The sequence below is a fragment of the Stigmatopora argus genome, chromosome 1, assembly GCF_051989625.1.
Source record: "Stigmatopora argus isolate UIUO_Sarg chromosome 1, RoL_Sarg_1.0, whole genome shotgun sequence".
In the NCBI taxonomy this organism is placed as follows: Eukaryota; Metazoa; Chordata; class Actinopteri; order Syngnathiformes; family Syngnathidae; genus Stigmatopora; species Stigmatopora argus.
In genome coordinates this window covers 21,582,814-22,039,959 of record NC_135387.1, presented here as the reverse complement: position 1 = coordinate 22,039,959, position 457,146 = coordinate 21,582,814, and the positions used below count along the sequence as shown (strand labels likewise).

Here is a 457,146-nt window from a genome sequence, read left to right as displayed (position 1 = left end):
ACTGAAGACAGTGAAAGAGCAGGAGTAAAACAATCTCTCAAAATACATTTCAATGCAATACAACTGACATTAAAAAAAATCCAATCTTAATAGCCATTAAATCTATATATAATTTACCTAACTTTTTATATCTTTTTGTTTAATCATCAAATGCCATCATCATGTGAGTGGTTGATGACTAGATCAAATTAATGTGTCAATAAATCCTGACCACCTTCTGTGTATGTATGTAAACAATATAAATAGAACAAATTTTGAAATGTAAGAAATTAAAGTCCCTGTAAAGTGAAATCTGTAATCTGTTCAAAATACACATTAATCCTGTTCGAATACATCTGTTGAAAATATTCTAAAGTGAGACAACAATGTAGTTACAAATTGTGAAGATAAGGTTTAAATATTCTGATTTTATACATGGCATTTTTTGGGAGGGAATTAATTCAATTTAGCAGATTAACCTCCTCAGTTTTGAAATTAGGGGTTCTGGCCTTCCTGTGTGGAGTTTGCTTAAAACATGCGTGGCAACACTCAAAATTATTTCTAGTTACATATATTTTGGCAACCTATTCAGGGTGTGCCCTGCCAACTGCCCGTTGTTGGATGGGATAGGCTCCAGCATCCCCAAGAACTTTGTGAGGATAACTGGTTCGGGAAATGAATGAAAGGATAACAGCACTCTTCTCTTTGGTGCATAAAAGTTAGAAGAAATAAAACTCAGTTTACATGGATTTCAAAAATTGTCCCTAGCGAAGAAAATGACTAATTGATCAAAGCAGTATAGTCAGTTGATGGATACAGCGCATCTCAAGAACTACACATTCATCGTAACCTTTCTAGTTGGCCAAGAACTCCTTTGACTGCTTTGCAGTCATCATGACAAGACAAACACAGATTTCAGCATAAACCATACATTTAAGTGCTTTGGCCTTTTGTCCACACACAAACTCGACTTGAGGTCAGTACGTTTTTCTAAATTTTGGAGTTAAAAACTTTCCAAAACTATCGTGTTTTTTCTTTGGAGATGTGATTTTGGACAGTTGCCATTTGAATAGAGAATTTTAATTTAAAAGAGCGGAGATTTTAAATTCAAATTATGTCTAATGCCGTGTTTACCACACATTTTGGGGTAAAAAAAAAATATTAACAAAAATATGGTATATGTGCTATCACTAATCAAAGCATGGTATTTTGTATAACAATGCATCCTTTGAATAAGACTGAACATTGAGTACATGAGATTGACTACAACTGACAAAATGTTTAATTGTTATTCCAAGAACTATGTAATGGTGGCACATTTAACATAATCTTGCAGTTTAAAAAAAAAACTGTTTACTTCCCTTTAAAACATCTCAAGATTATTGAACGTTTCATCAATTTTTCCTGAGTTTTGTTTTTGGTTTGCAGAGCCACTACCCAGAATATTGTTGCCCTAGTTAAGACATTAAAAACACGACTGTCAAAATTGGAACAATAAGGTTTAAAGCTCACAATTACATCAATGAAGGTAAAGTACAATGCAAAAAACAACAGACAGCACCACCTCAGGCACTTGGATAACCAACTAGTTATCTCCCATCTCGTAAGCGTTGAGAGTGAGGCCATTTACTTGAGATTTGCTATTGATTGCAAACATATGGGTCTGACACCAGGCAAAAGATCAGTATGAGTCGATAAATGAACTTTTCAGATTTTATTTACAAGTATTTGTGACTGAAAAGTGTCCCTGTTGGTGAGGTGCGTCCTATTATATTTATATTTCAAACACTATAATTGGGCTGAAAGTCTGAACTTTTTAGTTTGGGCTTTGGCCAGCCAAGTGTATGTAACTCAATTTTATTTTCTATGCTTGTTTTTAGTGCATTTTTTTAAAGGAGCAAGTGTGAAGCTCAGAGAAGTTGTAAAAGCAGTGAAAGCCTTTCTACCAATGTGATCAATACTTTTGCAAGGTCATCATGAAGAAATAACACAGTTGATGGCAGGAATTTTGAGAAAAGTTAATTATGATCTTAAAGTGAATGCTAGAGCACCAGTGAAAGTCATGGAGGGGAGATTCAAAATATATTTAGGCTAGTTTTTTTGGATGGGTGAAATCAAGATGAAGCTGAATCCAGAATATGAAAAGCAAATACTTTGGATTTACCTATGATCACAAACAATTTATCTCTGTGGAAATTGGCTTCTGGGTCAAGCTTACTAATCTTCATCATTGGAAAACATTATGGAGCAGCAGCAAAATGTTCCAGCAGCCAGAACCATTGTGTCTAACATTTACATGAGGGGGCCAGAGATGAAGTGTTTGATTCAAATATAAATACCTGCAAATGAAAGCTGAAATGCTTACCGTATTTTCTCGCATATTAGCCGCCTCCGCGTATAAGCCTTATCCTTATAATTGCCTTAAAATCATTGAATTTTACAATTTCTCTCGTATAAAACGCCCCCTGATTCACAATTTTTACCTCCATATTCATGGTTTTAATCGGGAGAACAAATGTGTTACATTCAAGGGAAAATCTTTGGAAAAATTATCGCACGTGGTATTTCTGAGCTACTGTATCAATCGAAAGGATCGTCTGCCGAATTGCACATTCCTAAAGGGTGTTGCCTGCACAGATAAATTCAAAAAGGAAGTCACGTGAGCAGTACAACCAGGAAATTTGTCCGTAGCGGTCTTGTTTGTCATCCCTAGGTAAGATGGCGGCGCCCTGAGTGAGCAATCGCAGGCACAAGTGAGTGAGTTTTTCACGTTTTATGCAAGATACGTTTTTCTTTTCTTGAATTTCATTCATAGACGTCAAAATAAATGTTGTTAAGAATTTGATCTGTTTATCTTTTCTCTATTTTGAAATATATGACCGTATCAGCTGCATTGTCTTGCGTTATGGCGTTTCGTCCTTATCACCTTGCAGTTTCGTGCATTTCAAATATAATTTGTGCGCATTATAAGCCGTACCCTCAATTCAGTCATCATTTTTTGGCAACAAATATATATGCGAGAAAATACGGTCTAATATTAAAATTTAGATGCAAAGCCAAAAATATTTTGGTCTCCAAAATTCATAAAATTCTGTTCTGACAGTTCCAATAATTTTGAACAAGAGGGTGTAAAGAAAATTGTATCTATATGTGCAGTACAGTAATCCCTCGATTATCGCGACTTCACTTATCATGAATTCTCTACTTTGCGATAAAAAAAAAAAAAGGTTTTTAAAGTTCATAAAAATGTGAAAATCCACACTGGAACTCATAAGCGGAAGCCACTCTTGTTACTAGGACTCAACACTGAAGTAAAATAAATAAATAATAATTTCTTATTTTTTTATTTATTTTTAAATCGGGGTGACCCTACTTTGCGATTTTTCGATTATCGCGGCCATGTCTGGTCTACATTGAATTGAATGCTTTTATTGTCATTATACAAGTATAATGAGATTTAACCGCGATATTCGAGGGATTAGTGTAGACATACACAATACTATACACATTTATCAGACCACCACCTGTTGTTAGGGTATTTCTTAAAATTCCCTAAATTAGCGCCATTGATAATAACTAAAATATTATTTTTATGTTTCTGTGATTCAACTGTCAATTAATACATTTGTTATGCTAGAGCTACCTTACGTCTCTTCCAACAATATTCTTATTGATTGTGTCACAAAATCATTAGTCAAGCACATTGATATTTCTTGATTAGGATGTCAAATTTGAATTGTTTAATCACCTTTGGCACCAGACCAATTTGGTTTAGTGCTTGAATGTTATGATTGATTGGTGAGTTCTCCTTACCAGAAGCTCAGCGACTCAGTTTTGGGTTCAAAAGACAACGATTAAAAACAATGCAAGTTGGCTGGAAGAGGCACCATTAAATCACTTAATATCATATGGGCTCTTGCTTTTATGACAGCTGGTCTAATACATTTGTTAAGAATGGTATATATCAGGGGTGTAACGATACGCCAACATCACAGTTTAGTTCACAATCATTACATTAAAAGTTCAAGACTGGAAGAAATTGAATGGCATTTAGGTTGATAGTTGTCATTTCTACACTAAACCACGAGTCATTTCCTGTTAAGGGATATGCTCTTAGTCTCATCTAATTCGTAAGTTTAAACAAAGAGGCTGGGCGAATGGCAAGAGGCCTGCTCAACTATGATTAAAAAAATGCAATAGCGTTTGTTATTCCTTCGGCTTAATCTTCATAGCCTTAGAGTTCCTCTTTGTATGCCAGAGTTTTTGTTTTTGTTTTTTAAGCACATATTTTCAGGCTTCACAATGACTAACACTTTACGTTCTGTACAATACTGCAAAATATACATTCAATTAAGTATAGCCTATCGTTACACCCCTCGTACATATACATATACAGTGTCTGCACAAGTCCTGCAAAAGTGGTGTGAAAGATTTTCTGTGAGGCCTTACTGTTGGTTTCTCTTCCTAGCACAATGCATCTGCCCTGAGGAAAAGGGCCTCTTGACATCAAGTACAACATGTCCTTTTATTGTCTACAGCCAAACATCTTGTTCCATTCAGTGTGCATGTCAATCTCTTTTTGCGATATACTGGCATGCAATTTACAAAAGACCCTCTCGAAGTCCTGGTAGGTTAGTGGCCGAATCATGCTGGGCATTTCCATACCCTGTTGGGTGGATATGTGTAACAGACCCACACAGGCTTCCTCGCAAAGTCTGGATAGGTCAAGTCCAGAGAAACCTTCCGTGTGTTGCACCAACAGCGCCAGCTCCGCCTCGCTAATGCAGTATTTGTGCTGGGATTGAGCAAGGAACTGTTTAAAAATGTGGTTCCGGGCCGCGCTGTCAGGCAGGGATACCAAAACGCGCCGAGCAAAGTACCTATGCAGCCCCTCATCTATGTCCTGGGGCCTGGTCGTAGAGCAAACCACTAATACTTGATGCCTTCCATCCACACTGGAGCTCATTAGTAGTGTGTCCAGCTGGGAAACTAGCTCCCCCTTTAGTCTGTTAAAGGGACTTTCCTCAGTGAATTGTGCTGAAAGCAGCATGTCCACCTCACTAATGAAGAGTACAGAGGGTTGACGGCAGCGCGCTATTAGGAAGGACGCTCGGATGATTTCCTCCCCATCCGTCAGCCACTTGGTGACTAAAGTGGACCCATCGAGTCGAAGTAATGAAGCACCAAGCTGGCTGGCCAAACACCGGCTTAGCAACGTCCTACCGCTGCCTCTCGGGCCAAACAAAAGCACACAGCGTGGAGAGTGTCCTAAGCTTCTAAATATGTCAGGGCGTAGAATGGGCCACATAACCTCGTCTTTAAGGGTCGCTTTGGCCAATTCTAAACCTGCAATGTCACTCCAGTCAATGGGAGGACCCGGCTGAACAATTTCAGAGGTTACCATGTCCAACAGGTGAGAGTCACAGGATTTGAGTTGCTCTTCAGCAGAGTGTGAGGAGGACATAGTTAGAGAAGAGGACGCCCCTGAGTGGGAGTGACGGACACGATGATCTTCAGCACTTTGATCGCCGGGGGGTGGCGATATGAAGCTTACGAGAGAGTCTGCCCCGCGAGAGCCCCCGAGAGAGGAAGAGACATAGGTTGATGGAGATAACGGGTTGCTAGTTGCCTGGCTGTTATATTTTCTCTGCTGCTTCTGCTGCTCTGAAGGTATTGCGGGCTGCTTTTGTGGATTAAAAAGTAGCGATGGCTTCTCGACACTCCTATCAAAACCGCTTCCAACGGGACTATTGCAACTTCTGTTGGTGCTGCTACTGTCCGCCACCCTGTACATTGGGCTTTCGCTTGAACTGCGAGTCTGGTCATAGCCATAGTTTGCATAAGAGGAGTCGATATCTCCCTGGGCTGTCACGTAGAAGCCTTTCCTCTTCAGCAAGTTGGAGGAGCAACTGTTCAGAGGACTCGGGGTGATTGGGGCCAAGTTATGGTTGTGATATTGATAAGGGGGAAGGGGGGTCGGGGTGGCGATGCCTGTGGGAAGGTATGAGGCTGCAGGAGGTACTCCCCCACTGCTGTATCCAGGTCCGACTGAGCTCTGGGCAGGGTATACTGCAGCGGGGTAATTATAACTAGACAGGTTTTGGGAGCCTGCGCCAAAAGCTGGGACTAGAGTAGAGTGAGAGGTTGGCGGTGGTGGTTGCAAGAGACCAGAGCTGTGTAATGGGGAGGAATGTGAAGGGACAGGGACCGACTGGGAATTGTAATTACTGTGCAAGTAGGAACCGCTGTAAGAAATACCAAATTCCTGAGCGGGCAACGAGGATGAGTGGAGTGTAGTAGCGGTGTGATTGCCACAGCTACCGCTCGAATAGCTGGGTTCACTCAGGGTACTGGAGGCAAGACCTGGAGAGCTGCACAAACCAGTTACAACCTCAGAAGTTGTCGCAACGCCTCCCTTGCGGATGGGAACCCTCTCGGGAATGCAGTTCATTGGATAGACCCCGTCTTGCCAGGGTTCCGATTCACCCTTCCGTCCATTCATCCCTCCTGGGAGACTGGTGGCTTCGGGATAGGACATGGGCAACTCCAGGATGCCAGAATACCTCTCCGCATATTTCTTGAGCATGTTAGAGGCGGTGAGGGCTGATATGTCATCGTTCGCCCAGGCATAATGGTAGGCCGCGGAGCACTGAAGATGGCCAGGTACAACGCGGTAGGACTCTGCCTTGTGGGCTGGGGAGCATGTAGTTGAGGAGATGTCAAAATGCTGTTCAGCCCACTGGCTTTGCTCAGGATGCCACTGCATCTTCAACCCTGGTGCAAACAGAGAACACACAGGTAGATTCAGTGACTGCACTAAATGGGTTACGGGTGTAGAATGCTTTTGAAAGATTAGCTTTTCACACAAAGCCTAACAAGGATAATTAATAAGAGTGACCCAATCAACAACTTAATTTGTGTTAAGGACGTGTAAGTAAAGGTATGGTTGACTGAGTGGAAGAAACACAAACACACATTATAATAGCCTAATAATTTGAGGGGACTGGTGGTGGGACTTTTTATATATATATATATATATATATATATATATATATATATATATATATATATATATATATATATATATATATATATATATATATATATATATATATATATATATATATATATATATATATAAGCTTTATTTTTTTAATTTTTTAAGAACCCCTTCAAGCATCTTGCAACATCACACAAAACCATTCGATTTCTTCTAACATGTATCGGATACACAATAGCTCGCCTTCACAGACCCAAATGAACAAACCTGGGCATGCAATGCTCTGGCGTTGCTGCAGGGTATGAATCACAATTGTGTCTGAGGCTTTGGTTCTTTCCTGCACCGTTCCACCTTGACCTCTTCTCTGTAGCTTTACCTCCCCCCAACCAACCGGGCTGCCGTTGTTTCTTTTCCTTCTTACCTGAATCCTAGCTATTGTGCATCACCACCGTCAACCACTAGATTTTATTTTTATAATTCTAATCTGCTCCTTCCATTTTCACAATATTTAGAATTCTCATTTTCAATCCCTTACCTCTCGTTTCCTAACCACCGCCCCCGGCTTTATTTACTGCTCCCACTCTTTTTTCTTACCCACCTCCCTTTGCGCTATCTCATCTGCAGCTACTTTCACCTGCCCCCTGCCAGCCCTCTTTTATTGCCTCGGGGGGGCTGGTGAGGAACTGTTTCCTTTAATCCCAGCCGGCTCCATCAGTAAACATGGACAGACAGCTATCGACTCATTCCACCAAAAGCTGCGGGTAATAATCGCAGCAGATTTAAACTCTTAGTACTACAAAATATCATAAAGGCCAGTTAATAATTAAAAGGTAAGATCTTTAGTTTGATAGCAGTAAGACTGATTCATTTAAATGTGACCTCGTTTTAATCCACCTAAACGCCAGCAAAATTACATATGTGAATAGTCCTGTCAGAATAAGGAATTTAAGTGGTCAATATCCTGTATTAGTGTAAATAAATAACCACTAGTGTAGTGACAATATATCCTAATAAAGCATCCATTTAAATACAATAAATGTTTACTCTTAAATAAAAGACAAAATCTATATTAGAAATAATAAGACATGGATAAATTTATAGACTGAATAATATGAGAAATGAAACACCATTTTTGTTCCCTGGCAATTAGAACCCATCAAAAGCTTTCATTTGGTCCAAAAACATGATATCAACAATTTCTGCAATGCGGACTGAAAAGTGCCCAGTGTGCCTGTTCGCAAATGTGAAGCCAATTTAATTATTGGCAATCACATTTTTCATAATTGGTGTCATTTGAAAGCTGTCTTATGTAGAATCTGGAAATATCCAAACAAACAACAAATTGTCATTTGATGAATGCTGTTGGTACTCCCAAAACACAGACATCTTGGTTTTTCACACAGCTTAGTGATAAGACAATATCAGGAAGAAAAAGGAACAAGGTCAGCTTTCTTATCCTTGAACTCATTTTTTTTTATTAAATATGGAATTCCTTCTACCCTTTTTCACTGTTAAAGATTGAATAAATTGAGAGTTTGCTTCAAAGTGCTGTATATTCTAACCTGGCACACCAGACGGACCGTTCCATTTATCCGCCATGGAAATAATTCACGTCAATCTGCGACTAATAGTAAATCATGTACACCATATTAAATGAAATTTCAAATAATGGTCAAAAAGCAACTCCTACACACCGTTCAGACAAAATCCTTGGAAATACAACCGTTCTAATTATCAAGTTGGAATGACATACTGTGCAGAAAACATCAAAACTAAGTGAGGTCGAAGCCAATTAAACACAAAACTCATTCAACATACCACTGTCTAAGTTTGGGTTTAATTAAGTTATATACCTTATTTTTATTTTCCCTTCCTTTGACCACCATGTGGAACTGCACAAATCATTCATTACTCATTACCCCTGATATCTGCTCATCGTCTATTAGCTTTTATGTGTAGTAAACACTTTAACAGAGGACCTAATGATTTGTTATGAGTCAAGTACCACACCAGCATTTTTCCAAATGGTTACTGGAGCAAAGCTGTCCCATTGGTCCCATCATTCTCATGCGGTTTCTGCGTGTCGGCGGAATGTGTGAGACACCAAGTTACGTGGCATTGTGAAATTCTAAAATGATCAAGAACAGAACTGAAATAGAAATATTGACCTTCTTTAGCTGAACACTTTAGGCTGGTATGAATGACAGTATGTAAATGCTAAAAAAGATCATGAAAATGCCTCTGTGTCTCGCTTTCCCCTCTAAACAAAACTAAAAAGAAAAATCCAAATGTACTTTGAAGTCAAATTTGAGCTCCTCCTCGGCTCAACGTGATGACAAGCAGTCTGTCAAAAGCAAAAACAACAACAGATGAGGGAAGTAAACAGCGTGAGTTCAAAGTCTCAGATGCTTGAGCATTGACCCAAAGAAATGAGCTGTCACTAATTCAAAGACGGTAAGGGCTGCTGGTGGTTGGCTGCTGTAAAGATGACAGCTCGCCGTGGCAATATAAAGATACTTGACACATGTCAGCATCTTTAAGAAAAAAAAAATCTAATATTCATAGTAATCAATGCTCTTTGACATCACAGCGTGACCATCAAACTCCAATCACAGGAATCATCAGAAGATCAGTTTTGACAAGTTTACTTTATGCTAGACAATTACATAGGTATTGTTAACAATGCAGCTAAATTTAGTCCACTAAACTCAACAAAGCAGTCATATTTTTTTGGTTTGTTTTTCCCCCCCTTCTGGTTGACGGGTAAAAAATGTCTGACTCAACTGCTCACTACCAGCAATAATGGTTGTAATACTGACGTTATTTCAGAAACCAGTCTTATATTAACAGACAAGGTTTTGAATAGTGCATCAAAAAGATTTAATTTTTATCACGTGTAATAGTTGAAGAAATACATCAATAAAAGCCATAATTTGCAGGAAGTAGTCAAAATTGCTGGGATCAGACATGTTATATGCCAAAATTGTTGAAGCCAATGAAATGCGTGCATTTCAGATATTAATTCTGATATTTTTATTTTACGATATCTTTATTTTTTTGTTGCAGACAACATTTGGATTGACTGGAGTTATATTAAGATCAATCAAATCAGCATCATGTTCAAACTAATACTTTCAGATGAAGAAACTAAGCATCTAACTTTAGAATCTCCAAAAACAAGTTTAACAAGCAAAGTGTACATATTCAGCACACCCTAGCATCATTTATTTAACTCTGCTTATTATCTGTATGATGTGAAACTTAAATTTGAGACTTTTATTCTCAATTTGTTTCAGTGGATCTCCCCTTGTCCTTCTTTAAACACACGAATATTAACAAATACAAAAATTGGAGTCACTTTCAATTATACTCATCTGCTATTCAGCACATTTTAGAAGTGGCACATATCTATTTTTAGTTGTAAACATGATTAAAACACTCAGTGTCAAAGCGTGCCAGCAGTACAATCACAACAAAAGATTTAAGACATTATCTAAATTCGCTTGGACAAGACAGACACATGGAAAGGTGGGTTAAATGAGTAGGGCGCAGTTAAACAAATGCTCACTATCAAGGAAATTGTGCATGGCTTTGTTTGTCATTCCGTGATGAAATCCAGAAGAATTGTACCTTAGGTGTGTGCTTGTATGTGTGCAGGTGTCTGCTATCCATTTCCTGGGACCAGGGCAGCATGGCAAATTTGCTGACTTGATAGATATTTACTTCCCCATTAGACAATCAGAGCTGCCAACCTCCGTTGACCCCATTTCAGGAGTACCTTTGTCCCATTTCCGGAGTATTTCCAGAATGAATGCGATTCACGCAAAATCAATATAGAATGTCAAAAAAATAAGTGTAGGACAATTTAAATCAAACTGTTATTATCATGTTTCTACATTAATTGAAATTGTGTTTTTGCAAATCATTGAAAAAGTACAGCATAATGAAAAAACTATCTTTGTGTCGTCGAATAAAAAGCAAAGTTCTACGAGTGTCTGGATTTCTTAAAAGTTTCATCGAAATTGCGATCCATTTTGCGCTTATTCCGAGGAGGCATATTGGTAAGTGCTGTATTAAACAACCCCAGAAATGATAGGATTTGTTACGAAACAAAAGACTGGTGGTTTAGTCAGCCTTAATACTTACTTCCCTTATGAAAAAACGAAAATGTTAAAACGAGGGGCTACCTATGAAATCGATTCCGAATCGATTGCCACGCTGAAGTTGTGCAAGATGAATCATACGTCAGAACTTGTAACTCGGATGATTCCACATTCACTATTACCGAATTCCTCCTGTTTCCAGTGCAGTTGAATCAAGATGGCAGAAGCTGTAGCGATGGTGTGAATTTCGAGGCATTTAGATTGGAAATTTGGTACTTTTCCGAAATGGTTGCTTCAAAAAAAAATTAAGTGACAATTTTTGGGGATTTCCGGAGTTTAAAGTGGTTGTCCGGAGTCCTGAATATCCCCATAATGTAAACAAACATTGGAAAACTTTGGTACTAGAACCTTTAAGGCTCGACTATACATGAACCTTGATGTTTATTCTGTCTAAAGATGATGGAAGTGCTGATCGAACCAAGAAGATGCAACCTTGAGTTAATGGTGTTAAATCCCATCACAGAAAAGTCGCCTTTTTGCAAACGAAATGATGTGGGTCAACGAAGCTAATAACTATGTTTCTCTCAGTGCGACCCAGAGGTTAACCTCGAAGGGGGCACACACCGCCAATACCCTCTCCAATGGGCAAATCCATACCTGGGAACAGCTTTGTTTACTTATGTGTTGGGTAATTAAAATAGATTTTATGAGCGGAGGCCTAATCCTTTAAGAAATAACATTGATCCTGCGACCGATGGGGGGAAAAAAACAAATGAGGATAGGGCTACAGAAGAAAGTAGAAAATCGAGAAAGCCTGCATAACCTCATCTAAAGATGTCCATCTCCGTAAATAAAATGAGATAATTATTGAGGCACTGTCGTTTTTAACCCTACCTTTCATGCCACTGTAACCTTCCCATCACCAATCTTGTAAATCTCCACAAATGTGCTGCTTTTGGACATTAAGTGCTCGCGAAGCGTATTGTATGCCTCATATTTCAAGTGATGGTGAGGAGCTCTGTGCGTGCATGTACGTGGAGTGTGGGTTGTAATGGTTATCCATTATCATACAATACACAGCGACGGCAGCCTGATGATCATTTTTCGAGTGACTCATTTCTGGAAGTACCAATCTATTGGCCACTTGGAGGGAAGTGTCGGACGGGACTAATCCCAAAACATCCATTCAGGAGGTCACTTGGCGACCCCCTGATCTCTTGTTATTTGTCTCAGCAAGTACACCATGAACAATGGTAGACGCACCAGAGAGTTGGGGAATATTGGTACCTACTTGGATTTAGGACTGGAACAGTTGACAGCCGAGACATTTAATGAAAGATACCTTTTCACGTGTACTTGATGGCAAAACCTTAAGAGACATCCATGTGTCCATTTTATGCACTGCTTATTCTAATTTGAGAGTTTCCGCATTTTCCAAAAGAGCTCTGACATTCTTTTATCAAAATGTACAAATTTAAAAAATAAAAAGTACAAGAAAGAATACAGGACTGCACAGTCTACCTTTACACATTGATTTTTGGGGATGGTCAGTGGAGAATGGAGTTTCTTTAGGAAAGCAAATTCACACAAAGATGCACATTACAGGAATCTGTAAGAGGCTAAAATGAACTTATTTGCTGATTCACCTAAAATTGCATTGATCAAAAACTATCATACTGTATGGAAAATGCATATTTGCTTAAGGACACATCCTATAGGAGTGAACTGTTAATGACTAAACCTGTTAAAAACAGGCGGACTGTGCTTATGAAAAGTGACAAAATGATCTACAGTACATTATATTATATCCCCCAGAAACTTTCATGATGGGAATGGAGCAGTACTAACAATACATGATCATGTGGAATTTTAGGGAGAAAATAACCCCATTTCGTGACAGTGTTTCCACTTATGGGGTTCAAGCTAGTAGGTTAGCTCTCCAGTAATGTTAAAGAGATACAAAATGTGAACATGCTCTTTAATACTATAATAAGAGTCAACCGTTTCTTCACTGTCAGCTCATCTTTGTTCGTCACAGAGTCAACAAAACACAGATCACAAAGCTCACATTAAACACCACTTTGGGCGGGTAAATATGAAACAATTTAATTTAAAACAGTTCTCATTCGTGTTCGGTGATTTACATAGTAAAGGTGAAAAACACATCCATTTCTTTGTGTTTTAAAACTAAACAAAGACTGTTATTTTGAGTCAATCAAAAAGGAGGATAATAAAAGGATGTCAGGCGTCTTGATATCAGATCTCGGAGGAGAAACTAGATGTGAGCTGATGAGCAGAAGGTATCTCAGAAGGGGGTCCGATGTTGGGGGGAGGTGGGGGGGATTTAATGTGATCATCAGGGACGCTCGACTTTCAGGGAACAGGCCCGTAATGAGCAATCAATAACATCCTTAACGGAGTTACAGCAAGTGGCTGACAGCAGATGCGGCTAACAGGCTACGTCTGATCTCCCATTACCACGCATATACACAGAGGCATATGGACACAAATGCACATAGTCTCCTCAGGTGTTGGCCATCCACATGGTGTCATTGTCTTGCCATCGATCGCTGTAATCACATCCACAACTGGTGAACACGGAGGCCCCGCTACCTTTCATGCTTTCAATCTTCCAACTCTTTAAAATCTTTTATAATCATGTTAGTTTATAGCTTTGAGAGGTAAACAACTGTGGGGACGCCTCCATGTGTGGCCTGACATTGATGTTGATGACATGGCCAGGACTTGAATTCATGTAGTAGATTCTAAAAGAAGTTAGAATTGTAGTTCTTGTTGAAATAGGAGAAGGCCTAAATGTTTAAAGAGAAGTGCCTTTGTCCAAAAAAAGCATGTCAAAATTTGATAAATAAAACACTCCCCCAAAAATCAGCATACAAAAACTGTCTGTTTCCACACACCAATAAAAATGCACTCCGTCAGCGTCTGCAGACGAGGATGAAAAATTAAAATTAAAAGATGGTTACGTTGACATCACATGTTCTGCCGGTTGTTGATAATTAATTTGTTTATCTAAATAAGTAATGGCAAATGGGTAAAACAGCCTCAGTATAACAGTCTATGTTGTGTAATGGGTACGCACGAATGCATATTGTCCTGAAAAGTCCTTTGAAAGAAAAGGGAAGTCATCACATTGCATATCACAACATGAAAAATCCTCTACACTAATGATGGTTAAGCAAATTAAAAAAAACTAAAATCAAAGTTTCACCTCCTCACTGGATTGCAAAAAAAAAAATTACATTTTAGTTTATGGAAGCACCATCAAGACACAAAGCCGTAGTTACACGGTAATTACATGGAAATGCCCATTCGAGCATAACAGAATAACACACGCAAAGAGACACACACACACACGCACACCATAAAAAAGTAAGGTAGAAACTAAATATTCCAAAACCCTCAGAAGACCACACAAAGTTGCTGTGGCTAGACGATAATTCCACATTCTCCACAGTTATTCATTCTTGATGAGCATGAAAATCCATTTATCAACAAAAAGAAGCCGTACGCTCTTCACAGGACAATGTCGCTTTTATTGTCCCTTTACAGGGCCCAATTTTGGTCCACAAAGCCACCAGAGTGACTTGAGCCTTGGCAAAAAAAAAGTCTGCATTCAATTGATGAACACATCAAGCGAAAGAAGATCACAAAGAAACAAGAACAAAAAAATGTTAAGGACACAGAGCAAACTTGCTTTTCAGATAAATTGGGGTGACCATATTTATACCGCCATAAAAAAACGAATGAGATGGACAGCTGCTCTAGGGTTTCAATCGACCCCCGCACATTTACCGGTGGGCACCATTGCGATTCTGCAAATTCACCCTGATTCGACCCCTTTTCAGACCTAAAACCCCATTATCAGCAGAAACACCCAGCTATACTCACTATTTTTAATGACGTGGTAAAATTCTGGGTTTGAGGACAAAGAAAGAAAGTGCTGAAGTTGAATGTAGGAGTACAGGATTGCTTAAGGATATGCTAAGTTGCCAGTTAGAGTTTATTAGGTCTCGCATTGCCCTCGCGGAGGTACGGGGAATTCTTATGGCGGGTTTCTTAGAAATCCAACACACTCCTCTGTGTTACTAGAAGTGCAAGAAAACAACAAAGCATAATAGCAAGAAAAATATGTACATATAAGAAGCTACAAACACACAGCGTGCTATTACAAAACTAACAAGCTGTGTAAGTAGCTGTGGAAAAGAATCAGTTTTCAGTATTAGCCGGTGTTAACATTCAGCTCAAAATTTGAAACACTTTCAACTAATAATTGAGGTAATTAAATAACTATCTTTACATCACAAATTCCATCCCTTGGAAATGCGCAAATTACAGTCTGGCTCGGTTCCATTCACATTTAATTTGAATCCATTAAGCTGGACAACTAAAATTCCTTTAAGTCATGTTTACATCGCTTACAGATAAATGTTTCCCACCCTTCATCTATTTTCTATTCAGATTTCCTCACATGGTGGCAGTCGGACTGGAGCCTCTCCCGGCCGGTGTAACCGGAGAAGACTACGGTGATATTTAAACCCAGAATCTCCCGACTGTTAAAATGATCTGCCAATCTCTCCTATATTATGCGGTCCTCTAGATTACCAAACTATCAATAAAAACGAAATATTGTTTTCTACAGAACTCATTATGGCAGTCTTTTGAGGAATAATAATCCTTTTGATAAACATAACTGCATGTCGAATATCTTGGCTGAAGTATGAGTAAAAAAAAAAACAATGGTTAACAAAAAAAATGTCTAGAAGATAACGGACAAACCACCGATATATACCATTCTTTCACCGTGTCAAGAATGACGTGCAATTTTATATTTTTGACATATTGATACTATTGTTCAGTCACCGCGCGAGTATGTTGTTTCTCCTTATAGACCAATGTTGAAAATGACATGCTGCCTCTGAGGGTGCAAAGACTCAACAAAACATGTCGTATTTTTTCTGTCCCGAGTTTTGGAGATTCCATCCAATGACAACCATCTTCACCCACTCTCAATCTAAAGGCGCTAATAAGTGACAAATGCACTACCAAGGTCTGACTGGTCTGATTGTCCTTCTCAAGAGATCAAATTGCAGCATGGAGCCAGATCAATACCATTTCCTCAACACACAGGAGACCTAGGAATCTATTAAATGTTGGGTTTCATTGAGTAATTAAACAGCCATTAGCGGCCCATGCCGTCGAACAATAAACATGATAAGCTGCTCATCGAGGACAGAGAGATTAATGCACAATGGGTGATGACAAGCACTGACGATTTTGGCTACCAGAATAAATGTTAAAATGTCACCAACTGTCCAACCAAATGTCACCTTTTCCTTTAACGTGACTGTTTTAATATATGCATCCAAATTACATTTTCAACAAGCTGCTTTTTTTTCCTTGTGGCAGAATGGCAATGTTTTCACTTTTGCGCTATTTTTTTATATAGGTCGCACTGGAGTATAAGTGGCATTTTTTTATTTTATCATTAGCCAAGAACAAACAATAGCAAAGTAAAGAAACAATAGTAAAACGTAGAACAGACAGTATCAATTAACATAAGAGATTTTGAGATGACTGAAGCCTGATAAAACAACATAACAGGCTGTCGGTGGTCAGAGAGAAAAAATAATTGTTACCGTTGACTATTAGTTTCAGCCCAGCCAAGCTATGAAAAAAGAGCGGCCTTTAGCCCGTAAAATTTCCAGGACAACTGTCATTAATTCAATATTTTGCTAAACAAGGTTTTAAATAGAAGGAATAATAAGAAAACTGTGGTGGAAAGACAAAACGGTTGTTAAGAGATGCAGCAACCGACTAATCTTATCTATGATTATTGTGATGTCTTTATGCAAAACCAAATGATGAAGCCTATTATTCATTTGATTATAATAGCTATTGGATGTTAAAATGTCATTTTTGTTATACATACTGCAGCAGTGGCTAAATACGATTGAAACGAAGTGTACAGCACTGTAAAAATTACAGCGAGTAAAGAGTAGCACAAAGGAGGGAAATTAGAGCTTGTGATTATAAAAACTAAACAAAGTAAATAGACAGTCATATTGACAATTGAGTCACATTCCCTATATTCACACAGAGAAATTAATTAGAAATATTTATCCTTGTGTGTAACCCTGCTATGATATGATTCCAAGGGTGTTACAGTGAAGTTGAATGATTGAGCGGGCTACTGTATTTCCAGTAATCGTTACTCATTTTCCAAGATATTTTTCACACATTTGATGCTGCAACAACCCCATCTTTGTCGCATTTAATTGTTATTCAATCAACAATAAGGCATCTGTGCAATTGTTGGAAAATATGAATGAGCCATTCACCCAGCCTCAAAGGAGTTGCTTGACAGCGGCCACCGAGTTTCTCCACTTGCCATCAAATACCCCCCCCCCCCCCCCCCCCTCCTTGCACCCCTGTAAAACATTTTCAATGCCTTAGCACTTGACACTTCCCCCTGGAAGCAAGTACTAAGCCTCTCTCTGATTTAAGCACTTGGCACAAGCGCAGCCACAATGGGGCAAATCATACAGTGCTTTGTGCGACTTAGAGGACAAAGCCCACATTAGCGAGCATGTCATCTGGACTCCCGAGGGGGGATTTTCAGCGGCCTTGAGGAATGTGGTGTGAAGAGGATAAATATATGTTAGTGGACAAGAAAATAAAGGCATTGTGCCTAATCATCAAGATTTGATTTGTTTCTTCTTTTTTTAAATCTATGCCTTTTTTGGCCATTTTGTTCGGCATAATGCTACATGCAAGTATGGACAGAGGCCAATATGCTTTGGAAGAGCTTTTTTCCAAGATAGCAAAATCCTTTTATTTGTATTTTTTATTTATTTATTTTTATTTTTACTTTTTACACGGAAGAAATATTCATCAAGAGCACTGGAGGCAAACTCAACGCCCGGGGCCCAGCGTCGACCTTTCACGTGGCCCGAAAAGACCAAATTAAAAGGCACCAATTTCACATCTGCTAAGAGCAAATAATGAGCACCAATTTCATGTTTCTTACTAAAATACCAAACTATGTGATGACTGACGTTTTGAAAAAAACAACATGAAATGAGCAGCATTTTTGTAGCCACATCCCATTTATAAAATGAATTGAATCGTTGTTGAACAAAAAGTTTTGCTGGCTTCTGATTACTGAAAAAAAATGTATCGTTTAAATTATCATGGATATGTAATGATGTGAGTAGATTAACGTGCGTTTCCATTCACATGGGCCCTCCTAGTTAAACGGTAATTTGAATTAGTTCTAAACGGCAAGTACAGCTGCAAGACAAACAAATGTTAATTTTACCCTTAAAAAAAGATCGGTCTTAACATTTGAACATGAAAAATGTCGTGGCAAGGATATCATAAATTTGGCATTTGATGACTCAGAATGTAGGCTACAAGCTCCACGGTGCAGGAATGTGTCTTTTTCGCGCATTAGCCTGACATTTACAGATTTTCAATGTAATATATTAATTGTTGTCGCATCCCTGCCACTGAGGATTTTAATGGCAGGTGGATGACATTTAAATAAGTTAATATACAACATTACCATTTTTTCCCTAATGCACGCCACCAATGAATTGGAACTTGGTCTTCTTCCACAAAGTTTCATGGAAATCTGGTGTATGATTTTGTCTCATTTGTCTCATCGAACTAATAAACACTCCTTGCTATTATGCTCAGCTGTGATAAACATGAACAGCGATAGGGAATATAAATAATTATACAATAAACTTTTTGTTATTAAGATGGGAAAAGAAAATCTTAGTTTTAGCAGCAATTCTGACCTCAACAATATCGGTGAACCAACAGTGGACAAACATACACCTACTCAAAAGTCAATACCATGCGTGAATCCTCCTCCTTGTGCATGGTTAATGCATCGCGTAGAGGAGCTGGGTGCAGGAGGACACCCTCATGCATGCACCCATCCTTGCATTCGATTTCTGGCCTCTCGCTCGCCTCCAGGCGTCAGACTTAGACCACACAACACAACAGCGCATGTGGGGAATGAATCCTGCCACAAATAGCAGAAATTGGCAGGCCATTGAAAACCCTGCCAAAATGTTTCTATAAATGCTATAAGATGGCAGCGAAGCACTACTTTTGTCTAAATGAAATTCCTCAACTGACTTCAACAGAGGTCTCGGGCACACAAGCGGATGCAATTCAATTACAACTCATGTACCTTGTCAAAGGTCGTATTTGTGTTGTTGATGTGGTGTCAAGCATTGTTCAATATTTGAGCTGTCACAAAAACAATAACTACAAAAAAACAGTTTCAAACTTATGTTTCAGCTTGTTTTTCGGTATTCTGAAATTAAACTTTTCTGAAAACTTCCTCATCTTCTAGTGCTCATAATAAAAGAACGAACAAGAGTAGAAATCGATTTTTCACTACGGTAAAATGGGAATTTAGTCTCTTTTTTTAACGTTCTACTTTTCTGAAAACTTCCTTATTTTCTAGTACTCATAATTAAAGAACGAACAAGAGTAGAAACTATTTTTTTCCCTTTTTTATATGTTCCGTTATAAATATACAATATTTCTTGGCAATTAAATAACCAGTCAAAATCACCAAAAATAGCTGGTAGAGAAGAGAAGGTTTTGTGAAAAATGGCTTGGAGTAATTGAATAAATCAGTGTCCAAATTTATTTTAAATCATTATGACAAAGTTAATTTTTTCAATAAATAAAATTTTCATTCTATGTTTTAATATTAAAATTTTAGGGAAAAGGGTATTTATAATGATAACATCAACTGAGAGAATTAACGTTAGGTCACAGTCCTCCAACATCTTTGGCAGATTCGTAAAATGGTTTTACCCACTGGCCTTTTTAATGCTTTTTTCCTATTAAATAACACCCTGCATGACCCTGCCTTTTTTGTTTAGACAACTGGCACATTACTACTCACTGAAAGCAGCATCTCCATTTCGCTCTGGTTTTCTGAGGGGGAAGTAAACTTGTTGGCAGAGCACGCCAAGCGTTTAGTTTCTCCGCATATCAATGCATAATCACACTTTTCAACAGCTTTGCCTGAATTTAAAAGCTTCTCATTTGAATAATGATTAGCAACTATTTCTTTAGAGGTCATCTGTGTACAAGATTGCAAAATTTGGAGATGCGTTTTATCTTTTGATGTTGTTGTTTTTTAATTTGGCCAGAGGATGTGACATATGCCAACTCTGAATGGCTGAAACTTTCTCCACTGTAGAAAGTGGGTTATGGGTCACCTTCTTTCAATAAAGCATGAAGTTTTCCCAAATGGTGGATTAGGAATAAACACGGATTATTCATTTTAATGCAGAAAATGAACATGGCAAACGATTTTGTCAGTCCGAAACCTAAAAAAAAATGTCTACGATTGAAACTGGATCAAGTAAGGGTTATTGGCTAATGTGATGCCATTGTGATGTCTGCTTGTGTCTGGTCATTGGAGAGGAGAATCACAGACACCTTCCGCAAATGTTTTAAGACATGAAGTGTCGCAAAATTTTTGACCGCCTCTGTATTGGTGGTATTTTTTTCTTTTTCCTCTCAACAAAGGTTTTAGATATAAATTCTATTTGTCTCCATATTGCTGAAAATAGTTTAACCACCTGAGCAGTGTCGAGCATTTGTCTTAAAACTGAATTTATTCCTAAATTCGGGGTGGCATGATGTTGCCTTATGATTGAATGAAAAAATACAAGGCATATTTGACGTTTCGTATTATTGAATCCTTTTTTTACATTAAATTACAGTAATGCTTCAGGAAAGAGAAGCAAGTCAGTAACAAATGTAATGTAATTCAGTTTGTTTATTGCCTCATTCACAATGTTTTGACCTTTGAAATGGAGTTTGGGAAAATGATGTAACAAAAGTCATTGGCTTTTCAGAGTTACTACAGGCATTTTATCAAGGATTAATGCAGATTTCGATGTGTATGGAATCCTTTCATTAAAATATCTCAAATCAATGGTTGAATTAAAAGAAATATTTCAGGCATTTAAATTGTAAGAGTTTGAAGCTGAAGTTTGCATTGGTATATGATAAAAACATATATTCTCAACCGAATTGAAAAGGAAAGCCTTGCAGTAAATTAACATGTTTCAGTGCCATTGTGGGCAAGACATGTCCAAACTATTTGAACTGGGAGGGGCTGGCAGCAAGCCAGTCCAAATGGATTGGACACCCATCGGCGGCAATGGCAACCACTTAGCGAATGTGACAGTTCATGTGAGATGTTTTAATTAGCTGGTTCATCTGAGAGGGCGTTTGCTTGCGAATCAAATTTTATATCCCAGCAAAACTAGCCAGCGACTCATGAAAACTGGTGGCATAACCCTGCACTCTTGCTGCACAAGGTGACTTGAAATAGAGCATCTGAAAACCAGCTGTAGTGGAAAAATGGACTCTTACACAACAAGAAACAGACCATTCTGCCGTCGAGGAGACCGCAGCAAATCTGCTTGTCAAATCTTTACAAGTGACATGCAGAAGCCATCCATACGCGGCGCATAAAGATTACAAAGCAAACGCTATCGGGCAAATGTGAAGTGAGCAGGAAAAGAAGACGTGTCACTACAAGACCAGAAGGGATTTTTTTTCTTTACATTTGCATACGCTCGGGGCCTCTGATGGGTTGCGGTGCACTTGCTTGCACATAGCAGACACTTAATATATTGGCTAAATGATGACAAGCCTTTCCTGGATGATATTTGAAAGCATCCCACTTGTGTGAAATGCGCTCATACAGACAAGCCTGAGTTTCACGCACACATCTGGGCAAAAAAAAAGCATGTCGCCCTCATCAACTATGTTACATCTGTCAGGGGTCCCATGGGGCAGGCGGAATCCAGGATGGTGAAACAGCTTTTAATGGTAAACATTACAGACTGATAGAAAGTGTCAGGATTATTTATCTATATGGTCCCACAGGGAGTCACTTAGGCACCGTTATCGCTCTTTTCACGAGAGGCAAAGCGAGGATTTAGAAAGCAGAAAAACTATCGGAGAAGCTCCCCGTTTTGCACAGAAACCCCCCTACCGCACCCCCGATTAACTCGCCGTCTAACCATCTCACATGCTGAGATGTGAGACAACATGCTACATTTATAATGAGTTCAATTGTTGCTTCAGTTATAAAAGAAGAGATGTGTTTTAAAGCTACCTGCAAATACACTCAACAAGTTTCACATTTTTAAAAACAACAACAAAATCACACAATACTTCCAATTGCTTACTGTAGTTAAATATAATGAGTCAAGAACATGTTCCACCATTGAAATGATGTCACTGCATACTACCGAAAACTGTACTACTGCATTTTCCTTGTAAATGGTGCTCAAGCATTTTTCTCTTTAAGAAAATACTGTTTATGTGTTGTTTTATTTAATATAAATGAAATATATAGTAAGATGAATTTCAATAAATGAGTACACTGAATATAATTACATTTCTAGTCAAACAGAAACCAGAAATTGTGCTTTTGTGGGGGGGGAAACACCAAATTAACTTGCTATCACAATGAAAAGTGTGTTCAAACCACTTGCATTTTGTTAACTTTGTTTACTAATAGCGTCTCCTTACAATATGATTTAAAATTGCCCAAAAATATTTCTGTCTACAACATCAATGATTATTTCATGAAGATCTCCAATTTTACACCCTTGGGATCAACTCCTTGGTATCTAATTAACAATCTCTGCTGATGAACATTTCGGACAAGTGTGATGAGGAAACAAAATGAAAATAGATATTAAAAAATAAAAAAAATAAAAAAAGCTTACCATAGACAGTGTTGCTGCCACCGCTGCTGCTGCTGCTGATCATGTCGTGCTGGAAAATGAAGGAAAGGAGAATGAGATGTGATATTCATGCACAAAATAATAAAGAAAGGAACTCATTATTATTAGGATTTATACCTAGGGTGGAGAACGACGTCAAAGAGGAAAAGATTTAAAACATTTGCATCGCATCGCTCGCGTCAACTTGTTGGAAAAAGGCTAAGTGAGAGCGCGTGCGTGCGTGCAGGTGATCAAGTTGTCTTCATTAAAGTGGCTGAGATCCACCAAACCAAAACAATACAAGGTCCCATTAAAATGGCGTTTCACAAATTAATATCAAAATAAAAGGTGCGGGTAGGGGGGCACGCGGACACGTCGATTAATAACTTGGTTAATCATTCCTTGTTTTCTATAAAAACGCGCACCTGCCGCACTGCCAGCCCAAATCCTGCTGTGGACCTCCACTAGTATGTTCTCCTTACCTGTTATTTTAGCCACAGGTCGAACCTCGAGCGTGCTGTTTCGGTGGGGTTCGGGTGGGGTGGGGTGAGGTGGGGGTTGAGTGGGGGACAGGAGGGTTGAGGGATTGTTTCTGCGCTTTCAGGACAGCATCGGAGCCAGGGGAAGTCTTGGTGGTCCGCTTGGAGCTGGAAGCATCCCAAGCGAGCTGTTCAGCAGACACTGACCACAGCAATCGCCGCCACCGCCACTGCCATGTTGGAATCTCAGCAGTCGTTCGGAACAGATGCTTCTCACCCTGGCCGGGAGGGAGCCAGCCCCAGCGCGCATGCGCACACGCCACTGACTGCCTGCCTGCCACTGGCTGGCTGTCAGTTTAGGTATTTGTTTATCCAGTCGTTTATTTGCTCAAATCATGACTAATAACCAGCAAAAACATCATAACCGATTTTGAAGTGCGAGATATTCCTTCAATAACTGGACTCTCACAATATTTTGACAGAAAATTGAGGATGATTTTGAGCCTTCCTCCCCCTATAGGAAGTCATGTATTAAATCAATACAAAAGCTTGACTCTACTGGAGTTATAGACCCATATTTGTTTATTTTGTTATTTATAGAAAGAGTATTAAACTCAATTTAACATGGGAGCGTGGGACAGGTGGGAATCAACTACTAAATAAAAGTCGCACTAATGTGCTAAAATAGGCTGAACGAAGTGATAAAGAGCTTGTCTACCCTTGGCAACTAAAAATATGCTATTAATTAATCAACCCCGATACAAAAACCGACTACCGAGCCCTAAGATATAGCTACAAAAATATGTTCTGATGGGTCCATACATGAGCAGATCCGCAGGGTGGCTGTCCATATATTGGATGAAATATAACGACAGTACAACCAAATGACGAAAAACATTGCAAATTGACTTTGGATAACTGGTCCACATCACCAAAAGCAATCCAGCATGACCTAACTCTACTTTAAAAATGGATCGGAGACAAGGACGGACATCTTTGTCCTGTTGGCTGTTTTTATCCCCGCTAAATTGCAATGGCAAGAGTCAAATGACAACCTTTTTTGTAGAGCCTGACCGTATGATCCTTACAATGATTAGCTCATGAGTAAGTACATTCTCATCAGACTGGTGAGCATATATAGTGTTGCATCTTTACTGCTGCCTTTGAAGTCATTATTTCATGTCGTCAAAAATAAATGGGATGGCTTAACCCCACACTCAAATGTCTGCAAAGACCTAAAACTTAACATGGTGATATAAATTTGAGTCCACACTTGCAAGTGTAAAAGCAAAGTAGACAGCCACAATAGACATAATTTCCACACAATTAAAATAAATATCGATTTTTTTCAAATGCATTATCTTTCAGGGATCGCATTGAAACTTAATGTAGTTGGATGTTTTGGGGGATCAACATAGAAAAAATACACAGCAAATAAAGAAACTTGAAATACAAAATTGGCGAATGAGTCAATGCAACGTGTGTTATGTTTAAAATGGTTTGCAAATGTGTTCTGTGCGATTGAAACTTAGTTCCTGAACTTCTGAAAGGCATTTTATTAGCTGTACCAATTCTTATGAGTTTACATTCGCCGTTGCCTTTGTCTCGGGTCCTTAATGGGTTGATCACCATTAACTCCACTGCAAATCTCTCAGCCGGTGGCCTGTGGCTCAAATTAACCCCCACTCAGTGGGTTTGAAATTCATGAATTGCAGCAATACTTACATCACAAGATACATGAAGTCATGTCTCTGTCTCAACAGTTCAAAAAGTGACAGAACAAAGTCATCCCCTGGTAGACTTGTGATGTCTTCCTGTAGATTAAAGTCACCAAAAGTACGGAATCAAATTTAAATGGTACCAAATACGTTATCATGTATTTGTGTGCTGTGTAGTCAACTCACCTAGATGGTGTGTCCCAGGCCGAGGCTTCACCGAGGATCTTTATCACAGGTCTGCAACCAGTGGGATCCTGTTCCTGTGCAAAAATCTTGTGCCAGTACCAAAGAGAATGCCTTTTTGGTCACCAAAAAAGAAGATTGCAAAGAATCCTACGAAGATGCTGCTTGGTGCCCTCTTCCTGCTCTCATGTATGTATGCCTAGAGGCATCTAAAGGCAATGCCATCACTTGAACACACATACCTGCACAAATCAATAGATACACATAATATTAACCCACCTCGACTCTTCCTGCTACTGTTTCACATGTGCAATGAATCCATATCCTGTTGTTTCTCTTCACCTCGCCTGACACAGATGCACTTTTCCACCTGTCAGGGTAAAAAAAAAGACATGACAGTTCATTTTAAGGTAAGGAGACTCAAAACAAATATGCTGCCAACTTCCAATATTTCACCTGCTTTGATACATGCATTCACTTCGCTTATTGAATCAGAAACACAGGTGAGCATACACAATCTCCAAAATTAACTGTGAAAATTAATTTCAATGAACACTTATAACTTATAAAAGATGATTCAGTTATCTTCTTCATGGTATACGGTCGATTGGTCGCCGGTCTTTTGGTCGCCGATCTTTTGGTCGCCCGGAAGGTAAGTGATAATTACCATTTAAATCGTTGCTCAAATTCCCTAAATACAAACTGCGAATTACTATTCAGTCATACTTAATGCCCTAGTAATTATTAGGCTAAAGAAAAGCTCCAAATTTCCTGGACTTTTATTGTTTTTTGTTGGAGAACTTGTTAAGACCCTGACGGACGTACCTTCTTAAAGGGACAACGCATGTACATACAAACTCTTATACACTCACACGTCGGCTCAGTGAAACTGCTGATGGCCATTGTTGGCTTTTATCGATGCGTAGACAGTGTTGTTTTACCTTGTTTTGTCGCCGGTCTTTTGGTCGTCGGTCTTTTGGTCGCCGGTCTTTTGGTCGTCGGTCTTTTGGTCGCCGGTCTTTTGGTCACCCGTTGTCGCGGTCGGGGCGACCAAAAGATGGCGACCAAAAGACCGGCGACCAAAAGACCAGCGACCAATCGATCGCACACGCTTCTTCATTGACCCAATCACAAACATTTGTTTTTTTTAAATAACTAACGACATACCTTACAATAGTCGGCCTCACAGCTCTGGGTTCAAATCCAGGTCAGTCCACCTGTGTGAAGTTTGCATGTTCGTCCCAGGCCTGTGTGGGTTTCCTCCGGGTACTCCAGTTTCCTCCCACATTCCAAAAACATGCATGGTAGGCTGATTGGACACTAAATTTCCCCTAGGTATGGGTGTAAGTGTGCATGGTTGTCCATCTTGTGCCCTTCGATCAGCTGGCCACCGATTCAGAGTGTCCCCCGCCTCTGGTCCGGAGTCAGGTGGGACAGGCTCCAGCACCCGCCACGACCCTAATGAGGATAAAGCAGTTCAGAAAATACCTTACCATATTGTAACTGTTCTGTTTTATTAAATACATGTATAAACACAAGCAGATTTATTAAATCAAGAAATAATTTTTGGCAGGGTCACTCACAATGCTCTCTGTGGTGCATCAAATTTAGAAGATTTAGATTTATTTTTACTTTAGGGGGACTTTAAATGTCTCCCCTACCTTTGTTTGTGCTTTCAATTTGCATACCAAAGAAACCCCAATGGGACTTCCGCTGCACATTTACATTGGATTTGGAATGTTAAATGAACATGTCAAAAACAGTCATGTTTGTCGCTTTCTGAAGGTGCGAGGACTACCGAGCTTGTATAATTAGTACCAGAACATGTAACAGTGCCAAATGAACAAAAGAAGCGGAATTCAAATAGGCACCTTTCATGAGACGTATTCAAATATACCCATTTCACCTTTGGACTGCAATGCTTTCCAAACGATAGCGCATCCGTAAAGATAAAAATATGTACTGCAGGTACGTGCAAATGTTTTGGAGCCATTGGGTCTCCAGAATTCAGTTTTACTTCTTAAAGGGTTGTCTATTTTTAGATGGTTTTGTTGTGAAAGGGTTTTAGTTGAAGGTCATTCTTTTCCCTCTTCTTGACGAAAACAATCTGTCTTCTTAACGTCACTTAGTTCAAAGTCCCAAAACTGTAAAAGCAATCTGTCGCTTTATCTGACAGCGGAATGTCACCACACTGATATGTTCATCCTGTGAAACCAAATTTAAACATTTTTTGTCACATGTTGATGAGGGCGGAAGATGAGGGGGAGGAGGGACTCCAAGGTCTTTTTTGTCCCACCTCAGTGATTATGTTTGATGTGCTTTTCTCACCATGTGTCCAAATGAAACTGTTCCACAGCATCTCCGTGCTCCAAGGACCTTAAAATGTGCTTATTACTTCCAGTCGGTATTTCAGCATTAGGATTACTGTTCTGCATCAGAAGCATGCCAATGAAGGCTTGCCATCTGCATTCATTTCATTTTTTTTTGTGTGTGTTTGTTTTTGGAAGTGGATCAGCATTACTTCCTCAGATGGGTCTTTCATCGGAGTTCCCCCAACAAGTCTATATAGGCTTTTTGTGAACTGGCTGAAGACATCGGCTGTTTTGTTGGCACTTACCAGACAACCTGATACGGGCTGTCGGATTCTTTTACGACCACTGTCAGATTTGGGCCTTGGGTCAGATTGTTGGCAATAGGTCAGTTTCATTTCCAGTGAGTGATGGACCCTGGGATGGGTGCCGTTTGTCACCCATTCATTTCAGGCACCAAGGTGTTAGGGCGTCCTATTTAGTTGCTTCAGCATTGCATCACCAAATGGAAAAACAGTCTGTTGGAAGAGTTTTTAGTAGCTGGCATAAGCATTGCATAACGCATAAACCCTGATTGTGAGATAAAGTATTTCGGAACGTAGTATCCTCGTAAGTATCAAAGAAACTTTAACAATTTAGAAATAGGACTATGATAATGAGACACTATATATTTGAAGTCGAATTACTATATAATAAAAAAACTTTTTTTTTTTAATTAAATGGTGGTTCAATTGACTAAAATATATTTTTATTTGTATGCCTTCACTTGAACGTGCTGCAGCTAAGCGTTAGTGTGCTCCCTGTTGGTTTGAAATTGGAACTGCAATGGAACATTTAAAAGGTGTTAAAAATTGTGATATATATTTTAAAAAAAAGAAAAAAGGAAAAATTCTGAACGCCAATAAAAGCATTTGCTTCAATTATAGGTTCTTTGCCATCATGGTGCACTCATTGGAACAGTTACATAGTACGTATTTCTGTTCAAGTTAATGTTTTGCTCCAACTATATTCTTATTCAGCGACTTTCTACACAGCTTTTCTAAAGATAAAATGACAATTTCATGCAAGCTAATGTTTATTACAAAATAAATCTACGACACACACCTTTTCATGTCGGGAAATACTGTATTATTCAATTCTTCTCACTAAATGTACAAAAACACCCATTGTTTTCACTGAAAACAACTTGAACAATACTTTAATTGAAAACTTTAATGTAATGACATTTAAAACTGTGTGACAACAAAGCACCATTATTTATAAAACTTCACTGTGAAATACAGTCATTTGGCTTAGGGGCACTTTCAGATAACTTGCCATCTGTGAAATAGACAAACAAAAACACACATACATACAAAACAGTCAAACACAGTCCCATCATTTAAATTATTTGTTTCCAATTATGTTTGACGAGCTTGATGTTTGTTAATGGTGCTTACCTGAAGTCAATCCAAGATTTGAGTTATCAAAGAACAGCCCCGGACGTGTTTGTGCTAGCATCTCTGAATATTTGTCATCATCAAAAAATTGCTTTTTTGGAGACTTGGGGGGCAATTTTGGTGAATCCAAAAGCAACTTGGGGGAGCTCAGAACAAACTTCTGCGGTGACTGAAGCAAGACACTGGTGTTTGGGAGAAGTCCTCTTTTGGTGGGCGTACTTGGGGATGCCGTTTTAATACACCCTTTACTCTTGTACTTCATCTTGATGGCTCGGTTTTTCCACTTGTTAAGTTCAGCCTGCTGGTTGGAAATGACACTGAAGAGGAGTAGAACAGAACGGTGTCAGAAGAAATAAGCAATACGTGAAGCACCACCAGTTATCGACTTCGTCTCACTCTTCCAGATGGGTGACTTTAACTTGAAATTGTTTGACAGACTCTTCCTCTATCCCACTTTGAAAAACATTGCTTTTGCTCCCCAATCCTCGGGGATTTAGCAGTCTCTCGGCAAGTTCTTCACCCTGCAGAACTACAGAACATTTAAGAAAACTGTTGTTAGAATAAGTTCAGGTTTTCTTTCGTCAAACCAAGTATTCAATTTAGGCATTTAATTATTCATTTGCGGCAATCTAAAAGAACAGTGTTTGTGTTTTTATAACAGAATATGATTTGATACAGTGGAAATCATGTAGGACCATAGATCACATATCTCTCAAATGTAGTAGATCAAAATATGTTATGATGTAGATATTTAGAAGATTGATTTTTTTAAAACTACTTTCTTACATGACTCCTCTCCTTGCTGCTGCAACTTCCTCAAAGATTCCTTCAGCTTCCGGATAGACTCTTCCTTCATATGCAGAACCATGTTTTTCCTCTCCATTCTGGGCAAAGATTATTGAATATATAATGTAAAAATGTTGTAAAAAGTATAATGAGATTTAAAGCTTACACCAAGTGGACAAATAACAAATAAATAACCAATAGAGCATTGGAAGCAGGTTGTTAAAATGGGGAGAATATGCTACTGGTACTATATTGGCTAGACTTTACTCTTGTTGATGCTCATCAGAAGCAGCTCGCGACTCCATTTCCGTCTTGAACAGTTGAGCTTGGACTTTTTGCAGTTCGGCAGCTTCGGGTGTCTGTATCAGGAAAACAGTGGGTTATTTTTTAGGGGGCGTTGGGTGTATAATCCAGGACTCTCCAGCATCTCATTCATTACACATGCATGTTTGCAGCAAGTTCATTTCAGTAGTTTGCGTAAGTAGTTCAATTGAGGTTGTGCGTGTGTGAGAGAAATCTTCCATTACTTTCCTATGGAAATGGTATGATAGTTTTGAAAAAACCAACCTCCAACTTTTTCCTGAGCTCCTCAACTTGTGCCTGGCTTGTCAACAGTGCTGTCTGCAGTTCCTGAGTGGCCATTTTGTATTTAGAGACACAGTCGTTGGCGTGAACCTGGGCCTCTTTTAGTTGTTTGTTCTTTGCACACAAAACCTGTAAATTTATACCTACAATTTAATGCAGAAAAGCTGGCAGCTACACAACTTTATTAAATGCACTTGAATGTATGCCAAAGTGCTTGGCTCACAATTACATGGATAAATTTGAAAAGTATTATAAAAGCCATTTGAGCAACAATGGCTGTGTAGGAAAGGGCTTTATATTCATAAAGGTAGGCAAATACTGAACACTGGGTTTAATTGCCTGCAGCTATTGCTTTAGTTTTTCATTGTCCTTTTCAGGGGTATAATTAAAAAAAAAATCAAACTGTACATATAAAATGCGGTTTTGATGACACTCACTTTTATTTTCTCCTCAGATTGACGAAGTTCAATAAGGTGCTGGTTGTCACTGAGCAAGGTTTTCTCTGAGCTTGTTGGGGTGTCCTCCAGTGTTTGTTGCAGAATGGCACACGTGTTTTTTACTCTTTGTAGCTGACACTCAGCTTGTGACTTCAGTTGCTGCAATTCCTGACGATGAGCAACCCGCTCATTGAGGATGCCCTGCCGGAGTTCAGAAATAAGCTTTCCTTTACAAAAGGTCATTTGACAGTAACATTCCCAACAATTCACTCGTATGTGCCATCAGGGGTTTGCTGTTTGTCAGGGCAAAGAGACGATCTTGGCAAACATAATCAGCTGGGATTTGTGACTTAACTATCAAAACAACAGAGAATTTTTATGATGAAGAGTCTCAAAAAAGACATTTTGGACAATTGTGCCTCAGCCCCCAGCTTAGTTTCAGTCCTGTTTCAGTTGCAAAATGTGCTCTAATTAAAAAAAAATTTTTTTACAAATAATGAATAGAAAACAAAGAACATACCTGCAAAATCTTGTTTCTCCTTTCTGTCACTCCAGATCTCCAATCAGACTCAGCCCGAAAAAGGCCGTCCAGTCTACTCATAACCAACGGAACCCTGTTCAACTCTTGTTGAACTTGCTTAGAGAACCTCGCCCTTTCCCTTACTTCAGCTGAAAGTTCATCACGGTAAGAACCCAAGCCTGCCCAAAGGTACCTCAAAGTGTTTTCCATTTTCTATAAAACAAATCAATATTTTAAAATTTTAAAAGGATCAAACATCGAGATTAGCTGTTGGGATATTATTTGTGACAAAATTTGTGTTTTGCTTTGACGCGGGCACAAAACGCCAAAAAAAACGTTCTCTCCACCAACAAACAAGTAAGGAAAGGTTTCCCGTTTAAGTGTATAGATACAATATAGAGGCCTAAAATGCAATGATTACCTGCACATACACCTGTCTTTTTTTAATGAGTTCACTCAGTCTGTGACCCTGGCCTGGGTCAGCTTCCAAGTCTTGAACAGAGCAGCTGAGCGCCTCTGATCTGCATCGCAACAAATCCTGCAAACGACCCTCCTCAAAGATGGCGACATCGTTCTCCACTAACTTCTGAAAAGTCCTCTTGTGTAGCTGTGCCCATTCTGGAAGGACACCCTGGAGAAGCAATGTACAGAGCATTGTAAATACTAGCATTTACCGTTCGAATGGATTGAACATTTACTAGTGTTAGACTAATTTGAATTTCAAAGCAGAAAGGTGAATATAACAGCATGATTGGATGTCCATCGTCATCAATGCCACTAAAACAGTTGATAAAGAATGACAGAAGACATAAAATGAAAGACAATTGTTGCTTACAATAATATGAGAAAGTGGCCTCAAATTCCTGGGTCCAAACCCAATGACAATGCTGTGGGCTTTTAGTGTGGCGTGAGGAAAGGTGTCCGATTCATTCAGGAAACATTCCATTGTCAGGATTTGATCTCTGATTATGGGATGATCAGAGGAACATATATCTATGAATTGCTCAAATCTCGCAAATGACTCCTGTAAAAGAACACATTTAATTAAGGGATGTCAGATAATGAGGGTGAAGAAATGTAAAAGCAAAGAGAATCATTTAAAAACATAATACCCCTCACAAATGAAATCATCATTAGTTGAAATGTGTGGTTGGAAAACCTCTTATGTTTAATAGTCAAAAACTATGTTCAATAGTCTAAAAATCAAAAGACAGTTTTAGTTTTGAGGAGTTTTGATTTAAAAAAGAAAAAAACAAAACAAAACTTGGCTTTGGTACCAAGAATAGATTTTACTTGGGTGAAATAATTTACCTCAAGCTGCAAAGATGACTTTTCCAGCCTTGATGATGTTGTCACATTGACATTGGGCATTTTCTGGACACAATTTGAATTATTTGCACGTAGTGAAGATATGGTGACCTTTGCTTCAATGAGCAACTGAAATGTGTATAAGAATATAGGAAAAAAAGAAACCATGAATGTCAAAGAGTGCAGAATGAGCTTGGGAATTTTAGTAGACATTTCCAAATAATAATGAACAACCAAATAAGTACAGGTAAATCAATCTGTTATTGATAGGCCCTCATTCATTCAAGGAATAAAACTAAACAAATAACAAACCTCCTGTGATGTTTTGGCCTCAGCTTGAACCTTTGCATGCCTCTCTTTTTCTATTTTTAGCTCTTCTTCCAGTTGCTGCACCTAAATCAATTAGTATTTGTGAGAGATAATCATCCACAGTAGTTGAAAGATACCAACACAAACTTAAAATATATTGGCCATAGTACATGGAATTTCTATTTTGAAAACTACACAAATTGATTACATTCACCAAGTTTAAAGTGAAACCCTGCTTTTTGTGGGCCATTGAAAATATGAATTGTCCTTGGGCCACTATTTAAAGAAACCAAAAGTTCCTTTACCATCTCCACTGTCTCCATCAGCCGTGCATTGAGATGAACCTTCTCCTGGCTCAGCCCGTCCACTGTTTCAAGAAGCTCATCTTTTTCTTCACTGTGAGACGCCAGTAAAGCCAGATGTTCAGCGTCCTTGTTGAAACATAGGCCGTCCCTCTCCGCTTTCACGGTGTCAAGCTCCATGGCCATAGTCTTTATCTGTTTGAAAGATTGGCGTTTCATGCACACGAATATCTCTTGGAACTCAAACACATAAAAACAACCAGGGAGCTCACATATGGACAAATTTGGCAAATTGCATAAAACATCCAAGCCATAAAAAAGCTCTTTCTTTCTGGAAAAATCGACTGTTCGTTTCAAGAATTTTCATTTCAGTATGTCCCTGAATTAAAAGACATCCTCAGTCCCTTACCATCTCGATCTTATCCTCCAATTGTGCATTGAGCTCACTCTTGTCTTGGCACAGTTCCTCCAAATTGTCAAGGATCTTATCTTTCTCTTCACCGAGAGATGTCATTTTGCCCAGCAACTTTTGGATCTCTTCCATGGAGGCTCTATGTTCTGTTTCTTTCTCGAAAGCAAACCTTTCTTTCTCTTCTTTCACATTCTCAAGCTCCATTCTCAAAAATTGTATCTGTTTAAAAGAGGGGAATTTAATAGGCAGCAACAATAGATGAATAAATCTACCGGTGTGACAATTTATCTTTAACTTACATTTTGCTTTAAATGCAACTCCTTCTCTTCACTGATTTTGACCATTTCACAGCTCTTGTTTTTCAGCTCATCAATATCACTTTGAAGGGAATCTAGCAAGATTTTAGAATCTTCAACCTTAACGAGGGTAGAAAATTAACTATAGAATTACTGTATTTTCCAGAAAAAAAGATGATTTCAATAATGTGATGTTAATGTGTTATACATACCTGATTTTGCAGCTGAGCTTGTTTTTCTTGACCCGTGCTTTCAACATCATTATTTCTCTGAATTTGCTCTTGAAGCTGAGTTTGCAGAGAATGCAGAAGGCGTTCATTCTCTGCAGCCTAAAAAAAGATACTATTTCAGTTACATGGAGTAAAAAAAGAAATCCATTATATGTATACTTAAACCATTTCATGATCTGTAGCATGAACATGAGCAAACTTTAAAAAAACAACTTAATTTACCTTATCAATAAATTGCTGCAGCTCTGCCTCTAGTTGTTTTTTCTGTTCACTAGTCGTTTGGAGGGTAGCGTCCAATTGCTCACACTTAAGTGTCTGTGGTGGGAGAAGATTGGCAGTTATTAGGCGGGAAAAAAAAATCACAGGGCAAAGCAAAACTAAAAAATTACAATTTGCTACACTTTCAACCTTAAAAATTGTACGTAAATTACATTGTACAAAACAAAATCCTTAGTAAAATACAACATTTCTACTGTATTGAAACTACTACTGTATTTTCACGACTATAAGGCACACATAAAAGTCTTAAATTTTCTCCAAAATAGACAGGGCGCCTTATAATCCAGTGCACTTTATATATGGAACAATACTAAAATTGTTATCAGGATAAAATAAAATAAATCAGTCGATAGGGTACACCATCCTCTACAGCTCTCAACTACAGCAAGCAGCCCCCGACTCTACTATTTTCCCGTAGAAAAAGTACTGCGCAGTGACTGCTGGGATATATAGTTCTTTTGTCAATACACCCAATGGATTGTGGCCTGGCGATCGACATCAACACAGCTTCACGAAGCATGGAAGACAGCGTTGGAATAGTTACGCTAGCTACTATTTGCGAATGGATTGTGGCCGCCTGGACAAATGTATAAAACTCAGCGTTTTCGATGACTCATTTGGACAATTGTTCAATTTGGACACAGAAAATGAGGACTTTGATGGATTTGTGGGTGATGACGTGAGTACATTGTAAAATGGCTAAATAAAGTACAACCGAACTCAGTTTTGCTTCCGTTGCCTTTTTAAAAACGTGTTTTTGGCGTGTATGTTTTGCCATGCCTGGATGCGTCTATAAAAACAGTGCGTCCTTTGTGTGTAAAATACAGAAATAGCACTCGTTACTGACACTGCGGCTAAAAATACGATGCGCCGTAGTCGTGAAAATACGGTACATAAAAAGCATACAGCACATGAAAGGCAGCAGAAAGACAAATAGAGGGATAAAACTAAGAGCACGACAACTATTTTTTTACTTACACTTTCTTTTAAATCCAACTCATTTTCTTCAATGACTTGGGCCATTTCACAGTTCTTGTTTTTTAGCTCTTCAACCTCATTTTGAAGGGTATCTAGCACGCTTTCGGAATTTTCAACCTAAAAATGGGAAAACCGTTAGCCGTGTACTCAACCCCCCACAAAAAAGTTTGATCTTAATTTCAATTTAAAAAAAAAATAACATACCTGATTTTGCAGCTGAGCTTGATAATCTTGACCTGTGCTTTCAATATTGTTATTTCTCTGAATTTCCTCTTGAAGCTGTGATCTGAGAGAATGCAGAAGGCTTTCATTCTCCGCAGCCTAAACGAAATAGAGAAGAAAATATTAGTTCAGTTATATGGAGCGGGAAACAAATTTAATGCACAGGATTCATTTGCAGATGATAAGCAAAATCTTCACTTACCTTATCAATAAATTGCTGAAGCTCTGCCTCTAGTTGTTTTTTCTGCTCACTAGCCGTTTGGAGGGTAGCGTCCAATTGCTCACACTTAAGTGTCTGTGGTGGAGGAAGATTGGCAGTTATTAGGGGGGAAAAAATCACGGAGAAACAAAACTAAAAATTACAATTTGCTATACGTTCAACCTTAAAAATTGTACACAAATTACAATGTACAAAACAAAATCTGAAGCAAAATACAACATTTCTACTGTATTGAACATGAAAGGCAGCAGAAAGACAAATAGAGGGATAAAACTAAGAGCGCGACAACATTTTTTTTAACTTACACTTTCTTTTAAATCCAACTCATTTTCTTCAATGACTTGGGCCATTTCACAGTTCTTGTTTTTTAGCTCTTCAACCTCATTTTGAAGGGTATCTAGCACGCTTTCGGAATTTTCAATCTAAAAATGGGAAAACCGTTAGCTGTGTACCCAACCCCCCACAAAAAAAGTTTGATCTTAATTTCAATTAAAAAAATATATAACATACCTGATTTTGCAGCTGAGCTTGATACTCTTGACCCGTGCTTTCAATATTGTTATTTCTCTGAATTTGCTCTTGAAGCTGCGATCTGAGAGAATGCAGAAGGCTTTCATTTTCCGCAGCCTAAACAAAATAGAGAAGAAAATATTAGTTCAGTTATATGGAGCGCGAAAGAAATTTAACTCTGAGTGCCGGTGACAATGGTGACCCCCCAAACTCTGCACAGGAAGGCCAGAGACTGGGATTTAATTTAGGCAGACATGCTAACCAATCAGCACTGTGCTGTTCTGTAGTTTGAAAGCGACTTATATATTATTTAAATCCAAATGTAGCTTTTTGTTGCAGTGTACATGTAGTCTTAATAACAATAAAAATATCCTCCAAGCGTTCATTATGAAAATGAAGCCACAAGAATAGACAGTCTTCTTTGCCTTGAGCTTTCATCGGGATGACAACTAAACATGTTGGCCACATGGCAACACTAACTTAATTTTTCATATGCATCGGCAACTTACTTGTGTTCCAAGTTCTTCAATATTCACCGTCGCCCCCACCAACTGTTTGACACGTTGTTTCAGAGCCGCTATTTCTCCAAGGGAGTTCCGGAGATCTTCCTGATTCTCAATCATCTGTTGTGATGCCAAATACATACAGAATGAGCTCAGACCATTGCTCTGGACAAAACATAGATCATGGCCCAGAGATGGAAAGGTAAAGTGCAACAATAGTATGGAAGCTGACCATGTCTATATTTTCTTGCAGATCCATCTTGAGCTGGTCTCTTTCCGCAGTAACAGTCGTAACGGCCAACTCTAGCTTCTCTAACTCTTCAGCAGAAATCTGAACATCAGGCAATAAGATATATATATATTTTTTAAATCTTGAAGTATTGAGAAATGAAAAACAAAAACAAACAAACCTTCTCAAGATTGTTCACTTCATTTTGGTCCGCCTGAAGTGACTTGAGTTCTTCTAGCCGAGTACTCAAGAGTGCCTCAGCTTGTTGAGATGCCTCCAGCTCTTTTTTCAGCTTGGTCACTGTACTTTCCAGCTCCACGCTATCCATGATATCTTTACATGGAAAACATTCACTGTGAAAACCAGCTACTGAAGTGTTGTGCTGGGCGACTTTCATAAAACCTACTTTTGGGGAGTTTGCCATCGCAAAGTGCAAATAGTTGGGCATTTTCATTAAACACAACATTAAGCTCTTTTTCGAGATCCATCTGCATCTTCTTTAAAGTTGATTTTTCAGTCTCGAGTTGTTTACGAAGGCTGTGGACTTCTGATTTCATTTTTTCATTACTTGTAGTCAGGGTCATCTGAAACAGTGATGAATACCGTAACATAAGATACCTAACAAGTCGATTTAAATATTAAAAAATAATAAAATACAGGGGGTGAGGGAATCATTTTTTTGATGAATTGGATAAAAATGTTTTAAAATGTATTCATTCTTATTTAAAAACGAAAAGGAAAAAAAGGTTATTTAAATGCCTCAATGCAACAAAATAAACCAAAAGTAAAAGATATTTTACCATCTCCATTGTCTCCATCAGCTGTGCACTGAGATTGACCTTCTCCTGGCTCACCCCATCCACTGTTTCAAGAAGCTCATCTTTTTCTTCACTGAGAGACGTCATTCTGCTCAGAGTCTTCTGAGCCTCTTCCAGTAAAGCCAGATGTTTAGCTTCCTTGTTGAAACATAGGCCGTCCCTCTCCGCTTTCACGGTGTCAAGCTCCATGGCCATAGTCTTTATCTGTTTGAAAGATTGGCGTTTCATGCACACGAATATCTCTTGGAACTCAAACAAATAAAAACAACCAGGGAGTTCACATATGGACAAATTTGGCAAATTGCATAAAACATCCAAGCCATAAAAAAGCTCTTTCTTTCTGGAAAAATTGACTGTTCGTTTCAAGAATTTTCATTTCAGTATGTCCCTGAATTAAAAGACATCCTCAGTCCCTTACCATCTCAATCTTATCCTCCAGTTGTGCATTGAGCTCACTCTTGTCTTGGCACAGTTCCTCCAAATTGTCAAGGATCTTATCTTTCTCTTCACCGAGAGATGTCATTTTGCCCAGCAACTTTTGGATCTCTTTCATGGAGGCTCTATGTTCTGTTTCTTTCTCAAAAGCAAATTTCTCTTTCTCTTCTTTCACAGTCTCAAGCTCCATTCTCAAAAATTGTATCTGTTTAAAAGAGGGGAATTTAATAGGCAGCAACAATAGATGAATAAATCTACCGGTGTGACAATTTATCTTTAACTTACATTTTGCTTTAAATGCAACTCCTTCTCTTCACTGATTTTGACTATTTCACAGCTCTTGTTTTTCAGCTCATCAATATCACTTTGAAGGGAATCTAGCAAGATTTTAGAATCTTCAACCTTAGCGAGGGTAGAAAATTAACTATAGAATTACGGTATTTTCCAGAAAAAAAAAAGATGATTTCAATAATGTGTTATTACATACCTGATTTTGCAGCTGAGCTTGTTTTTCTTGACTTGTGCTTTCAACATCATTATTTCTCTGAACTTGCTCTTGAAGCTGAGTTTGCAGAGAATGCAGAAGGCGTTCATTCTCTGCAGCCTAAAAAAAGATACTATTTCAGTTACATGGAGTAAAAAAGAAATCCATTATATGTATACTTAAACAATTTCATGATCTGTAGCATGAACATGAGCAAACTTAAAAAATATATAATAATTTACCTTATCAATAAATTGCTGCAGCTCTGCCTCTAGTTGGTTTTTCTGCTCACTAGTCGTTTGTAGGGTAGCGTCCAAATGCTCACACTTAAGTGTCTGTGGTGGGGGAAGATTGGCAGTTATTAGGGGAAAAAATCAGGGAAAAACAAAACTAAAAATTACAATTTGCTATACTTTCAACCTTAAAAAGTGTACGCAAATTACATTGTACAAAAAAAATCTGAAGCAAAATACAACATTTCTACTGTATTAAAACTACTACATAAAAGCATACAGCACATGAAAGGCAGCAGAAAGACAAAGAGGGATAAAACTAAGAGCATGACAACTAATTTTTTACTTACACTTTCTCTTAAATCCAACTCCTTTTCTTCACTGACTTGGGCCATTTCACAGTTCTTGGTTTTTAGCTCTTCAATCTCATATTGAAGGGTATCTAGCACACTTTTAGAATTTTCAACCTAAAATAAATATATACAGAACTAGCTCAGACCATTGCTCTGGACAAAACATAGATCGTGGCCCAGAGATGAAAAGGTAAAGTGCAACAATAGTATGGAAGCTGACCATGTCTATATTTTCTTGCAGATCCATCTTGAGCTGGTCTCTTTCCGCAGTAACAGTCGTAACGGCCAACTCTAGCTTCTCTAACTCTTCAGCAGAAATCTAAACATCAAGCAATAAGATATATATATTTTTTTAAATCTTGAAGTATTGAGGAATGAAAAACAAAAACAAACAAACCTTCTCAAGGTTGTTCACTTCATTTTGGTCCACCTGAAGTGACTTGAGTTCTTCTAGCCGAGTACTCAAGAGTGCCTCAGCTTGTTGAGATGCCTCCAGATCTTTTTTCAGCTTGGTCACTGTACTTTCCAGCTCCACGCTATCCATGATATCTTAACAGGGAAAACATTCACTGTGAAAATCAGCTGCTGCAGTGTTGTGCTGGGCGACTTTCATAAAACCTACTTTTGGGGAGTTTGCCATCGCAAAGTGCAATTAGTTTGGCATTTTCATTGAACACAACATTAAGCTCTTTTTCGAGATCCATCTTCATCTTCTTAAAATTTGATTTTTCAGTCTCGAGTTGTTTACGTAGGCTGTGGACTTCTGCTTTCATTTTTTCATTACTTGTAGTCAGGGTATTCTGAAACAGTGATGAAGACCATAACATGAGATACCTAACAAGTCGATTTAAATATTAAAAAAATAATAAAATATAGGGGGTGAGGGAATCATTTTTTAGATGAATTGGATAAAAAGGTTTTAAAATGTATTCATTCATTTAAAAAAAAAGAAAAAAAAGAAGGTTATTTAAATGCTTCAATGCATCAAAATAAACCAAAAGTAAAAGATATTGGCAAAAGAAACAAAAATATATGTTTTGTAATAAGCAGCATAACTCAGAAACTAAGTAGAAGTAAAATTAGGAAAGCTAGGAGGACGTTCTGTTGGCTATTGGTTTTGCGTGGGGAGGAAATAGTGTTATTCAAGAGAGAAAGCATCCAGGGGTGGCATTTTTTCGTTGTATCCTTTAGTTTGTACATAAAATTGCCTCCTCTTGAATGTTATACTCATTTCATTTAGCGTTTATTGACAAACCCAAATGTTTTGGTGAAGTGAATGTCTTTTGCCTAATTAGTTACCTTTAACTCTTCCAGAGCAAGATTTTCACTGCGTAGTAGTGCCCATTCTTTCTTGGTCTCTTTGCCAAGACCCTGCGCGTCATCTAGAGAGTGACGAAGGTTTGCCACTTCTTCAACTAAGTCTTTACCACACTTAAAGGAAGCAAGGAGATAGTGCAATTGGTTCACCTGATATCATATCTAATTACTAGCCCAGAGCTATATGTCCTAAAATTAAAACATTAAAAACTTTGGATTAAATTTTTTCCCTCGTTTACAAATGGGTTATCTAGGCATCACCATATGAAAAAAAGGATGTATACCATATTCTGAAGATCATCGGCAACTTGTGTTTTCTCTTTCAGCTCTTTGGTAACCATATCCAGATTGTTCTTCAAAAAAGAAAAAAAAGTAACAAATGCATTTGAGGTTTAATTGCAATGCAGGTACATTTAGAATTAAATAATAATTGTATATGCATGCAAAAGGCAAAATGGAAATCACAATTTATTCACCCCACCTTAAGTTCCAAGAATTGGAGCTCACGGGAGTCCATGACATTTTTCAATAGGCCTATTTCATTTTGTAACTCGATCTGTAAGACCACAAAAATAAACAAAATGCCAACAAACATTTAAAAAGAGGTACACTCTACTGTCCTCCAACAATTGTAACATTTTAGCCAGTTTCTGTTTGTTGTACATTTAAATTTTTAGGATATGACTGATCTTAAGATGAGCGAGATAAGAAAAGACCGATGTTTTGCAGATAATTTAAAAACGATTGTTAAGATACTGTCACCTGTAAAGGAAATGCAAAAGAACAGCCTAGTCGTTGTTTTTATTCCGAACAACACGTTTTTTTTCTTATTTACCTCATGTTCTTTAGCACACATTTCCTCAAGACGTTCAAACTCATGCAGTTCCGACTTTTCTTTCAGCTTTTGTGAAAGCACAGCGGCCTCCTCCTCTGTTCTTACGGCATTTGTCCTGAGGATGTCTAGCTGCTGCTGGAGATTGTCTCGCTCAGAAGCCAACAATTCCTAGAGATACATTCAGGGGAAAGAGTCTTCAGAAGTTTATTCATGCATGTTATTTTGCTGGCACATTTACCGTTAACGGGGGACCTTTGGGTTAGGCGACGCCCATTGAAAAAAAAAAACACCTGTTGAATTAATACTGTACCTTTTCCTCAGCTTCCGATTGGAGCTTGAGGTTAACTTCTGCTGCCTCTTGTTTCATTGCCACAATTTGATCCAAGGCTTGCCGTTTCTCCTGGTCTATACTTTGAAGTTGTAGCTCCAGTTCTACCACCCTGTCGACAAACAGAACAATCCCAAATATATATACTATACTTAGTATTTTTTCTAAATTGAAGGCTTCTTACAAAAATATAAATTAATTGAAATTAAGCACAAGATCACCAAATAAAAATTACAACTTTCATGTCAAATAAATGACACGACATTCTTCCCACGCATGCTTTGCCCTTTAAAAAAACCATGACTAACTCAGCAGTAATGACAAGACCATTATATGTATACTCCACCTGTTTTCGGAGCTACGCAAAGTAACAAAGTCTTCACATGATTTGGTGTCATCTGATGGCTCATCAGGAAACCAGTCGGAAAAAAATTCTTCACCTTCTATTGAAAGACAGAGGTTACCAAATGCACAACATTAGTATTACAGTAGAAATTAACATGTACTAAGAATTGTAATGTGGCTTTTCCTGCCATCTAACTAGGATTCTTACCCTCAGAAATCTTGTCCACACTACACTGATAAGTGTTCGTCTTCTGACAGACTGATTCGGAAAAGCTATTATATGGCAAATCACTGCCAGGAATAGGTACGAGGGCATGGCGCAGCATTTTTCCTCCCCATGTAACCCTGCGTTTGGGTACCTTTGAAACAGTATAGCATGGGTTGTTGGAACAATAACAAAGTGTAAAAAACTGAATGACAATACTATCATGCTATTTTGAGCACTTGTTACCGGTTGCCCTTGAGTAATGTTGTTGCTAGTGACCAGTAGCTCCGTAAGATTTCTTATTCTGTCCTCTTGTTCTAATTGAAGTTGCTGTTTTTCCTGGAGTATTTGAAAAAGCTCCTCTTTCTCTGTTGCTGTGGTTTGGGTTACAGAAGAAACCTGCAAAGTGGAAGTCACATTGGTCATGCATGTAAAAAAAAATCTTCAATAGAACTTGTTCAGATAAAAGAACTGCAGGGCAAAAAAGGTTCCTTGCCTCTAGAAGCCGTCTCTTGAGGTCTACGATTTCATTACGATATCTTTTGAGCAGTGCACCGTCATCAGAAACCTCTGTGACATGTGGATCATTTTTCATTTTCTTTGCAGCGCTGGCAAACTGTACAATTAAAAAAATTAAATTCAAAATCAAACAACAGTTAGCAGTTAGCGTCAAGCAGAATGGTGCCCTTCAATCCATAGAATAGACATTTTTTTTTAAAGTGCTGAAACTCCTCTCTTAATGAAAAAAAATACCCAGCTCAGTCAGAGAATTAGTTAACAATTGAAATTAGATATTACTTTGGAGTTACACTCAATTAAAAAAAAATGACCAAAGTTCAATGACAAACATTCATTGCCAGTAAACACTAAAACATTTTTAGAGTTTGACTTGTAAATATAAAAAGACAATGAGAAAAGGCATATTCCAACCTGCAGTGTGCTGAGTGTCTCATCGAGTGAGGCGGTTGTGATTGTGCACAGGATGACCGTTTTAGCGTTTCCGCCCAGGGAGTTCTGAAGAATTCGTGTTAATTTACTGTCTCTGTAGTTTATGAAACTCCTGGGAACACAATGTAAATATTAGAATATTTAATCAAATACACTTTACACAAAATACAGGCAGGGGGGTTGGGGATGGCGCAACTAAATTGGAATTTCACGCAAGGTCACCTTCAAAAGTGTCTGTAACTATAATTAAGCAGCAATACACAGTATAAAATACAATACAAAATGTGATAGGAACTCTGTACACATCCCCACACACAAAAAGACATTCAGAGACTCAAGCAGTGAAGCAGCAAGAACAAATGACAAATTTTGCATTGGAGATGCAGATATTTTACATACCTTTGGCTTTCTTCGCTTAGTTTCTTTATAACTTGCCCAAGTGTGAAAAGGCTGCGATTGATATTGCAGCCTTCTTTCAAGCGTGCACCTTAAAAAAATGACATTTTATAGTGAATTTTTTCAATTTATACTTAAGTTGACAAGTCATTAAAGCAAATGAGACATTTTAATTATAGATGAAAATTGTACTTTACCTTCAGCCCCAGTTTGGCTCGCTCTCTCTGATCCAGCCAGGTCAACTAAATTCTGAGAAAGACATTAAAAAAAATAGTTATGTCTTCGATCCTTATCACGTGATCAGAATTTAAGCCCAATTATGTCATTTTCAGAGGATATATACAATTTACTAGTTAATTATTTACCAAATGGGAAACAATGATGGCTCCATCTGCATTTTCACCGGATGCCATGTCAGTTCTTTCACGGCTCTCTAGGATCTAAAGCACAGGTGTGTATTTGTTGTTGATGAAATGATTAGTATTATGGATGGAGATCGGTTGTCCATTGGAATGAAGAACAATAGTTTTCATTAAAACAAATGCAATATAAGAGTCAAAACCAAATTTAGAACATTTTGTCAGAGGTTTTTCTTTGTCTTTTCTTAAAAATGTAACATCACAGATCAGATAATGATAACCCAAGTACAAAACTTGCAAAAACTATTGTACGAGTGTTTGTTAAAGCAAAAGAGAAACACATATTGAGGGATCAAGAGACTGTTGCAGAGAGGATACAGTCAAATCCAATGGTTATAAATGTTTCAAAAGAACGCAAATGCATATTACAGTCCTTACCATTCGAAAAATGGCGTGTGAACGGCTACTGCGGTGATTCATTTTTGTACTTCCATAATGACGGTTTTCTGCAGGGTCAAATACACAGTGAATGCAAATTCTATAAGACCAGCCAAGTCTTCAGGCTTACTTTCTCCTTTACGGATCCACGCCAGAGCTTGTGCAGGGCTGGTAACAAGTTCTTCAGTCAGGTCAGCCACATAGATGTTTTTCTACACACAGTAAATAAAAAAAAAAAGGTACGCTGAATGATCACAATTCAAAATGATTTAAAAAAAAAACTTTTAAGGTTGCTGCTTCTATTGTGCATGCAAAAAACAAGCTGCACAATAACTAAAAAAATGTCAGGTGATGAAGATGACACTATGTTGTGTTGAAAAAAAAAGAAGAAGAAGAAAAGTGGTTCAGAAAAGAATGATTAAACGCGAACTTACATTGATAGCCTCTCTGACTTCGAGAGGTTTTCTTTTCCAGCTGTCAACAAGCAGATCAGTCACAGTTTCATTGTATATTTCCATGTAAGAAACCCTGAGAAGAAACTCCTTCTTTGGACACTAGAGAACAAAATGGAAAAACCCAGAAATAAATTGGGTACTGCATATCACATATTAACATTGTCAGAAAGCAAAGACCCTATTTGACCTTTTTAATTGTTCTGAAGACATCATCAACAGCCAGTGGTATAATTCCAGGATTCATATCACTCCCCATCATTGTGAAAGTCTTGCCAGAGGCCGTTTGGCCATAAGCAAATATGGTGCCTATTTTAAGCAAAGAGAGGAAAATTCAGAAATGCACGGGTTAAGGTTAGGTTCCATTACAGGTACACGGTCGATTGGTCGCCGGTCTTTTGGTCGCCTGGAAGGTTATTGATAATTACCATTTAAATCGTTGCTAAAATTCCCTAAATACTAACTGTGAATTACTATTTAGTCATACTTAATGCCCTAGTAATTATTAGACTAAAGAAAAGCTCCAAATTTCAAGGACTTTTATTGTTTTTTGTTGGAGAACTTGTTAAGACCCTGACTGACGTCCCTTCCTAAGGGGACAACTCATGTACATACAAACTCTTATACACTCACACGTCGGCTCAGTGAAACTGCTCATGGCCATTGTTGGCTTTTATTGATGAGTAGACGTGTTGTTTTATCTTGTTTTGTCGCCGGTCTTTTGGTCGTCGGTCTTTTGGTCGCCGGTCTTTTGGTCGCCGGTCTTATGGTCGCCGGTCTTATGGTCGCCGGTCTTTTGGTCGCCGGTCTTTTGGTCGCCAGTCGTTTGTTTGCCGGTCTTTTGGTCGCCCGTTGTCGCGGTCCGGGCGACCAAAAGACCGGCGACCAATCGACCGCACACGTCTATTACACACCATTGTATCCTTCAACAGTTGAAACGACCAATGGCTTTGCCATATCCTGGTATAGTTGATTAGTTGTTCCTTCTGCTGTGAAAACTCTGTCTGTTGAAAAAACAGAAGTGTACAATTAATTTCGCTATGCGTGATTGTACTGATCCATAACAATGGTTAACAGGAATGCATACCAAAAGCAAAACTCTTTGTCGAGGTCCCATCTTCAAGCTGACGAACTAAGTTCTCTTTGGCTTCCCAAAAGACCTCCACAGGCTTGGTCTTATCTGATGGATCACTTTCTTCTCTGCAAGACAAAGATGCTCAATCATGCATGGCGTGGTAATGCAAATGAGGGTGAACTTGTGCAATTAGTAATTGACGTTTTTGTTACACATTACTTACTGGTGTGCATTAGGGGTCTAATGAATCGAGGAGGAACAATACATTGATTGGTTAATAATAACAATACATTTTATTTATAATGCACTTTCCATTCTCCCATTCTGGAAAATCCTGCACTTGTATTGGTAAACTACCGTATTTTCTCGCATATAAGCCATATAGACATATTTGTAACACAAAAAAAACTTACAGCGTTGCTATACTGTCAGCGCAGCAACCGTAACTTTTCCGAAAGATCAATTGTTTCGTTAGACTGCAGTTGTCAATCCATTTTATTATTTGATCTTCTGCATTTGTATTCGGAAAAGCAACAATTTTACAATAGTGTGTGCCCTACTCTTATTATTTTTTGTACAAATACAACCGTTGAGTGCCAGAGGTAAAATTGGGAGGCATCTTATCCTGAAGTAGAGCGTTTAATTGAATTTTGAAATATATTTTATTTTGAAATTGCTGAAAACTGGCTTTCCGAACAGGCAATAATAATAATATATTTTTTTTAAACAGAATGCAACACTCAGAAAAATACACGTTACACAAAACAGTGCAACAAAATATAATTGACTTTATTATTATTGATAGACAATAGAAACCATCCACGCAAAACTGTACATGCAAGCTTAAAATGTTATCTTCTCCCGTTGGAGTGTAGTAAAACTCGGCCTTTATCGTAGATGACAGGGTTTAAAGCAAAGTTCCCCATTTGTTGCTAAATCAAACGGTACTGTGTCGTAAATATTAACTGAAAATGTTGCCCCCAACTATAGTCCAGTCTGTTAAACATGCCGTGCCAAATGTTATAAAAAGCAAACTTACCTTTCAAGAAATGGACGCACACGAACACAGACTTTCACAGCGGATTCCTCGGCCATCGGGTCGCTTGAAAGTCAACAACTATAAATTGAATATTTCCCGAATATCGCCACACTTTTCAAACAACACGCATTCTGCGAAGAATTCAAATTTATTCTTCGGCTAGTCGTGTTCTTTATGTATGGCTTTTATCTTGGTTGGCAAAACTACACTTGGGTTCAGTACCGCCATCTATCAACCGAAGTGTGTTATTGACACTATGTCCTATTGAGCAGCCCGGTGTAGAGTCGGCCCCACTGCTCTGGGGTGAAGGCTTCGATCCCAGGTCGGTCCTCGATTTGCATGTTTTGCATGTTCCCCCGGGCTTGCGTGGATTTTCTCCGGGTGCTACAGTTTCCAAAAAAATGCATGGTAGGCTGGTTGAACACCCCAAATTGCCTGGACAAATGTGTTCTTTTTTCTTTAAAAAGGAATTGCAATGCAAATGCTTTGCTGCCATAGTAGCAATACACTAAAAAGTGTTGGAATTTTTGTTTACACTGTCTAGATTAACTCAGCAAAAATAACTTAAATGTGACACAAAGAGAGAGTAAGGCAGACTCAAGTGCTTTTTGTTTGTTTGTTTTGAGTTTTATAGTCATATGCTTTTACACTACCCAAAAAACAAACATTTGAAGCATTTCAACATATTTACCAGTGTTACACCATGTAGTATGTATCTCGGTCATACTAATACCCCATTTTCTGTTCACATAAATTATAGTAAACTTGGCAACTCGTGTATATATAGCCATATACAGCACGGTACCTTAATATAATAAGAAAAGCAATAAATAGGAATTCAAATTACAAAGAACCGCAGGAGAAAAATAGAGTGACACATATCGATGAATTAAATCATTAACTGCCAATGACGGGGATAGACTCAAATCCATTTAAACTGGGAGGGCTGACACTGAATGAATGTATAATTGTGGAAAACTAATTTAAATCACACAGGAACGATAAAACCCACATAAGTGGACGCCTATTTTGCCAACAGTAATATTGCATCAAAGCGAACATTTGAACTTATTATTGGAAGTAAGACTAGGGCTAAGTTCATGCAACATAACATTTCAAATAAGCACAAATTAAAATTTCAATTAAAGCACAAATGACCTTTTCAATTTAGCACAACTTAACATTTCAAGTTCTACTTATTCAGAACAACAAAACTAGATCATTCAAATTTTATCAACTTAAGAAAGATGAGTGACAAATACTCCAAACAACATGGTATTGAGGAAACAAAGTTAGCATAACTTTTGGCAAGTTTCATGTTTTATACTGTATACCTACAATGATTTGTTACAAAGTATTTTTATAAAGAAGTTTTAAGAGCTTTGTTACATTAATTATTTCCTATTTGTATATACAGCATGCAACAGTAGAATACACGTCAAAGAAAAAAAAAGAAAAAAATATATATATATATACACATTTTTTTCTTAATAGGGGTGACCCTACTTTGCGTTTTTTTGTTTATCGCAGCCATGTCTGATCTACATTAACCGCAATAATTGAGGGATTACTGTAGTTGGCAATGTGTCCTACTAAGGTCAACATTCAACATGCAGAAAGATGCAGTCCCATAACTGGCTACTCTTCTCCTTCCAGTTTTTGCATGACACATTTAATGCGAATATTTTCTCGAAGGTTACGGAGACGTGCACTGCGACTTGTGATTTCCTCTACGTAGGATTTGGGGAACCAGCCCCGTTCCCCGTCAGAGAGCCGGATGCCTTCCACCCATCCTGCAAAAAAAAATACAATAAACATCATGACCCTTTCACTGCCGGTGTTTCCCAATGTCTGCTTTGGGAACCCCTCAGTTCCAAGAACCTCAAGATTGACATAGCGAGAGATTTCTGTTTTCTTACCGTCACTTGTGATCGTCTTGGCATGAAGAATGTCCGCCTTCTCCAGTGTTAACTCATCATGTTCTTGTGCCTGATAGCTTCGAATGCACTGTACTTGAGAAATGTCTGCGAGGAGTAAAAGGAAACGTGAGCATATTTGGTTCATGTTTTACAGCGAAGCCGAAAGCTGTGTGATCGACCACCGTAGTGCTCGCTTGCTTGCCCGATGTCCTCGTGAGGATTAGATGGGAACATGGCTGCAATCCATCGTTGCTTCCCGCTCCTTGATGTGGACAATATTTAAAAACGCAAAAAAATGTTTTGGTCAAAACGGACATTGGTCAAAATGATTAAACTCCCACTACTGTGTAATATGTTAACAAGTCTGACATTAGTTTTTTCTCTTTCGCCATCAGATCAAACGAGAATTTAGGTAGAATATACAAATGTTATAAAATAACACTATCCTGTAGTATTTCGGGGCAGGGGGATTCATTTTGACCCCCTTTGAACTATACCATTTATAGTAGGCATTCCTTCAGTACTCACTCAGTGTTTGATTTGAGCAGAATCTGATGTTTGAGCTGCTGTCCTTCACATAACTGAAGGTGGAAGATAAAGCCTGGGATTCCTTGTAGCTTCTGACTCAAATCCTTCACTTTTAGCTCCCCAATCTTGGCATGGACAAATACCAAGAACCTCCATGTCCTACAACACAACCATACACAGTTTGAGTACAAATCTAGCAAAAAGGACAGACATTCTCCATTACGTCTCATTTAAATTCCATTCCTATTCACAGTTTATGTATACAAAAAATGTAAACATTGTACTCAGTTCTTTTGGTAAAGGTCCGCCATAAATAGTACATTGGAAAAAATGCCGTTACATACTCTTTTCTCCTGGAGAGCAGGAGGCAGTCGTTGAACAAGTGCAAGTACACAGGCTTGGTGGGCAACTTGAACTTGGATCCGGAAATACTCATGGTCTGCGTGTCCACCTCTAGAAGTTCACCGTGCTTCACCAGCCAGCGGGATTGGGAGATCAAAGGAAAGATCTAGACAGAAAGGAATTATTACAAATTTCAAAACGGACGAAAAAAACAAAAATAAATTAAAGAGGGTGGCATTCAACAAATATGTCACCTTGCCCTCAAAATGAATTTTCTTATTGAGGTGGATAAGTTCCTCCATCCTCTTCATGGACTGCACACTGGAGTTGCATTCCTTAATGAGCTATGGCAAGACAGTAACTACAGTTAGTTTTTATTGGTCGCTCGAAATGAAATTGGCGATACGCACATGGGTCATTTTTCTTTATATTTTATCTGACAAAATGCCACCATTTAGAAATAGTGTGAGTGCTGTCTTAGTTGCTCTGGGTTAAGGTTTGTAATTTATTTTACCTAAGGAAAAACTCCGGCGGATGAGTGGTTAGTGCGTCGGCCTCATAGTGAGAGATCTGGGTTCAAATCCATGTAGGTCCACGTGTAGGCTGATCGGACAATCTAAATTGCCCCTAGGTATGAGTGTGAGAGTGACTGGTTGCTTGTCTCCTTGTGCCCTGCGATTGGCTGGCCACCAATTCAGGGTGTGCCCCGCCAGTGTGACAATATTATATTATTGGAAGAAAGTCATTTTTTGAGCGTATGTACAAATCAATTCACTTGGTTCTAATCTGTGACTGTCTTCTCAAAATATTCGACTTTATGTCTTATATTTACAGATCAATTTTGCAGCGTACCTTTTTGAGCTCGTTGAAAGCCTTGGTGGCAGTGTCCTCATCTCTAGAGCCTGGTGTAGTCCTCTTTAAGATATTCTACAAACGTGACATTCTTTTAAATGCATCCCATCAAAATCTCACATGGAAAATTCCGAGGCCCGAGAATCACGACTTTAGAAATAGGGATTGTGAGCATATTTCAGGTGTACCTCCACCAGCATTTTAAGACGAGTGATCCTCTGGAATGGGAGAATTAGAAAGGAGGACAAAGGCAGTCTTTGGCAGACACTGTCCTCCTCCAGGCGGGCCAAGGTGGTGGAGAAGCGAGCTTTCTCTTGCCTTTTGACACAAGATGAGAAATGTTGATTCAGGATGATCTAGTAAAAACTGAGTCTTCCGCAAATGTGTATGTTTGTTTGTTTAATCAGTAAAGCAGCACTCGTGAAGGAGAAAGTGTGACTTCAGCGAAAAGAAAAAAATACCCACAAGAGACGTTGATAGGTCTGCTCTTGGTAAGCCTGGTTGGTTACATAAGGTAAGTAGACCCTACGCAGAGATGGGCAGTGATCCAAGACGATGTCACACACGTCAAAACGCAGGATATCTTGCTCCAACCTGTGCTCCAAGTCTTGAAGGAACCTAAAAGTAATTAGGAGCGCTGGATTCACCCTCCTGGCAAACGTGTTCAAAGACAGACGAGGACCACATCACTTCACCTTTCACTGACATCTTTGACTTCAGGCAACTTGGAGAAGAGCCACTGTTTATCCTGAGCGCCAAGGCACTCGGATAGCTCCTGCGACAACATGAAGTGATCCACGGCAATCGTCAAACTTCGAATGTAAGACGCCTCAGATGTCACCAGCTCAAACTTGGCCTGAAGAGAGGAAGGAACCGTCTTTTACGAGGACAAAAGCCTGTCAATGTGGTTTGAAGTGGAGCCAACCTCTTGTAATTTTCTCTGCTGGTTGCTGAAGTTGTCTAGCTGACCACTAGAACGAACGTCCGGGATGTCCTGCCAGAGAGCAAAAGCGGAACCTCGCGAAGAGCAAAAGGAACTGGACGGGGATAGACTGGATGGAGACGGGGTCCCGTCAGATCCCTCCTCCTCGGTGCCCAGCTCTTTGCCCTGTTGCCTTTGGATCTCCCTGTTAATGGCTACGTCACTGTATTCTTGATACAGGATGGCTACGAGAAACACGGAAACTCTTTTTAAGCAGCAGCAAATGAACAGGTGCACTCAATGTTAGTTATCTTGTTAACTTACAACTCGGCAAGAACCTCGATAAGCGATTGGAGCAAACAACAGCGGGCGGTGTGGACACGTCTTCCTCAATGGACCTCTTTCGCATTCTGCTACCATCAAGGTGAAGTCACGTTAATACAGTAAAACTTGCCCAAAATTCCTTGACACGATGACTACTTTTCTAAGAGACAGGGCGCTATCAAGTGGCATAATATAGTATTCTGGAAAGTGATAATTTCTTTTTCATCAAATAGTTGAGGGAATACATTAAACCAAATAATGCAAATTGTTGAGCTACGAGCTTCAATTTAGCAGAGATTCATCTTATATTTTTACCATCAGCCATGTATTTTTTAAATACCTGCACGTTTTATGAAATGCCAATCAAATATTTCCAAAATGAAAAATGTTGCCAAATTGCTGGACGAAATATTCACCCAAGTTTGGTGCTCCACCAATGTGTTGGCATTCCATTGTCACTGCTAGACAACGGTGGCGCAGGTGCGACAGGACTGTGGGGGGCGCTATCACTGTAGACTCCTGAACTCCGTTGCTTTGAGTTGGACTTATCTAGACCAGCAAGAATTGTAAATGCATCAAAATGATTGTGATTAATAAAGGCATACTTTATATGGACATAGCTAGCCCACACTTCCATGAGCCTAGGCAAAATAGCATAACAAAACATTTTTTGAGTATGCAGTGTTATTTATGTTGCATGCAAAAATAAAGTCCAACAGCAAATAAAATCATGTGTAATATAAATGGAAAAAATGTGCAAATAAGAAAAAAACAACAACGTAACTACGCACAACGGTAGCATTTTCATGTCATTCTACACTCCAGGAAGTGCTGTTAATTGCTCTTTCTGTGTTGATTTTTGTTGTTGTTGTATTTCTAGCATAATTTTGTCAATGTAATTTAATGGACAAGAATTAGTAAAATTTATGTCTTATCCTTTTTCAAGGACACTTTCAAATTACTCACTATCTGGGCTGAGACTGCTGGAATTCTGTCGGTCCCTGGAAGTCACTCGAGCTGACCGTGACTTTCCGAGCTTCAAGGTGAAAGAATTTTTCCTCTGGGACAGCTGGAGTCTAGAAATCAGTTCCGAGGCTGAGAAGCGCCTACGCTCGTGGTCTACCTGGCGACTGCGTGGCATGACGCTTCCCCCCGTTGTCCCAGTTGATGAGTCCAAACTGGCTTCTCTCATGCCTGGTAACGAGTCCTCCAACATGTGCAGCCGTTCCATTGGTAGTTGGAGAATATCATCCGGGCTGAGGTTCTGGAGCTCCTGGGTAGCATCTGTAGACCAAGTACTGGTGTTTGTTTCTTGTGAGGATTGACCACTGAGGTCTTCCCCCAGGAAAGCTGCAAGGGTTCCAGGGAAAAGGAAGTCAGCATCCAGGATGGGACTGCTAAGAGAGTCATCACTGAGGCTATCTGGAGAATAAACCTGCATCTTACGGCCTGGAAACAATACAATGACTTAAAGTATGTAGGTTGAAATCTGATTTAGTATGTGATGCCTTAGTGAAAGAGCATACTCACGGATGGACTTCTCTTTAAAAGAACTTTGGGATGTCCGCCTCTGCAGCAGGTACAAGTCCAAACTTTGAAACTCGGGAGCCTCGGGTGGGGATGGAGAGCAATGAATTTGGGAGTCCCAGGAGTCTCTGTTCGCCTGGAGGGTGGAGAGCGGCAAGGCCAGAGGGAGACTAAGAGGTACATGGTGAGGACGAAATACTGACGCAATATTTTGTGCTCCTCCGTCCATTTTTTCTAGCGTAGACGGACACTCGACGTCGTCCACGCTGGTCAGACACACGTTTGAAATGAGCAGTTCATCATTCTTGCACGTTCCGAGGTAGCTTTGCGCCAGGTCATTCAGCTCATTCTGTGAATTTTTCAAAGTGTCAAGGGCTGGAGCGTGAGTGGCACAATGTTGTTCACGGGAAGGGTTGTGTCCATTTAGTTTGGCGCTATCTGGCGACTGAAGCTCGATGAAGGCCAAAGTCTCCTGTTGGCACACGGCCACGTGTTTGTGGTGACAGGGTTGGGGGTGAAGCTTGTCATCCTGGGGTTCTGAGATCACATCCACCGATTCGCCCGGCCCGGGGAGCCACATGCTGAGACCGTCTCCTCTGCAGTGCAACGTGTGTCGGTGGGGCTGGAAATCGCGAAAAAGAGCTCCATACCAGGGAATCATGGCTGCTCAAACACCGGCTAAGCAAGTAAGACAGGAAATATGTTAGAATTTGCAACGCTTTTTTTTTTTCATTCACGTTACAAGATACCATTTAAATACAGTGAAACACCTGTGCTGGTTTTCATGGTTCTCTTTTTGTCCGTTTTTTTTTTTCATGTTCTCCAAAGGCTGAGCTCTCAGCCCAAAGGTTTACTGAAAACTTATTGACCCCTGCAATGGATGTGATTGTTGCTATGCAGCGGCGGTCCGTGCATTTTCTAGCGACGCCTTCAATCCAACCCTCAAAAACTATTTTATGGCTATAAAACCTCTACTGCATCTACAGCTGCGACACATAAAAAATAATCAACAATAACCTCATACAATTAAAATATTATTTATGAATATAGCCATATTTTACTCACCAAAATCCTTTTTAACTGTACACAATATCCATCCTCCTTTCGTTCTTCCTTCTTTTCTATCGCCATCGAAGCTAATGCTGAAAGTCGAGCCTGTCCTGTTGTATTTCTAGCATACGTTTTTATTCGATTTAGTGCTGAAAATGTTCGTTCCTGGTAGTAACAGGATTGCTTGCTTTGGAGTTGTCTGACCTTTCTTAATGATGTCCAGCTTTTTCTCTTGAAAAGTCTGTCTTGAAAATGGCTTTAAATCAACACAACAATATATTTGCTTGTGCAGCTCGCTCCAGATACAGTTTGGTAGCTTTGGCCCGCCTACTCTATCACCAGCCAATCAAAGTTGGTGAAAGCGATGACGTATACCTACGCCAGCGAGAAGGCAATGACGTATCCCTACGCTTGCGACAAGGCATTGTGGTGTTGCCAACTCGAAATCTGATTGGTTAAAGCAACAGTCTAATCGACGCTTGTTTAATGCAGCAGAGCCCACAGAACTGATTGTGAAGGCCTTGAGGCAGATTTCTGACCCTGGCAACAAATAATGGCTGAAATGTGATTGGTTAAATGCTTCAATAAGAAAACACACATCTGGAAGCAGTGCAACCAGGGGGAAAAGCAATGAAAGGAAGCTAACAGACAATTTGGAATTACTTAATAAGTATTGATGGACAAAATATAATATATGATTCAGATATTTCTTAGGCCAGCAGAGAAGGCCTTGAAGGCCCTGACGGCCCACCACTGTTGCTATGTAACGAAAAGATTAAAACTACTTACTATATTCCTACACAGGAAAATCATAATGACACACTGCAATGTATAAGTAATTGCAGCGACTTGTTTTACTGATTCATTAATTTAAAGTGTTTTATGGTTTCAGACAGCCTCGCAGAAGACGAGTGGGACATGTGTCTCTCTCTACAGGCACCAGCATGCAGAGGACGCACTCAGCATGTTAATTTGGTTAGTATAGTATTAAACGATCAAAGATTTCAGTGTATTTTTTTTCTGTAAATATCCCATCTTTAGACATTGAAACAAACAGCATACATATTGTCAAATGTTGATAAATTTGGGTGGTATGACCTGGGATGATATGCGCGCTATATTTTTTTTTTCCCAAATTTTTTTGCTGGAAAATGGGTTTATTCGGTGCCAAGATAAACCTTCCACCTTACTTGTGAAGTATGTTAATGTAAATGTCTGAATCTGCAGCATGATTCATGCATTATGTAGGTGCACCTAAGGCTAACGACAATAAAACCTCACTCTAAAATGTACAGAAAATATATGCTTTTTTAAAATTATATAATATGTCAAATATGCAATAGACTTGTATAAACCGGTGCAGAGTATGGTAGACAAACACACAATTCCAGACATGCATTTGCAACACATTAGTCTGGTTTCTTTCTAGGCAATGTCTTGCAGGCTTAATTGACGATACCACCCGACGAGGTAGCAAGTCGTTAGCAAAAGTGGTTATATATAAGGTCATCATGGACACAGTTTCCTACATCATTTATGATGGCACAGAATTTTATACTTAACATGACACTTATACAGAATGAATACCTAGTCAGTCACAGTGTGGTGAGAGTTGCCTGTGTGTGTGTGTGATCAGTGTGTTGTGTGTGTGTGTGAGATCACAACAGCATGCTAATTACATTGTCTGCATACACAAACAATCACAAGCAAACACGCCATTATCATTCCGATACATAAGAAAAAAATCGGGAGGATGGATGCATATACATTGCTAGAATTATTCATTCATTCATTTTTTTATACCGCTTATCCTCACAAGGGTTGCAGGGGGGTGCTGGAGCCTGTCCCATTGGTGGCCAGCCTCCGCTAGAATTATACCCAACAATTTCATCGTCATGTGACAAAGGATCAGGTAAAGAATGATACTGTACACGCCGGCGTCAACAACAAAAAACAACATCAGCCTTAACATGACAGGCTGTAAAAACAACAACAATAGCAAGACTTAAGTAAAGAAGGTAAAATGGACTCAGGTCTTGGAGTATAGAAGGCCTCTTCTTTGCATTCCTAAAGACAAGTGTGGACCCCAGAGACTGTACAGAGTGGGCAAGAGCTGGCTAAACCAAAACAATAAAATAAACAGCAGAAATGACTCCCCAGACACGAGCAACAAACATACTGGCAATCTATTTAGCAAACACACACTATTAGTGACCCAGTGGAGACAGCAAGGGAACGGAAAAACAGAAAAAACAGCGACCATCTCGCAAGTAAACGCGAAAAAAGTCTGGGCCTTCGCCTCACTGCGAACCTCCAAATAATTGTCTTCTTTTCATCACCAATTGTCTGGTTTAGCTAATATACATATAAACAAATACAAATTTTCATTTAAATTTTTTAAAGTTGCCCCTAATAGTCCCAAAATGACTGCATTCCTTTTTAGAATACATTGTTAAATTGGATAATAAAATAATATGACATATGCTTAGTTTCAACATGCAATTAGGATAAATGCCTTGAAGGTATATTTCATAAAATAATTCACTCCTGACTTTTAGGAATGCCTCCTTTATCATGAATTATGTTCATGATGTAACTATTTATTATTATTTACTTCCGCTAAGGACTTTTCCCCCTCCTAATGTGAGCACTGCCGCTTTGGACTCAGCCTGTCTATTATTTGGACATGTCAAAACATGTTACATTTTCAAACCTAAAACACACCTGAAAAACTGACCCTCCAACAAGTACTATCACATTTCTCAACTCCCTGAAGTAAAGTCAAGAATTACACAAATAAACTGAGCTTTTGCGTGTGTGTGTGTGTGTGTGTGTGTGCGCACACGTGTTAGGATTGAACATTTCACTGCAATACTAATCATAAAAGCGTTTTTTTCCCAAACACAGGTGTGTGCAGCTCTCGCCTCGAGCTACTGCATTTTCACGCCGACTGCTTTAAGCAGCTCAAGTCTGCCAAAAAATTTCAACCATGCAGGAGAAATGTATACCTAAAAGATTTGACTCATCAATTTCCAAATCAAATCATTAATGCACTGTATTGCACACACGGTGGTCCTTTTAGCTGGCCCACTTCCAAGTTCATGTCCAATTTCAAGGGCCACCTTTCCTTTTCCCTATACTATCCAAGCGTTTTTTACATTCCCAAGATGGTTTCTACCTACATTCCTCTAAAATTGGCAGCTAAGCCGAGGACCAAGACAATCAAAGAAACTAAACTTCACACGTGCACACAGGTTGCTATTTAGGCCACTAAAAAAAGACCAAAAAATGGACTCATTGGCCCATAAAATATAATGTCAAATTAATGAGCTAAAGAACTAATGAGCCTTCTCTACCAAATACTTTTATATCTTGAAAACCGAAATGCTTGGATGGCTTCTAATTTTTTTTTACCTTTAATGAGAAGTATAAAAGGGAGATACTTTGCAAAGCAAACAGTCTCAAAGTTTTTTTAAGTAACTACAGTATTTTTTAGGTACAAGACAAGGTTGATGAAGTGCAGACTCTTTGTCTATTTGTCCATTCAAACTCCTCTTGTTTTCTGGCTTCTTTCTTTTAATAAAATAAACATAAAAACGCCAAATATGCAATCATGATGATGAATGGTAAAACAAAAATGCCTATTTTTTTTCTTCTTCTTCATCTGAGATGAAAAAAATATGAATAGAGTGCATTCCAGCGGAACTAATCTTGTCGAATTATTTAAAAAATAAATATATAAATATTTTTTTCAAGGCCTTTTGAGGATATATGGAAAATGAATGTATTTATTTATAAGAGTGCAGAAAAATATCAATAAAAGCCGATATTTAGGTCTACATGCAATTCTATATTTTTCAATTTGGGCTTGATAATACACTTTAACAGAGAGTGCCATTAAAAACCTTTCACTATTTTGAAGAGAGCTTCAATGATGCTTCATGTCTCCAATCAAACAACCACTATTGTGACATTTTTTGTTCGGTGGCTTGCAGTGAACATAGGTTCTACGTATAAATGTTGGAAAACAATGCTGAAGCCACATTGTTTTCATGGTACGCAGTGAATGCAGGATCTATAAAAGTCGAAAAACAATGCTACTTTATAGGGTCATTTAGACAGTGGTGTGCCGTCAGGGCCTTCAAGGCCTTCTCTGCTGGCCTAAGAAATATCTGAATCACAGACTGATGTTAATTATATTTTGTCCATGGATACTTATTAAATAATTCCAAATTGTCTGTTAGCTTCCTTTCATTGCTTTCCCCCCTGGTTGCACTGCTTCCAGATGTGTGTTTTCATATTGAAGCATTTAACCAATCACATTTCAGCAATTATTTGTTGCCAGGGTCAGAAATCTGCCTCAAGGCCTTCACAATCAGTTCTGCAGGCTCTGCTGCATTAAACAAGCATCGATAAGACTGTTGCTTTAACCAATCAGATTTCGAGTTGGCAACACCACAATGCCTTCTCGCAGGCGTAGGGATACGTCACTGCCTTCTCGCAAGCGTAGGGATACGTCATCGCTTTCACCAACTATGATTGGCTAGTGATAGAGTGGACTAGCCAGAGACCAAACTGTATCTGGAGTGAGCTGCACAAGCAAATATAATGTTGTGTTGATTTAAAGCCATTTTCAAGACGGACTTTTCAAGAAAAAAAAGCTGGGCATCATTAAGAAAGGTCGGACAGCTCCAAAGCAAACAAGCCCGTCACAACCGGGAATGAATATTTTCAGCACTAAATCGAATAAAAATGTATGCCAGAAATACGACAGGACAGGCTCGACTTTCAGCATTAGCTTCGGCGCCGATAGAAAAGAAGGAAGAAACAAAGGAGGATGGATATTATGTACATTTAAAAATGATTTTTGGTGAGTAAAATATGGCTATATTCCTAAATAATATTTAAATTGTATGAGGTTATTATTGAATATTTTTTATGTGTCGCAGCTGTAGCTGCAGTAGAGGTTTTATAGCCATAAAATAGTTTTTGCTAAAGGCGTCACTAGGAAATGCACGGACCGCCGCTGCATTTAGACAATCAAGAAGACTGCAGTCATTTTTCAGCTACATTGAAAATCATTACTTCCGAGAGTATCGCAGCCACACCCACGCACCCGTTTGACATGACGGAACATTTACTCATTAGGGTGGGAGACAGTCACCTCTGTTTAGCCTCTCATGGCAGACTGAGGATGAATCAGAGCAGCCTCAGTTTTAATTGTGCCTCCAAATGTGTCAAATGTACTTTTACAAGCCCATCCGTCTTCCACTAAACCGTAAACTACGACCGTATACATCTTGTAACAAACTCTCCGACAAAAATGAACATACCCCAGACATGCGCCTACCTGCCCTGCTGTGCACCAACTCCTTGATGCACTACAACCAACATTTTCTTCAAACCCAGTATTATTACTATCATTATTACAACTTGTAGGGGTAGCAAATTCTCCCCCTCAGAGCCGTGGCTCTCATACGCAAGTTGGATGTTTAGTGACATTGTTGTGCAAAAAGTCAACGAGACATATTGACAAAGCTGACAGATTCAGTCCATTAAAACAAAACACAGGCAAACTTTACATTTCTGTGCAAGTGCATGCAGAATCTGCAGTGAGTGCAATAAATAAGAGTAAACTAGATCACCTAATGCCTTCCAAAATATAGTCGTGCCTTTGCACACAAATTAAATTTATTCCACGACCAGGCTCATAAGTCAAAACACCCACATGGGATTCTAGGATCGAAATGAATCAGTCTCCGCTTCCAAAATATAACACAAAAATGTTTGTAATTTATCTGATAAAAAGAACTATAACATTTGCTATCAGTAAAAAACCTACAGTAAAGACATTATTGAGCAGAATGTACATCTATCACATTTTTTTTCTGCTTCACCTTCATCACCATTGTGCTACTCCTGATATTAGTGCCGTAGTATAATAATTCAGTATCAACGACTTGGTACATTATAATATTAGAAATTAAAGAAGATGGTGGAGGTATTTTTTATACATAATTTTCTGCTTCACCTTAATTACCATTGCGCTAGTCCTGATATCAGTGCCATAACATAATAATTCAGTATTAACTCCTCAGTACATTAGTAATATTAGACATGAAAAAAAGATGGTTGTGGTATTTTTATACAACATTTTTGCTGTGCCAGCAATTATGTTCTCACATCTGCCAAACTGTTCATTGTTGGGAAACTTAAACTCACTCCAATTCATCAGTGCTCTTATTTTGAAATATTTCTTAAGAGTGAAAAAAAGACGATGGCTTGTTTGGAAAGTCCACACATTTATAGTACGCACTGAAGCCAAACAAAAACATTATTAAGTAAAATAGACTATTAAAGTAAGACGTTTTGCACGAGCTTTCTCGACCTTTTCCCCCCAGACAGAATAACGTGCCTCCCCAGCCCTTGACTTGCGAGCATTCAGCGGTATCAGCTGTGGTGGGCTTCCGCGTGCATGTGTCTAAAACGAATACCTGGAGGCTGTGAGCAGCCTAACGTGGCTGCTGGATGGAGGTCACCTGCAATGGTGCGAAGGTCCCGCAGGCCATTGGAGGCTCGCGCCGAGGAGCTCCGGCTTCCATCCATTCGCATCTCGGAGCTCCTGTCCGTCCACCTTCCTCCTACCCCCCTTCTTTTTCAAACTCTTTCTCCGCTCCCTTCCTTGGAAAAAGAAAAATGAGTTTAAGCGAAAGCAGATCTCATGCCCACGCTCTTTCCCCCTTCTCTCCTCCCTCTTTCTGACTCTTTAACTTCCATTTTCCACCCTCTATCTCCTCCTAGTGATGACTTGCTTGTCGGGGTGTTCAAAGTACAGGCTGCGGGCCATCTCTGACCCACTGCCGCGTTTTTTATCAGCCCACAGCAAACAATGAAAATGCTCTTCAATATGCCCCACACAAGAAGCCTTGAATTCAGCCTACATCTTTAACACTAGATGTAGTTAATCATCTAAACAGCACCACTGCATTCAGTAATTGAACAGGAACTGATGTTTTAAAAAATGTTGAAAACTGTAAAGTAATATAAAATATAAGTATATACACACATTATATTATATCTATAATATAAAAAATATACTTATATATATTATATACTGCCTGTTTTGGGGATGAGTACAACTGAATGAAAAAATATTTCCCCCAAATACCCTCTTCTCGAAATTTGTGTTTAGTTAACAAATCCTGTTAAAACTGATGGAAGAAAGAAAAGTAGTTACGCCTGTCTTTATTTAAAGTACCTCTGCTTAAACGTCAAATTAGGTTGTGATGTTGTAGTAGACTTTTAATAACATTTGTTTGGTAGCCTGATCTTACAGCTCAGACTATACCAGTGTTTTACCAAGAGTCTGCCTGTTGATTTCAAAGATCAAATGTGGCACACTACCTTATACTTCAACTGAACTTCTCCAGACAGGACAGAGAAGAGAAAAACAGTTGACCGTAGTTGTCGACAGGACTTTTTCCAACTGTTGCCGACTGTCAAAACAAATGAAGCAGGCTTTTCCGCGTCTGTGCACCAGGAATGCTAACCCTAAAAACTGTGGGGTCTCTTTTTTAATTCAAATAATGTGATTTGTGCAAAAATGGGAAATTCCTTGTTGACATTTGTAATGCAAATTATTTACACACAACTTTTGACACTTTATTACATTCTGGCATTACGTTATCGTTATCCCATCGTTAGCAGAGTTTACAGGGTATGTATATTAAAAAAAATGCATGTGCGATTTCATTAGTGCTCTATTTACACCCCCAAAAACAGAGCTAGACAAATTAAATAAATGTTATCTGCAGAAGAACATTAAAAAAAAAGAAGTTGTCATTCATCATTGACAAGCAAAGGAAAAAAAACAAAAAAACAATAGGATGTCATTCATCATTGACCAGCAATGTTCCCCTAATCTTGGACATATTTGCCATATTTGCTACCTTTAATTCATTGTCTATGACATGTCCCTCGTAATGGTCAACGTGAATATTAAAAAAAAAAAAACTAACAAAAAAAATACCCACACCAATCACTATGCTGTAGAGAATTTATCTAATCCAAACAGCCACAACGTTACAAAAGACCAATTTCACTTTTCATTAATACTGTTATAGAGGAATTAAGTTAACAATAGTGTCCTCATTATTAAGCCTATAAAATGTAATGTTGCGGCTGCTCGGTGTTCATGTGATGAAAATAAAACCCATTTGGGTGCCTTTAAAGTATGCATACATATCTTATTAAATTACATACGAGGCCCATCTTGACATTTTCATACATAACATTTTTGCTCCTTCAGTACACACAAAAAAAACCCTTTGAACTCCACATTACAAGATGAAGATTAAAGGAATACAAATAAAAGAGCAGTAGTCTAAAAAAAGTGAATTTTGATTCTTTAGTACCTTTTTCACCTGAGATTTGAATTGTTTTAAAAAGGGCAGCAAAGGCAATCAAGGGGCACTTGGAAAAGATTTAAAGCACTCGACATGACAGCTTGTGTACAAGAAATATGGAGTGTGGATTGTTTTTCTGCACAAACAAGTGGGTCTGTTGAAAAGGGATTGTCCACTATATGCATTGGTTCCCATTTACTGTTTTGACCAACAATGTTTTTCTAATGACAAAAACAAATGCTCCAGGATCAAAACACAATGGTTGTTTGAGTGAAAACCTGAAAAACAAGTACTATATCATTTCAATTTACCGGATTAAGCCAAAGTCTGACTCATAGCAGAAGCAGCAGTTCAATGACCTGCAAAATGTCTCACGGCAGTGTTAGGAAAACAATGTGCAAGTCTGAATTGAAGCAACTACTCATGTTAAGTGCAGAAAAAGGATTTCATCAACAGTTTACATACCGTATATAACCTTCACCCTATCTGCCTTATCTGAATAAATTCAAATATATTGTCAAAAACTTCATGCATGTCAGTAGTTCATTTCAAAAAGTGAAAATGATATGATTCAATCTAGCTAATGTATTTTATCTATTTTTTAGATTGTCAATTTTCCATAAGCTTTAGGTTTCATGAATGAATATCATAAATCAGAAAATAGTTTACAATGGGGAATTAAACCCAATCAAAGAATAATACTTGCAAAAATCGAGCGCAGAGTGGTGTGGATGACATTTGGCATTTAAATAAATGATAGTGTACTTAATTAGCAATGAAACATAATTTTGGGATGTGGAGAGAATACAAACTTCAATTAGAAAAGAGGTCTGTACTCTCACAAGAGTGAAAAGGCCTTAAGATGAGAGACTACACAAAACAGAAGCTATGTTTTAAAACATTTTTCACAGAAAAAAAGACATTATATGTATTGGAGATTTTTTTGTAAAAAGCATATAATTTTGACATATTGGGCTTAATTCTCCTTTAACCTTTTGAAATGAACTATGTTAACTTGAACAATTATTGACATGTACCTGTATATACACTACTCGTAAAAGTAAGAGTGATTTAAACATTTACAGGTGATAATTTGACCGCTTTATAAACTTTTTAATTCACACCATATGGTTGTTCAAATGTTCCAATGTACATTGTACAGTTCGCTGTCATCTAATAAGGAGCTTTTACATAAAACCTGAAAATGTGTAACTTTTGGTGAGTAATGTCTATAATACTTAGGCACAACATAGGCGTTGATACACAAGAGAAAAACATCCTCTAAAATGAATCAGTGATTATAGGCATAGAACAGGCTGCACTAATAACATGGTTTTTTTTCATTCATTCCTAGTGCACGGCTGCAAAGCACATGTGAGTCTGGGCAACATGCATGAGTTCTCCAAATAGATTTTCTCCAGCGCTCATTTAAAGTATGCCTACCTGGCTGCGCCGGACGCATCGGTCACTGATCATTGTCCATATTCAAGTGTGCTGAACCAATCACTGGCAAGAGTGTGCATACGTGTTTGTGCGTGTCAGCACCAAGGCTCCCGCTGTGCTCGGCCTCGAGCCAAACTGTCTGCTCTCTGCCAGGCGCTCTTCATTAATGCGAGGCCTTCGTTGCAACGCTTCTTCACTGATGGCTCGCACACGACTCTGTGAGGGAGTGCCACCTGTGAACGAAAAAGTATTTCAGTTTATCAAGCTTGAACACAAACATGCAAAGAGGGTCGTCACGTCTCATAGTAAGACTATCATTAGTATGGAAGCTGCGTTGGCCATATGGATAGCCAGCTGCCCAAAAAAACATAGCCTCGCATATGAATATCATGACAACAAAGTAAAGTAAAATTTTATTTGATATTAAATGTTACTCCTTAAGAATTGTTCTTGGTAGAGCAGGAATAGTGAACAATATTGTATTGGGTGGGTTAAAGAACAGTACATAGAGCGATTTAAAAGTCCAAATGATATTAAATAGGCGCCCAAAAAATACTGTCCTTCATTGCTGTTATTCACCTATTTGTGCCGGTCTTGCTACCTATTAACCGCGATGAACAAGGAATTGCTTTACATTTATATAGATAAATGCACCTGGAATATATTTCGCCAAACGTTGTCTAACACTTCCAGCAGTCTGTCTCTCTCCTCACGCCCGCTGAAGTACAAGACCCAGGGGGGAAGGAAGTGGTGTCGATCCGTGGCAAACTCCTACCAGTAAAACATACCGAAAATGAGCATTAGTGAATAAAAGCCACTCAAATGTATGCGAAGCACCACGTGAGTTCACTCACAATAACGCAGTACCCCAGGTCAGCCTCCAGGCTGACAGCCTCCACGTCACAAACGTCAGCACTGCCCAGCGAGCGGAAGAAGCCGGTCTGGCAATCCTGATGACAAGTCAGCAGCTTGCTGCTCGTCACAACCAGGCAACATGGGATGCATGTGGTGGGGGTCGCACCTTGGGGGATGACCTGGATGACAGCAACCCAAGGATAAAGATCGTAACACTCAACTGTATAAATCATTTGTTTGAATCACAAAAAAAGCTTCTCCTTACTCCTTTGGAAACAGACTGGCAGAGGACCAGCATCCACTCAGCCATGTCCTGTTCATTGTTGGCACTGAGCTCCAGTGGGGGGCGCTCTGTCAGAATGACTTGAAAGGCATGCGGACGCTCTGTACTATTGGAACGACGGCACCCTCCGCAGTGTTCCCCCCTGCCATACGAATAGGGAGATAGACATATCCATAGTTATCTTGGCATAACTGGTTCTGCCCACCATTGCAGTTGTGTATATCATTACTTTCTTTATTCAACAATTACCCCATAGTAACTGACAGCAAAGGCACCACATCAGTCCTTTCTGCATAAAGGTATAGTATTCCATTGCTATAAAAAGAGAGCAAAAACAATGGCACATTAAGAAGATTAAAAATGTCTAATTTGTTTGAATAACAAATGATGTTCATGTAAAAATATTTAGATGAAACGAGTGCATTTACACAGGGTGATCCAACCCCTCCCACCTGAGGACAAGGTAGCAGCTTTTCCAAAGCTCTTTTCCCAGGTACGTGGAGCCAGCACGGTACTGCAACATTCCTTCCTTTGCATTGGAAGTCGATTTCAGATTCGGAATGGACGCATCCATAGGGTCTTCCCAGTGGACCAGTGAATACAGATGGATAGAAACTTCAGAAACCTGGAGATACATAGAAGGAACGTTAGGAAAATCTGTTCAAAAATAAGGGCCTAAATTTAGCATGTCTTTACCTCACAGTGAGATTCCTGCGAGACAAATTTTGTGAGAGCGAGTTTTTCCATAGTGGCATCAGTTAGGATGGGAGGATAAGGGGGCTCACGACAACCCTTCACCATGGCTGTCTTAAGAATGGACAAGAACCATCTGGAAGCAAAAATGAAGAGATTCTCGTGGCCTTTTTCAATTGTAAAGAGACACAGATTCATGTTGGTGCAAACTCACAAGGTCAAGGAGGTATCAGCTGAGTCAAATAGGAACTTCCTTCTTCTATTTGTGCAAATTATGCTCACTGTCTGTTGATCAAGGCCCACCTGAAAACATGAAAACTCTCAAGCTGACAATTACTTCCAGACCTGGATGGAGAAAGCTTACACAAACTTGTTCAAACGCCACGGTTTATGACCATCAATTTGAGACCTGAAAGTTCCAAATATTTTCCACAGGCAAAGGAAATATCTTACCGAGAGATAGTCAAGTTCATTGTAAGAAACGGCTTCTTCCACTGTGTAAGGCTTCTCTGCTGCACCTGAGCAGAGTCAAAGGCAAGAAGCATTATGTCGAATGCCTCTGTGGTAAAACAGTCATTTAGATTACACAGTAGGCTGTGTGAGTATTGGAATTGAGTGAAAAATATTCCCTCCCCACCCACTGACCTTTCCTCAGTAGGTAGATGTAACAGTCAGTCAGTAGCAGATAAAGAGGCTGCAGATCACCTTCCATATGGCCTGTACTCATCCTCACCATCTAAGCAGACAAAATGTAAGGTTTTTACAATGAACTCCCAGTAAAAACACTGACATTAAGTGGTAATCTTAGCTTGGCAATAGATTTTTTTATCTATCCTAATGAGAAATACAGTGGGACAGTAATCAAGAGAGTATATAATAAGGAAATCACCCTAAAGAGTTGCTCCTCATTTTCCCTGAATACGTGGATCATGAGAAGCAGTAAATGGTTGTTGTCCACCCTAAAAAAACAACAACAGTGAATTTGAAGTACATGAGACAATTTACAAAAACACCACATACATACTGTGTCCTTCCTTACTTAAATTCAGCAGGATGAGAACTTTCACTTGGGCTGAGTTTCTCATCTTGTAGAGACATTTCACACTTGTCTTTATCATATTCTTCTCCTGTCTTTAGGTTTTGTTCCTGTCCGGCGCTTGCTTTTGCTTCGCTTTGATCTTCATGGCCACCTGAAAGTACCTGTGACTGGCGATGCTCTGAAGTGTCATGGTTCCCACCACCTGGGGGAGCAGCGTCTGGATCGTCGGGGGTAAGGAAGAGTAGGTTTTGGGCGGCCTGTTGGAGGTCTGGGCTTGAATCTGGGTCTGGAGGCTTGGCCTCAGAGTCCTCTGGAAAGGGCTGCTGCTCTGGAGGCACTGGAGTCGCTGGTCCCTGCTCAGACTTGGGGGGTTCCCAGACCTCGCCGTTAAGTCTGTCCACAACATCACGGAGCGGTTGACCAACGTTGTCCATGGTGTTGTCTGGCATTTCAGGAAGTCTCAGGAAGGCCTCATCACCATCCTCATCGATTTCGCCTGCAACCTTTGCTCCCACTCCATCCAGATGGATTACAGTGCAGTTTAAAGAGTCTTGGTCTTCTGAGTGATTGAAGATGCCGTCCGTTTCTATGGGCTCAGATGATATAGAGTCACGATGGCAGCTTATGGAATCAGTGGAGCTCTTCCCTCTTCGTTTCTTGCTCGCTTTCCTTCGTCTTGCCATCCTAGAAGTTGAACGGAATAAGTCTTTCATTCAAAAAGGTGGAACAAAGACAAGGGGAGGTCAGGAATCTATTTCACCTAATAACTTCTAACTCTGTATTGGTGCTCTCTACGTCATCCCCAGTGCTGACAATGGGAAAGGCGGCCACATGAACAGGCGTGACGTCAGCCGAGGTGTTGGCGTCCGAGTCTTGATTGAACGGGTTGTGCCTGGGCGGTGATAGACGGGCGCCCACTTTCGCCTTGACATTGCTGGTAGATAAGACCACCGAGTCGCTGATGACAGTCAAAGGATCGGAGCCACTAGATCTTGGGCAGCTGGCCTGGTCAGTCAGGTCACCTTCTTTAAGGAACAAAAATTCAACAATGAAATGAGGTATGACCAGCAGAATCTTGCATTTTGTTTTGGAGTTGTAGAAATACACATTTTTGCCAATGGTGAGTGTTTAACTATGCAACAGCCGTTCTTAAATATGACAACTTTAAGAAGCACCAATTGCAGTTCTGTCGGCACATATTTCTACATCTCCATCGCACACAACAAATGAACAGGAGTTAGAGCTTGCAGCATTCTTGATGTTCAGCACCAGGGCCCAGAACATATAGGACGATTAGAGGAAGCAACAAGTAGTTGGACAGGAAGCAGTGACACAGGCATAGTCTGAGGAAAGTTTTACTGAAAGAATCCACCTAGCGACTTAAGTGAATTTCAATCAAATAATAACAACAACTTCAAATATTTTGTCAGAAAAGTGAAGAATTTTTTTTTGCCTGTCTATCTCACAGGTCTAACATTCGGGCAGGGTGACTATAAATGTACCTGTTATATTAATTAAAAAAAAATCTAAATGTAGAAGTGTGAATCTGTGTTTCTTAATATGATCTCAGTTATTGGCGCCAGATAAACATGGGGTCATAATTACGATAAACAGTTAGGTTCATTACCACCTCTGGTCAGTATGCCAGTGTCACATACCTCACACAGCAAGAACAATACAGGAGAGAATGACAAAAATGACAATATCCACACTCGTCACCGTGCTAAAGAAAATGAGTATTAGCGTAGCGCATGAGCTTCATGCATAAAAAACATAGAAAACAATAAAGCAAGCAATTTGATGTGCTGAATAATTAAGAATAAAAACAACAACCAGCAAAACAGTGACCGTTATTCCAAGCAAAAATACACTAATTAAATGATTAAAGTTTAAGAACGTTATTAATGAAGACACGAATTTATTTGCAATGCTGTATTTTTTAGCCTTGGTTCAAGTCGGTCAAATAGCCCTCTTTTTTTACCTTGTAGCATGTTCTAGATAGTGAGAAATATACAGAATGTGTTGGCAAATGGTTGTAATTACAGTGAGAAAAAAAAAGTGCAATCTTGCAATATTTATCAAAGAAGTGGATGTAGTGAGTCTAAAGTTAGGGAATGAGCTATTTCTGGTGATCAAAAAGACTCTGAATGCATTTCTACAATACTAATAAAATGTGCCTCATTAGAAATGCACATGAATCCGAAAAATGTTGGTTTTCCACTGTATGAAACACATTTTCCCTCACACCATGGCTAGTTGTGTACACACCGTACATTAAACAAGAATGACAAAGAAGATGGCAGGCAGCAAGGGAAGGTTTAACCAATGTCCCACCTTCCCAGTCTGCACTTGGCATTGCCTGCAACACGGGGAAGATGTCACCAAAATCATAATCTAAAAAAAGGAGGAATACCATGAAACATTAGAGAGGTTTAGACAATCTGAAAATACATTGAATGATGGCGTACAAAAAAAAATCAAGGGAGGAGATCACAAGGAAAAATAGGACCTTAAACTACAGAACGTTTGGAACAGTAATGTACCAATGGATGATGCTTTTTCTTTAGTCGCCGAGATGTACTCCAACAACCTAAGTGGTGACCCAAATTACACCCACACATGAACAGGTACAGCATGCAGCTCACCTTCACTCGAGGGGGCGATGGCACTGTCATCCCACTCCAGATTGGTGGAGGTCAAAGATGTAAAGGAGTGTAGAGACAAACTGTCCGAACTGGGCAGCCTTTCCTCAAAGTCCAACAGGTTGTGTGGTTTGTAGTATTCCGGCATGTAGGCGGCCACGTCCAAATAGGGCACATCCTGCAAGCATTGAAACAGCTTAGAGACAAAAGATGAATTCATTTGAGAAAGAACTCGAGAAAGCCATGCCAACCAGCTCCAGGTCAAAACGAATGAACTCCAAGCCGGACATCAGTGTGAGGAACAGCGCCAGGTGGTCATGACTGCAGACCAAAGCATTCCTACAACAACAAAGAAATTGCCTGATGACGAATCCAAAATGTTCCAAAGATAAAGCAAGAGCACGGAGCCATTCAAAATACTGCCAAAACAGTTTGGAAAATGACCATGACTTACTTGAAGTAGTACTTCTGTAGTAGTACTTGGTTCTCTTGAAAGAGACGTAGGTAGCTTTCTAAAGAGCTCTCGCTCAACGCCAGGTATAACCAGGCCCGACCTGGTAACACAGTCACGCTCAGTGCTATTTGACAGCACACATGTCTGTGTGAGAATGCAAACAAGACTCACTTCGACCGAGGTTTGTTGCTATGTGCTGAAGCTCGTCTATCTGCCGGACAGCCTCTCTCCTTGTGAAGTGAAGGACAAGAACCCAGTAGCCCGAGGAGATATCCTGCAGCCTGTGGTGGAGAAAACATCACATTCAAAAGCTCAGTGAAATATTGGTGGAGGGTGACATTTCCAATGTTCATTAGAGGCCTTCTCCTTGCTTCTTAAGGAAAATGCAACCATTTTCTTACCCGTACAGGAGCGCATGGTCTAGGTGTTCGCAGAGCCGCTGCAGAACGCGGTCGTGGTTCCGGATGGCTGGGGTTTCATCTTCACAGGCTGCAAAGTAACTCTGCAACTGGAGGAATGCAACATGTCAGGCTAAAAAGTTTTGGATTGAAAATACAGGAAGGAATGGAAATTATAAAAGGATAACAAACTGGTGAAATGGACGAATGAGTGTGGTATTTGTGGCCTAATAATCAATCACTGAATTTGTTGTGTTCTACCTAATCCCTAATGTTTATCCTCATTGCCGGTTGCTGCTCAGATTATACATACTAACAAATCCTTTTTTGCAAGGCAGTTGTGCAGTGCCAAATAGGGTTGTAAACAAATTATCTTTCAATCATTCTGATTTACATGAATAAGACTCTTTAAAAAATTACCCAATGTCATAAATTGAGCTATCTTTGTTGGGATCTTCTTTACGTTTTGTACTGTCAATGGATACTTTGTCTTTATTCTGCAAAGTTCACTAACAGTTAACGTGAAATATGCATCAAATCCATTCCAATTGGGAAGACTGGCATGGAGTGATCATGTTTCTTCACTGGCAGCATTCTTTCAAGCATGTGATCAGATTAGAGACATCTGTACATTAAAGAGATAAAATGGAGGAACCATTGTTCGATGAAATCCCATCATGCAAATCATGTACAGAAGTCATAAAGTATACAATACAATCATGAGGTTGTGTTCATGTTCACAGCGATTATGTTCCCAACAAGTCAGCAGTGAAAAATAGAGAACAGAGGCAGAAGATTGAATCCCCCAATTGAGGATTACACAAGCAAAACATGAAAGAATACAGATTGCTCTCGAGTTTAAAGCAGAATCAAGCATTATAAAGCAATGATGTTTTGGTATTGTTTACTCAATCTCCAGCTAACATTCGTTCAATGAGTCTCCAGCCTCAATATTTCATCCTTTGCCTTCTCTAGCCCAAATGGAAGAATGTGAACTATTCTTTCCATTGTGGTAATATAGCCTCTTTTTGTCATTGTTTTGAGCAATAAAACGATGGAGCAATCAATCAGGCATCCAGTTTCGCCGCAGCGGCTCGATGCGGTCATCGTACCCAAAAAAACCCATGATGTCTTACAGTGAAGACAGGAAAAATTCACCGGGATCGAGCCAAAAGACTATTTTTACCTTCTTGACGGAGAAGGAGATGTTTTCCAGGATTCGGTCCTTGACTTTGAGTTCATCCATTGCGCGTGCTCGTCTGTGGTGACGGCGGCGGCAGCTCACTTGAGTCGGTCAGCTGACTCCAACTAGCTCGTGAGCTGCTAATTTGGCTAAAGCTAAAGACGCCGTAGCTCGCCAATTTACCGACAGCGATAATTGAATATCGCCAATAAATACATGAAATATTTGTCTTATGATTCACGGGTGAAGCGCTCCATGAAATACGCGTCATTCACCCCGACGATCTTAAAAATAATGTCTTCAAACCACTAGTAAATCACTTTAAGTGGAGACAATGAAGAAGTTGAAGGAACCGTGAAGAACCATTAACCGCATCTTGACGCATGCACTTTTTAAACGTTATTTTACGTATAAATTGTAAATATTTGAGTTATGGGCGGCCAACTTATCCTAGGTTTCTGCGCCAAAGCTAGTAGCTAGCATTCCTTTCCTAGGTCACAAACAGGAAGCGTACGTCACTTTACCAGGCACAATTTTCAAATTTGCTCATTAAAAAGGCTAATTTATTTGAGATTTGCCCCACATGTACTTGGAAAGAACTTCAGAAGAACACCCTGTCTAAGAGATTTTTATAAATACATTTTGATTCTTATTCCAATATTAAAATGTTGATATATTTAAAGTATTTTCCACTAACATTGCTCTCAACATAATTTCTTTTTTGAATGTGTTGTAGTAAGGATTTCAGAAGCTCTCTATTGATCACCGTTAAATAAAAATCATTCAGGGGTTTGAAAAGAATATTTTTCTCAGCGTTAAGTACAATAAATAATTTCAGACTTAAAAAAATGGATTCGGTTTTCCGTGGACAGATCACAATTGAATTAAAAGTTACTATTTCGTCCTAGTTTGGAAAATGTTGACAATAGTAGATGTTATGCATTGCTTAATCTGTAATATGTTGCACAATAAGACAAAAACAGTTCAGTGTGGAATGTCACCATTTATTAAAAAAACAAAAAACTTCTAATTATCAGTTTCCATCTTTTTCAGTGCATGTGGCTACAACGTTGAATGTGAAACAAAGGTCAGTACTTTATAATCATGTTGTGGCATCATCATAAACACATAAAATGATTCAAAACCAAGTTTGAAATAACATTGAGTTTTTACAGTCCATGAAGTAAACATGGAAAGTGACCCCACATCACCATCTTTCACCGACCACTTGTTTGCCTCCACCGCAAACAGATTCAATTTCGACTTATTTTTAAAGTTCCACTGTCCCACTCCCCGTTTTGTTGGGCTCGTCTGAATTAGTCGGACTTTTCCTTCTCCTTCATGTGCAGGAAGACAAAACTGAAGATAAAGAGTCCTGACATCATAGAGAAGACGCTGGCGTAGTACGGGAAGGCAGATGGGATGAAGCGTTCATACTGGGTGTGCTGCAGGGGACGCACTGAAACCTACGGTAACAAACACAACAGCCGGAAAGGATATAATATAATGTGACGTATACTCGGGTGTTTTCCTGTCCTGAAGGCTAGAAGGGCAGGATAGGATAGGAACTAACCTGCGTGGAGGAGAATAGGTGCGTGTATCCCAGGCGGTTATAGTCCACCTTGAATTGGAAAACCCCATAAACATCAGGCAACGTGAACTGGACGCTGTAGGTACCACCTGTGAAAGATTTTTGTTGGCATGACGTATGGTTAGATTCTATGGAGATACCAGCAGCATTGACACAAGACTCCGTACCCTCTTTCTTGAGGTACGTCCTGACAAAGGGGTCAATTCTCACAAACTCCAGTTGGATATCATCACCGTCAAAAGGAACCCATTTGCCCTCAGAGAGCATCTCGATGACAATGCTGTACTCCTGCACGTGCAACAAATTTTCCATTAGAATAGGGCATACTATACACTTTTCATCATTTTTAAACAGTGCACAATTGAATAGCAATTCGACTACTATTATTACATGTATTGTCATTTCATTTTAAGACTTATTTCAATTGTATTCCTTTTCAATTTATTTCATTTCATTATTAGTGCATTTCAACATGTATTAATGTCACTATTTCATTATTATTATTTATTTGTGCTTTTCCTTGTTAAATGTTAGCACTCGTGGCCATCCATATTGCAGGGATACATGGTTGAATATGGATAAAGTTATTCCACGGGTCTTTCCACATTTGATATGGTAGGTCGCGAAACTTACCACAAGGTCGGTGATGGTGTACGCTGCTGGGGGACTTTTCTCTCCCACGGGATGATGGCGAACCTTACCCACCCTGAGGACGCCAGCCTCTTTAAATACCCATCGAGAGAGCGCCTCCGCCAGTTCCCAGTTGCCCGTTTGCTCATACCTACAAAGAAGAACAACATGACAAGGCGACTGTATAGCTCAAGAATAAGAGTACTTTAACGAAGCAAAGCAAAAATGGCCGCTGACGGCGAGGCAGTACTGACAGCTGAGATCCAGGTGTGGCTTTTTGCACATCAGAGTTGAAGAAGGCATCACTGAAGAAGTCCAGCGAGCCACTGAAAACCACTCTGGCGTTGTTTCTGGCCTGAAGGCCGGCGATCAGCAGGGTGTTTTTGCCAACAGCGTGGGGATACTGGAAAAGTAGAGGGTGAAAAAGCACAAATCGTATTGAATTTATCTCGTAAGATTGAGAAAGGGTTCAACCCTTGTGAAAGACAAATTAGGTGGTGCGTTCACAGCTGCAGCATGTGGGATGATACAATGCTTTTTACCTGGGAAATGGGTTTGTCGGGAAAAAAGGAGTAGGCTGTCGAAGAGCCGGTGAGGATGTCAAGAACAAGAGGGTTGTCGGGGTCGGCCACCATGCTGAAAGAAAACAGGCATAGTTAATGAGCACCAGCCACATTCAGCAACATGCGACATTTGCAGCATTTACCTTTCTTACAAGAAAAAAATGCATTTACCGAGTTTTGGTTAAAATTTGAAATGATTTGATTCAGATTTGTAAAACTTAGCACAACATTTCATGCACGTAATGCACAGTTGTCATGAATTTATTTTGTACCATGTACAGCAGAGGATATTTTGAAGTACCAACCAATAGTGTTTAAATTCCATACGACAGGCCTTTTGAATGTCACCTTACTTACCCAACACCCTTAAAAAGAACTGGTTTATTGGTTTGGCCAACAATGGTTGGAGCTTTCAGCAAGTTCTCTGGGTCAGCAACAATCAGTGTGTGCTGAAGACCATAGGAAAAAGAAGGTGGGGTTGTGAATACCAAACGTGTGGCATTGTATTAGTAAAATTAGCTTACCTCTCCACGATCGGACTTGTCAAAGTTGTGATGGTCAATGACCGCAGTCTTCTCCTCGTCAAATTCAACGCCACATTCACTGCCCAGCTCTCTTATTGGGTCACCTGATAAACAGAAGGCGATAATTCACGTCTGAACAAATGAAAGAATATTTGCGAACACATTAAATTATATTTTATTAAAGCCAGCAGAGGTAGAAGTCAACTTACCGATATCCGAACTGGCAGCAACCAAGACATTTCCTCCACCATCAATGAAGGATGTAATTGTCTCCACATTGATACTTCCTCCAAAGTCTACTCATGATTTGGAGAAGAGAATATTTTGGAAGATGCATGGGAAAATATGAGCCAGAAATATGATCAAAGACAAAAAAACATACCTTCAACTGATGGTGAAAAGATGATGAGATGCTCGTATGGGAGCTGGCCATATTTGATTAGTGAAAGCGAAGGATCATCGGCGGTCTTGAATGTTAGATCAAAACCACGATCTGTTGAGAAGCACAAAGTCATTATAGACAAAAATTCCAATAAAAAGACTAAATGTAACACGGGGCAAAAATCTAAGGCTTAGGCTCAGTATATCATGCAGAATTTTAGGTGCAGATGATTTCAGCAGCCAAATAGTAAACGTAATAACTCTGCGACAGCAATGACGTAAGTAAGACGCGCCAGTGCAAACTCTTTCCTAAAATTCACAGAATTCATCTATCTTAAAAACTGTAGTGTTTATCTTGTAAAGAATGCATACCAAAAGCGACCAAAAACTAGTGAGTTTATTTTGACTTGGGTAAAATGAGAACGTGAACCAAGCTAGACTAATGTCATCACCCATTTGGCGCAGTATGAAGCACACACCAAAGCCAATAATTAAGCCAATACATTTTGGTCCACTTTTCCATTTCAGTATCAAAGATGTAAATTAGGGCAATAACATTGCATAAGTGACGCTTACCTGCCAAACTGCGGAAGAAGATTGAATGGGTCTCTTTAATATTGAGATTGTCCAGAAGAACCAGCGTTTTACCGTCGGCCGCAGCACCGTTTAACAGGGACGCTAGCGAAAGCAAAAAAACACTAAATTCCAAAACTGTCAAGCTACTTTTAAATAGACGTGTTTTGGAAGATAATCTAGAAGCAGCCCAGTTTGTCTGCATGACTACTGTCAACGCGGCCATTATGCTTCTATGGATTGAAGTCGACGTCAGCGTTTAGTGCAGGACTTCGCGTTGACCCCATGAGGCATCCAATCAAAGAGGTAAACGCCTAGTCTTCCGCCTTATTCAACCAATGGGATAAAAGGAATTGCGTGGCGCAATTTCCGACATGACATACCTATCAGAATAAATCGGAATTTTGATCGAGAGTTCCTCTCCTTTTCGACAAATTGCAACAACAGAGCGGTTTTTATAGGCGTTTAAAAGTTCATGTGTGATAATACATAATGGACGCGAAAGCTATTTTCAAATAATGGGTTAAACATATAGTAGGATGGCACTATTGGACGCCACAAACAAATAACTTTTAATTTGATTTTTGGTGATAACATTTAATAGAACCCTGTAGTAACAGGGATATTTGAACATCAACAACATGGCCACCACAAGTGTCACAAAATGCATCCAAGACTATATTCATTCAGTTGAATCTAGGAGCATGGGTAGATTTACACCTTTATCACGCATTATACTTGGAGGACAAAATAATGATTCATTCATTCATTTTCCATTGCGCTTATTCTCACAAGGGAGACCAGAGTGATTGAACCTATCCCATCCTACTATGGACAGTAGGCAGGGGACATGCACACCCGAAATGGTTATACTAAATTATTTTTCTATGAAAATAATCAGTTCATAAAAGATTTTGTTTAAAAAAATGTACATATCCTTATTGAGCAGAGTAGGTAGATAATTCCTCTTTCCCACCATATACATATATATATATATATATATATATATATATATATATATATATATATATATATATATATATATATATATATATACATACATATACATATACACATATATATACACACATATATATATAAATATTTATATATATATATTAATATATATATAAAAATATATATATATATATATATATATTTATATATATATAAATATATATATATATATATATATTTATATATCATAATACAGAGGTACTGAAGTACTACCCAGGAGAACATTGCGAGAATAAACAGATTCTTTAAATAGTGTTAAAATTATAAACATTACGAAGGTTCCCTAGACCATCTGAAAATCTTTTAAATTAAAACTGTAGACGCACTAACCAATCGTGCCACCAGGCCACCCAATTTGAATCATGTACGTAATAGTATAATCTATAATTAAACATTCCTCATATTTTTATTTTAGCCTTGTAATAATTCAATTTTAATCTCATCGTATTCATATGAATTTTTCTCTCTGAATATTACATTGCATGACGTCTTGCAATTTCCCGCGGCACACCTAACCATTTCTCACGGCACAGTTGTTGGGAAACACTGCCCTAGATGGCTGCATTTTTAATGTGTTGAATCTAGTGCAGGGTGTTGAAGACGATGGCATGGCTACACCTGAACTTCACACACAATGATCTGTCCTTCAGCTTTTTGATCCTTCTGTAGCTCAGCAAGCATCTCGATCCGTCTATCCTTGCTTTTTCCATCATGCAAGCCTCCTTCTTGCGGTGCCTCTCCTATCATCTCTTCTTCTGTATTTCTCTCTCCATTTTGGCCGTGAAATATGAGCTCCCCTTCCTGGATCACCTGTTCAGCCGCAGGTTGCCACGCTGCAGCGCTGTCCCCCTCAGCAGTGGCGACGGCGGTGTACTGGTAAAAATCGGAGTCTGCTTGAAACATGACCAAGGCCTGCGCCGTGTGAATTCGTACATGCTGCGCTAGCGAAGTAGCATCCAGGAATTTATCCCCACATGAATCGCAAGCGTAAAGTATCTGCGTGTTGGGGTCTGGAAACAGAAAAGGGAACTGATTGGGTGATTGGTGTACAGAAAAGCAAACAAAATTGAGACAAGGTCACTAGCAATGTTCTCTCTAAGCTGCGCACGTGCGCAATTGCACACTACTCTCGTCTTCTCTGCGCACAGCAAATCATATGGAGCGCACAAAATAAAATCCCATTTTTTTTAGCTGTGAGGCCGACGCGCAAACCACTCATCCGCCGGGCCGCCCATTCATAGATATTAATCATTACATTTTATTATTACTAAATCATTTATGTGTAGTAGACATACACCTGCTTATGACAGGTGTGATACTGGTGTGTGCCCATAGCGAGCAATGATGATGTTGCTCACACCGGTACTCAGTGTGCTCAGGGAGGTTGTCTTTCTGCCCAGACAAGCAAAAAATTAGAGGGAACATTGGTCACTAGTGGGATGTGTCCTAAGATTTTATAATATAAAATGTCTTTTGACTCAGTGTTTTCTGAAATGTACACCCAGGTGACCCCATTTATTCATCCTCCAAACTTGCCTTGGCCAAACATATGACGGACTTAAGGACATAGTGTGTTTATTTCAGTCTCACCTGATTCCTGAACCTTCTCTACTGCCTTGGTAATTTCCGCTTTCAAAGCTTCCGTTTCATCAGCACACACGGATGCACCCACTGGCAACACTAGAAACACATGAACATGCTTTCAGCATCACTGAACATTTTATCTTTGTGTCAGCCTTGTGACTGATAGTTAACAATTCCTGCTATTTTGTTGAAAGTAACTCCATCAGATGCGACATTAAACTACTGCAATATCATGACTTGACTTATGGTAAAACAAGGAATAAAACCCTTGGAATAATCCCAAAGTAAAATAAAAAAAACAATCTGTGGTTGCACGCATATGCAGTACATTTGGTTGACTAAGCACAATGGTGCATATATTACTCATACTTTACTGTCTCATCTGGTGTGTGACGATGGAAATTTGTGAGGCAAAAATAAGTTGATCGATGGACGGTCCATTAAAGCAAAACTAAATTCCACCACACTTCAAATAATGAATGCACCTAGTAGCACTCAGAGGTGTCAAAGTTAATGGGTAACAGTGTCTAATTTGGACATTTTCACAGATGGATGTCCCGACTTTGGTAATGACACAGTACTCATATGAAGCCTGACGTCAACTCTGACCTGTCAGCTGAGTCACAGTGCTCCCCGCTAGGGCGTCTGTCGCCAGGTTAACAATGTCCTCGCTGACCGTTACAATGTTTATCTCGGCGTCCGAGGCGGATGGCCCAACGCAGCTGTCGGCCTCCTCGTCAGAGCAGCTGCCAGTACTGGGACCCTTCCGCTTCATGCCAGCGTGGCCGCGGTGCACAGTCCTTATGTGAGAGCGCAGATTGTCTACGCGGTTAAAGCCTCTGCCACACTTGTCACACAGGAAGGGTTTCTCTCCTAACAAAAAGTCAACAGTCAATTGAAAATGTCAAAACCAAAATCGGAGAAACATGTTACCTGTGTGAACAATAATGTGCTTGGAAAGGTCGCCCACGTTGACGAATGACTTGTCACACAACTGACACTGGTGAGGACGGACGTTGTCATGGTGGCGAATGTGATTCGCCAATTGACTGGACTGCACAAACCTGCCAGGGAAAAGACAAAAGATACAGCAGATTTCCAAAAATGTCACTAAATTTTCGAGTGAAATGTTTTAACATCCGAGCCGCTTTTCTTTTCAGGAGTTTAAGGGGTGCTGAAGCCTATCCCAACTGAAAAAAGGTAGGCAGGTCACATAGGCAGGGTACACCGTGAATGCTTTTGACGTGGGGGGGTGAGAGTACCCGAAGCAAACCCACGCAAGCACGTCGGGAACATGTTTTATTATATCTATATATTTAATTTTATATACTGTCATTGAGGCGGCCCGGCGGACAATTGCGCCGGCCCCACAGTTCTGAGGTCATAGGTTTGATCCCAGGTCAGTCCACTGGGTGGAGTTTGCATGTTCTCTCCGGGCCTGCGTGGGTTCTTTCTGGGTACCACCGGTTCAGGGTGTCCCCTTGCCTCTGGCCCGAATTCAGCTGGGATATGCACCAGCACCCCCTGCGACCCTAGTGAGGATAAAGCAGCTCCGAAAATGAGATGAGATACTGTCATTGACCTTTTACCACAACGATCACACACGTAGGGTTTCTCTCCGGTGTGCTGGCGGACGTGCGCAATGAGGGAGCTGGCCTGAGTGAAAGCTTTTCCACAGGTGGGACAGACACAAGGTTTCTCTCCTGTGAGACGTGAGAACATTTCAGGATACATGAGCATTTACTCAGGCTAAAGCGTAAAAGCGTTTTCCTCTCACCTACTGTCACTAACGTACCTGTGTGGATGCGTTCGTGCCGCTGCAGAGCCCCAGGATCACTGAACGCTCTTTGGCAATGAGTACAGACGTATGGTTTCTCGCCACTGTGAACCCGTGAGTGACGCTTCAGATTTCCTGACAAACAAAAGATCTGCCTAAATATGTAATACAAGAGTATACAGGGTGTGTGTGTCGCCAGCAAAGAAATGTAGACACTCGAGGAATCTAATTCAGCTTATAACTAGGGAAGGGGTATTAGATGACCTATGATATGAAAAAATATAATTGCACCTTTCTTTTAAGTAAAAAAAAAAACCCACTTAATTCATATTGTTTATATTGAAAAGATAAATCTATGGGAATGCTAAAACCTTCAACGCGCCCGTCATCTTTGTTGTTGCCTTTACGCCCCACCATTGAATAAGCAGATAACTAATGGGCTAGCTATTTCAGCGTCTTCATACGTTGTTGTGGGAACCGACCCTCGCCTATCCATTTCCTTATGAGCTTAAAAACTAGGCACACAAGAGGCACCATCAGTCTCCTGCAAAGTTCCCTTCCACAAATACATAATGTGATCAAGCCCTTGGACATTAGGCTTAGCATTGATAGCCCATTTGGTGTGGCAGTGCTCAGCAAATTCAATCAATGGCGGTGTCATAATCTTTGTCATTAATCTTACCTGAGGTGGTAAATTGTTTTCCGCATTCTCTGCACTTCAGGGGTCCATCTGCAATATGGATTTTTAAGTGGGCCTTCAGATTTCCCAACTAAAGAGACATGGTCAACAAAAAAGTTAGCCCATTTAGTGTTAACTCTTAACTCGTGAGGTTGCTTCGCTTTGATTGTATGAAGGATCTCGATTCAATAGCCGCTGTAAGAAGGTTCTGTGTGAATCCCTTACCTGATTGAAACATTTGTCACAGTGCGGACACTTGTTGCCCTTGTTGGCGTTGTGTGTCTCCAAGTGTCGCATCTTGGCAGTGGGGTCAGAAAATGCTTTGTCGCAGTATTCACAGCGATACGGCTTCAAACCACTGTGCACGAGCCGGTGGCGCTTGAGATTCCCTGATGTGGAGAAGAGTTTGTCGCAAGAGTCGCAGCAGTAGCGCGCCTCCCCGGTGTGGCGTTTGCGGTGCAAGTTGAGCAGGCTGATCTGGCGGTAGCTCTTTCCACAGACTGAGCAGGAGTAGGGCTTCAGTGGACTGTGGAGGAGGAGATAATGTCATTTAAATGCTAAGTAGGCTGCCGTAAATCGAAAAAAATAAAGACTTTAGACAATGTGGCGCTGACCTGTGCGTTTTCTCATGAGCTTTACAAGCCGCCGCATCTGAGAAAGCCTTGTTGCAGTCTTGACAAGTAAACGGTTTCTCTCCCGTGTGAATGCGCATGTGCCGTTTGAAATTGCCAGTGTGCGTGAATTTCTTGCCACAGTCCTTAAAAGAAGAGCACATCTTATGTGGAATATATGTCCGAATCTTTATTCCTTAGTGCTGTACAAGGTGAGCTGGAGCCTATTGTAGTGGTGATTATCCTGTTCAGGTAGCCCAATACTTAATGGCAGGGCATTAGCTCAGCTAATGTACTCACACGGTTTCAGCATGGCGGATGCTACCAAATTTTGTTGCCTCATTGTGAAAGTGTGTGGTGCGTATATCAAGCAGGGGGAAAACGGGTTGATTGTGTGTTAGAAAAGTGGAGCAAGCAGAAAATAATTGCCGATTTATATCAAAAACACTTTTGTACGAAAAAAATGGTACACTTATATGGTATTTCACAATCAACTGATAGAATTGCTGTCTCACCTCACATTTGTGCGTCATAGAGCTGTAAGGCTTCGACTCAGATCTGTTGCTGATAGCATTGGAGTGCACTGTTTTCTCCCCGCTGTCATCACCACCGTCTACCGCACACTGACTGGTTTCAGAATGTTCCTCGGTGCTTCTGTCTTCTTCATCCACTTCCTCACATTCTTCCTCTTGGCTTGGGCCTGTCACTTTCTTCATGGATTCATTTTTCATGTCTTCATCATCTGTGTCATTGTCTGACATTCCATCAAGAGAGACATTAATAAAACTGATTTAAACCCATACATGCACAGGGACAATATGCAAACTCTTCACAGAAAGGTCGGAACCCAATGGGGATTGAACCCTCGATCTCAGAACTATGAGGCAGACATGCCACCCCAAAATATATATACTGTACTAAATTATTTTTTATAGGAAAATATTCATTATGTTACAGAGATTTTGTTAAGGAAAATGTATCTAACCTTTACGAATACAATACCTCTTTCAAAGAAGAAAAGAATGTTAAGCTAATGGGGGTGACAGTGCTATACCCAAAAAATACAACAAAAGCTTACCAGATGTAAAGTTCCGACGAGGGGGTTTCCTAATTCGTCTACCCCGAGAAGTGATAATGGGGTTGGTGACAGATTTGATGGATGTATCTGTAAATACATTATGAAAGTGAAAAACTCCTCTTACGTCTAAAAGTAATGTAAACATTTGCAACTGTGTAACAACACTAACATTATAACACCAGCATTTCCTTATCATGAACTTACGAGGTGTGTAGTCGGCATCAGAGAGGTCGTCCTGAAATGTGGATGTTGGGTCTTGTGCAGGATCACCACCCTCCTCCTCTATCTTTACATGTCCATTTATTTGTCCGGCATTGCTGTTGCTAGCTTGTGCACTAACCGAGCAGCTTTTGGATGAGCTCAACTCTGGAACTTCAGTTATCTGTGTTTTCACAGTGTTGTTTTTGGTTTGGTCGTAGTCTCCCGTAGGCTTAACGTCGACGTTTGTGGAGGGTGTGGAAGTACTCTCTTCTGCCTGCAAAGCTACTTCTGCCAGGTTACTGTCATGTTCTTCTTGCGGCTGTTCTTCTCCTGCATTTTCTCCTTTGCTCAAACAAAAAGGGATCGTAATTTAGGTAAAGCTCGTGACTAGAGGTATTTTATCTTGAAAGTCCAGTTTTAAAGTTCAAAAGATATTCTGTATTTTTTTATAATTAAAAAAAATCTTCTATAGTATTTTGCTGTCCCAAAAAGCAGTAATAGGATAAAACGTGACTAAAGAAACCGTTTTTTTTCCAATTTCCCTTAGGAAAAGAAAACAACCACTATTGCACTTAATGTAATGATCATTGCAATTAAAGCTCAAAACTCTCAATATGAGGATCACCGTAGTGTGAACCATGGTCAACCTTTTCAATTAATTCAATTTAAGCATTTTCTACATGGACTCACCTTCACCGACATCCAGTGCGTTAAGCGACGGCGCTGATTCGTTCACCGGCTGGTGCACGGAGCAAGCGTTTACAATCTCCTCCATTTGCAGGAAATTTGCAACAGCAATCACGTCTTCCACAATGTCCGAAGTCAAACTCAGCTTGGCTGTATACATGAATTCTAGGACCTGAGCCAAACCTGCAGTGATTAGCAAGCATTACAAATGGCTGCATTCTCACAAAAGTGTAACAAAGCACTCCTACCAACCTGCAGCATTGCTGATGTCCAGGTGTACCACGTCCTTCTGGTCCAAAAAGAGAGTACGGAAGTAGACACTGCAGGCTGCCAGCACAGATTTGTGTGCCTTGAAATCGACTCCATCCACAACAAATGTGCAGTCGCACAATAAACCCTGTTTGCGCTGGTTGTTGAGCTGCTCCAGAACCTTCCCACTGTGCCACGGGAACTCCATTGTGCTTCAGAGGTTTTTCGATGACCAAGATGAACTGACACCGACTCTGAGGAAAATTGGTGAGAGGGAGATCATTTTCATTCATCTTCTAAAGTGCTTATCATCACGGGGGTCGTGGGGGTGCTGGAGCTTATCCCAGTTACCGACAAGCAGGAGGGGGCATACACCCAAAACAGGTTGCCATGCAATTGAAAAATATAATATGGTACAAGTGCACACAGTTCTGTGGTCATAGGTTCGAACCTAGGTCAGTCCTCACTGTGTGTTAAAACTCTAAATTGTCCCGTTATGTGTGTGATTGGGAATAGTAGTTGTCTGTCTCCTTGTGCCCTGCGATTGGCTGGCCACCAATTCAGGGTGTCTCCCGCTTGGTGCCCGTAGTTAGCCGGTATAGACTCCAGCACCCCCGCGAATATTGTGATGTTCAAGAAAACTTTTCGGGCAGATAAAAGCAAACCCTTCTGAAGAAAATGTGCAAAATATTAAGTAATCAACGGACATAATGAGTCTTAAGATTTTCAGCTTTGATTCTGAACATATTTTCTGCATATTCACTGATATTGCCATAGGTTACTAATGATGAAAATGAAGCTGCTCCTTTTAATCCATTTTTTTACCACGGAGTCAACTGAACACAATCTGATCGATTCCAAAACGTTCGACGTTAGTGGGGGATTTAGGGACCTCATTCTCACATTCAACTCAACCTTGTACTTTTTAGCCAATGGCAACGTTTTAGGGCACGTTTGACATGACGTGGTAACAGTGAAATCGATTAACATGCCTCTTAGATCTTCGCGGTCGGGTTATCAGGGATGAATTTAGCATGCCTAGAGACGAATTAGTGCTACAGACACAAGATGGCGGATGCCGTCGCCAACGCTTGTTGTTGTCTTCTGCTTCTTCCTGAACGCCTCTACAAGTAGCTCAGAGTTCCACTTACCACCGAATCGCGTGCTTGTGCTCGCTCCTTTGATGAGTCCTCAAACCTATAACCCTGCTGGATATTGGAATTTCTTTCAAAAACAGACTCGATCGAGTTTTTCGGTGATCGATCCTGTGCCGTTGACGGCTGTTGCCTTAGTTCAGCGCCATCTTCCTCTCGCTGATCGATTGATAGGGACCGGTCGGACCGTCGGGTGGAGTTTTCAGGAGCATGCGCACTCGGAGACATTTGCACTTGCACCGTTCTACCGCGTGGATGTGCTCAAACTCACAATCTAAACATTAAATTTGATCTGAAATGATAGCGAACACTCTTTCACTTAAAAAAAGTGATTTAATGGCCAAAATATCACGATTTTTTTGGAGCGAACTAGTACACTGTATACAATAAAAACAATTATTTACAATAATGCCACCATATATATGATATATAAAAAATGTATAAAGATCATATACTATTATATTATTTGATTCATTTTCCGAGCTGCATATCCTCAGAAGAGCCGTGGGGGTGCTGGAGACTATCCCAGCCAACCACAGGGCAGCAGGCGGAGTACTCCACTTTCCTCCCGCATCCCAAAATCATACATGGTGGGTCCTAGGTATAATGAAGATGAATGTATAAATAAATAAATAGATATAAATAATAGGTGGCATGGTGTAGAGTGGTTTCCACATCCCCTTCACAGTTCTGAGATCCAGGGTTCAATAACCGGTGGGTTCTGACCTTCCTGTGTGAAGTTTGCATGTTCTCACACTGCATGGGCTTTCTCCAGGTAATCCAGTTTCCTCCCACATACCGAAATCATGCATGATAGGCTGGTTGAACACTCCAAATTGCGAGTGTGAGCGTGAATGCATGTCCATCTTCTTGTGCCCTGCAATTGGCTGTTAACCCACCTCCTGCTCATAGTTGGTTGAGATAGGCTCCAGCACCCCAAGTGACCATTGTAATGAGAAGCGGTACGGAAAAATGAATTTGGGATATGATAATTGCATGAGTGAAAGGTTCCATCCATTCTGAAAATAATCTCATCACATTAAAAGACAATTGCCTCCGCTGCATCTTGGTGAAATCTGTTTGATGAGGGTATTGCAGGGGTCCTCATGACTCATGACAAATCCCATTGAATGATTTCCCTTGACAAAACCCGCAATCTTCCCAAGTTTTTTTTTTTTTTTTTTACTACCAGCAATTACTGTGTTTGGGAGCTCATGAGAAAACGACTGGACACATTTTCTGCAACATTTTGTCTTGCCGTGTCTTTAGATTATTATTTTTTAAATTCAGAAATGTAAAACATGTGCTTTATTCTGGGAATTTTGCGCAGTGGGCGGACAGCCCTCGAACTTCTAGGCAACCGCCTTGACTTGGAAATGACGGACAATAGTCTAGACAACTGGTAATATCATTGGATATTTTTTTGGAGGGCTCCTGTGTGCACCCACATAGATTGCGCCCTGGGCAGTCGCTCACATTGCCCATGGCAAAACACGGCCCTGCTATGTATAACTCACCTGCCCAGCTATTCTCCCATTTTTGCCAAACGGGGAGATGCTTGGTTACTATGGGAACAAAATTCACGAGTGTTATTGACAACAGTGATGTAAGTGTCTAGTCCCCAAAAAGACTCACAAGTCAACACACAGTGTGATGTGGTGTGTAGGGTGTCCACAGCCTAGGTTTATGTGTTTATTTTAAATGTTTTTTTTAAATTCATATGCATTTCTGATTGCGCACTTGAACCCAACAAAAATGATAATTTTATTTCCACCCAAATGTATGTTTTGATTTATGTCATCGATGTATAATATATAAGATGATTATTTCATTCATTTTTCATACAGGGCGAACAAAATGCTCACTAATCAAAATTCCACAGTCCATCGTGGCATGAACTTTGACAACTTCAATTCCATTTCTGAATATAAAGTAGGAGGCAAGATCAAGCCAGCTGCCGACAAGCTATTCCAGGAAATTAAGCCCTTACATACATACATATTATGATGGGGGTGTTGTTTACCCTGTGCCGAATGTACGTTGTGATAACAGTTCAATGTATAGTTCTTGTAAAATAAATAGAACCCAAATTCCACTATTTTCCCCCCAAATTCGATTGCATTCCAAAGATGTTTTTTCACACTTGCTTGCAAGAGCAGAAGAACAAAGATGTCGAGGGGAGGGGATTTGTCAGAGACGTCACCGAACATGCATTCATACTTTACCCCCATTTTCTCTGAGTCACATTCTCGCTCTCTCTTTCTCTCTCTCTTCTTCCCTGAGAGCCAGCTGCCCTCCCTCCTCATCTTCAAACCGTCATGGGCACCAGATAACTGCCTGGAGGCTTACCACACATCATGGGTTGTTGCCTCTGTAAAAGTCATAAAGGTCAGTGACGAGGCGCATGTGTGTGTAAATCCTTGTGCTCGTGGGCGCGTGCGCATGTGTGTAAGTGAATCAATCGGAAAGTTGCGCTCTAATCAGTTTATTCTCACAGAGGTGATTGGCACTTCTGACATGCCGAGGGCAAAGATCTAGTTTCACAAACTAAAAATACAGTTAAATGCAAATACTATAAAAATAGCTGTAACCATCTTATAGATGATGAGTACGTAGCAAAAATGTAATCATTAAAAAAAACTCACCTGCTGTGTTGTCTCCTTATAGAATGGCTGTGCTTTGTGAGGATCAGGACAACATATGACTAATCCATCGAAAGCGTGTCTCATCCATCATTTGTATTCCATACTGGGATGTTTACATGCAAATGCTCACTCTTGGCTTCCTGCTTTAGAGAATTTAACCAATAATGAGATGCTGAAGTGATTTGACACTGCATGGGAGTTCAATCTCCTCCTTAATAAGACTATTTTCTGTCTCAATCTGTGATGGACTCTGAAAGTATATTCTGAAAATGAGGATAGCAGACGTGAATGTCTATTTGTGTGAGTAAGGGCACTGGAATGATGACAGCCTTCCTTGATTGTCAAGCGGGTGTTCATTTTTGTGTCTGTTGATTCTTCCATTGTGTGGATGCTTGTGAGTTTGTTCCTACTCTAGTGACTTAAGTAAATAGAAGGGTATCACTCACCTCCTGTTGCTGTACAGTTTCCATAGCAACTGCCAATTGTCTTGGGGAAATCCCAAGTGCTTTTAACAAATGGTAATTTCGATTTCTTCTTGTCATTCCTGAGCCTTGCTTAAATTAATGAAGGTGTCATGAAGATACAGCTGAAGAGATGTTTGAGAAATTGCCTCGCTTGTACTTTAGCTCCTAAAATGAACAAAGAAACAAATCAGTTTGAACTCCCTGAGCTCTGCCGAGAGATGTTTAACACTGGGATTTGTGTGTGCTTCACCCATAGAGCTCCACTTTCCCATGACAGTGCTACAGGAGGGTCATCCTTCAAGCTCCCCCAAGGTAAATCAACCCCCGTTCCCCTAACATCGCCCACCCAACGGTCAATTGTAATTAAGATTTAGAAACCTAACCTTCCCCACAGGTAGGACACTCTTGAGTCAGAAAGCATTGGACTGTTCAACTTCAATGAAAAAGATGCGTATGAGCAAAGAAATTGGATTTTGTAGCTGTTTGCTATTGATTTCATTCACATCATGTTGAAGGCACGTTAAAGAGAATGGAAAAGCAGGGAGAGAAATCAATCCTGTGTCCCTCTGCGTATTGACTACTGCTGCTTTGGTGTCAAAACCACAAGTTTAAATATAAACTTGATCGATCACACAATTGGATGGAAGTGAGAGTGCTACACATATGTCATAATTGTAGCCTAACTGTCAAATTTAATACTGTACCACGTTGTGGAGTTTATACGACACCTTAGTTTCAGGGAAAAAAAATAATGCATCAAATATGATATGTCTGGCCACAGGGTTAAATATACCATGCGCAACTTAAGGCCTGAACTATTCTAAGTTTTAAGTGTGGGAAAAAAACCCCAATAAATGGCTTGAAGAAAATGCCATATTCCAATGTAGGACGAAGAGGCTCCATCAAATGGAAGTGCAGCAGAAAAAAGTGACCACTACAACATTGGAGAGTTGGCCACTTCCTCTCTGTTAGGTGAGAATGCATGCTTACATTTACAGAGACAACAAGCTGCACTTCACCGCGAGTGAAGTATGTGAGGTGGGAAATTATATTAGTTACCATGGGAGCTTAGTAATGTCATTTCCTCCCTCCCTGTTCTACCATATGCATGCACACATATGAAGACTAGTCCTAACCCCATATTCAGAGATGTATAAATCATCAAACATTCAATCATGGTGTATTACTCGATTAGTCTCACCTCAGCTGCCTCCCTTTTGTCATCAATGTTTATCTCCTCACTGAAAGCTCCTTCTAAAGCTGACAGGGAAATTAGAACGAGAAAAAAACTGCTCGTACTAGATAATAGAGGCAATGAATATTACTAACGCACAACTGTGGAAATAAACGAGGAATCATGACGCACATGTAATGAAGCTCCCTAACACAATAAACCTGCTGGAATTATCATGAGATTTGTAAAATTCACGTTTGTACATCCTTTTTATTCACAAACTTTACATATTAAACCTATCCTTCCTTTGCTTGCATAATCTTTAGTTCCTCTAGCAACCTTTTAAGATGTATCATTTCATATTCAGGTCTGGTGGCTACGATAAAGGAGCACATCACCAAGCCCACGGCTATGGCTCAGGGGCGAGTGGCTCACCTGATTGAGTGGAAGGGCTGGGGAGGTGGTGGCGAGGCCGGGGGAGGAGCTGGCTGGAACAGAGGTCGGGCTCAAGGAAGCCGAAGCTGGGGGCCTGAGGAAGATCAACAATTTTACTCCCAAATGACAGATGAGATCAAGGAAGCGCGCTTTGCTGCTGGTGAGTCAGAAGAAGGAATTCAATTGAGTAGACAAACAAAAATCCATAAGGACCTCATTTTTGTTCTCGGGCAACAAGTAAGATCAATATACTATCTCCCGGGGAGACTGACTCACGAAACACGAGAAAGGCGTCCTGTTTTCATGCGCAGGAGTAGCAGAGCAGTTTGCCTTGGCTGAGGCCGCCATGACTGTTTGGCCGATGAACGATTGCTTCGAACAACCTTCGACCAGCTTCCAAGGTTGGTTGTCAATCACATGGTGTTGGGGTTCCTGATGAAATGGATCTCCTTTCAGGACAATGTGTGATTGAATTCTACACTACTGCCCCAACACTGCTTTCTTGAAGCTTGATTTTCAAAATGTCAGGACTTATTTTTCTCTCTAAAAGAAAGAACGACATTACAATTATGATGATGTGACATTTTAAGGAATATTTATCCAATTATGCTCACCATCTTGCATTGTTTGAGGGGCTTATTCTTCCAGGGAAGTAGGGAAATGGCAACTTAATTGTCCAAAATATATTTTCTTTCACAGTAACCAATGGCCTTTTGTATGTTATCAATCTGTCTCAGTCGCTGTGAGATGGTTAGTTAGCCTCTTCCTCATCTGTCTTTGTCTTTTGAGGCTGTTTGTGCACATACAATCTGAAAAAAAGTTCCCTATCCTACAACATAAACATAAACATAAATCAGACTTAGGCTTGTCATCATCATTGACTAGACAAAAGCCTAATTGTCATCATACCCAGCTGCGTATGACGAAATTGAAAGTGCTTCTCCACAAAGTGCGCTTTTCTCAGGCAAGAGCCCAACCAAGTGATAGTTTCAGACTTGCTGGCATTCTGCCGTGATGGATACATCGCATCCCTCCTGAGCGCAACCAACTCCCGGCGACTGTGAAAAGGTTTGCCTCACCGATGCCAACAAAGAATAAAATGGATCACTTACCTCCCACTGTCTGCTTACTTACCTTCAGTCAGCCAGGGATATATAAGGTCGGCAAAATTCGAAATTAGCACTAGGGAAATTGTTGAAATAATGTCTAATTAAACTCATGAGTCTGGAGGAGTCATGGTAACCAGCTAAAACAACAATGGAAGCTCTGAATGACCGACCACAGGATGGAAAAATAAAAGTGTTTTATCCCAGTAAGCGAGCCCTCAAAGGTGACTCCTAATTGTAATTGGTCATAGAAATAGTCCCAGTGCTAATTTTGTATAACACACATGGCTGTAAAGGCCAACAAAACCTAACATCCACAGGTAGGTAGTGAAAGCATTGCAACCAAAAAATGCTGCAAAAGAAAAATGGTCAAAAATGGATTGACGGCAATGTTTCAGGAGCTTGAAATTCTGGTGAAACAAAATGCGGTAAACATCATTACACACGAAAGATGTTGCACACAGATTGCAGCAGACTTGTTTCATATTTTCACTTGGCTTTTGCACCTTTCCTTCCCAGGGACACAGAGAAGCCACCTGTTGTCTAGTTTCCTGTTGGATGACAGAAGTGTCCATTACCAACACAACATCCACGCTCAGACGTATGGTGACCACCAGCTCAGCAGCCTGGCCATCCCCAATCGACCCCCCGTGACTGGCATTAGACTGCACGAGATGAATTCTCCCAGCGAAGACAAATGCAGTGGAGTCAGAGCAGAGGCTGCCGTGCGACACATCGACAGCAGCTCGCTGTCCGAGGATGATGTGTTTTATAATTAAAGTCATTTTCATTCCAACTCAAGTGGTGCCTTGAGATACAAATGGCCATTCATTCATCTTCCGTACCGCCCATCCTCGTAAGGTTGCTGGAGCCTATCCCAGCTGACATTGGGGGGGTTGCAGACTTGCAGTTAGAAATTAGACAAAACTGTAAATTGTCTTAACTTTCTATTTATGTAAACTATGTTTTTTTTTAAATATAAAGTAATATAAATAAATACCATAGAGTGCTATTTTTTCCTAATTAAAAATACATGGCAATTATGGTCCTGGTTTTACTGGGAGTAATGGGGTAATGGCAATTCCATTCATTTAGATCAGGACAGATTTGAGATGAGTGTGTTTGGTGTTACAAACGTGTTGTTGGACCATATTAAACTCATATCTCAAGACATCACTGTATTGTGATTTGAAACCGGAAAGTTTAACACCAGCACTTGAAAATAACTGCAACCTAAATTGCTATCATGAGAAACATTTGTGAACGTTAACATGGGTTTAGCTACTGTAAATTGGACTTTTCTATGAAATGTACATTGAATATACTGTATTTCATTTTATATTTTGCTTTGAGTCGATAAAACGTGTTGTGGATTATTGGTATAAACTACGTGATTGAAATACTGCTTTTTTTCATTCATCTTTTCTTTCACGACGCATACAAAATTGCCTGCAAGAGTTTAGATCTGGAACAGCAGTGCAGCCTGAGAGAAGTTCAGTTAATGATGTGTTTGAGCTCTAACAGTGCGGAGAGTGAGGACATTATTTTGTATTCATCGTTTATTCATATTCATTAAAATATACAGGCAGCGGAAATTGTCAGGTTTGGTACAAAGATGCAAACTCCTCTCCCACATAACCCCATCTTTCTTAATTTAATTAATTTATTCATCATTCTCATTCAGCACACGCTAATTGCGGATTAATGAAACGCTAGAACTGGATGTTTCTCCTCAGAACGACTTAGATTTCTTTGGCCAGGTCTTCTAAAATTCTCTTCATCTGGAGGACGAAAGACAAACATGTGGCAAGAGGTCAAATGGCCCCGAGTGAACGCCAGTGTTACCTCCAACCATGTGATCTGGCCTCGCAGTTTTCCTCTGTCAATGATAAATACCGGCTGACCCCCGATGAGGCTCATGATGCTGAGAGTCTGCAAAAGTAGTTTGCGTGTAGATTTGTGCCCCAACTGCTCAAGTGTTCATTGTAAGTTAATAATAACAACGCCAACAATAATACTAATGATCTTCCCACCTCCTGAATAGTGTTACACGTAGACAACAGAGTAGAAGTAGGTTGAATTCTGCACACGTCTTCTACATGGTGCTCCTTTGTCTGAACAAGGACCAAGATATTTACATTTAAACTTTGTTTAGAACTTTTCATGAAGCATAATTGATTGGTGAGTAAATGATTGTTTCCCAATAGTCGGACTTCTAAAAGTGGGACTACCTTAAAATGTTAGGTCCGTACAATTAACTTTTTTTTTTCATTCAGCAACTTCTCTTCTCTCTTTGTATCTTGTATTATCAAGTATACAGTCAATGTGATAAAATAAGGTGTGCTGACTTGGTAAAATTTCGCGTATTCAGTTCAAAATGTATTGTTTTTATAAGTTTGAAGTCACTCTTACCTGGGAAGCATCGCATTGATGAAGGAACAAGAGCAGCTCTGATCGTGTGATAAATCCCAGCAATGTTGGCACATCTTCAGCGGTAATAAGAGAACAATAATGTAAAAAAGAGTTATTGGAGGGATGCATATTGCCTCATATCTGCACATACTATTCGTATTACGTTTCACAGGTCATGATTCCATCACGATTAATCCCGATATTACACTTTCAGAGGATTATTGCAAGTCTAAAATTGCGCTCATACTCCTTTAATTGTAATATTAAAATATGGCATTTTTAGAGAATAAATGCCCAAGCTTTATGAAGGGAAAAAACTAGCACCAGCACAATGCACCCAAAATAATCTACTGACAGCACACCATTGGACCTCAAAATGAAGGTGTTTACATTATGCAAATGAGAAGTGGAGACACTCATTATTTAGAGATTGCTTCAACTTTGAGTGATGATAATGAAAATATATGCAAATACAATCATAGAGTGTCTTTGTTAGTCAAAAATTTAATATTTTGGTTGGCAGGTCAATTAATATTTATTGGAGTGCAAACTGAAAAAAATGCTTTAGGACCTATTCAAATATTTTTAACTACTAAGAATGAATGAATTCAGATACATACGTACAAGGCGAGCTATGCTCCACATGCATGTCTACCCACCGTGTGAGTCCACAATGGGGATTTGTGTCTCGCTGCTGCTGTTGACAAGATGTCGGACCTCCTCTGGTCCAGCCGTTTTCTGTAACTGCACTCTTGTCGCTCCCAAAACATGTCCCACCTGCGTGTGGAGAAGCCTGTCAAAGAATAGACACATTATCCTCACAACCCTCTCCAATCATTAAAAAAAAAACTCTCATTTCACATATGTGGTGCCTTTATTCTGTAACGAGTTCCCTTTGTGTTAAGGTTTGGACTTTTTACTTAATATAGTGGAAGTTTTTCTCTACATTGAAATGATTAAAGGCTTATGGTGGTGGGAAGTGAAGGGAAATAATAGCTGGTATTAATATTGAACAAGGAAACATTTATACTATATTCATTTTTTTTCTGAAGCGCTTATCCTCACAAGGGTCACGGGGATGCATGTTTTTGGGATGTGGCAGGAAAGCAGAGTACCTGGGGCATGCCTTGATGAGGGAGGGCAGGTGAGGCAGCCTCTTGCATATGGACACGGCGTCGTAGAAAGACGGCCGGCCGCCTGAGCGCGCGACGCTATTGGCCAGCAGAGTGGCAACAAGGACAGGAATAAGATGGCCGAATTGACCGGTCAACTCTAGAGCCAAGAGGGCTGGTGATAAAGTATGTGTTACAGCCCCAGAGAAAGCTGCTGCACCTACACACCCCAAAACACAGTAAACACAGTTAAACAAATGTAAAAATGTAATCAGATGTCTATTCTATAAGCAGAGTTGTATTTTAAAGCTTTGCTATTTTGTCTAATACTATTCTACACCTGTATGTTCCTAATAAACTGGGTTTGTACATTTTTCATTATGTATAAAAAGATAGCATATTTGAATTTGATATTGTTAATAATGGTTCTTGGACACAATAAACAAATAATGTAGTTTTTTTTTTTAAACAATGCTAAAATACTGTAATAATTGGGTATGCTCTTTGTCAGATTTTGAATATAATTTATACAACTTGCTCGACATTGGACAGGCAATTTGTAATTTTGTTTGTTTATGTGAGTATTACCTGCAAGTGCATATCCGCCAGGGTTAAAAGAAGACCATTCCTGTGTGCTGGAGGAAAAATGAACTATTCCCTCAGCAAATAAACGGCCTAAGGCAGCCCCTTTGAAAGCAGTAAAGCAAAAGTAATCTCAGTTCCATTGCTCGTTTTACCAAAAGAACATACTAAATGAATTACGATTGATTCCATCTGCATCAACAAATACACTTTCTTCATATGATCCATATTCCTAAGGTAGTACAAAATATATATTTTTTTAAATACCATTTCTCCTGTTTAAAATATATGTTAAAAAAGTGTGAAGTTGACTCTTTTGCTGTGACTAGCCCTGAGGCTATAAGCCAAAAAGTCTTTGGTACCTTCAACTATATTATTATGCCGTGTACATGCATGTTTGCATGCCTTAAAGACATAGATTTCTTTCCAAATTGTTGGAAAAAAGTAAAAAGAATTATGTTTATAAATTTTGGAAAGGCTGTTGTGTGGGTAAGCAGTACTGATGAATGATTTTGTTATCAAATCGTAGACACTGGAAATCACAGTCCTGTCCCAAAAGATTTGAGAATCTAATTATTGTCATTGTATTTCAATAAAAAAACAATTGCCTGACCCCCACTCACCATAAATGAAGACTGGCATGAAGTACCCTGCAGGCAGAGGCAGAGTGCAGGCAAGCACCGACATCCACAACTGAAAAACAACAGGTCAAGTGCAAGACACTCTCATCACAGACTTCACAAAAGCAATTCAATCCATCTGCACTCACACTGCAACATCAATTTAACACAAATAATAGTGAGAGAAATGTGCTAACGCTTATTATGGACACAAAATACATGGGAGTACGAAAAAAAAGCATTGTCAGAAAATCTAGTTTATCGTGAGAATGAATTTGTAAGCTTTTAAGCCTATATTGAGCACATTAACACCAAACAAAGGCAGCAAGAGATTTCCAGTTTTCTTTTACAGAAAAGAAATCCTTTCAGCTGCAGGTTTAAGAAGACACTGCCAATTTAGACTGATTATTCTCTGCGGCTCATGCATTGTCCTATGAAAATGTCATCCGCTCGCTCACATATTGGGGCTGATTTGGTCTCCAGTCCATTTAATTACGCCCTTCATTTGTACCTTCATGAGCAGAAAGACAGACAGTGATAGGTAGACGCCATTCACAGACGAGCCCCATTCTGTCTCCATCTTGGCAGAGGCATTGTGAGATTGAGACGTCCAGGGTGTTTCGTCCAATAAAGAGGTGAGCAGCTGCTTCATGGTGGACTGAATTTAGTAGAAAAGATAAAGACACTCATTATAATTTCATTAAAAAAAAGAATATTCCCTTTCTGGATGAAAGCTGCAGTAACAACCATTAGCATACTCAGACCATTCCCAAACCTTGATTGTGCTAATGCACATATTTTGTATTAGATAGAAATAACAACAAAAACCGGCTATGGCAGCTTTTTTAAAAATCGTTAGGCAGCTTTAAATGACCTTTTTAGATGGAAGCAAAGAAATAAAAGCTATCACTGCTGATATAAAGCTGTGACATTCTGAAAAAATGTTAGCGGATGTTTTTTGTTTTTTATTCTTATAACCTGCCCTTGGTGGCAATCATAGCAGTAATGTGGCCCACAATAAAACAAGTTTGACAGCCCTATCCTTATATCATTGCAAGCTGCAGTTTGCTTGATTAAGTCCCACCTTGGAAGCCATGTGTTGACCCATTGATGGAGGGAAGGTGAGAAATGCCAAAGAGAAGCTGATTAAAGCCGTATACAGTGTTTTCCTGCAAAGAGAAGCTGATTAAAGCCGTATACAGTGTTTTCCTGCAAAGAGAAGCATCACTGTCATTTCATTGATCTTGTTTGTAAAAAGTAATAGAATGGTACATTATTAAGGGGCCATAGTAGCTACCACTAATTATGACTAAATAACCATCGGTTTCAAAGGAAGGGGTACAAGAGGACAGCATAAGGCACATATAGACAAGAAACCAATGACACTTGTTCCAGTTTTATTATTCATATTGTTGATCTGGGGACCTGAGTTAAAGAGTTTAAGATACAAGTCATAGTTCTGATCATTTTTTGCCTTAATTTATGATCTTCAACTGGAGATATGAGCACTGTATCGGCTATAATACATAGTAAATAGTATTTATTTTATTTTGAGTTTATTGCCACAGTCAATTTAGGTTTACTAAATTGTCTTTTGAAACTTTTGTAACTTTGTAACCTGTATTTATAATCCGCTGCAAAAAGAAGTTCATGAAGCCCAACTTAAATCTCAAGGCACCACTGTACTATTTATCACCAGTCACTTTAATGTCAGCACAATTAAGCCTGTGCTCTTACTCTGTTTTCAGCCTGTTGTTGAGGCTGGTGGTTTTGGTGAAGAGCTGCAGGGTGAGGCGATGCAAGGTGAGGTACACACAGCTCACAGCCCCGCACAGTAGCCTGTTTCCAGCAAATGCACACATGCATACACAGGCAAACATCCAACGGCCACACACTTAGTCATAGGCAAGCATGATGAAGCTAATTGGAAGGACAACACGACATCTCAGAGTTTCCACATGGCCTAATGTGAATATGAATCAGTCAGATGTCTCAAAGGAGAATGAAAATAAAATGGGATGTGAAGAGGATTCTCACCCGAGCAGAGCAAAGAGCAGAATCTCCAGCGGAAGGAAAGGTAAAGCCGTAGGGAAATTGGTTTGAAACAACACCTGAAGCGTCACTGCAGGGACAGAACAAATCAAATCTTCACTTATTTACATTCACTGAGCTCTTATTGAAACCTAAAATTGAAGGTTTTCATCAAAGACAGTACATTGCATCAAAGGTCATGGGTGTGTTTGCACGCATGTGCGTGCATGTGAACCTGTTTGCTTATTAAGAATGCACAATTTAGATTCTCAAGGTTTTACATTTCAATGGTGGTCCAACACCTCATCTATAAATAGTTTTTCAAAAGCTTATGGAATCTCACTGTATTGATTTATGGCAACTAAGCTGGAAGCGTATTAGAAAGGTTCTGTCACTGATGTGGAGCGATAAACGTCAGGCTCTTGTTGGTTGTGGCTGTGAAAAGTGTCTTGAGGTAATCTTGCAAAAACTGATCAAACGGTGCAAACAGCATGCAAGAAGGATGCAGAGCATGTCTGCTAAATAACCTTCACTAAAATTCATAGGTCGGCTTCCAACTATACATCAAGTGGATGTATCGCAATCACAATCAGTCTGGAAAAAGAAATACCACAGTGGTACGTCGACTTACGAATGCCTCTACATACAAAATATTCAGGTTACAAAACGGGAAAAATTTGTCTCAGCATACGAAAAAAGTTGTTTTGAATTGGTCATTTTAAGTTGTGTTTACATGCGTGTGTTTGTAAATTTGGTCAGTTGTCAAACGGCCTTCAACAACAATAGAAAATTGTTGGGTTCATTCTGGGATGTTACTATATGTTCATTTGGAATTAATGGAATAAAGCTGAAAGGAAGTTTTATTAAGGGGATCATGTGCAAATTTATAATATAGGGGGGAATGTTGGGGTAATCATTATTATAAATGTGTTTGCAATGAATATAGAGCCTTATAATATACATGCTTACTATATTAATCAATATATTTGCTTATTAGGAATAGTAATGCTCATCCTAAATGTGTAACTATATTAAACAATATAGTTATATGTGTTGATCGCTTTCAACGAAGACAAACGCTTACGCCAAGGTCGCTCTCCAGGACAGCTGGGTCCAGCGAGAGATACAAGTTCGCAAAGACATAAAACAATACACCGAGTCCTTGCTCCGAGGACTGAGTACTGGAAGATACACCTCAACCTTTTCCCCAGATAAGAGTTCGCAATGAAGATCTGTGAAGGACGCTTAAATTGTTGTTGGGTCAGCGGATGGCTATCAAGCATATTGTTTTAATTTGTGACGCTAGTATGACGCTAGGTTTGCTTGATTATAGAATTGTTTTGTTTCTTGCTTACGCAAATGGAATCGATAACCTTGTAATTGTTTTGATTTGGAGCCTTAAATGGGCAGGACATAATGCCGCTCTTTAGAATAATCTTGGTCGGCCGAGCGGTCCGGATGTATTCTCTTCTTGCAAGAATTAAATGGTGAGATGTGACTACAGATGCCTTTTTTATTGAAAGCTGAATTGGAAAAACCTAAGGATAAACGTACAATTGGATGAACCTAACAAAAATGTTTTTGCATGTGCTTGGCTTAATAAAGAAATGTACTTTCATTTTACTTCTATACAAAATGTGTATGCTTTTCTCATTTTTAAAATGGATTAGTTGGTAGTGTAGGAACTGATTAAGGCTTTTGCATGTAAAATGTGTCTTAACTTACGAAAAATTCAATTTACAAAGCCACTTTTAGAACCAAATAATAGAGGCACAACTGTAGTGGGATAAAAAGTGTTTTGTAACTTTGTTATTAGCATGACTCAATTATATTAATCTTGATAGACCAATAAATGTGAATTTAATCATTCCTGTTCCAAAAATAATATCTTGCATTATTTTATAAATGACTTCCACACGCACACACACATAATCCACTGCTTCTTCTCTATGCCACTAATTGTATTTCAGTTTTAAAAAATGAATTAATTCCAATCATAGATATTAATCAGTGTACATTTCATTTTCCTTTCCTTATTTGTACGATGTCAAAATTCACCCTAGCAAATTTACCTTCATCTCCACACCACACTGACAGCAAGCGGAAGGTCATTGCACCCCATGCTGCTGAGAAGAAAGACGGGAGATAGTTCTGCATGGCAAAGTGAGAGGACATCACTTCCATGCTGAAAAACACACCTGCAGGGACAGAAGAAGATAAAACAACAAAAACAAAGCAGATTGAACATTCCTAGCAAGCCGTAATAGAATTGCTGGAATATCCTAATTGGTATCTGAGCGTTAAAATTTTGGGTAACAACAGTAACAACAGTTTGGTCTTACTTGAAATAATATTTGTCAGAATGCAAGTAAATTGGTTACTTTGGTATAAGAAAAGGTAACCCTGTTGACTTTTAAAGCCTTTAAATGTTTGGTAATGTAGTGTCTAGTGACCAGTCATGGATGGAAGACAATCTTCGATCAACTGTAGTAAGGATAAAGCGGTTCAGAAAATGAATGAATGATTTATGTGGGAGACTGAGTTTCATAACTTGATTTTTTTTCATATTTGGAACCAAAATGTTTCATTGAGGCTTTTTGTAACATTACAATATTTCTTAAGTAGACATTCGTAAATAGAGGTACCACTGCATAGGAATAATGTATTCTTTACTCACCACTTACAGGCGCTCCAAAGCAGCTGGCGACTCCGACTGCAGAAGCCACAACCATCATGTCTTTATCTGCCATCTTCCAGACAACAATGAGCTGATTCATATACTAAATACTATTAATTTGCACAATGTGTGTGCCATGCTTCCCTTGGGGCACACCAAAGAATTCAACGCAAAATGGAGCAGCTTGAGAAATGAATAAACAAACTCAAATTTGCATTCAATATGTGTTTAGGCACTCCAGAAACATTTGTATTTGTACACAAACAAACAATTGAAGATAAAAATCAATTCAAGACTGAATAGTGATTTTGTTCAACTTCAGGGCAATAGAATAACTGTTGCATAATTAGTCTTAGTGACACTGATTTCAATATCAATGTTTTTGTTTGTTTGTTTTAAATATTACACTATAATGCTTTGGGTAGAGTACCTCCTTCTTGGTGTGAAGCAGCATGCACAGATTTCTCAGGTAGCTGCCCACCATGGTGCAAAGATGCACAAATGGGCCCTGTTTTGAGAAAACAATAAGTCTTGAATGGTGAACAAAAATGAGTGTAAAGTCAAATGTAAAGGTAGGTAGCCTCTCACCACTTTCCCTAAAAAAATGGTGCTCCCAGCTGCCAGTGTACAAATGAGGCCCGAGAACTTGATGAACATGTTAGTAAGAGACAAGTATTGTGGCAGTTGTATGCCACTCAGCATGGTTCTCACTTCCGGTATACCAGAACCTGAAATAAAAGAATCAGTTTAGTTTCTCCCATAGTCCGTTGGGATAGGCTCCGGCACCCCACAACCCTGACAAGGATAAGGGATATTGAAATGGATCCAAAACATCAAAGTAGGCACACTATGCAAAACAAATTGAAGCAGGAATGTATATTTTTAGATAACTTAATACCGAGGGTTTTTTTGTTTTGTTTTTAACCTTGATTCGCTCAAAAAGGTGACTTGGTTAAATTGTAAAGTGGCAAACAGACCTGTGGAAAAGGGGCAAATGTTATAGCAGAGTGAAGATGACATGGCACAGAGGCATGCTGGGTAAAGAGTCCAGCACAAGAACTGCAACAAATTGTTGCCTTCCAGCTGACTATAGAGCCATTGGTGAGCTGCAGATCGACAAGAGCAGATATCACACACTCATGCTTGATATATACTGTTTGTGTGTGAAAAAATTCTTCTTGACATTGTTTATCTTTGACGGGTTATTTAGTAGGATTCATACAAAAAACCCTAGTTGGAATGCCCTTTGTGTTATACACTTCCAGGAATGCTCCTGAAGCTTAAACTAGTCTACCACAACCACAATAAAGAGCTAAACTTTACACGTCATCCGACATGCATGTTTGTCTACCTGTCAGCAGTTTGCCCACGCATAGGTCTATCAAAAAGCTGAGAATTGCACTGAAGATCCCGAGAGCAGCGTAGACGTACCACTCCAACCCGCACACTCTCTCCAGACAACATGCTATCTTTAAAAGGCAACCTGTGAGAATAAAATTAGAAAATTATATGAAGTTCAAGTAATAAAATAATTGGTATGCACACACACTACTGTTCGTGCAGTGAGAGAGAAGCCTAAAGTCAATTATCTCAAATCTGTAAATGTCAGCTGCACAAGGGCTGGCCTGAGTTAGACTAACGGAGTCCAGAATGAGCAGAGTAAAATGCCAGACCTTTGACAAAAACACGGAAGCTTCTGCAAGGTTTCCACTGATGAGATGGGAGCAGCGTCCTACTATGGAAAGTCTGCCATTGATTTATTCTCTCATGCTTGCGGCTGCCTCTGTCACTGTCACAACGAGGAGACTCATCCAAGATCTTCATGCTGCCTTTGGAAAAGCACAAGCTAAATAAGGTACTTGGTAAACATGGAGTTAATTGCATGTTTGTCAAAACTAAGAACCAGTAAGACCGACCTGAGAGTTGCAATGCCGGTGTCCTATGGTCTGTTTGGAAGGTCAGGTGCTGTGACTATTAAGACTGAGCAGTCACACATGGGAGAACTGCTAAGTTTAACTCTTTGCTGCCAGTTGTACATCTGGAGAAAAAATCGTGCACACAATAACACTAACATGACAGTTTTAAAATAAATATCAAATTTATAAAACTGGGAAGAGCGCTTAAATGAAAAAGTGCGGCAGGTGCAACGGAGCCTCAGGTGGTTGAGCGGCCACAAATTGATTAAGGGTTCAAATCCATATCCTAAAACAGAGGTCTCCAAACCGGTCCTCGAGAGCCGCCGTGGGTGCAGGTTTTGGTTCCAACAGATCCAACATAAACAGTTTAATCAATGAGGTTTCTGCTGAAAAAAGAGGCACCTGAGTGCAATCCACTGATTGCACTTCTAGGATACCAGATTGGTGGAAAGGTTTCCTCTTACATATATATACACGACAGGATGGCCCAGCGGCTTGACTGGTTAGATTAGATTAGATTTTTTTTTTTTAGATTAGAGCTTTATTTCATCCCGTATTCGGGAATTTTCTTGGTTGCAGTAGCAGACAGACACAAGACACACAAGACATTGTAGACCTAGGTAAGAAACTGGAGCCACACACAGGAAGTCCATAAGGTGGGGACCTTCTGCAGACTCAGCGCGTCGGCCTCATAGCTCTAGGGTCCTGGGTTCAAATCCAGGTCGGTCCACCTGTGTGGAGTTTGCATGTTCTCCCTGGGCCTGCGTGGGTTTTCTCTGGGTACTCTGGTTTCCTCCTACATTCCAAAAACATGCATGGTAGGCTGACTGGACACTCTAAATTGCCCCTAGGTAGGAGTGTGAGTGTGAATGATTGTCCATCTTCTCAGCTGGCCACCGATTCTGGGTGTAACCCCCCTCTGGCCCAAAGTCAGCTGGGATAGGCTCCATCACCCCCCACGGCCCAAGTGAGGAAAAAGCACTTCAGAAAACGAATGAATAAAAATGAATAAATACACGACTCTTGTGAGGATGAGAACAAGTAGAACAAAAACTGAGTGAGTCTTATTGGTGGCTGCATTTGTCTTTCATGACCTCCAAAACAAGCACACACTTACACTTGCCTTGAGGCAAGAATGCAGTTACTGTTTGACAATTTCATTTTCACCTTCCGATCACACTTTCATTTAGCACTTGAGCTATTTAAAAAAATTGGAGAAGTGTGAGCTGTGAGCATCCCCCCCACACACACAAACATGTGCACATAGGTAAAAAAATCAATTTTAACATGAAAACAATCCACAAAATGCAATGAAAAGGTGAAAGGATTTGTGAATAATAATGATTGAACCCAGTGGCAGTTGTGGAGAACTCACCCAACTTAATTAACTATCTATTAATTAATAATCATACAGTTGTCCAGACAATTGGACTCGAGTCGACTCCAAACACAAAATGTTACAGACAATGTAACACAACACAAACCTTTAGCATGAAGGTTTCCTCATCTTTCTTTTGATATTTATACTTCTTTTAGTTACATGACACTCGAATAAACATCAGTTTTTGTGCAATGTCTGTCCTGTATATACAAATACAGTAAAAAGCATGACAATGTGATATGTGATGACCTTCCATGTTTCCACCATCTATGGTGATGGACTGTGATCGTCTGTCTGCAGTATTATGTAACACACAGCAGCTGAAACGGACACAGTCGCTTCGGTATGGACGCAAACAAATGCACAGTAGAGATTCAATGTCACTGCTGAGACAGGCTGGATTACTGGATCACATTCGCTCTCCAAAGTTTATTCCCCATGCTTTTCAGGCTTTCATCTCACACATCCCACCTGGACCCCAAGTCTATAAGTAGCTATAATTTACTGTCCATTTTGTCTTCTTTTCATCTGATGACTATAGTTTTTTGCTGTTGTTGTTTGCTCACCGCGTTCCTTTCAGTTCATTTGCATTACTGTGTTAACAAGTGGAGCCTGGCCGTGAGCCACTACAGTAGGAATACGTTGCGCGAGCAAATCAAATACAAAAGATGTACCAAAAGACGTTTCATATACTGAAAGTGTGTTTTTTTTTGCTATGAATAATAGATTTTTAAATGGTCTTGATGCCCCAGGATTTCACATATTCGGGTTAGGACTGTAACAAAGAAGAAAACAACTTGAGTCCAAAAACTCAATAATAAACACAAAACTCCAAACAAAAAGGGCAAATGTGTGTGATAACAGTTCGACATTGAAGATTCAGAATCAAAATTCCCCCTCATTGTCATGTTTGTACTGTCCTTACTCTGCATGTGATGTATGTATGTAACAATATAACAATTCCTCATGGAAATCTACTGGCCCATGCAACATAATGAGTCATAAAACTTATTTTGAATGTTTAGCATGTCTTCAGCCAGACGTCATGAGTTGCAGATATTATTAGACATGCATGACACCACCAAGTCGCCGACCTCCTGACAGCTTTGTTTTCCAGGGCATTCTTTCCATCGTTGTTGGGCTTGCAACCTCACCACAGAGATAAGATATGTTCCATCCCATTTAGTTTAGTTTGTCTCTCTGGAAAATAAGCTACTGAAAAGAATTATATACAAGTAACATGGGGGTGATCAGGCTATGGCTGCATTCACCACAGCTCTGTTTTCCATTGCATTCTATTTTTATGGACAAGAATAGTGATTTACTGCTCCTAGCTTCTCTCTCCAGGTGTTCGGTAGTGTCATCCCCTTGTTTGCGATGACATTGCTGATCCAAAATTCTTCCTAGCAACAAGTGATGTCGCCAGCAAAAAAAATCAATATCAACAACATACAAATACATTCATTCATTTTCTGTACTCATAAGGTTTGCGGGGGTTGCTGGAGCCTATCCCAGCTGACTTAGGGCGAAAGGCAGACTACCCCCTCGACTGGTCGCCAATCAGTCATAGGACACACAGCATACCTGTCAGCCTCTGCCGATAACTGCCCTTATAAATGATTATTGATTCCCCTTACAAACCCCAAAAAACCTTACAAACACCGTACGAGTCGTACGGTGTTTGTAAGGTTTTTTTGGCGGTTTGTAAGGGGAATCAATAATCATTTATAAGGGCAGTTATCGGCAGAGGTTGACAGGTATGACACAGAGAGACAGACAGACACCCATACACACTCACAACAGCGGGAATCGAGCCCTCGTGTGCCCGCACTGAAGTCATGTGAGTGAACCACTACATCACCAGGCAACCTCTAAATCAGGGGTCGGGAACCTTTTTGACAGAGAGAGCCATAAACAATTCCTATTTTCTAATGTTATTTTTTGAGAGCCATTCTCAGAATTGAAAAGTAAAAATACATGAAAATGTGTGATTTATTTTTGGGTCATTTCACCACTTTTGAAGTACAAAAAGTCTCCAAATTCTCATGACAACATTGTTATGCTGCTAATAAATCAGTATCAATGATATCATGCATGCAGAAGAGTAATAAAAAAACAAATTTATGATTAAAGTGGTGGTAGACGCCACAGTGACGCTCTATTAGTGCGTTCGGGACTCAGCTTTCTCACCAGTGATTTACCTATTTTACCTCACAGGTTAGTGGAGAGCCATATGTACCCATGGAAAGAGCCACATATGGCTCCCGAGCCATAGGTTCCCTACCCCTGCTCTAAATGAACAGTATACCATTATTCAAATCTCATTTTCTGAACCGCTTTATCCTTACTAGGGTCACAGGGGTGCTGGACACCCTGAATTGGTGGCCAGCCAATCACAGGGCACAAGGAGACAAACAACCATTCACACCCACACTCATACCTAAGGGCAATTTAGTGTATCCAATCAGCCTACCATGCATGTCTTTGGAATGTGGGAGGAAACCGGAGTACCCGGAGAAAACCCACACAGGCCCGAGGAGAACATGCAAACTCCACACAGGTGGACCGACCTGGATTTGAACAATTGTTCAAATATGACAGCAAAATGTATACATTATGAAAAAAATAATTGTACAATTTCAGTTAGTAAAATTGTGTGTCTTTGAATAAGTTATCTTTAAGAGTAATAGTAAGTGTTCTAATTTGAGTATCAATTCCATCATGTGCAATTAGATTGTAATTGTATGCAATGTTAATTCGAATAGAAAGTGGGTGAAATGCAGGTTAGGTGGCGCCGGCAACATAATTGACTAGCGGGCCACGTTTTGGACAGCATTGTCGTCGGGTGACTGAGCGCAGCGAGCACAACAAGAGATTGCATCTATTTCAAGGATGGTGAGGCATTAATGGCAACTGTTCATACACACACACACACACACATACAAACACGCTTACAGAGGGTCTCCATGAACCTTTCCAAGCGTGGCGTCTTCCCGTCATTCTATGTGTGTGCTGATAAAAATAGATCATTATCACACACGTGCAAACCAAACCTCCTGTCTGCTCAAAGCCCAACACTGCTTATAAGGGACATACTCTATGAGGGGGAGTGGCCTCTTCAGAGTGACAATATAAGAGGACGCATTGACCTCGTCTCACACAAATTAAAATTGACTTGGGAAACAAAATAAAAAATAAAACACACAAATCAAAGACATTGTGACGTGGAGCTAGAAATTCCTGTCCTCTGACAAGGAGCAAGGTCTTCAACCTTTTCCATTCCTTAGGCTTCCCTCAGCCATCCATGAGTGCGAGCAATTCTTCTGCTTACCGATCGGAGCGGAGTTTCCATCAGACGTCGTCCTCGTCGTCCTCCAGTAATCCGTACATGGAGAAGAGTCACGGGATGTTTTCCGAGGACTTTGGCCCCTTCATGAGGCCTGCGAGTGACAGCTTGGGCTTTTCTCGTAAGTCAAAGGCAATCCATAGCATTTGTCGTGATGACTGGAATAATGGCAGGAAAGACAAAGATAATTGTTAATTGTCAGTTGTTTAGTAGTCTGATATACAAATTTAATCCATTCCAAAATCAAGCCCAAAAGTCTCTAAAAATGTTGCAATATACTTTATAAAAAGGAAACAGAGCACTTTATTACACAGTACTTTTATATTAAAGAGATGTGCATAGAATTGGTCAAAACTCCTCAGTAAGATGTAGTCATTTAAACCACTTTTCCGAGAACATGAAGAATGCATGCCAGAGATTTTTACCTACTAACTTGTTTTCTTCCATCATCTGCATTCATACATGCCGATTTTAAATATACGTTCAAGAGATTTAGCATAATCTTGCATTTCAAAATACAAAAATATTAAATCAAGTGCTCTGAATCAGCCACTTTTGGTAGTTTTCACTAGGATTAACATGAATGCCAAAAATGTCGATTTGTTGAGCCCACAAACAATTAAGACAGAATTTGAAGAGGACCTTTGACTGCATAATAAGGCCCTAATTATTGAATCATGTTTATTTACAAGACTTGCATCACAGACTAAGAAAGGAAATGGAAAAGAGTGAGCCTTCCCAGGCTGGCAAAATTACCATGTGAATGTATCTGCTTCCCCTCAACTCAGTGTATCTTCAGGGTGAATGCAGCTGCTAGCTGACTTTTCACATGTGGCTATGCTCATAGCACATCATTAGACTACAAAGCTTTGATTTTATTCTAAGGAAGAACTATACAGAACAACTTTGAGAGTGACTCCATAACAATTTGTGTGCGCAACGTACATTAGAAGCTGCACAGGAATGGGTAGAGTCGGAGTGTACTAAGATGCACTCACACCCATGCACATCAGCAAGTAAAAGTGTGCGTGATATCAGATTTGATTCAGCATAACAAAGGTTAGGTATATTACATAACACCAACTGTGTACATCGGTTACCGAGCAACCATTTGGTCTTAAGTCACACTGCTGACAACCAGTCCAACGTTCTCCACTTTGCGTGTCCCCGTGTGGTGTTAAATTCTCGAGTGAGCTCACAATACCAGACAACCAAACAGCTGCCTTCGTTCACACTACGTCATGGCTAGCATATGCCCGCTTGACTCATTTACGTTTTATAACTATTGCATAGTACAGCCAGACATTAGGTTAAGGGGTACTCAAACTACGGCGATTCGACTATACGACGCACGTGCCTCATCTGATATTTAGACTCTGGCAACATTGTATTTCTGGTTAACTATTGCGTAGCGCTTGCCTGTCTGTCATGTTTTGTTAGGGTTTTGAGTGTGTGTTTGCTTTTCGCCTTGTGTCCCTCCGGGGTTCCCTTTCTCTCATCACCAGCTGCTCGTGATTGATAATCATCCCTTGTCTGTCTATTTAAACCCTGTGTATTTGTTAGTCTTTCTAAGTCCATGTTATTTTCTAAAGACCCTGCCTGAACTAATTACAGTTTTTATAAGAGCACTCCATTCCACTCCTCCATTGCCTGCTTCCCTGCATTTGGATAAAACCACGTTCAAGCTATACCTAACACTGTCACTGGGAGCATCTTTGCCTTTTTCGCAATACGGCCCCAAAGAACAAAAGGTGGGCCTTCTAGCGACGCTAGTCCAGCCAAAAGAAAAACAATTACCATGGAAACAAAGCCTAACATCATGAAAAGATTCGAGAAAGAGGAGATAAAGACTTGTTCTGCATTCAGTTTAGTTAATTAGTGCAAACTACCTGGTGGGTCTGCTACATCCTCATATCAAACATGAGTCAACCTTCCATTGGGAAAAAAGGTTTTTCCTCCCCTAAGGTAGAGAAGGAGCGGCACCAACAATAAAGCCACTGTAATAGAAAGTGCAAATAGCTTTCTTATTGCTTGTGCATGAGTCTGCAAGCTTCACACATTGAAATGTTAACGAATAATGTTCACATAAGTATTGGTTGTGATTGATTGCTATTTTTTAGAAGCCATGTTCAGATGTTCCTCTATAAAATCAAAATAATCATAAATATTGGAGCATTCTTGTTCTGACCTTTTCAGTGTTAGAGATACGCAAGAGTCCACATAAATTTTGGGAGAATTGATCTGTTTATCGCATTGGGGGGAAAATGAACAAAAATGTTCTACTAATGTTAGTTCATCATTGATTATTTGTAGGCGGAAGTGGGAAAATTAAAGCACTTGGGGATTCGTACCAGTTTACTGTGGACGTTCGAGACTTCTCCCCTGAAGATGTCATCGTCACCACATCCAACAATCAAATTGAAGTCCGTGCGGAAAAGGTACAAAGAAAATGTTATGGTTTGACTTTTTGTTTTCACATGCTACCTGCAGAAACACTTTTCACATTATTATAAATGATTCCAATATAACATAAAGCAAAAGCTGGCTTTGCTTCCAACAAACCAACTATATTAGCGCCCCGAAACTGTTAGTGATTTACCGCAAATTTATGGCTAATCAGTCACAAAAATATTCATCAATTCATGGTTGTCATGCTCCTTTTGGAAGTGAGTTTGAAATAATATACTGCCACACTGTGTGGTATTGTAAGATTTAAACTATTGGCAACTATTAAAAAATGGAAAGCGGCTCAGACAAACAACAGCAGATTACGGCATCTCACTAGGATAGCATCATACTATTTGTGCAGCTGACACACAATTCAGTGCAAATACAAGGTTGACTGATCTGAATTGAACTCAGACTCCCGCCAAGGCATCAGAGTTTTAACAACTGACTAAATAATATGTGATCACTCCAGCCCTCCCAATTCAATAGTGAAGTAGTGGTTAAAATTCAGGGGTATCAAACCGATTCCGCGGAGGGCCACAGTGGGTCCTGGTCTTTGTTCCAAGTGATCCAGTGCCAACAATGAGGTTTCTTCTAAAGTAAGTAGCAGCAGTGGCTTTAATCAACTACACTTGCAATCTTGTATCCTCTTGTTCAGTTGGAATGAAGACCTGGTTTGACACCCCTGGCCATTACATGTTTTTTTTTTCTTTTTCAACAAATTTGTAATTTACAGTAGAGCAGACTTCAGCATTCCCACACCCCTACCCTTTCTCTAAACCAAGGGTGTCAGACCCGGGTTGGTTCGTGGGCCGCTTTAACGTCAACTTGATTTCACGTGGGCCGGACCATTTTAAATATAATATTTAGATTTGTTTAAATAAATGGATTAAAAGAACTGGATTAAAAGCCCTGAATATTCTGTTTTTTTATAGATCTAAAACAATGTTTATTTTAGCTTTTTAATCTATTTTTAGATTTTACAAAATGATTTTTGAAATAAAAACACAGAAAAAATTGATTAAAAAATTACAATTATTGATTTAAAAGGGGGAAAATCAGGAAATTTAATATAAATCTATACTCTTCATTTTAATTTGATCCTATAACAGAAAGTCGGCACTCCTGATTTACTTTCCCGGGCCACACAAAATGATGTGGCAGGCCACATTTGGCCCCTGGGCCGCCACTTTGACACATGTGCTCTAAACATAAAAGATGTCAAAACCTGTGTTTGATACTGTCTTTGTGCTTTTGAATATACATCGGTCATTCCAACTGTTCTTTTCCCTGACTGACAGTTGGCCAAGGATGGTTCCGTGATGAACACCTTCACCCACAAGTGTCAACTACCTGAGGATGTGGACCCCACCACTGTGACGTCATCCCTGGGCACAGAAGGGACTCTAACGGTCCGGGCACGGCGACACCCAGCCAAACATGAGCATGCACAGACCTTCCGCACAGAAATTAAAATTTAGACAAGGATCAATACAAAGACACCCCATTCTAAAATGAAATGTGCTTTTGAAATGAATGCATGTCATATTATAATACGACACTATCAGTTGTGTAAGTAAATGTCTCATGCACTTGTGTTTTTTTGTCATTTATAGCCACACAACATGTATATCTGTGTCATTCAAAATTCTCAAAGAGCTAAATTTAAACATGGCGTCTTTGAGAAATAGAAGTAATCCTTTCTATCTGCATCTTAGCTGTAATATCCTGCACAGTTATATTATAATAATGAAGCAAATATGATGTAAATTCAGCTCCACCTCTCTTAATGTATTAACAAATCACTGACATTTATGATAAATACTACTTGGAGCCAGGCTGACCTCTTGTGGGTTGTCGGCATATCTGCAGTCCACCGTCCACAGTTGTATTTTGTGTACTAGCGAATTCAATTGATAGAAAAAAAGCAAACTCAATTACTTAACAAAGTCCAATGATAAAAAGTGATCAATTGTGAAAAGTCTGTAAGCAGAATCCCATCCTATGGCCAGCAGTGAGAGGCACTTCTGTTATTGTTGTTGTTGAAGGGGAACTCTGTAGTATTGATATTATGTTGTCTGAAGCAAAAGTCAATACGACAATTATGAATATTTTATTCATTTATGTTTCGTTCTTTATTAGCAGCCGCCCTCGTTTTGTCCGCCATTAAAAAGAGAAAAAAATGTTCCATAGTTCAGCCCCCAGTTGTTCCTTTGAAGGATATGCATGTTCTTCACATCTAAAAGAATTTACTTTTTCAAAAATGTATTTATTTTAATCATATTGCTGGAATGAATTGCAGGGCACACTTAGAGGAACAACCTTTCACATTCATATGTAGGGACAATTTAGAGCACATGTGTCAAAGTGCCGGCCCAGGGGCCAAATCTGGCCCACCGCATCATTTTGTGTGGCCCGGGAAAGTAAATCATGGCGGCCGACTTTCTGTTTTAGGATCAAATTAAAATGAAGAGCATAGATGTATATTAATTTTCCTGATTTTCACCCTTTTAAGTCAATAATAGTAATTTTTTAATCATTTTTTTCTGTGTTTTAGTTAAAAAATCATGTTGTAAAATGTAAAAATATATTTTAAAAAAGCTAAAATATATTTGGTGCTTTCAATCCAGTTCTTTTAATCCATTTATATAAAAAAATCTAAATATTATATCTAAAATGGTCCGGCCCACATGAAATCGAGTTGACGTTAACGCGGCCCGCGAACCAACCAGAGTCTGACACCCTTGATTTAGAGGGTATGTTTTTGGGATGTGAGGGGGAACCAGAGTATCCAGAGAAAACCCACACAGGCACGGGGCGAACATGCCAACTCTTTATGAGAGAAGGAAGCAACATGATGTTCAAGTGCATCATATGTACTGTTTTCACCAAGGCTAAACAAATTAGAAATACTTAAATGTTGAAAAACTATTCTCAGTCTCAGTCTTTGTATGTTTATCAGAAATTATTTCTAAACATTCATTCATTCTTTCCTCATGAGGCCTCTGAAGCATATCCAGGCTAACTATGGTGAGTCGGCAACCCTGCAATGGTTGCCAATCACAGAGCACAATATATTTATATATATAAAATCAGAATTCTCCTTTGTGTATTTCATTATTGTCATTATTAATCTCCACTAAACAGCACATTAAAACATCTTAAACAAGCACAATACTAGAACTGGTTTCCACACCAAACGATGTGGCCGTTTATAAAAAAAACCAGAAAAAAAAGGAAAGTAAAATTTGTCTGTTCTTAAGTTGACTTTTCTGGTTTGATGTTGACCGACCTTTACATTCCGACAAAAATACGACCGCATTACCATTTGACTAAACACTTTGTCTTGGACGTGAACACGAACATGATCTCATCTTGAAACCGCCAGCTTGGTTTTGAACATCATTTACAAGACAACCTGCAACAGCAGCTCCTTGTTCCTCGTTGTCTGGCCTCGCTCCTTATTTTCTTTGTACACGTGCGCCAAGGACAACACGGGGTGCAACGCTGGGAAAAGTCCCGAAGAGGACGAACAACGGACGCCGGTTTTTGCCGAGGGACTTTCTGCGGCTTTGGTGCACATATGAATCTTGTTTCATTTGCTTTATCGCTCGCATCTGCGAGGACTCCCACAGTGGCAGACACAATGAGAGCATAATATTAGGCCAAGGCTCACATAACATGACAAGGCGTGGTGATATGTGTGCATGTCTAAATGCTGCGAAACCACCGTCTGCTACTCGCTTTCCGCCGCTGCCTCCCAATTGCTTTAGTACCAAAATAGTCTTCGGAGGATGTGAGAGTGGGAAGGACTTTTGCTGGCTAATGCTTCTTTCTGGTCACAAAGCTTGCAAAGTCTGTGAAGGCGACACCGACAGGAAGGGGTATTCATCCCATTCCTCTGCCTTCCTTTTATGTGTGCGCCGGGACCACCTCGGCTCTCCTGATGGAGGAGCCTCGGGGTCTGACTAAAATCTCCCCTCCATGTGCTCCCTAATTGCCTTAATGACTGTAATTATCTGCTGGGGTGCATGTTGTGCACGGGGCGATTAATGGCCTCCACAACACATGCAGACAGGCGGAAATGAAGAGTGGGATGCCGAAAAGTTGAAACAGAAAACCCAGCCACTTTGGAAAGGGACGCACATCCTGCGGGTGAAAATAAATGGAATCATGATGCGTGACTTTTTTTTTTTTACTGGAGAAGGAAATATGTCGTAAAGCCTTGGGCTCAATGACAAAACCATTATGGATACTGCAAATTCCACCTTAGTACACAAAATTGGGTTGCTTGAACATCTTTAGCTATCATTGTCAGCAAAAATATTTGGGGGGAAAAAAGGGGGTTAACGTCAATCGCTTGCCAATAAATTAAGAATCTGGTTAAATGGTACTGTTGTGTACAATAGTCAATTCATGAAAGACTTTTTTTGGAACAATTATATGTTGTTTCTTTTCTTTGCCACAACCTAAAATTTGATCAGGTTTTAAACCGGCAACTTTTAGTATGAACTGTACTTGTGAAGAAGCTTTTAAATACATGTCATCTTTATTCAGGTCGTAAAGTCTTCAAGTTGAACCAATGCAAAGCTTTGGAAGGGGAATTATGTTCAAAATCCCCATGAGGAAAGAAGCAGAAAGACCAATATAGCCAGAAATTGGAGGATGTGTTTTCTGGTCAAGAACCCAAAGCTAAAGTTAGCCAGGATGTAAATTCCAAAGCTCTGCCATTTTTTCCCTCCTCCTCCCTCATTTCAATGCATGAAAAAGAGGGAGCAGCAGGACATTGAAGAAAATCGAGAAGGAGAAAGATGTCACATATGAACAGTGATCGCTTTACCGCTTCCTCGTCTGGGCTCCACACAGAGAAAAGATCCGGAAAAAGGCCTGATAATATAGAAGAGACGTGGGTGCAGAATGCTAATGTAACACTCACTCCCTGTGTAAATCTTTAAGCATGCCTCAAATCTCCATCTAAAATCTGATGCCAGGGTCCCCGACACCGAGGGGCCTCCCTCCTCCTCGGCTCCACATGCGCGCCTGTTATTTACACTCTTTAATGACAAGACACGAACGTGCGCACATTCAGCGCCTGCAGAGCGAGGATAATCACATTACCGCCGACGACAGGGACATCAAGCAAAACTCCACCGGCCGGCGCTCACGCGTGGATTTGCATAAGACTAAACCAACGAGTACAATCGGCAAGGCCGTGGGTCTGCCCTTCTTTTTCCATCAAGCGTCTGAAAAAAAACAAATCCGCCGCCGAGAGAATGGATGGAAAATGTCTTTCTCCGTTTGGAGCTGCCACACAATGCCACGACTATTTTGGGGCTTTCTATTGGTCGGAGGGGGGCGAGGAGGACACTTGGCCAGCTGGAAGTCAAGGACAAAGACTCGCCACAGACTTTTAAGTGACAAATCCCAGTTCCCAGGCTCCTTTCTTGCACATGAATTCAATACTTAAACATTGACATTCCTCTTTCTTATCTAAAGAATCCATTTAAAGGCTTTGTCATTTCAATCAATCACTTGGCGAAGGTGATAAGGCTGAATGACCTTGTAAAAAGTTACATTTTCTGTCTAATCTTGACAATGTTGGACATATTTATCCACAAGAAACATTTTTTTAAAAGACCTGAAAATAGTGTTACCTGAATCCAGACTTGAGTGCTTTTCCTAATATACTAAGTTTTAGCCAAAACTTATTTTGACTTGTGCTTTTCATTATCTTAACAAGTAGTGTGCAAACCACCAAATTCCTAAATATGATATTGATCACTGTATTAGGAATACAAATATGGAGAAAGCCTTCCAAAAATCGATTTTATTCAAAGATCTTTGATCAATGTAATCAAGTACCTCTGGTACCTCTACTTACAAAATTAATTAGTTCCAGAAGTGAGTTTATAACTTAAGACACAAGTAGAATTGCCAATTTACCCGACCGGAACAAATTGTTTTTGGCTAAAAAATGTTAACTTACTGACCGCCATTGATGGTGTTAGACGTCCAATCTATTTTGACTGGTAGGGGAAATTGAACAAACGTCAATGGCACTGAAAGATGAGCATCCACAGAAAGATTTATTGAATTTGACATCTATCTCAGTCAATGGCTAGCAATGAGTTAATTTTGCATCACTTCCTTGTCATTTTAGGGCACTTACAGGACACTTATTGTAAACTTTAGATTAGTTCCTATTAATTTGGGGGGATTTTCAGGGCTGCCCCTGTTGATTGGTCTCTTTCTGCTGATTTGTGGGCATTTACATTGTACTTCCTGTTGATTTGGGGGAATTTTAAGTTTCCTTGTTAAGTCGTTAGCTGCTATTAACGGTGCCGTTTTCGCAGCAGAGCATGAAAGATTGAATGTGACTATAGTAGTGTGCTCTCAATCACACAATTCACAAAATTCAGCTTTTACAGCACCCATGCACCCCAAGCATTTGATTCTGTATGTATAGTATGAATGAGCTGCAAAGTACTTGCCAGGCAGAACAACCCTGCGGGCTGGATTGGACCCTCTAGTGCAGACCTGGGCAATCTGGTCCCCGAGGGCCACTGTGGGTGCAGGTTTTTGTTCCAACCGATCCAGCACAGACAGTTGAACTAATTAGATTTCTGCTGAAACAAGAAGCACCTGACAGCAATCCACTGATTGCACTTCTAAGACACCAGATTGGTGGAAATATTTCCTCTTATGGGTTGGAACAAAAACCTGCACCCACTGCAGCCCTTTGTGGAATTAATTGCCCAGGTCTGCTCTAGTGGGCCACTTCTGGCCCATGGCTTGTATGTTTGTCACCAGTCCTAAACCCTTTAAAATGCCAAAAGTATACACATTTATCTCTCTTTTCCTATTACTATTGATAACAAAGCCCGCTTCGCCTTATCACTCGGCATAGGAATTACTTTCTTGGGGCCTCATGATGCAAAACCAAGCATAAATTTGCATTAAGCACACTTGAAAAACTGACCAAACAACAGGAACTCTTGTCATTTGCACATGATTGCGAGCATCCAAGGCACACGAAAACAATCATGGATATGCTGTTCCCTTGGGGCAATACTAAATGCTACGCATTAGAGCAAGGGTGTCAGACTCAGGTTGGTTCGCGGGCCGCTTTAATGTCAACTTGATTTCACATGGGCCGGACCATTTTAGATATAATATTTAGATTTAAAAAAAAAATGGATTAAAAGAACAGGATTAAAATCCCTGAATATTCAGTTTTTATAGATCTAAAACAATGTTTATTTTAGCTTTTTTTAAATATATTTTTCGATTTTACAAAATGATTTTTAAACTAAAAACACAAAAAAAAAGATTAAAAAATTACAATTATTGATTCAAAAAGAGGAAAATCAGGAAATTTAATATACATCTATACTCTTCATTTTAATTTGATCCTAAAACAGAAAGTCGGCACTCATGATTTACTTTCCCGGGATACACAAAATGATGCAGCGGGACTGATTTGGCCCCCGGGCTGCCACTTTGACACATGCACTAGAGTTTTGTGGCGAGTTAGGAGATAGCCAATTGAAATGCAATTCTATCGCACTAATTTTAAAATAAAATACAAGAAGTTATATTGTGTATTGACGTTTCGGAGGAAAGGTTGATTTTTTTTTTTACATTTTGCATTTTCTAACTTGAATTTCTTTCGTATGCTGAGACAAAATGTTCCCATTGAACCTTCGTAACCTGCTTTTAGTTTGAATATTTTCTCATTTTCAACTGTAGTACCTCTGCGTAACTTCCAATATTTATTCCGTCTCACATATCTAAATATTCTAAACAAATACTAAGTAGAGTATGACTATGATACTCTTGGAATAATACAGTACAGTTGTATACATTTGCAGTCAAAATTATAAAATATCTTTTTGGGTAAAATCTCAGTTTGTGCCTGTTGTTATTTTTCCAAAGCACACACAGTTGTGCAGGTCAAACCACAGTATCTATGTTCATATTGTTTAACTACACAAGTGTTGATTATACAGGATATATTATAAAAACACACACACAAAGCTTGACAGCATTGTATGTCATCAATCTGGCAGGATTTAAGACTTTATTGCTCCACAAACGCATGAAAGCAAACTCAATTTTGAATATTTCAGTATTGAAAGGGACACTTTTCTTTTCTCCTTTTTTGAATGACAGAGCCACCTTTAATTCTAATCCAAGCTCAGTGTTTTATCAGGAAGAATAAATAAAAAGTCAAAAATAAATATACAATTAAATACACTTTAAAAGCAAAATATGAAGGCATTAACCACTGATGAAGGATCATTTTTGGAAAGGCAGCTAATGGCTTTGGATAGAAAAAGTGGAAAATGTACAAAAGAATCCGTTAAGTGACACTGTATAAAACGGAACACACACAAAAAAACATCCCTTTTCCAAAGCTAGACCTACAATCTACAATAGGATCATTTGAAAAATTCAAGTCAAGAACGGTTTACATCAGTAACACAACAATTTGCAGTCATCAATTAAAAACAAATTAAAAAAAAAAACAAATACTACACTTCATTGTCAAAGCATTTGTTCCCCGTGGCATCCAGAATAGCACAAGAGAATCGGTGTGTAGCTTACAAAAATAGTCCAGACATGGAAACTACTATTTAGTATGAAATAATCTCCACGACGACAAAACTCATCCTCATGACATCTCTTTTTACGAGTCCTGGCAAAACCCGCGCTCTCCATCTTCATTACCGGCAGATCAGATAGAGTGCCTTTTCGTTTGCGCCCTCGCTTTTCTTTTATTTTCTTCTTTAAAAGTAAAAAGCCTAAGACGACATTTTCCCGTCCTTTCTAGGCAAACCAAAACCGCAATATTTTCAAAGGAAGTGCTACATTAGAAATTCTTTAATCCCAGTGGTTTGGAAACTCCCAAATACAAAAAAAGTGAATTATTTACAGAGTACCTCACACGTAAGCCTCACTTTTGCGCACAAGATTATAGCTTAAATTTTGGGCCACCTTTCAAGCGTCCTCACTGGTTAAACAGGAAGTGAAAGATGGATTCCTCTCTTTTTTTCTTTCTTTCCACCCACGTTGCCACACCTTCTGCTTTTGATTCACCCTGAACGCACATGTGAAATCATTCCCACGAGTGATGTTTCTTTTTTTAAACAGGAATGAGTACTTGTGTGTGAAAAAGTGAAGTACAGGAAGTATTTTTTAGGTTTTTTTTCAATTGTGCCGTCCCCACGGTAGCGCTCCAGCTCATTTTGCGAGTCCAAAGGGTTATCTGCTCGCTTCAGTGCTTGATTTCAAGTCCCTTTGTGACGGCCCGTCACACAGCGAAGACGCTCAAGGTGCTAGTCTGGTCTTTCAAACCCAAAATGCTATAGGCGATTCTTTTCAAATGTCCGGGAAGCCTCACTCCGATCTTCTTAATGTCCCTGCAAGACAGGAAAGAGAGAGACACGAGAATCGGTGAGCGTTTCCACTCTGGCCACCTGCCAGCGCTTTTCACGCTCCCGTGCCTTGAAACCATTAAACGGCCGCTTCCACTCCCTTCATGTGGACCGAGTTGAACGTAACAACATGAAAGGACAACACTTTTGGCCAAAGCCTTCATTAACGGCTTTAATGATTTAACAATGATTCAATTGGCTGCCGCTCGCCTTTAGAGTGTTTGCAGATGGGGCCGCGCCGTCGCACCATTTGCCGCGACAAACACTTCAAAGGAGTTTGTCATCTGTTCCCCAATCTCCGCAAATCGCGGAGCAGTTAAGATGTGAATGCCATACGGCAGCCAGGGAAGATGGCCCTTGTGGCTTCCTTTTGGCTGCTCGCCCACTTGGAAAGAGCTCTGGCCTACATTATTGTCCCAAACAAGCAGATCTGATGTGCTCGACTAAGCCTTTTCTCCAAACGTTTGGGCAATTTCACTCAATTGCCGCCTTCTAAGTGCTCCCATACATGTGAGCAGATAAGATTTACTGAAGCTACGATTGCACCTTCTCTTTTTTCAACAATGTTCCCTTCATTTTAGAAAGAAAAAAGCCACAAGGAGCATTTTGCCCTCAACAGCCAAAAGTGACTTTTTGAGGCTTTGCAAAAGCGCCGCTCGGGGCAAATCGTGCGGGCAGAGGGAGGGCTGATGGGATGAGAAAAGCAAGAAGTGGCGTGACCTCAAAAAAAAAAGCCACATCTTTCTTCGTACTTTTTCCATCACAAGGATTTGACAAGTGCTGACTGAGGTCGGAGATGATATTGGCGCCAGCACCAACGATTCTGCAAATTCTCCAAACGATTTGGACGTAGTCGGGAACACGTGCCCCGCTGGGACTACAAACACGCTTGAGCAATAGAATTTATCGAGCGAGACCAAAATTCAATCACATCAAACCAACACGTGGCACCAGTAAATGTGAGCGAGCATCCCACTTACTCGTTCTTCATCTGCATGACCTGGTCCATGGTGACGACGCCGGCACAGCTGAAGTTGTCGCTGTACTGGCTCATCTTTATGGACTCCAGCCACTCGGGCACCGACCTGAAGGGCGAGCCGTCTGAGCCGCTGAAGCTGGGAAGACGGATGGATACGCTGCAGGAGAACAATGAGCACGTATCCTTTCATTATAATGATAAACAAGAGATTGGTTTTATTAAAATGCTCAAGATAGAAATTTGTTGCCAAAATTTGGTGTTGACCTATATGTGGAAGGCAAGGCTTGTTTTTTAAATTAGTAGTAAAAATAGTCACTAATAAAAGGTTTTAAAAATAGTACGTGAGACACATTGTGAGGGAAACCAGTTGGAGCAGTCAAGGAAAAAAGTTATATCTGAAATATGACAGGGACAGCTTTTTCCTCATTGTCACAACAGAAGAAAAAAACTTTCCCTCGTACACCCTTTCACACACAATAAAGACTTTCTAATAGAGTTTGTGTCTCTCTACAATGAATTGTTGCTTCTGGGAAAAAAAACCTAATGTACAATTTTGTCCCTTGATAGGTTTAAAATTAAATCAATGATTCACTAATTCTTCACACCAAGCAATCATAGCTTACAAGTAAAGTAGAAATAGTTGCAGTCCTTGTAGGCCTAAAAGTTCATCCCAAAATGAATATGGCATAAGCTCTTATGTACACGTGGAATAATAATTTTTGAGTTTAATACCATGCGGACGAAAACACAAATAAAATACTTCAAGATCTTCAAATCCAATATGAATAAAAGTTACCGTGGGTCAAAGTCAGCAATGGCCTTGAGTGATTCTGGACTCCGCAGAAGTTTGTCCAGAAGGCTGACGATGTCCCCGAAACGGGGCCTCTTGGAACGGTCCTGGAGCCAGCACTGAAGCATCAGCTGGTAAACGGCCGAAGGGCAGTCCATAGGTGCCGGCAACCTGAAAGCCTCGTTGATCGCCTTCATTACCTGAAAACAATTTAACGGAATTTCTGACGATGCCTCCCAGCGGCCTGTGCCAGTGGCGCAAATTGCCAAGCTCATACTAAAAGCTCACCTCGTGATTACTCATGTCCCAGTAGGGCCTTTCTCCAAACGCCATCACCTCCCACATAACAATACCGAAACTCCACACGTCGCTCGCTGATGTGAACTTCCTGTAGGCGATTGCCTCCGGAGCTGTCCAGCGAATAGGGATCTTTCCTCCCTGTTGAATGAAAAGAGACCAAACTCATGCAATTGTGCATTTATTCTAACAAAATGAAGCTATTTGGCATCGGTTTACTCACACTTGTGGTGTAGGTCCCCTCGGGGTCGTCTTCCAGCACTCGCGATAAGCCAAAGTCAGACACTTTACACTCAAGATTGGTGTTGACCAGAATGTTCCGAGCGGCCAGGTCGCGGTGGACGTAGCTCATATCAGAGAGGTACTTCATGCCCGCGGCGATGCCACGCAGCATGCCCACCAGCTGGAAGGAGGAAATCTCTCCGTCGCGGTCCTAATCGTAAGACACACGTATTTGTTGGATTTGTCCAAATATTTGAACAAGTTGAATTAATATGAACTCACCCTGAGGTACCTGTCCAGTGCTCCGTTCTCCATGTATTCTGTCACAATCATGGCGTGTTTGACTGCAGAAAAAGAAAGGTAGAACATATGAGCAAACTGTGTCCACACTTCTTCAAATATCAAGTCCATACATTTGGTGACCACCCCCTCCAGGCGGATGATATTCTGGTGGGAGAACTGGCCCATGATGGATGCCTCGCCCAGAAAGTCCTGCCTCTGCCTCTCTGAGTAGCCCGGCTTCAGAGTTTTGACAGCCACGGCCACTTCCTTCCTGCTTGGCACCTTCAGAATACCACGATACACCTCACCAAACTCTCCTGGAAGACACAATAGCAATTGTTTACATTAACGCGCGTGGGAAGGTTGTCGACTTGTAGCCTCAGTTGCAGTGTTTAACATGTTCATAAGTGTCCCCCGATCCAATCAGGTGACTTGAAATTGGGCTCGATTACATCATTTTCAGTGAATTACAATTGGGATTTAAACTTTACATATATTCTTTTAAATGAAAAAAATCATGGCTGCCTTTCAAGGCAATGGATGTCCAATTCATTTTGACCGGGACGACTAGCAGCGATTGTTTAATCTCTATTTCCGAGCTGTCCAAAAAGGATCCTCAAAATCTGTTGACTCAAACTTACATGCAAAAAAATGTGATTTAGACATCCTTTCATTTTCCGAGAAATTCTGGTTCATCTATCACGGTCAATGGCAACTAATCAGTTAATAGACATCTTAGGTATTCTTTTTAAAGCAGGTGCGCTGGCAGTGATCATTCACTACTGACAATGTCAGATCATGTGTGGCGGAAGTCTTTTTAGCTTTGCCTGCTTGGCATTCCTTTGTGTGAAACAGGGAGAAAACAAAAGTGCATCAGGTCGTTTGGCCTGAGGCTCTCGCAGAAGTATGCTCAGGTTGGGTGTTGCTTAAGTGGCAGATGGCCTGTGGTGTAGGGCTATGGGAATCAGCTGTCACGTGAGAAGAAAGACAGGGAGCAGGTACAGTTGTGGGAAATGGGGTGGGGGTGAAAATTGCAGAAAAAAGAGGTCTGACTTGAATAAACATCTTATGCGTGGGAGTTAAAAGAAGGTGCTGACGTATCACAACTCGGTCTACAGTTGCCACAACAAGCCATGTCGCTGTTCATCTTACTAAGAGCTAAGCCGCTGTCACTCGACGCGTTTAATGTGGAAAATGTACTGTATAAACACCCCCGCTTGGGATTGCAACATCTCTCAGCAAGCTGGCAGGCTATCACTCACCGGCTCCAATCACTTTCTGTTTGCTGATGTGGTTGGGGTGGATTTCAGTGGCAAACTTCAGGACAGCTGTGTTGGGGTCCTCGTAGGTGTGCGGGTCCACATAGGTCTTCAGCGGCTTTAGTTGCTCTACGTGGGTCAGAAAACAATCATGGATTCATGTTCGCCCACTCATCAGATAAATTTAGTTTGTTTTTAAAGTCAGTCATGTAGGAACCTGAGCTAGAGAAGTAGGCGTCTTCTGGTCCTTGTCTGGTATGAGAGTTTCTTTTCCTGAATAAAAACACAACAATTTTATTTACCGCCTATAAAATAAGGACCCTGAAAAGAAAAAAAGGCAAACGTTTGCTTCCAAATAGACAATATATCTTTGAAAATAAATGCTTGGAACCTGTGCAAAGACAAAGGGCTACTATATGGGTGTTGAAATACTAATAAAAACATTCAAAAGTTTTAATTCCTTTTGAATTTTAGATGAGACATCAAAGTCACTGATCTAAAATTCTAAGATCTAATCAGGTGGGCGGGGGTGCATGTCCAAGTTCCTCCTATAAAAGCCTGCCTAATATCAAAGCCGCAGAGATCTATTGTCAAAGGATGTCTTTGATAAAAACTAATGATGTTCTTTGTTTGCCAAGACGATTTAAAGAAGCAGACGAGGACAATCTTCAGAGTCCTCCACGAACTGATCTACTCAACTTTACAAGACAGAGAAGCACTTCATACCAAGAGGCCTAACCCTTTTGTGACCAGCAATGTAGCACTCTGGACACGTTTCCTTTCAAACTATCCAACCGATGGACATGCAACACTTTCATTTTGTTCCCTTAAGGCTTAGGATGCATTGAAATCCGGGACGTGACAAAAGGAAGAAAGAAAAGACAAGGTGAACACCGACTGAATGCAAAGGTCATTTGGAGGCTCTGTAGAGGAAGAGATGGAAGAAGAGTGCCTACTTACCGCCTGCGTAGGAAGACGACCACGACCACTATGAACAATACGGCAGCGCAAGCGACTGGCACGCCAAAAAGGAGCGCAGGGTTGCTTTGAGTCAGAGGTTCTGGGAAAAAAAACAAATAATGGATGAATTAAAGTAGGATAGTTCCAAAATATCCAACAAAAGTGGCACAAATCGTTCTGTTTACCTGCAGATGAGGTTTCAAATTGTTCCTCCACACTGGAGCCTCCAGGACTACCATCGCTGCTGAGGGCCTGCACCCTGAACAGGTAGGCCGTGCCAGGGGCCAGATCGTTGATCTGAACAGAACTCTTTTCCAGGTTCAGGACCGTGTAGGTGGTGACATCTAGGTTGTCATCCTAAGAAAGCAGGGAATTAACACGTAAGCCTTCCACGCCGTTGTGAGATGGACACTTTCCAAGAGAAAGATTATAAATTTAGAAACAGTCAAAAGGGAATTTACCCAATAAGACAGTCACAACATTTTCATTTCTCAATAAATGTACTTATTTCTAGAACTATAAAGACAAAGAAAATTGCTTATTCTTTTGTTTTTTAGTGTTTGTACTCTTCACCGATATGTCAAACGCTGAAATTGTTTAATACATGGGATAAAATAATTATAGTATTTACACATGTTAGGTATAAATTATTTCAAAGTTCCAGTTGATTTATAGTCATTGTCATCAATCCTCATGTAAAGTGTCCAATGTACACAGTATATTTCCAACATTCTTCTGGTTAAGTACCCATGGAATGTTTCTGGAATATTTCCCATTACTTTGCAAATCTAGTCACAATAAAGGAAATAACTATTTTTCTTTCAGAACTGTGCAATTTTATGGTCTCTATTCAACATAACGATCTGTGGTGATCGTTAAAAATATTTAACGCATTTTTAAATGTCCCTTTAGTTCGCTTTTTTTCCCATAGAAAAGATACATTTTGATAAGTGTTGTTTGTTAAGTTGTTTGATATTTCAACAGAAAAGTACCTTTTTGCGATAGGTAAGTTTGTATCGGAATGGCCGAGGTTGGAAGCGTGGCCGTGGGGACACGTCCCACGAGATGGACAGTTTGGTGGCCGTTCTCTCCACCATTCGAATAGCAGTGATCTTTGGTGGATCTAAAAAGAAAAAGGCATCTTATTCAGATTATTCTTTCCAGCTAGAATGCTAATACATGCTCTTGTTAAAGAAAGAGACCAATTACAAGTCACCTGTGTAGTGCAGAGATGTAGTCAAGGCACTCGTGGATGGAATTGCCTGATTGGCGAACATTGACACACCACTGTGAGCCTCCACAGTGAAGGTATAGTTGAGGTCAGTATCCAGCTCGCTCACGGACACTTTTGTGTCTGTCAGGCCAATGCTTGACGGGTCGTAGTGGATTTTGTCGCCGCAGGGCTGACAGGAAGAGCCCTCACAGCGCTGGCATTCCACACTGTACGTCAAGTCCATCCGACCTCCGCTGTCATCTGGTGGACTCCAGGATAGGAGGAGTTTCCCGGGGGATAGTTGTGTGGTGGTCGCCATGAAGTCTTTGGGAGCAGAAGGCAGCCCTGGGCATAGCATGAATAAGAATATGGATGTTAGACATCAAGGTGTGTTAACTGCAGCCTGGGGGCTATTTGGTTTTTAGCGGCCCCTGGAAAATAGTAAAATGAACAATTCTCAGTGCCCGCTATGTACAACAGTGGTGAGCTGAGATACAAATGAGCCAATATAAAAATATCTCTGAGTTGGGAGCTGTCACCCTGCAAATTCATTCATTAAAAAAAAACTTTAATGATATCATCCTTTAAAAAAATGTATTTAAACAAAATGGTGTTGCCACACGTGTAGACAGACAATAAAACCGTGTTCACAGATTACGTTATCTTCTCAACTCTCCTCCAAACTATTACTGAGAAGTTGTTACAATCTCCTTGTAAATCATGTTTTAAGGGACTAGTGTGCTTACTCTCTAAAAATAATGGTACAAGAGCAAAAAAAGTTATTATCCCTCATGGTCATTTGCTTGAGCTTGTGACCTGCAGATTGGCAATTATTTTCTTCATTTCCTGCTCGGTGTCAAGGTCAGCTAAGTACAAATTGCTCTTGTTTTGATTCTTGCTATGAATGACAAATTAGCCAAAACAATATAACAAAAAACAACCACAATTTCTCTTGCTGAAATTTGCTAGTGATATCCTCGATCCTTTTTCTGAAGTTAAACACGAGACGAAAATCGCACATTTTCCCTTTCCGACTTTTTTGGTTTACTTATTACATGTTTAAACCAAAACTAAGATGAATTACAAAAAATAAATATACTAAACTATTAAGTTCTTTTGCTTTTTTTCTGGCTGATATAGCTTCCTACCAAGGAAAAATAACATTTGAAATCTGTCCTGTCAGAAAAAGCCATGCTTGATTGAATTGCTGTGGAAGAAAAGTGATTTCATTTATGATGGAGAAGTCATAGGAAAGCTGGTGTTGAAAAAGAGATGAAGGCGTGTCACCACCTGAGCAGGGTCCAGTGGAGGGGTCGCCGGGGGCCCGATAGAAGCTATCCATACAAGAGCAGAACAAAGCCCCGGAGCCCGGCCCCTGGGTGTTGGCAGGACATGGCTGACACTTCTCACCGGAAGCTTCTGCTTTGAAGAAGCCAGGCTGACATTCTGCGTAGAAGAAAAAAAGACGTTTGCAAGTGTGACTTGAGGCAAACTTCACATGTGGCATGGAATCAGCCATTCCAGCCTTCTTAAAGATTCAGTGAGTGACCTGAACCTTTTACTTCCTGTGAGTGAGACGGCAAGCTTCAGTGGGTGTGTTATTAGGCAAAGGCTAAAGGTGACAGAGATATGAGAAGGAAAACAGGCTGTGTTCAGTGTTGACCCAAGTCATTACAACTCAGACCATCCTTACAACCTGCCACCGATACTCTTTGCTTCTTTCACATAGAAAACTGCTGCCTCTGTTAATACGAACACAACCAGTCATCCTACATTCCAAGGTAAGAAGACGAGTACCGTGTGAGGATACAAGTTCCAGCCATGCTTAACTATAAACACAGATAATCCCTTTGAAACCTACACACACACACACACACACACACACACACACACACACACAAATGTTCAATTCCGTTTGAGAAGGCCGAGAATCTTCTTTTAATTTTTTTTTTATAGATTACACCATTTTGTTTCAGTCTTTATTCAACCTCATTTTCACTGGACGTCCAACTCTGCCATGGCCCAATTTAAAAAAAAGTTTTAATGAATGCATCTACTACTACTTTTCGATAGTACATGGTAGATTTCTTTGTGGAAAATACCTACTGGAATACAGTAAAAGTCATCACATTATCATGTATATATCTGTATTTGCATAGACACAGGGAGTGAATGGTGGAAAGGCCAGTTGTTGTATGCTCCCTCTTATGTGCTCCAGTTAGGGCGAGCAAAAAGCTTTCCAAATATTTTAGAGACGTTTGAGAGGGAACTGACTGACTGCAAAGTAAATATATTCACAGTACTAATCTATTTGAGATGTGGTGGCGGTATCGATTACTATTTCAAAGTGATGCCATGTAAGAAAAAGCTTCACCTTTGCCAGATGCTTTTGTGAAATTTACCCCACCGAATAGCTTCATTATGGACTAAAATAGAAATATCTTGATTCTCACTAGTCTTTAATAGCAACAGAGTTTAATGACTAAAAACTAAAAGAATATGCTGAAATATGAAAACTGATTATTCAGAACAAAAAAGTTAATATTGGGTGGCTCGGTGACGAGAGTGGTTAGAGCGTCGGCCTCACAGCTCTGGGGTCCTGGGTTCAAATCCAGGTCAGTCCACCTGTGTGGAGTTTGCATGTTTTCCCCAAGCTTGTGTGGTTTGCCTCCCACATTCCAGAAACATGCATGGACACTCTAAATTGCCCCTAGCTATTGGTGTGAGAGTGCATGGTTGTCCACCCCCCCTGGCCCAAAGTCAGCTGGGATAGGCTCGAGCACCCCCGCGACCCTAATGAGGAAAAAGTTATTTTTTTAATTTGATTTTAATGAACATGAGTGAAGGACACTCAACATTGTAGCACATTCTTTCCCCCTCACACCACATGCATGCTTTGAAAACTTACAGCCCAGATAAAGTGACACTTGATTTCACACATCCAGTGTTAGTGGATAGAACTGCAGGTAGCGCGCCCCGCGGTGGGTCGGCATGCTGAAATATGAACTTAATACGGTGTGAAATGTCCCAGAGAGTGCTCCATAAAAGAGTGAAAATGAGAGGCCCTCTTTTGGCCAAGAGCATTCCGCCGGCGGTGGCAATGGTGGCTGTTGCTCGTGCCTTCACACCACGGCACGTTAACGCAAACAGAACATGCAAGCAAACACACGTACGTATGGGTAATATCTGACATCAGAGGGTGGATTATGTCTGCTGCCAATCACCTGTTGGAGTGAATTGGGACTGAATTTCTATTTAAGCGCAAGTTAGATTTTAAGCATGTTGCCTCCTCTGCATGTTGAAATAGTCCCGGACAGATGGCATGAGACTAGAAATGAACGTGAAGGACATACAAGCTTTTGGCTAAAACAATATACTGAAAGATCGGTTTGGTCTTCAGTAATGGCGCAATTGCGGTTGGGGCCCACTGTAGCTCTAAATGACAACTCGATGAGTTGACAACTGTGTTTCTCAATAATGCATTGAAACAACTAAAAAGACCAAAAAAAAGAAACAAGTAAATCAGATTGATAAAAAAACGCAATATCAGACAGACACCAAACACGGAATACTGTATTATATCACTGGGATTATTTCCTCGACAAAAAGCAAAGGAGCTCCTGTGAAGAGGTGTACATTAACTTGAAGAGCAGATAACGTAACAAAGACAACTAGTTTGCATGAAAAAGAATGCGCACACATGTCACTCAAGCCTGCTATTAAGACAGAAGCCCCTGTTTGCCTCAGCCAGCTGCTTTGCTACTTATTAACTGGGCCAAAAGAGGTGCCGAGGTAAGGCGCAGAGGATCTTGACGAAAGGGCAAAAAGACAGAGGACGGACCTGATTCTAGAACAGAGAACGGGAAGCAGCTGCTGCCCACAACTCACATTCATAGCACTACCTCTCCTCACTCGTAATCCCCAAATTCCTTCCTCCCCTCTCTCCAGCTAAGCCATTAACATTGCTATTCATCGGCAAGCAGCAGGCGATGAGAATGCCACGCCATTCAAGTGCTAAGAGAAAAAAAGCCTTGCAGATGGGAGTTGCCCAAATGCCACATGGCAAGTAAAAAAAGGCAGGCTGAATTCTCTGTCTGCAAAGCATCTTGCTTAACCCTACAGTCACATCAAGATGCATTCCAGTGGGCGCCACACAACAGGAGGTCCCTGCCAAAGCAAGGCACATTGCTACACTTTAAGTTCCATTTTCCGTTGAGAAGAAAAAGCTATTGACTTTTTCATCTGCATCATGTTAATCGATCAGGGAGAGTATTGTTTTTTTCTGTGTTGCATCCATTTCTAAACTGGTTGGGGAGTTTTTGCAAAAGTTTGGAATATCTGTTGCAATCTGCTGATGCCACTAAATATTTTGTTGGAAAACACGCAACAGTAAGGAACTGTTTTTGATGTTGCCTTTTGAGGTCAAAATGCGGACAGCATAATGAAGAGCTTTGTTCTAAACACCAATTGAAGAAGGAAGTGACAGTCCAAACAGGGAAAAAATCATATTACCGTTGAAGCTTGAAGGGGCATTTTAAGTTACCCTGTAATTTCAACATAAAGGAAAACATTGCTAACTTTGTGGGAGAACCATATATGCGTCCGCAAAATGATTCCAGGTCGGTCCTCACTGTGTGGAGTTTGCATGTTCTCCCGGAAGCTACAAGTACCAAACTCCATTGACATTACCCCATCGGGACATCACAAGTACAACAGTTGCACTAGCATTACCTCAATTAAATTCTCTGGGCATGAATGGATTTATCTGGATGTGCGATTGAGTCAATGCCCACAGAGCAATGAGAACGAGAATATTTATAGGCAGCCTCAGAAATCAGTTTTTAATTTCAATCGGTTTTTAAGTTTGAGCAGATGACTGTTGAGTTATTTGCCAAGAAGATTCTTCGAAAACATTGCCAGGAAACTCTGTAAGTTCACGTAGAAAGCGGATTGTTTCGGGACATGGCAGGAAGCAGGAAGCGTGAGACTGACGCAGCGCTTCCTTCCTTCCTCAAGCGTTCATTGAAAGAAAGAAAACATAGCAAGCATGACCAAGAGAAGAAGCAACATTGAGAAAAGTGTGCAGATGGGGGAGGGTCAAAACCTAAACAAATACTGTTGATATGACCGAGTACAAAAACCCTTTTGAGTCCAAGCATCTGATGAACTTAAGGCACCCAATTTCCCTCCTCACTGCTCCAAAGTGAAGCGCTGTTTGTCATCTGAGAGGCCCCGCCATCCTCCAGTCGCTCTGTTTGTTTATAGAGGCTGAGTGCAAGGGGCCTGTTACATTTTAGAAGCCCCCTGGTCCAGGAGCTGGAGCCACAACCAGCCCCTCCCGTTGCGTCTGCACAAGTTAAGATGGATGAGATGGTGACAGTGATGAATGCGTGCTCGGATAGATGGATGAATGGCTAACATGGAGGCTTGACAAGGGAAATTGCCCCCAAGACCTGAGGCATAAGTGGAAGGGGGGCCCCGTGATGGAGTTTGGCAGTAAGGTCATGTGTGCCTGAGGGCACCAGCGGGTTAAAGTGTGCGTGGCTTTCAGAGACTCGCCGGCCAAGTAAAAACAAACTCATGTTCGCAGTGAGGAACTGCCAGAAGTATGGCCAAGGAACACAAAAACACATTGACTGGATGAATTCAAAGAAATGTGTAAATCATTATCCTCAACTTCTCTTTCAGTTCCTGAGCTACTTGAATCTATCACGGCAGCATGTCATGTCATTTTGCACGAATGCAGGGTGACAACATGTCATTAGCGTTTTGGCTGCTATGGGGGGGCAGAACAATGGGGGTCTCTGTTGGGGGAGGTTTCATGAGGTGGGAGAAGGTGCTAGGTAGTGGACGATGGAAGTATGGCGCATGAACGGGGGTTGGTCATTAGCCAAAAGGATTAGCAGCTGTAAGGGTATTACATCTGTTTGACAATTGCACTCAGGCTTTCATGTGGCCGTTAACAAACACAATCCATTCTCTTATCCCCGTTCACCTCTCGGACCACCGGCAACAGGGGGAGGCTGGATGCACCAAGTGAAAAGACATGTTCCAAAAGTTAAGCCGCTTCTTTGAAGGGGGCTGAGGAATAAAAGGGAGGACTTGATCCAGCCTAAAGCTAGCTCTTTGAGAGGGGTGGAAATTTCACTGTAAAGGCCCAAAAATCAATTGCCGTTGTTAATCACACATAATAATGCAGTTAAGTCGAGGAAGTCTGCGCAAAATAACCAAATAGACTATAAACATACAGTCAAAGCTTGGTATGAGGATACGAGAGGACTTTGATAAAGTAGTAGTTGACGTTAGCAAATATCCACACAAGATAGCTGGAATAAACTTCAGCAATATTGCATGACATAAACATTCAACAGACAGATACTGTAGACAGAGAGGCTAAAAGTACTGAAAAGAAAGACAAGAAGTATGTGCGTACTTAGCACAAGTACAGTAGTACAGTAGCCTAAGACATCAAATTCATTTGAGGTGGGAGGGCTGGAATTTCATGCTCATGTTTCAGTGCCATTGATGACAAAAGATGTCCAATCCAGTTTAACTGGGAGGCTCTGGCAGTGAAGGATCACCTTGTGTGTCCTGCTCAATTGGGCAAGTGAACACGCAGACAGCCAGGTATTAAACACAACAGAACGCTTAACTTCCAAGTGAAATGCAGCAGTCAAATTCAATAGAGTTGGCTGAGTGTGGCCAGCTACAATAGAAAGCCCTGAGCCAAACCATTTGGGGAGTCAACCAAGGATTAGGTGGCCTCCGGTTTCCGCTCGTCCTGTTGGCAATGGCGGGTGGCTGGCTGTTGTCGGATGAGGAGATGAATGACACGCTAGGCAGGAAAGTGCTGAGGTCACCTCGCAAAGCAGAAGAACAACACAATGCTCTTTGCATCGATATGTCCCCCTCCCCGCCTCCACCAGCACACACATCCATATGCATAACATTCGGAAAAGCACAGGGCCAACAACAATTTGTACTGGGGAAACCACATCAATACATTTCACGAAATATGCTTGTTTCTTTAACAAAAATGTGCAAGCCAAGCAAAGCTTGTGAAACCTCAAATTAGAAAAGATCAGACGGAACGGAACACATCCACAACCCACTTTTCAATCCGACACAGACTATAGAGACCCCAGAACCGATTAGAAAAAAAAAACACTTTTCCCACACACCATCAGACTATGTGCTAAATACTGCTGCTTTTTTGAAGGTTTACATTGTGCAATGCTTCTGCTGGTTTTATAGTAGACTGTTAACACTACACCAGAAATTAAGTACACTCATATAAAATATAACATATTTCATATAATATAATGTACCTTCCTTTTTTGTCAACAGTCATCTATATTATATTTAAAATAGCTCATTTTTGTGTTTTTTGTTTTTGCTTTAGACTTGAGTGGGCATCAATAAACCTACTCCTACTTACTTTTAGAACATTAAAAAATACACTGTAATATTCTCTCTATGTAAAGATATAATTCATTCCATTTGGTCAATCAGATCTCAACTGCAAAATCAATATAATCTGACCAAGACCATGTGCAGGTTGCTTGAATTATTTTAGCCAATTAGATTATGTCCTTGCAGAGCCAGTATTGACAATGTTATCTTTTTTTTCTTCAATCTACTGATTGGTTACTAATACATTTAGGTTGATTGATTGAAAAATATCTTTTTAGTTTAGTTCAACAGCTGCGCATTAATAGCCTATCATTAACACTCATTCCTCTGCAATGTCGAGCAAGCCAATACACCTCGTTTTTTTAGTCACGCAAGAGCTACATTAAGGATATAATTTATGGAGAAAAGAAACATAAAAGCCATCAAATTATTGATCCATTTCCTGTTTGTTAGTGGACAGAGCCTGACATCTTTTTTTCATCTCTCGTGTTGAAACATGACAATTTGAAAGCTCCTTGATCATCTCATATTTCGTGACTTTCTAGCCCGCCGGGCACAACTTACTTAGTCACCACATCATTTAAACAAGCAGAAAAATAAAGGTCAATTTTCCTGCCTTCAAATGAGTGAGGCTTTCTCTGTCAATTGTGGCGGTAACGGTTGCTGATGTGGACGTGGTTTGTGTTGCATTATTACTTTCAAACCAATCCTCTACACCTGAGATATTTGTGTCCACATGTGCGACAAAAATGGTTGTGTACCTGACAATGTTTCAATCAGTCGCCTACAGTTCTCAGCTGCTTGACATCATTCCCATAGAACGGTTTTAAACTTGCATATTTTGCAAATCATCCCATTTGGATTCCTTTTAAAATCAAGCAAAAGCTTTGTGGAGATCAGTCCTGATCATTCCCGCAGAACAATGGTTCAATATGTTGAATTCATTTACTCTAAATGCTCCCCTTGAGCGAGATGTTCAAGTTCTGCAAATTCTAATCTCTCAAAATCACCAACACATTTAGTAAGTGTGCCAACTTGTTACCTTTTGGCTCCCAGCGCTTTCCATTAAACACTGAAAAAGAAAGATAGGAGTGTACAAAGATGGGACTCTTCAAATAAATACACTGCCAGAGGGAAAATAGGAGCGGTCAGGGTGTGCGAAGAAGTAAACGTTTCACAAAAAGGAAGGGGGGGAAAGCACACAAGACCAGTAGTTACGTAAACACACCCAAGTCAATTACTAGCCATTCACATCACTCACCACACAAGTAAAATTTAGTCATCGACTGGTCATTGCGTCATCCGAGGATGAACGTGGAGACAGAAGCAGAATGGAAAATTAGGAGAAACTAAATCCAGTTTACAGGAACTCTCTGGTGAGACCAATAATCACTTTACTGGAACTCCACAAAGGCTCCGGCATGTCCAAGACGCTAATTCTGTGCTCGCCAGTCCAAATATTTCGCATTGCGTTTTCCAGAGGATAAACCGTGACCTGGGATTAAGTGTAATAAGGCTGATGAGCGGAGGACCCAGAGGGATACGCACCAAGTCTGGCAGCCAAGGCCGTTTTTGCACCGTCTCCCAGATGATAAGGGCTTTTATTGGAGTGGGAAGGATTATGGGTAACGAAGGACGGGTTAGGAAATGAAGAAAAAGGGAGTTTGGCTAACCATCTCATTGCAAATAGCTGTACAGTGGAGTCTTAAGATACACTCAAGTTTACCTCTTCCAACTACTTTTCTAATAGGACATTATGCCAAGAGAGGTGTCCTTGGGTCCAAATGTTGTTAAGGCTGCAGGCAATTTCAAGCAGAAAAAAAGTCACAGAAATGTCAAAAGAAATTAATGTCAGTGAAATAACTAAAAGTCTGCGCACTTCAACTTTCGGAAACTCTGCTACATAAACAGCTATTGACCAATCATATGTTCTAGCAACCTTTCTTAGCTGAAAACCTCCGGTAAGCGTTCGCATTGGCCCCATTGTCTCGTTACCCGACTGCCAATTAGCCCTCCAACTTTGCGGAAGGCTCTGAAAGGATTAGAGTGAAGCCGTGTTGTTACTTCAAACTTGCCATTCTTGTTTGAATTCCGATTTGTTGCCGTTTTATTTATTGTGGCAAGAGGGGCGGCCTACTAAGTCAAAAGGGTAAATACTTGTGCGAGTGTTAATAAACACTTGGTCAAGCTCTGATATATCTGTAACTTGACTGTCATGCATCGTAAGAGCCAAAATAAACCAAGTGTTTTCATTCCAAACCAGTTGGCTGACAGACATGAGTTTATGAATGTGATTAAATTCTCCACAGTCAATTGAAGGAGATTGTAGTCCCACCAAGAAAGATGACCTATTCAGCAAAAGGCAACATCTTTAAATGTTTGAGGATCTGATGGAGAGCAAAAGCAGACCTTTTCACCTTCATCTCCAACTTCCTTAATGCGTCTCTGAGCTCCCATTCGACTTCATCTTGGATTTGACGTGTTTAGTCATTTTTATGGGAGGTCTTGACCCAAGTCCCCCACAACCGCCCCACCACCACCAAGCACTACCAGCATGCCTGGGAAGGAGACTGCTCTTCAACAAACGGATCAGGAATGCATTTGGGAGGTAAGCGGGGAAACACAGTGCCTCATTGTTCTACCTTGACATTCCCATCTCTGTTTTAAAATCACAGCCCTCTCCTAAACACAAGCTCTGTGTCACTTTTGTAAAGTTTTGCTCTCATTCCTACCTCCTTCCCTCATCATCCCACCTGGTGCTTTTCCCTGCAGCCACAAATGATACACTGACAGTAAACTTCAGCACTTTTATGCAATCAGGAGGGGAAGCTAAGTGCAAATCTATTACAGGCACGCAAGATTTACAACCATAATCCCCCGCGAATTGTATACCTGTGTGTGTGTGTGTGCGTGTGTGTTTACCGCGGCAAACTCCAAAGGAGCAATATGAACGGATTGAAAGTCATGAGGTGGTTAGTCATCGGAACAGGCTTGTCTATGCACGCAGTCGCATGGTACACCTTAAAGCTGAGGGCGATGACATTGAGGAAATTTAATCTGCGTTTCTACTGCACCGAGAAAAACAGAAATTCCCGTTTTGACAGTCCAAATTGCCAGCTGTGTTTGCTAAAATTTGGCCCCGACAAAGTCAATTTCTGGGATTTAAGTAAAGGGTCGTTAATTCTTAGTACTCTGACTTTCAGGGTCTGTGAAAAGCTTGTAGCTGCATTTACTCTTATGGCATATCAATCTTCCCAAATGCAATGAAATGTCATTAACAAGTTCAGGCCCTTTATTTTTGGGGATAATTTGTTTTGGCTTATTCCCACCGTGGTATGGTTTAAAGACAATGTCTGCTTTTTGAATTAGGATGACAACGTTATTTTGTCTAAAGAGGGTTGTGGTTTCAAATTAGGGTTTGAAGACAAATGTTTTGATTGTAAATCACAGTTTTGACAGGAGGTTATGCTTTCAAAGAATGATTGAAATCATTTTAAAATAGCATTTCATATTTTTGGAACCTAAGATCATAGTTGGCCTGCTATTCGCTGGCCATCAAGTCAGGGCTAGCCTCCTACAGTTCATAGTTAGCTGGGATAGGCTCCACACCACTGGGACCCACGTGAGTAAAAAGTGGATGAATGAATGATCATTATAGTTTCTAAGATTTTTGTTTTAAACTTAGAGGTTTATAGTAAGTGTTGGAGTTACAATAAAGAGTTTTTTTTAGCAGCAGTGTTTGATTTCCATAAGCTTTTTCTTTTGTTACGTTCGCGATCTCCAATCACATCCAAAGGTTTCATCTATATGAAAGACAAACAAAGTGAGAAATGAGCGTACTTTTGTGTAAAAACCCAAAAGGGAATTCTAACAATGCTTCTGCATAGAGCGGAACATTTTGCACTGACCCTGGAGAATAAAAGGTGCTCGCAATGTCAACGTCTAGCTTGTGCTTCCAGGTTAGGGATGATGCCGAGACATGTAGCATTCCTTCCATTGCAGCGGAGGCACGTTAGCCAAGGGGAGAATTCCACTGAGCAATGATAATAACGCCCATGACAAACATAAGCAGCAAACGACAGTATCGCAACCCAAACAGACAACGAAGCCAAACGGTTAGTGCGAAGAGACACCACACAGAAGGAAACAACTGTATGCGGAGTGTTCATTGGAACCCTTACCTTGACACATATCTTTGACCTTTTCGTAGCCCTCTTTACACTGGCATTGCCCGACTGGAACCACCCATTCTCCATCCAAGGTGCAGTACACGCGAGGTATCTCCTCGCTGACGGCGTTTTCCACGCATATGCCATTCACTTCTCTTAGAGCTTGGTTCTCGCCACCGGCCACTGTTTCAGGGAAGGATGCCAGGCTTATCACTGTCGCGGGGCAGGTTTTGTAGTAAACCCTGACCGACAGAAGAGCCACGCAGGCGCCGATGTCTTGAAAAGCCAAGTAGAAGCCTTTCCGTGAAAGGTTCTCCACCACCCGAGTCTCGGTATTAATGCGCAGTTCGTTCTTGCTGGTGATCTCGTCTGGAGCGATCGTGGCTACTTTCTTGAACTGACCCTTGCGGAAGGTGGTGCCCACGTCGACATCCGATTCGGAAGTGAAAAGGTTGAAGGTTTCCTTACAGGTCATTGACACACCGTCAAAGGAGTTGCAGTCACGTACGACGAACTGCAGCTCCACAAAGACCCGCGAGGCCGAAGGTCGGCGCTGGATAAAGGTAGTGCGCAGCCAATTGTCTTGCTCACGTTCGCCCACGTTGCAGACCGAGTAGGTGTAGAACTGAGAGCCGTTCAGAGTCCGTTGGACCACTTCCCACTGAAAGACAAAAATGAGATGAGATTAAAGCAGTCGACACGATCATACACGTTTTTGATTAATATTATTATGTATTCGGTTTCGTATGTCTGTCGTTTTGTGTTCAATATAACGCAAGAATAAATAAAGGAACTATCATTAAACTTGTTAGTAATATGAAACAGAAGAGGTCATTACATTTGGAGGTAAACTGGTCAAAGGTCAAAGAGATCATTAAACAAATTTTGCGATAACTTCATCATGATTTAGCCCAGGGGTGCCCAAGCTATTCCACAAACAAACAAGAGCACACATGTTTTCACCAATCTTATAAATGTAATCAGTTGATTGCAGTCAGGTGCTGTTAGTTTCTACAGGAACCTCATTGGTTAGCATGCCTGTGCAGGATCAGTTAAAACAAAGACCACCTTTGAGTACCGATTTGGAGACTCGTGCCTTAGCCCATTAAACACGTTTTTTTCAAGGTAGTTTATATTAAAAGAGTCCCGACTACCTAATATGGCAATGCTTTGACTTTGGCTGCTTAGACAGAATTCTACTCAGACTGCTCCTCTCGTTTGAATAGGATTTACATACTGAACTAGCCAAACATTTATTTTGGTCTAATGGGCATAATGTGAGAAATGTATTTTTTAAAAGACTTGAATAAAAACATATTTGGGTTTCTAGAGAATCTTGCCCTCAAATAGAAAATCTAAGCCACAAAGTTATCTTGGTCTGCCTATTCCTGAATACACTGTTGCAAAACAGGGCTAATTTACATAATAATCACTTCAACACTGGATTTCAACACCCGTACTTGGCTGGTTGAAGCTTGGCTGACAGATACCTTGTTGAAGGCTTCCGATTTGTGTTGTAACAGATGCATGGATTACCTTGCATTAGTTTTCGAATCCAAACGTGACTGTTCCTTTACAGTAAATTGGTGAGGGGGAGGAATTTTGTTCTTAAATACTAGTCTGTCATGAGTTGTCTTGTAAACACTACGTATAAAATAATTTTCTTTTTTTTTGTTTCAATACCGGGAAACACCGAGACATATTTTGTCAGCGTGGACGATCACAAGCAAAGAGCCCCCTTTTAATAATCTGGGTATTTGGACATCATGTCCTATATGTGTTATTAGGACACCTGGGAACACTTGAAATTGTTAAATGCTGCCTGGACATGTTTCCATAACTGGGCAATTTAACATAACTGATGCCGTGTTATGCTTTTAACAGCAACAAAAAAAAACTAAATTTGAAGCGCAAATTGGATTCCTCTGCTTAATGTAGTAAGACTGACAGCATATCCCATACAAGGGTTCAATCACTGTAGTCTCGACCTGGACTAGATTTCCATCACTGTAGCTAATAACTGGACCAAGGGAAAATGGATAGAGTGTTCATTCCGCTACAAATTCTCTACTGGACCAACACAGCGTGAGAAAGCAGTCGAACCTCCCAAAGTATTTCCAGGCCGTATTCCGACACTACGTTTACTGTATACTAAAAGTTGCCACAAATATTTCTGGAAAAGCCACAACATGTTTGAACACAGCCTTGGGCCTCAAGGAACAACTGGCCCCACGGGGCCTTTTCAAGGCGGGCTAGGTATGCAGTGTTTGTACACATAAACTAGTAGCTATATAAAATGGCATGGCCACCCCTGGTATACAAAGTGACGGAAAAGTAGCATTCAACGCAGAAGGACCACACATCTGAGTCATACTAAGCACATAAAACGAGGCTATTTCAAGTGATTGGGACTGCTCAATTACTCTGAAACCACATTATGGAATTGGACAAACACACCTCTAGTTTAATAAACTCAGCCTTAGTGGAACAAAGGAGCCATTTTCATTTGTTTGAGAAACTTTGAAAAGCAGTATGGAGGACTATCAAAAGGAACTCTCTTCTCTGAAAAAGGAGGCCGTACTAAAAAGTTAATTGCTTGCTAACATACAATTGCGCAGCCCGAGCTTCCATACCACAAGAAGCCACAAGTATTCCAAGTTCAGGGCAAGCTGCTATTCTGTCTGCCTGCCTGAGCTTTGGCGGAGCCCAGACTGGCTCAGCAGCAACTTCAACTCCTTCCTTCTCTTACGCAGAGTCAACAAGTGGTACATTAGACACAAAAAGGCTGAGACCTTTCACAAGCACGCCACACAAGTCAAATATTTCACACAAGCGAGGCTTGGCCCTTTCCTGTGCGAAGTCTCCGTGCGGGCAAATTCCAAGTGTGTAAAACGTGTGGGCGCTGCGCAGAGGCAAAAGCGATACTCACCCCGGGTTTCTCCCCCTGCTCGAAAGGCCATGTCAACCAGCCCAGCTCGCCACCCGTGGCCTTCATGTCCAAAAGCACCTCTGTGTGATGAGACACCAATAAAAAGTCAAGCACATTTCAACGGGTGTCAATCTCATATTCATCGCCAGCCACGTCCTAGTTAGTTTCCCACAGAGGGATTTTTAAAGCTTTTAAATGTTATTCCATTCACAAAGTAAATGATTAAAAAACATTTTAAATAGAAAAAAAACACCCCCTTAATGACAACAATAAAATACAATACTTTAGTAAACCTGTTTATCAACCGCAAGGGAGGACTTGGTAAAAAATATATATTTATCAATGTCAGACAATATGTAACATTAACACTGAAGGTTAAAAAAACAAAAAGAAGCATAATGCAAAATGTTTAAACTGTATTTTTTTTGTAAAATAAAAACTGGTTCTAAAATAAGTTTTAAACAGACTTTACAGATGGCTACAGGCTAATACATTCTTAACATAGTTTTGTATTCATGAGCTAAAAAACTAGTGCAAGTTACATTTACAGTTTATTCAATTTAGAAATTATTTCCCCAAACCATTCGAAGTAGCCTGCATTGGACTTGTTAAACTTTGAAAAGCTTATTATGAACAGAAGTTAAGGAGAACAGCACCAACCAAAAAAACTAAACACTTGGGTTCAATACCTGTGGAAATTGGTAAAAAAAGAAAAAAAAGATATGAAATCTGTTCATTTATGAAGTCCTCACGCAGTAAAAGTTACTTTTAAAATAAAAAAATGACAATTACACAACCAAGTGGCTAATGTTGATAAAGTTATAACTACCACGGTTAAAGTGCTCAAGTATATAGTTTTATTATATGGCGTGTTATGACGCTCGAAACTCCCTTTTTCTCCGCGTGGCTTTCAACTCCAGGGGAAAAAAAACTGCAAACTTTTAACCAAGCCTTACCTTCTTTACTTTGCAAGGTGACGAGGATGCCGTTAATGAGCACATAGGTGATGATTAAAAGCGATCGGTGTCCTGTGAAATATTCCATCGTTCCCACTGGCTTGCTTGCTTGCTTGCTCGCTGTGTGCTCTTGAGCCCGCGACTGAGCGACTGAGGAGCGCCGCACAATACACACGCGCGCGCGCACACTCATTCACAAAGCAGAAACGCCTGCAAACTGGAATGTGCGCGTGTGTGTGTGGGTGTGTTTGCGAGTGTGGGCGGGCGAGAAGGAGGGAGGGAGGGAGGAATGGAGGAGGATTAGGAAGGGAAGGCTTCTTCTGAGGAACCTTGGTTGCATTCAAAAACTTTTGGAAATGTTAAAGGTCCTCTAAGGTCAAATTAAAATGAAGAAATTGGAAATACAAAGACTGTGCTTAACCCCCTGTCAAATTGGAATGAATAAAAAAATAACCAATGCGTGAATAAGGCTTTCAAAATGCCTCGTCCTCTCAGTGCTAGGATTCTGTAGGCATGTCCGGGCTGACTGTCACTCACTCACCTGGCGTTTGCAAGCGTTGATGCCAATGAAGTTTAGCACGGTTTCTCCGTCAATGCAATCGTGTATGTTTGAACCATCCCAGCCAGAATACAATTATGTCTGTAGCCATCCTTTAAAAATGATCAATATACAATTCGCGTATGCTCCGTTAGTGGATTGCAGCAGCAGGGGGATAAATAGAAACTTTCACGTTCCTCTTTTTGTCTTCATCCCAGCTCTGGTACTATGTTCTTGGAAATTAATTTCAATAGTGTCACAGGAAGTTCATGCCCATTTCACAGAAGACAGTCCGAACCCAGATTTGAACCTCTAAACTCAAAACTTGAGATGGCCAGCAACAAAAGTGAGTACACTGCTGAGTAAAAATGGGATCCATTACCTTTGAGCATTTTAACAGAAAACATACAATCTCTCATATTTGGGAAATTCAGATGTTGAAAATTTGTCGTTTGTTTACCCTGCCTACAAAGTTGCTACGACACCAAATACGGCTTCTTATGAATAAGAAATGGTGATGGACTGAATTTCACAGCATTCCAAAGATACCTACTGTATTCTGATTCGATTCCACACCCTTCCTTCCTGCTGATGAAGCGGGGAACCCAGCCAACTACAAAAAGAAGTTGTCCACATGCAGGAACAATAATGGATGAAATCTCTTGTAGGAGCATAAACAAGGGTTATCAACGAAGCTGCTGTTATGAGCCGATGCTATCAACAAAGTGCCTCGCTCTAAATGTAGTCAAAGTGGATTGTTTGGGGTCAAAACACTACGGTTTTTCAAATAATCAGATGTGAGAGTTATTTTTTTTGCCAATATCACATAGTGGCAGGTAGAGAAATCTAATACTTTTAGATGATATAAAGTGTGTTTACCTGTGATTTCACCTCTTGCCATTCGTACAACAGATTAAATTTAGATATGCTAGTGTCACAATGTGATGTTATCTCAATACTTTTTGTGACTTTTTTGTTTTTGGAACTTCATTTTACCTTGAAGTGGGTTTTATTCATTTATTTATTTTCAAAGCAGTGATTGGTGATTTCTTACCATGTTTTCATAAATCACAAATATGTGTAGTCAATATAAAATGGCTATCTTTTCTTGTTGCTATGTTCATTTCGTATTCAGAAATGCAGAGAGGATGCAAGTATTTAATCCCTTGCATATTTTGTACAGTATTCCTCTAAAACCCAAAGACAATGAAATGAAGGGACAATAGGTATACTGATGAATGCAAGACGGTTTGCCACCCTGAAAGAAGCCCGCGAAAAAAGACGTAGCATTGTTGCCCACATCTCGACATACAGAGGCACAATCAGAGCGACAGGCGCAGAGAAATGGATTCATACGAGCATAATGGACAGTCTCAATAGCAGCTGGCCGTCTAATAGCCTGTCATAACTTATGGGAATGATCTCCAAAAGGCGTGTAGACAGATCGTGGAATGAAAAGGCCACATCTTATGATCCGGTCATGGGAGGGTACGTGGGAGCGATGAGCAACTAGTTTGCAAACCGAAATCTACTTTAAAATCTTAATCCTTGTTTTAAACCCTAACCTGAGTTTGAATCCCAAACCCTTGTTTTAAACCCCACTTTGGAACCCCCAATCTCGATACCATTGTCTTTTTTTTCCAATCCTTTTTTTCCTTTATATTTATTTTTTTGCAAACTAGGTGTACAACATCACACCCTCTCATAGAGTATAGAATAACTTTCATTCATTCATCTTCCAAACTCCCCATCCTTGAAAGGGTTGCAAGGGTTGCTGGAGCCTAACCCGACTGTCTTCGGGCGAAAGGCAGACTACACCCCAGACTGGTCGCCAGTCAGTCGTAGGTCACACCGAGAGACAGACAACCACTCACACTGCCACCGAGTGGGAATCGAACCCAGACTGCCCGGACCAAAGTTAGGCGGAAGAACCACTACACCAACAGGTGGCATAGAATGACTTCTTAATTGGAATCAATACAAGATAACAAATTGTTTACCATCAAATCAATTACTAACTCATTGCCTGCCATGGGTAAATTTTAACTGGGACAGCTGGCATTGAATAATCACCAACTAGCAAACAACTTGCGACTTGATGATGACAGAAAGCTTTTTTTGTAGACGCTAGCATTTCTTGAAACATCTTAGTGCACATCTGCAAAATATCACATATAGGAAAGCCATTATAATTCTTAGAAAGCTTTGATGAATTAAGATAATCGGTTGTCTAAGGAAAAGTAAATACCCCAACTGTTACTCTGCATTAAAGTCTGATTTGTGCAACATATCAGACTAATTATCCTTATGAAATCAAACCTCCTTAAAGGCCTAGAACAAGTTCTTCTAGTTCTAATTCTGAGTGTGGAGATCTCCTCAGATAGTGGATGGCCAGCTCTTATCTCCAGAGATATGAAGACTCGGTCCAGCACAAAATCACCCCCCCCCCCCCTCCAAACTTTTACGTAGTAGTCATTTCTTGGCATCGTACGTTTACCTACACAGTTGGTTTGGGTATTTAAAAAATGAAGCTTGTCAAAGGGGCCCTTGCAGTCGTCCCACATATTTTCATCCTTTTTTCTGTTTGTGTGCCTCGTAGATAAGTCTCTAACTTACTTTTCCTTGTTCCCGGGCCTATGCTGACAGTACACCACAAGTGTGAGGATTACAAAAGCTTCTACTGCCGTGTTGACTTACTTGGGCCGCAGCCTCGAGGCCATAATTACAATACAGTGCGGCATTGATTGGAAACACACACGCACACACCTGTGTTTCCGACTGCGGGAAAGAAGGCCAACCTCCTCAGGCAGGGGCTATATTTTATATGCGCTTATAGCCCCCACTACTTCCTTTTCCCATGTGTCCCTCTTAAGGCTCTAATTTCACAAAACCCCTCACCCCAAAAGCACAGGAGAACCCCTTAAATTCCCCTCAAAGGCCCACCCCACGCACTCTTTACCTCCACTTACAGTTGAAGGACCAGATGGGCTTCGCTTTTGGGGATAAGAGTGGTGAGGGAAATTAGATGATATTAGAAGGAAAGGTGCCATGTAGTGTACCAGTATATATACTGAATTTATGATATACGGCCTATAGCTATTTGGCTATTATATGTCCTTGAAATCCATCTTACAGTACATATACATACACGTGTATAATACCAAGCGTGTGCGGTCGATTGGTCGCCGGTCTTTTGGTCGCGGTCTTTTGGTCGCGGTCTTTTGGACGCCCCGACCGCGACAACGGGCGACCAAAAGACCGGTGACCAAAAGACCGACGACCAAAAGACCGGCGACAAAACAAGGTAAAACAACACGGTCTACGCATCGATAAAAGCCAACAATGGCCCTGAGCAGTTTCACTGAGCCGATGTGTGAGTGTATAAGAGTTTGTATGTACATGCGTTGTCCCTTTAAGAAGCTACGTCCGTCAGGGTCTTAACGAGTTCTCCAACAAAAAACAATAAAAGTCCGGGAAATTTGGAGCTTTTCTTTAGCCTAATAATTACTAGGGCATTAAGTATGACTAAATAGTAATTCGCAGTTTGTATTTAGGGAATTTGAGCAACGATTTAAATGGTAATTATCACTTACCTTCCGGGCGACCAAAAGACCGGCGACCAAAAGATCGGCGACCAAAAGACCGGCGACCAATCGACCGAGTACCAAGATATTCATTCAGCTACCATTGTGAAATATTTTTCTAAATAAATTACTGCAAGTGGCCTTTATGTCCGATATGCAATTACTGTAAGAGCCCAAAAAAGACCCATTGTCACATGTTATTTTCTTGGACTGTACTAGTGGCACAGAAAAAAATCAGATTACTAATTTTGCCTCCCAAACACAAGGACCTTAAACCGGATTATGAAAGACCAATAAATACTCGAATGGTTTACAAATTATTTTGATCTTTGATAGTTATCATCCTAAATTCATTTCCAGCGGGGGAGGGCGTGGCCAGAAAAGGCAGTAAATTAATGTTTGAATGACTGTACACAGTATAACCACGCAATGAGTTGAAAATCTTGTATTTATGCATCACACCTGTTCATTGAGGTAGGACAACTACAACTTACTCTTGAGGCAAAATTGGGTATGACTGTACTTGGGAAACTAAAGCCGCTACTGCTATGAATAACATTGTGTAATAGTACTAATTAACATTTAGTTGTGGTGCTAAGGGCATCATATAGTACAAAAACATCCGATCATTTTCATTGTCTTTGCAGTTTTAGAGACTTACTATCTTTTACAATAAATTGTATTTTCTTTAATGTTAGCAGTGGCCAACCCATTTCTAGACTTGAAAGACAATTAAGAATGCTTTTCAAACAGTGCATTACGCACTTAATAAATCTTCTGTGTTGACAAGAGTTTGGAATTTTTTAACAGTGTATCCAAGGTTGTGTCATCAAGTGTGTGTGTGAGACCTTAAAGATTCCACTGACATGCCATTACTGCACGATAATACCGGTACATTACATTCCAAGTGCCTGAAGGAATTTCAGGGCATGCTATTTAAGTGCAATGGAAAGAAGCACACTTCTTTTATTAGTCCTGCGGGGGAATTCAGTTTCAACCTCATTGTTTAGTTTTATTTGTTTCTAAGCTTGGCATAAAGAGACATAAGTGCAGAAATGTCCTACTGAGGGGTACAGTCCAAAAAGCTCAAGCACACCTCAATAATGCAAGGAGAAACTCTTGACATTTCTCCAACTATGTCCGCATTTTTGTCTGCACCTTACTCTTGCTTGTGTCTTTTCTTTCCATTCATGACTTTATGAGGAGGAGAAGGCAGAGAAAAGGAGTCTTTGATACCACCCATTTGAATGAAACGATGAGATGTCGTGCCCGGGGGCCCCGCATGTGCGTAATCCCACCTGGTACGCCTGTTGAATATGTATTGTTCTTTGTAGTGCAGCACTAAGTGCTAATGCAGGATGTAAAATGAGAACCCAACTGGGTTAGGGTTGCTGGTTGGGGGTTTGCGTGTGTGCTCATGTGTGTGTAAGGGCATTCAAGCACAGGTGTAAAGGCAACTGCAGCAACAGAAAGTGTTTTCTCTCAAGCACACATGCACAAACACGCACTAACAGCCCCGCAGAAACAGAAATTGATCATCTTTTAGCCTTCACTTTCGCCGTTGCTAGACAGAGGCAATCACATTCATTCGTTTATTCATTTTCTGATCCCAGCCAAGTACGAGCACCAGTTGGGAGACACCCTGAGTTGGTGTCCAGCGAATCGCAGGGCATATCAAGATGGACAGACAAGCATTCACGCTCAAACTCATACCTTGGGGCAATTTAAATTGTTCAACCAGCCTACCCTGCATGTTTTGGGGATTTGGTAGGAAAGCAGAGTACCCAGAGAAAACCCACGCAAGCCCGAGTGGGGCGATCACAATATTTTTAAAATATGTGAGTGAGTATACTTCCAAAATGCACCTATGAGTTTTTGGCTTGGTAGATGATCTCTAGTCATTATATTCATTTCTATTGTTCGATTCGATTATCACAATAAACTGGCAATACCAGCATAGGCAATAGTGCAACACGCCTATGTCGTTCAAGACCCATGGCAGTGGCCAAAAACAAAGTCTAATCTAAAAATCTAATGAATTTGGGCACGAATCAGAGCTTTCTCACGAGCTAAATGCAGCCTTATAGACTTTAAAGGCATTTTCTAACATGCAAACAATCTTTTTAACCCAACACATTCCTTTTTACTCCCATTTTTCAAGTGATAAAACAATTTCCATCCACAGAAATAACAATTTCTCACAAATATCCCTTACAAATCTATCTCAATCTGTCATACTGAGCACTTCTCCTTAACTGAGATAATCCACCCCATCTCAAAGGTGTGCCATACATGTCAAGATCTTGATGAGACAGCATGATTACCTCACAGGTGTTCTTTAGACATAGAACATGTGGAAAAAATGCGGTTTTGTTTATTTACAAGGGCGAAAAACACATAAGGTGAACTTCTTGGTTAAAAAACGACCATCTAACTTGTCTTTGCATAGAGGAAAAGTCATAAAGCAGAGCAATATAATGATGCTTTCTGTCATTTTAACCACGATCTGTGGGTTTAAGGCATGTCAAGGGTTTATTTTTATTTTTATGATGGCACCCGTTAAAACCTGAAATTAGTCATTATATTTTTATTACAGCCAATGAGGAAAATGGATTGAAAAAAATAAACACATCCAAGTTTGATCCTTTCAAGAGACCCTGCAAATCATTGGGTTCAATTATTGGAGACTGTCCTGAACTTGCCTATGAGATAATAAAAAATGTATGAAATACAGCGTGTTTAATAGTGAGTCAAAATGGGAGGTTAAGTGCTCCTGCTGTGTCTATTGATGTAATAAACGAGTGAGTCATAAGAGAAAGCGTGCTGGTTTGGTTTTGGAGAAACAGCTTCCCTCTGTTTTTATGCTTAAACTTTTTTCCTTCTATTTTTGTACATTTTTAAAAAAAGAAATAAATCTCAAGGCAATTGTTACTGTCTCACATATTTACCCATATCCACAAAGGAGTTGTCATTCTTCCCCTTCCAAACTGCAAGGAGAGTTTCTTGTAAGCATTGCTCTCATACATTTGACAAATATTCACCAACCACAAAAGGCAAAAGATGTCTGTTTTGACTTAAGAGTGGTTAACCCAGTGCCTCTGTTAGCCTTTGGACAGAATACACTTTGGCAGAATACACTTATGAGTCACTCAACATTTCCTTGCATTTTTTTCTTAAATGCTTTAATTGTCCCATTAGTATTATCTCAAGTGGTTCCCATCCACTTTACTGCGATTTATTTTTTTTCATAATAAAACACAAAAATGCAATGAATGTTTTATACAGTCATAAGTTACGATCACCCGCTAGCACATTTGTTACATGTTAAATATTTGGATATAAAAACAGCCGAGAAAATTTCAATAACCGTTCGTTAGTTAAGAGAATTACTTTGTTAGTTAAGAAAATTACTATAAATTTAACAGTACTATTGCCGTCATTGTGAATGTGACCCAATAATAATAATACACTTTGGCTATTGATTCAGATTTAGGGATTGTAATCCTGTGGCGAAACTTCCTCTGTGAAAATAGCATGTTTTTCTTTTAGGCTTTGTCAAACATTCGGAAAACAATGTTATCTTCGAAGACACTGAATCAGGGCAGGAAAACTTAGCTTGACTTTAATGGAGCTTGAAAATCACATTTGACGTTTGAAATGGCCAGATGAGGCAGGTCATTCATAGGTGAATTAAAAGCAAGCAATTATTCAATCGAGAAAAGCCAATTAATCATTAACTCCTGAGACATTCTAATTTTCAAATGGTATCATTTATAATCAATTTAATCATCAAAAATGAAAAATGATCATTAAAAATCCAGTTCGTGGAAAATGGCTTATTTCAAATAACAAATTATAATGATGATTTCATGAAATACATTGCATTTGAGAATGAATAGCACAATCCGCTAGCGTTATTGTATGGCGCATTTGTCAACATTCTTGAGAGGCTTGATTTGGGCCTTGAATCACTGTTGGTCGCAATTCAAAGGCGCCCTCGTGGTGTCTTCATCCAAAATCAAGTCCAGTCACTTCACTCCCCCGCTTATCACAACATTATCTCAGCATTCCAATGCCCTGAACTGGAACATGCTCATATGACGCCTCCGCGATGTGTGTGTGTGTGTGTTTGTGTGTGTGTGTGCGCGTGTGTGTGTGTGTGTGTCTTTTGAGATGCGGGTCAAAGAGGAGTGGCAGATGTTCCCATTTGCTCAGCCAAGTAGAATGAGCCTCTCCTCAAGGCGCATCCGTGCTCTCCTCCTTTCGTATCAAGTGACCGCCCCGCCAAAGGTATTTGTGGATGTTTAAGGGTGCGCGGGGACAGGAGCCAAAGGAAGTGACGCTCTGATAAAGTAAACACTGAGGAGGGAAGGGAAGTGTGGTGGGGGTGCTTCTGAACTGCTAAGAGCCCCCTTTCGACAACCACCTGTTGATTTAGTTCCACGTGACCCCACCGGGATGACCTGGGATCTGATATGACCAAAGGCAGGAAATTGAAAGATGTGTTTTGATAAGTACAAGTGTGTGACCGTGAGCCTTATCTTTGAGGGGATGAAAAACTCTTACATGGTACAGGATTATCTTGTGCACGGCAAATTGCACTCGTACACGGTACAGAAAAATGTATGTATTTTGCAATGTGGTGTGGGAGAACCTTTCAGTAGTAGTACTCTAAATGTGAGTGTTTCTTTCTCCGCCTTATAAGAGCATTTTAATACAGTCTGAGAATGATTGAGGTGAGTGTGAAAGAGAGTTTCAATAGTGTTTTTTTTCCAACACCATTCTTTTCATTTGTGCTTGCAAGGGAGTTCTCATCAATCAAATTTTATTTAAGTTTCTGAGAACATTTTGGTTGTACGTTTGACAGCATTTCAAGGGCCAATTGCTGAGAAACAGGGAGGCCAGGCAGGATGGTGTTAACGCAAAACACTTAATTTAAGAGACCAAAAAACAAAGTGCAAAAGAAGGCCTGGGATCTGAAAATAAGGAAAACCTTAAAGTAGAAAATCAAACAAATTAGGGCAGGACTTGGACGCACAACTAACACTGATGAGCATAACATGACAAGCAAAGGGAAGTTAAATAGACAGACATGGGTTAACGAGACATAGGGAACAGGTGGGCGACATACGAGGCAGCGGATAGGCTGAGACACATGGGGGATGTGACAACAGGTGAAAGCAACGGACAATCACAACGACAAGTTAGACAGAGGGCAAAAGCCAAGAATAAATCCGCACAAAATAATCTTCAAAGAAAATTGTTATGAAACGAGAACAATTAGTGCTGACTCGCTGCTTTTGCAACTCATTCCAATGATGACTTGTCAGAGGCCTGCCGTTGCTTGTTGAACTTCTTCATCAAAAGGTGACATTTCTCTGAGGGTGTATGCCTGAGAAGTGGAAATAAGATGTAAGGATACTGCAAATGTTTCAGAAGCAATTTTCTTGTTCTCCGTTTAATGCAAGCCCACACTTGTTCCTTGAGGAGTTTTGTCATTGGCATTGAAGCAGTTGTACTTTTTGCATGCTCTGACTCATTTTGACACGTGAGCATGATATCAGATATCACAGAATATTATTCATCAAAAGGTGTTTATGACAATGAGGCAGTGGCGGTCCGTGCATTTTCTCGTAGCGCCTTCAACGGGTAAAATCCACTTCCTTGCAGCATTTAATGATTAAATACAAATACTGGAGCTTTTCAGACATTACAACTGGGCCGGGGGGTGATTTTCCCGGGAAAAGACAGCGATGAACGTCAATGGCGTATCGGCAAACATTGCCCGAAAACGGGGTAAAATCCAGCCGAAAACAGCATTTATTGATTAAATACAAATACTGGAGCTTTTTAGACATCAGAACCGGACCCAGAGTATCATTTCCCCGGGAAAAAGACAGCGATGAACGTTGATAGTCCAGATACGTCCGTACGCGAAATGGCAAAAATTGCACTAAAATGGGGTAAAATCCACTTCCTAGCAGCATTTATTGATTGAATACAAATACCGGAACTTTTGAGACATTACAACCAGGCCAGGGGGGTGATTTCCCCGGGAAAAGACAGCGATGGACGTCAATGGCGAAACGGCAAAAATTGCACTAATGGGGTAAAATCCACTTCCTAACAGCGTTTAGTGATTAAATACAAACACTGGAGCTTAAATACAAACACTGGAGCTTTTCAGATATCAGAACTTGGCCCACAATTGAAATATTATTTAGGAATATAGCCATATTTTACTCACCAAAAATCCTTTTTAACTGTACACAATATCCATCCTCCTTTCTTTCTTCCTTCTTTTATATCGCCATCGAAGCTAATGCTGAAAGTCGAGCCTGTTCTGTCGTATTTCTGGCATAGTCCGTCTTGAAACTGGCTTTAAATCAACACAACAATATATTCGCTTGTGCAGCTTGCTCCAAATACAGCTTGGTAGCTCTCTCATAGTTAGCGAACTGAAAGTGGTGGACACACCCTTTTCCCGGCTGTAACAGGCTTGCTAGCTTTGGAGTTGACCACCCTTTCTTAATGATGTCCATTTTTTTCTGGAAAAGTCCATCTGGAAAATAGCTTTGTGAGCAAATCTGCAACCAAATCCATTTGTTTTCCTCCGTCGGCCATTGTGGGTGGAGTTTGCTAGCTCTGGCTGGCTCACTCTGGCTTTGGCCCACCTACTCTATAGCTAGCCAATCATAGTTGGTGAAAGCGATGACGTATCCCTACGCCAGCGAGAAGGCAATGACGTATCCCTACGCCAGCGAGAAGGCAATGACGTATCCCTATGCCTGCGAAAAAGCATTTTGGTGTTGCCAACTCGAAATCTGATTGGTTAAAGCAATAGTCTTGTTTAATGCAGCAGAGCCCGGAGAACTGATTGTGAAGGCCTTGAGGCAGATTTCTGATCCTGGCAACAAATAATGGCTGAAATCTGATTGGTTAAAGCAATAGTCTTGTTTAATGCAGCAGAGCCCGGAGAACTGATTGTGAAGGCCTTGAGGCAGATTTCTGATCCTGGCAACAAATAATGGCTGAAATGTGATTGGTTTAAATACTTCAATATGAAAACACATCTGGATGCAGTGCAACCAGGGGGAAAAGCAATGAAAGGAAGCTAACAGACCATTTGGAATTGTTTAATAAGTATTGATGGACAAAATATAATATATGATTCAGATATTTCTTAGGCCAGCAGAGAAGGCCTTGAAGGCCCTGACGGCCCGCCACTGCAATGAGGGAAAGATGACGAACCTTGACAGAGTCAAAGTTGAGCTTTAAAGAATCCAGGTTTTCAAAGTGCTTGTGGTTTTGCATATACTTTCCCAAGTGAGGTCTGAGACTGATTGAGACATCAATCAATGCAAAAACTTTTGACAGTTTAACTTGACTTTCAGTTTCAAGGGAGACATTACAGGAAGGTAACGGTCAGTCAGCAGGCAGCATCTGGTTGTCATTAGCAGTTGCCCACCTTTACCTAGCGCTGTACGTTGACCCACACATCACAACTAATCAAATCTCAAAACTGCACTGCAATGGATGCATTTCAATCACCTGAATCTCATGACTTTTTGGTGTAGTCCATCCCATACTAACTTGCTATGTTGGTGAACATAATATATCAACATTTGAAATTAGTCTCCCCAAAGTGAATGATCAGTTTTAGGGTCAAGTTGTCACCATGACAATGCCTTCATTTAGTTCATTGTTTCATGTCATGTTTAGGCTCAGGTTGGGGTAACCTTTTATGTCAGATAAGGGAAATCTTTATTTATTTTTTGTCTGTTTGTTTCAGATATACCATTATACCGAAGATGTCCAGTCAAATAACAAACAATTAAAAGAAGGCGTGGTTCTGGAAGGTTAGTGTGACACTCTCTCAATCCACGCTTCCGACCTTTACAGCAATTATGAGTCTTGTAAAAAAAGTTCGATGAGGCCAGTACAGTTGAAGATTTGCCACACTCTCGGATCGTGGATTACGGCAACCATGACTGTGCTGAATTTCTGCTTTATTCAATCCCTCAAATTATAGCAACGTTCATCAGCAGAGCTCAAATCAACATAGCATTTTATGTTGCAGCAAATAAAGTATCAACAAAACTACAAGCAAGAGAAATTATATGCATATAGTTACTTATGACAGGCCTTGTATAAGCGATATAGACATTGTCACTGGATTCTTGTGAGCCAAGTGGACTATGGAAGTGGGAAAGCATTGGTAAGTCATCCGAATGAGTATTTCTTATGATTTAGAAATGTTATGTAATTTATGGCATGTGTCATGATCCATATAAAATTATCTAACATACACACATGTATAGAAGTGAGCACATACTGTGACTATTTGAATGTAAAAATCCTGGGAGACATGTAATTGTGTGTCTAAATCATGGTTTTGGGGGTATGTAAGCTGTCAAAGTCACATGACAATGAAATGACAAGAGGAGGCCGTTAGAAGTTCAAGAAATATGAATCATGGGTTGTAGAAAATATGAGCGTGGACATTTACTGCATCAACATTGGCTGTGCAGTGGTTGTGTTTCCAGCGTCTCGTTATTTGTCCAACATATCAAGTGTAGGCGTGAGCTAAACTCAAAAGTGCAGATGAATGCTTATCAATCCTGATTGTCCTTGCCCATCATTGTTTGTTAGTATTTCCTTGATTCCACTTTTGGATTTTCCAACCTCCCCTAAAATTCCAACCTATCATTTCCTGTGTGGGAGCGCTGAGCAGGCAGAGCACACGACATAATGGCTCTTTGTACACCACCACCGCCTCCCAGTGTGTAAGGCACATACACTGAGACTCTTTTCAAACATATATCAACCAGCCCAAGGCACCATTTTCAGTCCCTCTCCGTCATTCATGTTGGATTGTGGAAGCAAGGAAGTGGCCAAATTAAAAATAGATGGACGGCAAAAAAAGATGTAAACACACAGGCTCGTCTCTTATTTTCCCTTGAAAAGCGAATATGTATGCAGAAAAAAAGCTTTATGGAACCACATCATGGCCCCGAGCTTCCTCTACAAGCCTGCCACAATAACAACATGAAATTCGTATAGCATAATAAAAAGAAAGATTTGAGCAGCAAGATGATGGCTGACTGATGTTACACATGATAGCCTCCACCTGGAAGTTGCATTAGGGAATTCAGGTTGTGCTCTAGTCAAATAAAACATCACTATTGTCAGCTGTAATAACACCATTAAACTGCAAGACATTAAACTTACAAAGTATTGCCCATCTTGGCGAGGCATTTGTAAATGTTCTACTTTGTCCATTTAGTATCTACATGACCTTTGAGTGTATGACTACTCTGTCATAGCTGTCATATTCAGTGCTTGCCCCTGCTTGTCTTAACATGCTTTATATTACCAGTGTGGCGGATAAAGCTTTCCTAAGCAAACGCTGTAAAATACACATGCATGTACAAAAGTCATGTAACATGCCTAAAGTCACATCCTCTGTGTAATTTGATGTATACTATCATGCCTCTGTGTGGGATTAGAAAAATAAATGTAGGATATGCTGTAGTTTACACAATCTATTGCATCACAATTCGGAAAAATTCAGTTTGGTTAAATTACAGAGATAAATATTTCAGTATTTATTTGTTTTAAATTATACACAAATAAATAGTACCCTTTGTAAATACATCCTTGGCATTTTTGTTCAACATTTATGATACTTAACAGAATAAATAGAGTACTATATCTAATAACAATAATGAAAAAATATGTATATATAATTATGTGCATATATATATATATATATTTATTTATTTTTTATTTATATATATATATATATATATATATATATATATATATATATATTTATTTTTTATTTATATATATATATATATATATATATATAGTAATGGATCTTGTGAGCACTCAGCAAAAGGTTTTGAGGTATCACTGTATATGGTTTGGGGCATATTGAGACTGACTCTGTACTAACCTACAATAAAATGACAATAATGCTTACAAGACCATAAACATCTGAAAAAAAAGGAAAATTGTGACATTTTAATGCAAAACATATTGGTATCCATTAAGCTTTGCTATGTTTGTAAGATCGATTAGCAACAATGTTTCTTGGAGCTGCTTTTGACTTTCTACCAGTTTGACTAGTAAACATCGATTAACCATGGGATTCTTGCATTCGAGCAGCAAGTCAGTGCAATTCAGAGAGTAAAAAGCATAGCATCAAACCACCATAATGTCTCCAAGCCACATTTGAATGATCAGCTATAACGATTCCATTCAAACCACAAATGAAGCCTGGGCATTCAGGCTCACAACTTGGGAAACAAGAAAAAACAAATAGTCGGAGTTTTGCTCCCAAGCGTGGAAACTGGAGGGGATGGGGGTTATCCCTCCGATGAACTGTGGTTGACCATAAAACCTCTGTAGCTATTGTTGTTCTCTCAACAGCTTCTTCAACTGTGTATTAATGTGTACATTTATATGATGTGCATTTACATGCTATCTTTCATTCAGCTCATAGGAGGAAAAAATGTATTTAAAGGGCCATATTGAGATGATGACTGTTTTTGTGATTCAATTACCATAAGGTGTTCAGGGTAGCATGTGTTTGAATAAATTGATGAATTATAGTAAGTATATTTGGTGGATTTGCCAAAATATATTCAGGCTACCATGTTTATATAAAAAAAAATCAATTACATTCCATACTTGTAGAGTAAGTATTGTGCAACATATTTTTCCTGTGAACCTTTCCCAGTCAAAATGAATTGGACATCTAGCACCGTCAATGTGTTCAATGAGTTCCCTATGAAAGGTTAAAAGCACTCAGCTTGAATAAGTCAGTTGCGTATTTACTCCTATATATGGAGCAGCATGGAATGTTAAGATCCCAACAGTGGGAGTACACAAACAAGAAAACAAGCACTTGGCAGTATCTGGGAACAAACAACATATTTTTCAATTCCTTCTAAAAGATCTTTTTCAAAAGTAAAATACTCTGGACTTTTTGGGGTCAAAATAAAAATATAACGAGTCTTTCTTGACCTGCACCCACCCTTCCACTCCATCTTTTTCCAGTCTGCTCTGTTTCTTCTCAGCCAGCTAAAAGGCCATCAATTAACATTCCCAGTGGTGGATTGTGAGGGCACTAAATCACATAAACAGTCGCAACCCTCTCTTCTTGCTGAAGACGCCACGCAACGGTAGAGAATACAGAATGAAAGCCTTGAGTAGTCATCTGTCAATGTGTAGGAACCTAGATGTTCCCGTAATTTATTTGTGTTTGCCAGAGGAACATGGAAATCTGTCAATAAAAGTTTGAGCTTTAAAAAAAATAATATCAGTATTAGTTCATCTGAAACGTATTCCAGTAGCTGTTATTAAGTTCCACGTTAACAAATTGAAATCTCAACTCACCTCATTTTCTGAACCACTTTATCCTCATTAGGGTTATGGGGGGTGCTGGAGCCTATCCCAGCTGACTCCGGGCCAGAGGCGGGGGACACCCTAAATCGGTGGGCAGCCGATTGCAGGGCACAAGGAGTCTGACAACCATGCACACTAACACCCATACCTAGGGGCAATTTAGAGTGTCCAATCAGCCTACCACGTATGTTTTTGGAATGTGGAAGGAAACCGGAGTACCCTGAGGAAACCCCGGAGGCCCGGGGAGAACATGCAAACTCCACACAGGTGGACGTGACTTGGATTTGAACCCAGAACCTCAGAGCTGTGAGGTCGATGCGCTAACCACTTGCTCCATCGGGCCGCCTAACAAATTCAAATTGAACTATGAAATGACTTTGACTTTGATCATGACCAATTTGTGTCAACAGCCCCGAATCCTAACCAGACCTAGGCGCTAGCAAGCCCTCTACTGGCTAACTCGGATCCTACAAACAACAAATAAGTCCACAATGAATTAATTAATCAGCACGGTGACAAAAAAAATTAACATTGGTTTTGGGGTATCGATACGTACGCATTCCTAGAATATACATGTCCGTGAATAACTGAGGAGTAGATATTTTAGTTAGACTTCTCACCAAAAACAACAACAACAATGTGGAAAAGATCTGTAGCCTTCCCTCGGGACAGTCTAAAAATGTTGTCATTAATATGATCCAACTACCATAATATTGAAGTATAGTGCAACTGGATGAACAGTCCTCTTTTGACCTCTGTGCACTGTGGTTTTGTAAATACAAAACATTATTGTAACATGAAAATGATCAAATCAATACATCAAAGACTCTGTCATGGACCATTTAATGATCTTCAGACGTTAAACAACAAAATTATTTTACAGTTAAAAATGTCCTCATGGAGGAGCAGCAAAATACACCCAAATTAAGACAGTTTTTGTATCAATTGGTTTCTTGTTTGAATTTATCAAAACAGGATAAGTGCCTTCAACATAATGATAGTAGTATTGAGCTCGCAGTCCTCAAATAAGACCGACAAGTGTGATTTACTTTCAGCATCGGTTTTACACGGGAATCCCTTTCCTCAGACAATAGCTACACGGGCAAATATGAGCACACACACGGAGGACACATGGAAGTATTTACAGCTTTGCTTCAAAAGGACAAATCACAAGGGACAGACAATAACAAACACATCCAATAGCGGCATGATGGCAAGTTCAAGTCACATTCGTTGCACATCTGTCATGAGACAGTTTGGAGCAGTAGGGGACCAAATCAGCAGTGCACAAACACAGGGATCAAATAATATTCCCAAACATTCCCCCACAAAAAGGAATGAAAATACAAAGTCATATATTAAAATAGATTATACTCCTTTTTTTCTTCTTTTATGTAAAGCACAAACATTTTGGCACATAATTGAAAAAACTTTCTTTTTTTTGTGGATGACATTATTGTGTCAACTGTCAGAAGAACACATTGAAAACATATGGATCTGTCTGAAGAATAATAAATTCACTTGGTCTCCACATTGCATCAGTCTTCAACTACCTACCGTATTCACAGTTGCACAATGGCCCACAAAAGATGCTGCAAACTAACTTATGACTGTAAACTGTACAACTCCCAGCTTGGCCATGGAGCAAAAGCAGCGGACTAAAATGATTCTTCATCTCTGGATTATAGCATAACATAGATCCGTTTACACTCAAATATGTATAGTCACATTTTCGCCCCTTGTACATAGTGCAATGACTCCTCACATCTCTTTAAAAAAATCACAATCACTTTTATGAAGACAAAAAAAAGTCAAGTTAAACCTAAAAAAAGAAGGAAAAAAAAAAGAAAAAAGAACATTAAATTCCACAGCCTTGCCAATGCCTTCAAAAAATGGCAGCACTGAAATATTCAGCAGAAATGCTCTTAAAAACGCCCTGTACTTCAAACGTAACATTTTTTGGACTCTAACGCCATCGATAAAATTAAGGACTTGGTGCAGTGAAGCAAAAAAACATTGGGGGTTAATATTTGCTTTAAATGCTTAATTGAGATTTTCATTAAAAAAAGATGAGGCAATTCCAGTTTACAAAAGATAGCTGGTGTTGGCTTTTCTTTACAAAGAAAATTCAATCGATTCAAACAGAGGCGATGACAATCATGAGGTGAGGTGAAATAGTGGAGATGCTGTTCAAAAAAACCGGGGCCAGGCGGGACAGGTGGCTTTCAGAAAAGTCACATGGTGGGAAAATCTGGACCACGTAGGCCGGCTGCAAACATAAAAAAATAACATATTGAGAGGGAGAAAATCCAAACCGACAGTCACATTGTCAACCAGTTTTTTACAACGTTTTTGAAACGAGACACAATGTGTATAACATTTGTAAAATCTCACAGCATACAACCTGACAAAATTCAATCAAAAATAAACTGCCAGCCAACCATTTGCACCCAATTTATTGTAGTGGTGGCTAGTCAATGGAGGATGGCACGTTATCACTGATGATGGTTAATAAATTAGTTTCTTTCATTTATAACAACATAACATTTTTTAATATTCATACCATTTTATTTTTGCTGCTCAGTACTTGTCACTGATCGTATCTCCTGATAACTAGCGGAAGAGTAATTAATGGTTCTCTCAATATATGTTAAAGGTATATTTATCACAGACGAATAAAAAAAGATAGATTATGTGTGGCAAATAAGTAACTTTCAGACCAATTAAGCGGAATTGGAAATTTAACACCACACCCCTCTGACGAGCTGTGTAATGTGCCAAAGCACAAAAGTTGTGAATACCTTTTATGAGATGAAAAAAAGTTTGACAGACCTGATTAGAGCCAGGATTGGGCACGTTGATGATGCCGGCTGCTTGCTTGGCCTGCAGATAGGTGATGAAGCCCGTTTTCAAGGCTTGCGTTTGACTTAGTACGTCATCCTGGTCTCGACCGCAAGGCAGCGCAAGGAGCAAACAGTAATCGTTCTCCATCTGCGATGAATCATATTCCATGGGTTATTATTCTTAATTTCCCACCTATTTAAGCCCAGAATTACTTACAGTCATTCGTCTTGCCACACTGTCCAACTGAGATGCTTCCAGCCTCATCCTCTGAACAATGCGAAGAAGAGGACCTCCCTCTAGTGGTGGCAGTGAGCGCTGAGCCAGTAAAGAGTTGCCAGAAACAAAGTGCAGCTGGACAGCTGCCTGATCATTCTTCAGTGCCAAAAGACCTTGCCACATAATGGGGTATTTCTGTACAAAGACATATTATTCGATTTTAGCAGGAAACCTTGCCAATGCAAAAGCAAATGAGGTGAAGCTATGAGAAACCCTGAGTCGAAAAGAAATGACCAATTTGGCACATTTCCACTTTATAATAAAACCAACTACAAAAATGGGCTACTAAACAGAAAAGTAATATATATGTATTTGTTCGGGTTTACATAAACCTAAAATCTAGTAACTAGAATTGTGGTAGTAAACAGTCATTTGCACAATAAGTCGGGACAATTAATACAATAACATTTATAATTCAATCAAACAAAACAATTTTTAGATTGAAAAACGGTTGAATGTTAAATTAAAAATAAAACTGTTATTTTAAAAGACAGCACATACTGCTCATTTGAGTAAGGCTACTTTTGGACAAAAAAAAAAAAATTCAATCGTTTATTAAACCTGGAAGCAGTTGGCCCTGGATTTTCTTGATGTTTGAAAAAGATGAGGAAAAAAATACGTATTAGGTGGGAGTTGTTTCTATGAGATGGAAAATAGAGGTCAAACACTAGTGTATGTGTATTATTCCCACCGTCAAAAGGTGCACCATGTCAATGGAGCGATGTCCAGAATGATCTGAATTGGCATCGGGTCGTAGATGAAATGACGTTGAGGAGGCTGCTGCAGGCAGAGGTGTTGTTGAGAAAGCTGGAGGGGCTTTCTTTAGTGACTGATCTGGCTTGTGATTCAGGCCCATCGGAGTAGTAGTCATAGGAGACTGGTACGAGGGAGAAACTCCATCCAATGGGATTTGAGACGTGTTGGAAGAGGTAGAACGGCAAAGGTGGGGACTCTCAGGCTTGAATAGGATAGGAAATAAACACATCAGTATGTGTAGTATTACCCTACTGATCAGATTTTTTTAGATCAAGGTCACTTGTGCTCAAGTATCTCCTGATACCCTATTCTTCCTGATCAGCTACTTTGGCAATGCAGGAAGAAATATGAAGTATTATAACAAATAACCTACATTTTGGAATAGGACATGGAAAAAATTGTTTTGGAATTAGAAACCGCTAATAAACTAACATTTAAAAAAAAAGACCATTTTACTGCCGTACCCATCAGCTGAAAAACAAACGATCGAGCCTAATTTCCAATCATATAATTGGATCAAGAAAACCCTTGTGCTAAGGTGTTGGTGTAGCGGTAACAGTGGCACCGTTATTCCGAATTGCAGTGCCAAATGAAACGCTGTATTTACCTGTGAAGCTGTGCTGCGTCCTGATGAAGAATGTCCAGTTAACTGAGGAGGGAAACCCCTCGGGTCGCGATAAACTGGAAAGGAGGCCACACCTCCGGAGTGAGACAGCTGGATGCCATGGGGGTGCGGAGACACCATAACAGGGCTCGATGTGTGAATTGCCCTGATTCTACTTTCACTGGTTGGTGAATGTATCAGCTGTCCGTCCGATGCCTTGAATGAATCTTTTCCGGAAAGTTCAGCATTCATCCTCACAGCAATGTTATTTGTGCCATTCTCTGGGGTGTGTGATAATCTTGTGTCCACAATAGCCTGCTCTCCCAGTTGTTGATGCGTGAGCATGTTCTGAGACACGCCTCGGTACTGGTCCAGACTTAAGCTGGCATGGAGCCCCACGCGATCTTTGTGAAGCAATACGGACTCTGACTTTAGCTGGGACAGTGCGGTTCTGCTCAGTGCGTGGTTAAAAGGTCTCTGTTCCTCGTCGGTTACACTGCTGACATCGCCGCCAGTAGACGCTGGCACCTGAGAGGTCGAATGAGACTGCCGGATGACAATCGACTGAGATATGGCCGAGTGCTGTATTGGCGGAGGCAGAGGAGAGGACAAAGAGTGACTTCTTCTCCCGTAGCTGATTGCAGGCATCGGTGAAGCATTCATCCTTGGTTCCCGCGTCACCGAATGCGTGACACTCTGAGGTTGCATTATGACAGAGGACTGCTCCGGGTGCGGGTGATGCACCATCGCATTGTAAGTTGTTATGGATGACATGCCATGAGGCATGACGAGAGAGCTTCCTAGAGTAGAACTGCTAGATCCGCAGGTTTTGACAAGACGCGAGGCGGATTGAACAGTTGTTTGTGAAGATTGGGGGTCTTGTTTGCTCTGCAGGATTGAGCGATCGGTCGGCGTGCCAGGACTGGAGCTCATGTGTGATCCAGATAGTGAGGAGTGCTGAGGGCTCTTGATAGGGTTGAGGTTAGACTGGTGTTGAACTGACTTTTGGGGTGGCACCTCTGTCTCCAATCTCTTACCGTGCTGCTGTTGAATCGCAGCTTGGTTGTACATTAAGACTTGAGGAGCAGAGACTGGCTGTTGAAGAATCTTAACCACACTGCCCTGTGGTGCTGTGTGATATAATACTTCAGGCTTGTCACATCTGCGGATATCCTGCTTGGGACTGGAAATGACAGGCTGAGAGTTATAAGATTGTGTGGACAAGAGAATCCCAGTGCGCTCATAAGGAGGCGGAGTTGGGGGTCCTCTATTGCTAGGTAACTGGGACAAACCAACGATTGTGTCATGCTTTGCCTGAGATTTAGGCACGGATTGTTGAAACTCGATGTCTCCAGCACTTGCTTGCGGAATTTGACTGATTTTGGCTCTCATTCTATGGGGCCCCTCTGTTTTTTGACCCGAATAACTTAGAACGACAACACCTTCTGATGTATTTACCCTAAGACCAGGAACAGACCGTGGAGTGCTCTCAACAACAGAGCGCAGTCTGATTTCATCTTTAGTGACATCAGCACTATGGTATTGATGATTCTCATTAGAATTTGCTTTGAATTTTGGTTTAGCCAAAGAATGGCACATGCTTCGACTGCTCAGGGAAATCCTCGGTGTCTCTTCGGTATCATAAGGTATTGGAATGCGGCTTATTACAGACGTAGCAGGGGAAATTACAGTAGGTTGGATGTGGTCACCACAATTTTGGCGAGGCTCTGTTTTATGTTTGTGATGTATAGACTGAGGATGTATAGACAATCTCCCTTCCACATGCCTTGGACCCGTAGTAAGGGGCATACTTTCATTTTCTGACGTCAGTAAAGGATCTGATGTAGTAGTCGTCACCAGAGTGGTAGGACTTGAATTGCTTTTTGATGGAGACACATATTTTGGTTCCATTAGAATTTTTCTCAAAGTACTGGAACTAGGATGGAGATCAGAAGCCTTAGTATCAGGAGGCATGGGGGGATTAACTGAAGATGTTCCAAGCGGCGTTGGTATAGAAGAAGCTGCTACAGTAGAAGTTACCACGGTCCCGTGACGTGGAGGGCCGACAAAGATTCTACTTTCTTCGGTTCTCGGAGGCCAGTTTGGCAAAAGTTTGGCAGGTCGTAATAATGGTACACCCGACTGGGATAGTGGTGGGCGGCAAGGTGTAGGAGTAAGACAAGAGGAAGACAGTTCTGCTGGTTTGGAATTATTTTTGCAACAGGAAATGACTCTTGAGTCTGAATGACAAGCTGATTCATTAGGTACAGGCTGTTCAACTTCAGGTTGTTCAGCCTCCTTGGGTGTTCCCAAAGTTGTAGAGCTTGTGACATCATGCCGACATGTAGCAACAGCAGTTACCACTGATCCCACTGTAGTAGTTCCAGTTGTAACAACGGCTGCTTTAGAATTTTTGATTTCTGGATCCTCTGGGATTGACTCAGGTAGCTTCAAAGGGAGGGGTTCTGGATGTGTAGCATCTTCATTCTTCTTATTTCCAAAACATTTACGACTTCTTGACTTTTTGGGGGGTTTGGGCCTAACCTTACTTGTTTTCTTGGGTGTACTGGCCTCTGGGGAATCTTCACTCGTCTTAGTATCTTTTATTGGACACTTTGGACTCAACAACAAAACACCATCCTCTAAAACAGCATCAAGGTTATTATTGATCGCTGGTTGCGTTACAGTTCCCATCCTCTCATTGGTGGTACCAGACGGCAATGTATCAGGGGTGGGAATAAGAGCATTAAAAGTGGGAGGAGATGTGAACCCTTCTGCTTCTGCGCTTGATTCTTCAGCTGTGATGGAATCAATAGCAGCTGCAAGTTCTGTTTCACTTGATGGGTTTGCTCGCTTTTCTTCTTCAACCTCTTCAACCTTTGTTTGTACCTGTGGCACTGCAGGAGCTATTGCGGGCACTTGGCCTGAAGGAGGCTCTTTGTATAGTCGGGGAGGTTGCTCCACTGTAAGTTTGGCAATATTTTCAACTGCCTGCTCTAGTTCCATCTGATGTGCGAGAAGAACAGCAGCTGGATGCAGCGGAGACTCGGGTCTAGATACAGGTTCGTCTTTATTTTCCACATCAAGCTCCTGTGATTCTTTGGGAAAGCATAATAATTTTGATTCTTCAGACTCAACTAGAGTCTTGGTTTTCTTAATACTGACTTGAAATGAATCAGGGTCGTTTTTTTCAGAACAAAGTAAACCTTTGACATCATCAACACTTACACGGATTTCAAGATTTCTTAAACTGTGGGATTTATCCTTGGTGCTCTGCTTGGCATTTCGTTTGAACCTTGTTATTTTCATTTTGACGCTTTTTTCAGGTACTCCACTCTTTAGGACAGATAGAGCTGGGTCCTCATTATCCACATCAGTCGGTTTAGGTGCCATGTCCAGTGCCTTTTTGTATGTTTGTAAACTTGTGTCTGAAGAGTTTGCAATTAGATCCAAATCAGCTTTAAGTTTCAACCCTGATTCATTGTAACCTGCTATATCACTTATTTCAACTTGAACTGTAGTTCCTCCAATCTGTTTCTCAAGTCTACTCCCTTTTTTGTTAACTGGTGACGATGAAGTCAGTGGCGTTTGTTGTACCTTTCTCGGAGAGCGCCACCCATCTGATTTCACAACTTCCGATGTGCTTGACCTTTCCTCATCTTCCACGTGGCCCTCCATAATTTTCTGCAACTCCCCCTTTACTGGCAATATATGGTCAACTCGTTTGACCCCCCTTTTCGGTGGGCGGCCTCGTCTAGGATTAGTAGATGGAATTTGAACGTCTTGCTGTACGTGTTCTTTGTCTGTAATCCGTTTGCGCATTGTTCGCGATGTTTCCACTATCCCTTTACCAGACTGCTCTCCTTCATGTATAGTAGCGTAAACTGATCGTACATTTCGTCGACGTGTTCTGCCATGAACCAAACCCGAGTCAGTGGTTTGTTCCGAATCCTGTGCGTGAATTGGAGATTTTGATGCAATTTTGCTCTCCGGGGATCCTTTTGGCGCTTCTAGCCGGGGCGATGCCACCCTTTTGAGTTTCTCTCTATCAATACGTTCACTCTTGCGTGTTGCAGGTTTAGCTTTGGCATTTTTGGTAGCCTGCGGTGCGCGTATTATTGTGTTCGCTTTTGCTCTTTTATTTTTTGCTTGCCTTCGATTTGATACCGGTACGATTTCAACTTCTACCTCAGTCATACACAATTCATTGACTATCTCTGGTCTGTTGGACTCCTCGGGATTATACATTTTTGGAATTTGCGTCTTCTGGTTACCATTCTCTTCTTCTGCCTTTGCATTATCGGAAAATGTAACATCTGCATTGTCCTGTTCAAAACTCTTCCCAGAACCCCCTGGAGACGACACCTTATCCATAGGGTGATTGTGCTCTGTTGGCAAGCTGTCACTAATTTCTGTGTTGGATTGAATTACTTCTGCTTTTGCCTCTACTTCAGTTTCGTTCTTTATAACCATGGGTTGTGAACTGACATTCAGTTTAGGTGTGATTGTTTTCATGTTTTTCAAAAGAGGAGAGAGAGAAGGAGAGTTCTCAAGAGCTGGTGCCACATTGTCTTCTTGTTTACATGGCACATGTTTATCTATGGCTGGTGTTAAAGTGTCTTGCTTTTCAGGTGAAGACGTTTCTTTCACGTATTGAATAGGTGGGGAAACGGGTGTAGTTGAATGGGGGCTGACTGATTTTTTATCATCCTTTATTCGAGTGTTGGACATTTTATCATAAAGTACATCTTCACAACCTAGCTCGGAATTGGTTTTCATTTCCAACACAACAGAATCCGTTTCAGGATCAAGTGGACCAAATTCCTTCCCTTTTTGTTGTTGCAGCTCCAAGAAACGACTATGGAATAGCACGATGGGTTCTGGTAAAGTGTCTCCTTCTTCAGATTCTGTTTGTACTTCAGGATCACCTAGCTGAGCAAAATTCACATCGACTTTGGTTTCAGAATGTTGCTCTTTACGCTCGAGATGCCGCAGACGGCGAGAATCCTGCTCAAAGATTGAGCTATGTAGGAAGCGGGAGGCAAACAGTTCCTGGCGTTCCTGGTCCTGGGGCTTAAGTTCCTCTTTTTTGCCGTGTAGATCGTCAACAGAGTTTGTACGGGTCTTTTTCTTCTTCATATACCAAGAGGGAATTGGTCGGGGTGCTAGTTCGACCTTGATTTTATCCGTGCAGCTGTGTGGGGCTGGGAAGCGGGAAGGAAGAAAGGACCAGTTTTCTTCTCGGGATGAATAAAGTGTCTTGGCTCTTTCGAGAAGTGCCTTAGTGTCAGGGGTTATAGTTTTGTCTAATGCAAAGGAGTAAAATTTATTCTTTTCTAATGAACCACAAAGTTTTAAATCTGTCATCCTCTCATCCCGTTCCCTCAGCATATAAGATAAAGAACTACTGGACTTGTGAGAGATGTGTTTTCTGTCTGCATCATCATCGGAATCAGACTGTACTTCTCCTGGTTCCAAATCCTGTTCACGGCTCTTATCGACACATTCGCTTTGTAAGGGCGGATCTATTTTTTGAGAATCAGAGGTAACCCTTCCCAGCCAACAGCACATAAAGTCCTCATTGCCTCCAAGAAACGACACCTTTAATTTTTCATCCTCACTTTCAGGTGTTTGAAGATGCGTCTTCAGGACCACATTACTTTTCAATGACTGAGTATGTGCTGGATATTCTTTTGTCACTGATGATTTTGTTTCTGCGTTTAAGCCTGAGAAAGAGATCTGGGCTTTTTCCTCTTCCTTTCCTAAAGAACTGGAAATTGTAGAAGTTGTCATATGTTGAAAAACAACTTCATTTAAATTTTGACAGGTTACCAAGTTTTGCCCTCTATTTGAAATGACATTTTCAATTTGATTCCTTTTACACAAAGCGAAGCCATCATGTTTGGTGTTCTGGTTTGGTTTTCTGATATCATGTGAGACATAATCAATTCCCACATCTTCCGATTCTTTGAGCCGTGTGTCATCACAATTGCCACTCTTGTCAAGATCATAAAGCTTGCCTTGCAGCCATCCAACCTCTTGTTTTTTTTGTTTCGCAAAGGTGTCGGTCTGCCCGAAGCGCACAAACTGTTCTTCATCTTCAGAGTCTCTACAGTTCCTTGCACTTTGGTCCTTGTCACACAAAACCTCTCTCTGTTCTTTCATTTCATCCAAATTAAGGCTGCCATCACTGCATGTCTTTATGAGACTGGAGCTATTTTCACTTTTGGCTGTCTTCGAAAAGGGAGAGTCCAATTGTTCTGAAGATGCATCAGGCAGTGTTTGCTGGGTGGGCAGTTGTATGGAAATGCCTATGGAGTTGGTTTTGGACTCTTGTCCCTCAATGGGACTATTAAGTGAAAATATCTGCACAGATTTATCCCTGTTCTGTTCTTTTTTGTGTATTTTTTTAATGAAAACATTCTTATGGAAATCAGAGTCCTTGTTATTCCAAGGCTTCTGGAGGACAGACCTCCCCAGATCCTCCTCACTAAATCTCTTCTGATTATCATTTTTGCCAGAGTCCTCAAAGCGCCTTTTTCTTGCGGCCAAGCGATCAAAATCCATTGAAACACCACTGTCGAAACCAAATGTCGATTTTCCATGTTTTTTGGACTTATTTTTGGCATCCATATCAATATGCTCCACTGAACTGTGCATGCTTTTGTCTCTGGGCCCTTTTAAATTTCCTTTCAATGACTCTGTACGGTACAGAGGACTTCTCTGGCCAGCTGAAGGTGAGACGAGTTGAGGGCTGTCACTCCCACCCCTCACGACTTGATTTTCGTGACCAATTAGCTTTCCTTCGTTTTCTTTCACTCGGGTTAATTGAACCACGCAAGGAAGAAGATCCAACTTGCTTCCACTCGAACTATCTTTTGGGGTTTTACCATTTTTACTTGCCAGTGAACACTCAGGACTAACATCCCGATCAAATCCCGGTTTGGCATCGCATGTTTGGGTGATTGGTGAAGATGCTTTGAGCTTTTTGAGCCGCTGACGGTCACTTTTGTCCTTATCACTGCGCTCTTTACGTCCATTGCGCTTCTCCTTTTCAACAGAATGAAACTTTTCCACTTCACAAACACCCTTTTCAAATTTGTCCATTTTAATATACCGTTCTGTGCGTATCTTTTCAAGTTTTTCAAATCTTGTCGGGGAGACTGAACTGCAGCTACCGCTTCTCTCAGAAGAGGGGCAACATATCCGGCGTTCGGAGTCACTTGCAATCCGTTCCGATACTGAGAGAGATTCCATTGGGCTTGCAGGGCGACGTGAGGCAACAAGAGATGGGCTTTGGCTCCGCTCAATGGTTCTCCTCCCGTGGTCACGTCCACGATCAGTCTCGAAACGCTCCTTCTCCCGCTCGCGTTCTCGTTGCAGATAACTGTATTTCCGAATATCCTGCTCGTAAGGATCAGCGCGATATTCTCGATATTCCCGGTTGTCTTCGTAGTACTGCGTCTCATAGTAATCTCCTTGATATGGCTCCCATTCGGCGTAAAACTCTCGACTTCTACTTGTGTATTTGCGGCGAGGATCTTCAGCATAAGTCCCTGGTGTGCGAGCATTTTCATAATACTGCCTTTCCACTTGAAACTCATATTGAGAGCGTCGTTCATCCCTGCCGAAACATGGCTCAATCAGTAAGTGACAATACAAAATGGGACTTTGTTGAAAATTGCAAACAAACCTTCTTTCAGAAAGAATGTCATAAAAATCTCGAATATCCTGGCCAGACGCTTGCATTGAGCGATAGAAAGCCATCTGACTCTCCTGATTGGCAAAGTCCACCTATTAAAAAAAGTACATCGTTTCAATTATACTATTTTAAACGTACTCACACATTGAATTCAACTGCCTACCTTTATTTTAGTGCCTCCTATCTTCCATCCTTTTGTGTCTTTGACTGCGGCTTGAGCATATTCAATGTTGTTATACAAAATAAGAGCCATTCCTTTCATCCTGTCAAATACAACCTGAGGAGGACAAATCAGACAAGACATTGCCATGTGCCTGAGGGCAAAGTACAAGTATCCTTTGACCCACCTTGACAACATGTCCGTAGCGGCAAAAGAGCCGAGTAAGAAATTGCTCGGTAGTGTTTGACGCTAATCCGTCAAGCCAAACACATGTCGTAGGCATGCTTTTCCCAAAGCCAAGCTGAAGAACAAAACCATATTAAAGTACTGGTGTGTTGATCAATTTTTGAGGAAATTTGAGTCTTACTTTAAGTCTATTGTTTCCAAGGTATTCCCCATCCATCTTCTTTATGGCTTTGCAGACGCTTGCAATGTCACAGTATTGTAAAAAGGCATATTGTGGGGCTCCATTCACTTTCTTAATGTCGATATCCTTCATAAGCATAAAAAAAGACAAGGACCCAGTTAGCAGTAAATACCTGTAAAACCTTTTGCAATATTCACATTGTTTATTCAAAATACCACAATCTCTCCAAAGCGTTGAAAGATGCTGAGCAGATCATGATATGTGGTGGTTTTTTCCAAGTTCCCAATGAACAGTGTCCTGGTAGCTTTTGGATGAAACTCATCTATCCTCTCATCCAAGGGTCGGAACTCATTCTCACTTTCAGTCTCTGCAAAGGGGTTGATCCTGGTTACTTTTGTGTCTCGTTAACGTAGCATGCAAGGATTCCTAACCAAAGCATACCGGGACCGTTCCAAGCAGTGACGTCGATTTGCATTCCAAAAAAAAGCTTCCCTTTTGATGCGCCAAGAGCTTTTTCTTGGTCTTCTTGCTGCCGGAAAAAGACCAGTCCATAGCGCTCTTCGGAAGCTCCGTGAATTTGTACAGATGTGACCTTTCCGTGTTTTTTAAATTCATGAAACAAACCATCTTTAAGACTTGTATCTGTCGTGAAGAAAACATACATTTATATGCAATTCATCAGAAAACAAAAAAGGTTTTACTTAAGCCAAAGGTGACAGGAACACACCTGTAGAGCGTACGGGAAGATTTTGGACCTTGATGCCAAAACTTTTCCGTGGTTCCTCCTTGTCAAGGGATGATAAAGCAAGCGCTGCTGGTGCTGGAATAGCAGCCGACTGCACAGAGCGTGCTGGTGATTCATCACTTGAACTACTGCTGGAATCACTGAGGCAACAATATCAACAAGAGATGTACAATTTATTCAAACTGGGAGGGCCGGGAACCTCTGAATGCTTATCTTTTAGTGCCACTAACAGTGATAGACATTGATTGGAAAGGCTGATGGCGGTCCCTCACGATCGACTTCTCCCAATGAAAATGAATTGAATGTCTAGCGTCGTCAACAGCAGCCAATTAGTTAAATGAATGCCGAATAAATGGTCAAATTATTGCACTGTATACTCTACTGAAAAATGCTGCACATTGCTGCAGAAGTCTCATGTCAAATCAAGATAGTATAGCATGAAAAGACAAATGTGAAGCATTTTGAATTCCTCCCAAGCTAATTTGTCTGCTGCGGCTGATCCCGATGAAAGGATAGATGGACTAGTGTGTGCTCAAAATCATGACTGCCTCATTATATTCAAACCATAAACATGCCAGCCCCCTTCCCTCCCTTCCTTTCTTCGCTTGTGCTCAGGCAATCCCGGTAGTGCTACTGACTGAGGGACTCTGGCCTGTGGGAGTGGGCAAGGAGCCAGCACTGGCTAGAATTTTCCAGTTTCAACTGGATCGCATAGAAAGGGGTATGGGTGGGAGGAGTGCGCAGTGAGAAAAAGAACAAGTGTGTCCTGAAAATACCAATACCTCATTTGACCACAGATGTCACTTTAACCTATTTGCAATGTGCAAATGGAAGCATGCAGTTAAGACCACAAGTCGGTCTATGGGCGTCTGAGTGTGACATGTACTGCAGCTGCTTGTAAGTGTTCCCGTTTTATATTTGTTGCCTTGTGCCATTTAATAAACTGTTGAAAGTGCATGAATGATTGCGGCACCTTTTTCCAACCAATCAAATCAGTGATCGTGATTATGTCTCTAATAACATGCAGGTTGGAGTAGTGCCGGGTGATGTGCTAGTGATTGTAAATAATGTCATTGTATACTATTCTTTGTATTGTCTGTCCCCCAAATACATTTGACAAACTCTTCATTTGTTGCTATGATGCAGTGAGACCCCAATAGCAAAGTAAAGACAGAAGTGGCGACACAGAGCAGGTGGATGAAAGTTGCCACCCAATCTTTTTCTTTTAAATCAGAGAGAATTCACACCCAACAGGGGCAGCTCGGAGGGTTGAGTGGTTAGCACGTCAACCTCCGAGTTTGCATGTTCTCCCTAGGCCTGCGCAAGTTTTCCCCAGGTACTCCGGTTTCTTCCCACATTCCAAAGACATGCATGGTAGGCTGATTGGACACTCTAAATTGCCCCTAGGTATGGGTGTGAATGGTGTCCGTCTGCCCGTGCCCTGGGATCGGCTGGCCACCGATACAGGGTATGTTCCCCGCCTCTAGCCCGACGTCAGCTGGGATAGGCTCCAGCACCCACGCGACCCTAGTGAGAATAAAGCGGTTCAGAAAACGAATGAATGAATGAATTCACACCGAAAAATCCCTATCCTTTCTCAATCTTCAGCATGTCAGAAACTGTCATGGAAAAGCTCGGCATTACTCTATTTTGTGCCACAACAGCTAGCTACAAGCGACGGCTTTAGATACTAGTAGGTTTGGCTGCTGTAGTTCCTTGGTGCGGATACTCTTTACTTTAAGTCATTACCAATTGATCCCACATTGCAGCGGTCACTTTTACTGACAATGAACATTAAATACAGTAAGTGTCTAGAGAGAAAATAGTACAATAGCTAAAAAGTAAGCATATGGGGCCGGTCTAAAAACTTGAAATTCATTTGTATAAGTACATTAAGTCACAGGTCTACCAAATTGTTAGTATGAAATAAAAATATTTATTTATGAGACTTTCACAATAATTTTTAAAACCCTCCAGCTGGCTTCAAACCATAACCATAGCATAATCCAATGATGCAAAACCCTAACCCTAGCTTTCAACCAAAACACTGCCTTTAAACCATTTGTGTCTCCTCTAAATGCATCATAGCAACAATATGGCACAGCCAATGGTGAAATCAGTCATGGAGTTTGCCTGCTTCCATTTGAAGCTCACGTATTATTGCCGTGACAGCCTGCATTTTTTTCTCGGTGTTTGTGAAGCCTGTATTTGGAGAACATGGGTGGTGCGCATTCTCTAAATCAACGCACCAAACTGGTTGAGGATTGCAAGATATCCCAGAAAAGCGATCTTTTTTAAAGAGATGAAGGAGATTATGAGGATTTATGGGTATGATGACAACTAGGCTTCTTTTCGAGTCAATGATGATGACAAAGCCTATGTCCGATTATTATTATTATGAAGCTTTTATATTGCCACATTCCAAATTGAAAATTTGAACCAGGCGTTAATGTGTTTATTTTGATCATGAAACTGGGCAGTTTAGAATGGAGTGTCAATGTAAAATGCTCACTCCTGAAACTAGAGGGGTGTGACACAGTAGCCACACTAGCCAAAGTCCAGTACTGTGGTCTTTTTTAATCTATACAATTGGAGGTTGAAATGGTTAAAATAGCATACTGAAAAACATGAACAAAAGAAATACTTACTTAAATCTGTATCTTGTGGACCCAGATAATGACAATACATTTTACACAATTCACATGGAATCAAACCCAAAACAAGCAAGGTGCAAATATCTGGTTAAAATCAATTTCAAATATTCTTCCTTTTGATTTAAAATGAAATGCATAGCCTAAATACTCCATTCCTAAAGTCCATCCATTTTAACCATTATTTTTCTTTTTATTCTGTTGTCTGGTTGACCCACTCAGAAAACTATGGGCAATGTTGAATTTAATTTTACAATGAATATAAATGTTCAATGCGCAATGCAAAATCCGCTGCCTCTGTCAGACGACTAGACATTTCCTGCTTTCAGACTAATTCTTGGACCATAGACCCTCCAAAGCGTACTCAGGTCCACCCACGAGGAGTAAATCATCCAGTAGGAGTGGACTTGGAACTGACTCAATCACTATCCCCATTACACTATAAAGCATCATCAAGAACATACAACTGGGCTGTAAATCACTCATCCAAGGTGGCACCATTGGCAAATAACAAAGACGTTTAGAGGTATAAAAAGTAAAATAAAACTTTACTGACCTGCCACTTGTGCTGCTGCTGGTGCTGCTGACCGAGTCTGAACTGGAGGAGCGGCTGCGAGAGCCAGAGCCACTGTGGGAGCGTGGAGGCCGACTAGCCTGGCTTGCCAGCCTCTGGGGGGAGGGGTTTCGCGATGAGTGTGGCGAGCGACTGCGACTGTGTCGAAATGACCGTTCTTTGCGTCGCGCCCTGTCCTCTCTGTAAAGGTCCCTGTGAACCACACTAGCCAAAGTAAAGGCCTCCCTGGTCCGAGAATCGTAACGAGGCTCTGGTGTCCCAAAGCGACATGGACTCCTGCTGTGAGAACGATAGAAACCAACCCCACTGGATGTAGATCCTCCGCTTCCACCTGTGGCGGCCCCTGCCGCCCCACTTGTTCTAGAATCGCTGTTGCTGTTTCCAGCAACTGCGTTAACGATACCGCTGACTCCAGAGGACAACGTTGTACTGCTTCCGATAGCTGCATTAGAGCTATTTCCAGATGAGCTAAGAGTCCTTTCCCTCGCGTAATAGTCTGCGTCATAATGTCGTTGTCGTTCAAAGCTGCTTCCTTGACGCTCGTGGTGACCATAAGTACCATGGTCGTATGCCCGCTCTCTACTTTCAGTAGTCCTAGGAAAAGACAAAACAGATGGAAGAAAATCATCCAAATGTAAGGCTTGAGCCAAATACACACTTTTTACCTGTAATTTCAATCTGACAAATTCAGCGCAACAGTTTGTTATGTTCCCCAATTTAATGCCAGCCATCATAAAAATTGGTTAACAAAAACCATAAAAAGGTCATTAGTAGTGATTTAACAACTAATCAAATATTGATTGGTTAAGCACAATTGAATTGAAATTGATCAAAATGCAAAACATCCATCAATATTGTCATCTTTTAAATATGTCGCTTTGTCAAGAACAAAACTGTCCAAAACCTGAAAATTAGGTTGCTATGCTAAAAAAACTACAGAAAAATACAACAAGATGTCAGAGGACTGGATAGGAACTATAAGCATCGTGTCATATTCTCTCATATAGGGCTTCTTGCAAATGTTTTAAAATCAACAGCCACTAATGTGCTACCACAAGCATTATTTGTTCCCTCTCTGTTAAATATCTACATGAAACTTTTTTATTTAACTTGTGATGTGATCTGAAAATTATTCATGAAAAATACCAATTCATCATACTATTGAATTTTTTCACTTCAAATTGTTAGGAAATGTTAAATCGCTCATATGAATTGAAACTCGATTTAACATAAAACATATAAGTCTCATTATTTTTACAAAAATACCATTTTTTTTAATTATACGTGTGGCAGATAAGATCCTCCACTGGTCACAACAGATATATTTTGATCTGGCTCACAATTCGGGGATTGTGTTGCACACAACACCCCTGCTCTACATAGCGGATGGGTTCACAGCACACAGCCCAGAATAAATAAGGATTTACTGTACTTCAACTGCTGACCTTGAAAGGTTTGTGAAATTTGGAATTCAGCCAAAAAGGTATCAGAGAAAAATCACAAAAGATGCCAGAACATCAAGCAAGATATCAATTTAGAACCCTTAGAACTCAGTTTAACAACGGATTAAGGGCTACCGATTTGACAGCCATTCATTCATTTGCTCTACCGCTTATACTCACAAAGGTTGCGAGGGGTGTTGGAGCCTACCCTAGCCAACTACGGGCATCAGGTGGGGGACACCATGAATTGGTTGCCAGCCAATTGCAGGGCACAAGGAGACAGCCCATGTGATAACAACAACATTATGTCTGACTCTTATTTAATGGACCAAAGCATCAGGAGAAATGACAGCCTATTAAGCAGGAGATTTCATAGTTTTTTGTGTGGCCAATGAAAAAAAAAGTGCTCTCCTCTGATTTTGAAACAAGCTATCACTTTTTTCTATATTTGTAATAATCTGAAACATTCATACAATTTGCCATGATAATGGCCCTGCGCTGGCAACAATAACAACAAAGTGGCCTACAATAAAATTATTTTTAATGTATAAAAAAAGGGTAAAAATACATTAATAGCAGTGCAAATCACCTTGACTTTAATGTTGGTGTTCTATTATCTCTGTTTTGTTTTATATATTTTTTAATTATTAGTGACAGATAAGAACTTGTACAGTTTGACCCTGGAATCCAATTAGTATTTTAGATGGCATCAAATCACTGATTTGAAAGCAACAAAGACTAAGATAAATTACACATTAAATCACTTGGACATTATGCCTCCTGCAGTACCAATGCAATACTGTACCACATGCATTTGTGGAGATCAGGTAAGAAATGTTGAAGAAAAGGGGTAATAATAAAAGATAAAGTAAGGTAGGACTAGTGTACAGCAGCCAGTGCTGTTAGTATGAAGATCAAGATTGAGCAGTGCAACTATGAGGTTAGCAAGGGCAGCTACAGTATAATACACAGGCAGGGCAGGACATACCAACCTTTTGAGAAAGTAGTAAGTTGACCTATAATTCCAAATACAATACAGGGAGATAGAACTTTGTGTGGGCAAAATTGATGAGTGGAGGGTGGCGGTGGGAGGAATGAAGCAAAACGGTTAATAATGGGAGGTAGGGGGCATAATCCTCGTCGTCAAGGCAGTAGAAATGAGAGGTACTCGAGTAATCAGGATCCACCTTCAGCAATGGTCGATATTGAATAGATCAACTTGGTTCATAAATCCATCCAGGCATCTCTTCGTCTTTCAATGCAAAATATCCCAAAAACAAATTCCATCTTTAATTAAACCATGGATTACTTTCCTCCTACATGTCCTTTTGTGAGCTTGTGCAAATTCCACAGGGATGGAGACATCAGTCCATTCCGAGTTTACTTGAAAGGCTGTGATCAATGGTAATCCATCTTCTCCAGTCATTGGTTTGCAGTCAAGGAGAGAATGCTGTCAAAGAGTCACTTATGTTGTCTGTCCATAATTCTGTCTGCATGCAGTCCAGGCATGGGTAAAATTTGACTCTGTGCTTTTTCATCAAACACTTATAGTTCCACGCATGAGAAAGGAGGTACTCCGTAGGCATGTTATCTCCAGTGGTATTGATGCCAAAACTCTCCAGCCAGCAAACATTGTCCTTATAAATCCTTGAGGGGGAAAAAGGTCCCAATGGATTGAGGTGATTTGTGGGTGTCTTATAATTTGATTTTTCCCCATATCTGAAATTGTAGTGGCCGGATCTCAGACATAAAAATAAATAAAAATAATGCAAGTAACAACCCATACCTTTCGATAGAATATCCTTTAGGTGTTAATCCAGCAGTGGAGGATTTCCCTTGTAGGTTATCCAGATGGCTCCAGTGAACGTGAGACTCATCCAAATATTGTTTTACCGTGTGTTATATACTGCGTGCTTATTTGGGTAACTACACAGAGGGCAAATGGTGACATAATCCACCAGGCCAACCATATAACTCCAGATTAAGAGAGGAATCCTAGGTGATGGAACGCTCTCGGTTTATCTCCCTGCATGTATCCATTTTCAGTAATCCTGGAAAAATGTACCATGTTCAATCTTTACCCTCCACAAATCCACCTGACACCTGCATTTGTCCATTTACGCTATTCGTGACAAAATAGACGAGACCGTGAATTTACATCAGGTGACAAACTTAATTGACCCTCCCTCTCCTGCCGCTGCCTTGACTATTCAGGTGCCTGCATGTTCATGTTTACCGTCACGTCATTGTCCCACATGGCAAAATTGAATTGCTACTTTATTGGCGGTCTTTTATTTTAAATCATTGTTAATTCTAGTGTGCATCACTAATGGGTGAGAGGATAACATTATATGAGTGCATGTCACTACCAGCATTGCTATACCAGGTGGCAGTAGTTATTATGGATAACTAGCTGATCACAGGATGTGTAAATTGGGTTTGAATGTGTTCCTAAGTACCAAGTGTTACAGAACTTTTTTCTTGAAATGGTTTATATCTAGTCATATGACAGAATGGCTGCTTCTCATGATTCATCAGCGAGAGGAGCAATGTCATGTGCTTAATGACACTAAATAGAGAATGAAAAAACTGCACTTTAATTCTTCTTTTTCCCAATGTGCAGAGCTAGCTATCGAGAATAATTGCCACCTATTCACCTATTTGCATTTTTCTACAAAACTACTTACTTTTTGGTGCTCTTTCTGCAGGTCCCAATATGAAATAACATTTTGCACGGCACCTTTCTAAAAAGGAATTTAGTACAGTAATTGGCCTGAGGAACCAAAATGTCAAAGTGACAAAAAGTCATTTGAAAAAAATGTTAGGTTTTGCCTGTGCTGCATGTACACAATTAGGTTTGCATGTGTTCTTTTTTTATTTTTGATTGTGTTTTAGAAACAAAGGTTAAGTGACTCAAGTGTCAGTGTGAATTATCTTCTTGTGTTTACTCTGTTGTCACTGATGGTGTAGTGGTAAATTCGCCTAATTTGGTGCAGGCAGCATGGGATTGATTCCCACTTAGTGGCACTGTAATTGTGAGTGCGAATGGTCATCTCTCTATGTTTCTCTCTGTGCCCTACAATTGACTGGTGACCAGTTTAGGGAGTGGTCTGCTTTTTGCTCAAAATGTCAGCTCGGATAGGCTCCAGGACTCCGCAAACCTGGCAAATATAAGCTCTGTTGACAATAGATGGATGTTTACTCTGTTGCCTTTGTTCGGTAAACCAATTAAAGTGCAATGCCGGATGTGTCTATCCATGACCGCGAGACCATGGATTTGTTCTAACTACTGTCTGTAAACTATACCTTTATTTAGCTCACAAAAGATGTGTAAATTATTCATTCATTGTTCGTACCGCTTATCCTCACATGGGCCGCTAGGGTGCTGGAGACTATCCCAGTCAACTGTGGACAGTAGATGGGGGAAACACTGAATTGGTTGCCAGCCAATCGCAGAGCAGTGTAAATGTACAATTTAAGACATTTGTACTTTTCAAGAGGCATGGTACCCTGTAATATTAATTCAAATTTGGTTAGCTAATTTATTTTCTTTCCTTCTGGCGTGTGCTTATTGCTATGCATTATACCGTAAGTGCGTGAAAATATTCACAGCAAACCCCCACAACATAGCAAATAATCTATGAGGAAGACTACTATTCTCTAATTATCAGTCACCCATCTGCATGACAATTAGCAAGCATGCCAGAGAAGAAGTGTGCACTCGCCAAATGTACGGGATAGTGGGCACAACACAGATTGCCTTTAGTGAAATTGCCTTTAGTTACCTAGTTTTAACAAATAATGTAAGATCCACCTTTAAGAGCTGACTTTGGTAGGGATCCCTGCAAAATTTCAACCTCCTTGGAAGTCAGTAAACACATGTATACAAGAAATAAGATTGGGTGTGAACAGTTTATTAACACAGCACGTCTTCCCTTGCCATCATAGAAACTGTGTCCACTTACCCGTCTAGTCTCCGTTCATAGCGTCCATCTCTGCTGTGTAGCGACGTGGGGGGGCCATACACGCCTCCCCCTGTCGCCCGTGTGAACCCTGATACATCCCGGCCACGAGAGCCTAAGGACAGACTGTCGTCCAGACCCCTCGCGGCACTAGGAATGGTTCCTGGTTCATTGTAATCAGTGCGCAAGTCTCTGTCCCCCATCTTGTTGATAGCATTGTGGGCCTTCTGAGCACTTTTGATGTCAACAAAATCCACAAAGGCCGCCACCCCACCCTCTGAACCCCGTTTTGGCAGGACTTTGACACTCTCCACTCGTCCATATCTGCAGATGAGAGAGCAAAAACAAACTCTTAAGCCAACTGCAAAGAAGATCAAAGATCATGTGTCTCAGATCAATTGTTCATATTGAAGCGTTAACTTCTGTATACTCAGTATGAACAAATGGATCTCAAAAAGTTTGTTCTTCACTTAGGTTTACGTATTGCCAGTCTTGTTTGGCATGGGACATTATCTGGCATTCCCCCTTTTTGAAGGGAACCTTTGACCTTGAAACAATTATTTCACCTGAATCGGAAAAAAAATTCAGAAGTCTGTTTGCCAGGGTGGTGGTCCAAGAAGTACACATGTTTTTAGATAACTCTTTTCAGAATATCCCACTTCCATCAAATAGGATCCCCATGACCCTTGTGAGGATAAGCGGTATGGAAAATGAATGTATGATTAAAATACGATGGACTTAACGAATGGAATAGGAAGCAAAAGCATAGGGTCTTTCATATAATACATGATTTAAGGGGAATAAATAATGTATTAATTATTGTAGAACTCCACAGTATGTGACCGATCGCTTCAGAATTTCTCATGTAGATAAGGAAAATCATCAGTCAAAAAGAGACAATATTACAATGTCTGCAACTGTATCATGGTTATGGGTTTTTTAATTTTGTTTTCAAATCCTCCTTCATACTGAAGTGTTTTAGTTTACAGATTAATTAATCATCGTCATTGTCATTTGTATGGAGAATTTGTGCCCCCTTGTGGAAGCCAATACTAACTAAGATGAAAAATAAAGATAGGTGCCAAGAAGGGGGGGTGTTCTTACACTGGGTGCCTTTCAAGCTAGACCCTCCAATGACTATATATAAAGGAAATTCCATTAAATTTGTCAGCCAGGCTCTGATTGAACAGGTTGGAAAATGACATCCACACCCGGCATCGAACCTTGCATTCCGTGGATAATACCATTTTACCGAATGTTTTATATATTAACATTCAGGTTGCAAACACACCGAATGTGAATTTTGGAGAGTTCTGCGCGCTATGAAGCAAAGTGTTCAGCATGATGCAAAAATCCAAACGCCCCCCCCCCCCCCCCCCCCCCAAAAAAAAATCCTACGGGCTGTGCTATGAGTATGTTTCCTTTCATTTAAAAGCAAATCCCTGACTCGATTAGTCCCGATCACCTTTAGCCGTCCAGGTATTTATTGGATCGTGATGCCACCCGAGGACGCGCAGCCTCCGACGCCATTTTACACACTTGCTCACTCATTCTGTCTCCCCCCCATCACGCCCCCCGATCCCATCCCATCCCATCGCTCACATTCACACGCTCACCTGCACGCACGCTGCCTTCCTCGGCTCGCTCACAGTCGAACCTCTGCAGCTTTTCTTCTGCGCCATTGCCACAACGAGCACGACGCACATCACAGGGCAATTCACGCAATGCACGCTCATAAAGGCTTTCAATTCGTGATAGCGTTCGCCTTGTGCAATTTATGAGGCGTGAGTGCTTTACGATGATATGGCGACGCCTACGACTGGAAGAGAGAAACGTAGACGCGGACGGTTTGTGCAGTCTGGCGCATATAGGGACGCAGCTGTGATTTCCTTGACAGCTTGCACGCTATTTCATTTTTTTAAATCTCCTATTGATGCATTCTGAGCAGGGACACCAAAATCGAGCCAGGCAACAAAAGCCACAGTGATAACCACCGTTGGTGCGCCTATCCGAGAGCTGCAAGGCTTCTCACTGCAGTGCAATAGCTTTCAGCTTGAAAAAAAAATGTACATAACATTGCGGCTTCGCGACGTTTGCAACATAACGGCGATCTGTGCTGAACAAAAAAACGGGAACATTTTCTAATTACTATAGATATCGATGCACAATTCAACAACACTTGAATTTCCTGATGATTCGGTGCAGACGCACTCATAAAAGGAAGTTGTTTTTTTCCCAGGATTTATGACAGGTGGACAGGTAGGTTCCTAGGGAAATGGTGGAAATATCGACATGCATATGGAAGCGAGTGTTGGCAGTATGACGGCGGGGTGATGCTGCTGCATATTCGGATGCGGAGCTGACAGACAGCGCACATGCAAAGAGGAAAATTGCAACCACTTTTTTTCTACTCACCGTTTAAAGTGCTCGATGATTTTCTCCTCTCGCACATTTTCGGGTAAATTTCCCACCCATAAATGCCTGGTTTCCCGAACCATGCTGCGCCCTGCTGCTGCTGCTCGGCGACCATACAGATGACTTTTGCTATGTCAGTAAACAGAAGAAGCAGAGGTGTGCAACGTCAATGCCACTGATTGATCGCTGTGTCCCAATGTGGACCATTTGGGTTGGCTGTCCCTCGTCTCGCACGCTTTTTCTTTTTCTCCCCCCTTTTTTAGGGGGTGGGGGGTGTTTAAATTGCGACCTTGCACCTCGTGAACGCGCTCTGGGTCGTTCCCGTGACGAGGAAGTGGAGGAGTGGAGGCGCGTCCCTGGCACCACGCGACCTTTGAGTGGCGAGAGAAAAAAGCATGGGCTTCCTAAAAAGACAGTGCAAACTTGGGCTCGTAATGAGAGGCGCACCGCGCAGGCGTGGCTTTGTGTGCGTGTGCGTGACAGTGTATTTGTGTGTGTGAGTGAGTGTGTGTGTGTGAGAGCGAGAACTCCCCCCAACTCTTTCAGCCGATGAGATCACACGCGAATGCGCATGCGTGGAAATAGGATGTGAATGTGAGTTCCAGCAGCATCCCATCATTCCTCATTACTGCAAGGTGATGACAGAAAAATAAAATAGTATATATATTTTTTAACTATGGGCGACAATATAAGAAAATGGGATTTAGGAGGGGAATTTATTGCCTTGCTGTGCTTGATTTCTCACACAGGTTTTTGTGTAAGTCACGTTAAATAAATATAAACATCGTCAGCACTTTAGTGATCGTATCCGTGTGTTTTGTCCCCGTAGCTGTTCTTCGAGTTTCACTTTAACCCCGTGTAAACTCCGGCAAAAGCTAATGAGTAACAAACCCTCAAAGGCCATAGGCATAGTGCGAAGGCAGCATTATTAGTAGAGATCGCCACTATTAGGGAGTAAATAAATGTGCTTTTTGCTATTTGGAGCTGTTAGATGACATCAATTCGAGGATGTATAGCATGTATACTAATTATAAGCCGTGTTGCTAGGTAGGCTTAATTGTATAATGAGAATAAAATCATTCAATTCAATTCAATATTGCATCCACATTCGTGGACATCATAGTTTGGGTCATGTAGTCCGCATAATTAAGTGGAAACGAACTGGCAGTTTAAAAGAGCATCATGTTTTTGCTTTAAGCAATATATTGATTAGACTATATAACTGATTTTCTCCCTCCTTTGAAGCTTCTGGTGAAAAAAGTGCATATGCTTTCATGTTGTACTGTGCATTTTATTTTCAACTATTGTTATTTTTATTTGAATTACTATTGACCACATATACAGTCTGGAGAACATATTTTTAGTTGTCTGATGGGTTACTGAAAGATGTCTTTGTCCACTCCAATTTCATGTAGATCTTTTAGTGCTTTTGATGGCGCCTAGAAGTCCACTCCAATTGAGAGAGGCTGGCAGCGATCATTTACAATGACAGATGCCAAAATTGATTGGACAATTGGACTACACCGCTGTCATTAGCAGGCAATCATTTAAATTACTGATATACATGATTTGAATTTAAACGTTAACCGTAAAATGGGTCAAAAATCACGTCAGAATGAAATATTAGCATGAGGTTTAAAAAAAATAAACACCAGTGTTTAGCCCAACCGCGGTGTTACTATTTTAAGCTTCAGTATCAAGGCAGGACAGAGCAATGACAGCAAGTGAATGCCAACTGCGCGTGGGCATGATCAGCCAATCATAGGAGGACAGAGCAATAGCAAGTCATAAATGCCAAGTGCGCACGCGCATGGTCAGCCAATCATAGGAGGACAGAGCAGTTCGCCGTTGTCTGGAGAGAGAGGCCATACAAAACAAGCAGCTGTCAGACATTTTACCACATTCCGCAGCAGCTACGGGTGGAACATTCTAAATGGCGCTCTCGAATCGGTCCTGTGGTGGAACTGTATCCTATTAAAATCTATTAAACCGTGGGAGTATAATTTCCGACACAAAACTGATTCTCGGACTTGGATTTTCACGGAAACGGGAACGTCAGGCCGTCAATGGTGATTCCACAAGGAATGAGACAGCCTGATGTAGACAAAGCCTCTACCATGGAATAACGTTATGTGAACGCTCGTAAAGTTAAGACACAATATCGGTGCCGAAACATGGATTTAATGGTTTGCGAGGCACCACGCCACTGGATCGTAAACATAAATGACAATTTCTTCGTTAAGCGAGAACTACCCCGCCCACTCCCCAATATAAACATGGATGACGGTGTTATTTGAGTTTATTATCATTACGTCGTCGTACTGCAACGCAGTATGCTTTTTGTCAAACGCCATCTTGTTTTATTACTAATCCAGGGCTTTCGTCAGCCATTTTGACCCCTTTCTCCTCAAGCAGACCTCTTTTTACTGCATTCCATGGGCAAGGCAGACCTTTTCTCCCACACAAAAAACATTGGCATGTTATCCGTAACTATTATTTGTTATTAATGCAGGTGCAGGTGTTGACCGAATTCGGTGTTGCCAAAATGGCTGGCAAGGAATATTTCCAATGTTGAGCTTTCTATGATTAAACTCACTCTTGCCACTTAAAACCCGCATATTGTGTCAAATGAAAACTACACTGGGATTAACAGGTTTATTGCATTTGTTACCTTCACATTTGGCAGAAACCACATAATTTCCGATGATATGTTAGTTACATGGCAAGATGCTGCGATATTCAATGAAAACATTTAGTAATACATTACAAAAGCAATTATTAGATGAGGCTTTAGTACGATTAACACCAATGTCCAGGCTGTCTAAAACTGGGCCCCCTTGTGACTTGTCATAATAGGACACACAACTCTGCGCTAATGTGACTAGAAAAACACAATATATACCATTCAAATACATTTTCAATTTTCTTGACATCCCCCTATGTCTGAGCCCTATTTGTATCTGATCATCAACCTGCCTATGTAAAATGAGATATGCAGAATACAATTGAATGAGGACAGTTTCTTCACTCTCACTCACACTCATACCTAGGTGGCAATTTAGAGTGTCCAATCAGCCTACCATGTCTTTGGAATGTGGGAGGAAACCGGAGTACCCGAAGAAAACCCACACAGGCCCGGGGAGAACATGCAAACTCCACACAGGTGGACTGTGTCCAATCAGCCTACCATGCATGTCTTTGGAATGTGGGAGGAAACCGGACCGCGACAACGGGCGACCAAAAGACCAGCGACAAAACAAGGTAAAACAACACGGTCTATGCATCAATAAAAGCCAACAATGGCCATGAGCAGTTTCACTGAGCCGACGTGTGAGTGTATAAGAGTTTGTATGTACATGCATTGTCCCTTTAAGAAGCTACGTCAGTCAGGGTCTTAACAAGTTCTCCAACAAAAAAACAATAAAAGTCGGGGAAATTTGGAGCTTTTCTTTAGCCTAATAATTACTAGGGCATTAAGTATGACTAAATAGTAATTTGCAGTTTGTATTTAGGGAATTTGAGCAACGATTTAAATGGTAATTATCAATAACCTTCCGGGCGACCAAAAGACCGGCGACCAAAAGATCGGCGACCAAAAGACCGGCGACGAATCGACCATTTACGTGTACACGTGTACTCATGTTTACTCGTGTGCACAACTTTGCACTACACTTACACATTAGCAATTCCACCCCATTGAGTATATGGGTTATACGCCAATATTTTATATCAAACAAATACGAAATCCAAATGTGATTTATGTTTCAACTTGAAGCAAATGACACAGGAGATGCATGTTCAGAGTCCACCAACCAGTAAAGTACGATGTCGGAAGCAGGGATGTGATGAAGGAAAGCGTGGCACTTGAAGAAAATGTATTTGCTTAAATGCCTAATATGACAGCACACTGCTCTTATAATCTATACTTTGTGGTTATTCTGTGAAGGTTTTCCTTGAACAATAACGGATTATTAAGTATTTTTGGTTGTTGAGCGCTGAGCTTTGCCCAGCCTGACGCTTAATTCCAAAGGTCGACCAAATGACTCATAGTAAAGAACAGTAGTGCAAAAAGAAAGATTGAGAGTGAAATCATACACACTGACTATGATGTGACAGGGGTTTTGAATGAAACAAATATGTTATTTGTATTTGTTGTATATCAATTAAGACAAGGACAAGGGCCATCTGCAACATTTCTTAAAAGTAAGAAAAAGGAATTTTCAGAAATCTGCTTTAACGGTAAGTCATGCCTGTTCATAAAACGTGTGTCCCTATTTATTTGTCATCTGTCATGTTCATATTTTGACCAAATAATCAAAATATTGTTTATAATTTGACCTGGGACAAAGCATTCATGATTTTTTGTGGAAAAAAACAATTTTAATCTGTATATTCTTGCAATTTTTAAGGCAAAAAAATGTTACCTAATAAATGAACAGGATTATGTGTTTAAATAAAATAATTTAAAAAAGAGAAGGAAGCATATTATTATAATCACTGACTGTTTTTGCACCTTCAAAGTGTTTGACAAAACACTAGTTTGCCCTTTGTCATTATTTCAAGTCATATACTGCAGTCATACATCATAATACCAGATAACAACAAAAGACTTTATAGCATGCAGAGCTCAATGAACATAATGAACTATGGACTTGGTCCTGTGACAATTCAACTTGTGTTTTTATTGAGGAGGCTTTAAATTCCCAGTGGCAAGTTGGAAACATGCAGACAGAAAAATAAGGTTTACAATTATTTTTTTCTATCACTGTTGAAACTTGTGCACAGGCTTAATAGACTGACTGTGGTGAGAGCGAATACTTCCTAATGGATGCCCACGGCCCTGGCAGTGGCACCGTGCAATACAATCGCTGGAATGAAAACAACATTAACATGAATGTGGAGGCGTCCACTACGACAAGGTGGGTTTATGCCAGTGGTATCTTGGTGTTGCCATGCCACAGCATCTGGCTCAAAATCAATTAAGTTGTCTGTCATGTTACTTCATTGGATGTTTTGCCACCATTAAATGTTCGTTTTCCTTGCTTTTAAAAAGGACAACGGTAATCAAGGCGGTTGACATTAAGTAACCAGACTCATGCTCTTCGAAGAATGTGGACTATTTAATTTTTGCCTATTTCAAACTATTCCATTACTGGAAAAAATGATTTTATTTTGAGCCTGTACTATAATGACACATCTTTTGCATCTGTACGGCTCTATACTGCCCCACAGTGGCCAATGCGCTCATACCCGATTGGAAAGTATTCAATTACTGGAGTGGATTAACAATATATTTATTTACAAAGGCAAATATCATATAAGACACAAGGGAGTTGAGTTACAAACGTGTACATAGAATCATTTAAAACTGTAACCCATGACACTTCTGGTTGACGTCTGCTTTAAAACAATGCCTGTACAGTTAACTCCTGTTGTCTAGTGATGTGCGTCAATATCAGTATATTGAATTTTTATTCACATTTTCCAGAAGATATCAGCATTGCTCTATTTAATTTAAAAAAAACGATGAGTCGCCATTTACACAGGAGTGAACGCCAAAAACTAGCATAAGCTAATGTTTAACAATGTGTTGCGTTCAGGCTCTACGACCGAATGTGCACCGGCAACACTGGAGTCATAGTGAAGACAACTGGAGTTTTGGCCGCATTAACGTCTGTCTACATCATAGGATACATCACAGGATACTACATTCATAAATGCTGATGACGCCTGCAAGGGTGAAAAGGCCTTTTGGCATTTTTACTTTTCCTTATTGCATACCTGTCAACCTCTGCCGATAACTGCCCTTATAAATGATTATTGATTCCCCTTACAAACCCCCAAAAAAACTTACAAACACCGTACGACTCGTATGGTGTTTGTAAGGTTTTTTTGGGGTTTGTAAGGGGAATCAATAATCATTTATAAGGGCAGTTATCGGCAGAGGTTGACAGGTATGTTATTGTCCAATGAAATGAATTCATATTCCTGACTTTAAGATGTCAGACGAAGAAACATTATGCTCTTAATTTTCAAACTTAATTGGGTCTGAATCTTGTGCAACTCCATTTAGGAAATTACATAATATTAAAAACAATGTAAAAAATGTTATTCCTATAGTCCATGATTAAGATCACTGACCACTTCATAATGTGTCAGTGAAGTGAAAGTGTGCAGTTTGACTTAATTTGTCTGACAATGATCAATTACAAATACATCTATCAAAGTCAGACATTAGTTACAGGCATAAAAAAATAACTGATCTTGACATCAATATTTCAGCTTTGTGTATAATTCAACCCATTTCACACTGAATAAGTAACTCGGGGAGGGAATTTAAAACAAGATATTAACATGATAGTTCGCGGGGTTTTTTTGCGTGTGTGTGTTTTAAATGTAGAATGGGTGCCGTGGTTCAATAAAGGTTTGGAAACACTATGATGACATCTCATTCCAGAAATTTCTATGGAGGATTTGACCTTGTACGCTGCTCACTTCTGCTACATTTTCTGGGCCCGCTCCTCTACATAGAGCTGCATCTGTTAAAGACAAAAACACAAAGTGCAAATACTCCACACATTTTCAAATGAACATGGCAGAAAATGGAAAGCTGTTCAAAAACACACTTGGAAGAAAATGAGAGCTTTTAGTTCTGCAAAAAAAAGTTATAATATTAAGCAGTGGTAGGTTTCAAGCAAGGAATACAGCTTCCACTAAGAATCTACAAGCATAGCTATATTATAAATTTATATCTGGAGATTAGCAGAACAGTATTATACGATGGCATGAAAATGTGTGGCTATAACTAACCTTTTTAATGCCACTGCACCATTTTTATAATGACGATATATTGTAAATGCAATTGACATCACAGGGAAAGACCTAAATATATTACCAACATTTTTTAGGCATCTCAAAACTTCAGTGTCAAGAAAATGCTCCTTCACCTTCACTATGTCCGATGTCAAGGTCTTCAATGGGATGAGTCTGGGCTCCTGCATATGCACTTCCTGCTCGTCTGCTACTATCCATGGGAAATCCTATCAAAATGTAAGGCTATAAATTGGACAATATCCTTTTTCCAAGGAGCTCTACCATGTGTTCTTACCTTGATGACTTGTACCTTCTCCATGTTGCGAGTTGCAGAATTTCTCGTATGAACTAACACTGTGAATGAGCACTCTTGAGACAAGGAAACATCCAAGATAGAGAGAAAAAAGTTAATACCGACTAGGATAGGAAAGCTTAGCGTCTCTAAAATGTGTTTCTTACCTGGTGGGTTATTTTTTAAAACAGCGTCACACACACTAATCTTTAAAATGAATGCCCTGAGCAGCTGTTCCACATGAGACAGCAATGTGTCCGAGCTTTCAAAAGATTTAAAAAATAACAATAATAAGATGCTGATTAATACACCAATATGATCATTGCTTCCAAGGACAGGGGTACAAACCTGATAGATAGCAGTGGTGGTTGAGATATCTCAAACACAAATCTCTCTACTGGATGATGCTCCTTGTCCATAATGACGACAACCACCTTCTCAGCATCATTCTTCCAGGAAAATTGAACCTCTTGTGAGTGGATGACCAATAACAAAGCTTGCAGTATTACGAGCCTGGTCTTACCTTCTCAATGAGCGGCTTTATACAGTGAAGTGTATCTTGGATGTACTGATTGAGCTCAGGGTGACATGACATCTGTAAAATTATAACACACCAGTCTAAGATGAGGGGCTTGTCTAAGTATAAACTATTTATTGTGTGAGTTTGCCAACCTGCACAGGTACATTGTACTTCTTTCTCTTCTCAAATATTCCAGAAGGATAAACCTCTCGGACATAAAGGATGAGATGAATGGCAACTTCCAGGAACTCACACAAAATGTCAGCAACCACTGAAGAAAGCATCAGAGTTAATGATTTTAATTTTGCAGTTTATTCAGCTCCACGGTCAAATGACAAATCATTCGAAAAATGGAATTAGATGAGCACGAAAACCTTTTAAAAAGGCATATATACTTTGACGATGTTATTTGTTCGTCACGATTACCAGAGTTTTCCTCAAACAAGAGAAATTTGAGTACGGATGTTAACTCTTGCACCATACCTTGTCCAAAATTGAGGTCTTGTCTTGTTAACGTTGTCATGATTCTAATTAAAATATAAAGTGCTAGCTTCCAATTTGGGGCGTGGTATTAATGCTTTCGGCAGTCAGTCCAAAATACATACTAGTGGAAGGCAAATGCAAATTAAAATATCAGCGTTAGGAGGCCGGGTTTAATGTAACTCAGTGACAATTCGAGAGTATTTTTAAAAACAAAAATCATGTCCCCGTCCACAGTCGTGTTTTGCTTGCCGGTGACGATACGATAGCGAATCAGCGAGTCAGATACATATTGCGCACATTAATGACGTCAGAGATAGTTGAAGGCGGAGTCAGCATTTTTTTTAAATGAATTTATTTAATTTTATTATTTGAACTCAAGTCGAAGCCTTAGCAGCTTTTTTATTTGAAGAATGTTCAGCTGAGGGGGTATATTAACTATCTAGCATAATTTTAAATGTGCAAAAAAATATGTTCATGAATGCAGTCTCGGGATTTGTGGCTATGCCATTTCGCCAAAAGTAATATTAAATGAATAGCATAAAATCATTTTTCATTTTTAGAAAATTCGTCCATGAAAGCCTAGCAAAGTAGGCTGCTTTATGTTCAAAGCACAGGGATAGATAAAAAAAATACTGATAAAAACTGATTGTAAAAAAATTGTCATAAGATGTTTATTGTACCAGCAAACACAGTTAGATTTTTTGGTTTAATCACTGGTCTGGTAGAAACTGGTCTTGCTAATATTAGTGAAAATTAAAATGTACTGGATTTCATGGAATTGTTACTAGCCGGTGAGTGATTTTCTCCACTAAAATATGTAAAATGGTTTGGTGAGAGACAAACCATTGTAAATTGGCAAAAATCAAGTTTGGAAGCTAATTTTCCCAAAATATAATGTGCTTTTAAAAATAGAATAAAAGCACCTTTACAAGCTTTGTCCACTAATGATGACGTCATGGCCGAGAACGTTATTTTTTTCGATCTGGTTCGTTAGTGTAATGGGCCAAATATGAGCACTGTATCAAAAATGTACTTTTCGTTGAAGTCGAGCTGAGGTTGAAATCTGTTTGATTCTGTTCAGTAAGCGACAATCGTGTTCAATTCGGCAATATCTTGAATCATCTTCCAGCTAGCTAGCTTTGAGGTTTTTCACCGGTGAACACAGTGGACATTTCCCACAGAAGCCAGTATAAACGCTACAATATCTACAATTATGGCTTTATATGAAGTTTACTCGCATCCCGCTTTGATTCGGTACAAAACAGGTGTTTGCACGAAGGCCACTTTGTTCCTCCTAGTGACTTTGTGCGTCACTTACATCTGCCCGCTGTTGATGGTTTATAGAAGCCAGGGTTTCTGGAATAAGAGGAACACGTATGAAGAACAAGCGGTAGTTAGATTCCAGTATGAGACTCTGATGATGGCTGCAACAGGTACCAATGGGGATTATGTGGCGTGGAGCACCTTTCCTCATCTGAATAACATGCTTGGGGAAAGTCTGCGAATCCCTTCTGTCTCTGTGCGGGAAGAGGATCAAAACCAGGATGGAAAGTTGGACCGTCTAATTTTTCAGCTGCAGTTACCCTTGAAAGATGAGGAACATGTTTACAGTGTCCAGCTACTGCTGACCTTCAGCTACCAGCTCTTTACAAAGTCAACAGTTGTGATGCAGACTCTGGCCTATGCGCAACACTCCTCTTCTGTGCCTGGGGCTAAGGTGTTTTTCAGCGGAGACCTAAGGTTGCAGCAGAGTGTTCCCCTGCCTCACCGCGGACTCTTCAACATTTACAATGTCTCCGTGATTGATGGCTCCAGCCCCTTTGCAAGCGCTTATGACCTTGAGAGCATAGTACGGCGCTACCGAGAACGAAACCTGACCACTATATTTACCTGTGCCATGCCACTGTGGACTACTGGACGTGCCACTGGTTCCCCTTTTCAGCTTACTGCAGAAATTCAATACCCTTCAGAGGTTATTAGTTATTATCCCAGTTTCTGGGAAAACATCAAATTTGCTTGGGTTCAGTATGTTAGCATTCTCTTCATCTTTCTCTGGATCTTTGAACGCATCCAAGCATTTGTTTTCCAGAACCAGCTTTTAATTACTATACCCATTACCACTGGAAAACCTCACCAGGAATGACAATGTGTAGTTGAAAATATTTTTTTACTTTTTTAATTTTTTTTTTTTTTAAATGAAGACTTAGGCTTCTGCATTACTGTATTTGAATGTTCTTTATGTTAGTGGTACTTGAACAGTTTGAGTTTGATTTATTTAAATAAGGGACCGCACATATCAAAGAACGTATTCATATTCATGTTAATAAAGAGATATGGAAGATTGTAGCCGAGGGCTAATTTTAATCCCTTGTGCGGGTTGAGAGTAAACGATGACGCACACACACCAGTTTTGTTCTTCTAACAGCCAGGCTTTACGATGATTGGCGAAGGGGTTCCTTTAATAGGTCATTTTTGGATTTCATTGTTTGTATTTATAGTTTTTTTTGTTCAATCTTGAATAGCTTGTCTAAATAAAGGATTTTGACACTCTTAAATCACATGACTGATTAGCTTTGTTAGATTAACAGCAATCTACTAATTTATCTGGAAATTTGGTAGCATGGTTCCTGTTAGTAAATTTGAAACAGTCATACAAAATAAAATTTCTGATGGAAATATTCATTTTCCTTTGCTTCTTAGCCTCACGACTGTCACTGGGGTCATCGAGATTATCCCAGCCAGTAGCTCGGGTACTCCCTAAATTGGTTGCCAGCCAGTCGCAGGGCACAAGGAGACTAACAACCATGCACACACAAACTCATTTTTCTTATTGTGTTGTCATATTACAACCCCAATTGAAATGAAGTTTGGACGTTGCACTTAAATTCAAAGGATATAATCATTACATTATCATTTTCTGGAAATGTAAATATTATATTACATTATTTGACATATTTCTCAGACTTTTACATACAGAAGAACAACATTATGGTTTTGTTTGTTTTTTATTTCCCTTTTCCACTGAACATTTCCATCCCAGTGGAAATATACATTGCCATAGAAATAAAAAAATTAAAAAATGAAATAAAACAAACGTTTCAGACATTACAAATAGTAAATACCCAAGCACCACAAAAGTGCTTTTAATTGTGCAGCATAAAAAAGGTTACAGGACGCAGAGCCCCAACGGAGGTAGATGTGTAAAAATAAAATGTGTAGAAAAGACTTCCTCTATGGTTCACTGACACAGTGATGTTAAATAAATCTGTGGCCAAGCTTCAACCCAACCACATACCCGACCCTTCTGATCGGTTTTAGTCTCTAAGCAAATGTAGCTTTGATGCCTGTACTCCAGCATACCGAACCATCAGAGATGGTGACTTCCGATGATTTCGATCACCCGTTTGGATCAAATTATTTCACGCATTTGAAGGGATCAAACCTCCAAAGAACGAGTTATCACTTTCAGATAACCCAGACATTGACTGACCATGTCGTTCTCATTTGTCACCCAGATGAAGAGAAAGCTATATGACTTGTTCACATCACTCAGACCAATGCAAATTGGAGAATATTGGGGAAAACTGATATTCAAATCCCAACCCCTCCCTCAGCTTTGGGACATCACCTTGCAGAGCAGTACATCAGTGTTCTCTCCCACACAGTCAGTGCCGTCACACAATTTCCTGGGTTGACAAGACTGGGTGCACGAAAAGTCTACCCTCAGAGTGGACCCCAAGTTGTGGACCAGACAGATTCAACTCAGTGACACAGCTGTTCAGTCTGGCAAACGGACCGATTATCTTCTTGGCCTGTGGACCGCCACTTGCAATTTTGGCCAGTTTTGGTTTTGGAAATTACACAGTATCATTTACGTTAAGTCCCTAAGAACGGATTCCAAGAGTCACATTTCAATGCGTTATGTTTGCATCTAATGAGAGAAGCATTATGGCCACAATTTGGGCATAATACCGTAGAGGACTCAAGAGACTCCTGTGCTATTTTTATTGTCCTTTTCGTATCTGAGTTGGTTTTCGCTTTTACTCCAAAGTCCAGAACCCTATTGCTCTCAGTGTCTGCCTTATATCTCAGTGGCATGAGCTCTCGGTCCACAATCATTCCTCCCTTTGGCCTATATGGTGCCCGATTGGCTGTGCTCATTTTGTCTGGAGCAGACTTCTCTTTTTTGGTTGTTCTTGGCTTGTTTTTCACAATAGGTGGAAGCATTCGTTGTTTATGAGTTTGAAGGCCTTTGCTTTCCTCTTTTAACAAATCGCGAGCAGGCTTAGGTTTTGGTGCTTTTGGGGGAATTGGTGAGAGCTTTGGTTTTTCAGGCACATCTGTCTGTGTCCCTTTTGATTTTACTGTTACTGATTCATCACTTGAGCTGCTTTTTATTGGTGCAAGGATTGGCTTGGACTTTGACAGTGAGCCCTTTTTTTTGTCATTCTTTCCATCTTTTTGTGCGATTGGTGAGAGCTTGCGGGGCTGTTTAGTTGTCCCTTTCTTGTCTTCCTTTGAAAGTCCCTTCCATTTAACTTCCTGACCTTCAGCTTTGCGTGGGAGTGGGGGGGCGATGGCTTTTAAGGAATCATGAGAGAATTTTGTATCCTTGGTTGTGTCGGATACCATTTCTGATTGGCTCACTGGAAATGCTTCTGATATATCATCTGGAAATGAAGTTGATGTGGCGACATCTCTGCACTCTGGTGGTTCCGGTTTAGGCGGTGGCGACGGTATTTTTATGGGCTCTGGTTCAGGCTCTGGTTCGGGCTCTGGTTCGGGCTCTGGTTCGGGTTCTGGTTCAGGCTCTGGTTCTGGCTCAGGTTCTGGCTCTGGTACCGGCTCAGGTTCTGGCTCTGGTACCAGCTCTGGTTCAGGCTCAGGCTCTGGTTCAGGCTCTGGTTCTGGCTCTGGTTCTGGCTCAGGTTCTGGCTCAGGTTCCGGCTCTGGTTCTGGCTCTGGTTCCGGTTCCGGTTCTGGCTCTGGTTCCGGTTCTGGTTCAGGTTCTTCAGTGTCCTCAATATCAAGTTCAGACACATCTTCAGTATCAGACAAGGTGATCTCTCCATGTGGAGACAGCACTGGGCAGGGTATGTCCTCCTCATCTGGCTCTGACAGGTGCTCAGGTAAACTGCCCTCACTTTCTTGTGATGGCAAGTCTGGCTCTGGTTCCGGCTCTGGTTCTGGTTCAGATATTTCCTCAATAATTGGTTCTGGGCTTACTTCGGGTTCTATGACCGCTACGGGTGATGGTACGGGAGAAATATCATCCAGATCGGGAACTTGGACCTCTTGATGTGAGACTGATGGCACTGTTTCATCTCTGCTGCTCGCACCAACTGATCGAGTGGATGAACTTGCCTCGACTGTAGTTTCTGAGTTGTCAATTTTGATCATTAAGTCATAATTTACATAGGAAAAAGACGCTGGCATCTCCAATTCCTCTGTCTCATTCATGGTGACTGATAAACTAAATGAACTTGACCCTGCATATGATGGAGATGCTACTACTGCTACAGTTTCTTGGATCTCTTGCGTCTTGTTAAATGTAAATGAGAAGTCACACTCTACCGAAGTACTTTGTTCTGCTATAAGCATTGTATCAAAGGCAGTTATTTCGCTGCGGATTTCACATATTTCCTCTGTATTGTGATGCCCAGATTCACTCTTTGTGAAAGATAAGCATGTCTCTCGAATTACTTGTTCAGATATGTCCTCAGCATTAAATGCATAGATTTCTCCATCTGATTGTGGCAACAACGCAGGTCTCGATAATTCTTCAGTTTTGCTCACACTAACTGAAAGAGTAGTTGCCATGGGAGACTCATCTCTTGCAGTTTCTTGTATTCTATTCACTTTTATCACAATGTCAGACTCTACACAAGTAGTTGGTGTGGCAGACGATATGCCTTGTGCGCCTGGACCTAGTTCAAATTGATCTTCATGTTGTTGTGACCAAGCTCCAGAGAGGTCAAGTGTATTCTGCACTGGTACCAATGAGTCTTCCGTATTAGGTATTGGACCTGATATAGTTTCTGCATTAAATGACAGGCTTTCATTTTTTGTTGAAGACACTACCGCCTGAATATTATTTGTCCCAGATATATTGATCTCTTCATGTGATTGGAGCCCATCTGTTTTGCTCACACTAACTGATACAGTAGATGAATCTTCTCCTGTCTTTTCTTGGCCTTTGTTGATTTTGATGACAATGTCGGACTCTACATAACTCACTGGGGCAGGAATTAATAGGTCTTCTGAACTTTGCACCGGTCCAGGTATATTTTCTGTACTATGCACAGTTTCAGATAAATCCCCTATATTTGGTATTGGTTCAGGTGAAAGTCTCTCTTCAAGTTTTGATGACATTAGTACACATTTATCCTCAGATCCATGTGATTGTGGCAGTGATACTGACCCCAATATTTCTTCTGTTTTGTTCATAATCACAGATATCGTAGATGAACTTGATACAGCAGACATTGGGCCTTCCAGTCCAATTATTTCTTGGGGTTCTTGTCTTTTATTGATTTTGATCAAGATGTCAGACTCCACATAGGATGATGGCCCAGGTGTGGATACGTCTTCCGTAACCGACAGTGATGTAGATATGTCCTTTGTTTGTCTCATTTGCTCAAATGTGTCCTCTGTATCTAATGCATGGATATCTCTCTGTGATTCGGACGTCGGATCTGGTATTGGTCCTTCTGTTTTACTAACAATAACCGAGACTGTCGATGTATTTGATATGGTCGAAACAGGTGACTCGTCCGCTAGAAATTGTTTAGTTTCCTGTCTTTTGTTGATCTTGATAGACAACTCTGAACCTTTGCTTGGCAATGAATCAAATGTGTGATCTGTAATTGGACCTGATCTAGATATGTCCTCTGTATTTGAAAGTGGTTGAGTTATGTACTCTGTATTGTAAACCAAATTCTGCTCTTCCAGTTGATTGGGCATTGGGCCCGATGTTTCCCCTATATTTACAACCTGTCCAGGTGTGGTTTCATCTTTATCAGAATAGGAGATCCCTTCGTGTGATTGTGGCAACAGGACTGGTGAACAAATGCCCTCTTGATCTGAGAAATTAATATCTTTATTTGATGGTGGCAGGGACACCTGTGCAGATTTGTCTTCTGTATCCGATGTATAGAGTGCTTCATGTGACTGAGGCAATGAAACTTGAGTCGACATGTCCTCTGTTTTGCTCGCAATGTTTGGTACATTGTCAGAACTGGATACAAGCATTTCATCTGGATAAGTGGTGTTCATCATCACTTCTCTAATGGGCACAGATCCAGAAATGTCTTCTGAATATGGCAGGGATTCACATTTTTCTTCTCTCTCGTATACAGAAGTCTCTCCGTATGTTTGTGGCAGGAATTCAGAATTCAACACTGAAGTCTGTTCCTGCGGCAAGAGCATTGTTTCTGATCTACTTAATTCTCCATGTGATTGCTGTAAGTATCTTGGTGTTTCCTCCGTGATACTCACATTAACCGATAGGGTGGAAGAACCTGCTAGACCTGGTGTAGGAGAATCCTCTCTTGTAATGTTTGTTGCATCTTTCCTTTTATTTATTGTAACTGAGAGAGTTAATTTGTCTTCTGTTATTTCCTCAGATTTGTGTATGTCTATAGTTGGATCTAGTTCAGTAAAGTCCTCTGTATTATGTGTTGTGATCTCCTCATGTTGCTGTTGCCTGAATCCATCTATGTTCTCCACATTTGCCATTCCTTCATGTGCTGACGGAACTTGTCCACTGCGTGATTGTGTTCTAGAAGCTGCTCGAGATAATACTTCTCTATCAGGAACACGGACGTCTTCCTGTGAATGTCGAAATGACAGTGGTCCAGAGGAGATCTCACCATGTTCTGACATCTCATTTTGAGATTGTCCATACATGTCCTCTATTCCAGGTGTGTATACCTCTTCATGTGAACACTGTAATGACATTGTTCCAGGTATGTTCTCCGTACTAGATAAATGGAATTCTCCGTGTAGTTGTGGTAGCGAGACTGCTGATATTATCCCTGTTTTACTCACAATGACTGATATATTGGTTGAACTTGGCACACTGGATGGAAAAGAGTTCTCTCCATCTGGTCTTCTTTCTGCTCTGTGATACTCAGCAGAAATATCTTCCCTAGTTGGCACCATTCCAGAGAGATTGTTTGCATCACTTGTGCCCTCCATGTCACTGATCTCTAATCTGGGAATTTCCCCGGCATTTAATATAGAACCGGGCAAGTCTTCAGTAGTTTGCATTGATATTGAAGAAGTGACATGCGTATCTGATAGATTTGTCTCTCCATATGTACGCTGTGTTTGCAGCAACATTGGTCTTGATATTTCCTCTGTTACGTTCACAATGACTGATAAAGTATTAGGCATAGGAGAGTCCGCTCTGCCTATTTCGTGGGATTCTTGTCTGGTGTTGATTTTGATGATGATGTCAGACCCTGTATAGGTAATTGACGACGTCCGTTCTGTAATTGACCCTGTTCCTAATATGTCTTCTGAACTTGGCACTAGATTAGTTAGGTCCTCTGTATCAGATGAATAGTTTGCAACACAATGTGAAGTCACTGATCCAGGCCTGTCCTCTGAAAATGATAAACGCGATTGGCATGCAGAAATTGGCCTTGATATTTCCCCCATTTTGTTCACAGTGACAGATATTGTGGATGATCTTGACAAAGGGGACATCGGGGATTCATAGCCTGCTGTTTCGTGTCGTTCATCAATTTGAGTTATGTCATTCTCCGTAACGTTATTTGGCACTTGAGTGGGTGTATCCCTTCTAGTATGCACTGATGGTAGTGGTGACGACGATATTTCTCCGACATTGGTCTCAGTGAATGACGTGGTGGCAGAGTTGGATGGATCTTGGACACTGGTTATAGACAATTCCTGTACAACTGAATTGTCTCGTATTTCTTGCCTTATGTTGATCTTTCGTAGGAAATCATACTCTAAAAAGACAAAAAAATAGTTACATTAGAATGTATTATGGACTGCAGTATAACTGAGACAAGATTTGTTTTCTCTCCAAATCATTGAAATTTCTCGTCCTTATTTCAAAGCCTGTCTACTTTGTCTGTCTGAATGTTTTTGGCAAAAGAGTGAGCATTTCCTCTATGTTATCTCTGAGTACTGCGGCAATGTTCGTAAGGCTAAAACCTGCACATGAAGACTATTACTGGGAGGAGGTATAAATTATTACCCACCACTGCAACTATATTAAGTGAAGTAGGCCTGATGTCTAAAAAGTGCTGATGACTTGACACACATCACCATAATTACCACTCATGGAGTAATCTATAACAACATCTACATGTAATTTAACAACATTATACTGTTGATATACAAATGCTCAAGTCTCATCACAATCCATGTTGACTATCATTAGGAAAAAGCCGAAAGAATAACAGAGATGAGTGTCCTCCATCAACATTTAGACTTCTCTCTTTACTTTCTCTTCTCAACACTTTCGTCTTTGTATCTTAATTTCACTAATATAATGGCGCTAACTGCTGGCTTGTTAGTATTGCAACACAGTAATACAAAATAATAATGAGCGACATACCCCATCCTACTTAACAAATCTTCCTTCATCAACACTCAATTAGCAACATATACTCAAATGTATTAGTTCAATAAAGCAACTTTCTGCCTGCGGTATAATCAAAACTAAATGCAGTATGGGGCAGTAAATTTCCCCTTGAAAAATAAAAAAATTGTCAATTGGAGTAAAGAACAAGATCACTTGACTTCACAGCAATTAGTCATCTGGAATTAGTATGTAACAGCATTAGACATGTTAATGAACAGATTTTTTTTCGCAATAAATTCAACAAGTGTACATAGTTTTTTTAAAGTCAGGTATGCTTGGTCCATCCATGTCAGGATTTTACAGTTTTTTTCCTACTAAGGACCTGTACCACTGCCACGCTTTTTGCAACCACAGAAAGGTGAGGAATGTTCCATGTATGCCCTACTACAACTACTACCACGATAGAGAGCAATCAAGTTACTTCAACACACATGAATATAGAAGGAAATAATCATTTGTATACTCTCATGTGTAATTTTCAATCAGGGTAGTAAGATGTCAGAAATATGAGGTACGTCTGATTATTATTTCAGTAACATTATCCGATTTTTGTTTTAAGACAGACAGGCAGAGTTAATCCTATGATTACAAATACATTCTTATGAAAACACATTATTTCAATACTGGTAAATATGGATTGGTGTTGAGTGTAATGGTATACAAGGAACAATTTAATTGGGTTTGAATCTGCACAAGGAGAAAAATGAAACTTACCCCATTGCTCTTGAAAGCGAAAGGCAACTTCGTTATCGTTTAGGTCTGGGCCTCCAAACCTTGACATGTGAGTTAAATGTGTTTCTAGACATTTTGGAATGTCATCGGGCTGGGATAATATTGTAGTCCTGGATGTACATTCTATCAGGCTTTTGACGCCAAACGATAACGGATTCGTGGAATCCATTTTAAACAGTGATAACTGTCGCTTCTTTTAGAAATCCTTGTGTTTGTGGCTTGGTTTGAGTGTTCAGAACATGATCACTCTGACACTCCTCTCATAACAAGAAACAAAGACGGTGTCAGGGATCAACAATTGCTTTTAAATGCATTTCTCAATGGATGTAAGTAATCATGTCATATTGTGTGACATCACCCAGCTATGAGGTCAGATTGCATCACAGGGCTGTATGTTGTCATTGTGTTACCTATCAAAATTGAAAGCTACATTTTTTTCACCAAGTGGTGTACAGTTCAGTTTGATGGGCTTCATCAAGTAAACTTTGATCAGGGTTTTTTTGTTTTCCATACATACAGTACTTCTCTGCATCATTTGACAGATATTTCAAAGGGAGCCATTATCATATGAAAGTAACAATATTCATCGGTCAAACTATGGACGGAGGGTGGAAAACTCATCTCGCATTAGCAAACTATACCAAACTTTCTGTAAGCAATAACCTGACAAACACATTATTACCATGCAGTTGTCTTTTTATTTGCAATTTTCAGTTGTAAGGTATCACAGAATGAATATCATGTTGCTTTCAATGTGTGACAAAACCTGTAACTAAGATTACATTTTTATATGCTGTGTTAAGAACTTAAGAAAAAGGAACCTTTTTTGTGAGCAGAACTAGGTTACATTCATTCATGGTGATGGTTTGTAAAAGCCTGGTTTGTTAGTGGGTGTCTGTGTGTGTATGTGTTTTGCTTAATAAACATGTAAACGTCAAACACTCAGCAAGTCTTCTCACCAAATTGTTCATATGGATTAGGCAACAAAAAAAATCAAATAGTCTGTTCCCTAAAAAGATAAGTTTTGGAATTCTCAATTGTTTTACAGTGTTTGAGTGAAGATGAGGAAACGTTACCTGCCTCATGTTATGCATTAAAACTGTGTTAATCAAAAAAGACAGGTGTTATCACTTTATGTTCATAGTTTTTCTTTCGTGCCATGTAACATGTACAATTCTAAAATAGCTGAGGTCCTTGAGTTATGATTGTCCAAATTGCACAAGAGCCTAAATGTTGGCCACTGCAGTTTTGTAAAAGAGCTCAAAGAACATCCTTAGGCAAAACAACTACCGTGTTTATATCGGACCGAAAGAGTTCATATTTTCTTCATCCAGTGTTGGGCATCACGTTTCCTTTTCAAATTCATTTCTATCCATCCAATCAATCCCCTTTGTACTTGCACAGCAATTATACACCATTAAAAGTTTGTTCTCACTCTCACTTTATTGAATTCGAATAAGCAACGGGAGGGAGATGGAATTTAAATGCGATGACATTCTAAACTTCATAGTCGCGGACTATACCTTTGGACTCAATGACATGAGTTCTGGATCAAAAATCATCCCTCCTTTGGGTCGATACGGAATCCGTATCTCCGACCCAGGCCCTACCTCAGGTTTTTTAACACCCCGATACTTGTGGACTGTTTGCGCTACCGGTGCAGGTCGGACGGGCTCTGTTTTTTTGTCTTGATCAGTCTGATCTTTAGCTTTATGATACGAGCAGTCTTCCAATGTGCAGGTGAAATTGTCCGTGTTTGTTTTAGGCGTCTTTCTGGCCCTCGGCTTCTTTTGTGGCGATGCTTTCGGTAGGTAAGTGGGTGAAACCGACCGCGGAGGATGTTTGATGGTCTGCGGTGCTTTCCTCTCCTCCTTGGCGTGTTCGTTACAGACGACTCTCGTCTTTGTCCCTGGGGAAGGTTTATTTGGCAGCTGTATGACGACAGGCGCTGAAGACTTTTTAACCACTTTTGTCTCCTTTTGACTGGGCACCCTGACCGTGAAAGACTGTGGTTGCTTTTTTTTCTGTGATGTTCCACATATTTCCACAGAACCAGTTAGGGGGAACTCTTCATAGGGCAATGACTGTGGTACTGCAAGTTTCTCCGCCCCCAACAGAGTCAATGATCTGGTAATGGACAACGAGGATGAAGACAGTCTGACTCCTATCTCTGCAATTTCTCTCTGTCTGCTGATCGTCATCAAGAAGTCGCTCTCTACAAAGGGAAACAGAGTTAGACATGGCATGTGGATCTCTGGAAATAGTATTACTCTTGTCACATTGTTCAAACAGAGCCAATATATTGTCCCATATGAAAAGTCCTTTTATACAAATAGCGGCATTGCGTAGTAGAACTGTCGACTAATATTGCGCAGCAAAACCTTGAACCTAAATTCTGTAAGACTTCTATGTTGGATGGTCTTTAGATGGTGAGAAGTCAACTCTGATTGATTCTGGATTTTTTTCCACCACTCCTTTTGCGTTAGATTGCAGGACAATTAGAGTACATTTCCATACTGACTGAGTGATTTATTTTTGAATGAGTTTATTTGCGTGTAAAAGTGTAAACGTAGTCAGACTTACCCCATTGTTCTTGATAGCGAAAGGCAACCTCTTTAAGATCTGCTCGGTCAGAGTCAGCAAATTGTACCATTTGCATGAGATGTGCTTCTAGAAATTTGGTGATGTCGACTGGTTGCGACAGCAGCACCGCACGAGAAATACACTCAAGCTGACTCCTAATGCCATATGGTATCACATCCATTTAGGTTACGACCAAGCAAAATACCAATAAGTTGGAGTATCGAAAGGAGGCGCTCAAAATCCTGAGCAATCAAACAAAGATCAACAGTAGATTTCAGATGGATTCAGCACAAATGAAAAGGGGAATGTCATTCGACCCAATCAAGCATCTTATGTGACATCACCTTGCTCAAGGAGGTTGTGTGACATCACAGGGCTGTGTGATGTATGAATACAACATATAAACAGTCTGGTGCATATTGCAGACATGTCACACATCAGGCTTAAAGATCGGGGTGTTCTAAGCAATTTCCTGCAAACTAATCCTAGCAATTGGCATAATTGCCTGGTAGGAGGTGCCAAGTATCTTTAAAAACTGATGCTGATTTGCATGGATATTTCTGGATTACGAGATAAATGATTTTTTTCTTCTTTTTTTATTTTATTTATTTTTTGCTTGCTGCGGGTTCCAGCGGCAGAATCCGATGCAACTGCGTAAGTGCCAAGTGATGTTTTCGGTCAACTCCAGCTTTGAAAACTGCTGCTGGAAAATTGAATGAATTAATGTTGTTATTTATTTATTTGGGTTGCTTATGTCAGATTAGTGATAGAAAATGGTGGATTCCCAAACTGCAATTCACCATACTGGCGCTGCCAATCATTCACATCTGCAAATATTCAAGTGGGTAGTGCACTTAAGTGTTTTGTTTTGTCATTTCAACAGAGATTTGAGGCGATTCGTCATTTGTGTCCGTTTAAAAAGCAATTTAAAAATGATTGGAAGTTGATCCCAACCTCTAGATGGCAGTAAAGTTCAATATCAGTCATTACGTCTCTGGGAAAAAAAGCGAAGTAATGGACACCGACGCGGAACAGATTTCCTAAGTGCTTCTGGTACGTATGACATTATTTTATAAAAAATACACTGATGTGCAGCTCTGCCACTTTTCGCACTTAATGAACATTTTATCGACGAATGCTCATAGTCTATTTTTGCGTCGTCTTTCGGGTTCGTTAAGCACTACAAACAATCAGACTCACCTTTGTGTTTGCAGGTTAAAATTTGTCCCAAACGAACTCTTTGTATGGGTTTCTCCGAGATTTACATTTTTTCAGATGAAAAACGGAATTTTGTTGTTGTTGCTGCATTTCCCACATAGTAACTTTGGCATATTAGCACTTGAAACGCCCAAACTAAGAAAACACATGAATAACACTCCCATAGTTTTAATACATTTTATGTTATGTAATAATTGAACTGTATTTGTATGTATTGTTAATGTATTAGACGTTCGTCCCCGTATGTCGCACTAAAACATTCATTTTCTGAACCGTTTATCCTGACAAGGGTCGCGGGGGGTGCTGGAGCCAACCCAGCGTGTCATTGTTTAGTCCAGAATGTATCATGTTACTCACCCTAAGTCAGCCAAACTATTTCTGTATGCCCTAAAACTAGCAATATGGAGGGGCCACCATCTTTGTTGAATTTTCTTCAAAGAAAAAACATGGAACAAGCACTTCAGATAACTCTATCTTCCATCTATAACAATTCAGAAGAAAGAAAATGATAACATTTACTGTTGTTATCCAAGGTGAAATTAAGGATTTGGCACTCTGTTTTTTTATTTAACTGCTGTTAGGCTTTTTTTGTGGTGGAGAGATGGACAACATTCTTGAGTCAACACTGGATGGCGACACTGCGACTCCTGATCACGATGGAGTCGACCCCACTTCTTGGGTGTCTGTGTGTCCAAGAGGCCTTTATTTGGTCCAGAAGACGTTGATTTCTTCGGGAAGTCAGCAGAAAGATTGTACTCCAGAAAAAGGTGCCTGCCCAAAGCATTTACTACTGCTTATTTTAATTGTAGGGATGTAATCAAGGGTTTATTTTGTTCTTTCCCAGCATGGTCCACCTACAAGCCAAGGTTGGGTTCATTGTGCCGTGTCCGTGTACGCCTCCGAGCTGACACTGATCGAGCTGAAAAACTTTCATCCGTAAATGGTGATGAGACAAAGCAGGGAGGTCCACTTGATGTTCCAGGATGTTCCATTCCACAACGTCAGCTGGACTCTGTTCTGCAGCTACCGCTAGGCGACTGGACAAAACTGAGATTGGGGGAAGGTCACTGTGATGTTACCGAAACCTGCTTGGAATCCATGAAAGCCGGCGATGCATGTGAGGTACGGAAAGAAAGCGTCCCATTTATTATTTTTTATCATCAGAGCAGCAATATTCTTTTTAATTTGGATTTTTATATCACTCAGATACGTCTCACTCCGATAAACACAGCTGATGTGTGGGATTCCCAATCGAAGCAGGAAATATGCGCCATTGTGGAACTCCAAGCTTTTACACCAGGAAAGGAATCCTGGCAGATGTCACCTGGTGAAAAATGGGAGTGGGCAGAGTCCCATAAGGAGAGAGGTGGCCACAGATTCCGGGGTGGAGACGTTTGGGGAGCGTCTGACAGTTACGCTCGGGCCCTCAAACTCATCATCACCCTGCAAGGCTGCGAAGTCGACAGGAAAAGAATAGACACGGAAGAACCAGATTCAACAAGCTCTGAGGAAAGAGCATGCTGTCCTACTCTTGATCAAGTGCGAAGCATAAAAGCAGAACTCCACTCTAACTTATCATTGTGTCAGCTCAAACTGAAGCAGCCGACGCGGGCTCGAGAAAGTGCCAGCAAGGCCACGCGGCTGGAACCGGCCGGGGCTAAAGCTTGGTACCGCCTGGGCCAAGCCTGTCGCATGGTGAACGAGCTGGAGGAAGCCCGGCTGGCGTTTCGAGAACTCCTGAAGCTTCAGCCGGAATCCACGGCTGCCGTGAAGGCACTGAAAGACATCACGAGTAGAGAGAAGGAGTCCAATGCACAGTTGGGGCAAAGACTTAGTAAAATGTTTAGCTAGAATGCGGGGATATGTATGATACTGTAATGATGTAATCCTGTTTTTTTTTTTTATTTGCATAGTCATTTTTTAACCGAGCCTCTTCATCTATTTTCAGTGTGAAAGTGGTTTTTCTGACAGTTGGTGTAATAAACTCCCTCTGTTTATTGTCATCCTCACTGTTGTTAAGGACTCCACAACTTGATCTCTTGCTGCTTGACTAATAATGTCTGTATTATAAGGAGAAGATAGTATGGTTCTGAGTAAACAAGAGACTCCAGATGTTTCTCCAAATTTTGCTTTTGCTCTTAACTTTTAACAATAAAATGTTGAATCAATCATGTTTTAACCTTACTATTCATGGTCTTATTTTTAAGAAAAAAAACCTTATTATACATTGTCTTTTTTAAAGAAAAAAGAAAATATGCCATCTAAGGTCTTTAAAAAAATCCCTTTCTATACATGGTCTTATTTTTAAGAAAAAAACGCTGAATATACTTTTTTTTTTAAAGAAAAAAAAGCCTTACTATACACTGTTTTTATTTTAAGAAAAAAAGCCTATACATTGACTTTTTTTTTAAGAAAAAAAAACCTTGATATATATATATATATATATATATATGTTTTTTTAAATGTTACTATACATAGTCTTATTTTTAAGGAAAAAAAACTTTACTATACATTGTCTTTTTTTAAAAGAAAAAAATCTTTGCTATCTATTGTCTTTAAAAAATCCCTTACCATACATCGTCTTATTTTTAAGGGAAAGAAACCTTACTATACATTGTCTTTTTTTTTTAAGCCTTACTATACTATGTCGTTTTTTAAGAAAAAAGCCTTACTATATATACTATGTCGTTTTTTTTTGAGAAAAAAGCCTTACTATACTATGTTGTTTTTTAAGAAAAAAGCCTTGCTATACTATGTCGTTTTTTTAAAGAAAAAAAGCTTAACTATTCATGGTCTTTTTTTTAAAAGAAAAAAGCCTTACTATACTATGTCGTTTTTTAAGAAAAAAGCCTTACTATACATGGTTGTTTTTTAAGAAAAAAGCCTTACTATACTATGTTGTTTTTTTAAGAAAAAAGCCTTACTATACTATGTAGTTTTTTTAAAGAAAAAAGCCTTACTATACTATATCATTTTTTAAAGAAAAAAGCCTTACTATACTATGTCGTTTTTTAAAGAAAAAAAGCCTTACTATACTATGTCGTTTTTTTAAAGAAAAAAAGTCTTACTATACATGGCTTTTTAAAAAAAAAAAACGACATGGTATAGTAAGGCTTTTTTCTTAAAAAAAAACCGTATAGTGAGGTTTTTTTCTTTTAAAAAAAGACCATGAACAGGAAGGCTTTTTTATTTTAAAGAAAGAAGCCTTACTGTACTATGTCGTTTTTTTTTAGGAAAAAAAGGCTTACTATACATGGTCGTTTTTTAAGAAAAAAGCCTTACTATACTATGTCATTTTTTAAGAAAAAATCCTTACTTTACTATGTCATTTTTAAAGAAAAAAAGCCTTACTATACTATGTCATTTTTTAAAGAAAAAAGCCTTACTATATCTACCATGTCGTTTTTTAAGAAAAAAGCCTTACTATACTATGTCGTTTTTCTTAGAAAAAAAGCCTTACCATACTATGTCGTTTTTAAAAATAAAAAAGCCTTACTATACTACGTCGTTTTTTAAGAAAAAAGCCTTACTATGTCGTTTTTTTTTAAGAAAAAAAGTCTTACTATACATGGCTTTTAAAAAAAAAAAACGACATGGTATAGTAAGGCTTTTTTCTTTAAAAAAACCGTATAGTGAGGTTTTTTTCTTTAAAAAAAAGACCATGAACAGGAAGGCTTTTTTATTTTAAAGAAAGAAGCCTTACTGTACTATGTCGTTTTTTTTTAGGAAAAAAAGGCTTACTATACATGGTCGTTTTTTAAGAAAAAAGCCTTACTATACTATGTCATTTTTTAAGAAAAAATCCTTACTTTACTATGTCATTTTTAAAGAAAAAAAAGCCTTACTATACTATGTCATTTTTTAAAGAAAAAAGCCTTACTATATATACCATGTCGTTTTTTAAGAAAAAAAGCCTTACTATACTATGTCGTTTTTCTTAGAAAAAAAGCCTTACCATACTATGTCGTTTTTAAAAATAAAAAAGCCTTACTATACTACGTCGTTTTTTAAGAAAAAAGCCTTACTATACTATGTCGTTTTTTTAAAGAAAAAAAGTCTTACTATACATGGCTTTTAAAAAAAAAAAAACGACATGGTATAGTAAGGCTTTTTTCTTTAAAAAAAAAACCGTATAGTGAGGTTTTTTTCTTTAAAAAAAAGACCATGAACAGGAAGGCTTTTTTATTTTAAAGAAAGAAGCCTTACTGTACTATGTCGTTTTTTTTAGGAAAAAAAGGCTTACTATACATGGTCGTTTTTTAAGAAAAAAGCCTTACTATACTATGTCATTTTTAAAGAAAAAATCCTTACTTTACTATGTCATTTTTAAAGAAAAAAAAGCCTTACTATACTATGTCATTTTTAAAGAAAAAAGCCTTACTATATATACCATGTTGTTTTTTAAGAAAAAAGCCTTACTATACTATGTCGTTTTTCTTAGAAAAAAAGCCTTACCATACTATGTCGTTTTTAAAAATAAAAAAGCCTTACTATACTACGTCGTTTTTTAAGAAAAAAGCCTTACTATACTATGTCGTTTTTTTTTAAGAAAAAAAGTCTTACTATACATGGCTTTAAAAAAAAAAAAAAAACGACATGGTATAGTAAGGCTTTTTTCTTTAAAAAAAACCGTATAGTGAGGTTTTTTTCTTTAAAAAAAGACCATGAACAGGAAGGCTTTTTTATTTTAAAGAAAGAAGCCTTACTGTACTATGTCGTTTTTTTTAGGAAAAAAAGGCTTACTATACATGGTCGTTTTTTAAGAAAAAAGCCTTACTATACTATGTCATTTTTTAAGAAAAAATCCTTACTTTACTATGTCATTTTTAAAGAAAAAAAAGCCTTACTATACTATGTCATTTTTTAAAGAAAAAAGCCTTACTATATATACCATGTCGTTTTTTAAGAAAAAAGCCTTACTATACTATGTCGTTTTTCTTAGAAAAAAAGCCTTACCATACTATGTTGTTTTTAAAAATAAAAAAGCCTTACTATACTACGTCGTTTTTTAAGAAAAAAGCCTTACTATACTATGTCGTTTTTTTAAAGAAAAAAAGTCTTACTATACATGGCTTTTAAAAAAAAAAAACGACATGGTATAGTAAGGCTTTTTTCTTTAAAAAAAACCGTATAGTGAGGTTTTTTTCTTAAAAAAAAGACCATGAACAGGAAGGCTTTTTTATTTTAAAGAAAGAAGCCTTACTGTACTATGTCGTTTTTTTTTAGGAAAAAAAGGCTTACTATACATGGTCGTTTTTTAAGAAAAAAGCCTTACTATACTATGTCATTTTTTAAAGAAAAAAGCCTTACTATATATACCATGTCGTTTTTTAAGAAAAAAGCCTTACTATACTATGTCGTTTTTCTTAGAAAAAAAGCCTTACCATACTATGTTGTTTTTAAAAATAAAAAAGCCTTACTATACTACGTCGTTTTTTAAGAAAAAAGCCTTACTATACTATGTCGTTTTTTTAAAGAAAAAAAGTCTTACTATACATGGCTTTTAAAAAAAAAAAACGACATGGTATAGTAAGGCTTTTTTCTTTAAAAAAAACCGTATAGTGAGGTTTTTTTCTTAAAAAAAAGACCATGAACAGGAAGGCTTTTTTATTTTAAAGAAAGAAGCCTTACTGTACTATGTCGTTTTTTTTAGGAAAAAAAGGCTTACTATACATGGTCGTTTTTTAAGAAAAAAGCCTTACTATACTATGTCATTTTTTAAGAAAAAATCCTTACTTTACTATGTCATTTTTAAAGAAAAAAAAGCCTTACTATACTATGTCATTTTTTAAAGAAAAAAGCCTTACTATATATACCATGTCGTTTTTTAAGAAAAAAGCCTTACTATACTATGTCGTTTTTCTTAGAAAAAAAGCCTTACCATACTATGTCGTTTTTAAAAATAAAAAAGCCTTACTATACTACGTCGTTTTTTAAGAAAAAAGCCTTACTATACTATGTCGTTTTTTTAAAGAAAAAAAGTCTTACTATACATGGCTTTAAAAAAAAAAAAAAAACGACATGGTATAGTAAGGCTTTTTTCTTTAAAAAAAAACCGTATAGTGAGGTTTTTTTCTTTAAAAAAAAGACCATGAACAGGAAGGCTTTTTTATTTTAAAGAAAGAAGCCTTACTGTACTATGTCGTTTTTTTTAGGAAAAAAAGGCTTACTATACATGGTCGTTTTTTAAGAAAAAAGCCTTACTATACTATGTCATTTTTTAAGAAAAAATCCTTACTTTACTATGTCATTTTTAAAGAAAAAAAAGCCTTACTATACTATGTCATTTTTTAAAGAAAAAAGCCTTACTATATATACCATGTCGTTTTTTAAGAAAAAAGCCTTACTATACTATGTCGTTTTTCTTAGAAAAAAAGCCTTACCATACTATGTCGTTTTTAAAAATAAAAAAGCCTTACTATACTACGTCGTTTTTTAAGAAAAAAGCCTTACTATACTATGTCGTTTTTTTTTAAGAAAAAAAGTCTTACTATACATGGCTTTTAAAAAATAAAAAAAACGACATGGTATAGTAAGGCTTTTTTCTTTAAAAAAAACCGTATAGTGAGGTTTTTTTCTTTAAAAAAAAGACCATGAACAGGAAGGCTTTTTTATTTTAAAGAAAGAAGCCTTACTGTACTATGTCGTTTTTTTTAGGAAAAAAAGGCTTACTATACATGGTCGTTTTTTAAGAAAAAAGCCTTACTATACTATGTCATTTTTTAAGAAAAAATCCTTACTTTACTATGTCATTTTTAAAGAAAAAAAAGCCTTACTATACTATGTCATTTTTTAAAGAAAAAAGCCTTACTATATATACCATGTCGTTTTTTAAGAAAAAAGCCTTACTATACTATGTCGTTTTTCTTAGAAAAAAAGCCTTACCATACTATGTCGTTTTTAAAAATAAAAAAGCCTTACTATACTACGTCGTTTTTTAAGAAAAAAGCCTTACTATACTATGTCGTTTTTTTAAAGAAAAAAAGTCTTACTATACATGGCTTTTAAAAAAAAAAAAAAACGACATGGTATAGTAAGGCTTTTTTCTTTAAAAAAAAACCGTATAGTGAGGTTTTTTTCTTTAAAAAAAAGACCATGAACAGGAAGGCTTTTTTATTTTAAAGAAAGAAGCCTTACTGTACTATGTCGTTTTTTTTAGGAAAAAAAGGCTTACTATACATGGTCGTTTTTTAAGAAAAAAGCCTTACTATACTATGTCATTTTTTAAGAAAAAATCCTTACTTTACTATGTCATTTTTAAAGAAAAAAAAGCCTTACTATACTATGTCATTTTTTAAAGAAAAAAGCCTTACTATATATACCATGTCGTTTTTTAAGAAAAAAGCCTTACTATACTATGTCGTTTTTCTTAGAAAAAAAGCCTTACCATACTATGTCGTTTTTAAAAATAAAAAAGCCTTACTATACTACGTCGTTTTTTAAGAAAAAAGCCTTACTATACTATGTCGTTTTTTTTAAGAAAAAAAGTCTTACTATACATGGCTTTTAAAAAATAAAAAAAACGACATGGTATAGTAAGGCTTTTTTCTTTAAAAAAACCGTATAGTGAGGTTTTTTTCTTTAAAAAAAGACCATGAACAGGAAGGCTTTTTTATTTTAAAGAAAGAAGCCTTACTGTACTATGTCGTTTTTTTTAGGAAAAAAAGGCTTACTATACATGGTCGTTTTTTAAGAAAAAAGCCTTACTATACTATGTCATTTTTTAAGAAAAAATCCTTACTTTACTATGTCATTTTTAAAGAAAAAAAAGCCTTACTATACTATGTCATTTTTTAAAGAAAAAAGCCTTACTATATATACCATGTCGTTTTTTAAGAAAAAAGCCTTACTATACTATGTCGTTTTTCTTAGAAAAAAAGCCTTACCATACTATGTTGTTTTTAAAAATAAAAAAGCCTTACTATACTACGTCGTTTTTTAAGAAAAAAAGCCTTACTATACTATGTCGTTTTTTTAAAGAAAAAAAGTCTTACTATACATGGCTTTAAAAAAAAAAAAAAAAACGACATGGTATAGTAAGGCTTTTTTCTTTTTAAAAAAAACCGTATAGTGAGGTTTTTTTCTTTAAAAAAAAGACCATGAACAGGAAGGCTTTTTTATTTTAAAGAAAGAAGCCTTACTGTACTATGTCGTTTTTTTTAGGAAAAAAAGGCTTACTATACATGGTCGTTTTTTAAGAAAAAAGCCTTACTATACTATGTCATTTTTTAAGAAAAAATCCTTACTTTACTATGTCATTTTTAAAGAAAAAAAAGCCTTACTATACTATGTCATTTTTTAAAGAAAAAAGCCTTACTATATATACCATGTCGTTTTTTAAGAAAAAAGCCTTACTATACTATGTCGTTTTTCTTAGAAAAAAAGCCTTACCATACTATGTCGTTTTTAAAAATAAAAAAGCCTTACTATACTACGTCGTTTTTTAAGAAAAAAGCCTTACTATACTATGTCGTTTTTTTTAAAGAAAAAAAACCTTAATATACTATGTCGTTTTTTAAAGAAAAAAAGCTTTACTATACAATGTATAGTAAGGCTTTTTTTTCTGGTCTTTTTTTTAAGAAAAAAGACTGTTACTATACATGGTCTTTATTTTTAAAGTTAAAAAACCTTCCTATACATGGTCATTTTTAATTAATAGCGGATATCCTTTTTTCGTTCTAAGACAAAATACGTCGCCGTAATGAGAGCCACAAAATGCCGAAACCCGGGATCGAACCAGGGACCTTTAGATCTTCAGTCTAACGCTCTCCCAACTGAGCTATTTCGGCAACCGCTACAGTAGCTACCCAAATTTCGTTATTTGAAAAAGGCAGACAAATATGTCTGTAGAGAGTGAGTTTTGATAGGAGAGCCCAGTTCATTGGAAATGAAAATAAAAATGATTCAGGATTTTCATGAACTCCCCCCATTGACCCTGTGTTGTTAGTATTACTGTTCCTCAACGACATGGTTGCGAAGGAGTCGCAGCCACGTGCAAATGTTTGTGTCATTGATTTTACATCTGGACGAGGAGCACATTATAAAAAAGATTTATTAAATGTTTCAGTCCATGTCACAATTTGATTTGTTTCAACCTTCCTTCCAGCCTCGCGTGTCTTTTCATGTATGTTAGTGGAATCCCAAGTGACATCCTCTTATTGCTTCTTGGCCTTGGGAGACTTCCTCCCATCTGATTGTGCTTGGGCGACGGTCAGCTGTCTCCAGGCATCCACAATGAGGACCAGCGGTATGAAGATCCAGAGAGCGTTCAAGAACACAAAGTAGAACCAGAAGTAGATGGGATGCCCCGGCTCACCGTGAGTATAGCCCTCTCTGTGTTCTATAAAGAAGTACAGCACATCTCCGTACAGCTGACCTGCAAAAGGATGACATGACATGGCCTGCCTTGAAACTCAACCTACAGGTGTAGCGCAAAGTAACAGATGTTTAACTTTTCCTTACCAAGTGAAAGTATAAGCTGCAAGACAAATCTGTATGGCTTGTTAGTCAAGAAGGCAAACACAGCCCAAAAGCTAAATGGTCCCCAAAACAACGCAGTCACTGTCTCCATACAAACAGTGAAGTTATCAGCTCTGAACACACAAAAAACATCATTTTAGTGCAATGAATCTGCTGTGCAAGAAGTATAATACACATTTGATCTGTGTGCAATCATATACTCACATTACATATCGACTATCCCCTTTAGAATACTCCTTCCCTGGAAGAAGGATGTGAAAAGTTATATCATTTTTAAACTTCAAAACATATTGAGCAACACCGCCCTCTGGTGGCCGATTTATAGCAAGTTAGACGAGTACCTCGTCCAACAAGGAACCCCGTTCTCCCCCGGACGTGACAACGTAAACAACTTTTTGTACTCACACAACTGTGAGAGGAAACTTTGGTCTCCCGGAATAAGATCATAGTAGAGAGAGAACCATCCCTCAATGACACTGTGGATGAAACCGCAGACTGCGAACCAGCATACAGCCAGACGCCTCAACGTTCCCAGCCGGCCAGTGACCATCCAGGTCACCAGCAGAAACGCAGCAGACACGGAGAAGAGAAACGTCAGGATCTCTGCCATCGACCTATCATTGGCCACATATGTGGGAATCACAAGATCCTTGGGCCAGTACGGATGAACATGTGCAGATGCCTCCATTGCCTGTTTTGAGAAGAAGACCACAACAGTATAGCTTGAAAACGGATGTAAATTGCCTGCATATACCTTCATTACAAACAAATTCCCCAATGAACTCAGACGTCAGGGAGTGGCATACAAAGTGTCTTACATTTTGAATGTTATTTAGCTTTGTCTAAGGTTTTAAGAAGAGCAAAATCGCAAACCTTTGACTAAGAAACGCCGGCGATCAGGAGCAAGTACAACACAGGTAAAGACAGTCCGCAAGAAACTCAAAGAGGCAACCAACATATCTGACCAATCAGACTGCTCCATTCCCTGTACCACATAGCACGTGATTACGTATGACTCGCCGATTGGCTCTTCCTCTCGGAACATGGACGTGATAGGTGAAACGCACCAATGAAAAAAGACATCAGGAAATGTGCCGCACCTTTCACGTCTTCGCTAACGCTAACTTTTATCAAAACTTTATTGTTTGAATAAAATTCGTATGGTCTTTTTAAAAACTGAAATTAATTGATTATTAAAATAAGCAAAATCAGCCAAAGCCAAAAATCAACACCCATGCCGTGCCAGGGAATCACACCCTGCCGTGACCCGGATTCGAACCGGGGTTGCTGCGGCCACAACGCAGAGTACTAACCACTATACGATCACGGCGAGCTACTGGGGTTGTGAGTACGGTGTGAAATTTTGCCTTTATGAATGAAGACTGCTTGCCATATATGTTTTGGTTTGAGTGACAGAGCGGGTCACGCACGACCAAATAGGTCAGGAAATAATATACGTATCCTGCTGCCAACCCAGCGTCTGACATGAGAAAATCTAAACTTTGCCGTCAGACTGACCTGATGTTGTCAACACTTTTAAAATGTTGGATTATAAATTATAATCCAACATTTTATTTATTTCATTCGATAATATTAAGAAATCATTTCATATAAAACGATAACACGTTTTTGTCCTCATACTGTTGCTCAAACTGAAACAATGTTATAATTTATAACATTGTACAATGTTATAATTTATAACATTGTTTCAGTTTGAGCAACAGTATGAGGACAAAAACGTGTTATCGTTTTATATGAAATGCTTTCTTAATATTATCGATAACTCTCATTATTCATTGCTAACATGTTTCAATATAGGAATATTGTCCTACTGTCTACGTTAGTCCCATATGGTCTAGCGGTTAGGATTCCTGGTTTTCACCCAGGCGGCCCGGGTTCGACTCCCGGTATGGGAACTTCTTTTGGAAAATATAATTTACTTATGTTTTATCAAAGAAACGCCCTTTGGTAAATCAGTTAATTCCCTTTTCACGAGTTTACGAACATGTATGTCACATCGAAGATGGCTACCGAGCTGACGTCCTAGACGGCTGAAAATCGCTAGATGAGGTGTCTGTGTACAGCAATACGTCTACAGCCACCCAGTTAGTTGATCGAGAAATAACAAAAACATTAAATGTCAGTAAATGTTGTTGTTGTTGTTATCTGTGCACTACGTGGTGAAAGCTTTAGATCTCATTATACTTGTATAATCACAATAAAATCATTCAATTCAATTCAATCAATTCAATAAATATACATTTTGATGCTTTGAAATCTACCTCCAGACGCTATCAACTCTTTTAGCTACATCGGTTTAAAATACTTTCGCTGCACCATTTTCCAGCACCAGAGGGTGCTACTTGTTAAAAACCATAGACCGTTGCTATCACGTGACTTCTATTAGGTCACATGATACAATATCACGTGAATAATTCATCAACCTCGGAGCAAATTCTTGTGTCTGAGTTAAGTTAATATATATACATTACAGGAGGAAATGGATGAATCGGCTCAATCACTGGACGAAAAACTGCTTGATTTCATGGACCAGCTGGAATTACTGGAGAACAAACGGGCTCGTCTCAATTCACTCATCGAGCAGGTAGCAATGTACTCGAAACGGCTTGCTAGTGGTAAATAATGTCAACTGTCACTACAATACATTTATCCAAAATACTACTGCGTCCAATTAGTAGCTTGTGTGAGGAACGAGCTCAATGTGTGAGAGTTGAGAACACTGACATACAGTATTCTCATTTTTTGAGCCGCTTTAGCCTGGTGTATACGGTATTGTTAAAGCTAAATATTAAGGCAGTGGCTCCTGAGCCGGTAACCGGTCAAATAGTCCTAGGGGCTATTTAGCCGGTAACCTATTATTTAACACTGAGTGAATAGGGGATTTTCTAAACCATTCAACCAATCTTATTGAAATTTGATGTGTTATTGCGAATTGATAGTTTTTAACATTAGGTGAATAGGGATTTAATGACTATTATTTAGGCAGTGGCTCCGTAGACGTACTTTCTTACTATTTACCTCACACAGAATTCTTATGGGGCCATATTGGCTATTTGACCGGTTACCGGCTACATAGCCCCTGGGACTATTTGACCGTTTACCGGCTAAGGAGCCACTGCCAAATATTAAAACTAGCTTACTTAACACGTTGTCTCGTTCATTTCATGCTTCCTGCAGGGATGGTTTTCTATTTCCAAGGCGCGATTTTCCATGGGGAATAAACAGGTGTCCACCCTTCAGTATGCAAGTGAGATGAGGCCACTAGTTTCTCTTTGCATAAGGTAAGAAAAAAAGCACGATTAAACGCCAATTCCAATCACGTTGGGACGTTGTGTTAGACATAAATAATAACAGAACCCAAAGATTCGAAAACCATGTTTAACCTTCGTTAATTGAAAGCTTTACCAAGACAAGAACTTCAATGTTCAAACTGATAATCAATTACATTTGGTTGAACATGATTTGCAAATCATTGGATTCTCTTTTTATTTATGTGGAACACATCTCAATTTAATTGGAACTGAGGTTGTGTAATCAAAATGGATTGACAGTTATCTTTTCCATGGGTGATGATCTGTCCTCGTGTGTATACAGTACACTTGATCATGACAAAATTGAGTTCTGCACAGAGGTGCCGCCGCATGAAGACAGGAAAATACATGTGGAAGACATTGGCCCACAAAAAGAAGGTAAGTCCATGCTCTTTTTTTGTATTTTTTTTACAAGTGCATTCAATTGTAACCACCTTAAAATAGTTGCTCAACATTTTGATTTCCATTTCTTGCCCTCAGGTGTCAAACAGAGAAGAAAACCCAAAAAATCTAACAGTGAGAAGGAGCCAGAGGAGGACTTAAGTAGTAAAAAGATGCCTCAGGACCAACCAATTTCAAAAAGTGAACATAATCCTCAGAAAAATCCACTGCAGTGGTTTGGGATTTTAGTGCCACAATCGCTGAAACAAGCCCAGGCATCTTTTAAGCAAGGTGCTGAAGGATTTTATGAATGTTTTTTTCCAACAGAATTTTCAAATAGTATATTTGGAAAAGATGCCACAAGCTTCTACTGGACCCTGGCTAATTGGAAAATAGTATTACTATTTTATATAAAGGAAGAAAGTGATCTAGACTGAGAAATGTTCATTGTTTCTAAGGCGCGTGCTACGTTTATCCAAGTTTGTGCAAGATTACTCATCACGACTACTAATGAAGCATTCTCTGTTCTCTTTTGTTTTCCAGTCATCGAGCTGTCTGCTGAGATTGCGACGCTTCAGGTGCTGATATTAAATACTAGAAATGAGCTAAAGCACTGTTTTAAGGAAAAAGATGGAAAAAAGAACACGTAACAACAATTTTGTAAGGGAATATGATCTTTGTGTTAGTTCTGTGACATTTATTAGTCATGTTTTTGTATGTGTTGTTTTTGTCTTTGCTTATTAAATTATACGATTACTATGGGAAAGAAATTCCAGGGTACACTTGAATGGGAAATGCTTGACAATGATAGTTTTTTTTACATTTCTCAGTTTTTCTGGTACACCGCGGAAAACAGGGGAACCACTGCGTTTTTTCACATTTCGTGTTTGAATATAATTTCATCTAATTTTTGGACCCGGGAGGAAGCCGGAGTACCCAGAGAAAATCCACGCAGGCCTGGGGCAAACACGCAAAAGAATGTACAGCCATTCAACAGCTAAATTAAACTGAATAGACCCATTAAATTAAGTGGGGTGGGTCTTCCAACCATTATTGGTCAAATTGGGGTCTAATAAAGCCAGCCAGAGTGATTATGGCCACCATTGCACACACATGCGTCCGAACAGTAGACATTCCCTCCATCGGTGCCATGTATTTAAACACCTAGTTGTGTAATGTGAGGTGCGAGCCAATCGGGTCGGGCGTAATCTCTTATTAGCCATTTTGTGTCAGTGCCACTTGAAAACAGTAAGTATTAACTTTGTGCCCATCAAAGCTAATATTTTTTAACATACTACATTGACTATAACTACGTTAAAACGGGTCGTTACTAACCAAATCGTTTGATAAATTTAAGAATAATTTGGTAGAGAAACCACTCGCCTCAAGTGAGCCTTCGCCGCTAGAGGCCGCACGGGCCTCCTGCTATAATGATGCCATCCTGCTAAAAGATGGCCGCCAGCTGTTAACGCTGACGACTCCAACTATTCGCATCTTGCGCTTTATATATATATCTATGGTTACCTCACACTGGAGGTCCTTGTGACATCCCCCTGCAGTCGCCAGTGTTTGGTTTCCGGTTCTGTAAACAACACATTTGCAGGTGTGTTTGGTTTTTTTTCTTATTATTTTTTTGCCCTAATTTGTTTGACCGGGGGCAGAGAAGTAAACACGCCGACCGGCCCCCATGCAATCCAACGAGGAAGGACCGCTACCTCGCTTTCATCATCATCATCACCACCATCAACATCATCGTCATCGTATTGATCAGCGTTTGACGTGAAATTAATTTTGGATCAAGTGAGGATTAGTAAATGCTCATGGCGTCCGTTTCGAAAGTGTCTATTTTGGATTACTTTAATATTGTGTTCGAGGGGGAGAATGGCAAGATCGAATCCAACTGCAAGGCGTGTGGCACCAGGATCCAGGCAAAGCGCAGTGTCACGTCCAATTTTGTCACGCATCTTAAGGTAATTCCTCCCCAAACACAATGCAAATTTGCAATACGAAGCATGTTGTATACTGGTCATTGCCGAATCGAAGGACATATTGGGCAGGGGCGTAACCGTGTTTAGCGAGGGGCGGGGTCAATTTTTAAAGAGTCAGTCAAATCTTGGGAAGCCAACAGAATAACTAAGTTCATTAAAAAGCCAATCAAAAGTCTATTGAAATCACTTGAATAGTTTTAAATCCATCACCTTGAGAAATGCTTGACATCCTAAAATGAACTATCAGCACCAAAACAGACCATTTATTGATTTATGTCACCTATTTCAAAACACAGACTAAAGCTTCATCAAAAAAAAACAAAAAAAAAAAAAACCTTTATGGTTCCTGGATACGTTTGCTTGTGTTTTTCAAATTTGTTGCTACCCAAATTCTCCTTGGATCCTGTAATAAGCCATGTTTTAGTTTCTACAGTTTTAGGGCAATAACTTTGTCTCCTTCAGCGCAAGCACCAAGCCATGTATGACGACTTTGTCAAAAGGAAGGACATGAAGAGAGAAGGCTACCCTTGTGCACCAATGCACACTTTGACGGCAAATGGAATGAACGCCCGCTACGCTCTTCCGATGGCAGTGGGCACGGGAGGAAGTGCTGGAGGGATGGGAGCGCTGGACGGAGGAGGAGGAGGAGGTGGAGGAGGAGGAGGAGGAGGTGGAGGAATGAGCAAGTTTGACAAGCACGACCCACGTCAGGTGGGTGAGGCCGCCATGAGACTTCAGCGCCCATGTGAAATAATTCTTGACCTCTTCCCGCATGAATATCTCCACAGGTTTTGATAAGTGAGGCAATTGCTAAGATGATCGTTCACGATCTACAGCCAGTTTCCATGGTGGAAAACCTTGGCTTTAGAGTGCTGCTTCAGATTCTGGAGCCACGCTACACTCCGGATTCTCAGCACTACATCCAGAACCAGCTCCTCCCAGCCTACACCTACCAGGCTCAGCTGACTATTCGTCAGGCCCTGGCTTCAGCGCATGCCTTCAGCCTCAGCCTGGATGTCTGGAGGGCCTCATCCACACCCACATTAGGGTAAGAATTTGGGGGAAAAACAGATAAAATTAATTTTAGCACAGGGTTTATTCCTGAAAGTTTATGAGGTTACCCCTCTTTCTTTAGTTACATCGGCGTCACCTGCCACTTTCTGTCTTTGGAGTGGCAGATGCGCTCCGCTCTCCTGGCCTGCCTTCCCCTGACTGGAAATCGTGTTCTTTCCGATGTTGACGATGTATGTCACCTTCACGGCGTGTCCGGAAGAGCCTTCCGTGTGGTCGCTGACCCACTCCTGGCCACGAGCTCCGTGAAGTCCTGCCGTCTACCCGGTTTCTGTCACGAGCCGGGCGACGAGGACAATGGCGAAAGCCACGCCAATGTGGAAGGAGGCATTCGGAACGGTCCCGTGTCAGAAGAAGTATGGGAGGACTCGTGGGAGCGGGGTCTCGGTGTGGGTCGCGTGGACTGCTTCTCTCGCTCGCTCAGCCATTGTGTCAGAGAGGGGCTGCGTTCTTGTACGCAGCTCGCTTCTGCCCTGGCCAAAGCTGGCCGCTTCTACAGCTACATCACAACGGTGGTTCCGTCAGAGAAATTGAGCCAGGTGTTTGATTGTTCTGGTTTGGTGATTGGGGGTCAAGAAAGCGCTTCGCCACTGGTTCGAGACTGGGCTGCCCAACTTAAGGTATGTACGATATAAGTAATTGCCCATTGATCTTTCTGCAAGGTTCCCACAGATCCTTTTAAAGTCTTGAAAGGCATTACATTAGTTTTTTTTTAAACAATGCCTTAAGTCCGGCCGGGGTGGCCAACTCCGGTCCTCGAGGGCCCCTATCCAGTCTGTTTTCCATGTCTCCCTTCACCAACACACCTAAATCAAATAATCGGGATCGGTATGAAGCTTTTGGACAGGTTGCTGATGAGTTGATCATTTGATTCATGTGTGGTAGAGGAGGGAGATGTGTATGTATAAAAATACACATTAAAAAAGTCTTTAAAATTTGAACATGATGAATTATTTCATCAAACATGATTTCTTTCAAAACTCGTCCCCTGCTATAATTTCTAGGAACCATATGGGGTCAACCTCGTTGGTTCTAGTAAGATTTGAGTAAGGAATGCAATCACGCAATGATGCTGTCGAAACTAAAATTTAACTAGCATTTTGTCTTAGTGGGTTTTTAGAATTTAAAAAAAATATTGTCGTAAGAATGAACCCGATACAAATAAGTGATGCCTCTTCCTTATTATATGCATTGTTTTCGACATGTGAATGTCATGTTGCTCAAGCGTGACATTTAGCAAAAAAAGAAATCTTTTGTCAACTTGGTCTTAAATTTCTTTTGAGATGGTATTAGAAAGTCCTTAAAAAGTCCTGAATTGACCTTTCCCTGTGACGTTGAAGGATTGTGAGGTAAGATTGCTGAGGAAGAAAAAACATCAGATGAATATGTTCTGTTAATACATTGACTTAGTACTTACTAAAACAACACAGGATATATTGAACGAGATGATATTAAATGCGATAATGAGAAGTGGTCACCAAACAGCGTACCTCTGCTGGGATTCAGGTCCTCCGTCGGCTGTTGGACTCTACGGAAGTCTTGGAGGAGATGAGCGGTCCTGGAGAAGTGCTGCTTGGTGTTCCAGAAACGGCGCTGCTGAGAGAACTCACTGACACTTTAGAGCCCTTCATGGAGGCTTGGGAAATGGTGTGTGTGGACACACAGACAGATACTAAACACGTTTCCCTCAGTCTGGCACTCCCGTGTGTTTTGGGCCTACGCAAGCATCTCTCGGAGACGTCCACCCCACATTGTCCCTCTCTCCTGGTGAGCCTCAGCGAAGCCGTGGAGCGGAGACTCGCTCCGATTCTGGAGGACCCTCTTTACATCGCTGCCACCACCCTGGACCCTCAGTTCAAGCTCACGTGGAGCGCTGACCCTGAGTGGCACAGACATGTCCTTCTGGAAGAATTATCCAAATATTCCACAGACTCCAACACAGAACGGCGCCCTCATTCCCACCCGTCTCCGACCCCGGCGTCGTCGCCCGTGTCCTCACTGGCTCGGCCCTGTAAGCTCTTTTCATTCATCAAACAGAGACCCACGACCAAAAGCCTGGAGCAGGAGCTGAGTATCTACTTGCGAGAAGATCCCACACACGAAGAGGCTTTGCATTACTGGCGACGTAAAGCAATCGACTTCCCGCTGCTTGCCCAGGTGGCTAAGAGGGCGTTGCCCATACCTGCTTGCAGCACGGCGGTGGAAAGTATCTTCAGCAAGGCCGAGCGTAGTCTTTTGCCCGCAAGTGGGCGTTTCTTACCAAAGAACTTGGAGACACTCATCTACCTCAAAACCAATTACAGACTATTATGGACGTAGTCGCGCTCTTTGCGGAGCTACACAAACTATCACGCCACACGCTAAGGAATAAAGGGAACTACTTTTTATTTTTCTTCCCTTGACTTTGACTCTACATTAAAGGGTAACACACTATCAAACAAAACACGAATTGCTGCTGATTCAAATTGTTTATGTATTTGATATTTTAAACATGCCTACTGTACATATATGACAATGCATCACCCACTAATGTCAATATTTTCCTTCTCCGTGTATGCCTCATACATAGCACTTAAGTGATGACCTTCCGATTTAAAAGAAAATGAAGAAATAATTTTAGGCACCGTGTTGTTACAGTATACACCAAACTTTTAAGTGATTTCCAGTTCTTTCTATTGGGGGTAGGGGGCAGAGTAAGAAGATTTAGGTGTAACACGCAGATTATTATATACTATATTAGTTAGAAACTAAAATAAATATGAATAAATCAGTTTGGACAACATTGTAGATACCCAAGTGTGTCTGAGGTTGGTTGGTTATAGCATGCAAGTTATAGGCTCCGGTGTAAATTGTCGTAGATTCCGCAGCGTAAAGCATCTTCTGTTCTTTTATGCAAGATGTCTTATCTTCCTGGATGTAAGGTGTTGTTGCTCTATTTCAATCCTACTTGTTCTGTATTTTGGATTCATGCCGTCCTGTTATCTACTTGCTTCCAAACATGGTTCCGAATGTAGCTCTGACTCTCCATCGATACACCCTTCTCTCAGCCACCATTCTGTGACAGCTCATCCATTTGTTTTTAGACCGGCCTGCTCTCCCAGCTAATTGCCTCTTAAATGAATCACTTGGCAAAGGGTGACGCAGAGTGATGGGAGGAAATTGTAATTGAGCGTTCCTATTCCCCCCACCTTATGCCAAGTCATTACATCTGCAGTGCAGAGAGCCTCGTGCACACGTGTTTCCAAATCCAATTCGCCCCCTTCTTTACTTGAAGAAACGTATTGATACAGAGCGATTTTCTGGATCGCATGTGCACATGCACACTAGAGCACCCGGCATTTCCCCTTTGCTATTTATAACACAGTGAGGCATCATGTTTGTCTGCCCACCACTATTTCGAGGGCCTGGGGCTTAGGCGGCTTATTGCTCAGTGCTGCAGGACAGTACACTTGCCAAAAACAAAAGTTATGAATCTGCATTGAAGGGGAGCCTTGGCAACCCTGTACACACGTGGATAAACGGGCAAGTTAGGTTATTAATAACCCGCCTGTTGCTGATCGCTGACAGTTTGAGCAGTTTGGGGACTGAGTGGCATCTTTTGTTTCAGGAGACGCATGTTTATGGAACGGTGGAAAGAGAAGTACACTAGCTTACCAAAAGTATTTGGATACCTGAGCTTGACATGGGTCAAATGAATATATATTATCTCAGTTTGAAGGCTCTGTGTTGCCAGTTGTGGATTTGTCATTCAGTATGCTCAGTCTTGTTATCCTGCCCTTTCAGCACCCATGGCCTGGTTGGGGGGCAAGAGGGGAGCGGGTTCACTGAGCCTACCCCAGCCAAACATGCACATGAGACGACACGCATCACAATAGCTTCTATTTCAGTGGATGCACTTGGGTTATCGGTCCACTTACGCCTACTCTCTCTCTCCTCCCTTTTCCTTCATCCAACACTCACACTTGTTCTGACAAAATCATGGCTGACAAGACCAGCCGGGTCAGTGTTAAGCGAAAGGAGAAGAAGACGGAAAGCAAAACCAATGATGAAAAGGAGAAAGACAAAGCCAGAAAGCAGGATAAAGTTGGGAAAAAGACAGACGCGCCCCCTGAGCCGTCTGAGGCGAAGGAGGACAAGAGGAACGGAGAAGCTGCTGGGGCAGTAGGCGAACAGGAGAAGAAATCTAATGGAAATGGAGAGTTTGAGCCTATTGAATTGCCCCCATTTGAGATCGTCACAGGGTGAGTAAGATTCTTGTAGGATTTGTATTACTATCTTTGTCTCCATGCTGAGTGAATGAGGAAATGAGCAGATTGACATGTTTTTTGACTTCATTTTGCTAGTTGTAGACGAGATTAATTGATGTGTTGATATTTATCACGTATACTACATTGCTTTCCTGTATTAGATTATGCAGGTCTCCACATTTTACCTTTACATTTACAAGACTAATGTCTTCGCTTTACTGCGTCAAATTAGTTTTGGTTCTCCATACCAATCGTTGCAGATGGCGACTGAATTTGAAGATGAAAAGAATGAATGGCTATTGCTGTTGAGATCTCAATTGAGTGGGGTCTTGATAAACAAAAGGCCAGCAGCATAACATTTTTCTTGCTCAGTTTACGGTTTAAGTAAAGCAATGGGAAAAAAGTTTTTGTATGGGGTAAACAAGTCCTACGTTGTTAGCTACGACGTCATTTTCCGCCTTCCGGATGAGGATTATGCAAGGTCATTAGCAATTTATGGAGGTTCTGGTGCTAAAGGGTGTCAAAGGGGATGTACTTTTTTCATTTTGTAATGCAGTAGATTTTAAAGGCTCTCTTTTAGAATATTCATTTTAGATTAGATTAGGTTAAACTTTATTCATTCCGTACTTGGGAAATTCACACTGTTTCCCAACAGATCACTGCGTTGTTGTTTCTCCACATAATAGTAGATTTTAGAGCCTTTGCTTCATATTCAGTTGACCTTTGAGTCCACCTTCAGCCTTTAATCTAGTAGTTCTACTTTTACTAGTTTTTTTCCAATGGCAAATGACTGTTTAATAATTTTAAAAAAAAAAGCTCCCCAAAAAGGCCATGTGCCATCGACGTCTCCCAGGCAAAATAGATTGGACGTCCAGCCAATTGGTTCAACAAGTGCTCTATAATGGGTTGAACACGAATCTACTTCTACTTCTTAAACTCAAAAGAACAGTGTGCCATTTTTGCCATCCTTGCTCATGAACATTGTGTGTGTATAAAAAAAAAAACCTTGCCTAATGAGGACCTCCATTTTATCATTTGCTTTAAAAGCTTGCAGTATGATCACACATTTCCATACATGTTTCATCTCCTACCAGAGAGCAGATGAGCCCGTTCTACTTCAAGTTTCAGTTCAGGAACGTGGAGTACTCATCAGGCAGGAACAAGACCCTGCTGTGTTACAGAGTGGACACACCAGGAGGCAACATCGAGCCTTTGAAAGGGTATCTGGAGGATGAACATGCCACAGCTCATGCCGAGGAGGCTTTCTTTCAGCAAGTAATGTGCTCTTGCCTCAGCTGTCCCTTCTATTATCCTCCCTTTTCCATCACAAAATTTTCAGTTGTCTACCATCTCTGGCCTTTCAAGGTGCTTCCTGAGACAAACGCCTCCCAAGAGTATGAAGTCACATGGTACGTGACATCCAGCCCCTGTGTGGGCTGTGCAGCCAAGCTGGCCAACATTCTCAGAAAACGCAAGAAGCTCCGTCTCTGCGTGTTCTGCTCTCGTCTCTTTGAGTTTGAGGAACCAGAGATCGTGGAGGGGCTCAAGGCAATGGTGAACGCTGGCTGCAAACTAAGGATGATGAAGCCTGCTGACTTCCAGCATGTTTGGGACACCTATGTGGAGAAGGAGGACCAGAGCTTTGCTCCCTGGGAGGACTGTCAGGAGAACTACAACTATTATGTGGAGAAACTAGCGGATATCCTCAAGTAGACGTAAGATAGACTATCCAATTGTGGTCTTTGAATTAGGATTTATATTTAATAATATGTTGTTTTGTTTTGTTTTGTCACAGGTTCTGGTGTGGATTGGAGGACTTTTCTTTCAAATGAACACTCATGTGAAATGTGTTTATTGACAGACAGAAAGTTCTCAGGTGTGTTCCTTTTTTAAATTCATCAAATATTATCCTACAGGTCACATTTCAGAGAGAAAAAAAGACTGCTGTTATATCTACATTAAAGTTACAGCTCCTGTCTTCAAATGTTATCGTAATTGATTAATCTTGTCTGAATAACTTTCCATACATTGACAGCGGTTGTCTTATGTTACAAGAACAGTCTGAAAGATAAAAAAGTAATTGCCAAAACATTTTAACACCACACCCGAGTTTATCATCACAGCAACTCATATTACTTGGACTCTAAAATATCAGTGCAGATTTGAGTTTTTGTTTACATCACCACAAAGATTTTAATATTTCTTCTCGTCACGCTCCTATATTCTTATTTTCCTAATGCTTTCTTTAACCAATGCTTGCAGGTTTAAAATACAAAGTTTCTTTGAGGGCTCAGCGTTGAAAGGAAACCAGAGCACCTTCCTCATCTGGGGTTCTATCACTGCTCTCTGTTGTCACCGCTGTGGACAACATGCGATAGATATATTATTTGATGAGCTCCATTATCTCATTCATCGCACAACTTTACCTTGGTCTTCCTGCAAGGTTACCGGTGCTACGTTCGATTCACTGGAAATAATGTCCGCTTCTTCTATATTTCAAATTAAATTTCAAGAAACGTTAACGAGGAATGAGTTTAGCGACAGAGTACCCTTCAATTGTTTGAACTGTACCTTTTTTAAGATGATCAAGGTCTACATTTGTGATGTAATCCACCAGTGGACAAGGGGCATCTGCAAACATGATAGAGGAACTTTTAAAAAAGGGCCATTGCCTAGATTGAGGCAAACTGTGAATGTGCAATTTAGAATACAGCCACAATAAGTTACGGAGACAGACAACGCCTGTGGCGCCATACCATCGCGATCCTTGAGCTGAGCCATGGTGAGAAAGAGCTCGCCCTCCTCTGGGCCTCCATCATCCTCCGCTGCACAATCAGAAAACACGTCATGCTCTTATTAGCGAACCTTTAATAGTTCTCACAATCAGTGGTTCTCAAACCATCATCAGTTCATGCTCAAAGACTAGCCAGGACAGAAATGATCAGAAAAGAATGAAATCCCCTGAACAACCCTTAACCCTCACCCTCACCTCCCCGTGACCGGACGTTTGGTCGCCCGGACGTTTGGTCGCCCGGACGTTTGGTCGCCGGACGTTTGGTCGCCCGGGTGAATATAATTTTGAGAGCTGGTTTCAACAGTAAACTCTCTGTCATGTTGTCAAACGTCCGGCGATCAAACGTCCGGCGACCAAACGTCCGGGCGACCAAACGTCCGGGCGACCAAACGTCCGGGCGACCAAACGTCCGGCGACCAAACGTCCGAGTACCCACCTCCCTGGCAATACAGTACATCGACCTGGATGGATGAGACTTCGTAGGAATATCTAGGATGAAAACTAACGGTAACCTTGCATGGCCGAGATGGCGACATGAGGGCCACTCTCCAATCGCCAACAGCCAATCAGACCAAAGAGTTTAAATGTGAACGGCAATTATTGCATTTTTTTTGCCCGCCAAATAGTAATGAGAATTTGACTGATTGTTGAGACAAGCAAAAATTCCTTACTAAAGTAGGTTGAAAAGTGCAAATCTGTGCTTCTTCAGTGCAAAATGTCTAATGAACCTGATAAAACTAAAACACTTTGAAAAAAAAAGACAACGCTTACTGCCCATAGTTGGCATTCCAGCAAGCCTGTGATGATATGGAAAATGAATGAATGAATTATTGCAAGATTATGATTGAAAAAAAACTTCAAAATTCCATTGGGATTTAGGGATGGGCATTGTGGTAAACTTGAATTGGCATTTGGATTATGAGGGGATCCTTGGAAAAACCTTTCCCCTCTAAGGTACCTGGAACCAAAAGGTTGGAGAACCCCGGGTTGACATGGCCATCACACCTGGTTTTTTGATGACTCTGAGCAAAAAACAGCCGAAAAAAACTGCAACTATGCCGAATAAGATGCAGCCAGAGATCGAAAGGAGCACCCGCCTCTTCAACACTAGAGGAAATTAGAAGCCAACACAGAAGTTGAGGAATCACTTCCAGTTGCAAAATAATCAAACATCCACATGACATTCTAGACTTACCTAAGTTCTTAGTTGCGAGAGGATCACTTCTTTTGGAGTAAGAGGGTCGCCCAGGGCGAATACCTCGACAAACGTATTCGCTTTGTTTCGGGTCATTTTGGGGCGTGACCGTATATCTGTTAGATGATGTATTCAGAATCACCTGTCCTTCGATAAACCTGTTTGAATTGAATTGAATGGAATGCTTTTATTGTCATTATCCAAGTATAATGAGATTTAATTTGCTAACATAATATTGTTCACACAGGTCACAGGACATTTTCTAGTGGCTCTTGTGTTGGATGTCTTCTGATCGTCTTTGTATACAAAATACTGTAAAAGAAAGTGATTATCCTATTACCACGTGTAGTTCCACTTCTCTCCACTGCCTTCAACCTCACATTTCAGCTCGATACTGTCAGTGGAAAAGACCTCAGACCAACCGGTTAACACATTAATATTTGCCGATGGCCGTTCTAGAGAAGGGAAAATAATATATAGAAAAGTTAAATAATCAAACACATACCGTGTTTGTATTTAACAACAAGGAGGAAAGCACATACCTTCGACTTGGAGCTTCAAAGGCTGACTTTGTTCGGTCTTGAAGATTGTAGTAGTTTGCCTCCTGACTGCTTGACATTTATAAGATCCAATGTTTGTGTTGACCACAGAACCTATTTTGTAATTCTTTCCAGATTCAGAGAGTTGAACGTCATCTTTGAACCACATATACTCCCACCCAAAGGAGACATTGACGTGACAGCTATATGAGACAGTATCTCCAGTGTGCAAAACCATGTGTTCAGGCTCCTGCTCCAATTTGATGGTTGGTTTGTTGTCTAAGGGAGCAATGAGGATTGAATGAGTCGGTAGCGGTTTTCCGGTTTTGCTAGCATCTTGTTTTATGAATTGAATTTGTTCAGTAAAGGAATCAAAATGTAACGTGAAAAACCCACAAGTTGGGACACTTGCATGTCAAATACCAAATTGGACAGTATGTTTTACTCAATTATTCAAGACAAAAGACTCACCGTAAACAGTGAGATTCCATCCAGATGTGAAGTTGCTTCTAACAGACCTTCCCTTGAGCTCCGCCGAGCAACTGTATTCTCCTCTGTGAGAGGGTGACGTAGAACCAATGGACAAGGTTGCTCCATCGGGCCCAATCAAAATCGTGTCATCACCGGCAATCGCCTGGTTGTCTCTGCGCCATGTGTACGTCCAGCCAGAACTGTTGGCTATTGCGCAGCTTAATGTCACACTCTCAGTAGGAAACACATCAGTCCAGAGACTATTTGGCGTCAAAGATGGAAGTGGGATTTCTGACAAAGCACACGAAATATCCATTGTACCATTTGAAATACACAGAATTCACGATTCCGCTAAAAATGACATTGTGTCTGTCTTGATAATCGCTTATACATTTGCATTTGGATAAGAGTCATTGAACAGTCAATGTCTTTACATTGACCTTCCACCTGTTGATGCATTTACACACCACGAATACATGTCTTTCTTCAACACAGTACATAGCGAACGTCAATTTCATCTTTGAAAAAAAATCCCTCCATTCAGTTGGAAACATTTTTGTGTAGGAACAAGAATGGAATATAATGAAGAAGTAAAACGAAACTGGAGACTGACCCACACACTTATCTCGTATTCATCGCAAAATGTATTCAATTCTGTCCCCATCCTGCACAATAAGTACCACATCCTGTTTCAATAGATTAAAAACAGCTTGGAAAGGATGCCAGATGCTCAAAAACTGTTATCCCACTCACTCAGCTCCTGAGGTTTAAAAATGGTACGTTTCTCAAATACGTAAACAGCATTGATGAAACTGAACTTACCCAGAATATTTAGATTCAGCTGGTTACTGATGTCTGTGGATGTATTTTGGCCTCTGGTGGCCTTGCACCAATACTTCCCTGCATCATGAGAGCTGAGGTGAATTTGGAAGGTCTCATTTGTACTCACAAGCTCATTTTGATCTTTGAACCAGTAGTACACCCAGTCAGACCCCACCGAAACTTTACAGGTGAATGTAGCATTTTCTCCAACAAACATTGCGTTCCAAACCGGATCCTTGCTCAGCGATGGTGTCGGGATCTTTTCTAAAACAAAATAAAATGTCTAAAACATTTTGACATTGATCAGCATCTCTCAACGCAGAATGAGTGTCCAATTTTAAACCAGCAATTAAATGAAATTCAAATGTAATCGTTAAAAACCCACACATTGGGGTATTTGTACGTCAAACAACCGCAACGGACAGTATGAGTTCCTCAATTATTCAAGAGAAATGGCTCACCATAAACATTAACTTTGAGTCCAGATGTGAAGTTGCTTCTAACAGACCTTCCCTTGAGCTCCCCCGAGCAACTGTATTCTCCTCTGTGAGAGGGTGACGTAGAACCAATGGACAAGGTGGCTCCATCAGGCGCAATAGAAATCGTGTCATTAGCGGCGATCGCCTGGTTGTCTCTGCGCCATGTGTATGTCCAGGCAGAACGGTTAGCCATTGCACAGCCTAATGTCACACTCTCGGTGGGGAACACATCAGTCCAGAGACTATGCGACAAAGATGGAAGTGGGATTTCTGAAAAAGCACACAAAGTAACCCATTTTACAATTTGAAACCTATGGAGTTCACCATTGCCCTAGACGTGTCCCGTCCTCATCATTTGGAACCAATTTCAATTTGGATAAAAATCATCGTGAACATATACAAAGTTAGGAACAATTTTGTTTAGAAACAATAGTGAAAAAATACTGAAGTAGCAAAATAAAACTGGACACTCCTTCCACCGCATCTTACATTCACCGCTAAATATATTCATTTCCGTCACCACCCAGCACTGTACCACATCCTGTTTCAACAGAATAAAGAAAGCTTGGTGCTCACGAAAAATGTTGTTCCACGCACTGACCTTCTGAGGTTTAAAAGGGTGCAAATTATTCAAATTGATAAATAGAATTTGCCAGCCAACATACCCTGAACATTTTGAATGAGCGGCTCGCTGATGTTCGTGGATGTATTTTGGCCTCTGGTGGCCTTGCACCAATAGGTCCCCGCATCGTGAGATCTGAGATGGATTCGGAGGGTCTCGTTTGTGCCCACAAGTTCCTTTTTATCTTTGAACCAATGATACACCCAGTGAGACCCCACCTGAACCTTACACCGCAATGTAATGTTTTCTCCAACAAACATGGAGATCGGAACCATATCCTTCAACAGTGATGGTTTTGGGATGTTTTCTGAATCAAAATGAAAAAATGTATCTCAGCAATTTTGTCAAAAATCAGCATCGTTTATAACAGGGATTCCCAAACATTGTCCCAATTGAGACCAACAATTAAAGGAAAACACTATTTACCGTAAATGGTCAGATTCATGGCATTGCTGAGAGCAGAGCTGACCCTCCTGGAATCCAGGTAAGCTTTGCAGGCATATTCTCCCTGGTGGTCTCGAGAAACAGAGGTAATGCTCAGAAGAGAGCTTTCTGAGGTCACGACCATCTCCGGGTCGTCTGGGAGCGGCATTCCGTTTCTGTGCCAAATGAACTTCCAGTTTGGGCTACCCACGTTGCAAGTCATTTTCACATTTTCCTTTGGGAACACGTCCGACCAAGAAGACTGCAACTTTAGGATGGGTGTGGGTGGTTCTAAAGTTAGGCAAGTATCATTTAGAACCAAAGAGCAAGTAGAAAGGAATGAGTTAAACATTTCTTTAAGTGACGCTTACCCGAAACACGCAAAGTCAGAGTTTTACTTCGCTCTGTATAGAAAGGACGTCTTCCTCTCTTGGCTTGGCAGGAATATGTTCCATTGTCAGATGGTGCTAAGGAAACTATGTCATGCGTATTATTAGGATATTCTTTGATTTTATTATTGTCATGGAACCACAAATATTCCCATCCAGAAGACATATTGATCATGCACTGGAAGGTGACATATTCTCCCGGAAACATTTGCTCCAACTTTGGATCAAGCACCAACGCTGGCTCAGGCTTGTTTGCTAAACAGTCAGAAAGACATTCTAAGTTAACAAATTTACATAATTTTAGACAAATAAGGGGATACAGTAATCCCTCGATTATTGCGACTTCACTTATCGCGAATTCACTACTTTGCGATTCTGCTATTAATTATTAAAAATATATATATATATTTCCTAGTAGCAAGAGTGGCTTCCGCTGAATCCACGCTGAAACTCCACTCTTGCAACTAGTAATCAGCACTCGAGTAATTTTTTTTTTTAAGTCCACAAAATTGTGAAAATCCACGCTGAAACTCATAAGTGGAAGCCAGTCTTGCTACTAGGACTTTTTTTCCCAATAGGTGTGACCCTACTTTGCATTTTTTCAATTATCGCGGCCATGTCTGGTCTACATTAATCGCTATATTTGAGGGATTACTGTAGTGACGTGTCATTTACCATAAACCTTCAGTTGAATTGGGTTGCTCTTGGTAGAAATGCCCTTGGTTTTGTGATGAGCTTTGCAAGTGTATGTTCCAGAGTACAGCTGAGATTCCGCAGTGATTGTTAGCAAAGCTTTTGTGTGTGACGAATTCAAAGAAACATTTGGGTCGGCATCTTCCACTGGCTGTCCATTTCTATACCAACTGAAGGTCCAGTCAGAGCTGTCATTGACACGGCATTCAAAGTGGACTTCCTCAGAGGGAAACACATCACTACAGTGGGACAGCAGGTGCAATGATGGTACAGGAGGTTCTGAAAAAGTGGGAACATCAATGCATTGGGTGACACCAGTCGAGATTTTTTTAGTGTGATCCACCCAAAAACTTTGAAATATCGAATTCAATTTAGAAATATCTTTACGTAAGAAATGGAAAAACATTTCCTCACCGGAGAGAGTAGGGTTCTTTGTAGTTGATGCATTTCTTGGGTCAACCCCAGAATAAGGACTAAAGGTGACTGATAGTTGGGAGACAAATATAGAGAAAGATTTTTTCAATTTAATCAGGCAATCAGTCTAGTTGCTGTCATTTTGGATAGATCAAATTGCATGAGAATATGATGATGCAGACTGGAAGTGAATTAACATAAGAGCAAAGCGGTGATTGTGGCGTAAAGCGGGTCGGTAGTCAATCAGGAAGACCTGTTATAACACATGTATCAAGTCATTAGGTGCAATGGAAAGCACAAGGAGAACATTTTAGGAGCAAATTCAGGAACACGCCCCTCAACTTCTATTATTATGGATTAGCGAGATTGAACAGCCTTCGAGCAGAAATTAAAAGAGCCAGTAGGGAACTTCGTCTGCGGTCGATTGGTCGCCGGTCTTTTGGTCGCCGTCTTTTGGTTGCCGATCTATTGGTCGCGGTCTTTTGGTCGCCCGGACCGCGACAACGGGCGACCAAAAGACCGGCGACCAAAAGACTGACGACCAAAAGATCGGCGACAAAACAAGGTAAAACAACACAGTCTACGCATCAATAAAAGCCAACAATGGCCCTTAGCAGTTTCACTGAGCAGACGTGTGAGTGTATAAGAGTTTGTATGTACATGAGTTGTCCCCTTAGGAAGGTACGTCAGTCAGGGTCTTAACAAGTTCTCCAACAAAACACAATAAAAGTACGGGAAATTTGGAGCTTTTCTTTAGCCTAATAATTACTAGGGCATTAAGTATGACTAAATAGTAATTCGCAGTTTGTATTTAGGGAATTTGAGCAACGATTTAAATGGTAATTATCAATAAACTTCCTGGCGACCAATCAACCGTGTACCAGGAACTTCAGCTTCCTAAAACAACAGTTTTATGTCTTAAAAAGATGACTGGACATAGGAGAAGCTACACTAGTAGTTATACAATTGCACAACAAGTGTACCCTGATTTTGTGAAAAATGCACATTGAACCAAAGTCAGTGACATATTTTTTGGAAATTTAAGGATGATCTACTCTGATTGAGTCAACACCATAATTGGATCTGAATGAAAATGACCATCAGGATTACATAAAAAAAAGTCTAAGATGTGGAAATGTCGATAGCCTACTGTGCATCAAGTATGAGAGGGAGAAAAGTATATCTCAGATGTCGTTCATGTACAATTTGGGTAAAATTGAAAACATATTTTACCATAAACAGTGGGGCATTATGGAAATGTTATCAACACAAAAATAATGTAACAAAGAGAGGAAATTACATCTAAGATTTCCTCAGGAAGCGTCAGGCACATGAGAACAAAGTACTTCATCTTTCTTCCGTGACTTCCTCAACACCGCCATTTGCTTCTGAGTTTTACGGGTATTGGAATGACAAGTCACAAAAGATAATGCTTCTACTTCATTAAAATAAATATAACAGTGGGATCTCAAACTCTGTCTAGTGTTATTAGGTTTCAAATAGTAAAGTTTCTCACCAATGTCATCAATGTCATAATCCTGAGCCACACAGACGGCAGAGAAATCTGTCGAAACAAATACTAGAGATAAACACCACTTGATCATGTCTCTTAATGAATGGATGCACAAAGACTTACACATGACACCAATGAAATTGATGAGCCTCATTTTCCATGTGTGGCACGTGCAGTCAAGCAAGCAAGCGATGCGGTTGCAGTGTGTTGAAGCGCAATAGAGGAAACCAACCACTAAACAGGCGTGTGAGCAGCACTTTTCGTTTTCCTCCATTGGCCAATCTACTTTTTCATGTTCAGCATGAAGCACGCCTTTACGACGCGCCGTCTGTAAAGCAGCACCAGCAGCTACCTACATTTTAAACACCGCGTGTCGCTAAATGTGACAAAATGTTTTAAACCTTTTCAGCACATGTTGCTTTACAAAATCACTCTCAGGTCAAAGCATTGGAAAACTATTATATACTTGCCTCTGTAGTTGAGCAACGTTGTTCAGGAGTCATTCTTGCTCAGTTGTTCTCAATCATGAATTGGTATTTGTGTGAATAAAAAAATAAATCACAAAGTATGTACTGCACGCTTTGGATGAAAACACTGTAGGATTATTTGAAAACATATAAGATAGAAATTCATTCATTCGTTATCTGTTCTTACAGCTTATCATCACAAGGGCCGTGGAGGGTGCTGGAGCCTATCCCAGCTAACTACGGGCACTAGGTAGCTAGCCGATATCGATATTAGATGTTATTATGTTATAGATAACATTTATTTCACACCTACACTTTTTGCAAAAACAAATCTATTTTATTGTGTGGTCTAATACACAAAAATCAACTTGCCATAAAACAAGCTATATTATCATCATCCAGTATTTAACAAACTGGACTATGTTGACATTCGTGGATGGAGTGGGTTTGTTTGGAGACAGATTCTTCATTATATACAATGTTGCACCATCATCTTTTCCTCCCAGCAACCTAAACAAAAAGAACAATAGGTATTTTAATTAAAAAATTGTATGCTTGATCAGAGTCTAGACTCTAGACTATATTAAAAAAAATATCCTTGCCTAAAGGGATGAATTTATTCATGCTTGTTACTGAATGTGACCACTTTGCATTCAGCGGCAAATGAGGAAGTGTCCCACCCAATCCAGCAGATGGCACTGGATAGTTTGGGCCCCAAAAGCATGGCATTATACATTTTTCATCAAGGCTTAAAAAAATACGGCCTAGCTGCAAGTGAGCACACACATTTAGAGCACGCTTTAAAAAATGTGGGCAATTCTCCCTAACAAAATTTCCCAGCTCAAGTTTTATCATGAAACACATTTTGTGATCCATAGCCAATGTTTTAATCCTGTTGGCGATCAGATCATTGCATGTTTATTAAAATCGAGACAAAAATTGAAGATCATCACAGTTTTTGTTCTTCTTCCCCCCCACAGGTTGCTTTGTAACATGATGAATTTGGCTGCGTGTCAGATTATTGTGACTCATTTTTAGAAAGTGCATTGCAGTGCTGGCATCATCACACACAAACACATCCCTATCAATTGCTCCGCACCCAAAGGTCCTCCCTTACTAATCCCCTGTTCTCCCATTGAGAAATGCTCCCTTAATCACTGGTTGGCATGAAAGCAATCCTTCAGTAATGTGATCTGATCACAAGTGGACAGTCGGAAATACAGGTGTGAATACATCGCAACACGGTGAGGATGCATTCAAGAAAGGACTTTTGAAGGTATTGGGAAAGCATGCAACCTTTTTTGAAGTAAAGTATGAAGACTAATCCATCATCCATGAATTCATGCGGAAAAGGAAATAATTCATTTGTGTTTAATTTCCGTGTACCAGCCTTCTTATTTGCCCCGTTAACAAAAAAAAAAACAAGTTAAAGGAACATAGAGAAACTGATTACTTATTATTGTAAATATCAATTATAGTTTGTTTCATTTGACCTTACCTGTGGAGTTACTTTACTTGCCCTTTTCCTTCTCAGCCTCTGACAGAATCACCTCTATTAAGGGAGGAATATTCCATTTTAGTAAATTTGAATATGTCATAAAAATAATTAATTTCTTGTAGAGTGGAACCTCAGTGTTCTGATGCCCGATTTTTTTTCATATTAATCAAATAATTGGACATTGTGGTCAGTGATGGTCTGTATTTTCTACCTTTGGTATTTGAGAACTTCACTTCATGTTATTTTATTTTTAAATGCTAATTTATAAAGCTCATTTATTAAGACACCATGAGCACCCAGAAAAGGTTTATCATTTATTAATAGAACATTTCAGTGCTCCTTTATGATGAATTTCTTTGTATAAAACTATTGTTATTCGTTTATTTTAATGTATGTAAATGTTTCTGGATGGTAGTACTGAGTTGACTTTACTATAGGAATTATTGACTCCTTTTTTTTAAGGTTCGGTCCAACTTTTTGAAAGGGAATTCCTCACGAAAACCAAAGTTCCACAGTAAACGCGTAGCATTTTCATCTGGTCATACATACGTTTGACCTCCAGTTTGCAGGAAACAGTAGCTTCTCCTTGAGCATTCTTGGCTCTGCACGTGTAAACGCCACCGTCAAAGCAGCACGGTTTGCGGATCTCGAGGGAACAAATGCCCTGGTTGGAAAGCTGACGAAACTTGGGGTCGTCACCGATGACCATTTGGTTCTTCAGCCATTCAATCTTAGGCTGTAGGAGGAGAACCAAAACATGCAATGTCACAAATACAGGATGTTATGCAGATATCATTCAACTGCAAGCATCTGGTCGGCTTCCTCTAAAACCTACATTGATCCTTTTTGCTAAGTGTTACTGACTAGTGGAGGGACATCAACCGCAAAAAATATTTAAACATGTATTTATGATCTTATAAGCCTGAAACATATATTAAAACATGAAATCTATCACAGTACACTGAGCTTCTCTTTTTGTTGTGCCATGTGGTAAACTGGCAGCAATATGCTTGTACTTTATAGTTTATAGTAAATTTGATTTGGAACTGCAAATGAAATATTGTTGCCGTGCTTATTTTGTCACCAGTCGCTCATTCCTGTGCAACCATGTTTTCAACGGGCTGGAAATGCATAAGAAGGTAAGGTTTAGGTAAGGTCACTGATAACTGTGCTACAGAAAGATACGCAGTCACCAAAATGGGGACTGGACGATTCGCCGAATGACGTTTCGCCGACGGACAGTTCGCCGAACGGACGTTTCGCCGAAACGGGATTTGCGCGCTCGCCCCGCCCCCGGATCGTGAAAGATTAATTTCAACGTTTTCTATGCTGGTGTAAATTTTCTGGATTAGGATTTCTGGATTTACAATTTCATTACAGTAGTACTTACTGTTACTAATACTTTATTTTCTCTATTTCTTCTATCACGTACTGTTCTGCGTGATCTCCAAATGGCTACTACTTTAAACGCAAGGATAAAATAAAAAATTGGCAGCACATTGTAGTACGTACTTGTATTTAGAAATATGTCCAGCGGGGGGCGGTACATGCCCTTGTTATTCCTAAATGAATGTTATCTGTAACGGGCCGTATATGGCCCGCGGGCCGAGGTTGAAAAAATGTACACACACGATCCGGGGGTGGGGCAAGCGCGCGAATCCCGTTTCGGCGAAACGTCCGTCGGCCAAACGTCTTTCGGCGAATCGTCCGAGTACCACAAAAATAACAGCCTCTCCCTATAGCAGGATTGCAAACTATTTCTTGATCACTCATGTCTTCCCTGCTAAGCCTCCAACACACTACATCTCCATTAGTGACAGCTATTTATCAGCGATAGCGGGATGTGTCATTTGGCTTGGATCCCCAAGGCAGCTGTGAAGTGAGTCAGCTGGAAGGGGCAGCACACACATTCACTACTCAGAAAGGGGCGGGGCGCTCATTCGCTACCTGGGCTGCATGACTGTGGAATTATTTCATTTCCTATAAAAGGAACAAAAGTAAAAAGTGATCCCTTTAAGTACAATTTGCAGATATGTTTACCAATAGTTGCTTATAAACAAGTGCTGGTGTTGCTGAATTTTAGGCAGCTGTAACTATGAAGACTCCTGCTGGACCCAGCATTCATTGATATTCATTTCGGGCCAGGGGTCTGACAGGGATCCTCGGTCCTAAATAGTACATCTTGTTCCTGTAGTCTTTGCGTTGCACTCCATTGAGAGCGCTCCAGGCATGTTGTTGTAAAATCCCACTTGGATTCGTCTCAGCGCCACTGGTATGACCCCCGCAAATGTTGTTGTCATTGGTGAGACGCCAAGGACAGCTTGGACGCATAATCAGAAGCATTTCCAGCGCTGGCTGTCACCAAAGCCAAAGTCGGCCAAACAACTGTAAAGATAAGTTTAACCGGAGGAACAGAAGTTTCGAGACCTACTGAAACGACTGAAATTACTGAAAAAAAAATAAGTATTACAATTGAAAAGCATGTCACTTGAGCACCAGTCCATTTTCTACTCAATTGCATTTGAAGCTTTAGGTTTGGGAAATGTTTCAATATATCAAATTCAATGTAAGGCCAGGTTTTTTTTTTTTGGTAAGTAACAGGAACATTTCTTGTTTCAGTTTGACTAGGATAAGCGGTGGGGAAAGAGGATGGCTGGATGACAAAATAATGAGCCTCAAAATGGAAATGAGGGCATTAAGGACAGGAATTCTTAAGGAATATATGGAGGTATGTATGCCTGACCTTGGGACTTCCACGAACAGAGCACAACAACTTGGTAGTGTATCCGACAGTAGCAGCCCGGTTGCTGAGCGGCGTAGTGAATTTTGGCGCCTCGCTGAAGTCATGCTCCTGGTACTCGGGTGGCTTATAGACAATGCCTGCGTACACACAAATAAAGCATTACAATTTCCATAGAACCACAACACCAACCTTTCCAGTTTGTTTGCTTCAGTCTGGGAAAGGCTATATATATATATATATATATATATATATATATATATATATATATATATATATATATATATATATATATATATATATATATACACACACACACACACACACACATGTATATATATATACATATATATACATATATATATACACACACATACACATATATATATATATATATATATATATATATATATATATATATATATATATATATATATATATATATATATATATATATATATATATATATGGTGTTGTGTTTCATTTAAATGGAGGATAGTCCAGTATAAAGTAAGACGTATGGCCACCCTAGTTATTCCCTAATACTGCAAATATTGCTTATAGGTTAGTTATAGACACTTTGCTCCATTTGGTTACCAAACATTGACAGAGTTCCTGAATATCCGACTTCAGTAAAGGTTCCAAGCTTATATTTAAAACGTGTCAAGAGCTTCCCTACCCTGGGAGGCTGTCATCTAACACTGCTCACACATTGGCGTCTGCTCATTAAAATAATAGCACTGGAGTAAGCACTCATGCTGGCATTGCCGAGGACCAAAATGGTAGGGGGTCACCTGTCTTCTGGATAGTGGCCACATCCTTGGTGACAGCACTCTTCTCACTAACGCCCACTTTGTTGACAGAAAACACTCTGAAGGCGTATGAGTTTCCCATGATGAGGTCAGTGACGGTAGCAGTCAGCCTGTGGTAGTGTTCCAACACAGTGAACCATTCCTGTGCCAGTGAATGTGGAAAACACAAGGAGATAAGAGTTTTGGGACTGACGCCTTCTCGACTACATGTGGTGAGCTAATGAGCTCATACTCCAGTCTTCTTGTCGGCCTTCTGGACAATGTAGCCGGTGATCTCCGTGTTGCCGTTGTCCTTAGGAGGGGTCCATTCGAGGGCAGCATTGAAACCCCAGCAGTCCACCAGTTTTGTACTGCCGGGGGGACCAGGCAGCTCTATGAAAACATATTAGGACTGAACAAGACACCCATACAACCCTAACATGCCCTAACCCTATCAGATCTTCTTGGATAATTTTAAAATGCGACTACTTGGTCATGCAAGTTGATGATTATAATGATTTGCACGAGTGTTTCCCCAATCAATGTGGGCAATCACAAGTGCTGATTTAGTAAATCAACGTTTGAGTCCACACGCGTCTCACCAACAATCTGAAGGGTGATGCTGGCTTTGTCTTCAAAGCAATCCACCATAGCTGCCATCTCATAAACGCCTGAGTCCTCCCTCTGAGCACTGCGGATAAATAGGATGCTGTCCTTGTCACTATTCCTGATGTTGACCCTCTTTAGATCCAAGGGCTGACCGTCCTTAAGCCAGGACACCTCAGGCTTGGGCTTGCCCTGTGGCGTTATTTCAAGAAAGCAAAGCAAGGACAATATTGTAGGTCACATTTTGAGGACACATTTACATGATGTGCTGTATAAAATCTGGGCTTACAAGGAAGGGAATGACCAGGTTGATTTGTTCTCCCACTTGCTTCACAAAGCGCGTGCGGAGGTTGCGAGGAATTTTGATCTTTGGCCGGTCTGCAACACAAAAGACAGGAAAGTTTGTCTTTTGCTTAATACCTTATCTGCTTTAAAGTTCAGCTCCTGTGCCCGTCTGGTCTGCTGCACTCTCTTTGTCACACGAGTGACAGCTAATGTGGGGTCAACCACGTGAGTGGGCAATCTAATTACGACGTTTGTGGGGTGTTTTTGACAGCCAAGTGCCCGAGGGTCACGCAGGCTCGAAATAACACTTTGACAAGTATTTACATAGCCCCACCATGCCTCAAGTTCTATGATGCAACTCCATTATGCGTTCAAAGATGATGATGATGTCATCTACAAATACAAGGCACAAGAATAACAATTTACAGTATAGAAACCTAGAATATTCATATTTTTTCCAAGAACATTAATAACAACCAATGAAGATCAAAATGACATACAGTGTCAGAGAGTACTATTTTCAAGTACCAGCTTGGTTTTACTGAATGACACATTTTTCCACATGCATTCAAAATGATTTTTTTCACGGTAAAACAGAAACCAGATTTTGAAACCGGCTTCTTCATGTGTCAGGTTTTTTGTATAAACTATACAAGCAGCAGAAGCACACCCATTAGAAACACTTTGAAGCCTCAAAAGAATACACCAACTCAACACAAAAAAACAGATGCCCGGAACTAGAGACTGTGAAGATGTGCTAACCACAAACATTGTGTTTTTTCTCTTTTAATTCAGATAAATTGCTCTCTCAAGGTTTAAAACCACACTGTTCCTTATATACTTGCGTATCAAATAAAAGTTTGAGGCAAAGTCAAGTCTGCAGGCAGAGTCGAGAAAGAGAAGAAGATGCTAGTCCTTAAAATAGTTTCAAAAAGTCTTGGATGTGGCTGATATTTGATCGCTGACAAGATGTCATCACATTCCAGTGAAGCAAGCGTTGGAGACCGCAATCATGACATCGGTAAAAATGCTACCCTTTAAAATGTCATTGTGAGAAAGAAAACAGATGGTTGGCTGAGAAAGAGGAACAGCATAAGCATAAGCGGCAGATTGTTCTAGAATTTACTAGATGTATAAAATTATCAAGTTGTTACTGGGCCATTGACTGAACATCATATCACCGTAACCTATCAACAACCCGCTATCAATCTCCTTGGGGCATCTCAGTTGCATGTCACGCCATTCCGGAACCAATTTGGCTCATCGTCCTTTCCCTAAAATGTGACAGCTAAGATTTCAGCTCCATAAATTCACCTCCACTTCAGCGTGAACGCTAGTAATCCCTGCAAATCAGACCACTTTCTGAGAAAAACATTCGTCTGGCACTCTCACGAATCATCCATTGAATCCATTTGTATGTGCAGAAACCCCATATTTCTGAGGGGATATTGTCCTTAGAATTGCGAAAGTGTGAGTGTGATGTTTGTGCGATGAGGACAAGTTGGCAGACAGCTGAATTTAACTCCCACAAGCCAGCCACAATCCATCAATTAGGCTCGCGTTTCGCGCCGGCAAAGTTGAGCGGCGGTTCTGCTTGCATGACCGCATTTCTCCGCTAAATGTTCTCATTTGTTTGCAGATATTTGAGCCCCGGGCAGGAAATGCACTCAGCGATAGTAAGCTGCCCTTCAGAGTTGATAAGTGGGACAAGTTCATGCGGCCATCAAAGTGAGTAGTATAATTATTTGCCAAAAGCGAAAAACCTCAAGTCTTGTCGTTAGAGCAAGTGTCGTTCTTCCTTGACAATCGCACCATCTTTACATGGTTCAATGATAAAACCAAATAAATACCATACCGTAGAGCAGGAGTCCCCAAACCGGTCCTCGAGGGCCGCTGTGGATGCAGATTTTTATTCCAACCGATCCAGCACAAACATTTTGACCAATGAGATTTCTGCAGAAAACAAAAAGCACCTGACTGCAATCCACTGATTGCAATTGTAGGACACCAGATTGGTGAAAATGTGTCTTCTTTCTGTGTTGGAATGAAAACCCGCACCCACTGCGACCCTTGGTGGAATAGTTTGGAGACCACTGCCATAGATTATATTTTATGTGGATTCTGATACCCAGTACGAGGCCTCAGTTTACAATAATTTGCAAATGCCTCAATAGATCTGCTACTAAATCCCTTTTGCGTATGGCAAACCGTAAGCATCTGAATTTTTCTGTAGACACTCGATGTGCATCAGCCCCAAGTGGACTACTTTTGAGAAACCAGTCTGTAAATTGCAAAGTGAACTAAAATGAAATAAATCACAATTTGGAATTAAAAGGAACATGGGACCAAACGTTAACTAGAGTGTCAGCTTTGCCTAGGTAAAAAACAAGATGTATTTACAACGTCAACTGACACATTGGCATGCAATGCACATTTCAAGGGCAGACAAACGACATTACATGGCATGGCCGTTAATGCTTTAACACGAACATGTGAGGAGACTCCGTGCAAGTCGTTATTTGTGCGGTAAATCTTCACACTCTCACTATAAGACACGACAGCGAAAATGGTGACTCATAGCGATTGAAAGCGACTGTCAGCACCAGATTTACGAAGATCCATTTGTCGACTTTGTGCTGCAGTACTCAACCATCTCGCTTCCTCTTGTCAGCAGGAGTATTTTCAGGAAAGTGAATGATAGTTACTAGAAGCTTCTAAAAATAAAAACTGTTTCTGTGTAATGCTTTCTTAAAATTCTACCCACACCCATTTTTGAACTGCATTGCTGACAGTTACTCACCAAGCACCTCATGAATTAGCACAGCCTTGGCGAGCTCTCCCGGCACGCTGCGGCCGCCGGCGTTCACGGCCACCACGCGCACCAGTAGCAGGTCACCTGCAGTCAAATTCTTGATGCAGTAGCAATGACCTTGGGTCAGCTCCTCGTTCGCCACCACCCAATCCGTACCTGTAGGGACATTGCAATTATACCAAAACAGAAATACTGACCTAACCGAATTATTTGAAGGCGACATAACTTCTGGAATATTGACTTTTTCTGTGCTAGTGTAGCTACAGAAGCAACATTCCAAAACACCACATTCTAAGTTCTCCTAGTTGACGCTGTGGGATTGCTGACCAACCCTTTTTTTTTTTCTTTCGGGGGGGTTGATTCATGAACAAAAATTTAAGGTAAGAAAATTGAGGTAAGCACTAGTTTTGTTCCTGGAGTGCTGCTACACCAAAAAAGTGTAAAATATACAAACAAGGCAATTGTGTTCTTAAATAAATAAAAAAACACTTGGCTTAGTATTTATATACTAATAGGTTTTCTGCCCACAATTTTCCCACGAACGTTCATTCGCCGATCCCAATCAAAATGAATTGTACGTCTAGCCCCGTCAATTATGGCAAGTAATGAAAGTAACGTTTCGCCCCCAAATAAACTGGCCTAGCTCAGATGAGATCCAGTTTGCATTAATGTGGCCTGCGAAACAAACTGAGTTTGACGCCTCTATAATCTAGACCGTTATTGACAAAAGTGTGTCACCGACCCGCTATCATAGACATCTGAGAACCATTTCATATAATACAGTACATCTCCTTTAATGAGTTATTGCCGGTGGAGATGCTTTTAAAAACAACATAAGGATGACATTTTGGCAGCCATGACGAAATGTCATCTGAGCAAAGGAGCGCTTCTAAAAGCGGCGTCAGGAGGTTTAACAGCTGCTGCCCACTGCCCCCTGCTCATCTATGAGTCACACTGACCTCTGACACCTGTGGGACAGGTGCAGCCTCAAATGTGCTACTTACAGTACGTACAAACAAATACACACATGCGCGTTGCTCCACAGAACAAAATACGAAGCGAGTTGGCGGGCTTACTTCCATCCTTGCAGTATTCGACAGTGTATCCATGCAGGCCAGATTCCCCAACGATCTCTGGCGTCTTCCACTTGACGGTGAGGCTTATGTCGTTCACGTCCTCTACAGCTACGTCTAACGGAGCACTGGTGGGAACTGCCAACATACAGTCAAATTTATAAGACAAATTATATTACGAGTTGTGGAATGACTGATCATTCGATCACAAAATGTCAACGTGCAAGCCTTTGTGGGGTTGCTTAGATTTTGCCTCGGAATTTAAATAGAAACCCATACTAAACCAGTATGTTTAATGTTTTATGTTGCGTAATGCTGTTTTGTTTTCCCAGGCTTTCAACACAAAATAGGAAAAATCTCTAAACCAAAATACAACAGAATTTTTTTTCCATTTTATTCCACTTTTTTTACCTAACATTGTACCTTTTAATAAAATAATTCAGCTCTTATCTAAAAGTTTTGTAGTTCCCTATTTTTGCATAAATTTAGCATTTTTTTTAAAGAACATAAGCATGCAGGTTACCTGCAGGGGGTGTAGGGGTCTTGGGGGGCTCTTCCATCGGAGGAGCAGCTCCTGACCAAAAAAAAAAAAAAAAGTTAAGCTTGGCATTTAGTTAACTTTCTGCACAGCTTTGATCTTGTTTCAGTACTTCATTTTTTAATTTTCCATACCGATTATCCTCATAAAGATTGAGGGGGTGCTGGAGCTTATCCCAGCCAATTATGAGCAGATGTATATAAATATATACATATGGGTAGTATATTGGGTTGCAATTGGATCGTTCAGTACCTGGGGCATTTTCTTCTGTAGCAGGAGTATCCTCTGCTGGGGCGAGGGGTGGCGCTTCTCCTTCTGGGACGGCTGTGGTGGTCTCAGCAGGTGTCTGTGGCCGAGCTGGCTCGGTTTCCTCGACCACCGGCTCGGGCTCTGGAGCCTTCTCAGCGGGCTGTGGTACCTTTTCATCTGCCTTTTTGGACGGAGCCTTCTTAATGGGTGTGGGATTTGCTGGCATCGTGCTGGGAGAGGGCCAGTCCTCAGGATGATGTCGCCCACCCCCTCGGAGGTCATTTATAAGGCTCGGGGACAACTTTACTCCACCCATGACCTCACTTGGATGTCTGTGGAGTGTGGCCTCCACTCCCCAAGATGTGAAATACAGTAGCTTAATTTGGAGATCAAAAAGTGAGTTTGTAAAACAAACATTTTGAAGATACTCGAAGAAATCCCATCAGACATGGACAACCCAAATAGAAAAGTGATTTCATTATGGGCAAATATTTTTTTTTCCTGGTCATGTGTGCTAAAGCTATCTCCCTCCTCAACCCAATAACATTTGAGTCCCTCTCTTTTTTAGACTATAATCAAATAGGGATCAGAAGACAGAGTATACATTCATTTCCAACACAGTTTGTTCTTGGCAGGGTTGCAGGGTGCTGGAGCTTATCTCAGCCGCCTTCAGGCGAAAGCCGGAGTATACCTTTCATCATTTACTGGCCATATTATTTTTTGCATTATTTTCCTTTTCTAAAAATGTGGGTATTGATTGGATTGCAATTGGATCGATATCAGCAAAACATATTTGGGGGAAAATCTGAAAGAATCAGATGTAAAAAGAAAAAAGAAATCAACATTGGGAGATCCCAAGTGATTATGATGTTTGTCTGGAATGATCACATTGAATTCTTGGGATTCTAAAGGTCTTGAAACAAGAATATAATAACGACACGAGTAATTCTGAACTTAAGACAGGTGCTCATTATGGAAGTGAACACTACCGATTGGTTTGTAGCCAATCCACAGGCCTTTTCCATTTCCCCCTTTCAGGTGTGGAGCTTTCCATTTTGTTCCGAGTCAGACTATATACAATAATTAGCGAAAATATAATTTTTAATTATCAGTAAACTAATATAATCAAGGCCGTATTACTTTTAAAGACTCCATTGCATCCATCAACTCACTTCATGGCATCCCAAGATTCCATGCAAATATAGAATGCCCTCTTGTGGCTTTGAGGGGTGTAAAAGTGAGACCACAATTCAAATGGATATATCCACACTCTATAATTGTGTCAGTTTCTTGCAAGTGCTACAATATGTTCCAAAATTAAATGAAATACAATTTGAAATTAAATGTTTTTTTTTAATGCTGTGAGTCATTGCCTTTTCAATGAGATTATGCTGATTTAAAAAAAATAAATAAAATAAACAATTGTTCTTCAGCCACCCACGGACAATGAAATCCAGGTTCATCAATTCCAAGTGGACAACGAGATAACAAGATTACAAACTAACGCAGTTATGAAAGACTTATGGGATGGCATGACTTTATTATGTCCATAGCTCATGTTAGACATGTGATGCGGTTACATACTAGACACGGCCGTCCAAAACACTTTAAAATCAAATGCTCCTACCCCTTACTGAAGGAAGACAAGGCCCATTATCTCCATTTCTCTTTACATTTCCACACTTTTTCCAAGGATTGCTTTCGCAGATGCGCTGGTTATTTACATTGTTTACAACAGCGACGTCATGTACAAAAGAGAAACAAATCTTTAGAAATATTTGCATCAGAAAAAGTTCTTTAAAACAAAGTGAAGAACGATGATATCCATTTGTTTGTTTTTTGTTTTTGTTTTTTTTTACAAACATGGTAGGCCCGATTAAAGAAAACATGAAAATGTAAATCCGTATTTCATCTTAAAAGGTCTTTTGAATGATGGTGTTTTCAGACTTTTCTGCACTCATGAAATCACGCTCAGTAGAAGAAGCAGCCCTTCACCCTAACTATGAACAATAGGTCCAAAGCACCACGATAAATTTGCGAATTGGTGAGTAGAAGAGATGAGCTGCTTCCTGTCAAAACTCACTTCAAATTGAGGCCTCAAAATGGTGGATTCAAGCAGCTCAAAGGCAGCTTCAGGCCGATTGGGGCTTTCAGGCACAGACAGATGTAGGCATCGAGTCTCTACTTTGCAACAATGCCTTGTTTGCAAAGTAGAGGAAAATCTGGACAGAACTTGTCCAGACACATAAAGGGTTGGGAGTTTAAGGCCCACCCACGGTTTTCTTTTACTCTTCTACGTTGCACTCTGAGCTCTCCCACGTGGCTATTCATGAAAATGGCTAAAGATGGAGACTTTTCCACGTAATAATTAGATAAAAACAAATGACAAAGTGAAAAAGGAAAGAAAAGAAAAAGCTTTTTGTGCAGATTTGGATGTTTTTGGATGTTTGAAGCAGCATGGACGGAAGCACTCGTTTGGTTTTAAGACCACAGACAATTTTTGCTGCACATGGTTGATTATTATTGGGAATTAATCAGTATAAAACCCTACAAAAGATGTATCTTCCTCTATTGCAAAAAAAGGTTTAACTATAACTACATTTTTTTGTATTTTTTCAATTTGGAAAATTAGGCTTGTTTCATTTGTAGATAAACAGAGGTGCTGCTACCAAGCAGTATTATTGTTTAACTGCAAGCTTCTCTATTGATACAATGATGAATCCTGAAGTCCACTTAATACAGACCAGAAATAAAGTGCAATTTTGGCATTGAACAAAGTACGTACGTAAAGCACCCATAGTTCCAGAAGGGGGCAGATGTGGGTTTGGACTGGTCTTTGTTTTTGTGGAACACAATTCTCCAAATAAACAATACAAGTCAGTCCTCAGAGCGGATGCAGACTGCCTTCTAGCTCCGGCGACTCGACCGTGTTTGCCGACTCCTGGAGCTTCAACAGCATGATCATCTTTTAACAGAGAGAGGATACTCAAGATTCCATATTTCTGGGGGGGGGGGGGAGGCACACACACGTTTCCAACTCACCAGGGGGTCCGAGTCAAGCGAGCTGGGTGGAGGGATGTCTTTGGGGGGCCTCTCCTCGATGTGCGCACCGATACTTGGGGAAGGTAGGTGGTAGAGTTTGGACTGGTCCTGCTGTGAATTGGCCCAAGGAAGGGTCCCCCTTACCCACTCCACGGGATCCTCCCACACCGCTTTCTGACCGTGGACCTGCGTCACAACATACACGAGGACATTGTCGTTTTTGTCACTGCCAAAAAGCTAGTCATGTGTGCCCACCTTAATGCCGTCTTTGGCTCCTTCTTGCAGGTACGGTATAATGGAGTGGTTCCACAGGTCAATGAACCACTTGCGGAAGTCTTCTACCGACACGGGGCATGAGAGGAAGAAGCAAGGGCCTGGTGACGTGAGAGAAGAGACACATTTGGATTATAAATCGTATCTGCTTCAGAAAACCCTGCTGCAGTGGTGTCAAGCATTTCAAACATTCTGTTTGCAAATGTGTTCCTTGGCCTTACTTTGGGCTTCACTGCTTTACTGGTTTTGACCATTTCTCACCTATCAGGAAATCAGAAGTGCTGTGTTTCTCCAAGAACGTGTGAAGGTGGTACCAGAGCTTCGGGACCCAATCTAGAACGCCGAGGAGGTCCTGGTGTTGGCACGTGTCGTGCTCCTTCTTCTGGTAAGATTCCACAACTTTGCGGTGGAGGTACCGCAAGAGAAAGCCGTTGGCCGGTTCCACATTATTTGAGAATGGAACCATTCTATGGACAAGATGCTAAAAGTCAGTGAATGCCTCTTTTGACATAAAGAGTGCTCAAGCATGCATTTTTTTTTTCCGGACAAGGCGTTCACCTGAAGCTAAGGTGCAGTCCGTGGTTGGATGACATCTTCACAGATTGATTGGTGGTTCCGATGATGTAAGGACTGAAACGGCCAAACACCACACTGCGTTCAAACACTTGGATCTTACTTACGCCAAATGAGGCCACTCACCATTTATGATACTTGCAGGTGAGCGCTCCGTTAATGAGCTCGGTGATGGCGGCGGTGTCGCTGATGTCGTCGATGATAACAACTAGCGGGAGGACGGCAGAGTTCTCTCGGTCAATCCGATTTGCCAGATCGGACAGATACCCCTGTAGTTCCTGTGAGAGGGAATAATGATGAGATCAAGCGCCGCCTTTCTCATCACACGAATATTACCTTTTGCGTCTGCCGATGCATGTTGAAAGAGACGGTGGCGCAGCGGGCCGCCGGTGAGTTCTCGCCGTCCCCCTCGGACGAGTCATTGCGGCTGCGCTGCACGAGGTAGTGCGCCAGGTGCTGAGCCAAGTAAGTCTTCCCTGTGCCGCTGGGCCCAGAGAGGACCAGACGCCTGTGCTTTATCAGAAGGCCGATGTAGTGCAACATCATGGGCTTGGGGATGAGGGTCTCGAATACCAGCGAGTCCACACTTTGTTCTCCAAGTCCTTAGCGCAGATAAAAATTGAGAACATAATGCTTCACAGGTGCCAAGTGGGGAAATGGTATGAAAACGATACTGGTCAATGAATTAGAGAGTGATTATCAATGTGTGTGCTCTCTCTAGTGGAGCAGGTTTACCCATGTTTATAATTAATTATTTTCACTTTTCTGAACTACTGATATATTAGGCAGAATTCTAATTTGCTGAAATGATTCCTTGGTAGTTTCTTTGGTGGCAGTAATTCTAGAATTTATTCCAGGTCCTAACCTTTCAAGGTGACAAAGATGCGAGCCGGACCACCACTCAGACATCGATAAGGTGACATGTGCGGTTTATCGCCTCCTATCACTCTCATTGCACCCTGTTTCATCTCATACATGTGAAGCGAATCACAATTAAGACCCAAGCTGGCTGTCGGATCCACTTGAGTTAGGTACTCCTGAGAAAGAAAGACCCGAAATGAAAAATGTTAACATTTGCGAGGATTCAAATGCTGAAATCCGTCCGCAAGGACTTACCCTGAACGTCTTGGCTATCATGGAATCCAGATAGGCCCACTCCGTCCTGTCACCGATCATCACGGAGCCCAGATAATGTTCCTGCTGTTGTTTATGCTCCTGTGGAGAGGCAGGGGGTGCAATTTCTCATGACTACGTGAGTGCAAATAGTCAAAAAGTAACCTAGGCCAGTGTGTATTTACCTCAGCTTGATCTCTAAAGCGAACCAGCACTTGTGCACACACCTCCTCCAGTTCAGAGGAGATACTTAATATGTTGCCTGGAGACACATCTGCACGACATAGGGAGAAAACAACCATAGTGGTCGGTTATGACATGAAGTACAATAAAACAATCCATAAAATACAACACAAGGGCTGTATGAAAAGCCCCTGAGAAGAATGCCCGATTTTGTTTTGTTTTGTTTAAACCTGAATTTCCAGTTTTAGCCAATCAGATGCGAGTATTTCAGATAGAATGAAAGTCAGAAAAAAGTCAGTTATGCCAGCAATGCCATTTTCTGTCCAACTGTTTCATAGAGGATGTGTAGGAGGGCAAAGAAAGGTGGGGAGACGGAGGGGCTCTGTGGATTACCCTTATTTAATTTAATAATTTAATGCCACCAAAGTGACAAATCGCTCAACCCAAAAGTTGAAAAGAACATCAATGAGTTTTATACTTTATTCATTAATGATGGATTTCTTTATTTTCATTTTTTAGCCTGACCTATTCACATAGAGAATGGCAAATCTGAGTATCCTAATATCCTGAAACAGTTTTCATGTGCCACATGGGAGTTTGATGTACTTACTACCATTGTGTTTGTTTAAATTATGTTGTTCAGAGATTGCATCTGGACAGAAAAAGATATTGGTGGACCAAAAGAAAGAAATAATGAATGGAATACCAATACAAAAGACATGCGCATAAACATGCTACCTAATGTAACTAGTGATACAATACGTGCTTGTGACTTACCTGCTCCTTTACAATCATTCAGACTAAGGCTAAAGGACTTGGTGAGGGACATTGGCTGTCTCAGTGACGATCCGGAGAAGGAGGCCAGGCCCGAGGGTTGCGAGGTGGATGACGTGGGACCGGACCCGGATACGTGGCACTGACCCCCAATTCGCAGATGGTCATTCTCCACCTTCAGGTTCTCTACCGTTGACTGGAATACAAGCAGGCAGTATTAAAAAAATGTATAAAAAAGTCGGTAGATATTCTTTCCAGGATAAGCGGACCTCCATGTTGTCCATTGCGTCTCTGAGCTGCTCCAGCTGATGAGCAGAATTTAAAGCCTCCAGTCGAATGTCGGTCAGCTCTCTTTCTTTTTCCCATAGCTCTGAGCGTAACTCTGAAACTGCCATTTCATCTCCTTCTTCCACCTCTGTTATCCCCATGACCCTTGAGTGATCACAAAAGTCATTGCAGACCCTTCAACCAAGAGCAGCAAGTATTTGATTTTTATTTTATTAGTAGTATTTTTTTTCTACCTTGAAGAGGTATCAGATGTAGACATTTTGCGGGTGACTGACATGTTATCTCCTGAATCCGCTCCTTCATGCAGCAGCTTTGGTGAGTTAGGAGCAGAGGAGTCCGGTGTGACAATTTCTTCAATGTCAGAGCAGGTTTTGGTCCCTTTCTTAATGCTGAAGGCCTTGTTAAAGGAGCTTCTTAGCTAAAAAGAGACATATGACCACTTAGAGACAGTCAAACTCACAACTCAGTGAATGTCTGACTTTACTATGGTGGAATTTAAAACACAAACACTATAGAAAATAAATCACGTGGCCATCACCCTTTCTAAAACATTTCGAAAGTCAGTTGTCGTTATTTCTGCGCACAATTTGCATAAATGTTAGCAAACTTGGGAGTGCAACGAAATACTCTACACAACGCAATTTTTAGTTTGGAAGTTAAATTTTATGTCAATAGAAATTCTGTTCAATTTATTGCATATTTGTGTTGTATTTGTCACTGAGTGAAGCGGCTCAAAGTCAATGACAGACAATGAGTTAAGAATGCTAAAAAACAATTATAACAGTGAATATCATTATGACTTGTGAGTTAAGTTTTAAGGATGACCATTGAGGTGATAAATCTTGACAAAGAGATGACTCTTCCAATGCATGTGCAAAATAACAGTGCAACATCCTTCACATCGTAAAGTGAGTTTGCAAAGATACGATAAGTTGTTTCGGTTTGATCAAATGTGATGTATTTACACTTAACTGTAGAAAGGAAGTGATTATTAAAAAATGATTTCAAGTTGGGCACCAATGAATCCTTATCCATGGAAAAACCTCAACATTTATGGTAACCACACAACGTTGAAAAATGTGAAAAGACAAAACCGAAAATTCAGAGGGTGGTCATGATTTATTAGGGGTGTGCAAACAGAGACAGCGGGTCATCACAGCAAGATGTTTGTCTTACCCAACTCTTTTTCTTCTTCTTTTTGGCTTCGTGGTCCTTTAAACTGCCTAAACTTGACATACTGGTCAAACTGTTGAGACTTGAGAGGCTTTCACACGAGTTCTGGCGGTGAATACGCAAGTCTGGGGCAAAACATGAAAGAAAAAACACTCAAGCGAATGCTCAAAGAAGTAGAGGACATGATCAAAATCACAAGATTGCTTTTATTTATTGATTTATTTTTGTTTTTTTAACCTTTATCATTATCCGGGTGGTTTAAGGCTACGTGTATAACGGCCTGTGCTTCCTCATTTTTGGACTTTAGAGCTTCGATGGTCTCCCGCAACTCCAGCAGCTCTGTGTCCTGCATACATAGAAAAAGAAGGATTCCTTTAGGAGAAGCAGTGTCTGGTGTTTTTCTAGTAAAAAAAAACAGTGGGAGGCCAGTGAGGTTTGATCCTGAAAATGTGACTACTTCAAAGGTACGAGTTCAAGCCCCATACAGTGCTGCTTATTGTGTGCTTAAGTCATCCGTAGTGGACTCAAAACCTAAATCTGGCCCGACTACTTTAAGGTTAAAGAGACTTTGCTTCTGGCTGGACTGCACAGGTCAGTGCGCTGGCACTAACTACAAAAGCAAGTTCTGGAGCAATCCAGACAGGCCTTTCAGTAGGAGCAGCAAGGCATGAAGCATCACCAGAGACGCCTCACATTTTAAACACACAGTGGTCAGCCCCTTCACCTCAGATCACAATATTCACACTCAAAGCGATAGGGCAATGGAAGAATGCAGGAATGTGTTGTGCACACGCAAACTAATTGAGGCTTCAGTGAGCTTTTTCTTTAACCGATCCCCTTCTCGGGCTCCGCTGAGCCTAAGTCATAACGCGACTGCGGCAAGGGCCTCTAACCCACATTCCTCCACACCGCAAGCTGTCGTAAAAGTCACCTCGCCGCGTGACGGCAAAGACGTTGATCGCCGAGAACATCGGTTCGGTGATGAAATGCAGATGGAATTCAAGCTTGTGTGTTTTCTAATGCTGGGGTACCTTTTGCTCGTGACTTAATGATAGACTCTGGAGTCGGGTTGACATCAGAGAAAGACTTTGCTCAAAGGCGGCCACCAGATTTGCCTGTTCGAAAAAGAAAGAATAAATTGGAATCTGGAATACTCAAGTTGAAACGTTTGCGCAAAGACAAATCGTATTCCAACCCTACTGGATAACTTATAATTATTGGTAACACTGAATATATGTGCTATGAAATCTCCTACAAATGTGTGATAGCATTTAGAAATACATATTTGCCAATTTTAAAAATTCAAATGGTGTCAAATTTAAACACTTACGTTAGCTGACAGTTGCGTGGTTAGATTTGACACCTTCTCCTGAGAAGACTCCAGTTCTCTCCTCAGCTTTCGGATTTGCTGCGGGGGAAAAATTTTGCTCAGTGTGGCTAATGTTCCACAAAAATAACTTACATGGAGGGTGTTTGAAATGAAGGACACGCTGGTTTCAATCAGACAATGGAGAAGGAAAGGGACAGAGCAGCAGAATGAACACAAACCTCTCCCTGTATCCTTTCCTCTGCCTTCAGATGCAGTTGAAAGAAAAGTAGAGATGTTAGAGAAAGAAAAGACATGCTTGAGAGAAGTAAGGGAAGAAACAATAGGAAAAGGGATAAATGTGTAGCTACCTGTGACTGAATGGCATTCCCACTCACCGAAGAGTAGTTTGATGAGGCATTGGATGCCAAGGAAATTGCAGATCCGTGAACTGAAACACAAAATTAGAGGTATCCCTGATGCAATTAGAGAAAAAATAGATACGTTAAGAATAAAAAAAAGGGAAAACATTTGTTCTGAATGACGTTTTAGGATACAAATAACTTTCATTTTAAACTTACATTCATCATTTACATCTTTGTCTCTGAAGGAGCCAGAGCGAACCATTCCTAAACTGCGGGGGCGTTCTGCAAGTGACAAAGTGCTTCCAAGTGGAGACGCCCCATAGAGTTCAATAGAATTGTCTTGCGTTGGGATGCTGTTGGATCGAGTCATCCTCGGTGGTCCACTAAGCGGGCTTGGCACTGGGAGTAGGGCGCAACAATGAGGACAGTCAGTTCACTTTGTCAACACTTAATTATTCATGTCAAAAGATATTTTAATCTAAAATCGTTTTATTTCTATACTAGATAAGGTGATTTGACTTGACAAGTAAGTTGGTGATGAGTTTGCACACATGAATATGGACCGTATTTCCGCACTATAAGGCGCACTGGATTATAAAATGCAGTAGTAGTAGTAGGGGCTTGTGTTATACATCCACTAGATAGAGCAGGAGTAGTGGTAATACTACTAATATTTAGGAGTTGTGTTATGCATCAACTAGAAGAGGGAGCTGTGCTAAAGAAAATTTAACCAATAGTGTTCCATATAAAAGGCACATCGGATTATAAGGCGCACTGCTGCCTTTTGAAATAAAAGTCTTTTAGTTGCGCCTCATAGTGCGGAAAATATGGTACACGCTTTTATTCCGAGACACACCTGAAGTAGTCGTGGGAGGGCGGGATAAGGATGTGGGCGAGGATGACAGCGTTGGAAGAGTGAGTGAGTCAGTCATGTTCAGAATAGTATGTGAGTGTCTTCTGTCTCCTTTCTCCTTTCTGTCAAAGTCAACGTGCGAGGCACTGCTGAAGCTGAACAGTAAGAAGAAAAAGGCAGTGCTATTCAGTTCAGAAAATTCTAAACATATTCTCAGATTTTGTTGTTGTACATATGAATATGTTAATTCATTTATTACCTTAAACCTTTCTTTGGCAGAGTGTTTCTGTCCCTCTGAGAACTGCAGGGATAAAAAATGTTTACACAATTAGACAGCGGGTACAGGAGGCACAACAGAGCAAACCAAGCAGACAACTGCTTTTAACTGGTAATTATGACTTCACTAGAAGAGTCCAACGCTGAAATTGACCACGAGAGAAAAAATGACTGTTCATAGAGGATGGGCTGGTGGCCAAGAAGAATGAGTTTTCATCCAATGATAATCCATTCGATGTCTTTTACGACAGAAGGTGAATAAATTGTATTTTATGGTAAAAAAGCAACTGGGTGATTTTTCTTAAAATCACAGGAACACGTCCTCAGTTAACCTCTAAATGGGGTTAAATTACATAAAAACGCTAAGGTGCAATATTAGGCAAATTAGTACTGCATGTTGATTGTTCTCACCTGTCCGTCTCTGCCAAGGACACTTGACTTCCAGAGGTCCAGCTTGCTGGGGAGCTTCTGTCTTCATGCCGATCTTTGTCTTTGGACTCACTAGAGTTGTAGCCTCTCACCAACTTCTCCCGGCCCCTCTGCTGCTGGTCTGTAGCCACGCTCATCTGGAAAGGTAGGGACTCCATGCTGCGATGCAGCCCAGAAACACGAGGGTAGAGCAGGGGAGAGGTGCTCCCGGTGCTCCTCTCCACTCCGAGAGAAGTAACCTGCCTGGGGCCCAAACCCATCCCGGAGCCTGGGAAGCAGGCTGGAGAGTTCACATTGAGCAAAGGGGCAGGACTGGGGCTAAGGCAAGGACTTGTGGAACAGGCTATTTCTTGAAGCTTTGCAAAAGGAGGAATCTTTGGAGGCACGGATTCCAGCATGCCGATGATCTCCATGTTGTTGGAGTTTAGCTTGTCAAGATGGTTGACAGAAGGAGGTTTCGTCAAACTACGGGATCCAGACAATCTATAGACAATGAAACACATGTTCACACTTTTTAGACCAAAGACACGTAAATAACATAGTGGTTGATAATCACCACTTTTAAATATAGGCAACATCTTAAACACCTGTGGGTATTAGATGATGGTAAATCTGTGCTCTTTCCCCCACTGGGAGGTCTGAGCCCTTGGAATCTCCCTCCATTCTCAGAAGCGGTTGGTGCCCGGATCCCCTTCAGAGAGCCACACTCCGAGTCCGACACGACAGCTTTAGCCTTGGCTCGCTCCTTTTCCTTCTCTCGGTCCGTTTGATTGACAGGAGTTGGGATCCCCCGACTGCCAGTTTTACTTAGTCCAGCTTGCTCTTTGAGTCTCGGGCCCTGGAGGGCAGTTCCAGAGGGCTTCGTCAGGCCTGAACCCGTGTCCGAGGTGCTGCTCACTGGACGCGCTGAGCTCGGCCGGGTTAGAGTCAAGGTATTTGTCTTGGCTGGACGGGGCAGGGAGCGGTACTGGAGGGACGTTCTGGCATTTGGAGACAAAAAGCCACCTTCGTCGCTGTTAGAGACTTCCAGGCTAGTCTTGCGTCCACTTGCTGCTGGTTTGATGGGAATGCCAGATGCCTTGGGAATGTTGCCACCAGAAGTCACAGTGGACGAACTGCTATTATTTGAAGTGGGCTTTTTGAAACCAAAGTTCCCTCCGGCCGATGGCCTAGCGAGACCCGATGGAGGTTTACGTTGCTCACACGAACTGGTACCGTTCCGCTGATCTTTCCCAGCATCAGAAGAAGAGCGTTGAAGACTGGAGTTTTTTACCGCTAGGCGAGATTTATCTGATGGTTTTCCATCTGTCCTCACTGTACCTGGAGTGGAAGAAAAAAAGACAGTTGCTTGAAAAGTGTCTTTTATGCTACGTTAGACTGTATTCGGATGCCGTATCTTATCTGAACACCTACAGAGTCTGTCTGCTGATAAAACCAAAGCTTTCTCTGGGCAGACAAATATTTCCTAGATCTGACTCACAGCCATGCATCGTATACTTACTCCTCTTTTCCATTCTGATCAGTTCAAAAAAAAATTCTCTGGATTTCCACTAATGCGAAATGTGTGCATGTGTCACAGCTGTGGCGATCAGTCGGTGGAAAAAATCTGTTTAAAACTCAATTTCTCCATAGTTGTCAATAATACATTTGAAGGCAAGTTACAATACGTGATTCAGGCCCAGTGTTTTCCAAAGAAGTGAAACTTCCATGAAAGTTATTATGTGAGAAATATGTTTATGAGTCAATGACAGAATTGCAAGCTTTCGAGTATTGGCCGCACTAGTGAAATCTCACAATGCGTAGGCATTTTTAATTGAGATCTATTGGGGGTTGTTATAGAGGTTTATATACGAGACATTAACAACTCAAAGAACTGCTGTTGAATGAGACCCACCGGCGTGTAGCCCTGGGCCATCTGGAGTCACTTATGGGTATTTTTAAACCCACAACGTGCACACTCACAGTTCCCAGCGCTTATAGAAAAATGACGCATCATGTTTTCGATCTCTTTTATAGTTGTGAAAATTGGCTTCATTTAATGTAAAAGTCGTAATCTATTGTATTACCATAGGCTTAAACCTGTGGTGACAGTAAAGCACGCTGACAGAATCAGGGTAGATATACTGCTTAATTGGCACCAACTGTAGGTACAGTCACCGCATGCATAAAGGAGAATGGTAGGGTACATTAATTCATGACACTTTCCCTTAAAAAAAGGAGATTACAATATCACATGGCAGCCATCATTTTCAGAGCGTCATTGGTAGATGGTGTCAAAACCATTTGAGAACCTTGAAGGTAAAAAAAGTGCTATACAAGTGAAGGCCCATTTCTTGGCTGCATTTTGCAAAAATAAACTTCGAGACTTGAAGACGCCTAATGAGGAACCCAACTGTTTTTTGGGGGGGAAATGCATCCTTTTTCAACATTGGTAATTAAACTTGTAACACTATATTTACCAGTCGTGAGCAATTAAATCAGTGCTCCCAATTGGTTACGGGGAGAAAATAGCTGCAGAGAAAAGAATGACTGTGATTAAATCATCAAATGCTGGCAGTTAAAGCGTGACCTACAATAAATTGCAGAACTATTTTTTCATGATTTGATTTTGAAAAATGATGTAGGAACTCATGCCTATAATTATAGTCTCTGTCTCAACCACAGTGTTTTTTTATTTCTATTTTTTTATTTAAATTTTAAACAACAAGCTTCAATATAAAAGTGCAGGAAATGGGAAGAGTAAAAAAAAAAAGTTTTCACAGTGGTTGTGTATGTGGCTGGTTGGCAGGAAAGGAGTGGGTGGCAATGGGCGTTTGATACATGGCACCACTCTTTAAAGACCCAGAGGGTGGGCTGCAGCTGCAAGTCAATGTGTGTGCACAACGACAGTGTGTGTCTGTCACTCCGTGTGGGTGTAAGGCAGGAGAAGCAAAGAATACTAAGCCGGAGAAATGTGTCAGTGTGGCGCTTTTATATCAGGTTCTAAAAGCAGATAAAGTTGTGCACAATGATGCTTACCTGCCACTTTAAGCCCACTTGGGGGGGTGTGGGCAATGGGGGAGGTGACTGCCACTGGTGGGTTTCGCCCCTTTTTCAAAGCATGGCCCAGTGTCTGAGGCTTCTTCAGTTCGCCCTTTCCTCCTTCATGACCTTCCACCTGCAGCCTCGTCTTTTTCCATTTATTGGCCGATTCTGACTTGAGGCTTCCTGTGTCATATGTGCTGCTACCCAAACTCTTCCGGCTGGGCTTGGTGTTGTCACTGTCCCATGACAGCCCACTTTCCACCAGAGACCTTTTCTCAGCATCTGTGCGCATCTAGAAAAACATTAGACTGGATCAATAACACCAATACAAAAAGTTGTCAACAGTCAATATTTTTATCTCAGCCATGGTGCCTTGCATTGAATTGGTCTGAAAATTACTATGAAAGGTACAAATACATCAATTCTCATCAATAGTTATAACTGTGACGAAAAGAGACAGGTATAACATTTATATACTTTGTCCATTAGATGGCCTTTACTTGTTGGTACTTCGATTTACCAAGGATTAAACATTGCTGGATTTCACACTGATTAAGTCAATATCAGAATTAATTGAGACATTAGTTAGCATTTCTTAATGCTTTATTCATCAAAAATACCTAGTGTTTGAATCGGTTGTGTAGAGTTCTTAAATCCAATTTAGGTTAAAAAAAATAAAAATCCTAGGAAAAATTGATATTGCAATGCTACAAAGTCAGGCGTGTTCATGGCCACAATACAACTGCTTCATTCATCAAAGATAACCCAGTTGAAAAGAGCCTCAGGCAGCAGGTGTCGCTTACAACGGACATGACAAACGGCTGGTTAAACAAGTCAAGTGGCAAAGAATATATGATGAGATTGTTTATCAAGATTAAAACGTCAATTTTTTTTTTTCAAACAAGAGACTTTATACAAGGTGGGTGCAGTTCCTAAAGAGAGCTCACACTCGCAGACTCAGGCCCCTAACTTCTCTAATAAAAAAAATATCAAATTAATGTCATTAAGCCCTCCTTTCCTTTGTCCCACTTTCTTCATACACCGTTGTCCTCTTTTAACATATTCAGCACGAAAAATGTTTATTCAGTTTGAGATTATGAATAACATTCATTCTACTCACAACAAAGGGGAATCATGAAGGCAAAGTATCAGATGTTGAAGAGGCAATTATGTATTTTATCAAATATGGGGCACATGATGACGCGGTGCTTGGTTGCCATGGTATTGGGGGCATAGCGGCTAATGGCTTCCATGACTCCAGCAACAAGGCATGTTGGGAGACGCCCTGCAGGCTCTTTCTGGCCTTGATGCCGGACTGCAGATGGCCCCGTATACGTGTGTGAGCCTGACACCCGTTCTTCACTTATAGTCCAAGACAAAGAGCTGCACTCTCAGCATCCCTTCACGGCTGTTGCCATGGTTACACCAATTTCGATTCTCCTGTGCTTCACTCTAGCTCTCGCTAAAATCCCATATTAACTGCACTGTGGAGGTGTAACCTACATCCTACTTCACACAATGGCTGTATCTTACAGCTTCAGAGATGATGAAGTCCCATTGCATCCCTACTTCAGCTTTTAAATTCCATTGGGAACAACTTAAGTGTACAAAGACTTACAACTTAAAAGCATCACACTGACAATTGCCTATTATTATTTGGATACCTAATATTGGAAATACTACAAATCATCACCATTTCCCCCAAAAACAATTTTGATATATATTGTACAATGATATACAAATTGACCACATTAGTCAAAACTAGTAAAATAACTTGCTTTTCTTCCTAGGATCACTCGATGCTACTGAAACATTTACAAGATGGTCATGAAAATAATACTATTAACACTGGTGCATACTGTTGCCATCTGCTAACCCTTTGGCAATATTACTACAGTCTATTAAATCAAGGGCTGAATTCATGAATCTTGCAGAAAGTCGCAGGGCTAAGATCATTTCATAGAATTGTGTTAGCAATGACATAAATCAGAGTTCAACCCCCCTCCAGACTGCATTCTTACAAATGATCACGACAGAATACTTAGTGGGACTGTTTCTGAGTACTGGAAGGTGTCCTAGTGCCTCTGATCAAAATGTGTGTCCAGTACAAACTCCAAGTAAGCATAAAAAGCAATATCAGCACCTTGGAGAATGAACACTTTAATACTAACATAGCGGTAGCCCTTTTGTGTTCTCGTGGAAGCATGTGGTACTTACCACAATGGCTGAGTTTCTGCGGGAGCCAATAGGAGTGGAAGGAAGTGACGCGAGCGTGGGGCTTGTGATGAACTCCTCAGAGCTAAGGTTGTCGGAGCCGTCACTCAGGCCGCTGCTGATGGAGCTGCTCTCATCCCAGCTAGAACACAAAATGGTTTGCAGATGATAATGATGTTTATAAGTTGGTTTGTCATCATGGTGACATGTCTAACTTCACCATTAAAAGAAACAGGCTCATAAAAGACCATGTGTGATTCTGTAAACTGGAACTCTGCTGAAAAACTGACCTCATCGTTACACCTCTATATATTATTATGCTATTTTTGCAACTCTCTACAATACCAGCAAAAAACAACCATTGAGACTCGATTTTAAGCGGAGGAGTAGCTAGTGTTGCCTATTGGCCTGCCTGCTTGAAAGTAAAAAAAGACTAATACTGAATCCCATAGTAGTCTGACTCGTAGGCAATAGCAGACTATTATTGACTGTATCAACATTTTCAGAGGTGCAATCATTCCTCGCGAGTTTTTGCTGTTCGTGTTGGGGCTTGGTCCTTTAAGTCAGTGAACTTTGAAGGTTCCCTGTTATGCAGGGTGGGAATGTCAAAGTTTCACCCTGACACGTTCCACCTGGCATTAATGGAAAATTCCATTTAACTTGCTCTGACACTTACAAAGCAACTATTTCAAATCGGTTGTGTTTAGGTTTATTTGTATTGGGAGTCACTCATGTTGCAGACAACAGATTACGTTTAACCATTGTTTGGAAAACTGTTATACATTTTAGTAGTGCATCGAAATGGACAAGCTCAGTTACACCAGCAACTGACTCACTTGTTTTTCACTTTGTCTTTGATGAAAAATTCATAGCCACTGAGGCTGACTGCTCTACATGCACGGAACATCCAACTTTCACCCTGTTGGCAATGCAGGCACGTTCAGACAAAGTCAACATAAGCCTAAGACTATAAAAATAGGACTAAAGAACATATACAATGCGGGTGCCGAAATTATAATTTCAGCTCTAATTACAGGCATCAGAAGCAATTCAGCACGGTTTGTTTCCTCTCCAGACAAATTTCAGTCAAAATTGTGACATCAAGAAGCTGATCGGATCTTGATAGGGTTTATCTCAAATACTAAATAAGATCGTTCACGTGTGGTCAATGCAAAGATGAAGACTAATAAAACAGTGTGGTATGGTGTAATGTTAACAACTGTACGCATGATATATGAAGTTGATTGTGTTTCAGGCAGGGGTGAGGATGTGCCCCCTTTTGGGTCATTACGTTAGACTGCTCTTACAGTATAGGGTGGGTGGGGGTGCACTAATAAGGTCAAAGCTATACAGTGTAATACAGATAAGGATGGAGAAACAAGGCCTTCCGGTTGGGTGCTTGTATGGGTCACACCACAGCCTAGGGGGCTTGATGACAGCTATTAGGGGGGTCGCGGGGGAAACCCTGTCCTGTCTAGCCAGTGAAAATCTTTGACACACACCCAAAAAAAAAGGAAGAGAATTTCAGATCTGAAAACTTTGCGCATTATAGCGTCCAAGTAGCATTAAACTTGATTTCGGATTGTTGTAGTAGTCTGTTGAGAGATGGAACATTTGGTTCCATTTTAGGTTGCGGAACTAAACTTGTTCCTTCTTATATAGTGTTTTTCCTACAAATGTCTCCACTGTGGGACTTTTATACAGCATTACTGTTTTAAAGTCCATCAATGTTGAACTTCCCCCAGAGTCTTGCCCAACACATGAATATGTCATTCTTTCCTCATTCGACACCCTCTCTGCTAGAGGATAAACCTCCATGAGGGATGTGCAGCTGTGGATCATCACTGCAACACCAGCAACAGATGTATGAAGCAATACTTGTTTTCTCAGAGCAAACAGACAAACATTAACTGAACTGGTTTATGTCACTCAAGACAATGTCAAGACAAAGTTAAACAATGCAGATACCATCTCATAATAAGGGTGAGCAGGCTAAACCAATACTACCACTCTTTACGTGAAAGGTGATAAATTCCTCTTCCACCCCTCAGTTAGAATACATGGACAAAAAGACAGCTTATCCTATTAAGGCTACTACAATAAAATAAAAATACACCATGGCTAAGATGGTAAAGTGCACTTAAATGTGAGCAATTCATCAAATGTGACATAGACATGATGAAATAAAGAAAAATTGCCTCTAGCAATGATCTGCACATATGAAATTTAATCCATCTTCAATATGAAACTCTTATTTGCCCTGTGATTTGAAAAAAAAAAAAAACGGAAATTCAACAAAATCCTTGGAGGATAAACATCTTAAGCTTCCCGTGACTGGACTTTTGTGACATACTGAAAAGGAATTTCATTTCCCAGCCAAGAGCTGATATCAATCCATAACATTCAACATGCAAGGGCAGCTTCAGAAACTTTCAACAACTCTCTAGACAGATAAAAGCATGCCTAAAACAGTAACATGTTTACAAAAAAAAATAGAGGAAACATTTCAAAAGACCACCAAAGAAAGATGAACAAGAATAAGAAGAGCTCTCAACACAAAAAGAACCTTCTCATTTTTTTAGGATATTGCACTAGAATCCCTCTTAATGGGACCACGTCTTATATTAAGTTTGCTCATTCATAACACATAAGAACATCCTGGGAAGAGTATTTTGAAACCCCCCTCTCAAACCAACCCAAAAATCAAATTAATAGCAGTGCATGCATCAAACCATATGACAACAAATAAAAGTGTCAACCACAACCATTTACAAGGTTGCGAATTATTCCCAAAAAGCCTTGTCTCTTGTTGGCAACATTAGCTTGTTGTGGTAGATGATTTTTTTTTAATAAATCAAAATTGTGACAACTGTTTCTCGTTAAATCTAACACAGGATTATGACCATTTTATTGTGTGATGCATATTTTCTATTTACTTCCGTTTGAAGATGTGATTTCAGCTGTGCTGGCCAACATGACAACTGGGAATTATTTCAAATTCTCTGTGTTTTTCAATGTTACAGATTGATGGTCAACAGTTGTTCGTTTCTTCACACAGGATACACACTCACCACAATTGTGCCTCATAGATTCAATGGTTTACTATCTGCTGAGCTAAATGGTGTGCTTTCATTAACAAGTCTCTTTGTTCATCTGCTACGCAAGCCGTTAGCCTAATTACTCATCACTGTCCGCAACACGAGTTGTTTTGCGGCTGATTGTCTTCTTAGTGCTCTGAAATGGGAAAATGTGTTCAAATAAAGTGAGGTTAAACAGTGTTTAGACAAAGCAACCGAGTCTGCAGAGATTTGTGGTTTTCTGGGAATTTCTCATCTATAACGTACGATTGCCTGGTAACAGATGAGGAGTTCTGTTTAAATAAATGAGTGAATACATTATCAGATGAGTATTTCTGTTGATGTTTTTGTAACTCACTATGTTTTTTGTCAATACATTTTACAGTTGTTTCGCGTAATTTGTAAAGACTACTCTTCTATCACGCTAAAAGTATCTACATAAGGATTTGTATTATGTACTATGCGGCTAATCTTTTAAAAGGTTGTCCCTACATACAGTTAATCCAGTCCCCTTCAAATTGGCTGTGCAAATCCATGGAAAGACTGTGTACACGTCTACAGTGGACAGGAAAGTTCCACTCCTAATAAAATCCACAGTGTCACATGGCCTAACCCAAAATTGCTATATCAGAAGCCTTCCTGGTTGTGCTGATGCATTTTCAATCAAGTGGAAAAAAAGGGCACTGCCAGATTGGCACCAACCAGTTGACTGGCGAGACAGAAGGAGAGGCATGTGGGAAGGCTGCAGTAATCATTCATCTCAAAAGATGCTACTAAAATAATGTAATCGCTGTTTTTTGGAATGAAATGATAAACTTATCATATAGAAATGCAGTTTTGCCATTTACCTGCTTAATCCCAAGAGAGGTCTGTACGTACAGCTGCCGTGCACAGATGGCAAACAACATGAGTTCTTGGACCACTTCAGCTGTTATCGCCAGGAAACAGATACAGTGATCAGTGTATCACTTGTGTTTGGGCGTAACACACTGTCAGGGTAATTTTTTAGTCTAGTTAAATATAGCACACAATGACACGCAATGCAATAGATGTTCTAATCACTCAACTGTAGTTTATTTTTTATTTTTTGACTTTTTCCCCCGATATATTTCTTTTTCACTGCACTTGCTGCTTTGGTTACATGAGATGACTTTATTCCTTCCAGCGTTTACCTTATATTTTTCTTAGTAAGTCAAATTAGAAACCCTGCCAGATGACGGCCAGTATTTCACAAGTTGAGTCATTCGTATCGCAAGCTTCCACTGTACTATAGGCGAGTATTTCAATAGGAACATGGGCCTCATTTCTTTCCATATTTCTTTGCAATCTGGTATCCTTCCGTGCAGAACCATATAGGGCCGTAAAGACCCCACCCTGCAGGCCTAACCCACACAAACTATTATATCTGGAAAACCTCAAAGGAGGACATAACGGTATAGTGAATGGATGGTGCAGTTATCAACAGAACTCTGAATTATTTTAAAATAATTTTACTGCTCTCTAGAAACATGGGCCATTAATCCCAGAGCTGGCATATCTTCTGTGCAGACATTGCTAATAAATTACTTTTAACAATGGCACATTGCAGAGCGGCTGCTAAGGGCGCTTTTGTGCACAAATCACTCATTAAATGGGTTTTAATTTGTTACACTGCTTCATATTCTCAGATGAGCTGTATTGTTGAATGCTTGCAGTAAATCACAGGACAATTAAAACTGCAGGCTTTGGGTATTCACTAAACTGAGAACTGAATTTGCCTGCCAGCATTACAGTAGCTGTGATTTGCACAAGTGCGTCCAGATTAAGATACTGTGGCTAAAAGGACCAAACGCATGCACATACATGTACAGTATTTGCGCATTACCGGGTATTAGGGCAAGGGCTGAAGTTACTGAGTTTAATTACTGCTAATTCCATCTGCCAAGGAATAGGAAGGAGTAGGGCAGTGGCCTCAAAACAAGGTTTGTGCATGTAAAGAAAACCTGGACAAAAGTCGCTTCCATCAAAGAGGAAATATCCTGTTGTGCCTTTGATGGGTATGACCCTGACATCAATGGCCTGAGGGAGATTAGGCCTCAACATTATTTCACTTAAGCATGCAGACATGTAATGTACAAATGGCCTTTGGTGTGAATGACAAGTCAGAGGTTTGTAGTGCAAAAGCGCTTTCCCACATAGAAATGTGATATTTCAATTTTTCTTGCGAATAAGGGGTAAATATTTCACGAAATATGTAATCAAAGTGTAATGGGCTATAATCAGCAAAATGTTCTCAAATTTTGAAACAGATATTTTGAATGATGGAATGAAAATTAAATAACAACCCCTTTGGCTTAAATCATGTTTGATGGTTGGCAGACAGCGACATAAATCTCTCATCAAGATGTTGCTAAATGAACTTGGTCCAACACGTTGCAGCCAAGAGTTGATTTGACTTTTAACTTCTTTAATCTCATGACATGAAGCAGGACCTGAAACAGTGTGGACTCACGCATCATATAAGGAAGTACTACTCTTGGAACTATAAAGAGTGAGACTAGTGATCAAGCTGACACATACCAAGTCAACCTGACCCACTGTATACTCCAATATGGAAGGCAGGAATTGCAAAAACTGCATCGTGATTCCTGCTCGGATTGACATCGTGCTCATGGAAGGTCAAAGTTTTAAGGCGAGAAGCTGCCAGTCTCTGATGGAAGATCAACGGCTTGGAGTCTTAGTACTGAAATGTCTTTAAACCTCTTCTGCATAAATTAAGGCATTAAGTGCTGAATGAGAAATGTGGAGATTTTTTATTTTTTTTCCCCCCTAAAGTGCGCTAATACTTCAAGTAGAGAACATGACAAAATAGGTCAAAGAGTGAATGATTTTGCAACAAAAAAAAGTTCCTGGCTTTCGGAGAGATCTGAGATGCCTGAGTAGCCTTTGATGACTTACATTTGAATATTTATCCAGTTTTATGACCAAAATCTAGCCTGAGACAGTAAGAAGAAGAGAAACGACACTCACAAGACAAGGCGGAATGCTCTTTCAAATCACTTCCTTAAGTAATTCCGTCTGGGGTTCAGTGTGAAGCACCCACTGACTTCAGCTTTAGTTTAAAGATTTGGGGAGGAGTTCAACAACGGGGAACCCCGGCTTTCAGAGGCCCGGGGCTGGATCCAGGGGTTGGGTGCTCGGGTAGAATTACCCATGGCCTCTCTCCAGAAATGTCAGCTGACTTAACGGCTGTGTGAATTAACGACAGAGGGATGTTTTGGTTTGAAAGAAGGCAAGTGCCGGGCTTAGCGAGAAGGAAGGAAAAGAAAGACGTGAACGAGGGAGGTACCACTTTTGAATGTACATAGCATGTTTTTTTTCAAAGTTGATGTTAACTTGAAGCAGCTGTGTGGACCATGTTGGGGGTACAAACAAAGAGTTTGGTCAACACAACACAGTTAAGTACAAGGTCAAGCAGACAAATCGGCGTGTGCCGCCTGGTCAGGGGGATTTTTGGCTATTGACTAGTCAAATTACAAGTATATTAGTTAACAGCAATGTCAGTAGAACTATTCTATACTATTATGAAGACAATGCTTGTCTAGGAACAGCTCAAAAGTCAGTGCTTGGTTTCAAGCATTGTGTTTTGTCAGCTTTTGCTTGCCAGATGGAATGAAAGGGAAAGAATAAAGCCAATCAGCACAAATACCTCAATTGTATGCGTTTGTTTAATTGGATAAAGCTGTACAAAGGTACTAGAAATCTGTCCAGAGCGCCACTAAGCACCTTACAAAGGTTGTCCAAACAACATCTCAGCAAAAAAAGAAAGAAAGGTTTGTGTAAAGGCCCATTGATAGGGGCAGACAACCCCTGTAACTTTCACTACTACAACACTTTCTGTTTGTCCCGTAAGGGGTCGCCACAGCAAATCCAATTTTTCCATTTAACCCTGTCCTTTGCATCATCCTCCCTGACACCAGCGACTATCATGTCATACTCTCTCAAGACATCCATGGTTCCTCTCCTAGGTAGACTTTTAGACCTGTTCCCTGGAAGTTCCACCCTCAACATCCTCCTAACAATATAGTCCCAATTTCTCCTCTGGACATGTCCAACTCCAAACCATCCAAGTCTGGTCTCTCTGACCTTGTCTCCAAAAACTCTAACCATCCCAGTCTCATTGTCTCATTCCTAATCCTATCCAACCTCGTCACTTCTAAGGAGAACCTCATGATCTTCATCTCCACTACTTCTAGCTCCGCCTCCTGTCTTTTCCTCCGAGCGACTGTCTCTAAACCATACATAATGGCTGGCCTCACCACTGGCTATAGACCTTTCCTTTCATCGTCACTGACACTTTCCTATCACATAACACACATGATACTTTCCTCCAGCTGTTCCAGCCTGGTTGCACACAGTTCTTCACTTTCTTTCCACATTCTCCATCACCCTGCACTGTTGACCCCAGCTACTTGTCCTCTAACTTCTTTCCATCTACTACTTGTAATTTCACTGTCGCCCCTGGGGTCTTCTCATTTGTTCACATATTCTGCTCCTAGTGCTGCATCGTTAGTAGGTAAATGAGGATCTAGTGTCAAAGCGCTTCAAGTCCCTTAAATGTGGACAAAGTGCTAAATACATAAGTGTAAGCCCATTTAACATCGAGCAAGCCGCAAATATTTAAGGCATAGCCACAGTATGTGGTATACCTCTAAAACTGTTCATAATTAAACAAAATTGTTGTTGTTTGCCTCACAAATCAAAACAATTGTCTGAATGACAGCTCGACTGTGCAAAAAACTCATCAGTATGTGGATATGTATAGGGTTCCAGTTTAGGTCGCGGAACTAAAGTTCTCTCTACATGTGTAGAGAGGTGACCGACATGCCTCAAGGGCACTCCCATAAGGGGCATGCACCCGTCACCTGCTGTCACCCATAAGAGACACATAATGCTCATGTCACTTTAAGATGTTTGAGCATTCCTCGCCATGGGGCTGCTGAAAACACCCATTTCACATTCCAGTTTGTGTATTCCAGGGTCCCACTCCCTGCTCCTCAAATATGAAAGCACATGCGTACATTGAAGTATCATAGAAATACTTCATGTTTCAGTGCATGAACATGGGGAGGCGGTGGGTTCACATTGATTCAATTTTATAGGTTCTGTTGCACCTTTTTTCCTTCATGTGCTGTGATCCTGGTGTGGTGCTGTGTTACCTGATATTTGATGTTATTCGCCTCACTGTAGGAGTCACCACCTCGTGAAAATATGAGCCCAGTTTGTTAACATGCACTCCTGTGTATAATAAAAGCTGTGAGTGAGCATGTGTCTTCTGAACACAGGTTACAAGCGTCTGTTGTTTCACTCTCATTAATGACCTCTAATGCAGGACAAGTAACTTTGCTCAGTTCCTTGCTAAGCACCAAGAGTCAGATGGCTTTGTTGATTGGGCCTATATGGAGACGTAAGCAAATGGGAGATTATGGTTATTCATTGTGTCAATAATTGACTTGTGGAAAATCCATATATAGCCTTATCCAAATGAACATGACTTAATGTACGTCGGCAGAATACTCTGCCTAGTGCTTGGCCGTGTTCTTTCGGAACGTCACTGCATCAGTCGAACTCAGCAAAGTGTGTTTTCACAACAGAAAAATCTAGCTATGAGGCCACTGTCAGGACAATGGATAACATCGGTGACAAGAGAGCGAGCGCAAACCCCACAGTTTAGCAGTGTCGACAGATTAATGTTTGCCAATGAAATGGATACGTGCAACAACTCTATCAGTGTTAAACAACCAAACACATCTTTAATCACTACACTCTAACTGTAATTTAGCAGCTGTTGAAAATGAGTCGGGAAATGCCTCAGCCGACGCGACCTTCTGTTTTACCTGTGACTCACGGAGATACACAATAAATGACATCAGCCATGACACACACCTGTACCACATCATACTCTCCTCGTCTATTTTTGAAATGGAATGTCGTTACATTGATTTATGGGACTTTATGTCAATGAGTGATGTCACCAGCTTCCCAATCTGTAGTTATCATGGAGGGCCAAAGACTGTAAAGAACTGGATAAAGTGATGGTGACGTCACCTATCGCAATCGCCTGCTACCATTTGAAGACTGCCATTACAGCCACCATGTTTTTCTCTCGGTGTCCGTGAAGCCCATATTTGGAGTTTTATAACCATACGCCAGTGCGTCAGTTTATGACTGGGTCAAGCTTACGAGAGATGTAGGCCATACGTACAGTATGAATTCAAAGTTTGAGACAGGGTAAAAATGGTAAAATGGTTTTGATGGTAAAATCAGGCAGTTTAGAATGTAATTAACTGCTCACTTCTACAACCTGAGGAGCCAGACCCAGTGGCCAATGTTCAGTACTGCAGGCTTTTTCAAACTATTTTGTAAGACACCCGTCTGGGCCTTAGAGCAGACACATGCAGGGAATAAGTTGATGTTGGATCAGTTCTTACCCCAACTAATCGTTGTGTTCCTTGGAATAGGATTGCTCACCATCAATATTTAATGTTTGATTAAAATGTGACTGTTTGTTCAGACACACATATCCAACTCAAACACCCCATTGTGCCCCAGTGGGACTTTAAAAGAGAAATATTATGTCAAGTGTTTGTGTATGCCTTGTGTGTTTCTAATGACCGAGACTGAATGAATGTGTAGGGGTCTTTACAGCATTGAGATTACACAAAGGGTTAATGGATGTTGGAGGTCAGTCAGTCAGCCACCCCCCAAACAGAACAATCAATGGGTAGTACAGAGTATCTTCTTGTCCGAGTGTGTTAAAGTGATGAAAAGCATACACATAATATGCGCCTATAAAATCATTGTGCCGAGAGATGTAGGCTTTCCAAAAAGAGAGGCAAAGCTACTCTATGTAAAACCACTGCTCAATACAATGTAGTGCAGTGACACATGACAAGTAACCATGCATTTCTATAGTATACTCATTTTCATAGGATTTTATATTTACTGGTTAAACATTACTTTGCTTTTAAATTATGTTGAGATGATGTCTTATATTGAAGTTGTATCTATATATTAAAAAAACATATTATAACTTATGTACACATATACATGTAAACTTCCTGAATATTTTTTCTTGGTTTTTTTCCCCCATATTTTCAAATTTAGTGAAATTCATGAAGAATATAAGAATAATTAGGGATGTCCTGTCAATTTTTTTGGATATGCTTGATCAACTACTATAGTCGTTGGCCGCCAATGATATCGACAGACATCCAATACATTTTAAATTAGGAAGAGACTGCAACAGGGACCGATAATTCTCCTGTTTCAGTGCCAATGATGGCGCTAGACCTCCAACTGTCTTGCTGTCAATCAATGGCTTAACTGCTCAGGTGAAAGTTTTAGTCGCACGTTAGATTGGATGCCTTTTTTCAGTCACAAAGCGCCTCCCTCGTGTGCCCACTGCAGTGCCAACACTTCTCCCTTGCACAGCGTGGGCACTGGGCATGATGCGGAGGAGGCACAGCACGCCGCCGGTAGAAGGCGCCGTTCAGATGTAGGTCAGTCTTTCAACTTGAACACGGTTGGATTCTTTGCAGGTATCGATAGCAACACGCCCACTCACACCTGCTGACTCAAATGCTTGTTATCATCGCGCTCGTCTCAAAACAATGCAATTGGGAGCCAATGTGCAGCGCGGAGACTTGCAGATATCGACTAAGTGGAATTTCTTAAGAAAGATCAGTAACGCCCACCCATTTAAATGCTGAGTGTCTTCACAAAAATTTAACACGGTGTACTACCAGGTCCACTAGAAAGGGTTAAAAAAACCTTTGTGTTTTCCATTGGACATATTGGGGAACATAATTCAACAAAGAAAAGCGCACTGGAGTTTGATCAATGGAAGCCGGCTTTTACGCATTTACGCACCAGTCGATTCATTCTCTGCGTTTAATTTGCACCGACATAAAAGAGTGGCTGCCTACGGTACCAGCGTAAAATTATGAGCAAAACAAATAATGAAAACAAGCAATCCAGGCAGTGCTTAAATTGCAATACCTTGACAGAAAGTGCATTGTCCTCCCCCGGCGCTGCGGAGCCGGCAGCTGCAGCATTTTGCCGTTCAACACGCGTCCGCTCATCCTACAGCCGTTCACTCTGCTTTCTTCGTCTCGAGCATGTCCCAAAAAGGTGTCAGAGAAGAAAAAGAGCAGGAGAAGCCGCTCCCCGTCCGCCCGTGAAAGCGTTTACTGACTGACCCAAGCGCTCCTGCGTGATCCCACACACACTCACTCCCTCTCTCTCCCTGTGAAGCGAGAAGAGGAGGATAAAAAGGCAACACCCCAAATTCTTCTTCCTCCTCCTCCTCCTCCTCTCAGCTGCGCCTGTAGCCAAAATGCTCACCCGAGCTTGGAGGCGCGCACGGACGCCGTGGGATAAAACCCACGCAGGTATCACATCCTCAAGAGCGACAAGTCGTAACATTTTCACACCCCCCAGACTCCAATCCACACACAAGACTGCCACGCACTCTATTTACTCAACCAAGACAGAGTAATTGAATGGCCTACCAAATAAACATCCGTGCATTGGCTGTCATACTCATTTTGGATGGATTTCAAAAGGGACCTGGCCACTATATATACAGAAATGAAAATGTTACAATTGTCACAAATCATATTTCAAATTGTGAACAAATTTGAAAACAAATGAATAAAAAACAATATCAACAAATCTTGGTTTTGATTAGATTTAAAACTTGTTCTCATAGTTTGCAATTTTATTTACAGTCTACTTCCAATCTCATCCAGGAGCTTATTTTTAGAAAAATACGAGTTTACTATTTGTTTCGCATAACTATAAACTATAAACTACGTAAAAACAGGTGTGTTCACATTGAGAAGTGTGTTATTTTAGACCACTCTGAAGTTATGAATAAAGATTTTAAATCATTTTAGGGCAATCCTTCTTTTCTTTTTTCTGTTTAAATTTTCTAGTTCATTAGTAAGACCTTCCAATGAACCTGAGAGGGTCCATAAATTCTGAAAAGGAGCTGGAGAGCTCTTTATGCCTAGTCATTAACACACAAACTGCAGACTTGTTGGCTTCTCTAAAATTAGGCAACGTTAATGGGCTGGTGGATTTTTTTAAACTTGCTCGAAGAAGAGCTTCAACAGAAACCCACAGGCTATATAACAATATTTGGTATAAGTCAGTAGTTGCAATGCTACAAATTTCAGGTTGTGTCGCCATGAGCATGAAATAAATAATCCCCAATTGGAATGTAATGAAGCACACAGAGTTAATGACTGCCAAGAGTGTTTCTATTGTTACAATGTGCTTATTGGTGATTGGGGGCTTGCAGCGGGTATCGTGTGTCCAGTCTTGCTCCCCCCTCCCTGAAAGCTCATATCCACTAACCCCCGTGCTTGGCTCCCATCACGACATCATTTGGCGTTTAAACACTTTAAGTACTGAGTAGACCCCAGTGAATAGATGGGTCTGTTCAATGCAAGAGAGAGCCTTGGGGGAGGTGACAGATCACTGACACTGTCTATTCAGTTACAAAACAAAATATAGTACGAAAGACAGGAGAAAGAAATAGCGATTGGGGGAAAGACAGAAGGAGAGAAAGAGAGAGAGAGCGAGTGAGCGAGAGAGGATCATTAACAGTCTTTTCAAATGTGGGGGAACAAAGACTGTCTAGCGTATCCATGCCACACAGCACTAGGTAGGCACAGGTGGGTTGTAAAGTGACTTTGGAACAAAAATGTGGCTTGTCATGGTAGTTTATTATTGTCGCGAGTCGTACAACTGCCAAAAGTGGTAAACGAGAGTAGTCATAAGGTAATGATAGAAGCCAGTCCAGCAAAAAAAATAATCTTAAGTGGCAACCATTGACAATGATGAACGTTCAATTAATTTGCATTACAGGGTTGGAAGTGATCATTCACTGTCAGGCCTTCCAGTTTAAAATCCCTCCCAGTTGAATGAGTTCATTTAGCCGATTACAAATCCTGCTCCAAAATGAAGTCAAATACTTATGTCAAAGTGATATTGCTGGTGACTGTGAATGTGACTTATTAGCACCGTGACCCGCAGGTGTTGTGGAACAGCCGCAGCGTCATTGTTGCCTGGCATAACAAATCAAAAGAACTGCTTTTGTAGCCACACACTCAGTTGGCTAATTATTTTTCACAATCACTCTCTAGGAGGGGAAGCATGAAGAGTGCGGGGTGGGTGGCCTGGGGGTTTACTTGACTTATGTGAAGCCTCATCCGAGTTTCTGGAAGGGGCAGTTGGACAGCGTTCTGAGTCTGACTGGCCAACTTTTTACTTTGACCGCTGACTCACGTCCAGACATGTCTGTGTGCCTGTTTATTCGCCTCCCTCTTTCCCCACTAACCTTTTCATTCAGTCAGACCGCACACTAAACTAGGGCTGTAACTCTATTGTATAAGGGAGTATAATTAGGTGCTGATGCGACTGTGTAATGATAGTGCACATGCCGGGTCACTTATCTGACCCTGGGAACCTGTCACTCCTCAACTGATGAAAGAGGGAAGAGACCTGGGAAAGCTCTTGCTGCCTTATCAGACAAGGAACCCACACTTCACATATAAACACACACTCATCACACAAGTGTAGTTAGGCACATGTTAATAGCACCCATCGGGCTCTCCATTACAACGGAACACTTGTAGATTCAATGTGACCAAAATGAAATGGAGAAATATTTTCCTTATCTTCTGCAGTGCATCACAGGATACATCTGGTAGTGACTGGAACAGACACGTGCTCCGGCTAAACAAATAAGTGCACTGTAAACTGCGATGATATAAATACAGCTGGAGGCCAACAGCTGGGTCACAACGCCACTGTGTCCGCGACAAAATATCAAGATGAGAGTTGGTCCATCAACGCCCACTGATGGACACATGATGATAACATTATTTTAACAATATGCTTCTTTATAGTGTAACAAAGTTGCTTTTAAAATGCTCGTTTCTATGATAAAAAAAATCCAAGCGTTAATCACATATTACGAAGCTATCCAAGATTGCTACGAAGCCAATTTTTGGCTTTTCATATTCTTTTTCAAATTGAAAACAAAATGCCGTCTTATTGAACATTTCAGTTTGTGCTTGTTATGAAAATTGGTATTGACTGTCAAAACAATCTCAATTGTTTTTTACTCAGCAGATTACCGAATATGTACGTTTTCTCTTTTTCCTAAGCACATGAATTACATGTGTGGTCGATTGGTCGCCGGTCTTTTGGTCGCCCGTTGTCGCGGTCGGGCGACCAAAAGACCGGCGACCAAAAGACCGGCGACCAAAAGACCGGCGACTAAAAGACCGGCGACAAAACAAAGTAAAACAACACGGTCTACACATCAATAAAAGCCAACAATGGCCATGAGCAGTTTCACTGAGCCGACGTGTGAGTGTATGAGTTTGTATGTACATGAGTTGTCCCCTTAGGAAGGTACGTCCGTCAGGGTCTTAACAAGTTCTCCAACAAAAAACAATAAAAGTCCGGGAAATTTGGAGCTTTTCTTTAGCCTAATAATTAATAGGGCATTAAGTATGACTAAATAGTAATTCACAGTTTGTATTTAGGGAATTTGAGCAACAATTTAAACGGTAATTATCACTTACCTACTGGGCGACCAAAAGACCGGCGACCAATCGACCGTGTACCCATGAATTATATCAGTTGTATTAACTTTTACCCATATCTGCATTTTTCACTAACCCGTGTTAAAAAATAACAACAAAAATTAGAGACTTTAAGGGTTTGGACTATTAGTCTGACAGCAGTAATTTAAAAAAAACAACAACATGGCAAGACCACTAAAAATTATAATGCTTCATTATTTTCCTTTGTCTTGTTCTAGGAATCATTATTTACTCGTAGCTAAAAATGCTTTGTATTTTGACGAAGGAAAGACATTAAAAAGTGAACAAGTCTGTAGTCAAAATGTTGATGCACACGGTTGGGAGCAGGGGTACTCGTGGCCAAGGGTGAGATTAAGATTAAGTGATGGCGTAATGAGGAGAACAGGAAGGCAGAATGGCAGGAGGGCAGAAAGAAATGTGTGGATAATGTCGAAACAACTCGGGAGAATGACACAGTGGGAGTCAGTAGAGAGAGAAAGAAGGAAGGTAGATTGTTATGCGCATTACAAACCCCCGTCACACCCTTTTGTTTAAAGTTGCAAGGCTCATTAGTGTGTGTATCAAATGTATGTGCATGCGTGAGTGTAAATTTGAGGATGCTTTTATCCGAAGCTCTAAGAGCTCATCTTCAACCGTGCCGTTTCATTTACCCCCTGTGGTGGAGCTAAGCAAGTACTTAGCTTGTATGGAAGTAGAAGCAGGGCCTGAATGGATGTGTAGGTATTGGTGTGAGTATGGGGTGGATTGGAGGTGGGGCTTTTTTTTCTTCCTTTTTACTGCGGGAACCAGTTTTCAAGGGAATGAGCCAGCTCGTTTCCTCAAAACCTTTTCTAAAGAATGACAGGCTTTCACCTAGGAAACAACCCGTCACTTAAACACTAATTAATTAAATGCTCCTGTTTAAAATGTTCCATTCACCAAGTATCAAGCACATATTAGCAAGCCTTTCAATGAGGATTTTTTTTCTAAAAAAAGGATGTTATTTATTGCTGTTTTGTCACAAACAAAAGAAAATATGTATCATTCTTAATGTACTGTACTGAATGTGATACGTATGTTATATTAAAAAGAGAAACAGTAATACATTTATTTGAATCATTTTTTAAAAATTGTTCTACATTATATCATCGCTTCTAGTTAAATCTGAGTTAAGATTTTTATTGGTTAAGCTCGTACAATGATCATTTTGGGGACTATTTTGTGACATTATATTTTCATGTCTTGGTCTAACTAATGCTTTTTATCTCAACTGACAAAACAATTTAATGATGTTTTGAAAGAATATTTAAATGGTATTGAATTACTCAGTGGTTGTTTCTCGCAGGGTGTATTTTTTGGCAGCCACTTTCACCTTTCCCCTTGCTTAAAATTGTACAAAGAGGTCACAGCAACAGCTACCGGAAGAAAGGGATTGGTGTCTTTCCTTAAAGGAAATGTGGTGAAGTTGGTTTCGAGACAAAAGTCATGACCTTTGAACTGCTCAGTCACCTCAAGCCCACTGTGTTTGTATTTGCTTATTCATATTGTTGACATGGTAAAGCATCCCCTTGAATTACCTGGGGATCCACCGCCCACAAGCTATGAACAATATATTTACCACATTCCCCTCAGGTCTTTTATTCCTTTGCAAGCATGACATCATAAAATGTCAGGAAATATCAGGGATCATGGCATCCTGTTGCCATAGAGTTTTAGAAGGCCTGAGCAGGTGGGGCTGCAACGCCATTGCAGTCATGACCCTGGCTTTGACTGGGCCATGGGCGCAGAAGAAGAAAATCTATGTAGGATGCAGAGAAACTGCATGGCTTAAGTATCACAATTATTCTACTCTGAAATAGGACAATTCGAATATCCCTCATGACAGTAACACATAACTAAATGTAGATTATATATATATGTATATATATGTATATGTATATGTATATGTATATGTATATGTATATGTATATGTATATGTATATGTATATGTATATGTATATGTATATGTATATGTATATGTATATGTATATGTATATGTATATGTATATGTATATGTATATGTATATGTATATGTATATGTATATGTATATGTATATGTATATATATATATATATATATATATATATATATATATATATATATATATATATATATATATATATATATATATATATATATAAATTGGCTGCATTGAGTGACAGACAATTGCAAAGGCATGAGATGAACATTCACACTCAGACTCATACTTAGGGTCAATTTAAAGTGTTCAACCAGCCTACCATGCATGTTTTCAGTTTGAAAAAGAACATGCCAAACTCCACACAGGAAGGTCAGAACTCACTGTGATTGAACCCCTTGATCTCAAAACTGTGAGGCGGATGTACTAACCACTCACCCACACATCATGCCCCATTGAGATTACAAGATGACTACAATTAGGTTTAAATACGTACGTGTCCATCATTAAAATGTATTACATTGTGTCAGTTGCCATCTGAATCAAAAGGGGCAAAAGTTCACCCAATGCAGTGCAATGTACTGCTACGTAACAATTAGTAGTTATACATTAACGATAATGCTATTACGCTTCAGCACACCTGCCAGTTGGTGAGGAAAATCATTTTTAGAAAAAAAAGAAGATAAAGACATTAAAATGTGTTACCACTGGGAGGTGCAGGGTAAATCTAGCCACAGTCATCCATACGATAAAAAAAGAACATGTGCTTTCTGTCCATGACAGAATATTTTACAAGACTATATAGCCTTTTTTTTCCCAAATTAAACAAATCAGCCAGAAGGCGTGTTATCCAAGCATTCCTACAGCAACTGACTGCAGTCAACTTGACCGCCAATGTCAAGTGTGCAAACATGAATTCATGCATGCTTGCCCATGTTGACACAGACAAGAAAGAGATAAAGAATACAGATATACGCTTTATTTAGCAGCGTAAGCAGTCTTAGGGCTGTTTGTCTTGAAGTCGTGGCGTGTCCTAAAAAGAGCCATAAATTGTTCTTGCAACAGTGTGTGAAAAAAAGAGGGTCCAAAAGGGAGATGTCAGGAAAGGGATGGGGGTGGATATAGGGCTGCAAATCCCCCCCGCAACCCCATATGTTACTCTCTGTTGAATCTGTTCACGTATTTCTGTGCATGTTCGTGTGAGGGCACCTCCTTTGTGCCACTTAAGCGGACATACAGATTAATGTCATTATTGTTTGCCAGCAGCACCCCACTGCTACAGATGGTGCCAGTTACATCATCAATGAGCACAGACAAAACGCTGATGAACATTTTCTTATTATTGAAAGTGGCACTCGTGTTATTTTTTCTACGTTTTTGTTTTAGATTACATTTTACCTGGTTCGTACAACATTTTCCGTGCTCCGCTCTCCCGCAGAAAGACATATTTCAGCAAGTTGGTAAGTTTTCATAAGGACTTCCTTCTTGCAAAATGCTGAGCTACATAATCCCTTATTTCTACTTAAAACATTTGCTATCAAAACACTCAGGATGCGTCAAGTCCCCAGGTTAGAGGTGACACATAGGAGATATAAAAAATAAATTAAAAAAAGAAGAAAGTTTATCGAGCATGTTAGGGGCAATAAAGCTAGTCAGCTATATTACAATTACAGAGGGAGTTTTTAGGATTGAATCATTTATTGTTCCCACACATATGCCACTATAACAATAGAAAGACAGTGATGGGAAGGGGTGTTGCTTATATATTGACGGTGCAAATCATCGATTACATGCTCCACTGAGCAGAAAGACTGCAAGGAGAATTGCATGAAGTCATCAAGGCCTGCAGGGGCCAAGCAAGGTTGGAACTGACAAGCGCACCGCATGTACTTTCAACATTAGGAAATGCCACAAACAATAACATACCTCCTGACAGCCTTCCTAGGCAATAGTATTTCTAATTCCTGCAGGCATAATGGTTGTATACCAAATTAGGTTGTAGTAAGTATTTGTTCATCCCTATACACACTATTGATGACTTTGTCAATGTTGACTCCCTTTTGCTTGGAGTGTCTCATTGAGATATGATCATCGCTCACCCTGTGTGAGCAGGGTGGGGCAGAGTGCTGTGTTGCCGTTTGGGAGAAGGGCAAAGTCAGTGGATTCCAGCCTGAATCATAGCATAATAGATCTATCTCTCAACAGTGGGAATCCCTTGGTGTGTGTCTGGGTACAGAAAGCCTACGCAATAATTAGATTACAACTCAGATCCCAATAGTAATGCGTGTGTGCTTGCGTGCCTAGGTTTCAATTCGTAGTTGGCCAGCAGATGGGGTCAGAGTACATTTTTTTGCGCATTTTGTCAAGCAGAAAGGGAAGCAGAAGAGGTCACTTCTACTTTTGAACAGAACAATAAGAATAAAAACAATATACTTTAACCATGGCACATCTAGTTCCAACACATTATCGGTAGCATCACTAACATTTGTGCGTATATACGCCTGTCCCGCACCACATGAGTGCATTCATAATTCACAAGTCTGATGGAGCAAAGGAGCTTGTTTCACAGGGTAACCATGGAAACAATGAGTTTACTAATGGGAGGGTGAAAAGTCAACCAACCTGAAACCAAATCGTCTCCATCCAGCAGTGCAGAAAATAAGTGCCACGCTATTGCAGTTGTGGACAGATGGATGTGTGAATGCGTGCAGAATTCTTATACTGTCTGTTCACATTTATTGAACACAGGAGTTAAAAGAGTAAATAATCTGTGATGAACTCCTTATGCTAACCTTGGATTTGAGCGGCCTCCAAGGTAGCAGACATGACCAATAATGTTTCCGCAAAGACCAGGAACTACTTTGGCAATCAATGATTTATGACGCATTTGCACATGTCACAATTTCTCAGCTGTGAACAGATTTTGAGACCAGAACTGACAATTTGACAATGAACCACACCTCCTTTTTGTTGTATATTAACTCAACACACACACACGCATACACAGCAATGACCTCCGTGTGATCCCTCATCCTGCGTGTGAGAATGATGTGGGTGTGTGTCAGTGAGCACATTTGTCGAGGGGGGCATAAGGGATCGTTCTAGTTCCAGATGTGCGGAACTCAGCAGACAGGCAGAGGCCCCGCACAGGAAATGGATAAGCGACTTGAGGGGTGCCTGACTAAGAGAGTACAGACAGTTCGTGGTACAGTCACCATAAACAAACCAAGTGTACTGGGTGATACACTATAAATCAAATTAGTCACTGAAACACACACCATCTAAGATATTAAAACAAGATTTTAATTTTAAAAAAAGGCCAAAATGATAGCCTTGTTTTCATTTCAATGTTAGAACAAAGAAATGACAGCAAAAAAAGTATTATGTATCATTGTAATGCTTAATACTGTATTTGCGGGAAATTTTAATGGTTTGTGCCCTCTGAGTGACTGGGGAAGGCCTTTATATATAAAGGATGAGTATGTTCTATCAAATATAAAATAAAGGCAAATAATCCAGGATGAAGCTGTTCCTGACAACAGATTGGCTAGACTCGAGAGAGAGCACGAATAGAACGATAGCACTGCCCTCTAGTGGCAATGACAGTACTGAACGTTTGCTGATAAAAGACTTTACTGGATGTTTTTCCAATTTTTTTTATTTAGAAAATAGAAATATTTCCCGGATTAGTTACAGCTATGGTTTTTGGGTGTGCGGCTTGCTCATGCTCAGTCTATAATCGAATGAATAAAGTCACACAACAGGGACCAGGATTGTGTTGCAACAGAGTGACTAAGCAATGCATTTTTCCGGTTGCCATGGAAATGTTAGTACATGGCCAGCTGTAGGATTTTAGTTGCAGGGAGTCACAACCAATGTTCCCTCTAATTTTTTTGTTTGTCTGGGCAGAAAGACAACCTCCCTGAGCACACTGAGTACCAGTGTGAGCAACATCATCATTGCTCGCTATGGGCACACACACCGGTATCACACCTGCCATAAGCAGGTGCATGTCTACTACACATAAATGATTTAGTAATAATAAAATGTAATGATTAATATCTATGAATGGGCGGCCTGGCGGATGAGTGGTTCGCGCGTCGGCCTCACAGCTCTGGGTCCTGGGTTCAAATCCAGGTCGGTCCACCTGTGTTGAATTTGCATATTCTCCCTGGGCTTGCATGGGTTTTCTCTGAGTACTCCGTTTTCCTCTCACATCCCAAAAAGATGCATTGTAGGCTGATTGGACACTCTAAAATTGCCCCTAGGTATGGGTCTGAGTGTGCATGGCTGTCCGTCTCCTTGAGCCCTGCGATTGGCTGGCCACCAAAAAATATATATATATTTTGTGCGCTTCATATGATTTGCTGTGCGCGGACAAGACGAGAGTAGTGCGCAATTCCGCACGCACGCAGCTTAGAGGGAACATTGGTCACAACTCTTCACAAATACACACAGCTACAATTAGTTGACAGTGAGCATTTTTTTTCTTTGCAGTTGGGCAATTCCAACATTTTGCAATGAAGAGTTGGAAAATTACACCAAAAAGACAACACACCAAAGACCGATATGAGCAAATATTGTAAGTTGCAATAAGAGCAAATGCAACTTACCCATTCTCCAGATCATCAATGTCCACATCATCTTCATCGTCCTCATTGGTGCTTTTCCCACCGAGGTCATTGTCGCTCAAGTAATCTCCTTTCAGCAGGGATGGATCAGTGTCATCCAGATCTTCTATGAGATGGATGCGAGAGGTATGGCTGATCCGGAGGGCGAGGTCCGATTGAGTGCCGACCATAGATGGGGCGTCGCCAGCCTGGAGACGTGGGCTTGCTTGACCGTGGCGCCACGACAATGGAGAGGAGCGATTGGATAGACTGGAAATGGAAAACGCAGTAGCTTCATCACTGTCGTAGCACACGTTCCCCGGCAAACAGCTATAGAATGAGAAAGATGGTGTTTGAACTACTTCAGAGCATCAAATGATGTTGACGATGAATGAAGAAGATAGTCATATTGATGTTTGACTAAACACTATATGAAGTAGTTTCAGAAAAAAAACCCTTTCTGACGAATAAGGTAAAAATAGTAGTAGTATTGATTTAACGTAGACTGTGGCAATGGAGGCTTCTCATGCTTTGTGTTATCTATCGTCAGTTAGCATGGCACATGGATTGTATAAAAACACAATGTTTTTTCCAACAGAAGAAATTTCAAAGGTTGTAGAATGTCATTAGTGAGTTAAAAAAATACAATGTAATGTATAATAGAAGGCCCAGGTAAGAAAATATATTGCGGGAGGGACGCAGCTGTTGATTTGCGCCCCCACTGACAGGGGGTAAGAGGACTAATGACTGGGTAAGCACACACAAAAGGATTTAATGTACACATCTGCTGACTCTTAACGTGAAGCAGTCATTGAGAAAAAAGCAGAAAAGGTAGAAATAAACGTGCATAATCCAAGGATTAAGCACGTCTTTGTGAGTCATGAGCGTGCAGTTCGAGTGGACTTTGAAGGCAGCATGAAGATAATCTCACTTTTGTATAAATTGATAGGTGAGCGCGCACGCAGATTAAGTGAGGAATGACAAGTTTTTTTTTAAATATATGACTATTTGCATAATTTCTGCTTGTTCTGAAGCGTGTTGTTTAGATTTAAGAATAAACTTTTTTTGTGTGTGTGCCTGACCTCTGGTTCAGCTGTACCCCTCTCAGGCTGGTCATGGTTTCCTCCAGGTTTTGCCGTAAGTCCAAAACATTTTGCACTGTCTTCTTCCTCTGGGACTCGGAGTCTGCACGCGAACAAACACAAAGGGATATTTTTAGACATGAAGGCCACACTGCAGCATTTCAACACAGACAACATCCACCTAAACATTTACTATATCAATTGTCATTGGTGTGCCCAGGAGAAAAGGTTACACCGTGCCAGTCATCTGGCACGTACAGAATAACTCATTCACAATTAAGCTAAATGTTTGGATGTTTGTGTGAGAAAACAAGCCACTCATCTGCTGTGCTTGTCACCGACAGCATTTTTAATTTTAGGCGAACATATACTGAAATCATGCACCAAAATAAAGGTTAAGTTTAGTTTTTCCAAATCATGAACCGAAAAAATTACATACAAATATAAAAGAAGGAAAGACTAAAAACTGGAGAGGTGTCCTCTCATTGCACTATGACTCTTTGCCCATCAGAGAATAAAGCAAAAGCGTTTCACTTGGGTTCATGATGGCACTCGCCTCACTCCCAATTATGTTGTAATCTGCTTGGGCAGCAAAGACTCATGCAAAGCAGCAGTTTTCCAAGTGTGTGTGTGTGTGTGACAAGGGTGTGTGTGTGTGTGTGTGTGTGTATGTGTGTCTACGAGTGGGTATTAGTCTCTTGAGAACCTCCCATGAGGCTTTCCAGTAGAAAATGCAGTGAGGGACAATACAATTTTAAATCGGATTTAAACAACCTTGGAAAAATTTCAGGGCGCCAAGATATCGACACCATGCCTTGATGCTTATGAAAGCTCGCTTTCATATTTGAACCTCGAAAATGGGATGGCGGAAAAAAAATGCTGTCTTTTTAAGAGTAATTATTCAGGAAATATATACTGTGTGAGTGAGCACTTTTACTATAAACCAGTGTTAATATGCTCAAAATAAAATCACATCCCAAATCCAGCCAGAACACAGAAAAGACATCAATTTTCCATCATGTGTAAGTTGTGATTTACCATACACAACTAAGCTAAACAAACCACTGTGATTTCTGTCCTCTATCTTTCTAATGTGTAAAACACATTTTGATTTAATACTGCAACACATGAACTACAGAGCACCCCATTCCACACACTAGTGCGTCCAGTTAGTCTTTGAGGAGATGAAGCGGGTGACCACCCCTCCTGAATGCAAACTGTGTGTCAATCACAACAGCTGCTGACGTAACACTGCAAATATCCATGTGTGTTGTGTTACTCACATGGACTGAAGCACGTGCACACACGCACACACACGAGCATCAGCTCACAGAGGACCACTCCGGATCATGTATTGATTCCCCCCAAAGGCCAATGGTCGCAGTGATTGAGTTGGAAGCTCCAGAGGATGGACAACTCATTGAGCTAATCACGTGCTCCAAATGTTGGCGAATCACTCCACACTACATGTTCCATATAACTTTTACAGTACTGTAGAGCGGCTCTGTATACACTAAAAACAAATGAACTATGACTTGGTACCCCCCCAAAAATGTGATACTGCCACCGTTTGAACAACATATCAGCCCTAAGAAGAAAAAAATGTTCTCCAAAGGATTTACACAATATATACCTAAGAAATCTCATTTTGATCCTTTCAGGAATAATGGAGAAGTAGCGGTTTTAGTCACTGCCCTGACCAGGGAGAAGAACTAAGTGAGTAACCTTTTGAGCCCTCCCCCAGACTGTCTAATATTAAAATATGGAAATTTAACTCATCAGTAAACTTCTCTCTAAAAACACATACAGTAAGCCCTCGAATAGCGCGGTTAATGTAGACCAGACATAGCCGCAATAATCGAAAATCGCGATGTAGGATCACCCCAATTGTAACTACTTTTTTTCCCAGTGGTGAGTCCTGGTAGCAAGCGGAAGACAGGGGAGTGGCTTCCGCTTACGAGTTTTGACGTGGATTTTCACATTTTTATGAACTTGAATTTTTTTCAAATAACTAATAGCAGAAAAAAATCACCAAGAAGTGAATTCGCAATAAACAAGGGAAGACTACACCTAAAAAATACTTTCAATCACACCCCAAAACTTGTACAAACATAAAACCCCCTCACACTTACCCAAAAAAATCCTATCCTCTCAAAACCTATTTCACACCAAAAACTATGACACATCTAACTCAGGAAAAACATCAGACACACACACACACACACACAGGCACACGCACAAAAGAAAATCCTCACTCTTGCCAAAAAATCGTACAGTCATCATACAAGTCTCACAGTTCAGACACCCCCAAAACATCCCACACACAGTGCAAAACTGCCTCAATAAGAAAGACTTTCATTTACACAAAAAACTCACTCTCACCATAAACCTCTCACACACAGAAAAACACATCTCCATAACTCAGACTCAAAAATCTCTTCACACAGCAAAAACACATCTCATGCACACCCAAGAAACTCATACAAACACTTAAGATCTGTGACCATCCAAAAACTCAAACAATGTCTGTCGTACATCAAAAGTTTCTTTCACACACCTACAAAAGTAACTTACAATACAGTTCCTCCCACAAAAATCCCCTCATACACCAAAATGTGATGCCCCCCACGCACACTAACACATACACATACACAACCAACCTTTAATCTGACACTTTTAATGGCTCTGAATGAGTAGCTTTGCTTAACAAGGACATCAAATTGATTGGATACGGTCTGAATAAGTGTGCGTGTGTCTGCGTGAAGGCACACATTCGCAAAAGGCTGCCTGCCCAGCATCTGCTCTTTCCCTGGTGGTCTCAGCTGGGACATTTGGGATGGTGATGCAGAGGGGATTAGAAATGCAAATATCCTTGTTAGAGCCAGCAGCTCCCCAGGGGTACGCATGAATCACATGGATCTTGTTTAAGCACATGTCTATGAGTTGGGGGAGGAGGGGGCCACAGTCCTAATTTTAAATGATACACTTGGATGTTTACTTATCCATTTTAATTGGTTAAATTAGCGAATTAAATAGTTTGCAAAGAGCTAATTGTGTTTACCATGGTAGTATGGTACATTTGACGTTCATATGAAGAATCTAAATCGTTTTGAGTAACATTCACTTTGTAGAAAGTTTTTACCTTAATCTTCAAAAGTGCATGGCATGGCATAGGGGAATAGCTAAGAAGCTGTTCTGCACTCATTTTCCTCCCCTGGGTCACTTGTCTCTTCTCTCCATTAGTAAGATAGAAAGATCCCAAAGGTAGACTAATGGTTATGGCCTTGCGGATGTTTTAGTGCAGTCATGCTGCATCCTTTCATTTCTTGACTCTGTTGAGCCAGTCACCAGTGAAGGCACCTGTTTTGCAGAATATGAATGATGATTTGAGCATTGGTGCCAGGTTCTTTCCTTTCCTTTCCTTCCTTTCCTTTGTGGCAAGTAAAATTATGTAGATTAGTATGGTTGATTTTGGCTGCTCCAGAAAAAGAATGTACTCATCCATCTTTATAAAGTAGCTTTAAACTCCTCAATGACAATTCAGAGGGAGTTACATTACAGTGCTCTTGGCGAATGACCTGTAGGAATCAGACAACCAAGGAAGTGTCTAAAAGGTTTGTGAGAAATTGTTAATGTTCATCTTAAATACAGATTTTAAATGTAGCTTTTTAGTACCCCCTTTGCAATGAAGAGCTAATAAATAGTTTCACTGGGATAGCGCCAGATGTCCAAAAGTTAGGAGATCTCATATATATCATTGAGAACGCAACAATAATGCCTCTTTGTGTTCAGTCTGAACAGCTACAGTACTTCCCCATGGCAAAACGATTAGTCTTGTCCATTTGTAGGAAAATGTGATACTAAAAAGCACACAAAAAAGAAGTCAGGTGACACTCGGGCCCCAAAAGTGGGAAAATCCTAAAGTAATACTGTATTATATGAGGAAAAAAAAGGAGACCATGAGCACCATTTTTTTATAGCACGAGCAAAAGGCTAACACAATCATACTTAAATATTGCACCGATGATGCTGACATCCTGCTGCCTCAAAGATATGCAGTATATTATATCAATGTTGCAAAAGTATATAGAGGACATTAATTTGACTCTCAAAATTGGGTTAGGTAAAGCCACTGACAAAACTAACTAAAGTAATCAAGTAATTTTAAGGTGAGTTAGAAATTGGCATTTGGACTCATCAATAAGAATAGATTTTTCTGATCAAATAAACAATGCAAGCCAACTCACCGGGGGATTGTGTACTGTTATTCCTGAAAATGCTCTGAGGATAACAACACAACATGCCTAAAACATCCTCTGGCAATAACCCTTACTGACAGATTAAAAACACCGAAAGCTTGATGAGTTTAGCACAGAGATAAGAGCTTCATTCATCATCTAAGCCCAGACCTGGCACTGAAAGCTGGACCAAAGGCAAACAGGCAAGTGAATATGAAAATGCCGCATCTCCTTTAATTCCCACTTTATATACAGTAAGACGACAACTCTAATGAGAAAGCTTTAAGTCACTTTTCAAGTGTCTGCCTAAAAAAAGGAATCCCTTTCAACTTGAAATAAAGGTCAATACGAGTGTTTAAAGTTTGTGTCAACCAGCAATGATGGACAACTGCCAAGAAATACTGCATTTCTGTACTGATGGTACAACATCAGCTCCAACGTAGGATTGAGTTTCTTGCCTAAGTCACTTCTCCATGGTCACCAGCGCATAGGAAAACAACTCACAAGCTCTGGGTTGAGAACAACTACTCTACCACTGAGCCATGCCTCAGTAGTATAGTATGTGTTGGCCTAATACAACTGAATACAATACTGGCACATCAAACATTGTTGATACTGTCACAACATTGCAAGTTATTGCAGATCAAAGATCCACTTAAAATGACAATGTTTGAGCCATCACAAGGGGAATACACAAATAGAACAGAAAGAGAAGACTAATACTAAGCATTCATGACAAGGTGGCCTACATAACACTATATTCTCTTCTTTAATCACTCTCACAATCTACATCATATGACTGATATTAGTATCCTTCTAAACTGCCCAGTAACAATATTTTCGAGACAAGAATACATCGGAGGGGGTCATCTGTTATGTTTGTAATGATATTCCACTAACAATACGCCCTTTGTTTTCAAACTGATTTCCAACATTCATTATGTAAGGAAACAAAAACAGTCCTACCGAAACTGGCTGCGAGTCTACCGTCAGTATTTATACATAATGTATATAAAGTAAATGTACCTATGCATATATGTGTTATGTAAGAGCTGATAGGACAAAAACAATAAGTGCTCTAATATAATTTGGGTGGAGGATGGCAGGAAGCAGACTGCACTAATGCAATGGCTCCAACATTAAGTCTTAAGAGAATCACCACAATGCAATGCAAAATGCACACAAACACACCCATATATAACCACTGTGAGAAATTCTATCAGGAGGCGTGTATCCATAATCATTGTGGTGACTGTTTGGATCCACGAGCAAACAAGGTGAAAACAAGGTCTGTCATGTCGTGCAAAATATCTGTTATGCTAACTGAGTGGTGACAGATCTTTCCATCCAATCAACTGTCATCATAATTGAGTGAGTGGAAGAGAAGGAGGGAGGGCAATAACGATATTTCACGTTACAAGCGTGTCTATTTGTCATGTCGCTAGCTTCTTAATGAAGGCGACGACTGTCTTCAATGTTGCGGGTGGAAAAAAGAGATTCAGCAATACAAGCGCAATAAGCAGAGGCACGCTGAAATATTTCTTCTGTCCCCCCCTCACCCCCAAAAATTCTTCTGAGGCATTTATTGTTCTCCAGGCATCTGCCAAGGATGCCAGGGAAAGCTTTGCGTGCACAATTGTTCCGGCGTACACACACTGTCACATTGTGAAATAACAAACACATTGTTAGTCAAGGCGACCTTTAACGACGTGTGTGTCAGTTCATTGTCTTTTAATGTCTTCGGTGGTCGGCACGAATGCCATGGGCTCAGACAACAGTGAAATTACAAATGTAAAAATGACACTTCTGATCTTTCACCAAAATCCATGCAATCTGCTATATCTGATCCTCTGTGAAATAAAACTCCCCACAAATCCCAATCCAAACAGATGTCCTTTAGGCATTAAATCTGTAATGCACTTTAAAGTTGACCGCCCTTTTCAGGATCATTGATCTGTGATTAGTGCAATGGAGGCTGAATCTTTTCATTATCTTGATGCAAAGACTAATCCTAGAGCTTGCTAGAATTTTAAAAGAGATCTTCTCATGCTGAGAAAGGGCAATGCTTTAGGGATTGCTCTTTAACACACACTTACCTCATTACGGGTGCTGGATGGGACTCCAAGGTGTTATTAAAAGAAGAGACCTGATGTTCAAATGCTTTTGAACCTGTGCAACTATCCGACATTCCAAACAAGGAGTGGGCATTTTATTTGTGATGCTATAAGACCCAACAGGGAAACCAATTAGTGAGCCTTTACTTTGTGTATAGTATTCAATATTTTGAATTGAATTCTTTTACAGCGGATGAGAGACCAAAGCTGCAGCTCATGAAGCACAAATTCAGTAATTCTCTATATCCAATTACCAATAATCTTTTAATCACTCATTGCTTCTTATTAGGCAGAAACTGAGTTATATTGCATCTCCTCATAATGAAGCCAGCCTTAACAGGACACTCCAATCATTTTATGTTTATCATCTGAATGGAAGCTGTTTTTATGATTTGCTGTTAACTTAACACAACTCAACTGGATCTTATTGTTTGTCTCACATTCTCGCTGCCCACTGCTAACATCCCTCTGGCAAAGCGGATTGTCACATTGCATTCTACAAGATGTCACCAAAGAAGATGGAAACTATTTCAGTGGCAGGAGGAAACAAGAATGTTAAATTTAAGATTCATCCCGATATAATAAAAAACAAGAACTAACAATTTGACCACGAACAAATGAGCAAGTAGGATGAAGAGAGTGTATAAACTGCATATGATGCATCTTCCAATTGGACATTGCGCGCAGAGCTGAAACCAATTAGTAGCTACACATCCCTATGGAAATGAGGATCTGAGAAATGATGAGTCCACTCTGGAACAACTTCAGGGCAAGTTACAATTAGCCTTTTCCTGAAAGAAGGTGAAGAAACTCGTGAGCATCTTCACACATTTCACCCACACACCTGCTGTGTTTCCTGTGAAAGAATACACAGCAAACTAAAATGCCTCACTCTTCCTCTGGACAGAATTGAATCTGTGCCATTTACGTACGATAAATTTAGTGAGTTTTGACGCGTTACTTTAAACGGAGTTCCTCCTTTTTACAGGCTCCCTCATTTCCTCTCTACCTGGCCCTTGGGCGCATAGGTGTGGCCAATGACATCAAAACAAGGATTGTAGTACCCACAATCCATATTTTACATGTGACTCAAGCACAGATACCCACAGACTAAGGGATTAAGATGACACAAAATGGGGATTTGGGCTGTGAAGCAAGAGCATAAAATTATATCAAAAAGAAAAGGAGTCCTTGAATGAAATGATCTGTTTTCAATATCATTTTGTTCACTCTTGGCAAATTAAGTGTGCATTTCCCATATCTACCTTTGATCATTGCTCTTGGCAACTAAGGGAGAGGTGAATAAAGAAGGTAAATGTTGACCATCTGCCTGTAGCCTAAAGATCAATCGACATTAAGGAGAGGTTGGAGGTACGACATGAGGAAAAGGGGACATATACTAGGTTGAATTGTGCATGCAGATTCACTGATGCTGCCTTGCTATTAGCCAACTGACAATGCCCACTCCCCATCGGTCTCACTCACATTGGCTTAAAGAATGAATGGCCAATTTGGAATGTGGACAGCGAAAACACTGATTGAAGAACAAATGCTGTCATGTTTGGGACTCTGAAACAGTGACAGCATTTCAGGTCAGATCCAATTGCTCCAATGCTAGCCAAGAGTAATACTCCCCTTTGGAAAAGCGTTTGTCAGCTGGGCCACAGAAAAACATTGACACACGTATCCATACAACATGTTTGCTGTTTTAAGGTCACACTCAATTTTGTTGTTGATTCTATTATTCGCCCCCACCTGTGTGCATGACAGCACTCCAGAGCAAAAATCAATAATAAAATACACAGCATTTATGGAGCTATTCACACATGTACATAGATATATACACATGTAAATATATACACAGAAGTTGTTAAGAGGTGGTGTTGGTCTCATGCTTGACCCCATGCAAAGGTGGTCTAGAAAAAAATTGCACTCACCAAGCATTTGGCTGAACAACAGTTGCTCCAGGTCCCCCAGAACTGTCACCACTAACTCAGGGTCCACCTTTAAAAAGGCCTTATCATCTTCTCCTTCGACCACCTTCCCCTCTTTCTTGTTCTCGTCTAAGAGGAGGGCACATTTTTCCTTCTCACCAAGTTTAGCACCATTAACTCCTGTACCGCTGGCTCCATTAGCCGTAAGGGGCTCATCAAGGTCTTGTCCTGGACTCTGGCCTCCATCGGAGGTCTTGCTAATAGGCTTGACTTCTGCATAAGGTCCCCGTGGTTTTCCAGGGCCTGGGATTCGACTCGCCTTGCCCAGATTTGATGACACAGTTTGGGAGTTGAATGGTTTAGGCTTCGCTTGGAAGAGGGATTGTTCTGACTTTGAAAACTTTCTTGAAAGGGATGTTTTATCACTCACTGCCTGACGTGCCTTAGTTTGCCCTGCTTTGCCATCCCCAGGCTGGCCAGAATCATCAGTCCACCTGGGAGTCTGGTACAGATTAAGCTTTTTCTCAGAATCAGTGAGTACAGCCAAATTGCCGAGTGATCGCTGTTTACGTAGTTTGGACGGATTGGCGACTGGAATCGGGATCGATCCGCTAGTTGGTCGGTAGACCTTTAGCTCTGACCTGGAGGGACGTGAAGGTCCCTGAGGTAGAGCAGATGGCTTTGCTTGTGGCTTCCTTGAGGCCATGGACTGGGCTGAAGGATTCTGGCTGGAAACTGCAGGAGTCCTGAGGTCCAGCTCCTTGGGCTTTGCTGTCATGCTAATATTAGCCACATTAGCCTCCAGCATACCTCCTGCAGACAGCCAAACAACAGGGGCATGCTCTCATATACGAACAGGCATGCTGAAATAAATGGCGTAAAAGACAGAAACATCAGATTTGCTGTCTCTGTTTCCCTTATGACCCCTCAGTTGAAAATGGCAAATGTATCAGTGCGGCGTGGCCGCCTTTACTCACTTCTTCCAATCCATGAATCTGCAGGTCAGTATCTAACATGTAGTAAATGCATCTCCTCACAGAGCGTCTCACAGATGACAATAGAGCTGCCGGAACAAAACGCAGTGCTGACTGTCCGCCCTCTTCGTCTGTACCTCTGCTTGGTGCATCCCCTCCTGCTTGTGAGGCAGGCAGCAGCCAACTGACAGGAGAAGCAATTGCAACAGCAGCAACACCCCCTTTTTTCCTGTCTCTCCTCCCTCTGTCGCTGGTTTGCTCAAACCTACCCCCGCCGGCTCATTCACCCGCCTTCGTCCTCTGCTAGCCTTCCCTCTATCTTCTTGTCTTTTACTTGCCCTCCTCCCACTGACTGATTCATTGGTCCCATGCTTCCCTATTCCCTCTCTCGGTCAGTGTTTTTTTTTTTCCTCCACATATCAATTACACATATTGACATGCTAGGAGCTTTTGTCAAATACATGTACTTAAAACAATCATTTTCAATCCATCTGAAATCTACACACACATTCTGTCTCTCTCAAACCACAGATGGTGTGCTATACTGCGCAGAAGTGCAAACACTCGGGTTTTACAGTAAATATCCAGCATCTAAATTAGGCTCTTCCTCATCCATGTGGGCAAAATCAGTTCTCCTTTCTTTCATGGCTGCCTTGAAACTGAGTTTTGTTAATATCGTATAGTAATCACATGCAGTTCCTTAAGCTGAGCAGCATGTGACTGCAATGCTCCTCAATGTCAAATATTGCCAACAGAATATAAGACCCCACCCCCAGTATATCCATGCATGTCCAATCTATCAACATCATCATCACATTTGCTGTACTATTCACTCATTCACGCTCAGAATGTAAGTGTGTTAACCACAGGAAGCCCACCCACGATTATTTTGAATTATCATTGGACTGCAGGTTTAACGGGACATTAGGCTATCCCAAATGCACAGGGATGGCTAGGCGTGCAGCCTTTTGCTTTAATTAGCAGCCAACTGCCCTGAAATAATGAGTATAACCACCACCTGCATTAGATCAACTATCTCCATTTCCTTTCCTCCACTTCATTATTCATTTAAATGCACAAAACCCATTTTGGATGCAGAGGCCACTAAGCCATTTCTGCGCGTTCTAATCCATTTCCCTGCACAACCATTTTGATAAACTGTTGCTTTAAAACAAGAACAAGTGCATGTGTGGGTGCTGTCACAGATATTGTATCTCGGTCTAGAATCCTATTGAGTGTGTGTGTAATGTGTGGACTCTATGCGTGGGTCTGTCTCTCCCTGTGTGTCACATTGATGAGACAGGGCTAAAGAAGCCCCTATATAGGGATTCACTAGTGCCCTGTCGTGTTCAAATGCAACACTCCAATGGACATCTCGAGAAACTTGGCTTCAGTTGTAAAAATGTTATTCCTGTGTCCCATTCTGATATTGGATAGTTGAGAAATGATAAACACAGGGACTGTATCCATTCCATTAGGAATGATAATGATGGCAAAGCATAAACGTGTTATAATAAGAAGGATCAATCAAGCCGTTCACAGAAAACAAAATGCAGTCAGTCTCCTTATAGGTCAGAGCTGGGATTCATTAAAGCCCTTCTCATCTTTCTAAAATGGCAACAACCTCAACATTGTCCTTTTGAATTTAATCTTTCATCTTCCATTCTTCTGGTAAAGAATCTTCTATAATATTGGATTGTTTGTTTAACACTGTGAGACCAGTTTTTCCTATTATGAAAGAATCTACAACAAACCCTAACACTATACAATTGTCAAAGGTGTAATCTCTGTTCTGATTCATCCAACCCCAGTTTGATGTAATTGAGGCACAATTTTTACAAATATTTCTTCCACACTAGATTCATTAAAGTATGTCTGTGCAGACTGCTTTTGGAATTGAACACGAGGACACAGTCATGCTAGAACAGTCACAGCCCTTTTCTAAACTGGGACTAGAAAAAAAAGATAAAAGCACAGAATCAGGGAGGAAAAAGTTGGAAAAACTGCGATTTGGTCAAGTTCAGTCATTCAGGCAAGTCCACAGAGTGAATGATGTCATTTGGGGTTCATAGCTGCTGTAACATTTGCGCTTAAACCTCGCTGATGACAGGTTAAGGTTTGCACACAAGGCAGGATTGTATGGCACAGGGGGCACAGATACACACACACACTGAGGCACACAGGACATCGCCTGTCCAGAGTTCGCAGCCTACCTGAGCAATCTGGCTTGACATCAAGAGAAATTGGGGCAGTTTGAGTGCGTGATGGAAGCCAGCACTCAACATTTGACTTTTTGCATTCATCACTTATCGCATTCACAGTCGGCATATATGAGAATTGTGTGTTTGTGTGGAATATGAGGGCTGAGCACCAGCTAAAACTTTGGGAAATTGGCTCAGACTAGAGGAAAACACTTTAACACATACACTCAAAATATACTCACGTTAAGCCCAGGTAAACAGACATACAAGGCTGAATGGGTAGATTGAACACACAACATGAAGTGTAGTGAGCAGGAGTGACAAGCATTTGGGGAAATGTGGAAAGTTTCACTTTTACTATACTATATTTACCTATTCATCTCAGAATAGTTGGAAACTGATTGCTGTTGCAAAGTTTACCTTAACAGTGCATTGATGTGCGGCCATTGCTGAGGTGCTTTATAATGCTTACAAAAGAAGAGATATGCTGCAAATTAAGAAAACCACCTCTTATCAAAGTATCTTAAATGTTCAAATCTTACTCTGTCCTTATCCTAACTTGATTCTTTTAAACCCTGTTGTGCAGATGGTACATGGTCTCGCTTTCATACTCATACTTTCTTTTTCAATACTTGTTTTTGTGTGCACAAATGAATAATAATGATGACACATGTAAACTGGGGGTGTAGAAGTGAGACAAAAATACGGGTGTAAGTGTGACTCAAGATACATGGCAAAGAAGCCGATTTAGCTTCAATAGTCATTTGAATGGCCACTGAGCAAACTCAAAACAGGAGGAAGAGGACAGTATGAGGAAAAGCTTGAGTGTTTGCATTGTAGAGAAGGAGAGGAAGCTTTTAAGACAGAGAGGGGATATCCTGCCTCACAGTATCACCTCCTGCTTCATTTGGTTATGTCTGTTAACACGCTAGTGCTCGTGGGTCCACCGGATATGGTAATGAATACTCAGCTATGACACACAGCTAAAATCATACGTAACATGACTGCTGGGGTCCACTTTTGAGGTCAAATACTGAGATAATTTACATGCGGGACAATCTGACGCTAATCTGACTCATGAATGAGGATAGTGATAATACACAGCATGACTCACTGGCTTTAGCATTTGGGGAATTCAAGCACTTAAAGCCTATCCATGACAATAGTATGACTGTGTCCGGGAGGCATAAAATGGAAACTTAATGAAAACAGCATTCAGGCGAGTGATGAATGTCACAAGCTTATTATGGAGCATCCGCAGCTCGTCTTGAGGGGGAAAAAAAACAAAATCTTTGTTTTTAAGGGTTTAAAATTGTAATCTTCCATTTGGCTTAGTGTTGACATTCTCATTGCACTCCCCTGGGGTGTCCCACAAAGCTGTAATGCCAGTTATGGTTGCTTGGTTACAGCATAGTGTGCGTGAGGGTGGATTTGTCACATGATTACTCCACCATAGCATGATTCTCTGCATTGGGAGTGACCCCACAGGTCAAAAGGGATTTGGAGTCTGCACTAGCTCTTCTCTTTCATCTGTCAAATTGAATAACTATGAAAAACACAATAACATGTTTTTTTTTAAACAATCAATGCAAGTGTTATTACAATTTATCCCATAGAGTTGTCCTTCAAGTGTTTGAAGTCATCAAAAAGCCATTAAAATTACACATTTGATTATACACTACATATGTTTATTTATTTAAATTTTTGAATAGTCATCACTCATCAGTAAAATTAATTATAAGAGCCTACTCTCTTCAACGTTAACATTATTATACTACTACATATTTATACATGATTTTAGGATTTCTGTACTATAAATGATTATAAAGTCAGCTCTATATCAGTATCAAAATAATAATGAGTAATACAAGGGTTGTGTGTGCTTACGTCAGCATGCACTTATGTCAGTTTTCCATACATACATTCAATACTGATATCCTTGAAACGAGTATTCAGGGACCAGAAGTAAATTATAATACGCATGTGCAAGAAAGTCTAAGATATGGAAAGACAATTCACGTGCTGGAAAAGGATACGATCCGCCTAACATTTGTCTTCAGAAACACCATATGTGGATGGTCCGACATTTATCAAATTTATCTCCCTTTCTCTCTCTCTCTGTCACACACACACACACACAATCTCTGGAGAATGTCAGTAAGACTGGGGTCTAATTGAAAGACCATATGGCGCTGCAGCCACAGTTATTGTCCATGTATCCATTAGGGCCACAAGATGATGGCAAAGGTTATGTTATCACTGAATTCACTAAAGTAAAAACAAGAATCCCATGATTGGGGTATTTTTCCAATCAGAACAAACTCGGCTATACTTGCCATTTGACAACGATATTTCCATTTATCCTCTTGACCACCCCTCTTTTCAACTTATATTTTCTTTTCCTTTCCTTCAAAGACACTCATCCTCTCCCTCCCTTCCAGTGCTGTCTAAATTAGCCTGGTTACAATCTCACCCCAACTACAGTTAATGATCCCTGTGACTGCTCTTAACATACTAAAATGTCCTTCAAAAGCAAGTGAAGTATCAAAATCAAGAAGTCTCTATTCCCGTTCCAGCATGAGACCTTTGCACTCAATTAAGACTTTGGTAGTTTAATCTAGGAATAAGTGCAACACTGTAAAAATAACTAATTGTTACCATGAAGAAGAAGAAGAAGAAGAAGCAGAAAATGAAATGTTCTTCCACTGAATGGCAGTTTTTTTCCGAATTAATCACTGAATCACCAATTTCAGGAAGTCAAATATGTGAGTAAAGTGGGCAAGATTTGGTCTTTTAGGGGAAATTTTAGTTTCCATGTTTTGGTCTTCCACGTCTAAGTAGGTGTTTTTGCTAAATAATGTTGAGGAAACTTTGGGTTAAAGCTTAAAAGATATACAGATGCATGAAAAGGATGATGGGTTGAAATGAAATGATTGTGAATGTAAACGTTGCTTGGCAGCGAGTATACTCTTTTATTCCATTACTGACCCACATAAACAATGTCATCTTGATTCATCGGGGCATCCTAAGCACTTATCTATTTCCCATTTCTTCGTCTTGACCCAACGCAGCCAGCACAGCCGCAGGCCGAGGCACACTTTCTAAACCGTGCCACCCTCTTTCAGATATGGCAGCCAAGAGATGGTGAGTAGGAGACATTTATTAGGACTGAGGCTGCTGATTCCTTAATCTCTTCAGTGGGTCTTTGGCCGAATATGAATAACTGTCACAATTAGCACCCAAAATGACAAAATACAAATTTTTGACCTGTTTTGTGCCCCTATGTTAATTGGCCGAAAACAACGAACCGGCTGTCTTAGTTTAGAAAACAAAAATTGCCGTTAAGCATAACAATGCATTTATCTAACCTGTTGTCAAGTCATCACAGCAGATCTCTATGGATCCGGACGAACAGTCGCTCAGTTCATCTAGTGACAGATCACCTTCCTGCACCGGCAGTCTGCCAACATAACATCAATTCATAGGTTATTGTAGTTTAAGATCACAGGCAGCAAACATTTTACTTTTAATCTTTGCTTCATTAAAAGGGACTGTGAAACTGTGACTACTTATAGGTCCTTAAAGGCTTTTTAGTGGACACTTTCAGAATCATCTATGCTCCAAAAAGCACCAAGTGGGCATTGTGTGTGGCTGTGTGTGTACATTTTTCTGTGGGATACACAATAATTGGTTTGAAAATCCACAAAAAGCCTCTGGGACCAGTGTTTATTAGACTGTGTGGGTGTGAGCCAGTTCTGTACACTGGTAGGCCATATGGCGAAATAAGAGAGATGGCTTTACTATGAAATCTAAATATTAGCAATGAAGGAAAGCTCAATAAATTCCTGTGAATGAAGACCACTCACCTGAAGCTGAAAGGAGCAACTGCTGCCATGTTTACTCGGGGAGATTCTGATTCCAAGGAGGTGGCCTCCTTTTGCAGATCACGATGTAGCTTATCTAAATCTGGCTTGTTCATCGCAGGCATGGCTAGCATACCTGGCGGAAGCAGTGGAAGACTGGTAGATGAAGCAGGACTTGGATCTTCCGGTGTCCTCATCTCTTCATCTGATTGTGCGGCAACGTCACAAAGACTGCTGAAGGCCTGCTGGTGGCTTTGAGAGGAGGATGAATTGATATTTTCATTGTTGGCGAGAGAAAATTGGGCTGAGTGAATATTTGGAGCATCATTTCCTAGCATGGCATCATCAATCACTCTGGAAGTTGATTGCTCTCTTCTCCTGAACTGGAGCGGAGGACGTAGGTTGGTGGCACCAAATGTTTGGTTCATATTTGTGGATGGATTTCTATTGCAATTCCCATCAAGTGAAAAATCAGTAAGAATCGGCATCGGCTTTACCAGATCCACGGTGTCATTGGACTGTGGTAGAGGCACCCTGTGTTTAGTTAAGGGGCTGTTGCAGGCTAAAGAAGAGGTCTGTGAAGCAAGTGGAGCTCCTGGTTGGTGGATCAGGGAAGGCTTCAGGCCAACATTGGCCGACATGATCCTACTACAGGATGACTTACGGAGGCTTGAGCTCCGAGGACAAAGCAATGGCGACTGAGTGGGTGTGTGTGCGCGTTTTGAGGTAGGTTTCAAGACTCTGGGCAGGTCACTGGTCCGTTGATGCCTGTCCATATTTTGCGTGGCGGATAAAGGTGCACGTGGGAGCGGGATTCCTGAAGAGGCAGGGGGGCGAATGGTGGACCTCACCTTGACGTCCCCGCTCATGATGACCTAACGGAGAAGTTACAAAAGCCAAGGCGTTAAATAGAAGCAGCAGTTCCTGAAACACAGTGGAATATCGGCGGGCAGAACAAGCACGTACTGTATGCCAGAGTCACCCGAGCAGCCACGAGTTAAGTTCGTTTTTAATGCAGCTTAAGTAGAACCGTGCAATCATTTTGGCCTGCTTTGTCCCCTTCAAACACAACAGCAAACAGTATTCCCCGTCCCGTGTACAGACTTGCCGATGGCAAAGGCAAAAAAGTGCACGGACAACGGATTTTCTAAACATAATTAAATTAAAGACACACACTGCTCTCTTTCTGTGCTTTCCTCTACCGAATGTTTATTCCAATCCTGCTATGCAACAGTTTTCATCCACCTCAGTGTCCCATTCTGATATGTACAATCATATCAAGAACCTTATTGAAAAAAAAAACTGGGTGGTAAATCTTTTTCGAGTGACTCTTTCATTCACACCCTTGCAGGGAAAACCACAAATGGGAGTTAGTGAGAATAATAATAAAAATAAGATGGGAAATAGGAGAAAAGGAGGCAACAGAAAACTGATGAAGGATCACAACATCTGCGAGTGAAAGATATTGGAAAAAAAGATTTGTTCTGCTTAATAAAATGTATTATCAAGAGACTTATGAGAAAATCTATTGTAAGCGTTACAGCATGTAAGAAATATTTCTTCAGTAGATTTTTCCCGTTACTAATAATAAAACATATTTTTTTTAAATAAAGAAGATGGAGCATGGGTTCAGTCTCCCTGTCATGTGTTCAATGCAGACATGGGTCTTTCCTGTTATGTAAGTTACAACTTCAACTGCAAGTCTACAACTGATGTTTTGTTGTCAAATGCACCACAGGCAGAATTGCCTGCAACACAACTGTCTCCAGAAAACACAATGAAGAAAGGCAGTGCAAAAACTGCATTTATAAAATGTGCCAACAGGCAAAATATTGTTTGGATGGATTGGATTGTGTTGTTAAATTTTAGATTTGGAAATGAAGAAGTTCAGGACAGTTTTTGCTATTTTACGGCTTTATCAGTTTTTACATTTTTTTATTTAATAAATGGACTGCTTCTCAAAGAGTGTGAATTGCAGCAGGTTTTGACAAGCCCATATACAGTATTGTCATGACGTGAATGCCTGGTTAAAGTATTTCTTAGGTGTAGCGCAGTGTGAGGTGGTTTGGGACTAAGTGACTGAATTACCTAGCGGATTAATATGACTTTATTTTGTCAACTAAATCTCTTAGTCATATAGTGACATCTACTGGACATAAAATTGTAAAAACAGTAGATAAAGTCTTTACGATGCCTCTTGGAATTCCTGTTACTCAGCAGAGTGGTAAGATGAATGAATGGGGTCAAAATCACATTAAAATAAAAATGTCATTAAACACCAACACATGCACACAACGTTGTGACGAATACTCTGACTCATCACATGATCAACACATAGCAAGTAACATGTGCTTTTGTCGATGAACTGAAGGACATCAATTAAAATTTGTGTGGGTGTTTGCTATCATTGCGTAGTTTTTAGACGGTAAAATTGGAATGATTCATCTGGTGAATCACACTAATCAGAATGAAATTGTCAAAAAGCTTATTTCTTTAGTAAAATATTCATTTAGGGGCACTGAGAAATCACAACATTCCTGGAATGCCAACACCTTAATAAAGATATGAGAAGCGCAAAAGTTTATGATAAAACAGGCACAAAAGTCAAACTCTCTGACCCAAAATGAGTGTCCTACCTGCCAGCAGGGTACTCCGTCTTGGGCCTCGGGAAAGAGAGGGAGGTCACACTTCTCTGACGTCCCAGGAACAATGGACTGTTTTTTCCTGGATCACTGCTGCATCCGTACAGCTGCCCTCTCATTGGTCCGCTGAACATAACCATTCACCAAGACAGGAAGCTGTGACAAACAGTAACAACACTGGGAGCCAATCACCAAGAAGCCCGCACTAAAGTGACTCATTTTCAAAGTCACTTTCCCGGAAAGAAAAAAAAACTGCGTCCCAGTCATTTGGCAGTTGAACATTATTCCACAGACTGAAATATTTCTATTAAAAATAACACAATGACCTTCAATGACATGTTTTGTCATCCTCAGTAAGGTTTGAACGCTTATTCTGTATACTCTACCCCAGACAGCAGTGTTTCTTGATGCTTTCGATGTTATACAGTGTGGCAAAGTGAAATGGAAAAAAAAATCAATTGAGTTTGGACAAGGTCGAAAAATGAATCAGCTGTTTTTTCATAATATGCCAAAAGATATTAAATTCATTAGAAAGTAGTAAACTTACACTAAAAACAAGACCTTGATTGTTCTATAACTATAGGATTTGTCAAAGATGGACACTGCATGCAGCATGCATACCTACAGGGAGGTTTTATGATGCTGACTCAGGCTGATGGCATCACGCCTGGTAATGGGATACGCAGTTTGCCCACCCCCTTTTTTTGTATCCTTGTTCAAGCCCATTTAATGATATAAACCACTCTCTAAATCAACTAACGAACTAAATGCAATGCAAAGAGAAGGACATTAAGCAGAGAAACAGTCAACATAAACCAACACACATTTTAGAGAAAGCATAAAAAAATGTCATGCAAAACAAGTACAAGTCAACACTCACCCTCTCTAGGCAGAAAAGACCCAGAGGAACAAGTGCCTCCAATCTGCATGCTGCAGAGTGAGTCTGAGTCTGGCTCAGTCACACAAGGCCTCTGAGAAGCAAGCATGTGTGTGTTGTTCAATGTGTGACATTCTACTCCACGGCTACGTCATAAACGCTCTGGTGCTGCCGCAGTACGCCTGCAGCTGTGTCCCCGCCCCTTTCTTCTTCTTCTTTTCCTCCCCTCATCAAAATCACTATCTGACTGTTCGAAATGGACCTGTTGGCTAAGCTCCCTCCCTTGTCTGAGATGAAATAAAAACCCAGCTACAGCACAGTCGGGACGGTCCATTAGCTGAGACAGTGTGGATTGGAGCTGTCTGTTTACCCGCACAAAATCGCCTATATTGTAAGTGTAATTAAAAGTTGTAATTATAATGCATAATTTGGTTGTGTTTAACAGTAATACCTTGAGATACGAGCTTAATGCTTGCCGGGACCAAGCTCGTATGTCCGTTTACTCGTATTTCAAATCAACTTTTACCATAGAAATGAACTAAATAATAGGAGAACGCACGACCACTTGCCAACTTGTCCGGGTGCTCCTCTCATATTGGCGAGCCAGTTCCGTCACACGTACACCACTCTCATGGTTTTCAATTATTTCGTGCTTAATATCGATTGACATCATACGCCTTTTCTTTGCACTACCCTTCATTGCACCTACTTGCTTTGGACCCATTGTTTTTTTCCTTAATTCTGCACTGATTAACGCAATGTCTTTTTTGACATTTATTGTATGATTTTTGTTAAATTTGTTAACAACTTTGGCATTGATACTGGGATATTCAAACATTTAAATTAGCAGAATCAAAATAAATGGTTTCTATTGTTAAATAAGTCACTTGTGGTGCTGTCTGAATTGTTGAAAACATCCAGAACTAATAATCATGAAATCATATACTGTATATAGTTATTGATTTAAAATAAAGAAAAAAAAATTGGGGTTCTAACCTAGCTGGTTGCACTAATATTCAAGGGTCTATACTCTATACGCTCTTAGAATTCAGATTTACATACATTACATGCCAGTATGCAAATAAACATGGCAAACAAGCAAACAAACACCCATCACATCTCAAGCATATACATACAGTACACAAGCCAGAAAAGACACATTTGCTATAATATTGATTCAGTACTTACAATAATGCAGCATCCCTATTTTTGTTTTGATCAGCTTTTTGGTTTGGCAGACTTGAGTCAGGCGCTCACAAACACTCACATGATGTGTTGCTTTGTGTTTCTGCCTCACAAAACGGGAAGTGGTTTATGACTGAAGGATTATGGGTAGAAGGGTGCAAATTCTGTCAAGTGTGTGTGTGTGTGTGTGTGTGTGTTGGGGCGCACGCTCGGGAGGTCATGTCATAGCTAATCTTCTAATAGCCCATGAGCCCCCCCGCTCCCCCGCAACCAATAAGAGGCCAACCTTCACAGGCGCTGTTGTGACAATGGTACACTTGTGTTACTGTAACCCGAGGGACATCTGGAAGATAGTGTGCGTGTGCTTGTTTGTGAGAGTGTGCATGTGTTGTACAGTAATACTTTGATGTAATAAAAATGAAAGAGATTCAAGTGCAATGTAGTTGATTTTCAACAACCCAAGTAAAGATTTACGGCATATTTTTACATTTTTCTCTTGAATCATTATGACTATTTATTTAAATTGTATGCATTGCATACTACATGCACAATCTTTATACTTGTGCGCATAGTCATACAAATACTTATGGAGGTTTTAGGGATTTTTGGCGAATTAGGACAACTCTTTACCACAAATCATCAGCAAAAAAAATTAATGACTCACACTTCTGAGACTGAGGGTGGGTTCTGACCTTCCTGTATGGAATTTGCATGTTCTCTTCATTCTTGGGTGGGTTTTCTCCTAGTGCTCCAATTTCCTCCCACATCTAAAAAACATGCATGGTAAATTGCCTGTAGGTATAAACCTGGGGATAAGCAGTACAGAAAATGAAAGAATGAATGCAGCATCTTTTAGGTCTGCTTGCCAGTTGAGTTTGTTGCGCAGGTTTTAATTAAGCAATTTCTTGATTAATGAGGTCTGGAGGTCAGTGAAAATAAACTTTACTTTGTCAAATGAACATGATCACCCAAAGTAAATGCATGCTTTAACAAGGGGGCAATTATTTTTTCACACAGGGGTAGGTAATCACACCTTCTTAAAAAAAAGTTCACCTTCAAAGTAATTCAACTCTCTGACTTTAAGATTTGTTCTATTATCTTAAAAATAAAACTTTTGCAGAAAAAGAACACATTGAAAAAAGACTAACCATAACAAAGCTTGTATTTTACTTGCTAAAAACAAAACTTCCCAGCACAAACCAAGTGGCATTTTCATAAAGGTTTGGTGATGTGAAATTAAGGGTAATGAAGTCTTATTTACTTTGGAATTATTTTCATTTATTTTAATATATTTTTCTGAACTATTTTTGGTGTTTTGACAATTCTTCAAAGTTGTGTATTCAGATATGACCCAAAAATAAATCTTTAATTCATTGATCAACTAAATTCTAATCTTTTGTCTCACATTACACAGTAGATGGTAAAAAGAGGGGTAGGCTAGGCTTAATTATCGGTTCAATTTGATAAGATCACCCGAAATGAGATGTTCCATACAGAAGAGCAGGCTGTCAATGGGTTAAAAGGACTGTTGCCCAAGGGAACACATACAGTATAAGTGAGTACCTGTACTGACAAGTTGAACCAGCTTAGTCAACTGGGAGATTTTCATCCACCCTTGAAGACTCAATGCAAAGAAAAATGCTATAGACCAGTTTAAGACTTTCATACAGGTAAGTTCACGATTCATGTTATCTCCTGCTTTTTAGGGTCATGCGCTGATTCTTTGGTCAAGCATCATCTTCGTTGTGCATGGGGTAGAGTTTGTTTTCAATAATAAATCATTAATCGAGATAACATAAGCCTCACTCAGTTGCTGTTTCTTCCATCAGTCAGTGTCCCGTGTTTACCGAGCACTCGGCTGTTGACATTGGTCAAGATGAACGCTAGGCTCAATTAAACTGCAACATCTAATTACTTCATTCTCACAGTTAGACACACACCTTAATAGAAAAAAAAATATTTCAACCACTTTTTAGTTGCAGTATGTATATACATGTACACATATATACATATACATACTTAAATATACATAAATAAATATATTTATTTATATACATAAGGTGAAACTAAAAATTATCTACAGCTATGGAACAAGGTGAAGAACCCAACACAAAAGATAGTATGCATTTTTAGTATGAATCCAAAGTAATCCACTACGTTCACATCTGATGGTTAACATTATGTAACAATTTACCTTTTTTGACAATGGTGTTTTCTTTTTCGTCATGTTATTTTTTTTCTTAGACTGGAGAACAGAATCCGATCCAAGACAAGCTGGTTGGCTATTTGTAGAAGAACTTCTGCAAAATAACAAAGAATCAAAATCATTAGGTCTGACGGTGGACATTGGGGAGGACAAAGAGTCACAAGACCGGGCCTTAGTTTGCTTTTACAAGAAAGACAACATTCAGTGGGCCTCCCCATTTGAATGCAAACTTCAAGGTAGCACAAGTACAGGATATGAAATAGTCAAGATATTTTTTGCATGCATAGCAATAGGTGAAGTCACAGGTGTTCATTTTAATATCTGGTGGAAGAGCATATTATTCTTATGCCATTACTGGAAAAGATACATTACAATAGATACATTAATTTTTGTGTTCAGCAGAATGGGATAATTTTCCAAAAGATACATGATCACCATGGCAAGCTGGTCACGGTCTTAAAATATGAAATGTAGATTGAATTCAGGAGTGCAGCTCATTTGTCCTCAAAATAACCATATACCTAATTCAACATAAACAACCGCTCCTATGGGAGATTTAAAAACAATGTACATTTTTTTCCAGGTGACGTTGCCACCGGAAGTGGAGTTCTCCGTCATATGATGTCGATGGTCATTTTCAGGCTAACAAGTGGATTCCATATAAACTTAGGTTGTACACAGACAGAATATGAACAAAAAAATATGTAACATTGCTATCACATTGTGTGATATTTGTACCATATTAGAATATTTTATAAGTTAATGGAGAAAAGTTTCTAATGCTGTCAGTGACTTAAAATTACAATGAAACATTTTGTCATTTTAATCAAAGCTCTTTTTTTTTTCACTGCATGAGCAGGAATCGGCACCATTACCAAAGTCTTTGAGGGTCAGCCTGATCACCTCATCCCCTCAATATCAGATGGCCTACTTGACAACGACATGTTCTCTGTAGCAGGGCGCATGATTGGCCTATCATTTTTGCATCACGGGCCAAGTTTTCCAGGACTTAGCCTGGCCATTATTCACACTCTCTTTGGTGGTTCTTTGGGGAAAACTCCTATAACAGTACAGGATTGCCCTGATCTTGATATTCGTGACATGGTGACGATGGTGAGCTTTGCTGAGACACAAGAACAACAACAAAAAGCAGTCATCAATGTGCATACACATTGCTATATGAATAAGATAACACTGTCATTTTTTTTTAGCTCAGTGCAGATGCTCAAATAAACAACCTTGACACCATTAATCAGCTTTGTGTGCTGTGGCATCTCCCCACACCTAATGCTAGCAACAGGAAGTGGCTGTCTGAAAAGCTTCTTTTGCACGCGGTAACTGAAACGTCCTACTTTTGTTTCTCAATTCCTAATGTGGTGACAATCAACATCCTCCAACTTGTACGACACAACACTTGCCTGTGTTTGAGTTCAAAATGAACTAAGGTCCCGCAGTACCTTGACTTATAAACTAATATTATTTTTGGTATGCATATCATTAGTGTTATGTTAAACATAACTGCATGACTTATGGACTTTACAGTCAACCCAAAAGTCAGAATGGGGTGACCTTGTTGCACAGATGATATAGTATCAAATCTTTGTACTGCAGGTGATTGAGCGAACAAGAAGTCAAATCAATCAGTTCCAAAAAGGCCTCCGAGACACAGGACTGTGGCAGATGCTGATTCATAGAAGAGAGATCATTCCTATTCTATTTTCTCGGGAATCAGAGACACATGTAACATCTCAGGTTGGGAGGCAACAATGGTGCTCCTTGATCATTTCACTATTTCTTCATTCATTTATCTTCCAATCCGCTTATCCTTGCAAGGGTCACGGGTCTACTGCAGACCATTCCAGCTAACTAACTATGACAAATACTCCTCTTATGCGCTTTAAATAGAACGAGGAAGAGTTGGAACATTATCATATAACGCGATCCCTCCCTGTCTGTCCTCAGAAAAAAAAAAAAAAATGTCATTACAGATGCTCTTGGATTGCATCACGTGGCCTTTTTCAACAACTGTCATCTTCGAGAATTACGAGATGGTTGATTTTGATGAGTGTGATATTGTGGATGCAACTAGAGTGTCTGGCTATTTGAAAACCTTTATTAAGAATGGTGTGTATTGTTCAAGCAAGTCAACATTTGACAGGACTCTGGCAGGTGCTCTATAAAAATCTGATTTCTTTTATTTTGAACACAGCTTCATCTGCTGAGTTGAGGAATCTCATTAGGTACTGGATCGGATGGGAGGTGCCAGCAGGAGAAATGAAGGTGGAAATAGTAGAGGGCATGCTTCCCACAGCTGTAACATGTTTTGAAAAACTGAGGCTGCCGAGGCATTATACAGACTTCAATACATTCCAACTGGATCTGCGGGCATGTATTGCCACCAGCTGGAGTGGCCTTGGTTGCACCTGAAATACTGTATTAAGCAAAGGTTGTCAACTAGGAGTGATGACATTTCAGGGATTGTGCCGCATTCTACTCATCTATTCTGTATAATATTTGTCGTTCAAACTCGAGGCTGCTGCCTGAAACAGCGGACTTGAATTTCAAATTTAATTCATAAAATGTAAAATGTTCTCTATTCACATATGCATATTTGAAAAGTAGTGAAAACAAACAAACAAAAGTGTTTTACTGAAAAGATAAAATGATCAAATGAAATGGTGAAATTAGGTCCCATCACTGGTAGGTGTGCGTGCGTGTGTGTGAGAGTGCGTGTGTGTGTGTGTGTGTGAGAGTGTGTGTGTGTGAGAGTGCATGTGTGTGTGAGAGTGCGTGCGTGTGTGAGAGTGCGTGCGTGTGTGAGAGTGCGTGCGTGTGTGAGAGTGCGTGCGTGTGTGAGAGTGCGTGTGTGTGTGGGAGTGTGTGTGTGTGAGAGTGCGTGTGTGTGAGAGTGTGTGTGTGTGAGAGTGCGTGTGTGTGAGAGTGCGTGTGTGTGAGAGTGCGTGTGTGTGAGAGTGAGTGTGTGTGAGAGTGTGTGTGTGTGAGAGTGCGTGTGTGTGTGAGAGTGCGTGGGTGTGTGTGTGAGTGTGTGGGTGTGAGAGAGTGCGTGGCTGTGAGAGTGTGCGTGTGTGTGTGAGAGTGCGTGTGAGAGTGCATGTGAGAGTGTGTGTGAGAGTGCGTGCGTGCGTGTGAGAGTGCATGTGTGTGAGAGTGCGTGTGTGTGAGTGTGTGTGAGAGTGCATGTGTGAGTGCGTGTGTGTGAGTGCGTGTGTGTGAGTGCGTGTGTGAGAGTGCGTGTGTGTGAGAGTGCGTGTGTGAGAGAGTGCCTGTGTGTGAGTGCATGTGTGTGAGAGTGCGTGTGTGTGAGAGTGCGTGTGTGTGAGAGTGCGTGTGTGAGAGTGCGTGTGAGAGTGCGTGTGAGAGTGCGTGCGCGTGCGTGTGTGCGTGTTGCGTATTAACTGGCTAGGCCAATCTATATTCATTGTCACAAACTACCACAGGGTGGTAGTAGTTTCCCTTATCCAACAATAACTTTAACAAGTACGCCTACTAATACGTATTGTCATTCAAGCATACAGTGTATGGACTGACCTTTTAGAGCACATATCCAAAAGTCATTTGGGTTTGTGTAATAAAAGAAATAGGTTGGAATTAATCTAAATACATGGTTTCCCTATTGAGGGTAATCATGTGTGAAAGGTCATGGTATTAAAAGACAAAAAAAACACTGGCATATTTAAAAATACATTCTACTCACAATTAAATAGGGTGTTCTGTCACATTGTAAAACCGTCCCAATGAATGCGCTCACATTTTCAAAAGCAACGCCAGTAAGGATATCTCCATCATTTCAGTGTACAGTACAGTTTATGTTAAAGTTTGTTGCATAGTTTATTTCCATTTTCTCTGAGAAAAAAAACTGCAACTATCAAATGTAGGCAGTTTCCTTAGTCTTCTGATTACTCCTCCCACAGTTTAGTCAGAAATTCCTTTTTCCTGGAACGCTTGGGCGGTTTGTTGACTGGAGCGGTAAGGGGAGTAGCACCTCCCTCTCAGGCTCAGCGCAGACAGAGGAAGTGTTGCGACAGGACTGCTTAACTGATGATCGGAGTCAGACTTTAACCTGTCCACCACCACCGCAGATTGACACAAACCAAAAGCAACTGCAGGTATGTTAAAAATCAAGTTTCCTTCCTCCTCTAATTGTATTTTGCTGCCAACACATAATGGGTAAACGCCCTTTCCGACTCAGTGATAGGGAGAAATTCTTGTTTGAGTTTGCAGAACGGCAGAAACCTTAGACGTACTAACTTGATTTGAAAGCCTCGGAGATAAAACATAATTACAAATAATGTCCTAAAACAAGGGTGGTTTATGTAAAGAACATAACTGCCATTGGCATGTTTGACTTTCAATTTTTACCTGGTTTTAAGCATTCCTGTGCAGCTCTGTTGTTAACCCACACATTTATACTTGTTGCTCATCTCGGAATGACAATAGCTAGGATAATGTGATTACTTCACTTCCAGCAAAGACTTCTGTGCTGATGTTGACGCAACAGGATTGAATGAAAATTGGCAAGAAAGTTTTTAATTGTAGTCATGAATGGAACCAAATAGAAATACAGTAACTGGCATGAAATAAAATAACGCAAAAAGACATCCCAAAAAGGAAAGGCAGTGTTAGATGAATATTTTAGAGTTGAAATATTTAGCTACAGTACAAAGGGAAAGAATGCAAGACAGCCTTGACGTAGCGTTCGTGTTGAGTCCTTATCAACAAATCACATTTCCTGTGCAGTACATTCCCATCTGCCATAATGGCATGAGCCAGTTAGAATGCATGGTAATACAGAATATATGATGGAGAGTGCAAAGATGAAGTGGAATATCTTTTAGAGTGAGGAACGTGGAAGTGGAAAGACAAGAATCCGCTGTGAAAGTCATTGTGGCTACAGAGCAAAATTCAGGAAAGATGCCTGGCAACTTCACATCACACTACTCTAATATGATTTTCCACACAAGTTTTTGGATGTCAATCATGCAGGGAAGCCAGAGCAATTTTATCGCAGTGAAATTACACACAAAGCAGAGAGGTATCGCAAAACAATTTCACCTGTATATCAAGTCTTTTTGCGGTTGGGCATATTTTTTTAAGTCATCTACAATAAAATGAAGATTAAATAAAATATTTATGTGTTCTTGCATCCATTCTTTCAAGAAGAATGAATTTGGGAGGAGGAAACCAATGTGGACGTTGTAAGAAGACCGTTTACTTTGCAGAAGAGGTACTCTGTGACAGTCGGCGATTCCACAAGTCCTGCTTCATGTGCTGTGAGTGACTGCTTACTGTCTAATTCAGGTTTGCTTGCTAAGCTATATCTGGGAGCTTGTCTCTCAATGTGCTAGCACAACAGAAAATAATTGAGAAGCACTGGTCTAGTGTACGTGTCTAATATCGCCTAAAATGATGTTGTTAACTCATCATTGCACAAAATGCAGAGACTACCATGTTACAAATGAAAGAATTGATTTGATGTAGACAGAATTGTAATGACATCATTTGTTTTTCTATGTCGCAATGGTACATTCCTCCAGCGGAATTCAGAGGAAAACAAAAAAGCTCCACCATAAAAGGAACTGACAGCCCAGACCAGTGAGCTCAAAGATTGCTTTTGCTGGCAAATACGTAAATTTTCATGTCTCCATCTGCTTAGTGTCATGTGGGAAGGGGCTAGACAGTACAACTGTTGCTGTTCATCTGGATGAAATCCACTGCAAAGCATGCTACAACAAGAAGTACGGGCCAAAGGGTTATGGCTATGGTGTGGGAGCAGGGACTCTTAATATGGACAAGGGAGAGGGCCAGGGTATCACCCACCAAGAGTGAGTACTAGAAAAGACTTTGCAAAGATTCACCCTTTTCCAACGTCTTTCAGGCATTTTAGTCCAATTAACGGTTACCCCTTTGCAGACCTGCTCCTCATCGCCCGACCACCAACCCGAACCCATCAAAGTTCGCTCAGAAATTCGGAGGATCAGACAAGTGTCCTCGTTGTGGCAAGGCCGTCTACGCCGCGGAGAAAGTGATGGGAGCTGGCAGTGTAAGAATGAGAATTCATGACAAAAGTTTGCTTGCAAAAATAAATCATAGGAATAATTCCATTTCTATTGAATTACAGTCATGGCACAAGACAGGCTGTTTTCGCTGTGCATCATGTGGGAAGGGACTTGAGTCAACCACACTTGCTGACAAGGATGGAGAAATCTACTGTAAAAGTATGAAATAAACATCTATGGCTGATTATTAGCATTATTTTCAGATGTCACAATATTTGCATTTGCACACTGAAGCAAGACTGGAAGCTAGCACTGTTCTTAATAGAATGAGGCAGCAGAGGGCGCTATATATCCAAACTTTTTTTTTCTTCCCCTCCAGGCTGTTATGCAAAGAACTTTGGTCCAAAGGGGTATGGATATGGAGGTGGGGCTGGAGCTCTCTCACACACTCAGTAGATGGAACCAACAAAAGAAGACTTCAGTGCCACTAAGCAAAAACCTGCACACTTATACCGGTGTCAACATTAGGCGCATCGGCACGAACAAAACTAATGGATTATATTCAAATACTCTGATTGTTTGTTCTTCAAATGATACCTCTGATCATGAATTTCAGTGGAATATATATATATATATATATATATATATATATATATATATATATATATACACATACACACACATATATATATACACATATATATTGCATTATGTATAAGATGAATACCAGTGAATCTTTTCCCAAAAGAAAAACTATCAATCTCTTCAGTCAGACAGAGAACCAAACAAACAAAAACAAAATTATGCAGATAGATGGACCAATATTGAAATATGGAAAATGCTGTTACTAGATTATTATGTGTTGAAATTGATATTCATGTCAAAATATTCCTACTATTAAAACTTGATACTCAGACTGATAGTCATTTGAAAGGCACAATGTATTATTACCAAGAACACTTGAGGGTAACTAAACTATGTAGATCTTGACTTAGAAAGATGATGTTAACACTATGTCTTAATGTAAAAATCTTTTTCTTTGTCAATGATTATTTCTATTCTTATAGTATTAGATTTCAAAGAGGTAGAGCATGCTCACACTGTTAGAATTTATAATCAAATTTTGAGGAAGCAGACAGCAGTTTTCACTCCATTAGGCCAGCACTATTTAGGTAAATGAGGAAAATTTGGAACTTGAACTGAAGCCACTATTGCTGTTGCTGTCATTCAACATAATAATAATGGTACGGAAATAAGTGATAAAATACATAAATGCTTCAAAAAGTAACCACGGTTAATCTACTTTTCTTTTACTATCAACTGATTATTTTATAATAGAAGTGTACATAAACCTGGGGTTTCACCTGTGACATAAAAAAAAAATCTTAATTTCTGACTGGAAATGCAAAGTATGAGTATTGGATCAGTATCGCCGATACTTGCTTGAATTCTTGTCAGTGTTACAGAGAACATTGGTCGTAATAAACATTGCTCATGTCATTGCAATTTACGTAGCAAGGAGAATTAAAAGTGGAAAAGTGACATGAATTTAAGTTCAAGGACATGATTCCCATTCATAGTAGACATTCCTCTCATAACAAAGAGTTGACACATCACGATGGCGTGACCACATTGAAGTCATGTGTACGATCCACCCATTAAGTGCATTCTGTCACCGGCCTAGAAGGCATGTCAAGAACGTGAGATATGCAGAACTATGAGACTTTCCTTCAGAGCCTCTAAGGTGACGTGGGAAAAACAACAATAACAACTTCTTTCTCTTGCAATAACCACTGCATTCCAATATGTAACTTCCTGATTTTATGTATTTGCCAATTATTACTATTAATTCATTGAAAGATTCCCAAAGATGCTAAAAATCCAAACAAACAAAACTAAGTCTACAACCTATTTTTTTCATTATTAAATCTGAATATGTATAATTAAGTACAATTTGTGAGCTCCTGTGTCTCTTCTGTTCTGGCAAATTACAAGCAATCAATCTATTAACATTTTTGGGGACAGTGGTCCCTACTGTGGACTTCTATTCAAAGTTACCGTATTTTCATCTTATGTCATGCAGTCCGGGTCACAGAATATGTATTGTGGTAATTGAGAGGTAGTTGATATTGGAAACACTTAATGACAGCAGTAGATGTCCATTGAGGCATTTGGACATAAAACAATATAATTGGACAGATAAAACATATTATATAACTGGATAAATAAAAATGCACGTAATCTCTAGAAATGTAACAAATGAACACATTAAGGAATAACAAGGTGTGCTGAAATGTCAGCATGTTTTAGCAGATTTGGGCCTTATCGTAGTCAGAGAGTTACTTGTAACTAAGATTGTGTCTGGTCATGTAAGTCTTGTGATTATTGTTGCTATGTCTCATTTGTAAAACTGGTAGACCCACAGTCAATTTCTAGAGAAACTAAAGTTAATCCAATGTAGAATAAAGAGGGAAAAACAAGTATACTGTAGCCTAAAGTAGCAGAGCAGATGTGTTGTTTCTTTTAAAGTATGGCATAGTCAAACAACATTTTTTTCTCAAAAGGTTTCCCAGGTAAACGTAACGCGTCACGGCCGTCTCTAAAAATAGTCATCTCATCAAGAAGCTCGTCATCATACCTTAATTGCAAGCATTTCCAGTCGTCTGGGGCAGCAGCTTTTTTGGGATGTCACTAATGTGGAGAGAGGGCGTGTCCGTCTGCCTACACTGCGAACAGGTGCACTGGGGCAGGTGGGCGGGTGAGTTGCCTTTTTCCCCCAGGCCGGGCATGTTCCAACATATCCACTGACAGCCCATTCTCTCTCCAGGCATGAAGCAACAGCGATGTAGTCGCCGTTGATATTCCGCGCAAGATGAGGATTTGACACTCGTTCCTGGTGTCCGAGCTCTCCCCTCGATGTCTCTCCCGACCAAAGCTACGCGTGACGGGCTGCTGGAGAAGCGCAGTAGCGGTCTCCTCCAGCTTTGGAAGAAAAAGCGTTGCGTGCTGACGGACGAGGGGCTCCGGCTGCGCAGCTGTAAGGGTCCCGCAGCGGGGCACGCTCGGTCGCCGTGCGCCGCTTGGAGCTCCGGCTCCAGAGCTAAGGAGCTGCCCTTCGAGAGCATGGTGACGGTGGACTGCGTGGAGTACAAGAGGGGCCTGGTCTACTTCACCGTAGTCATGGCCACCGGCAAGGAGATTGACTTCCGCTGTCCGCAGGACGGTACGGCGTGGAACGCGGAGATCGCCTTGGCTCTGGTCCGTTACAAGAACCTCCAGGCCGTGGAGAGTGGCAGAAAGAGGCACATCTCCGCCGCTCACAGGTGCAGCACCGAGGTGGACAATGAGGACCTGTGACAAGGTATGGTACTAGTAAATATTACCCATGAATCAGACCTACAATGGACAGGGATGGAAGATGTAACTGTAGTCACATAATTTAGAAAGTACAATTGTTTGTATAAAAGAGAGACTGGTGGAAAAATACATCCAATATCCACCCAGAGTAAAAGTACAAAAAAAATAGAAGTATAGTCACGTTGTACTTTGACTATATCCCATCAAAGTGTTGCATTTTATATCCTAATACATTACGATGTTCATAATATTACAAATGCTATAACATTATGATAGGCAATCATATTGCGAAACATATCAAGTTATAGGATGTATCATTGCAAAAAGCACCGTAAGCAAATACGGTCATTGTCAGCAAGTTTCCACTTGTCTTTCTGAGGGCTAGAATCAAACGCTTTTAATGAGATTAACATATCTTTGGTATGTGGTAAGAAGCTCTTTGAATTGTTCTCATCAAAAGTCTATGTAGAATCCCTAATGCTCTAGCAGGTTATTCATAAACAAGACTTTTTTTCCTACTTGCTTGACCATTTGAACACATTCATACAGTGAACTCCTGTATATACAAATTCTGATAATGGTAGAATTTATGGGGGACCTTATCACTGTTGTTTGAAGAATAATTTGTTAGTGTTGAAGCGACAGTAATAAAAGTGTTTTAGCCTGATTATTACTTTGGTGGGAACTATATATTGGAATTAGCTAAGGATATACAAGTATTAATAAAGTAATTTTGGATTTATTCAGTAAAACTGTGTACCTGGTGATCTCTCACAGGGCAAACACCAAAAAGATGAGAAGCATTAGTTTAACAAATGCAACAATTTAACGTATGGTACACCGACACAGTCCATTGCAATCTATCAATCAATTTTCTATAAACCATGTTCGGGTCAGGATGGTGCTGGACCCATAACAGTTGAATCTTGGCAGAAGGGGGGCTACACAGATAACCATTTATATGCATATTAAAGTCCTAAATGAATCCAAGACTAGCCCCAAATGTTGCCATATAAATCATACGCATGTAAATGAATTATACAAAGCGGTGTTTCCGATCTTCTCATTGTGTATTTGGGGCGTAATATTCGGTATGTCACTTGAGACAAAGCTAAAATACTATGAGTAGCAATTTGAATTTTGGTGGGTTCAGAAAGCTTGTGAGCAGTTCAAATGCCTTTAGGCTTCTCAAATTGCCACTAGTTTTCCTGAATTCACTTACTGAATGAGAGTCATCAAGTGTCAAATAATGTCTAGCCTCTGAAGAGTCTTCATTTATTTGTTGTTTGGAGTGCTAATTATTGTGAGATAAAAGGGTGAAACCAAAACATCAATGTTCTTTAGAATAAAGAGTCAAAAGAGAATGTAATTGAAATGTGGCCGCTCCCTGTTGGTATCCTCGATGATGACAGTCTTCTCAGCATAAAAAAGCAAAAGTTTCACACAAAGCCATTATTAAGTTGCAATTTGAGCCTGCATAATAACACGGGACTGCCTCTCCCTCAGTCGACAGCCAAGTATTTTCCACCACGTACACTTTCCAGAGTACATCATTTTAACCATTTGAACATATTGCCTGAATGGAGTACATTACAGCTTTCCAATACCTTTGGTTCAACTATGTATAGTATAATCATATACTATACAACCCAGAACTTCTATGTACTATACATTGAGTATATGCGTAGATGAAAATGCTCAAATTCTCAGGCAGGCATTGACGACAACAGTGTGGTTTATTGAAAAACCTCATGTCCATGGAGTGAGCATTTAAGTCTGATCTATGAGCTCACAGGCCAGGAATCTGCAGCGACATTTCCTTAAGTGAGCCCAGTAGCTGAGTTCCCAAATTAGCCGTGGCAACAGTGTCATGTAGCTGTTGTAATGTGTCATTTTTACATTGACAGATAAGCATGTGTTCTGCTTTTTTTCCCCTTAGCATTTCTCCATGCAAAGAGTGGACCAAGAAGGACTTTCCAGTACTTTTCCAAAGGACCAGATGCTGATGAAGTCGTGCAAACTCTTTCTGAGCTCATTTATAAACTCTTTCATGCTGGCATGCAAAGTCAATCAAACTCTTCTCTATCTTTTCTGTTGTTTTTGACAATGCTGATAATCCTTTGGTATTGGTACAGAAACGCTTGGATTCTTTCACCCCGTGTGCCTTGATATTTCACTTACATACTTAACAAGAGTCACTTTATGTCTTAAGTCTTTGCTTACAATTGGGGAAAATGCTGTTCGACTGACTTGTAAAAATAATATCTTATTATAGACTGATAAGATCTATGTTATTATCTGTAGATGAACATTATGAATTATGAATGTTATGTTTTTATTCATTGTACAATTTCTCTTATTATAATGTATAAAATAAATAAAGCATTACTTAGTTGCACAGCGAGGTCTGTTCTTTTTTTTTATTTTTTTATAAAGCCAACAGTATAAATGACAATGTAAATGATTGACGGTTGCATTCATAACATTCTGTTTTGATTTTTTTTTAAATCCCTGGAGAGCTGAATAGCTGGAAAATGTCAAAAATGTCCCCATCAGCCAGTTTCCACTATTTGCTACGTCTAGCAGATGTTAGTCATTTTTTTCTGTCACCAAAACAACCTTCACTATTTTAGTGTGCAGCTGAATTCAAGGCAAAAGGGAAATAAGGCTTTCTTGTGCCATGGACGTTGTGTATCCAATTGTGAAAAACCACAAAGCTATTGCCACACCTTGTGAGTCAGCAACAGGGAAAAAACGGTAAGGCACACCAAGTAACAGAGCTAGGCATGTACGTAGAAGCAACTTAAACCTCACATGAAGCAGCAGATTTGTTTTGTGCATTCTAAGGTGAGGCATTTAAACATTCAGTTTCTGTATGTAGGGAATGATTCTGATGAACAGATGCTTGTGAGACACTGGAAAGGTTGCATAAGTACCAAAAGTTAGTTTCATTTGAGTTGTGACGTTGAATTCAGTCGGCTGCAGAGTTCATTATTGCAAACACAGCAGTTCCCTGCAATTGATGAATGCTTTTGTTGATTTTTTTTTTCAAGGGAGGCACTATGAATCAGAATACCACATTTGGACTTGAGCTGCCACATCAAGTCAAGTATTTTTGACAAAAATAAATCTAGGTTTGGCTACCAACTCAGGGTAACTGAAAAAAACTCATCGTCTTTCCTGTTGTGTGGGTATTTAACCACTTTAGGCTTTCTGTTTGGGTTGTGTGAGTGCATGTACACATTTTTAGTTCCCAAAGGCTGATGGGATGGAATTGCATCTGGCCTTGGATTAGACCTATTAAAAATGTATTTTATAAGTCTGATTTTAAAAAATGTAATGGGAAAAATGTAAAATATTTTTAACAGCCGTCAGCCAGTTTGCTAAGAGATCCTCATGTCACAGGAAATTAATTCTAATTTGCTATGAGAATCATAGAGTCCATCCACTCCAAACAATATATTTTTATTCATTTATTTATTATGCACTAGGACTAGGAGCATGTTGTCTCACTCAAAACAAAATCATGCTCTTCCACTAGATGGCAGAAGCCATTTCATTATAACTTGTCTACTGGGACAAATGTGGTAGTTGTGATGTGATTTTTTTCTTTTTTATTGTATTGGAAAATGTGTGTTTTGTTTCAATAATGATGACAGTTCAACAATTTTAAGTCTAAAACAGAAAGTCGGCACTCATGATTAACTTTCCCGGGCCACACAAAATGATGTGGCGGGCCAGATTTGGCCCCCAGGCCGCCACTTTGACACGTGGTCTAGAGTCTAGACCTGCCTTGTCCCTGTTTTAAGACGGATCTTTGAGAGACAAGTGGGGGGAGCATAGCAAGATTAAACAGTGAGAGAAATGGGGAAGACTAATAATACCCTCCACTAACAAAAGAGAAAGAGAGAAGCGGGATAATGGGAGGTGCAGTTAAATAAGAGGGGCCCTGATTTGTGTTGCTCATCTTCTGTTTTGTCGGATCCTCTTCGCTTCTTCTGTCACTGGTAAGACCCTTTAAATGTGGTCGAGTTATGCTCTTGCTGCTACTGCTACAACCTATGATATGAATAATAATAATAATAATAAAGGTGCTTTCAATCTTTTTGACTTGCTATTAGAGATGTCAACAAAATATTCATTTGTTAAACATTTACATAAACAGTGTCATTAATTGGATGTCCTATTTCAGTAGTCCCGTTAATAATATAAGTTTGGACATTAAAATCAAAGGTTTTCTGCATACTCGAGTTGGAACATTCAATAAATCAGAATTGAGATAATTCTTCAAGATGACGGATTCTTTCCATGCACTTAATGTTAAAAGGTAAATTGGCTCCACCACAGCGGTTTTCCAGCATTTTATAAATTACTGATGGTAAATCCCTGGCTGCTTTAGAGCCAAATCACCATCCACAGCTGTCTATCCGATCTCCCCAACATCTATTTGGGGAGACAAGTCATTCAGATTCCTCTGTGCAAGATAATCCCATGGAAGAAGACAGAGACAGTGGACAGAACTGGTTGAGACACAGTTATCTATTTGGAATCTTCCTAATCCACTGTAGCAATCTATGGATGTGCAATGGAGTGTATTCTGCATCAGTGATGTGACTCTCGGTCCAGTGTGGGAGGGATGGCCAACGGGTTATATAAAAACACCGTTTGAGTCACATAAATCACCCACTTACGATCCGATGGGTAAAAATATTGTAAAAGAATGTAGTGATGCATAACTTCAGGACATCCAAGACAGGATTTACTATCTTTTTCAGACAATGCAATGCATTTGTTCGTCGAACGTGATTTATTATTGTGTTATTTAGGAATGTGTATATTGTTTGTGGGTTTAGTGAGAGATAAATGTCTGTCTTGATCCGTTTACTTAAATCAGTATATTCGGATTATGCTCCAAAAAATAGGCCTTACTTTGATGTCATGACCCAGATCTGTTCAGATATTTCAAATAGGAATTTAATCCTCGTACCAGTAATTAATTCGCTTCTAACATTGTTCCCAAAAGGTTTTAGCCTGAACACAATAGATCAACTTGGCAAATAAGTCATTTCAAGCTATTATAAAAATCTCACTCACAATGTTAAGCATGATTAATGCACTTAAACCTGATGAAATTACACATAATAGATCATATTAATGCACTGCATTTGGTTATGTGACCATCTTTGTTGTGAAAAACTAAGTGTTGGTTGGAATGTTAACCAAGAGAACGACTAAACTTTTTGTTATTGGCCTGCAAATGGATGCATTCTGGGCACTGGCTCAGAGAGATGCATGCATAGATGATGTGACACAACAACTGCCAACGATGGTTTAGTGAACGTCTAATCTTTCCTATTTCTTCTCCAGCAAGATTCCATCCTCAGGATGCCGGAGCATTTGTGAGTTATGAGAATGAAATCTTATTATAGGCTTTTCAAGTTCCACCAAATAAAGACACACACAGAGTTAAGACAAAAATAATAACTGCTTTGTTATTTTTTTGAAAAATTATTAATGATCTATTGGTGGCCTGGAGGAAGAGTGGTTAGCACATAATCCTCACAGTTTTGGGGTTGAGGGTTTGATCCCGGGTGGTTCCTTACTGTGTGGAGTTTGCATATTCTCGCCAGGCTTGCTTGAGTTTTCTCCGGGTACACCGGTTTCCTCCCACATCCCAAAAACATTTTAAGCTGGTTGAACACTCAATTGCCCCTAGGTATTGGTGTGAGTGGATTTGTTGTCCATGTCTATGTGCCCTGCGATTGGCTGGCCACCAATTCAGGGTGTCCCCTGCCTGGTGCCCATAGTTAGCTGGGATAGGCTCCAGCACCCCCCACAATGAATGAATAGTTAGCTATTATTTGGAAATGTAAAGAATGAATCTGGCAGAACATTTAAGTCTATCTTAAGCACCCCACTAGAGGGAGCCTGCTTACCACTGGTGGTGCTCCTACAATGAAATCAATGTACGTACTGTATACAAAGAGATGTATACATCATGATAAATTTTGGACATTTTTATTGCTTTTTACATCCTGAAAATGTTCAATCTTTTTTTTTCGTGTTATTTAATAATCACTAAAAGTCATTTGCAACATTATAAAAGGTACAGTAAAACATTACAGCACACTATTTAATCACCAAAACAAAACCTTGTTTGTGGCTGATAGAATGAATAGAATGACATCAGGGTAAAGGATATTTTTTTCTATAAATGGTAACAAAATGTCTAATAAGATCTTTTTTCCAGGTGTGCTAGATGCAGTCAGTGTGAATAATTAATGTTACATTGGGCTAGTCTAAAAAAAATATGCACAGCTCATGCAAATGACAGCTTCCACATCTTAAAATGTCTTGATATTAACAACTGTATTCTTCTCTTTACGCTCTTTCTTGCAGACCAGAGGTAAGATGCAACATTCACGAACAACAATTCAGCCAATTCAATATCTATCCATAACCAAAACACCAGTTCAGAAACCAATGACAAAATATCATATTATTCATCTAGAGAAAACCAAAGATTTCAGCTTCAAGGAAGCTTATGCTCAAGGTGAGAAAAAAATGACCACAGGTGGGAAGCAGATATCACATTCTTTGACTCATAGATTTATATATTTTTTTGAAGAGTCTGATGGTTGCAAAGGCCAAAGATGAACTAGAGCAGGAGATGCTTGAAAAAGAGCGAGAGAAACAGAGGTACTTGGCAGAGAGAGCACCATCCGGCAACATCAGCCACATGAGTGTAGGACAGTTACAGGTGCGTACAATGTGCTTGGACCAAGTTAACAAACTTTGGTTGTTCAAAACAAAGAGAAGTGTCTTTTTTCTCTATGAGACCATAGAAATATATAGTTTGTTTTTGTGTTCTACGTGTAGGATCTGTGTCGAGAGCTCCACTCCAAAATTGACGCGGTAGATGAGGAGCGATATGACATCGAGGCTAAAGTGATGCTAAACACACGTGAGGTGCGTCAGTTGCTTCCTTAGGTTTACTGCCATTTGCTTTTTTTCCTCTAAACATAAAATGTCACGTTGTATGTCACATTTATACATAACATGAACTAATTCTGGCGGCCCGGGAGAGCGACTGGTTAGCGTGTAGGCCTCACAGCTATGGGGTCCTGGGTTCGGGTCTGCGTGGGTTTCCTCCGGGTACTCCGGTTTCCTTCCACATTAAAAAAAAACATGATTGTCGGCTGATTGGACAGTCTAAATTGCCCCTAGGTATGGCTGTAAGTATGCATGGGTGTCCGTCTCCTTGTGCCCTGCGATCGGCTGGCCACTGATTCAGGGTGTCCCCCGCCTCTGGCCTGGAGACAGCTGGCTCCAGCACCCCCCGCAACCCTAATGAGGATAAAGCGGTTCAAAAAATGAGATGAGGTGAGATGAACTAATTCTCAATTGTTTGTCCCCTGTCCAGATTTCAGATCTGAGTATCAAGGTGCTGGACCTCAGGGGAAAATTCAAGAAGCCCGCCCTTCGCCGCGTTCGCGTGTCTGCAGATGCAATCCTTCGCTCACTGCTGGGGTCAAAGCATAGCGTTTCGATGGACCTCAGAGCAAACCTCAAGTCTGTCAAGAAAGATGACTCAGAGAAGGTGTGTGCACTGTGCCGGTAAAACACCGAACCAATAAGAAGGTTGTTCTGGAGTATGTGAAAGGATGCTGTCAAAATTGTCATAAATAAAGCCACTCACTTTTAAATCCACTGGGGGTGTACTCACGACACTCAAGTGTACCATGTCACTTTTATGATATGACAAATGCATGCTACTTTCTTTAGCATCTTTTTACACCTTCACATAATTCTACTTTGCCTTCCTCTGCGTGACATACGGGTACTCATGCCTGAAATGTATTGCCATTGATGCAGACCGCCATTTTGTAAATTTCATAAACAAATAATTGTCCAGTCAAAAGCAAAGTTGCATTTTTAGGTTTAATCAAAACACCAACTGTCAAGTTGCAGTTTTAACGTGTAGGTTTTGCCACTTTGCATTGTGTGTGGCCACATTCGCTTAGTTTTTAACCAGGGAAACCGCTTCCTCAAGAAATATGACCAAACACACTACATAGTACTAATAAGGAAAAAAACAAATCTCCTGCATGACCACGATTGACGTATTAGTGGCAAAACACATCTGCAGCTAAAAAAGTATTGCATAATGTGAAGTGTGTGAGAAAAAAATGTAGATACAGAGCCGTAAGCTGGTGAGCTCCTGCAACTTTGTGTGTAGGAACAGAATCCAAGACAATGACACCATTGTACAAAGAAAAAAGCACTTTGTGATTGGTTACCCAGAGTGTGTGTGTTATATGAGTGTCAGCCAATACTTGTGCATATCCAAGTTGTATAAATTGTCCCACTGTACGAATAAATGGTTTTTAAGGAATATGTTTACAACTTTTACAAACTTTTCTCTATTCTGCAGAAAAGACCGGTGGAAGACAGTGACTGGAGGAAAAATGTGGAGGCCATGTCAGGCATGGAGGGAAGAAAGAAGATGTTTGATGCTGCCAAGGGTTCTGCCCAGTGAAGGCACAACTGGAGTTCATCTTGTTCTCACCATCAATTACAGCTACTTCCATCAATACATGACAGCGTCTGTTCCATCTAGCTGCTTTAAACTGTATGACGATTCAACTTTGAATCTTTGTAACTTCTTTGGTCACTTTGAATACATTTGAAAACATCAACGCAATTAACTGGTAACACAACTTGCAACTGAACAACATCTGTTTTCTTATGAGGTGTTGTTACATCACACCATTTGAATGTATCTTCAAATAAAAGCCTGGCCTGGCCTGGCTTCACGTTCCAGGTCAGTGGCATTCAGTTTCAGATTTGTTCAATTTTCAATATTCCACACATATGTATACATTCAACACAAGCAACTCTGTGACTCTGTTGTATATCAGCTAGTTACTTACATGTCCAGGCTTAATTGGGCAAAACATTTGATTGTACACAAGTGACTGATCAAATTTAATCCTGACATGACTGGAAATGCTGCTGCAATCGCAAAAGTGGCAACATTACAAATGAGCAAACCGGTTTCTGGAACTGATTTAATTGAGGCCATGATAAATCCATATAACTCATTTAGATCTGTACAAAAATGTAATTTAGCACTGCATTTCTATAACGGTCAAATATTCAGATAACACTGAAAAGCCTTACCACCAATGTTCCCTCTAAGCTGCGCGCGTGCGTAATTGCGCACTACTCTCGTCTTCTCCGCACACAGCAAATCATATGGAGCTCACAAAATAAAATCCCTTTTTTTTAGTTGAGGCCGACGCGCGAACCACTCATCCACCGGGCCGCCCATTCATAGATATTAATCATTACATTTTATTATTACTAAATCATTTATGTGTAGTAGACATACACCTGCTTATGGCAGGTGTGATACTGGTGTGTGCCCATAGCGAGCAATTATGATGTTGCTCACACCGGTACTCAGTGTGCTTAGGGAGGTTGTCTTTCTGCCCAGACAAACAAAAAATTAGAGGGAACATTGCTTACCACATCCCCTTTCCCATTTCAGCTGTTTCAACAATCACCTGTATTTATGCCTCTCCTGTCATGACATTGTATTACGTGCAACTATCCTAATGTTCTTTTTGTAGGACACCACAACACTTAACATTACCTCATGTGACATTCAGTTGCACATGGTGAGGTAGTGTACACAGGTTTTACGGATCCTGGGGCAGAGTCCGAAAAACAGGGCTTCAGGGATGGGCGAGGTTTAATCAGAAGTGCAAACAATACTAAGATACACACATACACACCCAATTGGAAACACATACCCTAATATTGCATTTGGTCAAGATTTAGTCCATATTTTAAAACACTATTGGGGGAGACAAACGTCCCCTTTCGGCATCACTAATCATTTGCTTGTGATTTCCTGGCTACTCTGAACAGGATAGGGGATAATGGAGGATCGGGTCTTAATAATAATGCTGCACAGTACAATACAACACGATCAATCTTTCATGCATGTTATGACTGCAAAATACTGCATCTGGTAATAGTGGTAGTTGAATAACAATCTGCCTTTGCTTTATTTCTCTTATTGTTTATATTTGTCGTCTGAAAAGGAAAGGGCTTAAATTCGATGTTCACTCTCTCCCTCAGGTGAGTTAGCTCACCTTTGGTTATATGACACCTCAGTGAACAGGGTAAAGGTAGACTACTTGGTCTGGCCACCGCCCTCCTTTTGCCTGTCATTGGCTTTCAGTCTGAGTTAAGTCCGGCATGTCCGTCAACCGGAGGAACTGGTCCACTTTGTCCAGGTAAGTTACATTTTCTGAAAAATTCCTGCGCCATATGTCATGGAATGTGATTTTCCTCGGGCAAAAACATGTTCTATTAATTTGATTCGATAGTCTTTAAATATGTAGGATCCCTTACCTTTTGAAAGTTAACTACCTTTTTGGTGCGGATTCATGTGAAAGGTTTTTCCAGTTTGATACAAAACAATTTAAAGTATTTGATTCCTAATTGACAGCCATTAGTGTTAAGACACTGATCATGAAACTACTTTTGTCAATAATTAACAATGCTTCACTGTGGTAAGAAACATAAAAATCAACATGAAAGATGAAATCAGTTTGACAATATTTGTAGGAATTCCCATTATTGCATCACTGGTGAGCTAAATTTATAAGTCCTTGTGCTACTCATGTTCCTTGATGGCTATCTGGTCAATGCAGGCACATGTTTGCTTAATGTATAACAAGTTTAACAGAGCACTACCTCATTAAATGTTTATGCCATTGCCGCACTGAAATAACATTCTTGTACAGTATGTATATTTGAAAGCAAGTAGAATTTCCTTTCATGATTTTTAATCAGAAACACACTCCAAAAGACATAATAAAACTAATAGGAAGTAATATTATGTCAAACAATAACTATTGTATTTGCTTGCATTCCTGAGGAGTTTAGTAGTTGAGTGAGCTTGGGAAAATTTGGCTATGAAAAGGCGAAGATATGCATTTATTAAGCACTATTCATAGTACTAAGAGTTACAATAACGTAGCACCCAAATGCTGGCATATTTAGCTTTCTTACTTACAACCACCTTAGGCAGTTTTTTTTTCATTTGTGCATTCTGTAAAGTGAGCATATTGAGAGAGAACACCTCCTCCAGAGTCGTTATGGAGGGTGACAGATTTCCTTACCAAACATTTGATTAAAAAAGTTCAGACTTGAGAAACAAGTTTGGCAAGTTGACTTTGGACTAACGGTTCTTCAAAATGTAGTATAATCCCTTTTTTCAAAAACCATGATATGTGTTATAAAAGATATCATTAGGTACTTTACGACTGATATAAAGCGATATTTCCATTTTACAACTTAACTGTGCTCTCAGCTTGGCGCGCCAGTGGACAGTGGAGGATGAGGAGGAGGTGGAGCGAGAGAGGAGGAGGAGGGTCAAAAGTTCAAGTGGCTGCGACACCGAGGATGACTTCAATGCGGCCCCCCAATCTCCCAGCAAACAGGAGTCCCCACATGAAAGCTTTCAGGACTCCACAAGGTTAAAGTTCAAACGAAAATACTTTATCTTGCCACATTTTCACACCACAGTTTTTCCCCCATCTGGCATCCAGAGTGCCATGACAAGTTTAATGGCTGGTCCCAACGTTGGTTGCTTTCAAGAGACAATAGAGAAGAAGGGATTTGACACCTTTGCCCCATGGGCACATGTCTTCTGAACTGCTTTCAAATTGATACTAAGCATGGGAGCTTGAAATTGAACAAAATTGGATGAATGTCAAGAGAGTATTACTTCGAAGTCTTGCTTGATGATATTTCATATGGGTCTTTCAGGGAATTGGTTGTTATTGTTTCTATCCAGTACAGAGGAGATGCAGGTGGACTTCATGGAGATCCTGCGTGTCCGGGATGAGAAGCGCCAGCTGAGGCGCACCGAATCTCTGAGACGCCAGAAAGGTGTCGGGGAGGAGGATGAGTGTTGCAATAGAGGAGCATCCAGTGAGGAGCTAACTGTGGAACAGTGCAAACCTATCACCGAATCACACCTGCCACAGATGTCAACAGCTCTGATCTCGAGCAGTCATGTAAGATATGTTTGATATACACATGAAAAAAATACAGTCCTTGCTGAAAAATGATTGAATTACATTTCAAAAATTTTATGATTTACAATGAGCCTTCCTCAGCCAATGGAGGACAGGCACCAAGCCATGCCAAAAACCACAGGATTGATGCCCTATCCAAAAATGTATTAAAAATTCCTAAATGTAGTTCAACTTTCGAATTACAGATGAAACAATTAATGGATGGAAATTTCATCAATTATGAAAGTAATCAATAATTATTTTAAAAATCAATGCCGCTGTAAACTAAATATTCTCTATTTGTGTTAGGAATATACTTTATATACATATAGGACTTAAATCAATAATTTTAGTGCATTTTAATTTTAATGTAAAAGCTTTTTGAATAAAAAAAACAGATTCATTGAAAAGATAATTTATATAATGTCATTTTTTTAAAAAAAATCTGTTAAAGCCATACTGTAAAGGCTGTATGACAGAAAATATAAAGGCAGAAACTTAAATACCAACTCATTGTTTCTGCCATAATGTCTTCCAATTTACTTGGTTTTGAAAAAAAATGTTCCAAGACCATTTGTGAAATGGTGTTAAATATTGCTTGTTAAGGCAAGCCAAGACTTTGGCGCCATCTGGTGTTATTTTATGTATGAGACCACAAAAATGCAAACAGGTGACTTTTTACCAAATGCTTGAGGATTCGCAGAGCAAACTACACAAATAAGCATATTTATGTTGTATTTGTACAGAGGAACAATAAGTCAATGCCAAACATTACTGTTTCTCCACACAGAGATTCATGTTAATCATTATCCACATCTTACAAAAACAATTCAGGAATGGGAGCACACAAGGCAAACAAAGAGGAAATACCACCGTGTGGACAAAAACATTGAGTCACTTGAAACAACCGTGCCAACTACTGACCCGAAAAAAAAAAGACTGATTACAAACATTCTTCATAAGCACATGATTCTATTGAATATTGTTTTCTGTTTGAATTTCAAACAAAATCAACGTGATAATTTACTGTCTTGTTTAATACAAAAGGACACAATCTATTAGATAAATGGTTCTTTTCCTCCTGTGGTTGTTTTGTGAATTGAGTTACCATCCACATTAATGTAATAAACTTTTTATCATGCCTTATAAACTCACGATTTATTGAACGTGGGCTTGCCCTGACGATGATGTTATGTAAAGCATTGATAACATCTAAGGTTGTGTCTTGATAGCATGAAAATGGAGAACCACGAGAGAAAAACTCTATTTCCAAGCAACCATCCAACCCAGCGTGCAAGTTTGTCAGGTAAATATAAAATAAATAAATTAATATTATACACGCATACGCATACACATATATAAGAAGTAGCGTGGTGAGTAGCCCTCCCTCACTTTATCCTTGTTATTTCTATTGTAGTTCTGTTTCAATCTCTCTCGACAAGAGTCCCTCCACCAGTGGGCCCTCAACTCCAGTGAGCCCCATCTCGCCAATGAACCCAAGGTCAGCGAGAGAACAATGGACCTCACCTTGCAATAGCCCCTCCTCTCTAGCACCCAGGATCCCCATGCCCAATGGACATGCACCACAGGTAGCAAACACAAACATGTACATGAAAAAGTGGTCAGTGATGTGTTTGGTTGTTAAAAGAAATGGCAATAGATCTCTGATATCAAAAGTAAGATATGTCGATTGTGCCATTTAGTGCACGGTTAACCTTTAATGAACAACAAAAATCTGACATACTCTCTATAGAATTTAAGAAAGTCACCTTGAGATGTATGTCAGAAGTGGATGCTGGTCAAGAAGAAAAACAATAATAATAAAATTGTTTTTTTCCTTGATAGTAGCTACTTTAAGTACAATTTGATAGTTTTATACAGCACATCTGATTTGCATCACTACCCGACTGAATTGCCATGATATTATTCTCTTGTAAAAACCCTTGCAGACCTATGTGATTAGCTCTACGACAAACAATAAGTCTGAGCCCACAACCACACCTGTCTTCAAGAGAAAGAGCTCCAGGACCATATCTTTTAGGGTAAACTCATAACACACCACTGGAAAACCAATATGTAATCTGGTACAGATAAAGCACCAAAATGAAATTATTACATTGAACGAGGAAAAAAAGTCAACATTTGTCATAAGACACAAAGTATGCTTGGTCTACAGATGATGCGAAAGGCAGAGGAAGAGAGTTCACCTTTACAGAGGAGGTCAGAACATATTTTATGACTATTTACTGCGTTATGTGTAAAATGTCGGCAGCTGATCTTGTCCTATTTTGTCTTCGGCTATAGTGCAAGTGTCAGGGTGGCCTCAAAAAAGTTTGACTTCGATAAGGTAAAAGTCAGTGCACCACAACCTGGAATTTCATAACGAGGACAAAGGAATGAGGATTATAAAGAATTTGCACTACTTCAGTCATGAATAAATGTGACACCCACAGTTCAAGGTCAAACTCAAAATCCATCTTGAATGGAATTTAGAGGTTTCCAATTCACAGACTAGTTTTGAAAATGAAATTTCTAGATACTACAAAAAAAAATAAAAAATAAAAATAACATCCTAGCAGAAAAAGTACATATTGCTTGTTATTTACATCAGTATATTTTCGAAATAACTAATTATGGGGACTGTTTGATTAGAATGGACCCCCTAAAGAGGACAAAGAACCATCCTTCCAGAGGAAGTGAGTCAGCTCTAAATATGCAAAATAAAAAAAATAAAAGGGATATAATTTGACTTACCAGAATGAAACTTTTGTGCAGCTCAACGCAACGAGTCTCATCTCGGTCCATCCGGGAGAAAATGGAAAAACTGGCCCAGGCTGCGCAGGTAAATCAGGTGTTTACCGATCTTCAGCAGATTCACATACGCTACATTAATTTCCTCGTATAAAGTGTACTTGTCACAGTATTAATGCCGCATCCATCACTGAAAAATTGTCCCATGTGTCATTGGAACTTCACATGGTGGCATTGTGCTGGATTTATTTGTGTTCCTCACTTCTTATCACGTGACTTTGCTTCACCAATCGGACGAAAGTAAAGCAACATCGTCGCCAATTCGACCAATCGAATGCAGCTAAAACAATCACATGACCACGCACCAAAAATCCGCGCCTGTTTACGACAGCATTGTGGAAAATTGTTTTTAAGTAAGCTATTAAAAAGTTGACACTTACGAACTTTAACCATTTGTAGTGCAAATGACAATCTTTCTATTGATGTGTAAAGATTGCTTCATTCATTCATTTTCCGTGTCCTCACAAAGGTCGCAGGGGGTGCTGGAGCCTATCCCATCCAACTATGGGGTCCACGCGGGTGACACGATGGATTGATGACCAGCCAATTGCATAAAATTGCGTCACTTGAAATTATTATTAGCCAATACTATCTAGATTTTAACATGTATATTTTATACTATTGTTTTGTTGGCATTTGTGCTTAAATTAAAATAAGTTCCCCAATTACTGCCTGATGGTGATGGACATCCAATCCATGTTAAGTGGGACGGTTGGCAGTGAATCATCATGCCTCAGTGCCATTGACGGTAATAGCTGTCCAATCAATGAAACAGACATCAGTGGCAGCAAATGAAATTGCTGAGTATCATTTTTTGCTAAATATTCCCTGAGTATCACTTTTGCTAAATATTCACCTTTACTCGAGTAATAAGAAATTAGGAAGGATTACTTTCCCCCCATTTACTTAAGTCACAGTCCTCCTATTAAACTTGGCGACCACACTACCTTACTACAGGCCTCTGCAGATGTTACTCTTAAATGACTGTTTCATATTACCTTTCCACAGAAATCAGAAATTAGTCGATCTTCTGACGTGGGCCAGCACAGTTTTTATCTTGTGGACGAGGTTTCCAAAAAAAGGGGCCTCTTTGAGAAGGAGCTGCAAGGTGCCACGCCAATAAAACCTTCCAACAGTGTAAGAACGCAGATTTCTGTTTTGCATACGCTCTAAATGAAAACACTTCAATCTTTGGCTGTCTGGTGGAATTTCAGTGCCCGATCTCAGGAACATCTATTCAGGTCAATCCCTGGCTCAGCAAGACTAAACAGATTGGGTCCAACTCCAGTCCCACGGTCAGAACAAACCACTGTACTATATACTACTACCTGTTAATTCTAAGAACACCTAGTGCATAATTGCATGTGACAACTAGGAGGCAGTACTAATCTTTGCATTTCATCAAAATCCCTTTTTTTCCCAATTAATTCTTTCTATATAGTTAAAATATAAATTCATGATTTTGCATTTTCATTCGGGAAAACAGGCAATAATTTACCAATGTTGTGTTACAGGAATTGAAACATGTGGACATCAGCACCAAAAGGAGTTTGTTTGAGAACAGAAGCCTTGAAAATGACACAAACTCCAGGATAGGAAAAATCTACAAGTGAAATAGTTTGATGTCAGATTCATTTGGCAAAGTACAAGAATTTTTGGGTAATCTATTCCATTGTAAATATGGAAAATTGTAGGATTTGAATTGTTTTATAATTGTCTCTAATTTTATTCATTTCAGTTCCTTCCTCCTCTTGGTCTAATTCCTATATGGGGGGAAAATATCTAAATAAAACGGGTTGTTTTTCAAGACTGAAAAAGATGCTACTTCTTTCAAATGAGTCATTTTTTGTGTGTTTATGCAATGTGTCAATATTTCAGCTCTACAAAGAGGTGATGCTGTAAGTTCATTTGCCGATCACAAGTGACTTCTCATGTTGTGTTAGTGTGAAAATTTGTGAAATTAAAGTTTTTATTACAACAAATGTCACTTCTGTTATTGTCAGTTGACTCAAAAATGCTAAATGTATCACCAGCCTAATTTTAGATGTATGCAACCATCCTCCTATCTGCAGATAACAGTTCCGTGACTGTGTTTTGTCACACACGGCTGCCATTAAAGGCCGTGTGTTTGCATTTGCCTCTTCCTTATTTGGTTTCGCTGATAACACAAAGCTATCTAAATAGCTATTAATAGCACAACAAAAGCAGGTGCACACTTTTAACCTAACACTGTCTGTCTTTTTGGACCTTGAGGCTCCCCTCACAGACGTTTGCATGTTGGCAAAATATTGTTAGGAGACTTAGCTCACATCCAGATACAAAGGTATTTGCTTGCGTTCAAGGTCACTGCTGGTCATGTCGGACAACGAGGAGGTGGTAGAGGAGTATGAAGAGTAAGTAATTAATCATTGATTTAAAGCTGATGAGTGCAGATTTGGACGCCATAACTGTGATGAATGTTTTTGGCTTTCGCAGGGAGGTGGAAGGTAAGAAAAGTCATCATCACTCAAGGAGATTGAATGTGCGGGCAAAACAAAGAAATAGATGCTTGCACCAAAACAATCCTTCAGACTCAATATGGTAACATGACACGGCTGTTTGCTATCAAGAAAAATCTTGGACTGCATGACAGTGATCAGTCTCATGAATATGAGACTTTTTGCCAAAGAGGTAGAAAGCTATAAAGTGCTGATTGTTTTTTTTATTATTTCATTCAGAATCCTACTGTTTCTCCTGCAAAATTGCGTCTGCCAGATTATATTTGCAGATAAAACCATTATTGTTCTGATCTTGACATTTTATAATTATTTGGAAATGCCTTCAACAATCAAGGAACATACACAAACAATACAATATAATTTATTTTCTAAATGAGATGAATGTGTGATAAATGGAGCTAGCTGGGTTGTGATTTTCTGGAAGTTTATTGCTGTTGCTAGACATTTTCCCTGAGGCTCTGAAAACTTTGTTTCATGTTGTAAATTTATATATATTGAAATCATAATTATACTTATAGGTTATTTTGTTGCTTTTGTATTTAACTCATTCACTGCCATTGACATTTCAGTCAAAATGGAGTGGATGCCTATTGCCGTTAGTGACAGGCAATGTATCAATACTTTTGAAAAATAAAACATTTTAAGAACCCGATCATTTAACCAATTCCGATCCTCTGTTTAGTGAATGGATTTATTTTTTGGCGGGGGAGAAAAAAAGTTTACATAGCCTTGATGCAGTCTATTAAACATTCTTGTGAGGGTCAATATTGTAGGTTGTAAATCTTGGGGAATTCTGTTCAAGAGCATCCACTTTATTTCTCCAGAGGAAGAAGAGGAGGTAGAGGAAGAAGAGGAAGAAGAAGAAATGGAGGAGGAAGGTACAACTTTTTGGCTTAAATGTACATTTCGTTTGAAAATTCTGAAATGTTTGTGCTAGTAATATTGGATAACTAACTAGTAATCTTTTTATATCCTGATCAGTTGAGTTTAGGGAAAATAATACGTCAATGAACTCTTACAAGCCCGCACAGACATGTAGACATTTCCTGTATCCAAGTCTTATGTTCATTAAAAGCCAGAGGCAAACTCATTGCTGTTGTGTGTTATCCCTAAAGCTGTGTTGGCATGGTAACTAATTGTTCTTGTTTCCTGGATTCCAGTGAAACGCACACTCACACCTGCAGTGTTAGTTCCGGCCAATTTTAAAAGGAGAGTCTCGTAAAAAGACACCCTCATTATAAAAATAGATCTGATCTGAAGACTTGAAACTTGGTAATCAGCAAATGTCAGGCGAGGTTATCATTTGTGCTGAATTGCGTTGTAACAAGTGAGTACGTGCCAAGATTCACACTTCTATGTGACATTTTTTGTCTCACTACCAGACAAACCCACTGGTGAGGAGGAAGAAGCGGTAGAGGAGGAAGAAGAGGAGGCTGGCGAAGATCCAGGTGCAAGACTAAGAGAAAAAAAAGGATTGAGTCAAATGTATTATCATGGGTTTGTTGTAGATCTGAGACAGCTGAGAAAGTCATGAGTTATCTGAGTCAGCCGTCACTTTGTTATGTGACAGACTGCAGAAATTGACACACGGTGTGTGTTCGTCTACACCTCGTCACCATGCAGACACCTTCTCACCCTGAGGCAGTCATTGAGGCGCTATAAATCTTGTAGAAAGTTATCTTACGAGTGTCTGTGTGTGAATTGTTTACATTTGAAACACAAAGCTCTCTGCATTTGTTGTCATTTTACCTGTAGTCTGAGCACATTCTGCTTTGTTTACAGATGGCGAAGTCGAAGAGGAAGAAGGAGAAGGTAACCCTCACACCGACAATGAGTTCATGTCTGTCTCCTAGATTAATTTTTGTACAAAACATTTGGCATTGTCTCAACTTGCTCACTTGAATGCAAATGAGCATGTACAGTCTTGATTCACTCTTCTTGTTACATGCTGCCGCTTCTCAACAAAGAGGAAAGCAAACCTAAGTTCAAGTAAGCACTATCCTACTACTGACACTTATCTGATGCCACAATATCACTTTTGGGAAATTTAATAGAAGAGAAAATTGAAACGTTCTTATTGTGTTACTGCGTAGGCCGTTTATGATGCCCAACCTCATCCCGCCCAAGATTCCAGATGGAGAAAAAGTCGATTTTGATGTGAGTTATGGGATAGGCCAGGGGTCAGGAACCTTTTTGAAGGAAAGAGCCATAAACAATTCATATTGTTCAAATGTTAATCCTTGAGAGCCATACTCCAAATTTAAAAGTCAACATACATGAAAAGTGTGCCTTTCCACACTTTTAAAGTACAAAAAGTCTCTGAATTCTTTTGACAACATTGTTACGTTGTTGCTAATCAATGAGTATCAATGAGAAAATCCATGCAAAAGAGTGTAATGAAAAAAAAAGATTAAAAGGCGCTGGGGTAGTGTCAATGCCATGATACCAACGTAATGCTCCTATTCCTGCACTTTCTGCAGTTTACCTCACAGGTTAGTGGAGAGCCATATGCACCCATCAAAAGAGCCATATGTGGCTCCCGAGCCATAGGTTCCCTACCCCTGGGATAGGCGGTCCATAAATTTCTGCTGAAGGGTTTATTATTTTTGAAATACACCCACAAGTTAGTGCAAGGAATGTGTTCGTATTAGGCCTCCAGCATAAAAAAAAACACCCAAACAGTTTTATCATCTTATACTACTACTATTCCTAAAAATGATTAGGTTAATAATCATTAATTCATTTTCCAAGCCGCTTATTCTCACAAGGCTCCCGGGGGTGTTAGAGTAGTAGGCGGTGTTCACCCTAAATTGGTTGCCAGCCAATTAATAATCATGATTCATAATTAGGTGGTATTGAGAGGTAATTATAGTAATTTCACCATCATACATATAGCTATTAAAGATATTTTTTCACTGAGTGTCACAAAATGTGTAAGCGTAACAACAATGGCATTGCATTCTATTGATTTGGTTTTTATTTTCAAATTTGATTTTGTACAAGCACACAGAAATGAAAATATTTTACTTTTCGATCATATTTGTGGGCATTGTTTTGCAGATTTTTTGTTTAGTTTTCCTAATGATAGATTAATACAAAAAGTTCATACCAACCCGCTTTCCCTTATGAAGGATATTCATCGCAAACGGATGGAGAAGGACTTAATGGAACTTCAGACTTTGATTGAGGTTCATTTTGAGAGCAGGAAGAAGGAAGAAGAAGATATCATTCATCTTAAAGAGAGGATAGTGAGTGCCCTTAACAAACGTACTCATAGACAGACAAAAGACAGTCTTTTGCTTGCAGGAGAGGCGCCGCTCTGAGCGGGCTGAGCAGCAAAGAATCCGCAGTGAGCGAGAAAAGGAGCGACAGAAACGTCTTGAGGTACAAAAAAGATGAGGCTTTGCCAAGGACTTTATTTGGGATGACCTCTTAAACACACGGTTACTTAAATACAATGAAGTGAAACGCACGTTGTGAGATCATTTGAGTGTGATGGTTCGAGTATTGTGTTTTCTGGACTATAAGTCGCATTTTTTTCCATTGTTTGGCTCGTCCTGGACTAATACTCAAGTGTGACTTATTTATGTTTATTTTTCTCGCTGACTATGTCAGCACGTTATGGTTTTTTTTGAGTCAGCTGAAAAACTTTTATGTTCACAGATCCAATTTAGCCCATATATCTCCATTTTCCTCTTAGTACTTTAACATCTGTTTATCTTGGTTTGTGATCAAAGAAGAAATTGCCCCCCTAAAAGTGCGACTTGTATATAATTTTTCCTCGTGCATCATTTGGCTGGTGAGACTCGGTTTCGACTTATAGTCCGAAAAATACGGTAGTTTGACAGAGAGTTTTGTGACTGGTCCATGGGTTCCTCATCAGGAGGAGCGCACTCGTAAAGAGGATGAGGAGAACAAGAAAAGAGCAGAGGAGGATGCCAAGAAGAAGAAAACCCTGACCAGTCTGCACTTTGGAGGTTACATGCAGAAACTGGTGAGAATGTGACAGGCCTTGAATAAAAGCAGATTGTCAGAGTGCTTCCATTTAACTTTCTCTCAGACAGAGAAGCGAAGTGGCAAGAAGCAGACGGAGAGGGAGAAGAAAAAGAAGATTCTGAATGAAAGACGAAAATCTCTGGATGTTGACAACTTGAACCAGGAGCAACTCAAGTATGTGGAAATATTGAATCATCCCACTATTCAAATGTTGACTCTTCTTGAAAATGAACTAAATCCTCTTTTGACTGTCTGAAATGATGACTCACAGAGTCAAAGCTAAGGAGTTGTGGGAGTGGATGCAACAGCTGGAAGCTGAGAAGTTTGAGCTGCAGTCACAGATCACCAGCAAGAAATATGAGGTGCATTTGTGTGTGTGTGTGTGTGTGTGTGTGTGTGTGTGTGTGTGTGTGTGTGTGTGTGTTTGTGTCCTAGTTAATGATGCCACAAAATAGGCACACCCAACCAACGGAAGCTTTATGGGTTTGGCAAAAGTACTTTACTCTGAACTATTAGTGACACTGGTATTAAATGGTATTAAAAAATAGTGGGTATAGAAGTGCTGCTCGATCTCAAAGTTGAGTATATTTTCCCCTTTTTAATTAAAAAAAGGTTACACATGCCTTTTCAAATGACATATTTTGGGATGTGCCAAAAAAGTCATTAACGTCAATAAGTCATTTTAAGAAAAACAGTCACATCCCGAATGAATGGAAAAACTTTATAGATGATAAACTCTATAGGTATATATATATATATATATATATATATATATATATATATATATATATATATATATATATATATATATATATATATATATATATATATATATATTACCAAAAAACTGGAATTTGAAGAGGGGAGACATTTATGGTACAATGTACTGGTTAATCTAGGTGTCACCTATGAGAGTTAAGAAATTGCATGAGTGTCATACTTTATTTTCTTCATTTCAGATCAACGTGCTAAGGAACCGCGTCAGTGACCAGCAGAAAACGTAAAATCGCCTCTAAAATGACTAATTCTGCATGTCTATATTGAGTCCAAATCTTGTTTTGGCGATGCTGCATAATGACTAAAAGGGAGTAATGGTGAGCTGTTGAAAACATTCCTGTCTCTAATGTTCTAACTGGACGAGCTGGCTGCAAAGTTGGGTGCGGTTCAGCTGACAACAATCCACACCTCCAGTTCAGAATATTTCACACAGCATGCTGTGAAGTGACTTGTTATTTTTGGAATGGGAGGTTGACGAGAACGCCTGAGATAAAAGATGCTCCTGATGCACTCTGTATTTTCGACAGATCCAAGAGGACCAAGAGGGGCTTGAGGAAATAGATGCTGATCTATGATAGATCCACCTTGCAGTGACTAAGAACACTCCCAACTTCAATTTCAAATGAATGCATGACATGAATTCAAAACATGATTATCGATTACAAATTGGTTTAATGGCTGTAAATAAAGACTTTCAGCTTGATCAATGTTTTGCCCCCTTGAATAGATTGCCATTTAGACATTTATACTCTGGAAAATGTAAAGGGGAAACACTGCCTAAAAGAAAAGCTCAATCTGCCCATAGAAAGGATAATGTGATTTTCTGAGAAACAGGCTCTAACATGACGGCCTCTTAACATGCTCGTCATACTTACACTCATATGAAAAATTCACAAGATAGGACAGCAATAGAAACCACAAGCCAGCGAATACATAAAATTTAATAATGTTGTTATAAAACTATACTACACTTGAACTTGCAGTGACTCTTTGAATACAACTGGCATAACAAGGACGCATTCATTTTTTAATTGAGCATTTTATTCATAAAAACAGGGTATGTTAAAATAAAAAGCATTCTGTAACATAACATCTCACTCGGTTTGCATGCTTGCAACTAATAGAAAAGGAAATTTTATAATTGATTGTGTATATTAGTAATTATACTGTTGCGGTGAGTTAATGAATTGCCAGTAGTCTGTTACTATCCACACTGTAAACATGCAAAACTTTTCAAAACTATCACATAGTTTGTGCAATCTAATATTTTCAAAACATATCAATGAGTTAGAACAATTTAAATAGTGAAGCCTAAAAAGTTTTTCCTTTAACAGCAATTAAACCATAATTTAATTAATTCGTCTTCTATAGCACTTATTGTCACAAAGGTCACTTGGGGTGCTGGAGCCTATCCGACAGTTGCAGGGCACGCGACAAAAAAAAACGTTCACATTCATATTCACGGCTACGGAAAATATGGAGCGTTCAATCAATGGAGAATTTACGTTGTTGGTATGTGGGAGGGAACCGGAGTACCCAGAGAAATCTCACACAGCTACGGTAAGAACATGCTAACTCAAAACAGGATAGCATGAATCTGGGAATTTGAAACCTTGTTTTCAGAACTGCACTGTGCTGTGCTAACCAATCATCTTCCCCTAACTTAATATTTATCAAAAAAATTAAGAGTTAGTGCTCACATAGAATTTATATTAACAATAAAACACAAATCCCCTTTCTTTCACGGTCGTCAACATCTCAAGGCCACAAAAAAAGACTGTTTTGGATTTTTTTTTTTTACCATGAAGTTCACAAGTTAAAGCAAGCACACACACACAAACAAAAAAACATTTGCCCAATAATGTACACAGACACAAACCAATCCAGTTAAATATTCTACAACACCGCAGGATTATTGATGAAATTAAAAGCATTTTTCCTCATCCTAAATAACATGTGCAGCGAAGATAAGATTTAACATAAACTTGCAATGCGTTGTTTGTGAAGGCAGTCATTTTACCCTCCGTGTTGCAAGCTTCAACAGTGTCTTAACATGCTGATTTCCATCTAGACTGCGTACACACACCAACACGTATGAGAAAAGCAGAGACAAACGGCAAAGGGTTTTAATCCTACTTTTCTGCATTTAGTAAACCGCAATGGCGAAGACACAAACATTCTGATAACATACCTCCGAGCAAAGGTCCTGTCGACTCCCACTTCAATCACTCGATAATCTGCACAGACCTGTATGCTGCCATGGTGCTGTCGTTGATGAATAAGGACTTGCTCATTCCTAGCTGTGGAACAAGCAATAAAAAAAAAGTTTGAGGAATTGCACCTCTGCAGGTCTCTAAAGCAAATCTTATTAGAGGTGGTGAAGAGTTGACATGCATTGGTCAGCGTGCTGGTCCGGCACACAACTCTTTTACACATACATGTCTAGAATATGATTTTTACATTTTTTTATTGTACACTACCAAAAAAAAAATCAGTGCTGGGCAATATTCCCGATCTTCAATTGCAATAAAAATGACATGATTGTCATGAGTAACTGCAAAGTCTGGTAGTAAATTCAACTAAACTGGACAAAGTCACAGTGGCATCACCCATAGCAATTGCTGCCTGCCATTTGACGGTACTCATTTGGGGTACGCAACCTAAGTCAACCCAAAAGGTGCCGACGGTGTAAAGATGCTCAGTGGTCCCTGCTTCCTCATTCATTTTTTGGAGAGATCGATTATGACTTAACAGTTGTGGTAAAATAAATAATAGTGATTAAAAAATGGCGCTTGTACAGTTGCCATGAAGCATTTATGTCGTCAAATTCAAAGTTTGTAGGAGGGGAACGATGCAAGATTGCTCTGTTTTGAAGCCAGGGGAGCAGAACGCAGTAGCCAATAGCCAGTAGCACTGGCTTTTTCCAGGATTTACTTTTGAGAGACAAGAGGTGGCGCCTTAACTGAGGCCCATTGTTCTCAAATCAATCTGTTCACAAACAAAAAAAGATGAAGCATAAAAGAACAAGCTTAACCTCTTCTTTGGAATCTCTAATGTTAATGAGTAATTAAACATAATTAATCAGTTAAAATAAAAATAATTAATCAGTTAAATGGGAGTTAATTTCATAACTCGTTCAGCCTTTTAAAAAAGTTGTTGAATGGGAAAAAAAGATAAACGAGTAGGTTGTTTTTAAAAATTCCTAAAAGTTTCTTGCAATTGGATGTAAAAGTTGGATACAACTGAAATACACTTAGATATTCTTTTTTTGCGTTACAACGAATTCCTACAAGGTACACGTCCATCAGTTTGCCAAACTTCTCTCTATGCAAACTGCTGCGGATAATGTGTGCGAGTTTTGTTGACAGCCACATGCCAGAACCTCTGTGCCCTGACCTTTTTACAATTCATCCCTTTGCCACTAGTACTCCCCCCCCAAACACACAGTGAGTACAGAGAACCAGTCTGCCAGGATGCCAAAGAGAGTGTTTCTGTATTCACTCAACAACTTGGGTGGGGTTTGACAGAGAAAGTGAATTGAATGCGCAGCCAGAATAATAAAGCATGCGTAAATATACACTACTGGCCATTTTTTGGTGGGTGTGACAAAGCGTGGAAGAAAAAAAAAACCTCTGTGTGCTGCATAATACTATAATTGACTTTTACCTTTTTCAAAACGTTTTGCAGGTTCTTGTCATTCCATAAGTGATAAAGGAGCACAGAGGCAGCTTTGCTTCCTTTAGGAAAAACACTGGAAGGAAAAAACAGAATTACTAAATTACTAAACTGTATATTTCAGCCAGATTTTAGCTTTCCACATGCAATCTCACAATATTCGTACTCCATGATGCATGATGATTGTGGGTTTCTCGTTCATCGCGTTGCTAGCTACTGCAAATTGTGTATAATGTGACGAATAGAAAAGAAAATATATATATATTAATGTTTTCGGAGTTTTATCAATAAAACATGAAAAACGGGCTAGAAATCAGTTTGTTTTTAATTGAAGTCTCATGACCTAATTTTGTCATTGTTGTTCAAACAAAAGTTGACAGTACAGGTGTAGTCGATGTTTATTTTCACAATAAAACACTGTTTTGAATAGTTGAAACTCACCCATTCCCACTGAGATCGGCCAGCGAGGAAACCAAATTGCTATCGATGAATTTCTTATTTGCCTCCGTGTCCGCCATGATGAGATTACGCACAGTGTTGCAAGCTGCCGCTACGCTTTCGTCGGAGTTGCCCAGTTCTCGGGGGCCAGCAGAGAGGAGGCCGGTGAGCTCCGGTAAAACCTGCCTTGCTACAGAAAGGACAGAGGAAACACTCAGGGGTGCTTTCTGGAAGAGACTCGATTCGACGCTTGCTGGGAAATGAACATACGATGTTTCTTACCCATGGAGGCCTGCACGCCGCTGCTTCGGCCAATGTTACCAAGCAAGGTGACTGCTGCCTTCTGCAGGCTCTGCTTTTTTGATCTCAACAGAGGGGTAATGTGCCCCAGAGCCCCCAGCTTCTGGACCAGAATTTGGCTCATGGCATTAGACCCCTGAAACAAAAACACTATTAATATGTTGAACATGAGTCTAGGCAAAGTGTGCATTCTATGTTGTTGTTGTTTTTTTAAATCTTTTTTTTATTCTCCTGTGAAGTAGAATAAAAATGAACAGGGTGCTAAAGGTTATTAGGGAAGTGATGGCAGAGATATGTTTAAAATATTTACCACGGAGCTAAAAAAAAAAAAATCTGCCATTTGAGAAAAGAGTGTATTGAGTTTCGAAGAATTTAACTGTAGTCCCAATCTTTCATGGACTCACAGCATGTTTGCTGGCAGTTAGATTCTGCAGTGCTCCACAGCAGGCCTCCAGTGTGGCGTCTTTCTGGGACGAGCCGAGTAGAGACAAGTAGGTCCGCAAGGCTTTGGGATGGCACAACCACTTGGCACCTTTTGGATCAGCGTCATCAAGCATTCCTTGAAATGACTCAAATGAATACTGAAGAGAAAAGGTTGGGGAAAATCCATTAACTTGGATAAAATAGTGCACGGCGGTCAAGGATTTGGTTGATATTTACCTGCTGTGGAACCTTGCTGCTCTTGGGACTGAAGCATCCAACTGTAGGGCTTTTCCTGCCGGACTGGCTCTCTGTTGAAGGGATAAGGTCAGCAAAACACTTGGGGGATTCAGCCTCCAGCTGGTAGGTCAGATTTTGGAGGATGCATGCACAGTTCTCCACAGACTGCATGAGAGATAGAAGTAGGCAGTAAATTCAAGTAGTTGCTTAGTGTTGATTTTTTTTTTTTTTTTACTGTTAACAGCTGTGTGTAAAAAATCTACTTACTAAATGTTTGGAAACATCCCGATGGGATGTATATATTAAAGGATTTCCTTCACTATTAATAACATCTAAGCCACCGAACACAAGATCTTTCCTTTTCAAGGTCGGTTGTTTGATTTTAAACAAGAAACAAAAGGTTGAATACTGAGTAATGTGTACAGATGCCAAAGGCAAGAATGACAGGTTAAGCCAGTGCAACCTATTTTTAAGAAAGCTGCATGTGTGTGCGTGCAAATGATCTGAAGAGTGTAATCATTATATAAACTGTGAGTGTCACATGAGACATGGGATTTAATGTGCACTTCACAAGCACCAAAACTCCCAGTCAGACAACAACAATGAAGTGATTGATGCAATGTGATCCTGAATTTGAAATTTCATCTCCCAAAAGGCATTTCTTCATCTATTTTGTTTCAGGTTTTAGTACGAGGATGTGATAGCTTCAGCATTTGACAGTTTAGACTCTGCATTTTTTTTCTCCAGATTATCACATTGCCTTCGTTAACCTTGGTTGTCCAATTCATGTTGGAGCAATGCTACAAAATGGCTGCTTGGCAAGTCCCAGGATGCAAATCATCATCAGTTTACAACACTGTATGGCTGTCATAAAGCTCCAAGGGATATCACAATCTATGATGCATTTGCCTGTATCCAAACAGGGTCTTCTTTTGACCAACCATGGAGAAAAAAGCCAGCTGCCCTTAATATCAGTGAAAACACCAAACTTCAAGAGCAAGTGTCTTGGTAAACTAATCTGATTGGAATCCCTCATCAAATGAAGCTTTATTCAGCGGGTGCTTTCGAGTGTGACGTATATGAACTCTTGATAATGATTTGTCTCTGGACACTAACTAACACCGATTTTAAGCTCGAGTACGATGATAAGCAGGCCTATGAGAGGATGAGTTGAGGTGACCTTGTCATCGGGGTTGTCGTCAGCCACACATGACTGGAGGTAGCACATCAGAGAGTCGATAAGACCTCGGCAGTCTCTCATGGCCGCCCTCTCTCTCAGCTGCGCACAGCTCAGGTTGCTGCAAATGATTGAAATATTTGGTTTAATGTTACTATTTTTTGGTCGGGTTGGTAGACAAGAACTGGACAACAACTGAGTGCCAAATGGAAAAATGTCAAAGCATTCAATAATGTTGATATCCATCTTAAGGTTCGGGTAGTGGTATGTGCTTTAAATTGACTAGTAATCCAATACAGCGGAACCACCGTACACGGACCTTCAGATAAGGATGTGGTATGTAGAAAACCCAAATATACAGTCTCCTCTTACCGCAGACACCCTGTTGTGTTGTAGAAAACCTCAGGGTGTATGTTGTTGGTGACACTGTCATCTGACCAGCGAGTGAACGGCACCACTACATTCTCCGTCAGGGTGGGCAGTCCTGTGGCTATAATTTCTCCCTTCACCTCGTCAGCAGAGGACAAGTTCCACAGGAGGCCTACGATTGTCAAAAAAAACTCTCGGTTCCCCTTCTCGTCAATGAAAATTTGCATCTGGTCAAATCCCCTACCAGTGGTCTGCTTCCGGGTCTCGCTGCAATCCGTCTCCTTTAGTAACTGCAAGGCTTTAGCGATACCGCCGCAGTGCTGGACCTGCAGTTTATTCTTCTGGTTCTTGAACACAAGGTTCCTTAAGGCCCCAGCAGCCGCCTGGCTCACGGCAGCACTTGGGCTATGTAGCAGTGTAACAAGATTGGGGATCCCACCCAGCTGGAGAACCTGAACGAGTTACACTTGTATGAGCGTAAACAAGTGGATTAGGCTACAAAACTAATGAAAAAGTTAAAGATGCAACACTACTGTATGAGGTTATCAGACAAATAGCTTTAGTAAAAAAACATATTTGTCTGAACAAAAAAAATCCCAATCCCCCATTTTGTTTCTGGCATTTGAAAAATGTTTAAACTAATGGAGAAGATTCATTGCATACCTGTCAACCTCTGCCGATAACTGCCCTTATAAATGATTATGATTCCCCTTACAAACCCCCAAAAAACCTTACAAACACCGTACGAGTCGTACGGTGTTTGTAAGGTTTTTTTGGGGTTTGTAAGGGGAATCATAATCATTTATAAGGGCAGTTATCGGCAGAGGTTGACAGGTATGTCATTGTCATTTGTGGATTTGCCTTTAGCTTCTTCTTTGTTCGATAACTATTCATCCACATGTACAGAGATGCACATTCACTGACGCCTTTTAAAGTCCGTTTTTAAATATCTCCCTTGATAAATCACAATGTATAGGCTAAATTAATTTCTTCGGAATGTTAGAGTAGAAAACTGACTGAAAAATGTTTCCCTTATGGCACTGGTTATGCACAGTCGAGCAGCTTCCAAAATTTCCCACATACGATGTCAAGCATTTTTGCTTGCCAAAAAGAAACCAACGTTAATTGTTAAATGTTCTCTCACCACTCCCTTGGCTGCTCAACCTCTCTGTCCTGTTTTCTCTCGCTGCCGTTAGTCCCTTCACACTTTCAATGTCAAAGCAACCGACCGAGCCAGACAGTCCCTCAAAGGGCACGTGTTCCAATTGAAGTGCTTTCCTTACATAACTTGACAAGTCAAATGTATTCTCCCGTAATAGTAAGATCTCGGGAAAGTGCCCAATTCGTACTCTTACCTCCTGCTTGGCATGATCTTCTTTAAAAGTGACTTGCTGAATGACAGTGGCACCCCACTGCTGGAACTTCTCCTCAGAGTGAGACAAAAACTCGACAGCTTCCTTAATGGTTAAATCTGATCCGCTGGGACTATTGTTGATGCTGCAGATGTACACATTTTGTTCAGTAAAGAGCGCACATTTCTCCTGCTCCACAAGCTAGCTCTAAAAGAAACAAACTCACGGCAATTGTTGTTCATTTTTGGTCGTTTTGACACTATGAGACTGGTCAGGAGGCCTCTCCAAGACTCGTTGTTTGCCTGTAGCGGTGTGGACACCATTGCTCATGGAGTGTGTGCTGACTCTCTTCACTTGATTCTGGACGGTCTGCCCTTTGGCTCTCTACAGAGTAATACGTGCAAATCTACTAAATGAATCATGAAAACATTTTTGCAATGTGCTTTATGACCAAGTGCTTACCCTGATGCTTACAGACCCCAAGGCAGGATCACTGCGGCTGGCTTTCATCACATCAGGCCATGTGAGGACAGGCTCCCTTCCACCAAAGGAACTTTGGTGTCTAGTTCCCAGGCTTTTGGTCGACAGAGAGCGACTCTTTTGGGCATATTGCTGTGGAAACCAACAAAGAAATAACAAAACTTGAGTTTATAAGGAGAAACACAATATAAAGTATTCTCATCTAAAGGAAAGTCATTGTTTTCTGCCTGCGAAAACACAGTAGTAGATTCTGCAGAAATGTTGCATGCCTTTGCTTCCTTTACTCTTCAGTTTATGTTGAGAACACTGAACAATCACACAAACCAGGAGCAGGTAATGTAATAGCTGCAATTGGAGACTCTCTACCAGTACCGGTAAACACTGTAGTGCTTTGTGCGCAGCGGTAGCTCAACCTGAATTCACAAGAGTCCTCCACATTGTGACAAACAGCTTGATTTAATCTTAATTAAATTTATTTTTGTATGCGAGTGCCTTTGATTAAACATTTCAGGAAAATGCAGCAAAGTTAATCACAGCAGATGATTAGCACAGAACGCTGTCACTTTAACCTCAGTATACTATATAGTGTTTTTTTATCTTCCAGCCTCGAAGCACTTATACGTAGCAAATTTGACATGTGTCAACACTGTTACCTAATAAATGATTACATCAAACTGACTCAGAAATAACATCACCTGCAAGAATAGTAGTTTTCATCCAAAATCGTAATAGGGAATGTAGATTGTATAATGTATACCAGGGGTGGGCAAACTATTTCACAAAGAGTGGATTGCAGTCATGTGCTTCTTGTTTTCTGCAGAAATCTCATTTGGGTAAAGTGTCTGTGCTGGATCAGTTGGAACAAAAACCTGTACCCAAAGCGGCTCTCGAGGACCGGTTTACCCACCCCTCATGTATACGGTACTTGAACTGGTATAGTATTTTCTCCCATTGAGCATCTCTCAATTTTTTATGTGACACTGATATTTCAGCAATCAATAGAAATCCAATCATAAAAAAGACAATACAAATGTTAAAAGACCATAAACTAATAACAAATGCAGTCCATTCATGTGCTAGTGTGCCTTACGCCTTATGTATGAAAATAAAATCAATCATTAATGGTGCGGATTTTAGTCCAAGAAAATAAAGTATAACTGTAATATTTTAAGAAATCTTTGTTCTTTGTTTGGTCGAGTGGAAATCACTCATTCATTAATCCAATGAAATGCTGATTGTTTCACACGAGTCATTCGGCCACTTTACAGGCAAACCTGACATTTTTCATCATTTCATTCCTAAGCAAGGCTACTCAATCAGAAATCAAGAGGCCTTTCCAATGAACAAACACGCCTCTAAGCTCCATTCCATTTCTTACTACTCAATCAATTCTCATTAACTAGGGACTGTTTGGGCTTGTATTGTTGTTCTAACTGTCAGCGGTTATTGATGATTTCAAGAGTTTCTTGCTCCAAAAATATATTTTTTCGTCATTGGCATTGTATCTAATCATATCAAGACCTGATATTCTGCATGCATCGTACAGTAGTTACCATAAAGTAATAGTTTAAGGAGTTCCCTTACATTATAGTAAAACTTGCCTATTCAAATGCAACCCTAACCTAACCATTATGACATTTACAAAGGATGACTAATTCTTTGGTTTGGTGATATCCTCCTTTGTTTACGCATTCAATCGATAGTCAGTCACATTTCTGTCTGTTTAACTTGTACCACTGTTAATCTTCTTCACCTGAAATGGCCAGAACGACAACACTCCTTTGTAGGATATAATTCATATTCAAAAGGATTCTTTCAAAGACAAGTGCTATAATAATTTGGGTGAGAAGGAAAATTGAAATACACTAGGGTCACTCGGTGCAAACACTGGACTGCCAATCTCAGAGAGCCCAAATGCAGAAACCATTAACAATGTTCCAAAACAAACGAGTAAATCGGAAAATATCCCACATGGAAATCTATCAGGAGATTATCTAAAACACTGTAAAATGTGTGCCTTTTGGCTTTCCTGAAGTCCACTTGCAGAAAAAAGCGGCGGTGTTAGAGATGAGAAACAATTACCACTTTGTTGTATGTCGTCGACTTTGTGGAGCTGCTGCGGCCGAAAAGGCCGTTGGCTTTGCTAGGCAAAAACTGGAATGTTCCGAATTCGTCAAGCGCTGACAAAGGTGGCGACGTGGGGCCTGCGAAAAAAATGCACTAATGAGTTTGGGGAAAAAGACACGGAGGACCATAGAGCTGAATTTCCAAGGGACTTTTCATTTTTTGTTTGAAACATTTCTATTTGGCTTCAGGAAAGAAATGACAAGAAAAGCACTTTTCACAAACGAGCAAATGAGACGACTTGTTTCAATAGTGTTCACTCATGTTTCTACCTTTGCAACTGTTTAGAAAATACAAGTTAAAAATGATAACGTAAAAAAAGGCTTTCTACTTTTCCCACATTGGTATTTAGGTGTGGGACAGACATGACATCATGTCGCCAACACCAACGTGTTTTGGCAGATTTTTTTGTCTTGCATGAGTCATAAAACTAGTTTGAGTTTCTACAGTATTCAAACAGTTTTTGTCTGCATTTAAAAAATAAAGATTATGTATACATATATCAATTTAGTATAACAATATTAACATTGATACAAGTGTGGGCTGCATGACCCAAAATGTGATGTCCATGCATGTGCATGTCTCCATTATACTTGTACGTATTATTATTAATTCATTCCTTCAATTTCAATATTGCTTGGCCACGCCAGTGTCACGGGGTGCTGGAGCCTTTCCCAGCTGACTTTTGGCTAAAAGTGCTCAGAACAGGTCTGAGGAGACCTAATCAACTGCACACAACATTCCACATGGAGTGTCAGCAAATTGTTACATGAGACTGCATAAAACCAATCTGACTGCATATGGTCTGTATTTAGATTCTCAGCAACTTTCTCCCTATTCTTTTTGCAAGAACCTAAGCCTTAAAAGCTTCTGTGTGAGGGGTCGATAGCCACTGGGCCGCATTCCGCTGTTAGAGGAAGCAAAAAAAAAGTTGGACATTGAGTGTTTTTGACCATGGGTCACAAACACTGTTAGAAATAACGGGGCAAATGGAGTTCATTGCACTCTGTTTGTGAATTGTGATTACTGGAACTACACATTTACTGGGGCAATTTATCCGTTTATGCAGTATCTTATAGTGCAACATAGTTCATTCAAATTTACATTCGCGCTCAGACTAATACCTAGGGGCTATTAGAGTATTCAAACAGCCTACCTACCCTGCATGTTTTTTCCAGGTCATAAAAAGTGGTTTGAGTCAAGTGCTAAAAGGTACAAAAGCATTACTTTTGCCATGAAAAACACTTTTAGGAAGGGTGAGACCAAGGACCAAACTCTTGAGTCCATTGAATTGTAACTTATTGTGTTTAAACAAAAGCCTAAAGCCGTGTTTTTCCTGCAACACGTGTTGAGCCAAGCCACTCTTAACATCTGAATGACGTAGTACTAATATACATACAATACTAATGAAAAATGGCATGGCACACAAATGTCACTAAAAGTGGATACACATGTCTTCATGCATTTAATTGTTCAATCTGGCATTCGATACCACAGGTATTCACAGATATTTTTTTTTATAAACGGGACAGTGACTGGCCAGAAGCACATCCAGCCCGCCACATCAATTTTGTTGGGGCATCTTCCAACCTGCCGAACATCTTCTGATACCAAATCCATTTCCTTTTAAAATGTATTAACAATAAAGTGATACAGTTGATCAGGGAGAGTTAAACTACAAAATGCCAATGGAAAAGGGAACAATAATAAAACTTTTTGGACACCATTGCCCTAAAAAGAAAAGCACCCCAAAAGAAATACATAAAATGACCAAGCAAAATCGTGAACTCAACTGAGCTGATCATCGATTTCTCTGGTTCCAGATGGAAATATCATACCTGTCAACCTCTGCCGATAACTGCCCTTATAAATGATTATGATTCCCCTTACAAACCCCCCAAAAAACCTTACAAACACCGTACGGTGTTTGTAAGGTTTTTTGGGGGGTTTGTAAGGGGAATCCTAATCATTTATAAGGGCAGTTATCGGCAGAGGTTGACAGGTATGAAATATTAGGAATATAAAAGTGATGCGTACTTGTAGGAGTGCCGTTCTTGCCGTGTTTGGACTTGCTCCTCTTGACGGTCTGCACTTGATCCAGCACGCGGTGCGTTCCCATGTGCAGGTGGGCGTCCGACGGTAGAGCCAACGAGGTGTCGTCCGTTCTGCCGGCCGTCACGGCCGAACGCAGCGGCTCGTCGAGCATCGTTTTCCTTCTCGGTGCTCTGTCGCTGGATGGAAAAGGCTGCCTGACCCACTGACTGCCTGCCCCACTGCACGCCTGGCTGTCAGAAACAAAAACACGAGAGGCGGACACCGAGCACCGCCCACCGAGCTCCACCCAGTCAGTCGCTCCCAATGGCTGCGCCGCGCCCAGTCGAGACGGGAAAGCCGACAACAGTCGCAGAGTGACGATTCTTAATAACTGCTGACATGAAAAGTGGCCCTTGGGGCCGTGACCCGTGACTCGTGTCTTGCACTAGTCTGCTCCATGAGAAGCTACAAATCTAGACATCTGTGCACTGTGCAAAAAAAGTACAGGTGTGACAGCCTCATTCAAAATTGGAATACATTATTTTTTTCTACGCAAAATTTGGATAAAAACTGTATCACACAACACGAAAACGATTTATTTGGGCGATTTTGTTTTGCAAATGTATACATAAAAAGCAGTCAAATGGTTTGTGCATCGGCCTGGCAGTTCTGGGGTCGATGCCAGGCCGCTCCTCACTGTGGAGTTTGCATGTTCTCCCCGGGTTTATGTGGGATTTCTCCGGGTACTCCGGTTTTTCTCATGTCCCCAAAACATGCAGGGTAGGCTGTTTTGAATACTCTAATTGCCCCTAGGTATCAGTGTGAACGTGAATGTAAATTTAAATGAACTGTGGGGAATGTTGCACTATAACATATACTCCATAAATTGATAAATTGCCCCAGTAATTTTACTGACATTCCTGAGGGGGGGAACAAGCATGCTGGTTCATAAATGCTTAATTGTTGGTGTCGAAACAGTAACCATTACAAGTGTTGCCACAGGCTGCCGTCTTTAATGGCTCCTTCTTTGTTAAGATGATGACTTCTTTTTCCATTATCTACCAAGGATTCTTTTCTTCAGTGAGCAGAGCAATTTATTCTCCTTTGTTGGCTCAAGTTAATTGGGTTTTATAGAGTGTTAAAATACATACTTGGTAGTAAAAGTGTTAAGAATGAATACTGTAATTTGGGGATTTTAAGACACAAATACTAATTTTATTTATTCACATGTAAACTACACCTTTAGACTGTGTTATGGGTTATTTACTCCAAACGATGTGTAGTTTAATTAGCCTGTTTAAAACTATGAACAGGACATAGTGGACTATTCGCCGCAGGGTTCAAAGCTGTGGGATAAAAGTACAGTGGGTTATTGACAGAAAATTATACAAATAACGCACATTTAAACCCTTTAATTTAAAAGCTTTGCATAAAATTGGCTTCTTTGATCAGTCTCACTGAACATACTTTAGCCAGGTGGCCAAATTCATTTTGGTCTTCTTTTTTATCAACCATGAGTCAAGCTCAATGGTAGCAATTGATGCCACCAGCATTCTACGAGTGGCCATCAGGACACACTATGTTCAGTTTTTAAACTAGGATAGAACTTCTTAGCTACATACTATGGTATTCAGATGGCATCATTTTGCATCGAGGTCAATTCCTAATAGTTCTTTGAAGACACAACTCCATATTTGGATTTTTTTTGCTTTCTGTGTCTTGCCCCTTTGCGTAACCTTCTTACAGGTAGACAGATGAGTCATGCTCACCCACTTTGAAGCTTTTCTACATTTTGTAACTGCATTTCACCTCCTGAAAACACATCTTGCCGTATAGTAAAATATTCATTAATGACAGGGGTCAGATGAGAAAGATTGTGAGATGAGTTGTTTAGGTTCATCTTTATTTATGCTCGATTCTTTGGAGATATTTATCCACCAGATAACAAGTGTTCAGGTTGACATTTGCTGTTATGACGGGTCATCATGACTCACTACTCTGTGATCTTCTCCACCCATTTCTTTCTGCCGACCCAGACAGTGAACTAAGAATTACTCACTTAAATAAATTCCTCTTGTAAAAGTTTCATTTACTTTCCAGAAAAGGTCAGATATTCAGATTTCACTTCCATCGCACACTAATCTCGATTATTAATCGTTGATACTATTTATTTAGGTCTTTTGCCGATTAAACGTAGCTTATGGAGAAGCACCATCAATTTCGTCACACGCAGTTTCTGCGTGTGATGACAAGTAGGCTTTTTTGTGTTGTGGTAATGACGACATGGCCTATGTCCGATTATTATTATTATTATTATTATTATTCAAACAGAATAACGCCTACGCTGCAGTTTTACGAATGAGATTGGCCACAGCAGGAGCAAGCTTTTCAAAAACATCGTTATAAGGCGGATTAGATTTAATGAAGTACAGTAATGGGAGTATGCTTTTGCCTATGATGAGCAGGACTACATTTTCCCACCACACCCTTCACACCTGCAAAACAACAATCAAATGTCGGGGCTGTAAAGTTACAGTAGTACATTGAACGATGGCTGTCATTTGGGATGCAAGAAATAGATTTAAAAAAAAGTTTTTTTAATTTTTTAATTTAAAATCATAACCTACCGTCTACACCAGAGACTTTAAAAGTGTTGCAATACATATCCCACTGGCTGCCTCAAGTGGCAAAGCAACGTGTCTTTTCAGTTGTACTTATTTCCTAAATACCAAATGCTGATTAAGATTTTTGTTTACTAAATCACTTGGACGCAACTAGAGCATGACATTCTAATAACCAAACTTGAATAAAAACAATAATGGTCTTTAAAATTAACATAGATAGAAAGACATTGTTTCAATTTTAAAATTCAGTTTGTTGCAAGTGTGCCTGCCCCTCACAATATAGAACGGGCACTTAAATTTTAGCACTGCCAATTTATGACATAAAAATAGGTCAAACAGCAGATAGTCAAATCATTTTAAAAAAAAATCACTTCATAAATTTATCCCAAAAGCACCAGACACCAATCCATAGCTACTTCATCAGCTGCATTGTTAGAATTGATGTCATGAATGATAATCCAGTAAACGTGATGCAATTGTGCCACCTAGCAGATTTATTGCTCAGTACAGTACACAAAACACTGAAAGATTTTTTTTTTTGCATAGGCTAACGACACGTTTAATGTATTAAGCAGATGTGAATGCACAAACAAGGATACAACAAAAATGGTAGCCCACGGCTCCACACAGTGACTGAAAAACATCAACATGACACATCATTGTTCACATAATTGATAATCCTGCTCGTAAATAAGCGTATGGTATTCAGCCAACACATCTTGCTAAATAATGGTTAAGAGTCAGAAATTACGAGGGAAAAACTAAAATAAGAAAAACAAAGAAAAAAATAGAAAAAACTGTCAGTTCAGAGGACTTTATCAGTGTACTGTCCGTGAATGCAGCATGGACTGTACCTGCATCATATTGGCTAACATTAAAACAAAAACAAACAAACAAACAAAAACTTTTAAGAGTGTTAAGTCTTGTTGTGCTGGTAAAACAATCATTCACTCGTACAAAAAAATGAGGCTATTAATACTCAGCTCACTTTGGCCTATAAAAAGTACCATTACAAATGTAGTGTACACATCCTATATTTCAGTGCTCCTCAGGTCAGGGCTTTATGAAAGCACATTTGAATCCCAACTCACACAGAGGTAGAAATAATGTAGCAAAGGCAAAAAAAACCTTTTAGAACGCCAGCGCCTTTGTGTGAATTAGTTTGTTGGCTAAAGCAGTCGTGCATTTAAGATATGATCTTTTCTCACTTCCAATCAACTTAAAGGGGGCAACTTATGACATACTTTTGTTGAAGATGTGATTTCCCATCTTTTCATTTGTCACGATTCCCTCAACTTACGTACATTTGAGTGATTCAGGATATGGTGTCATACAACACAACCATGTGCGGTCGATTGGTCGCCGGTCTTTTGGTCGCGGTCTTTTGGACCGCGACAACGGGCGACCAAAAGACCGACGACAAAACAAGGTAAAACAACACGGTCTACGCATCAATAAAAGCCAACAATGGCCATGAGCAGTTTCACTGAGCCGACATGTGAGTGTATAAGAGTTTGTATGTACATGTATTGTCCCTTTAAGAAGCTACGTCAGTCAGGGTCTTAACAAGTTCTCCAACAAAAAACAATAAAAGTCCGGGAAATTTGGAGCTTTTTTTTGCCTAATAATTACTAGGGCATGACTAAATAGTAATTTGCAGTTTGTATTTAGGGAATTTGGGCAACGATTTAAATGGCAATTATCAATAACCTTCCGGGCGACCAATCGACCGTGTACCCAACACAACAGCTGACAAGGGCATTGAAGTCATAATGATAGTAATAGTAACGAAAAAATGAAATTTAAAACAACAACAAACACTCTAAAATGGCTTTATGACGTGTATACAGCTCTGTCCAAATGCCATGTTTTTGTGATGAACAAAATAAGACCAAAGATAATAGTGATCCCCCATTATTTATGTCACATATAAGCTATAAAACATGTTTAAAAATAGGGCTGTGACAAAATGTCAATCAATAAGTTACTAAAACAGTTCATTTTGGAATTTGATGATTTTGTTCATGAGATGTTCTAGTATTCTAGCTCTAGGGTGCTATTCCTGAAATTTTGGCTTCATCGAATGTCCATTTATCTTTACCACAATTTTTCGTGAGACTATAGCCAAGTTCAAAGTTTTTACTCACTCTTATTAGTTACATCAATTACATTTTGGCTTTACTGGGGATGAAGAGGCTGACTTTAAAAGCATTGCCTCACAAATGTCCACCTTGAAACAATTTTTCACAGTATTCCCGCTTTTCTGCGTTTTGCGCTTTTTTTGCATTGTGACGATCTTTGCGGTACACCATTAAAAACGGGGGGGATACTGTATTGCTTTGAGTTTAGTGTTTAAACAACGGCATGTGGGCTTGACAGCACAGTAATGTGAGGCTTATACTGTTTGTCTCAGTCTGTGCGCTACAACAAGGTTGGCTGATAGACAGTTGTCAGAGAGACAAGACAATCTTTATACGAACGACCGTTATGCACTAGTCGTTAACTAATCGGTAAACGTGGTACTGTGCTCCGTGTTCACTGGTGGATACTTCAAACACAAAAGCAATGCACAACAGTGTCTCCTGGGTCTCTCTGTTGGACACCACCTGGTGGAAGTAGGAGAAAGTGTCAGTGAGAACGTGAATCTCAGATCAAATATTTTTTGTAACACCTCTCTCCGTAAATGTCCCATATTAAGACCCAGAGACCTGCGGCTAGAGCCGGTGCGTTTAATAGTCCAGAAATCAAGTCTTGTCTTAGCGTCACACTTTTTTTTTGAAGGTGTACCCCTTTGTTCTGAACTTCGTGTGGTGAGATTCAACAAGGGACAGACATTTCTTTTTGTTGCTCGATTAGCATTAACTCAACAACGGCAGCCTCATCAACCAACCTGTAATATCGTGAAGTTTTCCAAAACGCTGTTCATCATATATTTCTCTGGCAGATGCTTGAGCTTGTGGATGAAGTTGATCATATATTCACACATAGGGGAACGGTTGATGCGGAACACATACTTTCCTCCCTCCAAATGAGCGTACTCCGTCTGCATTGTGGCGAGGAGACAGTAATTATTAGGATTTTAAGATGGCGTAATTTTAGTTTGTAATGTTCGCGCTTACCTCAACCTTCTCCACCACTTGTTTGCCAAAGGAGCAGACTTTTGTTGAGACACTGATTGTGATGTTCTCCGTTCCACTGTACTGGCTACTCACACCATAGAATGCACTGGAACCTTCTTCAACATCACTACTCAGATCTGCCTAAATAATTAAGATAATACAGCTATTTTACAATGTGGGTCTTTGAATACTAAAACTTGTCATTGTAAATAATGAAATAACCCAAATTCTAAACTGGAATGTAATTTCCCTTATGATTTTGTGTGGTATAATCCCACAAAACACAAACATTAACTCTTGTCTTATGCAATAAATAAGCATAGCAAATCCCAATGTTGTATATCCTCTCAACCCTACAGTAGAGAAGGGTACTAACCCAGAACTTGACAAGAAAGAACGCATTGTGAAGCCCTTTCTCATAAAGCTCCTTTAGGCCTCCTTTCTTTTCAGAGAACTTGTCGTAAATCTGTCTGACGTCTATCGACTCCAGTACGGGGTCACTGTAGCTGGGGTTGGATGGGCCAATATGCACAAACAGATGCTTATACTACAAGAACAGAAGAAACAATGAAAAGGGTAGAAAACAAGTAGAAAAGGCGGACATTAACGCCCATTGACAGTACCATCTCTCTGTCTTTCTGAGTCTCCATAAAAGCAGAGTACTCCAGAAGCCGTAGTTTTGCTGAGGCAATGGTTCTGTCCATCCACACAGGCGCTGCGATAGCTGCTGGGCGAGGAGGGGCCAGGGGCTCATAGTCTGCCAAACAGATGGAAATGTGCTGCCGTTAACCTTAGATTTCCTGTCATAAATAAGGCAACCATCATGGTGTATGTGGTAGTAGTCAATTTAAAACACAATACAAGGAAGAAGTAGGTAAGAGTTAAGAACATAGTACAGTAAGCAGGTCTCAAAATATAATTGGCTCCCGATTGCCCAAGGCAAGAGAAAAAAAATCCCTGGGCAAGCGTCATCAATATAATCATTTCTGGGATTGACATTTGATGTCATTACTTCTCAGGATTAAAAAAAAATTCTTGCCGGCCCTGAAGTTACCGTTTTACATATCCACTTATGCCTGTGCTACTCTACATTTAATCAGAATTTCATGTTTGCACTTACTGATGGGGGCAGGAACAGGAGCTACTAGTGTTGTGTATGGTGGTTGTGCAAAGGGCTTGATGCTAAAAGAAAAGAGGTGATTAAAGACACCGCAAATTTCAGTTGACAAGATTGTAATTTCACTTCAGCGATCATGTTATGGAAAGGGGATACTTACTCCTGAGAATGTCCAGGCTGTCCTGGTACATGGCCGGGCCAAAACTAGACCAAAGAAACCATCGGAGAAGGCAAAACACACGACTGTATTACTGAATCTTTTATCCAGATGTGAGAAATGTAATTTGCGTGTGTGTCTTCTTACCCTGACTGGCGGAGGGAAAGTAGCTTGGCTTTTCATCACACTTGCAGACACAATCTGAGCTGATGAAAGGTTGGCCACTGTCTGTAGTGCTTTGTCTTTGGAAACCTGGTCCTGAACACGAACAAAAACATTGCTGTTCCATCTCAACAAATTCAGACATTGACCGAACATTCCAAAAAGTCACATTCATGGCCACTCCTGACAGCAAACCAGCCCATGTAGACAATACTCCATCCATCCATCTTTTTTTTTTAAATACATCTTAATGTTGGTCAAAATAGACTGAATATCACATTAACAGCTATGGGGAATTTACAGTCTTCAAATCCTAACATGCACGTTTTCAAATACTTTAGCGGGATGCAATAAGTACTAGCAATTCAGAACAGAGCGCAAAGCAGATACAGTGAGATGCCAAAAGCCTTTGGTGCTAGTAGAGAAAAAACGGCAGCCACCACCATTACTGTACTGAAGCCACTTCAGATTGAAAAATATATATATACATGAGCAAATATTTTTGCTATTGAAGTTGCACTGCATTCAGGGCAAGTGTTAACTGTGAGGCCAACAATGAAGCACAAAAGCAAAATACTGTAGTAGTGTGACCAAAACTTACCAAGTTCATGGCCTACGGCAAAGAAAAAATATCATAAATTAAATAAACATTTCAGCATCATTAAGATTTGTGGGGCTGTTTGTCAAAAAAGGGAACCCTCGTGCTGTACTTGTAACATACACAGTATAGTCCAACCACACTAAAATATAATGTTACATGATAGAATAAGCCACTGTCAAGTAAGATTAGAACAGAAACTGACCACTAACAGGTACTTAAATATATTTGGCTGACAAAGAATGTTGAGGGCAGGACATGGCAAAACCACAAGAAAACTTTAAACCAGGAAAGATCTGAAGAGCTGAGGGAAATGCCCAAGAGTGTGAACTTGGAGAAATGCATGGGCGAGGGCTCATCACAACTCCCTGCACATTTGTGCGTGCATGCAGAGTCATGTGACATTTGTCAACCAAGCCAACAACTTAATCTCATGCAAGCATTCCAAAAGTATCACCGTGCATTATGAAATAAATAAATAAATAATTCCCAAACAGATGATGAAAAATCAACATGAATTCAGATCATGAAAATGAGCAGGATTGGCTTTTCACTAATCCACTTTTGCTGGTCAGTTGTCACGAGAACCCTTATCTGACAAGATCCTCAACTCTGGTGTGTCGAGTGTCTCTCGCGCATTTCAGGCCATTACCCTGCCCAATACCACACCTTACTTTTCGTAACCCCATACCCCCCGCCAAAAATAAAACTTAACCATTGTCACCCTGTAAATCTGAAAAATTAAGTTGTCTGATCTTAAAACCGCTCCATTTATATTTGCTGTGGCAATAGTTATTACAAAGAACGTACACTGCTACACACGCTAACATAAATGAAATGGCAGTGTAAGTGTCCATCCTGCATCGCCCCTCCTACATCCTGTATCTTTAGAATAAAATATATGAAGGTGATATTTCTGGTAAATTATTTAAAAAATACAGTTACATTTATAAAATGAATGCATTTCAAATAATTTACAATTTTAATAGCTCGTTAACCTTTTATTAAGGCCCATTAAAATTTGTCTATAGCAATGTCCTACTATTATTGATGGAGTCTCAAAGCCATGATTATTACCTATTCTCGTCACTTACTGTGCTTAAATGACCATTTGCAAAAATGCTCTAAGTTGTTTTTAAGTTTAATGTAGTGAAGTCAGCCTCCGCTCATTGAAAGGGTTAACAGATTGTTGTGACATGCAGAAGAGAGCTGGAAGCATGGCAGAAACATGGAGCGCGTGTACCTTCAGCTTAGAGTGAATCTCACGAGACTTTCGTTTGGCCAAGACTTGCAGGTGACTAGAGACCTGAAGGTGGATGTCAAAGTACGAAGGCAGCAAAGAGGATAGGATGAAAAAGAAAAAAAAAAGAAGACAGAACATAAATAAAAGGGGTGAATTTAAACCGGCGAGTGCCCACCTTGATGCTCGCCTGGTATTCACGCACCCTCTTGCGGGCCAGAACCTGAATGTGACTAGACACCTAATGGCCAGGGTTAGTATTAGTAAATATATTTTATTTTTACAGCTGGAGTTTAAATGTTGGGGTGAATACTCAACACAAGATAAATATTACTTATAATACAAATATTGTAACATTTCTGGTGCACATACCTGTTTGCGCGTGCGTGTCTTTCCTGTTCGTAGCTTAATATAGCGAGCTATCAGCTCATTTCGGCCTAGAATGAGAAAGAAATGATCATTTTTACCAAAGAGCTTGTTTTTAAAGTACTCAGAATTTTAAAATATTATCGTCCTCTTAAACATCAAAACCCAACTATCAAACACCCTCAATATTGGTGTATACGTCCGATCTCATTATTATATCACCAGTGCATTTTAGGTGACTGATTTTCAATTAATAGTTAACCAACAAAATGAAAATATAGTTGGAAAAAAGATTATACATCAACTACAAAGAGCACAGTGTCTGATACAGTTCTATACAATCAAACAAAGCAAAACTATTTTGTGTCAATTCAAGCTGAACCTGAAACGAAGCACTATATGGCGGTCAGAGTAAATATAGTCTATGACCATATGGAGCATTAAGTTTAGACTAGTGCAGGTCTAGTACACCGCCTTGAATTGAAATCAAAGTTGGTAGTTGTTGCTGGCAGATGTCCATGAGATGAAATAAAAAAACTGAATGGAGGTCATCATAGTTAATAGGTTTCCAAAAATGTGGTTAGGACAAACTGCCTGGTCAGCTATTTCTCGCGCAGCCCACCCCCTTCATCAGAACCACACCCAAGCAGCTGCTCTACAAATCACTGAGGCTGCTGCAAAAAAGAGGAGGATCATGACCAAAGTGACGTAATCAAGCCTGACTAATCTGATCCAATCCAGACTTTTTCGGCACACACTCACTAACATCATCAACATCACTCTCTCTCCTTCTGGGAAGTCTTGTTGCTGAGTCATATCAGCTCAGACAGTTTACCAGAACTTGTCCAAATCCAAGGAATGCGGCTGACTAAAAAAACACAGCAGTCACCTGTATTCCCCAAAAGAGGACTTAGGACTGGACCCTACCACACATTTCATCAGAGCAGGCGTGTCAAAATTTGTAATGTGGGAATAGAGGACACATTCACTGGAATTTTTCAAAACAAAAGTAAAAGTTGTTGCTAAATGTGCCCAATTGACGGTGCAATGATGACAACTTTAATGACATTCTAAATTGGCAGCTACTCACACTTTCATAGATATTGATATGCTTGCCAACACCAAGATGTTTCCGGAGTTAAGAAAACTGAAATTAAATAAAGTGCTTTTGCAGCTTTCTTTGTACAATGCGTACGTGCAGCAATCATTCCTTTGAGTGAGCAGGTGTTTTCAAATAGATAAATGCCAAATGAAAATTGATGACTGGAAATATGTTCTTTTCCTCACCATACATCTTGCCCTCATCTGAAAGTATAATCTTCCTCCTGCCGCAGGGAGGGTAAATGGCCAGGGCTTCCTGAAAGCTCTGCTCAATGTCTGGACTCCAAACCCCCTCAGGGTCACCGTCCAATGCCCGGTCTCCCCCGTCACCAAGTCCTTCGCCATCGCCGCCACCCTCCTCCTGCGCCCCATCAGGGCTGCTACGGCAACTCCACTCCGACGCAATGATGACGGCTCCAGCCACACCTTGAAAACACAACACATTTCATATAATGATGAGATGGAAATGTTAAACTAGACTTTTAAGAATGTGTGAAATTTGTTTTAAGGTGATCCCCATCTTAAAAGCTACATAGATTTGTATCACATGCTGTTCCATTTTTGCCATTAGTATGAAAAGGCACTATGAGAGGGTCACTGACATAAAACAACCACATACGATTCTCTGACGCAATGGTTAAAAAAAGTAACTTATTCACTCAAAGAACCTGTTATGTGAACAATGGTATTGAAGAGTCTTTTACGGCTAGGATACATTCTTTATTTATGTACTAACATTAATTGGCCAAACCCACAGAGCTCCAGGACAACATTGGCAATAATTATATCATATAGTAATTGTATTATGCTTCAGGTCATTAAACAAAGCCAGAATGTATACAGAGCTGTCAATTTCTGCCAAAAATTAGGGATTTTAATAGCATCTCTAGTCTGAAGTACATAGGATATCATTAAAATTATACTCAACTTTTGCACAGGTAAGCGAAAGTAAAAAAAAAACATCTCTGCTTACTGCTTAATTTCCAGATATAACAGTAACCTTTAAAAAAAAAGCCCCGGTTAAACTAGACGAGTATAAATCAAATCCATTTTAAGTTACAGAATAAAAAAAAAAAAAAAACTTGACCCCTCGCCCTGCACAGGCAACATGAGGAAATTACACATTCTTCTGTTATTGTTGAGGATGCTCCAAGTCTCCTGAGCAGACATCTTTAACAGAACCCCGACTGGTGTGTAATGTTTTCCAGAGTGCGGCTAACATGGTTCACGCCACAGTCGGGCCACATAGGATCAGTGTGGTTGCACAGCTTCCCCTGCTGTGGTGCAGGATTTCTGGACACACTAGACACAGGGCTTTCCTATTTTCAATCACTGGCGACAGGACTCTGCTGTTACCATAGAAATTAGGTAGGCTCAGAGCGACATGGTCAGGAGAGAGAAAAGTCTTAAAGAACATTGTGATATAGAGGGGGAGGGGTATGTGACCGAATTAAAAGTTGTTGTGCAACAAGGTCTTAAAAGTAGAAAGATGTAGTTTCCTCCAAGTCTGTTTGTGCTTGTTGAGGAAATGGCACTACTGAAAGCTTAGAATAAGCTCACTAGGTTTTGTTCAAAAGATTCCACAAACGCACCTTCATTCACTTCATGTTTTACCCCTGTGGGTTCAAGTTCACTAATGACACACTGTCATCTGCAGGGCAACAGCTTGACTTTGAGTGCTAGTAATAGTATATGCACTTAAAATGACTACACAGGTTCTTATTTGATCACGCTGGTGCTCATTCTAGGCCTGTGCTTAGGTTAGCACCAGCTCTCTGTTTCCACAAAACAAGCACCATGCTGAGTTACGTCCTGGGCGAGACCTGCTCAGCGTGGCCCCGAATTTCCCCACTGCCACTGCTCCCCACATTGGCTAGTCGATGGCTCCCAGTAAAGAAGCTTAGCCGAGGCAAACAGCATTGTCGCCGCGATGCCACCGCATCGACGAATAAGAAGACACATTTAAAAATTATATATGAATAACTGTCTACCTCCCTTTTTTCCATGTTTGGACTCAGTGCTACATGGATGATTGAGTTACTGGACCTCTTGCCTACTTAGTGGGTGAGCCATTGTTATAGCTACCATTTGAATCAATTCGACGCAGCAATCAAACTGGAAGTAAAAGTAAAGAAGAAAATCGAAGAATCTGGGCTCAGGGCTACAAAGAATAGCATGGGCTACTTGTGTTAAATAATCTCTACTCGTATAAAATCAGATTCTTTGTAACTAGATGTAACCAAATGAGCACACCGATACATTCCTGTGAGCGTGAATGGTTGTTTGTCTCCTTGTGCCCTGCGATTGACTGACCACCAATTCAGGGTGTCCCCCGCCTCTGGCCTAAAGTCACCAGGGATAGGCTCCAGCACCCCCACGACCCTAGTGAGGATCAAGCGGTTCAGAAAATGAGACGAGACCCCCAGAACCCTTGCGAGGATAAGCGGTACAGAATGAATGAATGGACAAAATATTTTTCGATCACTCTGTTATTGTTTTTTGCAAAGCTTTTGTGTCACATTGTATATCAGAAGTAGAAATGCCCAGAGGAGAAAATAAGTGTGTTTTGTCTAAATATTGCCAAGAAAATACATTGTGTACTACATGCATGGTCAGTAAATGTTTCTAGCAGTAAATTGTATGGGCAGCCCGGTGGGGCAAGTGATTAGTGCGTTGGCCTCACAACTATGGGGTCCTGGGTTCAAATCCAGGTCAAGTCCACCTGTGTGGCGTTTACATTTTCTCCCCAGGCCTGTGTGGTTTTCCTCCGGGTACACCAGTTTCCTCCCACATTCCAAAAACATGCATGCTGGGCTGATTGGACACTCCAAATTGCCCCTAGGTATGGGTGTGAGTGTGCATGGTTGTCCTTTGTCTCCTTGTGCCCTGCGAGCGTCTGGCTACCGATTCAGGGTGTCCCCCACCTCTGACCGGGAGTCCGCTGGGATAGGCTCCAGCACCCCCTGTGACCCTAATGAGAATAAAAGCGGTTCAGAAAATAAAATGAGATGAGATGTGTATACTGTACTAAATACAGTAGCTCCCTGTGGCTAAAGGGTCAGGTGTTTGGTGCAGCGTAGTGCTAAATAAAGCAATGAGCTCAGCAAACGTTGAAAAGAAACCCACGTCAACTACTGTGACAACAAGCTTCTTGCTTGAATGAAAACACCCCTCGGCCGCTCTTAGAATGGCTGATTGAAGCTTTACATTCTCCTTTTCATACGAGCTCTCTTTGCACTGCACAGCACGCAGCAAAGATCACACAAATGACTTCATTCGGAAACCAACTTTCACGTATGCATCTAAACTTTCTGAGCAGAGCACTCACATCTGCTAGCGTGAAGAAGAAAAAACCGCACACTGACGTTGCTTGAGAAAAGGCGGGCAGTAGCTGAAAATAGACCAAAAAGAAAGAAGACGCGAAATCACTGTATCGCTACGAAGCTCGGACACTGTTTGGAGATGAATTAAAACGGATTTAAATGGATCTCGACAAGTGACAGCTAACAAGCGGACATGCTAAGTGCTTAGCTCGCGTGCTAATTATACCACCAGCAAGTCCAACTAAAGTTGGGAAGACGCTTGGGAGAAAAGTTGCCCAGTAGGCGGGAGAAGCACGAAGCAAACCCCCTCAAACAACACGCCAAATTCTGAATCACCAAAACACCGGCGAGAACAATGCCAAACATTCCGGGTACCCCAAAACCCCCGAAGACTGAAAGTTGGAGGACACACAACAAAGACAAAGAAAGTTTGCTGGAGAAGAAGCGCTCACCTTGTGACGGCTTTCCTGCCTTTGCTGCCGCTGGGTTGGCCCACGGAGAGGGGCGAAAGAAAGAAAGAAAGGGGGAGGAAGGGGAAAAAGAGGTTCCCTTCTCGAGAACAAGATGCAAAACAATGTATTTGACAGCAAGGGAGGAATAGCCAAGTAGGAGTTTGCTATGAAATGAAAGTCCGTCGTGCACGTCCAGGCAGGGGCGTGGCGTCCCCAACACGCGCAAAAGCTAAAGTTTTGCTGGCCGGGCCCAACAACATAAACTCCTCCCATCATATTGACTGAATACTACTACTACATTACTTACTGTACAGAACACGCACAGGCACGCGCGCGCGTGTACCGACCCCGACACAAGTGGGATAAAAACCTGGCACAGTGTATTCGAGTAACTGCAGTGGTTAAAAGAAAAGAAACGAACGGGTGGTCTTTTAAAAAAATGTATTTGGGTGTTTGTCATGGGTTAGAATTTAACCAATGAGGGATGGCGAACAGGCGGCTCTTGAGCCGGTTGCGGCCTCACAGTGGGGGTCATGAGTTCAAATGCAAGTTGGTCCACCTGTGTGGAGTTTGCATGTTCTCTCCGGGCCTGTGTGGGTTTTCTCCGGGTACTACGGTTTCCTCCCACATTCCAAAGACATGCATGGTAGGCTGATTGGACACTCTAAATTGCCCCGAGGTATGATTGTGAGCGTGAATCTCCTTGTGCCCTGCGATTGGCTGGCCACCAATTCAGGGTGTCCCCCCCCCCGCCTTGTGTCCGAAGGCAGCTGGGATAGGCCCCAGCCCCTACAACCCTAGTGAGGATAAAGAGGTTTAGAAAATGAGATGAGATGACACACACACACACACACACACACACACACACACACACACACACACACACACACACACACACACACGCAAATGATCTATGGCTTTCGTGCAGTCACATTTTTAAAATATGTGAATTTTTTTGGGCACTCTTGCGAAAAAAAAATTGTTCCTGACCCCCAATCACAAAGGGAGTGAGTATACCAAATTCCCATGTGGCACATTAAAATTGTTTCATCAATGAAAGGTATTCAAATTCACCATTCTAATTGTTTATGCATCTGAGCTGAAAACGTAAAACTAAAAATCTTGAGTTGCATTCAGTCATATTCGTTCTACATGTAATGAATGTAACAATTTCAGTTTACAGTACAGTAGAGTAAAGTTCATGCAGTAACTGGATCAAACAATGAAACATATCAGCCTGGTTTAATCTTGTTTAATGATTTACATCATATAAGGAGTAGGTGGCAAGAGGAGGACATCCGGATACTAAATCAGGTAAATATAGCAGAGGCACATCAGCCTGTTGGCAAACTGTAGCAGGATCGATGCGAGATTTGAAAGTTTTAAACCTTATCTTGGCTTGCAATGAACTCATTGAAGCAGATTAAAGCCCTGGTTGCATAGAATTTACACTTGGGCCCTTTTTCGCTCACTGCAACCAGATTAGAGCCAGCAAAAAAAATACCAAAGTTTGCACTGGTGGCTAAAACCTGGCTTGTATCACTCGTTCCCAAATTCTAGTGAAAGACACAAAATGAGTGTTAAGACCAAAATGATGACTTGGCCCCTGTAGAGAAAGGGTTGTTGTTGACATGATGTATTGTGGAGTTGTTAAACATGTATATGACCACTAGAGGTAAGTATTTTCCTGTCATGTTAGGCTTTAAAGAAAACTAAACCAGGAGGGAATTAGACAATTTCCATCATGGTTTGATTTGGTTTTACAAGGACTGAGAGACCAGTAACATACTGTAGTTTTAAGAGAGGTAGGGGGGCAGGGGGGTTCTCGTACCACTTGGCCTTGGCCTTTTTAATGCCTCTTTTCAGCTCACCACCCTGCAGCAATACACTGACGTTCCGGGAACAGGAAGTGAGACTGGTAATGCGGTCTGTGAACACCAGGAAGGCTGCGGGCCCTGACGGAGTACCTGGGAAGGTGCTCAAAGCCTGTGCTGACCAGCTGGCTGGAGTCTTCACAAATATTTTCAATTGTTCCCTGCAACTATCCATCATTCCATCTTGTCTGAAATCTGCCACCATCATCCCTGTCCCCAAAAAGCCAACCATTGGCAGCATGAATGATTATAGGCCTGTTGCCCTCACGCCTGTGATCATGAAGTGCTTTGAAAAGTTGGTAGCCCGCCATATCAGGAATACAATCTCTCCCTCAATTGACCCTCACCAGTTTGCTTACAGGGCAAACAGGTCCACTGATGATGCTATTGCCATTGCTCTTCATACAGCACTGAGCCATCTGGAACACCCTGGGAACTACGTGAGGATGCTCTTCATTGACTACAGCTCAGCCTTCAATACCATAAAACCGGACATTCTGACTGACAAACTCTCCCACCTTGGACTATCCTCTTCAATCTGCTGCTGGATAAAGGACTTCTTGACCAACCGCCCACAGACTGTTAGACTTGGTCCCCACCTCTCTTCCTCCATTACACTAAGCACTGGCTCCCCTCAAGGCTGTGTACTGAGTCCTCTTCTGTACTCCCTGTACACCTACGACTGTGCACCCACCCACCAGTCTAACGCCATCATCAAATTCGCTGACGACACCACTGTGGTCGGACTCATCTCAGGAGGGGATGAGTCGGCTTACAGAGATGAGGTCAATAATTTGTCTTCGTGGTGCTCGGTGAACAATCTCACACTGAACACCACGAAAACTAAAGAAATAATCTTGGACTTTCGCAAACACGGCACAGATCTGGCCCCACTCCTCATAAATGGAGTATGTGTAGACAGGGTCCAGTCCTTTAAATTCCTGGGGGTCCACGTCACAGACAAGCTCTCATGGTCTACAAACACCACGGCAGTGGTGAAGAAGGCTCAGACACGACTCCACTTCCTCAGGGTGCTCAGGAAGAACAACTTGGGCTCCAATCTTCTGAGAACCTTCTATAGAACCACTGTAGAGAGCATCCTGGCGTACGGCATCACACTGTGGTACGCTGGAAGCACGGCGGCAGACAAAAAGGCCATGCAGAAAGTGATTAACACTGCCCAGAGGATTGTCGGCTGCTCTCTGCCCTCACTTGAAGACATTGCCAGCCCGCGTTACCTCAGCAGAGCCAAGCACATCATAGGGGACCCTTACCACCCTGGTCACAATCTGTTCCAGCTGCTGCCCTCTGGCAGACGCTATAGGTCCCACAAAGCTCGGACAAATAGGCTTAAGGACAGTTTTTTCCCCACATCCATCAGACATCTAAACTCGCGCTAACATACACACATTCCCTTCTGCGGCATATGAATAGATGTTTGGTTGGTGATCTGCCGCCTCCTAGCTGACTTGAAGGAAGGTAAGTGGCAGACAGTGTGCGGTAATCGAGAGGTAAGCGACCTGTATGTAATCGAGAGGTAAGCGACCTGTATCCACAACAGCGGAATGACAAATTACAAGTCCGTAACTTACACTTATTTAGGTATTTTGCCGATTAAACGTAGCTTATGGAGAAGCACCATCAATTTCGTCACACGCAGTTTCTGCGTGTGATGACAAGTAGGCTTTTTTTTGTGTTGTGGTAATGACGACATGGCCTATGTCCGATTATTATTATTCATGCCAAAGTAAGATGATGAATGTTTTTTTCGCTCCCCGTGTGAGTTGTAAAGGCCTCAGTGGAGATCAGGTTTTTAAGTTTACTCAATTCCTGTTTTGAGAAAATCATATGATAATCTAAATTGCATTTGTGTAATAAAAAAAAGAATAATTTATTCCTGTTCCATTTTGACTTTACTATAATTTTCCCACTTGATTTGGTCATTTGGTATTTTGGTGGAAGGCTTTTGTGAATAAAAAACTGAATGCAATAATGTTGAATTGTCAAATTTATAGAAAATGTAGATATCAGGTCAAAAGTAGATGAAAACCATATAATTATAATGGAAATATATGCTGATTTCAAATAGCATGGTGTCATCACATCTCAAAAAGGCCATTTTCATTTACTGTGATGCATCTTATCTTCTGCCAACGAGTCTGCAATTATCTGGATACTAAAGAGACCTTTTTTTTTCTTTTTTAAGTTTACAAACACTGTCCCAATTTTGTCCAGTACAAGCCTCTAAGTGTCCTAACTTCCTTGAGTCTTCTTTCCTGTATGTACCAAATCTTCCCTATAGGTGAAAGAGCTGGACTGCAGGTTAGCCGTTTTAATACCCAGATTTGTATCCTATGCAGGCATGATGTTTTAATTACTGCTGCGTGTGGACTGGCATTACCATGTTGAGAAATGCAAGGTCTTCTCTGCAAAAAACGACATCTGTATGGGATCGTATGTTGTTCTAGAGACCTGAATATCCCCTTCTGCATTGACGGTGCCTTTCCAGATGCGCGAGATGCCCATGCCCTATGCACTCCTGTGAACCCATACCTTCACAGATGGAGGCTTCTGAACTGAGCGCGGTCAACAACTTGTGTTGTCTTTGGCCTTTTTAGTTGAATGGCATGAGGTCCCAGTTTTGTATAAAAACATGGAATTGTGATTCATTTGACTACAGAGCAGTTTTCCGCTTTTCCACACTACATTTTAAATGCCCTGCCTCAGTAAGCTGTGCTTCTAGGTCCTGTATACAAATGGCTTCTTCTTTGCAATGTAGAGTTTCAGGTGGCAACGACGAAGGTTACATGGATTATGTTGTGAGTTGAGATGGTCCTTGTGATCAGTTTTTACTTTTTTTTTTTTTTTTTTTTTAAATTACATTCAACACAACAAACACAATGCTCAATTGATCTTCCCTATAGTTCCAAAAGAAATGCGTAAGCCATCTGTTTTGTGTGTGAATGAAAAAGGAATCCGAACTGGATCCTTGGAGCAACTACCAAAACCAGTTCTGCTGTCACCATCGATGTCCTTCCTGCTTTCTCTTACTTGCAAAGGGACAGAAAAAGCATGAATTGGACAAGTGCCAAAAGAGGCCGGCTTTCCTTGCAGCTGAAACTTATACTGAGTGAGCAGGAAGAGTCGTGAGGCAGCCTTCAAGAAAGTAAAGGACTCGAGCATTAAAAATGTCACATTTGAGCTTCCGCCCGCCTTTTGTCTTCGCACTTATGCCTCGTTTGAGCTGTACTGTACGCCCCTACCTTCTTTGGCAGGGGGTAACTGAAGAACTGGAGGACAGGAGTGGCGGAGGGGAGGAGCTTGGTGGATACTTTGGGTTCAGAGAGTTCAGCTGAGGAGAGAAATAAATTCATAAACAACAAAGGGCACGTGACGTCAGGTTTAAGGGGCTGTCCGAACTCTTGGCTGAATGTTAGCCTCCGTGGAAAAACTGGATTGTTAGTTCCACATGTGTGTTTGAGTACAGTACAGCTGTGTGTGCGTATCCGGGTGTATGTTTGTCTGTGTGTGTCCTATCTCCAAGAAAAGGCTCAAGGGGAGTCGAAGCAGAGAACGTGGACCCTTGTTTTCTCTGTTTTCTCCTGGGTGAGTGTTTCAAGGACTGCGAGAACCCTGGGAAATATGTGCATGAGTTTTGTGATACGTACAATACTGCCAATGACGAGCCGTGCTCAAGTGATTCTTAAAAGTAGATAGGGGGTGCCTTCCTGTTTTCTGCATCTTTTGACATGACGACAGGTCCACTGTAAGATCAGATTGGTGAACAGATGCAGACAAGCTGCATTTCTAGTTGAGGTCACCTATATGGAGCAAGTATAATCTGAAATTCCTCTCAAACTTTGACCATTTTCATGTATGAAGACCCACTAAATTCACAGCCAAGTGATCAGAGGCAAGTATTAGGTGACTGCATGACAGATCACATTGTACTCAGCAAAATCAACCAATAGCATCTGCGTGTCTGTTGTTTCATGCAGAAGGCGGCGTTGGCATCTTTAGAATCTGGCAAACATGGTCAGTAGGAACAATATGGCGTGAGCTTGTCTCTTGCCATCTGTCCATCACTGCTAGACAGTGTATACGTATAGAACAAGGCGAATGGTGTGTCTCAGGCGATTAACACAAATGCCGCCGGCAGCTGCGTTTGCCACTGTTTTGTTCCCCTGCATCTGCTCGTGACAATTCAAGTGACTTCTTACTGTAACACTCTTTCTTTCCACGCTTCCCCTCTACAACTCCTCCTCTTTCTGCTCACCCTCTCTTCCGACAGCATGTCCCTCCCTTCCTCTTTCTGTAGCTATACGCCAACCCTTCCTTCGCTCTGCTTCCCTCTTGGCAAGAGTGCCAAAGTGGGCAGGCAGATGGAGGCAAACATCCCAGGCCAGAGCAGAGGGTGATCCAAAGGCTGGCAAATGGTTCATGCGGATTTTTCCGACTGGCGTCCGTTGTGTCTGTTGTGTTTCCAATTTTGTGCCAAAGCACTGTGAGTTTGCCTCGGTGCCTCGCTCCGTTTCTTGTGCGCAGTACGCTCGATTCGCCCGTGCTGGTTTTCGGATGCACGTTTGTAGGGCTGTGTGTCACCCAGTGCATGAACAGTCGCACTCGCTTCAGTAGGAGGGGATTGTGGGAAAAAAAGGCGTGTTGCTCGCAGAGGGTGTGCTCTCGTCCTCTCTTTTCCCTTCTTCCCGCCATCATGGCCCTCTTCTCCTCCAGTCCTCCAACCCAGGCTGCCGCTCATATACAGGCTCCAGGTATTTTCCCTTTTTTCACCCTGAAACACTTTTTGCTGTCTATTCCGCCACCCTGTAATATTGCTCTCCAAGTTACTCTGTCCTTCTTCGTCATCTCGGGTCTTGTAAACGTGTCGCTCGTTGCCAGCTGCCACGCCGCACGCCGCCATTTTTGTTCGATGGTTAACGCAGGAGAAACTTTTGACAGCCTTAGAGAGACTCCGGGACACTTTGCTGCCTCATACATCCTTTCCTCACACTCTCTTGCTTCCCTTTTCCTCATCACGTCTTCCCCTCCCCTTCCACTCGCAGGCAGGCCAAGAACTGAACAATATTTTCCCTTTTTTTCTGCAGCAAACAGGTGTCGCGCTCTGGAATGGCGGGCATTGATATCGGTCCTGTTTGTGACGTTTTTTTTGTTAAGAAATTCATCGGACGTCACGATTTTGCTGCTGTTGAGTCAATACAACTAACTCCCAAAGGAATAACAACGTAAGGGGAATGAGGAGCGGGGTGCTTCTCTTATCACTGTGAGCTTTCGTGATAAGTAACACAATGTTTCTCATTCTCTTCATGCAATGTTTGCACTTTTGTGTTTGAGGAAACGGTTTCTGGTTTGTACAATCGAGTGGCGCAACAGTCTTTCGTAAGGGGCAACTGTACTGTTTGTCTTAAATTCACCCATGGAATATGTTTGATCATTTCCATCATAAAACAGGTAGAACCCAATAGACACAGAAAATCCTAAAGTTAAAGGCTAAAAGTGATTGTTTTGTGTGATAAAAAGTCTAAACGTTGTATAATATATTTTCTAAACCCATTGTGGAGATAACAATAGCGTTTGTTTCTAAGAGGGCGCTGTGTTGCCATGTGCCTAACATGGGCAGGCTATTGATCAAACTTGTGTGGCATTAGCCCCCCCATTGCACTTTTGAGCATTTAGATGCAAATAAATGCCTTCAGCAGACATTCCTTTTGCAGGCCTCATCACGTGAGACTGACAGGAGAAAAATCTAGAAAAAAAAGAGAGAGGCAACATGGGTGCGGGAGATAGGAAGAGAAATGGGAGTGGCAGAGCTCCCTCCCCGCCTACTCGTGTATCCTCAGATGAACTTGCTGTGTTTCCTCATAATAGTTCTCCTTATGGCAGACAGGGTGACTTCCTGATTGAAGCCCATTGCCTGATATTGTGGCTGACTTGTTGCTGTTTGTAGAAAGGCGACAGGAAGTTTCTGGTCCCCAACAGGAAGCTCCAGCTGTTTCATTTGACTCACGCCATGTCTTAGTCTGAAAATGGGTTTCGGTATTTGTGTGTGTGTGCAAACCCACATGGTGTGGCTTCTATCAAATAGCATAGCAATACATTATCAGGTAATATACAGTCTCTTTTCCATTAAACATGTTGCAACCACAATCCCTATGAAAGACAAAACACGGCAGACAAGTTTGATTCAATCAACTGTACAGCTAGAAATGTTTATTTGATCAATTTTACAATTTAAATTCCATGTTAAAAAAAACAAAAAAAACAAAAAATGCACTGTCAGCTGATTTTGATTCAGCTTTTATTAAAACAACATACAGGAATGGCTTTTGAGTTACGTTAACTAACCAGAATGCACGGAAGCCATATAATGTTTGATGATCCTCATCAGAGTTCCAAAACCTTTGTTGTATTTGTCACATTTATGACACCAGCATACTTATGCTAACTACACTAACACATAAACCTCTAAATGTATACATAAACAGTTTCAATAAGAGTGAACTAAAACTTCCCAAGCTTCCAGCTAATTGGATACCACAATGTTTTCTTTAGTAAACAACTAAATTAAATATACACAGATGCTAATATTGTCATCACCTAATGTTTTAATCAGACTTACGAAAACAAACATACAAAACATTACCAAAATAAACAGAAAATATCCCTGGCCAAATATGAAAAAGACAACAAGACTGCTGCCAGAGGAAAAGGAACATCCAGCAATTATAATGGGTCAAAATTTAGGTCTTTTAGAATAAGTAAAAAAAAAAAAGAAACCAAGAGAAACATAAAAATCAATAAGCATCTATCTGTTTTGGCATCATGCAGCACAAAACCCCACTTTGGCACAATGCCTGTGTAGGACCTACATCTGTGACCGTGTCAGCCCATGGTAGAAATGTGAGGCTCCATCACTTGTGACGAACTGCACGTGGGAACATCAGTTTGGGGGGGAAAAAAAGGTTTAATGCAGACCTAAAATGGCCGGTGCGCAAGTCGCCATTTTGTATTTCATTCTTTTGTTTCGGAGGGGAGTATCTCAGCCCTGTATCTGCTCTGAGGCAGTTGGCAGCAGCCAATTTGCAGGCTTGCCAGTATGTGTGTGCCTGTAACTTTATTTGAGAAGGAGCAACGGGATAGCCTGCAGCAATGACTACAGGGTTTGGCAAAATTGGAAATAAGCTCCCGTCAGGAAGAGTGTGAGTGTGTACTTTGTCCGTCAACCATGTCTCTGTCTGTGTGCTTATGGCTCTGGATAATTGTACTAATAATTAAATAATTATTTTGCTGCGGCTCTCTATTGACTTTTCTTACACTGCTGACCCTGCCTTTAGACATCTTGTTGCACGTATGTGATAACTATGAGGTATAACAGGTGTGCAGCAATAGCTAATGTAAATTTGTACAATACGACAATGGTTGAGTTAAATTTATTTGTGTAAGAAATAGTGAGATCTGGCTTAGTCTATGAGAATGGTCTCCATGAGAAAGACACTCAATGCATGAGAATTGAGAACCCTGATAACCCTACTGTCCGTTTCTCTTTTACCATCACAGGAGTGTGACCTTGATGGCGCCACCACGTCAGGCAACATGAATGCTGGCCTTGGGCCTGAGGTAGTAGATTGAATAGTTGTGAGGGTTGTGTAGCCTCTTTTCGAGTTAACTATGCAATCTACTGTCTTCCCCAAGGAGACAGCTTCCTCGGCCAATCTTTTTCCCCATGTAAAAAAAATGCTCCAATCTCAGCCTGTGGAGAGAGCGTACATAATGTTGATTGCTGTGACATGTTTCCTGTGTTTGCTCTCAAATGGTGTATTTGAACTGGGCTTTGTCAGGGTGAGGTAGTAGGTTGTGTAGTTTGGTGAGTGGGCTTGTAGCCTGCTCGGGTGATAACTATACAGTCTATTGCCTTCCTTGAGAAGCTCACAACCAACAAACTGATGACAACATTAGGAAACTACCACACACTGCCAAGGAAAATTGGCAAAAATTGAAGATCCTGTATGATGAATGATCATTATGTTGAATAAATGGCAATGGGGACATACAGTTGAATAATTTGTGGGGGCCGATGAGACCACTACCATCTCATCACTACCAAAGGGTGCCAAATTGAAGCATTTTATTTCGACACACATTTGAAGTGTTCAAGATCAAATGTATCGCTTATCGAGCATCTGTTAGAGCTCGTTTATGTTAGACAAGGCTGTCGGTTCTACACAAGTTGGGTAGAAAGCCTGATGTGCTCCTTAAAAGTGTTCAACAATTAAATACGATGAAAGTACTGCACGTGCTGCAACGTGAGTATTGCACATGTGGACCTTGCGATACAAATGAGACATCGTTCAGGCCTAAAGAAAACCAACAAACTGGATCAAATTTTACTGTCAAGTGATGTACCAATAATACCTTGATGATCGACGTACTGAGCCCCCTTTGCTCTAAACAGTTTAAAATCGGTCTCCTATATTCTGGAACAGTAAGTGGAGGCCATACTCAAATATAAGTTTACCAGTCAAGGTGATGAAGATACTGACTTCACAATCACGAGCCAGTTCATAACATGGCTTCATGTAATAAGCTACGTTTCCTAGCAATGGTTAATGCCTTCCAGGAGTCAAGTCAATAATTGACTATTCTCATCATACAGAGTCATTTATAGCAGAGAAGAACATTTCAGCACATCCATAACATGGGACAGAAAAGGAAACAGTGGATCAGAGAGATAAAACAGATATGAAATTTCTTGGCATGCAGGCTACATTGGCAAATTCGAAGTTTCGATCTCATGAGGGCACAATTGTTTAAAAAAAACACTGGATCACATTACTGAACTATGAATGTATCAGTGTTTGTAAAAGTTTGTCGATGGCAATAAAGTCATTTCAAAAAAGGTGACCTGCCTTGTTTCTGTGTAAATGTGGATTGATAACTTGATTGAACCACTTGAGAAGACACACACTTGTGTGGGAACAGTTATTGCATAAAATGATTAGAAAGGTGTTTAATATTAGCGGTATTTGACTTTTGCCCACAGTACAGCATAGCTTCTTGTTTAAAGAAGACCCCTTTTATTTGTAAATAAAAACAAAAATTAACATCAACGTGCCCACGTTCATTAAACCAATTGAGGGTTTTCTTCTTTTTTTTTTCCAAAGTAGAATGACGATAAAGGATCTAAAACTGCAATCAATGTAATATCAACAAATTTGATCAAACAACCAGCATTAATCAAAGTACCAGGAGTTGCTTACTAAAGAAGAAAATAGTACATACTTCAATGTGAAGATCAGTTTCAATGGGGAAATTCACAGTAGGCCTATTAGCCATAGAGTGGGTGAATTAAATTTTCAAAATTGTTTTTAGTACCTATATCGTAAAATGTCCAGTAGGTAAAGGTAATTGATTAGTTTTACCTGAGAAAGGTAACTACAGTGAAACGGTCCATAAACAAGGCCTACTCACCGATCGCTGCAATTTTCCACATTCAATATGGCGGTGACATGACGTATGATTCAGTGGCAAAAGCAGAGTGATAGCCCAATGGGCCCAAGTCTTGGGCGCTCTCTGGTGGAAGAAAATATATACATTCATGTTATGCTTGCTTGAAAGTAAAAAGAAAAGAAGGCACACCAGCTTGTAACTTGTAGTTTTCTCTGGTCCAACTCGATGATTCTTTAACCTTTTACTCACTAAATTCACTAGCTGTCATTGACGGCAGTAGACGTCTAATACATTTTGACTGCAAAGGGATGGCAGCAAATTACAGCCGCCAGACGCTCCCTGCCAAAATGGATTAGACATGTGGCACCGTCAATGGGACTGAAATATGAGCATTAATAGCTAGTCCTTTCAGTTTAAATTAATAGGAGTAATAATAAAAAGGCAATTATTATTATTATTTAAACTGTTACTGCAGGACATATTTATTTTCATTCATTCATTTTCCATTCTACTTATCCTCACAAGGGTCACAAGGGTAGCTGGAGCCTATCCCAGCGGACTTCAGGCGAAAGGCAGACTACACCCTAGATTGGTCGCCAGTCAGACGTAGGGCATACAGACAAACAACCATCCGCACCCCCAATGATACCGCCACCAGCGGGAATTGAGCCCACACCTGCCCACACTTAAGAAATCTTAAAAATGACTAATATGTCTTTAAGATTTTTTTAATATAAAAAATCACTTACCCGTATTCATGTTTACCGAATGAGTATTTGTTGAGACACAAAGAAAAACAGTAATAACAATCACAAGAACAAAACAGTTCATTCTACATCCAGAGACACCACACTGTGTTTATCAATTTGACTATCAAATCTATGCAAGCATTTATTGCTGAACCAGACAGTCAACATTCAGGTCCAGAATGTTGCTACACATCCTATTGAATGTCAAATTTCTATATCTTGAACCGTAAATGAACCTGTGGTTAATTTTACTTGCCACTTCCTTTATTTGTTTGCCTTCAAACATTGTGTCCAATCACTTCATGGAGGAGAAGACGCAGACAATACGCAGAAAAAAAAGCTCAAGTTAGGTTTTGAACCTCAAATATCTCAACCTCAACATCTCATAAATTCCATTAAATATTCTGACTGTATATGTTAATAAAGTAATAGGCAGAAATAAACTCTTTTCTGACAAACACATCTATAACGCAACACCACAAAGACAGGAAAACCAATCTATAAGGAGATTAAGACATTCCACTTATTAAGTAGATATAATGTGACAACCTATGAGATTTTACGTTACGTTTCATTGATGAAGAATATTTTTCAGCTTTTTTAAATACTCAGTATTCATTTCTTGCTGCTTGAAGACATTTCATTTTAAATGGCATTGACGTCTCCTTGGAGGCCTTTTAGCGTCTTCTCATCAAAGCGATATGTGAGTTTCCGCTTGACTTTTTGGATCTCGCCCGTGCGAGCGTAATTCCTCAATGCCCGGGCCATTTTCTGGTAGGTCATGGTCTTGCGGTTCCCTTTTCGCCGACCCCAAATCTCCGCTAGCTGCTCTTTGTTTTGGGAGGAAAACTGAAATGTACCCAAAGAGGACTGGACCCACCAGATGCAGCTTCGCATGGATGGTGTCTGCAGCATCTCAAAAAGGAACTGGAACAGTCGCTCCTTCCTCTTTCCTGTCAAAGAGGAAGGGGCTGTAAATGAAATAGTGAGTGGACAAGATGATTAATAAATCAAAACAGAAGAGGTTCTGGAACCAACGGATTTTTAAACATTCAACACTTGTACCTGAGAGAGGAGTGAGAAGTAAGGGCTCCTTGATCAACTTGTTCCCACAATCAAAACTTGGAGAAGAGTCGTCAGGGCATTCCTGGTACTGGGAACAACTGGACTGAGAGTCGGAGTCGATATATACCTGGTCACTCGCCTTATGCGGATATGCAACTTGATCCTGGAAAATTACACGATATGGTTATTGAAAAAATGTGCATATTGTTACTGTCGAGCCGAAACATGGAAATATTCTTTTGAAATACGGTATGTTCAAGTTCATGTTCCCCCCATACAAATACTAAATGTGACCTTTTATTATATTTGAAATTTCTTAGTGCGTACCCAGGCTTCATGTTAGCCACCCAGAAAAGTCCAAACAAGTGAAATGGGGAAAAAGAGTTTTAATGCAAAGTAAAGCAAATAACATATAAAGAAACGAATATCTGCATTCACTTCACAGTTTTTTTGGAGACTTAGTGGAGGTGGGAAAGTTTCACCTCACCCATTGATTTTGATGGGGATAGAGCCAGGCTGGAATTGGAGCCTCTGCCTCATTTTCCTTACTGGGAGCACCACAGTGCCACTCGTAGGCATGCTGACCTGACCAGCTATTCTCTATGGAGGGGCAAGCAGATGAAGCTCAATTGACAAACTGTTCAATAAATGTATAATCTCACGTGTGTCCTCACCTATGATCCTTGTGCTGTGGTGAGAATTCACATACTGCACCACATTGGTCAGAGGCAAGGTGTGTGTGTGTGCAGTCTGGATCTCCAGGGAATGCTCCTGCAGGTACTCCTCGATTACCTCCAGGTCCACCTCAGAGCAGGATGAGGGGCCCACTCCACCCCAGGACCCCCGACCTCCACCAAGCCTCAGCTCTGTCATATAAGCCATCTGCCAAAGAAAGAGTGAGGTAGAAAAACTATACAAATACAAAAGTATTTGATCCCAGGATGTGAATTGCTTATGAATTCAAGTGTAATCCCAATCATAACCTAAGGTTTTTTAATATGACATCTGGCCTTTTTTTGCAGTTACATCAGCTTCAAGCCATCTGGCACGGCTTTTCATATGGATTAGGAATGTGTTTATGTGAACTTTTGACCATTTTTTTTCAGTCTTGCCTTTCTTATGTCAAATGCTGATTTAGAGACCTGGATGTTTTTTTTCTTCTTCTTCTAAATTAACCCAAATGATTTCACTTTTTTTTAGGTTGACTTCGTAAAGAAGTCCGGTTAATCTACACCATAATTTCTCATCCATGTCCAAAATAATTATGGAACAGACCTTCCCCAAACTGGGAGCATGGAAAAATGTTGGAACGCTGAATGCTTCTCTATTTTGGACAAGACCGTACCTCTGAAACTTTGCAGTTTGGTGACCCTGTTCCAACAAGACTGTGAACCAGGGATCAACGCAAGGGATTGCAAATGTTTGTGTGGATTAATTTACAGTAACTGGTGTGCAAAACCCTGACCTCAACCTGACAGAACACCTTTGGTATGAATTATAGCAGAAATTGAGAGCAAGGCTTTCTTATCCGGCATCAGCCTGTAACCACACTAAGTGCTAATGAATGAACAGTCAACAAGCCTTTGTAGAATATATGAAGCTATAGCTGTACTTTTATCACCTCTCTACTCATGCAGGAGAGCGTGTCCTCTCATCTTGGTTCAAGGTTTTGTTTGCTCAGTGAGTAATTTCCCATCGAGAAACACCACAACTATGTGTATTTAAATTTGACTATCAAATGTATGCAAGTGTTTATTTTCGCACTAACCAGGCAACATTCAGGTAACTGTGTTTATAACGGCCTCTTTTCATGTATATGAAATCTAGTACATAACTGAATAGTCAACAATATAGCGGAGATCTTTTTAAACCAAGTTCTGAATGCATTTGCAAATAAACATTCATCAAGAAAAAAAACCAAAAGAAAAAAAAACTCATTTTAGTAAAGGCAATGTAAGGTAAATCTGGATAGGGAAAAGAGGTTAAACACCACCGTTGTAATACATTGACAGTGTCATCACAGCAAATTTCATACCTTATCACACTGGAGATGTCCTCTTTACTCTTTTTGTTTCAGGTATCAAAAAGTTAGCAACCACACCTGTAGGATGCTTTACCTAAGCTTCACCTCTCTTATAGCCTAGGAAGACACATCCTCCTTCGCTTCACCCAATGTGGCCAATCCCATTTGGACAAAATTGTTATGGGAGGGATTTTACACATTGAAATGGAAGCTGGTTCCTAAAACTTCTTTTTTTACCTGTAGTAAGTGTTGATCAAATCCAATTACGAAGATTACAGAGATCGGGTCTTCCTTTGTGAAGTTTACATGTTCTGTCCTTAACTATGAGGATTTTCTCAAAGTACTTTCCCAATGTTAGCATCCCTGAAAACTCCAAATTGTCGACAGGTGAGTGTGATGCGCTTATGTCTAGAAGCACCATAATTATTAAATGTATACATGGAACAAGTGCAAGGTTTATTTGGCTCCCCATCCAAAATCATCTGAGATAGGCTTCAGCTATCTTGTGACCTTGAATAAGTTAAGCAGTATAATATGGAAGACTAAATTATATTAGTACGCAGTTTACTTTGAGCTTGTTATCAAAATGGATAATATGCTGTACATAAGCCTACTTTGAGTTCATCATTGTAAAAAAAAAGAGCACCAAGCAACAACATTTGGTGCTCATTTGAGACCCTGACTAAGCCTATGTGTATCCCTATGTAACGACCCCAAAATGAGATATTTAAATAACAAATAAATTAGAAAACCAAAAAGAGAAATCAGAATACTTCTTGTAAATATTTACAGTATTGATGCTTATTTTATTTCACTTATATAATTGTTTAGACAGAAGTAGTGCTCGACATTGGACGGAAGAAGATAGAGTATTTTGTTTTGGAGCTACATATGCTTGTAATGTTTAATCAAGCAGTTATCACAGCATAAACAGTTGAGCTGTTATCACACCTTAAGCAGGCAGGTGCGTCCTTGGAATCAATGATATATGAAGTCTATTGGGAAAGAGAGTTGTCTTTCACATAGTGTTTTGCGAAATGACATCACTAACTTTGCTCTTCAATGTGCCACACATTTAGTGTACACATTCATGTATTTATTTCTTGACCTACTTATTACCTATCTATTTATGTCTAAAATGCCTTTCCTATTCCTGCATCCTCACCCTCTTGCCACTGGAACAACGAAATTTCCCGAATACGGGATGAATAAAGTTATCCAATCCAATCCAATCCAATTCCTCAGACTCTTACCACGTACTCACAGCCGTTAACATTAAACTGAATATAGAAGGTCTTTACACTTTAGTCACACTTGAATGAATTTCCACCAAAAATGTATAAAATTAAGTTTTAACTTAAAAATAAAAACAGATCTTCCACAAATCGAAATCCCATAACATCTGTATGTAATTTCTAACAAAGTTTGAAAATATGCACCAGAAGAAATGTATGCCGACTAGCAATTACATTTGCATAGGTCTCATGTTGCTACTAATTGTTGAGCTTGCTTAGTTGTTGCGCACTACAGATTAGAGTTGCTTGTCATTTGAGACACTTCAAGTTTAACGGTCTCCATTAGACTTCATTCAGGCACACATTACTGACCCTTGGTGTGTCAGGTGTTGAGGCAGCTGAAAGGACTGCCAGCGGGCTTATCAATATGGTCATGAGCTGTGCGAGAACAAGTGGCTGTGTGTCTATTTCCAGGTGTAGTGGGTTAACAGTTATGGTCCACCCCCAGATTAGTGAGCATAAGCAAATCACCTGTATGTCTACAACTCACTGGGAATTTCCCTGACACAAAATAAAGACCCTTGCACGTTAGTGTTTTGTTCTTATTAATGTGTGTGCAAAGTGATAAAACACCAAACCTACCCCCGTGAAGTGGATACTAAAAGAGGCCAAGGGAGTCCAGTAATGAGTGTGCGTGTGAGGAGACAGTTGGTCATGCTGTGGTGTTGGTAATGTGCTGGGTTTATCAAAGGCACACATGTATGCAAAACCTGAGGTTTGATGACTCCAAACATCACCATCCGCTTTCTATTGCTCTTACACTGTTCTTCCCGGAATCTGTTTGTTTGTTGGGCAGATCCCCGAAATAAAACGTGGTAACCATCGTGCAGTTTTACACACCTGTTGTGCGCAACTACTGTTATAAAGAAATTGGTGAAATATTTATTCAGGCGCGCTTTAACATTTTAGTCTGTAGGATTGGCTAAGTGGTGGTGAAATGATCCTGCACAGGAGGCCAGAATACATAATTCTGACGGGAATGTTGTAGATAAGCAATGGGATTGGGAACTGGAGGGACTTTGCATTCCCACGAAAGATTGTTTGGAACCATCAGTAAGTAGGCAGTTCTATAGTAATCTGTGCTCTCTATAAACAATAATAAACTACACTCGGCTCACAATCCTTATCTGAATAACACGCTAACTTAAGCAAAGATTGCACATAAATCATGAGTTTTCACACTAAGATAAGAAGAAGATGGTCATATGCAGCCTGGGTGTGATATTAAATTGACCAAGATCACTGTTTGCCAACCAATAAAGAGAAGAGCCACAAATCTTCCAAAAAATTGCACAACACACCACTGAACAAAATAAGTGAATTTATTCCATTGATTCTTCTTCTACTTCATGGGAACTATAAACTACAATTCCTTGTTAACTAAAAGCGCAATTTTCCCAGTCACCTAAATTTGATCGATGCTACATTTTCATCTTACCGCAGGTCAAAAAGGGTCATCCTGGGGACCCGCTTTGAAAACATTGCTAATGTCAAGATGGCTATGATACTGGAGCTGCAGAGAAAACTTTCCAGGAATCAATGAAGGCATAACCAAGCAGTCCAAAAAAACCTGAATGCCTTCAGGGGGGTTACTTTGAAGGGAAAAAAAATGTTGTTTTGATGAAAAAAAAAATGTTTGTGACTCCAGTCCTGGAAGCTTTTCGGAGAGATCTCATAATGAACCAGATATAAACTGAAGTAGGTAAAACACATTTAGTGTGGGAAATAAAATATAATTAACAGTGAGTTAGTTACATTGGTATATGATTTCAGGAGTTTCCAGTGGTGGCAGTTTAAACGTGATGTGCACGAAATAAGTTGGCTTCCCATTTCTATGGAGTACCAGAGGATGGTGTCATTTTTCTATGACTATTTGAATTTAAATGATGTTTCATAATGGTGCATGTGCACTGTCCGCCAACATACACCACATGTCTATTCTTTAAAATAACAACACACATGTTTTGCTGATGAATTTAAAATTATATCATTAATCTTACACAGACTGTTTTCCAGAACCCGTGAATACCATGCAAGTTGGAGGATTGAGCCAATGTTATAAACTGATGTCCTTGAAAGATCAATGTGATGTCTTTCTGGCCTTCACACCAGGGCCATTGGTTGCCGAACCAAAATTATTTCCAATAATTAATACTTTTTTTTAGCATAAAGATAGATATATTTACATCGTGAAGGCCCAACTGGAAATATATAAATGGCAATATACTGCAATAATTTTCTACCAATGATTTATTGCCGAGCCCTGTTTCACACGTATGTTGGCGCAAAAAAACAAAACAAAGTGATGCTGTTCTGTTTTATTCCAAAAGATGGCAATATTTCACCATGTAATTCTCATTTATCATCTGGATAAGCAGGTGATAGGCAGCCCGGTGGAGCGAGAGGCTAGCGCGTCAGCCTCACAGCTCTAGGGGTCTTGGGTTCAAATCCAGGTTGGTCCACCAGTGTGGAGTTTACATCTTCTTCCCGGGCCTGCGTGGGTCTCCTTCGGGTGCTCCGGTTTCCTCCCACATTCCAAAAACATGCACGGTAGGCTGATTGGACACTCTAAATTGCCCTTAGGTATGGGTGTGAGAATGCACGGTTGTCCGTCTCCTTGCGCCCTGCGATCGGCTGGCAACCGATTCAGGGTGCCCCCCGCCTCTGGCCCGGAGAGAGCTGGGATTGGCTCCAGCACCCCCCGCGACCCTAATGAGGATAAAGCGGTTCAGAAAATGAGATGAGATGAGACAAGCAGGTTACAATATCATGTGCGAGTAGATTCTGATTATCTATACTATCCATCTGTTTGGTGTGTTCATAGTTGCAAGACTTCAACTATTGGGCGTTTGTCAGATGAGTTCAATTTTCTGTGACTAATGTGAAGCTTTTGTGTTGGGTTTCCTAGAAGCCAATCTAAATCCTGCTTGGATTGAAGAAAAATCAGCACTTGAAGTCACCGTTAACATTCCTCGTCTGCCTTCCTCCATTCTAACATAGCTGATACAATCATGCTAAAATGGGTCTGACAATAAACGCAGCATACACCACCTCGCAAGCATGTACAAACACACATGCTGTGTCATAAGAATGCGCACAACGTTTTGATGAGACAGCCTAGTTTGGGTCTATCAAACCTTCATTGAGCAGAGTTACAAGAAATGAAAAATAAAACAAAGGATACAGAAAGAAAACACATGCAATACACTTATTTAAAACCACACAGCAGACGGTGGTGCCAGTCAGACGTCTTCAAACAACGCTATTCTAATATCGCAGGCTTAGAACCGTAAGTAACTATTTCCCTGAACAGCATTATAAGCCGCAAATATCTCTGTCTGTCACAACGTGGAGAACACGTTCAATACACACACAAAGGCTTACTCTGTCCATAACAAGATAAAGAAACATGAAAGCCTACTTAGTTTATTGACCCATTCGCAATATTAGGCAACTAGAATTGTAGTGAAAATCTTCAGAATTATTTTTTTATGCGCTCTCTCATAGATTGTGAGTGTAGCAGCAGGATCATAAACATTCCCAAGTTTTTTTCCACCAATTCACAATAGCAGAAATATTACCTTACATTGATCACCAGATGCCACCCGATGGTGCAGTGGTTCTTTCGCCTGACTTCGATGGAGGCTATGTTGGCTGGCGACCAGTCTAGGGTGTAGTCTACCGTTCACCCACAGTCACCTGGGATAGGCTCCAGAGCTCTGCGATCCTGACAAGGAAAATTTTTTAGTCATTATTTTGTTCCCCATTTGTTTTATTGCAAATATATCTACTTGGATACACAGCAGAGTAATGCAATAGAAATTAAAGCAGCGATTCCTATCCACAGTGTTCTGTGCATTGGAGAACATCAGGTAATGCCAGGTAATCTTCCAATTTGACTCCAAAATGATTATTTCTTACAATAAGGTATTTTTATTGATGTCCCATTAAAAATAAATATTTTTCCAATTGATGGATGAACATAGTGCCAGGAGTAGTGTAAGTGTTCTTTTTGATTGAAGTGACAAATGTAATGTCATGACATATATGTGCATGGCATTCACATATTAACTTGACTGCCGGGAGCACTCAGTCATGGAATAACTGACCACTTGGCTCTCCAAAAGAGTCATTCTGTTGTTTCACAACGCAGGGCTTGACAGGCCTCCAGCTGAGGTGATGAGTTCAACACTTTGGCCCCTGATGAGGGCTTTACTGAACTCCATGACTAATCACATCTCTGGAGGCCCACTATTGTCCTGACCCCCCTTCTGTCCCCTTACCTCATCCCCCTCAAACTCCACCTTTCTTTCATTCATTCCATTTCTTTGTACTGTGAGATGGCGAGAGGAAGAGAGTGACGGGGTAAAGATGGAGGCGGGGAGGTCGGAAGGAGAGGAAGCTTTTGTTGCCTTTCAGGTGGTTTCCCATGAAAAGCCAGAGAACACACCTGCCGCCGCCAGAAATGCGCAGTGTCTCGCTTTTTTCCGGCCAGCAGTCACCCTACTTGAGCGCATGAATCCACCCAAAAAATACAGGCGCAAACAGGTTGACATACACGCTTAGTTTGGCGCAGGAAATGGGAGGAAGGAGGTTTTCTGGGGGAGAAGGTAGCAAATATGGGTGAAGAGGTGAAATGGCTTGGGTGGTGATTGAGTGGCAACCTATTGAATGGACTCCTCTTGCTGCAAGGAGCTCAGGTAGCACAATGTGCGTGTGTGTGTATGTTATTCCAAGAAGACCACGGTGAGTGCTTTCGAGTTAGTGTCAGGTATCTACTTGTCTGTGTTCTTCAAGGCAGCCGCTGCTTGGGTAATGTTTACAGTCGAGAGAGCATAGTAAAAAGGGAGGGAGAGGGGGGTGGCTGACTTTGATCTGATGCAGAATATTTGAGAGACAAGTGGAAAATGAGCACAGACATACCATCATCTTAATTCAGGTATAAATACATTTAATTGGCAATCAGATTTCTCCACGGACCAAAATGTGACGGATAAGCTTTTTCTGTTCTACAGAAAATTTACCCATTAAAGAACAATTCAAACTAGAGAATTATGAGGATTGTTTCAATCCGCTTTCTCATGAACTGTGTCGGAACATGCAAAATTGACAATAAAACAGAAAAACACTCCTTCCCACTGAAATATTAGCATGGTAGAGCTGTATTTTTGTCCAACTCTTCAGCAGGTCCCATGATGATGCATATTGCATGCATGTGAAACCTTATTTTCTTTCCGGAGGGAACTTTGGATTAGCATTGAGGTGTTATGATGCAGATGGTAGTGAAAAGAGTGGCTACTGATTAAGATGTGAACATTTTTATTGAACCATGACTTTTTGTAGTAAACCTCTAATGTTATGGGATGTGCGCAACATATTTCTAATTGAGTTTTGCTCCTGCTCTGTGTCGGTTGAGTAAGGAAGTAGCAATAAAAAGTCGTTTGATTGAAAGAGAGTGCACGAGGCAGGTGCGAAAGCAAGCATAAAAGAAAGAAATGATGGCGCGGGGCAGACAGAAACACGATTTGAGAAGGGCAGAAGACCAGGCATGCAGGGTTTACAGTTGTGTTGTAAAGATCCCCCTAGGCCACACAATTAAATATCATTTAAAAGATGACAGAGCTTCTTGCACAGGAAGGGGAAAGGTGGAGAGTGCAGGGAGTGGGAGAACATGCAGGTGTATGCAGTATTTTAAGTCTGTGCACACCAGCGATGAGGACTGTGTGTTTGCATGTGTATGCAAAGGCTCGCTTGGCTTTGAACTGTCAGAATATTTGCTCAAAGGGCTTTGCTGTAAAAGAGCGCACATAAAGCATCACTTGATACCGCCGCACACAGCATATTTAAAATGACAATAGACAGAGGGAGCAAAAACAGACATTCCATTACAAAGCGGAAGAAAAGAACCAACCAGCGAGTGGGAAAAAGAGGGAGAGCACGAGAGAGACTATGTGAAGAACTGCTCTGAAAGAGGTTTTGTGGGGCTGTAACAAAGGACCCTCAGAAAACACAGTGACATAGGAATGTTAATTAATTAATGAGAAACTATTGAGCCTCTGGTGAATTGCAGGGAAAGAGAGAAAAAGAGATGGGACAGAGGTATATAAAAAAACTAAGGGTAGGAAGTTATTTTTCTTCTCTTTTACTTAGCACTCTTACTGTATATTGTTCGTATCTTACTTTCTCACCGAGGTGGGAGGTCAAATTCTTCAAATCTATCTCATCATCTTAGTTTAGTATGTGTCCATTTGTAGAAGCGAAATGCATTCACATACTCTTCCAAAATGCCTTTCTTTTCTTTCGGATTCAAAGTAGTCTCCCCAGAGTAATCTTTTTTTTAAAATAAGCCAATAAAAGTTCTATTCAGATGTCAAAAGTTGATTATGCAATTTCCTGTGTCGGTGATGACATTTCACGTTCAACGAAGAACACCTTATGACACACAAAAGAGCACATTTTTGGAACATGCAAGAAAAGGACTTGAAATCTTGAAGTTTGTGATATTGAAAATGACAGGATGAAAAAGTAAATATCTTCAAAACACGTGGGGAAATGTGTTAAGACAAGCACCACGTAGCAGACAACCAAAGGAACGACCTTGGTGAACCATGGTGGAGCCTTGGGTCATTTTGCTTTACCTGGAATTTGAGCTTAGGCAATATATACAGAATGTTTAAAAAAACACCTATTGTTAGCAGAAACACCCAGGGATTCTGCTAAAAGAAAAGAAAATGTAAAGAAAACATACTTGAACATCTAAAATGTACTTGGGACTAACCAAAGCACTTTCCATAGCAGCAACCATTGGTGTGTGTACTGACACTCATTTAACACCCTTTTGAATGAAACCCATTGCGTTTCTTAAGAGTGAGTACAGCTTTATTATTTCAGCTTTTGCCTTTACTTAATTTCATGAAAATATTTTCCTTTTTCAACGGAGTTGTAGACGTTAACGGTGAAAAAACATGTGAAATTAATTTTTGGTTCTAATATTTTCACATCACAAAAACCTGCCATTTTAGTTGGCTTGCCGACAGTAAAACTGGAAGCTCTACTATCCAATAATAATATATGCGCGTTTGCACACGTGCTGTCATTCGAGTGTTCATCCTGTGAGTCCAGGATACCAACAATCCAGCAGCAGAAACTTGAGAACGTGTGATTTATGAGACCCCACATTCTGATCTTTCTAGTGACAGAAGGGCGCTGAAGTGTCAGAATTGCAATTTCCTCCAAGCAGTCACACTCAGATACCCTTTCATCTAACTTTGACACAACAGCCAAAACACACCATGCTGCCTCCATGCCACGGACAGGGTCCCAATGAGTTTCTCCAGCTATAAACGCTCCCTCTCTGTCCCTCTCTTCCATTTCTAAGGTCCCCTCTTGTCTCACACCAAACTGTACTGGCCCCTGCCCCCACCTCATGTGTGCCCCTTCCCCAAACATTCATTCATTCTCCTCACATTGAGCCTCCAAACAAAATAAAACAGGGCAAAGCAAGGGAGAAAGAGAGGGAGAGTTTCGGACTCAGGGGCCCCTCCCACCTTCTACAGATGCTCCAGCCCATCCCTAAATTATGGGCCAATGAGAGGCGCTCACTCACCACTCATGCGCTCCTTCTACAATAGGTAAGGAGTGGGAGGCAAAAGAGCGAGATATATTTACAAGAGAGAAAAGGGAAGACGTAGTGCATTTGTTTTGGGGGCCTTATTGGTTCGAAACTAGAAAAGTAGAAACTAAAAAAAGAAATAAATTTGGGACTGAATGAGCAATATGAAGAGGTTGTGACAGCAGCAAGTGTAGAGTTCCTGAAGAATCAAGATTGTCTTACTCTTTGGCATAGGATCGTTTATGATAAATAAATAAATAAATAAAACTGAGGGACTAAGGAAGGACACATCTAATTTTTTTCCATCAACTGCCACAGCATACAGACCAGAAGAAATTAAGCCACACGGGCAGCCAAAACAGGTGTAGAGGCAGGCAGGTGGACGTTCCGACATGTTACCTGTGCTCTTGCTTCTCTGCGTGATGGAGAGAGTAGGGGCATCTACCCCTAGAGTTTGGGCCCACGATCGGATGCAGGAAAGACAAGGAGCAGCAGCCACATTGTGCCCATCACCATGCCAGTGCGAACAAGACGCAATCTTCTTCATGGTGGACTGCTCAGAGCTGGGACTATCATCTGTACCGACCAACATCAGCCCTCTCACCACCTACCTGTAAGTAACGTAAACTGGAAAAATGCCAGTGGTTCATTACCTTCTCTTCTTTCCTCCATTTTTAATGTTCGGGTCGGGTCAGGCTGATGACTGGGACATTCAGCTTCCCTTCAAATGACTATTTCGTCATTGAGCTGGGTTGTGCATCACACAGTTTTGAACACACAAAGGCAATGTCTCATAAATTTGTAGTTGGGAAAAATGTCAGTGGGGGTTGGCAACATTTGGATGTATTCGAAGTTTGTTGATAAAAACGTTGAGTGTGTTTGTGTTGATTGCTAAAAGGAAGAAAGAATGAATGGAGCACTTCTTTCAGTGTCAGGTTTCTTGGCACCAACTGGGGACCAGTTAAAGGATGGTGTGTGTGACAGTTAGTATTCTGTGCTTGCACTTGATAGAACAGTTATGTAGTGCATAAACCCATAATGAAAATACGATACATCTACATTGAAAGGAATGGGATTTAACTGCTGGGCAATTTTTACTTTAGATCCAGCAAGGGATGGTTTTAAAAAGTTGTGGAAAGGCACCTATGTGCCAAAAATACTGCATGTACATGTTGGAAAGGTTCCAGCATGAGACGTAATGTAATTATGACTAAATATGACTATAAGCAGGCCAAATATTAGCTCCCCACCAGGAGTGTCTAATTGTGAGAGCAGAGGGGAATAAAGAATGTGAAAGACTTTCTCAGAAAGCTGCCAAAGCTTTCAAATTGCTTTTCGACACAGGCCTCTGAGGACATATTGGAGGAAAGTCATGATAACTGATAGGTGAAGTAAAATCCAGGAAACTGTGATGAAGCAATTACTCACAAAGGGATGTACAAGTATTAAAACAGCGAGGGAGATTAAATTCCATGGAGGTAAGGAAAGATCAAACGCTGATGTCGGACAAAGGCAGGATACAATGGATAACTCTGCATGACTGATGCTTAAGTCCACATCTGTGATGGAAGCATCCAATTTCCAGAGTTCTTATATTCGTTGGCAAGCCACAGGTCAAAATTCATCCAGGAATCATGGAGAAAGGCGCACTCACAAGTGATGACCTGAGGATCTTTCTGCGAACCTCTTTTCCCCCCATGCCTTTAGCCACACACATACACACCAACCAACACAGATAGACCCATGAACGCAGATCATTCACTACAAACATAAGAGTAATTGTTCATTTCCCTTCATTACCTAACACTGAAACCGGACCAATTAGTGAGTTTGAGGGGTGATTTAAACAAGATAAATAAACTCGGAGACCAACCGCACATGCCCACACACAGTCACAGCAACACACACTACTACAGGAGAAGCACCATCAAGCATAAGGATGGTGCTGAGGGGACAGTGAGAGCATAAGTGAAAACACTGCACATGAGAATCATAGCTTGCCATTTTGCTTTGGTGATAAACATCAAATCATAAGCAAACCTTCCTCCCCACCTAGGTTTTACATAAACACGAGTACTCCCTGACCTAAGGAAGACTATAAAGTTTGACAAGTGAGCTCCGTCTTTGGAGGTTGGATCAGCCGCAGGGGAGAGTGCAGGTTAGCAGGTCACCGGGACTTTCTTGAGAACAGTCCACATGATCCTGGTCCACATCAGGCTGTGCAACTGTATGACATCACCCAGCCATGTCATCGGAGAGCACTTGAAAGTGTGCCCAACTGTACGGTATTTGCTTGGGGCGCATCGAGCTTTAGAACCCTCACCCTATGTCTTGTACATTTGCACACTTGGCCGAGCCCTTGGTAAACAGGTAGATGCACACTTTAATTGTAATCAGTCCAGGATCATCTTTATGCAGGTTGACTTTGGTGAGGAATTCAAATGTTGCGGTGAGAAAACCTGAGCAGAGAGGGTTGAGATTTCTGCCGAAATTTGTTTCCGCAGGCGATGCATGGAATGAGCTGTCATGTGAGACACATGAAAAGGCTGCTTCTTTGATAAAAGACAAAAAAGAAAGCCTCAGGATGAGCGCCTACCTGTGTGTGCTCTAATGTGTGCTAGGTTTTAAGGACTGGGTGCACAGGACCCACATCAAACGTTGGCGTTAAAGGCATACCGTAGATGAATAGAATATAGGAGGTCTTGAGGTGAGCTCAAGTTGTCACTACACCAAAGCACGTTCACCGAAAGTAGAATTTTTCATTATGAAGGGAACGTTTGTAAATCGGAGGCTGTCCACGACTGAAATTGAGCAGTGATTAGGTGCTGTTGTTTTTTTTTCTGCTAGTGGTGAACTTTTAATGGAAACTGTAGCTGGTACAGTACCACAGATGAAAACCATAGACTACGTGTGTGTGCATGCGTGCATACGTACACGCACGCGTATGTGAAGACCACCCAGAATGCTGGGGGAATTATGTTTTCCAGCCAGTTGAAATGAAGCAGGACTATAAAATGAACAAGAGAATGAGGAAGAAAAACCTGAGCAGAAGAGAGGTGAAAATTGGAGCATGACTGTAGACCATTTGAAAATTCCCATAGAGAGCACAGGCACTCACGCATACACTCCAAGTAGATACCATCCTACCTCTATGATGTGGCAGTAAATGAAACTGTCGAGTGCGTGTCATTTACCCATTATCTTGATGGAATGATTCCTATCATGAGTGACTGGGGACATACTATAAACATCATGTCTGAGACAGGCAGAGTGAAAAAGAGTAAGACAGAAAAAACAGACAGTGAAAGACACTGAGGTGAATTGAGATGTATTGTTTGCGGTATAAGACTTGGAAAACCCCAAAGAATTCAAGATAAAAAAACAAAAACTATGTGTATTTCGTAAACTGTCGACTATGGCCCCTTTCATTATCAGCTCCAACATCAGTGTCACTGGCTCCATCCAGACAATGACTACTAGCCTCCTTTGCCCCTAGCGAAATACCTTTTGTTCTTTAATCATTGCTTTCATATACAAGAAATGGCTAAATTTTATAAGTGCTTGGAGCAGCTGGAGACAAGTGTCGGATTGCCACTATAAAACATAACACACAATACAATTTACTTCAATATATACATGATGGTATGAAAAGTGCCCTAAAGTCCAAAGGGGTGCAAAACTGACAAGGTTCCGATTATCAGAAAGAAAAGCACACCTCTGATTAAAAAAAAATGGCAGACACATGCCTCAACAAAGAAGAGGAAGGAACATTACCCTTCCGTTATTTATTTTTCTTCTTCCTCAAAAAGCGGAAGCATTTGTCTCAAATATTAATTCCACAACTTTCCCCTATAGATTCACAGAGAGAACATGACAACCACTTCCGCCGGAGAAATTTGATATTTGTGCCAGAGGGGTGTTGGAAAGGAGTGGGCAGTAAGTGTTCCGGCTTGTGGTTTCCTGACATCAACCTGGAAAGCTCTTAAATGTCTCTCAGGGACAGAGGGCAGGTAGAAACATAATGGACACAATGACATTTCTCCAGGGGAGAGGTAATCAGAGAGCAGACAGTAACCACACTGTGCTCTGCGGTAAAAAAAAGATCTCAATCACAACATGGCATCTTAAAGGGAATTTTAGTGAGGATGAGGCTACGTGAGCTTATTGTGTATGTGTGGATTTTGTATGCAATCTGATGAATTTTCTGTTTGACCTGCCTTTAAGAATGATAGTGTAGTCTGTATGAATGTATATAAATTACATGGAGCTAAATTAAAGTAAAAAGTATTACATTTTTTGAAACGAAAAGTTTAAGGTTTGTTCTTCGTTTTTGCAAAACATCAAATCACACACCCAAAAAATGTCTTTCAGGACGATGTAGCTATATCCAGAAAATATCTTTCTGTGAAAAAATTGAATGTGGAAAAAAAAGATATAGAAACTGAAAAAAAAAAGTATTTTTTGGTGGATGTTATGTCTTTTAAAACAATGGAGAAAAAACCTTAAACTTTCAGTTTCAAAAGCTATTTTTGCATTCAATGCTTTGGTCTTGATTTAGCTCCGTAATTCTTTATGGGGTCTCAATAAAGTGTAAAACAAAAGTGTATGCACTCAGAGAGGCACAGTAGCGTGAAGCATGTATGATATGGGGGCTTGGAATGTGCAGTCTGTGACGTGAGGATGATGGGTGCCTCTGACTGAGAGAATTCTGAAGGCCTACATGGCCCAGATTCCAATTGTGCCCCTTTCCAGGCCTAGGAATTCATGGGAATGTTTGCGCGTGCGAGTGCTTGCATGAATCTGTAGTTCTCACTTTTCCAATACAGAGATACTCTTGTGTTTTGCTGGACGCCAGCAATTCAACAAATGTCCCATGCTGCCTTCCTATACATGCACCTCCAATGACAAGAAATACACCTATAAACTAAGACTGCCACATGCAACTGTCCAAGATGGCGGCGCGCACGGGTGCGTGTACATACACAACGAATGTTGCCGCAACAGTAGGATCATTAACACTCACTGCTCCCCGGATTTAGAGCTCTTGGCAGTACGGTGCAGGCCCTTCTATCTACCTAGAGAGCTAATGATTTTCATTGTAATCCCACCGGATGCTAACGTTAGCACAGCACTTAGCCTCCTGCTAGCGACTGTAAACAAACAGCAGCTTGACCACCCTGATGGAGTCTTTTCTTGTCGCTGGTGACTTCAACGAAGCATGTTTAAAGACTGTTCTGCCTTAAGTTTATCCAGTACGTGAAGTGTCACACCAGAGGAGATAAAACTCAAAGGTCCTCAAAGGGCCGCAGTGGGTGCAGGTTTTCATTCCAACTCAACAAGAGGATACCTTTTGCAAGTGTAATCAGTTAATTAAAGTCAGGTGCTACTTATTTTAGAAAACACCTGATATGTTAAAATGTTGGCACTGTATTGGTTGGAACAAAGACCAGGACCCACTGCGGCCCTCGGCGGAATCGGTTTGACACCCCTGCTCTAGACCATGTTTATGCTCATATCAAACATGCTTATAGAGCCACACCCCTCCCTCAGCTTGCTGGATCAGACCATCTCTGCCTGTGCCTCACCCCCTCATACATCCCACTCCGGAGGCTAACAAGGCCACAAATAAAGATAATAAAAGCATAGCCCGAGCACGCCCTTTCTCAGCTGCAGGACTGTTTTTCCCGCACCATTTGGGAACTTTTTGAACACCACAACCTCCAGGACTACACGGACACTGTACTTTCCTACATCAAAAACTGCACGGACAATGTCACTGTTAATCAACGGATACGGGTTTTTCCTAACCCAAAACCCTGGATGACCAGTGAGAACCAGGCACTCATCAAATGCCGTAACACCGCCTTCAGGTCAGGGGACAAGGTACAATACAGCGCTGCCAGAGCAGAGCTGAAGAGAGGCATTAAAAAGGCAAAGGCAGCATATACAAGGAAAATTGAGGAGCACTTCACAGGAAATAACCCAAAGAAGATGTGGCCGGGAATACGACATATTACCAATTACAATGACAATAATGTGTCTGTTAACGCAGATGCCTCACTAGCAGAGGAACTGAACCATTTCTTTGCCCGCTTTGAGACTGACAAATCAGACCCAGTCTCAACACATCCACCACCCCCATGCAGCAGTACACTGGAGCTTCAGGAACATGAAGTGAGACAGTTACTGTGGACTGTGAACACCAGGAAGGCTACTGACCCTGACATAGTACCTGGGAAGGTGCTCAAAGCTTGTGCTGACCAGCTGACTGGTGTTTTCACAAAGATCTTCAATTGTTCCCTGCAACAATCCATCACCCCATCCTGCCTGAAATCTGCCACCATTATCCCTGTCCCTAAAAAGCCAACCATTGACAGCCTGAATGATTGTAGGCCGGTTGCACTCACGCCTGTGATCATGAAGTGCTTTGAAAAGTTGGTCGCCCGCCATATCGGGGATACAATCCCTCCCTCAGTTGACCCTCACCAGTTTGCCTATAGAGCAAATAGGTCCACTTAGGACACAATCGCCGTAGCTCTACACACAGCACTGAGCCATCTGGAGCACCATGTGAACAACGTGAGGATGCTTTTCATTGACTATAGCTCACCCTTCAACACTATAATACCGGACATTCTGGCTGACAAACACTCCCACCTTGGACTATCCTCTTCTATCTGCTACTGGATTAAGAACTTCTTAACCAACCGTCCACAAACTGTTAGACTTGGTCCCCACCTCTCTTCCTCCATTACACTGAGCACTGGCTCCCCTAAAGGCTGTGTACTGAGTCCTCTTCTGTACTCCCTGTACACATACGACTGTACACCGACCCACCAGTCTAACTCCATCATCAAATTTGCCGATGACACCACTGTGGTCGGACTCATCTCAGGGGGGATGAGTCTGCTTACAGAGATGAGGTCAACAAACTGTCTTCGTGGTGTTTGGTGAACAATCTCACACTAAACACCACAAAAACTAAAGAAATAATCCTTGACATTCGCAAACTCAGCACAGATCTGGCCGCACTCCTCATAAATGGAGTATGCGCAGACAGGGTCCAGTCCTTCAAATTCCTTGGGGTCCACCTCACGGACAAGCTCTCCTGGTCTACCAACACCACGGCAGTGGTGAAGAAGGCCCAGAAACAACTCAATTTCCTGAGGGTACTCAGGAGGAACAACTTGGACACTAAGCTTCTGGTAACCTTCTATAGAGCCACTGCGGAGAGCATCCTGGCATACTGCATTACAGTGTGGTACGCTGGAAGCATGGCAGCAGACAGAAAGGCCATGCAGAGAGTGATCAACACTGCCCAGAAGATCATCGACTGCTATCTGCCCTCACTGGATGACATTGCCAGCCCTCGCTACCTCAGCAGAGCCAGGAACATTGTCAGGGACCAATACCACCCTGGTCACAACCTGTTCCAGCTGCTGCCCTCTGGCAGACGCTACATGTCTCACAAAGCACGGACAAATAGACTTAAAGGCAGTTTTTTCCCCACAGCCATCAGGACTCTGAACTTGCGTTAGCACGACACATAATCCCTTCTGTGCAATAACAATGTGCAATATCTTACATTGTGCAATATTTTAGAATTTAACTAGCCGGGATGTGACTTTTTATACTTTTATATTACTATTTATGTTTTTTTTAAACTGGGAAAACACACTTTGTGGAGTAGCACTACCAATTTCGTTATACGCAGCTGTGTATGATGACAACAAAGGCTTTTTTAATTATTTGTATTTTTTTGTATTCGAGTAGGTAAGAAGTAAATTGGAGTTGATGAGGTTTGAAATCTGTTTTCAATAAAGAATAAAATGAGATAGAGCGCAAACTTTCACCAGAATCTGACGCTCTTTCAAATTTCCAGTGTTCAGCTTCCTTCCTCGTGCTAAATATTTATAACAACCATTGACAGGAACCAAGATTCACACCCCAACCACACATTAAGGAAAAGAAGTGACATTTTTAAAACACTTTAGTTTTCCTTTCCTTTTTGTCGTTACAACCAATTGGTCCTTTGAGATTTCAATTAATTGTCAGGTTTCAATACATGGAAACATTTTTCTAACAAAAAACAAAAAGCCATTGAACAATGGAATGTATAAAATAAAGTGGATATAGACAGTCGAATAAAGCCATTTCAAGAGAAAAACATCGTATTTTTAAAAAAAGAAATCTGCCAATGTTAACATTATTACCTGGATGCCTCCCTCCACCCCGTTAATGATGCACATATTTGTACTATTTGACTTCATTACTTTCCTGTGCAGTACATACCTATACCTTTCTAAATGTTTAACTACCTGCGCCTTCCACTGTGGATCACAAGGTCATCTGCAGACATCACGGGTGATAACGATTCAAGTCTAACCTATCTGTCAGCCTATTCATCACTTCTCCAAAGACGAAGGGGCTCAGAGCTGAGCTGGGATACTGTCCTACCTTCCCCGTAAACTCCTCTCACACCTACATCACATCTCACTACTATTTTGCTGCCCGATACATGACCTGTGCTATTCTACTATACTAGTCCTCTGCCACGTTAGACCTCCACTCGCAGTTCTATCCTTTCTTTATGGATACAATGTCCTTTCTCTTAGAATTACAAATACACAACGCGGAACATTCTGATACATACTTCTCCATCAGCACACATATGTCTAATAGAATCTGCTGTGACCTTTCTTGGCTGACAGTGATTCAGCTTTTTTTGGCTGCCAACTGGGCTGTGGCACTTCCGACCAAGAGGAGTGCCCGGAGACAATTCAGGACACACCAGAAAAACTCTTTGGGCTGACCTAGGAACATCTGGACACTGTATTATTGGGAAAATGTGAAAATTGTGTTTGTAAACTGGTTTTAGAGAGGCCTAATACAATTAAAAGTGATGGGTTCAGTCGAAATCCGTCTTTGAATGTAAAACAGCAAGATATCTCCAAGAAACAAACAAACAAGGCAAAATCACAGATTCCTTCACTTTGTCAATACAGTACAGCTTTAACATGGCCGCACAATTCAGTAGCCAACTCAAGGCAGGCTCCATTTTGTATGTCCTGGTAATGTCTATATACTTGGCATTACATAGAGTGTCATTCAAGACCGTAGACTATGTGCGTCAGTGCTGTCCAAATAGTGTAGCCTAGCTATAGGAACTGTCTGGAGGAGAATCATAATGATAATGATTGTCCTCCACCCAGTGGATTTCATGTACCCCCTTAACACTGAGTTCTGGTGACAGGTTTACTGAGTGTGAAAAATGCATCAACATTGAGGAAAAAAAATCCAACAACAACACGACATTAAGGAAAAGCTTTCAGGATATTTGAACATAGTGTCACTGTGATGGATGTATATTAGAATTTTCGAGGCAACAGATATTTTGAAAAAGCATGTGCTATAGATTCAATTGCTTAAGGCATCATTTTGATTTACCAAGACATGAACAAGGGAGGCAGAGTATAGTATATAGTTTATGTTATGTAAAGACCATGGAAATGTTAATGAACTATGAAGGCTCTTTTTGCCGACCCACAACAGCTGCCTGTCAGTCCTGTCCACATATCGCAGGCAGTTGTATGTCATGTAGCTCACACTGCTCCAACACTTCCTGTTCCATTACTGAAGTGCTTGACCTTTCACCCCACTGCTCTCTGTCTCATGTGTGGGAAGACAAGAAGTGGACATAAGAGTGTGTTTGTGCCCTGTGTGCAATCTACTAGTATATGAAGACTTCCAAGGGGCATTAATGGGTTTCCCATGACATGACCCTAGACTAAACAGCCGCTTTCTCCTCTCAGGCATTGCCTGTCACTATCCCCCAAAATGACAACGGGCGGGAAAGAGCGTAAAACACAAGGGCACATCTCCCCTTTCTGCCTTATCTCTTCTTTTTACCTCCTATCTGTTTCCTGTGCACTTTTGTATCCAAGTTGTCCCTGTGGACATTCTTGTTCAGGTGAAAGACTTCCTCGCCCTTTCTCTTGTGCTTTGTGGCTCATAAATGAGAGACAGAAGTGAATAAGAGAAGCCCTGATAAAGAGAGTTTGGCACAAAGGGCAGCATACCCCTCCCAGGAAGTCCAGAAGAGAAAGAAAACAGGAGGATGAAACCATCTTAAGAGGAAGGAGGAGGGGAAAGACAGCTGCAGAGCCTCTTTCCTGCACTATTCTTGAATGGCGCGCGTGCACGTGTAAAGTTGTGTGACTACGACAGTCACTGAAAGCCAAATGGGTTGGTCCACTTAAAAATTAATTGTAAAACTCATATTCATTGACCTCATCTTCAAACACATGGAGCCATTTGGGTCCCAACCATTGACTAAGGGCGTATTCACACCAGAAAAGTCCATAGTTCGCCTCCTTTGCTCTGACCAAAATACAAAGGATCCTTTTTTAGTTTAGTGTGGTTCCTTTTCACATTGTAATTCTCTGTCTCTGGACTTGACAACAAACTCGCGTATGTGTACGCGTCGTTCAGTCATTGGACAAAACGGTCTGGGAAGGGGAAAACGCTAAAGTACAGAAGTACCTGCGACGATAACCATACATCCTGAGCCATAATGCCTGTGGCTCCAGAAGAAAAAGGTGTGGGATTTCAGTCCTAGTTTGGACCACGGTGCGGACGTGAACCGAGACCACCCTTCTGGTGAGGTCTGTCTGTTACTCAGCAAAGTTCTCTGGTTTGTCTTCACACCAGCTCAAAAGGTGCGCATTACGAACTTTAAATACGCCCTAACAGGCATATTAAGTGAGTTAAAAGATCCTTTCTTAACCTGGCTTTGACTAGGTTGAAGAGATTGGATGGACACAACAGTAAACATTATTGCCATGGTTACAGAACAAAACAGCCAAGGTGTGGCTTCAAAGCATTGCAAATACAGAACTACTGCCCTGTAGGCAGGGATCTAGTCATCATTTTCCTCCAACCATCTACATAGCCAAGACTCTTTGCAGATGATTTGCCTTGAAGGGGGGGAAAAAACTTGTAGATTTGCTAGAGCTTTGTTGACTTTAAAACATCACCTGAAAAAGGTAGTATAAATTATTTTCTGGGATGTTAAGAAATAAAGGAGATGGTGAATTGAGATGGGTTTGTGCCTTCATTAAGTTCTATTGTGTAATTCTATGAAAAATTACACTTCCCGAGGGCAACAGCATATTTGTGTCAATGCCAAGAGCTTTGACACAATTGATATTGCATGTCCAAAACAAAATAACCTTTTATTCACCTATTATCTTGTTCTCTTGAGAGGGGTTGGAGCCTACAGCTGCCGACTATGGGCAGAAGGTGGGGTTCACCCTGAACTGGTTGCTATAAACAAACACCTGCTGCTATACAATCATACCTTAAAACTCAAATTCCCAGGCAGCCAAAATTAAAAAGAGGGACAAACTTCAAACTGTTACTAAGAACTATGACAAAGGAGGTTGGACATGCTGGTCCTGATCGACACACCAACATACAACTAGCAAAGATTTTGGGACATGTAATCTTGTGAATGCAATACATACTGGTCAGCCATCTCTAATAAACATTTGATCAGATCATTTTGGGGGAATGTTGGAGGAACCGGAGCAAATATACACAGGCATTACGGGGAAAAACACAAAAAACTCCACACAGTTAGTAGATATGTTGTTGTCAATATATAGTTATGGAGGTAAGTGTTTGAAATTAGGCTTGAGGAATGCCTCCCCAATGTACTAGTCCCATTAATTGCAGATACTAATGTAATTGTAATAGTAATCATAATAGTATTTTATTTTTTAAAACATTTTTTAACAGACCATCAGATTGCAGGATACTTATCAGCTCAGATGAAAGGCAACAGAACATTTATAATTTGGCAGTGACATGACGTTGCCTCTAGCATTTACTAGGCATCTGAACTGATTGCTTTGATGTTTTTATGAAGATGCTGACAGACATTTTTGAATGCATAATTGCAAGCTGTAATATGGTGTACACACCTTTAGTTATTTGCTTCTTAAGATCAGTGTTGCTGGTTACTTCAAAACGGTAATGTTATTTAAGTTTTTCTTTAATAAACTTGGATGCTATTTAACCCCGGTTGAACAATAATTTACGATAAAAGTGCTAAGAATCAAGCTAATTTAGTAGTTATCTGAGGGAATTTCATAATAAATATTTCAATTTCAACTCTGCTCTGATTGGCCGTCGTTTGAAAGCTCAATGGCATTCGTAATGTGTGTATTGACCTTGGCTACATTCACAAATACCGATTTTTTTGCTCATACAGAACACACATCTGACATATTCATGCCATATGGACATTCTAATTCCAATCTTATTCTATCTTAACTGGACCTCTTTCACATGTGGCTTTATGTGTTGTGTCCAATTTCTCTGCACGTCCTCACAATTGTAATATGTCACCACTGTTCGACAAAACAAAAAAAACAATAAAATAACTTTTACTTCTTAATACCTCACATGAGGCTATCCAGCTAAAAAACAATGTTGGCCCTAGTACAAAAAAAATTCTCAGAAGTTGCCATCAAAGCCTAACAGTCAAGACCCCCAGAAAAAAACATATTTCCTTGCGTAAACACTACGACATGACACACAGTGCACATGCGTGTAACATCAAAATTGAAGCGTTCACTCCAACATATGCAAGCAGTGAAACAACGCTGAAGGTTATCGTCGTACTGCAGTTGTCTTGACGGAACGCCCATGAAAAAAATAAAAGTCAGAGAACCTGGTGCTGAGGCAACCTTTTGCAACAAATGTGATTACACTCAAATAATAATACAAAAAAATACATAACACACTTAAAGCATGGCACACTTTCCATTTTCATCTTAAACTTGAGAAATTTGTTGATGCATTTGGTAATAGTAGTATTCATCCTTTCAACTTTTGGGCTTTGACACAATGTTTAATAATTTACAAAAAAATGTCCATCTTCCTACCCCCTGCCTGACACAATTCATGTCCAACACGAGACAAACATCATCGTGATAATCCCAGTTGTTCTCATCTGAGAGCATATTCACCAAGCAGGGTGGTCTGTCATGCACACTAGAAAAAGTCCGTGTGCATCCTGATTGTAGTGGTGGTGGTGGATATAGTTCAGGTGAACCTCAGAGCATGAGAGCAGCTGTTTTTCATATTGTGTGGCACATTGTTTTGTTGCGCATAATCATCGCTCTTGTCAAGGAAAGCCAACTTATTGAAAATTGTCTACAATGGAGCTAGGGGCACATTCACACCCACACACAGAGGTGGCTTTGATCACAGGGTTGATAGCATACTTCAGTGATCCTGTTAATGGCTAAATGGGCAGAAGATAAATCACATTATTGTAAAAATGGTCAGTGTATAACTCCATGCTCTGGCTGAAATTTGAAACAGAGATGGGAAGTGATGGTGAGATAGGCACAAACAAAATCCACATAGGGCCCAGTTGGAATAAATGGAAATTTCCCCCTTCAGACATGACGGTCATGGCTATTCAATAAGTTGTAAAACATCTAGCTCTGTACGTTCTTGCATTATATACCGCTTTGAAAAACATATATGTATAAGCACAGAGACCTAAAAAAAACCCTGTATATTAGATGACTGATCCGAAAATCAGAATGGCCGCGGTGCATCAAGGATGTTTTATCTGAAGTACTTAAACACAGGATGACAGATTTTGCGTGTAGGGATGAGCAAATGTCTCCTTGTCTAAGGTCATCATTCAGCATTAGGCAGAGATCTGAGCGGCTGATATTCCCTGTGTGCCTATGCCAGATGAAGGATTTTTTCCCCAAGGGTATATGAGCTCTACAAAATTTACTTTCTTGTGCGATTCTGTGAACAAACAACAATTATTCACAGGAAAACATAAGAAACTGCAAGAAATCCATTTGTCCACAGACCCTCTGAAACACATGGGCCCACATAGTAATATTTTTCCACGTATGATGCGGCAAAATATAATCACCAATTATAACTACCACGTTTGCAGGCTTAGTGGAAAACAAAATGGGGTGTGAAAACATGCGACAGACATCTCACCATGCACACCCAGCCAGCAACAAATGGGTAAAATTCCCATTTACCCTGCAGAGACGGCAAAATATCTTAACTCTTGCTTTCTCATTTTCTGTTGCGGCCATTTACTTGCGCTGAAAATATCTGCACGTCACAGCTCCAGCCGACACAATGCACATGTGGTAGTCATCAATCATAATTATCATGGTTTAAAAAAGCCACAGCTGTTATTTGATTTTAAAAACAAGCCATAGCACAGCGCCTTCCAACGATACGTCAAGTTGTCAGCAGAGGCCTTGGCCTGCAGAGGAGAAATGTCTGTGTCTCTCTCCGGCTTCCCAGCGAGTCTGTTGGAGAGCAGAACCAAACTGAGCCATACTCAACCTTTCCCCATGACTCACTGTTGTGTCTTTATCACAAAACATTTCCCCATTGAAGCTTATTTATTCTGTCATTGCTGTGGACAGAAGCCGTGGAAAGTCTATGCAGCTAAGTTTTTCTTCAACGATGCCTCATAAATATTTTTTAAAATGCTAGGTGTTTTGATCAATTTTTTTGTATTTTATGCCATTCAGGAGAGCAGCATGTGTCCTTACTGTTTATTTTGTTATCACCGATGGTCACCCTGTATATTTTAAATTAGTTCTTTGGATGTAAAATAAAAGTCACACATGACAAGTAATCATAATATTACATCAGCAGTGTGCTTTTATTGCAATGGGAGACGAGCCAAAACATTTTGACAATCAAAAAATATGGCATGCAAAATAAGAAAGATAACAAAAAATATGAAAAAAAATACTTTTTTTGATTGAGAAAATAAAATGGACTACAAAGGGATAACATCTTGTGTTTAGAGGTTTTGTGCAAATGGAGCTAAGTTTCCAGATTGAAAAGATTGAAACAAGATTTCAACTTTTTACTCATGAATTTCAATTGAATCTGATCACATTTTCTGTACGCCCAATTTCACTTGTAACTGTTTTTTTTAAATCAGTTATTTCAGAGTCTGTTGTTGCCATCTGAAAGCTGAAAAGCACTTTCAATGCAATTTGCAATCTGTCCGTTGTTGAGGCTTGCAGCCGTCTGCTAGTATTTTTTATTTTTATAAATTGGCCCATTGCTACCTTTTATGGCACAATCCCCAGCATCTGTCAAGATGCATTTACACTTTGAGCTGTCAACATAAGGGTATAATGTCAGTCCAGAATATTACAAACGATTCCAAGACTTATTAAACCATAAGAATGGAACACAAGTAACAGCCAAGTTAAGTTTAGTAATGGTAATGTAATTGGTGCAAATGGAAGATGGATGGCCTTCTTTGACGTGCGACAATGTCATTAGGGAAACAGCTAACTTTCCACTAACACTGGCTGAAGGTATCCTCCATTTCAAGTGTCCTTGACTGACACCTTGAACCTCTTTAAGCTCTGTTTTGCAGGGACCTCTGGGGCTTTCAAAAAGGAACATATTCAATTTCAGTTGGGCTATAAAAAGGTCACTTAATTACAAACCTAACCCTTGGCAGAAGAATATGCAAAACATTGCATGCTCATAAGGCAAAAACCAAAGAATGGTTTTGTGTGAATGATTTCCCACTGTCCTTTAGAGTTAAATATAGATCATACAAGTGGGTCAATCCATTCAAGTCAAATTTGGCCGACATCACAAACAAACAGCTAACATGTAAAAAAAAAACATTTTAGGGGCTTTCGGGAGCACAGTTTACACTTGCTTGCCTGGTGGTCTGGCACCACGAGCAATAGTGAGTATCACGGACACAAAGAAACACATTATGAGCCTCCATCTTGACTAATACCCCATGGACAATGAAGACAATGAAGACAAAGAATGGTGGTGAATTAACCCCATTCAGAAAGATGTTTGTTAAAAGGACCTAAACAAATGAGTTAAAAAGTTAAGTGTTCTTTTTTTTATTGCACAGGCTGAGACAGAAGCTGTCAAAGCTGCACAATCTCAAACTGTTTCAAAGGGTGTGCATGCATACGGGGAAAGAACATCGGAACATGCCCCTCCTTAACCTCAGCAATCGCAGCTGCGTCAACATTCACCCCCAACAAACTCTTAGTTGTAGAGTGTGTCAGAAATTCAGAGGGATGGAGTGTGTCTACCTTACAGTAATGTGCAAAAACTGGAGCGATGTGGTCTCCGGAAAAAAGGAGCAACGGGATGGAGCTAGGTATGAGAAAGGGGGTCAGATCAGAGAGTGAGACATCTGGAAAAGGAAAAGCTTAATAGGAAGGAGAAGGAAATTAGCTGCTCAAGAAGGGTCCATTGATGAAATGTTCCCATATTTCCCTCTCCTCCTCCTTTAACCACCACATACCGCTCATCCTCTCTGTGTTTTACTCTTTACTGTGGATGATTGATCACAACGTGAAATACGGCTCCTCGACGCATGATTTACACGGCCTGACAATCTTCAAAGACCACTGATACGCTTGCCTGTGCATTGATTCATATGCTCATTCTGTTGTTTACCACTCCTCTTTTTAGAGACCTGAGCATGAATAACATCAGCGATATCCAGCCAAGAGCATTCAACCGACTACACCTGTTAACGGAACTGTGAGTATGGAATCATTCAGCTCATATTTAGGTAATAACCTTCTATAGTCACAACTCATATATGAGCAGAAAGTCATAGCCTCAGCGGCTGATATGTGCTCCCCTCAGCGACAGCGATTGATGACTCCGGCCTGCCTCTCATCTCTCCCACTGAGAGACTGCCTAAAGCAAAGCCCAGTGAGCCTTGGAATGAGTGCTCAAAGGAACCTGATATTCATTTAGAGGGAATATTTTGTCTTTAACTCTAGTTGAGCAGGTTCTTTGCGCACCGCTAGAACCCCATATTCTACAGCTGCTCGTAATGCAGACGCGCAAGTCATAGCAGCCATACAAAGATGATTAGAAAAGCTTTGGCCTGTTGCCAATGGGCGTTTATTATTGTGATTTTTCATTTGTCTCTAAATAGCGTGTTAAAAAAAAAGGTGGGGAGCTGTTAACAAGAAAACAATTTTAAGGTCTCCGTTCAAAAAATTATAATACTAGGCTGAGGAGAATCGTCTTTGTCATAAAATTGGCAAAGAATTTTGGTGATCGATGACAGAGCGGGAGAAGAAGATTGGTTGGAGCGCCATCTGTTTTCTCAGTCCAAAGACAATCGCAATTGTGTTTTAAAGTCAAACTACTGCAGTACTGACTTTGAAAAAGGATCAAATGTGTTTTGTTTCAAGAGCCATTGCCTTTACACCTTCTTCACTGCTTCTTGAAGAAAAATATAGACACTGTTGAAAAAGGAGTGGGGAATAGCCTACTTGGTGGGCTAAACATTAACTTCTGGTGGAAAGGTGAAATAGTGCCTATATGAAAGCAGAAAGAAATAATAACAAGATGCCATAAATAAACATCTACTTGGCACAGAAAATGTGTTCTCTAAAGAGACAATACATGATACTATTACTATACTATACTATAGTATACTATTACTATACTATTACTATTCCATTGTGATTATACACAGGGAAGGTACACTGTATATTAACAAAACTGGACAGGTTAGACGAAGTGTCTGCTGCACAAGCACTGGATTTACTAATAGCACCAGAAGAGACCAGAAGTAACCATGTTGGGACTAGTTGAGTGATAAATTGTTTTATGTTGGGCTTTAGATCCCTGCCTCCCCACTGTACACCTCCATTTAATTTCATGTCAAAGCACATCATCTATTGCAGATCAGTGCGTTTCTTTAGATTCTTTTCTCCCACTTTTATGGTTATACACATAGTTAAAATTTAAAAGACATTGATTTTGTAGAAGCACAAAATAGACCTTTTCAATTACAGACATTAAATCCTTTCTAATTTAATGGATGCTAACACGTTATTTTCAGTCAGTTTTGTTAACTTTTTGGCATTAATGATCATGTGTCATATTTTTATGAGATTTATTTAATTATTGGGATTGAGTTGATTATGGAATTACTCAACTATACATATATATTTCAATGTTCAGATTATATGGGAGGAACTCTCCTAAACAAGAACTAATTTCAAATGTTAAAAACAAGATTAAGAACACCAGCAGCATTACATTATTGGCCCTCTTAATCCTTCAGGTACATGCAAAAGAAACCATCTTGATTAAGTTATATTTTCCATTTTCTCATGTCATTTTCTTTCACCGATCCTGTTTTTCTACTAAATTCTTATGCCATGCATTCCTTTGACAGTTTTCAGAGTTTTAATTCTACCACAATAAATCCAGAGGTTAATGCCAGGTTAAGTGGTTGACCCAAAGGCTGGACCTCTCAACAGAAGGAAAGATCAAATTTCACTTGATGGATAAAAGGTGTGAAAGGTTGTGCATGCCTGTGTGCTTGTAAATACAGACACGAGAAACCAAAATCTTTTAACAGGATCGAATAAAATCACTATGGCTTTGCTGCATTTATTGGAATAAAAATGTGCATTGTTTTAAATTAAATTCAGAAACCATTATTTTCAGACGATAAGGCTTCTACTTTTTTCTCCTTCTTTCCACATTTTGAACCTTGTGCTTTATGGTCCAGTGAATCAAATTTAGGGATTTTTACAGGTTTAGTGTTATGTACAGTGGTACCTCGACCTACAATCAGCTCTACCTACGACTTGCTCGAGGTACGATGAAAATTTCGATCGAATAATTCGCCCTAGATACGATCAAAATTTCGAGATGCGACCAAGCCAGGTGGCCATGACATGAGAGGCTGTTTATCATTGTAGGGCACTGTCTTTTTGCCACATCTCTTTCGTGTATAACAGATATCTACGAGCACTGAACGATTTATTCAGACAAGTTTCTCCTACGCATCGACCAGGAAACGCACAACGCGCATGCGCGGGCAAAAAGAGGGCTTTCTGGGTAATGAAGTATACTCATGCACACAACACCGATAGGCAATGGCACCCTTTCTCTGAATAAAACTTCATTACCCACAATCAATACGTTATTCCTTCCTTAGCCTGTTAGCTCCCGCGATTGCTCATTCAAGACTACTTCTCGTTGGCAAGTGGTCGTGCGTTATCCTATTGTGAGGACATTTGTGTGCATCATTTTCGGAATATTTTGAAGGGAATACAACAGCAAACAGCTCATCAATAGTGAACATGAGGGTGGTGGTGTGGCAAAATTTGTTTTAGTTCATTTCAATGGGAAACGTCCGCTTGAGTTACGAAAAGCTCGACATACGATAGCAGTCCCGGAACGGATTAAGATCGTATGTCGAGGTACCACTGTACATGCATTTTGGTGTAAAAATCCTATTATATAACGTTGACACCGACAGTTTATATTCCAGTGCGAGTTCCGGCTTACAGTCAACTAAATAGGTAGTCAACTAACTATATTGACACTAGAAAAATGTTAAATATTAAAATCAACATGGTACCTTTTGTTTAATCCCATAAAATCATTTCACTGGCGTGAAAAACTCTGAAGGGGAGTTTTTTTTTAACTATGCAAGCACAAGGGCCAACAGGAGTCCAAACCATCCTGAAATCAAATTAAAGGAAAAGAAAAAACAGCTGGGGCAATGCTTTGACAAGAGCAAGGCGCTTTTCATTACAGTCAGATTGATTTGGAATGATTATGAAAGCTAAAGTGCGGAACATTCACCCATATGTACATATGCACATATATAAACAGACTGATGTCATGGAAACTCCAAAGGGTGATTTGGTGAAGTCAATCGATGCCAACAAAACACGCTTTCACTACCCGCCTTTGCTTTTGATGTAATAATACATTAAAATGTCTTGTATAACTGTCTTTCTCGCTCTCTCTCCCTCTCCTTACAGACACAGAATATACTTAACAGTAGTACATGCCTATACCCATTAGCCCAATATTTAGCCCATATAAGACGAGCCACATAACTGTTTTGGAACTCACCACATTTGCACAGTACTATTGGCTACTTCTAACACATGGTCACTTGGTGCACGAAAAGCCCACAACTATACACTTGATGGCGTCCAATGGGACAGATTGGCTGGGTACAAACTGCCATGAAGAAGCCTCAAATGGTTTTGCGTGCATGTGTGGTGGAAATTTTGTCCACTTAAGATCCTGATCGAAATGTAACCATCAGCAAGAGATTGTTTATTTATTTTTTTATTTTATTGTTAAGACAAGATATAGCCAATTTAATGTGTCATGCGGGTTGTATTTAAGTGCTTTCTTGATTAAACGTGTCTAAAAGTAAAAATACTTTAGTTTAGTCAAGGGAAGATATACTCAACTTTCCCAAAAATGTAATCAGCCATAGTCTTTCATGATTTAACATGAGGATAGTTACTTTTTCATACTGGGAAAGATCATTTGGAATAGTTTATTTTCACTTGATAATGAAAATCCTCATTTAAAAACTGTATTTTATGTTTAAGAGTCAGATATTTAGTGATCTCAATGAAGAGTATAAAACTGCAAAAAAAAAAGAATTAAAAAAGGGGGATAAATATTTTTCACAGCATCGCATAAATACATGTACGACCGCCGAAAGATATCTATACGATAAAAACAGTATATAAACAGTGTACATGTTGCCATTTATTTTTGCAACATAACGTTAGGCATTCAAAAAAAAATAAGCAAACAAAAACCACCTTTGAATTTTTTACTGCTAAATAGCCAATGTTAGTTTGAAGACAATCCATCGTACACCCTATAATACACAAGTGTTCTTGTTTCTGTATTTGTCTTGATGAACAGACACTTCAAGCGTGTGAGAATTGGCATGTAAATGTGAATCTGAATGGTTGGCCAGCACGTTTCATCCACCTGACAAATACTGACATAACTATTGGATCCGAGCCTTTGTCTGTTACCATCTGAGTGATAGTGCTGATGGCGGTTTAGAAGGGGAGCCAGTATTCTATCATTATGCGACTAGATTTGCACCAAGACATGAGGCTGACTGACTAAAGAGCAAGCATTTCAGAAAGAAGATGCCAATGTGTAACATGTAACGTGTGGATTCATGTTTAACCAAATTGGGTGGTCTCAAGCTGTGAAGCGCAAATCTGTTTAAACTGAGCTTCCAGCTTCTGACCTTCAGAGTTATACTGTTGGACTCAATGCTATTTATTTGGACATCTTATACACACTCACAAGTGACCATTAGGTGCTGTGTTTGATAAACAAGCTGATTGGATTGCTTGTATGAATGTGTGTGGTTTTTCTCCATTGCACCTCAAGGCTCTTTAGAATGAGCCCAATTTAAATCAAGGACACGGAAAATAGCACAAGCTGTCATACAACACACATATGCAAAAAAGGGATATACCTTAGCACGTATATAAATGTGCACGGGAAAACAAGCACACATTTTATTTCAGCACTTGCCGAGCTGACACGCGTCACATTAAAATCAGACATTACTCACTCATCACGGCTCGCTTTGATTGCTTAAGGTTTCAGGGTGTGCTTGGGTCCAATAGCAACCACATTGAAGGAATGGAATATTATTTGCATAGTGGCCCAACACTCACCCCAAAGCCTTAAGATGAAGTCATGGCAGCACTTGATCCCAAATGCAAAAGTACAGAACAAAGTATAAGGCATCACGTTCCTTATGTGATTCAGCTTTTTATCCAGTTTATGCCTGTACTTTACTTTTCGTCTCACATTTTGATCTGTATTTTACCCCCTAGGCGAATCTCTGGAAATCAGCTGAAATATATCTCAGCCCACGCACTCCAGGGTCTCCACAATCTTAAAGTTTTGTGAGTAATTTCTTCCTCCTTTCAGAAGCGATTTTATGGCTTTTAATCTTCTTGCCATACTTCTTGCTTATTTTTTCAATTATTATGTGAGAAGTTGCTCTCTTGATAATAGCAAGTACACTGAAATAATTCACCCATTTTTGGGGGGTAAACACCACTCACACTATCACCAGTGTACTTCAAGGACCTCCTAGGTGTGCCACCCACCATGATTACAAGAAGTCACAAAGTAGTCACCATGAACCTATTTCATGCAAGCCCCGAATACCACAAGAATTACATTAAAAAAATATGGATACCCAGAGTAAGACAAAACCTTATGAAATGTGGCCACATCTTTAGTGGGTGTTAGACAAGGCGAATCTTTTAAACTTTCACGAGGACCATAAATTCTGCATTTCAGCACGGCCCTGACTATAAACTGCACCACAGATATTTCATAAAATTTCAGAAAAATTACACATGTACGCAACACCAGACTGAAAACTCCAGTTTAAATAATGAATATTCACAAAGACCGACAAGATTGGACTTAGCAAATATTTCCTTACTAACCAAATTAACTACATCAGCACTGTTTTTCGTCCTCCTCATTCATCTGTGGCTACCCATCAAAAGCAGTCAAACTCTCATAGTCCCACTTTAATATAAAAAAAACAACAACAAAAACCACTTAACTATGAAAAAACTAATTTCGGAGAAACAGAGAAGGAGGGAAATTGAGTGCTCAATTGCTTGCCCTTGCCACTTCCTCATTGCTATTTTCTTCTGAGGATGACATCAACAGCCCACCCAAGGAGATTCTACTTTCCTCTACCTTCACTGACCTTGTCCTATTTGGTTCAGATTCTCATCCTAATGGAATTACTAATGACCTTATGTGCCCTCACCATTTGTTCATCATGAGTTATTTGAGCTACTAATGCATATTTTGTGTTCCTGTTAGAATGCTACAAAACAACCACCTGGAAAAACTTCCTGATGATGCTCCGTGGAACCTACCCAACCTGCTTTCATTGTGAGTTAAACACACATACAAAGACATGTCTCATTCAGTGGTGAAAAAAAAAATGCCACAACCCGCACTTCACTACCAGCTTAAGTACCTCTGAATTCAATACGAAGCTGTCTGAGTCTGTCCGTGTAAACGCACTTCATGGTAGCATCTGGAAGCCATGAGGGTAACAGCAGACACTGGAGGCCAGGGAGAACATCTCCAATGAGCTGTGAAACAACCTCATTTTCCATTAATTCCCCCGCTCTTCCTCTTCCACTCTTCTTTATTCTCTTGCACCACCCACACTGCTATCCGTTTGCTAATTATTGTTTAGTGGCTCAATTGTCTCATGTATCAGGTCAACTTATGTGTGTCATTACGTATTGTATGCCTGTGTGTGCACGTGAACATGAGTCTTCATGCATCTCCACTAATAATAATATATTGCAGATAAAAGCCACATGCCTGCTTTCTGTGTTAATGTTCTTATACGTTAAGCCATATTTCTATTGTAAGCTTAAGTCGTAAAAAAAAGACTATTGAACATTACAACTCGTGCGCAACTCTGCTGAAAAAAATCCTATTCACACATCTCTAAATATTGTGCTGCAAAGCCAGATCGCTTGTCGGTTTGTGTCAATATTCAGTTAGCTATCTTTGCTTTCAATGTGCGATGCAAGCTTGTGTGTGGTCTTTGAACAATCACTTCCCTTAGAGCTGGCTTCAATACAAGAGGAAACACACCTACGCAAAAAATCCCTGCGTAGAAAACCAGTATCTTGTCATTATAGTAATGATAAGACCAGCACAGGATGATTGAGGTGAATTTTTTTGGAAAGCAGACCTTGCCGGCGCCATTGACTGACGTGAAACACATGATTAAAAAAAAATTATAGAAAAAGATCACAGAAAAGTGTGCGCTGATCAAAAAACAAGATCCATTTCATTGCAATAATTCTTTTTTCTCGCCATAGAAAAAACACTGTATTCCAAAGTGAGTCAGTAAAGTATACAACTACTGCATTGTGCTCATCCAGAAATCAGACAGGAAACTAATTCAAAGAACTCTTGGGCCACGTAAGAGAATGTTCTTTCTCACATTCCCATAATCATACTCCCGACTTTGATGTAATGGACAGGAAATAGCTGCTGCTTTATTGGTTTCTGTGAAACATTCCTAGTATTCTGACTGGACCTTCTGGAGACCTGGCAGGTCCACTCAGGAACAATTATCATTTTGCCCTGGGGAGCAATCCAGAAGGTTTAAGGGTCTTCCGCAGCTTTCATCTTGTGATTTTGGTCAAGGACAAACAATGTCCACGCAGAATGCCGAGGGACGAGGTAATGGATAAAAATAGCAAAAAAGTGGGGAGGAAAAAATGCTCAAAGAACAAAGACAATGAAAATGTCATGTGAAAGATTTGCCAGTGTATACAGTTGCCTCCCCTGGTGGAAAATGTCCCTGGGGAGGAAAGACCTGAGTTGAGAATTTAAATCCAGATTTTTCTTTGATGTTTCTGTTTGTTTGGTGAAGCCTAGAGGGCATGACGAGGCACAGAAGGTGCTGCAGTGCAGGCCTCAAAGAATCACAGTGATAGATTAGGGAGTTTAGAAGAAAACTAAGTGTTTATCGGTGAGATGCCAAGTCATTTACATTGATTGTGAGTTCTTTAATATAGTACAATAATGGAAAAATAGTAGGGCATGATTTACCCCCCTTTTTCAATTTAATACCACTAAAGGTGTATCATACGTCATGAGTAAAAGTGGGGGCAGGGGCATGATTTGATAAACTCTTTGATAAGCCTCATTGCCTAAATGATTGATTTAGTGGTTTTGGGATCACCAAGTGCCATACAACTTGTTGTTGAATATTATATCTTACTAGGATGTCATCGCAATAATCAGCCTGGGCAGTGTAAATGCATTGGTGCATTTCCTTTCTTTTAATTTTACGCTCATGCCAGTGGTTTTAGGAGGATAATGTTTGGTTAAGTTCTGTCATCTTGAAGAGACCAAAAACTGCAAGTTTGTATAGATTTTTTTTAAAATATAATTGAAAAATATCAAACAATAGTGTTTGTATCTCAGTAAAAGCAAGCCATGGGGCCAGCTAATTAAAATAGTTAAGTGGAAGATTGATGTTCCCTTTTGATTACACTCTATGGGATTATGAAAGATCCTGTTTGGATCTACTGTACATGCCTGTGCTGGTGAAACTTGACACATTTTTTTTGTTTTTGTTGTTGTTGCACGGAATACATTAGTGCTTGAGAAAAGAGAGTGGAGTCTGTAAAATCCTCATTAATACAGTCTTTGAATCTGCTTGAAGAGTTTTAAAACCAGAAAAAAAACTCACAAGGCTCATTTTCTAACTCCATAGACGCCTGGATGCTAATCTCCTGTCTGAAGTACCTGCTGGTGCCTTTAGAGGGGTTCGCGCTCTAAGACACCTGTGGCTGGATGACAATTCCCTGACTGAGATCCCAGTAACTGCCCTAGTTGATCTACCCTCCCTTCAGGCTATGACCCTGGCCCTCAATCAGATCACTCATATCCCAGACTACGCATTCGCTAACCTCTCTGCACTTGTTGTACTGTAAGTAAAGAATGTAGCAACTGATATTTGTTCTGTTGCTTGAGGTGATAATGATACAAAAAAACATTAACAAACAAACAAAAAACTCTTATGTTTTCTTTTCCATAGACATCTCCATAACAACAGGATTCAGATCATGGGCATGAGATGTTTTGAAGGTTTACATAGTTTGGAAACTTTGTGAGTATCCTTCCCAACTATTTACATATTTATAGACATTCATGACCAAAAATAGTGAGGCATTGGATTGATTTAAATTATAAAAAAATCTCTGCTGGTTTTGTCAGATTGTAAAGATTACAGGGATATTCAAAATGTATGAGCTACTTTCAATCATTCACTCAATCACTGAGTTTCAGTTCACGGCTTTATGCTTGAAAGACATAATCCATTTAGATTGCATTTCACATTACACAGTAGAGTTGTGAAACATTACGTCTTAAAGTGGTTGTAATGTTAAATGCTTTCACTACAATAATGAAGTCATGAGTTTCCTCTTAACTCTGAAAGTGTTTCTCGTCACATTTTGGTAGTTTTTAATGCAGCAAAAACTACTTATTTTAATCCTAAAAGCCAAAATTCATTGACAATAAAACAGGCACATAATGACCCTTTGAAAGAGGTTAACCCGGTAGAGTAAATATTATCATAAATTCAGACTAATCCGGTTTTAAAACTTTATGAGCCTATTCGGAATGAGCCTGAATACAAGCATGTGAGGGTTTTTGGATGTGTTTACACATTTATCACAAACAAACTGCATGACAGGATTATTGCCCCAAAAACTTGATTATGAAGATAAGTATTGACTGCAAGTAATAGTAGCCAGTGACAGCAGTGATGAAAAAGCAATAAGACCCAAATAATAAGATGATTGCAAGGATCAAGCAAACGTCAAATCCCTCATCTTATCCTACAGAAAATTACATGTCCTTTTTAATGCACATCTATATTACCATAGGTGGATTAGACCTTTAATGTGTAAATACTTAAAGTATGATTTCCATGCCCTGTGGGTTAAAGATCTATTGAATTTTTTTTTAATATTTTTTCCACCATGGCAACTTGATGTTTATCCATTTTTCATAGGGATTTAAATTACAATGATCTTCAGGAGTTCCCTGTGGCCGTCAGGACACTGAGTAAGCTTCAGGAACTGTGCGTACACACATACACACACACACACACACACATGCACACGCACACTCACACAAACTAACACCTGCCCAACATGACTATCGTGGCTGTTTTATCCCCACTAATCCCGTTAAGTGAATTTAATGTGGCACTCGGATACAATCTCTCTCGCCCAAAGCAGGTGCTGGCACACACCCACATGCGCACACACACACACACAGACACAATCTTCACTTAAACTCAGCAGATGTTCCACAGCACACACGTGTCATAGATCCAAACAGCATACGTGTTCATGTTCGAATTTCTTGTACCCCAAAATGTTTTTCAGCTGTGTGATGGCAGGTGCAACATGACATTCCACTGTCACACAAGCATAGAGCCACACCCACAAAGTCAAATCAGATCCATATTTATAGACGACCTAACTATATAGATATTGTATATTGACTTTAATTTTCAGGGGCTTCCATAACAACAATATCAAAGCAATCCCTGAAAGGGCCTTTGTGGGAAACCCTCACCTCCAAACCATGTGAGTTTAATGGTTTTACTTAACGCTACATGAAAAGCTATACGCCTATTTTCAGTAGACAGCTTAAACCATATGCAACTACATTTTACATAAACCATTTTTATTTTCTTGCAGCCATTTTTATGAGAACCCCATCCAGTTTGTGGGTAAATCCGCCTTCCAGTTCTTACCCAAGCTACACACACTGTAAGTATGCGGTCAGTAGAAAATGGTTTCATTTAGTTGGCCGAAACACAATTTAAATCATTGTGTGATCCAAGTAGCAAGAGCAGCCATGTAATGGTCTACTGAATTATGTTGTATTACCATATTGCTGTGTTGTGACCTGATGTGGTAAGAGTGTGTGTGTTGTAAGAACATGTTGAATTGGGTGACTTATGATGTCTAGTGAGACAGCCAAAACAGCCTGTATTAATGTTGGATGAAAAGTGCAATGGTTAAAATGAGCTGTTAGACATTCTAATGGACCAACATATGTTATGTACTAGTGAGAGTGAGCACTTTTCAGATACTACATCTTTTTTTTCTTCTCAGTTCACTGAATGGAGCAAACTTAATTCAAAACTTTCCTGACCTGAAAGGAACCACCAGCCTGGAAGTTTTGTGAGTGTCTCTCTTGAGTAACCACTTGCAAAAACACTGTTATATTTACTTAAAAGGAGAAGCTTCAATACACCGGATAACTAAGATGGCACATGCACCAAGTTTAAATCATTAACAAAAGGAGTGGTTACATCCATTGCCAGAGATAACTTGCTGTCCTATCCACATGAACAAAGACAGGTGTTTAAATTGTGACTCATATAGTTAAAAAAAGAAGAGGGGCGGGGGGCATGGATGGTGGCTCACTCATCAATATTGATTTAAGCACGCAATCCCATCCCTGAAGTTTTTTTTCTTGTGGTATTTGCATGGCCATATGAACAAACAGTAAAATATAATAAAAAGAGTACATACTACTTTGAGCTTTAGCAAAGGCCAACTACCTAAATAATGAGACTTAGTTACTCCCTACATATGTAAAAATAAAATACTAGTCGACTAATAAATCTGAAACATACAGTGGGAGGGACATTGGCAAAGACAAACAAAAAGAAATCTAAAGTGACAGATTAAGGACTGTCAAAGACAGTTTAAGATATGAGAAAATTACTCTCATTGGAAAGAGCTGATACTTGTTTGCACTCCCACAATAATGAGAGGAATTGTCTTGCTCACTTTTTAGGACTCTGACTCAGGCGGGACTCAATACTCTCCCTCTAGATCTATGTGAACTGCTGCCTAGTCTAAGAGTGTTGTAAGTATACGCACACAGATACAGTGGTACCTCTACTTCCAAATGGCTCTTCATACGAAATATTCATGCTCCGATAAGCCCCGAATGGGAAAACATTGCCTCAAAATACAAATGAAATTCAAATTATTAAACGTGAAGGCTAAAAAATTCAAACATTCCCAAAATGGAAATACAATTGTAGAATTTTGTATTGGCATGATACAGAGTTGCTCTCCGATTTGGCTCCATCCCAACACACCACAGGCCTCCCATTGGGGCGAAGAGGGAGCTGCATACTTCTAACACACTGTTTTGTGCAGTTTTCCAAGTGTGCCTAATTCAACTTTTGTTTTTCATCATGGGCCTCAAGAAAGCTATTTCCGGTGCGAGTGAAACTAAGCACGCTCTTTTATCAAAGTGTTCACGAGTCATGGTATTGCCAAATTTGTCGGTGCATACCTCACAGTTTTTGGGAAAATTATGAAAAGATGTCAAAGGCAATCATTGTTAGATCGATATTTCACCAAACATAACATAATTTTAAGTTATGTTGTGTGTTTATGTGCGTGGGTACATATGTTTTCTTAACTGCCAAACGTTTGCCTCCTCCCTCACTAACCCCCAACTTCATTTTACTACACACTGGATAATGTCTTTCTTTGCATGTCTTATTCATTTTAATGCCTCAATAAATAACGATATTTTCCCCCTTTTTCTCACATATTTCATACATAATTAAGAGATTTTAAAGTGTTTAAGGGGTAGTATTGGGAACCATGAAATGGATTGGAGCCTTTAAATGTAAAATGCAACTCTTCTAATTCAAGTGACGAAACTACCTCTGAAATGAATTAACTTCAGAAGTAGAGGTACCAGAGTACATACATATAGAGACGAAAAACTGAAGATGACGAAAGTCAAACTAAGAGCAGTGTATCCTAAAATTGTGTTTTGCTTGTTGTGTTGTAGGGAGCTGTCACACAACAAAATACATTATCTGTCAAGTTTTTGCAAATGCTCTGAACTACAAGAAATGTGAGTGTATGCTACCACAATCCCAGAAAATGATAATCAGAAAATCATATTTATGCTCAATGGTTCTCATTTCTCTCAACAGAGGTCTTCAGCATAACCAAATCACGAGACTAGAGTCCAGCACCTTCCAGCAGCTCAGCTCTTTGAAAACACTGTAAATCCAACTTTTGTTTTGCACATGTTTTATAATAAAAACAAGCTTTGATATAAATGGCCCTCAAGTGAAAAATGGCTGCTCCAAGAATCTAAAAATAAAACTGACATCTTGAACATTTGCGGACAATCTGAAACATTCGCATTTGATGGTCTGAAACAGTTCTAGCATTCAAAAATGTCTACTAACTGAAATGATGTCTTCTTTCTAAGAATATTGACATTTTATTGCTAATATAATGAAAACGAAATTCCTTAGTTTTTCCTCTAATTGTTAAACAGTTTTTTTCTGCTGGGATGCACATGATCAAAGCCTTGTTTTTTTCTTTGAATTGGATATGCATCATCTAAGCAAAGACCCAACTAAATGGATATTTAATGCAAGCTTGCTTTGTATTCATTCATTCATTTTCTGAACCGTTTATCCTCATGAGCGTCGCGGGGGTGCTGGAGCCTATCCCAGCTAACTACGGCACCAGGTGGGGGACACCCTGAATCGGTGGCCAGACATACAAAAAGATAATGAAGATTCAGAAAGAAATTAAGACTTTAAAGTTTGTTCCTTTTCATATCTATAACTATGTAATAACATACTGCTTTACTGACCTCTACTGGTAAGAGGCATACAGTACAATGATGTTTCAGAATATAATTCTTTTTCTGTCAGTGATTTGAGCTGGAACAAGATAGAGTGGATCCATGCAGATGCCTTTGCCTCTTTGCATTCATTGGTCAAATTGTGAGTAACAGATGGTGAAATATATCAATCAGTTAATGATGATATTTTTCTTCCTTTTATTTTGTCTGTTTACCTTTAACGTAATGGGTTGACAACATCTTGTTAATGAACATTTAGTACTATATTGCACGTCTTGGTGCAGGTTTTAAAACCTGACGTGGAGTTACCTGACAATTTCTTTATTCATCTCAGGGATCTGACAGAAAACAGGCTTAGCTCAATGCCATCTGCAGGCCTGGAGGGTCTTACCCACCTCAAGCTCAGAGGAAACATTGAATTGTACGATGCCTTTGGCATCGATCAATTCCCTCACATGAGGTAAGGTACACACACATGAAATAGGTCTCATCGCTCTGGATTGATACATCGATTGGTTGGAAATCAAATTGTTTGAAACACAAAACATTACCTAAATTGCTCCCAGTGTGCATCATGTAACATTAATGCTATTTCATCTCATCCCTGTTCAACTGTTGTGTCAATAATGTCTCATATTTTGTCTTGTTACAGGGTGATTGAGATGCCGTATGCCTACCAGTGCTGTGTGTATGGCTCATGCGATAGCTACAAGACATTCAGCCAGTGGGAGACTGAACAAAGTAACACAGATGATGATATTCACAAGAGAACTGTTGCAATTTACCCACACCACACTGACACACAATGTAAGAAAAGTACCCATTTGTCTTTAAAAAAAAAGAAAAAACAATATATATATAGGGCAGTGTTGGGTGCACCCAGAATTGGTTGCCATCCGATTGCAGGGTACAATAGGACACACAACCATTTACACGTACACACTCATAGCTTTGGAACAATTTGGAGTAAGGTTCACAAAGGCTGGTTCTCAAGGGTTCCCATCCACAGTCTGTTTTCCATGACTCACTTCTCTAACACACCTGAATCAAATGATCACCGCATCAGCAACCTCTGAAGAAGCCTGATAATGATCCTGATTATTTGATTCAGCTGTGTTGGAGAAGAAAGTTTATGGAAAACAGGATGGAGAAGCACCCTCAAGGACCGGATTTGGGCATCGCGTTAAATCAGTTTAGCATGCATGTTTTTGGGACGTGGGAGGAAACCAGAGCACCGGGAGAAAACCCATGCAGACACAGGGAGAAAAGGCAAACTCCATATGGGGAGGCCAAGCCTCAGATTAAACTGATGATATGAAAACTGCAAGGTGGACGTGCACGTCAAAACATAAATATGAATATCATAGATCTTTTTGAGACAGAAGTGTCATGGTACTGCATGTATAAATGTGCAGAGAGTAAATTCAGTCTATTTACTTAAAGAGGCTTGTATGTTTGATTCTGAAGCACTGAATTTTGTCCCACATGATTCCAGATGACCCTGATCTGGAGGAATTCCAGCTGGAATTAGAAGAGTCTAAACTTCACACTAGCGTCCAGTGTACGCCATCACCAGGTCTAAAAACGTTCAAGACTAAAGTTGCGATCCATTGAAAGATGTTAGTCTACAGACTTATTTGTTTTGGGTTTTATTGTGCCACAGGTCCTTTCCGTCCCTGTGACTCTCTGATGGGAAGCTGGTTGGTTCGTGTTGGCCTATGGACCATTTCCTTGGTCTCTCTGCTGGGGAACTCTCTGCTGCTTCTTTCTTTATTCAACTCTAACTGCTCTCTGTCACCGCTAAGATTCACAGTGGCATGTATGGGTGCCTCAAATTTGCTAACAGGTGTTTGTACAAGTACCCTGGCCCTTGTAGATGCTTTAACAATGGGAGACTTTAGCCACCATGGTGGCCCCTGGCAAGGGGGCCTTGGATGTCAGGTCACAGGATGGGTATGGGTGCTTGCCTCCGAAGCAAGTGTGTTGCTTCTGATGTTGGCAGCTGTGCAATGTGGAGTGAGTGTGACATGTGCTCGCAGCTATGGGAAGTCACCCTCATTGAGAAGTGTCCGTATATTCGCACTTTTATGTCTCTTTCTATCACTCATCCTAGCTTGTTTTCCACTGCTTGGAATTGGGGAATATGGATCCTCACCCTTCTGCTTACCAACACCTCTACCACCTTCAGCTTCTCAGTTACCATCTGCCTTAATTTTTCCCTTAGTGCTTATCATGATGAACACCCTGTGCCTACTTATAGTAACGTTTTCATACATCCGACTATATTGGGAATTACTTAGAGGAGAATGTGAGGGCTTGTGGGACTGTGCTATGATCAAACATGTTGCCTGGCTGATATTCACAAATGGCCTCTTGTACGTGCCGGTAGCTTTCCTGTCTATCTGCTCACTCCTGGGTTTCATATCCCTTGGAGAGGAGGTGCTGAAATCAATTGTTTTGCTTCTCCAGCCTCTACCTGCCTGCTTAAATCCTTTACTCTTCCTCCTTTTCACGCGACATCACTACCCGTATTTTTTTGCGTACCGCCCAAAAGCACCTCTTAAGCTTCGACGTGACCCCACTGTAGACTCATTGGTTTCTGTGGAGACGGAGAAGAGCTCCTACTCTGAGACATCAACACAGCTTTCGCTCACTGATGGTGAAATCTTGTGCAGTAGGGGCTCTGCTGTACACTCTCGAACGGATCCAATTCGATATTCTCAATGCTCTTCTACTTCCTCAGTTCCACTAATCTCTTGCCAGACACCCATTATGAGAGGGAAAGACAAAGTGAGAGAGCAGGGAAGCTTTGACGACAAAAGATGTCTGAAGGCTTTGAATCAAAGTTCCTGCAACAATTGCCCGATGCATCACTCAACCTCGGCTCACTCTGTTGTTCAAAATCCATAAATTACCAAGCCATTTGACTGCATGAAAAGCTGAAATGTTACAGACACTCACAGGTCATATAAAGTGGCAGGAAAACCAATCTTCAGTCCAACTCCACTAGGAACCCCTTTAAGAGTGCACACGTATTTGATGAGTTCTTCTGAGACGCAATAAGCGCTTGGCTCCCTCTGAAAAATGGAAATGGCAAGAAGAGGTTCCCTCTGCAATAAGGAATGAAAATACCAATATCCAAATGAAACTGACACTTTAGGAAGCTATCCATTGGACTGCATCAGTCACAAACTTGCAAATCTTCAAGAAAGATCCAGTAAAAGCGGAGTCATCCATTACAATTAAGAAACTTTGGAGAACTTGCAACCTGGTGGCCTTTTAAGATATCAAAAACAGATTTCTATATATAAATGATATATCGAAACATAACTTGACCAATGGAATGCAACTTCCAGAATACACATTGCTGGCTATAAATAACTCTATATTTTTTTATCTGTTCTTTCATTTTACGCGACAATATAAGGGGATTCATTGTCAAGGACGTTGAGTCATTAACCAGAGTAAGCTAACAATTTCAAATGTGTGCAACAAATTAATGTAAGTAACATTGTTGTGTTAAATATTGAATGTCTACTCCACAAATTGTGCTTGGGAAAAAACTAAGTGTGGTTGGGATTTAGCATTTATTGTAAAAATGTAGGGTAGACCAACAATGTGTACACTATATGCAATGTAACTACCTCTGAACTAGCACATTATTAACTAGGGATGCACCGCTACCAGCATTAGGTGAAGTCTTGCGGTGCCACGCTCGTTCACCCAGTCCTCCTCCTCTGTCCTGTCAGTACAATGTCTAATTGTTAGGTGTAAACACCAATAATAGTATGTAATGAAAGAAATTAAGATCACACGATGCTTTCTTAATTGCTTAATTATAGGACAATTATGACAATTCTAAGCTAACATGTCAAAAAGCCACTGGACCTTAAAATAAAGTCCGGAATAAAGTGAAACATGTAACGGGGTAAGAATGAAGAACTCCAGTTATTGAAGACATTTGAGGCAAGACTGTCAGAGAATGATGCAGTTAAATGTGATCTAAAATTGAGTCGGCTTTATTCCGGAGAGGGTTTAAGCGACTTGTAAGATATGCTTTAAAAAAGCCATCACATCATGCTTTCAAATAATGTATATTAAAATCACACATTTCAGCATCATTATAATTGCAGGAAAATCACTTGATTCAAGTACCAGTAGTACTTTGTTTTGGTGAATACTGAAATGAAAGTACTCTCTGAAATAAAATGGTATCTGTGCATCCCTAATATTGAGTCACTATAGATTTTAAATGTTTCTTTTCCAATGATAAAACACCAAATATATATTTAAAAAAAATATCAACTCAGTTTAAAAAAATGCTGTTGCTATGTAAGTTGTAAATACTATTGTATACAAATGAGAAATATCTTTGAATAAAACAAGCTTTATTCTGTACAGCAACCACTGAGCCCTCAATGCTTTATGAAGCAATCACTGTATTCTCTTAAAACACAAACAATGCATAGAAATATGTAAATATGTACATCCAGCCAACAATAGGAACAGTGAAAACAATGCAAATATATGTAATAATATGAAGCAGCAACAAAGATTGATGGAATTATGAGGCAGTTCTCTTTGCTAACTCATTTGGCTCCTGCATAGCACTGAGCAATGTTCTCTTGCGTGTTGGTGCTTTCTCATTTGGCATACAGTCTTTCTTATTGGTCTCCAAAAATCCCTGAAAACATAAATGTACTGCAGTTTGTAAACTAAACCCTATCATATCGTACTAAATAGATTTGCTGCTGAAAACAGTTGTGTCATGTTATTAAAGAGTTGCCCAACAAACACTTGTGTCACCAATATAACCACACAATCATTAGAAAAAGCTGCTCATTGTTCTATAAGTACTGCGATCCATATTTTTTTCCTATCATAATTAGCCGGTTTGTTTGCAATGAACAAAATATTTTGCCTGCTGTACAATTGAAGGACATTTTTTTACTGTTACCTTCATCTTCTGAACAGCATGTTCCTCAGTCCACTTCCTGGCCTTCTGTGTAAATAGCTGCTTGTTGTATCTGAACTCTGATGCCTGTGTATAAAAATTAAATGGTAAATGAAATGGAATGGATTGTATATGGCATTTTTATCTGTGCAATAGGAGAATCTTTGGTGTCGTCATTTTTTTGTACTTGTCTAACATTCCACCATCGGAGCGTGTGGCAAAACCCACTACATTTACAATAAATTGGATTGATTTTCACAAAAGGGGGAAGATTTAGGGAGGCAGATGGGTCACTTTTCCTGTAAATTTTAGTGATATATACCCGTTATTGAGAGGATTAAAAATATATATTTATTCATTCATGCACATATACGTACAGTATATACACTAATATTAGAAATATTGTCTGATACAATATACACTGAGTAGCAGTAGTGCCATTGTTATTAGCGATACTGGAATTAAATATAACTCACTATATCAGCCATGAGAGGGTCATCAGGATTTGGTTCAGCCATCAGCAATTGAATGGAGGTGAGAAGCGTTGGGAGATTCAAGGAGGGCCTCCAGGCTCCCTAATTAAAAACATACAAAATAAATTTTGCAATCCTTATAACCAGATGCACAAATTGTTGTGTCCATTTTGTTCTAACCTTTGGAGGGAGTTTGAGAGCCTCATAACAGATACGTCCAGCGGTGTCAACATTTGGGTGGTAAATTGGTGTCAAGAATCGAATTTTTGGTGGCTCAAATGGGTATCTATAAATGTTAAAAAAAACATGAGGGATAACTCAGCAGGCAGCATTATAATCGTTTACATATCTCAATTACCTTTCGGGAATTTTGATCTCCAGGGAAAAGACACCGCCTTCATATGGCGTTTCTGTACCACCAACTATTTCTGCATAGCAAAGGAGAAAAAAAAGTATGCTTTCTTTTGTATAGTTCACACCCATGTATTACATTTAGTTAAATGTTAGGATAAATATTATTAAATTAATGATCATCGATTATAATCAAATACTAGGTCAAGAATGGTGATAGGTTGTATCGTCACAGTTCAACTGAATACTAAATAAAATATGACAAAGCAATGATGGCAAAACTGAAGTTAAGGGTTAAAAATTCTACTTACGGGCCTGCAATTCATCAATGTGTTCCTCGAGCTGCCAGCATGTGATCCCCGGTGGTGGCTCGTTTGTCAACATGTCAAGTTCTCTCTTCAAACGGGAGGCTCTTTGCATACTGAAAAAGTCAATGTCAACTCATATTAAACGTGTGCATATGTGGCAAAAATTACTTTTCTACTATGTAATTACACAATGTACAAACTATTAGGACTTGACCCAGAAAGAAACGTTCTAACTTAAAACCGGTTAGCTAAATGCCGCTTGCTAACAACTGCGTCTAAAAGTAGCAAATTGTAGTTAAAAATAAACGCACACGCATCTTTCTCGATGCAACACTACATTTACTTGTATCGGTCTTTTTGTCGGTTTCTTGGTCTTTTCTTCAAGTCGGTAGTTTAGGAAGTGACAAGCGAGGACAAACTGCAATTCCGTTTATATTTCCCTCTCAATCCTAAATTCGGTGGTACTTCTTCGTGTACCGTAAAAGGACGCGTTGACCAGGTAGATGAACACGTTCGCCATCTACTGTTCAAAGTATAGAGTCACAACTATTTTTTTCCGGGTATTTGCGCTCTGGGATTATATTGCTCTTTCACTTTTCATTTCCTGGTAGGGTTGAATCCGAAAACACTGAAGTTTTACTTCTCATTCAAGCTCACCTTTTTTTTTTAAATTGGAGGCAGAAAATGGACACGTCAGTCCGGGACATACCCTCGTTACAGTTGGCAGAGGTAGGTCTCTCGGGGGCACTGAGTGACGGTGTTGTGGTTTTGAGAGATAAACTGTCATCCGTGATTATTTTATGGAGATATCGATATATTTCTTTAGGAAGAAGATCAAAACACAAGTCCACCCTCTTCAATTCATGGAACCCAAAACCCTTTTCCTAGTGGGAATTCCAAACCCCTTACACAGGTTGCTTCTCCTATACAAGATGAACTGTGGCATCTTCCGGGACAGCTACGTGAGTATGGGTATTCATATAATATCCTCTCGTCACATTTTCTGAATCACTTTATCCTCACAGGGGGTTGCGGGGGGTGCTGGAACCTATCCCAGCAGACTTCAGGCCCGAGGTGGGAGACACCCTGAATTGGTGGCCAGCCAATCGCAGGCCACAAGGAGACAAACAGCCATTCAGGCTCACACTCATACCTAGGGGCAATTTAAAGTATCCAATCAGCCTATCATGCATGTCTCTTTGAATGTGGGAGGAAATCGGAGTACCCAGAGAAAACCCACGCAGGCCCGGGGAGAACATGCAAACTCCACACAGGTGGACCGACCTGGATTTGAACCCAGGACCCCACAGCTGTTAGACCGACGCGCTACCGGGCCGTCCTTTTTATTTTATTGTATGTATTTATTTGTTTTGTTTTGTGATGTCCTCTTTAAAAGCCCACATTTTCCTCCAATTATGGAAGCACCCACATGTACAAGAACAAAAGTAGTTTATTTTTTATTTTTTAAATGAACTCGGTTTGTTTATCGCCAACAGGAATAAATCCATATTTGTGGGATAAGGCTGATGTCTCCCTCTGGCTCCAATGGGCCCACAAGGAGTACTCACTACGGCGGCCTCAGGAGAAATGCTTTGAGATGAATGGCCGAGCCCTGTGTCTTCTCACTAAGGAGGACTTTAAACATCGTTGCCCCAACTCAGGTAGCGTGCATGAGTGGCTTTTCATACACCTACTTGTTTCACAAGTACCACTTGGTTGTCTGCAGGTGATGTTCTGTATGAGATCCTACAGTGTGTGATAAACCAACGGAGGAGTGTTGTCCCTGGACCTAAAACTGAAGCAGCCCTGCACCTGTACTCGAATAACACACAAGGTTAGATGTGCATTTCATCAGCTATATAACAAATTTTCGTAGTTGTCTAATACTTCCTGGGCAAACTTTGAATTTGCATCCCTAATTCTTCATATAATCGTCTGTTTTTTTCTTTACATTTTTGTTGAAATGCAGACCATCACCTTAAGAAATACAGAAGCAATTCGATTATTAACGCTGTTGCCAGTAAATCGGTCAATGTACCAAAGTGTCAAAAACATGCCCTTCCTAGTGGTGTAGTATTAAAAATTGATAACTTGAATGTGTGTGTGTGTGTGAAGGTATACCAGACTGGACTTTTAATTAATAGCATTAAGTTCATGTCAATGGTGAATTGACAAAAAGAAAAAAAAGGTGGTTTTCATTGATGCTGCTCACAATTTTAATGCCTGCAACAGTTTAGTGCTTCAATTTCAGCTGTAGTTGTGACATTTAATGACTATTGGCCCTCTCTGTCTGCTTCTCCTTTTTTTCCATATTGCCACAAATAAGACAAGACAGAGAGACTCATAGAAGAACCTCTGAATTTGTCTTACCAAGTGAAATCTCAAACACAAATGCACAAAGCCGATGGTCGCCTTCCAGGTAACGTTTAGTTTCATCATAATAAACAGCACTGATAGTCAATACAATTTAAAGCTGTGTTTATATAGTCTTTTTTTCCCCACATTTATTTTTTTGAGATTAAAAAAAAATTCTATTTATCAATGACCAATTGACCATTATTCAATCAAAGAAGAGAACATGTACGTGCATATGGTGTGGGGAAGCACAAAGAGACCGTTGACGGATAAAACCACATGCAAAAGCCAAAAGCATGGGAAAAAATCCCATTTAAAAGAGGGCCAGTAGTTTCACAATCATTATACTAAGAAAATTAGTCTAAATCTATATTTATTACAGGATACAACATTTGTCAAACTGTTTTCAGAGTGTAGATGCACATTATTTTACATAATAAATGATAAATGATGCCTATGTCCGATTATTATTATTATATTACTGTTTAGACTCAGAATTGTATGGTCAATACAGAGTTGCACAAATGGTGACTTGAAGCACTCACGTTAAAACGCTGTGTTTGATGAAAACAAGTAGGTAGATAAAAAAATTAAGACATTTGTTATAGTCACAAAATGTTATATATATAATATATATATATTTTTTAAATTTATACTGAAAGTTTACTCGTTGCTCAAATTTTTAGGCAGGTAATACAAAAAAAACCTGAAAAGCATCTACATATAACATGAAAAATGTAAATTAGCACACTCATAAGTCATAGAACTGTTGCAAATGTATTTAAAAATTTAGAAAAATTTAGTAAATAAATCAATATACAAGCATAATTTAAAATGCAGTAGCACCAAAATAGTAATTGAAACAGTCAGCCCAAACTCTGTACCAGTCAAAAGTGTGCTATGTTACTATGCTACCTGCTCGCTCCCATTTCATGTTTGACTTTTTATCTGTTTTTTGGATCAGAGTGCAGGCTACTTTATGATTATGTCTATAAAATGCTGTGTGATGACCGTTATCAAGAATACATCCGGTGGGAGGAGCGTGGCAGTCTTGTTTTCAGAATTGTTGATCCGAACGGCTTGGCACGTCTCTGGGGTCACCACAAGGTAAGTTCCATACTTTTCACTGTAGAGCACACTTAAAGTCTGTATTTTCCCCCCAAAAAATTACATTGCACCTTATATATATATGAATTTCATTCGTTTTCCCTACCACCTATCCTCACATGGTATATACATATACTAGACACTTTAAGAATTTTGGTTGTAACCTAGAGGATTTCTATTATTCAGCTTCAGTAAAGTACTTAACACATTCATTCACCATCAACATCATGATTCCCATAAATAAATAAATAAATAAAAACAATGCAACTTGTATTTTCCAGACTATAAATTACACTTTTTTATAGTTGGGCTGGGCCTGAGACTAATAGTCAAATCGACTCTATAATCCTCTATAATCTGGTGCGCTATATAGTCGGAAAATACGATAAATTCAAATATATTCAAAGGTCTTGTTAGTGCCACTAATGAGTGTTTTTTACAGAACCGGGATAACATGACTTATGAAAAAATGTCTCGTGCTTTGAGGCATTATTATAAACTTAACATCATCAAAAAGGAGCGAGGACAAAGACTGCTCTTCAGGTCTCCATTTCCTTCCTTTTGTCATGCTGTTTCATCTTCAATTCATGCCTTTCACAACTTTAGTGTTTGTGTCACATTTTCTGCACGCTTAGGTTTTTGAAAACACCACAAGAGATGGGGAAAGAGCTGGAGGACAATGAATCCCCAGCTAACTCACCCCTTCGCGATACAAAATCTCCAGCTGGCAGTCCTTCTGAATTCAGTGAAGAACGTTTTCAGGTTTCTCCTGATCGTAGCTCTTCAGAGTTCTCCCCAACTGGTCCTGTGAGATGAAAAAAAAGACAACACAAGACATTTTAAATCTACTAATTCTTTTCATTTAAAGTAAATTATTTGGACAATAAAGATGATAACAGTGCCAAATGTGTGTGATGATCCATATAAGAAATATATCAAATGTTGTGGGATTTATTTTGCACAGCAAATAATAATTCATGATTAGCAACATTATTCATTTCAATACCTCAATGCAATCATTGTTTTAATAAATATCCAAATCTGTGCAAGAGGAAAAGAGTGTGCATTTTGTTTTACTGTTTCTTTTACCATGATGGAAGAATAATTCAATTATTTATGGGAGATTTAAACTACTGTAATTGGTATTCTTTGATATTTAAAAGGAATCCAATATTAATATTCTTACACTTTCGGGATATATACAGGAAGTATTAATGCTTAACTATATTAAGAATTTCGTATCTGCCTTCGGATCAAATAGCAAAGCATGTCAGTTATTAGTTGCTCAATAGGAAAACAAATATACAGAACTGTTTACTGTATATGAGGAGTCTAAAAATGTTGTTACCTGTCGAGAATGGAAGTTTTTGACCTTTTTCCACATTTGTCCATTTGGTTGCTCTTAGTAATGTCAATGGATGTTCAGTTTCACAGTTCTTGATCTTTCAGTACAGCCCCTTGTATATCTAGAACATATCAAAAGGCTCATTTACAATTTCTGTTGTGTAATCACACCTCCAAAGGCCATCTGTTACTCCAAGGTTATATTGGCCACAATAATTCATCAATTAATCTTCCAAGTTTGAACATTTAAATGAAATTTAGACATTTCCTGTGATGGTATCACATGGCAATGACTTTCAGGGGAATAAACTAAAAGACAAATAGACAGTAAGAGTGTTGTATTCGCGGAAGTATCACATGTGCTTGACTAACATGCTATGGCTAATTGCGATATTTTTAAAAGGCATCATTGAAAAACCTTCTCGCACAGTTTACCGGTAACATCTTTGGGACAGACACATTTCTTTGGCAACACTCGAACGACTGATTAAAATTGAAATACGCTTTTACTGGCGGCTTTAAAATGGTTCTCGAGGTCTCCAGCGTTAATTTTCGAGAGGCACCTTCATCCATTTCTTTTTCTGGATCAGGCTTTCTGGCAACCTACCAGTTGGGTGTTGCTCAGTGTTTTTTACACGATGCGCCGTGGATACTGAATAAGGCACCGTGGATCCTTGGTGCGTCGGCAGGGTCTTTGGTCGCTGCTGCTGTGGCCTGTGAAATAAACCTCAGTAAGTGGCTGTCTTTCTGGATAAATATTCTTTTTGTGTGTGTCTGGAAATTGTTTTTGCACTCATCTCCTCATCTCATCCCCAGTTTCGATACGAAATGAGATACTGGACTTTGCCAAATTGATGAAGGACTTTGCACTTGGACCCTTTAACCCCTCTGTTCATATTCTGGAATGGTTAGAATATGTATTGCACAAATACCTTCCGAATGATGCACATCTCCTCTCAAATGGGCGTCTCGCTGTGGCTTTGACCCGTTTGGATAATGGCCAGTACACTGTTATAACAGAGTACCGGTCTAGAGATGATGTCATACAGGTGAAGGCAGCTACAGATTCAAATGATTGTTGCTGATTTTTAGCCACAGTTAAAAGTACAATCGTCACTGATTTAATGATGTTTTACATTTTAATTTGCTTTTCTAAACTTCAGGCCCTGCTTTGTAGCTGCTTTGTTCCGGGATATTGCGGCATGCTGCCTCCCTCTTTTAATGGAGTTGTGAGTATTTAACAGCACTGGAAAATTGCCGTGTTATCTTTGTATGCAACTACAATGTTTTTCTATCTTACAGCACTATATGGATGGAGGTTTCAGCAAAATACAGCCAGTTCTAGCACTACCCGATCAGACTTTGACAATTTCTCCATTTTCTGGAGAGACAGATATATGCCCGTCTGATAATCCCTGCATGATGGACATGGTGGTGACCGGACTAAGTTTGAAGGGCAATTTGGCTAATGGTCTAAGATTCTGGAACGCTCTCTACCCCTACAAGCCGGAGGTAAGCTTCAAGAAATTGCAGAAGAACTGATTGTATCTTTTTTTTGCTCAAAGCAGTGATGAGTTTAACTTTTTTTTTAACCAATGTGACTAATCAACACAATAGTAGTTTTCTTCCTTTTGAACCTTCTGATTCAATTTCATGCCGTGCAGTTAAAGTTAAACTATTGACACGTAATACAAATCTCCTCTTCTTCATTCAGACTGTGGAACAAGCCTATCACAGTGGCTACAAAGATGCTTATCAATTTCTTCTCCGCAATGGTGGGTTAGCTACACCTTGGGGGGAAGCAAACACAAATTTGAGTCCTATATAACAGCGCCCTCCCCCTCTCATTTTCAGAACTCGCCTCGAACATGAAAATGTTTAAGATGTCCCAAGGATTCGACAAGTATTCTTGCACAAAAATATCAACATTGCTAGAGACATCTCCAGAGAATAAAGATGATGATGAAATTAAGACCCAAAAAGTGCCTTTTCTTCAAGGCAGCAAAAGCAGGGAGATGATCGCTTCTGATGAACGTCAAACTTCAACTGCAAAACTGACATTTACAGAACTGCCTCTCACTTTTGACTCTGCAAAGAATAGTATGTATTCCATCTTTGCCTTACACCTACATAAGCTGTCATCCCAGTCAAAGCCTTCATTTGATTTAATTCGTATTCATGCAGTTATGATGGGCCAGGTGACAATGTATTGGAGCATGCTGGGGCCCTCTGGATCTTTTACCTACTTGATGCTCCCTGTGATGCTGTTATTCCAGATTTTGGTTGAGACGACGCAAATGTAAGAATCTGAACACCTTTACATTTCACAACAACTACCAGGTTCACCAGAATGTGACAAAACTTAAAAGTAGAGGAATGCCTTATTTAAATAGCACCGTTACGAACAAACAATTAAAAAGTACTGCATGAAGGACACTAACTTTAGAGTACAATTTTATTAGAATAAAGTTTAAATTAATATTATCATATTAATTTACCAGGCAGCCCGTTGGAGGAGTGGTTAGCGCGTCAGAGTCACAGTTCTAGTGTCGAGGGTTTGGTCCCAGGTTGGTCCTCATGGTGTGGAGTTTACATGTTCTCTCCCACTTGTTGGGTCTTCTTTGGGTACTCCGGTTTCCTCACACATCCCAAAAACATGCAGGGTAGGCTATTTGAACACTAAAATTCAGGGTGTCCCTCGCCTGGTGCCTGAAGTTATCTGGGATATGGTCCAGCACCCCCCACAACCCTTGTGAGAAGAAGCAGTTCAAAAAATGAATGAAAGAAGGAAATGAGCTCTTGTTGTGCCTTTAATCTCATTTGGCCCACACAGTTTTCGAGCCAAAATCGATTATAAAAAGACCTCAGAAGACAGAGAGTCCTAAAGTATTACCCGCTCTATGTTCAGAAAATTATTTTGCCTATGTTCGATCATGAGACAGGCCCTCAAGAACAGCCACAATTTGTGAACATAATGTCCTAAAATAAGGGTGAATTACATAAGACTGCTTTCACAGTAATCAGACCCCCCGGGTATGTGCTAGTATGTAGAAGCTATCTTAAACTTGAGTCGTTACTATGTGATGTATGAATTGCCTTTTGTAAATCAAAACAACAACAGCATTTTTCAGCATTGGTCCACATTGATCCATTTTCTTTAACTAGTGGTCTCCACTTTCTGTCCCGACAGTGTTGAAGTGTTGCTCCGAAAGGCTCCAGAACAAGCTTTTTGGACCTGGTGCAGCCTGAGACAGTTGGCATTCTTCTTTTTTAGCATAATGATCTGTACCTTCAAGAAGAACCTGAAGGACAGGTGAGCCATTTTATTGATTGAATGATTAGCTTGGGCAGCTTTTAGGTTTCATATTTTTCCGAATTTCAGTCTGTACTGATGTGTTTTGTTGTATTCTATCTGCTCTGATCTGCCACACAGGGTATTGACTGTTATGAAGCCATTGGAACAAACTCAAAATGAGTTCCTACAAAAGCAAAGTCGCCCTCCAAGTCGCAAGTTTCCTTCTCCTGCTCAATCTGAAACTGTCAGATGTGGAGGTTTGCGATCCATACCTCCGTTGCGGGGGTTGTAAAATGCCAGAAGATTGTTACTATTATTTTTTTTAATAGTCCACCCAGCATGTTGCATGTTGTCCCTGGACCTGTGTGGGTTTTCTCCGGGTAATCCGGTTTCCTCCCAGTTTCCAAAAACATGCATGGTAGGCTGATTGAACACTCTAAATTGCCCCTAGGTATGAGTGTGAGCGTGAATGGTTGTCCGTCTCCACGTACCCTGCGATCGGCTGGCCACCGGTTCTGGCCCGAAGTCAGCTGGGATAGGTTCCAGTACCCCCGTGACCCTAGTGAGGATAAAGCGGTTCCGAAAATGAATGAATGAATATGTGCTCACATAGTCATAACACAAGCTTTCCATGCAACTGTTGTGAAGGAATACTTCATTTAAGCATTTCATTGTACATAATTTGCGATATCGATATTTAAGTGGTGTCCAAACTTTCTCGTTACGTTCTCTCAAATACATTTGTTCTTTAACTTGTGTCCTTTATGTAAGTCATGGTCGCTTTGTGAATAGGTATATGACTGAATCCACTCAATTAAGCGTTGTAAATGCTTTGATTCTCAAAACACAACATACCATTAACCATTCCGTTTACTGAGAAGCAACTCACTGGTCAATTTAAGCATTAAGGTAAACAGAATGCACAATTAACTACAGTAAATTCAAAACACCATCCGCCAGTTCCTGGTGAAATATTTTTCTGAACTTCTATGTATTATACTAATGTTGTGGCTTCCTGTTATATATGGGCGGTTGGATTTGCGATGTCATGTAAGACTTGATAATAATCAATAAACCAATTGCACTGGAACGTAAATGATCCCATCTCCTTTTTGTTCTATATTTTGTGTTTGGATTTTCTATGGATACTCCCATTTTCCAAAAATCATGTGTGGTCGACTGATGGAACAATCCAAAATTTTCATAAGTGTAAGTGTGTGGGTGCATGGTTGTGAGTTTCAATGTGCCCTGTGATTGGCTGGGAACCAATTTAGGGTGTCCCCCGCCTACTGCCCACAGTTGGCTGGGATAGGCTCCATCACCCCATGACCCTTGCAAGGATAAGCGACTTGTGTAATGACTGAATGAATGAAAACATTAAACCGCATTGCAAATATTAAGCTTGCTTACATTGATTAATTCGATTGGGAACTTGTGTGTTAATTGTATTTTGATAAGTAATTTATGAATTCCATCTCCACTGACCAGTTGATGGTGAAAAGGTAAAGAGGAATTCAATGAGAGCTGACTTTGAAACAAATTGTTCTAGAATGGCAAAACACTGTCCACCTTCCCCCCATCCTCTTCATACTTTCAGAATTAATAGCTTTTCCTGCACGTTACCCACAAAAATATTCTGCTCCAATCCTCCTTCTGATGGATGAGTATGTTGGCACTGATTTGCAGCAGTCTGTTTGATATCTATCCCCATGTTATACAGATGGCCTATTACCTGCTCGTAGATCCTCTTATATAAAGCGTGTGGGTGGATGATACGGATAATACACGCACAAATATACACACAGGGAAACAACAGCCAAAACAAAAATCCCTTCCTAATGAATTAAAAACTTCCTGCTCTTCTGCACAAAGCCATTGATCTGGCCACAAAGCAGCTGCTTTTGAAACCAGACAGAGGCTGTAAATACGTATCATTACTGCTCAGTCAGAATTTTCAGAATTTATATCTGTCGGTACATTGTGTGAAGGAACATTGCAAATAATAATAATTATAATAAAAGATAATAAACAACAGTTACCCTGTATTTCCATGTATGTATTCCGTGTCAACCAGCCTGCCCTGCATGTTACTTGGGAAAAGGGAGGAAACCATAGTACCCAGAGAAAACCCATGCAAACTCCACACAGTGAGGACCAACCTGAGATCGAACCCTTGACCCCAGAACTGTGACGCTGACACGCTAACCAGTCGATCACCGTGTTGCCTAAAAAACAAACAAAATAATAAACACAACAAAACAACAAAAACATAAAACAACAAAAACTTCAAAAAAACTCACCAACCAACTAAGTAAAAAATACAATAACACATTGTTAAAAATGTCTTCCATTGGGAGTCTCAAAATGCTTGCGACCTTCCATGACTGTTGATTTATCTGTCTTGAAGTTGGGCAATCTGTTAGGCCCGATGGAGATAATGCCCCTTAATCCAGTTGACGCAATCAGTGGAGTGAAACAGATGTGAGCCTTTACTGGAGAACACCATTTATATTTTAGTGAATGAGGGTTTTTTTCTTGCGTGCTTATGGATCTCTTGGCTTGACGAATATTGAGCCATGTGGCCAAACCTGGCTGAACTCTAGCATAGGCTGAACGATTTAGCAAATGTTTTCACGAGTGACCAATTACAAGGTCACAGATGTTGCTCCAACACAAATTTGTTATTGTCATTTGTGAGACCTTAATCTTACAACAACACATTACATTCAAATATAAAATATTGAAATATGCAGTATGCATACAATTCAGTAGTAGTGTAGCCTACCTCAGCTGACCTCACCCATCAGGCGGGGGACACTCTGAATTGGTGGCTAGCCAATCACAGGGCACAAGGAGACGGACAACCATTCATGCTCACACTCATACCTAGGGACAATTTAGAGTGTTCAACCACTGCACCCTGCATGTTTTGGTAGGTGGGAGAAAACCGGAATACCTGGAGAACACCGGAATACCTGGAGAAAACAGGAATACCTGGAGAACACCGGAATACCTGGAGAAAACCGGAATACCTGGAGAAAACCGGAATACCTGGAGAAAACCGGAATACCTGGAGAAAACGCGCTAACCACTCGCCGACCGGGCCGCTTCATATTTCTGTAATGAATTATATTATGTTATCAACTGCTATTGCCGTATGGGAGTTGTATTCATTTACGGAGATGTAACACATGTATTATATATTTAGAAATAAGTCCCAATGCCCATATAGTAAGTATCACTGACACCGCTCTCTTCATTTACAAGGCATTTTTAACAACAATGTCTCCACTTCCTCAGAAATGAGCCAACATACTTGAGAAACAGATCATCGTCATACTTTGTGCACCACATTGTGACCTGCATTGCCTGAGGATATTTTGCTAGTAACGAAAGAGTGAATATATGATCTGGTAGTGTCCCACAACACGCTCAATTATGAATTTCCTTGTAGTTAATTGCCCTTTAATTATAATCGGTGTCAAATTCTTGGTAATCATTTTATTGGAATTACCAGTGCGTTTTCTTGGTGCATTTTTTTCTTTAGCGCTGACCTGTGTTTCTCTTGCTATATTGCAAAATTGAAAAGATTCCATTTACAAGGGTTGAGCAACATTCTGTCGTTCCTTTCATTTATTTTCCATTTCGCTTATCCTCATAAGCGTCGCGGGGGTGCTGGAGGTTATCCTATGAAATGATTGTTTTTCAAAATTAAAAAAAGGCTATGACCTGAAAAATAAAGCTTCTTAATATTTTAAATATCAGACATGGCTTTTACCAGTGTCTATCGATTCTCATGGTCAGATCTTTACTTTTTGTATGAGAGCTGATTAAGGTAATGTGGCCTTATTGATGTTGTAGGTTTCAAGTTAGCCAATTTTTGGAATGTCAGTATGCAACATGTGGAGAATGAATTGAGTGAACATCTTGATTTGATCTTTAGTGGGTTGTGGCGACATACATTTAAGGAGTTGGGCATGAGAAAATCATGAGGAAAACCACTGATTACATAAGCAAGATGATGAACTGGATAGATTGTAGAAGATGAATGGAAGGAGGGATAGATTTGTTGGTCGTAAGATGGTTAGGTGCCAGTTATTACACAAACAGGTGGTATTTAGAATCATAACACGTTCAAACATTTACTTGGCTGCAAGACTGAAGATAAAAAAAAATGAATGAGTTAATGCAGAAATAAAAGGTATGCTTTAACTACAAAATATGATTCAGTTTATTGAATGTTTTGAGATTTTATTTTTGATTTTTGTACATGGTATTGAAACTTCTCAGTTGAAATTCTACCTGCTAAATATAATTTATTGTATATTTGTATCAACAGAAAAAATTCAACACAATTTAACACTCAATATAATGACTTCAACGCTCAACGTTGAAAAAAGTACGATTTAAAATAACTGTTATATGAAGTGAGGAGGAATGCGCTGCATTTCAACATTCGGGGGGAAAAGCACTACTACTTTGTAGTTATTTCTTCCCAATTTACTTTCAGATCATTGCATTTATCATTATCCCTTGTTTGCAACAAATAAGAGGACGAAATGGTGAATTTCTATTCCAATACATAGCTTGATCTAACGAATGTAATGAGTAACACCAGAACCAAATACACAATGTTAATCAGTGATGACATTGGATAATAGGAATTCATTTAGTCCAACCATTATTTAGTTGATGCAGTAAATATGCACTATGATCTATTACTATATTATCTCTAAATACGGGGTCCGTTTATATTCCTCTGTCAACGGCCAAAATTCCATTGGCTTTATTTAGTGAGGTTGTGCTCCTTTGTTTTGTACCCATGTCCACCATTATGGCTTGCTCAACAGCATTTTCCAAGGACAGCTTGTCCTCAGCTTCATTCTCCCTGTGATAGAAATAGTTAAAATTGGAGACAATGACAGGAACGGGTAGAGCAATGGTCAGTACACCTGCAATTGCGCACAAAGTCCCAACCATTTTGCCGCCTAAAGTGATGGGGCACATGTCCCCGTAGCCTACGGTCGTCATGGTCACCACTGCCCACCAGAAACCGTCGGGAATGCTGACAAACTGTGTGTTAGGCTCGTCTACCTCAGCAAAGTATATAGCGCTGGAGAAAAGAATAACCCCAATAAAGAGGAAGAAGATGAGTAGACCAAGTTCTCGCATACTGGCCTTGAGGGTCTGCCCGAGAATTTGCAGCCCCTTGGAGTGGCGTGACAGTTTAAAAATACGAAACACTCGGACCAGGCGTATAATCCGAAGAATAGCCAGAGACATATTTTGTCCGGAGCTCTCTTCTGGCTTTGTGATAATTTCCGTCACTACGGTGACAAAATAAGGGATGATGGATATGATATCGATAATATTCATGAGATTGTGGAAAAAATCTCTTTTGCTAGGGCAGACCAAAAATCTTGCACATAGCTCAAAGAAGAACCAGGCAATACAGGCCGTCTCAACAACAAAAAACGGATCAGAAAAAACGATGACATCAGGTGGAGCCACAGAAGCAGAAAGTCTCGATAGGTTGCGACGCATTATGGCCTGGGGCACGACAATGTCATTATCATCTCGAAATATCGGTAGTGTTTCAACGCAGAAAATCAGGATGGATATGACGATGACAAGCACAGATACCAGTGCAACACACCGAGCTGCATTGGAGCTTTCTGGATACTCGAATAGCAGCCAGAATTGTCTGGAGACGTCATTATCGGGCAGGGGTATGTCAACATCCCGAAGGAATCCTTCTTCATCGCGAAACTGCTCCATGGCCTCGGTCCCGAGTTCGTAAAATAGGATTTCATCAGCAAACACGTCCAGAGGAACATTTGCTGGACGTCTGACCTTGCCACCAGACTGGTAGTAATACAAAATCCCGTCAAAGCTAGGTCGGTTCCGATCAAAGAAATATTCGTTCCTCATTGGATCAAAATAGTCCATCCTCTTCTGAGGGTCTCCCAGCAGTGTATCAGGAAATTGGTCCAATGTTTTGAGCTGAGTTTCAAAGCGAAGACCGGCAATGTTAATAATGACTTTCTGGTCTCCATCGTCCAGCCCTCTCTTATCGACAAAAATATCTTCGCAACACTCCTTGGCAAGTTGGCTGAAGATTGTCTCGCTTTCCTTCGTGCATTCACTGTTTAGGAGTAACTTCCAGTTGGAGATCATGCTAGAGCGACTACTTCTGCCCTCAAGGCTTGGAGTGAGCATTGGGGAGTGGGGCACTTCCAGTGTTTGTAGAAATGGCAGTGGTGTTGAGGAGGTGGATTCCCACATGCACGAGGGAACCGGACTGGATGGGGTACATGTAGCAAATGGCGGCGCTCGCAGTCGATAGGTGCCGCCTGCCATGTTGTGATCTGGGGATTGGATGTCCACAGTAAGAGCCACGGTCTCATCCTTGTCAGTGTCCTCATCCTCAAGGCCAACGTCAAGGTCATCTAGGCTCCCAAAGTCTACGAGTGCCATGTCCATGGCTCCAGTTCAGCGAAGCAGAACAACAGGATCTGGGCTCAAATAAGCAGACACCTAGATGAGTGGCTCTGTCAGCAGATAACGTCGAAACTGCTAGGCAATCATACAGACGTCTTCTCTTCCAAGCCTGCGGAATGGAAGGCCCGGTAAGTTAGTCAGTTTAAAATAAACGTAACACAAGGACGTTGAAAAACATCAGCAGAGCAAGCTACTATGTAAGAACCAAAAGAAATATGCAAATATAGACCAGGGAGCCTGAAAGAGAAGACAAATCTCTACTTATCTTTCATTATTCATACAACTATCAAGGAGGCATTACTTCTTGCTTCTTTTCTTAAATGTAATTATTTGGAGTAATCACAGCAATGCATTCGTTCAAACTTCAGAATGACCCCTTAATCCTTACGTTTTATTATTGCTAATGTGCGTGCGGTGTGTACATGTAGTCACCTCACGCATCTTCCGTCCTTTTTTTCGTCTGACCATTCATTTTTTAAATCATCAATTCATTACTTCTGATTATACTTATAGTCACCTCTAAGCTTTGCGTAGTTTAACAAGGGATGCGGAAGACTCTCCATCATACTGCCCTGCATTGTTCGAACAATTAGAAAGCGCATCTCTCAATGCCAACAGCAGAGCTTTTCAATGATCAAATGTCAGATTCCCTAATGCACAAACCTCAGTGGCATACCACTGTGGGAACTGTAAAACAAATTGGCATACAAGGAAGCCGACTCCCCACGTAACAGGACCATGTCCAAACAAGCTCGAAGGCCTTTCAAACAGTGTGTCCTAGTACGTTTGATACATCACAATATCAAACTCTGTTTAGATATTGTATTTGTTATTATAACAGCTAATGAAAATTTCAGGGATGACAGCTGATAATAAAGGATTGCTGGGGTTTGTAGGTCACGAGAACAGAAAATGAAAAATGGCCATAACATGTCATATTGCCAGACAAAGGTACACTGCCACATGGATGAGAATTTAGTTTTAGAGAAACAGCATGACCTTGGACTTATGTCGCGAAAGCTTAAAACAGAGGTGTCACATGGAGCACATGTGAAGGCCTGCCGCTCTGTCTATTCTTGCCATTCTATTAATACACAGCAAGTTGATAAGACAGAAAGCCCAAAGATAATAGCCTGCACTTCATGTGAGTTCATATAGAGGGAGATGCAGCATCAACCCTAAATATGGTATCCCATGCTGCTCTGAGAGATATCACATTTTAGTGAACTAACCCCTGTGACTTCACCAGATGTGTGTTAACATGAACAGATGTTCACCCAGATCTAGCTTAGCATCAAGCCAACTCTTCTGTGGCAAAGCAGATGTGCTTATTGTATAAAGGTCCAAAATTGCAACTTGTTATTTAAAACAGTTTACAGTACATATTTTTTTCCATCTCGGGAGTAGGAATAAAAGCATCTTCATAGACCAATGACAGATGTCGACCAGGGAGGCACTGACACCTATGTATGGGCCAAATTCAGGTACTAATGCTTGTGGTCGAAACTATTTATCATTATGAGTCCCACACTGTTTGTAATAAAGTACAGTTTAGTGCACGCTGAGGTAAGGTATTTGCCCATCAAAAAAACTGCCTCAGATATTTCCTTGTGTGGCTGACCTTGATGTGCATGCTCCACTTTTTGTTAGGTTGTTTGTCTTTGGACATTAGTTGGTAGAGGTGATATTTTTGGACAAGATTTTTGGGATTAATGCAGGCTGGGCGGCACCATGCCATAAGCTGGGGGATCTCTTCTGTCAGATCAACACAGATGCCAGCTAGTCATCAGAGATAGTCACAGATAAACACAAATAGTAGTGCTCAACACACCTCAACACACATACACACACGCCTCAACACACACACATGCTCTGAAAAGATTTATTTTTCAAAGTAAACACCACCAGTTGAAAGGTTGTTTAGTGTCAATGTTTTAGCTGCTGGAAGACATTAGAATCAATCAAAATTCAGTAGTACCATGAGATACGTCAATTGGTTCTGTGAACATGCTCATAAGACAAACACTTCAACGTTAACTTAAATCATTACCGCGTAGATTCTCAATTAAAATCACAAATCAACAGTATTTTCATTTTGCGGGAATTTCAAGATGTTCTTGGTGCTGAGCCTGGAACTGCAGTCATGGATGAGCAAGCTGAACAGCAGGATGTTAGGAGGTTAAGGCAACGGCCTGGGGGGCTTTAGTCTATACTCACAGAGATGGGTCTTGCTGTAGTATAGTTACCCATTGAATTATATGAACTACTAATAGTGACCTCCAACTATCTCAGCTTTTCCGTCAGCTAATAAGGGATGACCGTGTTGAAAGCCGAGCTGAAGTCAATGAAGAGAATCCTGGAAAATATGTTCTACCACCACAGGTGTGACAGCACGGAGTTAGAGCAGGGGTGGGCAAACTATTCCACAAAGGTCCGCAGTAGGTGTGGCCTTTCATTCTAACCCATAAAGAGGACACCTTTTCACCAATCTGGTGTCCTACAAGTGCAATCAGTGGATTGCAGTCAGGTGCTTCTTGTTTTCTGCAGAAATCTCATTGATCAAAGTATCTGTGCTGGATCGATTGGAACAAAAACCTGCACCCACAGAACCGGTTTGCCCAGCCCTGGGTTAGAGTGTAGTGGAAATGGCATCTTGTAAGTAGGAGGACCAGGTTTGCAGGGAGGCAAGTTCAAATGTGCTGGCTGACCAGTTGCTCCATAGATTTTGTGAAAGTTGGTGTGAGGGCCACAGGCTGTAACTCACTGAGGCAAGCTCTTTTGAGGCAGGTGGCTAGATCTGCCTGGCTGAGCAAGGTGAAGTTGTCCCTCTAGGGATGTTATCTGGTGCTGCAGGGTTGATTCTGGTAAGGACCTTTTTTACTTCACATGCAGAAACCTATGGGATTGATGGTTAAATCCCTGGTGGGTCTCGACATTGCTGTGTGGAGTTTGCATGTTCTCCCCCAGCCTGCGTAGGCTTTCTCCGAGTTTTCGGGTTTCCGCCCACATCCAAAAAAATCATGCATGCTAGGCTGGTTGAGCACTCTTAATTGCCCCTAGGTATGAGTGAAGGGTTGTCCATCACGTTGCCCCTTTCCCTTGGCTGGAAAACGATTTATGTGACCCCCGCCTGCTGCCCATTGTTGGCTGGCATAGGCTCCAACACCCCCCACGGCCCTTGTGAGGATAAGCAGTACGGAATAAGACTAAATCAATATGCCGTGGCTAAAAAGTTGACAGTGGAGCACCACAACAAATCCACATGCACGTTTAAAGGGGATTTCATTCATAGCATCAATTTGAGAAATACTTAGTTAGGTTTCATGGATAATATGCAAAACATCAATGTTTCCCCCAATACTGTGTGGAGCACATATGTTTGTTGTTCATGTGCAGTCTCCCCGAGGCATTTATAAGATGCAAGCTGACAGGGGTGTGTCTACAGGCTCCAGGCCAAGTTCCTGTGCACAGCAGCTGGGTCCAAAATCCGTCTTTGGCCTTTTCACACATGCCCGCACACACTCATAATCACGGATACATACACACAAAATATGCACTCACACAGACACAGAAACAACCGTCTGAGAAATGTTCCTAATGGTTGAAAAACATCTTAAAGTATGAAATAGAAGAAGCCTACTCATCTTCTTCATATCCATAATTGGGACATGCAGATGATATGGGAATAGAAATAATATTGTGCTACATTGTGTGTAATTGAATTTATTGTAAACCAGTGATTTTTCCCCCATCCCTTCTTTTTGTGCAGTTTTTAGAATACAAACCCTAATTGATTACTATCATTTGCCAGCCCATTAAAAGGGAACACTTACAAGCCATAAAGTCCAATATTTTATTCTGAACTGACTTAATTGACTGGAAAACACAATCCCTTCCCTCATTCCACCTCCCCAAAGGCGATTAACCCTGTCTTATTTACAGAAATGTTACATTATTTTCCAGAAGCCCACTTTTTGTGCCAGACAGGGAAAATATAGCCATCTGGAATGACTTTTACACTAATCCCAGGTGCCACACAATCATGTATAAAGCAATGACACACACACACACAGACGCACACAAATAGTAAAATCGGACCAAATATGAACTCTTTTATCTCGCCACCTGTGTGTTTTTTTAGGTCATACTTTCTAATGTTCAATAATATGAATTTCAAAATAAAATTAAAAAAACAACAAGAACAAAACCTGAATATATTTCTGTGAGAATGGAGCTCATTTTAGGAAATACACCCGTTTTTTTGACATATAGTGGCACGAAAGTAATTTTTTTCATAGCATTTAAAATTACCATACCACTGTATTTCATCCTTTTTGGGCTCTTCTCTGTAAGCGTGGGTACTCTTTAGTAACCTGCTGATTGGATTGATTTTCACGTTTCATGAGTGGACAAGCTGGGGTATGTTTTAGTGAGGTTTTAGATAGAGGATTCAATCCTAAAACACAAATGTATTGCTCTGAAGATCATTTTATGTTTATTTTGGAATCTCATATCACCCCACCATGCCACAAAACTGGGGGTGTAGGGTAGCACCCCCACTAATTTCCACCCCTGGTAAGCCTCAATGTAGCTTTCCCCACAAGAAAACATTTAAAAACCAAAAAGACGTATTTATTGGTCTTTGGTAACAAATGTAAGTGTTTCAAAACACGTCTAAATACATCTTGGGCACGGAATGAGTTTTAAATGAAAGAAAATGAAAACCAAAACCACACAGAAATTGGGAGGTCATGCAAACTCTGCAGATTCCCGGACTGAAGCCTTTATCTCAGAATTATGATACAGACGTGAAAACCACTATGTCATCATGCCGCTGGGTAAGTAAAGTAGGTTTTTCAAATGATCTCACCATATAATTGTAGCTATAAAAAATAAAATTTAAATTTTCCTTGTCATAAAAAAACAATAATAAAAAAGGAAACATGATAATAAAAATCAACAACAACTGAAAGTAAAAGCACACAAAAAGTTGTGTATAAATTGCGATAAAAGGACATTATTGGGATCAAGATTAATAATAAACCACTTGTGTATGGGTGTAATGTTATCCAAGTTTCTTGAAATTGCTCTTCAAAGTATTGCACAGTGTGCCACTTGTTTCACTTATGCAGAACATTTGTGAGAATGAAAAAAAAAATTAAAAAAATAAAAATCACAGAATTGCCTTACCTCAATTGCCACCTTTAAAAGTGCCTGACCCTCCTAGCCTAGGCGCGGCTCTCCAGGCTCTCCGGGCCCAACCGGAGGCATGTTGAATGCACACTGGACCCAGCCAGCACATCCACAGCTTGCATTGTTGCACCAACGGCACAACTTCACCCCCCGCGGGCCGTTGTAGGTCAATCAGGGGCCAGATGTCATAGTGATATAACAACAACATTATTACGTTTTATTTGGCCAATTCCCTGCTTGTCTTCGCCACATGAAAAAAAAGAAAACAACAACAACTGTGCAGCAGATTAAAACAAGTCAGAGAGAGAGTGATAGAGCGGGGGTGGGGGGCTGGGGGGTGGCTGCAGAGGCTAAAGATGGGATGGGGTCGCAACAGAGAGTGGGGGAGAAAGAGAGGAAGAGCGGAAGGGGATTAAAAAGAAAAAGGTTGTCGTAAAGCTCCCTCATGCTCTCTTGGCTGCACTCCATCATAATGACTCTTTCGTTCTCATCTCCGGTTAAGGTGAAAATTTGTATTTCTAATTTATTTTGTCTTTCTACAGAAATGATAACCATAAATGGTAATAATTCCCCATCTAAGAAGAGTCTACCTTTTCTCCAATCACAGTACTTTTACCATGACACCACTTTGGAGTAGGAACACGTTATGTCAGCTCTGTTACTAAGGTCACCACTTGAAAAACAACAATAGAAATTAGGCAATAATTCTGAGAAAAAAGGGGAAATGTCCTGCAGGAGGACTTTACGCTACTCTATGCTTTTAATGCTAATGAATGAGGCTCCAGTTGATGAAAAGAAGTTAGGTTTCCAGTCTTCCCCTCTAGTCTTGTGATTTCTAAGTACTGTAAGTACTATTTTTTCTGAGTGTCTGATTTTTTTCAGTTTGTGTAAGACGGATCATTTGCTTTGTACCTTTCCCCCAGTCCTTGAATATATGTTATGAAATAGTCTACCCACTTATACTATATTGTCTTCCAATTATGCAACATATGTTTCGATGTATGAGAAAGTAGGACTGCGCTTACGTAATCTCCATGAGAAATTGGCAAATGGGGGCAAGTTTTATTAAATATGTTCAGATATCTGCTCAGATAATTTAATGAGTTCGATTATGTTTTTTAGCATCTGGGAAAAACTGTAAACCGTTTTGATGATAATTGAACCCACAGGACTGCCATGAGATACAACAAATGCAATTGTAGCTTTGAATTTTATTTACAAGCATCTATTATCTGTCAAAATCCCTTCATTAGTTTAACCTGGAGAATAACTACAAATACATTCTAGAAAGCCTGTCATTGCAAGCTACACTATAAGTCTTATAGTGTAGCTTGCACTATAAGACACTAGTATAAGTCTTATAGTGTAGCTTGCAATGACAGGCTTTCTAGAATGTCTTTGTAGTTATTCTCCAGGTTAAACTAATGAAGGGATTTTGACAGATAATAGATGCTTGTAAATAAAATTCAAAGCTACAATTGCATTTGTTGTATCTCATGGCAGTCCTGTGGGTTCAATTATCATCAAAACGGGTTACAGTTTTTCCCAGATACTAAAAAACATAATCGAACTCATTAAATTATCTGAGCAGATATCTGAACATATTTAATAAAACTTGCCCCCATTTGCCAATTTCTCATTGAGACTCCGTAAGCGCAGTCCTCCTTTCTCATAAATCGAAACATATGTTGCATAATTGGAAGACAAGTTCCAAAAGAACTTTACTTCATGTTAAAACACACATGAGGCAAAATGCGACTGATTTTACTGCAATTGTTTTGCAGTCTGCTCAACACAACAGCAAATCTTAAAACAATTTGTCATTCTGCAATACAAACTTTGCAATACACTTGCTGCCCCTGTACAACTGTCACGCTCAATAAATCATTCATATTAATTCATGCAATTCTCTTGTTTACATTTAGACCTGTATGCTGTTAATTACAGTTTATGTCTTGAATGATTGTTACTTTTTCTACAAATTTAGAGGGGAAAAAAACTGCAATTTGCACCTGGGATTTTTCAGTTAAAGAACATTTAAATGTTATAACTGCCACTATATAATACAACTTAATAAAAGAGAAATTATATCTATTGAAATAAATAATCTTTAAATCCTTTTGAGTAGCCAATTGATAGTGTAGTGATGAACTCGTCTGATTTCGGTGCGGGCAAGTGTGGGATCGATTCCTGCTCGGTGGTGGTATGATTGTGAGTGCGAATGTTTGTCTGCCTCTGTTTGGCCTGTGGCTGACTGGCGACCGGTCGAGAGTATGGTCTGCCTTTGGACCAAAGTCAGCTGGGATTGGCTCCAGGATGCACGGTACGGATGATGAACGAATGAATGAATCCACCAGAGTAATTAGTAATAATTTTTCAAATTACTTGTGTAATTTGTTACAATGCCCTATTCAGAAAATCTAAAAGGTTAGAATGAGGTTGTTTTTCTACATTCCAATAAGTACACAGTTATGATTTTGGAAGGATTTTATAAACTGTGGATCAGTAAGATCTACTCATTCATTTGTGACAAATATTCCCCTGTTCTTGCTGGCCGATTCTTATGGATGAGCTGAGATGATCTCAGGGTCCCATATACTGAGGAGATGCTGCACTCTGCTGGTGTTTGCCAGCAGAAGTCTGCAAATTGGAGGGCCTACTGGGTAGACCCTACCCTGTGGTGGCTAAAAATTCATTACCTATCTTCACATTGTTTAAATAGAAATTATTTACTACCGTCAAACAACAAATCAACAACAACTTAATGATTTGAACATGGACACAAAGCAGCAAGTGCAACTATTTTTTTTTGCTTTTGAAATGGAATTACTCTATGCAAGGGTGATATGTCTCTATTTTAGTTGTAAACAGTATCTGCATTTTTTAAAATGTGATATGATTCATTGTTTTATTAATAAAGTCATGTGCATTTTTATCGGCCAATCAAAACAACGTATCAAATGGCCCCAAGTTGAAGTAAAAATGATGACATCCCCTCTAAATTATAAAATGAATTCATCCCTGATACCTCACACTCATTTTTTTTAACACCGCCACAAATAAGGCTACCCTACATCCTGTATCTAAAAAAAAATCATTGTGGCAAGTTTCAAATTTTATGTTATGGGTCAAGCTCTTTACATATCTGACCTAGCACAACTTCACTCCCAGACCTCCAGACTGAACTAAGCAGGCCAGCTGTTCCTGTTGGTACCATAAAGTACCACACTGTACAGTATATATATATGCGCTCAAAGATTTTTCATGTACGAGTTTCTCTCGTACCCTTAGTGCACTACCTTCACCTCTCTGCAATTTGAAACTCTTAGGTGAGAAGACTGTAGGTAGCATCATGTCCTCATTTAATTTTTGCAATTTAATAATAACTCATGCTGTATGTTCACAATGTCATTGCTAATATCAAGATAGAGTTTGTTAGCTTGTCTTTTTCTGATGCAACAGGGAGCATATTTCTCCATTGCCAAGTGCTCATCTGCCAAGGGGAAAGGATGTTGTGTGCTTCAATATTTTGATTTTATTCTTATAAATAGCTTTTTTATTATAGTGTATATGTAACATATCCCTGGATTTTCTGTGTATTTGGAATTATCTGCTTTAAAAAATTGAAATTATATGTGATACTATTCTTATTTTATTAAAATGAGAAACCTGGCATTTAAAGAAATGCAACGGCACGTTAACGTTCAACAAATAATACCTGTGCATAGCCCTTCTTGGCCATCTGGGGGCAGCAGAGATCAGGTGAGAAAAAATGGAATGATTTGAAATTGATCTATTCCATTGGTGACCTCATGATCCAATAAAATGAGAATTACTACAACATTTACGGAGCAGGCAACCTTGAGGAAAGCCCAGCACTGAGACTTACGCAACAGCTCAAGCATCTGATAACTACTATTTTTAACAAAAATAATTATTTTATTAATTTCTCCAACTAATTCGATGAATAAAGATTTGACCTTTTATGGAAAACACAACATTTACTGGTGGTGTACATTTTCAGAACAAATAGCTGACCACACAACTGCTCTTCTGGCTCTTATTAAAAGCCTAACTACTACAGAACAATATTATTATCATTATTATTGTTTATATTAATGTAATTGTTATTTTTGTAGTATAGTAGTACCAACATTCTTATTGTTTTACAAAGAAATCGTCCTAGGGTTTTTTTTTCTACTGTCATATGTCGACATACCCTTTTCTAGTCTAACACTACATATTTGTAATTCCCACCCTCTTTTTTATCAGTGCAACCTGTTTGCATATAATATTCTTTTGAACAAAATATTAGAATGCAGCAGTAATAGTCAGGTTGAAGTAGCCTTTGATCCATTTTAAGCACAGAGGAGGCATTCCCTGTCAACAGAGAGCCGTATTTGCTATAAATAGAACACAACAGTCAGGGAGGGCTTCCACCGTTGCAACAGAATTGATGACAATCCCCCTCCCCTCTTCTTTTTTTTTCTCTGCGTGGGCACTTATAAATAGGCCAGGTTTCTCCTGGGAAACCAGCTTTGCTTGAAAGAAATTGACACTTCATTGAAAAGCTGCATGTATGTGGTTATACTGTAAATCAGAATTCACCACCTCACTAGCACATTTGGTCACTACATTACATTTACAATGATATGATGGCCTTCTTTCAGTCATGTAATTAAATAAATAGCAATTTAATGTACACCAGGACCTAGGAGCCTCATGTACTGTACACATAATTTTGTATTTTGCAATCAATTTTCAGTTTAAAAATTTAGTACCATTGGTTTGTTTGTTTTTATTGTAACAATAAGCAGTCAAATTTTTTACTAATGATTTAAAACGTGTTCTAATTGTTTTTATACATAGGTATAATGGTTATAAAAAAAATTGATGTCTGTGCCTTAGTGGGTTTTCTCAAGGTTTTCTGCTTTCATCCCACATCCCAAAATCATCCATACTATGTTGATTAAATAGTCTAAATTGGCCATAAAAGTGTTGCATATATACATACATATATACACAATTACATAAATAATTGTAAATATACATAATGTCTATATACACACAACATTTTATTGTTATTTAGTCTTATTGCATCTAATGTGCTAAGGTTGTTGGGGTGAACCCCCTCCATTGTCCAGCCCTCATTGGTCACTGCCTACTAGTACTAATATTACATCAGTCATTGTAGTAGTAGTAATTTTTAGTGTATATTTATAGAGCTGTTTGGGGTCCAATATCTTGCTCAAGGACATTTAAACAGATTTAGTAAACTTTCGATTACTGCCTTGGCTGGTATTCCTAGTTGATTTACTGGAAGTCGGCCAACTGTAATGGACTGAGTGTGCGTCACTTCGGACAATTTGTACAGTGGGCCTGGGTCTTAGAGGCCTACTCTTGTGTTTAGGGAGCTGCCAGAAAGAGAGAAACATTGGAGGAAATGCACACTTGATGGAATGCAAGATGGACAAAGAGACCAGATGAGCTCAGTTGTTCAAGCAGAAAAGACAAGAAACAAGCATTTTCTGCCACTATGAGAAGTAGGTGATCAGGTAACAGAGTTTCTGAGGTTGTTTACACCTGCCCCACTTTCGTCAATGTTTTTTTTTGCCTCTCTGCCAAACTCTCCCTCACTTTCCCCGAACTGGGTTTATAAATAGCGCACTTTGCTTTAACTGTAAATCACAGACAAGCAGCCTAAAGATTCACTTTGGAAAAGGGAATGACAAAGCCAAGGTGAAAGTCTATAATTGGCTAAATTGACCCTCCTGTCATCCCAGTTATGTTTGCATCAATACTGAATTGAAACTTTCACTTTCCATTTAGTTGCCCTTGCTCGCGTAGGAAAATTATTAGATTGTGATAACTTTTTTTGAATTTTAGGGTAGATATGCTTCATACATTATTGATCGTGTTAGTAACAATTACATTGTCCATCAATTTGGCAACAAAAAGGTAGTAAAACACAAGAAGCAGAAACAATAGCTGGATACTGGGTTATTGTTTTATCACTGCGACAGATCAAATTCATATTATACATTTAAAATGCCCGTTTCATTCTGAATGAAACAAGAAATAGACAGTCTCTTCTAAAATTTTGGTTATAGTACTCACTGAAAATCCTTCTGAAGGGCATGGCAAAAGCTCATTTTAACATAGCAATTAACAAACAATGTCAAATTGTGTAAAACAATGCAACTTCTATATGATATCTTTTAAATGTTACTTTCTTATGGATTTCTTCAAAATCATCCCTTCACAAAGCATTCCAAATGTACAAAATATTCCTTAATTACATATATATAGGTACTATAAATTGTAAGTTAGGAAAATACACATTTAGAATATATTACCAGGTACCAGGACAACAACAGTAATTTGAAGTCGAAGCTTCAGATTTTCACCTTTCATTACCTGCCATACACGCGTACAATTCATATTCTTCCTGTGTTATTATTTTTTTTAACTTTCTTTCCATTTTACTGTCAGTCTCGACAGTAGATTTGATTTAGAATTTTACAGTTTCAGCCATTTTGACAGGCAAACTGCCAATACTATTTTTAACCAAAGTACAGCAATGATTTCCTGGTATTCAAAATTCTGCCTTGACACGTTGAATGCTCAAATGTAATACTAATTAGATTTCAACAGGACAATACTGCATCTGGTATTTGAACAATAATTTGGCATATTGTGCGGGGCACATAATGGAAAGACACAGGCGGACGGTGACGAAAATTTGAGAAGTAATAATTGCTAGTTTCTAAGCTTTATGCACTTGTTCAGTTCCTGATTTGGTTGATAATGCATCTGTTGTATCCTTCTATCTGATGGAAACATAGGGAGACATAACTTTACCTCTCACAGTTAAATGGAGTTTAATCTTCCTGGACTCTCACTTTCACTTGGCATATTATTATTATTATTTTGTTATAGTGTGACCAAATGTTAAGATGTGTCACACTTAATTATGAAATAACACACACTGTTCCACATCCCGCATATTTTTTCAATGCCTATAAATACATTTGGAGTATATTTGAGTCAATTTGTTAGAGTTAGTCATACTCATGCATGCTACAATGAATATTTCCAAAGACATGCAGCACTATCAGAGCAAAAAGGCATAGGTTTGATAAATGCTTATTAAAAACGTAAGCAAGGTAAGCAGTAACTCATGGGCACAATTGGAATGATTTTTGAAAGTGCACTGATACAAACACTCAAACATATTATGTTATTTCTGAGCTAACATCTATTTTACAACCCAAGATGCTTATTCAGGTGGCAGCATGTATTTCTTTGGTTTCTGGCTAATTCATATATATATATATATATATATATATATATATATATATATATATATATATATATATATATATATATATATATATATATATATATATATATATATATATATATATATATATATATATATATATATACACACACATACATATATATATACATATATATACATATATATATATATATATATATATATATATACACATATACATATATACATATATAAGAGCAAAATCTGAGGAACTGATTTTTTCAAGTAACACATTCGCTCGAATTATCTTTTCTTTTTAAAGAACCTGTAAAATAAATACATAAATACATAACTGCAAAAGTATCACCATATTTTTTCATTAATTCACACTGACTCATACAGACTCTACAAAGATGGAATGCTATGAAGTTAAGGAAAGTTTTGTTTAGGTTGGGTGTCTGAGCTGACCCAAATAGTATTTGCTCTACACTTGGTCTCGTTGGCAGTTAAGGAGACACTTGAAGGTCGATCTAAGAACCACAATTCAAAATCATAGCAATAAGATAGGCACTGACGCAAAATGCGATGGAGAAAAATTTCTATTACTTTTTTTCTTCTCAGGCAAATTTTAGTTTCAGTTTAAATTTAACTGCCAACAGTTGAACATGATTATTGCATTAGATTTTCATCCTTTTGAAAGATGGTCAACAAACAAACCATCCTTGAAAGAGAGTGCATCTTTACTATACCCACAAATAAGTTATTGACAGGGGAAAAAAAGGAGGGGGTGGAATTTAATGTGTTGTTGTGGTTCACAGATACATATACGTCGCACTTCCCTGTAGTCTATCTCTTGGTCTCCGCAGAGATGAGAATGCACTTAGGGAGCCTATCCTTTTACAAATGGTACATTTAACGTCCATCAAGCAAATGAGCTATTACCATCACATTTTTTCTCTCTGTTGCTCCTTTCAGATTTCCTATACAGTAAGGCTAGTATCTAGGGCTAGGCAGTTAGAACAACCAATACTTTACTGAACACAAATTCACATTTAATCTAAAGTATGATGACATTTCAAAATAATAAATCTTATACTGATACTTATTGTGCATTGTCTTCTTCAAAAAGATAGCCCCAATGGGCCATTTATAATGATTATTACTTTTTAGGGGACTGTTTGGCTAATTTTGTCAACTGGGCAACTATTGTCATGGAAGTCAAATTAATCCGTCCAGTAGTCAATGATGTCCTAATAAGACACGTTGCAGTTCCTCGATGTGTACCAACTTCCTTGGATGTTGGCGAGCAAAACGTCTTCTCTTGTCGATCGTTATGCCAAATGTAATCTCTGGGTCCACATATTGTCCCAAAATATTTTTCCTTTGGAGCCATTTTATTTTAATCCTTCTTTCAGTCTCATCCGGATTATTAGGGGCATCTTAGTTTATACATCTGTACGCCTCTGGGTGATGTTTACATAGTTGGTGTTAGTTAGAGTACAGTTTCCTGTTTTCATCCCCTCTGGTCTAAAGTCGTCAGCGCTGTGGCTTACGGCCTCCTGAATTTCCACATAGTCAGACTTGCCAAGAGATGACCCGCTGCCACTCCGACCAGTCTTTTTCAGGTCATCCACTGAGCTGGCTTTAGGCACACATGGGATATTTAGATATTGAGCCTGTTCTTCACCCTCCGTCTCTCTGTGGTAGAAGTAGTTAAAGTTTGACACGATGACGGGCACTGGAAGCGCAATGGTCAAAACGCCGGCGATAGCGCAAAGAGATCCTACGATTTTACCACCCATGGTTGTCGGCACCATGTCTCCGTAGCCGACGGTCGTCATGGAAACCACTGCCCACCAAAAGGCCTCTGGGATGCTTCTGAACTGGGATCGGGGCTCGTCCGCTTCAGCAAAGTAAACGGCGCTGGAGAAGAGGATGACACCAATGAAGAGAAAGAAAATAAGGAGTCCTAGCTCACGCATACTGGCCTTCAGAGTCTGCCCCAAGATCTGTAGCCCCTTGGAATGACGCGAGAGTTTGAAAATGCGAAATACTCTGACCAAGCGAATGACACGGAGAATTGCCAAGGACATAGCTTGCTGTCCCGTCTCTCTATCCTCTGGCTTCTCAGCTAGTTCTGTGCCAAGGGTGATGAAGTAAGGAATAATTGCCACAATATCAATGATGTTCATCATGTTGCCAAAAAATCCCGCTTTGCTAGGACATGCAAAGAACCTGACCAGGAACTCAAAGGAAAACCAGATGATACAAAGGGTCTCTACAATGAAGAAAGGATCAGTAAAATAGGATGAGGTCTCGTAAGTCGTGGTAATGTTGGAATTGCTTTGAAAGGGATCGTTGTATAGGTCTTCCTCTTCATTTGGGGAAAAGGGCAGTGTTTCTAGACAGAAGCTAACAATCGAGATGAGAATCACCATAACAGAGATGATGGCAATGATTCGAGCTGGGCCAGAGCTCTCAGGGTACTCAAAGAGCAGCCACACCTGTCTCTGAAACTCATTCTCTGGCAAGGGGCGTTCCTCTTCCCTTATGAAACCTTCATCCTCCCTGAAGATCTCCATGGCCTCTTCGCCCAGCTCATAGAAGCGAATCTCTTCAGAAAAAATATCAAGCGTGATGTTGACAGGTCGTCGCAGCCTCCCGCCGGATTGGTAATAATATAGAATGGCATCAAAACTCGGTCGATTGCGGTCAAAAAAGTACTCGTTCCGGAGGGGATCAAAGTACCTCATCCGTTTTTTGGGATTGCCCAGAAGGGTCTCTGGAAACTGCGACAGGGTCTTCAGCTGCGTCTCGAAGCGTAAGCCTGAGATATTGATGACGACCCTTTCGCAGCACTCGTGATCTGGCTCTGGGTCGTAGTGATCATGAGGCTGGCCGGGATGCGCGGCCGCTTCGTCCGAAGGCTCGCTGGTTGCAACCGTCATGCTGGAAGCCGGTGGAACCTGCAGCTTTCAACTTGACCACGGAAGATGTGCCTATGAAGAGCTAAAGGGGAAAAATGGGATTTCAACTTGTTTAAATGTCACAGACTATTATTGACAGTAACGCTCAGAAAGATTGCATTAGTCAAAACATTCCTGCAGACAAGCAAATCTGCAGGGCATTTGAGAGCCACAAGCAAGGAGGGGCCTGACCGATAGAGCACATTGGCTCCACTTTGTCTCCGAGTATTAGGTTATGAGCTTTCTCTTGTGCAGTATGAGTGTGCTCTTGGATCAATATGCCATCCAGTAATGCGATATCTGCTCTTACAGTGTGCCATTACAACCAACGGATCATATTATATATATAAGTGCTCCTCACTCCTTCCATTATTTTCTATGCTTGTTAGATAATGACAAGATTTCATGCCCGAAATATGTCGATTTCATAACATACTTAATGACTCTGGGCTGTTAGGAAAAACAACATATACAGAATAAAATACTTTACCTTGTTGATGTGGTTTTATAATGTTAGCCCCCGGTTCTGAACAGCACCTCAAGACCAGCAGAAGTTTCCAAACACAACCCTTTTCGTCCAGCCAACTCCTTTTCTTTTCTTCCAGCCATACATAGTAACCCAAACCTCTGCAGCAGAGAGTGCAAATAGGAGATGGGACCAAGGATTAGAGCGCAGGAGTTTAGCACCCTCACTTTGTGTCGCAAAAAAATGATGGGAGGAAGGTATACTGTATATTCTACAGGTTGGAGCAATATTGGTGTTATTACATTTCAAACATGAGCAAAGTCACTCTGCAGACTTTTTCTATTCAGATGGTCAGAAAGGGGATAGGCAGAAGTCTTCAATGTCATCATGTCAGCAGACTTGATTAAGAAAAGCTGCGGGGGACGCTGATGCTATTATGTATACTTGTGATTGCGATCAAAAGCATCTGCTGAAGCAAATCCATGTATGTACCGTAGGACATCGACTTGCGTTTCAGCACAACTGAATCGCGTTGATCATTGCTCTTCAAGCCATTATTCTTTCACTTCATTGCAAGTATCCATTTGACTACACGTATAGTTTATTCTAAAATATTGCTATTCAACAAGTGGACCGAAAAAACAAACCTGTTATTTCAGGCAAAAGCAAATAAGTTCTTGCATCAGTTAACTAAGTGGCTGAGATGATGATTGGGACACACGTGATGGAGAGTTAGTTGAAAGTGACAGGTGTCAGACATGCTTAAGCAATTTGAAGCCATTTCCTGAGTATCCAAACAAACAAAGCATATAATTGTTTGTTATAGTTCAAGTTAATTGCATGCAGGAATTCACCGTGATTTTCTTGAGGCGCAGCCGCACAAGGTTGCATCCAGTTTGACTCTTCTTTTTATGCTTCAGCAGGGATGAGAGGGAGCCTTCATCTTTCATATTCTTCCCCCTTATTTGAATTGCGCATCCAGCAGCTGTGACATCTCGTCACGGCAGCGTGGACCAGCCTGCTCGACCAGCGCCGCTCATCTGTTACTTCGATTCACCAGCGTGGAGATGCGTGGGATGCAGTTGGGCATCGAGGCGCGTACTAAGATCTTCTCCACGGCGCGCCTCGCCCCACACTGCTGCTCCCCCTCCTTTGTCGGCGCTCAAGTATTCCATGTTAAAGGGGAAGCCTCACCTATACGCAAAATCAATGGTCATGGTGTAGGTTGGAAAATTTACTTTAGGTGAATGTGAACTTTTTGACCATGGACTCCTCTAAAAGCCAGTATCAATCTGGTGACATAGGGGATATTAAAGATCCTCTGAACTAACTTTTAAACCTTTTTTGTTCCCTTTTTTTTGCTAAATACATGTATTATGTTTGCAGTGCTAGAAACTTTCATTTAAAGGCTAAGAAAAATGCTAAGAAAAAAAATGGTGCTGAATTGCATCGAAATACTGTAGTAGTATATGTTTACTGTTTTAGAATGATTTATTGCCATACCTCCAAATATTCAAGGAATATGTACTGTCAGCGGCTATTAAACTTTTTTATTAAAGATCTGGTGAATTGAGATATGGCTAAAGGTTACAACCCCCCCAAAAGACATCTTACCTTGGGTGTTGATGTTTTGTGCTATTTGGGCTTTGTGTAATAACGCATGGAGATGCACCAAACCAGTAAAAATAAAAACAATTAAAAATGTGATAATTTCATATTCAACTCATTGACTGATTTGAAATATTTCATGACACAAGTTGGCATGAAAAAAGAAGAAAGGAATCCCCGAAGAAATGAAAAATAAATAAAACAAGGAAGAAAAACATTATTCGAGGCACTCCTATCTCAAGGTGGTGTAGTATACAGTATATAATCTGTAATTGACAATATATATATATACATATACAGTTGTGGTCAAAAGTTTACATACACTTGTGAAGAACATAATGTCATGGCTCTCTTGAGTTTTTTCTCTGATAGAGTGATTGGGACAGATACTTCTTTGTCACAAAAAACATTCATGAAGTTTGGTTATTTTATGACTTTATTATGGGTTAACACAGAAAAAGTGATTAAATCTGCTGGGTCAAAAATATACATACAGCAACACAAATGAGCAATTTTGGTGACATAGAAAGTTGTGTTAGTGAAATGAACTTCATAACATGGCCTCTTAACTTCTTGTGAGTGATTATGAGTGACTACAGCTGGTGACTTCTCTGAGGCCATTTAAATAGGGCCCATTGGATGCAAACGCCCACAAACACTACAATGGGAAAGTCAAAGGAGCTCAGCATGGATCTGAAAAAGCGAATCCTTGACTTGAACAAGTCAGGAAAGTCACTTGGAACCATTTCAAAGCAGCTGCAGGTCCCAAGAGCAACAGTCCAAACAATTTTTTTTGTAAGTATAAAGTGCATGGCACTGTTTTGTCACTGCCACGATCAGGAAGAAAATGCAAGCTATCACCTGCTGCTGAGAGAAACTTAGTCAGGAGGGTGAAGATTTAATTGAGAATCACCAAAAAGCAGCTCTGCCAAGAATTAGAAGCTGCTGGAAGACAGGTGTCAGTGTCCACAGTCAAGCGTGTTTTGCATCTC

At 40.2% G+C, this 457,146-nt stretch overlaps 35 protein-coding genes, 4 long non-coding RNA genes and 3 other non-coding genes across 82 annotated transcripts; 18 read left to right on the top strand and 24 right to left on the bottom strand.

The window, feature by feature from the left end:
- Window positions 1-4,485: 4,485 nt before the first annotated feature.
- LOC144083504 (fidgetin-like) lies at window positions 4,486-23,701 on the bottom strand. Of its 2 annotated transcripts, none has more exons than XM_077611419.1 (3): window positions 23,372-23,701; window positions 22,893-22,941; window positions 4,486-6,753 (listed from the first exon to the last, which is right to left on the bottom strand). In XM_077611419.1, the coding sequence occupies exons 2-3, from the start codon at window positions 22,933-22,935 to the stop codon at window positions 4,505-4,507; spliced, it is 2,292 nt and encodes a 763-aa protein (XP_077467545.1). In that variant the 5' UTR covers window positions 22,936-22,941; window positions 23,372-23,701; the 3' UTR covers window positions 4,486-4,504. The 2 variants fall into 2 exon arrangements, with proteins under 2 accessions (XP_077467545.1, XP_077467552.1); XM_077611426.1 differs by lacking the exon at window positions 23,372-23,701 and adding an exon at window positions 23,028-23,211.
- Window positions 23,702-28,683: 4,982 nt separating this feature from the next.
- Window positions 28,684-47,350, bottom strand: cenpe (centromere protein E). Its single transcript, XM_077614065.1, has 55 exons — window positions 47,204-47,350; window positions 46,177-46,289; window positions 46,004-46,093; window positions 45,280-45,398; window positions 45,072-45,191; window positions 44,768-44,849; window positions 44,638-44,705; window positions 44,206-44,280; window positions 44,038-44,089; window positions 43,844-43,931; window positions 43,427-43,556; window positions 42,993-43,112; window positions 42,743-42,895; window positions 42,500-42,650; window positions 42,293-42,389; window positions 41,929-42,058; window positions 41,619-41,786; window positions 41,265-41,339; window positions 41,068-41,136; window positions 40,766-40,897; window positions 40,089-40,266; window positions 39,864-40,015; window positions 39,687-39,785; window positions 39,464-39,580; window positions 39,123-39,215; window positions 38,884-39,000; window positions 38,682-38,798; window positions 38,380-38,601; window positions 37,944-38,165; window positions 37,550-37,727; window positions 37,325-37,476; window positions 37,147-37,245; window positions 36,921-37,034; window positions 36,412-36,528; window positions 36,207-36,323; window positions 35,884-35,976; window positions 35,664-35,780; window positions 35,460-35,576; window positions 34,425-34,517; window positions 34,185-34,301; window positions 33,976-34,092; window positions 33,674-33,895; window positions 33,268-33,459; window positions 32,966-33,046; window positions 32,657-32,782; window positions 32,181-32,369; window positions 31,767-31,976; window positions 31,346-31,558; window positions 30,826-31,026; window positions 30,371-30,517; window positions 30,071-30,162; window positions 29,804-29,901; window positions 29,414-29,546; window positions 29,018-29,334; window positions 28,684-28,898 (listed from the first exon to the last, which is right to left on the bottom strand). The coding sequence occupies exons 1-55, from the start codon at window positions 47,257-47,259 to the stop codon at window positions 28,846-28,848; spliced, it is 7,110 nt and encodes a 2,369-aa protein (XP_077470191.1). The 5' UTR covers window positions 47,260-47,350; the 3' UTR covers window positions 28,684-28,845.
- A 468-nt stretch (window positions 47,351-47,818) lies between these two features.
- On the bottom strand, window positions 47,819-61,295 carry arhgef19 (Rho guanine nucleotide exchange factor (GEF) 19). Of its 4 annotated transcripts, XM_077616008.1 has the most exons (17): window positions 61,162-61,295; window positions 53,621-54,295; window positions 53,214-53,539; window positions 53,057-53,159; window positions 52,507-52,639; window positions 52,091-52,179; window positions 51,770-52,011; window positions 51,540-51,700; window positions 51,310-51,462; window positions 51,033-51,162; window positions 50,845-50,919; window positions 50,247-50,336; window positions 49,995-50,158; window positions 49,651-49,809; window positions 49,305-49,384; window positions 49,123-49,227; window positions 47,819-48,996 (listed from the first exon to the last, which is right to left on the bottom strand). In XM_077616008.1, exons 2-17 carry the CDS (start codon window positions 54,276-54,278, stop codon window positions 48,842-48,844), a joined length of 2,823 nt encoding a protein of 940 aa, XP_077472134.1. In that variant the 5' UTR covers window positions 54,279-54,295; window positions 61,162-61,295; the 3' UTR covers window positions 47,819-48,841. The 4 variants fall into 4 exon arrangements, with proteins under 4 accessions (XP_077472134.1, XP_077472119.1, XP_077472127.1 ...); XM_077615993.1 differs by having other exon boundaries at window positions 53,057-53,539; XM_077616001.1 differs by having other exon boundaries at window positions 52,091-52,176; window positions 53,057-53,539.
- A 1,009-nt stretch (window positions 61,296-62,304) lies between these two features.
- plekhm2 (pleckstrin homology domain containing, family M (with RUN domain) member 2) lies at window positions 62,305-72,572 on the bottom strand. Of its 3 annotated transcripts, XM_077608447.1 has the most exons (20): window positions 72,066-72,572; window positions 70,883-70,989; window positions 70,653-70,762; window positions 70,482-70,581; window positions 70,279-70,366; window positions 70,031-70,205; window positions 69,720-69,779; window positions 68,146-68,410; window positions 67,386-68,069; window positions 67,236-67,305; window positions 66,992-67,082; window positions 66,800-66,864; window positions 66,561-66,649; window positions 66,350-66,482; window positions 66,106-66,278; window positions 65,903-65,968; window positions 65,636-65,795; window positions 65,370-65,549; window positions 65,170-65,286; window positions 62,305-64,748 (listed from the first exon to the last, which is right to left on the bottom strand). In XM_077608447.1, the coding sequence occupies exons 1-20, from the start codon at window positions 72,123-72,125 to the stop codon at window positions 64,611-64,613; spliced, it is 2,931 nt and encodes a 976-aa protein (XP_077464573.1). In that variant the 5' UTR covers window positions 72,126-72,572; the 3' UTR covers window positions 62,305-64,610. The 3 variants fall into 3 exon arrangements, with proteins under 3 accessions (XP_077464573.1, XP_077464574.1, XP_077464575.1); XM_077608448.1 differs by lacking the exon at window positions 69,720-69,779; XM_077608449.1 differs by lacking the exon at window positions 69,720-69,779 and having other exon boundaries at window positions 68,146-68,407.
- A 473-nt stretch (window positions 72,573-73,045) lies between these two features.
- On the bottom strand, window positions 73,046-76,620 carry ddost (dolichyl-diphosphooligosaccharide--protein glycosyltransferase subunit (non-catalytic)). The gene is made up of 11 exons (XM_077612268.1): window positions 76,328-76,620; window positions 75,753-75,863; window positions 75,580-75,666; window positions 75,371-75,474; window positions 75,204-75,295; window positions 74,826-74,919; window positions 74,538-74,686; window positions 74,287-74,434; window positions 73,821-73,941; window positions 73,636-73,742; window positions 73,046-73,528 (listed from the first exon to the last, which is right to left on the bottom strand). Exons 1-11 carry the CDS (start codon window positions 76,548-76,550, stop codon window positions 73,379-73,381), a joined length of 1,386 nt encoding a protein of 461 aa, XP_077468394.1. The 5' UTR covers window positions 76,551-76,620; the 3' UTR covers window positions 73,046-73,378.
- Window positions 76,621-77,512: 892 nt separating this feature from the next.
- Window positions 77,513-85,575, bottom strand: zbtb17 (zinc finger and BTB domain containing 17). The gene is made up of 15 exons (XM_077609577.1): window positions 85,359-85,575; window positions 84,211-84,461; window positions 83,962-84,141; window positions 83,275-83,613; window positions 83,071-83,157; window positions 82,508-82,746; window positions 81,996-82,138; window positions 81,607-81,907; window positions 81,385-81,472; window positions 80,721-80,837; window positions 80,508-80,628; window positions 79,859-79,989; window positions 79,535-79,798; window positions 78,932-79,021; window positions 77,513-78,351 (listed from the first exon to the last, which is right to left on the bottom strand). The coding sequence occupies exons 2-15, from the start codon at window positions 84,413-84,415 to the stop codon at window positions 77,954-77,956; spliced, it is 2,703 nt and encodes a 900-aa protein (XP_077465703.1). The 5' UTR covers window positions 84,416-84,461; window positions 85,359-85,575; the 3' UTR covers window positions 77,513-77,953.
- Window positions 84,434-92,464, top strand: fam131c (family with sequence similarity 131 member C). The gene is made up of 7 exons (XM_077609588.1): window positions 84,434-84,474; window positions 87,651-87,749; window positions 88,727-88,782; window positions 89,358-89,442; window positions 90,012-90,239; window positions 90,391-90,480; window positions 91,705-92,464. Exons 2-7 carry the CDS (start codon window positions 87,719-87,721, stop codon window positions 91,962-91,964), a joined length of 750 nt encoding a protein of 249 aa, XP_077465714.1. The 5' UTR covers window positions 84,434-84,474; window positions 87,651-87,718; the 3' UTR covers window positions 91,965-92,464.
- Window positions 92,465-92,755: 291 nt separating this feature from the next.
- Window positions 92,756-116,318, bottom strand: clcnk (chloride channel K). Of its 10 annotated transcripts, XM_077611281.1 has the most exons (24): window positions 116,202-116,317; window positions 109,614-109,644; window positions 109,152-109,259; window positions 107,248-107,420; window positions 102,536-102,657; window positions 102,293-102,448; window positions 101,971-102,102; window positions 101,597-101,725; window positions 101,208-101,347; window positions 101,050-101,127; window positions 100,620-100,692; window positions 100,015-100,140; window positions 97,949-98,033; window positions 97,649-97,750; window positions 96,996-97,080; window positions 96,423-96,569; window positions 95,915-95,984; window positions 95,298-95,396; window positions 94,713-94,929; window positions 94,257-94,390; window positions 93,598-93,671; window positions 93,219-93,299; window positions 93,031-93,153; window positions 92,756-92,966 (listed from the first exon to the last, which is right to left on the bottom strand). In XM_077611281.1, exons 6-24 carry the CDS (start codon window positions 102,441-102,443, stop codon window positions 92,928-92,930), a joined length of 2,085 nt encoding a protein of 694 aa, XP_077467407.1. In that variant the 5' UTR covers window positions 102,444-102,448; window positions 102,536-102,657; window positions 107,248-107,420; window positions 109,152-109,259; window positions 109,614-109,644; window positions 116,202-116,317; the 3' UTR covers window positions 92,756-92,927. The 10 variants fall into 10 exon arrangements, 8 of the variants coding, with proteins under 8 accessions (XP_077467407.1, XP_077467397.1, XP_077467381.1 ...); XM_077611271.1 differs by lacking the exon at window positions 109,152-109,259; XM_077611255.1 differs by lacking the exons at window positions 109,152-109,259; window positions 109,614-109,644 and having other exon boundaries at window positions 116,202-116,318.
- Window positions 107,022-111,902, top strand: hspb7 (heat shock protein family, member 7 (cardiovascular)). Of its 2 annotated transcripts, none has more exons than XM_077611346.1 (3): window positions 107,022-107,410; window positions 109,576-109,700; window positions 111,012-111,902. In XM_077611346.1, the coding sequence occupies exons 1-3, from the start codon at window positions 107,221-107,223 to the stop codon at window positions 111,189-111,191; spliced, it is 495 nt and encodes a 164-aa protein (XP_077467472.1). In that variant the 5' UTR covers window positions 107,022-107,220; the 3' UTR covers window positions 111,192-111,902. The 2 variants fall into 2 exon arrangements, with proteins under 2 accessions (XP_077467472.1, XP_077467463.1); XM_077611337.1 differs by having other exon boundaries at window positions 107,036-107,383.
- A 1,434-nt stretch (window positions 116,319-117,752) lies between the features above and the next one.
- On the bottom strand, window positions 117,753-140,812 carry epha2b (eph receptor A2 b). Of its 2 annotated transcripts, XM_077608446.1 has the most exons (17): window positions 140,617-140,719; window positions 139,661-139,740; window positions 136,744-137,392; window positions 126,440-126,595; window positions 125,153-125,494; window positions 124,929-125,059; window positions 124,122-124,293; window positions 123,937-124,036; window positions 123,194-123,249; window positions 122,980-123,105; window positions 121,849-122,034; window positions 121,718-121,779; window positions 121,437-121,646; window positions 121,205-121,354; window positions 120,923-121,116; window positions 120,128-120,283; window positions 117,753-119,132 (listed from the first exon to the last, which is right to left on the bottom strand). In XM_077608446.1, the coding sequence occupies exons 1-17, from the start codon at window positions 140,702-140,704 to the stop codon at window positions 119,024-119,026; spliced, it is 2,967 nt and encodes a 988-aa protein (XP_077464572.1). In that variant the 5' UTR covers window positions 140,705-140,719; the 3' UTR covers window positions 117,753-119,023. The 2 variants fall into 2 exon arrangements, with proteins under 2 accessions (XP_077464572.1, XP_077464571.1); XM_077608445.1 differs by having other exon boundaries at window positions 121,718-122,034; window positions 140,617-140,812.
- A 16,167-nt stretch (window positions 140,813-156,979) lies between these two features.
- spen (spen family transcriptional repressor) lies at window positions 156,980-181,087 on the bottom strand. 2 transcript variants are annotated; one of them, XM_077608442.1, is made up of 15 exons: window positions 180,652-181,087; window positions 178,240-178,560; window positions 172,815-173,426; window positions 169,590-169,747; window positions 169,304-169,504; window positions 169,078-169,229; window positions 168,863-168,988; window positions 168,683-168,796; window positions 168,499-168,612; window positions 168,327-168,427; window positions 160,637-168,257; window positions 159,965-160,231; window positions 159,214-159,408; window positions 158,986-159,144; window positions 156,980-158,422 (listed from the first exon to the last, which is right to left on the bottom strand). In XM_077608442.1, the coding sequence occupies exons 1-15, from the start codon at window positions 180,732-180,734 to the stop codon at window positions 158,291-158,293; spliced, it is 10,356 nt and encodes a 3,451-aa protein (XP_077464568.1). In that variant the 5' UTR covers window positions 180,735-181,087; the 3' UTR covers window positions 156,980-158,290. The 2 variants fall into 2 exon arrangements, with proteins under 2 accessions (XP_077464568.1, XP_077464569.1); XM_077608443.1 differs by lacking the exon at window positions 180,652-181,087 and adding an exon at window positions 179,853-179,944.
- A 180-nt stretch (window positions 181,088-181,267) lies between these two features.
- Window positions 181,268-186,400, top strand: LOC144081479 (uncharacterized). The gene is made up of 3 exons (XR_013303059.1): window positions 181,268-181,286; window positions 185,437-185,570; window positions 186,252-186,400. It is a non-coding gene; the product is annotated as an uncharacterized LOC144081479 (long non-coding RNA).
- Window positions 186,401-187,032: 632 nt separating this feature from the next.
- Window positions 187,033-189,048, bottom strand: mad2l2 (mitotic arrest deficient 2 like 2). 2 transcript variants are annotated; one of them, XM_077615070.1, is made up of 8 exons: window positions 188,760-189,048; window positions 188,429-188,547; window positions 188,280-188,351; window positions 188,105-188,205; window positions 187,924-188,018; window positions 187,760-187,833; window positions 187,599-187,691; window positions 187,033-187,190 (listed from the first exon to the last, which is right to left on the bottom strand). In XM_077615070.1, exons 1-8 carry the CDS (start codon window positions 188,797-188,799, stop codon window positions 187,152-187,154), a joined length of 633 nt encoding a protein of 210 aa, XP_077471196.1. In that variant the 5' UTR covers window positions 188,800-189,048; the 3' UTR covers window positions 187,033-187,151. The 2 variants fall into 2 exon arrangements, with proteins under 2 accessions (XP_077471196.1, XP_077471187.1); XM_077615061.1 differs by having other exon boundaries at window positions 187,033-187,691.
- Window positions 189,049-189,703: 655 nt separating this feature from the next.
- Window positions 189,704-191,439, top strand: tmem231 (transmembrane protein 231). Its single transcript, XM_077609049.1, has one exon. It carries the CDS (start codon window positions 189,973-189,975, stop codon window positions 190,900-190,902), a length of 930 nt encoding a protein of 309 aa, XP_077465175.1. The 5' UTR covers window positions 189,704-189,972; the 3' UTR covers window positions 190,903-191,439.
- A 5,211-nt stretch (window positions 191,440-196,650) lies between these two features.
- fkbpl (FKBP prolyl isomerase like) lies at window positions 196,651-205,095 on the top strand. Of its 3 annotated transcripts, none has more exons than XM_077609023.1 (5): window positions 196,651-196,681; window positions 202,654-202,746; window positions 203,493-203,678; window positions 203,756-204,033; window positions 204,118-205,095. In XM_077609023.1, exons 1-5 carry the CDS (start codon window positions 196,666-196,668, stop codon window positions 204,760-204,762), a joined length of 1,218 nt encoding a protein of 405 aa, XP_077465149.1. In that variant the 5' UTR covers window positions 196,651-196,665; the 3' UTR covers window positions 204,763-205,095. The 3 variants fall into 3 exon arrangements, with proteins under 3 accessions (XP_077465149.1, XP_077465157.1, XP_077465166.1); XM_077609031.1 differs by lacking the exon at window positions 196,651-196,681 and adding an exon at window positions 202,153-202,347 and having other exon boundaries at window positions 202,577-202,746; XM_077609040.1 differs by lacking the exon at window positions 196,651-196,681 and adding an exon at window positions 202,446-202,534.
- Window positions 205,096-211,627: 6,532 nt separating this feature from the next.
- On the bottom strand, window positions 211,628-211,700 carry trnaf-gaa (transfer RNA phenylalanine (anticodon GAA)). Its single transcript has one exon. It is a non-coding gene; the product is annotated as a tRNA-Phe (tRNA).
- Window positions 211,701-211,945: 245 nt separating this feature from the next.
- Window positions 211,946-213,370, bottom strand: ebp (EBP cholestenol delta-isomerase). Of its 2 annotated transcripts, none has more exons than XM_077599353.1 (5): window positions 213,265-213,370; window positions 212,797-213,082; window positions 212,596-212,632; window positions 212,374-212,504; window positions 211,946-212,287 (listed from the first exon to the last, which is right to left on the bottom strand). In XM_077599353.1, exons 2-5 carry the CDS (start codon window positions 213,077-213,079, stop codon window positions 212,067-212,069), a joined length of 672 nt encoding a protein of 223 aa, XP_077455479.1. In that variant the 5' UTR covers window positions 213,080-213,082; window positions 213,265-213,370; the 3' UTR covers window positions 211,946-212,066. The 2 variants fall into 2 exon arrangements, with proteins under 2 accessions (XP_077455479.1, XP_077455488.1); XM_077599362.1 differs by lacking the exon at window positions 213,265-213,370 and adding an exon at window positions 213,210-213,256.
- A 279-nt stretch (window positions 213,371-213,649) lies between these two features.
- On the bottom strand, window positions 213,650-213,721 carry trnah-gug (transfer RNA histidin (anticodon GUG)). Its single transcript has one exon. It is a non-coding gene; the product is annotated as a tRNA-His (tRNA).
- A 514-nt stretch (window positions 213,722-214,235) lies between these two features.
- Window positions 214,236-214,307, top strand: trnae-uuc (transfer RNA glutamic acid (anticodon UUC)). The gene has a single exon. It is a non-coding gene; the product is annotated as a tRNA-Glu (tRNA).
- A 497-nt stretch (window positions 214,308-214,804) lies between these two features.
- On the top strand, window positions 214,805-216,874 carry vma22 (vacuolar ATPase assembly factor VMA22). Its single transcript, XM_077602273.1, has 5 exons — window positions 214,805-214,996; window positions 215,590-215,693; window positions 216,007-216,101; window positions 216,204-216,395; window positions 216,648-216,874. The coding sequence occupies exons 1-5, from the start codon at window positions 214,892-214,894 to the stop codon at window positions 216,752-216,754; spliced, it is 603 nt and encodes a 200-aa protein (XP_077458399.1). The 5' UTR covers window positions 214,805-214,891; the 3' UTR covers window positions 216,755-216,874.
- A 760-nt stretch (window positions 216,875-217,634) lies between these two features.
- Window positions 217,635-221,954, top strand: LOC144081359 (zinc finger BED domain-containing protein 4). Of its 2 annotated transcripts, XM_077608436.1 has the most exons (6): window positions 217,635-217,904; window positions 217,979-218,074; window positions 218,555-218,803; window positions 218,881-219,140; window positions 219,228-219,783; window positions 220,670-221,954. In XM_077608436.1, exons 3-6 carry the CDS (start codon window positions 218,570-218,572, stop codon window positions 221,480-221,482), a joined length of 1,863 nt encoding a protein of 620 aa, XP_077464562.1. In that variant the 5' UTR covers window positions 217,635-217,904; window positions 217,979-218,074; window positions 218,555-218,569; the 3' UTR covers window positions 221,483-221,954. The 2 variants fall into 2 exon arrangements, with proteins under 2 accessions (XP_077464562.1, XP_077464561.1); XM_077608435.1 differs by having other exon boundaries at window positions 217,635-218,074.
- A 109-nt stretch (window positions 221,955-222,063) lies between these two features.
- Window positions 222,064-235,293, top strand: apobec2b (apolipoprotein B mRNA editing enzyme, catalytic polypeptide-like 2b). Of its 4 annotated transcripts, none has more exons than XR_013303058.1 (4): window positions 222,064-223,404; window positions 224,505-225,125; window positions 225,206-225,286; window positions 235,212-235,293. XR_013303058.1 is itself a non-coding variant. In XM_077608439.1 (4 exons), exons 1-3 carry the CDS (start codon window positions 223,142-223,144, stop codon window positions 225,121-225,123), a joined length of 792 nt encoding a protein of 263 aa, XP_077464565.1. In that variant the 5' UTR covers window positions 222,064-223,141; the 3' UTR covers window positions 225,124-225,125; window positions 225,206-225,594. The 4 variants fall into 4 exon arrangements, 2 of the variants coding, with proteins under 2 accessions (XP_077464565.1, XP_077464564.1); XR_013303057.1 differs by lacking the exon at window positions 235,212-235,293 and adding an exon at window positions 225,673-225,818; XM_077608439.1 differs by lacking the exon at window positions 235,212-235,293 and having other exon boundaries at window positions 224,505-224,685; window positions 224,776-225,125; window positions 225,206-225,594.
- Window positions 225,247-233,975, bottom strand: LOC144081343 (cell adhesion molecule CEACAM5). Its single transcript, XM_077608434.1, has 18 exons — window positions 233,888-233,975; window positions 233,768-233,815; window positions 232,252-232,320; window positions 231,820-232,116; window positions 231,127-231,399; window positions 230,759-231,046; window positions 230,376-230,639; window positions 229,693-229,980; window positions 229,232-229,495; window positions 228,410-228,700; window positions 227,942-228,217; window positions 227,740-227,854; window positions 227,400-227,557; window positions 227,210-227,311; window positions 226,167-226,235; window positions 225,982-226,041; window positions 225,837-225,899; window positions 225,247-225,768 (listed from the first exon to the last, which is right to left on the bottom strand). Exons 1-18 carry the CDS (start codon window positions 233,916-233,918, stop codon window positions 225,701-225,703), a joined length of 3,024 nt encoding a protein of 1,007 aa, XP_077464560.1. The 5' UTR covers window positions 233,919-233,975; the 3' UTR covers window positions 225,247-225,700.
- On the bottom strand, window positions 234,588-244,620 carry mybpha (myosin binding protein Ha). Its single transcript, XM_077608440.1, has 11 exons — window positions 244,560-244,620; window positions 244,040-244,174; window positions 242,952-243,119; window positions 240,156-240,244; window positions 239,863-240,058; window positions 239,514-239,653; window positions 239,264-239,423; window positions 238,473-238,609; window positions 236,279-236,465; window positions 235,730-235,783; window positions 234,588-234,741 (listed from the first exon to the last, which is right to left on the bottom strand). The coding sequence occupies exons 1-10, from the start codon at window positions 244,594-244,596 to the stop codon at window positions 235,743-235,745; spliced, it is 1,290 nt and encodes a 429-aa protein (XP_077464566.1). The 5' UTR covers window positions 244,597-244,620; the 3' UTR covers window positions 234,588-234,741; window positions 235,730-235,742.
- Window positions 244,621-246,343: 1,723 nt separating this feature from the next.
- Window positions 246,344-301,169, bottom strand: nav1a (neuron navigator 1a). 4 transcript variants are annotated; one of them, XM_077608422.1, is made up of 32 exons: window positions 301,038-301,169; window positions 298,405-299,276; window positions 297,907-297,998; window positions 291,367-292,176; window positions 283,078-283,180; window positions 281,999-282,325; window positions 260,713-260,851; window positions 258,490-258,787; window positions 256,059-256,791; window positions 255,454-255,954; window positions 255,026-255,067; window positions 254,770-254,921; window positions 254,130-254,312; window positions 253,920-253,999; window positions 253,791-253,814; window positions 253,573-253,650; window positions 253,274-253,357; window positions 252,480-252,588; window positions 252,246-252,367; window positions 251,303-251,487; window positions 251,051-251,213; window positions 250,785-250,977; window positions 250,010-250,098; window positions 249,828-249,926; window positions 249,577-249,748; window positions 249,048-249,313; window positions 248,838-248,989; window positions 248,697-248,768; window positions 248,400-248,605; window positions 248,121-248,239; window positions 247,866-248,051; window positions 246,344-247,788 (listed from the first exon to the last, which is right to left on the bottom strand). In XM_077608422.1, exons 2-32 carry the CDS (start codon window positions 299,268-299,270, stop codon window positions 247,708-247,710), a joined length of 6,726 nt encoding a protein of 2,241 aa, XP_077464548.1. In that variant the 5' UTR covers window positions 299,271-299,276; window positions 301,038-301,169; the 3' UTR covers window positions 246,344-247,707. The 4 variants fall into 4 exon arrangements, with proteins under 4 accessions (XP_077464548.1, XP_077464550.1, XP_077464549.1 ...); XM_077608424.1 differs by having other exon boundaries at window positions 253,947-253,999; XM_077608423.1 differs by lacking the exon at window positions 253,791-253,814.
- Window positions 301,170-303,769: 2,600 nt separating this feature from the next.
- LOC144081332 (uncharacterized) lies at window positions 303,770-329,782 on the bottom strand. Its single transcript, XR_013303056.1, has 4 exons — window positions 329,538-329,782; window positions 313,967-314,679; window positions 305,300-305,405; window positions 303,770-303,872 (listed from the first exon to the last, which is right to left on the bottom strand). It is a non-coding gene; the product is annotated as an uncharacterized LOC144081332 (long non-coding RNA).
- On the top strand, window positions 309,275-313,281 carry csrp1a (cysteine and glycine-rich protein 1a). The gene is made up of 6 exons (XM_077608432.1): window positions 309,275-309,438; window positions 310,490-310,602; window positions 310,986-311,154; window positions 311,243-311,372; window positions 311,451-311,547; window positions 311,708-313,281. The coding sequence occupies exons 2-6, from the start codon at window positions 310,494-310,496 to the stop codon at window positions 311,782-311,784; spliced, it is 582 nt and encodes a 193-aa protein (XP_077464558.1). The 5' UTR covers window positions 309,275-309,438; window positions 310,490-310,493; the 3' UTR covers window positions 311,785-313,281.
- On the top strand, window positions 313,423-317,083 carry phlda3 (pleckstrin homology-like domain, family A, member 3). The gene is made up of 3 exons (XM_077608433.1): window positions 313,423-314,086; window positions 314,156-314,689; window positions 316,625-317,083. Exon 2 carries the CDS (start codon window positions 314,245-314,247, stop codon window positions 314,683-314,685), a length of 441 nt encoding a protein of 146 aa, XP_077464559.1. The 5' UTR covers window positions 313,423-314,086; window positions 314,156-314,244; the 3' UTR covers window positions 314,686-314,689; window positions 316,625-317,083.
- Window positions 318,628-323,475, top strand: tnni1a (troponin I type 1a (skeletal, slow)). 3 transcript variants are annotated; one of them, XM_077623865.1, is made up of 7 exons: window positions 318,628-318,692; window positions 319,709-320,084; window positions 321,085-321,238; window positions 321,314-321,445; window positions 321,565-321,654; window positions 322,109-322,285; window positions 323,120-323,475. In XM_077623865.1, the coding sequence occupies exons 3-7, from the start codon at window positions 321,230-321,232 to the stop codon at window positions 323,222-323,224; spliced, it is 513 nt and encodes a 170-aa protein (XP_077479991.1). In that variant the 5' UTR covers window positions 318,628-318,692; window positions 319,709-320,084; window positions 321,085-321,229; the 3' UTR covers window positions 323,225-323,475. The 3 variants fall into 3 exon arrangements, with proteins under 3 accessions (XP_077479991.1, XP_077480160.1, XP_077480072.1); XM_077624034.1 differs by having other exon boundaries at window positions 318,666-318,692; window positions 320,053-320,084; XM_077623946.1 differs by lacking the exon at window positions 318,628-318,692 and having other exon boundaries at window positions 318,795-320,084.
- On the top strand, window positions 324,887-331,581 carry lad1 (ladinin). 3 transcript variants are annotated; one of them, XM_077608428.1, is made up of 14 exons: window positions 324,887-324,992; window positions 326,075-326,239; window positions 326,561-326,783; window positions 328,016-328,089; window positions 328,201-328,372; window positions 328,733-328,825; window positions 328,960-329,003; window positions 329,088-329,130; window positions 329,436-329,479; window positions 329,559-329,634; window positions 330,603-330,731; window positions 330,809-330,889; window positions 331,109-331,253; window positions 331,333-331,581. In XM_077608428.1, the coding sequence occupies exons 1-13, from the start codon at window positions 324,955-324,957 to the stop codon at window positions 331,205-331,207; spliced, it is 1,281 nt and encodes a 426-aa protein (XP_077464554.1). In that variant the 5' UTR covers window positions 324,887-324,954; the 3' UTR covers window positions 331,208-331,253; window positions 331,333-331,581. The 3 variants fall into 3 exon arrangements, with proteins under 3 accessions (XP_077464554.1, XP_077464555.1, XP_077464553.1); XM_077608429.1 differs by having other exon boundaries at window positions 329,559-329,625; window positions 331,109-331,581; XM_077608427.1 differs by having other exon boundaries at window positions 331,109-331,581.
- Window positions 331,582-331,760: 179 nt separating this feature from the next.
- Window positions 331,761-337,568, top strand: tnnt2a (troponin T type 2a (cardiac)). Of its 2 annotated transcripts, XM_077608431.1 has the most exons (14): window positions 331,761-331,987; window positions 332,070-332,080; window positions 332,917-332,970; window positions 333,475-333,540; window positions 333,875-333,904; window positions 334,060-334,081; window positions 334,186-334,249; window positions 335,224-335,340; window positions 335,399-335,476; window positions 335,976-336,086; window positions 336,153-336,262; window positions 336,360-336,450; window positions 337,048-337,088; window positions 337,393-337,568. In XM_077608431.1, the coding sequence occupies exons 1-14, from the start codon at window positions 331,950-331,952 to the stop codon at window positions 337,424-337,426; spliced, it is 867 nt and encodes a 288-aa protein (XP_077464557.1). In that variant the 5' UTR covers window positions 331,761-331,949; the 3' UTR covers window positions 337,427-337,568. The 2 variants fall into 2 exon arrangements, with proteins under 2 accessions (XP_077464557.1, XP_077464556.1); XM_077608430.1 differs by lacking the exons at window positions 331,761-331,987; window positions 332,070-332,080 and adding an exon at window positions 332,165-332,264.
- Window positions 337,569-337,880: 312 nt separating this feature from the next.
- On the bottom strand, window positions 337,881-349,724 carry pkp1a (plakophilin 1a). 2 transcript variants are annotated; one of them, XM_077616650.1, is made up of 15 exons: window positions 349,478-349,724; window positions 347,399-347,520; window positions 345,299-345,448; window positions 345,063-345,220; window positions 344,840-344,981; window positions 343,729-343,936; window positions 343,488-343,656; window positions 343,119-343,236; window positions 341,939-342,103; window positions 341,683-341,859; window positions 341,261-341,414; window positions 340,982-341,168; window positions 340,532-340,616; window positions 339,057-339,165; window positions 337,881-338,937 (listed from the first exon to the last, which is right to left on the bottom strand). In XM_077616650.1, the coding sequence occupies exons 1-14, from the start codon at window positions 349,644-349,646 to the stop codon at window positions 339,091-339,093; spliced, it is 2,079 nt and encodes a 692-aa protein (XP_077472776.1). In that variant the 5' UTR covers window positions 349,647-349,724; the 3' UTR covers window positions 337,881-338,937; window positions 339,057-339,090. The 2 variants fall into 2 exon arrangements, with proteins under 2 accessions (XP_077472776.1, XP_077472784.1); XM_077616658.1 differs by having other exon boundaries at window positions 337,881-338,932.
- A 2,845-nt stretch (window positions 349,725-352,569) lies between these two features.
- On the bottom strand, window positions 352,570-368,133 carry tead3a (TEA domain family member 3 a). The gene is made up of 15 exons (XM_077606649.1): window positions 368,080-368,133; window positions 363,734-363,962; window positions 360,145-360,384; window positions 358,864-358,928; window positions 358,670-358,732; window positions 358,495-358,557; window positions 357,255-357,266; window positions 356,639-356,749; window positions 356,495-356,538; window positions 356,338-356,399; window positions 355,841-355,974; window positions 355,594-355,764; window positions 355,218-355,358; window positions 354,989-355,141; window positions 352,570-354,704 (listed from the first exon to the last, which is right to left on the bottom strand). The coding sequence occupies exons 1-15, from the start codon at window positions 368,131-368,133 to the stop codon at window positions 354,591-354,593; spliced, it is 1,656 nt and encodes a 551-aa protein (XP_077462775.1). The 3' UTR covers window positions 352,570-354,590.
- A 1,096-nt stretch (window positions 368,134-369,229) lies between these two features.
- Window positions 369,230-374,526, top strand: LOC144081142 (uncharacterized). Of its 2 annotated transcripts, none has more exons than XR_013302985.1 (2): window positions 369,230-370,379; window positions 373,183-374,526. It is a non-coding gene; the product is annotated as an uncharacterized LOC144081142 (long non-coding RNA). The 2 variants fall into 2 exon arrangements; XR_013302979.1 differs by having other exon boundaries at window positions 370,713-374,526.
- Window positions 374,527-376,379: 1,853 nt separating this feature from the next.
- Window positions 376,380-383,925, bottom strand: LOC144081126 (uncharacterized). Its single transcript, XM_077608419.1, has 5 exons — window positions 383,786-383,925; window positions 377,561-377,768; window positions 377,374-377,486; window positions 376,887-377,049; window positions 376,380-376,792 (listed from the first exon to the last, which is right to left on the bottom strand). The coding sequence occupies exons 2-5, from the start codon at window positions 377,766-377,768 to the stop codon at window positions 376,467-376,469; spliced, it is 810 nt and encodes a 269-aa protein (XP_077464545.1). The 5' UTR covers window positions 383,786-383,925; the 3' UTR covers window positions 376,380-376,466.
- A 3,964-nt stretch (window positions 383,926-387,889) lies between these two features.
- Window positions 387,890-422,997, top strand: lgr6 (leucine-rich repeat containing G protein-coupled receptor 6). Of its 2 annotated transcripts, none has more exons than XM_077608412.1 (18): window positions 387,890-388,429; window positions 404,356-404,427; window positions 409,551-409,622; window positions 410,569-410,640; window positions 413,003-413,218; window positions 413,327-413,398; window positions 414,308-414,376; window positions 414,819-414,890; window positions 415,005-415,076; window positions 415,425-415,493; window positions 416,116-416,187; window positions 417,136-417,201; window positions 417,284-417,355; window positions 418,022-418,093; window positions 418,286-418,411; window positions 418,604-418,758; window positions 419,447-419,527; window positions 419,615-422,997. In XM_077608412.1, exons 1-18 carry the CDS (start codon window positions 388,209-388,211, stop codon window positions 420,859-420,861), a joined length of 2,898 nt encoding a protein of 965 aa, XP_077464538.1. In that variant the 5' UTR covers window positions 387,890-388,208; the 3' UTR covers window positions 420,862-422,997. The 2 variants fall into 2 exon arrangements, with proteins under 2 accessions (XP_077464538.1, XP_077464539.1); XM_077608413.1 differs by lacking the exon at window positions 387,890-388,429 and adding an exon at window positions 398,386-398,475.
- On the bottom strand, window positions 422,323-424,546 carry ube2t (ubiquitin-conjugating enzyme E2T (putative)). 2 transcript variants are annotated; one of them, XM_077608417.1, is made up of 7 exons: window positions 424,381-424,546; window positions 424,041-424,150; window positions 423,737-423,806; window positions 423,559-423,664; window positions 423,382-423,480; window positions 422,909-422,992; window positions 422,323-422,635 (listed from the first exon to the last, which is right to left on the bottom strand). In XM_077608417.1, the coding sequence occupies exons 2-7, from the start codon at window positions 424,147-424,149 to the stop codon at window positions 422,516-422,518; spliced, it is 588 nt and encodes a 195-aa protein (XP_077464543.1). In that variant the 5' UTR covers window position 424,150; window positions 424,381-424,546; the 3' UTR covers window positions 422,323-422,515. The 2 variants fall into 2 exon arrangements, with proteins under 2 accessions (XP_077464543.1, XP_077464544.1); XM_077608418.1 differs by having other exon boundaries at window positions 424,349-424,542.
- Window positions 424,544-428,550, top strand: etv7 (ETS variant transcription factor 7). The gene is made up of 8 exons (XM_077608416.1): window positions 424,544-424,766; window positions 424,864-424,999; window positions 425,534-425,698; window positions 425,764-425,871; window positions 426,364-426,456; window positions 427,357-427,499; window positions 427,942-428,042; window positions 428,135-428,550. Exons 1-8 carry the CDS (start codon window positions 424,722-424,724, stop codon window positions 428,313-428,315), a joined length of 972 nt encoding a protein of 323 aa, XP_077464542.1. The 5' UTR covers window positions 424,544-424,721; the 3' UTR covers window positions 428,316-428,550.
- LOC144081110 (uncharacterized) lies at window positions 425,508-434,582 on the bottom strand. 2 transcript variants are annotated; one of them, XR_013302947.1, is made up of 6 exons: window positions 434,439-434,582; window positions 434,298-434,363; window positions 429,451-429,557; window positions 428,848-428,965; window positions 428,200-428,304; window positions 425,508-427,518 (listed from the first exon to the last, which is right to left on the bottom strand). It is a non-coding gene; the product is annotated as an uncharacterized LOC144081110 (long non-coding RNA). The 2 variants fall into 2 exon arrangements; XR_013302953.1 differs by lacking the exons at window positions 434,298-434,363; window positions 434,439-434,582 and adding an exon at window positions 431,342-431,399.
- pnpla1 (patatin-like phospholipase domain containing 1) lies at window positions 429,295-433,063 on the top strand. The gene is made up of 9 exons (XM_077608414.1): window positions 429,295-429,574; window positions 429,660-429,892; window positions 430,007-430,072; window positions 430,146-430,355; window positions 430,558-430,618; window positions 430,698-430,943; window positions 431,028-431,142; window positions 432,034-432,156; window positions 432,277-433,063. The coding sequence occupies exons 1-9, from the start codon at window positions 429,367-429,369 to the stop codon at window positions 432,428-432,430; spliced, it is 1,416 nt and encodes a 471-aa protein (XP_077464540.1). The 5' UTR covers window positions 429,295-429,366; the 3' UTR covers window positions 432,431-433,063.
- A 1,774-nt stretch (window positions 434,583-436,356) lies between the features above and the next one.
- Window positions 436,357-444,097, bottom strand: kcna10a (potassium voltage-gated channel, shaker-related subfamily, member 10a). Its single transcript, XM_077613024.1, has 2 exons — window positions 443,830-444,097; window positions 436,357-438,748 (listed from the first exon to the last, which is right to left on the bottom strand). The coding sequence occupies exon 2, from the start codon at window positions 438,619-438,621 to the stop codon at window positions 436,888-436,890; it is 1,734 nt and encodes a 577-aa protein (XP_077469150.1). The 5' UTR covers window positions 438,622-438,748; window positions 443,830-444,097; the 3' UTR covers window positions 436,357-436,887.
- Window positions 444,098-451,893: 7,796 nt separating this feature from the next.
- On the bottom strand, window positions 451,894-455,709 carry kcna2b (potassium voltage-gated channel, shaker-related subfamily, member 2b). Of its 2 annotated transcripts, XM_077612581.1 has the most exons (3): window positions 455,401-455,709; window positions 454,571-454,707; window positions 451,894-454,123 (listed from the first exon to the last, which is right to left on the bottom strand). In XM_077612581.1, the coding sequence occupies exon 3, from the start codon at window positions 454,060-454,062 to the stop codon at window positions 452,560-452,562; it is 1,503 nt and encodes a 500-aa protein (XP_077468707.1). In that variant the 5' UTR covers window positions 454,063-454,123; window positions 454,571-454,707; window positions 455,401-455,709; the 3' UTR covers window positions 451,894-452,559. The 2 variants fall into 2 exon arrangements, with proteins under 2 accessions (XP_077468707.1, XP_077468715.1); XM_077612589.1 differs by lacking the exon at window positions 455,401-455,709 and having other exon boundaries at window positions 454,571-455,044.
- Between the last annotated feature and the right edge of the window lie 1,437 nt (window positions 455,710-457,146).

Excerpts from the sequence above, each read along its gene's own strand:
- tnnt2a (XM_077608430.1), top strand. The coding sequence starts at position 332,180 with ATGACACGGCTGTTTGCTATCAAGAAAAATCTTGGACTGCATGACAGT. Across the intron at positions 332,971-333,474 it reads AGAAGAAATGGAGGAGGAAG|ACAAACCCACTGGTGAGGAG; the intron begins GTACAACTTTTT and ends TCTCACTACCAG. Across the intron at positions 336,263-336,359 it reads TTGAACCAGGAGCAACTCAA|AGTCAAAGCTAAGGAGTTGT; the intron begins GTATGTGGAAAT and ends GATGACTCACAG.
- pkp1a (XM_077616650.1), bottom strand. The coding sequence starts at position 349,646 with ATGCTCGACGAGCCGCTGCGTTCGGCCGTGACGGCCGGCAGAACGGAC. Across the intron at positions 345,221-345,298 it reads TGGGGTCTGTAAGCATCAGG|AGAGCCAAAGGGCAGACCGT; the intron begins GTAAGCACTTGG and ends ATTACTCTGTAG. Across the intron at positions 341,860-341,938 it reads GCAGCAAGGTTCCACAGCAG|TATTCATTTGAGTCATTTCA; the intron begins GTAAATATCAAC and ends TTTTCTCTTCAG.
- LOC144081126 (XM_077608419.1), bottom strand. The coding sequence starts at position 377,768 with ATGGCTTATATGACAGAGCTGAGGCTTGGTGGAGGTCGGGGGTCCTGG. Across the intron at positions 377,487-377,560 it reads CCACAGCACAAGGATCATAG|AGAATAGCTGGTCAGGTCAG; the intron begins GTGAGGACACAC and ends GCCCCTCCATAG. Across the intron at positions 377,050-377,373 it reads ATCCCCATCAAAATCAATGG|GATCAAGTTGCATATCCGCA; the intron begins GTGAGGTGAAAC and ends GTAATTTTCCAG.
- nav1a (XM_077608422.1), bottom strand. The coding sequence starts at position 299,270 with ATGAGCGGGGACGTCAAGGTGAGGTCCACCATTCGCCCCCCTGCCTCT. Across the intron at positions 255,955-256,058 it reads CCATCATCTAATACCCACAG|ATTGTCTGGATCCCGTAGTT; the intron begins GTGTTTAAGATG and ends CATTGTCTATAG. Across the intron at positions 251,214-251,302 it reads ACATCTGATACCTCTTCAAG|GGTCATGGGGATAACAGAGG; the intron begins GTAGAAAAAAAA and ends TGATCACTCAAG.
- cenpe (XM_077614065.1), bottom strand. The coding sequence starts at position 47,259 with ATGGCCGAGGAATCCGCTGTGAAAGTCTGTGTTCGTGTGCGTCCATTT. Across the intron at positions 46,094-46,176 it reads GACAAAGAGTTTTGCTTTTG|ACAGAGTTTTCACAGCAGAA; the intron begins GTATGCATTCCT and ends TTTTTTCAACAG. Across the intron at positions 44,706-44,767 it reads GTGGATCCGTAAAGGAGAAA|AAAACCGTCATTATGGAAGT; the intron begins GTAAGCCTGAAG and ends TTGACCCTGCAG.
- tead3a (XM_077606649.1), bottom strand. The coding sequence starts at position 368,133 with ATGGGCATCTCGCGCATCTGGAAAGGCACCGTCAATGCAGAAGGGGAT. Across the intron at positions 358,929-360,144 it reads AGATGAGGGCAAGATGTATG|GCCGAAATGAGCTGATAGCT; the intron begins GTGAGGAAAAGA and ends TTCTCATTCTAG. Across the intron at positions 355,975-356,337 it reads TCCTGTTCCTGCCCCCATCA|ACTATGAGCCCCTGGCCCCT; the intron begins GTAAGTGCAAAC and ends TCTGTTTGGCAG.
- vma22 (XM_077602273.1), top strand. The coding sequence starts at position 214,892 with ATGGATGAATCGGCTCAATCACTGGACGAAAAACTGCTTGATTTCATG. Across the intron at positions 215,694-216,006 it reads CTAGTTTCTCTTTGCATAAG|TACACTTGATCATGACAAAA; the intron begins GTAAGAAAAAAA and ends GTGTGTATACAG. Across the intron at positions 216,396-216,647 it reads CCAGGCATCTTTTAAGCAAG|TCATCGAGCTGTCTGCTGAG; the intron begins GTGCTGAAGGAT and ends TTTGTTTTCCAG.
- fkbpl (XM_077609023.1), top strand. Across the intron at positions 202,747-203,492 it reads AGATTTCCTAAGTGCTTCTG|GCTTTTTTTGTGGTGGAGAG; the intron begins GTACGTATGACA and ends AACTGCTGTTAG. Across the intron at positions 204,034-204,117 it reads AAGCCGGCGATGCATGTGAG|ATACGTCTCACTCCGATAAA; the intron begins GTACGGAAAGAA and ends TATATCACTCAG.
- phlda3 (XM_077608433.1), top strand. The coding sequence starts at position 314,245 with ATGTCTCTCCCGACCAAAGCTACGCGTGACGGGCTGCTGGAGAAGCGC.
- spen (XM_077608442.1), bottom strand. The coding sequence starts at position 180,734 with ATGGTTCGGGAAACCAGGCATTTATGGGTGGGAAATTTACCCGAAAAT. Across the intron at positions 173,427-178,239 it reads TATGAACGGAGACTAGACGG|GACTACTGAAAGTAGAGAGC; the intron begins GTAAGTGGACAC and ends GTCTTTTCCTAG. Across the intron at positions 168,428-168,498 it reads TAGGAGGCACTAAAATAAAG|GTGGACTTTGCCAATCAGGA; the intron begins GTAGGCAGTTGA and ends TTTTTTTAATAG.
- fam131c (XM_077609588.1), top strand. The coding sequence starts at position 87,719 with ATGGGTTGTTGCCTCTGTAAAAGTCATAAAG. Across the intron at positions 87,750-88,726 it reads CCTCTGTAAAAGTCATAAAG|AGCTCCACTTTCCCATGACA; the intron begins GTCAGTGACGAG and ends CTTCACCCATAG. Across the intron at positions 90,481-91,704 it reads ACCTTCGACCAGCTTCCAAG|GGACACAGAGAAGCCACCTG; the intron begins GTTGGTTGTCAA and ends TTTCCTTCCCAG.
- arhgef19 (XM_077615993.1), bottom strand. The coding sequence starts at position 54,278 with ATGATTCCCTGGTATGGAGCTCTTTTTCGCGATTTCCAGCCCCACCGA. Across the intron at positions 53,540-53,620 it reads TTTTAAAGAGAAGTCCATCC|GCCGTAAGATGCAGGTTTAT; the intron begins GTGAGTATGCTC and ends TATTGTTTCCAG. Across the intron at positions 50,337-50,844 it reads CTTTCAACGAGCTCAAAAAG|CTCATTAAGGAATGCAACTC; the intron begins GTACGCTGCAAA and ends GTCTTGCCATAG.
- LOC144081343 (XM_077608434.1), bottom strand. The coding sequence starts at position 233,918 with ATGAGGCTCATCAATTTCATTGGTGTCATGT. Across the intron at positions 230,640-230,758 it reads CATGAATCTGACCATTTACG|AAAACATCCCAAAACCATCA; the intron begins GTAAATAGTGTT and ends ATTTTGATTCAG. Across the intron at positions 225,769-225,836 it reads AACCTTGCAGGAAGACCAAG|CGGTGACAACAGAGAGCAGT; the intron begins GTAAAGTTGTGC and ends TGTTGTCCACAG.
- mad2l2 (XM_077615061.1), bottom strand. The coding sequence starts at position 188,799 with ATGACAACGTTAACAAGACAAGACCTCAATTTTGGACAAG. Across the intron at positions 188,548-188,759 it reads AGACCTCAATTTTGGACAAG|TGGTTGCTGACATTTTGTGT; the intron begins GTATGGTGCAAG and ends TGCTTTCTTCAG. Across the intron at positions 188,352-188,428 it reads AGTACAATGTACCTGTGCAG|ATGTCATGTCACCCTGAGCT; the intron begins GTTGGCAAACTC and ends ATAATTTTACAG.
- kcna2b (XM_077612581.1), bottom strand. The coding sequence starts at position 454,062 with ATGACGGTTGCAACCAGCGAGCCTTCGGACGAAGCGGCCGCGCATCCC.
- lgr6 (XM_077608412.1), top strand. The coding sequence starts at position 388,209 with ATGTTACCTGTGCTCTTGCTTCTCTGCGTGATGGAGAGAGTAGGGGCA. Across the intron at positions 417,202-417,283 it reads TGCTCTGAACTACAAGAAAT|AGGTCTTCAGCATAACCAAA; the intron begins GTGAGTGTATGC and ends TTCTCTCAACAG. Across the intron at positions 419,528-419,614 it reads CCAGTGTACGCCATCACCAG|GTCCTTTCCGTCCCTGTGAC; the intron begins GTCTAAAAACGT and ends ATTGTGCCACAG.
- csrp1a (XM_077608432.1), top strand. The coding sequence starts at position 310,494 with ATGAATTTGGGAGGAGGAAACCAATGTGGACGTTGTAAGAAGACCGTT. Across the intron at positions 310,603-310,985 it reads CAAGTCCTGCTTCATGTGCT|TGTCATGTGGGAAGGGGCTA; the intron begins GTGAGTGACTGC and ends CCATCTGCTTAG. Across the intron at positions 311,155-311,242 it reads CAGGGTATCACCCACCAAGA|ACCTGCTCCTCATCGCCCGA; the intron begins GTGAGTACTAGA and ends ACCCCTTTGCAG.
- pnpla1 (XM_077608414.1), top strand. The coding sequence starts at position 429,367 with ATGGTTCTCGAGGTCTCCAGCGTTAATTTTCGAGAGGCACCTTCATCC. Across the intron at positions 430,073-430,145 it reads CTCCCTCTTTTAATGGAGTT|CACTATATGGATGGAGGTTT; the intron begins GTGAGTATTTAA and ends TCTATCTTACAG. Across the intron at positions 432,157-432,276 it reads AAGAAGAACCTGAAGGACAG|GGTATTGACTGTTATGAAGC; the intron begins GTGAGCCATTTT and ends TCTGCCACACAG.
- clcnk (XM_077611255.1), bottom strand. The coding sequence starts at position 102,443 with ATGAAGATCTTGGATGAGTCTCCTCGTTGTGACAGTGACAGAGGCAGC. Across the intron at positions 101,348-101,596 it reads CATTTGCCCCTTTTCCACAG|GTTCTGGTATACCGGAAGTG; the intron begins GTCTGTTTGCCA and ends CTTTTATTTCAG. Across the intron at positions 98,034-100,014 it reads AGTGTGGTGTGGAGATGAAG|TGACGCTTCAGGTGTTGTTT; the intron begins GTAAATTTGCTA and ends CTGTCCCTGCAG.
- epha2b (XM_077608445.1), bottom strand. The coding sequence starts at position 140,809 with ATGAGTGTGCGCGCGCGCGTGTGTATTGTGCGGCGCTCCTCAGTCGCT. Across the intron at positions 125,495-126,439 it reads CTCCACTGGACCCTGCTCAG|GGCTGCCTTCTGCTCCCAAA; the intron begins GTGGTGACACGC and ends TGCTATGCCCAG. Across the intron at positions 121,647-121,717 it reads CACTGGACAGGTACCTCAGG|GACCGCGACGGAGAGATTTC; the intron begins GTGAGTTCATAT and ends TCTTACGATTAG.
- hspb7 (XM_077611346.1), top strand. The coding sequence starts at position 107,221 with ATGAGTGCGAGCAATTCTTCTGCTTACCGATCGGAGCGGAGTTTCCAT. Across the intron at positions 107,411-109,575 it reads AAAGGCAATCCATAGCATTT|GCGGAAGTGGGAAAATTAAA; the intron begins GTCGTGATGACT and ends GATTATTTGTAG. Across the intron at positions 109,701-111,011 it reads TTGAAGTCCGTGCGGAAAAG|TTGGCCAAGGATGGTTCCGT; the intron begins GTACAAAGAAAA and ends CCTGACTGACAG.
- kcna10a (XM_077613024.1), bottom strand. The coding sequence starts at position 438,621 with ATGGACATGGCACTCGTAGACTTTGGGAGCCTAGATGACCTTGACGTT.
- LOC144081359 (XM_077608435.1), top strand. The coding sequence starts at position 217,919 with ATGCTCATGGCGTCCGTTTCGAAAGTGTCTATTTTGGATTACTTTAAT. Across the intron at positions 218,075-218,554 it reads ATTTTGTCACGCATCTTAAG|CGCAAGCACCAAGCCATGTA; the intron begins GTAATTCCTCCC and ends TGTCTCCTTCAG. Across the intron at positions 219,784-220,669 it reads ACTGGGCTGCCCAACTTAAG|GTCCTCCGTCGGCTGTTGGA; the intron begins GTATGTACGATA and ends GCTGGGATTCAG.
- mybpha (XM_077608440.1), bottom strand. The coding sequence starts at position 244,596 with ATGGAAGAGCCCCCCAAGACCCCTACACCCCCTGCAG. Across the intron at positions 239,654-239,862 it reads CATCACCCTTCAGATTGTTG|AGCTGCCTGGTCCCCCCGGC; the intron begins GTGAGACGCGTG and ends ATGTTTTCATAG. Across the intron at positions 239,424-239,513 it reads AGGCCGACAAGAAGACTGGA|GAATGGTTCACTGTGTTGGA; the intron begins GTATGAGCTCAT and ends TCACTGGCACAG.
- etv7 (XM_077608416.1), top strand. The coding sequence starts at position 424,722 with ATGGACACGTCAGTCCGGGACATACCCTCGTTACAGTTGGCAGAG. Across the intron at positions 425,872-426,363 it reads GTACTCGAATAACACACAAG|ACAAGACAGAGAGACTCATA; the intron begins GTTAGATGTGCA and ends GCCACAAATAAG. Across the intron at positions 427,500-427,941 it reads GTCTCTGGGGTCACCACAAG|AACCGGGATAACATGACTTA; the intron begins GTAAGTTCCATA and ends TGTTTTTTACAG.
- zbtb17 (XM_077609577.1), bottom strand. The coding sequence starts at position 84,415 with ATGGAGTTCCCGTGGCACAGTGGGAAGGTTCTGGAGCAGCTCAACAAC. Across the intron at positions 84,142-84,210 it reads GGACATCAGCAATGCTGCAG|GTTTGGCTCAGGTCCTAGAA; the intron begins GTTGGTAGGAGT and ends TAATCACTGCAG. Across the intron at positions 83,158-83,274 it reads TGATGCCGACTACACACCTC|ATACATCCATCAAATCTGTC; the intron begins GTAAGTTCATGA and ends ATGTATTTACAG.
- tmem231 (XM_077609049.1), top strand. The coding sequence starts at position 189,973 with ATGGCTTTATATGAAGTTTACTCGCATCCCGCTTTGATTCGGTACAAA.
- lad1 (XM_077608428.1), top strand. The coding sequence starts at position 324,955 with ATGTCCGTCAACCGGAGGAACTGGTCCACTTTGTCCAG. Across the intron at positions 328,826-328,959 it reads CCAGGACCATATCTTTTAGG|ATGATGCGAAAGGCAGAGGA; the intron begins GTAAACTCATAA and ends CTTGGTCTACAG. Across the intron at positions 330,890-331,108 it reads GGTCCAACTCCAGTCCCACG|GAATTGAAACATGTGGACAT; the intron begins GTCAGAACAAAC and ends GTTGTGTTACAG.
- LOC144083504 (XM_077611419.1), bottom strand. The coding sequence starts at position 22,935 with ATGATCAGCAGCAGCAGCAGCGGTGGCAGCAACACTGTCTATG. Across the intron at positions 6,754-22,892 it reads TGGCAGCAACACTGTCTATG|GGTTGAAGATGCAGTGGCAT; the intron begins GTAAGCTTTTTT and ends TGTTTGCACCAG.
- ube2t (XM_077608417.1), bottom strand. The coding sequence starts at position 424,149 with ATGCAAAGAGCCTCCCGTTTGAAGAGAGAACTTGACATGTTGACAAAC. Across the intron at positions 423,665-423,736 it reads GAGATCAAAATTCCCGAAAG|ATACCCATTTGAGCCACCAA; the intron begins GTAATTGAGATA and ends TAACATTTATAG. Across the intron at positions 422,636-422,908 it reads ATGCTGTTCAGAAGATGAAG|GGATTTTTGGAGACCAATAA; the intron begins GTAACAGTAAAA and ends TTATGTTTTCAG.
- tnni1a (XM_077623865.1), top strand. Across the intron at positions 321,446-321,564 it reads TGAGTGTAGGACAGTTACAG|GATCTGTGTCGAGAGCTCCA; the intron begins GTGCGTACAATG and ends TTCTACGTGTAG. Across the intron at positions 321,655-322,108 it reads TGATGCTAAACACACGTGAG|ATTTCAGATCTGAGTATCAA; the intron begins GTGCGTCAGTTG and ends TCCCCTGTCCAG.
- plekhm2 (XM_077608447.1), bottom strand. The coding sequence starts at position 72,125 with ATGGATGAACTCAAAGTCAAGGACCGAATCCTGGAAAACATCTCCTTC. Across the intron at positions 68,070-68,145 it reads ACAGAGTTAGAAGTTATTAG|GATGGCAAGACGAAGGAAAG; the intron begins GTGAAATAGATT and ends TTCAACTTCTAG. Across the intron at positions 64,749-65,169 it reads TTTGGCGAAATATATTCCAG|GTGGCACTCCCTCACAGAGT; the intron begins GTGCATTTATCT and ends TTTCGTTCACAG.
- apobec2b (XM_077608438.1), top strand. The coding sequence starts at position 223,142 with ATGGCTGACAAGACCAGCCGGGTCAGTGTTAAGCGAAAGGAGAAGAAG. Across the intron at positions 223,405-224,504 it reads CCATTTGAGATCGTCACAGG|AGAGCAGATGAGCCCGTTCT; the intron begins GTGAGTAAGATT and ends ATCTCCTACCAG.
- ddost (XM_077612268.1), bottom strand. The coding sequence starts at position 76,550 with ATGGCCGCGTTGACAGTAGTCATGCAGACAAACTGGGCTGCTTCTAGA. Across the intron at positions 75,667-75,752 it reads CTTTTCACCATCAGTTGAAG|ACTTTGGAGGAAGTATCAAT; the intron begins GTATGTTTTTTT and ends AATCATGAGTAG. Across the intron at positions 73,942-74,286 it reads ACACCATCACCGACCTTGTG|GAGTACAGCATTGTCATCGA; the intron begins GTAAGTTTCGCG and ends TTGCACGTGCAG.
- ebp (XM_077599353.1), bottom strand. The coding sequence starts at position 213,079 with ATGGAGGCATCTGCACATGTTCATCCGTACTGGCCCAAGGATCTTGTG. Across the intron at positions 212,633-212,796 it reads AAGTTTCCTCTCACAGTTGT|GGAAGGAGTATTCTAAAGGG; the intron begins GTGAGTACAAAA and ends TCCTTCTTCCAG. Across the intron at positions 212,505-212,595 it reads GGGGATAGTCGATATGTAAT|AGCTGATAACTTCACTGTTT; the intron begins GTGAGTATATGA and ends TTGTGTGTTCAG.